The 460837-nt window shown below is 45.5% G+C and overlaps 4 protein-coding genes and 1 pseudogene across 14 annotated transcripts; 3 read left to right on the plus strand and 2 right to left on the minus strand.

Moving 5' to 3' along the window:
- The first annotated feature begins 72808 nt into the window (after positions 1-72808).
- Positions 72809-186401, plus strand: SMAD3 (SMAD family member 3). 2 transcript variants are annotated; one of them, XM_024568458.3, is made up of 9 exons: positions 72809-73507; positions 160314-160507; positions 160640-160771; positions 162101-162175; positions 165065-165115; positions 174463-174675; positions 176750-176887; positions 179306-179450; positions 181936-186401. In XM_024568458.3, the coding sequence occupies exons 1-9, from the start codon at positions 73302-73304 to the stop codon at positions 182057-182059; spliced, it is 1278 nt and encodes a 425-aa protein (XP_024424226.1). In that variant the 5' UTR covers positions 72809-73301; the 3' UTR covers positions 182060-186401. The 2 variants fall into 2 exon arrangements, with proteins under 2 accessions (XP_024424226.1, XP_053783681.1); XM_053927706.2 differs by lacking the exon at positions 72809-73507 and adding an exon at positions 75489-75662.
- LOC123480449 (2-iminobutanoate/2-iminopropanoate deaminase pseudogene) lies at positions 87496-90937 on the minus strand (annotated as a pseudogene).
- Positions 186402-191806: 5405 nt separating the features above from the next.
- AAGAB (alpha and gamma adaptin binding protein) lies at positions 191807-242346 on the minus strand. 2 transcript variants are annotated; one of them, XM_024567578.4, is made up of 10 exons: positions 242225-242346; positions 226207-226397; positions 225953-226049; positions 225524-225613; positions 222112-222195; positions 201127-201209; positions 200181-200277; positions 194688-194792; positions 194197-194246; positions 191807-193531 (listed from the first exon to the last, which is right to left on the minus strand). In XM_024567578.4, the coding sequence occupies exons 1-10, from the start codon at positions 242295-242297 to the stop codon at positions 193454-193456; spliced, it is 948 nt and encodes a 315-aa protein (XP_024423346.2). In that variant the 5' UTR covers positions 242298-242346; the 3' UTR covers positions 191807-193453. The 2 variants fall into 2 exon arrangements, with proteins under 2 accessions (XP_024423346.2, XP_024423347.2); XM_024567579.4 differs by lacking the exon at positions 194197-194246.
- On the plus strand, positions 242334-427762 carry IQCH (IQ motif containing H). 8 transcript variants are annotated; one of them, XM_071221988.1, is made up of 21 exons: positions 242334-242616; positions 247535-247657; positions 250169-250263; positions 261672-261789; positions 299645-299765; positions 305553-305681; positions 316867-316934; positions 318728-318766; positions 329301-329852; positions 330539-330605; positions 341537-341620; positions 345999-346174; positions 351494-351766; positions 355927-356118; positions 372442-372562; positions 376557-376843; positions 401430-401600; positions 410431-410553; positions 416949-417010; positions 422545-422653; positions 426736-427762. In XM_071221988.1, exons 1-21 carry the CDS (start codon positions 242566-242568, stop codon positions 426853-426855), a joined length of 3081 nt encoding a protein of 1026 aa, XP_071078089.1. In that variant the 5' UTR covers positions 242334-242565; the 3' UTR covers positions 426856-427762. The 8 variants fall into 8 exon arrangements, with proteins under 8 accessions (XP_071078089.1, XP_045057305.2, XP_045057302.2 ...); XM_045201370.3 differs by lacking the exon at positions 242334-242616 and adding an exon at positions 271637-271753 and having other exon boundaries at positions 247546-247657; XM_045201367.2 differs by lacking the exons at positions 242334-242616; positions 422545-422653; positions 426736-427762 and adding exons at positions 271637-271753; positions 419098-419148 and having other exon boundaries at positions 247546-247657.
- A 17219-nt stretch (positions 427763-444981) lies between these two features.
- C7H15orf61 (chromosome 7 C15orf61 homolog) lies at positions 444982-450006 on the plus strand. 2 transcript variants are annotated; one of them, XM_053929125.2, is made up of 2 exons: positions 444982-445571; positions 449785-450006. In XM_053929125.2, the coding sequence occupies exons 1-2, from the start codon at positions 445124-445126 to the stop codon at positions 449910-449912; spliced, it is 576 nt and encodes a 191-aa protein (XP_053785100.1). In that variant the 5' UTR covers positions 444982-445123; the 3' UTR covers positions 449913-450006. The 2 variants fall into 2 exon arrangements, with proteins under 2 accessions (XP_053785100.1, XP_045058071.1); XM_045202136.3 differs by having other exon boundaries at positions 444997-445469.
- Positions 450007-460837: the final 10831 nt, after the last annotated feature.

The raw sequence follows: 460837 nt of genomic DNA on the forward strand, positions 1-460837 counted from the left end.
CTGTGACTCAGCCTGCGTCATCAACACGCGAGTCAGCGAGCCGGGGACATTTGGAGGGTGAACGCTGTCGAGGATATTGGGGGGCTGTGTGTTTTCTCTGGCACCAGGGCCCGGGTGACTAAGAGAGGCCTGCGTGGCCACGGGAACAACCCCTCTTACTCAGACCGACTTGACGGTCTTCGAGACGTTTCATCCACGTGGTCTCGTTGTCGCGGCAGCTGTTTTATAGGCTGGGAGGGGGAGGCAGGCGGAGCCACGGCCCCCAGGCTTCAGCAGGCCCAGAGCAGACCGGCTGTGTGGGGCCACGCTTCCCAATTCCCTCTCCGGTGGCAGACGTCGTCGCTGAATCAGACCGCGCTTTCTCTCGAGTGCCTCTCTCCGCACAGCTCTCTGGAAGCCACTGGCGATCCACAAAGGGTCGCCATCCCTGGCGTGGTAGGGGGGGGGTCAGGCACCTGACCAGCGGGGCTCTGGGCAGTTCTTGTCGGTGCTCCTGTCTGAAAAGCAAGGAGATGGGCGCGTGTTGCTGTGAATGGCCTGCTGACGCAGTCCTGCGCCTCCCCTCCCCTCCCGCACCACTGCGGTTGGGCCTCTGTTGGCCTCCGCCCGGGCCTCACCATCATCGCCTCTGCGGACTCCAGGGTGTCGGGGAAACTTGCCAGCAGCTCTTCCTCAAGTGCTCTGCTCGGGGACTTCCACAGGCTTTCCAGGCCTTCCCAAGAGAGGCCCGCACTGTGCTCGTCCCAGACCCAACCCCCAGCCCCTCCCTCTCTTCCGTCTCAGCCAAGGTGGGCGTTTGTTTGCCCAGTGTGTGGACACACCGCCCACCGCCCAGCCTTCGCCCATGCAGTTCCCTCTGCCTGGGGTGCCTGCCCTCACCAGCACTCAGCATCCTGACCTCTCAAAGAGCACCCCCTGTACGTTTTGTTTTATTTTTCTCTTTCCTCAGGCCTCTCGCTGCCCCTCCCTCAATCTGACTTACTCAGGAAATTCCAGGTGACTCACAGCCAGCACTCTGAACAACAAACAGGGGCCTCACCTGGTCTGGCCCCTCCCTTCCAAGTAGAAGTTATGATGAAAGCACTTTCTGAGACCTACTATGGGCAAGGTGCTGGGGGGCCACCTGGCACCCTCAGTTGTGCTTTCTCCCTCGGGAGGGTGCAGTTCTGAAGGGGTCCGCCTTTGTAAAGTTTGTGTCCTGGTGGGTGTGGGGAGGGGGGCAGGGAGGACTGAGGCCAGTCAGGGGACAAGGCTGTCCTTCTCTTCTTCCTTGTCTCCAGAGACTCTTGTTACCCGTGCGTGCCTACTGAGGACTGCCTGAGACACAGCGAGGAGCTGACGCCTGCCACGTCGGATGGACACTCGCAGCCCTCTGTGCCTGTGCACAAGCTGCTTCCATTTGGGCGGGACTCCCACTCTCTTCACCCAACCTCTTCTAGATTCTGCCAGCTCAGGGCTACCTCCTCCTAGAAGGCCTCCTTGACTGCCCCACTTGGGAACAACCTCTGCATACAGACTCCCTTAGCCCTTTACCCGTGCCTCTGAAGGAGTGTTCATTGAGTCCCCCCCGCCCCCCCCCCACCCGCCGTCACTTGTGCTCAGGTAACATAACTCTTCCTAGTTCAGGAAGGGCTTTGAGGTGATGACCTGTTTATGAGCCTCCTTGTCTCCCCTGGGCCTAGACGTACTGACAGGTGGACACGTGTCCCTCAGCATGAACAGTGAGTGTCAGTCACTCAGTGGAGACTCCAAAGAACAAGTCACATCATGTCCTCTTCTGAGAGGCTGTCCAACCCCCACGCCTCCTCCTAAGGAAGAGGGTCTGGAAAAGCAAGTTGCGCCCCAGGGAGCTGCTGAGAAAGATGCTCTCCTGCCCAAATGGCTAAATACCTTCGTGCTGGATCCAGGGGCATGATAATCCAAACCGGTCCCTCCTTGAGTTATCACTAGGCCTGGAGCCAGGTGTGCGGGCTTTGCCACAACCCACCACACCTATGACCCCGCAGGGCCCCGGGCTCTTTCACTCGCAGTGGGGAAGGCCGGCGAAGCTGCCGGTTGTGTTAGGAGGGCTGCGCGGGCCAGTGTGGAAAGGCTCTGGGCTCAAACCTGCCTGTGCCACTCACTAGCTGGTGATGGCAGGTGAGTGGCTTAGTCTCCCTGAGCCTTAATTTCTTTGCTTTCAAATGGAGGTAGTGACCACGAAAAGACAGATGTCGATGATTCCATGTATGTGTGGAACCTGGAGTAGTCAAATTCACAGAGACGAGTAAGCAGAAGGGGGGTTGTTGCCAGGGGCTGGGGAGGGAGGAATGTGGAAATGTTGCTTGTTGGGCAGAGAGTTTCGGTTTTGTGGTTGTTAAGATTTTATTATTTTTAGAGAGAGGGAAAAAGAGAGGGATAGAAACATAGACTGGTTGCCTCCCACATGCCTCAGGCACGTGCCCCAACCAGGAATCGAACCAGCGACCCTTCGGTTTGCAGGCAGACACTCAGTCCACTGAGCCACACCAGCCAGGGTGAGTTTCAGTTCTGAAAGATGGAAAGAGTCCTAGAGGAGGTGGGGTGGGCGGTGCACAACGATGTGAATGGACAGGACACTTCTGAACCGTTTGCTTAAAAATGGTTAAAATAGTAAAATTTACTTCATCGTATTTTTACTGCAGTTTAATTGTTTTTAATCTAAAAAAAATGGAGCTCGTAAGAGCACTTCCCTCACGGGCTGCTGTAAGCATTAAATGGGAGGAGCTCCTCCCTCACTGTGTGTGGGGAGTGGGAAAGGCACTTAATAAGCTCTCCTCACCCCTTTTCCTAAGAGGGGAGGCCTCTGGCCGAGGCCGCAGGACCCCAGTGAGGCAGTGAGCTCCTGGGCAGAGGCCGTGTGCAACTGGGGTCGGGTGGCCAAGGGGTGCTGCAGGGGGGTCTTGGGGTTCCCTTCTCAACCAGGGATTTGGGTGCCTTCTGAGCCCTGTCCTGCCACCATCTTAAGTGAAACTGTCAAGACAGGTGACAAGAGACCACATTTCACTACTTACCATGTCTCGGGCCTCTGCAGCCCCAGGCTGGGGTCGAGGTCCGGGAGCGAGGTGAATAGCAGGGCAGTGGAGGGTTAAGGGCAAGGTCTGAGGGTGGGGTCAGACACAGGCTGGATCTGCCCTCCCCCGCTGAGCTGGGGTGGGGGGTGACAGCCGCACCCCTTTCACAGGGTCCTTGTGATAGTAACTGACAAGGCAGGCAAGAATGCGGAACACAGGAACCCTCAACCAATAGCGATGTGTGTGAGCTGTTACTTTGGGAGTGTTTAGTGGTCAGTTGTTTGTTTGTTTGTTCTTGAGAGAGGAACAGGGAGGGGCTGGTGACAGAGAGAGTGGAGTATCAGGCCCAACCTCAGGAGCTGGATCCTTTCTGGTGTGAGGTGCCTTCTACACTATGTCCCCCTATGCCCTGTAGTCCCCACCCCAGTCAGGTCAGAGCTCTCAAAGACCTAGCTCCCCAGACCCCCTGGGAGCCCAACCCTCCTCAGCTGGTCCTTCCTCCCAGTACAGGGGCTGGAAGGAGAGCAGGGACACCCTAGGACCCCAGTCTTTAGCCCAGGGCTCTCTCCTCCGCCCAAGCAGAGCCTACACGGGGTCTTCAGCTCTTCCTATTCCTCCCAGGCTTGCTCCAGGGGTCGTCTGCCCAGGGGTCGTCTGCCCAGGGGTCATCACTCAACCCCAGGAAGCTGTCAGCAAACAGCAAACCGGGGACAGTCATCAGAAAGCAATTTAGAAGTGGTGCCCCGGGGGGCGGTGTTGGAAAACCCATCCAGGGACAGCGTTGGGGTGGGGGTGGTGCTCACCTGGCAGGTGGGCATGCCGAGCGTGGTGCAGCTCAGTCCTCTAAGTCCTCTCTGAGGGACCCCCACCCCTCAGAGACGTTAAGGTTCAGGTGGCACTGGGAGCCGGGGCCAGTCCCGGTGTTTTCCCACCTGCCTGACGACAGTAATAGCTGTGCAGTCACAACAGCGGCCGTAACAACGAGAAGCGAGCCGGCACCAACTGCATGCTCGCTGCGGGCTGCAGCGGCTCGTCAGTGCCGTGGTGTAGGTTCCCTCTCAATTTTTTTCCACGATGATGAAGTAGACACTGTTGTTACCCCCATGTCACAGAGGAGAAGGGAACCAAAGCCACAAAGCTGACAAGTGGGAGGCTGGGGTTCAGAGCCCACCTCCCAGCCCCGGGAAAGACCCCCTGGCACAGGAGACAGCCGGTCTCAGATCCTCCTGTGGGGTCGGGCGAGCCATGTGCAGAGGTAGTCAGCACACTGGGAGCGTGTTGTTAATGAAATAATAGCCTCCCTCTCCTGACTGTCTCAGAACCAAGCATGTCACCACCCTCTTTTTCTCAAGAACAGTCAGCTGGTTCACTCCCTTCCGGAGGAGCGAGGCCCAAGAGGAGGTGGGTTTCGGGGAGAACAGTTCCCGAGGAGCAGCAGCTGCAGGCGGGTCAGAGCAGCCTGGACTCGCTGATACCGGTCCGCTCTGCTTTGCTCTGGGCAGCGCTGGCTGATCCGTTTAGATTTAGCCAGAATCTATTTTAAAAGGTCTAAATTGGTGTATTGCCTCAGATCCTGTTAAAACCAGTTTCTTTCTTGATCTGGTCAGAACCAAAATTAGCTAGAACTGGCTTGGGCTAGTGAGAAGTGGTTTGAGCCTGTTGTGATGTGTTTGAACCACTCAAAATCTCTCTAGCATGGTCACAACCCCTGGCTCTGGTTTTACAAGAGCAGCTTCAAGAACATGTGAGAAGTGGGGATGAGATCTGGGGACGCAGAGTGGGCGGTGTGGGCCAGGCCAGGCCCGGCCCTGTCCGGGGAGGCCTCGGGTGCCACGCCGGAGGGTGTGTGATGTCACATCCACGGTCACATCACAAACAACCCTCCAGAGTGCTGCACGAACCCCAGGCCTGTAAGTCAGCTCTCTCTCGCCCAGTGATGAATGGGAGGGAGGCTTTCATCGCTTGTTCTGGGTAAATTATTGTATATGGGAGCACATCTTTGATTTCATGAGTTCTTGCTAGAGCATTACATTTCTCGGAGGATATTCCCTGAGGAATGTGGAGCCCCTGCAGGCCCCCACCCCACTACCCTGCTCCCCCCGCCCCCATCCTGCTTCCTGCTTGCCTCCGGTCCTCCCCCAGCGCTGCCTCTCAGGAGTCCCCACCGTAGCTCCCCAGATCCAGGAGGAACGGCTGGTGGGGGGAGGGGGTGTTCACTGCCACTCTCCACTTTTGAAAGAGCAAGGGCCAACTGTGCTTTGTGTTGTAGATGACAAGTGGGCTGGAGAAGGGAGAGAGGTGCAGAGCAGAGAGCAGACTATTGCCGTCCGGGACCAGACACAGCCTGCAGAGGCCAGGTCAAACTCTGTGGGTAGGGGGCTGGGAGTAGAGAGGGGCAGGCCACCCAGCAGCTCCCTGCAGAAGCAGATCTGTAGGCCACAGGGCTCTGGATAGAAGTCCAAAGCAGAACCCCACAGGACCGGAAGTTCTAGGGAGAAGTGGTGGGAACACACAGAGGCCAGGCCCTCATCTTTCCTGGAGGTCTGAGTGGGAGGGACTCGCTCCAGGCCACGTCACCAGGACAAGGCAACTGTTAGGTCTCCCCATCTGTCTTCGGGGCTCTTCCACCTCCCTGCCCACACCTGGGGCACCAGCCTGACTCCTCTCCAAGCGCCCCCGGCACCCTGGACATCTGGGTCTGAGGGCCACCGGTAAGTCCCTAATCACCCCAAGCAGGCTGCTTTCTGTGCTGCTGGCTGAGAGGCCTGATGACCCTAGGGGAGGGTGAGCAGGCGGCTGACCTTGGCCTGGCTGGGCACCTTGGACTCTGGGCACTTCTTTGGCAGCACATGGCTTGCTGACTACCTTTCTTTGAGTCAGACCCCTCTGTAGGTTGGACTGTGTGTGTGTAGGAGGGGGGGCGGTAATCTCAGGTGCCCTTCTGATGCTAAGGTGCCTGAGGTGAGATTCTCAGAGGAGAAGGAGGTGCTGGTAAGGACAAGCAGGCCTTAGGTGCCTGCCTCTCAGCTTCCTTCCTCAGGTCTTGCTGGAGGGATAATGAGGGTCAGGGTAAGTCAACAGTGACCCCCAGGGCTGCTGTGAGTCCCCCAGTCATCACTCTGGACTAACTGCTACCTTACCCATCCACCAGGTGCCTGCCTGTGTGTCCCCAGCTCTGGGGCTGCCATTAACGACATGTTGCATCAGCTTTACGAAGCGTGGCTCGGGACAATTTTACACCTCATTTGATTTACGTTCCAGGGTTTGCTCCTCTCTCAGAGGCCCCCTCCCTCTGCAGGGACAGCCTGTGTCACCCACACTAGCTTTCTCACGCACCCACAGAGCCAGCTCCTGGGACAGCCTTGGACACGTCCAGGGGTCTGAGCAACAGCACCCACGACTTGGCCCTTTCTCCCAGGCTCTTTCTGTGGGAGATGTTCTTGAACCAGGGCATCTGTGAGCGAGGCCTGCACAGATGGGCTTGGTAATGGCAGAGAATCCCGGAGCAGGGAGAGTCCGTGGGGATGGGTCGCCCACCCCCGTCATACAGATGGGGACATTGAGTGGGAGAGAGACCTTGGGGCCCTTGGGGCCCTTCTGAAGGTCCATCACCAGTGTGTGGCAGACGCCTGCCCCCAGTCTGTGGCAGAGAGGGTGGGTTCTGCACGAGGAGCCACCAGAGAACCTGATGGATTGGACTCTTTGTTCAGACAGTGACCTTGACTTAGGCTGAGGAATGTACGAGATACAAGACGACTTGGTTCACCTCCCCCATGCAGAGAGAAAGGAGGGAGGCTCGGAGAGGGGGTGGGACTCCCCAGAAGACACACAGCCATGGGATGTTCTGACCCAGAGTCAGGGTCAGAACCCCCACCTCACACCTCCAGGATTTTATCACCTCCCTAAGACACACGATTGTTTCCATGACCAGATCTCCTCATTCATTCATTTCTGGGTGCCTCCCAGGAGCCAGGCAGGGTGTTCGGCTTGGAGGATGTGACAGTGGACCAAATCGAGAAGCACCTGGGCTGTCACACCCCTGTGTGTGAGGGGACATGTTGGCCCCAGCAGCGGTCTCCCTCCCTGTGTTTAGGGAATTCCTCCCATAGTGACTCTTGGTTGAGGGCCAAGCCCACCTCCTACTTCAGAAGCTGGAAAGGTCGGTAACCCCATCCCAGCCTCCCCTGAAGCATGTGACTGAGGTTTGGTTAATTAGATGTTCCTGTCTCAGGTCAGGCTTAAGGTGGTGACGTTGAGCAAAGAGGGGGTGAGGGTGTTCCCCGCGGCCGCAGGATGGGGGTGGTTGCAGCGAGATGGAATGCGCAGAGGCAGTGCTGATGGTGCTGGGGTGCAGGCCCCAGGGTTGGGCACTGGTGAGAGACGTCGAGTGGCGTTTCCTGCTGCGTGACTCTGGGAGGACACCCCAGTCTGCCTGGAGGGCATGGGAGGCCCTCAGTACCCTTAATGAAGACCCCTTTTATTTTAGAAACCTTCACACATATACCAAAGTAGAGAAAATAGTACAAAGAATCCACATGTATCCATCACCAACCTTCAAAACTCATCAGCGTTCTGCCATTTTTGTGTCTCTTCCCTTTTATAGAACCCCATAGACAATTTTTCTCAAAAAACAATTCTGCCTTTGTTTCAGAATAGTTTTAGATTTACAGAAAATCTGAGCAGACAGTACCAAGAGTTCTCATGTACCCACGGCACACCCAGCTTTCCCTGCTGTTACATCTTACGTTGGTCTGGTGCACTCATTACGAGTACCGGGCCAACATCAATACCTTATTAGCGACTGAAGTCCGTACTGTATGCGGATTTCCCTGCTTTTCCCTAGTGCTCTTTGCCCGTCCCGGAGCTCCATCCGGAAGACGGCATCACACTCAGTCGTCATGTTTTCCTAGCCTCTGATAGGTTCTCAGACTGTCCTTGTTTTCGATGAGGTGACGGGTGTGCGGAGTCCTGGTCAGGCGGATTGCAGCCTGCCCCACAGTGGGCGTTTGCCTCCTGTTTGCTTGTGAGTAGACTGGTTGGGTTATGGGTGTGGGAGAGGCAGATCGCAGAAGTAAAGTACTGTGTAGTGTGATGTAATAAGAAATACGTATCTGGTATTGTTCCTGCTATGAGCTCTTAAACCCCCTGTAATTTCCTGCGTGATGAGGTGAGATGAACATCTTGATTATAAATTCAGTCTTAGTCCTGGTTCCTGACTCAAGAGCTTTAAGACCCTTGGGATCTCTTGAGTGATAAGAGAGTTCTGAGTATGTTAATAAGATGGCTGGTGGACCCCTGCACACCCGCCCCTGACACACCCACCCACAAGATAGTTTCGGGATGGGGGCTGGTTGCCAGAAAGAGTAAGGCATGATTGGACGTAGGAACTTTCAGCCCTACTCCACTCCCATCCTCTGGGGCGGGGGGAGGGGCTGGAGAGAGACTGAATAATCGACCTCGCCTACATGGTGAAGCTGCCGTGACATTCTCTAAACGACAGGGTTCTGAGAGCTTCCCGGGCAGTAAACACATCCCCGTGCTGGGATGGCCACATGGGAGGGACAGGGCTATTCTGCTCGGGATCCTTCTGGATCTTTTCCTACGTGCCCCTTGCAATATCCTTTATAACACCACCAGTCAGTGTGTTTGCCTGAGTTCTGCGAGCAGTTACAGCAAATTATCAAACTTGAGGAGAGGACTCTGGGAAACTTCGATTTGTAGCCAAGTCAGACAGAAAGAAGTGTGGGTAACCTGGAGACCTATTACTTGCAATTGGCATCTGAAGTGGTGGGTAGTCTTGTGGGACTGAGCCCTTAACCTGGGGGGCTGCATTAAGTCGAGCATTGGATTGAATCGAAGCATTCGAGTTGAATTAAAATGTAGAAAATCCAGCTGGTGTCTGCAGTCTTGGAGAAGGTCTTGGCAAGGAAAACCCCCCTGTTTGGTGTCAGAAGTGGTGTGAAGAGAGAAACGGTTTTTCTTCCAGAGACTTTCCTTGTGCTTGATGACCTTGACAGTTCTGAGGCGTGCTGGTCGGGTATGTTGCAGGATGCCCCTCCGATGGAGCTTGGCTGCTGTTTTTCTCATGATGAGACCAGGGCTATGGGTTTTAAGGAGGAGGGACACAGAGGTGAAACGCTCTTTTTGCCACACTGTGTTAAGGGTATACATCATCCACATAATTTGTTCGTGGTGGCGTTGGCCTTGACACCTGGCTGAGCAGTGTCCGTCAGCTGTCTCCGCTGCAGTCGCGCAGCCCCTCCCCTTTCCGTGCTGCTCTCTTAGGAAGGAAGTCGCACGCACAGGCCGCGCTTGAAGACCGAGGGGTTGTGCTCTCCCTCCTGTGCTCTATGTAATTTATTTTAAATCAAGTTCCAGACATCCTACTGTTTTACTCACAAGTACTTTAGTATGCATCTCTAACAAATACAGACTTAAAAGTCACACATAGAGCTGTTACCCCTTTGCCACCAATACCACCGACAAAGATTCTTTAATATCATTTACTACCCAGACCATACTCAGTTTCCCCTGTCTGAAAAAAAAGCATTTCTGTGGTGGTTTATTCAAATCAGGATCCAAGCAATATCCACCCATTGTATTTGGCTAACATGCTCTTAAATGTCTTTCCATCTATAAAAATTTTCCCTCCGTTTTTGGTCTTGTGCCTCTTATTTCCTGAAGAATTAGAGTTATTTCTCACAGAATATTTTCTACCCTCTGGGCTTGGCTGATTGTGTCTCACAGTTGTGTTTAACGTGTCCTCTGGCCTCCGCTTTTCCTGGAAACGGGGAGTTACCTGAGAGTTGGGTTCATTCTTCTGGCAAGCAGACATTCGAAGTGGTGTGTCACATTGGGACACATGAATGTCCTTCTTTTCATGGAGCTGAGATGGAGGGTGGCACGTTGTCAGCATTTCTTTTCACGGGCGTAGCCGCTGCTGCGGATCAACACCTGGACGGCAGTCTCTCAACGGGTCCCTTCCCTTCTTAAAGAGATCTGTCCCTGTTGCTTGCAACGAAGAACTCTGAGAATAAGTCCCGGGTGCTTTTTCAACTCACCCTGGAAAATTTCTGATTATGGGCTTACTCCTGCAATGGGCATAGCCTGGAAGTGAAGAGGAAGGACTCTCGAACCAGAACAGCCTGCACTGAAGTTCCTCCTGTACCACCCACTAGCTCTGGCTCGGCCCCACTCCGCAGTCTCCTCATCTGTAAAATGGGGTCCTGCCGCTGACAGCAAGGCCTTGCTCATAGACCATACTAAGAATTAAAGTGGTTAACAAAGCAAATCCTTGGAACAGTGCCTACCATGCAGTAAGCATTCAATAATTGTTATCTTATATAATAATATTATATTATATTTTACTTTATTTCCTAGTTCTCTTTCTACCCTATGTCTTCTCCTTGGGTAATTTCACCCATTCCCATGGCTTTGGCTATCATTTTTCCTAATACTTCAATGCCAGGAATAAATGAGATTATGAATAACTTCGTTTTTGTTGGGGGTAGGGGGACCTACCATAAATACAAACATTGACTATAAGATATAACTCAATTTCAGAACTGTTAAGGTGGGGGTGAGTGGGTGGGATTTGTGCTTAGAACTGAGACAATTTGAAATATTTTGACAACTTCCTAAGCCACACTAACCAAAACAAACCCGAAGCCTGAGGTGAGGTGAGGTGAGGTGAGCGGGGTCTCGGCGTGACTCGGTGTACGCACACCTCTGTGCAGAGGGACCCAGGCTTTGGCCGAGAGCTCTGGGCCTGCACACTGGACCCTGCCGGGACAGGAAGGTGCATTGGTCTCTGCCAGTCTTGTGGAGCATCCTGTGGTAGAAAAAATGTCCTCCCTTAGGTCAAGGGGGTCAGTAGACATGGTCTCTGCCTCAGGACAGCTAAGATAAAGCCGAGAAAGCAGCCAAAGTCTGGGTCATTGAGTGGCTGTTATCTGTACGAAGCTGAAGGCTTTGGGCACATTCTACCAAACAGTTCTGCAGCTGTGCAATTGCCCCAGGGGGGTCTGTCAGGAGCCCCACTGTGCGGGCCGTGGAGCGAGGCCCACAGGGAAGGGATGCTCCCTAGCACCGGCACTCCACTCAGGGATGCCCTTGAAGGTTGGTGGTGAAGGGAGATCCTCCCAGCAGACAGAACTCTGAGCACCTGGATGTTAATTTTGCCTGGAAGTAAATATGGCTAGAGGTTTGGGTCCATGTTCATTCACGGCCATGGCTAAAGGTTCGGTCTGGGACTGGGAAGGAACACAGTTGGAAACTGGATGAGGAGGAGGTCTGAAGAAGAGGTATCTGGATAGACCTCTCCAAAAGGACTCGGTGAAGATATTTGTGTCCCGAGTGCTCATCAAAGAGCCATCTCAGCGCAGCATGGTGTTAATAATCGGGTGGACAAGACGAGCCATTCTGCGAATGCCAGTGGGCTCGTGAACGAAGCATCTTGATAGCACGGAGGGAGACTCTGCTGCATGCGCCCAGCAACCTGGACTTCCCTCACCAAGGCCAGTTTGGCTAGAGTCACTGCTAAATCCCCAGCTGACCTACGACGCACAGCCCCCGATGGGACACCACTCTCCGGAAAGACCGGCCCAACACTGGGTAGCCAGTCGATCTCATTGGACCGCTTCCACCTGGGAAGCACTGTTTTTTCCCACTGAAGGAGGTGGGTATTCTGGATACGGGTTTGTCTTTCCTGCCCACAGTGCTTCTACCCACATCACTGTCCACCGACTTCCAGAATATCTTATTTACTGTCACGGTATTTCACACAGGATTGCTTCCAGCCAGGGAACCCGTTCCACAGCTAATGAAGTGCATCAGTGGGCTCGTGCTCGTGCACGCTGCTGGTCTTACCCAGCTCCCCATCGTTTTAAAGTGTCGATCCGACAGGGGGACTGGCCATTTGGAGACTGGGATTTGGAGGCAGACAAACCTGGTGCGGATGCTGCCTCTGACACCTGCAGCTGTGCACACTGGGCCAGCCAGATGTGTTTCTGCAGGTGAAGTAGAATACACACTGAAGTGTGGTAGCTATTGCATCGCTCCTGATGAATAACTACAGGTGCTCCCAAAGAGTCGGCCTCCTGGACGTTCGTAGTGTTGTTTAGGGTAGTGAAATGTGGGAAACTGCCTAAATATTTGTGAATTGAGAATTGTCAAAAAGTTTTGATGCATCAGTTGAATAAAATACTACGTAGCTATTAAAGGTGTAGAGTAATATCTAATAAAAGGGAGAGATATTCATGATACACTATTAGGTGAAAAAACCAAGTTATAAAATAGTATATATACTGTATGATATCATTTTACTGTTTTTTTTAAAGATGTATGTGTATATCATACATAAAACTAATGCTCCGATGACAAACAATATAATGGATTCAGTTATCGTTTTCTCTGGAAGATAAGAAATTTATTGATTTTCCTTTTGTCCTTTTGCTTGTCGATGTTTCCCAAATTTGCTTTAATGACTGTATTCCGTCTGTGATGGAAAAACTGTGAAACTGCTCCCGAACCAATGTTTCCACATAGAGAGCCGAGGAGAGACGGGGTGAGCTGTGTGTGCACCCAGGCAGCGAGGCAGCTCTCCCACACCTGGGAGGGTGCTGGCTGGCCAGAAGGAGGTTTCAGCCACGCTGTTTCTGGGGCCTCCAGGTCACGGCCCTTCCTTGGCATGACTTCATCCCTGTGCTGGCAGCCCCCGGGTTGCTAGGCCTGCAATGGCAGGGACAGCGCTCAGTAACGCTACCCACCCATAGGATGGGAGAACGTCGCAGCAGCTGCCTATGTGTGCAAGATCAGATATGCATCTGGTCTTTTCAGGGCATCCGGTGGGCGTGTGGCTGCCTGGGAGAAACAGGCGGTGACCCTAAGCCCCGGGCCTGCATATATTGGCAGAGGCTCACAAAGACACCGGACTTCAGTCTGGCAGATTGAAAATATTTTTCACTGCAGCCCCAGTATTTGACTAGAGAAACAATAATATTCCTTCTCTGGATGTCAAACATCCGGATAAATAGAAGCCCTTTTTTCCACTTTCTCTCTTTCCTGAGTGTTACAAAGGATGCTCTGACATAGGTTTTTGGAAAGGACTCACTCTGCCAGGGTGAGGGCCAATCTGAGCCACAGGGAGTGCTTATTTTTAAAAGGAGAGGGAAATATGTGGCCCATCGCAGGTTTGCTCAGCGGGCCTGGCTTCCTCCGGAGAGAGAGTGTGGGCTAGCGGTCCCCGCCCTCTCAACCGTGGAGGACTGTGTTGTGGTGGGTGTCCAAGCCCCTCTCCAGGAGGGAGGCTGAGGCAGGGAAGGAGCCTGGCAAGGAGAACGTATCCCACCCAGAGCCAGGGTTGTGGGTGCAGCTAGAGTTGGGGAGCAGCACAGAGGTCAGGAGGAGAGAGGGAGGATGAGGGCGGACATTAATTGAAAAACTCCCATTATTTTTATTGAATTGGAACCCGAGCACTACCAAGCCACAGAAAGCTGATCTACCCCAGCAGCTGGGCAAACCCAGTGTATTTGGCTAACCTCAGAAATAAAACAAAGGCATTCCTAACAAGTCCTCCCCCAGATGTAATTGGTATTTGGGGGATCTACTGCAGAGTTTCTGGGAAAGAAGTTAGAGGAGAGGATAACCCCAAACCTTTTTCCAGTTGCAAAATGAATCATGAAAGCCTTGCCCATTCCTTGGGTTCCACTGAACACCATCTAACCCTGTTCAGCCATTGACCCCTGAGCTGAGCTTTCAGTCCCCTAACTCACTGCTACATCACAGGCACAGCCTGCTTCCTGACACACGGTCGCTTTGCCTGGATATCTGGACCCTTCCCCTGGGCTAGGAAAAAAGTACCTCCTTCCAACACTTCATGCTGGACTGGCTCACCCTGAGCCAGCTGGCAGCGCTGTGGGGCAGACTCGCCGACCTTCTCTCTGAGGGGACACGGTGGCCTTTTCCATCTCCGCGTCTTGCCTTCACCCGGTAAGAACCACACCTTCACAGGTAGAACAGCACTTACTTGCAAGCTATCACGGCATCTGTCACAGTTGCTCAAAGTGAAGACTTGACTGCTTTGACCTGATGCAATAAACTTGAGCTTCTTTTCCAGATGTTCTCGGAAAACGTAGTTCAGGGCCTCCCTGATCATATGGACCAGATTCAGCCCAACCCCTGGCAATGCATAGAAATCCTAACTCCTCTGCAAAGGCTCCATCACTGAGCCCTGTGGATTCCATTGCCAATCTACCCCTTACTCCCCTCCTTCAGTGTTCGTTCAAGCCACCTTTACCTCTTTGCTTGGCTTACTGCAATAGCCTTCTCCCTCTTCCCACTCCTGTCTTCACCCAGTCCACTCGCTGCACAGTAGTTCCCCTGCTTCAAACCATCCCTGGTCTGCCCTTACACTCAGAATACAATCCAGGCTCCTCACCCAGTGGCCCTGCCATCTGTCTGCTGCTTACAGCTCATCTTCACCCACAGTGCCCTGTACCAATGCTGGTCGCCCAGGCCTTCTCTCTATCTCTCTGTGTGCACCACCACTCCCCACCCCACCCCGCCGGACTTCCCCCAATACTGTTCCCACTGCCTGGAAGACTCTCTCCTCACTGAACTGGCTCTTTGTTATTATTTTACCCACCAAATCCAAAATTCAGAGAGGCTTTCTCTGACCATTCGAACCAAGAGAGTCCCGCGTGGCAGGCTCCTCTCTCCCCTCATGGCACTTGCCATGCTTCCAAGTCGGGATCTAGTTGGGCATTTGCTTGTTTAATGTCTGGCTTGACCCCTGGGCCACAAGCTCCGTCAGGGTAGGAACTGTGTCTACACTGTTGATCCCATGTAATTGACGTTCGATTGATGAAATGGCATCACCTGTATGATGGATGCTGAGAAATATTTCCTGAGTCAGTGAGTAGGTGATAGACTGGGATGCGAAAGGCAAAGGGCACCAGGAGGCAGGTGATGGACTAACGAGAGTGCTGCTGGGCCCTTGACTGACAGCTGGGCTCGGTGGCGTTCTACCAGTGTGACCTTGGGCAAATTACTCAACCTCACTGAGCCTCAGTTTCCTTGTCTGTAAAGCAGTGATTATAGTAATTTCCTTGCTATGTTGTTTTGAAAATTAAAGGTGATGTGTTTAGAGAGTCTGACCCAATGCCTGGCACTAAACAGGTCTGTTCATTTATCCAAGAAACACATATTGAAAGTACATGGTGGGCCAGACCGTGTTGGGGCCTGGGGGATCCACAGGCCTTGCACCCAGGGAGGGTATCATTTAGAGGTTCTATAAACTGCAGCTATTCATAGTAATAGTTCTACCGCTACTACTACTACTAATAAACAAAATGTTAGGAAGTTCTCTAGCCAGAGTGAGTGAGCCAAGCCCCATGGAAGCCCGCCTGGGAAAACCAGGAGATGAGAGCGGGGAACAGGGTGTGAAGAAAAAATACAGGAGCCAGTGTGCAGTTTACTATAAATTGTCCTTTGATCTTTCTTTCATGGTTGGCTTAGATTTTCCATTTAACTCAATTCAGGAATTCTCTGACTAGTGTATTCATTCACCAAGTGGACATTTATACGTAAGTTGCTTTCAGGAGGGAGACATTTAGCAGTGACTTTGACATTGTCTCTACCCTCAAGAGGCTTACAGGGGAACAAAGTCCACCAAAAAGCCCTACCACCGGGCAGACGTAAAGGAGACACAGATAAAGGCAACAGGGCTCCTGAGACAGGTGCTCCAGGCTCAGCGAGGAGATGTCGTTAGAAGAGCCTGAAGGGCACAAGAGGAAGAAGGAGGGAAAGAACATGACATAGGGGGGAAGCATAAGATAGGAAGTCAGAGGACCTGTTTGCAAACCCTGGCTTACCAGTTGCACCTAGAGAAGTCAGTTTCTCTGAGCCTCAGTTTTCTCATCTGTAAAATGGGGGTAACAACACCTCTGCATTGTTGTGATTATCATCTACAGACACGCACATGCATCCTGGGGAATCTCAGGGCCATGGGACCGAGAAACACCCCCTGAGGTTCTGGTGAGCTCACCAGCAAGCTCATCCTCACCATTGCCTGCAGTGGAAAAGTAGACTCCTTAGGCCTGGAGGGCATGTGCTTGATGATGGTGCCTGGTGACAGCAGTGATGGCAAAGGCCCGACATCCTTCCTGACTCAGTGCTCCGCAACCTTCCACTTAATCTCCCTGAGATGGAAACGACACTTTCCCAAATCCCAAACCACTCCCACTCCCAGTCCGAAGACTTTCAGGAACCCTAGACCGAGCCTGGTGTTTGAGCCGGAGCAGGCCGTGAGCCCAGGCTGCCGGAGATGCCACTGGGCTGAAGTGGGACAAGGCAGAGAGTTTCTGGCTGCTCACCCAGCCCATCCCCCTTCTTCCTGGCCTCACAGCTGGACTCCATTCTTGGTAGATGTGTGCTCTTTCCAGGCCTGACTGATAAAACCCTTCTATACTCTCTCTTGGTCAGCTGACGATGACGCCTCTCAGCATGGTTCTGGAAGCCAGTTTAAAGGTGGCATGGCTGTCATCAGCCCAAGTCTCTGGCTACATGGAGAAGGATGCCCCCACATTCAGCACACCTGAACCACAAGCTAGAACCTGCTGGACTGCTGGATGAGGCATCGAATAAACTTCTGTCATGCTCATTATGTTTGGGTCTATTTTTTACAGCGCTACCTAACTATTACACCAGAGTGGGGGTGTCCTAGCAGAGGACCAAAGCAGGAGGAGCCAAAAGAATGGGTGGAAATCAGCACCCGTGGAGGGGCCAGATGCTGTGACCAAGATGCCTACACAGGGGATGCACGCTCGGTGGGTGTGAACGGAGCTGAGGGGAGGGGCTAGGCAAAGTAAGGTCAGAAACAAAGGGAGGTGGCTCGCAGGGGGCTACTGAAAGATGTGCAGCTGTGCCCAGCTTCGTCTCAGGAGTGGAGCTGACTTGGAGGGTGGAGCCATTGACCCCATGGTTGGGCCTGACTCACCCCTGGCTGCCACCGCCTGCCCTGCTGCCCCTGCCTCAAGCCCAAGGCCCAGTAACTGGGACCCCATGTCATCTCCCTGGGCCCTGACTGGTGTCTGCTTTGCAGCCTAATGGCCCAACCTGTTTTACAGATGAGGAAAAGCAGACCCAGAAAAATGAAGGGACTAATTCATAAAGGCCCAATTGATCTTTCCACCTGGTCTTGGCTAGGGAGCACAATTTCCAGCAAAGTCCTGCTTCTTTCACGCCCTGGCCAGAGCCTCCCCCAAAGGACTGCTTCTCTCCTCCTTCCTTCTCTCTTGGCAAACTAGATTTCCAAGCCTGGCCATTGAGAATTAAAAGGAGCTGGTTTCTTCTTGGCCCAAAGAAAAACAAGCTGGTCAATTTTCTGTCCGCCCCAAGGCAGCTCCTCACTGCCCCAGAGCCAAGCAGACACTGGCCGGCCTGTGTGCAGGGCTGAGGCTGCAGCTCCCACTGGCCGGCAATGACTTCTCGGAGGGAGCTGGCCGTGGCTCAGACCACTCCGGGTAGGGGGAGAGGAAGCTGAAGACAAAACTGTGCTTCTCGTAAGGTCTCATTCTAAAAATAAAGACAGAGTTAGCTAGTGGGTGTCTACAGTGATGCTTGTCTAAGTAGAGTTTATTAGTCTAGATTCTCCAGATAAACAGAGCTGATAGGAAATATATATGTGGCTATATATAGATGTATATACATACATGTATACATATGTACCCATGTATGCATACACCTGTATATGTGTGTGTGTATAGGCTCATGAGTTTGGGGAAGCTGAGAAGTCTCACATTCTGAAGTCAGCAAGCTGGAGACTCAGGATAGCCTATGGTATAGTTCCAATGCAAGTCCAAAAGCCTGAGAGCCAGGAAAACCAATGGTGTAAGCTCCATTCTGATTCTGAGATCAAAGGCATGAGATGACTGATATCCAGCTTAGACAGCGAGAGCAGATTCTTCCTTACCTTGCCTTTTTGTCCAATTTGGAGCTCCTATGGATAGAATGAGGGTCACCCACATTGGGCTTGGCAATCTGCTTTACTTAGTCTACTGATTCAAATGGTAATCTCATCTGGAAACACCCTCACACCCACAATAATGTTTAACCAAATGTCTGGGCACCACATGGCCCAGACAAGTTGACACATAAAATTAACCATCACAGGAAAAGGATGGAGCCATGTAGAAGTTCCTGAGGAGGGCAGCCAGACTAAGAAAAGAGTGCAGAGCCAGCCTTCTCCTAACAAGATCTGCACTCCAATAAGATCAGAGCTTTCAGCTTTTGATGAATCTCTTCAGGTGAAGAAGGTTCGGAGGGACTGGAAACTAGCCTCAAATGTAGTTAAACAATGAAGAGAACTTAATTGGTTCTTGTATCTGATAATTTCACAAGTGTGAGCTTCAGGCACAGCTTGATCCAATGACTCAAATATGTCACCAAGAATCTAGTTTCTTTCTGTCTCTCCTACCCTCCATGGAATCATCCAGTTGTCATAGTTAGCAAGAAAAATAATACAGGTTAGCTGGTTAAATTTTTTCAGATTAATAGTGAATGCATTTGTAGTATAAATACATTTTATGCAACATTTGGGTCATATTTCACTAAAATTATTTGTTGTTTATTGGAAATTCAGATTTTCCAGGCTGTCTGTGTTTTATCAGACAGCCCTATCTTAAGACTAGCTCGCTCTCTCTCTCTCTCTCTCTCTCTCTCTCTCTCTCTCTCTGTTTGATAGCTCCTACAGATGAGAGAGGGGGACAGTTCTTTCCCCAGAAACTCAAGAAGACACTTCCTTGATCTTCTTGGTCTAACATGCCTATTTCCAGACCAATTTCTGTAACTGGGGGTAAGGTGAACTGATTGGCTTCGTAAGGAGCCCAGAGGCCTTTTGAAAACGAAGAGGAAGGTTGGATGTTCGGGGCACACACAACAGATGTCCGCTACAGTGGACTTTCCAGTATCAGCCACAGAATCCAAGCCCTTCATGGCTGCAGGAGACCCTACAGAGTGCTTCGTCCAATCTGCGAGTCAATTCTTATATCCTTCTTATAGCCAGCTCTTGTGTCCATATCCCCCAGACAGGGAACGCACTCTCTATCACAGAGCTCACACCTGCTTTGGTCAGCCTTGACTGTTGGAAAGTTGTAGCTGAAGCCTTTGTTTCCTTGCATCTTCCACCCATTGGTTCCAGGGCTAACTAGAGGTATCTCTGGGGCACTTTTCTAAACCAACTCCAGATGAATGAGCACCTACTATACACCAGGCGCTGGGCTCTCCACTTTTTCATTGTTCCTTTCATCTCATCTCCCGACACCCTGTGAATAAGTTAGTCCCTTTTGCTAGATACAGAAACTTGGGAGTTAAGGCAGTTCTACTGATGAGACTGCTAGTTAGTGGCAGTGCTGGAGGTGAGCACACATCTGTCTTTGCCCCACCCACCCGCCCCTCCACCACGATGAGGCACCAACAGCCTTTCAAATATCTGAGGACAATGTTCCCGTTCCCTTGTCCCCAGGGACCTTGCTCTCAGAGACTTTCACGCCTCAAAGTTGGCGTCCCACATGGAACATTCTGCCCAGATGGGGACAAGGGTCAACGAATTGTGCAGGGGAAGAGGCAAGCAGTCCAGAGAGCTTCATGTACAAATCCCTCGTCAGGTGGTTTCATTCGCTTGTCAACTGAAGTCGAGTGCCTGGTGTGTGCAGACACCATGTGAGGCCCTGAGGATGAAGAGAGAAAGAGAGAGAGAGAAAGCAAAAGAGGAGGTATAGTCTGGAGCAGGATGGAGTTCATGATCCAGAAGGGGGGACAAATGTGAAATTAATAATTACAATACAATGTGACATATATGTATACTTGAGTATATCCACACGACCAGAATGCTGCGAGTCTGGTCATGGGCAAGACAAGGGGAAAGGGCTCTTCAGGCAGCAGGAACAGTATGGGCAAAGCACAGAGTGGGGAGCTCCTGCACTCGGAGGACTAAGCGGTCCCTGAAAATGAAAGACTGCCCTGCAGGTGCCCCAGTGGGGTTCTCGCAGCATGAAGGGTCTGTGCTTCCCAGGGCACCCCTGGCCTGGGCCTGCCTTCCTCAAACCCCAAAGTGTTTCTGCAGAAAACACTCCCTCCATATATTTCAACAATTTGTGATTCATTCCCACAGAGGAAACTGGGTTTGGCGTTTGAAAACATTATAAATGGGCAAAGGACACAGAAGTCCACACAAAAGGAAATATGGTGAGTAAACAGATGTGAGGAAGCACAGTCAGCTGGCCAGGAATCAAAGAAATGCAAATGAAAGCAACTGAGGTGCACACTTCCACCTATTTAATTAACAGCCATAACACAGAGGTTTAGATGGTTATAGCCAATTTTGGTGAGGTTCGAGGGGAAGGAATTGCTCTGATGTCGTTGAAGGCAGGACCGGCTATGGGATCTGCAGGGCTCAGGGCAGACTGGAAGTGCGGGGTCACTTGCTCAAAAATCATTAAGCATTTCAAGACAGCAAAAGCACAGCATTAAACCAGGTTCTGGGCTCTTCTAAGTCCCTGTATGCATTGGTAGAGCTCTGTTACATGAGAGGGGTTATTCCTTCTCCTACCCAAAGTCGATCCCTTCACCTGGGCTTTGGAATGCCTTCTCTCCCACCTGCTCAGGGACCTAATTGCCATTTACACTGGTCTCTCTTTACATTCACCCATTTGCTTTTTTTTTAAACACATATTTTTTTTTCCCCATCCCATTTATCCCCCCATACCCTCTTCTGCCTCCACCCACACCTCTCCCCCCTGGATTCACCACACTGTTGTCCATGTCCGTGGGTTCTTTCTCTTTTTCTTTCTCATTTTTGCTCAACCCCTCCACTCCCCAGCCCCTCTTTCCCAGAGCTGTCAGCCTGCTCTCTCTTGGTCTGTGTGTATTTTGCTCGTTAGTTCAGTTTGTTCATTAGATTCCACATGCCTTTTGGCTAAGATCAAGTGTAGTATCTGTTCTTATCACTCACTTGCTCTTGACCCAAGCTTTCCTAATAGCATTCAATATACACATAGTCCTCCTTTCTGAAAAACACACACATACCCTCACAGTCACAAAAAACCAAAACCAAGAAAGAGCTCTTACCCTTTGTGACAGCATGGATGGAACTGGAGAGCATTACGCTAAGTGAAATAAGCCAGACAGTGAAAGACAAATACCACATGATCTCACCTATAAGTGGAACCTAACCAACAAAACAGGCAACAAAATATAACCGGGGACATTGAAATAAAGAACAAACAGACAGTAACCAGAGGGGAGGGGAAGGGCGATCACAGGGGAAAGAAAGGGAAGGGTTGTCATGGAACTTGTATAAAGGGCCCATGGAGAAAGCCCAAGCGGGGTAGGGTGGGAAGTGGGGGTGGGTGGCGTGGGGGAAAGTGGTGGCAGGAAAATGGAGACGACTGTACTTGAACAAAAAAAAATTGTAAAAAATGAAAACCCAAACTCTTCCCTCATGCCCTCACCCCATCTTCTCCAGCTACCCCTCCCACACCCCCACGTCAGCCATGCTTCCGGAAAGGGCCACATAAACGTGCTATGGCTGTGTCCTTATTTCTCCATCATCATTACAAAGTCTTGCCAAAGTCACCATTGATCTAAGTCCGCCTGCTGGGACCTGTTGGCAGCACTCTACACGGTCCGCCGCGCTCTCCTTCTGGAACACTTCTCTTGGCTTCTGTGACATCAAGTCCTTCTGGTTTTCCTCCATATCTCTTTCAGTTCCTTGGCCAGCTGTCTTTTTCCACCTTCAAGTGGGAGTCCACACTCACCTGGTCTAGACTATGACCACCCTTGACCTTTCTCCACAGGCAAGCCCATGTATGTCTGCGGCTTTAGTCATCATCCACACATGACTCATAAGTGTATGGCTCTGACCCGAGCTCTGCTGGGTTTCAGACCCGTGGTTCCACTGCCCACCTGACAACTCCTCTTGCCTGTCTCAAAGACACCTTGAATTCCTTGTGAAAAAAACAGACACCCCAGTCCTGGTCTTCTCCCACTGTTCCCTGTATCTGTGAAGGGCACCACCATTCAGCCTGTTTCTGCCCCCATACATCTTAAATTAAATCCACTGCCAAGTCTTGTCAATTTTACTTCCTCATTATTTCCTAAATTGTTCCCTTATCTCTATATCTGTCCCTACTCTTGTCAACTGAGCAGCTATCGTCTTTCATCTTGACCACTGCAACAGCTGTCCCCTGGCATTCCTCATCCCTTCCGACTTCCCCTCCTACATCCAGTTCAGGAGGGTCCAGCGCTCTTAAATTAAAGAGACACCCTTTTCACAGCCCACAGGCCCCGCCTGGTATGGCCTCAGGCTCCCCTAACATTCTGAGCCCCGGCTATTGTAGTCTTCTTAACTCTGCTGAAAGGCACTTGTACTTGCTGCTCCCTCTGTCTAGAATGCTGTTCTTTCCTCCTCTTTGGTCTAATTAGCTCTCAGTTATCCTTTAGTCCCCAGCTTAATCACTTTTTCCTAAGGAAATCCTTCCATTAACCACCAGGCAAAGTTCCACCATGACATACTTTTATAGTTCCATGTCTCTCATTCCTTAGCAATGCTTAGCATGGTTACAATTTCACCCATCTGTGTGACGACCCAGTGGAGTCTGTCTCCACGACTAGACGGCCGGGCCAGTGAAAGTAGGCTGTGTGTTCTTCCTCACCATTGTAGCCCCAACACTTAATCAGTGTCTGGCAAGAAGAAAGGGCTCAATAAATGTGTGCTGAATGAAAGGATGGAAATCCATTTAACAATATATTTTGAGGATTATAGAATGTTCATATATTTTAATACAATAATTCCACTCCAAGGAATTTATCCTGAGGAAGTAATCCAAAAGAAAGAAAAACAGTTTATACATGAAGATATTAACTAAAACCTTTTTTCTAATGAAAATGTTTGTCTTTCTTTTCTCAATCTGTAGGTGTCCCGCAATAAGGGAAATGTTAAAGAGTAGTAGAGCCACAAAGTAAAGAACATGATCATTAAAAACAATTGTGAAGACTAAGTAGCAATATGGAAAACCATTTACCACATTACAATTGTTTTTCAAAGCTGAATGCAAAATTGGAATTTTACAACTATGTAAAAATGTTTTATGCATGCAGACAAGTACCAGATGGGAACAGGGAAAAATAAATGAGTTGATTTGTCCAAAAAAAAAAAAGAAAAAGTGGATTGTGATTGAATTTTCCACTTCATTTTTATTTCTCTTAGAGTAGTTTTATTGTTTTTACTCAAATAATACTTTAAGGTAATCTACGACTCTCATCTAGCAATCTTAGATTGAAGAACACAGCCCGGGTAAACCAAGGATCCATTAAAGCACAGCCAGTTACATTGGATTCACTACACAGCAAGTTCACAAATACCTAATAATTTCAGAGTGACCTCATTAACCGCTTATGAAATAGATTCCATGATAATTATACCCTACGTTTATAATATTTTATGGACATCCACGTATGTGTCTTTGTTTGGACAGATGCTTTTGCTTCCCTTGGGCAAATACTAGGAGTAGAATAGCTAGACTATATGGTAGGTGTGTGTTTAACTTTTTTCTACTTCTCTGTAAACTAGTTTTATTTATTTAAAAATTATTTTTATAGAACCAGAGACATGGAAACAAGGAACAAATGACAGGGACCAGAAGGGAGGGGGGAGGGGAGAAGGGGAAGTGTCTAGTTAAAGAGCAAGTATGAATGACCCATGGACATGGACAACAGGGTGGGGATTGACTGTGGGAGCGGGTGTTGGGGGGAAGCTGTGCAAGGGAGAGCAACGGGGGGAAATTGGGATAACTGTAATAGAACAACAATAAAAAAGTTAGTAATAAAAACACACCTGTAGATCTTAAAAATTATTTTTAATAACAATTGTGTATATTAAGGCATACAACATAATGATTTGATATACATAGTGAAATGATTACTGCAGTCAAGCTAGCTGACATATCATCTCACACAGTTAGCATTTGCGTGTGTGGTGAGAGACCTAAATCCACTCTCAGTAAAGCCCCAGTTCTTGCTACCGCGTAGTAACCACAGCCATCGTGCTCTACATCAGCTCCCTGACGCACGCATGGGCACAACTGCGCCTGTGCACCTGACCAGCGTCTCCCCATCTCCACCCCCCGCCGCCTCTCTGTCCCCGATAACCCCCAGTCTGCTCTCTGCGTCCGAGTTAGACTTGTTCGATTCCACATGTAAGTGAGATCATGCAGTATTTTTCTTTCTGTGCCTGGCTCATTTCACTTATCATAATGTCCTCCAGGTTCGTCTACGTTGTTGAAAATGACATTTTCTTCTTTCCTTGAATATATTCCATTGTGTTATATCATAACTCCTTTATCCATTCATCCATCAGCAGACACTTAGGTTGGTTCCGTGTCTTGGCTATTGTGAATCGTGCTACATTGAACACGGGAGTGTGGATATCTCTTCCACGTACTGATTTCATTTCTTTTGAATATATACCCAGAACTGAGACTGCTGGATCATATGGTGGTTCTATTTTTAATTTTTTGAGGAACAGCCATACTGTTTTCCAGGATGGCTACACCAATTTACAATTCCACTAACAGTGTGTAAGGATTTCCTTCTCTCCAGATCTTTGCCAATATTTGTTATCTTTTTTCTTTTTTTTATGATAGCCATCCTAATAGGTGTGAGGTGATATCTCATTGTGGCTTTGATTTGCATTTCCCTGATGATTAGTGATGTTGATCATGTTTTCTTATACCTGTTGGACATTTGTATGTCTTCTTTTGAAAAATTTCTATTCAGGTCCTTTGTCCCTTTCTTAACCTGGTTATTTAGTTTTTTACTATTGAGTTGAGTTCCTTATATATTTTTGACATTAATCTATTATTAGGTGTATGGTTTGTAAATATTTTCTCCCATTCCATTAGTTGTCTTTTTTTATTGTTTCCTTTGCTGTACCAAAACTCTTTAGTTTGATGTGGTCCCATTTGTCTATTTTTGCTTTTGTTGCCTGTGTTTTGGGGGTCTTATGTAAAACTCCATTGCCCAGACTAATGTTAAGAAGCTTTTTTCCTATGTTTTCTTCTAGTAGTTTTACAGTTTCACGCCTTACATTTAAGTCTTTGATCCATCTGGAGTTGATTTTTGCGTATGAAGTAAGATAAGGCTCCAATTCCCTTCTTCTGCACGTGGGTAACTAGTTTCCAATGCTGTTTATTGAAGAGACTTAGCCTTTCCCTCGTGTGTGCCTCAGCACCTTAGTCAAAGATCAATTGGTCATGAATCATGGATTTATTTCTGGGTTTTCTATTTCATTGGTCTGTATGTCTGTTTTTATACCAGTATCAGGCTGTTTTGATTACTACAGCTTTGTATTATATTTTGAAATCAGGTAGTGGTCTATTTTGAAATCAGCTTTGGATTTTTGCTCAACATTAATTCAGCTATTCATGGTGTTTTCTGGTTCCATGCAAAATTTTGGATGGGTTTTTCTATATCTATGAAAAATGCCATTGGAATTTTCACAGGGATTACATGGAATCTGTAGATTGCCTAGGGTAGTAAGGACATTTTAACAATATCAAGTCTTCCAATACATAAACACGGCATATCTTTCTACTTATGTTTGTCTTCTTCAATTTCTTTCATCGATGTTTTAATAGTTTATAGTGTACAGATCTTTTACCTCCTTGGTTAAATTTATTTCTAGATATTTTAATTTTGATGCAATTATAAATGGGATTTTTTTTCTTAATTTCTTTTATGTATTATTCATTGTTAGTGTATAGAAACACAACTGATTTTTTTAGAAGATTTTATTTATTTATTTTTAAAGAGCGGGGAAGGGAGGGAGAAACGGGGAAAGAAAAAATCAATGTGTGGTTGTGTCTCATGTGGCCCCCACTGGGGACCTCCCACAACCCAGGCATGTGCCCTGACTAGGAATCGAACCAGGGACCTTTTGGTTCACAGCCCATGTTCAATCCACTGAGCTACACCACCTGGGCACAACTGATTTTTGTATGCTGATTTTATACCTGCAATTTTACTGAATTATTTTATTAGTTCTAATAGTTTTTTGGTGGAGTCCGTAGAGTTTTCTATATATATAATCATGTCCCCTGCAAAGATTATTTTATTTTATTTTTCCTTCCGACTTGGATGCCTTTTATTATTATTTTTTCTTGCCTAACTGTTCTGGCTAGGACATTAAATATTGTGTTGAATAGAAGTGGTAAGTTTAAGTATCCTTGTCTTGTTCCTGATCTTAGAGGAAAAGCTTGCAGCAGTTTCACTATTGACTATAGTAGTAGCTGTGGTCTTATACGAGGCCTTTATACATGGCCTTTATTATGTTGATGTATATTCCTTCTATACCTAATTAGTTGACAGTTTTTATCATAAAAGGACATTGAATTTTATCAAATGCTTTTTCTGCACCTATTGAGATAATCATATAATTTTTTTTCTTTATTAAGAGAGGGAAACAAACATCAATGTGTGGTTGCCTCTCGTGTGCCCCCCCACTGGGGACCTGGTCCACAACCCAGGCATGTGCCCCGACTGGGAATTGAACTGGTAACCCCTCGGGTTGCAGACTGGCAATCAACCCACTAAGCCACACCAGCCAGGGCTCATATACTTTTTTTAATTAAAAAATTTTTTAATCCTCACCCAAGGATATGTTTATTGATTTAAGAGAGAGAGAGAGAGAGAGAGAGAGAGAAACATCAATCAGTTGCCTCCTCTAAGTGCCCTGACTGGGGATCAAACCTGCAACCTAGGTATTTGTCCTGACTGGGAATTGGACCCACAGTCCTTTGATGCATAGGACAACACTCCAACCAACTGAGCCACCCAGCCATGCATACTTTTTATCTCATTCTGTTAATGTGGTTTTACATTTATTGATTTGAACATGTTGAACCATTCTTGCGTACCAGGGATAATCCCACTTGACTATAGTGTATGATCTTTTTATTGCATTGTTAACTCAGGTTGTTAATATTTTGTTGTGGATTTTTACATCTATATTCATCAGGGATTTGGGCCTAAAATTTTTTCCCTTGTAGTGTCCTTATCTGATTTTGGTATGAGGGTAATGCTGTCTTCATAAAATGAGTTTGAAAATATTCCCTCCTCTTTGATTTTTTGGAGAGTTTGAGGATTGGCATTAATTCTTTTTAAATTTTTAGTATAATTCACCAGTGAAACCATGTGGTTCTAGGCTTTTGTTTGTTGTGTGGAACAGGTAAGAGTTTTCCGGGACTACCGAGAATGTAGAGTTCATAGCCAAGAACACGGACCCTGGTTTAAATCCTAGCTCTGCCACTTACTGGCTACATGGCCTTGGGCAAGATGCTTTGTCCATCAGTTTCCTCAGTAGGAATATGGGGATCATAAGACACATCTTACAGAGTTGTTGTGAAGGTTAAATACTTTAATATACATGTGAGCACTTCGAACAATGCCTGTAGGTAGACTGTGATAAATAAATGGCAGTTGTCATTGTGATTTGGGAAGGTAAAGGGAAAAAAATCTGACATTTCTAATAGTAAAGCTGGATGTGGCCTAAGCTATAATTTGGTCAATGAGAGGGACTATAGCCTTGATTTGTGGTCATTAGCTATTGAGGCTTTCGAGGTAATGCAGGGACAAGCGTGAGACCCGGTCCTAGAGTTTTAAATCTGCCAGTGGCAAACAACTGACACCAAGAGCTGGGAAGGAAAATGGAGAGATTGCTGTGGTCTGAGACCTCTTAGAATCAGACAACCCGAGCTAGAAGAGGTTTTTATGGGCTTGTCCAATATCACGAATTTTGCCGGAGTAAGAAACTCGGAGTGGAAGCTACACGGCTGAGGGTGGCAGACCGGACCTGGCAGAGGGAACCCGCATCTCCTGCTGCCTGTGGCCTAAGCGCAGACGTCACTTCTTGCCCTCTCTCTACCGGTCTGGGCAAGGCCTGGTCAAAAGGGCAGGTACTCACTCTCAGAAAAGGGCTGAAATGATGTTATTAGATGTTAATTTAATTGTTCACACTTTTAGCTAGCATTTATTAAGTATTTATTATATGTTAGTTGCAATTGTATAAGGATAAACTATTTTTGACCAATAAGAATGACTATTTTTATATAGGCCAACCTAATACATTATTTCAATCATGTTACAAACTCTATGGAGTCTATACAATTGCAATCCTTATTTTACAAACGAGAAGACTGAGGCGCAGAGAGATTTAGCGACTTACCCAAGGACACCCAGCTTGTACATGATGGAGCCAGTTTATAAATCCAGGAGGTCTGACTCCAGAGCCACACACGTGAACCTCTTCTCTCGACACTGACATGTCTGTGCCCACAGGGACCCAGCTTCCCTTGGGGATCAGATCAGACACAAACCTCCGGGGGCCTTATCGGAAAGAACAGGTGCTGGACCTGCCTGTGACCTCACGCTGGTGGGGCCTCTGGACAATGGAACAACTGGTGCGCACCAGGCATCGTGGCAGAGACAATGTACTTCTCCAAGCACCAGCTGCCAGAACAACAAACATCGCTGACTTCCACCGCACCGACGTCTAAATACTGAAGTGCAGCATCCATGCCTCACCACATGTGGTGATACTTCCGTAGAAAAAAGTCAGCAGTCGCTATTGTCTCCATTTCCCAGAGGGAAGATCTGAGGCTGTTTCTGTAGTCCTGCAAGACTTCTGCCGCCTCTCGTAAGCCCCCAGTCTAAAACAGGGCTTGTTTGATGTGAGTCAGACTGGAGGACCCCCCAATCCTACTGTGATGTTTACCAGTATATAGTAAAACAAGAAAGTAAGGGGAGTTTTTCCTTAAAGGTAAATGTATTCCATTTAAAGAATCCTATTTATGACACATAGCTTTCTTCTCATGGCTCCTGTGCTCTGTCAGCCCTACCCTCCTCTGTATTTGCCAGCCTCGTCTTCAACTGCGTACTCTGCATTGTACGAGACCCTCATAGTGGCTTCTCCAGCCCTTACTCTGCTCCGTGACTTTTCAGTCTCAATTTCCACTGTTAACTGCCTTATTCTCTGAGTGTTTCTGTGCCCACACTCTCTCAGGAGGATCTGATTGACCCAACATGACTCTTTTACACCAGACCCTGTCACGTGTTGCTGGCCAATCAGCCAGCTGCCTTTGGGCTAGGTGGCATCACTGGTTCAATCAGCTGACCTGGACCAAAACACATTTTCCCTTTGAAGAGTTGGTAATGGGGCCAGTTCCACCTGGCTGGGACTTAAAAGTCAGGTGCTACAATTGACATTGCTGGCACCAAAGTCCAGTTTGGAGGGTTTGCACTGAAGTTGGATTTGCGTTTCTCATCCCTGGAGAATGTCAAGAGTCCTGTCTCATGAAGATCCATCTGAGATATACAAGGGATACTGGAGCAAAGTCAGACTCTGAGGGGAGTAGCCAAGGGGCAGACTCTCCAAATGGGTAGGATTCAGCCCAAGGGGGTAGTTTTGAGGCAGCAAGGAAGACACAGTTTCACTCATGTTTCAGAAGAACATCAGTAAGCCTTGTTGAAAAATTGGATATAAGGAATGGACAAGAGGCAGGACAGATGCTGGCATTGTCCAATGAGAAAAACGTAGAACAGATAGGAGATGAAGGAGAAATGGTGAGTTCCATTCTGACATGTTGAGACATGAGGCATCCTGCTTGATTTACCAACAGGAAGTTGGCTGTTAAGTGGGAAGCTTAGGAAAGAAACTAAGCTTTTCTTAGGAAAGAATCCTGCCTTCTCAACTGGAAGGATAGATGTGAGAGTCTTCAGCATGTTGGTGGTTGAAACCATGGAGTGGATGCTTTCACCCCGGGGGAAGTGAAATGCATAATTGATGCTTGATACCTGCTTGTTGGGTGAATAAGTGAATGGATGAGAAAATGAGTGAATGACCTGGCTGTCTTGGTTTGCTCTTGTCTCACTCCTTCCCCAGTGACGATGCCACTCACTGAGATCCTGCACTATGAAAAAGCATAGTGGTGATGGAAAGAACATGGGCTTTGAAGGGAGCACAGAGTTCAGTCGCAGGATCTGAAACTTATTAGTCCTTTGGGTTTCATCTTTAATCTCTTGCAGCTTTAGGTTCCTCTTTGCAGACGGTGTAATGATATTCACTTCATCAGGCTGTAGTGAGGATTAAACAAGGTAGCCAGACAGAGCTCCAGGCACAGGGTTTGGTATGTATAGTCGGCTTTTTACAGAAGTTGCAGGCTCCTGCCTCCTCCTAAAGCAAGCTTTCAGATACTGGGGAAAATCTGGAGTAGGAGCGTGTAACAGAGAGTCTGAGGACATTATACCCTTAGCTAGTAGCTTCTCAATAGGACCCCCTGACTATGTAAATAATCTTATTTGGAGCTAATGTCAAGAGTTTAAATGCAAGGCTCGGACCAGAGAGTCCTCCTTCTCCCCCACTTCCACTGTCCACGTAGACCCTCTGTGGCAGGCCATGTCCGTTGCCCATTCACATGGTGTCAGTCCCCACATGGAGCCCCCCTCTTGCAGGCCCCCAGGACCTGCCCACCCTGAGCGCCATCCCCCAGGGACCCTCTCTCTCACTGCCTGCTGCTATCCAGGCACCTGCCACCCTCCACGGTGGAAGCCCAGTTTGCAAGTTGTTGAGACCTTCCCATGAGCCAAGAGAGCTCCTGTTCTGACACACACACCCATACTACATAGATGGAAATTACGCAGGAAAGTTTGTTACCTTCATTTAAACACCAAACACTCACTACTTGGACTTGACTTCAAGACATAAGATTTCTTTAAAGAAGGTTATAGAACCCTCCTGGGAGAAATAGAGGAAGATGAAAATAAATGGAGAGCCTACTCCTTCCAGGCTAGAAGACTGGAAGTAGCAAAGGCAACAATTTTCCATGAGTTTCTATGTAGACTTAATGTACAATACTACCTATTAAAGCTCCCAAAGAATACTTTATAAGAATTTGATAAATGAATTAAATGGTTAAAAAAAAAAAGACTAAGCTTCTTTTTAAAGGGCGTGATAGTAAATTTAACCAACCAGATTTCATAACATATTACAAAGTGACAATGATCCAAACCAGATGGTACCAAGGGGGGGGGATGGTCTGTAGAAGAGACTAAATGATCCCAAATTAATTCAATATAGAGTAAAACTAGAAATAATCCAACAATGAGGAAAGTAATTACTATATCATAAATGTTTTAGAATGAACTGTAATACAAAGAGCCACACCTTATGTCATTTTCTGCAATGAATTGCAGCTGAGATTTTATACATGTTTGAAAAACAAACCACAAAAAGACAAGAAAGTGCAATTCCACATTCCTCACATTGGAAAATAACCCATCAGCAGAGACAATAAGATTAGTTTTTCCAACTAAACAATAGGAACTTTTTGTTGAATAAAATACAGGGCATCACAAGAGGAAAATAACAGCCCAGAAAACATAATCCACTGATACATCTAAAAATACTAATTTTTACTTTTTCACAAAAAGCTAAAATTAGTGCCCAGATTCCACTCAGTGAGCAGCAAAAGAGATGAACAGACAGTTTACGCAGGAAGTACAGATGGCGTACCAAAACATGAGAAGGTACATAACTCCGTCAGAAGTGAGAGAAACGCAAACAAGCCAGCTCTGAGGCATCAGCACACACTGATCCAGGTGGTCGGAATGAAAGGGCAAGCCCTGTGCTGGGGGCGGGGGGGGGGCTGTGGGAGATCGGCAGGCTGGCACTGCGAGGGTCAAAGCAGGGACTCGGGAGCCAGTCTGCTGGACTCAATACTGGCTCAGCCGTGGGCCACTGCTGAGACCTTCAGGAAGTGACAATCTCTCTGCGCCTTGGTTTCTTCATCTGTCAGATGAAATTTGAATGAGTCATTCAATACATATGAAGTGCTTACAAGAGTGTCTAGTGCACAGTAAGTCCCACATAACTGTTAGCCATTATCATTTGGGTAGGGGGTGCCGTCCACATCACTTTCTCTCAGTTGTAGTAGAACAGACATGTACTTTGGAGCCAGAAAGATCATTTGTTCAACAGACATTGACCAAATGCCACATCTAGGTGCAAATTTGACATCTAGGTGCAAATCCCAGTTCCATTAATTATTAGTACCTCACCTTGTGAAAATTGCTTAGCAAGACTGAATCTGTTTCCTCTGTCTGCAAAATGCTGTAAGACAACCTGCTTAACCTGGTTTGAGGTATAATGAGCTACTGCGCCATACAGTTCCTAGGAGGGGCCCTGGCATTAGAAGTCCTAATACCTCTGCTCTCTGTTCCTCATTCCCCTCCTAGAACTTCAGCTCAGCCCATAGTCGTGGTGGTGGAATTTGTTCTCAGCTGCCTGCCGGCTCCACCAGATTAAGATGTTTAGGAGCCCGGAGCCCTGAAGCTGATGATGCCACCTGCATTTAGGTCATGGGGAGCAGGAGCTCCTGGGGACTGAAAGCCTGGCACAGAAGTGGCCCTCAGTAGATACTGGCGGAATGAAAGAATGGATGGATGCACGAACCATCACTGACTGGTGGACTTACAGCTGCATTGGGAGGCTTTCTTCAATGGGGAGACAAAGTGACCAGAATGCCACAGATCACACGAGGTAAGTGCAGGGCTGATATTCAAAATATGTCCCAGGCAGAGCAGTACAAGTACTGACCACGGGCCTGGAGACCCTGCTGGGCTAAGTATCACCTCTGTTTGTGGGTCATGGGAGGCTCACGGTCTTCAAGAGAGGGGCTGGGGGGAAAGGAGGCCCTGGCAGCCCCTGGCAGCCGCTGTTCTCCAACAGGTATGAAAGTACAGCAGCAGACCAACAACCAGCACACCTGTCTCTCTCTCTCTCTCTCTCTCTCTCTCTCACACACACACACACACACACTCACACACACACACACTCGATGGCTAACCACCAGCCTCAGGAGGTTGCATGGGAATCAAGAGACTTCTGCCACTTCCCCTCCCTGGGCCCCGATTTCCCATGTATAAAACAAAGAAGTCCGACTTCCTGATCTTTCAGATCCACTCCAGCTCTGACTGCCTGTGGTTTTAATATAATAATAACTGTGGAAAAGACAGTGGTAGAGTAGAACAAGCACATGCTGTGACCCCGGAAGACCCAGTTCAAACCTCAGCTGTTAATTAGTGTGGGACTTGATTCCATATCAGGTCGCTTCTCTGAACTTTTCATTAAACAATCAGCAGGTATTTACCAAGGACTTTTTCTGTGCCACATGCCGGAGACGCACTGGGGAACAAGATCTGGTCCTTGCCATTGTGAAACTGTCTACTTAAGAAGGCTCCTTGAACGAAAGTGACAGAAATCGACTCAAGCCAGCGTAGACAAAACCAGAATGCATTCTGAAGGTGTAGGCAAGTCTGGGGAACCCGGGGTGCAATGCAGCCAGACAGGGGCATCACCACCCCTGCACTGCTTCCTGCATACCTGCCGCATTATTCGTTCTCCCCCTTCCCCATTTCCTTCCCCTTCTTTCTTTCTCCTTCCAGAACTGATTCCTGTGAGCCTCAGTTGATATGACATCCCAATTCCAAGTTATTAAGGACAGGACCCAGTTCAATCACCTGTGACCATAGGGCAGGGCCACTCAGAACAAATGAGGCCTCGGGGACTCTTCACTCACTTAAATGAGGGGGGGTCCAGGTCCCAAAGAATGGGCCTCAGGGACCCTGGTGTCCACTCCATGGCCTCTCAGGTGCTTGTAGAGATGAAACAAAACCCCACGGCAAGCGGCTGGTCCGGAGCCTGGCAGACGAAGATGGAGCTCCCTGTCCCCTTGCTGTGTCTGCAGCTGGTGCTTGACTGGAGGAACCCTCCTGTTAACGGTGGTGTCTTTCATGTCCCCGGCTGCTTTCTGCCCATTTCCTTCATTACTTTGCCTTGAACGTGGGGCTCACCTTGCAGGCTGGCCAGCATCCACAGCTCAACAGCTGACCCACACACTTGGTGGGGGCCTAATGTGCTGAGTGAGCCAGTGAGTGAATAAGCGCTCGGTTTCCCACTCAGCCCTCAGAGCTCCTCTGGGGGCCGGATGGCTGGGTGGCGAAAGGGAGGCGGGGTCTTTGCAGTCTGACCCCTTTCCACCCAGGTCTTTGTTGGAGGATCTTGCTTTCCCACTTTGCTTAGCATTCAAAGGACCAGCAGGAGCTCTCTCTCTTAAGAATTCAAGGGAGGGATCAAGGACAGGGCCCAGACCCTCCCACCCCTAGTTTAATTTGCTGAATATCACTGAGCCCCTGACATCCCTTCTCTGGGCCCAGGCTGAATTGTGCGTCTGATAGGGATGCGGGGGATGAGAGGACGGGCTGGGGTCAGAGGGAAAGGACTCTGGCAGGGCCAGACGCAGGCCTTCTGGCCCCTCTGCAGTGTAATCTCCATGCGGCTGAGCAGGCCCCTCTGCCTGGCAAGGAAGAGCTCACGAGGCCTTCCACCCAGCCGCTCCGTGCCCTCGGGAGCCCCTCTGCCGCAGGCCAGGGACTGATGACTTCACCGGCGGGGCTGTGTGGTTGAAACCCGAGCCCTCGCGCTAGGGCCCAGCAGGAAGTTTTTTTCCTGCGGTGGGAGCTTTTGTTCTGCTAGCCTTGATCGCTGTGCAGAGGCATTTCCAGCAGATTTACGTCAGCCAGCCTGGGGCCAAGCCCATTGGACTTGCAGGAGGGCTGAGGGAGGGCTTCCAGGAGGTCAGAAGGTGCAGGGTTCCTGGCACCGGAGGACAGTCTCCTCCTTCCTCTTCTTCCCGCACTAGGCCAAAGTGCCTAGGGGTCACTTCCCAGTCCGTCCACTCAGGGGGAAAGGCCTGAGAAGCTCATTCACATTGAAAGTACATTGAAAGGTGGGTGGAAAGTAAATTCTAATTTTGGTTCAGCTACTTACCATTAGCTGAGTGCCTTGGACTATGTACTTGACCTTGTTAGGACTCAATTTCCTCATCTATAAAATAGAACAGTAGTGCCTCATATGTGCTGGTAGGGGGTATTAAATGTAAAGCATTAAAAACCGCCCAGTACACAGTAAATGTTCGATGAATGCGAGCAACTATTTTTGTTGTTATTATTCCTCCAGTGAAGAGGAAATGAGCAGCCACCTGTGAGGTACCCAGCAAAGGATCCAGCTCGAAGAGAGAAGCTCCTTCACTAAGGGATCACACTTTTCTGCTGCAGGAATTCAGCAGTGGAAAAGCAGGAACCGCTTTTCTTCCGCGATCGTAAGCGAAGATGACTGCATTAGTTTCCTAGTGGCTTAAACAACAGAACTGTATTATCTCACAGCTCTGGAGGCCAGACGTCTGAGCTCCAGTTGCCTGCAGAGTTGATTCCTACGGGGGCTGTGAGGAAAAGGTCTGCTCCCGGCCATTCTCCTTAGCTTGTGGGTGGCTGTTTCTCCCTGTGTCTCTTCCCATCGTCTCCCCCCACAAGTACCGCCGTATCCTGTCTCCTCTTCAGGACAGCAGTCCTACTGCGTCAGGGCGCACCTTAAAGGCCTCATCTTAGCTGAGGTATTGGGGGTTGGGGTGTCAACACATAAATTGGGGGGACAGAATTCCGTCCATAACAATGACCAGTGGGGAAAGGGCAATGCTTAACTGGAAGGTGTATTTCAAATCTTAACACCAGAATCCAGAGAGAATTTGGAAAGTCCTTCTTGAAGCTTCTCAGTTTCCCTGGAGTGTGGCTGTTAATTCTCATAGTAGTGTCTGCATCTTAAAAAGCATCAGAATCTAGTTGTGGAGCCCAAATAATTAAATTACTTATTTTTCACTATAAATCTCCTGCTCCCTGTTACTAATTTCACCTGCCAAAATCACAGGTGAAACCTGAGACGCCCCAGTAAGGCTATGCCATCCTTGCCTCCCAGGACAACAGAGGTGGGCAGGAGGAGCGCTGGACAGGGCTTCTGTGGACCTAGATCTTAGTTTATGCACTTGCTGTTTGACCTGGGGCATGCGATGCTTTGGCTAGGTATTGGCAAAAATATTCCAGTTCTGAGCCTTAGCCCCCTCAGTTGTAAAATGTGTGTGTGTGTGTGTGCGTGCACGTGTGCAGATATGGGGCGGTGGCACACAGGTCAGACTCCATTGTCCCAACTGGAGTGCCAAGGGGAAAAACTGGCACAGCTTCCCTGAGTGTCAGTTTCATATGAAAATAAGCAATTTAGAACATGCTTTTAAAACTCCAAAACACACAAGTACGTCACAGAGTAGGATGCAAAACTGCACGCATTTTAAAGCTAAAATAAAGCTTTGGAGAAATACTGGGCTTGCAGGGGCTGCTCCAGACTCTACTTCGACCCCCAATCCTGGGGTATGGGCTCTTTCCCCTCTGTCAATAGGGTTCTTCCGTGGAAAAGTCGGAGATACTTTGGACTGGATGTTGGCAGAAATACTCAGTTCAGAGTCCATAGGCTTTGGGTCTGAACTCCCTCCAGGGTACTGAGAACCCCAGGGCATCTTTCATTCACCACCTGGTTTGAGCCTCCTCTTCGCCATGCGTGCAATGGCCAGGCCAGCGCAACAGGCCTGCATGGAACCAGAGCCCGTGTGGCCGGGAGAAGGGGTGCGCGCCTGGTGGGCGGGCCAGTGGAGGAAGTGGAATTAACCACCGGAGGAAGCATTCTCAGGCAACTTTGTGGGGAAATATCTCGGGGCTTCCCCCATCTCCCAGTTCCTCTGATGGTCGAATGGCAGGAATTTGAAAGTGAGAGTCTGCACTTCCCTCAAGCGCCAGCCCCCTCTCTTCTTCATAGCCAAGGCGATGTCTCTGCTCTCCTGCTCCCCACTTCTCTCCCGCCTGCTGTGTTCCAGCTTCTGCCCCCACCACCCACCTCAACTTGTTCTCCATAAGGCCCTGGGCACCTTCTTGTTGCTAATGACAGTCAGTCCTCTTCCGTCCTCATGTCACTGGCACTCCTGGCAGGACACTCTGGCTTTGGGGTCACTGCCCACTCTTGGCTTTCCCTCTTGCTGTCCGGTTACCCCCTCAGTCATCCCTGCAGCTTCTTCTTTCTCTGGAAGCTCGTCCTCCAGCACACCCTCCTCTGTCAGCTCCTCTTGCACACCCTCCTCCTGCACACCCTCCTGTGTCACCTCCTCCTGCACACCCTCCTCTGTCACCTCCTCCTCCTGCACACCCTCCTCCTCCTGCACACCCTCCTGTGTCACCTCCTCCTGCACACCCTCCTGTGTCACCTCCTCCTCCTGCACACCCTCCTGTGTCACCTCCTCCTCCTGCACACCCTCCTCTGTCACCTCCTCCTCCTGCACACCCTCCTCCTCCTGCACACCCTCCTCCTCCTGCACACCCTCCTGTGTCACCTCCTCCTGCACACCCTCCTGTGTCACCTCCTCCTTCTGCGCACCCTCCTCTGTCACCTCCTCCTCCTTCACACCCCCCTCTGTCACCTCCTCCTGCACACCCTCCTCTGTCACCTCCTCCTCCTGCACACCCTCCTCTGTCACCTCCTCCTGCATACCCTCCTCTGTCACCTCCTCCTTCTGCACACCCTCCTCTGTCACCTCCTCTGCTCCTGCAGCTCCATCCCTCTCTTTACAATGATGGTCTCCAGCCTCCACCCCAGGCCCAGAGTTCTGTAGGAGCTTCTGGCCAGGCTACCTAGCCTTTCCTTGGACACCCCACAGGCCTTTGGACTCATCAGGGCTCAAAGGGAATCATCACCATCCCCTGGGCCCTATATTTCCACCTGTGTCCAAAGTGCTGAAACCAACTGGGAGGCTCCCCGTGGCACCTCCTGTCCCTCCCCCTCTCGTTTCACTTCTAGATTAATTGCTTAGCTTCTGTCTCATCTCCCTAGCTACACTGTGATCTCCCTGAGGTCAGCATTTGCGATATGCACTTCTTGGCCTCCCTCACAGGGCCTGGCCCAGTTGGGCGCACAGAGGGACCTCAATAAATATGTGTGACTTGATCCTTAAGGGAGGTTAAGGTCAGGTTCTGGAGACCCCCGTTCTTCAACATTCTGAGAAGAAACCACCAGTGGAGGCTGGCAGAGGGTGTGATTCAGAGACCAGGGATATTGTCCTTGTACTATTGCCAGTTATCTGTGTGGCTCTGAGAAAGCCACAAATTACCTGTCGCCAGCCTCAGTTTGCAAACAGTAAAACAGAGGTTGGAGAGTGGATTCCTTTGTGAGGAGGGGAGGCCCATGGCAAGCAAGGGTTCCTCACAGGGCAGCACGTGGCGGGAAGACAAACAGTCCTGCTCTGTCTCAGACCAGTGGGCCACCAGACTCAGCTCACCTACCTGCCTTACACAGCAGGGAGAAGGCAGGGCCCCCATGATAGATTTCACGGAGAAAAACTAGTAAATAGCCCAGGGCTGAGGGCCAGAGCACAGCAAAGAAATCTAGCCTCTCGTCCCCATTTTCTCGCTGCTCTAGCCTTTGGTCACCTGCCCAAGGGACTGTCCCATGTGGTCAGCCAGCCAGATAACCCATCTCCATCCCTGCCCTGTAATACGCGAGCCAGGATGGGCTCACAAGCTGCACTAGAAAGAGTTTGTTTCCTTGGGTCCACTTGGTTCTGGATGACCTGATAAATGGGGTCTTGAACTGAACTCCAAGGACTCTTGTGTGGATCCCTTTGGGAGACCTGGGTGAGCAGCCAGCCACCTTGAGTCGCCCTCCTCGATGCGTCTCAGATACCGTATGTGGCGCTGTCCGGCCCAGCGGTTAGGCAGGGCTTAGCCCTGAATGGCCCTGGCTGTATGGCTGTGGTTTTCAACTGGAAGGAGATTTTTGGCATTGTCTGAAGGCACATTTGGTTGTCACATCTGGGATGGGGTTGAGGATGCCACTGATATCTAGTGGATGGAGGCCAGGGGCCCTGCTCACCCTCCTACAGTGCACCAACGGCCCCACAACAAAGAATCATCTGTCCCAGCATGTCTACAGTACAAGGCTGAGAAGCCTTACTATAGAATTAGACCTCACAGCCCAGCTCCACCTGGAGCAGCTCATCTGTTCCACCTGCCTTAGTTTCAGCTTTAAAACAAGCATAGGATTTATATCCATCCACAGGGTTGTGAAGAATAAATGACAACATAAAATAAAGCACTGGCACCATGCTTGCTCCACAATCAAGCACCCAAGAAACTGTTATTACTACTGTTATTATTTGTGGGGTGATGGAGGCCTTAACTGTGTCGCCCTTGACAGCAGCATAGGTGCCAATCCGTTCAGATCCGTAGCAGCATTGCATCCTGTCCTCACGCCTGGCAGAGTCAGGATATCCGTGTCCCTGTTGGGGTTTGGCCTCCGACAGACACAGGGAGCGTGGCTGTGTTGTGCTCGCTGACTGTCCCGTTGCTGATTACTGCCCCTGAGCCCTGCGGGGGAAGGAGCGCAGGCCTCACCCAGATGGACTCAGCGGCTCCCCTACCTGGGCTGGCGTCCTCACCAGCCTCTCCAGGCTCAGGTCCAGAAGGTGCCAGGGCTTCCCCCATTCTGGCTGAGTCCCAGGCTGCTCCAGCTCAGCTTTTGCTGGACGACAGGTCCGGGCTCCGTGCCCACTTTCTGGCTGGCCTCAGCTCACCCCAGTATTGATGCTGGCTGCCCGAGGGCCCTCAGGTGGCTTTCTGTGCAGCGAAGGCACGGGCAAACACTGGGGAGTAGTCCATATCTATTTTCTTAGTTTTCGGGTATACCGAGCTGTAGCTGGAATCTTCAGTACTCCCAACAAACAAGGAAGCCATGGTGGAAGGTGGTGAGAATGAAAAGAGAGATGAGAGAAGCATTTTAAAATTCATGAATTATAAATATATATACAGCTTACTTTATATGTGTATGTAAATATACACATATGAGTTAATATATGCCTGTATATGTCAAAGCATTATGACGAAGTGTATTGATTACTGAAATAAAATCATCTCCCCACCCCAAACTTGCTTTAATTAGTCATAAAGAAGGGTTGGTAGAGGAGGCGGGGAGAGAAAGAAAACACTTAAAAATCTAGAATTTGTATTTAAAAAAACCCCTGCACTTTCATGAAGGAATTAGCTACCTTTCCTTTTAAGGAAGAAGACCTGTCTTCAAGGGAAGAGATTAAAATGCTATTGCTTAGGGAGCAATCAACTCTAAAAAGGATCCCAGAGGCGCTCACTCCTGGGGCTCGAGGTTGGAGGAGTCAGCCAGCATTCTCCCAGCCGGCCACAGCTCTGCACTGCTCGGCAGTCAAGTTTAAGGAGCGAGATGTGGTCTTGCTCCAAACATGCTCCTCCATTGGACAGACAGACAAGGGGGCGACTGGGCTTGCCACCGCCGCCCGTCACAAAAGACTGGCCTGTTTCTTGCAAACTGATTGTTCCTCTCTAGGAAATTGGGCATATGAAGAAGCTTCTCTCACCCCATTTGATTCTGACGACAGGCAAAGTGCCCATTTTCTCCCTAGCAAGCCATTAGCATGATGTTCAAGATGCAGTCATCCACTACAGGATACACGGATGCTCTGTTTTATCAAACTGGGCTTAGAATAGCTGTGGGGAGAAGAGGCTGCAGCTGTTCCCATGAGATCACAGCGTCAAAGACCCAAAGACCTTGGCCTTAGTGGCATCAGGATGCTAGAACTGGGGCTGGCCCTTTTGGCTCTAGGATAACTGTACTAGAGACCTCTTTGTTCATTTAATACTTCATTCAGAAAATATTTATTGAGCATCTACTATGTGTCCCCAACATTACTCCGGGCATGGGTTACAGCAGAGAACAACAACAACAACAACAAAGTCCTGTGTTTGTGGAACAAATATTTTAGTGGAGGGAGGAGGCTGAGTGTGTAGGGAAGAGTTTATGCCATTCTGGGAGTTCTTGGAAGGCCTCCCTGAGATGCTAATATTTGAGCAAAGGCCTGATAGGTGAGAAGGTACTGCACAGCCACCTGGGGAAAGAGTGCTCCAGGCAAAGCAAACAGCCAATGCAAAGGCCCTGGGGTGGGGGTGAGCCTGGTATGTTTGGAAAACCAGGGATGGAACAGGGTACGGGAGGGAGATCAGTTCAGAGGAGAAGTAGGGGGCCAGGCAGGCCATGCAGGGACTCCTGGGCCTTCGGATTTTCCTCCCAGTGAAATGGTAAGTCATTGGGGAATGTGAAACAGAACGTAGGGAGCGGCGCCACCCTGGTACCTCATCCCTCCACTGCATCATTACCCTGTCTTACATTATTACCCCGTCTTAAAGGTGGGGAAGCTGAGGTCAGAAAGGCTAAGAGAGTCACCCACATGCACGCACACTGCCCAGCATGTCTATAGTGACTTCTCTCCCTTCTAATCCAGAGCTCTTTCTGCCTTCATGCGCAGCTTCCAAGTATGCTGGCCTCTGCACCTGCAAGCACTGGGAGCAGGGTAGGCAGGGCTGGCCCTTCTTGAGTCCAGATTGCTGGGTGCCTGCTCTGTAGCATCATTTGAGGTCATGTATGAGAAGTGGTCCAGAAATGATCAAGCGTTGCACACAAGGCGGGTGTCACGGGAGTGTGAGCTCCCAAGGAGGCCTCTCGATCCCAAGTCTTCAGTGCCTGATGAGCCTCCGTCTGGGTGTTGAGCTGCGTTGCAGTGCCAGCTCCTGTCTGTGCTGTTCCCGCCTGTCACGTGTGGGGCTGCTGGCTTCACCTACAGGTCCAGCCTTGCCCTGGTGCACAGGCCCATCCTTTTACAGCTCTACATCAGGTCATTCTTTCTGTTGGGCTGCCCAGTACTGTACCTGGCCCGAGGGAAGTGGTGTAAGCCTGATGTCACCTGTAGTACTGAGCTTTGCCCTCCTGGGTGGCCCACAGCTGCGGTCCTCTGCAGCTGGTTCAGCCTTGCTCACCCTGTGAGGGCTGGGGGCTGGCCCCAGCGCGGCCCTGGCTCAAGGTCACTGGGTCTTTCTGTAAGTAAACAGCAGCCTCAGCAGATCCCAGAACAGGCTCATGTAAGGAGTGAGAAGGGCACAGCCAGAGTTTGGGTGCGGGTGCCCAGTTCTGCTTGTTTTCCAGCAGGCTTGCGGGGGAGGGAGTGGTGGCAGCAGCTGGTCCAGTGGAGGGAAACACCCCTCTGCACTGAAGAGATTGTCCACCTTTCTTTGTGGGTCAGCAGCTCAGAACACCACCAGAAGGGTTTTCTTCCCACGTAGACTTCATAGAGGGTAGGTGCGCTCACAGGCACGGGGTGGCCGGAGTTTTGGAGGCCTTCAGTACCCATGGCCAGTCCCCATAAAGAAAAAGAAAACAACAGGGAGAAGCAAAATTAGAAGGAAAGAAAGAAAGACTGTAAAAGTTACACAAAACCACCCACAAATGACCTGGAAAAGAAAAAGACTGCACCGTATCATGGCGATTGTGGGCAGTTTGGCAGCTGAGCCACCGCTGACTCATTCTAGGCTCTGGTTGCATAATCCTCCCCAGCCCAGGCAGGAGAATGAAACTAGGAAACTAATGCAGTGACATTTAGTAGCAAAAAGGAAGCCCACACAACATTTGTGCAAGGCCATCCAAAAATAGCGGGCTCATCCATGCTTGGGTTGGAAACTATGCATTTCACTTGCAGTGCCTGAGCTGGGGCACACTTTTCTTGGACCACCCGCACTCTGATTCAGCTCAATTCAGCAACTGTTCACTGCAGGCCTGCTGTGTGCCCGGCTCTTTTTTGCTTCCAGCTGTGTGGCTTGAGCAAGTTATTACACCACTCTATGCCTCAGTTTCCTTTTCTCTACAACAGGGGTGCAAATAACAACTTCCTTCATAGGGTTGTTGTAAAAACTAATTGAAGCAATAATCGGTTGCAAAGCACTTAGCATAGTGCATGGAGGCCAACAAAGGTGATCGCCCACCATCTTCATCACCTGTTCCATATCATCATCACCATCCTCATCATCTGTGTCACCATCCTCACCACCACATGTCACAGAACAGAGGGAGGTGCAGAGTCCTCCAGGAGCAGAGGAGAACTTGAAGAGTTAGGGAATGCCAGAGGAAGGAAGTGAGTTTTGAAGGAATATGAACAAGTTTGCCAGGAGGATTCTGGAAGGAAGAAGTATTCCAGGCAGGGGGGGGAGGTGGATATGAGAAAAAAAGATGAATGTGCAGAAGATAAATGTCCAGGAAACAGGAAACAGCTTGGGCAGAAAGCCAGGCTGAGAGGATGACCTGACGGGGAGAGAGAGGGCAAGCCGGAAGAGAGTGAGAATCTTTCCTTTCTCAGCGTTTTCTGAGTGCTCTCCTGGCGCATGTCAGGCCGTCAGGAAGCGCTGGGCCTGGATGTGAGCGAGCACTGGCTCTCTCTAAGGCCCTCGCTTGCTCTTGGCTTATTTCCGGGAGATGTCAGACACAGGCTTACTGCGGATACAGCCATGGTTACTGCCACACTTTTATTGAGAATACTATCCCTTGTGTTGCTCACAGCTCTTTGCATAAGGAAACCACAAGATAAATTTATCTTAGAACTCAGCCAGGAAAAAGTATGGATAAAAAATGATTTCTAACTTTTATTGGGAGTCTACAGTGTGTCAGGCTATGTACTAATGCTTTGTACTAGCTCATTTTATTCTCACAACATCCATATGAGGTGGGCACCATTATTTGACCTGTTCTATAAGGACAGGAACTGAAGCACAACGGGGTGAATCAATGTGGTGGAGCGACGTGGCCAGTGAGTGGCGGGGCCGGGACTCACATCCTGGGAGGCAGGTTCCACAGCGTGCGCCCTTTGGTTTCCTGTACCAAAAGGAAGAGCTTTTTCTTTTTGTGTTTCTCTTTTTGCCTTGGCTACCAGGAGCCTCAGCTAAGTTTTGTGATAAAGGGTAGTGTCTTCTGACAGCTCATATTTTGGTGGGCATAATTACTTATTTCCTTCGAGGCCCTCTAGTCTCCAGATCCAAACAACCAATCCCAGTTTTCTCCCCACCAGACTCCTCTGTGTAATTTGCGCTCTGGTTATTCTAGACCCTTCACTTTTCCGGTCTTGCTTTGTGCTGTCATTTTCCCTGACGTGGCTCATGCCAGTCCTCCTACCTGAGATGACTTCCTTCCTTTTTCTTTTTTAACTTAATGACATGGAAAATTTATAATTTAGTAAGTTATAAAACTACATGCATAGAAATATAATAAGCCCCCACCTTTAGTAAATAACAATCAACACACACACACACAGAAGCCACCCCAGAGAGTTATGCATTAAACTAACATGATACCTGAATGCAGGAATAACAAATAATTTTATCCATTTTTCTTAATGATCTGTATTTCCTGAATGGTCACAGAAAATACATATTGCTATACTCAATTGTTATTTTTAAGAAAGCTGTAAGTCATATTTTATTTTTAATTTGAAATTTTTAGATTAACTACCAGCCATGTTTCAGTGTGCAGTTCTGTGGCACGAAGCACATTCACACTGCGGTGCAGCTGTCTGGGGTGACTCTAACATCGCTCTCAGCTGAGCCACGTACACTGTCTTTCCAGGACCAGAGGGACTCTCACTTTCACTTTGGGGTGTCCAACCCATGGCCTGTGGGCCGCATGCAGCCCAGGAGGGCTGTGAATGCGGCCCAACACAAAATCGTAAATTTACCTAAAACATTATGAGATTTTTTTTGTGATTACATGTCGTTTGGTATTCAATGTGTGGCCAAAGACAACTCTTCTTCTTTCAGCGTGGCCCAGACGCCAAAAGGTTGGGCACCTTTTCCCATTCCCCAACCCCAGCAGAAATGGCGGCCCTTCCTCCCCATGTCCTTGTTCCAGGCTCTGTAGCAGCAGTCAAGTGACAAGAGAGCAGGTTCCAGACCCTTCGTATTCCGTGTCTGAAGCCTGCTGGCTGTGTGATCTGGGGCAAGTCACGGAACCTATCTGTGCCTCGGTTTCCTACTTCAAAAATAGACATTATTAATTCCATTTCACAGATCAAGAAACCAAAGCTAATGAAGGTTAAGAAGTTTGCCCAAGATCCCCAAACTGGTAAGCGGTGGAGCGCATTTAAAGCAGACAGCCTGGCCCGAGAGGGCACATTCTGAGTCTCTGTCTCCTTAAATAATGACCTTGCCATTCACTGGTCACTTACGATGTGGCAGGCTATACCCCAAGCACTTGATGTGCTAAACCATTCAGTCCTTACAACTAGCCCCATGAGAAAGGTTACTATTACCCCATTTTACAGGTACAGAAACTGAGGCCCAGAAAAGTGAACTCATTTGCCCAAGTCCATCAGCAAAGCCAGGATTGGGTAACTATGAAGAATGACTTTCTTTTTCACCACACTACACAAAAATTATTGACTTTTAAAGTATATAACTAAGGACTAAAATGATGAGTAAGAGCAAATTGTATTTAAGACAGAAAAGGGCAAGTCTTTAAGGGCTCAAAGAAGGGGATTTGGTGAGGACTCAAGAGTAGAGAAGGCTTCACGGAGGAGGTGGGCTGCCTGGTGGAGGCCCGTCCTACCTTGGGCCAGCAATGAGGCTGGGGGCGGGGTCCCTGTAAATGGCTCCCCATTAAGACTAGGAGGGCCTACATGGGGTCTGGTCTGGGGTCTGCTTCCCAGGAGGAGAGACTGGAGGCCAAGGCCCAGCCTGAGATGGCCAGTGCTAAAGATGAGTTCCATTCAGAAGATGCCACATTAGAGTGAAGAGGACCCTGGGCCTGGAGCCAGAGACACCCTCATCAGGCGTTTGCCGGGGCAGTCAGGTGCGGGGACAGGGCGAGTCGAGGAAGATCCCGCAGGGCACTCTCGGGGGCCTCCCTCCCAGAGTCAGAAGGCACCTCTCCTGAAAGCCACAGCTCCCACCCCTGTGGGTGCCCCTCTGCCAGCCTTTATGACTCAGGTCTCCAACAGGGTGACATGCTTTTTCCAAAGGCTGAGAGGTGAGCCGACGCATCACATGGAGGGCCTGAAAGATGGAAATAGAGGGGACAAGAGGCAGGGTCTGGACGGCAGACGGAAAAAACGTGGACGGAAAGGCACTTTGCAAGCAGCTGTTTATTTACAATGGAAGCCTTCCTGGGAAGGCAGCACCGCCGCCTCCTAATGCCAGTTCTCCAGGTTGTACTTGTCAACGGTCTGCTGGTATTCTTGGGGTGCTCTGCCTGAAAGTGACGCTGCTGCCCTTCTGAGGAAATGGCTTGGACCCTTTTCAAACAAAGCCTGGCCTTCCCACTGTCTACCCTCTATCTCTTCCAGTTCCACCTCTACAGCTGACACTGCGATTGCATTGTCGCCCGCCCCCCCAAAGGGAAGAGGTTTGATCCTGAACAACAAAAACTACTTCTACCATTGTTGTACCCTGTCCCCAGACTGGCCTCGACTAAACCCTCACAACAGCCCCATGAGGTGGGTATGATTATTAACTCATTTTCCAGATAAGGTGACACGGGTCACACAGCTAAGTGCTGCCTGAGCTGGGGTTTGAGCCCAAGTCTACCTGATTCTCAGTCTGTTGCTCCAAAGTCCTCTCTGGGGATGGGCAGGGGTGGGGCGGGGTGTGGCATTGTCTCTCCTGATTTAAACCGAATGCACCAGTGCTCGTGATTTCCCCAGTCTTTCCCTTTGTGCTTTAAGCCACGAACTTCACCAAACCTAGAGATGTAGAAAAAATAAAAACAGACGAACACAATGCCATGAGGCGACTGGGGGCTGTGGGGGCTCTGAGAGGTGCCTGTTCTAGGTTGAGGGGTGGCTTGTAGAGGAGACATTGTAAAGGATGGAGCATCTAGCTGCAATAAAAGATGAGTCAGAGCTGACCAGGTAAATAGAGTGGAAGGGCATTTAGGCAGAGATAAAATTCTGTGTAAAGGTCTGAAGGTGTCGGATGTGAGGGCTTTTCCAGGGCACGCTGGTGATTTGGTGCTGCGGATCCCTGGGAGTGGTGGGAGATGCTGGTGGAGGGAGCAGGACTGACCTGTTATTCGAAGGCGTTTTAACTTCATAGGGATGAAGCAACAGGGACCCGCCGAAGAGCTGCAGACAGGAGGGAGATGAGGTCGGACTGTTTGAATTGAGCACTGCTCTCCCTACTTTCAAAAAGACAGCTGTGACATCGTGGACAACACATGGAGCCCTGATGTTAACCCTGACTGTGACCTTAGGCAAGTCACTTCCTCTCTTGGGGCTCAGTTTTCTCATCGTAAACACTGAAGAGGTTGACCAGATGGCTGTTAGGATCCTTTCCAACTCTCAGGTTTTAAGGGAAATAAAAATGACCCGTCGAAGGGGAGAAAATGAGGTTGCCAGATCTTTTTCTGGTTCTTGGATCCTCTAGAATACTCTGCAGACCAAAAAGCAGTTTGATAGAAGAGTCTGATGTGGGAGAGAGATCTGGTTGTTATAGATGGTGTTCGAGGTCATGAGGCTGGATGAGATGACCTGGGGAGGGAGTGGTGTCGCTTCACCCATCCTTCTGAGGTGAGGTGTCCAGAGAACCTACTACTCAGGATTGTTGTGGGGTTGGAATGGAATGGGGTGGGAATGGAAGACAGCAGGTCAGTCCAATCGGAGCACGTCGGGCAGGGAGGCAGAAAGCCCCCAGCAGTCAGAAGCAAGAGAACCACCAGAGTGCAGCTGGAGTAAGGTAAGTATGAGGCCTGGGGTTCGTCTTGCTGAGGCTGGGATGTGCAGACACCCTTCTACCTGGGTGCCGGCTGCATGGGATACGCAGGGGTCAGGCAGCCTGGACTGGAGGATCTGCATCCAGAGAGCACGTGGGAATCTGACCTCCGCAGAAAGGGTGGCCCCACCCTAAGGAGGCATGGGGTTAGGTTCTACCCTTAATAATCTACTTTCAATTTCCCCTTCCCAAGGTCTTTGCTCCTGCCCCCTCTCTCCCTGAGACTCCCCATCCCCCTCTGCATGGCTACATATCAGGGGCCAGGGCCTAACCCTGTCACACTAAGCACCTAACCCTCACCATCCCATTCTTCCCCAGGTCAGAGAAGAGGGGTTAGTGACGGCACTCCCTCCCTAGGTCTTCTCAGCCAGTTCCGTGACTTTCGATATCAGCTATCCTGAGAGCTCTCACATTTCCCCTGCAGTCCAACCTCTCTCCTGAACTCCACACTCATATGTCCAACTGCCTTCTGAGAATTCCCACTTGGTTGTCCAATAGGGACCACAACCACAATTTGTCCAAAGTGGAACTCCTTATCTCCACTGCCCCAACTTGTGTCACCCACATCTTCTCCATCTCAGTCAATGGCAGTGCCCTCCTTCTAGCTGTTTAGGTTAAAGGACAAGTGCAGGCGTCATCCTTGATTCCTCTGTGGCGCTCAGATCCCGTAGGCATCTCAGCCTTGCTCTACTAACAGGCTGTGGTGTGTGCTGCTTCTAATGGAGCATCTTTGAGGTCGCACAAGGTGGAGGACGGCCTTCCGGGAGGACAGGAAAGAATATTTCTCACCCCTCATGGCCTCAGAAGACACTGACTCCCCATTGGAGAAGAAAGGCAAGGAAGGGGAGGGTTCACACCTTTGCCCAGTCCCCTCCCCAGAGAGAATCCACGCGGGGACCTAAGGCAGTAGAACCCTAACAACAAGACCCTGGGAAGAGAGGGAACCAGAGAAATCAAGAAGGGAGAACAGAACAGACTGAGCAAGACAGCCGGGGCCTTGCAGCTGTTTTCCGTGGAGGAAGTGTGCCTTCGGGAGAGCCCCCGCAGGGTGGGTGGGCAGCAGGACCAGCTGCAGCTCGCCAGGGCCCCACTGCTCTGCACCTGCGCTGCCACCTCGTGGCCAGGCCCTGTGCACCCTGGGGTTTGTGGCCCCAGCCTGGCTGGTGGAGGGACTCCCCTGGCAGATTCCATGACTCTAGGGTCTCCCTCTGCAGCATCAGATGGCCCTGCTGCATGTGATAAAAGGCCATGTACTGGATAGGGACCCTGAGTTCTCTGACCTCGTAGCAGGGTGCTTCTCTCCATCCTTGAGACTCCAAAGGGCAGAGGACCTACTTTCTCCTCTCTGAGCAGAGTATGACACGCAGGCAGAGCCCACGAAAGGCTTTAGTTTGGAAGTCGGGCCTCCAGGGTTCCAGTTCCATTGCTGTCTCTTACTTGCTGTGTGACCTCAGCTAGTTAGTTGCCATCTTAGATTTCCTAACTTTGAAGCAAGCAGCGTGAATAAGACAGTCTCTGTGTTTCTCCAGGACAGGGTTGTCTCTTCCTTACTGTTTCCCGCGGTCCCTGGACTGAGAGGCAGGCGAGTGCATTCAGTGTGAGAGTGATGGTCTCCACTGTAATGTATTCCTGTTGGGGTGTGTGTGCACATTATTTGAACCAGATGTTCTCATTCCGTGTGCGAAGTTATAAATGGCCCCCATTGTCCTGCAGCTGGGGACACAGAGCCGAGATTACACACAGATGCTGAATGTATCTTAAGATTCAGTCAAACCCTGAGCTCAAGGGACCAAACTACAGCCCTCTTGGCCAAAGTGAAACTCATTCCAAGTTCTGCTTCCTGGAAACTTCCCTGCACCTTTGAGGAGGGATGGCGTCCCAGAGTTGTGAGCCTGTCTCAGCCCCCTCATGAGAACAGATGAGCCTCAAGGTCAATGCCTGGGGGAGTGGAGGGAAGCTGTCTGGGAGTCAGGCTGGGCTTCAGGGAGGCCCTGGTTCTACAGACAGGGTCCTCAGGTGGCAGGGGGATGGGAAAGGCCAGGTTTTCAGAGCTTTCGGTGGAAACCATGTAAAAAAACAGCGCACTTCCCGGCTTCAGCTGCTTCTGGCACTTCTAGGTGCCTCTCCAGTGCCAGGCAGTGCCCGGTCTAAGGGGCACTGTTGAGCTCACTGCTGTGGGCAAAGGGGTCTCAACTCACCTGAAACCGCCTGAGAAGCATGCAGAAGGCCTCCGGATTTGTCTGCAGGTGAGGTACAGAGAAGTCACGTAGCTTGCCCAAGGTCACTCAGCTGGTGAGGGAGTCGCCCAGCAGGAATTAGAACCCTCTGCGTTCAGAGCCTGTACTTTGCCACCACTCTGTGGACCTGGGTCTAGTTAGGGCTCTGACTTGCCAGGGGCCTTGGGGCCTGTCACCTGAAGGTGGCTCAGTTTCTCATTAGGTAAGGGCAGGGGAAAGATGTCTGCCTGCTTCCTGCCAGGGATGTCCCAAGGGCACTGGCAGAGAAGCCATCTGTGGGGCAGTACTCAGAGAGCGGTAGGACAAAGCAGGACAGAGGTGGGGGGTGTCCTACTGGGTTCAGAGACAGAGGTGGAATGGGAGCCTGCCTGAAGGGGGGCTCTGGGAGGCCAGGCTGCCCACCTCACTTCCTGTGCCCATCCCCCAGGCATGGGTCTCCCTGAGTCCCAGTGCATCTGATCTGACCACACCAGCACCTGGCTTGCATCAAGGAGTTCCTGACTGCCGAGGGGGGTGTCTCGTAAAGACTCCCCTCTCCCAATTACATAATGCTTTACAGCTTACGCGTAGGGCCAGTCCGTGTTCTATTCTGATCTGCTCACGCCTTGCGATGGGCAGGAAAGGCATTATTATCTCAATTTTCAGCCACATGGAAGAGACCCTGCAGCCCAGTCCCCTCCCTTTGTGCCTCAGATAATGAGACCAGAGAAGCTACTTGCCCAAGGCCCCGAAGGTAGTAAATGGCAGAGCCAGGGCAAGAAATGGACTTGCTAACACCCTATTTGACCCAGGGTTTCTCAGCCCTTAGGACCTTCCCTGGAAGTTGCCACTTAAAACAAATCTCTTTAAGAGTAATTTCCCCCAATATCTGTCTTTTCCTCCTGAAAGTCAGGTGAAGATTAGTCAAAGAGAGAGAGAGAGAGAGAGAGAGAGAGAGAGAGAGAGAGAGAGAGAGAGAGAGAGAGAGGAGAGAGAGGTTGTGCCGGGATCCTGACCCTCCGCTGGGCTCTGCGAGGGGAGGAGGCGCATGGGGGATGGGGCAGTGCTGCCCTTCCGTTCCTGTGGTGTGTTCCGGCCACCTGGTTGGGAGTGGTGACCCATGTCCTTCTCCTTTTCCATCTCCTTCCCTGGCCCCGTGGTTACTGATGACCACATTACTCCTCTGTGACCCACAGAAATCCTCTTCAGTGAGGATCTATTTAATCACAATTGGAGGGGAGAAAAAGCAGACTGACATTTTTTAATAACTAGCAGCCACAAAGAAGACCAAAACAAATTGAGTTTTACCAACAGATCTCTCCATTACCCAGAAAATTTTATTACCCTGCATCCCCTACTCCCTGAGCTTTCTGCTTAATAAAGTATTGACTGAAACATACATTCCCAAAGTCTGGTCTCAGAGGAGTGCATGGGGAAAAATCCCAAATAATTCAGATAAGCAAGAGAGCTTTCTGAAGTTTTACTCCCTCAGACAGATTTTGGAGGACTGCTGGAAAAAAAATTAATTAAGCAAGTAACAGGCTGAGGTCCAGCCTAAAGCAATAGTGGATGAGCTATATAAATGTTAGATGTCTAAGGGTTTATCATGGAAACCCCAGCAGGATGTTAACTGGTAGCTCAGACAGGTGCTGCTGTAAGCCCATGGGGTACACTGGCCTGGGCAGCCGCTGCTGGGTCTCGGTTCCTCGCAAGGACAGTGTGTCCTTGTTGTTCGATCCAGCTGAGAAATTCCTCTTCCACGTTGTAATCTGGAAATTTTAACAGCTCACCCCTTTCCTTCCTCTCTCCCCATCCCTGCCCCGAAAGTTAGCCATGTATGTGACTTGACTTCGTGACAACTCCTCTATCAATGCCTATCAGGGATGTTAACGACTGCCTTTCGTAGTAACCCCCGTGAGCTCACTTTTCCTGCCCCTACGCTCATCAGCATTCAGTGACTCCCTATTGCCTTTAGGAAAATGCTTAGACTTCTTTGTAGAGATTTTAGTTATTTATTTTTAGGGAGACGGTAAGGGAGGGAGGGAGAGAGGGGGAGAAAAACTTCGATGTGAGAGAGAAACATCAATCGGTTGCCTCTCACACGTGCCATGACAGGGGACTGAACCTGCAGCTCACACATGTGCCCTGACTGGGAATCGAACCAGTGACCTTTCACTTTGGGGGATGACGCCCAGCCCACTGAGCAGCGCGGGTCAGGGCAAGCTTAGACTTCTTCGTATAACATCTCAGGTCCTTCAAATCGAGACCCAAGTTACCTTTCCAGCTTCCTCTCCACCAGCTCCACATCACATACCATCTACCCCAGCCAGGCTCCCTTGGCTTTAGCCTTGGCTTCCTTCCTACCTATTTATTCAAGTTCTCCTGCAAACACATGAGAGCCAGAGAAAAAGAGATTCGATCTCAGTGAATTCCCCTGGCCATAGTGATACTTCCTTGCCCTGCCTGCAACGTTCTGGGGCACTTTTTTGACCTTATAAATATGACCAATTTAATCTTGTATATTCATCTATATAAATCTTACTTCTTCTGTACATTCATCTGAATATATATTACTTCTTCAGCCATATAGTAAAAATAATAAATTTTCTGAATGAATGAATGAATGAATGAATTTACAATTAACCCTCTACGAATACTCATGGCAAGGCAGGAACACAATGATTTGCTCAAGGGGCCTGCAGTTGAATGTTCCACATGCAGAAAGGCAAACTGTCATAACAATCTATTAGTAGCCTAAAGGTTAGCTCATTTAACTGACCAGCTTCATTAGGGGTTGTTAGCACATCAAAGCAGTGTTTATTGAGCCTGGAAAAGTGTCAAATTGTGCTTTGGTTCCTCAAACTTCTCCGGAGCTAGGTGATAACATCTGCTTTCTTTTCAAGAGAAAAATAGTTTCCTTTCCCTGAACACACAATATCTTTGTTCCTTCTGTGGACTAAGATGTCAAACTGCCTTGAGTTATTTAAAGAGACAGAACGTGTCTTTGTTCCGCAGTAATATTCCCCTTGGATTCTTTTCACTCACAATAAACAGCTTCACTACTTTAAGATGCATTTGCTTGCTTTTAAAAGGACACCATTCTCTCCATCCACACGGCATCTGGTCGCTGTCTTTTCACCACACCACACTTGTTTAGTGTTGATGTGGAAGGACCCCCAGCTTCATGTCCCTTCCTGGAGGAAAGAAAACAAAACAGACAAACACCTCACTCCCCCAAATTCCCCCCAAATTGCACCTTCTCCTCTTTTTTTATTTTAAGGGCTGGTTAACTCCATTTTGCAAATATGCCATTTAGGCCCCAGCAGTTGGAACCAAAGGATGTGGCTGCTTCTCTGAAATCAGATAAGTGGAGCGGCTGCCCTGGTTACCACAGAGACAAAACTGCCCTTTCCAGGATAATGGGGGCCACATCTGGGAGCCTCGGCCTCGTTCCTCTTCCCCCCCGCGGGGGCCTCTTGCTTTCTGTTCAAACAGGAGTGGAAGAAGAATAGCTTCTGGGGCTGACTCCTGACTGGGGGAGCCTCACGGGGTTGGGGGGCAGAGGGGAGGGAGCGCTAATCTCAGACCTGTCTGGTTTTGTGGGTGGGTTGCAGGGCTGGGGCCCTGAAGGCCAGGCTCATGCCTTGACTCAACCAGCTGTTCAGTGACTGGGAGCAAACCAACTTCGCCCCTCTGGGCCTCAGTTTCCCCAGGTATAAAATGAGGGGGGTTCATTAATTGCCTGCATTTGGGTCTCCCCAGAAGCTGACCTTGAGTCAAGGATTCAAATGTATGCGCGAGTACAGTTGTCCCCCGGTCTCCACAGGAGACCCATTAAAGGGCCTGTGGACACTAAATTGTACAGCTGCTTGCGCCCCTTACATGAAGTGGCATAGAGTTTGCATATGACCTGCACACACCCTCCTGCATACTTTAAACCATCTCCAGATTACTTGTCGTACCTCATACAATGAAAATGCTGTGCAAGTAATTGTTACACTGTATTGTTTAGCGCATAATGACAAGAAAAAATTTCTGTACATGTTCAGCACAGAGGCAGCCATCCTAATCCTAAGTACATGGCATGGTCTCATCAGAAAGCATCCAATATTACCACTGACAACAATGTAACATTTTTTCAAATACTTTTGGTCCATGGTTGGTTGAGTTTGTGGGTATGGAGCCCGCTGATACAGAGAGCTGGCTGTAGTTAATTTGGGAGGTGATACTTAGAAACCCAGGTTGAGGAAGTGAGAGGGGGAAGGAAGCCCATACGGGGTATGCTGTTGGGCGGGTCATCACCGTGGGCGCTAGGGCTCACTCCTGGTGGGGACTCTGAGGGACAGAGTTGCAGCACCCCACAGAGTTACCTGCCTAAGGGGTGAGGAAGCTGGGGTTTACCCACCACATCCTCGTCCCTCATTAGTGGAGGGCTGTTTCCAGGAGCATGGGCTCTCGGGCACTGCGGGTTTGCCCCACTCTGGTCCCCGGTGCTGGTGGCACTGGCAGTCAGCAGCCCGCAGTGTGGGTGAGTGATGAGGAGGTGGGGGAGGGCACTGACAGCGTCTGCTGTAATATCTGACCTTTAAATCTCTCCCAGCTCTGAAAAGCGGTGAGTGTACACTTGGGCAAAGTGGGTGAAAGTAGGGCCCACTTCTGCAATCAACAAAACCCTGGCCCGTTCCCCATGATGCTGGACCTCTAGACTGCTGCTGGCTGATAGAGTCCATCTGCATTCACAACGACAAGTTCATCCTCTGGCGGGCGGAGAAGGAGATGTTCTTACAGACTCCGCCCTACCTTCCTCTTCCATTGCATTCAGGATATTGACACCCCCTCCCCGCCAGCTTCCCACTTCCCCATAGGCCATTCCTACAGATGCCTCCAGAGCATCTTTCATCTAATCGAACTGTCAGAATCAAAGCTCAAACCAAATTCCCCTCTCCCAGGAAGTGCTTCATGACCACACTAGGGCTAGAAATACCCCTCTTCTCTGCACACCTACTGCCCGTGGTGCTCAACTGTCCCTTTCGCCAAGACAGTGGCGCTTCTCAGAGACACAGCCCAGCCTCCCTCACATGGAGGGCGGTGTTCTTTATACAACTTTGCTATTTATCTTCCACTGCCTAGCGAGGGTCCTGGAGAAACGAAATGCTGAAGAGTGAACCAGTTTGTCTGGTTCAGCAGACATTTACGGAGCATCTCAGTATATAGACACTATACGAAGAGCAATGGGGAAGCTCAAGGGTACATAAGACCCCCTTGGTGGCTGTGCAAGAGTTAAGGGCCACAGTCGTCCTAGGCAATAAAAAGTTAGAATTGGTGAGGATGGCTCTTGGAGATCACCAAGTCCAAATTGCTTCCTTTGCAGAAGGGAAGTCACAGAGAAATTGCCTTGTCTAAGGTCACGTAACTAACAAGTAGTTTTACGTGTGTTTATTCACAACTGGCGGGTTCTAGACTTTCTTTTTTTCCCTTGCCTTTTTTTCTACTTTGAAGAAAAATGAAATTGAACAGCTTCTCTTTTTGATGAGAGGGGCAAAGAATAAAAATATCAGTTATGTAACAGGCATGCGCCTTAGTCATGCAGCCCTGCTGAGTGCCGTTGGAACAGAGAGATGATTAAGTTAAACGCTGCAGATTTGTTCCCCATGCGGTCACCCTAATTGGTTCTGCCACTGTAATTGATTTGACAGGTTATTTTTACTCCAAATGAGCTGGGTTCCTCTGCTGGCTTGTAGGTTTGCCATTGTTCTCAGAGTCCAGGCCGGCAGTGGTCCGGAGCCCCAGACGTGTGGACTTGCGGATGAGAGGGGCGTCCCCAGCCGAGCCAGGGAGAGCTGTGCTTGCTCTGGGCAGGTGTGGATGTGTTTGGGGGACTGGGGAGGAAATGATGCAGATGCTCAATGTAATGATTCAAGAGACCACACTGGGAAGGAGCTAGGAAAAATTTAACACGATGTGAAACTATGTTAAGGACTTAATCCTGGGATCAGAGAGGGCCTCCCAGGGCGGGGAGAACTTTTGCCTACAGGGCCTTCCACACTTTTTTGTCCATTCCAAACAGCCACCTGCAAACTGCTCCGCAGAGGACTGACTCCACAGAGCCACACTCCACGCTCTCTGGTGCCTGCAGTCCCTGCCACCCGCCCTTCTCCGTCTGTGCGTGTGGCTCCACGCCACCCCCTGCGTGCAGGTTGTGAGGGTACAGCGTGTTGGTGAAGGCCTGGAAACCCCTGGGAGGTCTCCAGAGGCAAGAGGTGACCCTTGAGGGGGCTTGCATCTGGCTGAGACACAGGCCGTGGATTAGGGCCATTTCAGTGATTGTATGTGACCTTGGATGTCATCTAACCTGTGAACCTCAGAGTCCTAATCGTCTGTCAATATGAGGTCGCCATAGTTTGTCCCATGTCTCACTGGGTTGTGCTAAGACTAATCCCAAGTAATAATTATTGACCCCATACAACTTGCTAAGTTGGGACTAAGGGCTTCTTGTGCATGGTCGCCTGTCACCTTCAGGGTGCACTGGAGAAGGTGCTGTTAGTGGTATTGTTCCTTTCAGATAAGGAACCGAGGTTCAGAGTAGTTAAGTAACCCTTCTGTGGGCACACAGCTCCTGAACGGTGCAACTCAGGCAGGCTGACCCCCGCCCTTGCCTCTGACACGGCACTACTCCAGGCAATCTTGTACACCAGAAAAAATATTTGAAGCCCCTGGGTTTACCACTGCTATGGAGCATATTGATGTCAGAAGGTTACTGTATCGAGAGTAGCAGAACGCCGAGGAAAGGACATGTGGAAAGTGCAGCCCCACCGTCTGCTAGTTTTCAAACTTCTGGGGCATCCCTCCATCTCATCCGGAAAATGGGAGCAATAATGTCCATCTCACCCCTTTGTTTTCCTGCAGGGGTCTAAGACAGCCCACGTAAGGCCCCTAGCACAGGGCCTGGCATACAGCAGGTACTCAGTACAAGGTAGCTCCTTTCCTCCTCTTTACTTATCCAGAAAGCTGAGGTGAGAGGACATCCACTTCCCCCAACTCTCCTGGAATGGGGCATTTTTTCTGCATTTAACTTTGAACCAGGGCACAGGTGTGTGACTCCCCAGTGGCCTGACCAAGTCCTGCTTGGCGTCCTGAGCCAGGCCCTCCCACCCACATGGCATTCAGGATGAGGAGGCCCACCTTGGAACGAGCTAAGGAAGTGAGGTCACAGCCTCGGACAGCAGTTCGGAAGTCGGGAGAGGCCTGCCAGCCCCTGCCAGTCCGGGCCCTCACAGAGCGGTTGTTTCATGGTTCGGCTGGAATCTCGGGCAGGAATGTTCAGCCAAGGGCAGTGAGGCGAGTGTAAATTCCAGAGGCTGAGGCAACAGTTTGCAGACATTTCTTCCCTGTCAGCCTCCGGCCTCGAGCAAGGCCTTCTTGGGAGTGGGAGGCCCTTCTTGGGCTTGGAGCAGGGCCAAGGTGACCTGGGAAACAGCTCCTCCCGTGGGCCAGGGGAAATAGTAGGTGACCTGGGATGTGCCAGGCCCTTTTACACAGATGTAATGTTTTATGGTTCCAGCTGGACTCAACATGCAAACAGAAGTCAACTTCATTTTTTGCCCTGTCTTTTTCAGACAACTCTCTTCCTTCCCATCCCTGAATACAGTCTCAGGCAGGCCTTGTAGCTTTCCTGGGTGTTTTGGGTCTTTTCAGTCTTCAGGACAGTCTCACATAACTAAACAGAAAATCTAATCTAGGTTAATATCAGAACTCCAGGCTTCTATCTAACTAAACTGCCGCCATGCAGGCCTCCTCCAGGGCTCAGACACAGCACTAGGAGTTGTTCGATGTGATTTCCCCCTCCCCACATAAGAAACACTTCTGAATATAGTGCTTAGCCTAAACTTTGTAATTTTCATTCTCACATACATCTTTTTGTTTTGTAAGTTTTTAAATATTTTTTCTTTTTTCAATCCTCACCTGAGGATGTTTTTACTGATTTTGGAGAGAGAGGAATGGAGGGTGGTGGGGGCGGGGGCGGGCGGGGTGAGACAGAGAGAGAGAGAAATGTTGATAATTTGCCTCCTATACACAATCTGCAACATTTGGGGCACCGGAGGAGAAGCTCCAACCCGTGGCTCAGGGCTGCTTTGCAAGTTTAAATCAATGTGTTGTGCACTTATATTCAGTGCACAAATCTTAAGCCTCTATCTTGACGAATGTGCCGTGTAACTACCACTTGGATCAAGTGCGGAGCGTGTCAAGAACTCCGGAGGACTCCTCATGCCCCTCACAGCCCATCGGCCCCTAGAGCACCGTCAGCCTGACCTCTCTCTCACCGTGGTGGGCCGTCACCTGAATACACAGTGTATCCTTTTTCGTATCTGGTTTATTTCCTCTATAGGACTCACCTATGAGATTGTCGTGTGTGACATTCAAGTTTTAAAAAACTGTAGTATTGCACTGTGTCTATACCTAATTTACCATTCTACTGATGATGGACGTTTCGTTTATTTCCAGTGTGAGGATATTGTGAATAGACAAACATTCTTGTACATGTCTTTTCATGGACTTAATCACTTGTCTCTGTTGGGTATGTGACCAGGAATAGAATCTCTGGGGGATGTTTACACACATTCTCTAGTAGGTGCCATCAACCAGTTTTATAAATGGTTGCACCGATCTCCACCCTCACCAGCAACGGATGGGAACTCTGTTTGATCCACGTCCTCGGTAAGCCTTGGTGCTGTCAGTCTTCAAAAGTTCAGCCATCTGCGCTAGCTGGCATAGCTCAGTGGATTGAGTGCAGGCCTGCAAATCAAGGGGTTGTCAGTTCAATTCCTGGTCCAGGCACATGCCTGGTTGCAGGCCAGGTCCCCAGTAGGGGGGCACATGAGAGGCAACCACACATTGACATTTCTCTCCCTCTCTTTCTCCTTCCCTTCCCTTCTCTCTAAAAATAAGTAAATAAAATCTTTAAAAAAAGTATGAGGATATAGTAAAGATATTTAAAAAAAGAATAATTTAAAAAATTAGCCATCCTAAGGAGTGTGTAATGGCATGGCAATATATTTTAATTTGCATTTTCCTGATAATTAACGATGTTAAACACCTTTTTATATGCTTCGTAGACTTTGGATATGCCCTTTTATAAATTGTATTCAAGTTCAATTTTAAAAAATTAAATAGTCTTTTCCTAATTGATCTGTAGAAGTTTCTTGTATTTTGGATAAAGCCCTTACATATTTGTATTGCAAATACCTTTTCTGACTCTCTCTGTTACTTTAAAATATCTCTTGATTGTCTTTTTCATGAACAGCTCTTAATTTTAATGAGGTCCAATTTATTAGTTTTTAAATGTTATCAAATTGTTATGGTTAGTTCTTTTTGGACCCTGTTTAAGAAATCTTTTCCTGCCCCCAAGTCATGAAGCTGTTCTCCTATGTTTTTCCCCAGAAGTTTTATTATTTCCCATGTACATCTTTATACTCTACCTGTATATATGTCAGTAAGCATATACAGTATTGTTTTGTATGTCTTTAGATTTTATGTGAATAACATATATTAATAACATACTCTGCAACTTGCTTTTTGTGCTCAATAGTATGTTTAGGAGAGTAAGCTCTGTTGACGTGTGCAGCCGCCGTCCACTCCCTTTCACGGACCGGAGTTCATCACGCCCCACACGTAGGTCGCTATCTGTGTGCCCTCTCTCCTGCCGGTGGACGCGGAGGCTGTCCCCAGTGTTCACCGTCGCAAACAACGCTTCTGTGGACGCAGGCACAGGTGCCTCCCCGCTGCGGTTGTAGAGCTGTGGCCTCAGCACTGGGAGGAGGGCCCTCAGGGCTGCTGAGGAGCGGGACTGGGGAGCCAGTTGGGCGGGTGGAGGGGAGAGGGGTGCAGGGTGGTCCTGGCTCTGGGCCCTCGTCCATGTTAACCAGAGCAGATTTGCTTTCATGCTTTATGGTCTGGTGTTCTGTTTAACCCTTTGTTTAAAAAATAGATTGTACATGAGAAGTAAACAGCTGGGGAACAACTGAGCGAAGGCACTGCTCACGCAGTGTCACGGGTAAAACAGGACTGGGCCCCAAGCGAGGAGACGAGTGACTCCCTGGGAGCGCAGGCCCGCCCCTGGGCGCGGTTGGTCAGCGCTTCGCGTGCAGCCTTCCTTTCTCTTTTCTCCAGTGGGACTGTGGGGTTTTTCAGCTGGACTCTTCATTTCTGCATCCTCAGTGCTTGGCTCACTGAGCATGTGTTGATGGGTTGGTTGATGAATAACCTTTTAAGTAACTTGGCACCGCAGTCATCTCGCGTTTGCCCGGGTTGCCATTTGCAAACCACTCTCATATCTAGCTTTCCTTCCCGCCAGGCAAGTCAGAGCCTCGAGGGCTACACAGCGGAGGGCCGGCTGTCCCCACCCCACGGGGAAGAATACTGAGGCTCAGGGAGGCCAAGAGACTTGAGGCTACGTGACTGCTAGGACCTGGATCCGGGGCTTCAAGTCCTGGCATTGTGCCTGCTTCTCTGGTGTGCATAGCCTGAAAACACTGCCTTAATCCAGACGTTAGTTAATAACCAACCCATGCCCTGCCCTCTGCAGTTAACCAGGTGCTCTCCCCTGCCTGGTCCCCTTTGTTCTCCACAGCCCTCTGTGGGATGGATGCTGTTGTTTTTATCCCCAAACCCACCACTATTGAAGGAGAGGAAGCTAGTGCTCAGAGGGTGGAGGTGTCTCACCCGAGGCCACACTGTTAAGGAGGGACAGAGCCACACTCGGTATTCAACTCCCAGCTTCCTGCCCCTCCCGCTTCGGCCCCGTCCCTTCCCTTTACTCTCAGCAGCAGGGGCGCCCAGAGAGGTCTGGGGGCAGACGGGCTTTTCAGCAGCCCTCCACATCCATCCTCGGCAGCCCAGGGGGCCTGACCCTCCCAGGCAGGCCCAGGAAATGGAGTTGGCTCTGCCCTGCTGAGCAGCCCCTCCCATGAGGCCTGGGGTTGTTTTTCTTATCTAAATAAACTCTGCACAAACATGGCCACATTACTCATGAGTAAGTTATTTGCCATAGCATGGCCCAGAGATGGGGAAATTAGTTCACACTGGAACTGTGTCTTAACCTGGTAAAATGAATGGGAAAGTGGAGGTTTAGACCCATGTCAGCAAAATTCAAAACCTGCTTTCCTAGGCACCCCACCCTCCATCTCAAGCCTGGGAACACTTCTGCCCCCTGTCCCTGAGTCCCACTCCAGGGCAGGTGGAATCCCCAGTGTCTGGGGAAGAGGGTGAGTGAACTCCAAGGGCAGGGGCTCTGTCTCTCCCCACTGGCTCTCTGGAGGGAAGAGGAAGACGCACAGAGGAGGGGAGCTCCTGGAATCGAAGCCTCCTGCGTGTTCCCCACATTTAACTTCTGGAGTTGGATCTTTTGGAGGCCCTGGGAAGGTGCGGGGGGGGGGGGGGGGGGAGTTCAGGAGCTGGTATGTAAATGAGGACTGCAGTCACCTAGCTCAGGGCCTGGTGCAGCACTGTTGCTGTTATTACTGTTGAGGGGCAGGGAGGCAGGGGGTTAGGTTGGGGGTGGGAAAGACAGACGATGCTAAAAGCGGCTTCCCTTACCCACTGCCATGCAGCTTTTCAAAGCCTTTCACATCTCTCTCAGCTGTTTATGACATCATTTTATAGGTGAGGGCCTGGCTCTCAAAGAAGCTCTAGGACACCCTTGAAGTAGCGACAGGAGTCAATCGTAAACCACTGAACGTTTGCAAAGGATTATTGGACATAAGATGTCAGCGAAATTCCTGGCAGAGCTGAGGGGAAAAAAAAAATCCTTAATCCCTGACTCCTAAATCAGCAGATTCTGGTACAATAGAATATTTCTAGGAAGCCACCTTAAGTCCCTGGATTTTGTTGGCCCCAAGAAACACGCAGGCACTGCCTATGGCGTCTGCCCAGGGCTCTGGGACTGTGGTGCTGGGCTGTGTGGTCACAGGGATCCCTTGCTTCTCTTGACCAGCTTAGACCGATGGGCTGGAGCTTGGAAAGCTGTGGTTATTTCACTGTGCAGCCACGCCCTGGAGGCTGTGTCTGATTCATCTCTGCACTCCCACGGGACTGCTGCTGGCACCGAGCTGGGGGAAGACCCTGCGATGCTCTGACAGAGCTGGCCCCTCATAGGAAATTCAAACAAAAGTAGTTCTAAACCTGAAGAAGTACCACCCATTCATGTGTGCTAAACTCAAAATAGCTTCCTTCTAGAGATTCTGATTGCAAAATCCTGGATGAATGCAAGGAAGCTGACCTTTTCTCCCTGGCAGGAGAGCAGCGGGGGGGGGGGGGGACAGATTTGCTGTTGGCCTAAGTGCCTACTTGCTCTGCTGCCTGAGTCACCCAGTCTGCCAAGGGGGTCCTGTGTGTAATGAGTGCTCAGCCCACATCTTCTAATTCAGTTGAGCTATGTCCAGCTCCCAGGAGAGGACTAAGTCCAAGCAGCGCTGTGTTGGGGTGTGGCCAGCCTAGCATGCACACCCCCCCACGTGGGGGAGGGGGAAGAACGTGTGTGAGCTCAGCGACCTTCCTGAGTTCCGGTTTGAAGGGACAGCAAAATAAAAACACGTTGTTGTCGCTCAGAATTAATGCTCATGTTTGGAGTTTCCACATCTGGCCAGGTGTGGACTGACCTCTGACGGCGACCGACGCATCTGGACAGGTTTCCCCCAGAAGGATCCGTTCCTAGCCCTGAACCAAATGGAATGCCGCGCCGGGGCCCCCAACTTCGCAGAAGATGCAATCACAAAGGGATTTTAGAATTTCCTAGGGCAGCCCAAGCTTATGCACTGTATGGGTAACACATTCCTACTAAAACCAGCCTGGATCTGCTTAGAAACTAACAACGATGGCAAAAATGCACTTAACGAAGGCGTCACACACCACAAAACCACGGAAAGTGGAGTCTGAACTTGAGGGGGAGTGGATAATTGTGTGTTTTGGACATTGAGTTAAGGTAACATGGCCTCACTTGGAAAAATCCGAGGGGAGGAGGGAGAGAACTACGAAAATATGAGTCTGTACCACCCAGCTAAGCTTTAAGGAGAGTTCCTTTGTTAGTGCCTATATGTTCATTTTTCATTCATTCATTCAAATACGTATCGACACGCTGCTTGTGCCAGGTGCTGTTCTGGACTGTGGTGACACATCCATTAATTAGATAGAGGAGTTCCTGCTCTGTTTATTTAAGTCAGTGGGGGCAGAACTCTTATTTTCTGCCTCCCAGATTAAACCGTGTGCTGCCCAAGGGTGGGAGGCCAGGCTTTTGTGGCATTTCTTCTCCAAAGAGCACAGTACGAGTGTGCTCACAATGGATGCTCCAGCAACGGACCCAACTGGCCCCCAAATGAAAGTGAAATCGTGTGTCCTGATGCCCCAGGGGGCGCTGGGCTTCCCTTCCTTCTCCACTGCCTCTCTTAGCTGCTTTCCTTGGCCTCCTGGGTGTCCTTGGCAGGGTCCCGGCCCTGAGAGCTTGGCTGTTGGTTAAAGCTGATAAGGACTTGAGGTGTTACTCTCCCAGTCATTTGCATCTAATTAGGGGATTCCCAAAGACCAGAGGAATGTGTCTCTAGGATGGAATTAGGAGGTCAGAGCTAGAAGAGTCACAAAGGCAAATAGGCTTCAACCAGAAGAATGACAGCTCCGTGGCAGAGTTTAAAGAAGGATTCCAAGGCAGAGAAGAACTCGGTAACCCACCTGCAGTGTCTGCCCCCGGTAGTACAAAGGAGGATACCTGAGTCACGTATTGGGTATTTGCAGTCCCTGCAGCCGGTCTAAGCCCTTACTTTTACAGATGAAGAAACAGCGACTGGGAGTGTGACATGCAAGCTGGGAGCAGGCGCACTTATGGAACCAGCGCCCCTGGTGTCAGTCAGTCAGTCCTCCCTCCACGTAACCAGGCTCCAAGCACCTCAGATGCTTCGCAGGCAAGTCACTGTCACCCTCTTTATGTGTCGCACGACGTCAGCCCTGACGGGAACCTGAGTGTCATCGTGCACCACGCTCCTTGGATTGTTTGGGTCCCTGGCCTTTGGTCATTATTTGAGAGTAGTATGTATAGTGCAACTAAAACAGAATCCACACGAGAAACAGTAGGATTGTGGTCCAGTTGCGTGGATTTTATTTTATTTTTTTTAAAGATTTTATTTATTTATTTTTAGAGAGAGGGAAAGGAGGAGAACGAGAGAGGGGGCAACATCCAATGTGTGAGAGATACTTGGACCAGCTGTCTCTCACATGCCCCCAGCTAGGGGCCTGGCCCACAGCCCAGGCATGTGTCCTGACTGGGACCTGAACCGGCGGCCCTCGGTCGGCAGGCCGGTGCTCAATCCATTGAGCCACACCAGCCAGGGCAGGCTGCATGCATTTTAGCAATTGGCACTCAAACCAATTTTCACGTAGATCCTCCTGTGCATACACTGCAGGCCAGGCTTTCTGGGAGCCCCTAACCCAGTGGCCCGGGGCACTGGGTGAAGAGCCTGCCAGGTGTCAGGAGGCCACGTTTTAGTTAGGAGACCTTGGGCGGGTCACTTAATCTTCCTGGGTTTCAGATTCCTAATTGTGAATTCATTCATCTGGCAAACACTTACCAAGCACCTTCCATGTGTTGGGATAGACTGGAGCTCTGGGGAGGGGTCAGCCTAGACACCTCAGTTCGGGAGTCACTTCGTAAAGGTTAGGCAAGACTCTGGGGAGAGGCTATAAAAGAAAAGAGGCAAGTACCTGGCTCTGGGGAACCCTACCACTTATGGGGGGCAGGGGAAGAGGTCTGAAGTTCATCACTACCTATACGGCTCCCCACCAATAACATCGGATGATTATTCCCCACCATAAGGCAGGCAGCTAGCTCTCTGCTCCGTGCTAAGAGGTCTTTCAGCAGAGATACCTTTTCATTTGATTAAAGAAGAAAACAAAACAAAAAATAGTCACAGCAAAAGCTTGAAGTTCTCCGGTCCCCGTGCGGGGAGCTGCTGATGGCTTCGCGAGGCGGGTGTAATCTCACTCTGTGCAGCTGGTGTGGCGATCTTCTCAGGGGACCATTTGGTAATCGCCTCAAAAATAGCAATTTTTCTAGGGACTTGTTCTAAGAAAAAAAATCCGAGATGCACACAAACATTTATGTACAAAAACGTTTAAAAACAGCACTTGTGTGATACCAAATAAGGTTGACAGCCGCCTACATGTCCAACCTTGGGAAACTGGTTTAGGAAATCATGACAGATTCGTGTGACAGAATGCTCCACAGTTGTGCAAAATAAGGTGGTAAGTGTATATTTATTGACATAGAAAGATGTTCCCATGATATTTAGTGAAAAGGCAGTTGACTGTCTAGCAGGACCAGCTGGGCACGGTCACTCACCAAGGTCACCTCCCCTGTCTCAGTGTCCTCTTCCAGAAAAGGATGATAATGACCTGCACCATGGGCAGCTATAGAAACGGAGTTAATCTAATTGCTGTAAAGTGCTTAGAACAGGGGCCGAGCACTATTGAGATCTCAAAAATGTGTTAGTCATTATTTTTAAATCCATCTTTGTGAAGGGACATGTTACCTATCATACAATTCACCCATTTAAAAATAAAAAATGTGCTGTGTTTAGTATATTCAGAGTTGTGCAACCATCGCCACACTCAATTTTAGACATTTTCATTACCCCAGAAACAAACCCTGCACCCTGTAGGAGTCACTTTCCACACCCGCCCCGCCCCCAGCCCCAGATAACCAGAAATCTACGTTCTGTCTATACAGTTGGTTTGTTCTGGGCATTTCCTGGAAATGGGACTGTATAACGTGGTTTTTTGTGACTCGTTCTTTTGCTTAACATTAGGTTTTCAAAGGTCATCTGTACCATTTTAATTGCAGATAGGCTTTTTTGTAATTGATGTGGCCATAAAAGCTTTTAATGTCTCTACAATGAAAACATGTTACTTTTGTAACAAAACCCACCATCACCAAACTCATCTCTCTACGCCATTAGGTGCAACACCTGGGAGGGGGTGGGCTTTTCCTTGTCTCTCTTTTATTTCATCCCTTCCAAGTCTGAGCCAGCCACACGATGTTTCCAGGTCCTGGGTTGTATATGAACGGTGGAGTACCCTAGATGTGTGTGTGTTAGTCTGAGAGGGGAGGACCCCCGCTTCTCCTTTCACACACCCGAGGCCTGACCCCCCAGCGGCACTAACAGGCCCCCCGGAGCTTCCGCAGCTCTGTCAGCTGACCAGCAGTCTGACACCCACTGCCTCGGCCCCTCCACTCCAGAACCCACGTTCCTCACCCTGGGTGGGCCCCCTCCGCTCTCACTGCACATTTTTCTATCTCTTTTTAAAGCATTTTTTAAAAATTGAGGTGTAACTTCAGTATAGTATACTCTATTCACTTTAAATGTAAAAATAGCTTGCCAATGTATTAAAGACAAAGGAGCCTGGCTGGTGTGGCTCCGTTGACTGGAGCATCATTCCTCAGACCAAGAGGCTGGGGGTTCGATCCCCGCTCTGAGTGCACACCCAGTTGCCAGTCTGACCCTGGTCAGGCAGGCGCTTACGAGAAGGCAACCGGCTGACACCTCTCTCTCTCTCTGATCTCTCTCTTGCTCCCTCTCTCTCTCTCTCTCTCTCTCTCTCTATATATATATATATATATATATATGTATATATATATCGAACTCACAACTGCTCTCTAAACGCAATGAAAGAATGTCCTTGGGTGAGGATAAAAATAGCAATAATAATTTAAAGGCATATAATCTCACTGACTTTATAGAACTAGATTTTCATTTTGGCACACGACTCTTTAGCTGTGGCTCACGCGCACATGTGCTTTTAAACGTCAGTGCAATTATAACGAACCAGCATTTTTCCAACTACTGTTAGGTCCATGTTACTGCAAATCGAAGGCGGACTAAGGGACACCCTGGGCCTGAGCCAAGGCTGTGCTTGTGACTCTTACTATCCCCCAAAACAGGAAGGGGCAAACACAGTGACTTTTATGAATATATATACACACGCACACACACACACATAAAATACAAAGACAAAAACACGTGAGCCCAGGGAGACAACTCACGTAACATGTACCTGTTTCATGTAAACATACAGGGCTGGACTCCATGAAGCACTGTGACCTGAAGGAGATGGATCTCAGAGGCACAGGCAGACAGAGGCATGTAACACAACGCACACCTGAACCTCAGCAATGCCTGTGTGTGTACAGAGAGGGTGACGAACACACCGGGACACACAAATGGCGAGATCAAACACACACACACACACACCTACCAGCATCCTCTCCTGACCCCCCCCCCCAGACCTGCAGCTGCTGACCTCTGGGAGGGGCTCCTGCAGGAGAGCTCACAGTCGCCCTGTGAGGCCTGCTCTGGGCACCACCTGCCTGCTCGCAGGCCCCTCTTGTCCTCCCCCGGAGCCCTGGCCCTGTGTGTCAGTCTGCACATAGCTGCAGTGTCCCTAACCCCAAGTTCAACCCCCTGCCCCAAACCTTCCCAAGTCAGACCTGGTCCCTCTCTGTACCTTCCCAGATTGAGTGGACGGTACCTGCTCCCAGCTACTTCTGTCACAGCCGCCTTCTCCCAGGGACACTCTGTAATCTACACCAGGAATCCAGCTGGAGGCCCTGGGGACAGAAAGGGCCAGGCTGGGCTGGCTACCAGTGGTCAGCAGTCCAGTTTGGACAACAGCAGCTGACCTCCCTGCATCTCTGGTCCCTCCTCTGTGAAGCAAAAACCACCACCACCATCTTGGAGTGACTGAAAACTTCCAACAAGACCCTAAACTTGAAGTTCTGGCCCACAGCCTGGGCAGCCCAGACCCCCAAATGGCAGGAGTCCCCAGGCCCTCAGTTCCCTAAGCTGTCAGGTGGAGCCAATGCCTGAGCCTACTTATTCCTAGGGGCTGCCACGAGGCAGGCATATTGAGTAATTTTGACCGGATTTTCCAAATTTGGGATATCATGATTGCTGGGCTGGAAGGTGCTAGAAACTAAAGGCTCTGTCTCTGGAGTGAACTAGAGAACGGAGTGGATTGACTACCATCTGTGGAGCGCTTTGGACTACGGCAGCTCTGGAGCCGAGGGCGAGGCATCCTCACAGACTCAGGAATCCACTGGTTTATCCCCCCGCCTGGCCCTCCCCCTCCCCCCTCAGACACCTACTTTACTGTACTCAGTGTGGTTTTTTCTACACGAATTTTTTTATTGTGGTGAAATATATGTAACATAAAATTTACCGTGTTAACCATGTATTTTACCATGTTAAACACACAGTTTTGTGACATCAAGTAGATTCACATTGCTGTACAATTACCACCACCACCCATTTCTAGCACTTACTCATCTTCCCATCTGAAACGCCGTACCCATTAAACACTAAGTCCCCGCCTCCCCTCCCCCAGCCCCTGGCAAACACCCTTCTGCCTTCTGCTTTCTGTCTCTGTGAACCTGACCATCCTGGGTGCCTCATACAAATGGAATACGCAGTTTTGGGGTTTTTTTTATTGTTGTTTTTGTTTTTTGTAACTGGCTTATTTCACTTAGCACAATGTCTTTAAGACTCACCCATGGTGTTGTCAGGGCTTACTTCTTTTTTCCGGTCACTGATAAGCCGTTGTGCGTACACACAACACTTTATTCATGCACACAGCCATCAGCAGACACCTGCGTTGCTCCCACCTTCTGGCTAAAGTGAGCCATGCTGCCGTGAGCATGGGCACACGAACATCTGTTTTGAGTCCTTGCTTTTGCTTCTTTTGGGTACATACCCAGAAGCAGAATTGCTGGATCGAGTGGTAATTCAATATTTAATTTTTGAGGAACCACCCTACTGCTTTCCATGGTGGCTGCGTCATTTTACATTCCCACCAGCAAAGCATAGGGATCCCAATTTCTCCACATCTTCACCAATATTTGTTACTTTGTTATTTTGATAATAGCCATCCTAATGGGGGTGAAGTGGTTCAATGTGTCTTTTTGTATGACTTGTTTCAAAATGTATATAGTTGTTTCGAGCATATGTAATTTTTATATAAGTAGCATTGTTATCTACTTCATTTTCTGGTAACTATTTTCACTTAAGATCCACCCACTCGTTGTGCTTCTAACTTCTGCACCGCACTCTATGGTGAGCATCAACCATATCCATGTAAACCCAAAACACAGCATGTGCTTGTGGCAAGCTCGCCACATGGCGTATTAGGTTCCTTACAGCAGCCCTAAGAGACAAGCATTATTATTATGTCCATTATGTGGGCAAGGAAACGGACACACAGAGAGTGAAGGGACTTGCCCCCAAGTCAAACAGCTGGAAGTGATAGAACTAGAAACATTTTTAAAGATTTTATTTATTTATTTTTAGAGAGAGGGGAAGGGAGGGAGAAAGAGGGAGAGAAACATCAATGTGTGGTTGCCTCTCATTTGCGCCCCCTACTGGGGGCCTGACCTGCAACCCAGGCATGTGATCTAAACTGGGATTTGAACTGGCCACGCCTTGGTCCTCAGGCTGGCACTCACTCCAATGAGCCACACCAACCAGGGCAGACCTAGAAATTTAACTTGGGTCTGTCCAGTGCCTGGGGAGAGCTCATGTACTTGAGGTGCTACTGAGAGCTACAGAAAAGGTCTGAGCGAAGACTGAGGCTCACCCTCAGGTGAGGGTGCTCTGAGGAGAGGTCTGTCTGGTCCTGACTAGCTCCTGACTTCTCCCCATACTGCAAGTTGCCTCCCTTCCCCGGGTGTCAATCTCTGTGTCCGATGTGGACAGAACAATTTTAATGCTCCCTCTAGATTTACCACCTTTGATGAAACAACATCCTTTAGCTAAAGGAAAAATAATCGGAATTAAAATCAGGTGTTTGTTTCCTTCCAGTATTCCACCTGGGAGCCACTCCAAACACAAGAAAACCCTTTGGCAAGTCCGCTCACAGGGTTCCTTCCTGATAGGACTAACTATTCCCAGGGAAACAGAGTGGCTGCCTCTGATACCAGCCCACCTCTCTTGAACTTTGCACTTACTATGATGAAAAATTAACTGGGATAACGTTTCCCTTCCAAGGACAACCTCTGCAAAAGCTGGCCTGGCTGGCCCCTGGACTGGAGACCAAGCACCAGAACAGAGTTCCGATCCATCTGGAGCTGCTCATTCATTCACTGCCCAAGTCAGGGGAGCACGTGGGGTCCTCTTGGCACCCAGAGGAATCCACCGCTCAGCCCTCCTCATTGCTTTGTGAAACTGGGCTTATTTCCTCAGTTCTTCCTATGGAGAACTGAGGCCAGAGGAGAAAGAACCAGCCCAGAAATGGTGCTTGTTGGACTGACACGTGGGTCCAGCTCTGTTCTTCTGCACGCATAGCTGTCCCTATCACATGGATGCCAGCATGCAAAGAAAGCTCGGGAAAGCGTGGTTAGTCACACTAACTAGCTGCTGACTAGTTATCTCCTCCCCTCAGGAAAATGAGGGCTAAATGAGGGCCCTTCTGACGTCATGACTTCAGAGGGCGAGGCATATGCGAGGCCCTTCTACTACATTTCGTCCCCAGGTCTCGCTGAGGCTCCTTGCCTCCTGGGTGCAAATCGCCTCCCTTCACCAGACGTCGTTTCTGCTTGTGCAAAGTGAGGGGCTTGCGCTGGAGAAGAATGATTTCAATGCTCTTGCTAGATTCACCACTCTGCACAATAAGAACAGTTGACCCAGTTCTCACAGCTGAGAGACGAGATGCTCGGGGCGGGGGGGGGGGGGGTGCGAAGGGAGGAAGAGAGCCAGGACCGAACTGGAGGTCCTTGCACTTTGACCACCTCTCAACAGTTGGACCTGCTCGGTTCGATTCAGGTTACAATTAATGTTTTACTGGGAGATGGGACGATGACTGCACGGGCCCCTTTCTCCCAGGCACACACCTGCCACCCCACAAGCTTCTCTAGGCTTTGAGATCCTGGAAGTTGGGGACCTTCATTGTTCAGTTCAGGTCCCAGAAACCAGTGCATGTCTAACTGAATGGAGCTCCCGCATCCGCCCCTCTCCCCTCAGCCTTCCCAGGGGCCCCAAGGCGTGGTTCTCCTGCTTTACAACATTTGACTTGTTTGCAAACCTTCTCACGTTAGATTCCCCACCACCAGTTTACAGGGGAGCAAACATTTCTCGCAGTGTCACATAGCCCGCCTGTGCAAAGGACTCTGGTTTTGCAGAGAGCTCTGTCAACGAGGTCGTCTTCACCTTCCACAACTATGAGGCTGGGTGCAGTGGCAAAGCATTCGGTTCGGATCCCAGCTCTGCTACTTGGGAATCCTGAGTATTGTAATCTCTGTAAGTGGGAGGCATAGGGACATCTACCTCCACGACGGTGGCGATGATTAAATCAGTGGGCTGCACTTGGGCTTCCTGGAATGAAGAAAGCCACCAACGTGTCCATTGTCTCCCTTCCTTCACTTTCCTGCTGCGGGCTGGGAAGAAGGGAGTGAAACTTAAGGTTACAGTGGCTGCAGGAGGACCAGCCAGGAATGGGAATCAGGTCCTTATGCCCCAGTTGGGGTTCAGGGATTCTCCTTTAAGGGGGGGGTACTTACAAGGAGGGAAGGGCGGAGAGCCAGGCTCGGTGGCAGCAGCTGAATGGCTTGTGGGAGGCTATTCTCTCCCGCGAGGCAGGGGACCCCCGCAGCTTCTGGGCTGACTTTGTGGATTCAGGCCTACCCCCCAGGGCTTCGTAACCCCAGGCAGGAAGGTTTGCGGATAACGTCTTTCTCACAGCGGGGCTTTCCCGCTGTTAAAAACAAACAAAGGCCTTAGACACCGGGCTACAGGCCTGGTAGGGGAGGGGCAGCAGGAGAAAGGCCCTGGAGGCCTGGGGTAACTAACTCCTGAAAGCAGTTGAAGGCTTTGTGGGCAGATGCACCTCAATTCTGCTGGTGGAGAGAAAAATCCCCAGAGCTCCCCAAACCCAAGGCTAACTTTTGAATACATAAATTACCCAAGTAACTCCCTCTTAGCCCCCCAGTTTGCGAGTTTACAGCTTCGGAAACAAAGCTCTCTCTCCCATTTATTAGGTGTCTAATTTCGGATCGTTCTGTATCATAAGATTCCAAACACCCTGTAATGCAATTTCCTCCCAAAGATAAATTGTCAAGCGCCCCCATTCATTCCTTCATGAACTCACCAGATGTCTTTGATGCCCGTTTTCTACCGGGCACTCATTCACAAGGCCCAAGGAACCCCTGGCTTCAGCTATTATCCAGGGAGTCACTGAGATTCCCAAATGTCCACTTTTGAGAGCCCACTTCTCCCCGCCCCCAACTCCCTCCTTCACACACAGTCTCGGGGCTTTCAGCCGTTGCGGTCTCGGCGAAGAGAATAAAAACAGCCCCGAGGTCGCGGGTGCCCGCCAAGGCCCCTGATTGGGATCAGCGCGGGCGCGTCCAAGTGCGCGCTACGACTTCCTGGGCCTCAGCCTTCAGTGCGTCCTCTCTCGGACCCGGGTACTCCCTGGGGTGCATTGCCAGCCTTCAGCGGGATACCACGCTTTCGCTGCCCAGCTAACCCTTTCGGGCCCGCAACTCCAACGGGGCTTCCTGAGGGTGGGTTCCGCGCGGGGGGGCCCTCTCGCCTCTCGTTTCCCACGACTTCCTCCCCGCGCCTGCGGGACTCAGGTCGTGGCCGCGCGGGGTCCTGCGCGCTCCAGCCCGGGCCGCCACTGTCCCCGTTCGCCCACGTGGGCGGGCTCTGCGCCGGGCGAGGGAGGCCGGGCGCCCTCCGGGAGGCTGGGGGCGGGCAGGGCGCCCAGGGGAGGAGGTGGTGGGGCGCGGGGGCGGAGGCGGGGAGCCCCGGCGGCAAGGGGGCGGTGACAGCGCTTGGAGAGGAGGCAGCACGCGGATTTGCATGAAACACAGACTGGAAGCGGGCGGGAGCGGGAGCGCGGCGCACGGCCCTGGCCGGCCCAGGGAGCGAGCGAGCGAGCCGTAAAGGAGGAGGGTAGCTAGGGGCGAGGCTGCAGAGGCGGAGGGATCTGCGCATCAAAGCGATCGAGGCGAGCAAAGTTTGGCTGGGGGTTGGACTTTCCTTCCTGGAGGCGGCACCCAAACAGCCACCCGGTGCGGAAACCCAAACTTTCTTCTGCCACTCTGAGGCTCGCGGCCGCCGCCTCCGACCCGCGTTCGGGGCCTGCCCGACTCGGTGCCGCTGTCGTCCGCCCGCCGGCTTCCCCCGCCTTCCTTCTGTCTGCCGTGAGAGCCCCGTAGGCTGCAGCGCCGCGGCCTGGCCCGGAGCACCGGCAAGTTCGCCGAGAGTTGGAACGAAGAAGTTTGGGCAGCCCCGGCCCAGCTCTTCTTTGCGCCCCCGGCGTCCCGCCGCGCCCAGCCCCGCCGGGGGCGTCCCTCGGCGCCCGCGCGTCCTCCCCAGCCATGTCGTCCATCCTGCCCTTCACCCCCCCGATCGTGAAGCGCCTGCTGGGCTGGAAGAAGGGCGAGCAGAACGGGCAGGAGGAGAAGTGGTGTGAGAAGGCGGTCAAGAGTCTGGTCAAGAAGCTCAAGAAGACGGGGCAGCTGGACGAGTTGGAGAAGGCCATCACCACGCAGAACGTCAACACCAAGTGCATCACCATCCCCAGGTGGGGGCCCGAGCGACCCCTGTGCTGCGGGGCCGGCCATGGGCGGGGGGGTTGGATCGGGAGAGACAGTGTGTGTGCGCGTGTGTGTAAAGGGCGGGGGTGGGAGCGCGGTCAGAAAGGGGACCCCAAACAAAACCTCTGGATTTGCAAAGATTCAGTGCCTGGGGCTTCCACGCGGCACTCCTACTTCCAGAACTCACACTCGCTTTTCACCTCCCGGGAAGGGGGCGCTGCTGGAATTGGCCGCCCCCACTCCGGGGAGCTGCGGGCTCAAAGTTGAGGCCCGCTTTGTTCGGCTCCGCGGGCCAGAGCCCCTCCTCCGCCGTCGCCTCCCGCCCCCGAGGCCCGCGCTCGTGGAGGTGGTGGTGTCTCTCCCTTTCTTTTCTTCAGCTCTGTCCCCCCACGTCTTTCCTCCTCAACAGGAATGCAGTCGGTACAGCTGGGGCTGTGGGTGAGGAGCAGGAGCCTTGTGATTGACAGATTCCTTCTTCGTTCTCTCTTTGCCTTCGGGATTAGCATTTTTATCGAGTATTTTTAGCCTTGGTTGTGCCAGTCTCCCGCCCCCTCCGCACACACTCACTTTGGTCGCAGTACGATGCTCCGTCTTTCAGATGAGAGACAAGTGGCAGAGAGTGGGGTTTGCACCCCCCGCCACTCCCCCGACCTTTTCTTGCCCTCCTTTCAGTCTGAGATTTCGGGTTGATGCACAGCAGAGGGGGCTTAGAGCCAACCAGATAACAAAACGCACCCCAAAGTGGGCCTCGCAGTGGCCCTTGCATTCCTGCAGAGCCCTCCTTCCCCGAGAGCTTTGCCATCTGTCTGGATCTCCTTTATAATCCACATCGCGCGAGCTAGGTCGGGGGGGCGGGGCGGGGGGGAGCTCACAGATGGCTGATAGAAGGGGTCTATGGCTTCTCTGCAATCCCCAGGACCTTCTCTTAGTTCAGCTGCTCTCTGCCTCACTGGAAATTGGGGTGTGTGTTGTGGAGGAGTACACCCTGGTCTCCTATCTCTCCCTCTGGGCCCCTCTAAAGTCTGACTCTGTGCCAGGGGAGGGCGTGTGGGGGGAGGGGGATGTCTTTGGGGTTCTGGGCTGCAGAGGAATGTGTAGAGGGTCTCATGGGCTTGAGCTCCACAGAGATTGTCATCCTTGCTCTTGAGCCAGGAGTGGACTCCGTCCTTGGCCACCTGCTTGGAGCAGCTGTGCGAGAGCTGCCAGCCGTGTCAGGCAGGCACAAAGCAACATCTGTCCCGGGAACCCAGGGCAGGCCTCCTCTGGAAATAAATGCCACATATGGTGGGAGCTCTGACTTTAAAAAATAATAATTTTTTTTAACTGGGTGGATCCAGTCAATAAAGGGGGCGGGAAGGCGGTGTGCTGTCTGGGAAGTGCGCTCTAGGCGTGTGATCTGGAGCCAGGACTGACTTCAGAGGAGGTGGTGTGATGTGATGGTCAGGGAGCCCTGGGTTCTGGTCCCAGCTCTGGTTCTTAATTCTTCTTTATTCTTTTGGTGGGGTGGGGTGGATGAGCAGGGTGAATGAGTGTCCTGCTCCTCCCTCCTGAGGAGGGGTTTCTGAGACCTGCCTTCTTAGCCGCCCAGGTGCATTGAGGACAAGTGGTTTATGCCTTGCAACAGAAAAAAAGATACCAAGTATAAAATGAGCAGCTGTGTAAAATGCTTTGCAGTGTATGGAGCACTTTCACGTGGTTTTATGAAACGAAGAAAGGAAGAAAATCCTGGAAAACGGATAAGGCAGTTAGGCTTAAGGTTTATCTCATTTTTAAAGTTGAGAAAACTTCAGAGGAGAGAGGTAGAAAGGCTGGCTACAGTAGACAAGGGATTCTGACCCAATGTGCTCCTTTTCCTGCCCCCTGCTGCTGTTTACTTTGAAGGTTCTGAATACATTCTTTGTTGAATGCTAAAGGACTGTTAACTAGTGTGTGTGGGGGGGAGGGCTGTGGGGATCTTGGTTGGTTAGGTTGCTAATGTTCAATCTGAGGGCTGCTGACAGCCAGCGGAGAGAGGCCTTGCTTTCCCCTGTCCTGGTTGAAGTTTGCCCACTGGGCGAACAGAGCTTTGGCCTGCTTTTCCCTCTTCCAAAGTTCTCTGCAGCCTGAGGCATATGAAGCTTTGGATGTTTCCGAGAGTTCAAGGTAACTTGCTCCCTGGTCTCTCAATACTCTGTTAGGAGTGAGGCATCTTCTACTTGCCTGGCAAGGACCTACTGATAAGGCAGATTTTTAAAAAACATCTTGTCTCAGTTGGGGAAACTCAGCTGCTTGGGTGAACCCAGGCAAAGTGGGTTTCCATCCCTGGGTTTTGTGCCCACGCCTCTGGGCCTCCTTGTCTCCCCTGGCAGCAGCTGCTGCTGTTTTGGTCTCGGGCAGACAACTAAAGGCCACGTCTTGGGGAGGTGGTTTGCTGGCCTCACACTAGTGATATGGACGTGTCTGGTAAGCCCCGTGGATTGTTGGTCGCTCGTCAGATTGTCTGCCTTCTCCAGACTGCCTTTTTATAAGTTATCCTACTGTGTGTGAGGGCTGGGGTGCTTCAAAATGCTCTGTGAGATCTGGACCTGGCGGTTCAGGAGCCCTCAGTCCAAGGAGATTTTGACAAGTGTTTTGGCTCAAATGTAACTGTGAGCAGCAACAGTAACGTCAGGCAATTATAGCTGTGTGTTAGGACCCTCCAGCCCGCATGCTTGCTTCTCTTTTACCAGCTCTACCCTGTCTCAGTGGTCAGAGGAGCCGGGGTGATGCAGGCTTATTGATAGCAAGAATGTGCAGGAGACTGGTGCCGAGGAGGTGGCGAGAGGCTGACTGAGGCGCACCGACCCGGGGGCTCTCGGGGTACGCTGAGGTCTGGCAGGATGGGCAGACCAGACACGTTGTAGAACAGAATCTCTCTCCCCACCTGCGTGAGTGCCTGAGGTGAGTGCAGGTATCTTCCTGGCCAGTTTATAAGAATGGAGTCAGCAGTCGCCACCGAGGAATGGAGAAGGGTGTGCCTGTCATGTCAGCCATCAGGAGCCAGGCACACTGAAAATGACTGTTCTGATGGACTCTGATAACTTGTGCCTCCACCGACAGGATCGATGCCTCGGCACAGTTGTTAGGAGCTGGACTAAGCTCCTGGCTTGGTTTGCTTGGAAGGGAAGTTGAGCTCCCTTGTGTCAAAGCCCCAAGTACAGAGGCAAGTGGGAGGTCTTCTGGTACACACCAACTCCTACCTCTCTGTGCTTTTTCAGCACAGCCTCCTCCCGTTACCTACCTGGGCTTTGCCAGGCTACTCTCACCCCAGGGAAAAGGGGAAAAGGTCCTCATCATTGACACTCCTTTCTCAGACTTCTGGGGACAGACCTTTTGCCAAGGCTGCTTGTTAACCTTGACTAGGAGAGCTGCACACAGGGGCTGGGAAGAGGAGGGGCCCACAGCATGAGTAGCTGACTGTGGGGCTGGCTTGGAGCCATGGCTGAACCCAGGATCAGCTTGACGTTCCCTTGACATTTGGAACCCTGGAGCTTGCTGCTGCACCCAGGAATCGAATGTTTGGGCCCATGCATGTTGCAAACAGCCCCTTACTCACAGTTCCTAATGAAGTGTTACAGTTGGACTTTGTTGATTCATTGTTATTTATTGGCCCTGTCACGTCTGAGTCAGTATTCCAGGCAGTGGGGGAGGGTGCAGAGATAAATTTGAGATGGCCCCTGCCTGTGAGGAGCTTACCCTTCAGTAAGGGAAACATTAATAGGGCACTATTCATTATTTGAGTGTCTAACTGCTATTTCTTTCTTAGTCCCAGCCACCAAAAGAAATAGAAACACTCGTATGGCGTGAAATTTGTGGGGGGGAGGTTCAGCGGGGATGACCTATGTTAAGTCTTTTAAATACTGTAAAGTCACTGTGTTAGAAAACATCGTAATGATAGCCATCTTTTTTCTATGAATCTTGACACCTTAATACCTGGGTGGGTTTAAGGGTTCATGGACTGTCTCAGAGCCTTCATGCCTGCACCTGTAAAATCAGGGTGAGATGGGACTCGTGGAAGTGTTTCGTAAACCAGAGAGTGTGACAGACCTAAGTGTTATGCTTAGCCCTTTGGGTGTATCCTTCATTCATTACTAAATTATTTAATCATTGATTAAATGCCTACTATGATGAGCAAGGTAGGACGCCTGTTCTCAAGGAGCTCCTTGCCTAGAGTGGGAGGCAGACTTGCCCAAAGATACAGGGCAAGAGCTGCAGTGGAAGGATGTCCAAAGTGCAGAGACGAGGGGGCAGGAGGTGGGGAGAGGAGGAAGGGGTCAGTGTGAGCTGGAATAGCAAAGGAGCACAGGCGTTGCTATCCGAAGGAGGTTTCTGGACTGCAGGTGGTCACGAGCGCTTTTGGCTCCTGGTGGTGGTAGCCTACAAGAGTGAGGCCTTGACTCCTTTATCTTCCGCTGTTTGCTAAGTATAGCGCTGCTGCGGATGAGTGACGGTACCACGCGCACCAGAGGGCTCGTGACCCTGAGCAGTATTTGACTCCGCAGGCAGGTGTTCCCTCTTTGAAGTAAAAAAGTAACTTAGTACTTTGAACCTGAAATTCAGGTTTCCTCGGTGGGAACGGTGACTGTAGACAGATTAACTCGGAATATAACAGAGTGTCAATAAGAAGTGGACAGCTCGAAGACGACTGTGGGTGTTCGGTGCTTCAGAGTTCTGATGAGACCTGGTCTGTCATTTCTCTGCTTCACACTTGCTGAAAACACACTCTTTAAGCCTGAGTTTTTGTACAGATGTAAGAACGCCTAGTAATGTATTTTGAAAAGTCTTCGCAAGGATATAAAGTTTTAAGTGACAGTTCTAACAATAGGAAAACAGTCAGTGAATCCAGTAGTCGTTTTAGTTCTGATGAGAAATGCAAGAAGATGATGAAATTGAGAGAATTCGGCTCAAGCTAGTCACATCAGGAATCCAATTAAAATGAGTTTTTTGAAAAATAAATATTGGTTTTAATGATGTAAACTTGTAATTGCTGTATTATTATAATGGAGATAAAATTAACACTATTTAATGGACTGAGCAACCATTAATTTTCACTTGTTAATTTATGAGGAGAATTTAATGTCATTTGATGCACTATTATTCTGTCCAGCTATTATTCTGCCTGCACTCCTGTACGAAATAAATAGAACGAAGCAGTGCTTGCCTGAAAAATCGAAATCAGACTTCATCCCCATTACCTTATGCCCCTGCCTTCTTTATCCACTTCCCCCGCAGTTTCCTGTAAGTGTGGTTATGTTCTCTAAGGTGGAATGCAGCTTTTTCAATCAACCGGGCTCGTGAGTAGCACTAATTAATATTTGTCCTTGTTTCCTTTGAAGTAGTAACCTATTTAAAAAAAAAATCAGCTCTCACCAGTGTGGCTCACTTGATTGGAGCATCATACTGTGAACCGAAAGGTCACAGGTTCAGTCCCTGGGCAGGGCACATGCCTAGGTTGCAGGTTCTATCCTCGGTCAAGGCACGTACTGGAGGCAACCATCAATGTTTCTGTCCCTCTCTCTCTCCCTGCCTTCTCCTCTCTCTCTCCCTCTCCTCCCCTCTCTCTGAAATCAATAAGCATGTCCTCAGGTGAGGATAAAAAAAATCGACCTGCCCCCTTCCCCAAATCTACACCTGAGGAGAGAAGTGCCCAGAAAGACCGTGCACATGCAGGGGCCTTGGGAGAGTGACCGGCCTCCTGCAGACACCCATGGTCGGTGCACCCTTGGACGGGACTAGCTTCTCCCCAGTGAGGGCCGGGAATTATCCGTTGACCACTGACAGCCTCTCAGGCCACGAAGCCTCGGTCTCCAAGCACAACGGTTCCTGTAAACAGCTGGAAGCCGCCCTATTTAACCCCACCCTGCAGAAGCTCCATTTCTAATTTTACTCTATTCCAAGTTTCAGAACAAAGACTCCAGGAGAAGTTGTCCACTTCACTTTTATGCTTTCAGTGCACCCTAGGGACAAAAGAGTGAGGAAGGCGGCCACGGTCCCTGCCTTCCTGCAGCTTCTAGTCCGCTGGCTGCCAACACGGGTTCTGTGGCGTGGAGACGATGGTCTGGGTGTTCACTCTAGTTAATTTGTAAATACTGTTCTCTTGATGTCAGAGAGCCAAATCCCCCAAGCTCTGCAGTTTATTGACTCCTGACAAGGGTGAGAGAGTATGAGTGTGTAACGTTACTCTTTGTTTTGACTTAATTAACGGTCTTAGAAATAACAAATCTATAGCACGAGCTGCACTATCTGCTGCTGATTATCTGGGGCCTCTGCTGCAAACAGCAGCCGCCACAGTGGCACGCGGGTACAGAGTGTTTAGACAGAGAGACTCGGTTTCAAATGAAAACATAGTAGAAGCCTATTAATTAAGAGGTTTGGCTAATTCTGGACTAGGCTAAAGTTTGTTTAGCAGGCCTCTTCTCTTCATAAATGCTGTCAAAGAAATAGTAGTTATAAACATGGTTTGGGGGTCATGTTGAAGGCAGGAATCCACACACCTGGGTAGGTCCTAGACTTAGCTCTGCTTCTGGTCAGCTGTGTGGCCTGGGGCGAGTCACTTCATATCTCTGGGCCTCAGGTTTTCTCAGCTGGACAGCAGGCCGGGTAAGGTCTGTGGGAGAGCCTTTCTAACTCCAGAGCAGTTTTCAAGCAAGCGCGTTAGAAGCGTCTACTCGCACAAAGCCAGTTGATCAATGAACCACAGATCTTTCTTCATTATTGATGTCCTAAGACCCTGTCAGTCTGGTGCCAATCCATTTCTGTAAGTACAAGTAAGAAAACCATAACTTAGTCTTTAATTTTGGTTATTTTTCCCCACTTTCCTCCATACCTCTTCCTTCCCTTGTGAGTCAAAATCAGTGAAATTTAGCTGTAAAGGAATCTAAAAATAGCTGAGCATGAAGATGAAGATGTGGAGGCTCTGTGTCTTTAGATGCAGTGAGCAATTCTTCTTTGTTGCTATTTTTGGCTATTCTCAGAGCAGGAAGTTTACTTACACTAATGACCACAAACGCCTAAAAATGGTGAAATGTAAGAGGTAGGCATTATAGAGGATACCTGTGGAAAATGTTTGCTCATATGTCAGAGTTTACCCAGAAAGCTTCCTTTATTTATTTTCAAGTATCTATATAAGGAAAGGCCATACTTGATTGCGTAAGCACGCACCTTTTGTTGGGCACTGTGGAGGTTACGAGATTAAACCCCAGCTAGGAAATGAAAAATGAGTTCTCCCAAAATAGTACTTTTTCTGTATCACATGGCTTTCTCCACCTACATCTGGCGAGTTTCTCTCCTGAGTGCTTTGCTGGGGGTTTGGAACGAGAGAATTGTTTAAGAAACGTGGTGTACGGGCTTGCCTTGGAAACCCACGGAGTCGCAAAGCTGGTCACCTTTGCTGCTGAGTGTCACATCACAAACTGCCAAACCAAGCTGGAGCTCTGAGGTGTCACCGTTTTTTTCTCTTTAACTGGACTTTTGAAAATAGTAATGCTTTCTGGGTGTGTGTTTTTTAAAGGTCTGTTTTTATGCTGTCACAGCTCAAAAATGCCAAAAGGCATTTTTTCCTTAAAAAATCACCTCTGGGCTAAGCCCAAATGTGGAGTAATGGATCCAGAAAGGACTTTTTGAGTAGTTACAAGTGGCTGAAAGCAGGCACTGAGGATGGGAATTGGGTTTTTTCCCTTTGCTTCAAATCTCCCCATTGTGAACTCTCTCCTGCCCTCATTGAATTCAGCCTCACTTCTCCCCGTGCCCGGGAGGGCGGAGTGAGTGAGTTTGTTCTGCTAACCTTTAAATTTTGTCGGTTGCCATTTCTCTGTACCCAAACAGATTCTTAAAGTATCACCTGCAGAGCAGGGTGGGGGGCCGGGTGGGCAGGAAGAGCTCAGGAGTGAAGAAAGAGCAGAGGGATCTGGAGTCCTGCAGATTGGGTTTGAGCCTGCCAGTCACTAGCCGTGTGGCACCCTGAGATCCACTTGCTTCCATGCATTGGGCCCCAGTTTTCTCATCTATAAAATGGGGGTGGGAACACCTACTTCATACAAATCACCCCGGATGAGGTAGGGTAGCTCAAGCACGTGGCTGATATTTGTAGCTCACAGCACTCAGTAAACACTCACTTTGCCTTTCAAGGGGCAAATTTGATGTGACTGATGGTGTCAATCAGTTTCAGTTGAGGACCCCCCACCCCCCCTTGCCCTCAGAGCTCACCATTTGGGGAACCTTGGTTTATGCAGCAACAGAATCTACCACCAACCCGTGCACACCAAGAGCACACAACCATGCTGCTTGTTGGTTTAGGGCTTGGCAGGCTATTGAAAGAGAAACAATTCACATTCTTAGGTGGTTCTGCCCTTCCCCCTCTCTATCGTCATTTTAAAATTGTTGGGCTGACTAAAAATAATAGTATTGAAAACAAACTTTGATGAATCAGTGCTCCTGGGGTGGGGGATGGGCAAGATCCTGAAGAAGAAAGGCCGTGACTCACGCACTTGTCACCGATAGCCCGCCCGTAACTGTGTGGAGGTGTATGATGTTTATTGCTGCTGGTGATTTTGGAGGCCCTGTTGGAAGGCAGTTCTGGCTTTCCCTGAAGTTACCACCTTACCTATTGGCTTGGCTGGCAAGTGACCGTGGTCAGCTCCAGAAACTCATGGCTCTGATACACCTAGACATGGGCGGTGGTCCCCGTGACCGCCCTTGGCATTGTGCAGGAGGGGACCCTGGCTGGGAGGGCCATGTTTTCATGGGGCAGAGCTATACGGCCAAGGGGTGGCCCTTCCAGAGCCTGCAGACCACACGGTGGGCCCTGACCTGAGTTCCCTGCCCCAGAGGTCTCGAGCCTGCTTCCAAGTTCCGTGTGGGCCTCGGCCACAGGTCCATCTGCCTGAGGGAAGACTGCGTGGACCACGGGCAGCGTGCAGACCATGGGCTGACCAGGGGTGTGAGGCATGGAGGAATCAGGTGGAACTCGGGTCTGTGGTGTTTGCGTGGGTGTGCTGGGAGCCCTTCCAGGTGTGGGATGGCGCTGGAGTGGGCTGGGATTAGGGGCCACTTGTCCCCAAGTGTCCGTCCACATTCCATTGTGAGACCCAGGAATCAGAGAATTCTAAATTCCAAACCTGGCCTTTCAGTTTGTCTTAAAGTATCTTTTAAGATAGGAGAACAGAGCACATTCTGTTTATGTTTGGTACCTTGATTTCTACTTTCTAACTGGGGTGTGGGGTGGGGGCCTTCCTGCGGATCTGTGCTCGCGGACCCACCGATGGCAGAGGCGGCCCGTGTGCAGCACCGTCTTCTCAGCTGTGGCGTCAGTGCACGGACAGGACAGGACGGTGGGGACTCCCTCAGAGACGGCTTCTCCTCTCCCTGAACCCAGACCCGAGAGAAGGCAGACGAGGGAGAAGGCGATGCAGACGGGTTGCAGCTGCCCCTCTGGGGCGCAGCAGAGAGCTGCACACTGATCACGTGTTCGTCTGTTGGGTGCTTGTGTTAGGCACTGACTTTGTGCTGGGCCTCAGGGTGTCTGGAGATGCAGGGGTGAAGTCTCATCTCTGAACTGTGCGGAGGCAGAAAGGGACACGATGACCTCAGTTGCAGTGGGCTCATGGGAAAAACTCTCACAATGGTTGAACACAGTGTTGTTTGGGAGCCCCGAGGAAGAGCAGCTCTCTTTCTGGGGGAGTCAGAAGGCATCACCTGCGAGATGATGCTCGAGCAGGACCTCGAAGGGTGCACAGGAGTGGGGGAGGGTGGCGAAGCCTGCATGGAGCGCTGGCCAGACGGAGCATGCAGGGCCTGGTGTCTGGGGCAGGCAGGACAGTTCAGGGTGGCCAGAGTGTGGAAGAGGGAGGGGCCAGAGAGGAGTTGGAGAAGGATGTTGCCAAGGGCTCTGGACAGCCAAACTTGGCGTTTGGACCTGGCCTGCTCTGTAAGCGCCTAGGAGATTTTGAAGAAGGGAGTGGCCTGGCCGAAGCCGCTCTTCTGTCCGTGCTTCATTTTCTCCCCCGACCTGGCTGGTAACAGTGGGTTTTCTGCCTGAGTTATCCAGGTCAGAGTCAGATTCCCTTCCACCACCATGTGGACAGCTTTAGGCGATGTCTAGACCAGGGCGAACATCACATTTCATTTGCCATCAGGAGAGAAGACGAGTTGTACAGCCAGGAGGACTCCGGGAGCCCCAGTGCCCAGGTAATTAGCTAGTGAGTCATGCCAGCCTCTTGACATGGATTCCTTGGGAAATTAGGCGGGGAGTTGCTGGGCTCCATGCAGATGCCTGGTCTCCCCAGGCAAGGGGCTCTTGATCAGACCTTGGCCTCTCTCTGGTCTTCCCTGCGCCTGGCACAGGGCCTTGGTGTGGACTGTCCCGGGCCACTGATTTTAATTTCTTCATTGGTGGACATCTAGGCCAGGCTTCCCAATTCCAGACCACACCGCAATCTGCAAGAATATCTAACTTCTCTACTGCAGGCTCACTGAACGCTGTAAGTGTAGTACATACATATTATATTCCTTAATAAGAGAGTACAAACAATTTAAGCTGGCAGTGTTTCTTTCTTTTATCACTGAGAGTAAACAGAAATTATATTGACCATCGAGGGACTGGGGACCGTTTACCTTATCTGGTTTGAGTCAGCTTTGTTGTTGCTGCTGTTGTTAGTTAATAGGTTTTTAGAAGACAAAGTTCTGTGTCCAAGCACTGATTCTAGCTCATGGACAATTTATGAAAATACTGACAGAGACCTGCCACCCAAGGGGCAGCACACTGTGGTGGAGCACTCTGGATTTGCATTCAAGAGACCCGAGTTCAAATGCCCGCACCCACACTTACTGCTTTGGTGACCGTGGGTAAGTCACCTAATGTCTCTGGGCCTCCCTTTCCCCACCAGTAAAATGGGAAAAATAATTCCTTCCTCAGTAGGATTGCTGACGTTATTTACTTTGATACACTGTGCATTAAAAGTGCATTGCAGACTGTAAGACATCCTGCAGTGTCACCTAATATATTTTGATGGAGCACGACTCGAGAGTATTGCTAAACGCCCTTTCTGACAGAGATGGAGTGAAGGCTTCCAAATGCACGCCCCGATTTTACAGAGGAAAATCATCGAGGATGCACAGGACTCGGTAGGAATAGGGACTCAGGGTGTGCATCCTCTGGGGCCTGGTACCAGAGGCTTAGGTGAGCTGATGCTCTTGCCTCATCCAAGGAAACAGTGGAGTCAGATGTGGTGACTGGTCGCAGATCACTTGAGCCCTCTCATCTGGTGGTGATCCTGGTATGTGTGCCGCGGTCTAAGTGCCGACTGTGTGCCAGACACCGTGGTGGGCCATCGCTTAGCTGATTGATCTTCTCCAGCCATCTGCAGTCCTCTGGGAAGGAGGAGTTAGCCCTGTTTATAGAGGAGGAGGTCGAGGCTTGAGGTATCTGTGGCAGAACGGGAACCTGAACTCTGGTCTCTGGCTCCTGGCCCTGATTGTCTGCCCCCAGGTTTCCCAAGAAAGGGCTACCATCCTCGTCCTCTGAAGCTCTCATGGTAAGAGACGGAGCTGGATATACCTGCGAAGTTCTACCCCTTCTAGAATCTAGGGTGACCGTGTAATTCATTGAACAAATCGGGACAGTGATAAGAGTGAAAAGGGCACTACTGTTTTTAATTATGGTCAGAAAGTGGCCGTGAACCTGGCCCATCCAGACAAACATGGGTAGTCACTCTGTCTCTGTCTGTGGATCGTGATACCTCACCGCAGTAACCGGCAGGATTAGTTCAGCCAGTTTATGTGCTGCTGATAAAGTATAAGGGACTGTCAGGATTATTTACTGCTAGTGTAAGTGAAATGAATTGCCTGAGGTCATTCAGCAAGTTGGCAGCATCATATTCTAAACCCGGATGAGATCTGAGAGATAATCTATCGCAGTGAAGTTAGCACTGGAGCTTACCTGGCTGCAGTAGGAGTTGGGGAACATTTGCCTCTGCTGGTGGCTGCTCCGAAGGGAAGGGGACAGAGGTGGGAGGTGGAGGTGGGGTGTGTCTAGGGGGATAGGGGGTCCCAGTGAGGGCGTGGTAGGGCCTTCACCTGGCTCTGGAATGTCTGCATCCTCATCAGTATGGGTCCCTTGGAAACCCAGGAGATGCCACCAGGCCCAGGGTAACTTAGATGGCATTTGACGACCAGGAGCAGAGACTTCTGTGAGCTGACCTCTCCTGCTGTAGTTTAGCTGAGTCCTCAAAGATATACTACTGGCTGGGAGCTGGGGGAGTTAGTGGATAATCCTTCTGCTGAAGAATTTTGGAAGGCATTGAGGAAGGAATTAAAAATAACAGCAAGCATGCCTTTTCTCTCACTTTGTGGTAAATGCATGGAATGTGCCAGGGCCTCCGTGGAGCACGTGGCCCCACATAACCCCCCCCACCGCCAATGGAATTCTGCAGAGAACATGGAAAGACTGCATTGTTTCACTCCTGCTTAATGTTCTCAGGATTTATTCTGCAAAATTGTCCAAGCCTCACTCTTCTTCTCTTGCCCCAGATGATTTGTTGGAAGTATGGAGAGGGACTCGAGCCCTCTATGCTCTCCAACCCAACTGTTACCGTGGGTTCGGTCCTGTCTGATGAGCTCCAAGGAGAGCCGCTGGAGTGGCAGAGTGGACAGGTTACGGGCTGGGAAAAGCTAAGTGAGAATCCAAACCGAACTTGGCGCTTGCTTGGAGAACTTCAGCTGATCCTGCAGTGCTCTGGTCGTCATCCTTGTGGCTGTGCCCTGTTCTAGAAATAGAACAAAATGCGTTATCCCACTCCACCCCTTTTTCTACCCCCCCCCCCACACACTCGTGGAGGCATGTGTGTGGGGGAATATGGGCAGGGAGTGTTAATTATTTATGTTCCAGTTCATTGGGTAGTCAGCATGGGAACTGGGCCCAGGACTTCATGGAGATGACCAAGCCATCTTGCGGGTAAGGGTGGAATCTGCTTTTGTGTTTAGAGTTCCAGTTTTTTTTTCACCGTTGCCGCCTGCCCCTCTGCTCCGGAGGCCCTCGGTCCCTCATGCCTGGGTACTGCAGTTAGCCAGGGCCCCTTCCCTCTCTGATCCAGCTGATACTCTGTATCAGGGGCCAGACTCAATGTCTTAGGATGCTTTTGGCAGCAATAACTTGAAATCCAACTACCAACTTCAACAGTGTGGGGCTAATTATCTCCCCTAAGAAGTCTGGGGACAGGACGTTTTCAGACATCAGCAGGGACTCATCAGACTTCTATCTTTCTGCTCCGCCATCTTCAGCCTGATCTCTTCTTGTCTTCAGACATGACCCCTCACGGTCTAAGGATGGCTGCAGCTGCTCCAGGCGTTGTTACCCTTTTTACAGAGAAAAGGCTGGGGCAGAGAAAAGGCTGCTTCTCCTTGTGTGTGGGGGTGTCGGGGAGCAGGTAGTTGTGTGGGTGGGGGGTGGGGCCGGGGGGTCCCTTCATCCAGGAGGAAAACCTTCCAGAAACCCCCTTGTATCTCTCTGGCCCGTATTGTGTCACACGCAGTCAATGGCTGAAATAGCGGATTGGAATCAGCCTCTTGAAGTGAAGGATCCAGGCTATTTCTTTGACTCATTATGTACTTAGTACTTAATACAATGCCAGACCCTTTGTGCATTTTATTTTTATTATTTTTTCTTTTCTTTTCTTTCTTTCTCTCTCTCTCTCTCTCTCTTTTTTTTATTGTAAATCTGCATGTCTATTTTATTGCCATTAGAAAAAATGTTATATAAAATTTTGGTCCACTTTTTTCTCCTTTACCTCTACCATTCAAACTTAAATCTTTATTTTTCCTCAAGGAAAAGCAGAATCATATGTCTGACATGAGAATGAAATGTTTCACAACATTAAATTAAAAGGACTGGATTGAAGCAGGTGTACAATTTTCTCACATCCAGTAGTCCGAGTGCATGAGTGAAATGTATAGTATCGGTAACTGGATTCATCAGCTCATTTTCAATTCGTGTCCCATTCCCCTTATTATATGGTATTTCCATAATACTGCAGCTGTTTTACTCAGTCATATACTTTCCAAAGTTGATTATAAAAATTAAGATGTTACTTTAAAAACATTATGAAAATTCCAGACTATATAGCGCTCGGCCCACTTAGAGTGAAGCCGTTGTGAGGGGGCCCTGGACAGCGATGGCTTCAGTCTCAACGCGGCCTCCCGTGGGCGAAGCAGCAACCTGGTAAGCAGCTCTTGCAGGAAAATTACTCTTGAAATACCGTTTGTAGATTTCATTAACAGTATTGAAGTCATTTATGTCAGCCAGCAAAACAGTTGTTTTTACCACATTAGTGAAGTCACAGCCTGCAGCTTTCAGAATTTCACCCATGTTTGTAAGAGTCTGTTTAGCCTCTGCTGCCACACCCCCTGGCACAGGCTGGTCGCTCGAAGGGTCCATGCCCAGCTGTCCTGAGATGGGAAGGGTCCTGTCCACTAACACAACTCGACTGTAGGGACCAATGGCCCCTGGGGCTCTCGTGGTGCTGATCACCTTTCTGCTTAGGGATGCCATGGCTAAGCCTTTTCTCTTCAGGCGCCTGGGAAAGAATGATCCCTTTGTCCATTTTAATGACTACTTATTGATTGCTTGTTGATTTCCTTCTTCTATGAGTGGACTTCTGAACACTTATCTGATATCTTGCTAATTTCTGAGGACATGGTGGCAGACCTGTCAGAGACCAGTTCCTGCCCTTGTGGAGCTCATCATTGAGATGGGGAAACAGTTGTGTTTGGAGCATCTAAGGGGGGCAGGATCGCAGGAGTCTGCCACAGGGCAGCTTTGGGAGAGGGGTGAAGTTGGGGCTCGGGGACACAAATGGATGTGCCTGAAGATGATCGTGTATCTGTGACTCAAGGCAGGTCCTTCCAGCCAGTTCAGCTCTCTGTCTCTACCCCTCCACCAGTCTTGTTTTCCTGTTGACAAAATGAAGATTAAAAACTTGCCTTTGAGTATGGAGTGGGGGCAGAGCACAGAGCCAAGAGCCTCCTGCACCCAGGGGAAATTTTCTAAAGGCGCTTGCGGTATTCTAGCTTCAAAACCATGTGCAGTTTAATTGCCTGGTTAGTGTCTTTCTGCATCTCACTGGCTTTGAATCTACCGGAAACTTTCTCGGAAAGCATATAGGTGAAGAAATAAGAATTCTATAAATGTTCGGTGGTTAAAAACAAAGTGCTGGCTGACTTAGATCGTTTGTCGTCGTGTTCTCCAATGGAACTTTCTGCAGACACGGAATACCTGGGAGTCTTCCCGTCATAGTCAGCTGATAACTGACTTCAGGTCAGCAAATGCATTTTCTTTCTGGTTCAGAGAAAACAGAGCCTGTCCCAATGCGACATGTTTTATTTTCCTATTGATCTAGGAGCTGGGATTGTCTGGACCCTTCGGAACACCTCAAAACTAATTACAGATGTTTGAGGTTTGCCTGTTTTTCTTGCTTGATTGAAAGAGTTGCACTCTTTGCTTTTATTGTTGAACAAAGAGAATCTATCACCACTGCTGACCCAGGAGGTGAGGTTGTATGTGGGGCGCAGGGGGAGATGGCGGAGGGTAGGTGGCACCCTTCAGGAAACATGGGACCGTGTCCTCCTGCCCTCTTAGTGTGGTCCCCCACAGAGAGGCGCCTTTGTGCATGGGCCTGGAACCAAAGCAGCTACTCTCTTCAAAAACTGTTGAGTTTCCAGAAGCAGTGGCTAGGTGAGCCTGGGCGTGAAACCGACCTAAGCCATCCCAGTGTGAGGTTGGTTCTGTTTGATCAGCTTCAGCTCTGAAGTTAATGGCCCAAGTTCACCGCTCACTGAGGGAAAGTCAGCGTGTGGGGAGATGGAGGCCCTGACAGCCATTCCAGGGTGCCCCCAACCCTTTGTTTAACCACGGCTGTGGACCAGTGGTCTCAGATGTTTACCATCTCCTGTTTATAAGAGGGAAGTGTGGTCATATTTCTATCTCTTTTGTGGGCTGCACGGTTGCCTTACTGGGGCTCATGTGGGAAGTGGTTACCGTTGAGAGGAGGGTGAAATAACAGTACTCACAAAGGGACTTTGATCCAAGAATCTTTTTGAATATCATCTTTTGACCACTGTGTTTTTTATTTTTACATTTTGTCTATCAGCCCGAACTTCAGGGATGAGAAAATCGAACCACATTCTGGACCTCATTCTACCCAGTTGGGCGGAATCCAAGTTGTAGTTCAAACTATGTCCTTTCTCCCTGGGTGTCAGTGTAGGGGATGGCTTCCAGGTCTGTGGTTGTTCGAAGCTGGGGGCCCTCGGTTCCAGTCACTCTCTGAGCATCGATACTGGAACATCCCAGCAATACCTGGAACCGACCTTGTACCATTTCTTCCTGTCCCCCTCCTCCAATGTACACTGGTCTTCTTCATCATTATCAGAGCCCCCAGGTTCAGTGAAGTTAGAATCAGTGAGGGAACAAAAATTGTGCATGTGAAGGAAATGAGACCTTGGTGTCCCGTTTCCAGTGAGGCTGAGCCCCCTTGGTCACTTTTGGCTGGAGGTTGGCCTTATGACTTTGGGAGAGTCAGCTGGGTGTCTCTAGGTATCGGTCTTTGCACCTACAAAAGGATGAGCTCGAAAAGAATCTCAGAGGTCTACATCAGCTCTAACATTTCACAACCCCTCTCTACCCTCTCTTTCTCGGCTTCTTGCCTTTTGTTCTTTTCTTGATGCATGTATTTTCTTGGAGGACAAATCTAATTTTTCATCTGACGCTCTGCTTTCAGAGGTGACCCATTTCTTAATGACCTTATTTATAGTTCTGTCATAGTTTAACTCATCAGGTATTTACTAAGCATCTCTAGTTGCTGTTGGTGGAGGTGGGAGGCGGGGAGACAGCAGACACTGTGGTCCAGCTGTAAATGCGTGCTGACTCAGGCAGTCACACACCTCTACCTGCCTGGAGCTTCCAGGCTAGTGCTGGAATGAGGCTCACTTTATGAGAATCTGTTCCCTGTTCCCGGGCATGGGGAAATCAGTCTGCAGGCAAAGAGGAATTCTCACACCACCCAAAGCACAGGAAGCCTGTGCTTCGAGGCACCAGCTGCGTTCTAACCGTGGTGCCGTAAAAGTATAGGAAGGAAGGGAACCGTGTTCACAGGTCAGTTAGAAATTTTGAAACCAACAATCAGCTCTCTCTTATCCACAAGAAACCAAAATCCACTGCTGGCTTTTGGTCTCTCAGCCCCACAGCTCAACAGAGTGCCCTTTTACAACTTGGGTAGACTCTCTTTGCTAATGGCTTTTTCCATGAGCCTCAGCCAGCCAGCAAGTATACTCTTTGAGGATTATGATTTGACCAGCTTGCTCAGGGACGTTTAAAGAGAAGAGCCGTCTTTGCCCTCCGCCATTTAAGGCCGGCGAGGAGGTGGCGCCTTCCAGAGATGGAGCAGTGAGAGATGGCTGCTGAAAGCAACCAAGAAGTAAACAATGACCACTGCTTTTGTCAGGGATCTGCCACTGTAGGGGCTCCGCTCTGGTGTGCAGGAGAGAGAACCAGAGGCAGAGACCTGCGTTCCAGGCCTGGCCCCTTGTGAAGCAGCTTTCTGAGCTTGGGTGAGCCCCTTTACTACCCTGGGGCCCTGGTTTCCTTCTCTAGAAACCAAAGGCATCAGCTTAGCAGGATTTTAAAGTTTCTTCCACCTTAAACATTCTAATTCTTGAACTTGCATTCAAAGAAATGACTGACTCTCTTACTCATTTAGAGAGTTTCGGGATCACTGTACAATCACTCAGGGGCCAGAGTGTAGGGCCCACAGTTGAAGACAGGATGGAAAGAGGTTTGAGGTTGAAGGTAAGCTGTGGCAGCCAGGACTTCTGCTTCTTAATGATTCATATTGTATTGTTAGGCTCACCACAGAAGGTTCTCAACCCCGCCTTCTTATAAAAATTCAGGTGCCCAGACCACACTTAAGACCTGTTAATTCAGAATTTCTATTCCCACCTGGGGCCTGGGAATCTGTATTTTTAAAGTTCTCCAGGTGATTCTGGTATGTAGCCAGAATCGAGAGTCACAGCCCCAAATCGCATGTACAGCTGTGGTTCAGTGTTTCGGGCGTCTATTCTCCGTGGGAAGGGGGGGAGGGGAGTGATAGTGGTTGGTTAAAAAAAGAAAGACAAAAAGTACGTTGCACACAGAAAAAGCGTTCTGGATTCTAGAAGCGTGCTGATTTGATAATCATAGCCACTGCTGGTGAGTAGTTGCCCTGAGGTTGGGAGCCCCAGCTCCTTCCCACCTCTGGGTTTCACAACTTCTCTGAGCAGTGGAACCGTCTGAAGTTGGTGATTTCTGCTGAGGAAACTCGGTGCTAAGGCAGGGGTGGAGCAAGGGCAGGGGTGGAGCGGGAATGGATTAAACAGACCATTACACACGCCCATGTGTGTGTGTGTGTGTGTGTGTGTGTGAATGAAACCAGGAGGCCTTGGCCAAGGCTGACACCCCTCGGTGTCAGATCCTTGGAGGTGCCCAGTGCAACCCAGGGGCTGCGAGAGCACGTATGCTGTTCCTGATGCTTTGGTGAAAGTGGCCCTGCCTCGGGCTGAGAGCGTCCCCCTACTTCACCAGCTGTAGCGCCTAAAACTCCTGTTTGTGCCCGGTTTTTGGGGGGTCCCTGCAAGGAATCCTTCCCTACAGCCTAAGAAACTGATGAGGCACAGCTGTCCAGATTAAACATCGAGGGGAAGCACAGCAGAATTCGAAAATCTCTTTCAGGTGGAGGGGAAGGCATGTTGCCGGGGTGGGAGGAATGCAAAGGCCGGTGCTCGATTGGTGTGATGAGCTACATGAGGGGAGAAAATGTGAATTCTGATCAACCCGGAAGTGTTTCCCGGGTAGGAGTGGGTGGGGCTTGAGGAGCTTTTAAAATGAGATGCAGCCTGAAGGTGCAGGTGTAGACACGCGCGACAGGGTAGGTTGCTGTTTCTCAGACAGAGGAGGCCTCCATCAGCCAACAAATATTTATAAAGCTGAGCAAGGCACTCAGAGAAATGGAAAATATGGCCCCCGCCCTCAAGGAGCTTCTGGTCTTTCTGGTGGCGGGAAATACCCAAGTATGAAGCGATAGCCATGAAGGCCTCTGTGCTGCGGCACCTAGGGGTTCACAGGGGGGTAGTGGGCTGAGATGGGACAGACACATCACGGAATGTGGGCCTGAGCTAGTGAGAGGCGGACACACCTGCCCCTGTCAGATGGTGCGCGTCGCGTCGTGCCCCTTCACTCACGATGCCGATTGCCTTTGGGGGACCGGCCCCTGTGGGCACTCTGCCGCTGGCAGGAATGACTCTGTGTTCTTGCCCCCATCAACGTTCTCTGCTTTCAGGAGTGAATTTTCCTCTAGCTTTTATCTTTCCCTGCTAGGGAGGCGTGGTCTTTGCCAGACCCCTGCTTGATGATTACCATCTGCCCACCTTAATTTCCTGCATAGTTTCAGTTGAAAAACCTTTCTTTCTGGACTAAGAAATACCATGTAATATGATTGTTCTTGGTTCCAGTAGCCACCTGGCACCCTCTCAGCGGTAGCTGCACCTCAGGTATGGATGGAAATGATTATCTGTGCATCAGAAAACTCCAGTTTGCCCTCTGAGCAGGTTGGGTGATCATCAGTAAATGCAGGACTGGCTTGCTTCGGCTCTGGCTGTGGCCAAGGCTGTTATTTCTCTGGGGGTAATTATTCCAGGCTTCATGGTCACGAGCAGGGGCAGATAAGAGCCATATATAAAGCAAAGTACATATTTCTTAAGGTGGGCGGCAGAGGCATTGTGTGTGTGTGTGTGTTTAAAAAAAGACCTATATTTTCTGGGCAGCAGAACTTAAGTTTCCAGTAAACATCTCCTCCCTTTTAACTTTACCTTTTAATTTTGTGTTTATGGTCTCTGCGCTTTGAAATTGTTTTGCGGTGATGCCAGGCCCTTGGGAAGCCACTGTTTAGATCAAGAGTTCTTAGAGCTACTCTGGCCCGGCTGACTGACAGCCTCAGACATGATTACTCAAGCTCATCTAGAAGAGCAAAAATAGAAACCTGGAGACGGAGGGGGAGGGGATATGGCTGTGGCAGTTTACCCCGTTCTCACCTTGATCGTAGGAGGAATCATCTGTGTGTGATTCTGGTCTGGGGTTTGTTTTCTGTTCCTGATTTGCCAACTTCTGGAAATCAGAAGTGCTCAGAGCCCCAGCCTGGGATTCATTCTCAGAGGCCGTGGTTGGGAGGCTGGGCATTTACCACTTTTAGCCGTGTCCCCGTTCCTAAGTGGAAGTGGCCTCTCCGGACAGACTTGGTTTTTTTTAGCTTCACTTGTCGGGTGGGGTGGGTAGCAGCTGGGGAAGCCCCGGGAGCAGCACTGGGCTGGAAAGTATAGCCCAGGTGCGTGTGAAAGCACCTGGAGGGGAGGGAGGCGGGCAGGAAGAGCTGGGGGAGAAAATCTCACCCAAGCAGCAAAATTTTTGGCCTGTGTGGTTGGGGGAGCGGTGAGGGAAACAGCAGTATTTTGCTTCTTTTTGATGCCACTTTTAGTTCAGTGCTGCTGGGAAGGCTATTTCAGAACCCCCACCGAGTGGAGGGCACAGCTGTTCTGGGCTGAGAAGGGGTGCAGCTGCCTGTAGCACTTCACACCTGGGGAGCATGTGCTCTGGTCAGGGCCACCTCCCCCCCCCCCCCCCCCCCCCCCCCCCCCGCCACAAGGAGAGCCTGGTGAACCCCAAGAAGGGAGGGCCCTTTCCCCAGATCCCTCAGCACCCTGACCCATAGAGTTCCTAGGACACCCCACAATAAAGCATTGGACATAAAGCAAACAGTCCTGAGTATGAGCCGCCCAACAGCTTTCTCTTGCAAAATGGGCTTTGGGGGATGGGAGGAGATGGCTACATTTTTAGTTCTGAAGAAGCCAGGCTAGTAGACTCCAGAAGAATGAGAGACACCCCCCAAACCTGATCTCACCCCTGCAGCCCCTCGGCTCTCCCTGCCAGACAGCCATTGATACCTTGCTCTTTTTTCAGTCAACTACCAATTCTCTCCCTTTTCCCTTCAAGCCTCTTGGTGATTGAGAATAGCAGGAAAATGAGCCAGGTTTCCTTCTGCCTGTGACATTCTGCATCTGCAGCTTCGTGGTGGGATGGCGTATAGCAGCTTTATGGTTTGCAGAGCCATTTCCCACCCTTCTGTCTTCACAGCAGCCCTGGGTGGAGGCAGGGCAAGTGCTCTTACTCCTCTTTTGTAGGTGGCCGGGGGCAATTCACACATTAGTGGAGGAGCAGGGACTGAGGCCTTCTTGCAGTTTGTCGATGGAGCAGTTCTTTTACTACGCAGTGTGTATGGCATGTGTGTGCTCACGAGTGTTGTCGGTCTGTCCCTCAGAAGAGAATTGGCTCTTCTTCAGCTGCTGTCACCTGGAAGGGGAAACACCAGCACCGTGACCTTTCCTCTGTACGGTATTTTAGTTTACAGAGCATTTTCTTGTTTGTGATCTCATTTCATTTCTGCGACAATCCCTGGAAGTAAATGAGCAAACGGAGCCCTGGAGATGCCGAGTGCCTTGGCCCAGGACACCCAGCCAGTAAGCAGCCCACTGGTACGGGGGTGGCGCTGGCTGGGCTTGTGTATATGGCCCCTCGAGTCCAGGGGAGCAGTTGGTGGTGCACCCGGCCATAGGGGGAACTGGGGGTTGCTGTTCTTGCTCCTGAAGGCATGCATGGTCTTGGTTCCTGAGTGTGACTCCCTCCCGGGGGCCTGCTCATGCATGTCCTGCCTGTGTGGAAGTCCGGACCGCTGTGCGGGGAAGGGGCACTCTGAGGGAGTGTGACAGGCTGCATGGATGTGGCTAGAGTCAGGGTTCACCCCGCTCAGGGTGGGGCCGTCCTTTTTCACGTTCCTGAGATGTGGACTTGGAAGGGTGTGTCCAGCAATGCGGTACTCTGACCCCTGGAGCCCCTCCTGGTGCAGGAGGACAATCAGGGGGTCTGGGGCCTGACAGATTGGTTGGAAGTACCAGCTCTGCAACATAGTGGCTGTGGGGCAGTTACTTCCATGACTGAACACCAACTCGGGCACAGTCTGTATGTCCTTCAGAAGCTCGGGGTCCCCGCCGTAACATGGGCCATACAGTAGTTACTCCTCCAGTCAGAAGTGACTTTGACAGGTCAGCTAGTCCACCCCCCTTAACAGATGGGAAAACTGAGGCCCTGAGGGGTACAGTGTCTTGCCAGAGATCATAGTGAATTAGTGGCAAAGCCAGAGTTAAGACCAGGTCTCTTGATCTCATGCTGGGCTGGTTGGTCGGTTTGTATTTTACATGAATCTGGGGTGGTTTTTCTTGTTCACACTCTGGCCCATAGCCATTTCCCTGTGTAGTCAGTTGTCTTACGAGGTGAGGTCAGCTAGCACCCAGGGATGAAAGTGGTGCCTCTGATGTCAGCTTTTGGGGGAGGGGAGAATGGTTGGCAGAATGCAGCAGCACAATAAACACTTTCTGGGGCTTATGTGATATGAACCGCTGTAAGTCGAATCCTCGTTTTCCAAGTATGCTTGATGGTAAACAGGATTCAGATGCTGAGATGTTCCACGCAAGGGTTTGGAAAGTCAGCATGCATCTCTCTTAAAGCCTCAATGCTTCTCTTTGCTGCATTCCCCACCCCCATTTCCCTGGGGCTTTAAATCATCTTTGGCTTAGGATCGAAAGTACCCATTACAGCGGTAAGCCTCTTGGTCTATTTCATGCAGTGTTGTCAGGCTAAAATATTATAAACAGACCACCAAACTGTGTTTGGTCCAAGGCCAAGACCCGCCTTCCCCACTTGAGCATTTGATTATCTGCCACAGTGTTCTGTGTTGAGTTCAGTGCAAGACACTGTTCGAGTTCCAGTGCAGGAATCCAGCATAATTTCTTGTATTGTTACCATCTGGTTTCATGGAGTCTGTTTCTTTTTATTTTAACTGTGCCTCTTGGGAGAGAAAAACCCTAAAGATGGTGGAAAAGTAAGACAGCCCCGCCTCCCCCCAGCACCCGGGCGTACACACAGCACCACCATGATGCTTGGTGGGTGGGGCGGAGCAGAGTCCTCTCAGTTTTCCAACATTCTTGTTTATCACTCCTGCTTCTCTAGCAGTGTGGTGGGCCCCGGGCTCCTCTGAGGGGACTTCCCAGGTGGGTTCCTAGCCAGAGGCGGAGTCGAGATGGGAGCTGGCTCCACGGTGGCCAGGGCTGCAAGTGGTCTGGGGTATTCCAGTGACTGCCCAGCATCGCAGTGACACGTTATGTGACCTCTTCAACAAGTGAGTCACCTCCCCAGCACTTTCAGGGGTTCTGCTGGGGTCATTGTGGCTGTGGCCATGGTTTCTCCAAAATGAGGTGTTTTTAGAAATGAAAGAACAGGGATTGGCTTCCTTAGATGTGTTGTCCTGGGCTCATGGCTCCCCTCCCTTTTCCTCATAAAGACTCACCTTGTTGTCTTGTAAGTCATATACTTGATACCAGTTTTATATATTAATTAAAAACAAGTAACCAACAGTCTTCTACCATTTTTTAAAAAACCTTCATATTTTTACCTCTTGTAATTTTTCCATGTTACCTTCTAGAGTTGTGTAAATGTTCTCATGTGGCGGTAATCAGGGCGCATCCGCCAGTTGAACCAGGAAAGCAGCTCCATCGGGTGTCTACCACCAAGGGGGTTTAACATGGGGCCTCAGCTACACAGCAGCGAAGGAGCTGAGAAACCCAACATGGGAAGGTGAGGTGACCCAGACTTAGTAGCAGGAAGCCATGGCCACCTTTAGGCTGGAGGGACAGAGGGAAGCAGCGGTGGGCCCAAGGCCCAGGGTCAGGTCACTGGCGGCCTATCTAGAGCAGAAACAGCTGCGTCTAGAATGCTCATGGGAGACAGAAAGGGAGAGGGGAGAGAAGTGCCCTAGCTTCTCCCTTCCTCTGCCCTCCCCTCTCCCACAGGTTTCTACCACTGTCCAAATCCTGCCAGATGTCCCCTGACATGGGGCTCAGAAAGTCAGGGGTCGGCCCTGGGAAATACGGAGCGGGGCACAGGAGGATGAGGAATGGACTGGAGGACAAGCAGGACCTGGGCCCACGCAGGGTACCAGTCGACTGTTCTAATTTGATACTATCATGAGCCTTTCCCCAAGTTCCCACATGGTCTTCATAATCACACACGTTATCTCAAGTAGATGTGCCGTAGTTAACCTCACCGTCCCCATCTGTTGAGTAAGTGCTTGCAGTGATGGTGAATCAGCCCTGCTCACAGTGTGGTCCCTGCCCAGCAGCATCAGCATCTTGGGGAACTTGTTAGGAATGCAGAGTCTCAGGCCCTGCTCATCCCTGAATCAGAAAACCTGGGGTGGAGCCTCACCATCGGTGTTTTAAGAGCCCCTGGAGGATGATGATGTGCATTAAAGTTGAGGACCACCATTACAGGTGGTTCTGCACCAGGTGGAAGGTGGGACGGGGTGCTGAGGGTGCTGGTCTTTTTCCAAAGCCGTGTGGTGTAGTGGGAAAGGCACGAGACTGCACAGCTGTACACCTCCAGGGTCAAGCCTCACTCTGCTGTGAGCCTCCCTGGGGGGGTTCTTCTGTTAAACAGATAAAAATATCAAACCATGGTAGTGGTGTGAGGATTAAACGAAATAAAGGGCATAATGTTTTCTATGGGTTGGCCTTCTCCTGGAGCTTTGGGGAAGGAAGTGCGGCAATCAACAGCCAGCTCCTGGGCCGTGCAAGACTTGTCCCAGTGCCAGTACCTGAGATGTGCGGTTGGAAAGTCAGTGAAGTGGGCTCAGGAGGCCGACACGTGAGCTTTGAGTCGGTAGGAACCTTGGACTGGGAGATAGCGGTAGTCAAGCTTCCCCTCCCCACTGTGTTTTTACTGATGTTCTAACCTGACCCTGTGATTACTACTCTGTCTGTTTTGTAAGTCTCTCTTGTCTGGCCACTTGGTGGAGTAGAAGGAACCCTGGTATCAGGAGCCCTGGCTTCCTGGGCTGGCTGTGTGTTCCTGGGCTTATCACTTAACCTTTCTGAGCTGTCTTCCCTTATCTGTAAAACCTCTACCTTCTTGTTTCCCTTGCTGACCATGGTGCAGATCAGATGGACTGATGGACATGAACTCTGTCTTGAATGCCTTAGTGAGTGAGCCCATGAATATAAAGCCTATAGGGGCCACACCTTTGCTGGGGACCATCGCTAGCCTAGGTACCTTTATAGGCCTCTTGTTCTACTCCCCATGCCGGAGGGGCGTAATATGTGTTTGTCAGTGCAGACAGGCACCTAGGTGCATCATCATCCTAACAGTGACCTGTAGGAGGGCACCAGGCCAGGACGCTTCCACACGTCTTTCTTCTTTTAATCCTCCCAGCAGCCCTATTGAGTAGGGAGTCTTACAAGAAGTAACCCAGGCTCAGATAGCTTAAGGGGAAGGATGTGAGCAAACCCGGAGGCACGCTGTGCCTCAGAGCCATCCACACGGCAGCTGCTGCTAAGAAGGGAAAGAGGAACCGGGTAAAGGCTCCTGCTGACTTTGGGGATATGTTGGGTTCACAAGTCTTGTGGGTGGAACAGAGAAGCTGGTCGGAGCTGGTCAGGAGGCTGGTCACCTGGAGTAAACAAAGGTCCAGTCATTCCCATCTTCCTGCCTCTGGCAGCACCCGAGAGAAAACTCTTGGACCAAGGAGAGGACCCGCCGTGGTCCCACTACAGCTTCGGTGCCTTCCCCATTCAATGGCTGAGGACACTGAGGCTCACAGAAGTCAAAGGGTTCCCCTGAGTGTCCACAGGTGGGGATTGAGCTCAGATCGCATTGTTTCTGATGTCGGGCTCTGTGTGCAATGCCGGGGTGCTTCCCAGACGGACGCCTGGCCAGCTGGCACTTTGCAATTTTCCAAACCCTTTCCCACCCGTCCTGTAGGGTGTGCTGGGGGGAGGGGTGTCGGACTGCATGGGATGGTCTGTGGGGTGCCGAGCCTAGCAAAGTGAGAAGACGTCATCCTTTGGCCAATAAATGCTGTTCTGCTGTGTGGGTTGCAACCAGAAGTGTCATCAGGATGGGAGATGGAGCCCCTGGGACGAGAGCACCACTTGTCCCCATTCACCCTGCATATGGGGGTCAGTGAGCGTCATCATCCTCCCTGGCCGCTCCTCCCGGCCAGGGCAGAAGGCGTTTACCTGGCCACTTTCTAAGGTAGACTCAGCACAAAACAATCTTATTGTTCAAGCTCAGCTAAAAATTGCTACCCTAAGGAGAAGGCTGTGGCAGGGCCGGCCGGGTGTGATGGAACTCAGGGCCTGCTGGGGCAGGTCCCGGTGAGTGTTAATAGCTGTGCTGGAGGCAGGACTGGAGCTACTCAATAGATACACATTATTTCTGGTGTAGCCAGGGACCATCGGAGGCTCTTAATTACCCGAGATCTACTTTCCAGCCGCTTAGGGAAACACAGCACTGCACTAACCTGGGGGAGGCTGTGGCTGCCGTGTCCACTTAACAGGTGTGTTCAAGAAGCCTTCGTGTTGGTGCTTTATCAAACCCTGGCAGGTTGCAACTGCCTTGATGTACCAGAACTTGTGGAGTCAGAGTCGCTCTCTTTGTTTCTCTCCTGTCCTGGACTTCAATGTACTCCAGTTTTAACCCAGAGCCGCCCTGTCCAGCCTCTGGGCCCATGGCAGGGCTGCATGAGGGGTGTTTAAAAAGACTTGGTGTTTACAAGACTTCTACTTTCAATACTCAGAGAACACTTCACATCTGACCCTTCTCGTCACTGAGTGTGTGTGTTTGGGATTTCCCCACCCCGAGCCGTTCTGGGGTTCTCTGGGCGCTCCTGCTTGTCCTACAATCCGACTCATCTGACACTACCTACCCGGCGATCCCACAGGTTAAGGGCTCAGTCCCACAAGTCTGCCCACACTCCGCTGCAGATGCCAACTGCAAGTCCAAGATGTTACCTGTGTGTTTGACCCACCCCGGGTTGATTGGAGGCTCGCACCAGCCACTCCTAGGGTTCAGTTAATTTGCTATAGCGACTCACAGGACTGGGGGAAACATTTCACCAGTTTATTATAAAAGGATATGCCTCAGGAACAGGCAGATGGAGGAGGCATGGAGTAAGGTGTGTGGGAAAGCGCTTAGAGCCTCTGAGCTCTGTGGACACATAGCTCGCCCCACATCTCCACATGTTCACGGACCGGGAAGCTCTTTGAGCCCTGTCCTTCTGGGTTGTTTATGGAGGCTTCATTCCTGAGGCACAGTTGATTAAATCATTGGCCACTGGTGATGGATTCAATGTCCAGCCCCTCTCTCCTCCCTGCAGGTGGGGGTGGAGGCTGGGGGAGGCTGAGCCTGAAGGTTCCAACCTCCTGATCAATGATTGGTTCCCCTGGCAACCAGTCTCCCTATATTTAGGGACTTGGCAAAAGTCTCATTAACATAAACTCAGGTGTGGTTGAAAGAGGCTTGTCATGAATAACAAAGATATCCACTCCACCTTTATTGCTCTGGAAATATTTCAGGAAGTTGGGACAAAACTAAGTGTGGTAACAAAAATGTTCCTATGGCTTTTTGGGGGGTGGGGGGAATTATAAGGATTTTGGGAGCTATGTACCGGGAACTAGGGACAAAGACCAAATATGCATTTCTTATTATAAATCACAGTATGACAAGGGGCCTCCGTGGGGTGGTAATAAGTCCAGAGACGTCAGTGAGGCACAGCTCTTCTCTGAGCTGGTTCTCCGGCAGTAAATTGGGGGTAATGATAGCTGTCTCTTAGGGCTGTTGTAAGACTGGTTAATGCATGTGCAAAGCTTAGCTCAGTGATTATCACCTTGCTAAGGGCCTGTAAACGGTCCGTCCCTTCTCCCCTTCCTTTGCTCTTAAGCAGATCAAGACATGGCTGGTTGTTCATCTTACCTGCTTTGCTGTGTTGACAAAGGACTGTCGCAAAATATCCATTCTCAGGTTAGAAAATACCAATACTGTCTTCCAGCTCCTCAGATGCCAAGGTGCATACGCATTTTAATGCAGATCATTTTCATGTTTCAGTATTGGAGCCTTAGCCAACTTATCTTGGACAGACCCAAGGCCTCTGAGTGTGATGACTTGAGCTAATGGCGTTGGACCAGCCAGCCAGCAAAGGAGTGGAGAGCCAGGAGTGTGTCTTGAGACTGTCCTTGACATGGATGTGGCTGGCATCAAGGCCAGCCTCATGGACACTTGATGTGTGCAGTCACATGGAGACCCTAGCCCAGGAGAGCCCTGTGCTTGGTTTAATGTCTGTGGTCAGCATCCTGAAATTCTTAGTTTTGAGCTAGTGTTTTGTAAGTGAAGGCTGATGAGACAAAGGAGCGTGCACAGGAGTCTAAGGGGTTTGCTCACTGTTCCTTTCTGCCCTGATGGTGCAGACACTTTCCATTTGAACTGGAACCTGTTTTGGATGCACAGAGAAGGCGATGTCGTTCTAAGAAACATCAGTGACCAAGGAACCCTATCATATGCTTTCTTCCCCGTGTTACTGCCCCATATGAGCCAGCCACTCACACTGAGGATGATAACGCATGTGGAAAAAAACCTAACACAACTCATACCGCCTTTTCCTTCCAGCCTCGGTGACTCATCAGTGAGCAGAAGGGAGAGAGTGGTGGCAGGTTGTGCAGGTAGCAGGAAGTGAAGTGACAACAGTTGAGTTAGATTTATAGTGTCGCTGCTGTTCTGGTAAGTCACACACGAGGTATATGCAGCAAGCTACGAAATACCAACGTGTGATTTTGAAAAAAAAAAGTGATTTTGGTGATTTTACATCCTCGTTAAATGCTCTGTTTGCATTTAAAACTGGCATTGCACAATATAAATATAAGTGATAAAATTCATGCTAACTTAAATTTTTAATTTTTCTTAGAACAGTATTAAATAGTAAATAAAAACACCATAATGAGTTAAGCGACTGTGGAAGAAAGGGGAAAGGTTTACATTTTAATACCATGACTGGTCCTCTCCCTGCCTTTTGACGAAAGGGCCCCACATTTTCACTAGGCACCAGGCCCCACCCATTGTGCCGCCAGCTCCGGCAGGCACCTGTGGCCGGGGGTCGTAGGCTGGCCTTGCACATGCAGGCGCTCTGTGAGATGCCTGCTCTTCCCCTCTGGGTTGCAGAGCCAAGAAACAACAGACGAGTGAGCGCTGAAGACTGCAGCGCTGTTCCAGGTGATGGTGGGTCTGTTGGAGATCACAGTTGAGGAATTTCGGAGGCTACAAACACAGGCTTGTGGAGGTATTGTGGGGCCTACTGTGCATGCACCGTTGAGAGTTTCTGAGCAGCCCAGTGTGGAGGAATGAGCCAGCGGTGGACTGAGAGCAGCCCGAATTTGAATCCAAGCTCTGACTTGATCTCTTTGGGCAAGCCATTTCTTTCTGGGTCAGTTTCCTTTAAGTGGTGGCCCTCAGTCTCTCCATCGTAATGTGGTTGTTAAGAGTGTGAGCTACTTGGAGGCTGAAGTCTTAGGTCAAGTCTCTTCTCTACCTCTTAACTAGGTACTAGACTTCGGGCAGATTGCTGGACCCCTTGTTTCCCCATCTGTGAAATGGAGATGATGGTGACTACCTCACCGGTGTTAAAGGGGCACAGGGGGAAGGGCAGCACTGTGTCTGGTGCATGGCATTGAATAAATGGTAGGAGTGGTCACGATGGTAAGGGAGGAAGAAACAGCTTCTAGAGGCACCAGGATTGTAGTCCCATCACATGGGGACCCCAGCCTTCGAGCGGCCGCTTTAGAGAGTCTGTGAACATGAATGCCAGGGGGCCTTTGCCTCAGACGTCTAAGCAGCTCTTCAGCCTGGGCGTTAGAAGTCACTGGAATGAGAGAAACGTTGTTGCACTCTGAGCGTAGGGATCTGGGCCTTTGTGCGCTCACTTGCTGTCACCTCCATCCCTTCCCCACCCGCCTTGCTTCCTTTAGTTGTGCATGGAGTGAAGATGGGCCTGTGTGCCTTACAGGGTCGGGCCCTGTTGAGATGACATTGGTAGAAATCCTCCGTGAACTTAAATTCAAGGGAGAGGTCTTGCTCCCTACTGTTGTGAGTGACTAAGAAACAGTTGCTTTGCCTGGGCCTCAGTTCTTCATCTGTGAGGTCAGAGCCTAGGACTTGGATGTAGCATAAGCTGCCCCCTGAGCAGGTTAGAAAAGAAGGAAAGAGGGAGGGAGAGGGAAAGCAAAAAAGAAAACCAGCAGAATTTGGAGATGTCCCCCAACGGGAACCATAATCGCAGGTTTCGGGGACTCAGGAAGGGGTGCAGCCCAGCCTTGTGGTTGAGAAATGTCAGATGTTGGGAAGAGAAAGCCTAGCTTAATGCAGCAGGGGTTTCTTAGCAGCCCTGCCTCCTGAGCCCCGGTAGCTCATTATTCCCTGGCTAACAGCTTGGCAGCACAGAGGCAAACCACAGAGTACATTCGAGGCCCAGATCTGCTCATTTCGAGGGTGGGGCTGCGTTTTTCTCCTGCCACAGTGAGCTAATTAAAGAAAACAAGCTTTGGGAGCTGGGAGAGAACTGGCCACAGAGCACTTGGGGAAGATTGCTTTGGTTGTGGAGGCCCCTGCGGCCCCCAGCCCCCAGAAGGCAGGTGGAAGTGGGCAGCCGAGCTGTGTGCATCCCCAGTGGAGCTCTGGGGACCCAATGCTGCTGAGCTGGGAGCCCTGGAAGGGCCAGTGGGAGGGCTTATGCAGGGTGGGAGGGTGATCTTGGTTTGTGAGGGACCAGCAAAGAAGAAGTTCAAGCTACCTGTGTAGATGGGACAGCGTTTTGTAAAATGCTTCCCAAAGTTGGGCTTTTGCCCCAGATTGAGGACACAGCCTATGTCCCAGGAGTTGGTTCTGTGTGTCACGGTAATTCCTAGCTTGGTGGCAGTTTGATTCTCCCACCAGCCTTAGAGAAAGTGGGCGTGACTTCCGTACTCCCTAGGAGTGAACGGACACTCAGAAGGATGGCTGTTCAGGGGCAGAAAGTGGGAGAAGGACTTCTGTGTCCAGGTGGAGCCTGCTGATTACAGGGAGAGGAAAGCAAGCACGCACTCTCACTGTCTCGTCACCATCACTGTCCTCCAGGCTCGGCGCCCAGCTCGAGCAGCCGCGTACTGTTTTATGGAGTAAGGTATATTGCTGAAACCTTGATTGTGTACATTGAATTATATTTGAAGTGTACCAGGAACACCATTGAAAGGAATCCTGTTGAAAGGTGAGTCATTTTGAAAAACGAAGAATTACACTGTGTCCCCAACAATTTCCTATTTTGGTAAATTTCAGGTGGCAAGATTGCTTAGAAGGGGGAGTGGGTCCCACTGTTTTGCTAGCTTATGACTGTTAGTGCATAAGGATGGTTCACCCCTCAGAGGCCCGGGGGCCGCATTCTGCAGAACTAATTGGAGGAGCTGGAGGACGTGTGCAGAACGTGTTGATTCTCATATTCAGACAAGTTGGTACCTAGGTCGGGGGGGGGGGCTGGGGGCACCCAGGCCAGTGGTGATTCACGCGTGAGGTGTGCTGAGGAATTTTTGTTAGTGACAACGACGATGATGGTGATGAAGCTGTTGCTAACTGAGCACTCATTATGTGCCCAGGATCTTACAGGATTATCTTATTTAGTTATGACTAACGACAGTGCTGAAGTCTGTGAATGATTTACTTACCAATTAAGTCAAAGGCATATTCCTCCACAGTGCAATATTTTTCAGCCAGGAATTGAATACATGCTACGCAACATAGATGAACCTTGAAAATATGCTGAGTGAATCTCTGGAACAGGCAAATTCACAGAGACAGAAAGCAGATTCCTGTTGCCAGGGGGTTGAGATGGGAGGAAAGGGGCGTGGCTGCTTGATTAACGGGTGCAAGGTTTCCTTTAGAGGCAATAAAAATGTCCTGGAACTGAGTAACTATGATGGTTGCACAACACTGGGCACAAACTAAATGCCACTGAATCGCACACATTGAAATGGCTAAAATGGTAAATTTGTATGTTCTATGTACTTCACCACCACACACACACACACACACACACACACACATTTTTAAAGTATTCCTCTCCTGGGTCCCTCTCTCTAACTTGGCTTCTGATATGCTTGTACTGAGTGGGAGAAAAAGGGAAGGGGCGATTCTGTGTGTATTGAGGCTGAAGTAAGCTTGGGGCTCTCCTATTTAGGCCCCACCTTTGTGGGGAATCAGAGACCCAGAGAGGGCTAGTGACTTGCCCAAGGGCACAGAGCAAGGTTCCAAAGTTGGGATTTGGATTCTAGCCTTCTCACTTTCCATTAGGAGACTCACAGTGGAAAAGTGGTTTTTTGTTTTTGTTTGTTTTGTTTTGTTTTAGCTTCTTCGTGTCACTCAGTAAATTCTGGGCTGCAGAGCCTCAGCTCTGTCCTGCCTGGTGTTTTGTGCCTTCCTCGGGTATCTGGGGACACTGTCCCATGCGGGTGGGACAGCCTCTGGATTAATTCACGTGCCAGGAGGCCCTGGGGCCGCTCAGTAGAAACAGCCGCAGACCTGGGCTGTGGCCGGTGCACGTGTTCAGCTGCGCCGTTCAGTTTCGGCATTTAGCAAAAGGAACCAATTACGTGTGCACACATGCATTTGGTGTTTGATGAGACGCTTCACCACGTGACACTGCTTCTCCTTTTCTTTCCTTTTTGACTATGAGCATCTGACACTCCAGGAAATAAGAGACTTTCCAGTACCTCATTTGCACTCATTCTACTTTCAAACCCTTTTGGCCCCAACACAGGGTAAATGAAACTGTAGCTTATAGTAATATTTATGTATGGGAGGCAATGAGCTGTTTGCAAGCTTGGGTGTCAGAAAAGGTTTCAATTTTAGCAAGCCCCCCCCACGCTGTAGTAGATAGCCCTGCCTTCTCTCTCAGGTTGAATTCTGGCATACTGTCCTGGTTGGTGACAGTGTAGTGATGACGATAATAACAATGACATCTAAAGAAGTTGAGCTATCGTTGAATTAAATGTATGTTTACTCCTTAGGAGAGGACAAATCAAGTTTCAGAATCTTGGAGGTGGGATATTACACTCTTGGTAAGATCCATGGACAAGGAATGACAAAGCCTGAGTTCTGTTGGCGACATGACCTTATTAGCTAAGTGGCCTAAAGTTTCTAAGCTGTGGCTTCCTCATCTGGGAACGTGAATAACACCCTGGCCTCTCCTATGTCATGGAGTTGGTGGGGGCACCCAAGAGAGAGGAGGTACTTTGTCAGCCATTGGGGCTCTTACTGAGGTGATCTGTGAAGCAGAAGGCGCTTGAGGGCGGGGCCGACAGGGCTAATGAGGAACTGATGTAACCTGGTTTCTGCGGAGAGTTGTGGAGCTGAATTCGCCTTCATGTTCAGAGGTACGGAGGTCATGGGGGGCAGGACTTGGAATGCTCGGAGTCCATGGTCTGCCATCAAGTCCATGGTCTAGAGGCACCTTTGCCTAGGGTAGCTTGAGTGAAACCAAGTCCTGCCCTCCAGGAGTTCACAGTGTAATTGTGCTCTTCATGGGCCACCTAGAAGGAGAGCATGTTGAGAGTGAGCCAACTGACCCCCGAATCCTGCAGGCCCCCAGGCCCACTGCGCTATTCACATCAGAGTCCTGGGGGAACTGCTGCAGCTGTGAGTGTGTGTGTGCGTGTGTGTGTAGAAAGACAGGAAGCCAGGAGAGTAAGGTGAGTCACATTAACCCACTGTTCTTTCCCTTTGAAAGTCCTTGTGTTCGCACACACACACAGCAGTCGTGTGCTTGCTCAGAAACATGTGAAAGTTTTCAGAGTATGCCTCGCACCCACATTCTGTTGAACGGGGATTGATCTGTGAATGTTCAGATCTTTCCTCCTCTGCAGAAAGTTTGTGTCTGCCCAAGGAGCTAGCTCAGGGCCAGCCCAGGCTGACTGGCATGCGGTGGGTAGACATGGCTGAGTGTGACGGGAGCAAGGCCCCAGGGGTGTCTGTGAAGCAGGTGGAATTCTGAACTTCTCGGTGGTCCTGTAGCAGCGGCCTCGGATAGGTTGGGAAGAACCTGACACTCCACATTTCTGTGGGCAGGGTGTGCCGTCCCCTTAGCTTGGTATTGAAAGTCCCCCAGAGCCAGCCAGTTTGTGGATGTACCTTCTGTGTGGGCTCTGTGCTCCTGCCAGGTGAGGCTTGTCACAGCTCCTCTCCAACCTGTGTATCCACACCCACTGCCTCACCTCGGTTCACCCTTACTTTTCCTGGGGCACTGCGCTGGGTTCCTCTGCACTTTTCTGTCTTTAAAACCCAGAGTCCCGCCTCCTCTGTCATGTTTCCTTGGACTACCCCAACCCACGGCCGCCACCTCCCCTTTCTGCACAGGGCCCGCGAGTCACTTCCTGGGTCTGGCACACAGCACGGAGCAGTGTGTCCAGGTGGCCCTTCTCCATGGCAGGCGACTTGTTTGTGGGCCGCTCACCCATGCAGCTGGCGCTGCCGGCTTCCCCTGCACAGCGGTTGTGCCTCGGGCTTGTTTCTAACTCGTCTCCCCGCCTCTCGCCACCCTGATGAAAGAGAGGTAGATAGGTTCTTCCAAGGCCTGGCCACTTCTCCCTGTACCATGTGGCTTCAGACTAGTCCCACAGCTCCCTTGGGACTCAGTTTACATCACACAAAGTGGGTAGTTAAGATCACCCTGCCCGTCTCAAAGGCTACCATGATAATCTGGGGACGGGGAGGGGTGGGAGAGAGTTTTGGAAAGCGGCAAAGAGCGATGCCAGCATGGGTTAGTAATGGCCTTGTGGCGAGGCCGCCGATAACTGTGACCTGACATTCATGCTGGGCCCAGCCGGGGCGGTGTGCCACTGAGCTGGCATCCAGGACCCTCAAGTGCTACTTTCCCTCCCTCAGTTTCCTCTGCTCAACTCCCCCATCCAGCTCGGACACTGTGGTCATGAGGTGTGTGTGGGAGACGGTGGTGGGCACAGTCCCCCCACTCCTGTGTGGCTGGAACTCAGCTGAAGCAGAGGGTTCCCTCCAACCATTGGTGCTTCCGGGTTGGCCACTGCAGCTTTGATGCCACCGTGTGTGGTCACCCTGGTGCTCTTTCTTTGTGCCTGGTGTATTGTTAGATCTTCATCAACACTCACTTTGACAGTTTGCACTGTTTAAGGTGACAATTGTTTTTGCCCTTTCCAGAGGTGTTGACATTTAAGGGTGGTTGGGTGACGGAAACCTGGAGGAAAGAAAGGGGCCAGTAGCTAGAAGGTGTGTATAACAGACCCCTACTTTCAAAAGCGCCTGCCTCCACTGGTTTGGCGGTGGCGGAGTGCAGAGGCAGGAAGGTACATTAGGTCAGATGTCAGGATTTTTATCCTCTTCCCCCAACATTTGATGGCTGACAGTTTTCCCAGGACAGGCAGGGCAAGACCTGGGTATTTTTTTGTACTTTTGAAACCTGTGTCTAGCTCAGTGCTTGGCATTTTAGCATGATGAATGAATGGATGAATGAATGGATGGATGGATGGATGAATGGATGGATGGATGGATGGATGAATGAATGGATGAATGGATGGATGGATGGATGGATGGATGAATGGATGGATGGATGGATGAATGAATGGATGAATGGATGGATGGATGGATGGATGGATGGATGGATGGATGGATGAATGAATGGATGAATGGACAAATGGATGAATGAATGGATGGATGGATGGATGAATGAATGGATGAATGGATGGATGGATGGGTGGATGACTAGCTTCCCAGTTCTCAGCACAGTAGAGTGTGAGTGTGCACACAAAGTCCTGGGTAGTAACAGATTTGATGGGTGAAGGGCACTAATCCATGTGTCTAATTATAGAAAAGGACGGGACTTCTAGGGGGAAGGGATTGCCCTTTGAAGCTGTCCTCTATGTCCCCTCTCCAGCCTTCTGCATTTTGTGGTCACCCTCCAATATTCCCGAATTCAGGAACATCTGTGGCTGGAGCAGCGTGAAGACCCTCTTTTCCTCGGTTCCCAACAGCAACTTTATTGTGTTTGGCACGCACTAAGGGTGAAAATTGTGGGCAGTGTCCTCTGTCCAGTGGATTTCCCACCCGTGTCCTCCATTCTGGCCGGTGCTGTAGGCAGATAACCTTGGCGAGGGGCTTGGCGCAAAAGGCGAAGTTTATAACAACGATCGCTAGATTCCGTGCTTTCTTGTTATCGCATTTCCTTAATGGTCATTGTCACACAAGAAAGGACTTCCTCTGTGGGCATCACTTCATGGAGACCTTTGGGCATAGATAAGTTCATAAGCTGCATTGCATGCACGAAACCATTTCTGTTAAGGGCTGGGGTCTGGCTACAAACCTCCTCTGTCCCCAGGAACCATTCGTCAGCCTCCTGAGGTCAAGTTCTTCCCCACTTTTAGCATTGCTACCTGCTTCTCACTTGAGAGTTGTCCAGGGAGGACAGACTGTGTGGCATTCCACAAACCACTTTGAGAGTTTAACCTTGTGGAGTGTCCCAGTGGGCACTTTCTGGATCTGCTTCCTGTTTTCTCCCAGGGTCCGAGTATGAAGCCGCCCGCAGCCCCACCTCACTGACCTGAGCCCAGCTGCCTCTGACCCTATGGCCCAGACCCCAGACCCCAGAGAGTAAGCCCTGGCCCAGAGTTTTTGTCTCAGCTCTGCTGTTTGACCTTGGGCAAAAACAAAAAGGTTGGCCAAGGTGACCTCTGAGGTCCCTGCCGTCTGTGTTGAGGAGGCCTGGCCTCTGTTCCGCACTGGGAACCCAGGACGGAGGGCACCTCCACGGCCACAGCAGAGACTCTGGTCCTTGGCCTGCAGGCAGTGAGTCCAGGACACTGGGAGGCTGCTGGGGTGCAGCGTGAGCAGGGCCCCTATGGACAGCAAGTGGCATTATTCAGCCCTGAGGAATGCCGAGGCCTGGCTGAGCCTGGGCAGGGCCGCTGAGAGGCTTGCGGCTGTAACTGTGGGCAGAATTTCAGGCTTTGAAGAATGCTACTGTATATACCAGTGATAAATATTAGTCACCCTGGCAGCTGGAGGAGTTTCCTGTGCTGCATTTTTGACACTTCCAGAAAAGGGAGAGCCTTCCTCCCTGACAGGGCACAGGAGAAGAAGCAGGAATGTGCCTCTCTGGGCTCAGGTGCCAAGAAATGCTCTGACCCTGGCGCCCTGGCGGGAGATCCCACGGGACCGTCAGCCACCAGTGGCCCATCTCTGCCTAAACCTGCACAGTGCCTGTGAATGCCCCTGTTGACGTCTCAGCTGGGCCACCTCTCTGGGCTGTGATCAAGCCTGTCCCAAATCTAAGCCTTGACCTGCCCTTCTCCTCCTTACCCTTTCTCCATCTGCTCAGCCCCCTCCAGTTTTTCCTTTCTCCGTGGAAGGGCCACCAACCCCGAGTTGCCTGGGCCAGACCTCAGGAAGTCATCTTTGTTGCCTTCTCTGCCCGCCCCTCCCCGCTCCCCACCAAGCCCTATTAGTTCTGCCTCCAGAATATGTACGTCCATCTGCTCCCCCATCCTCACGCAGCTTCCTCATCCAAATCGGGGTCTCTTGGGCCTAGCCTTCTTCCCAGCTGGTCTCTGCCTGCATCTTCCTCTGCACCAGGCCCGTTCTCCCCAGCAGCCTGCGGTGGCCTGTAACAAAGTACATCCTATCATTTGTCACATCTGCTGAAAATCATTCAGAGGCTTCCTGTTGCCTTGAGGGTATAAGGGTCCAAATCCCTCACAGGTTGTGAGGTCTGGCCCTAGCCTGCCGGTCCAGCCTCCACTCCCAGCTGAGCTCCCATGCCCACTCTGCCTTTCTTACATTTCCTTCCTCAGGGCCTTTGCACATGTTGTTCCTTCTGCCCAGAATGCTCCTGCCACAGTTTTTAGCTGGCTAATGTGAGTTAGATCTCTGCTTAACTGTCATCTCCGAAGAGAGGCCCCCCTGACTCCCCCCTTCATGTTAATTGTGTCCCCTGATACCCTCTCTCATGGCACCCCATTCTCTTTCGCCAGAGACCTTGCCCCAGCTGTGGTTACAGATATGTGTGGTTATTTATTGCCTGCCTTCCCCTCACCGCCTCTTGTTCTCCACTGTGCCCAGGGCCCAGGACTGACATGCTCAGTAAGCACTTGCAGGCCTGATCAATCCTATGTGAAGGATGCGTTTGCCCGGCTCCCTATCCCCTTGGGCTCTGTCCATTGCTCTCCAGTCCCCAATGAGTGGCCTCAGAGCACCTGGCTTCACTCCTCTGCCACCAAAACTTATCAGTCCCACATCTTAGTCTTTTGCAAGGTGACACTTCATCTGATTACCTAATTCACACCAAGGTGTTAATAGTGCTAATGACAGAGTGTTTATTACCCCAGGGGATGCAAAATGATGGTATTAAAACATATCATTCCCCCTGGGGTTGAAAACTCTTCCCAGGGAGTCCAAGTAGAGCCTAGTCCCCTTGGCCAGGTTTACAAGGCTCTGTCTGGCAGTTTGGCTTCGGCTTCATCTCCTTCTGCAGCTTCAGGCCCCCAAGCCTTAGTCATCTGCCTCTCCCCACCCAGTACCCTGCACAGTACCTGGCATGGGCAGGCCCTCCACAATGTTCACTACGTGAATTTAGAAGAAGTAGATTTTAGTGACTCATGCTTTCACTGAAGCCTTTGGTGCAGTTAGTCAGTGTTTGGCCATGGGTGCCAGAGGAAGGGCAGAGGGCGGGAATTCCAGGCACAGTGACCATGATAGTGCCGGAAGGCCAGGAGGCGGGTTGCTTTATATGGGTAGATGGGGGTAGCCTTTCAGAGCCCCTAAATCCAAATCTCCCCACCCACCACACCAATTAAATCTCTTAAACACTCATCCTCCTGCCCAGGATATTGATCAACTCTGCTTTCCAAGGTGCCAGAGGAGGGGAGAGTCTTACCACCATGTGGGCTCTAGCATCATCTGTGGAGTGAATAATTTCAAGTGCAACTACCATTATAGAGAGGTCTGGGAAAGTTGGAATTCAACATGATTACTCTTTTCCCCAAAAGGCCAAGAATCCCCATTCTCACCCTGGCTGGTGGGGCTCAGCAGATTGAGTGCCAGCCTGTGAACCAAAGGGTCACCAGTTCAATTCCCAGTCAGGGCACATGCCTGGGTTGCGGGCCAGGTCCCCACTTGGGGTGTGTGTGTGAGAGGCAACCACACATCAGTGTTCCCCTCCCTCTCTTTCTCTCTCCCTTCCCCTCTCTCTAAAAATAAACAAAATCTTAAAAAAATGAAAAGAACCTCCATTCTGAAGACACTTGAGTTCTGCATGCCTTCCTCATGATGCTGTGGGCCAGTTCTTGACCCCTGGCTTTGCCTTGTGCCCAGAATGTCCCAAGCCTATTCAGTCAGCTTCCTCCAAAAGGTAATTTCATCTTGATCTCCAGGAAGCAGCCTTTGGATGCCCCCTCCTCGCAGCCACTGCAAAGTGCCCTCCCAACCACACACCACGCCAGTTCGAAATCATCTGTTTTTGGGTGTGTCTGCTCAGCCCCGGGCAGTGAGCCCCTTGAGGGCAGGGTGCTGGTACCCAGGTCACTCAGTGCATGTCATTCACCTGGACCTCAGGGTGGGCTTGCCTCCCGCCAGCTCTGTTCTCTGGACTGCACTGAAATAGGCAGTCGTGCTTCAGTTTCATTTGGAAAAGGAAAAAAATAGTGGAAATCTAGAGATTTCACTGATCTGGAAGTTAAGATAAAATTACGAAGTTCAAAGAAGATATTAACTTACTTTGAATGTTACGTAAATCAGGGCTTGTCTGAAATATTTATTTGTCATGGGTTGGTCTTTCTCTTACGACTGAGTTCTTAAAAGGCAGAGGGCCCAGTTCTTATTCACCCTCATGTCCTCGGAGCCCAGCACGGTGCCCGAGAGAGAGTGGTCACTTAGTAAATACTTGTCGAGTGAATGCATGGGGTGAGTATGCACTTTGGTACTTTTAGTGCTTGGTGGTTAGAAAATTCCCATGGCTCGTTAATTTGTAAGACACCATTTCCACTGTAAATTCTTTATGTGTGGGAATGCTTTCTGTGTGGACTGGTTACTGGAGAAAGCTCTGTGGTAGCAGTTTTGAAACACTGAGTCATTTTGCTCTGATTGAACCTGGTGACTTTGTGCCAGTTGCTGTAACCCTGTGAGACACGTGACCCTCATCTGTAAAGTGGGCCGGAGGTGGGAGTAGACCACGTGGCTTCTGAGAGCCATCTGCTCACATGCTGTGTGTAACTCTCACATCCTCCTCTTTGGTGATAGGACATGAACCGTGTCCCGAAGGGTTTGCGCGTGGAGCTGGAATTCTCCCTGGCCTCTTTGACTGCTTTCCAGTGGATGGAATGCCTGGTTTCTCAGTAGCAGAGAGAAATGCTAATGTGGGGTTAGGAAAACAAGCCAAGAGCCGTCGAATAATTAAAACACACACGCACACAAAGAAAGAAAAGGAGAGGGGAAAACACACTTAATGGATAGGGGATGAGTAAAACCCAGTGGACTGAGAAAGCCCCAGCGCTGAACTTCACATAACCCCGCGTGCTGCCTGCACACACTGCCTCTCAGTGATGTCAGCGGCCGCGGCCTCACAGGAAGCAGGGCTGCCATCAGCCTGGTGGAGCATGCAAAGCCTGCCCCGCTCCGCGGCCCAGTTCCCACCCACCTGTGTCTCAGGATAATAATAAGCCACCACTCCCAGGTTAATCAGAGTGGGAAACTAACCCAGGGCTTCTCAGAAAACAAAACCCCAGCCCCTTTGTAATGTCCACGCAAGAAAGAGAGGACCAAGAAGAATTGCTTTTCAGAGGTTCTGTGCCTGAAATCAGATTTCCTTAAGGGGGGACGGTTACCTTGAACTCATCTGAGTCACCCATCAGTTAGTAAATGAATGAAAGGACTCATTCATTTTCATTGTTTGGGTATAGCTCTCTCGGACCCTGCCCTGGGGGTATAGGAATGAATAACATACTGTCTCTGCTCTTGGACTTCTGTGCTAGTTTGGGAAGATAAGACTCAGGACATGAAGAGATCTGCATGGCTCAAATCAATGTATATCCAAGGAACATCCCCAGAGTCACTGCCTCTGCGGGGGAGGGAGGGAGAGGCCAGGAAATTCCCAGCTAGGCTTCCCATGACCCCAGCCCGCAGCAGGATGCAGAAAGGAGATTTAGATTTAGGGGATGGTGGGTTTGGCAAAAAGCAGTGTGTGTATGTAAACAGAAATGGGGGAGGGTGGTAGAATGCTAACAGCACCTTGGGCTGGGCCGTTCTCCATGGGTGACAGTGTTCACCCCCCAGTGTTGGTGGGAGGCTTGAGGGCGACACTAGAGGGAAAAGGACCGTGCTTGTTGTCACTAGTGCAGCCCATCTGCCTCGTTCCTTGTGCAGAGACCTAGTGGGCTGTCCCGTCATTGAGCTGCTGCGCCCAGAGGGGAGGCACATTGTTACAGAGGAATCAACAAAGACAACACAGAGAGATCCTGTGTGCCCCTTACCCGGGTTTCCCTGGGGTGCCGTCTCACATCAGCACGGTACATTCGTCAACATTAAGAAACCAACATCCGTACATTACTGTTCACGCAACTCCAGACTTCTATGAATCAACCTTTTAAAAAACGTTTTGTTGGCATATAATTCATATACCATCAAATTCACTCCTTTAACTTGTGCAGTTTGTTGGTTTTTGGAGAGTTCTGTAACCCTTCCTGATACCTAATTTTAGAACATATTCATCACCTCCCCAAAAAACTTCTATCCATTGGCAGCCATTCCCCATCATCTAGCCCCGGAAACATAATCTATTTACCGTCTCCATGAATTTGCCCCTTTTGGACATTTCCTATAAGTTGAGTCATATGATATGTGGTCTTCCTTGACTTCTTTCACTTCATGCTTTCAAGGTTCATGGTGTAGCATGTATCAGCACTTCATCTTTCAGGCCAGATAATACTCCGCGGTGCGGGTGTGCCACATTTTGTGTGTACGCTCGTCAGTGTATGGGCAATTGGGCTGTTTCCACTTCTCGACTGTTAGGAATGGTGCTGCTATGAACCTTTGCGTAGAGTTTCCATGTGGTCACATGTTTTCCTTTCTCTTGGGTAGATATCTAGGTATAGAATGGCTGGGTCATGTGATAATTCACGTTTAACTTTTGGAGAAACTGCCAAATCCTCTTCCAAAGTGGCTGTACCATATTACAATCCCACCAGCAACATATGAGGGTTCCAGCGTCCCCAACACTTGTTATTGTCTGTCTCTTTTATTTTAGATATCCTGCTGGCGTGAAGCAGCGTCTCACTGGGGTTTTGACTTGCATTTTCCTAATAATGGCTAATGATACTGAGCATCTTTTCATGTGCTTATTGTCCATTTGTGTATCTTCTTTAAAGAACTGTCTGTTCAGATCCTTTGCCCATTTTTTAATTGGGTTGCCTTTCTCCTGTTTTCACAGTCCCTTATATATTCTGGATATAAGTTCCCTTATCAGGTAAATGGTTAGAAGATATTTTCTCCAGCTCTGTGGGCTGTCTTTGACTATCATGATGGTGTCCTTTGAAGCACAGAACTTTTTGATTCTGATGAAGGTAAATTTGTTTTTAACTTTTGTCGCTCTTGCTTCTGGTGTCTTACCTAAGGCACCATCGTGTAACCCAAGGTCACCAAGATTTACTCCCGTGTTTTCTTCTAAGAGTTTTGTGCTTTTAGCTCTCATATTTAGGTCTGTGATCTATTTTGATTTAATTTTCACATACAGTATGAGGTAGGGGTCCAATGTCATACTTTTGCATATGGGCATCCATTTGCTGAAGCACTATTTGAAAAGTCCCACTAGTGGCCATGGCTCCCTTGTTGAAAAATCAATGAATGTAATTGTAAAGTTTCATTTCAGGACTTTTGATTCTATCCTATTGCTCTAAATAAACATCCATCCTCATGGCAGCCTTGGTTATTTTAGTCTTATAGCATTAATCAACTTTTTCAATGTATTTTTAAAAAATAATTTACCTTGTTCCAAAAAAAAAAAAGCATTTGAGGTAACTCTCAAATGCAGTGAATGAGAAAGGCTCGAGATAGGCAAGGAAATTAGGGGAAGAGGAGAAAAAGGCAGGAAAATCGGATGAGATCAAAGGTTCTGTGAGCACACCGTGTTGCCCATTATAAAGTTTTGTGAGATTGGTAGACGTGGCCTGGAAATTTGGCTCTGAGCTGCCAAAGCTAAAATGAAAATGTGATCTCCTACAAGAGTTAACGTGTACCCATTAAATGAAAAAACAAAACCAAAAAACATTTTGTACGGAGAAGCTGGTGTTTTCAGGGACGGCAGCACGAGGGGGCTTCTCTGTGGGCCCCAGGAACCAGCGCTTCTGAAGCACGTCACTATTACACTCGAGTTGGTTCTGTCCCGTTAGGCCAGTGATTTCCAACCCTTTTCATCTCGTGACACACACACACTAATGACTAAAAGCCCGCGGCGCACCCCAAAATATATTTTTGCCCATCTGACCAAAAATAGGTATAATTTTGACTCATTTACACTGGCTGGCTATTGTTGTGTTGGCTGTTGTCATTTTTTTTTATTTGACAATCTAAGAGGTCAGTGCTCCTGACTAAATACTCAGGTATTGCGTGTTTTAAAAATTCTTGCGGTACACCGGGAGAAAATCGCTGCTTTAGACCGGTAGGTCTTTGAAGGCGGGAACTGTCTGACTTATTTCCCTCACATTCCCCCCTAGTGCCTAGGACAGGACAATGGAGGTGCTTAAAATAATCTCGATTGGAATTCTGTCCAAAATTCAGAATATTTATTCCATCCTTCGGCGACATTTCTGTGACCGGGTTAGGGTTCGTGGGGACTAATTTGGAGGCAGGAAAATGGCAGTGGTTGCCCTTCTGGCTGCATTCTAGAATCATTTCTCGTGCTCAGGTCCTTGAGAGCCGGCTGAGCAGTGGTGAACAATGGGCTGAAAGTGTGTGTGCCTTTGCTCTGAGGATGGCAGTGACTTAGAGAGAAGGGAAGAGACATTGCTTCACCAGTGACCTTGAAGCTCACCCACCTTTCCACCTCCTGGGTGCTGAGGGTCCTTTCTGTTCACTCCCACTGACGTGCATTCCAGCTTCCCTGCCTCATGGAAAAACCCAGCGTCTGTGAGGGAGGTCCTGGCCCACAGTGAACGGCGTCTCCTGGAACTGGGGCCACTGCCACCTATGGTTGTGCTTGGCACAGGGAAGGTACAAAGAGGCCCACCCAGACAGGCGCCCTCACCAGGGGAGGAACAGGCTGCCTTCAGCTGACTGTGTATGCCATGTTGGGTGGCCCTCGCTGTCCCATCCCCACTAAAGGGCTTTTCTATATTTTGGTAGCGTTCTTTTAAAAAGAAGATTCAAACATCAACTTCTAGGGTGATTATCATTATTTCCAATTTACAAGTGGGGAAATGGAGTGTCCCAATGCATACGCTCTAAGTCACATGGCTAGTGACGTGCACGGATATGACTCCAGCCCAGGGAATCCTGACTCTGACTTCATCCTCTCCTTCATTTTCCACCTGCCGGCTCCCAGCCTTTACCTGATTTAAGGGGTGTACGAGGCCATCATTCTTCCTGCACTGGGCATCTTTGGACCCGTATGGTTAAGTATGGTTTCCTTCAAAGTTACATTTGCTTCCATGGGTAAAGCTACCAATAAGATCACCTTCTGCACCATCAACCCTGTGCCAGGAGCAGCCTTGTAAGAAAATAATAATACAGATTATTGCCTATAGTTTACAAAGAATGTTTCACACCTGCCATCTCATTAGAGCCTGGCCACAGCCCTGTGAAGAAGGTGGTGTGGGTGCTGTTAACCCCACTAGCCCATAGGGACACTGAATTGCCCAGGGTCAGAAGTAGGCTTGGAAGCCAGGCCTCTGGCTCCCCGGCCAGTGCTCTGCCCCCCCGGCCAGTGCTCTGCCCCAGCCCCTGAGCAAATGCATGTCAAGTTGCACCAACAAACTCGGAATTCCTGGAAGTCTAGCTTCCGTGAGTGTCTCTGGGAGCACCTTAGCACTTTATCGCCTACGTGATGAGACCATAGGAAAGTCTTTTCTCCCACGGAACTGAAGTCTCACCCACACCCACGGATTTCTTTGTACCTTTCCAGTACCTAGCTGTGTTCTCAGAACAGAGCAAACAGGATAGAATCAAATGCAAACAGAACATGGCCTCCCTCCAGAATCTATAATGGAGGTGTGATGCTCAGCACACAAACAAGTCATTTTGGCTCCACTTTGCAAGTCATTCTTGCCGTTTCCATCTATTTGGGTGTCCAAATCTATGTGCTCAGGACTGTGCTAGTTGCCAAAGAATCCAACAAGAAAAAGCCGTAATCCTCTTTGGGGCATTTTTGCCATACTCTTGACCATGCCTCTGACCTCAGATGAGAGACATGTGTCCTCTGAGCCACGACTTTCTTATCAGTAAAGGGGTGTGATGATGTCTGGTTGGCCTCCCTCCTGGAGGGATGGTGCGGCTGAGATAACACTTGATGGTGTGAATACAGTTCTCCATTCATCCAGCACATCTTAGTGCTTCCACTCTGCCGGCTCTGAATTCAGTGGTGAACAAAGACAGCACCTACCGTGAAATAAGACACTACAGTCTGGGGAACCCAGAAATCACAGATGTCATATTGCCGACTGTGGGGCCCGTGAATGGAAAGGACGGGAAGGGAGCCTGGAGGCTGTAGGCAGAGAGAGACCTGATTCCATTTGGGGAAGGCGTGGGGGTTAGAGAAATCTTCCTGGAGAAAGTGACATTGGAGCTGAAGTTCAAGGGGTGAATAGGAGTCACCAGGAGAAGAGGCAGGTGATGAACAACCCAGGCAGAAGGAAAAGCAAGTGCAGAAACCCTGAGGTGGGAGGGACGTTTAAAAACAGAAGTCCACCTTGGAGGCTGGTGGACATCGCTCTCTGGCATGTCCTATTCAGTCTAATTCAGCAGGCCTTCTTGGACAGGTGCCATGTGCATCACCAGGTGCCGGTGGCAGCTCCCGATAAGTCAGGGCATGGGGGTTGAGGTGAGGGCCGGGAAGGTACACTGTGCTGTACGCATCTCCCCATCCTCTGTGCCTGGCCCAGAGTGGGTGGAGAGGACCGCTAGGCCTGTGGCCATAGGGTGCAGATTTGTACCTAGCCATGCAAGGCTGCTTAGAAATCTTCCTTGCAAATGACCAAATGGCCTCAGGTAAGGGACCAGACCTTGGAACCTCAGGTCCATCTTGGCGCAGTGGGGGTAACAATGGTATCCATCTTGTTGGGTTGTGTGGGCATCACTGCCATCATGGCTGTGACCTGCTGAGCAAGTGCCTGGCTGGAGGAGCATGTGATAAAGGGAAGTGGCCACAATTATTGAGATTATTGTTCCTAGCGGTCCTGTAATTGGTCTTGAAAGTAGGTGCCACGGGAACTCAGAGAAGAAGAGGTTGCTAGTGTGAGGAGCGTGAGGCAACTGGATGGCCGGAGAGGAGGAGGCTCTAGGTAGAGGCTCGTGAGCAGATGCAGGGCACCTGAGCAGTAGGAATGAGGAAGACCCTTGGTGACGTGGTGTCCATGAGGCACAGAGGTGGTGGACATGTGTTCAGTGACCTGGATAGATGGCTTCTCAGTCATGGGGAAACAACCCCGCCAGCCCTTTCCTTCATGGTCATAGAAAAACCTTGTGACTTGAGACAATGGCCTGTCCGATTTGGACGGAGAAGGTCAGGAGGTAAAAAAGTGGATAAATGCAATGTTTATCTTGAAAAAAGTTGTAAACTGCTTGGAAACCCCCATGCTCCCTTCCTCCAGGAAGCTGTCTGTGCTGGGCTGCCCCACCCAGTCCTCCCAGGCCCTCCATCTCCCCAGCACCCAAGCACACACTGTGTGATGTGTGTTTACCTCCCCTTCTGGAGGGCTGACTCCTTGGTGTGGGGCCACGCTGCCTGCTTAGCAGACACTCTGGGCAGAGTCATCCATTTTGAATGTATAAACTTCGTGGAGGCCTCCCAGGCTGAAAATGCTGATTGGGACACAAACTCAGGTCCTTTGCTTTCCCACTACGCTGGTCTCACTCACGTGGTGACCCTGGGTTCTGCCCATGAGAGACAGGGTGGCGTCCCAGGAAGGGGTAAGAGCTGCTGACAGAACCAGCGGGGACCTCAGACCTCCTCAGCACCGATCCTTCGCTTTACAGGGCAGGAAGCCGTGTGTCCCAAAGCCCAAGTGTGGGCGGGGTCAATCCTCAGCTTCAGGTCCCCAGAGTCCCCGCCCCATGCTGCCTTCTCAGCTCTGAGTGGCTGTCCCCTTTTGATCATCAGGAAGTCACCAGGTCCGCAAGTGGAGTTTGAACAGGTGGCGAGGGCATGAGACTGGTGGGTGCAGGGTTTCCCTGCCTGCTGCGAACCCCTCTAAACTCATGTAAGAGACGTGGTTTGTTGAGCACAGACTTTTCAGACTTTCTTTAGAGAGCTCTTGTTGGCTTGGAAATGCCTGGAAACAAGGTCAAGTGGTGTTTCAGTGGTAGTATGGAAAGCAGATAACACCAAGCAGAGCGCACGAGCACTTTACAGCCAGACTCCTCGCCAGGAGTCTGATGTTCCTTCTTTCAGCATGCGTGTGGCGCTCTGACCGTGTGCCTGGCACAGTGTTGGCTACCCTCCAGCCGTCGGGGGTGAGCACATCACGCGTCACCGGTGTGGGAACTGCAGCGGGACACCCAGCGAGGGGCTGGCTGTCCAGCTGACGGGACTGAGAGGGGGCTGGCGTAAATGAAAATGCAGATCGCGCTTTCCCCTTGAAAGCGTTCCTTAACAGAGTAAAGCAAATCTAGTGTATATTCTGCTAATAAATAGCTGTTCTTGTTTTGCTTGATTTTTGGTGGTCTTTGATATTTGCCAGAAGGTCAAGTGAGGGTGGGCCTGGGGCCAGCAGACTCTGGGTCAAAGGTCTGTCACTTTTATATCAGACTAGAATTTTGGGGGGAAATAGCAATTTGTCACAAAAGCCCCCCAAAGAGCTCTGCTTAGAAAATGCCTTTCTTGAAAAAGGACTCATGGAGACAGACAGCAGTGTGGTGATTGTGTAGGGGAGGGGTTTAAGGGGGATAAATGGGAGTAGAAAAAATACAATTAAAAAAGAAAAAATGCCTTTCTCTAGAGGGTTTTCATCCAGTGTGGGATGCAGAACACCAGTTTATTTATTGATTTTTATTCAATCTTTGTTATATTTTTTCCATTACGGGTTAGTCCCCTTATAGCCCCTACACAGCCAGGCGTGGCTGTATGTTCTCTCAATACGTGGTGGGGCGCCGAGTGCTGAATACCTCACGGGAGAAAAGCGCTGGTTTCCTGAGCTGTCTTTCAGGACACAACCCACATGCTAACTTCTCAGCGGCGCCTTCCGAGGGAGCTCCGGCCAGAGGAGGTCTGCCCTTTCTGAGTCCATAGCATTTCCTCATGTATCCCGGGAGCCCTGGGACACGCCTCTCCTGGGGGCCTAGCACAGAGCCCTGGGCAGAGCGGGCTGTCGTGAAGCGCTGGTGCAGGCCGGCAGGCGTGTGCAGAGCCCCTGTTGTGCGTGACAGGAACCCTGCAGGGCAGCTGAGTGTGGAGTTCCGGGAGAGGTCTAAGCTGAGAGATAGGCATTTGTGAGGCCTCATCACAGGGCTGAGGCTGGGCTGGGAGCTTGGGAGGGCGGGGCGAGCAGGTCCAGGTCAGCACCTGGGGCACAGCTGCAGGTAGGGAATGGAGAGGACAAGCAAGACATTGCAAAGTGACACTGAAGCAGAGAATGACAAGACCCTGCAGCGTGAGGAGGTGCCCAGCAGTGCTAGATGTCTCAGACAGTCTGGGATGAGAAGGGTTAAAAGGCCCATGTTTTTGATTTGGTAACTGGGAAGTACAGGGCGGTCAGAGTGGAGTGCTGGGGGCCAAAACCCACAGCGAGGCCTGTAGTGGGAGGAGAGGAAATGGAAACAGAGGGCATGGTTATTCCTGCTAGTGGCTCCTTGGGGCAGGAGGACAGCCTCGGAGTGGGAACTTGAGAGGGACCTGGGTAGGGGATGACCCTTGGGGAGTGGCAGGGGTGGAGGGTGGGGATGGGCCCTTGAGTGTCTCATGGGCCAACTGAGTGGAATCGTTTATTAAGTAGGCACGTGGAGCACTGGCCAAGATGCATCTCGGACTTGCCAAAGAGATCCATAAAATTCAGACCAATGCACACTCAGGGGAATGGGGCAAATGGATTATTTTGCAAGAAGTATCTAGTCCAAAGATAAAATTGCCTAAGACAGCTTCTGAAGGTGAAAAGTCAAGGCAAGTTGGTATTATTAAAGTGAAATGACATGGGTTAGATTTTTCTAGTAGTTTCCGCGAGTAAAGACTTTGGACTTAGTAAGCCTCTTGCATCTCACTAGGAATGTTTTTGCTTATGTCGTTCACCCTCTTGCTTCTTTTTGCTTAGCACTAGGCAGGCCCCATGGAGTGCACCGGGTGCTTTGGGGGGAGATAGAGATCACAGGGGCAGACTTTGCTCTGAGCTCCTGATTGTGACAGTGAGGAGCGGCGGTGGCAGGAGCCTCCGGTAGCCCAGCTGTGACTTGGCGTTAGACAGGTGTCAGGAATAACAGTTTTATGAGTATTCCGTGCTCTCTTTGGATCAATACATGAGCGATTCTGGAGACCCGACTCTGTGTCTCATTCACTTGGAAGGTGTAAGGCATGGCCTCTGTCCTGGTGGCGTCAGTATCAGGGGAGGGGGAGAGCAGCAGAATGTCCGTGTTTAGGGTGATTCACATCGCAGGGCTGAGATCAGTCCCTGCCACTGAGTGGCATAGAAAGGGCAGAGAGGTGGGCTGAGAGGGGGCGGGAGGCACTGTGGGCTGGGACTGCCTGGAAGGCCGCCTGGAGAGGATGGGAATCTCATCCCAGGCGTGCCCCTTTATCCTCCAGGCCGTGAGGTGGCCAGAAAGGTTAAGTGGATTTCTTAGACGCAGTCACAGCGTCAGGACTTGAACTCAGGAACTCCCTTTGGAGACTGTGCGTTTTGTTGTCATAAAAGGACATTGAACCCCCACCTGAAATGTTGGGACTCTGTCTCACATGTTTTCAGATTGTATCTGTAACATAATTAATAGTATTTAAGGACTTTTGTGTTTTGGTCTATGCAGAGAGGCCGCGCTGTTTCCTGCCGCCGGGCCCCCTGGGCCCTGGCCACGGGTGGGAGGGCAGCTCGCCGGCTGGCCCCCTGAGTCACGCTCTGGCGTGGGGCCTGGTGGGGATTTCCACATGGCCCGTGCTGTCTTCTCCTTGTTTCCTGTCGGGCTCTGACAAAGGCAAGCTGCCAGTGAGCACCGGTGGGCACTCCTGACCCGGCTGCTGCCAGCCGCCGCCCTGTGAACCCCCGGCACCGTGGGCGGCTCTCTCCCCTCTGGGAGTGTGCCCCCAGCAGGGTGTGCCTGCTGCCTCTGTCGTGCTGGGTGCTGGTGGGCAGCTCCCTAGAGACCCCAGGGAGGCTGCCCTCAGACCGAAGGTTTTGTTTTTAAGGGGTGAGAGCTTGCTTATGGGCCAGTTTGTACTGGGCACGTAGGGTTATGAAAACCCAGCGTGGCCTAAAACGCCTCTCTTTATCTGCTGACGAGAACATTTGTGAAGAAAACAGAACAGCAGACTTTCAGCTATTCAGTTTGTGCACTTAAGGGAATGATTCCAGCATATCTGATTTCTTTAGGTCTTTCTGAAGTATCTGTGTAGCTCTTTGTCTGTCTACAGCTTCTAGTGCCACCATTCCTCAGTGTGGGGACACTCTGCTTTAAAAATATGTGCATATTCTACTGCAAGGACTCCCACATCCTCCTGCATTTTTTCCTCCAGAACCTGCTGGGCCAGGCAGTTCACAAATGTTATCTTACTTAGTTCTTATCACTACAGTAGAAGGCGTTACGTAATGCCATAATCCCTACCCACAGGTGGCTGTTTACATTTCGGGTCGTGAAAATTAAGTAAAATTTGCAGTCCAGTTCCTCAGTCACAGTAGCCACATTTCACGTCCTCGGTAGCCGCATGTGGCTAGTGGCTAGACAGCACGGGGGAGGACCTTTTCATTATTACAGAGAGTTCTAGCACTGGTCTAGGGTCTGAACTTTATAAATAAGGAAATGGGATCCCACAGAGGTGAAGTCGACCTGACCTCATACAGCCGTCAATGTCAGAGCTGGAGTTTTAACCCAAATCTTCTTATTCCAGAGTATACCTTTTCTGGCTATTTATACAAAAAAAAAAAACATGCTTACAGTTAATATTTCAGTGGATTCTCATACCAGTTCTTTGTTGAATGAGCAGATGAGGCATTTACATTTTAAAAATAAGGAAACTGAAGGTTAGACTCTTTTTTTCCTTTTTAAAGAAGAGAAATCAATCTATAGGCTTTGGGGACTGTTGAGGTAGCCTGATTGGGGGCGGGGGTGGGGGCGTGCTGTGAGGGTCACCTTCTGCCCTGCCCCCTCCCCATCCTGTTGCGGGTGTCTGGTTCTGCTGGTGTCCTCGCCAGAGTTTGTGAGTGAGCAAGCTAGGACTGCTTTCCTCGCAGGAACCCTTTAGCCTGCTTGCTGTTCGAGGATTTATGGATGTCTTAGCTTTTCCTGGGGGTTGAGGGGTCGGGGAGGGGGATGCCTTTTCTTAGAGCCAAAGGAAATCTCAGGGGGAAAAACATATACTGGTTTCATAGCTAAAAATACTGAGACCCAGCGGAGTGGGCGCTTTGAGGCTCATGCCCCTAGCTGGGAGCTGAGCTGGTTCTTAAACGTTTGTTTTCAAGCCAGGGTTTATCTGATAATCTTAAGAAAGCTATTACTCCACTGACAAGGATGGTTTTTTCCTGGAGAGAAAAACCCTGTGGTGACATTCCCTGAGGCCTGAAACAGAGGAAAGAGAAGAACAGGGCTTTTTGATCCTACAGACCAGGGTTCAAATCCTGGCCCCACCATGTGGAAGTTATGGGACCTTAGCAAGGGCTTAAACTTTCTGAGCCTCAGTGTTTTATTTGTAAAGTAAGGGTGAAGTATCACGCTGCGTTTGTTTTCCAGGTTAAACTGCAATGTGTAAGAGATTTGACCAGCCCCAGCATATACGAGTACTGTAAATGCTCATTAAAAGGTAGCCATGAATAATTTGATGGTATCGTCGCCTCCTTCCGGTATTATGATTTTATAGTCCAGCACATAAGGTGCTCAAACATTCAAGTGCCCCAACATTGGGAAAGAGGATAGACTTAATTTGAAACAGTATTTTTGTTACCTTTCCAAATAATATGCTCAGGGTGTTTCTACAACCCTTGGACTTTTCCTTTATTTTATCCTTTTCCTTTATTTTCCTTTATTTAGGTGGACTCTAAATTGAAAGTGACAGATCCAACTGCTAATCTGAAAAGGTATAATATATGCACCCCAGAGTGTCCCAAAAGCCTAGAAACAGGGGGCAACTAGCATGCCATGTTTTCTGACTTTTTGGATACTCTGTAGAATAAGACTGAAAAAAAATCACTGGAAAATAGATTGTTGTCATTTTACTTTAAGGCGTTAGTCCCCTTGAAAGAGACATTGCTGGTGGCTGTCGTGGGGCATCTAAGGGACCCGACCAACCGCCCGTCTTTGCGGCTCCGCGCCGCTGTCGATGGCTGCAGTGAGAACCCACTTCATACTGGGGCCTGGGGGCTGGAGGGGCCTTCTGTCTTTGGGGAAACTATGATGCTGAGAGAAAATGGGCATGTCGAGGAAGATGAGTGTACAAATGCTTTCTGGAATAGTTTCATGGGGAGTTGGCAGAAGATTTCTGGTTATTTTTTGGTTAATGAGAAAGTTGTAAGTCAGAATGCCTCATTATTAAATATCACAGTTGACCTAGGCCTCCCCTCTGACCACATCTGAATAGAAATTAAACATGGCTGCAAGTGAAACTGCAGCTTTTAATTTCAGCTTTTCACAGTGTGCCTCTGGGTGTGACCTCGGAGCACCTTGAAAACCCTTACAGTGCTGTCCCATGTGCGGGTGCGCCTACCAGGTGGGGCTGGAAGGAAAGGAGGGACGCTCAGGCGCTGATCTTGGTGAATTTCCCTGGGAACTGGGCCTGGACTTCCCAGTTCATAAACCTCATTTTGCCAGGCCTGGAGTCAGACTGCTGGCTCCCATTAACCAGCAAGAAGCTAAAGCACAAATCAAGCCACTAGCTTATTTGTTGAAAAGCACAACCACTGTGAGGTTATAACCAGGGCGTTCTCTCCTTGTGGCCACCCCACCCAGGAAGCCAAATGGTCGGAGGCATGGGTGGGTCAGGATAAGGGCTAGAGGATGTCATGGGAAGCGAACCCATTGAGTGGCCTGGGGCCCGATGGCTGGGTACATTCTTGGGCACCGGCCCGGCCCCTCCCGCTGGACAGTGCTTGCACGGGCACTGCCCTGGTTGACGCTGCACCTCTCAGCCTTGCAGCCTCTATTGCTGACCACCCTGCGCCCTTCTTTAAGGGTTAAGACCTGCTCTGGTCTGTGTACTGGGAGCCTCTTTGCAGTGCTATTGCCCATCGCTGCCTAGAACCATGATGTCTTAGGGGATCACCCTGCCAGCATTTGCTTCTCACCTTCTCCAGTCCCCAAGAATGCATGAACCCCTGACCTCACTGCTCACGCCAGTGGCCTGGACTCAAGTCCCCTTTTCTAGCTCGCCATAGATTAAAGCAGCGGGGACAGGACAATAGGAATTAACCACTTTTTTTAATTCCTCGGGCCTTTTCACTTGAATAGCTCAACAGAGACATCTGTCATGGCTTACATCCAGAGTGCGTGGTGTTTATTTTTGATGTGAAATATGAAAAGCATTTTTTTAAGGACAACGGACTCTCTGAGTCATGCCCAGGGGAGCAAATGGCCTGAAATGCGAGCTGGTGCCTGTGAGGAGGATAGCAGGAGAGGCTGCTGCTGACCTGCCTGGCGCCGGGGTCAGGTCGCTGCTGGGATGGAGCGCGCTGACCATAAGAGCAACATGTGGGCTGGAGTGGTCGGCGGCGGGGTCATGTATTGCAGCCGCTGGCCTAACCAGGAACCCCATGTGCTGGGTTCCCACAGGATGGACGACGGCATGGAAACCCACACGTGGACCCCTGTTGAGCAACTGCGCTTGAGCAAGAGTTATCTTGTTTGGCAGGGTGGGTTCTGTGTGGGGGTATTTGTCACTGAGCAGCTGTTCATTGGTCAGGCAGCCCTAGGGTGTTGCTTGCTTTTCCTTCCTTTTGCCCGGTCCACTCTCAGCAGCAGTGTGGTGTAAGAAGATGCCTACTGTGTTTTTCAGACTGTAAGACGCACCGGAACGTAAGATGTAGTAGGTTTTAGAGGAGGAAAATAGGAAAAAAAAACCCAACTCCACCACCACCCTCCCTTCCAGTGGGCCAGATAAGCTACATTCAGACTATAAGACACACCCCCATTTTCCTACCAAATCTGGGGGAAAGGTACGTCTTATAGTCCGACAAATACGGTGACTCCCAATTGTTCAGCCCTTCATGGTTTACTTTCATTAGCTTTCTCTGCCTCAGCTCCACCCTGGGAGGCAGGTCAGGTGTTTGGTGTTAGGTGTTTCCATGTCTGTTTCACGGATGAGGAGACTAAGGTGTGAGTCGAGATTCTTGTCCATTATCGCTTCCTGAGAGGTGGGGCAAGGCCAGAGCTCTGCGCCTGGACCCTAGGCTGCCAGGGTCCAGGGCCTCCTGCCCCCAGCCTCCCAGCCCGAAACTCGATGTGGATCTCCTGGCTTCTCCTTAGCCTTCTAATGAAACCCCGGAGTGCCGTGTGGGAATATGCATTTTAAACATGCTTCTCCAGGATTCCTATGGACCTTCACTAACATGGCCCAGTGCCTAACCCTGCTTAAACCTCCCACCTCAGGCATTAAGCCTGTATTAGCCCCTGAAGTTATTTTCATTCTGTATTGTGTGTTTAAGGCCAGTCTCTTTGGTGGAAATGCCAGCTCCCCGTCCCTGTCCAGTCTATGCTGGACCCCCAGTGCCTTAGACAGTTCCTGACACCCAGTAGGACCCTCAGTAAATATTTGTTGGATGGAAGAGTATTTTCCTTAGCTCTGTAATTAGAGTGAAAGAGTAGAGGATAGAATTTGGCAGGTCTGGTTCAAGTTTTCCCCTGTGTAACTGTGTAAATCGTGTGGCCTTGCTGAGCCTTGGTTTCCTTATCCGTGGAATGGGGGCACCAATGCACCTCCCTAAAGCTTCCCGTGGGGTTAAGGCAAACACTCCCTACACAGGCACACATGTTTGGGGTGTTCCCACAGGGTGGGCGCTCGGCAGAGGGCAGCTCACGCTGCGCCTCCCCACTGTCTTGGCGTGAGCGGTTGGGCTGTCCTCGTGGTCAGTTTTTCCACTGCCATCAAACGCGATCCATTTAGTTCCCAGACAGACAAGGTGTAGGGCTGGACTCTGTGCCATGGGCTGAACACTGGCCGCCTCGGGCCTCAAATCAAACCCAGACACCAGCATAAACCCAGGTGGCCCAAATGGAGGGCAATCACCAGAGCCAGGCCATGAATGGGTGAGTAAATGTTTACCCTGTCTGAGGTCAAATATGAACTGTCTGCCAGGCGTTTTGTTTTTCTCTGTCTCCTCCCTCTCTGCCTGCTGTCCCTCCTCCTCTTAAAAAAGGAAACTGAGAGGTTGAGAGGTTAAGTGACTGGCTTGACACAACCCACTGTGAGAATGCCCTCTGGTCCTCTCTGAGTGCTGCTCCTCCTGCAGGCACATCTTCCTCCTTGAAGCCTTCCCAGATTGACCTGCCCACCCTGACTTTTCCCTTGGCCAAGCTCAACCTGCAGGCAGCCTTCCTCTACCTGAGAACTTGGATGGGTTAGACAAAAGGGAGGATCCTTCACTCCTCCTCCATCTTCTTCCTCCCCTTTGCAGACAATACTCTTTCAGCAAGTGGTTGTATACAGCTCTTTCGTTGTCCTTTCATTTTTGACGTTCTTCGTACCCTATCTGGTGAGTTCCTTAAGATGCAGGGCGATGCATTCTGTTCCTTTAAGTGTTCGTTTGTACATCCAGCTGTTCGCCCACCCATCCAAAAACACACAGCATGGGCAGCCTAATCCGTGTGCAGCCTTCCCCGCCAGACACTGCAGAGGTCTGTGCCTGAGCTAGAGTGCAGAGGGCAGTGTGGGCTGGGAGTGGCTGGGGGGCTGCTTTCAATGGAACCAGAAGCTGAGCTTCTGAAACTTGCTACTGAGTTACTCTGAAAAAAATATCTTATTAGCCCCTTTGCTATTCACTGGTTCTTTATTTCCAGGTTCCTGCCCATATTCTGGGCAGAAAGTTCAAAAGCAAGAGAATAAATTTACCTTCCCTATCACTCACCCCTTTTAAAATGTGACTAACTCTGAGCTAACTGATCCTGGGCCAGACGTGGATAGGGTTGTACGTGGACTCCCTTTTGTGGTGTGTCATTTCTGACTTGCTGGGAAATCCTCTGGTGGTTTTGGTTGGGGGTTGGGGGTGGGGAAGAAGCAAAGCCTCGCCGGGACTGAGTTCTTCTAGGATGTGTGAGTTAGAGGCCTCACGTGACCAAGGAGTGTGGGCTGCATACTGTGTCTTGAGGATACCGGAGAGGAGCCTGGAACTGGAGTCACAACAGCCTAGGTTTGTATCCTAGCCATTGCCCTTGACCATCTACCAGCCTTAGGTTAGTCATTCAACTTTCTGAGCCTCAGTTTCCTTGTCTGGAAAATGCAGGGGGTGAAATTTACCTCCTGGGTTAAGGATGAAATGAGTCGGTGTGTGTTTTTACTTCCTGACTCAGATCCTGGGGCACTGTGACTATTGGATCACGTCTAAAACTAGAGATTTTACTCAGGAGATCCCTAAGAGTCCTCGGATCAACACCTTCGGCACTGAGTGTTAAGTGCTGTGGCAGAAGCAAAGTGAGCTAACAGACATCTCTCCAGAAGGAGTTGCAGTCTGCCTGGGGAGGGAATCACACCCACAGTAATAACTCGATTAGCTAGTATCCTAGAGAGAGATGTAATGCAGGCTACATCGATCATTTGAAATCTGCTAGCCATGTTAAAATGTGAAATGAAAAAGATGAAATTAATTTTAATAATATTTTATTTAATGCCATTTCAGCGTGTACTCAATATAAATGTTGTTAATGAGAGCTCTTACATTCTGTTTTTATTGTAAATCTTTGAAATCAGTATGTTCTCTACACGTGCAGTTGAACTGGCCACGTTTCAAGCGCCCAGTAGCCACCTGTGGCTGCCATATTGGACATCACAGCTCTAAGATTTACGTGTTAGGTCGGCTGATGTCGTCTGCATTTTGGAGGAGGGGCTGTGACTTGTTTGGGTTACACAGCCTTTGAGGAGCAGAGTGGGGCTAGAGTTCGGGTCTTCTCTCCACTGGGAGCAGGGGAGTCTCACGTTTGCTGACGGTCTACTGTGTCCCAGGCGCTGTGCTAGACACTCTGCCTCTGTGATTCCACTGAGTTCTCCCAACAGCCTTGTGTGGTGGGCAGCCATCATGTACATCTTACAAATGAGGTAGCAGAGGCTCAGAGGAACCAAGCAACTTACCCAATGCCACACTGTCAGAGGTGGAGTTGGAATGCGGACGAGGGCCTGCTGACTCCAGAGCCTTCCACTCCCCTGTCCTCTTTTTCCAATACAGAGAAAGAGAATTTGAGCTCAGCATAGTACTTAGGCCAAATACTCAAGGAAAGCTCCATGGAGGGGCACCACGGCAGGCCTATTAAACAAGGGCTTGGGACATCAGGTCAGAAGGCCTGTGCCTGCCTTGATTGAGTTGATGGGTGTGTAGAAGCTGCATTTCTTCTGATCACAGGGTATTTTTTTTCCTGAAAGTCAGACTCTGAGCCTTTGTGGGGTGAGGATGGTGATAGCCAGTGGAGGTATGTGGTGGGGGTGGGGAGCCAGGGAGTGCGCTGGGCCCTGCTCCCTCTGCCACACACTTTGGGACGCTCCAAGCAGCTGAGACTTTCTGCTTGGGAAACCCCAAGCATGTGGGGAGGCCGGGATTGAGCGAGTTCTTGAGTGCATACGTGCATTCAAGCAGTCGCTCACTCACTAAATATTTATTGAATACGTGCTTTGGGCAGAAATGGTGGATGTTACCTTGCCCTGGCGCTAGTGCCTTTTACCTCTGAGGACCCTGCTCGTCAGCATGGTTAGACCATGCAGCTGCCCTCTCAAATCTGCCCCTTATCCCCATTTCACAGAACGGGAAGCTGAGACTCAGGGAGTGGAGATTTCTTGTAAGAGATTAGATGGCTACAGAATGGAAGATACAGGACCTCAGAACTAAAGGGTTTTGACTCATTTGTGTCTGACTAGCCAGCAGCCAGTCACTGAGCTCCTTCTATTCGCCAGGACCAGCTGCCCTGTCCCCTCAGATGTCTCCCCTCCCTGTGAGGCTTCTGCAGCCTCCTCAGCTGCTCCTCATCCGGTGCACCTCCTCCCCCTCCTGCTCACTCCCCTTTAAAGGCTCATCCAAGTTGTGTATGGCCGATCCCGTGTCACACCCGAGACAGGATGCAGTAGCCCAGCCAAAGTAGTGGAGACCGTGGCCTCCCCAATGGGGGCCTGTGCCCCTGTCCTGGCAGGTTGCTGTGACAGGCTTTGTGGAAGCGAGCACTCAATGGCATTGCTCGGCTGCTGGTGGAGACGGGAAAAGCCCTCCCGGACCTCTTATCTGTCTCCTTGCCAGCAGAAAACCGAGTCCCGCTCAGCCCATACGAGCACTTTCAGGCTCCTCGCTGTAATTCCGCACTGTAACATAAGCTCACCCCAGATGCCAATATTTTATTGCGTTTTTTCAGAAAAACTTAATTGGAATTTTTAATGCATTTGAGGAGGGGACTGTGTTTTCATTTGCCTCTAAAAACAAAGAGAAGGAAAACAAAGTGTGGTCTTATTGCCAGAAATTATGGAGCCAAATCTGAAATTAATTTACAAAGTCATTAGTATTTTCCATTTGTGAACCCCAAAATGAATGTAAGTGCAGTTCCTTGTAATTAACTACAAATTAGAAAAGGGTTGAGAGGACTTTTCAGGGACCAGCACACAAAACTCGAGCAGAAGCAGATGGGGGCGGGGGGCGGGCACCCAAGAGTTGCTTTGGTGTTCACTCCAGTCTGTGACTTGGGGAGAGTAAGACAGACTCAGATATACCCCAGAAGAGAGCACTTTTTCAATAGTCTAAAAGCTGCCAGGGACCTTCGGAATGATTTGTTCTAACCTTCTCATTTCTCTGAAAGAGGCAAGTGAGAGATTCAGGGAGGCTAAGTGACTTGCAGTCAGGAAGACCAGAGCAGGAGCCAGCCACCCTGCCTCCCCAGCTGGTCTGCTTGAGCCTTTCTTGTTTAGCGCTTGAGCTGCGTGCCTGTCGCTGCTCCTTGCGAGTGGAGGGGAGGGAGCAATGGGTCAGAGCCGGCCTCTCCCGCGCACTCAGGGTTCAGATGTGCTGGTGCGCTCTGCGAGCCATGCTGGTTAAAGGAGCAGGCCGTAGTTTCTCCCTCCCTTCAAGGAGCCTAGTGATTCCCAGAGCTCACCCCAGGCCACGCGCCAGCAGGGCACATGAGGACCTGCTGTCCTGTGGGTGAGATCCGCCTGTGGTTAATCGGCAGTGAATGTGTGTCAGCGTTTAGATGTTTGCAGCAGGGGCTCTTCCTGTGGCTCCCTGAGCTCGGATGAACTGGGGCTTTGAGATGTCACTGAGCCATCAGAGGCCCTTGAAACTCTGTTCTTTGTGACCCATTTGAGGCGAAGCCCTGTGTTGTCAGCTCCCCCAGGGTGTGTGTGTATATGTGTGTGTGTGTGTGGTGTGTGGTGTGTGTTACACAGAGACCCCAGCTGGCAGAGCAGCACTAAGAAAAGCCACTGCAGAGAGTCCCCAGTCTTTGCCTCATGTTTTCCTTACTAACCGGATGTCTTAAAGGGCCCGCCGGAGTGACCCTTCCTTCAGGTCGAGCAGCCCTCTTCATGGGTGGACGCTTAATCCCACCTCACCCCACCCCACCCCAGCCTCTGGCTCCCTTCCCCGCCCTCCCCCCCCCAGATGCCAGGAGCTGTGGGGGGTGTGAAGTCACTGAAGGCAGGGCTGCTCTCAAAGAATCTGAAGTCCAGGTGTTGAGAAAAGCTGTGTTTACTTGGGGTTGTTAAGGACCATTAGACTGATGATAAATATTTGCGAGGGACGTGCCAGGCTGTGTTCCAAGAGCTGTAGGTAGGGGTGTTATCACATCAGATACTCACAGTGGACATGTGAGACGGAGCAGTAATACTTCCATTCTGCAAATGAGGAAACTGAGATTTAAAGAGGTACGTTTAATGAGCCTGTGAGACTTAGGGATGCGATTGGAGCCCAAGCCACCTGCCCTTCAGAACTTCTCAGTGTCCTGTTGGGAGAGTTAGGTCCCAGGTGGCACTGTCCTAGGAGAGTGGCGTGGAAGCTAGGGAGGTGCTGGGCACAGACCTGGCCTGGTTTTGGAGCGCCAAGAGACAAGACAGCGGGGAAGGGCTGTGTTTTGGGAAGGTTTCTTGTCGGTTTCCTGGACTGCACTCTGGGCTCTGGCCCTGGGAGGGCGACCCCACCCAGGCTCAGAAAGGTTGGCCTCCGTGAGGCCCTCTCACTCTGGGGCTCCCTCCTTGTACCAGAAGGACAGGAGGCAGCCCCGGGGCGCCTACCTCTGCCACAGCCCTTTTTGCTGTCTCTGTGACCTTGGGCCAGTGCCTTTACCCCTGAGAAGTTCAGTTTCCTCCTCTGGGCGAGGGAAGGGTCACAACAGCCTTCTTCATTGTTAAGATTAGATGAGCTGATACCTGAAACTCCTTGTACAGTGTGTGGTACCAAGTATGGCCCTTGCTACACATAGTTTTCATTTTCCCGTCCCCTTATTTGTTTAAGGGAAAAAAAACTTTTCCCCCCTCTATGATAACAAAAATTTTAGAAGACAGAGGCAAAGTAATATGTTGTAGTATATATACTGTCAGGCCAGGAATTTCCTAAGTGTTGCCAAAGGACTTTGAACTTTGATTTTCTCAGCTGGCTCTGCTGGTTCACACACCCTCAAAGACGCCAGAAGCAGTTCCCTGCCTTGGTCTATTGTTGGGGTTTTGTGTGAGTGTTTTTATTGTATTATAAAAATTTGAACATATATGTTACAGGGAAATTAGAACTTGCCCACAGACCTTCCACAAAGTTAACGAATGATAATAGTTTTCCGCATGTCGTTCGGGTGTCTGTGATAGCTTATTTCTCTTCTGAAAAAAGGAGACTCTGCTGAAGGCCCCCCGTGAGCCCCGCCCCTACCCCATTCTTCCTTCTCCCAGGTATTTACTTTGTTGAAACTGGTGTGCGTGTCCTTCGCAGCCAGGATTCTGTAGCTATTGTTTGCAAAGCCAAATAACCCCGTTGGAATGTGTTTGAACCACCAAAGCACATGATGAGCATTTGAGAGAAGAAGCCTGAAATACCCAAGGCCAGAGGAGTGACTTCAGAAAGAGCAAACCCACCTGCGCACAAATTGAAATTCCAAAAGTATCAAGCCATTGCCTTTGACCTAAAACTTGACCCTGCCCCCAGGCTGGACTGCAGATAAATCGGAGCTTGAGCCATCTGGAGCTCCCAGGTCATCAGGACCTCTCATGTGCGTAAATACTGATCCAGAATCAGTTATTTTTAGAAAAAAGTGTTTTGGTTTTTTTCTTTAATGTTTCCCCCGCAACCCTTGATCTTAACTGTCATGTACACTTATTGTACAGAAAAGTAAAGATTGAAATCATTCACTGTCCTCCCACCCCAACCTCCACCCCACAAGGTATTTCCCCCTGCCTTCCCCCTCAGGGCAGACAGTTGGAGGCCGCTGGGTCCTCCAAGTGGGGCCAGCACTGTGGTCTCATAGGGGTCCCTAGACCGTCTGGTCCATCTTCCACTTTACAGAAGGGTGTGAGTCCCCAGAGAGAGAGGCCCAGCCACTGCCTGAGGTCAGGGCGGTGGCGGGACCAGGTCCAGAAAGTGTTTCCCACCAGTCCGCTCTTCCTGCGTGGTGCCTGGCCCTGAGATAGGCTCGGTGACAAGTGTCCCACAGAGGGTGATAATGGCGTTGATCCCCCTTCAGAGAAAATGGGAGGTGCGGCAGCAGACCTGGCTGCTTTTGTGGGAGTCCCCTGGAGATGTCTTCTGAAAAAGTCGAGGACATTTTTTTTTCACCGTTTTGAACTGACTACAAGTCCGTGTGATACCTCAGCTATTTCCTGGCTACCACAGTCAAACTGTTCCTGAGTTTATTTTTTTTAAACTGAAATTATTTTCATTAACATCAGTTCTTTTCCATGTGCATTTTGCAACAAAACTTCTGTCTTTGTTTGCTTGATTGCTCTTGGTACCAATTTTAACTTCTGTCATTTTTGGCGTTTTCTTTTCTGCCGTTATTTCCACCGAGTCCAATTTTCCTGAGTAAAATTTTGCATCTCTGAGTTACTTGAGTTTCCTTCAACGATTTTTTAGTCAACGACTTTCATTGCCTGCAGCTTTAGCTGCTTTCAGTTTTATTTTGTGTTGAACTTTTTTCTCTGAGGTTTTTTCCTTTTCTCTCCTGGGTCAGTTTTGCAGTTTTTCAATGCTGCCAAGAAGATGGGAGTCTTCAGTCTGCTTTTATCTTCCACAGTGTTTGAGGTGTGTGATTTGATCCATGACCAGCTCTGCTTGGGGTCGATTATTTCTCTCAAGTCTAATTTTTCTTGGTAATCTGGCCGGAAGGCCCAGGGGGATCAAATGACAAACCAAAATGCCTTGTTCCTTTCTTGACGAGTTTGGAACCAGCTTGTAAGTATTATTCTCTTTTCTGGGTGTTGCCAGGGCTTTCCTCCTAGCGACAGAGGAAGTGGGAGCTGTTGGGGTCAGAATTCTCCTGGGAAGGGCTGTGCTGTCTGTGTGTCCGATTCCCTGCCCTCCGCTCTGTGACCTCCCAGATTTACGAACATTTAGTGGTGGCTCCCTGGGTCAGCTCCAGAAGGGGCAGCTCCGGGCTGGTGTGCTAGGGAGCAGAGTAGATGGGGGTCAAAAGCCCCACGGGGGGGGGGACAAGTCCCCTCTTTCTATTGGCTGATGTCCCCATGTGTCCACGGGGTTGCTGGCCAGAGAGCTATTAAAGGTCTCCTGGCATTCTTCTCTGGGTGGAGATTTGTGGATGCTTGGGGTGTCAGGAAGCCACTGTTCTTGTAGGAAACACCCCGCATGGGTGAAGCAGAGGCGTTGCTCATGGCCCTTTGCTCGGTTTGGCTCCCTGGGGCCCTGACCCCCTCTTCCCCCCCCCCCCCCCCCCCCCCCCCCCGCTTCCATGACACATCAGGGCTGAGCAGCAGAATGTGTGGGGAGAGCCTGCTGGGGAGGGCTGCTGTTCCTTCTTCCCAATCAGGGCTGAACCTAGCGGCTCCCTGGGACAATTGCACCCGAGGGGACCGAGATCATCTGTGCAAGTAAACATCCACCTCCCCTGGACGGAAAAGCCTCTGCTCAGCCTCCCGCGCTGGAATGCTGCTCCGTGGGTCTGGGCATTTTTTTGTTACCATCTGTCCTTCCTTTGATTTCTTGCTGTCTCCTTCAATTAGGCCCGTGACTGTTTTCAGATGGCTATTTGTATATACAAGTCATGTCAGGCCATCATAATTTGTGTTTGTCTAGATCAATAAAAGCAGCCCTGGCCAACGGCCAGCTGGGAATTTATAAATACCCTTCAGTTCCCCGCCCCCCGCCCCCGCACAAGAAGTGCAAACTCCATTCCATTAACCCTTCCAACCAAAGCTGTTGGGTGACTTGATCAGGGAAGATGTAAAATGTGATTTCTCTGGATGTGTTTTTCCTTTATCCCTTTCATGGAATTTGGTCAGTGCTTAAGCAACTGTGGCGGGTCCCCTGCCCACTTCAAAGTGAAAGCCCTTCCCTGTGCCTGTTTACAAAATTACCTTGGAGAGACTGAACCCATTTAAACCCCGATTGTCCCTTACATCAGCTCTCCATCGCCCAAGAAAATGGGCGCCACCAAAGGAAACTTAAGAACAGATGAGGCCACAGCAAGCCCTGCGTGATGGCCTCTCTTTAGAAAAGAAGAGGCTTAGGGATTTAAGTTCACAAAGACCTTAAAGATTTTAAAAGCAGGTTTTCTTCTGTTTGTTCACATTAGGGGGAAAAAAGGCACCAGATGCCCTATGATATCAGATGCATCAGGTTTTCTTATAAAATGTCAAGACAGCGATACTCGATTTCCTGCCCCTTCTTTCCCTTCTTGCACGCTGTCTGGTCTTGCCAACTTTTCATTAGGGGGAGGGGCCATTCTGCTACCCTCCTTCCTCAGTGAAGTCACTCCCATCCATCCTTTAACCTTTAAAGATTGGGAAGGGAACACTATTATTTTATGGTAAGTGTAAAGTTTCCCATTGGCTGAGGCTGGAATGCACTAGGGAATTTTCAAGAATCGTGAGCGTTTGGTGTGAAAAACAGCTCACGTTGTCCGTGTCCCTTCCCAGGGCTGTACCTTCGCCAGGTGCTGCCCCTCAAGCGAGGTGCTGCCCCTACATGCTGGGTAACTAGATTTTTTTCAGAAAAACCCTGACCCACTTCACTCAGTTAAAGGTTGGGTGAGTTTGTCTGCAGGCACGGGTGGAAACTGCCCCCAACAAGTGAATGTGTTGATTCAAGGGGGCGGAAGGTTCTGGAAGATGCAATAAGTACAGATTAATGATTTGTCTCACCACAAAAACTGCCACCCTCTCTTCTCGTAGTCCCCACTGAAAGTGGGGGTAAAGGGTAAAGTAACCCTAGTTCTTCCTTAGACTTCAGACAAAAGAAATGGTACCCGGAGGTAGGATCAGTAGGCAGACTCTCTCTCTCTCTCTCTCTCTCTCTCTCTCTCTCTCTCTCTCTCTCGGTTCTCCTTTCTTCTCCTTGCCTTTCTTCTTTTTCTTTCTCCTGACCTCCACCTGCCCCGAGCACACTGTGTCATCCTGGCCATCCCTCCCCGGCTCTCCCTGTAGCAGGCCTCCTGGGGCTGGCCATTGCCACAGTCTCCGGGGCCCCCTCGAGGCTCTGCAGGGTGTGTGAAGGCTTTCTTTGTGGAATGAACTCACTGGAAATTTAAAGTGGTCATATTGGGAAGCTACATGAAGAGCAAATGGCCTCCTTTCTGAGGGTTTGGGGTACAGACTCCTTGGGGTGAGCCAGGTGGGTGTAGAGCCAGCTGAGGCTCAGGGTGACCATACAGTCTGTTACCCAGATGAGGAGTCTGAGTGACAGGAGATGCCATTGATGATGACATCAGGACAACAGGTGTGAATGGAACCTTCCCAAACAATCCTGTGTATGGTTGCCCCGCACAGGCCAGACCCAAGTCCTTTGGGTTCCACTTTGCTTCCTAAGGGCTGATGCTTCCCCCATTGGAAACGTGGGCTAGAGTTGCAAGTGCAGATACTTACAGGGACAGGCGGAGCAAGGGAAGTGGCCGGGGCGTAAGAAGACTGCGCAGGACCGAGGATTCAGTCCCAGTCCAAAGGCGCAACTCGGCATTCGCCAGTGGCCAAGTGTTGCCAGATCTTCTGATTTTTTTCAAGAAAAGCCAAAAACCTAGATTTACATATGAAATCTCCCAGCTTTTAAAAGTTGACGAGTAATTAAAAATTTTTTAAAACACTGGGCTGGCCAAGCACAACATCTGCAGGCTGCTGCCTGTTTTCAATCTCCAGCCCAGACCAGATTAATTGGTGGCTGTCTTCTGTGTCTCTGAATTCCGGCAACGGGAAGTGTCTTACGGAAGTTGCCCAGATTGACCACAGGTGAAGTGGGGAAGCAGAGAGGGGGCTTGACTTGGCTTCGAGTGAGCGTTCATTTGTACAGTAAACATTGACTGAACACCTGTTATATTCAAAGCACTTTCTCTGCTATGCTGTCTTCTGTTTACATCTTTGGGGTGAGCTGTGTCTTATGCTGATGGGCTCTGTCTGTCGTGTGACACTGTGGACCCACGCCCTCTCCACTGGGATCATAACCAGAACGGATGCAATGGAAGGGATCTCGAGGGGGGATATGGAGAGAGGACCTGGGGACCAGTTCTCAGGCCTTGGAAAGTTCTTGGATGTCACCTTAACACAGCAGAAGGCCCAGGAGATGATCCTCATTAGAGGAAAGACCTGGGGACATGGAAGCCGCAGCAGAGGGAGACCAGCCAGGGACACTTGTTCCTCAAGGTCCCTGATAGTCACACTAGGGCCGGGAGGCAGAGGTCACCGAAGAACAGACTGCTTTCAGCTCTGTACATGGAAGAACTTTCTATTAGTAATCTGCATCCGGCGGTTGGTGGGTTAAGTGACCTCTAAGCTGGTCTTTCATTGTCCTGAAAGTCTGATCCCTTGAGGCCACCTCCTGCATACCCACTAGAGCCCTAGGCCTTAAACCCTTTCTGGTTCATGGCTCTTAATTCTGATGGACTCCCAGCAGGTTCTGGCTTATCTGTACCCTCTGGAAGCTGAACCTGGGGTCAGGTGCCCCAGGAAAGCCAATACAACTCTTATTAAAACACTCAGTTTGCCTGGGGAGGGCTGCAGTGGGTGGGGTGGGAGAATAGTAGCTTGGGGAGTCTGCTCTCGATGCTGTGAAATGTCACTCACGTTTTCCAGTCTCCTGCACCATGCGTTTAAAATTGAGGGTAGTAATACCTATCCACAGGATGGTTTGGGGCAAGTTAGGCACAGAGAGCTTAAGTAGTTTGCTCAAGGCCACACAGCTGGGCAACGCGGAGCTGGCTTCTGGACTGACTAGTTGGCTTCTGGCTTCCATTGCTCTCTTTTCTGCTATGCTAAACTGTTTGATTTTTAATTATCTTTTGTGTCTTCTTTCTTCCATGCATCCTCCCCTCCCCCCCTCGCCATTGGTTCAGGACTATCAGCGTTCAAATGTTGAATTGCTGGGGTGTTTTTTCCTGTGCACTCAGCCACAAGTAGGAATTCATCATCATCTGTGAACTTTTACTGAACCTCCATGGTTTCTGTAGAATCGTGCTAAACACTCGACCTCGGGGCTGAGTTGGCAATAAACTAGGTCTTTCTGAGAACTTTGGAGGGCAGATCACCAATGGCTAGAAAGAATTTCCGCTGGGCCTGGCGACATTCTCTTTTTCACTTTGCTGATGCTGCCCCCCAGCTTGGCTCCCCCAGGTGTCAGTCTTAAGTGTGTTAAGTACTTTTCTGCTCGGTGTCCCAGATGAGAGGTTTCCAAATGATAGCCCCTGATATGCAGACTCCCACCCCAAACCTCAGGCTTCAGGCTGGACAGAGAATTGACATCTGGTTTGTCCTGGAAGGCGAGGCCCGGATCTGGAGGCCTGAGTGTGGTAGAGGCCGCCAGCATGTTGACATTTGAAGGCCACTGCACTGAGTCGCAGTGACACTGGGGTGACCTCCACTGAAAGGGTCCAAGAAAGAGCTTATGAAAGAGTCTTGCAATGGTTGTAAAGGGCCCGTGTGGTTCCTCACATGAGCCCACCGTGTTGATCTGGAGAACAGAACGTGCGCCCATGTGCAGGAGAGAGCCCAGTACCTGGCACACCCCGCAGTGCGCTCCTGGGACTGAGGGCCCCCTCGGTCACCTGGTGTGTCCCTTTGCTCAGTGGGTCATTCCTGGCTGGACCAGACTTCAGGCAGGAGAGCCACGTCTCTGTGCCCCAGTTCTGGCGTCACTGTGGAAGGGGTGGGGAGGGTCTGTGTACAGTTTGTTCTGTAATGCCGACATGAAATTTGGTGACTCACTTTGGGGTGCTTTGCCCTTCGGGGCTTTTTATTGGTGAGCCTTCGTTAGGAGCGGTGTCGACTTAGAGTGAAACTTCACAGGTCATCAAGGGACGGATCTGCGCACAGTTTCACGTAACTACACAGAAGACAAGCCAGAACGACCTTTTCAATGAAATCTTACTGTGTGTATTTGTACCACTCTTTTGGGGACATCGTAAGGCATCGATTCCTGTTTCAGTGTTGGCTCCTTTTACAGTTTGTTGTGCGATGAGCGGGGGAGGACACCTTTGAACTGTCCATTGGAGTACTGTATGTCCGGGCCTTTCGTCTGCTCTGCTGCAAAACCAGCCTTCCATTAACTTCCATCAGAGTTTAGGGAGGTGTTTCGTTAAAGCATTTGTGCTGAGGTAGAATAAATGGCGCACGCTGAAAGTCTGCAGCTGGGCGAGTGTGATATACGAGGGCTTGCAGACGGCATAAAAGGATCACCACAGCCCAGGTGCTGGCCGTGCCCGTCACCCTCAGAAGTGTCCTCCTGACCCTTCGTAATGTCACCCCGCTGTTTGTCTGCTGCCCCCAGTTCCCAGGCAACCACTGATCTGCTTTCTGCCACTGTATATTAGTTTGAATTTCCTAAAATTTTCTATTAATTAGATTGTACAAGATGTACTTTTTTAAGTAGGGGGCCATATCTGGTTTCTTTCACATTGCATAATTTTTTTTTTAGATTCTTCCATGGTTTAGTATGTTGCAATTATGAATTCCATTTTATGGCTGGGTAATATTTCATTGTCTGGATGTAAACAGAGGAGTTTTGATCTCCATGGTGTAATAAGCAAAGAATTTAGTGAAGAATATCAGAAGTAAGCAATCCATGTAAAGTAGTGTGTCAATGGGAACTTGTACTCCTGTGTTTCTTTTTTTGTTCAGTTGTATGTTTGTCTTAAAAGTTTCTTATGGAAGAGTATTTTTTAAAAAGTGCTTTGAGAGAGCAAATATTCATTTAGAACTCACCTGACCCTGGGTTTTCATTGGATTAGACCAGTCAGTACCCAGGGTTTGCTCTGTGGTCCTCGCGGAGCCCAGAAGGACTTCACGTTACAGGCAGTAGTTGGTTTGCGCGTGCGGGCCCCTCAGCAGTTGGCGGCACCAGACCCTGCACGCGTTGGAGCTGCGGGGCTTTTAGACACGGCAGCCAACACGTCGAAGTCTTGCCTTCCACAGCCTTCTCAGGACTTGATGCTGTTTTCTGACGCTGCAGAGCCTTACAGCAGACACGCCTGCCCTGCCCTCAGTTCCTCGGAGGCCAGGCGTGGGTACGGGACCTCAGCGCTGCATTTCTGCAGTCGTGCGACTCCTGCCCAGAGCCTGGCATGACGGGGCTGGGGGGGGGCGGTGCAGGCAGGGAGTGAGCCTTGCGGATTCCCTCACCCTCACAAAGCAATGCACACAGCGAGGTGGGGGCGGAGTTTACCATGGCACTTACGTTCCCAGCACTGGGGCAGTTGCCAACAGGAACAAGAGTGGAATGGTGTTGCTGGGAAGTTGGAAATGTGCTCCCTTCCTCATTGTTCAGTGAAATGCGCATGAAAGATGTCTCTGTGTGTGAGAAAAAGCAGGGAGCCTCTGATTAACAGTCACATTATCAGAGAAGGGACCTCGGGGATCTCTGGTCCAACCTGCCCATTTAGGGAACCCAGGCAACAGCTTTAGACCTTCACTTTCTTAATCCGTGAGGGTGGCAGTTTCAAGAAGACTTGGCAAAATTTGGTAGGCTTGGGAAGGAAATTGTTACTCTCTCAGCCTATGCTCAGAGCTGCTTGTACCTTAAAAAACAAAAAAAGGCAACATAAGTTGTCCCCAGATGATATTTTCAGAATGTTCTCACATCTCACAGTCTCCTGATCTTGTCAGCAACTTGCTGCAGGAATAAATAAAACCCCCCTGGGTGGGTGATCGGTCTCATTGGGCAGCCTTCTCTGGCACGAGGGTGAAAGGTGACAGGTGACACCTCACGTGTGTGCCGCGCTGCTCAGTGTATGAAGGGCCTCCACGCGCAGTCTCTCACGTGGCCTTCTTGACAGCCTCCCCGGCCTTGCACAGAGAGGAAACTGGCCCTGAGAGGTGGGACACCTTGCCTAAAGTCACCCAGGTGGCAAGGAGAGGAGGCAGAGTTGGAATCCAGCTCCCAGTTCCCAGTCTCCTGTTGCTTCCACCACGTCCCCCTTCTGGGTGAATGGGTGTGCAGGGCAGCAGCGTGACACAGTGGGGAACCCCAGGCTTTGTGCTGGGAGTTCAGAGTGTAACCCTGCTCTCTGGCGTGGCTTTGTGGAAGAATCTTAACTGCTTTGAATTCCATTTTCTTCTTTTAGAAGATGGGGCCCTGTCCTACGGCATTGAAGTATATAAATATAAAGTGCTCAGCAAAGAAACTGCTTATACAAAGCAGCTGGTCAATGCCACCTCTTTAATGAAGGCAAGGCAGGTGTGGGAAAAGCTACAGCATGAAAGGAGCCTGTGGAGCAGAAATCAGGACAGACTTGCACAGACTGTGAAGTGCCATTGGCCCTGCTCTTCCTGCACACAGAATCTTACATGGTTCCTGGTCTGGTCCACTAGTTCGTGATCCTTTGCAGAGTTACAAAAACTGAGGTACTCACCAAGTGCCTGGCACATAGTAGGCCCTCAGTAAATACAGACTGGCTGATCAGGCAGTCTCCTTGCAGACGCTCGGAGCAGCAGGGTCTGTGCGCCCGCACATGCCCCACACGCGGTTTGAATGAACAAGACAAAGTCCTGGCAGGGGCCAGACTTTGAAGGTGCTACTCAGGACCAGGGCAGGCGGCGTTCAGGGAAGCTGAGGCCGGGAGGTGAGTGTGAATCCATGCCGAGTGGGAGCGGGGCAGGGGAGGACGTTGTTCTCAGGCACTTCAGCTTCAGCCTCTAGTCGTTCCCAGCATGGTCCCCTGTGTTGTCCTGTAGAACATCTCACATAAGTAATCGATGGTCTGAGCAGGGGACAGAGGACAACGAGCTCAGTCCCTCTGAGGGGAGAGCCAGCAGCCACCTAGTCTCAGGTTCAGATGTTTTAAAGGGTGAGGGGGCGAAGTTGGGTTAGTGTTTGGAGAAGAGATACTCCTCCAACCACGCACCCCCCTCCCCCTCTTCTGCCTGATACAGGGCACAGACAACCCCCAGGAGACCTGCAGAAGCGGCGGGTGACTCAGGAACTCGGTCTCGCCTGACACATGAAGAGGTTCCCTGGTCCCAGCCAGGCAGTTTGTGGGCTCTGTATTGGGGGTAAGAAGGGAACACCCAGGAAATCTCCCTCCCAAGGCCCCTCTCACCGCTCTGCTCCTTCCAAGGATCCTTTTTGAGAATTCAGTGATTCGCTTCCCATCTCAACCCTTGTTCAATGTTCCCTCCATTGTTACCAAACAATCCAGGCCCAGTGACATTGTGGGTTGTGCTGCTCCAGCTGAGGAGGAGGGAGGGAGGCCGGCAATGTCTACAGAGCCTGGGAGATGGGCCTGGCCTACTTGAAAGACAGGCCGAGATGGTGCTGGGGCCCAACAGCTGAGTGTGTGGAGGTTGGAAAGTGCTAGAATGCCTACTTCACAGGAGCTACTCTGGTCTTCCTGCTGGGAATGGGAGCCCCCGCCCTAGGTTGTGGGATTAGCTTCTTTGTTAGCTGAATATTCCATTTTGGGTCACAGAGAGTTTTGGGGTCATGGATTCCTGGGGTAGAGAAGAACACTGTAGTTCACTCAGAAGGATCCTTGAGTGACACTGTCCCCTCCTGGGCCTCAGTGTCTTCCTGTGTGGGGTAGAAAGGGGGTACAGTGAAGTGGCTGACCCTTAGAGCCCTCACCCCCAGCTCTGAAGTCCTGTGGCTCCTGAGCCTGGAATATACCACAAGAGTTCATGTGTGTTCACATGTGTCCAGTTCAAGTCCCACCAAAGCTGACCAGCCACAGATAGAAGCACATCTGTGAGCTGTTGCCTTCCTTTCGTGACCTCTGACTTTGAGGTCAGTTCTGCAGCTCTATCAGGAAGTTGTTTGATAGCAGTTTAATTCCTTCTATCACATCACAGCTGTGGCTGCTTCTGTTTCGCTGATATTGCTGTTAGGTTTGAGGGGCGTTTGTTTGTTTGTTTTGCTTCTAACCTGCAGAAAGAGTCTAAGTTTTGAAGTTTCTCATCTACTTACAGTAGAGGAGCAAGAATTTTTTTTTTACCATGTGTTTGCTCTGCTGCTATTGATTCAGGTTTATTTTCTCCAAGGCCACTTGTGCTTAAAGGTGGTAAAGGAACAGGAGGTGTGAACACCGCCACCTTGAAGCTGCTTTCCACTACAAATTAGAGTGTTTCACAGGTATGTGGAAAGTCAGCGCTAGAAGGCAAGGAGACACTGGAGATGGTTGAACCCATCATTTTATAGATGGGATGACCCCCTTACCTAGACCCTCCCCATTCAGCAGCACAGCCAATATGAGCACCACTAACCCCCCAGTCCACTCCCAGCGTAGCCCTAGATGTCTGCCTACTTTCTCTTCTGGCAAATCCAACACTGGTAAAATCTCCGTTCAACAAGTTTTTGTTGAGTCCATTTATTGCAATGCCTTCCGTCTGCTGTCGGCCTACAACCTAAGTCACAAATGACTTTGTCCCTCTCTGGTGAGGCAAGTGTAGTGGGCGGAACTTCCTCATTCAAAGGCATTTTAGCTTTCTGCATTTCCGCACTGGCTGCTTTAGCAAAACTAACTGGCACCTGAGTTGCCGTTCCCCTGCTGGTTTTGTTTGCATCTCTCAACACCAACAGATTGCTGAAGGAATGTCTCTGGTGTTGGGTCTCTGGCAGTGACACGTGTCTGAGGGTCCCTTTGCTCCAAGGCTTGATGCCTTGACTGGGTTGTAAGGCTAGGGTGCTGCCTGAGGTTTTTATTTGTTTCCTACATCTTCTGACTGGCGGTGCACAGAAATAATTCCATGATGTGCACGCCCTGTGCTCCACCCAGAGTACAGGGAAAGTTAAGCTGGGTCTCCTTGCCCTCGGGGAGCTCCTGTCAGTTGGGAGAGGAAGCTGGAAACACAGAAAATTACTTAATCGTAGCAGGCCTTTGGTGCTAAGTGATGATGAGTTTCACAAGTGTAGGACAATAGAGACTGTAAGACTTTGGGGAGGGGAGGACAGAGAGAGGTCATTCTGCAGAAAGAAACACAAAAGGGAACAATAACTGGGTCTGTCATCGGGCTGAAGAGAACCTCTGGACCTGCCCGTCCTCTCAGCGTGCAGCTGCTGGCTGGCGATCTCTGGCTGGGGGAGGCAGAAGCCCGTGTTTGGTGCTATGGCTGTGGCACGTTACTACCTCTGCTACTTGGGCTAGTTAAGCAATTGGGATTTCCATACCTGTAAATCAGGCCTTGAAACCTCTGCTGCTTAGGAAGCGGGGGCTAATGAAGCAGCAGGTAGGCAGGTACTGTGTGAATCTTGGCCGGGACTCTCTGGGCTGGGTACGGGAGAGAGCTGTAAGTGTCGAGGCCCCAAGGAAAGGAGCCTCACCTGGAAACCTTTCTGTGCTCCTGATGGGAGCCGCTTGGGGATGCAGCGTTTGGCCAAGAGCCACTCAATGGCCAAGGCAAGCAAGCCTACATGGCTGGCTGTTGCCACCTTGACATTCCAAGCGCTCCCTGGACTGTCTGAAGTCCTCCCTGCTTGTTTATTTGGAATTCCTATCTTCCTGCCCATAGGGGTTCTTTGCTGTCTTAGGTGAAATTGCCCCTTTTGTTTAGGTACAATAGGAAGTCTGTCCCCTTGGACTGAAAGGAATGCTAATTGGCCACCTAACTGTCCTCAGAATACCAGCACCCAGAACATACAGGACACGCGTTCTTTGTTACCGGTTTGATGGGAACTGCTTACGTAAGCTTGTACAGCGGTGGTCCGGAAAGAAGCAGAGTGTTTGTAGAATATTAGAGATTGGTATTCAGCAAATTCTGTGTTTTCTGCATACTTAACTTCATGCTCCTTAAACTAATATTTTCTAAAACCGTGGTCATTTCCCACCCCTCCTTCCCTTCCAGCTCCCCCACAGCGGCCGAACTGAGAGGTTGGAGGGTTCTAAAGGCTTTGGGGCCTCTTTTAAAAACAGAGAAAGAGTTGTAAACGTGGTGAAGACGGAAATGCAGGAACGTTCCTTCCCCACCCGTGCTGTATGGTATTTCACTAGGAATTGTTGTAAAATTGGAACTGGAGTGAACACTTGCCCGGAAGCTCTACTCAGCCGAGTGCCACCGAGTCGCCCAGTTTACCCTTGCCTGCTCTGTAATGCTGGGGCCACTGTTTTATCTTTCTGGCCAGTGACTCATAATGCAGGAAGTCAAAACTATGCAATGAACACAAAACCTCCTTACTTGTCCTCTTCACCTCTCCCCCCCCAGCTCCTCGAGTCACGGATGCCCGCCTGACATTTTCTATTCTTTGGAAACTTTGGTGGGTTTTGATAGGACGGGGCGGCCAGTCATCATCTCCCGGTTCCATTTGTTTAACCCCAGATGGCTGTGACAATCTTTTCCAGAAAAAGAAGGAAGAAAGCCCCACCCCCAAACGTGCAGTCTGCCCAAAGGAAGTGATTCACGGTGCAGGGTTCAGGCAGACCTGATGGGTCAGGAGGTGGGAGGCTGGGAACCAGGGCTGGGAAGACGGAGCCCGGGGAGGGGACTCAGAGCTTAACGGTTTCTGCTTCGTGGAAGAAAGTGAAAAACAGCATGACTAAGAGTCTTGTAATAAGAATTGTTTGTGTGGTGACGTGAGCTGACACTGAAGCTCGCTGGCAGATAAGACGAGAGGAACAGCACTTGTCCAGGGAGGTGACTTTTCGGTGCTCTGCCCTTTTTATTTTTGAAGAGAGCAAACATATTTCTAAGTTTGAAGGCATTTATTAACAGAAGGCTGAGATCTGTATTCATCCCTCCTCACCATATCTAAGCCCTAGTTTTCTCTTCTACAGAGGAAAGGGTCTAAGCCAAGATAATTATCTAACAATCTCTAAAAGCTCTTCCTCCTTTTCTTTTTACATTTCCCTCCAAAGTTAGACTTTTGAAACTAGCAAATATCTTTCTCTAACTGCTCACTGTGTTTCCGCCCGTGGAGCTGGAGCACATTGTCATAAAGAGGCGGGACCCTTTCTGTCCCGTGGGCTTCAGGCTGGCATTTTACTTTGTTTTCCCCCAAACCGAAAATCCAAAGGAATCTGTTTCCCAAAAGCCACTTGGAAACAGAGAGTCGGGAGGTGCTGGCTGGGTGAGCGCTTCCCGCCCAGCGGGACCATGGGGGCGGGAGCACCCAGTGCAATGAGAAGGGGCGTCTACATGCGCCTGGGTCTGTGGTCCGTTTCAGACTCCCTGTGTTGTATGAGGTGAGCTTTGGGGTTGGGGGTTGTGCAATCTGGGGTGAAGGGTGCTTTTTGCCTTCAGCCCATTATAGCCTCGCCAAGGGCTATGAGTACCCTGAGTGGACCAGGAGCGATCTCTTTTAAAAACACTTAATTCCACTCCGATTGGGTGTCAACTGGCAGTGAAATGGCCATCCAGAAAGTTCTGGGAAGCCCGGTAACTATTCTTTTGCCTTCTTCCAGTAACTGGAGGCCAGCCCAGTCCTCTGTAGCATCTTCTGTTTATGGCATGAAACCTCTGTGATCCTGACGCTTGAAAATGTAATCCCCATCAAGCTGGCGTTTGGAGGAACAAAAAGTGTGTGAAAACTGAAGCTGTTAAATACGAAGATTGCACATGAACCCCCCCTCCCCCCCTCCTCCCTCTCTTCTCTCTTCTTCTTCTCCTTCAAGATTTAACTACTTTCTTTGCAAAGGAGAGAGGAGGTGACAAGGACAGTTGTCTCCCCAGAGCCCAACCAAGGAGAATCTCCTATGATTCTAATGCAGTGACCCCCTGTGCTTTGCATTCACAGGGAACTGGGTAACACCCAGGTTCAAGGCCTGGCACTTCTCCTCGCTGTTCGGGGTACCTTTGGGCAAGTCACCCAATGTTACATGAATCGTTCACCTGTAAAATGGCAGTAAGGGTGCCCCGCCTGTAACATCCCTGTATCCGGTGAGATAATGAGTGAGAAGTGCCGGTAAACACCTGCTCTGAGATATAAATTGCTTCTGTTTTCTCCGACCTGTGTCCACCCCCCAGAACCTTTTCTTAACCCATGGCTCTCACGGAGCATAGGGGAGTGATTTGTCCCCTAGGGGACCTTCTGGCAATATCTGGAGACACTTTTGGTTATGACAACCGTGGGTGAGGGCACTGCTGGCATCTAGTGGATTGAGGCCAGGGTTCTGCTGACCATCCTACCATGCACAGGACGGCTCCTTCCCACGCCACCCCACAGAATTGTCTGGGCCCACACGCCGGGAGAGCTGGGCTGAGAAGCAGCGGGGCTCGCCTTGCTCATCGCCCGCCGTGGAACAGCTCTCAGTGCATGTGTGCTTTACAGCTGATCATAGTTAGGCCAGACTTTCCCCGTGAAGCAGTCTCCTTCTTTTCCAGAAAGTGCACTCTCTGTGCCCACTCTGGCCCCCTGGGAGGAAGGAAGCCCAGAGGTCCAGATGATCTTCGTGTGTTTTCTGTGGGGCTCAGCCCCCCACAGAGGGCAGGCCCAGGGGGTCCTTGGCTTCTTCCCTTGAAAGTCTGCCCAGGAGGTTCCTGTGACCTCTGGGGCTCACACTCAGGCCCTATCAGCTCCCACTTGTTGTGGGCCTGAGCCGGCTGTCTGGAAAACTAGCAGGGGGAAGGGAGACCTAAATACAGAGGGGAGGAGCGAAGAAGAGGCTAGCTCTACTGCCTTGAAGCACAGTCCAGGGGGCTTCGGTCTGGCGTGTATTGGGTGTTCCCCCAGTTTGGCAGCCAGAAGCACCACATATTATCTGTCTGCAAGCACAGATGGGAATTGGGTTGCTCTTGGTGGTTCACTGATGAGTATCAAGGGCTGTGCAATGCTGTCCTCAGCCCTCTGAAATGGCCAATCCAAACTGGAACATTAAAAACCCTGCTTAGCATCCTTCCAGAACTTGCTGAGAACACTGAGGAAATGGGACTAGAGCATGCGGTTACTGTGGCAGAGCTTACAATGAAACCTCAATTATCCAGAACCTGCCCCCGCCCCCCGCAAACCTCACCTAGCCAGATTCCTGCTTGGTGGTGCCAAATGACACGAACAAGGCTGACGTTGGAAATGTTGCTTCTTATTTAAACACCAACAACCAAAGACAACTTTGAAAGTTACTTGGAATAGTGTATTCAGTGTATAGCTCAATGTCTTTGTGTTTGTAACTTTTTATTTTACATAATTTCCAACCTCAGAAAGTTGCCGTGATAGGACTGGAATTGAAGTATACATTGTCACCTATTGTTCAATCCCATTTTCAGAAAAACACGTTGTGATCCTAGAGCGTGAGACCTTCAGGCAATTTAAGATTCAGTACAACAAAGACAATGGTATGTCCCATCGTACTTGACTTACCAAGGCGAGAAAGCGGCCTCACACTTACAGACTCCTCAGCAGTGACGCCTGGCTATAGTGAAACAGTGGCCTTCTCGCTCTGTGTCTGTTTGCTGGGTGACCTTGAGGTTCTTAACACAGCACATCAGTCTCAGTTTCTCCAGCCACAGAAGGAAGGGATTAGACAATATGTTCTCAAGGGTCTCCAAGTGCCAGCTGTCTGCCGTCTTCCAAAGTGGGTTTTCAGGTGGGAGTTTAGTTAGCTAGAGCTTTGGCTGGCCAGCACCCTTTGTTCCCTGAAAGTTAGGCCTCTGTGCTTTGTCACTTGCAGCCAGGGAACTTGCACGTAGCCCCCAGAAGAACTTCTGCCCCCAACAAAGGATGCTTTGGTGTTAGCCATGTTTTACCCCAGGGAAAGAATCCCCGGTGGGCCCCTAAATTAAATGACTCTCGGCATGAAAGTTTTCAGGGCTTTCAGATTCGCTGCTCTATCAAATAGTTGTCCTTGGCTAGCCATGGCGTGGACGAGGTACAAGCATCTTCCAATGCGCGCGTGTTAAGGTCAGGAAAGACCACTTGCTCAGAGGCCAAGTGGAGCCAAAGCAAGGGGCCCTTTAAAGTCTCCAGCAGAGTTTTGTCTGCCTTCTTAGAAGGCTTGGGAAGTACACAACTAACCCAAACTTGAAGTCATTCAAGCCTTTTATTTTGGACTAGAAAAGAAAAAAAATGAAACCCACATATAATACAAAGCTCAGGAAGAGTAGAGTGTAAAGATTTTGTTGTAGGTGAGTGAACGCAGGACAGTGGGCTAGCTTGGTTATTGTTGAGGGGGGTGTGGGGGACTCATCCCACTGGTGTGGGAGGGGAATGCATTAACATCGGAGCAGATGGCCTGTTGGCGGCAGCGTGTGTCTTCTGGGAATATGGGTGTGAATGCGGATTTGTGGTATTGATTGGTATCCCACCCCAAGATGAGAAACAACCTCTTTTTCTTATACTAAAACATAGCAGATTTTAGGGGAAAAAATAAAGAAAAATAATAAATTGAGTTGAAATGGATGCCAGAGGTTTGGTTTGATATTGATAATTTATTGAGTTATCAATATGCTGCTTGGACTTCAAAAAATTAACATTAGCCCTGGCTGGTGTGGCTTAGTGCTTTGAGTGCCGGCCTGCGAACCAAAGGGTTTCCAGTTCAATTCCCAGTCAGGGCACATGCCTGGGTTGCAGGCCAGGTCCCCAGTGGGCACGTGAGAGGCAACCACACATTGAAGTTTCTCTCCCTCTCTCTCTCCCTCCCTTCCCCTCTCTCTAAAAATAAATAAAATCTTAAAAAAAACCCACAAAAAATTAACATTAGTTGAACATTTGGGATAAGTTCATAGTCTATGCAAATTGGCTCTGAAAGCCTATAGGTAGGTTTTTCTCTATAAATAAAAACTAAGTCCTTCTGAAATGGTATTACACTCAAGGTCAGGAAATAGCATTGTGCCCGTTTACAGTCGGGGAAGAGAGTGAGCCACACAGCCTGACTTCACTTTAGATGAACTCTGCCCATTTGCCAAGATGGGTGACCTCTCAGACACTCTTATTTCTCCATCAGTGTATGAAAATAAACGGTACTTGCCAGTTTACCGGAAATACCGGTGGTAGAGTCAGTGTAGCAGTTCGCTGGTGATGGGTAACAAACCACTCCAAACACTCAGGAGCTTAAAACAGTGACCGTTCATGCTGACTCATGCTTCTGTGGCTCACCTGGGCCTGGCACCTTGCTGCGAGGTTGGCTCAGTCTGCCCCAGCTGTGTCGCACCTGGGCTCTTCCCCTGGTGAGGGCAGAGGGGCAAGAGGGCAAGCACAAAACACACGAAGGTACTTTACCTCTTCCACTGAGGTTCCATGGGCCAAACCAGTAGCCTAGCACAGAGTCGAGGGGCAAGGGCGTACACTGCACCCGTGGGTGGAGGAGCAGCAAAACCATCCAACCAAGGGCATGGACACAGAGAAGGTGAGAGACTCCACCTGCCGCAGCCATCGAGTGGACAGCACAGTGCCTGGCACGTCCCCGTTGTGATCACCGCTCAGTAGAGGCAAGTCCAAAGACAAAGCTTGTCTCTGAAGAAGACAGAAAGTGTTGTGTGTTAAGTAAAATAGGTTTCAGTGGAAATAGAATAGTGTTAACAAATTTACTTTTTATTCACTTCTTTGACTCGGGGAACCAGCACAGTGCCTGGGATGTGGTAGGTGTTCAGCAACTATTTGATGATCGCCAAGAGGTCCCTTCCCGGATAGGGATGCAGCATGGGAGAGCAGAGAAAGGACTGGTCGCCCCACCCTTCGCCCTCCATTTCTCAGCACTGGTCTGGGTTGGCTTCTGGCCCCGCCCTTCACAGGCAATGTGACCATGGGCAAGCCCCTCCCATTCTCCATGCTGGGTAAAGCAGGAGACACGGGCTCTGCCATTTTTGTGTTCCCACACAGTAGCTGTGTGCCTGGCACATGGTTCATGCTGATCAGGTCTTTGCGTGTTTCTGGAGCTTATGTTCTCTGCTTCCAGTCTGGTCCCCAACCCCCATGTCCAAGTCTACCGGTATTCACAGCAGCCTCCAGATGGCTGTGGGTAGCTGGCCACTGGTAAGAGAGGACACAAGAGGCTTGTGCCAGGAGGTGGGCCCCAGCCCCGCCCTCCCCACCCGGGGCCCTCTGGCAGGCTTCCCCTCACCGTTGGCTTTGGACTCTGGCATGTCCACATCCTTGGCTGTGGCTCCCACCACCATTTTGGGACACTTTATGGGTCCCACTTGTAGCCAATGGGAGGAAACCTAATTTCCTGCCACAGGAAATGGTTCAGCTGGTGAAGAGTATATTTAAGGATTAAAGCCTCAGTCAAAGGAACTGGCAGGAGTTGCTGGAGAAAGACTTTTGGGGGTCTCTCATCAGGAAGCCAGTGGGTGTGGGAAGGGATAGCAGTCCCAAGCGGGGAAGAGGCCAAAGGTGGCCTCCTGGGGTGGGACTCTTAGCCCAGCTGCTGGGCTTGGGCTACAAGAAGGGCTGGGTCAGGAGAGTGGGGCAGAAATAGATCCTTTTCTGCAACTGAGCACGTTAGGTAACATCAGCTCAGAATTAAGACCTATTTATTGGATTTACTTAAAATAGGCCTGGTACCCTGTGAGGCTGGGGAGGGTGTGTACCGGACACATCAACTAAATTAAATCCAGCAGCTGAAACTCCCAGTTCACTGTTATTACTTTGGTAAGCATCGGTGTGTATTTTGAGTGGGACAGAGGAAGAAGGAAGGACTACCAGGGTTGGCTCTGGGCGGCTCAGACTGAGCCAAGAGGAGTTGTCCCCAATGCATTAGAAGTGAATGAGAAGCCATCCTTGTCATAAGTTAGGGAATTGTATGGCCCAGAAGCAGGAGCATGTCCAGATGACTTCTGGAAAATACTGGCAAGCCAGACCAGCAGTGATGTGCTCGTGAGCTGGAGCGTATACCTGTCTCCCTGCTGTCAGGGTCCCACCTGGCAGCCAGGGGAGCTGGCCTCCACCACAGCCCCGGAGCAGACTGCAGTGTGGCCCCAGGGCCAGAGCCTTGCCTCTCGGGCACCCGGGGGCACAGGGAGGCAGGACCACTACAAGAGGTGCCTTGTCACCCACATGGCACCGCGTGGGGCTGGCCTGAGGTTAAGGGGCACAGAAGCCTTGTGAAAATTCCAGGCACCAGGTCAACTGAGGTGACCAGAGCAGGGGAGGGGACTGGTATTTTTTCAGTGCCTACTGTATACCTTACTTGTTAGGCACCGTCACAGTAGTGAAGGTAATAATAGTTAAATAGTAATGACAATAGGTTGCTCCCATTTGCTGCGTTTTCACTCTGTGCTGAAGGCTTTCTGTACCGAACATTGTTTAATGCTCCCAACAATCCAACCAAAGGGCTGATATTTCAATGAAAGAATTAAGGCCCAGCATTAAGCAATGCGATCAACTTTATACAGTTATAGAGCCCAGAGTCAGTATCTGAATCAGGGTTCATCCAAGTCTAAAGCCCCCGAACCTTGTCCTGTCTCTCTCTCTCTTTAAAATTGTGGCATGATTGACATACAACAAGCAGCACATACTTAAAGTAAACAATTTGGTAAATTTTGACACGTGTTTATACCTGTGAAAACCCCACTACAACCAAGACAGCAGACTAGCCTTTACCCCTTGGTAAGCCCCGCTCCCATCCCTGCGCAACCCCCAGGCCCAGGCAACCGCTGGTCCACTTTCTGTCCCTCTCCATGAATTTGTATTTTGGCTTGACTTTAAGTTACTCTGTAATTTTGCCTGTATGTACTCATGGCTAGCGTCTTTCACTCGGCATACTTATTTTTAGGTTCACCCGTGTCGTTAACATACATCGATAGTCCATTCTTTCCCAGTGCTGAGTGGTACTCCTCTGTGCGGGCATGTCACAGCTGGTTTACCCGTTCACCTGCTGCTGCCCATTAACTCCCAGTTTGCGGCTCTAACCAATGAAGCTGCTGGGAATGCTGCGTCCGGGCAGACGCTTTGATTTCCCTTGGGTAAACTCTTACCGGTGAAATGGGTGGATCATATGGTAAGGTTCCTTTTCACCTTTTTAAAGAAACTTCCAAACTGTTTGCCAAAGAAGTTGTATCATTTTACGTTCCTACTAGCAAGGTTTGAAGTTTTGGTTGCTCCCCACCCTTGCCAGCACGTGGCATGGAGTTTTTATTTTCGGCCTTCTACTAGTTCCACGGGGGTTATCTCGCCGCAGATTTAATTTGCACTTCTCTCTGACTAATGGTGTTGAACATCAACATCTTTCCATGTGCTTATTTGCTGTCTCTCTCTATTTTTTGGTGGTGTGTGTTCAGATGACTTAGTTGTTACATTTTTATGGTTGGGTTGTTCGTTTTCTGAATATTGCGTTTTTAGAGTTCTTTATATGTTTCAGACACAGGGCCTTTGTCAGATACCTACTTTGCAAATATTTTCTTCCCGTTTGTGTCTTGTCTTTTTATTCTCTTTACAGTGACTTCCAAAGACCAGAAGCTTTAACTTTGATAAAGTCAAACTGGCCCACTATTTAAAAATGCAACGTGTTTCTGGTGCGGTGTCTAAGCAATGCTCGCCTATCCCAAGGTCACAGAATTTTCCCTATGTTTTCTTCTGGAAGTTGTGTTGTTTCAGGCTTTATATTACGACCCACTTCAGCTAACTTTTGCACTGGGTGCCAGTGTAGACTGAAGTTCACTTGCCTTGCATTTGGATGTCTAATTTTCTAGCACCATTTGTCGAAAAGACTGTCCTTTCTCTTTGTCTTTGGACCTTTGTTGAAACTCAGTTGTCCGTACATGTGTGACTATTTCTGGACTCTGTTAGGTCCCGTCATCTGTTTCTCGGGTGTGTGTGTGTGTGTATGTGTGTGTGTGTGCGTGTGGTTTTTATCTTTTTCCCCTTTGTTGTTCCCACACTGCCTTGATTACTGTAGCTCTCTTGCTTTTTAAAATTTTAATTATATTATCAAAATAATTCATGTATATAATAGTTTAAGAACTCAAGGAGCCCTTGACTTCTTTCTTGAATTTTAAATTTATATTCTTATTTTTTGTTTGCAAGAGGTTTTTTTTAACAGTCTATAAACGTTTCTATTTTAGGATTTCAATATCTTATCTCCCTGAGAGTAGTGTTTGTTTTGTTTTATTTACTTTGGAAGTTCTTCCTTTCTTGCCTCAGACTGGCCTGCCCCTGCCTGCCTTCTTTTTTTCTCTGTGAGGCCTGTTAGTGGCTTTCTTTAAAAGGTTGAAGATTCCGGCTGTGCATTCATAGTTAAGAGTAAGGCAATAAAAATCATTAACTGCTCCAGCTTGTTGGCTGGTGGGCTACCCTGCATGGGGGAGCTGGCAGGAGTAGGGCCATTTTGTTGGGGGGATCCCCAAATGTCAGATTGCAGGTGTCTTGTGGACTGAGCTGCTTAGTCTCTCCACGGGAGGGGTGGACACATGGACCACCCGTCACTGTCCTGGGTACCAAGGGAGCAAGGGAGCCTCCAGGAATCCTCCTTCCAGCCCTCATCCGACCTTCACCCCCAGCTGTACCCTGGTGGCCCCATCCAGAGCACCGCCCCTCTCCAGTTTATTCTCTGCAAAGAGCAAACCTGCCTCTTGCAGGGTTGGGGAGGCCCCATTTGTGGGGCCCTGGAAAGAGGGGCTGGGATCTGACTGCCTTTTCTTTAGACTTGCAACCCATCCTCCTGTTTTCAGCCCCACCTTCAGAAGTGTGTGGTGCCTTAAATTCTCCCCTTTCCGGGGCTCTCAGGCACAAGGGGGATCACTTTTGTTGGCTTCCTCTGGTAGGTGCTTGGTTTCAGCTCACTCCACTCTGCTAAGTCTGCTCCCACTCGGCCATCTGCTTTCCACTTGTGTCGGCTCTGTTCTCCTACTCATTGTTTTGGGCAGGACAGAGATAAATTGCATCCATTCAGTTTGTTTTATTTGCCCAAAGGACATTTCTTGCCCTCCTTCCCCCTCCTTCCCCCTTCCCCCTTTCTCCTCATCCATTCCTCCTCCCCCTTCCTCCTCGCCGCCCTCTCTCCTACACCCCTTCCTTCCCCGTACCCCCTTCTTCTACCCTCCCTCTTGAGCCCCTCCCCTTTACTCCCCCTTCTGCTTTCTCCCCTTCCTTCCTCTTTGCCATAATTGTTCCAGTAGACAGCCAAGCTCTTCAGGCCCTGAGAAGAAACAGCCCACATAACATAGAAAGGATTGGATGCGAGGGATCTGGAGACTGAAGTCCTCTACCTACAGATCCGATAACCCTTCTGTCCTCTTTCACCTCCTTCCTGCCCCTCAACTACAAAAACCCGTGGTAGCCACATCACAACCCCACCTCATGCCCAGACCTTGGTCTCAGTCGCGTGCATCACGTCTGAGCTTTGTGTTCCACGGGCGGCCCCATTTCCGCCCACCCCATGCCCCTTTTTCCTCGTAGGCCCCTGAGCAGGTGTGAGGCTGTGGGTCCACTCTGGATCTCTGTTTCGGGAGGCACCTGGCTCAAGTGTCCTGCTTCTGGGGGCTTAGGATGTTAGGGCTGTGTGTGAACACCTGTCCCTCTACCGCCCCTTCCTAAAGGCTCAGGTCCAGGTATGGGGCTGTTAGGAGCTTGGCCTTCTGCTCGTTCTCTTAGGCTCTCTGCCCCATGGAAGCTGAGAGCCTTCCCCTGTGTTGTCCATTACCACCTCTCTATGCATTGCTATGATTGTTAAAGCAAGAATGCACCCCCTTCCATCCACCAGGCAGGGGCAGGGGGCTCCATCCAGAGCCCCATCCCTCCCTTGCTGCTGGTCTGAGCCTTTCTCAGGGCCTCCCCGACAGAGGTAGCTTTAACTGTCCAGCCAGCTTTCGCTGGGACTTTTGTGAACACTGAGGAGCAAATGTGACCTCTTCTCTAATTATGGTCTCTCCGTAGCTTTGCGAGAGAAAGGGAACAGCTGAATAATGTACGTCTCCACTCACCATGCCCCACTCCCTGGCCCGCCCCCCCCCACCCCCACCGCCGCCGCCCCAGCTCAGCCCCACTCTCGCCCATTTATCCAGGCCGGGGTGTGGAGAGTGGCCGCTGTCATGTGGAATAACACTCAGGGGTTAGTGCTTCACAAAGTACTTGCAAGTGGATACTGAGCAGCTGGAGGTCAGGCGGGGTGGGAGAGTGTTCCCATTTTACAGGTGAAGTAACTGAGGGTCCCAGAGACCTCATGACTTACCCAGTGTCTCACAGCTAGGACAGAAGGACCCCATCTGGACCCCAGGTGTCACGACTACCTACCCGACAGTCTTCCTCTCTACCTCGCGGCTGTCCTCTTCCTTCTGCCTGGCAGTTACTGTTTGGGGACTGTCAGGAGGGAGGGTCATTATGTCCGCTGAGATGCCCTTGGTCAGCAGCTCTGGGTCAGTCCCTGTGAGCAAGCCCAGCTCTGACCTTTGTCCGGCCCCATCCCCAGGCCGACAGCCTGGAGAGTTCGATTGGATTTCTCTGGTTTTTGCAATTTGGTTGGTGCTTCCGGTTGCATCTGACGAGCCCCTCCCTCACAGAGTGCCCATACATCCTGTTTTGGGGCCAGTGGGTGCCCTCTGCCATACGGGGGCAGGGAGGGAGAGTTTGCAAATGCCTCTCACCCAGCCCCGCCCAGATCTTAGAAAAGTTGTGCCTGCTACTCCCTCCCTAGTGCCACAATAGGAGTTCATAACATTTTTATTAATCTTGTATGTGTGAATAGCATCTCCTTACCTGTCCGGTACTGGACATCAGCTGAAACCCCACGTCCCTTCAGAAGCCTCCTACCTGCCCACCGTGCTCCTGACCAACAGGGCGTCTGCCCCTCCGGAGCTCCACAGGGCCATGTGCTGCCTTCTGCTGCAGCCTGCCTGTCGTGCAGCTGCCTGGTATCTTATGAAAAGGACGATTCTGATTTAGTGGGTTGGGGCAGGCTCTCCCTTTTAAACGGGCTTCTGTGGGCCCACCCTGCTGGTCCAGGGACCACACTTTGGCCTGGCCAGAGAGGTGGGAGTCATGACTGCTTGGAGGCCAAGTCACCACAGAAGACATGGCTTGCACAGGGGCAGGACACTGCCATTTGCAGAGTGTTAGGCCCACCCAGGCTGGGGACAGTGGCAGAACTAAGCATGGTGTGGAGCCGCAGGCTCGGCTCCTGCTCAGCCCACGCACGGCCCTGCGGGGGACACCTGGTCCACCTGCAACCAAGCCTCCAACTGAAAAGGACCCCTGAGGGGTCTGCAGTGTAGGCTCTTACCATTTAAAAGCCCTTAGTGTCCCTCTTCCCCTCCCTGCCTCCTCACAAATGCCACCTGAAAAAGAGACGTTTGGGTTTTTTTTCTTTTCTGATGTGTGAGGGAGGCACTGGGTGAGTGTTGAGAGCTGTTGGAGATGACCTGTGTGCTTTGTTGCCTTCTCAGTGTCACTATGGTCCCCACATTCGCACCTAAAGAGCTCACTTTCTTGCTCAGCTCTGTCTCCCCCCAAACCTCCGCCTGGCTCGTGGACCTGTTCAGACCGTTATTCAAATGCCATCCCTTTTATATGGGAGTGGGGTGGGGGAGGAGATCTTTCCCCAGGCCCACTCTGCCAGCCCCAGGGAGGCCTCAGCCTTCCTTGGTGGGCCTCTGTGTTCTTCTCCTGGGATTCCATCCAGGACTAACAGTTAGCGGTTCTCTGATCTCCAGGCCCTCTGCGTCTGAGAGAAAGGAGTGGGGGTGGGGCAGGCTTTCTGAGTCTCTGCCAGCAAGCTCACTAGGAGCAGCAGGCAGAACTTAGGAGAAGACAAGCCAAGTCCACTTCACTGTCTCTTGTTGCTCCTCCCCATCCCGGCAGGTCCCTGGATGGCCGACTGCAGGTATCCCATCGGAAGGGGCTCCCCCATGTCATCTACTGCCGCCTGTGGCGATGGCCCGACCTGCACAGCCACCATGAGCTGCGGGCCATGGAGCTGTGTGAGTTTGCTTTCAACATGAAGAAGGACGAGGTCTGCGTGAATCCCTACCACTACCAGAGGGTAGAGACCCCAGGTATGCTCCCTGCCTCCCCCAGCCCCCTCTCCCTCCTCCCTCCTCTTCTTGAGGGAGGATCTGCAGTGCATTTGGGGGTGCAGGGGCTTTGGTGCCAGCCTGACCTGCCTCTACTCTGTCTCCTCCGGACAGTTCTACCTCCTGTGCTGGTGCCACGCCACACAGAGATCCCGGCCGAGTTCCCCCCGCTGGACGACTACAGCCATTCCATCCCCGAAAACACTAACTTCCCCGCGGGCATCGAGCCGCAGAGCAATATTCCAGGTAGGTTCCCGGCAGTGCAGGCTGGCCTGGGGACGTGGGTCCCGCTGCCCCGCCCTCCCCATCCCCCTGTCTGTGCACACAGAGCTGGCCCCTGGCTCAGAACCGCATCCCTGTTGGGAGAGGACCCTTGGCCTTGCTCCCCACTTACTAATGATGCTGTTCTTGGCGCGGAGGAGCGGCGGCGTGACCCTTCCTCCCGGCCTCAGTGCAGTCATTTATTTTGGAAACGGAAATAGCAACACTGTGTTCCTCTCGCTGCCCTGAAGCCAGGGTTGAAGTTCAGGCAGGATCCCTGACAGTCGGGGGCTGCAGAGACAGTGGGGGCTCTGAGTCAGGGCTGGGCAGCCGGCACAGAGAGCTGGCCCGCTAGTGAGCCTGCTGAGCAGTTACAGCCTGCGTGGGGGTGAGGCCCAATTCAAGTTTCTTCTCCACAGGGAGAAGTGGGCTCCACTGTCAAAGAGTGCAGATGTTTTTAGAAGCCTCTCATGTACATGCAAATAATGTGTGAACCAGCAGCACTCTTGGAGTCCAGGAAAGCTGCTCGGCAGCCCTTGGGCTAGTCACCTCGCAGGGACCCAGGCTGCCGGCAGTAACCGCGCCACAGTCCGTTCAGAGCGTTCTGATTTGGACGGGCCTTCACCCTGAGCGAGTGTACTGAGCTGAGGTTGACCACAGGCTTGTGCACATGGGTCGCAACATTAAGGAGAGACCCGATTCCCAGGCCCATCCTTTCCAGATCCTGCACAGGTGGCACTGGTCTCTGGGGGGCAGGTCACCCACTTTGTTCATCAGTGAGCCCTAGAGAGGGTCGGGGTCTGGGGTCGTTCAGAGAAATAGATCAGTCTGTGTTGCCATTGGACTTAGAACCCACTTGGGAAGCTAAGGCATCTCTTACAGAGAACAAACAACAAGGCCAGTGTGGTTTGAGGCAGTTGCCCTTTAGGGACAGAGGTGGGCGAGGCTGAACCAAGTCAGCAGCCTCCCTGGCAGTGTGGTCTTAAACCTGACCTTGAGGGATGGGGGAAAGTTAGCCTGGCAGAGGCTCTAGAAACAGGCGTGTCAGACTTGGGAGTCTGGTGGTGTGAACAAAGGTGGTAATGAGGTAATGGTGGCGGAGGGGGGGCAGTGCTGGACGGGGGAGGGCAGTGCTGGAGGTGGAAGGGCATGAGTATAGCAGGATCCAGGAGCTATGCCCTTGCTTTGAGGCCCACGGTTCGTTCCTCCAGCACCTGCTACGGCATAGGGGTGTGAGTGTGTGATGAGTTCGCGAAAGGCTTCTCTCCAAGCCGCGCGGGCCGTTTGATGAACCACTTTCCTCCTGGTTCCCAGAAACCCCACCCCCTGGCTACCTGAGTGAAGATGGCGAGACCAGTGACCACCAGATGAACCACAGCATGGACGCAGGTCAGAGTCTTGCAGGGACGTGCTCTGAATCCTGAGCTCCTGCCCTCCTTCTCCCCACCCCCCACCCCTTCCCCTCTCCCTCTCTCCAGTATTTATAGAACAACCACTCTGTACCAGGTACTTAGGGTAGAGGAGGCACCTGAGCTGCTCACCGTCGTGGGGAGACTGACAGGACGAGCAGCAGTTACTGTGTGTTGCGTCCGTTCCCTGAGGGAACAATGACACACAACATCAGGGCTGCAGAGCGGGGCCGCCTAGCCCGGCCTGGAGAGGAGGTGCTGGGCACAGAGCAGTACTTTGCAGTGTAGGTTTTTCTTGCGTTGAGTCTTGGAGCTGTGTAGGTGTCAGCCAGGCCATCAGATCCAGCAAAGGCTGTGCCAGGCAGAGTCACAGGGGCAAGGGCAGGAGAGCCAGGTGCATTCTGGGGACAGTAAGACTCAGTGTGACCAGGGCCGATTACCCCAGAGTGGGGAGAGACAGGAGAGCACGTCACTGAAGACCAAGTGATAGGGAGCCGAGCAGAGTCTGCGCCTCGGTGAGCTGTAGCTGACAGTAGGGTGGAGGGTGGCCCTTATCACCAGAAATAGTTCCAGAGAGTCTGGATGGAGGGAAGGTCTTTGCCATTGGCCAGTGGAGGCCTCTGAAGTATCTATTTTTGTGTGGTGACCAAATGTGATCTGTGTGTTCCTACTGTGAGGGACCCAGCCCAGGTACCTCCAACCACATCTCCAGATGTCCCTGTGTCATTTATTATGGGACCAAATTGGCTCCAAACCAGTGGTTTCTTGCATTGGACCCCAGCTGCCACATGGAATGTGCTCTGCGTTGTGTGCGGTTGGGTGAGGAGGAGGAGGGAGCCAAGCAGATGTTCCATTCCGATGATGACAAGCATGCCTTGTACCCACGGAGCCGCTACATGCAGCACAGCCACCTGCCTTGCACACAGCCCAAAAGAGAGTGTGCAGTTTCTGAAAGATGGATGAAAGCGACTCACAGGCTCATTGTAACATGCAGTTGCGTGATGCCCAGCCTGGGCATCATGGCACTTTGGGGCTTAGCACCCCCCCCCCAAACACACCCCCTGGATGAGTGGCTGACAGTGTGAACCCAGCTGGAATGCCCGGAAGACCTTCCTGTTTCTGCTGCCAAGTGGCCGTGGCAAGCTTGCAGCCATTAAATGCTGGCATGGGAGGCAGGCCAGCTAAGTAGCATCTCTCCAGATGCTATGGTTCCTTTCCCTCTCCCTTTTCTCTTCCCTCCTTGCTGCTCTTCGTGTTTGAGGAACGATTACTGTTTTAAAGGAAAACGAACTGAAGGGAAGGACGTGTATATGGGCTAAGCAGCTGCCTTTTCTCCCCCTCCTGCCCCTCCTTTCTGCCTCATTTTCTTTGTTCCCTCTCCCTTCGTCCTCTCCTCCCGTAAGTGTACTCGCAGAGCCCTGTTGTGAACATCAGTGATTTACTGAAAGTAGACAATGGCCTTTGTGGACCCCAGGCAGCCTGTGGGTGACTGGGTCGGATCTCCTGTTCATTCCCTCTTCGTCCCTCAAAGTTGTCTATTTGCAAACCAGTCCAGTTGCTCCTGGACAGCTGGAATGTGATGGCGTCCCAGCTGGAGCCCGCCGATCACCTTGTCCAGCTGTGTCTTCCCACACACACACGCACACGCTCACATCTTTTCAGGCCAGTGGGAAGGTCCCATAGCTCTCCTGGGTCTTCATGAGCCACCACAAAATAAGAAACCAGCGTTTACTGGGTGTCTGCTATGTGCCAGTCATGGTGTAGGCATTTTCATATGCACGAAATCACTTCATTTCTACTAATCACACAGTATAGATGATAGTATTTCCAGTTTGCACCTGAGGGGGAAAGTCGGGGCTCAGAGAGTTTAACCACTTTACCAAGGCCCCACAGCTCTGACCCAGAGCCAATACGGAAGCTCTGCTTTCAGGGACTCTTCCATGTCTAGTGGACTGGTGCTGAGGGAGAAAAAGAAGCCCACGGTGAGACCAGAGAGAGATCCCGTTAACAGCTCAGGGAGGCGTATGCACGAGGCCCAGCTTTGAGCACTGGTAGATTTCAGGGTGGAGCCAGCCCCATAAGGCAGACAATAAATGAATAGCTCTCCAGAGCCCCGTGGGCTCAGGGACAGAGAAGGGACATGCCCAGTGTGCTCTGTGTCACTGGGTTTTTTGGAAGGTTGATGCCATGTGGTTTTTCATTGTTGTTTGCTTTTTTTCTGGAGGGGAGGGGTGGAGAGAAGGTAATACAGTGGGAAGAATCGGGTAGATTCGGACTACTGGCCACGTATGGCATCATGTCTCATAAAGTGTCAGTGAGGTGTGGGATTGCTGTGGCAGCTCGGGGTGTTCCCTGAAGCCTGGGGACTGACGGGCTGAGAGGGAGTTCCCAGGTTTCCGAGCCCCTGAGCACAGTGACAGTGACATCTGGGCCACCAGGCCCCACCTGTGTGGGAGGGCTGGCCTTCACTGCCTGGGTCCTTGAGCAGCTGGGGAGGGGCCTTCCCTGCCCCTCTCATTTTCTTGGGGACACAGTTAACGGGGTAGGCGGGTGCGGCGTAGGTCGGCTCCCTAGGTGGGAACTTGGCCCCCCTGTGCTGTAGGTCCTGGTAAAGAGCATCAGCCCGCCAAGTCAGGGCAGAGACCTGGAGACCATCCCTCCCCTGTGTGTTTGTTCCACAGGGGCGTGACCTGGGGCCCGTGGAGGCAAAGTGCAGGCAAGGATCGGGACCTGGGCCTTCTCCTGGGCCTCAGAGCCTCAGCCCAGGGTTTCTCTCTGCTGTGCTGAGCTGTCCCACCTTGATGTCAGTAATGGGCTTCTCCAGCCAAGAGTCTTTTATGAAATCTCACACCTGTGTCTCACCCTGCAGGTTCTCCAAACCTATCCCCGAATCCGATGTCCCCAGCACACAGTAACCTGGGTAAGTGTCTGCTTGTCTGGATGCCCGGATATGCCCGCTACCTGCAGCCCTGGCAGGTGACTGGTGTGGGGAGGGGTCCTGAAGGTGAGGCTCCACCCCCAACCCTGCACCATGGGCCAGTTCAGCCCATCAGGTTTCTGGTTACAGGGATCCTGGGGTCACCCCCAGAACAGGAAGCCTGGGGACAGCAGTGTCAGGAGAGGCAGCCCCAGGCCGCGCGTGTGTTCCCCTGGGTGGTGGTGAGACATGAGTGTGTGAAAGTTGCCCAAACCTGTGCTCAGGAGCCGAGGGGCTGTGGTCGGCCAAGCGTGCGTGTGGTTGGACGCAAAGCCGTGGGCAGCAGACTCCAACCCCCAACTGTTGCAGACTCATTCCAGGTTTTATTTCATCTTACCTCAGCATCTCCATCTTACAGTGATGTAGTTTTTATTCAACACAGCCACGTAGGAGGAATTGGGGGGGGAAAGCAAAATTGCCCACAATCTTTTTGCCCAAACCCACTGTTTGTTTGTTTGTTTTATTACATTCCTTCTGATGTTTGTGGGTCAAGCATATGTATTTGTGCCTTCCGTTGAGATCTTAGTGCATGTCCATTTTCTCCATTTTTTTCTCCTCTGTATGTGTTCTTTAAACACAGTTCTGTATTGTGACGCCTTGGGTATCATTTGGCATTAGCTCATGATGTTTGGGGGCAACTGGACCCTCAGTTCCACACCCCGCCCCCCAGTCGGTGGACTTCTGGGTCCCTTTTTCTGAGACCTGCTTTTCTGCTGCTCCAGAGCAAACCTCAGCTCCAGTGTGGGGCCTGCAGAAGGGCTCAAAACAAGTGAAATGCCCGTTCCACTGCTATTGAGGGGAATTTTTTATATGCTCATCTGGTAGTTTTAGAAGAATGTGAGTTTGATTTTGTTTTGGCCTTTATTGCCGGGGCTTAATGGGTGGCCAAGGAAAAGAAATAGTTAATATCTGGGCTTGGTGAAGTAGAGGGGATCGACCTGTCTCTTGTTTCCAGTCCTTGACTGATAGCATCAGATGAAGAAAGTCATCCTTTGGGACACTGGGAGTTGCCTGAAAACCCTGTAATATAGGCGGGCAAGTGGGCAGTGAGAAATGTGGGTTTGGGAGATCTGTTTTAACATCTTTGTAAAATAATACCACTGTGAGTGTTGGGCTTTGCAAAGGGAAGGTCAAATTCAATGTGAAAGCACTGATTGCATTATTAAAAACAAACCCTGGAGGCTAGAAGCTGTGTTAACACTTGAGAAATTAAAGGCCACGATTATAAACTTGGCTTTGGGCTTTGGCCTTTGAGGTTGGCTGGTTTGGATTTAATTTTACCTCATCATGGCCACGGCCTCACTTTCACTCCACAGACTTCGGAGCAGGCTTGCCTTCGAGACCCCGCTGCCTGACTCAGTGATTCGGACTGGTAGCCGCCCAGGTGGTAGCTTGCTGTGAATTCCCCTCTGGGTCATGTGGACCAGAATGACAGAATGGATCTTGAACTTGGACCCAAGGCAGAGTGCCCTGTGGACACATTTCTCCCACCCCGCTGCCCCATTTCTCAGGCCCCTTGTCTGAGGGTCGAGAATTCTTAGGTTATTTCTTCCAAGGCTAGGAATAGCCCCCGAGCTTGGCAGGTAAAGAGTGGGTGCCACTCTGCTGGGAAGATCTCAATGGGGGGCGAGTCAGTTGACGAGTCAGAGTTAGGACTCATGGTGAGACACGGGCGCTCACAGGCCTGGCTTCCTCTGACAGATGAGCCCTCGCACTCCCACCTTCATCCCTTCACAACTTTTGGCTTCCTTCCACCCGTAGAATCGCGTGGACCGCTGGCACTGCAGCTGGAAGGCGATGGTGATGGCAAGCCTTTCCTGAGAACTTGTTATTCAATGAATGCCGTTTGGTGTTTCGTGCCAGTCTTCATAACAACTGTATAAGCTAGTGTATTGTAATTTTCCATTTTACAGATTAGCAAACCAAGGAGCAGACTGCTTAACTCACTTGTCCCAAGTCACACAGCTAGTAAATGGGGAAGCTGGCTTTGAACTCGGGCTTTCAGGATCCAGAGCTGTGTTCCCATCTGCCACAGGGCAGTGCTTTGCTGGGTAATATAGACCAGCTCCCCCCCGCCCCTCCACCCCACTCTTCTTTGAGTCAGAAGAATGAGGCTCAAAAAGGACACTTATTAACTTATAGTTGGGGACAAATTTCAGATCGAAGACCATGTCCCATGAACCCTGCCCACCTACCTGTCTCTTCCTCATTCACTCATTCCCCAGGCACTTCCCACCCAGTAGTTGGGTGCCAGTCCAGGTCAGGGGCATTCTAAGAGGGCTCACAGACCCTGCCATCAAGGTGCTGATGGCCTTGTTGGGGTAAATAGGCAGGGCTGTACATGAGTGTAAAACCAGAAGTAGGTGCCGATGAAGCACCCTGAGGGGTCGGAGGAGGTAACGATGGTATTCCAGTGGGGCAGGCTTACCCGTGTCTCCTATGTATTAATCCATTTAGTCAGCATTGGCTGAGTCCCCAGTATGTACTAGCACTGGGGGTCCAGAGCTGGGGATGACACTTAGGATTCAAAGTCTGGTGGAGTGGCGGGAGGTGTCCGTGTCCACCTGTGATGCATTCTGCCAGCTACAAAGGGAGAGCGCACAGAGGAGGGAGCCACTGTATGTGCCAAGGAGGAAGGTGCTGGCTGGCATGGGAAGACCTCAGAGCTGTGGTGACGTGTGTGAGCCGGACCCTGAAGGACCCATCAGGAGGATACTGAGGCAGAGAAGGAAGGAAGGAAGGACATTGCCGATGGAAGGAATGGCACACGAGGCTAGGTTGAGCTCTAAGGACAGCTGGTGTTGTGGTTGGTTGGCCTGCTGAGAAGCACATGGAGAGATGAGGCTGGGAGGGCTGGCAGGGTGCTAAGATTAGATCCCCGAAAGCCAGCTTGTCTAGCCCGGTCTTGCCTACAGAATAAAGTTCGTGGTGGGTTTTGGTGATGGAGCTGAGGTTATCTGATGATAGCTTCCTAAAGATTAATCTGGCTGTGCTGGGTGGAATTTAATTCTAGGAGAAATTACTGGAGGCCCCTCCCTGCAGACCCCAAAAAGCAAACATCCCCAGTTAGCTGTGGCACCGGAGGAGGCCGAGGTGAATGCTGCAGACACATGGCAGCTGAGCTAGGAGAGGACACTTGGGGAGGGTTCACTGCCCAGCTCTAGCTGACGAGACCTCTTCAATGAGTCAGAGCACCCAGGACGTGGGGTGGGTTTGGGTTGGAAGATGACAGTGAGCAGCCTTCGCTTAACGTGTCCAGGAGGCAGCTAGACAATTAGGAGAGAGGTCAATGCCAAAGGTACAGATTTGGACGCCATTAGCACATGTGACACCTTTCCCATGGTGAGGGCAGAGAGACAGGGTTCTGTCGTCAAGTGGGGAAGGAAAGCCCACGCTGCGCACGCGCACCTCTTCATGGGGCCCGAGGCACTGGCACAGTGAAGCCTCTGGTGCAGTCAAGTCCTGCAGAGGGGACACCCGTTGATCCGCTCTTCCCCTTCCCTTGCATCTGACCATCATTCCGTCACTCTTGTCTTATCATCCCATGGGCCATCCTGAGATCTCACTTTGGAAACACCGATGAAGCTTCAGCCCAAGTCTTGCAAGTGGTTGAATTCAGCAGAGAGAAAGACTCAGCTCAAGAAGGAAGGAGAGCCAAAGACAGACCAATGGGGGATCCCTTGAGGGAGGGACGGGGTTGAGGAAGAGGCTGAGGGTCAGATGGAGGATGGGGCCACGGCAGCTGGAGGGGAGGGAGGTGTAATGGAGGTCCTGCAGAGACACAAAATGAGGTGTAAGAAGAGGCCTAGAGTTTGACATCGGGAGTCCAAGGGCATCCTTTGGAGAGCAGGTGTGGAGAGAGGTGGGGGCTTAAGTCGGTCAGCAATGGCTGAAGGGCAAATAAAGGGTGAGGGTGGGGAGGGAGCACTCAGAAGCAGCCTCTGGATTTCTCCTTCTTGGCCGGCGTGTCCCAAGGGGCAGGATGATGGCAAATACACAGCAAGTTCTTCCTAGGGAAAGATGGGGACATCTCAAGACATTTGTTTATTTCTTGTAAAGAAATTATTATACAAAAAGAAATAAAGCATAGGACATCTGGCTCCTTCTTCATTTCCTCCCCACTCCAGGCAAATGGTTGGGCCTCCTGCCACAGTTAAGTCATCTCGGGTGACTCGCGGGAGCCCCATGTGTGATTGAGAGCCAGCTCAGCCTCCTGCCAGAGGCTTGGGGAGACCCCAGGGCTTTGTTTTTGAGGGAAGGGATATGAGCAGGTGATGTTCCTGTTATTACACACCGTGCTCGGTGAGTCATCTGGAATTTCCTAAGCATGTAAGTCAGAAGGATTGGGGCAAATGGAGGGGGAGGAGGAGGGAGATGGAGGGAAAGGAAAACGATAACGAGCTGGATCCTGCTGGTGAGTAAGTTGTTCTCTGCTTTAAAGTGAGACATCAGGATGGGCCTTGACCAAGGGAAACGTACCAGGGAGTGTCCTGGAGCAGCAGCTGAGCTGGAGTTTAAGGGGGCGGTGGTTTCTGAGTACCTTGGGCAGAGGGTGCCCCCTTTCCTGTCAGGAGAGAGGGGCCGGGTGGCAGGGCGGAGGGAAGACCCCTGGCCCCTGACAGAAGACAGGGGTCCAGGTTATAGGATGGTGGCCAGTTCCAGGTGTCTTCATGCTGCTACACAGTGCTTTGTAACAACAGGAAGCCAGCTGCCGACAGCACTCACACTCCTGAGAGCCAGTCTCTGAGACTTTGTCACAGGTCTTGATCTCAGTAAGCTGGTCCTAGGCTGAAAGGGCATGGGGTTCCTTCTGGGTACACGTCAGTGCATTACCCTCATCCTTAGTGAGACAGGTTGGGACTGGTGCCCCGCATGCCGGGTGGGACCCAGCTGGCCTGGGTCCACAGGCAGTTACCCTCCGGTGCACAGGTAGCTCAGACACAGGGGGCCCTTCCTGCATGGAGGGGTCAGGCAGTGCTTCACAGCCACGGGAGCTGGGACTTAACAACTGGGGTTGGGCAGCCCAGGCAGAGGGAACAGCACAGCTTGACAGATGGCAGCGTGAAGGCACAGGGGGATCGGAATGTGGAACCCCCTGGACCCAGGGAGAGCTGCTTCCACGGGGAGGAGGGCCCAGAGGAAGCCAGCCCATTCAGGTTTGCCCTTTGGCCTTGCAGCGCCGTGCTCCTGGCCTTTGCCCGCTCCCTGCTTTTGATTTATAGTAGAAAGTTAATTTCCCCTCTGGCCTCCCCCCCTTCCTTTACCGGATTTGGGTTTCTTGCACATGTTTTTAATAGGCATCCCTTAATCCAAGTGTTGCCTTCTGGGTTTTATTCTGTTTTCTTTTCCTTAAACAAAACAGAAAGTCTATGCCAGTTTGGAATAGGGCTCAAAACTGAAGCCAGCCAGTGTGTAAGGCTGGCAGGGGGCCAGTCATGAATTAAGTGCCCCATGCCACTCAAGAAGTCTGGCCGACACCACACTGGTGGGGGCGGGGGGCCGGGAATGGCCGGGGCTGGAGGTTCCTGCATCTCCAACACCTCTGCTCCAGGAACAGAGATCCGCACAGACTCAGCATCCCGGCCAGGAGCGGGGCTGTTTGAAGGGAGGGGAGGCCTTGGGCACGTGCCGTCACCTACCATTCCAGGTGTGCCACATCCTTGGCCTGGAGAAGCAAAGCCTTTCTCCACTGGGACAAGTCACCTTACCCCTGGAGAGTCATCTTCCCAGAGTAGCCTTGAAGGCTTGTCTTCAGGTTCTTTTGAAGAAGGAACCTGCTGTAAAATCCTTGCTGCTCTTGTTGAGAAACTCTCAAAACCCCGGTCAGGCTGGCTTGATTGACGTGGGGGAGGGGTTACCACCTGGCAGACTTCTGCTAAGATTTGGTGCTAGGACAAGCTTTGCTTCCCCTGCAGAACGAGTAGGAATTTTCTGTCCACCAGCCAGAGCATTGTAGCGTATTCGGCTCCCTTTGTGCCTCGTGTGCTCGGAAGCGCAGAGCCAAGTTGAGGGTTCTTTCGGTAGCTGTAATCTCAGGGTTATCCCAGCGATAGCCTTCTCTTTTCCAGGGTCCTGGCTTTTTGTTTCTCTCGTACTTACCCGTGGTATGGATCAGTCCTGTGGTGGGAGAGAAGTGAGGCGTGTGTGAAGATTAAAAATGAAGTGCCGTTCACGGCGGAACCCGGGTGGTGACTGTACCCGTGGGCCTGCAGCTCCTCTCACAGCAGCGCCTTGAAGAAACAACTGAGGGGTGGTGGGAGGCGAGAGGTGGAAGGCAGGGCTGGTTTCCACTGTTTGCAGAGAATAATAAATGTGTGGCTGGGGGTGCAGTGCCGGCTCTGGCTGCAGGTCAGCTCGTCCGACAGCGCTCTCTGAAACGGCAGCTTTCGGGCCGACTCGGCTGCCTGCTCTGCTCCTCCAAACCGGCATCTTCATAGCTACGGGTCGGCTCCCACATCCACTGGGTGTCTGCGAGTTGCAGAGATGTTTGGATAAGGGCTCAGATCTGCTTGGGAGGTTCCCAGGCCCCTCTCTGATTCTGAGACATCTTGAACCCACTTCTCCAGAGTGAGGTCTCAGCACCAGGTCACCCGATGGGTGGCCTGATGGCTTTTGGTAGGTGGGCTGTGTCAGTGTTCCTGGGAACTAGCTGTCTTTCTTTTGCCTTGGGATAAGCCCAGGGGGTTCTGGACGAGGGTTTATAATTTGGGGAGAGGACTCTGTTTGGTTCTGTACTTGGCCGGGGAAGCCAGCGCCAGACCAGACCAGCCACAGCTGCACCTTAAGGCTGACTCAGGCCAGAAGCACAGTGGCCTAGGTGGTCTGCCCTAGATGACTTCTAGTACACTGCAGACACTGTTCAGACAGGGAAACTGAGGCCAGAGAGTGAGGTCGCACCCCCAAGGTCGCAGCACAATCAGCAGAGCCTGCCTGTGGGCAGTGATGACCCGCAGCCCTTCCCCTGAACCTCTGGCCCTGACGTGTTGCCCAGCCACTTTGAATGCTTGAATTGCACTTGGATTTATTTATTTCTTGAGGTTTCCAAAGCAACATAGCTCACATTTTAGTGACTAAATTGTTTAGAGTATAGCTTATCTCGTTGGAATGCTGAAGCATCCAGCAAAGCCTGAGCTGGATGTGGCTGACGTGGCTCAACTCAACTTCAGGGGCACAGGCCACAGGCCACAGTCACTGCTGCCCCATCACGCCCCATCCCCCACTGAGCAGCTTAGATCTCCTGCCTTCCCTCCTCTTCCCTCGCTCCAGCCTGGGAAGAGAGGAAAGAGGCAAGGACGCTTTGCCCCTCTTGTGATGGAGGGCAGCAGGAACAGGACGTTCTCAAGTTCAGATAACCAAAGTTACTGTAATTGCCGTTTACACCATTTCTGGGGTGTCTGGTGCACACTCTGCACTTCGTATGAATTATCTCAGTTTGTCCACAGACAGCACCTGGTGGTGGAGAAGTTTCTCTGCTCCAGTGGCTGGGGGCAGCGGATGTAGAGGCTGGAGCCCGGAGTTTACGTGGTTTGCTCACAGTCACACAGCTGGTCCCCGCCAGAGCAGAGACTGAACTCTGGCCTCCCCCAGCTTGCAAGCTTGTGCTCTGTGACCTGGTTAACATTCAGGGCAATAGTCTTTAACCAGGGCCATTTGTCCTCTAGAAGACGTCTTGCAATGTCTGGAGACATTTCTTATTGTCACACAGCTTGAGAAGGTGAGATGGATGGGTGCTACCAGCGTCTTGTGCCCAGAGGCCCGAGGTGCTGCTGACCGTCCTACAATGTACAGACTCGCCCTCCCCCAAACAAGGAGGTATCTAGCCCAGACTGTCAATAATGCCAAGGTTGAGAAGCCTGGTCTGGGTGTCCTAACCCTCCAGCAGACACCTTCTGGGTGTGTGTTGGGTGCAAGGGTGGATGTAAGTTACTGTCTGCAACAGCTCCCAGGGGTGGTAGCAGTCTCTGCCCTCAGAAGGGATCATGGGTGTAGAGCTCTGGAGGCGATTAGGGCCACTTTCCCTGCAGGGGGCACCCAGGCCCCTTGCAGAACAGCTTCTGATTTCCCTCTCTTAGGCTTTACACACTTTTCAAGGTCTGGTGAGCGGAGGTTCCCGGTGGGTTCTTACCCCGGAAAGCTGCCTGGCAGGTAGTAAGCAGGGGTCTCAGGCCAGTGCTGAGACTTGGCCTGGCAAGTCCTTCCTGTCCTTCTCACCAGCTCCCACAAAGATGCACCTAAGTCACCAGGCAGCTGCAAAGATAGGTCAGAGCCAGAGTGAGGGATCCAGGCTGGAGGTCTGAGATAGAGGAGTGAGCACGAGCAGGAGACTCCTGATTCTCCAACCAATGGGCAGGCTTCAGGCAGGCAGAGAGCAAGATGTGGCGGAACTTGGTGCCCCCAGCCCAGGTGGAACAGTGCCGTGCAGAGAAGCAGCTGGTACTGGGGAGTCCCGTAGGACAGGGGGCACTGATGCAAGTGAGGAGGGATGAGTGCCGGCCCGGGGCTAAGACAGACCCACTCAGGGGAGTGATGATGCCCGGTGAGCAGGAGGACGACGGGGTGCCAGGGCCGCTGGGGAGGCCAGAACGGCAGATGACAAGAAGGCTAGGGAGTCGGGTGGGATCACGTGAGGGGAAACCTCTATTTCTTGTGAGAAAAAGAAAAGGTCGTTTCTGTGATAAGAGATGTGGGCCCAGTTCACTCCGGAGACAGCGCCTGGTGCGCGTGTGGTCACCAACCTCGAGCGCAGGTAGAGTCCCCCGGGCTGTGGCATTTTAAAGGCTTGGACACTGCTAATTGACAGCCTAGGAGTTTGCCCAAGACCAGCCAGAGCCCAAAGTGGGAAGCCCTTCTAGGGGGATGGGTTACTTAGGGGACCTTGGGGGAGAGGCTGGTAGGTGGCCGTGCAGTTGGTGGTGCGGCCCCCTCCTGCAGCGAGCCCACTGGGCCTGGCCCGCGGGTTTGCCCGGGTGTTGGTTGGTGCCTAGCCCTCTTCAGGTTTGGCCCGGCACTTCCCTTGAAGACTGCTTCAACCCAAGGCCAGGCCAGGCGGGGCAGGGCCTCTGTGAGCTAAAACTCGGTGAAGTATGGCAGGCCTGGTGGAATATTTCTCCGAACACCTGCGTACTGCGTCCCATTGGATCCTGCAAGTTTTAGACAATAGAAGGCATAAGGATGGGGATTACAATACCCTCGGGGAGGTAGGGAAACAGTCTCCTGGAGCTTCCAGGGGACCCCACAGAGGAGCCAGGGCCTGGGGTCCTGCTGACGCAGCAGCCTGGCCTGTCTCCTAGACCTGCAGCCCGTCACCTACTGCGAGCCGGCCTTCTGGTGCTCCATCTCCTACTACGAGCTGAACCAGCGCGTAGGGGAGACATTCCACGCCTCGCAGCCGTCCATGACAGTGGATGGCTTCACCGACCCCTCCAACTCGGAGCGCTTCTGTCTAGGGCTGCTCTCCAATGTCAACAGGAACGCGGCCGTGGAGCTCACGCGGAGGCACATCGGTAAGGGCCAAGGGGCAGCCTTATTTCTCTCCCTCTCCCACCCATGGCCCCAGTTTAGCTTCCACACAGAACTCAAACCACACCCACTGGGCTCTGCCTCCTACTGGGAGTTGGGGAGAGGACTCACCCCCACCCCACCCACACCCCCAGATTTTGTATTGTCTTGTTTAGGGGCCTGATAGATAGAGTTCAGGTTGCTTGGTCATTCTCACTGAGACACAGATCATCTCTGAACGTTTGAAAGCTGCAGAGGAAAACAGTTCGCTTAAGGGAACAAGAAAGGGAAATCTGTAAGAAAGGCAACATACACACTTCTCTTAATAAACATGCACTTAAATTACTGATAGGTGGGTAAGCAGGTAGTCAGTCTTGGGTGTGTGATCTTTTCTTTGTTAATTTTGTACAGGAGTATGATGATTCTAGAAAACTTAAACAAGGTAGAGAGGAGAATTGTCCACCGCTGGGCCACCGCTGCTGCTGGTGCTGTATCTTCCAACACCCAGAACATAGTGAGAGATTATTTCATTTAGGGGAGATGAAGCCTGGGATTTGTCACTGGGTTTGCTCCTGGGGTTATCACAGTAAGGAGAGTCACGGTTTGGTGATCCAGAGTCACTGAGGAGGGCTGTAGAGATGGTGTAGTGGGTGCAGGGGGTGTTCTCAGGCACTGTCTGCAGTCCCTGGGGCTGGTCAAGGGGCTTCAGGGCAAAGCCGGGAGCTGGGCAGGGCAGTGTGGGTCTGGCCCGTGGGAGCCAGAGCACCGCTGTGTTATATCTTGGGCATCAACAGAGGATTTCATTTGAAGAGAGGGTTTCGTAGTTGAGAGAAGAAAAGTTTGGAAGCCATGGTTTAGACCATAGGGCTCATTTTCCAGGGAGTAATCTGATAACCAGGAAGGGGCCGAGCCCTTCAGGGACCAGACGGCAAGTGGGACACAGTCAGGCCCCTGCCCCTGAGCCCTCGTCCTTCCCAGATGGCCTCCCCATTTTTTTACTTCAAAAAAGGTACTGATCCTGGGTGTGACTGATTCTCTTTACACTTTTCTATATATTTTTAAAATATTTCAAAAATTGCCATAACAAAATAAATATTTTTGTTCTTCCCACCTCCACCTCTGCCTCCTTCTCTTGATGGACATAATGCAGAGGCTCCTCCTTGGCACCCTGAGTCTGTCCTATAACACCGAACCAAGAAGAAATGGGGAGCAGGTGGGGGATGGGACAGTAATGGGATAAGGAGACAGAGGCGAACCTCCAATGTCCCGTTGGTCTGTTGCCTGGTTTCCATCCTACTTGATGTTGCACCGGTAAAACCTGGCTCCCTTTTCCAGCCCTCTGGGCCTCCTCCCTAGGAGCGGGAACCGAGCCCGTGTAGGAGAAGGGAACACCCCTGGCTGCACGGAGAGCTCATTGTCAGAGTGTTTACGGAACTGCTTGAATTGCACAGCCAATTTAAAAATAATTTCTGTCCATCTGGAGTGGATTTAAGAGATGAAGGAGAAGTAAATGATATAAACCTATGAAATGTCCTAGAAAAATGCACTGAGGGGAGAGAAGTATAGGGGTGGCACTGAGTCACCCCTGCAGTGCAGGACTCCTGGGGTGTCCGCCTCCTCAGGAGACGCTCTGCGGGTTTACTGAACGAACTTCTGAATCTCGGAGGGGAGGGGACCTAGTAGCAGCAGAGTACAGCTAATGCTCAGCAGGCACTTACTGTGTGTCTTACACCCACCTGGCGAAGTGGGTGTGATTATCGTCCCCGTCCGAACTTTGGCTCAGAGCTTGGAGTAACCTGACTGTGGTGCATGGCTGGTCAGTGGCAGAGGCTGTCATTGAGATCTACCCCATGCTCTTCCTCCCGCCATCTGCCTTCTCTGGCTTTAGAAACACAGCATCGCCCACCATGCCCTCTGCATGGGTTTAGGTTTGGGCTCTGGCTCCCATGTGCCTGGTGAAGCTGGAAAGAACTAGTCACTTGGAGCTTCGATAGCTCTGCCCCTTTGTTAGCCGCAGCTGGCCCTGGGGCCACTGCGTGGGGCTGGCCCCCTGGCCTGGTCTGACCTGAATCTCTCTAGGGCGGGGCGTGCGGCTGTACTACATCGGAGGGGAGGTCTTCGCAGAGTGCCTCAGTGACAGCGCGATCTTCGTGCAGTCCCCCAACTGCAACCAGCGCTATGGCTGGCACCCGGCCACCGTCTGCAAGATCCCACCAGGTAACAACACCTCTATACCCACCCCTTCCCTGAGGCCCTCTCCCCCACAGCACATGCCTGGGTTGCGGGAGAGGCTTTTCTCTGACATTTTCTGTTCACCAGGGTGTGCATTGCCAGCCTGGGGGCGCATTGCCTGGGTTTACTCTGTGCCGACCCTCCAGGCCTTTGATCCTTGGGTACCTGCTCCGGGTCCTGTGTGCATAGATGCTCAGGCAGTTTGTTTTCTTCCTTCCTTCCTTCCTTCCTTCCTTCCTTCCTTCCTTCCTTCCACAAACATGCACAGCACATAGTGCTGTAGGGGAAGGAGAGAGGCAGGAAGCCCTGCTGCTGTCTCCACAGACCTTACACACCAGTTAAGTACACAACACAAAGACACAAATGGATTTAATACAGGGGAAGGTGCTAAGCGTCAGGTGAGCCCAGGAGGAAAAACACATTTAACAGTTGGGACGCATTCGTGGAGGAGAGGCACAGGCCCAGGGTGAGGGTAGGGTGAGGACTTTGGGGGTTTCCAGGCTGAGCTGTTAGAGGGCAGGGTGCATATGGAGAGCACCCAGGCTGGAAGAGGCTGTGTAGAAGGCAGTCAGGGGAGGTGTTTAGAGAGCATGATGGGAGCAGGCTGTGGAAGCACGTAAAAGTGTTGCTTTTATTCTGGGGGACTGTTGAGGGTTTTCTGAGCAGAGCTGATAAATCCCACCTGTACTTCAAGAAGAGGTGGCAGGCTGTACCCCATGGAGCCTTGGTCAGGGCCAGGCCTAGGGAGCAAGACTGGGCAGGAGGCTGATCCCATCTGAGGCCTCTTTCCTAAGAACACTGGGGTGGACAGCCCCAGCCAAAGCCCACTTCTCACATGGCATGAAGTCACGGGGCATGCAGCCTGCAAAACGTGGACTGCGACTGGCTAGCAGTGTGCGTGGGGCAGGCCAGGCTGTTGACCGTGATGCATGTGTGGAATGTCCCTTCCTGCCCGCTGAGTCGCAGATGATAGTGGAGCTGCGGGCCGGGGGCAGGGTCCACTTAAGAACGGCAGATACTCGGAAATGGTAACAGTGCCGTGCGTTTCCAGAGCATTGTGTGGCTGCGTCTGCAGAGTACGTTTCTATCTCTGCTCTCGGGCCTCTCCAGTTACTCCGGCTCTTCAGGTAAGGAGGCATATTGAGGACACAAGTTGAGAGAGTTACAGCCACATGCCCGGGGACACCCAGCTAGTAAGTGGCTGAGCCAGGGCGGGCCCAGGTTTGACTGTGTGGCTCCCGAGTCTAGGGCTCGCCCGTTCTTGGCTCGGCTCAGGCCGCAGCCTGCCTCAGCCCGACCTCACCACACGTCCCCTTGGAGAAAGCTGGAGAGGAAGCTGGGTTGCATTCTTGGCGTTCCGCCCACTCCCTTTCCCAGCCCTCCCCCCATCTTTTCGGTGAGGGCTGAGCTGGCTCTGCTGGTGGTTGTCCGCTCCTAGAATGTGAGAGCTCGGGTCCCCTGAGGCTAGCCCCTCGTTTTGTAAAGGAGACACAGGCTTACAAAGAGAAAGTGACCAGCCCAGAGTCACACAGCAAGATTAGTGTTGGCCCATTAATAAACGTCACCCCAGCTCACCTTTTGGGCGCTTGTAACATGTGCTTTTGTCTTTATTTTTCTGGTGGACACATTCCTGGCACTCCGCCGGCAGGACTTCAAACACGAGATTTGTTACAAACTTTATTGGTGCCCGTCTCTCTAGTTTTACTGCCTGGAGAGTTAGACACGCACCTTTGCTTTGCTGTGAACGTCACCTCGTCCCAGCCTTGTGCCCAGAGGCCAAAATGTGGCCCAGATTCCTTACTCCCTCCTGGCCCAACGTGAGGTGGATTCGCCAGAGGAGCTGGGCGGCAGGTGCCCTGGGCCCCAGCGATGAGCTTCCCGGTGAAATAGCAGGCTGAGCAGCCCTTTAGCTAGCCTGTCTCTGCCGGCACTCCCTCTGTCCAACGGCAAGGTGGCCATTCGGCCCCAGGTGGCCGGCCAGATCCCATACAGCTGTGGGCATTCTGGCTCAGATCCCTTGTTCCTCTGTTCCCTGGAGGTCCTGCCTTGGGCCCTTAGCCCAGGGAAGGCCCCCACTCTCCAATCATCCCCCTTGTTCTTGGTAGCCCGCCTTACTGTCTTCCACAGCATCCCCGGAGCTCTAGGAGCGGGGGCTGGCAGGGCAGCATTTGATTCTGCCCCTCACACACACCAGCTGCGCCCGCCCATTGAGGTGGTGATGGCTTCAAGGGCAGGGACTGAGGGGCCCATCGCCAGCGCGGCGTTGAGTGTGGAGCACGTGTGTCACTTCAGTCGTGTGGGTTATGACGTCCCGGGTGACTCAGGGCTGGCCTTAGCCCAGAGGGGGGCACCGGACACCTCCGCCCTTTGTCCTCACGAGCGGTATCTCTGGTCTGTTGGCAGGGTGCAACCTGAAGATCTTCAACAACCAGGAGTTTGCCGCCCTCCTGGCCCAGTCTGTCAACCAGGGCTTCGAGGCCGTCTACCAGCTGACGCGCATGTGCACCATCCGCATGAGCTTTGTCAAAGGCTGGGGAGCAGAGTACAGGTCAGCGCTGGGGGGCCCCGTGGCCCGGGGCCCGGGGACCGCAGGGGACTCAGACAGCAGCGCGGGGGCTCCTCGGGGACAAGCGAGGCCAGCTCTCGCCCGAAGAACACAGACCAAGGATCCGAGAGAGGCTGCGAGCGGGCGGGCTGGGGGGCAGGGTCTCGCTGGCTAAGGAAGAGCTGGCACAGAGCCTCACACACACATGCTCCGTGACTCCCTTGCCACGACGCTGGGCAGGACCTTGCGTCATCCTTGTTATGTGGGTGAGGGAACTAAGGCCCAGGGAGGGAAAGTGACTTACCCGAAATCACATCGTTAGTGGAAAGGCTGAACCTAGGACGCGCCCTCTTGGCTTCTTCCTCACAGTTCATTTTGGGCAGATGGGTCTCTGACGACCCTCTCCAGGGGCTTTCATCCCCTTGTTCCTTCCCTTGCCTGTTGTTCCGTCTCTGATTCAGGTGACCCTGAGCATCTAGAGTATTGAGTGACTGAGAAGCAGCGGAACGAGGAGGAGACGTGGGTAGTCATAAAGGAACAACGTTGTCTTGCTCAGAAAAAGAAACAGTGTCTCTCAGAATTTCAGATGTGGGTTTAAACCTAGCACCAGGGGAGGCTCGGCCTGGCCGGCTCTGCTGAGTCCCTTAGACCGCTCTCGTTTGGGCTTAGGGAATCCAGCCCCTTCTCTTCCACACCTGGGCGGGAGTTTCCTGAGAGACAGGGCTGTGTGCCCCTCCTCCTACTCCATGCGTGGGGTGGGGGGCCCCCAGCTCCCCGGGCAGACCTGGAGGTACCCACACGTCCGCGGGAGCCAGCGTCTTGCAAGTTATTCTCCCCTTCTCTTCATTTTTCCAGATGTTTGGAATCCATTTTGTTTTGCAGTCATTCTGCACCAAGCCCAGCCCATTTCAGTATTGGCTCCGGGCCACCGTTTATAATGACATCCAGATGAGCGTGACTTATGGAAAATCAGATTCTCATTAGAGGGTTTCGGTCCGTAAAATCCTCCTCTCGCATTTACCGTATATTAGCTGCCGCTCCCTGCGTCTGCCCCGAGGTGCCAGGGGACAAAGCACCTTGGTCTGTGGGGATCTCTGAAATCCAGGATAAGTGGCCAGCTGGGCAGCTAAAGGGGGCAGATCCCGGGAGATCTGACAGCACAATCGTAATGGCCTGAGGAGGTTAGCCCAGGCCGGAGGCCTCACCCAACAGGCATTTTAGCCCGCCTTGTAGCCCTGACTGAAATCACCTGGGGAACAGGAGTTGAAAGGTTAGAAAATTAGTATTTTTTTTTAGAAGGGAAGGGAAATATTTAAAGACAGACCCAGTGGAACAGAACCAAGGGGAGGTCCATTTGCTGTTCTCACACTCAGGCTGCAGCCCTGAGGGCCACACGCAGGCCCCGGATCAGGCGGGCACCCAGGGTGAGTTGGCAAGCCCGTTTCTAGCCCTCTACTGAGGGGAAGCAAGGAGGGCGGTGCCCTCCAGTCAGCGGCCCTTGACCTGGCGTGGCAGCACAGCCCTCCTCCTGCTTCAAGTGCTGGGAAGAGGCCCCTTGGTGGTGGAAGCCCTTCTTGGGGGAAGGGGGGCACTGTATGGCTGTGCAGGACAGGGTGCCAACATGCCCGATCCTGTGCGGCCCACCACGGCCCTGCCACCTGGCACACCGCAGAGCGGCCTGACTGGTGGGTGCGGCCCCTTCCCAGAAGAGTCTTGCCCTCCTTCTGCCTCTTGGGCCAAGGAGAATAAAGTTTCATCCCTTCTCTCTGTGAGGTGGCCGAAAGCAGGGCCCAGGGCCCAGGCCTCTCACCTCCAGCTGGCACCAGCGCCTCCGGCCTCAGCAGATAGCCTTTGCTCAGTGGAGGCCTTTGGGAGCTCGCCTGCGAGCTGCGTCATCAACCAGCCTGAATTTAGACAAAGTGCTTTGGGGAAAAGAAACGTGTGGTGCGCCTTGGTTTTTTCCAGTAATTGTTTCATGGCTCGCTCTGCTCGTAAGATTTTCCAAAATAAGACCAGAGATGGGAATTATATCAGCACATTGGGAACCGACGGCATGCGGGCTCTGTCGGCACTTTGTAAAAAACACCCTCCATCAGACAGACACACGTCACCCCGGCCTGCTGGGGCTGCGCCGGGGCTGGAGCTGGGGGACCGAGGTGGGTTCTCTGTCAGGAGCCTGTCACAGCAACTGGCGGGCCTCTGGGGTGCCCTGGAATTTGCCTCCCATGTTTAACTCCTGAAGGGCTGTCTCCTTCCCCATCACAAGAACCCTGTTCACTCAAAGCTCTTCTCGGTTGGAAGGCTTTGGCATGGCAGATTCAGCAAATTACTCTAATCCGCTCGGGGTCTAGCAAGGCAGGATTTATTTATCGCTGGGTCTGGGGAGAAGACGGTCACCAAAGCAGGAAAAGGGGTACTGACTTCTGTGTGTGTCCTTCTAGACATTTAAAAAATTTCCCACCCTTTTCTCTTTCCCTGTGTCTTGTAGGAGACAGACAGTGACCAGCACCCCCTGCTGGATCGAGCTGCACCTGAATGGGCCTTTGCAGTGGCTTGACAAGGTCCTCACCCAGATGGGCTCCCCAAGCATCCGTTGTTCCAGTGTGTCTTAGAGACATTGGGGATGAAGGGGGCGGGCCGGGGAGGGCGGGCTTAGGTAAAATGGCCATGTAGGAAGTGGAGAAAATCGGAACTCAACTCACCGTTGTCAAGGAAGAAGAAATTTTTCTCTCTCAACCAAGTGGCACCAACCTGTTCTCCAAAACACAAAAGCAAACCCAGAGATGGATTTTATGAACAGTTGTGCCTGCTGAACACATTTGCCCTCTGGCCCCAGTTTGAAGGGCAAGAAATGGCTTCTGCTTTGGTGGCTTGAGCAAACAGGTAGTATGTCACCACCTGCCCCCTCCCCTCAGCCCCCTTCTTTCTTAATGACAGCAATGTGGGATGTCACTGTCCAACGGGAAATGGCCCTCTGTGCGGGACTGCAGGGTGTTCACCTTGAGTGCTCCAGGTAGGGAGAAGCCTGCAGGGGTGTGAGCATCCTTCATAACCAGCCCTCTGGCACTCTGACAGGTGCCTCTCGCTCAAACTGAGCATAGTGAGCCCCAGCACTCCCTCTGCAGTCGGAGCACCTGAGCTGACTGGCGACCGGGGTGGGAGGGACTTGTGTCTCCTCCCCCTCAGAGCGTCCTGATTGGTGTGAGCCAGTGTGTTCAGACCTTGGACGGACAGTGGAAAAAGCTAGAGACCTCTTCTTTCAAAATGTTCTTAAATTTTTAAATTTGTCCTTCTCAGTTGGAACAGTTAGAAGGATCTGCTGAGGCTCAGAGCACCTGCAATGTATAGTCTATCACATTAACCTCAGAGAGATTTGAATGACGGAAGGTATTCACGTAAAGCAGGAGGCACTGTGGAGTGATCGTGTCTGGGCTAAGGCAGCACTACATTGCATGGGTCCCAGTCGTAAGAGCTCACGTTGTATTCTCATGCATTCGGCTATTGGTTTATGTAGTCAGTTGCATTAATTAAATGAACTTTATCATGTGCTCTTTTAATGTTTGTTTTATGCTTAAATCCTGGGTTGGTACATTGACTGGGAAAGCAGAGTGGGAGGCAGCAGCTTCTCCCCCAGGTGAAGCTTTTGCAGGTTTTGTTGAGAAGACACCTGCCAGCAGTTTTGCAAGCTGATTTAACAGGAGCGAATTCACCAGAAGGGAAAGTCTCAGGCCAATGAGGCAAATGAAAGGGCTATTAGACTTTTTTTTACACCTTTGAAAATTGCAGGCTTGGTGCAAAGAGGTCTGTCATCTTTCCCCTGGGGTATAAAATTATCCAGTTCGTGGTAGAGGGTTATCAGTGCCAACTCTAGCAGTTATATTGTATAATAAGTACTGCTCCCAGTGGCAATTAGTGAGAAAACTATTATAAATTATTTCAACTGGAAAAAAAAAAGCCCTTTTGCAGAATACAGCAGACAGAATTGCCACTTGCAATTAAATTGGTACTTTATTCTTTGCTGCTGTTTTTGTATGAAATGACTTATCCCATATTTTTGCATGGATTTCTACCAGGAAAAATAAAGGGATTTCCTATGGAAGTCCTACCTTAATTCCAGGTGAAGGGAAGAAAGTGTGTACTTTTGGTAGGTTATCAACCTCAAATGTGATGACATTTCTGATGCTACATGGAGATGCTGGGGGCTTCCTGGTGCCTCACCTGCAGGATCCTACGCCTCTGAAGCTCCAGCCTTGAGGTTTCCAGGTAGGAGAGCTGCTCGCCAAGCCTCCTGAGGACACTGGAAGAGGCAGGAGGAACACCTTGCCAGACCTGTGCTAGTCTACTCACAGGACCATTGGCACAGACCGCAGAGACCATGCAAAAGCCCTCGATCCCCCTGAGGGCCAAATGCTGTGTCTGAAGTTTGTGCCCGGTGTGAACCAATCTGTGGACTGCTCCTCACAGACACAGGAAGCCTCCCGAACCCCCTGGATGAGCATTCACGCTCCCGGTCAGGCCTGAGACTTGGTGTGCATTATTCCATTTGGCCTCTCCTACTAGCGATGGGCAGTGGTTTCCGAGGGCCTGCGTTCTCCACCTGCTACACGATCTCATAGCACATGGCGGTCCTCCAGGTACTTGGCAACTAGCTTCAGGTTCAGCCCAATTCTGGCGACCCAGCGGTCACATTTGGCTACATTTAGATGGTATCTTAGAACCCTCAATGCTTTGTGCTTTCCAAAAGCTACTTACTTGGTCCTTTTTCTTTACAGACTGGACTGCTGGAGGAGGCAGTGTATGGAAAATGTAGGTAAGCCCACCTTTGGCACCATGGAAAATAAATTTGGTCTTACCTAGAGGTTAGGACCTGGGGCCATCCCCATCCACAGAGGCTGCGCAGGTGCCTTGGAGCATGTGTAATATTGGTGTCCTTTGTCATGAAACTAGTTTTATTTTATAAACCCTGTTGTATGAAAGGCATTTATACAGTTTAAAACTTTTTAAAAGGACAGCTGCACGGGGCACGAGGAAATAAGGGCAGTTGTAGAGGGGGGACAGTAGCTGTGGGACAGTGGTTGTAAGCGTCCAGGCTACTGATGATGGTGCATTGATCCCCTGCCCCAGGCTCCCTCCCTGGTCACCTTCACTTTGCAACTCAGAGTAGTGGGCCCTGGGGCTCGCTCAGGTCCTCAGCCTCAGCCCCTTCCCTGGGAGCCAACTTCTAGTCCCTTTCCTCTCCTCCCCCGTGTCCCCTTCCAAACTTTATTTAGTAACTTAGATCCTTCCAGTGCAAACGTAGGTAGCCGCCCCAGCAGGTTCCGGTTACAGGCCTGTGCTGGAACATCATCTCCGTTGGCCACCTTCCTGGCAGGCTGTAGAAGAGCTGACATTTTGAGACAAGCCTAGAGTCAGGAGCGGGGACTTTGACTCTTAGGAAGAACACACATGAGGGCAAGGCTGCTGGCAGACTTTTCCATTGTCCTTATGTTGTCTGTGTTGTATTTTTTTATGGACCGTGATTATTTTTTAAAAGTCATTGTTAATGTATTGGAATGAGCTGTAGCACATATCTTGTGCTTAGTTGTTTTGTTTTGTTTTTTCTTTCTCCATGTCCCCTTGGCTTCCTAGAGTTTGGACATATTCCAGGGCTAAATGCTTTTACTCAAACTGCAGAGAAAGGTTTTCTTTAAGTAGTGTGTGCGCGCGTCGTGCATGCAAATGAGTTGTCTGGGGAGAAGACAGGCATCTGATTTCATCATTGGCCCCCAGCTGCCATTTCTGCGGCTCCCTGAAGGTGTCTGCAGGGGGAGCGCTCACGGGAGGCTCACAGGAGGCTGCAGGCCTTAAAAGGGGAGGGAGGGAAAGGAGTCTGCAAACTGCTCCGGGGAATATTAACCAGGGGTTCCCAGCAGCAAGAAAGGGCGTGAGTTAAGTTCTGGACCTTCTGTCTTGCTGTGTTACTTCAAGGGGCAGAGTTGGGAGTTTTCCCAAAATCGACATGTCCCCACTTTCTTAGAAGAAAACCTCAACACGGCTAAGTTGTACCATTTCTTGTGTGTGTGGCATAAATGTTCCCTTCCAGAACCCCTTCTAGTAACACTCTTCAAAATGTATGTCCGCCTTTTAAAGAGCATCAGCTACTTCTCAAGTGGGTGGGAAGAGGGGGATTTACATAGAGGCCAAGGATCAGAAATGAAGAGGAGGCACCTCTGATGGAAGGGTGTCAGTCAGTGGGAAGTGACCTGACATCCAGGCAGCGTTGCAGAAACAAAACTCGCCTATCATGTAAACTGGAGTGAGAAACTCTCAGTGATTCTGTAATTGACTTTCTCTTTTATGCTCAAGTAATGTACACTCTCGCAACCTGGTGTTTTATATTTATGTAAAAATTTCTTAAACCTGTTCAAGACAGACAACTATTTAATTTTTTTGAAGAAACTTGGAACGGTCTCTCCTCCCAAGGACAGTGGCTGGGAAGAGTGGGAGGCACAGCCAGTTCTGAATGTGGGTTGAAGGCAGAGGCTTTTTTTGGCTCAGCATCCAGACACACCAGCCCAGGCTCGCTAATCATGTCGCAACGTGTGACAACAGGCAGCTCCGCGTCCTCTCCCTTCCCAGGGGTGAGAACTTTACACGGAGGGCTGGAGCCTCCTTTCTCCAAGATGCCTTCACTCGCTGTCAGCCCTGCAACTAGGCTGCTCCGATGGGGGCCCTCGGTGCGGAACAGAACATGCACGATGCTGTTTCCCTTCACGTCTCAGCCAGCCTGACCTGTTAATGCCTTTGTAAAAAGCATGTATGTATTTATAGTGGTTTAGATTTTTCTAACTTTTGTATCTTAAGAGCAGAGCACCTGTTTAAGCATTGTACTATTGTTAAAGATTTGTGTCCTCTGTCCTTCTCTTCCCCCTGTAAGTGCCCTTCTAATAAACTTTTCATTGAGAAGCTCCTGCACCAGGAGCTCAGTCTCATTCTTGCTGCTGTGTCTGGGTGGGGAGATTTACAAGGGAACCCAGTGGGGCCTCAGGGGCCCCAGGGAACAACGTCTCTAAGCTCAAATGCACTTTGACCAAGAATGTGCCAAGCCACTCTCTGCCACAGCCTCTTGTAACACCCCGCTGAGCTCATTCACTCACCAAGGGCAACAAGCGGTGCCAGCCAGTCCTTCAGTGACAGCAGGAGCCCCTGAGTCAGCCAAGCAAAAGTCCAAAGTCCCACCCCTGGTGCACCTCCGCAGCTCCCCAACCACAGCACCACCACGCAGGCCCCGCTGGTGCAGTTGCTGCATTCTCGGTTTTGCACTCATTTTCCCTGTACTGAAAGGCCTTTGGCAAATGACTAGATGCTACCAGATTAATCTTCCCACAGGCATGGAGGCAGTTTAGATTCATAAATAAGTAGGTTTCCATGCTGTCCAGCTCAGATGACTTTGTTAGCTCCTGGGAAAATTCATTTTACATTTCAAACTCTAGAGGACAGAGAGACTTCAAAATTGTTTCCTTAGCTGAATCTTACACTGACCCCACACGATGTGGATTAAAAAGGATAATTAAAACAATTTGGAGGAGGAGGACGGAAGGGGATACAACAATCTTTTAGCTGGATCACTTCTACAGTGTCTTCCTCTACGGCCCTCACCAGAGTCCAAACACCTCCCGTACCAGGAGGGAGGCAGATTTCATGGGAACGGCACCTGTGGGCCCACAGAATTGGCCTCCAGGAACTGCATCAAATTCCTATCTTTGTGGTTCTTATTTCCTCAAGGTTTTATCTAGTCTGTATTTCTCAGCAAATGACTCTCAAATCCACACCTCTAACCCAACCTGCCCCTTGAGCTCCACACTTTAAATTCCAGCTGCCTGTTAAACACAATCTGAAAATAGGCCCCAAACCGAAGCGCCTTCCCCCTCACTTGAGTCAGCTCCCCATTCTCGCCAGTAGCCTCTCTGGCTCCATCTCCCCCATTCTCCGAGGCCTGAGCAGCTTAATGCACATCTTTTCCTTGCTCTCCATCATCTCTGCTGCGCCTGCCCGTGGATCAAACCCGCCTTTCGGAAAGGCCCTAAGCCCTGAATGGCCAGGCTCTGCTAGGCCCTCTCACACAACCTCCTCTTTTCTTGGGCCCGCACCTCCTCCTTCTGCCTATGCCACCTTCTGCCTACTTCTTCCAGGTTGGTGTTCCCAGGCCACTGTACGTATTCTTGACATTCCTCCCCAAGTGATCTCATCTACTTGCATGATTTCAAGCCACACAAACGCTAATGACTCCCACATCATTGTTTATAGCCCAGACGTGCATCACAGGCTTTAGACCTGCAAGGCTGTTGGCTACTGGTACATGGAGGTGCCGCAAGTACTTCAAACTCATAATTTTATTTTATTTTTTAGGGAGAGCAAGAGGGAGAGAAACTGATGTGAGAGAAACATCGATCGGTTGCCTCTCACATGCCTCCAACTGGGGGTCCTGGCTGGCAACCCAGGCCTGTGGCCTGACTGGGAATCAAATGGGCAACCTTTCGGTTCACAGGCCAGTGCTCAAACCACTGGCCAGGGCTCAAACTCCTGATTTTAAAAGCAAATCCATCATTGCCCTTATTAAACCATCTCCGTTTCCTTTGGCCTTCAGCCCAATGTTTGGCTCGACCTTTACCCGCCCGATAGCTACAGAGCTCACAGCCATCCACCCTCCTTCACTCCCACATCCAGTCCACCGTTTCCCACCTCCACTGCCCTACACAGCAGCTCCTCCGGCACGCAGACAACTGCGCCAGCTCATAACCGCTCTCCCAGCCTGCTTTCCGGTAAATGCATCACCTGCACCGCCGCCAGGGACGCACCTGGCCTTAGATGCACCGCCCCACCCCCAACACCAGCCACAGCACAAATTCTAAGGTCTTTAACACGAACCCCTGGACCTTCAGCATTTGGCCCCTATTTAGCTCTCAAGCTGGCTACCTTACAAACAAATAACATGTTGTTCCTTAGACTCTGCTTGGAACATTGACCCCTCTTTCCTAGTGTACACCCCCGGCCCAGGCCTTTCTGACACACACCACCAGTTCACCTGGCTAACTTTCACTGATGCTTCCACTTCAGACCTCTAGGAAGCCCTTTGTGAATCTACCACCGCAGTCTCAACTGTGTGTTAACTATGACCGTCTCCTCCTTGAGGCTGCAAGTTTCTTGAGAGCAGAGTTTGTATCTTATTCTTATACCCCCCAACTTCTTTTGGCCACCACATATTTTTGTTAAATAAATGAATCAATCAGAGCACATATCTAGTAGATTCTGCCTTAGCAGTATCTTCTGCATCCATTTCCACTGTGCCGTTCTGGAGTAAGTCCATAGACATAGCTGAAGGAATACAACCAAAGTACAGTTCCTGATTACCTTTTAGCATAGCTAGCCCAATATTCTCCTGATCTGTCTCCCTCTACTCCAGGGATGGCAAATACGGGACAAAATTACCACTGTTCTCTATTCCTCCATCCACGGTAAAAAACGCTAATCACAGTGCTGCATCCATTCTCAGCCTCAGAATCCTTCTCAACACAGCTCTGCAGGCACATGGCCTAACGCTCCTGCCGGACTTCCTGGGATGTAATGGTTAGATGCCTTTTCTGCGCCAAACCTCTCGGCTCCTCGACTTGCAGAGTAAGCACAGGCGTCAAAGTAGGATTTCAAGGTTGTCTTCAACATTACCCTGTCCTTACCTACCACCACTCCTCTGACTGACTACTGGGGTTTTCCCCACAGAAGCCCTTGCCTTATCTCTGAACCCTTGTTCGTGTTGTAACTTCCACTATGAATTTTCCTGCCTTCACCTGTCTGCCCAAATTCTTATCCTTCCAGCTCACTTCAACTATCACTACCTCTAAGTCCTTGCATCTCTAAGTGTGGTCACTGGCCAGCAAGATCAGTATCACCTGGGACGTGAGAAACACACATTCTGACGCCCCGCTCTGGACCTACAGAGTCAGAAACAGGTGGGGCGCTGCACGTGATTCGGATGTGGGCTCCCAGGTGCACGTCCTGTTCCTCCCACCCACGCCGCTCTCCTCCCCACGGCAACGAGGGCTGGTCAGGGCACTCTTCACACCCTGCCCGCTGCGTATCTTTTGTGCCCTGACCTTGCTTGTCCCCTCCTCCCACGCGAGCTGGGCGATGAACTCCTAGAGCAGAGACTCTACATCCTTGCCACGTGTGCAGCCTCTGCCGCAACCCACACAGCTTGGCACCAAGGAAGTCCCCAGTCAGTGTTGGCTGGACCCTGGATCCTTGCTCCAGCAGGTTAAAGAAGCGGGTTAGTTGCTTTCTCTCACCTGTGAGGCCTTCTCACTTCTCCATTTATGCCTTCCTGAGAATTTCCCACAGCAGCGGAACTGCTGCAGACCAAGTCCTTGGGCTCAGACCAAGAGACTCTTTCTCTCTGACACTATGCTGCTGTTTTCATACTGTTCCTACCCCAGGCCTCACTGAGCCCGCGTTTTTGTGGCACTAAAGCCACCCGGTTGATAAGAGGAAGGGGAGAGACAATGACGGTTCACTTTATAGGAGGGAGCCAGGGAGGCTGGTCATGAACTGCAGCAGGTGACCTTTTTGTGCCTCCCAAATTTGTAGTTATGTCAAAAGAGCATTTGGGTCAATCCACATATACACACAGATATTAAAGAGGTCTAGAGAAAAAAAGGCTTTTTTCTTGCCAAACCTGTGTTCCAAAGACGCAGTAATAACCATTAAGCCCAGGTTTTGAATCAGTACATTTCCAACTGCAAAGTAGAAGTGTAAGGGCTGGAATGTGGCTCAGTGGGGTTCCTGCAAAAGGCCCACCCTGTTGCTGTTACCGCTATTAATTCTTCCTTCTGCAAATTGGTAACACCTCAGAAAAGAGCAAGACACTTCTCTACTAGAACAACTATAACACACATACTTAATAACAGGCACCTAGGAATTGCCCAAAATATAAAACTTAAGAGAATTTCTAAGACCCTTTCCTCAAGAGCTTATATGCCAAAGGTGCAAGCATGGATCACTAAACTAAACCCGGAACTAAATCAAAACTAGACTCTGGCCCGCCTGGTCAGCATGCTACTTTCATGAAACACGCAACTTATGGGAAAGTTAATAGGGGGTTGTTTTTAAGCCAATCCTGTACTAAGGTGGGTACACTTGACTAGATATTTTTATACTTTCTCCGCCTACATTCCTTTAATAAAATTTAGTATCTGATGACAGAATGCTGTAGCTGAATTGTCTTATCTATTTTTAAATATGGGGGGGAGGGCAGTGAAAGGCAACTCTAACTCATTACAGCATTCTCTGGAACTCTGTCTCCATCAGAGAGTTCAATGAATCAGGACCTCTGACCACACTAGACACGTGTTTGCTAAATTTAGCTTTGCATCAGCAAGCACTCAAGCTCAGAATAGTTCATGGAGCTCTCATCTTACCCTTAGACAGTGATTCTTCTAAGACTGTTTTTCCACGGCTGGCCAGCGCAGGGCCAGGGGCACTCCACGTGCTCTCTCTATGGTCATTGTTAAGAGACTGGCCCAAGGTTAGGGGATCGGACATCAGCCGTGGCAAACATGTTTACCCCACCCCTCCACAGCGGGAACTTCATGGTGGCCGTATACCACATTTCGTGTGCTACGAGCGGTTGCAGTAACGGCCTTACGTGCTCCGTGGCCCTTGAATCACATTCCGTATTACTCAGCCATCTAAGTCTAGCTTCCCTGAATCTCCAGCTTCTCTGAGTTAGATGTGGCCAAGTTCTATAAATGGAGAGCAAGCAAACTGGCTCTGTCAATCTCCTCATACTCTGGCAGGATAACATATTTTAAAGTTATAAAAATATCTATGTCTTCATCACTCTAAAATTATTACATAACACATGATTTTCGCAGGGAAAAAAGTTTATTCTGTCTCTCCCCTACCTTCCAACACTCATGGACCTTCAAACTTTGTGATCATATTCATCAAACTATCAAGTACAAATATAAACCAAAATTAAGGGCCTACTATGTGCCAGACAGTGTGTTATGCAAATGGAGAGATGCTGGCGGTGGGGGTGGGGGAGTCAAGTCTCTCATTTTAAATCCCAGATGGACAGTTCATAGTAACTTGTGACAGCACGTACGGAGGTTACTTTAGATAGGTGTTAACTTTTACTGCACTATTAGCTCTGGATCACTCTTCTTCACCTGGGTCTTTAGTAGATACCACTGGATACTTTTATTCCACATTTCCGCTAGACGGGGCTGATACACTCGTATGCCTAATCCAGTAAAGGAAGGAAGGCTTCCTTCACATACATCCTCTACTAAACAACAACAAAATCATAACAATACACATTAACAGACTTTATAAACAAATCACATTTTAATCACCTGGCTTGTTTAATCCACAGAATCAAGTTCACAGCTTTTTCTGCTCTGTTTTCTCTAACCACGTGATCCTAATGCATTACCTGAAACCTCTCATGTTTTAAGAAAAGCATGCTCCACCTTTCATTTTCCAACAGGGAATCAACTTCCCTTATATTCCTAATGAATGGCTGATGCAGCGATCTCAAAGAAACACTGATGGGATGGTCTTAAACTATGGACTCAATAATCCTTCAGAATAGTTAAAAAAAAAAAAAAAAAGTCACCAAGCAAGACAGCCTCCCCACTTCCCTGAAGCAGCTCTTCCTGAATGCTCCCATCACGGAAACCCTCCCTCCTGTGGTCACCCTGGCCTGGCACCTGGAGCCTCCCCTTCCTCCTGCCCTCTGCCTCTCGTTCTGCGGTGCCTGAAGATGTGCACAGAGGAGTCTGAACCTGCTTCTGCTAGTGAGCACACCGGCCCAAGAGCAGTTCTCAGCCCAGGTGCAAGTGCCACTCAGCCTCAGCTCCGGGGCGCTGTTCCGCTCACAGCCGTGGCAGGGACCACTTTGGTGATGGTTTATTTACTGTATTTCCCACTGCTCCTTCGGAAACTTTCCCTTTGGTGGTCAGTTCCCCTGGGGCTGACCCACTCAGCTCGGGAAGTAACACAAGGCGCTCAGGAACTCACATCTGTTCCCATCTCACTCGCTCCCTAGTGTCACTATTTTGGCGGTGATCTGTCTTTCAGAGAGAAGGAGGAAGAAACTTGCTGTCTCTTGAGGGTATAAAGTGTGACGACACACTTCTGACATCTCAAGAGAACTCAAGAAAGAAGAGTTTCTTCATAACACTAATGCTAAAATCCTAGTATGTGACCACATACTGTTTCAATGGCCCACACAGGGGTTTAAGTTTCTCTGCCTCTAACACAGGCAAACCCTTCCCTCCCCCAACAACTTGATAAAGGGGTCTGTTTTATGCCTACCAGAGTAGGAAAGCTTTGCCTCTTTTACTCTAGTCTAGAAATTCACACTGGCTTCTCAATACTTTCTAGTGTGAGCTCAGGCACTGTATTTTAATTGAAATGCCCAGAAGCAATTTTTTTTAGAGACTAACGTGAGGGCCACTGTCACTGGCCGCACCTATACTGTGGCACAACAAACGGGCAGCTGCTTCCTTTCTTCTCACCAAAAGCATCGATGCTCAGAGCAGTGAGCTCCTTGGAAGCAGAAAGTCCAGAACAGCCAGGAAAGGTGGCACGTGCTCCTCATTTGCAGTAATCAAGTGTGAACGCAGGCATGTCACTTAAAAGGTTGACTAAGAATGGCTTAGTGGTTTTCTGCAACGTGGGCAAATCACACAGACCTCTGAGCCTCTCCTTCCACTCCCATTCCTAGAAAAAAGTATATTTGAAAAATTCTCAGTCCTTACTGTTGTTATACTCCTCACTCCCTTACAATACACTGAGGGAGGAACACTTTCTCCTTAACCCTCTACTGAAAACTAAAATCAAGGGGATCCTACAAACGAGTTAGGTGGCCCACATGATGGTGGGAAGTTCAGCAACATATAACCGAGTTGACTAGGGCAGTGTCTCAGGCAGAGAGCGCATCTCTGTTAGACCCGAGTACGAATAATTTAGTGTTCTTCATCAGACGAAAGGCCTTCAATTTCATCTCTGTCTCCCCCAATTGCCATCCAGAAGGCTTTGGCAACCTGTGGAGAGAAACGGGCAACAAATGTTAGCCAACAGCTCAATTTCAGCTCCTTTCATGTCATACCTTGAACCAACTAAGACCTAAAATTCTCTACCTTGCTCTCCAGCCCTCTGGCAACATACACCAAAACCCTTGACTACCCTGCCCCAGGAGATCCACTTCTGGGGATTTACGCTCAGGATACAAAGGAGTCGTATACAATGGGGATGTGTGAGGACACGCTGCGCCTCACTATTTATAGAAGAAGAAATGCACACACGTGGCCTAACTGCCCAAAGGGGAACTGGATAAACTATGACACGTTCATACAATAGGGTACCGCAAACAATATACGTTTCCTGCCAAGAACGTGTGTTGCGCTGGTAATAACAAAACAAAACAAAACCACTGAGAGTTTTCCAGCCCAACAGATAAGAAGGCAAACATCCTGCATCTCAATGAAAAGCTCCACGTCACTCAACACACATTCGAAAAATCTGGGTTTGACTGCAGCAACTAAGGGACTATTGTATAAATATTCAATTAGTTACGTTAAAATCCAATGAAAAGTTCACACTAACACACTCTAGAAGTAAAAATGTGTAATTAATAAATAAGTGTCATCATTCCAATAGCACTAGACCTGTTGCAGGTACCCAATAAATACCTGACTGATTGTCTCACCTTTTCTGCATGCAACTTTCTTTGCTCGTGAGGAAGCGTCGCAGCCTTGTCTAGGGGGAAAATATATCTTAAGAAATTCGTCTAACAGCACAAGAGAATCTGGAGTGTTTGGATGCTCTAACACTAGGAGATGGGAGATGGGTTTCAAAGATATGTTTATGGTGTAGTCATTACAGCTCTTGGGAAGTTTAAGTCTTCCAAATTCTCCCAATGGGAATGACGTGAGTGAATTGGTAGGGATCGCACTGATTCCATTTTAATGAGACACACTGAAAGAAACAGAGGCAAGAGAAGAAGGGAAAATAAGAGGAAAGAGAATTCCCCGGGGGATTTTTAGCACCAGAGGATGGCACAAACTCCCAGTGGCTAAGTTTCTCAGGCAGCTGAGACCAGAGCATAGAATCTCATCAACAGTTACGAAATAAAGCCCTACTATATGAAACCAAGGAGTATCAATATGGGAACATGTTAGACATAATGGGTCCGATTACCTTTCATTTCCTTTAACTTTGAAAACAGTCTTTCAAAATTCTCCAAATCTCCTCCGCCCGTAGTAAGACTGGCTAATTCTTGAATATCCAGATCTAACATGGGATCTGAAATAAGGATTCGTCACATTGTCACACGTTATTTATACACGTGCTAAACACGCAGAACCCTAAGGCAATCAATCCATCCTGGCCGTGATGAAAGCCACTGCTGAATGAGTGCCCTGTGTACCAGCTTCATAGCGCGTGGTCCTCGACCCTGTTTGGCTACCAGTGGGCCCTCACAAATGAACAGTTACGACACGAGGCAAGGCATATGGTTTCCATTTTATTTATTTATTTTTCTTTTTTTTTTTTAAATGGTTTCCATTTTAGAGATGAGAAAACTGGAGCTCTGTGTTGGAGTGACTTGCTGAAGGTCACAGCTCGTGTGACCTTGGATTCAGACGTAGGTGTTTCCCACTCTGTAGACCACACTCCCCACGAATATGCACTGACTCGGCAGTAAATGCCTGAAATTTGAACCCTATTTTACTGTACATCAAATATTTTCACATCTATTACTGACAACCATACGGGGGGTTAAGCAGATATCACTGTCCACAATCTACCCATGAAGAAACCCGGGCTGAAAAGTGAACTCATTTAAAATCACAACTATCCAGAGGCGAACCTGATTTAAATTCCTGTCCTCCTGCTACAAATCCTTTACGATTTCTACCATAGCATGTTGCCTCATTATCAAAATCTGTTTTTAATCAGAAGTTGAACTCATCCGCCACTCCAGGGTGACCACCTCTGGGATGCCCCCCTGCCCGTGCCAGCTCACAGGGCTCCTCTCTTTGGACTCGCCCCACACTTAGAGTTTATGGAACCGTCTTGGCACGGGTGTACGTGAGCTGGCATTCCGACACCTCTCCACCGTTACTGTAATAAACACTCCTACAGCAAGAGGGTTTACTCTGTGTCTGCACCACTGAGTGCTTTAACTTACACGGTTCCATGTCATTTTCGCCACAGCACACTGTAAGGAAAGATTTGTTAACCCCGATTTTACAGAAGGGGAAACCAAGGCCCATGGAGGCTAGATAACTCAAGGTCATCTCACTGCTAGTGGCAGAGCCACGATTTGAACACAGTTGTCCAGGACTCAAGCCCACAACCTTCATCGTTACATTAGGCCGATGTCTGCACTTTTGACTGTAAGCTCCTTGAAGACAAAGATGACAACTTACACTTCTTTGCATCTACAATGTCAAATAAATAATCTGGTGTTAAAATGCACTTTGGTTAATAAACTTGCCTTAGCTCAGTGGGCATGTCGTGTTGGCAGTTGGCATACGGGGCTAGAGATAAAAATTTGTGATTTACCTGTGTGCACATGACAAGGGAACTGTGAACATGGACAGAATCGCTTCGTGCTTAAACACAGATTTGGAAGAGGAGTTTAAGTGGAGCATTGAGGAATGGCAATATGTAAAGACTAGGTAAAAAAGAGTAATCTTCCAAAGAAAGACGGAATAATCAGAGAAGTAGGAAAACCACCCAGCTATAGGATGTGTGGGGTGAGTCAAGAGAAGATACTGTTTCAGAGGGGATTGATCCATGGTACCGAATGCTGCCAAAAGACCAGGATGAGAAATGGGAGAAGGTGTCTCTTAGATTCTGTGGTTCGGGGGATGTTGGTGAGCTGAGTTGGTGGGAACTGAAGGCCAAGGTTAGATGGGAATGCACCAAGTAGTGAATGGGAGGTGAGGAATGGAAATAAGTACAGCAGAGAAGGGGGAAAACCATGGAGTTGAAGTTTTTACTTCTGTTGGTTTAGTTTTGCCTTTTAAAAAAAATCTTTGAGCCCTGGCTGGTGTAGCTCAGTGGATTGAGTGCGGGCTGCAAACCAAAGGGTCGCCGGTTTGATTCCCAGTCAGGGCACATGCCTGGGTTGCAGGCCAGGTCCCCAGTGGGGGCCACATGAGAGGCAACCACGCGTTGACATTTCTCTCCCTCTCTTTCTCCCTTCCTTCCCCTCTCTCTAAAAATAAATAAATAAAGCCTTTAAAAACTTTTTTTGAAATAATTTCAGTCTTACAAAAAAGTTACAAAAATAATATATGCCCTTCACCCACCTTCTCTTAATGTCAACGTCTCATATAACCACATTGTAATTCTAAACGTCCAGAAGGTAACAACAGTGCAGAGCTACAACTCAACTCTGCACTTCATTCAAACTGCATCCACTTTTCCCCTAGAACCCTTTCCTCTGTTCCAGGATCCCACACAGCCCCGAGCTGTCAAATCTCCTCAGTCTTCTGCAATTTGTGACAGTTCCTTAGTCTTTCCTCATCTTTTATGACTAAACACTTTCGAAGAGTCCTGGTCAGTTATTTTGTGTAATGTCCCTCAATTTGGGTTTGTCCAATGTGTTCTTATTGTCAGACTGAGGTTATTCACTTTCGGCAAAAACAGAATGAACCTGAGTGCCCGTTCAGTCACATCAGGGGAGACGGTGTCCATATGTCTTATTCCCGGGGAGAGAAGCTTCATCACTTGAAGTAGTGCCTGCCAGGTTTTCTGGTATAAAGTTACTATTTCTCCCTTTTAATAAATAAGTATCTTGAGAGAAATACTTTTAGAGTATGCAAACATCATGGTTCTTCTCAAATTTTCACCTACTAATTTTAATACCCATCAATGGATCGGGCCTGTAAGAACTACCCCTGTGAGGGTGACTCGATGGCGATTTTCTATTCCCCTCGTTCCTTCCACATTTACTAATTGGAATTCTTCTGTAAGGAAAAGAAGCCCTTCCTTTCCCAGTTATTGTTTTGTTTATTCAATTATTTATTTATAGTAGTATGTTTGCATAAATACTTATTTTACTCCATGGGTTATAACCCAATACTGCATTAATTTATTTTGCTGGTAAAATTATTTCAGCTTTAGCTCTTTCAGGCTGTTTCCTCTGCCTTTCCAATATATCCCCATTCTTTTTTTTTAAAGATTTTATTTATTTTTAAGAGAGGGGAAGAGAAGGGGAAAGAGAGGGAGAGAAACATCAGTGTGTGGTTGCCTCTCATGTGCCCCCTACTGGGGACCTGGCCTGCAACCAAGGCATGTGCCCTGACTGGGAACTGAACCAGAAACCCTTTGGTTCGCAGGCCGGCACTCAGTCCACTGAGCCACACCAGCCAGGGCTCCCCAATCTTTTTTGAGCACTTTCTTACTTTCTGGTACCATGACATGCTCCAGGTTTATCCTGTCTTTTTTCTGCCCTGGCCCTAGAATCATCACTTCTCCAAGTAGCCCTGGTACCTTTTTGGAGAATAGTATTTGGAAACCAAGACCCAAGGGCTAAATGTGTCCATTGCCATCCAACTATTGTTGCTTCTGGGCCCTCTCGGTGGATGGACCTGGGAAAGTGCACATGTACTAACACGTGCATACACACATCTATATTTCTCTATTGCTCTAACTATGCACACACTTTTAAAAACCATGTGTTCATATGGAGACCTTCAATTTCAGTCTAGTACCAAAGGGTGCATCCCAACCTTCCCTCTCCTTATTTGTAACTTCTTTCTCTCACAGTGAGAAAACCTAGCTCTCTTTACACTGCATTTTCTTCATTTTCAACCATAATATATGTAAATACATAATTTTAGAATTTCTAAGCCATCTTTTTATGAGAATCCAATTTATTAAGCAAAGAGCAGTATTTTTTATCAGTTCTTTTTGTTTTTAGTCCTATAATATCCAGTCAGAATCCTGTTTTCCCAAATTACTTAGGTTAGTTCTTGTCTTAACTACCTTCTTCAGTGTGGTTAATGGCTTATTTTCATAAAAGGGACTTTGGCTGGTTTAAAAGCCAGCTGAAACTAATATAATATTGTATGTCAATTATACCGCAATTTTAAAAAGCCTATAGGAAGGATTCAAATAAAAGGACAAGACTGACCTTAAACTAGAGAGAAAAGAGACTATATGTATTTTTTTCTTCTTAATGTTTCTATAAACAATCACTTGAGTTTGCTACATGGATTATCTTTTTTTTTATTTTAATTTTTTATTGTTATTCAATTACAGTTGTGTGGCTTTTCTCCCCTTCCCTCCACCCCACCCCAGCCAAACCCCCGTCCCTCCCCCACTTCCACCCTCCCCCTTGATTTTGTCCATGTGTCCTTTATAGTAGTTCCTGTAATCCCCTCTCCTCACTGTCCCCTCCCCACTCCCCCCTGTCCATTGTAAGATTGTTCTTAACTTCAATGTCTCTGGTTATATTTTGGATTATCTTGTTGTCAGGGGAAAAGTGCTTTTAAAAATGTGTTACTGCATGGGGCCCTCTGTGGCATAATGAGAGAGCAGAGATGCCCACAGCTCCCTAATAAAACAACACTTAGAAGTAAGCTCCTGGGCTTTCTGGCTTTGAGGCAACCGACTGGACTCCAGTCTCAGTCCCGGGACCTTGTTAGATACCTTCGGACGGGTTTCTGAACCGCCCTGGGCCTCATGGTCATTTCCGTAAAACAACTTCTCTTCCTAACTTCATTATCGAATGAGAAAGTGGATACAAAATAACTTTGAAAGGATGTGAAAGGGCTTATAAAGTTGTATTATTCTAGTTACCATCGATTCTGACTACTGTTAAATACTGGGTTGACCAAAAAATCCATTTGGTTTTTTCCACACGATGGCTCTAAGAGTGCTTAGTTGTCTTTAACTTCATTCAAAACAACTTTGTTAGACTGTATTGTGACAGCTGTCATATCAGTATGCACTTAAAAAAACATCAAAATGGGTGAATTTTTGTGTAGCCATTTTAATATTGAATATGGAAGAAAATATGCAACATTTTCAGCATATTGTGCTTTATTATTTCCAGAAAGGTAAAAACGCAACTGAATCGCATAAAAAGATTTGCGCCATGTATGGAGAAGGTGCTGTGACTGATCGAATGTGTCAAAAGTAGTTAGCAAATTTTCATGCTAGCAATTTCTCGCTGGACGACGCTCCACGGTCAGGTAGACCAGTTGAAGTTGATAGCGATCAAATCGAGACATTAATTGAGAATAACCAACATTCTACCATGTGGGAGAGAGAGTCAACATACTCAAAATATCCAAATCAATGAGGTTATTGGTAAAAATGAAAAATGAGTCTTTTATTTTACAGAAAAAACTAAATGGACTTTGTGGCCAACCCAATACTATGAAAAAACTGTGGAATATAGATATATGAAGGTGTTTCACTGCCTGGTTCTGACTATTTTAGCTAAGACGATCTGAATCAAGATCCCACTAAGAGAATCAGAGAGAAAAATAATACCCACAGACTTGTAATATATTTATTCTCCCTCCTTTTTCTGATGGCCCTTGTGAGGCTCACATTTTCTTCCCTCGTCTATATATAAAGTCAATTTCCCCCTGGATGATTCATTCCCCGATACATTGACTATTCCAAGTTCCACAGAGCTGCCTTTTGGCAGCCAAAGGAGGAACTTACCCACAATGCTATCCACCTGAGCATCTGCTGTGTTAGCTGCACCACCCGGGTGATCCAAGAGGGACTCAGGCCTATCTGCTGCTGGCAAACGGGGCTGCTGTTGAGGAAAATACACACAAGCAATAATTCAATAGCAGGCAACTGCAGAACTAAATCCAGAAGGCTCACACTTCCACCCACTGGCTGCCTTTAGAGAAGCAGTAGTAGGAGCTAGAGATAAGGAGAGATGGAAGAAGGTTGAACATCACATAAAAAAAATAAAACAGCTAAAAATTCACTAACTCAGGAGTATCTTCCCTCCAGGAAAAATTAGAAAGTACCACGATTTTGCTACTGACTGTTAAAACATATTGTTTGTTTTGTTTAAGATCCATGTTTTATTTGAAATGTGAAAATGAACATGATCGCAACACGAACAGCTCGGACTGATGAAGAAGATGCCTGGACAGATGTCGCAGCACCGTCCACGTGCCCTTGCTGCCGGCACACTGACCAAGGCGAATCTGGACCAAAGTCCTTGAGGACAAAGTGTTGAAACCAGCTAATAAGCTCCTTGAGGGCAAGGATCCTGCCTCAGATTTGTGCAGGGCCTCGTACATGGGAAGTACTGGAAAAGAACCATGCTTTTATTTTTATTTAAAGATCTGGAGGCAACTTTACGCCTAAAGGACACCCCCGCACTTTGTGACACGCGATCCGGCAAGAAAGCATGAGAGCACCCAGGCTGCTCTTGAAAGAGCTCACGGATCTGATGCTAAAGACCAACGCACGCTGCTCTCAGCAGGCGCCAGGCACGAGAGGGCTGTTTTAGGTTCTCCTGTTATCTGTTTTTAATATTCTCTGTCACTTCTTAAATGGAAAGAAAAAAATGATAAATGGTGTAAAGATCCATAATTACTGGGAGAAATCAAAGCCAAAGAGGAGAAAGATCAAGGAAAACCTTTACCTCTGAGTGACAGGTGTCTGCTGATGCCACGCTATGGTTTGCTCCAGCCAGTGAGCTGAGAAGGCTAAAGCCTTGGCTCCTGTCTGAAAAGAAAAAACCACAATCGCTGAAGTTTTAAATTTACATTTTAAATTGTGAAAACGACTATGATGATGAAGCAATGCCTATTTTCTCCTTACAATAGTTCTAACTATAAAACATAGTTTCTACTAATTACCACACTCTCTAAATTCTGGATAATTAAAAAAAATCAGAGTATTTGTTATAAGGGCAGGACCATTATAACAAATAAAAGACCACTCAGTTCTGCATGCAAATATTAACAGCATCGATGGTTTAATAGTCACTATGAACTAATAATATTCCAGTGCTTTAAACTGAAGAGGAACATGCATGCTTTTTTGAAATAAAGCTCTAATTTTGATATACAAGGTCTGTCCAGGAAAGTCCAGCCATCGTTAATATAACAAGAATAGTTTGCACATCAATGTAACCTGGCAGCCAAGGAGAGTGGACTGGAATGTGCATGTGTGAACAATGACGACTTCACTCGACTAGTTAGTGGGGGTTGTAGATGCCACTCAGTGAGCATGCTCACTGTGGGGATGTCTCAGTCAAAATGAGTAAGTAGAGCAACGAATCCTCATCAAATTTTGTGTTAAGCTTGAAAATTCCTCTGCGGAAACTAATCAGATGATTCCGAAGGCCACAGCTACGGGCACCTGGTGAGTGGCAGCTTCATCATGACAATGTGCCCGCTCATGCATCACATCTCGTGCAGAGTTTTCAGAGAAACATCAAATCACCCAGGTGACTCAGCCCCCCTACAGCCCAGATTTGGTGCCCTGTGACCTCTGGCTTTTCCCAAAACTAAAATCACCGTTGAAAGGGAAGAGATTTCTGACTCTTGAGACTCAGGAAAATAGGACGTGGCAGCTGATGGTGAATGGGAGAACTGTGTGAGGTCCCAAAGTGCCTACTTTGAAGGGGCTGAGGCATTACTGTCCTATGTACAGTGTTTCTTATATATTGTATCTTCTTCAATAAATGTCTCTATTTTTCATATTGCTCGGGTGGATACTTTCGGGACAGGCCTCGTAAATGGCCCACTTTCGGTTAAGGCTCCTAACACTCTTAGTATTTGTATTTACATTGAGGACAAATGCAGAGCAGAACATCTAGGACTGATGAAAGTAGAGGCTGCAGCCCTGATCTGATAGTGTTCCCTAAAAGCACCTAGTCACTTGTTAAAACTGCCCCAGCATCCAGCAGGCAGCATGCCCCCTACTTCAGACTGAGGCAGAATCTCTGGGACACAGGTCAAGGAACTGGAACTTTTACCGAGTCCTCTAGGAGAGTCTGAGGGAAACTGAAAACAAAACGTAACAAAACACTGCTGCAGAGCAGAATATGAAACCCACATTTCAAGAGTCTAACAGTACAGAAGTCAAAAAACTCTCAAAAAGACACACTCCTCCACCTTGCCTTTCCTCTCCCTGTCTCTTCCTGAACCCAATCTCATCTCTCTCTAAGCCACCGCCAAACTTCCCGACCAGGTGAAACCTGTTTGTCAGATGCTCAGTCACACAGAGGCCCCAAAGAGAACCACCTGCAGTCTCAGTCCTCTTTCCTCTTGCTGGGGGAGATTTGCCTTTTAAAATTGGGCAAAGCCCGTTTGTGGTACCCCGGGTCTGGAGCTGCAGCCTGCTCCAGCCCGACCTCTCACCACACCACGTGGGCAGCAGCCTAGCCTCCCCACTGCAAGTGGCTATCCACCCAGTACCTAAGCTTTCGGTTCTGAAAGCCCTCTGCTGCCCAGCTGCACTTCCTGCTCTACAACCTCAACCGTAGCGGCAGGGCCACAGGTGCACGTACACTCCTGGAGCCCCTTTCACATCCTCACCCAACTTGCTCACTCTGCAAGGAACTCTCCAGGCCAGATGCCTGGGTGGGCCCCATCCGAGGACAGGGCACTGAGGTTTCTCACTGAGGTAGGCCGAGGAGGCCCAGCGGCTGAGCGGCAGATGCATGTGGTGTCCCACACTGAAGGCTTCACAGAGACTGGAGAGCTAATTCAAACGTTATTATTCATTTGCTTACTTTGGCCACCGTGCCGTAGACCTGCTGCAGCTGCATGCAATCGTGCAACACTCGGACAGGGCCTGCACAGTCGGGAGGCTACGTGAGGGCTCTTACAAAACGCTTTAGGTTCTTCGTACGAGATTCGTTACTGAGTAACAGAGTACTGCTGTAAGACAGCACCTCTTCTAGTACTGGAAATAACTTGGATTTAGGGCAATTTCCAAATCCAATGCACGAATCTCTCCATATTCCAATTCCACAGCTTATGTTTTTCCTCTGTTGGGCATGACCTGAACTTGGCAGGCTGGACTGCAATCCATGAAGAATAACGCTGTAACGTCAGCTCGGGCACGTTATTAGACCTAAGCAGTCTATTTAAAATGCCGCATTCTTTACAGTGGCCCCTCCACGGAGGGGGCTGGGACGGCAGGAGTTAGAGAGAGCTAAACCTGCCACGTGTATTGTAAACCTCTGTGTTGTCTTCTGACTTCATTTCATGTGCGTGTTTACCTATTCAAAGAGATTTTTTTCTATTGTTTATGCTATACAGTTGCTTTGCTTTTTTTCCCAAAGAGATTTGTTTTTAATTTAATGATTATGTGATAAGTGTATTTTACCACAATAAAAAAAAAAAATGGAGAGCCTCAAGTTTTCGAAATTATGAAAAAGCCAGAGTAGTGGGAAGAGAGCCGGGCCAGGTCAGGAACCTGGCTTTCGTTCCTGGCTCTGTCGGCCCGTGCAATCCGGCACAAGTCAGTCTTTCTGTGTCTTAATTTTCTGTCCTGTAAAAGAAGAGGGGTGCTGTACATGGTTGTTAAAGTCCCTTCTACTCTAGAAGTCTGAGACTTTATAAAGTAAAGAGGCATTATCTTCTACTGACAGTACGTTTGAGCTAGCTGGGATTACATATTTAAAGAAATTACTTAATAGAGAAAAAAACAAGAACCTTAAATTTCAGAATCCTTTTAAGGTTCACAGAAGACTGAGCTTATAATCAGGTTTTGGGCTAATTAAAATAGGCTAGAAGGACTTTTGCTCGGTATTTTCTTACAAACAGTGGAGGATTTAGTTAACCGAGTTCACTGTGTTCCTACTGCTTATATTTTAAGGAAGTTAGAAACACGTAAATTTTCACAATTAGTAAACAATTCATTTTTGTTTATCCAAAGTGGACTGCTTGTACGTTAATATTGTTCAAAAATCTTGGATTTTATTTCATACATTTATAATTTTAAAGAAACTCAGTTCTGCTTAGTTCAATGTTTAGCAAAATTCTGCCCACATGCATCCACTATAAAACTACCTTCCTACAAAAAAAGGGTTACATAAATCTTCCCTTGTTTGCCAGGTTTTTCTCCATGGAATTCAGGGCACGGAAATATCATCCCTAGTTAGATGATAGTTCCTGAAGTTAGCTGTAGTATCTCTGGTTCTACTGATGTCACAAAACACTAGACACAGAAGGAATAAAGTAATCTACCTACTCAACGGATTCTCTGGAACTTCAGAGCTACAGAAAGAGGAAGCTGTTTATACGTAAATTACTCTGAAAGGCACAGTAAGTATATCAAACTCTGGTTTTAAACACATGTAATTCAGCTTCAGCAGACTAGTAAATCGGCACCAGTGGGACAACAGATAAAAATGAGGGTACACTGGAAAAAGAATGCTAATGGTTAGAGCTCTTCGGGAAGTGTCAGAAACAAAACTACAGCCTCCAGAATAAAGATTTAAAATAAGAGATTCTCAAACCTTGGGAGGAGCTTTTAACATTTACTTTTAAATACAAGTTTAAATTGTTTTTGAAATATATGAAGTTGTGTGCTTATCTCTTTACAAATCTAAAGGCTTTATTGTGGAAACAAAATTCACCTCACAGAGCAATTTTGTCATGCATTCCATGAGACAGTCAGGTAATTAAAAACCTAGGCAAAAGGGAAATTTTAGTACAGGAAAAGGTCATTCTTAAAAAAAGTATTTTTTTTCTTCTCATTTTTCTGCTCTTCTCCACTATTTAATCAAAGCAATATGACAAGCATATGAATCTGAAGGTAAACAAAGGCATGGATTGGAGTCCTAGTTCTGCTTACTGTGCCGACTCACACAAGTCATATGCCCCCTCTGTACCTCGGGTTCTACATTCATGCAGCGGGTGTAACAACGCTTACCCTGCAGAACTACCGGAAGGATTACTACTCATAATAGCTAACATTTACTGAGTACTAACTACAGGCTGGGGCAAAAGTAGGTTTACTGTTGTTCATATGGAAAATACAGTAAGAAATAATAACACAAGAATAACCTGTTTCACGTACTCACAACTGCAAACCTGCTTTTGCCCCGCCCTGTGTGTGCAAGTCAACATTCTCAGTGCTGAGCACACAGTGTGTCTTTAACCCTCTCTACAACCAGAGTAAGCCTTCTACACACAAATACACACAAATGGAAACCAACCTTTATCTCCTTTAGTTTTACAGAGGACTTATTTTATTATTCCTTTTCACAGAGTAAACTGCAACTGAGAGATAAATAACTTGTCCAAGGTCACATAACTAGACTCTGGACATGAAATCCAGAACTCTCTGATTCTAAATTCCTAATTCTTTCCATTAAGCCCAGAGGTAACATGCAAAGAACAAAAGTTGAGACAGTCAATGCTTAATATACAAATACTGTATATGACCCAAACTTGGGTCAAACACACACACACAAAAAATGTCTTTTATATACATACAGTTCTCTTTTATCAGTAACCTTTTATTATAGGGGTGTCAAACTCATTTTCACCAGGGGCCACATCAGCCTCTCAGTTGCCTTCAAAGGGCTGAATATAATTTTAGGACTATATAAATGTAACTGCTCCTTAACTAGGGGCAAGGAGCTCGGTGCTGCTGCTGGGTAGAAACAAGGTGCAGGGCCAGATAAAACAAGGTGGAGGGCCGGATTCGGCCCACGGGCCTTGTGTTTGCGCCTGTGTTTTATTACATCCCTGGTTTAGACTGACTCCAAGTGAACTAAGCTCAGGACGGAATCACATATCACTTTAATGTTTCTCATTATCTAATGCAAGCCCAGTCGCGTAACTCCAGGAAGCACTGGTCACATAAAACTAGCGGCAGCCCCAGGTGGTCAGGACTCCCGGTCCCCTCGCTGTCCTTCGAGTACATGTGGACAAGGGTTTCTCCACCTCAGCACCACTGACACTTGAGGCTTTGTTGTGTGTGCACAGCGGTGGCAGGGACAGTCCTGTGAACCTCTCCCTGCAGCCACCACGTGCTACTGCACTGTCAAATGCCCCCGGAGTTGGGGGTGGGAAAGACACAAAACCACCTCCAACCTGAGAACACGGATGCAGAGCTACTAACGAGGTCAGGCCTTGTTGGCTAAAATTCTCAGTTTGTGAGTCATTTCTTAAAAACAATTTCCATGAAAAAAGAGAGTAAAAGCATTTAAGAGCGTCTACCTTGCCTCCTGTCGACATTACAAATATCCTGCCCCTAGTCTGGAAGATCTCTCCCGATGACTGTACCTCACAGGGGCTGCTCCCGCGGTGCCCCGTGTTTGTCCCTACTATTCCATTAGGCCTTGAGGGAGATGCTGGTCCAGGAACTTGGCTGAAACCTCCCTGCCATCCTGAACTATGTCAGAAACTCCTTGCAAACACAGACAACGGCTGAGGGTTCTTCTGCCTTCCACAGCCCCCAACACAGTGCCAAGTACATGGCAGAGACGCTGCAATATCCACTGACAGCCTCATAGGACGGAGGCAGCAAGCATTAGCTAAACAGAGAAGTTTTTACTTCAAACTTATGTATACTGCTCACGATATTAAGAATTTCTATGAACACAGCCCCCCAAATACCTTAGATGACGCGTTACATGTTTTCTTGGTTCATATATCAGTTTTTATTTCCTTAAAGCCACAATTACTTAGCATCATCATAAGTTCACGTGTTCTCCATGTTTTAGATCTCTTTACATCCCCTTTCTCTCCCCACAAATTATTTTCTTTTTCACCCATGTGATAAACATGACCAAACTTACCATAACCACAGCTAAGATACTTCAACTCACACAGAGAAACTGTACCTATTTTTGAATTGTATTTTTAAATCACACCATACTATTTACATAAAAACTTACCTTAAGCAGTACTTCATCAGAAATGATTCACCAGCATTAAGGAAATAAACCTACACTTTTATATCACACTCCACTTCTGCTTGATAAATTAAAATGTTCCTGAAATAAAAGTAGAACCAATGTATCCTCTTTTACTAACTACTGCTTGAAAGGGGTAAAACTTTGAAGTACATTATTGAAAACAGCACTTATTCAGAGAAATAGGCGTAAGTAAGTGCTGCGCCTGGCTCTGGATGCAGGAAAAGCGACTCGGCGCCCGTTCGCCAAGTCAGCCGCCGCCTCCCCAAGCGCATCATGAACCTGCGCAGAGAGGGATCAGACCGCTTTTCTTCTCTTTTTCCTGACTGTAAAGGATACGTTCACTGTAGAAAATGTGGAAAACAGAAAAAAGTATAAAGAAGAAAACTAAATGACCAAAGATGCCAATGAATACTTCAGTGTATGTCCTCCTAGTCTTTCTCTCTACGTACACATGTGCCCCAATACTTAATAAAGTGAACTCAAGGTCAAAATGAGTGCTGTCTTTTCCAAAGGCCTTGTAGAGGAGAGCTTTACACTAATTCCAATAATGCTCCCATTGTTAGGTCCAATCTACAGAGCCTGAAGCACACTCCTGAAAATCCTCAAAGGAATGTTGAGAATCAAGTCGAAATATCACTCAGAACCAAGTGAGGGGAATAATGAGAGCAAGGAAACAAGGCTTCACCATGAAGAAAATGTCTTTTCTTATGCGTGGTTCATGACCAGCTCTAAAAACAACGCCGAAGCAGGACTACCAGAAACACGTTGCACGGCGGCTGCAGGAGGAGGCCTGCAAGGACCTCCGCGGCGACCAATCTGAAGAAATTTCCCACCATTCATTTGCTTATGGACAATTTAGGGCACTGTTTCTTAAAACAAAGTCTCTCCCTTTTACTCACACATTTATTCCCTTCCAGCTTCTCTAATTTTTCTCAGTTCCCTCTTCCTCCTTTTTTACAACACAATCACCTTCACCACACACGGAAATCAGTGTGTATCTTATTTATTTGATCACCTCGGGGGAGATGGACCCCACTAAAACCCTCTTAAGTAACCATTCTTCCTCTCACTAACTTGATGTTTTATTTTCAGTAACAATAAACTCAAAGTTTTAGCCCTGACTGGTGTGGCTCAGGTGGCTGGGTGTCGTCCTACAAAGAGAAAGGTCGTCAGTTTGGTTGTAGGTCAGGGCACATGCCTGGCTGGTGGGTTTGGTCCCTGACTGGGGCGCATGCAAGAGGCAACTGGTCAGTGTTTCTTTCCCTCTCTTTTTCCCTCCCTATCTCAAAAAAACTTTCAAAATTTTATTTAATCATTTTCTTACTCTCTTTTTTAAATTGCGGGCACTGTATTACAGGCACTAGCCTCTATTCTCTTGGGAGAGTAGCCCAGGTTTCAGGTAGCCAGACAGGTATCGTGTTGTTGGCACTTGTTTCCTGCCACTGCTCTGTATTATCGGCGGCGAATGATTCCTTAGACTGGAATCTGATTTCTGCCCTGGTATCTTGTTACCAAGTAAATTCAGGGGAACATACATTCACAGATGAATACTTATTTTCATTTGTAATGGGAAAACAGAAAACTATCATATGAAAGAACTGTTTCGACCATAAAAATTCCACTTAATCCTCACCCACCTGCATCACTGGAGATTCAACTACAATAGAGATAAACACTCTCGGGGCTTTTGAAATTCAATCTCTACAATTATTGTTTACTGCTGGGAAACCAAAGTCACAACTCTGTGATATCTGTTTAGTCTAATCCGTCCTTCACTGATTAGAAACAATGAAATACCATAGAATTTCCCTTCCTTGCCCTTCACTCAGTGGTGCTATTTGTAAAAGACCCACTGGACACCCAAGAGCCATGAGGGAAGTCTAAGCCCCCATGGCCCTCAGCAGTGCTCGGGGGACAAAGTCCAGCAAGTGGTTCTCGGGTAAATGAAACTGACACTTTATAAACAAGGACGCTGTACACAATACTACCCTCCTACGTGAAATAGTGACAGCTCCGTTTGAAAAACGAAACAACACATCAGGCTTCTACTAACCACCTGCTTTTCTTCGCCCTTGAAACCAAGTCTTATTTACCTGGTGCCTCCTGAGTTCAAGGCCCAGTACTGAGCATGATGCCTAGACTATCTAACGGTAACGAATACCCCCCAGCTAGGCTTTCCGACGCGCCAGACACGTGGAAAGAGAAGGCAATCTCACTGCAGACCACGTGTGGAAGAATCAACTTCCGAAGTCTATCACACTTAGCATAAAGCACTGACCCACAGCTTCTCCCTTCATGGTGATAGTAAGGAGACACTGTCAGACTATGTAAGACAACCCCAAATAGTAGGTCTCCACAGCCATAAGCCCGGCTCTGACAGCGGCTAAGGGTGACTCAAGTAGGCCGATGAGTTTTTCTCCACCCCCCTTTTCTTGAGCCACAGCCAGACGTTCGGGTCTAGGAAACGCAAGGCAAGACAGCATAGGAAAGGTTATACAGTGAACCAATTGATGTGGATGGAGATATCAAAAATGCACAGGCCAATTGTAAAGGCCCCAACCACTTCATTTCCTGGACCATTTTGAAGTCACGTCTTTAACGCATATAGTGGAAACTCCGCACTCCCTAGAAGTTTGACCTTTACTATGAATACAAAGATGTCTGGGGATTTCCTCCAAGGCGGAGTTGAGTACGCACAACCTGATCCAGTGTTTCTCAACCATTTGCAGCAAGGCCCCTGAAGGAAAAACTTGTTTCCTTCTCTACTCAAAACCAACACCTCTGACACCAGAAGTGTGGGTTTTTCCACACCAAGCACTTCTCCAGTTCTTGGAGGACACCAGTTGGGTTTCCTACAATTTAACTCCATTCTGTCACAGAGGTAGTGCAGGCTCCCCAGATTAAGGGCTCAGTCCTCTCCCCGCTTCGTCACTTCCCCACCCCACTTGAGACACCAATTGCAAGTATCAGGTTCTCTCCTGCACTTCTGACCAACTGGTTATAAATTGGGTTTCCCACAACTCCCTTCTCAAGTTCGATACTTTGCTACAATGGCTCACAGAGCTCAGGAAGTTTACTTTTTAGATTAGTAATGTATTGTAAAAAAGCATAACTCAGCAACAAACAGCCAGATGCAGGAGATGCATAGAGCAAGGTATCAGGGCGCATCACCTCCCCCAGCGCCCCAGTGTGTTCACCAACCTGGAAATTCCAAACCCCATCACGTAGGGTTTTATGGAGGTTCCATTGTGTAGGCAGAATTAATCACCTCGGTGACTAACTCAACCTCTAGCCCTTCTCCCCACCCAGGAAATCAGGGCACTGGATGAAAGTTTCAGCCCCCTAGCAGCCAGCCACTCTCCTCCGAGGCTTTCCGAAAGTTGCTTCACTAATGTAAACTCAGGTGTGCTTGAAAGGGGCCTGTCAATGAATAACGAAAGACACACCTTTCACCTTTGCCGCTCTGGAGCTGTTTTAGGAACCAGGACAAAAGCCTAATACTACTTTATTGTGTTGTAATAGGAGCTCTGTGCCAGAAACTGGAGACACACACTCCCCTCTGGGCCTTTTTAGACATTTTTTCCCTAATCATGACATGCCCTCCCCACTGAAACATTAATACCACAGGCATACTGTATATATGTTTATATGTTATATGTATATCTGTGCTTTATGCATAAAGGGTAATATTTTTGCTCCCCCCCCCAATAGAATCAATTTTCACCCCTTTGGGGGCAATAATGCCCCGTTAAGAATGCACACTTTAGCTTATAAAATAAGACACTGATAAAGCCAAGAATATACAACTAGATTATTATAAGTTAACCCAGAAGTTATGTCCCCACATCAAGAAGATTTATAAGTCTCTTTCTCGAATAATTTGCCTACAACTGTAGTACTATATTGTTGGCTTCTACAATGTGAAATTAAGTAACAAGAACACATTAACTGAGCACCTACTATGTACAAGAGTCTTCACTTAGACTGAAGAGAATAATCTGTCATGATTCTAGATAAAACAATTTAAAATACACTCTTTCACTCACAAGTAATGTAAGTATTTTACTACATTGAATATCCAGAAGCCTTACCTGTACTTTGGCTTAAGTGCAGAACAATGGGATAGAATTAGTATCAATACCATTTCAGACAGCTTTTTAAAAAGGATTTATTTAAAATGTCATAAACAAAAAAGTCCAAAATCTCAGATATGATCATTACTTCTAGGCTGTCTCATTAAAATCTTCTTCATGCCAGAACACCTACACTGATGGGACTCTATAGGAAATGAACTCAATAATTTCCCGTGCAGCCTGGGCAAATTATTTAACTGCTCTGTGCTCATTTCTCTAACCAGCCAATAATGTAAGTCAACAGACTGTAGTGGAAAAACACAAAACACTCCTGGTCAGGATGGTATCTGCCCTCTGGGCCCACCTTAGCTACTGAACTCACTGCGTCAATACAGGCAAGTGACCTCTCCTTCCTGAGGCCTCCTTTTCCCATCTGTAAAAGAAAGACGTCATACCAGATGTATGCATGGAGATTCCACTTTCTAAAGGCCTCCACCTGGCTGATTCACGCACACTAGCATACCAAACAAAACAATGCCCGTTATTACGTTCTATAAAAATCAAGAACGTAACGTAATCTGAGTCGGCCCAGCCAGTACAAGACTTAATAGAAAAAACACTGCATAGAAAAATATTGGGAAGAAAAACATAACTGCTCTCCAAGACAGGACTTAAAAGTATAGGCCACATACCTTCCTAACTTCCATTAGGTGTAAGTGCCTTTGTGAACCGTATCTGTTTTCTGCCTGGACATCTTTTAGTGTAATGTATTCCATGAATTACCTCCTGCTAGGTTCAATCATGCTTTCATTTTAGTTATAATTAGTAAACCAGTTTAAGCTTTAGGAAATGTCCCTAAACTATAGCAGTCTAGGACTTGGGAAATCAAGTAGGGTATTTACCTTATTCATACCCTAACTAGAGATTCAAATTAAATCCCCTCTGAGCTTTGGTTTTTCCAAACCTATTAGACAATCTCCATTCTTCCCATCCCCTTGATCAAAAGACCCATTATTACCAATAACTACAACCCCTCCACAATCTGAATTTCATGCACTCTACACTCTGTCCGCACCTATCTCTCCAGCTCACTCCCTCTCTGCAGTATCTCAACCCAACGATCCTTCAACTCCGCTAGGACCTCGAAACTATTACCTTTTCACTGAACCTCTCCCCACCAATCTCCCCTCTCCCTTTCTTCCCCAGCTTAAATTCCATCCCCAGTCATCATGATTATGCTCGCAGATTCACTATCTAATCCCTTGCCTCTCTCTTGCTGTGATATCCTTGCTTGGCAAAAGCACAACTGATTACTCCATGCCTACACCCATCCAGCTTAGTGTTGCTGGGGAAAACACACATACACACCCAGGTTGTTGCCTGGCTTCACTTTAAATTTATAACACCAAATTTCAAGTGCGTCCATTCATACCGTCTGGCAATCACATTTTATTTACACCCCTAGGTTCGTCTACTCTCTCGCTCTCCTGGATGACTCCCATTTTCTCTCTCTTTAAATCCTAACACTACCTTCTTCTGCCCTCTCAGTTGATAACGTGGCTCCCTGCTTCACTGAGAAAATTGAAGCAGAAGACACTTGCCCAGATCCACGCCACCTCTCTCCACCCTGCAACTATTATATCCACGTCCTCCCTCCCTTTCTGCCTCCTTCCACAGATTTAGTTTCCTCCTATCCAAAGCCAATCCCTCCACTTGTAGAGCCCACCCCGCCTCACCTACTCATGGACAGCACTCCATCAATGCTCCCTCCATCCCACTTCATCAGGTTTGTTCTCCACTGGTTCCTTCTCTGCAGCCTACAAACATGCTGCTCTTGTTCTCGTCTAAAACATGGTAATGATAAAACTCAAGCACACTCTTCTCACCAGCTCTCAACTACTTCTTTGTTCATTTTTCATACAAAATTTTTCATAAGTAGTCACCATCTCCTGCTATTTTTATCCTCAATCTCTAAAACCTACTTCACCAAAACTGTTCTCTTCAAGGTCACTAACAACCTCCACTTGGCTAAATCCAAAGGTCAATTCTCAGTTTTCATGTTACTTCACCTTTTCCAGCGCCTGGCAGAGCTGACCACTCCTTCCACTTTGCCAGCATTCCCCTCTCGCTTCTAGAGCTCTATACGCTCGGTTTTCCTACTTCACTGATCATTCTTTCTCTTTTGCCGGCTCCTTCTCCTCTCCCTGTCCTCCTGAGGTTGAAATGTGCTGGGGCTGAGTCCCTGGTCCTTTTTATCTACTACTCACTCCCTTGGTGATCTCACTCAGGCTCAAGATTTTAAATGCCATGCATATGCCTAACTCCACGCTACTGCTACCAGAGGGCTACCTGACACCTCCACTTGGAAGTCTGGGAGCCCTCTCAGAGTTAACATGTTCAAAACTAATTACTGATTTGCCATCCCGCTCCCCAGAGTCTGCTTCGTCTGTAGCTTCCTCACTGCGGTTGATGGCAAACTACCCTCCAAAGTTCTCAGGCCCAATCCTGGAGTCCTCCTTGACTGTTCTCTTTCTCTCAGACCTCCCATCCAAAGCGCGCCAGGCCAATCACGCTGGCTTTACCTCCAACTGCAACCATAACTTAGCCTTTGCTCAAGCTCCCATTGCTGCAATTCTGATCTGAGTCACCACTCTCTCGCATGGGGCATTGCAAGAGCCTCCTAAGAGATCTTCTTGGGTCCTCCTCACCTCCACCAGTGACTATCCACAGAGCAACCAGAGTAATCTTTTTCAGCCTGAAGTCAGATCATGTCACTCTCCTTCACAAAGCCCTCCTCCCCAGCTGACTGAGTCAATGTGAAAGTCACCACGCTGGCCCTCAAACCCCTAAATGACATGGTCTTCCATTATCTCTGCTCCACTCTCCTCAGGCACAGTGCACTCCTTGATACCCTTCACACGAGGCAGGCATGCTTTCGCCTTAGGGCCTTTGCTGTGGCTGTTCCCTGCACCTGATAGGCTCTTCTCCCGGACCCCCGCACGGTGAGATGCCTCATCTCCTTCTGCAGATCTCAAGACATCAAGAAGACCTACTCTGACCACCCAATTTAATACCACAATCTATCGGGAAATCTCGATGCCCCTAGCCCTGGTTTCTTATTTTTTCCATACCACTTACCTTCTAACAGACCGATTACTTTGTACTGTCTATTTGCTACTGCCGTCCACCGAAATGAAAGCTCCAAGGACAAGACGTTTTATTCATTTGGCTCATGGATGTGTCCTAAGCACACAGACCAATGCCTGGCACACAGTAAGTGCTCAGTAAATACTTTTTGAATGAATGAACACTTGAAACTAAATCTTAAATTGTGGACCACAGAGAGAGGTGAGGTTGACAGAAGAAAAACTCAAATGGCCCAGAGTCTCAAGGATGTTCTTTGGCAATCAGCTACTTAAAAAGGCTGTTACTTCTTTCAGATCTCAAGGAGGTCTGTTTAACACAAACACTGGTGGCCTTGTCCTGACACAGCCCAAACCGGAAATAAGACCAAGGAAGAGTAGAGAGCACAGCCCACTCCTTCTCCCTCTGCCTCTAGGCAGCTCTACACTGGGCACAGTCCTGCCTCCTTTCGCTGGCTTGTCAAGTCAGGAGGGACTTGCGAATACTACCTAATTTAGGGTGAGAAGAACGCAAGTCAGTCAGGGAGCTGATGCTGCCTTCAAAAGGCCTAGTTCACTCCCGTGGATTAAGCAGATTTACAAGTTAGAACTAGATAACTATCACTTATGTCAGTGGTTCTCAACAGGGCTTGCGTATTTGAATTCCTGAGGCACTTAAAAAATGCTACGGCAACCCCTCCCATCTGAGACGAATGGTCTGTGGGAGGCCCAGACTGCACAAGTTATAACAGCATCCAAGGTGATTTGAATATGCAGCCAGAGCTGGAAGCCCGGGATGGAGATCAACCTCATGGATGACTAAAGAAATGTGGAGTGTGTATACGCAAACACGCACACGGGGGAATACTATTCAGTCATAAAAAGATGAAATACTGCCATTATGACACGGATTGATCTTGAAAGTATAATGCTGAGTGAAGTAAGTCAGACAGAAAAAGGACAAAAAACATATGATTTCACTCATATGTGGAATATAAAACAAAAAGTAACACACAAACTAACAAAACAAACAAAAAGAAACTCACAGATAGAGACAACAGAATAGTGGTCACCAAAGAGGAAGGGGGTTAGCGAGGGGGATGGGTGGGTAAAGGGTCAAATAAATGATAAAGAAACTAGATTTCGGGGGTAGACATGTGATAGAGTATACATATATGAAATTATAATGTACGTCTGAATGTTATGTTATTAACCAATGTTAACTCAATAAATTTAATTTTTAAATAAACAAATAAAGCCAGAAAGAATGAGATCTGCCTAAGGTCACACAGCTGAGTGGCAGTATTGAAACTGGGAACTATCATTTGATTCTTTAGAGAAACAGCAATAAAGACAAGTTTCTTTACAACATGGTAATTTATAAGATAGGCGATACAGTAAGTAAACGCATAAGACTTCAAAATTATAAAGGTCTAAATTCAAATCAGGGCTTCGATAGTTAACAGCTAATATTAGTAGTTCTCAAACTATGCTGCATGTTATAATTATTTGGAGATAATTAATCAGAGTCTCTGGGAGTGAGAGTCAGGCATCAGTACTTTTTGAAGTTCCCTGGGTGATTCCTATGTGCAAACAAGTTGGAGAACTGATGAGTTACATGACCTTAGGAAAACTGCTTGACCTCTTTAAACCTCACTCCTATGAATATCGTGACTAAATAAGATAAAGTATGTACGTAAGCAGCTGCTATGGGCATGATTACCACCTCGCTTCCTCCTGCCACCACCACCCCCTCCACATTACTGTCACCATCAGTGGTCCTCCCTCCCTCCCTCCCTTTCTTTTCTCCCTCCTTCTTTCTCATTGAGATATTCACGTTTTTAAACATGTAAAAATCAGTTGTTTTTAGAATATTCACAAAGTTGTGCAACCCTCACCACTAGGTAATGCCGGAACATTCTAATCAGCCCCAAAAGAAACTCTGCACCTGTTAGCAACCCCTCCTCCCAACCCCTCGGAACCACTGATCTACTTTCCATCTCTATGAATGTAACTATTCTGGACACTTCCTATAACCGAAATCATAAAATAGGCGGCCTTTGTGTCAGGCGGTGTTCACTAGCATACTGTTTTTGAGGTCATCCACGTGGTAGCGACCACCCATGCTTCATTTTTTCTGGTGGCAGAATCATATTCCACTGCATGAATATACCACATTTTGTTTTCAGCAACTGCTTCCACTTCAGTTGCTTCCACTTTTGGCCATTACAAATAATGCTGCGAGAAAACATTTCTGTACCAGTTTTTGGGCGGACATACGTTTTCAGTTCTCGTGGGTATTATACCTATGAGTGAAAATGTCGGGTCATATGGTTTATTTTTTTTTGAGCAACCACTACTGTTCCAAAGTGGCTGGCACTTTACATTCCCACTAGCAGGGTACGAGGGCTCTGACTTCTCCATGACCTCACCAACACTTGTTGCTGCCTCTCTTTGGTTATGGCCAGCCTAGTGGGTATGAAGTGACAGCTCACTGTGGCTGCGATTTCTCTAGTGTTGAACAATGTTAAACATCTTTTCATGTGCTTGCTGGCCATTTGTGTATCTTCTTCAGAAAAATGTCTATTCAACTCCTTTGCCATTTTTTAACTGGGCTTTTGTCTTTTATTTAATTGAGTTATAAGAGTTCTTTATAGGGGAGGGTCCTGGGGGGGACTGGATGAAAGAAGGTGAAGGGATTGGCCAAAGAATATGCATGCACAACCCATAGACACAGACAACAGTGATGCTGGGGGTGGGTGGGTAGGGGCTGGGTGGAGATGGGCAAGGGGGGCAGGGAATGGGGACATCTGTAACAGTGTCAACAATAAAAATAAAGTTTTTTTTTTTTTTTAAGATTTCTTTGTACATTCTAGACACTAGATCCTTACCAAATACGTGGTTTACAGATTCGGAAGGTTAACTCTTCAGCTTCCTAAGTGTCCTTTGAAGAACATAAGTTTTTAATTTTGGTTAAGTCCAATTTACCCATCTTTTCTTTGGTGGTTTGTGTGTTATCAACTTTTAAGGAAGAGACTAGAGACAAGGAGTTATTAGGGTATCTACCCTATAACCAGGTAAGTAGTTCAGACTTGCAAGAAGCAAAGAATCGAGCTTCCAAGAATATGAATTCCTATTTAGGAAACATATCTACTCTATTGTGGTGAAAGGAAGGAAGGAAGCTACTCATTTTTAAATTTTTAATTGACTAGATTTTCAAATTAAATATTTGGCCTTTGAATATCAAGTGGACGATAAAGTGCAAAGAAATAAAACCCTCGTCAGAGTTGTACATTTTCAGGGCTATTTGCCGTAACTGCTAAATTTTCATGGTTTTTACTAAATAGAATTGGAATTATTTTTCCAAACTAAGCACATTTAAAATGGATTTTTTTACAGAGTTTCAAACTAATATTTTCCTGGATCAGTTCAAAATTAAACACCAGTATGGCATAACTTCAGTGTTCCATTACCACTTGATAAATACTAAATGGGTAATGCATCACCCCTAATAATTACCTGGGTTATAGAATTTGCAATGCAATAATCTCCAGAGTCAACTGGGATGCAGTGACTTTTCTAACAAAAGCGACAGCAAACCCAGGGTCAGTGCCCTGCGAGTGAGAGGTGGTGCTGCCCCTGCCCCCCCCTCCTTACTGTGTGACGTGCTATCCATCTCTGCCACAGGGGTCCATCGCGATTTGTGCAGTTTCTTCATCCCCCCCAAAAAAGAGTTTGAAGCTTTTAAATGCTTTTTTTCTTTGATTGCCATATTCATGTGATTTTTTTCCCCCTGTAACCTGTTCCTGTGGTGATTTAAATAAATTTAAACAAGAATGTTATGAGCTTGGAATAACCCAATTAGGTCATGATATATTCTTTTTATGTATTTCTGGCTTAGGGTTGCTAATATCTTTTAAGATTTTATTTATTTATTTATTTATTTAGGAGAGAAGGGAAGGGAGGGAGAGAGAACAACCAGGGACAAGGCCCACCACCCAGGCATGTGCCCTGACGGGGAATTGAACCAGTGACCTTTTGCTTTGCAGGCCGGCACTCAATCCACTGAGCCACACCAGCCAGGGCAGGGTTGCTAATATTTTTATTAAGATCATGCATCTATGTTTATGAATGAGATGGCCTCTTAATTTTCTTCATCGATACTATCTTTAGGTGTATGAATCACGTGAAGCTAGCCTTAGAATGAATTAGGTATGCTACCTCTCTTACTCTCAAATATCTTGTATAAAAATGTATTCTTTCATTAAATAATTGGTTAAACTTTCCATTTGAAAACAATAACAAAAAAGAATACCTCCAGTGTCTTTCTTTACTTTGTCAACCAACTTTTTTATTTTAAAAAATTTTTGGTTTAAAAAGTTTTAAACTGTGATGGCTGCACAGAAATATTAATGTACTTAATGCTTCTGAACTGTTCACTTAAAAATGGTTAAAATGGTAAATTTTATGCTATGTATATTTAACCACAATTTTAAAAAAGAAGGAGAAAAATAAAAGGAGAGGGCAAAAAAGGAAGGGAAAGGAAAGAGAAAAAGAAGTAGAGAAGACGGAGCCCAGCCAAACAAATAAACCAGCCTGCGCACCTGCTGGCAGACACATTCCAGAAAAGCCTGCTGAGAGCAAGGTGCAGCCCACCAGGCCCTCAGACAGACCGCCCGCACGGCAAGGGCCTGCCAAGAGCACAGGCGGTGGGCTGCCCTGGCCTGGAAGAGCACGATGACCCACCATATATTCGCACAGAGCTTTGCTCTGCTCTAAGGTGTGGGGCTTTTCAACGATGTCCTTCACGCTTCCTAGGACCTAGGCTGTATCCAAATGTCACTGGACATCCTTATCTAGGACTCCTCCTAGAGCAAAGAGAGTTAAGTTTCCTTCATACCATGCTGGCTAGGATCTTCTTAAACAAGGAATTCAGCTAATGGCAATATTTTGGTGTTTGATTAACGGCAAACCAACGTACCAATACTGTCGAGAAAGAAAGAAAGCAAAGATACTTCAGGGAAAAGAACCATGAAATGTTCACAGTGTGCCTCATTGCTTTTCAGGTCTCTTAAGAATATCATTTAGTGTCTCAGCAGAATGGCTTTTTTTTTTTTTCCAGAAACTACCTTTCACCATAACTCCAAAGTAATAAAGTATATTCAATACAGCTTCTAAATTTATAGACACAAGTGTATGTTATAAGGCAAGTACTTCCTTAATGGACGAACTTGGGAGGGGGGAGATGTTTCAAAACGTGACTGACACCAAATAAGCTTTTCTGAAAATACTTCTCATAAATACAATAAGCACCACTGAATATAATTTTATTCCAAATTGATTCAGGTTATGTACCATAACTTAAACATACTTTTATAGTGAAGATATAGTCTACAGCAATGCCTCACTATGAGAAACGCTCAACAAAGATTTGCTGAATGAACGAATAAACAGTGCCACGCCTCAGTTTGAGTTATTTTTCTTAAACAGGGGGATGACAACAGAGGCTAAAATCTCCGTATTTTTTTTCTAGATCTATCGGGGCCTTATTTGGAATGCTGACACGATAAAAATAATTTCGTATCTTTGCAATTTAATGCAACTGACACATTAGATCCCCCTCAGAAAGAATAAAGAAGGAGAGAGGGGAAGAAAAGGGGAGGAGGGAGGCCCTGGCCATCTTATCTCCAGAAGGAGCTTCTCCAATGACGACATGGGTTAGACAAGATCCCAGGAAGCTGAAGGGCCCCGGTCACACTTAACACTCAAGTGTTGACCAAAAATTGAGATGAATGTTTTACTTCTATAAAACTGACCTGCCACTCAACCCTTCATCTCAGCGAAGATGGGGGAACCTCACTAAAACTGTGATTCTTCTCATTCCTGTCTGTAGCTGTGCTGCTAGGTAGCACTGCTTCCAGGGGAGCCGAGTGCTACAGGAGAGAAAAACACTCCCCTGGCAGCAGTTCCTAGAGGACTATGTTACAGGTTGAACTGTATCCCTGCAAAACTCGTATGTTGAAGTTCTGAGTCCCAATACTTTAGAATGTGACTTTATTTGGAAATAGGGTCACTGCAGATGTATTTAGTTAAGATGAGGTCACACTGAAGTTGGGTGGGCCCTTATTTCAACATGACTATAGTTCTCATAAAATGAAGAAATTTGGACACAGACAGGCACACAGGAAGAATGCCATATGAAGACTGGAGTTATGCTGCCCCAAGCCGAACAACTACCAGAAGCTAGAAGAGACGTGGAACAGATCCTTCCCTACCCCCTTCAGAGGGAGCATGGCCCTGCTGACACCTTGATTTTACAACTCTGGCTTCTAGAACTATGGGACAATAAATACCTGTTTTTTTAAGCCATCCTGCTCATGGTACCTTGTCACTGCAGCCTCATGAAATGGATCCGGACACAGGAGCCTCATGTGCACTGACCAGCCTGCCTGCTTCAGACTGCGTTCCAGATCTAGCCTTCCACCCCACGATCACGGCCACCACTTCCGCCCAGGCCCCGACACCCTACTCGTGAGCCGCTGTAACAGCTGCCTAGTCTCCCTGACTCCAGGCTCTACCTCCACTTGCTCCAACTGCCAAACACCTGCACATCACCATGATATTAACCTTTCAAAGACGCCAACTTCTCTGCATCACTCTTGTTAAAAAACCTCTAGTTACTGACTCCTACAGGACAAAGCCCAGATTCTCCTGCCTAGCATTCAGGCCTCTCTCTTCTAAGCTAGCAGCTCCAACTGCTAGGTGAGTTTCTACTAGTGACTCTAACAGGGGTGTTCAACCCGCAGCCCACAGGCTGCATGCAGCCCAGGATGGCTATGAATGCGGCCCAACACAAAATCGTAAATTTACTCAAAACATTATGAGATTTTTTTGTGATTATATGTCACAATGTAATGTGTGGTCCAAGACAACTCTTCTTCCAGTGTGGACCAGAGACGCCAGAAGGTCGGACACCCCTGCCTAGAATATACGACCACTACTATCGATGCAATGCTTCCTCCCCTGCTTGTCACTTTCCCTCTCCACCAGCCCGAACCTTGACCATCCTGTGAAGACTCCTGCCAAGATCCACTTTCTCCTTGAGGCTCACTCTGTATACTCAAGCCCACAGCTAAGGCCACTTCTCTGACCTGTGGGCACTACTGCTTGTATCAGTCATTCTGTACTCACCTGGAACTGCCATGCATGATTTTAGCATTGAAAAAGTGCAAGTTTTGCTCAGGTGGACCACGAGCTCCTTAAGGAGAGGGTTCATGTTTTATAATATTGTGGGTATTTCTCAAAGCCAAAGACAATGCTAGGCATATTACAGGCAAGCTCGAAATTCTTACTGAATTAATTATTAAACATGTATTTAAAATTCTTAGACGCGTTACTTTTGGTTTTTCTTTCAACTGGGGACTTAAAGTTGAACAAGTCTACAGATCTGACGTAATTCTATGGTTCCAGATATACCCAAATAATTTTAACCTTACAAGAAGTAGGAGGAAAACTCCTCAGCACATTTAGTCCCAAGTACTTACCATTCTTCATCACTACGTTGGACCAGACGTTAGCATTCAGGGCTTGAACAATCCGCTTTACTCCTGTAGATTCTGGGAAGTCATCTAACCAGGGGGTAAAACATATAAATTTATACATGCCCTCGTGCATACAAACACACGTGTGTGTATACCAAGCCACATTTTTAAATAATTGTGACTTACTTATTTTGCTTATCTAGTTGTTACTTCACATAATAACTTATATAATGAGGGGGAAAAAAACCAAAGCAAATATAGAACTCAGAGCTCCCATAAGAATATTCTAGAAACTAGAACAATGAGAAGAACACTCCATATTAAGAGGCTTATATAATACCATCATCCCCATTGCCTCACCAATGGTACCTACTCATATTCTCCTGAAAATGTCAGTTTCTGTTAATTACACAGTCCTGGGAGAATGCTAGAGTACTACCCATTCAGGGTTATTTATAGAGAACGATTTTGCTGAAGGCAGGAATGGTCCTCTTAGTATGCTAAAAAATCCTGCAAATGACTTTTCTTCTCCTGGGAAACAAAATAATTGTTTATAACAGATATCTAGAGAACAACGTCCTGATTGGAGAAAGATAGTTTAGAGAAGTGAAATTACTATTACTGCAGTGTAAGAGGCAGACGAACTGTCATTAAAAATAGCCAACAACTTAGTTTAGTATTGGTATTATCCTGCTTCTGCAATTTAATTGATAGTACTCTAAAAACAAGGTGCTAATCCCAGTTAGCACATCCGTGATAGGGTGGTATTCCTAGCTACACTGTAGGTATGAATGTGCATAAAAGAAATGGAGATCCTTCAGATAATGAGTATTTCAAGACTGCATATGGCTGAAAAAAGAAAGTGTCCTATGAGTTTACGGAGCACAGTCCACATACAACCTGTCTCCAGTGGCCTGGACTGGCCTGGCCACTAGAAATGAATTTGAACCCAGGGCTCTACAACTTATTAGCTATTTGATCAAGAGCAAATATCACTTATGCTATTCTTAAAGAAAAGTGGGGATGACACCACTCCATGCCCTCCTTTCCTAGAATAAAGATGCAGTGGAACTGACGATTTACTAGTGTAACCTCCTCTAGACTGGATGCTCCTTGAAGGTAGGAATCACGTCTTACTGAGTTCATTATTCCCACTGCCTAAAACAGTGTCTGAACAACAGTAGGCACTCAGCAGTAACTGAGACATTGATGAATCATTTAAAAAATACTAACCTATCACCCTAGCTGGTATATAGCTCAGTGGATTGAGCGTGGGCCTGCGAACCTTTCGGGTTCAATTCCCAGTCAGGGCACATGCCTGGGTTGCCAGTTCCCCAGTAGGGGGCGCTTGAGAGTCAACCACACATTACTGTTTCTCTATTTCTCTTTCTCCTTCCCTTCCCCTCTCTCTATAAATAAAATAAATGAAATCTAATTAAAATTTAAATAAATAAAAAATACCAACCTACCAACTTAACAGAAACATGGTAAGAATTAAACCAAAAATACTCTACATGAGTTTATCACCATCAATGTTTCTTTTTATAGATTTTTTAAAAGATTTTATTTATTTTAGAGAGGGGAAGGAGAAAGAGAGGGAGAGACACACCAATGTGTGGATGCCTCTCGCACGCCCCCTACTGGGGACCTGGACAGCAACCTAGGCATGTGCCTTAGAATGGGAATCGAACCGGTGACCCTTTGAATTGCAGGCTGGCACTCAATCCACTGAGCCACACCAGCTAAGGCTATTACCATCAATGTTTAAATGAAGAAATAAAAGCCACACTTATCTTAACTATGAATGACTCAGTTCTTAAAAGAATAACTAACACTTCAGATGATATAATGAAGAACCAAAAATATGGTCTGAAGAGCCAGTAAGATGCAGTTTAATACAAACAAGCATAAGCTCTCATACTGATGTTCAAGTAATACATGCAAATAAAGGGTGAGGGCATGTGGCTTGAGAACTATTTCCATTAAAAAGCTCTACGGAGTTTCAGTTACATTACCTAAAGAGGATATGTCAAAAATCTACTTTAAGATTAAGCTGAATTAATTTAAGAACACTGTTCAGACAAAGAACAAGAAGTGTGGTGGTATAAAGGAGCAGAAATTCCAAACTGAAAACAGATTTAAATAAACAACTCGGAGGCTGACTCTCAAGGACAGCGGGAAGAAGAGGAAACTCGAGTGCCAAGGATCAGGGACGACACGCAGGCTCCACACGCAGAACAGGGCTCGGGTCTCAGGGGACCTAGAGAAACGTGGGATGAGACATTGCACTTGTTCGTTTTCAATCTTCGTAAAAGTGCACAGGGAGGAAAATCGCCTTTTTATTACCCTTTTGTCCTCTTCTTTGGAAAGGTTTTATTCCCAAAGATAACACTTTGGAAAAAATTTTCAAACAATCCATAATATAGAAAGACACTTCTTAATTCTTTTAAAACATATGTTTCATGTAAGGATTACTTATAGTCTACCCATGTAATTTAATTTGTATTGGTTGCCCCTGCCTAGAATGCTTTTTGGAACAACTGGCATCTTCTCAATGCCTCCTCCCCACTGGTCCTCTAAACATAATTCTAGTACGTTCCCATTTCTTCCCCAATGGACCAGCTGACATGTGAGAGTTCATGGTGTCAATTCCTTCTTTAAAATAATCTCTTCTGTCTCTGAAATACCACAGTACCAATATTTTTAAAATAATACTTACTATATCCCATTTGGCGATTCAATTATTTGTATACATGTTTTATCTCTTGTACCAGATTATAAGGTTTTGATGGGTCAAAATCCATCTTATCTTTGTAGATGCCATAGCAGCTAGCACAGGTGTACGCGGAAGGAGTACAGATGAGAACAGAAACGCGGGAGGGGAAATGAAGAGCAGGAAGCAACAGAAGAAGGTCCAGACTGTGGTAGAAGGCAGCTAAGCGCAGAGCTACTCCAAGAGGGTATTCTGAGTCCATTCCTGGTTTCAAATGTCCAAAACACATACAAATAGGACTGACATACATCTATGGCTCCTGGAAATTCAGCCTTAGGTTACTAGGAATTCCAAATAAGGACCATAAACTTTACCAACTTATGAATACAGGTCAAACTCTCATTTTTTGGATGTAGGGAAAGGATAAGAGATTAGGGAAATGACTAAAATTTAAGGTTGAAATCCTCTACCTTTATGCAAGAGAAAAACAAACATTTCAAAACTCCTAAAATGAGTAGTGACTCCCCCAAAATGGATCATTTGATTAATGGTACGACCACATCAATGAATTTTGCAGAAATCTTTTCAAGCAGCTAGGGGAAAAAGAATGTTTTTGAATTTCACTGTGATTTTTCTCCCACAAATGAGCTAATCTCGTATCTCAAACCAAATGCCATGCTTTCTCTCGACATAAACACTTACCGTCCTCCTCAGGCAACTCTTCCGGACTAAGTTCTACCAGTTCAAAGCCATGTTTTATACACCATTCTTGAGCTTTTTGTCGGTTTACACCTAAAATAATATGGAAAAAAAACCTTCATAAGTAAAAATAAAATATGAATATTGCTGCAATACTACCCACAAACGTGTTTCCATTAATGTCAGTATTATTCTACAGGAACCCAAAATAAATATAAAGAAAATGATTTCTCAAATGCAAGTGTCCATTATTTAAAAAAAAGAAGAAAAAGGTAAATATTGCAAGATTCTAAAGAGAAATTAGCTGAAAACACCGCTGTAAAGGAACACAGTCAAATGAGATACGCGATTCTAAGTGGAGGACACAAATGTGCTGTTTACCGAGGAAGGGCAAACGCGCGTACAAACCACCGTCCCGTCAGAGCCCCTCACCGTTCTCAGACACTCTGTCGCAGACCAGGATCATCACCTCAGCTAACCATGCTTCTGCCAGTGGGAGCCAGGAGGAGACACCATCAAGACCAGATTTCTAGAGGGAGGAAAAACAAACAAACAAAAGCAGAAAAACAGACGTTAAGAGAACTCTTACACACACACACACACACACACACACACACAAGGGGTTACAAAAAAAGCAAGCACGAGATAATTCCTTATTTACGATTCCATGAAAAAGAAAATCTTACCTGTGTGCTGTCAAAGTAAACCACAAATGCCTGGACAGACTCCGCAATCTCTGCGGTGACTAGAAACTTGTTCGGCACTACACATAGGTTGATGTCCGCTGAATAGTACTTGTTATCAATGGTCCAAGGATAAAATCTCACAGCATCATTGGCAGTTGCTTCCACCACAAGATCTTCTGTTCCAAGGATATCTAAATAAATGACACAACGTTACCATGGGAAGTGCAAAACCAATGTACTTCAGTTGATTTTCTCAGTAAGATACTTCAGAATAAGATGGTACTTAGGCTGCTTCCCTTCGTATAAGGATTTCAAAGGGCCTCACATTTATTAGGGTATCTTCTTCTCTGACCATTTGATTACAAAAGTAATTGTGACACAATTTAACTCATTGGCTTTTTACTGTAAGAACAGAAACACTATTGCGATCAGATTAGGTGGAGAACAAAATAGTCCTCTCACCCAACACCCATAAAAGAACAAATAGGAGAGAATGACAGCTGTATTTATTTTATTGCTTGTGAACTTCATGGGAGATTGAAGATAAGAATCCTAAAAAACCTGTGACTATTTCGTACTTATTGCCAAAAGGAAGACAGCATTAAGGTCAAGCCATTAAAAAATAAGGAGTGACACATATTCCTTGGGTCAAATGCTTACACATTAATTCAATTAACAAAATAAAAGAATCCTGATAAATGACTCTAATTCCATTTATATTCAGTCCTGTTCAGGTTCTTTGAAAGCCAACTCAAATTCTTATTTGACAAAGACACTTCTGGCGAAATTTAAATGTTTAATAGCCAAGCAAATAAAATGATGTAGAATGTAACTAAATCCTTCAGCAACCCGTTTCCAGCATGGGTATAACTAATGAAATTCTTCCAGTAAAAGCCAAAAATAGACGTGGTCATGGAACCATCAAAGCATTTTGCTTCCATAATGTTGTAAAATATTTAGAACTGGAAGAAACATTAGAAATTGTTTTAACCTACACTCTCATCTCTCATGCTCATACCTACAACCTCCATTTTATACAGGTGTGGAAAATGAACTTAGCGAAGTAAAATAACACGCCTCTACTTGGGTTATTATAAAAAAAGTTCAGCAAGATGGCCACAAGGACCTTTTCAATGCATAATATTGATGAACATGTAAGGTGTTTCTCAAACTCACTGAAAGACACTGAAAACTAAAAATTAAGTTTTAGATTCCAGAGCGAAGGTTATACATTTGGAATACTGCCATAGTTTTTGCTGAGCAAAAAGATATGGGAAAATTATTTAGTCCAAAAGACTGCTAGGAACATGTAAGATCATATATGAAGCATGCATGTGCATGTGTGTATGTGCATTTTTTCCCATTGGTAACCTTTCATCATGTGGTTATTAGCAGGAACAGAAAATAAGACTTTATTAGGTTGGCCAAAAACTTTGCTTGTCTTTTTCCATACGATGGCTCTAGTATTGCTTAGTTGTCTAACTTCATTCGAAACCATTTTCTTAGTCTGTATTATGACAGCTGTCATACCAGTGTGCATTTTAAAAAAACAACATCAAAATTGGTGAACTTTTGTGCAGCCATTTTAATGAAGATGGAAGAAAATACACAACGCTTTTGGCATATTATGCTTTATTATTTCAAGAAAGGTAAAAACACAACTGAAACGTGAAAAAAGATTTGTTTAGTCCATGGAGAAGGTGCCATGACTGATCGAATGGGTCAAAAGTGGTCTGGGAAGTATCGTGCTGGAGACTGCTCACTGGACAATGCTCCGTGGTCATGGGTAGACCAGCTGAAATTGACAGCGATCAAACTGAGACATTGAGAACAATCAACGTTCTACCATGCAGGAGATAGACGACATACTCAAAATATCCAAACCCATGAAGTTATTGCTGAAAATGAAAAATGTGTCTTTTACGGAAAAAAAAACACCCATATGAACTTTTTGGCCAATTAAATACCTCTGACATAAAGCACACTTTGAAACTAACTTTCTAAAAATTTTCACCAAAACCAGAATTGCTACTTTTAAATTAACAGGTCTGGGCCAATATTTGAAAATCTGATTTTACTCTGTCTCTAAGAAATCTGTGGTTCTTTCCATTTAATTTCTATCCAAAGTCATAATCTTCACTATCAATTGATTCCATAGCAACCAGCTGCAATACCCCTCATGGAGCCTTATGACAAATTCTGGTAGGAAATAAGCAGAAAGAACACATACGTTATTAAAATCAAAGATTAAGTTTTCATCTAGATGTCTCCCAGGAAAAAAAACCCTCGAGATCAAAGTCCATGTTGCATTCAAAGCTCATACTTCAAACTCCAAGCAGGTGGCGCAGCAACATGCCAATAAAAGCACGTATGGAAGAAGGCAAACTAAACAAAGGAGAGTAGCAAAAAATGTATAAACTAATTGTTTTGAAGGAGTAGGAGGAGCCATCATATGGACTAGTCTTCATTCATGGGTAATTTTTTAAATAAACAATTATTTTTAAGGGGGAAGCAGAAAAAGTAAAATAATGAATTATCTTGTTGTTAATAGGGAAAGTACAAGGAGCATGGGACTAGTATTTCTACCATCACCACAATCAGTTATTGGTATTTCCTACACTGGTTGTATTGTTAAAAACTGGAATAAAACTTGGGTTATGCTTTTTCCAAGACAGTGTCTTCAACTAACATGAAAAACCAAAATCAGCCTGGCTGGTGTGGCTCAGTGGATTGAGTGCCAGCCTATGAACCAAAGGGTCGCCAGTTCAATTCCCAGTCAGGGTACATGCCTTGGGCTGCGGGCCAGGTCCCCAGTAGGGGGTGCACGAGGGCAACCATATATTGATGTTTCTCTCCTCTTTCACCCCTCATCCCCTGTCCAAAAATAAATAAATACAATCTTTAAAAGAAAAGAAAAGAAAATCAATTAAAATGCCATAGTAACTGCAATTGAGAATACGTGAATCCATTAGGGATGGTTCATTTTATTAATGAATACAAAAGAACAAACCAATGAGTGTTACTCAGAGCTCTTAAAACTTTAACTTTATGCTGTCTCTGATTTTCAAGTGATAAAGATATTTACTTAACACATAGAAAGAAGCCATTTCTTTCTATTTTCTTTAAACCTAGATGAGAATAGAACTAATAAATTGGAAAAATGAATTTCAGCTTTCAATGTTTTAGTAGCTGGATTTTTAAAAATTATTTGTGCTGCCTAAAACAATTTGATGGCTCAATTTACTTATTTTTAACATTTTATGTCTAATCAGATACTTTCAGCAAGGCTGCATATGGACTTTATTATCACATCTGTGCCATATTAGAACTAAAGAGAATAGTAAAGACGGTTTCATTCTAGTTCTTATCATCAATATCATAATGTAGAGTTTAATTTAAAATATGTAAATGTCTACACTAAATATAGCTTTTCTCCCTCATCTTTTATATTTGATTCCAAATGTTTAACAAGTTTATTCTTCTCCAAATTAAAACAAAAATCACTAAAACGTGTGCGCACATGGCTAAGAGTGTCTGGAGACCAGCCAGTACAATTCACTCATTTCACAAATGAGAAAGCTGAGAGCCAAAAAAGTCACCTGCGTAACAGAAGCAGAGCCTAAAATGGAATTCAGGTCACCAGCACCTCCCTTCCTACTACAGTGATGCATTACATGCCATGAGAGTTAGCATCCGAGCTACATCACACTCAAGTGGCTCATGGTCCACAAGCCAAAACTAACCTATTGCCCTTTTATGCAAACCAAAAATAATAGTCAGAATGAGAGCACCAGAACACAAGAGTCTGCAACACAATTACCCATCAGAAAACTGTCTATAGTTTGGGGTATTTTTATGTCAAAAGTGAGTCATAGTGTTCTTATGTGTATGGGGTGGGGGGCAGTGCCAGACAGACTTCCTAGAAAAACCTTCAATGGTCTCCCGTCTCCGCCCCTCACTAAACTGAGACTGCTGTAGTCAAATGAGACACAAATAAAATCAGTAGCAGCTTCTCCCTCCTCCTGGTAGATGTCAGCCTGTCTCATTCACACTGTTGGCAGCCACCTGGTGGAGCTGTAATACATCATTTTTGAAGAGACAAACAAACACCAGGTGATTAATTGCTGGGTCTGTTACTACAAACTTGGTTTCACAGCTTAAAATAGTTAATTTGTATTGTTTTCAGGTAGAAGTTAAATGCCAACCCAGATCCAGTAGTAAGGATACACCTTTTCCACCAGTTTTATGTGCAAGTAGAAATTTCTTTCCCTGTTTAAGAAACTGTTTTACATGGCCACCAATTCTCCAGCAACTCTTACTTGCTTTCTCACTTCCTTGGTAAACTTGTTTCCCCTAGAGTTCCACATGAAAAGAAACAGTCGAGAGAGCTGAAGAAAGCTGTGTGCCCAGGAAGCATTTCAGCTCAGTGATCCAACTCCTCCCTCCTCTTGCTCTTGCCCTACTTTGCACTACTCCCCATCTATTCTAATGTTCCTTCCCTGGGAGAAAGCGTACATTTGGTAAGAAAGGAGGCAGCTAGTTTTCTATGGTTCAGAATCAGTAAGAGGCAATAAATACTCTCTTTAGTATGAATTAGGAAGCCAACTGAAGTTCAAAGGTGAATTCCCAAGTCACCACAGTATCTATTTTCCCTCTTGCTCTCTCACACTAATATGTAGGGTGGGGCAAAAGTAGGGTCACAGTTGTTCATATGGAAAATTCAGTAACTAATCAATACTAACACAAGAATAAACTCTGTCGCACATACCCACAACTAGAAATCTACTTTCCCCCACCCTGTACATATATGTCCCCACCTACCCTCTCACGTACCCACCCAGACAAAAAAGACAAAGTAAGTACATTCCAAGCTAAGTGCATTGATTACTCTTACCTCCTTTTAATACCGGTAGAGTTAATGTACACTTAACCGACCATGGCACTCCTTGTGAAGACAAGTTGCCCAGTGGTTAGATCTTATTTTCTATGCCCCGAGGGAAGTGACGGGCGCCACCTCAAATCAAGATGATCAGCGCTCTTCTGAAATACAGTTGACTTTATTCTTCCCACAGAGCTACAACTGCTTTCACAGCCAGGTTTCATAACCTCGACCCCAGACACGAGCGTCTTTCACCGCATCCACTCTCCTGGTACCCGATGTTACTCTCCCTTCCCCTCGCCATGACAGATTAACCCGACCAGGAAAGGCCAGGCCATGAAACAGGCGGCACATACCTGGAGTCAGACAGGACAGCATTTGAGTGCTGGCCCTCTGTGAGAAAGACACATTAAACCTCACAGGTGTCTCGTTTCCTCCCCGGCATATGGGGACAAAAACACCTCTCAGACACTTCTTGAAGAGTAAGTGAAACAATGCATAAGAAAGTACGATCACACAGTAGGCCCTCGGGAAATGTTCACTTCCTCCTGCCCAGCTCAGTGCTCTGCAAGTGTGACAGCACTACTGACAAGAGGGAAGGTTACAGACGCCGGGAGGGGAGTTGGTAAGAAACACTGCAATTAGGAAATAACCACCTCCTTTAAGCTGCTCCGGCCCCTCCCTTCCCAAAGTATGCCTTCTCGTATTTTTCTTTTCCATTGTTAAGGCATAAACTGAAACAGAAGAGAAAGCAATTAGGAAAATTACAGGAGGCAGCAGAATTTGACGTCAGTTGAAGGAGGAAGTAGCCATTATGAAAGCAAAGAATTGAGCAAAATGTGATTTGGGGAAAAAACAGGGACATCAGAGTTTTCATTAACTGGCAACAGGCAGAGAGACTTAACAATCATAATGGTTCCACACACTGCATCCAGTTAGAATTCCAGTCACAGTTTCATGACGATATCATGTAAGCGGGTGCTGCTCTGGCCAAGGCTTGGTAGCAGTTACTGAGGAACAGATCATTCCCCAAGTACTAGGAGTAGGTGATACTGCTGTGTGGCATTTAAAGGTTAATGTGCAACGTTAATGTTGGGACTTTACACAGACAAATGCCGGGAAATTCATATCTGTGATTCTCTGAGTAATCATCCTGCAGCCTCCCAGTGCAGTACAGTAGTTAAGTTTTGGGAGAGCCAAAAGTTACACATAGAGTTTTGACTGGTGGGGGCCTCAGCGTCCCTAACCTTCACATTAACTGTATCTGCAGTATTTCTCTCGGTCCATACAACAGACCAATCAGGGGAGCAGTATGAAGTTGCTGAGGGAAGAACTGGATTGAGTTAAAGCACCATGCCCCTACTTTACAACAGTGCAGCAATTCTGGTTAGCTTACAGCACTTAATTCCCTTCCCCTCACATGCTCTTTCTCTCTGGTCACATCTCAATCCATATATCCATGTGCTTTGGGGCTTTCTATACCACTGTGGAGACGTTTTAAAAGTTGAAGCGGAGGAAATCCAACTCAGTCCTCCTTTTCCTCAAGTTCACTTTCCCCTAGTAGCCACCTGGAACTGGACACCACAGCCTACAAGCAGAGGTGGGAAGATGCAAGGTCTCTGCTCGCCCTTAGAAGACCTCACAGCGCAGTCAGAAACAGACATGCGCACACAGCATAAAGCTGGCAAGGAGAGAATACGGAGGAACCATCAGCCTCTAACTTTTATGGGCTACACGCAAAGACCACTTTATCAACCCCAGTGGCACCGCTGATGGACAATTCCCATCCATGTTTGAAGGAGAAGGGCTTCTTTAAATTCTATTACTATTACTTATTTATTCAAAATCTAGTCCTAGATACACATTTAAAGCAGTGATTCTTTATGGGGTGGTGACGTTGCTTCCAAGGGGACATATTTCAACATCAGGAGACATTTTTCGTTTTCACAAGTGGGGCGATGCTTACTGATATCTAGTGGGCAGAGGCCAAGAATATTGCTGAACATCCTACGATGCACAGGCCAGCCCACACAACAGAGATTACCCAGCCCAAAATGTCAACAGTGCGAAGGTTGAGAAACCCTGACCTAAAACAAAGGAACTTGTGGCACTGACTTAGCTGTATTCAAGAAACAAAAGAGAAGTTCTGGAATGCAAAGTCCCTGTCATTCTTTCTCAGAGAACTGAAACTAACCTTTACAGCCAGGCTTCGTAAGCTCCCACCGCAGATATAAATGCCTTTCACTTGTATCTGATAAAATGTATCTCGAATGTCTTTAATTATCTTAACTACAAAAATTATCTGGCAATTAATCTTAGATGCTTTAAAAATAATCTGTGATGGTAGTACTCTAGAAGAAATAATACACAAGCCTAAACCAGTCAATTATGAGATTAAAAAAATGTTTTATACTCAAATAGTAATTTTTCATAAACAAATTGGCATCAAGTAATAAAACCTCACAAAAAGTGTCAAAGTCTGCTCAGGATGACGACCGTCTCTACAGCAGATGGTAACACTGCGAAGGAAGGCGAACATGTCAGAGGCACATTTCCCAAACAGAAAACGTTTCACGGAGGACACTTATTCTATTGCCCCTGTACTCAAATACTGAAAATAAGCCTGGTCCATTGGAAAACATCACAAAGCCAACAGATCCAATATCCCAGTTTCCTAAAGATCCTTCAAGAAGGGTAAAATCATAATTGGGCCATACAGTCAAAGCAACTTGGAAAAAGAAAACATTGATAAATTAGACTTCTACGGTCTTTAAATTTCTTTATTAAAAACTTTTGCCTTTCAAAAGAAATCATCAAGAAAACCAAAGACAAACCACAGACTGGGAGAAAATATTTTTAATTATTTATAAGAGACTTGTATCTAGAATACTATCATATTTTTTGGACTATAAGACACACTTTTCCCCCCAAATTTGGGAGGAAAATGGGGGTGTGTCTTAAAGTCCAAATGTAGCTTACCTGGCTTGCTGGCAGGAGAGGGGTTGGGGGGCAGCAGTGGAGAGGGGTCACAGGAGGCAGGAGCAGGGTCGCTGCTGCAGGAAGCCGGCGGTGGCAGGAGTGGGGTGATGCTACGGGCCCTGGGCTGGGAGGAGGGGGTGTCCCCGTGGTGCGAAGCTAGGGAGGCAGGAGCAGAGTCCCACTGCTGCATACTACAGTGCTAGGGAGGAGGGTACAGCCGGTACAGGCACGTTAGGAGAAGAAAGCCTGCAGCGCCCGTACGTGCCTCCATCACATGACTGGTGTGTCCCCCATTTACATTAACATAGGCAAATTCCACTGCAGGGTCACCTTTCAATGTGGCCCTGCAGCTGTTGCAAAACTACAACTCCCACCATGCTTGGACAGGTTGGGTTGATGGGAGCTGTAATTTGGCAACATCTGGGGAGCCACAGAGGTTGTGCAAAACTGCTGTCCCCATACAAGAGTGTTGTATAACCTATGGCCCTCCAGCAGCAGATCGCCCCATAACAGTGTCAGCAGCAGATTCCCCATAACAGTGCGTCATCCACTGGTGTTCTCGGCTACAGCGCCCCATAACTATGAAGGACACAGTGCTGATAGTTCTGTCATTACTGTGTTTTGCTGTAGAAAGATACGATAGCGTACCGTAGGCTCCTGCTGAATCTACCGTAATTGTGGAAAGATGTCAAAGCAGAAAAGGATTTCTGCTTTAAAGGATGTTACTAAATTATTTTACCACATTTTTTTGCTTCAAAATTTTTTTTCCTATTTTCCTCCTCTAAAACCTAGGTGCGTCTTATGGTCTGGTGCGTCTTATAGTCTGAAAAATACAGTATTTATATATGAAGTACTCTTACAATTCATTAATAAGACAAAAAGAACAACTTAAAAATGGGCAAAAGATTTGAATAGATATCACCAAAGGAGGTATATGAATGAACTATAGGTACATGAAAAGATTCTCAAAGTCATTAGTTATTAAGGAAATGCAGATCAAAACCACAATGACATACCACCTCACAACCACTAGAATGGCTAAAATACAAAAGAGACAATAACAAAAGCTGTCAAAAATGTGGAGAACTTTGAAGCCTTATACAACGTTGATGGGAATGTAAACTACTGCAGCCACTCTGGAGAACAGTTCGGAAGTTTCTTAAAACAGTTCAGTAGGTTCTCGGAATGACCATAAGAGCACTATTCCTAATAGCCAAAAAGAGGAAACCTCCCACACACCTATCAGCTGATGAACTGATAAATATTGGGTTGGCCAACAAGTTCATTTAGTTTTTTCCATACAATGGCTGTGGTAGGGCTTAGCTGTTTTGAACTTCATTCAAAACAATTTTGTTAGATGGTATTCTGACAGCTGTTACAACAACACGAATTTTTTTAAAAAACCTATCAAAACTGGTGCAGCCATTTTAATATTGAAAATGGAAGAAGATACACCTTTTCAGAGCATTGTGTTTTATTATTTCAAGAAAGGTAAAAACACAACTGAAATGCAAAAAAAGATTTGTGCTGTGTATGGAGAAGGTGCTGTGACTGACTGAATGTGTCAAAAGTGGTTTGTGAAGTCTGTTTATTGGTATATTGACATTTTGGCCAAATAATTCTTTGCTGTGGGGCTAAAATATTCAGAAAAGGCAAAGAGTTTGTGGTATCTCTATACACTGACTCCAAAATCTGTAAAGACAGAAAACACATCAGTGGTTACAGGGGGTGGGAATGGCTAATGATTACAAATACGCAGAGATTTCCTTCTAGGATGACAGAAATGTTCTACACTAAGAGCAGCTGGGCCCAGGCTGGGCGGGTCAGGTGGAGAGAGCATGGTCCCCACACACCAAGGTTGCAGGTTCATCCCTGGTCAGGGCACATACTGTACAAGACGCCATCACTGAATGCACGAATGGGTGCAGCAACAAATCAATGTCCCTCTCTCTCAAGTCAATAAACAAAAACAGACAAACAAACAACAAAAAGGTTGGACTTTATGGTATTTAAATTAAATCCCAACAGCCCTGACTAGTGCGGCTCAGTTGGTTCGTGTTGTCTGACAAAGCTAAGGGCCGCGGGTCTGACTCTCAGTCTGAACACACGCCTGGGGCGCTGGTTTGGGCCTCGGCTGGGGTGCATGCAGGAGTCAACGGATTCGTGTTTCTTTCCCTTTCTCCATCCCTTCCCCTCCTAAAAATACATAAATGAAATCTTTAAAAAAATTATATCTCAATAAAGCTGCTAAAAAAATCACGGAAGTGGGAAGATAATCGTCTCGTTTTACTGATGAAATAGGTGACCGAGGCACGTGTTTGGGATATTTAGAACAATAATGGTGCATGTAAAGACACTCCGTAAATATTGTGGAGTGAAAAGTTGAAGTCGGAAAGCTAGGAAGGTGGGAGCGCTCGGTGCTCAATTCACACATTTCCCCCCACAAACACCCTGAACAACCTCGGCGGAACCCAGACAGAATGGCAACTCTTTAATGGCAGCGTAACAGTGCTGTTCCGTCCCAAACGATCGCACATTTTCCTGCTCTAAGCACATTGATTTTGATTCAGGCACAGTATTACTTTTCCCCACCTCTGAGTAGAACCAGCCTTCAAGTCTGTCTGGAAAATTAAACTTTAAACAGGTAATTTGTCACTGAACCTAAAACATCATAAAGGCTCTTTAAGAGTTTCACAACTATCCTCTCTGTCTTAATCTACGTCAATCTTGCTTCCTGGACAAGTAATTATTAGAGATGTGTTTGTGGTATCTCTATACACTGACTCCAAAATAAATACAATGTCGTGTCCAGATTATTATTCTTGCCAGGCATATTTAAACCAATTTTCATACTTTAACCTTTTTTAAAAAAATGGTTTTATATCAGATTTCATTATTTATTGAGTGTCACTGTTTGTTGAGGAGTTATACAGGTCGAAAGGCAGGAAGTTGTTTAAAGCAAATGACCACTGCATACTTTCTACGTTTTCACCTCTTCTATGCAAAAAGAAGCAGTTAGATGGCCCTGAAATAAACGTCTGAGTCTAGATGCACCCAGAATCTCCCGGATGATACAACACTCATAAATGGTTTTGGTACAACACGGGCTGATGCGTAGTACTTTTCCACCGGTGTTTCTCCTCCTTCTCTCCGCCCCATTTACTGGAATTCCATTTATTAGGAAGACAAACAGCTTATAATCATTTCGCTCATTAATAATATCTAAGGGACTAGGCTAAAACTTCAAACAAAAAGTCAAATTCCCTACTCCACAAGCAGGGAAACAAATTAGGCACCAATAGAGGCATTTTCACTTATTAATTCATCTACTAAGGCCCCAAAAACAATAAAAGAAAAAGGGTAAACTTATTATGAGCAATAAATGTTTCTGCAGTAAAATCTTCTACAGTAATTTCTCCTATTCCTACCTCCACCCTAAATACATGCAGTTCTGGGTGCCAAGAAGGCGATTACATTTCCCATATATGAAAGAACTGGAACTGAATTTTGTGTTCCCAACTTTTATGAGCTGAAAACCTTAGGAAATCACTTCTTTGAGTTTTACTTTCACATACATACAAAGACACGCACTTCCACACACACATGGAAGATAATACAGATGTATTTTCTAAGTCCCATTGGGTCTGGAGAGAATATAAACTCATACTTAATCTTTTCTTCCTCCGTAGGTTGAAGACTTACCATTATTCCTTTAATAAAGATAAAAATCATAAGCCTTCCTTTAATGTTACTTGAAAATTGCAAAATACATTGTGTCATGGCTAAAAACAAATCAAAGCTCACCCACCCCCATTACCAGCTGAAATCACTGCTTTAATCTGATCGCCTACGGAACCACTGTGGTTCCAACTCTAGGTCCTTGTGGTGGATCTTCCTGGCCCAATCTTTCTTTCTTTGAACAAAATAAAGGGTTGCAAATATACAATCCAATCAAAGACAGGGTCCTCCTACAACAACAATAAACAACTTTGCTTAAGTAAAAATTATTTATTCCCAGAATAAACCGAAAGTTTTCACTCAGAATATCTTAAGCAGCTACAGAAAAATACAAACTAGAAGTCCTAAGCTCTTACCCCTATTCTCTTGCTAGACAATGCTGGCTAAGCTGTACGAAGGCCTCTCATCTTTGAAATAAGGATGTTCTACTTAGTAAATTACTTTAAGATCCTTTCTGTAAGTGTAGGAGTCTGACAGACCTAGAAACAAACTGCACGTAGCAGAAGAATGAAGCTTTCCCAAAGAAACGATGTCATAAATGATGGCTGGCTTTGCCTGTGTAATTATTTTAAAATCTTCTTTTAGGGTTAACATTCCTTATCATTTTTTTTTCAAATTTGTTATTCTATGACAGTTATCCCAATTTTTTCTCCTTTGCCCTCCTCCTCCCAGCCCCCACCCCCACAGTCAATCCCCACACTGCTGTCCGTGTCCATCGGTCATTCACACGTTCTTTGGTCCCTTCCCCTATTTCCACCGTTATCCCTCTCCCCGCTCCATTCCGGCCACTGTCAGTCTGTTCTATGTTTCTACGTCTCTGCTTCTGCTTTGCTCATTAGTTTATTTGTTCATTAGATTCCTCTTGTAAGTGAGATCATGTGGTATTTGTCTTTCACTGACTAGCTTATTTCACTTAGCATAGTACTCTCCAGCTCCATCCATGCAGTCACAAAAGGTAAGAGCTCCTTCTTTCTTTTTGCTGTGTGGAATTCCATTGTGTAAATGTACCGTAGTTTTTCTGATCCACTCATTTACTGATGGGCACTTAGGCTGTTTCTAGCACTTGGCTACTGTAAATAACACTGCTATGAACATTGGGGTGCATAGGTTCTTTTGAACTGAGAATCTTTAGGGTATAATCCCAGCAGTGGAATCACTGAGTCAAAAGGCAGTTCCATTTTCAGTTTTTTGAGGAAATTCCATACTGTTTTCCACAGTGGCTACACCAGTCTGCATTCCCACCAACAGTGCACTAGGGTTCCCTTTCCCCCACATCCTCGCCAGCACTTGCTCTTTGTTGATTTCTTAGTGATGATCATTTTGACAGGTGTGAAGTGAAATCTCATTGTTGTTTTAATTTGCATCTGTCTGATGGCTAGTGATGTTGAGCACCCTTTCATTTGTCTCTGGGCCCTCTGTATGTCCTCCTTGGAGAAGTGTCTGTTCAGGTCCTTTGCCCATTTTTTAATTGGATTGTTTGTCTTCCTGGTGTTGAGTCATATGAGTTCTTTACATCTTTTGGAAATTAAACCCTTGTCCTATATATCATTGGCAATTCTCTATCATTTCTTACACCAATGCCAACACCTTAAATTTAAATAGTTCTGATTACTAAGGAATTGCTAACAAATAGTTCTAATTGTTAACAAATTTCATTCACACATTCCGTGCATACAAACCCAGAATGTGAACTTAGGCTCCAGCACTTCTTACTATTGGGTTGGCCAAAAAGTCCATTTATTTTTTCCATAAAATAAAAGACACATTTTCCACTCTCACCAATAACTTTCTTGATTTGGATATTTTGAGTATGTCAGCTATCTCCTGCTATTGGCTTCCAGTGGGTAGAGACCAGGGGTGCTGCTAAACATCTTCCAATGCATAAGACAGCCCCACAGCAAAGAATTATTTGGCCAAAATGTCAATAGTACCAAGAAACTTTGCAAACCATGTTTGACACAGTTGATCAGTCACAGCGCCTTCTCCATACACTGCACAAATCGTTTTTTGCCTGTCAGTTGCATTTTTACCTTTCTTGAAATAATAAAGCATAATGTGCTGAAAATATTGTATATCTTCTTCCATTTTCAATATTAAAATGGCGGCACAAATATTCACCAATTTTGATATATTTTTTAAATTCACACTGACATGACAGCTGTCACAATACAAACTAACAAAATTGTTTCTAATGAAGTTAAAGACAACTAAGCACTACCAGAGCCATCATACAGAAAAAACACAATGGACTTTTTGGCCAGCCTAATACAGTGTTACTATTCACCAACTATTGGTAGCAGATCCTTCAAGGAAGTGACCATGTCTCCCAATTCTGATCCTTAAAGCAAATGATAAGAGTACTGTAGCCATCAGAATACTTAACAAATATTTCTGAGATTGATTTTAAAAGGACTTTATATATCAGTAATGAAAATCCAAATGCATATTCAGTTGACCCTTGAACAATGCAGTGGGGGCAGGAAAGTTAGGGGTGCTGACCCCACCCCTCACACCAACAAAAATACCCATATAACTTTTGACTCCCCCAAATCTTCACTACTAATAGCCTACTGTTGACCAGAAGCCTTACTGATAACAGTCAACTAACACATATATTGCATGTTTTATGTCATTATACATTGTATTCTTACAATAAAGGAAAGCAGCTATTAAGAAAATCATGAGGAGGAAATGCATTTACAGTCTTTATTGAAAAAAATCCACATGTAAGTGGATCCCACAGTTCAAAGCCATGTTGTTCAAGGGTCAATTAAAATTCTTTTGGATAGTTAAATACACCAAGAAATCTTAAGCAAATGATATGTTCATTATATGTAATATATTACAGAAACTAATTTATGATATATTAAATTAACAATTTCAGAATAATTATATGTAGAATATGCAAAATATATTTTGTATAAATATAGCTATTTATTATGTAAATCACATATATCAAATATATTACAAATCCATAACTTCATATATTTATGTGTTCTATAGATTTAAACATATATAAAATATTTTAGATTATATATAAAATACCAGGTTAAAATTATATACAAAATGTAATTACAATTTTTAAAAATCTTTGCATTGGGAAAACATCTGGAAGGAAATGCACAGAAATGTTAGCAGTATTTGTGGCTGGGTGGAGACCATGGATGATGTTTTTCTCCATATGCTAAATCTTACTTAAGGAGTAGGCACTATTTCTATGAAACGATTTTTTAAAAGAAAGGAAATAAGTGGGAAGGAGCACTCCTTAGCGATAAGGAAATGGAATAATGATAGCAGTTGGTTACCATTTAGTAAGTGCTATAAACTTTTTCCTTCTCAGGAACTTTTTAAGTGATCGTAAAAATGATAACCAAGTTATAGAAGATTTGTGCCCGAGGGACATCCCGCCTAATTCTGTCATTTGACAGGTTAAAAGAAAAGATTATAGTTGTATGCTGCTTTGCAGCCTACAAAGTGCTCAATATGCCCCATCACCTGTTCTTCAAATAATCCTGTGAGATAGGTTCATAGGCCCCATTTTACGAATCAGGAAACTGAGAGTTGGAGAGAATGTGCTTTGATAACTGTGTGCCAGCCTCTGGGTTAAGCACAACAATCGTGTGAAAATTATCGCCATTTTGCAGATAAGAAACTGAAGGGCAGAGGTTAACTGTGCTCCCTATCTTACATCTGAGGACACTGCTCTGACTTGAGGCCAGCGCTGAGGACAGGGGTCTTGAGTTAGTGTCAACTTCCCAGAGTCCTTCAGTGGAAGAATTGATCCTACGGCCCAGCCCTATGCACCCTCCACTATATTGGTCTCCTCGTCCACGGTTCCTTTTAAGAGTTACTTCTTTTGCCAACCACTATGAAGGTCCAGAGGCAAAGTAGAAGCCCCAGGAACACCCCAAAACTAACGCCGGCGGAGAGCCTCCGGAGGAAGGCAAGGCAGTGAATAATTTCAGAGTGGAGGGGACAAGGCTAGCAGGACTTACATACAGTAAGGGGCAACCAAAGGGAAACACACTATCTACCTCAGGAGCAGGGATAGCAACAAAATCCCAATCGCTGCCCTCGGTACTCGCGTAACTCGGTACAATTTCCAGAGTGCCTGGGTTCATCTCTAACGCTCCGCACCACGACCCGTGCGCTGGGCGGGGCGGGGATTGGTCCCGCTTTGCCGGAAAAGCTAGAAGAAACGTCACAGCGGGCGGGGCCGGCAGAAGGGTAGCGGTGGAAGAGGAAGACACCTGCGGGAACTGGGCACATCCACCGAGTCGGAGGGGCCTGTGGCCAACGCAGAGTGGGGGAAGAGCGCGAGACCGCGGCGGGGACAAAGACCCGGAGAGAGGCCGCGGTGCTGAGGCTGTCGCTCGCAGAGACTTAGAACCTCGAGGTCCGCCCAGGAGCCTCGCTACTCACGTTGCACCAGCCGGTCTCCGGTGAAGGTGGAGGAGCAGCTGGTGATGAGCGCACAGGGAACACCCGCAGCCATAGCTGCACCCTGGAGCCGGTCCGGTCCGGGAGACGCTTCCGCCTTGGGCTGTACCATCGGCGCTGGCGCGCGGGGGTAACCCTACTGGGAGGGCGCGTTCTCGGAATGGCCCGGTGGCCCTTACTCCTCCCTCACCCCCTCTTCCGGTACCTGCGTGGGACAGGCCGGGCCGCGCGTGGTGTTGCCAAGGGAACGAGTTCCCTCCACGTAGGTTTCCGCTCCTGTAGACGCAGCTTCGTGGGGGAGGTAGCCGCCCTTAGGTCTCACCATGGCTAAGGAGGCTGAACACTTCGACCCCATCGGTAACATCTTAATCCAGGTGGGAACTGAGCCCCTCCCAACCGGGCCCCAGCTAAGACACCTCGGGGCGAGCCCCGCAGGGCCGATGCACTCGCACCCATCCATTTGGAGCGCTGCGTCCAGACTGCCTCGGGAGAGCTCCCAAACTTGCCAGCCCAGACCTGGCTCACCAGCCTAACTCACCGTTGGGTACCGTACCCGAGAGGTTGGGCTCCAGAAGCACTACTACACCTCTGGTGAAACTCCCAAGACCATGCACCTCACCCCGGAACCTTTACTTTGGGAAAATCCACTCACATCGAGGCATCATTTTAAAATATATTGTTCTGAGAAATCTGAGTACGTGGATGTAGGGGAGTGGGAAGTGCAAATCAGACACATTTGGGGAGGTGTTACATTGGAGGAGGAATTGAAATATGTGAACTGCTTTTCTTAAGCACCTCATTTTTTTGGATCAAAAAGTCCCTTGCAAATAAGTAAGTCCTGGGATTGTAATGTACAGCATGGTAACTATAGTTAATAATACTGCACTGAAAAGTGGTTAAGAGACTAAACTTTAAAAGTTCTCATCACAGGAAAAAAATTATAACTGTGTGCTGATGGATGTTAGCTAGACCTATTGTGGTGATCATTTTACAATATATACAAATATCATTGTGCTGTACACCTGAAGTTAATGTTATGTCAATTATGTCTTAATAAAAGAAAACCCCCTTGCTTGGGAATACACACGTGGGAAAATATATTTAAAATAACGGATTGCAAATCAAGTTAAAGTTTTGAATATAAAATGTGAAAAATTTAAAAACTTGGGGGAATAATTTTTTCTGAAGGGGTAAATATCAAGATCATCTTAACTTCTTCAGTATAACTCAGTCTCTGACAGTTACCTTCATACAAAATAATTTGCATATGTAGTTTTAAAACGCTCCCACATATGTCATCACTCTTTACTCTTATATGTAGTTCCATTTGACTAAGGTTTGAAGTCATTTTCCTAAGGTCACTCTATTAGGACTTTCACTGAGATCTGTAATGAATCTACTTTTTCCTCTTGCCAGGATTTTTATCTCTTACCTCCTACCTAGGAGAAGCTTCTGTAAACTCACCTTTTCCAAAATGCAAGCCCCAACACTTACCAATTTCACAGACTTCCTTCCCCATGATGAATCCCACCCAGATCTTACCTCACCTGTTTTTCACCATGACCCCAGAATGAGTTTAGTCAAACGGCAAAGTCTGAGGGAACATCTTCACAAGACTGCCCTCGTGTCTCCATCAGCCTCAAGTTCAGGAGTCCCCAGAACCACCCTCACTTCAGGCCAGCGGTCTATAGTGTGGGGGACCTGACCACCTCACACTGCCTAATTTGCCAGAATAATTCACAAAATTCAGTAAAACACTAGGTCTATAATTACAGTGTTATTATAGCGTAAAGATCCAAACAAAAATCAGCCAAGGGAAGAGATGTATAGAGCAGAGTCCAAGAGGGGTCCAAATGGATTGCAGTCACCCTCTCCCTGTGGAATCATAGACAGCGTTACCTCTTCCCAGCCACAGTGTGTGACAGCGTGCACAGAGTGTTGTCAGCTAGGGAAGCTCACGTGAGACTTTGGTGTCCAGAGTTCCTATCGGGGCTCAATCGCACACAGTGCCACATGGCTGACATTTCATCTCCACCGGTTCCCGGAGGTCAGACTAATGCTTTTAGCCTTCAGTTCCTCCAAAGGTTGGAACTGATACAGTGTGGCTCAAAACCCCATCATAAATCACATTGTTAGACTCTGGTGGCCAAAGCCTCCAAGCAAAGACACTTCTCTCAAGCAGGGTACTTTAGGGGCCTACAGATCACCCCTCAGTATTTAAGAGCAAGGCTAGACCTCTCTTTAGGTAAGGTTAATTATTCACTATGCAGACCGACTTGCAAGTCCAGGGCCCATTTTTACAGACTTCAAACAATTGAAACACTAATGGAGACTCCTACCCGGAAAAAGCCAGTTCTTCCCAACAGTGTACTTCATTTGACTACAGGAGCAATTAAGTTCCTCTATAGTTTTCTCTATTTCTACAGACCCGAGACAACTCTAAAGCAGAAAGCAAAATTCTCATGCCTAATTTCACACCTTCTCTTGAGATAATTCTACTTCCCAGGGGCTGCTCCCCTTGGTTTGGAATGTGTAGAATAGTGTACTGACTATTCAGCCAGAAGGCTTTTCACTTCAGAGTGGGATCCAGGGGTAGCTGTTTGGTCAGTCTGGGATACAACATCACAGTATTGATGTCGCTTCACCTCTCTGGGCCTTAGTTTTCTCTTCTGTATGATACATAGTTTGGATTACATACACCTCAAAGTTGATTCAGTTTCCCCAAAGCTACATTCTCTCTGGTTACTGTAAAGTGGGCTTCCTTTACTATTAGCTTAGGCAATCAAATTGTTTTTATATATATCCAACCGTTGATTTTAAAAATCCAACAGTTGTATGTTAACACCAACCTTGGAAATATTGGACCTAATTGACACCTTGATATTATCGCTGACTTTCTTATCAATCCCGCTGTCTGGTTTGCCAGAGCATACAACATAAAAGTGATGAGAATGAGTCAGCCAAACTGCCTCTTTAGGAGAAATGAATAAAATTGGAATCATGAGACTGCTTTGGCAATCTGGAGTCTGGTTGCATGGCTCTTTTAAATTCTAGAGCAAATATTTACTGCACTAAACATTTCAAGAGCTTCTTATTAAGCAACCCTGTCCCCAAACTGTCAAAACAATAATTTCCTCCACTTAGATTTCAGAATGTATGAAAAGCAATGCATTTGATGATCACAGAGATGATGGGTGACATGTGAAATTTCAGTATGGTGGATTGGGTCTGTTGAGGAAAGAACAGTGGTTTAGAACTTAATCACTTTTCCTACCCGAGTATCACTAATGCAATTATACAAACAGATGTGCAGATATTAAGAGGGGAGAAGACACTATCTGGCAAGAAAAGTAATGTGAAAAGCTCTTAACATTGAGGGTAATTCAAATCAGTGAACATTTACTAGGTGCCAGTTATGTGCCAGGAGTTCCGCTAGACTTTACAATTTTACTGTTCAGGAGAGGAGAGTTAACATTTGTTCGGTGCCCTCCTATGTGGCTGGCCCCATACAAAACACTTGACATATTTTAACTCGTCTTATTCTTGCTACTATTCTGAGAGGTAGTTTTTTTATCTCCGTTTTATAGATGAGAACACTAAGGCTCTGAAAAGCTTGGCCAATTTACCAAGCTTAGTGTAGTAAAAGAGGAAATAGGATTCTAGTTTACATCTGTCTGGTTCCAAAGCCTATATTCATTCATTGTCACACACATTTCCCTATTTCCATTCAACAAATCTATGGCAGAAAATAATTCTTTTGTTTTCTCTCGGTGAAGAAACTGGAGAAAATGTGGATGGTGTACATGGACATCGTGTGACTAGTGCGAGAACAAGGAATTATGTTCATCTGCTTGTTGCTGACGCTTACTATGTACCAGACCGCCACGTTTCTCATGGCTCTATGGAGCAGTAAAATTGTTCTCACGAGGCAGATGAAGAAATCAGACCTTTGGTGCCCCGATAGTAACCCAGGGCAGTTTTCACTCTCTCGAGCCCTTGCCAGGCACAATTGCAGAATGACACATGAACCTACAAGTACTACAGCGACAGGAAGGAAATTCAGCGCATCCGTAGGGGTCTGGAAGTGAGGCTTGTCCTTGAACTGCTTCTTTGTACTTTCCAAATGTCTTTAGGCAATAGATGGTAAATCAGCTTGCAGCAGTAATTGGACAAAACAAATGAAAGAACATCTTCATCCTTAGGGTCTTACAAACAAGCAGTAGGTGTGTGCAAATTTCAATCTGTGAGCCCTGAAGGGTTTACATGACAATTTGTGCAGAGTACAAATGACCAGATGTGTCTGCCAGACTGTGATGCCCATCCGTGAAAAGATGCAAATTTTGATCTTTTGAATACTTGGCTCAATGGGAATATTCTAGAGTAATCGATAACAGGCTGGATCAATGTGTGTAAGTCCAGTTAGACTAACAGAGAAAGATAACCATCTCAAAATGCCTTCAGCAACCCAGTCTGCAGATTGTTATTGGTGTGACTATCGGTGAAACAGGTGTCGGGTTCGTAAATTCGCATAACAAAATGTTTTTCTTGTGGCAGCAGCCCATCTAGTAATTGGTGCCATCTGTATTTATCTCTTGAAGTTTGAATTCTAATATGAAATTCAGAGAATCTTGCTCTAATTTCATAATGCTCATTTACTTCTGAGGGTGCTTACCATTGGAAAGATATTCATCATTTTGAAGGAAAATGTTAAAGTAATAACATGTTGCTTTTTCTTCATGGATCATTTTCATTCTGACTATCTAAAACAAAGGCAAGACCACACACCCATAAAATTACGTCTGAGCAGTTAGTGAGGAAGGTCCAGCTAGAATGGAAAACCAACAGGCCCTGTGAACATATTTACAATTGCCTTTCGAATAGCACAGTTTTCACTGGAACCTCTCTATGTTGCAAGTGTTCTGTTTCCTTACCTTTCAACCAATTAATAGAAATCAGAGTTTGGCACAAACTTCTTATCGTCCCTGGACTCAACTGCTTTACCATCTGAGAAAGCAGAAGCCATTCGCATTGCAGTTTTAGCCTGGAGAAAGCTAATGGGGAAAGGAAAAGGCGACTTTATGAAAGCTTAGTGTTTCAAAATCTCAAAGACAGTAACAAAACATTCTAACAAAGACTATCTTAGAACCATAAGGACAACACTTTTCAATGAACACCATAAAATCAACCTTACTGTCTCTAGCAATTCAAGCAAATTGAAAACCTTTAAAATAGGTGTTTTAGATGGATTATGCATGTATTCTTTTCATATTTCGTATTTTCTTACACCTACAGGTCCATGAAGACCTTTATCAGTTAAAGGAGAAATTAGCAAAATTCCCACTTGAGGAAAAAGGAGGGACCTTAGACATTCAGAATCTTGAAACAGCAATCAAGAGGACTGAAATGGGGTTAAGAGTAAGTAGAACTTTGGATATTAAATAAAATACTAGAAGGAGACAAAGACTCCTCTAGAAGAAAAGAATTGTGGTTCTCACAGGATTCTGTGTAATCCTATAACAGAGGTGGATTTAGGGTGATTATGAACTTTTTCTGTTTTTTTTAAATGATAATGGTATTAACTGATTGATCGATTGATTCACATCTGTTACATCCCAGAAAGAATTTAAAATATTGATAATGTAAGATTATGCAGTGATAACTTCTAAAATGTGGTTTGATGAAAAGAATTTTAAAAATGATCACTATTAGTCCAATATGCCTGACTAAAAAGGATTCATACCGATGCATCATAGAGAGTTGAGAATAGTCGTTTTTGTAATATCGTAACCCAGTGGGTAAAATCAAAGAAATATACCAATTTTGGAACAGAGAAATAAAGTAAATTGGGACTTCATTATTATAGACCAATAATTTTCTTTTTATTTTCTTTTTTAAAAGATTTTATTTATTTTTTAGAAAGAGGGGAAGGGAGGGAACAAGAGGGAGGGAAACATCAATGTGTGAGAGCAACATCCATCGATTTGCCTGTTCCATGCTCCCAACTGGGGACCTGGCCTGCAACTCAGGAATCGAACGGGCGACCCTTTGGTTCGCAGGCCAGTGTTCAATCCACTGAGCCACCCCAGCCAAGGCTAGACCAATGATTTTCAACTTTTTCATCTCATGGCACACATAAACTAAATTACTAAAATTTTACGGCACACCAAAATAATATATTTTTTGCCAATCTAACAAAAAAAGGTATACTTTTGATTCATTCACACCAGATAGCTTTGTTGTGTTGGCTGTTGTGATTATTTTATTTGAAAATCTAAGGGGAAAGAGGTCAGTGCCCCTGACTAAATAGTTAGGTATTTCATGTTTTAAAAATTCTTGCAGCACACTGGTTGAAAATCATTGTTATAGACATATCTTAAAGCAAGAAAGAATCCAATCTTCAGACAAGAATAATATTCATTTACAATATGTCCAAAGAAACAAACACTAACTCAAAAAGCTACATGCACCCCACATTCATTGCAGCATTATTTACAATAGCCAAGAGATGGTAGCAGTCTATGTGTCCGTTGATGGTTTAATGGATAAAGAAAAACATTTACATACATATACATACGCACATACATACAATAGAATATTATTCGGTCATAAAAAATGAAATCTTGCCCTGGCTGGTGTGGCTCAGTGGATTGAGTGCCAGCCTGCAAACCCAAGGGTTGCTGATTTGATTCCCAGTTAGGACACATGCCTGGGTTGTGGGCCAGGTCCCCAGTGGGGGGCACGTGAGAGGCAACCATGCATTGATGTTTCTCTCCCTCTCTTTCTCCTTCTCTTCCCCTTTCTCTGAAAATAAATGTTTTTTTAAAAAATGAAATCTTGCCGTTTAAGACAACATGGATAGATCTTGAGGATATCATGCTAAGTGAAATAAGTCAGATAAAGAAAAACAAATACTGTGTAATCTCATGTATTTTGTGGAATCTAACTCCTCAACCCTCCCTCCCCCAAACACCTGACCTGATCGATACAGAAGCAGATTGATGGTTGCCAGAGGAGGGAGTGGGCGAAATGGCTAGAGGTGGTCAAAAAGTATACAAATTCCAGTTATAAAACAGTAAGTCCTGGGGATGTAATGTATAACAAGATGACTATAGTTTAAAATTCTGTACTATGTATTTGAAAGTTGCTAAGAGATTAGAGCTCAAAAATATCTTAAAATAAGAAAATTTGTAGCTAGGCATTGTGATCATTTCACAATAAATATGAATATCAAACCAATATATTGTATGCCTGAAACTATATACTGTTACATCATAATTTTCTAAAAAACTTAAAAAATATAAAATAAAATACAACACGGATGCATAGGTACATGGGTCCAAGTAAGGATCGTCTCCATCTTCTAGACCTCTGTCAGTATCTTTGCTTTTGCCTCGGACTTTCATCCATAATCAGCCTCATCCCTCAGCTCCTGAGGCTGGGAGAGACGCGGAGGGTTTTGTACTAGCACCCGGTTGTCCCACACCGGCTGACGGCGAGGGCTGGCCCCCGCCGGAGTCTTTGGATTGCTCATTTTATTAAATGATCTGTTATCTAAAAGCCAACTTCTGGGACGCTTGCTTGAAGTCCCTGTAGGAGAACGACATCGCTCCATATCTGTATTGCCTAGGAGGTTTACCCGGCTAAGCCATTACTGACCATTGCACGTAGTTCCATTTGTGAAGAGTGCTGCACTACAGGTTGCTCAAGCTCCGCGTCTCAATTGTTTATTATGTTCTGTTTTAGGATAGAGTGATTTGGCCTTGAGCTATATAATTATACCTTAGACATGTGATAAATTTAGGCATGGTGTGTTTTGTCTTTTGGCTTAATTACATGATTCAGAGTGTTAATCGAATGAAATGAGGTAAATTAGCTGAGTACCTTAAATCCACTATAATGACCTAAACTTTAACTTTCCTGTGACAGATTCACATCGAGAAGTATTTAAGTGTTGTAAACCATCATGTGTTAAGTACTCCTGTTATTGATGACAAGTTACATTTCCCCCACACTTCCAAATGGTAAGTAAAATAGCCATTTTAGGTTCCAAAATAATTCCAAGAAATAACTTTGCTCACTCAGGTGAGATAACTGCAAAGGCCAAACTTTACTGGCCGTGTTTATACCTATTCTACTAATTTCAGTAGAAGTTCTGCATAGAAAGTTAATGGAAAATGCCATGTTTTGCAAATATTTTATAAAGGACGGTTATTACATGAAAAAAGAAGTTAATGGCACAATTTGGACTTTAATACGTTTTATTCTGGGCTACTTTTATTGAGTTCTAATGCTCGACACAATAACAGTTTGTTTGAATGCAAATCAGTTTTTATGCTATTCCCATCCCGGGCTCTTTCTTTACAGTTTTTAGCACATGTGCTATATCGCAAAGATGATTTTGGTATCGGGGTAAAAAAAACAAAAGTAATAAAAGTTGCCTGAAATATCCATCATGTAATACATCCTAAGAGATGATTTTTAAAATTAGAATTGAGGAGAATTGACCTTGCCTCACCTTGGCCCTTACACATCGGCCTCCTGAATTTCAGTGTTTGTAGACTAAGGTTTGCACTAAGCGTAAAAACTCGGTGGTCAGTATTTGCATCGTAAACGTACACAGTAAGTCCTCACTTAAGGAACACAGGGTCTTGGAAACTGCGACTGTAATGAAACAAAACCAATTTTACCATAGGCTAATTGACATAAAGAAGAGTTAAACTCCTACAGCGTATTTCTGGTCAGGAAAACATCACCAAACTTCTAAATAAGGACCCAAACACTTTTAATACTGAACATTGGAATAAATCTGAGCTATACATACGTTAATGGAAGATTAATAAACAACAAGGTAATTATCGTCCCATCTGTTCATTCCAGTTCCGGGGCGCCGGGGGCCAGGGCCTATCCCAGTGGCGCAGGGCTCCAGGCAGGGCCCGCCCTGGACCGCACACCCTTCCATCACAGCGCTACTCGCTCCCTCACGCACCCAGACTGGGACAATGCAGACACGCCAGTTCACCTAACGTGCACATGTTTGGAATGTGGGAGGAAACCCACGCAGACACGGGAAGAATGTGCAAATTCCACGCAGACAGTGGCCCCCGCTGGGAATCGATTTTTTTTTTCTTTTCCTCAACATTGTAATGAAACGATGTTGAACAAAATGGCATTATTCAAAGACCTGCTGTACGAAGCATGAGTGAGTACTATCAGACAATGAGGTCAAGCTTCAGAAACAGTGCACAGGAGCTGTGGGCATTATAGACGTAGCCAGTCCTAGCGCTCAGCAGTGGGAGCAAAGCCGTGCGGTTACTTTGCACCGATCTCCCTCTCCCCTGCGTGAAGGTGGCGCCACAGGCGTCCCACATCCCTGGGTAGAGGCGACCCAGGGATGATGTCTAGTTTTTAGTCATTTATATCTTTGATTTTTAAATTTGGGGATAAAAATATGGTCTGCAAGCAGGTTGATATAAAAAATCTTCTAAAGCAAGGAAACTGTAGGGAAAATAATAAAAGGGATTCTTGGAAAGGAAAATATTGGAGGTTACTGTACCAATTTATATAGACTCTTAGTTCAAAATCAAGAGGACCCAATAGGGCAAAGTGGGAAGCCCATATAAATAGCAGCCAGGAGACCTGTAGAGGTGAAGAAAGTGTGTGGCCCAGGGATGGGACTCGCAAACAACAAGTAAGAGAGCCTCAGAATGGAGGGGTTGGGGAAGTGAACAGGAGAAGAGTCTTCACCAATTCCAAGGAACGTCCTCCCGCATCCAGCATTCTCTTTGTCCTCACCTTGACCGAGAACAGAGACCCTGGGCTGTAGATTTGAAGGTCCTGAGAGCTGAAAAGAGCAAAAGAGGTAGTGATTGCAGCAAACAGAAAGGCTCTGACAAAGACCTTTGCTTGTACAGTTCTTTCCCCCATCAGTGAGTGTCCTTGGCCTTTATTAGGGTCTCTGAAAGAGTTAAGGAAGACATTAATTGGGGTATGGAGCTGTCTCCCAGAAGTGGTCCTTGGATCCCATCTTTTCTATTTAACACAATAATATAACCGGCAGCCCTCCTATCAGGAAGATGGGAAGCCTGGTAAATTTGTATGAGCCTTACAAGCCTGGGAGAGATGGCAGGAGCATCTCAGTCATAGCTGTGGCTGTGTGGTGCTGATGGGGCATGTAATTTGAAAATGAAATGAGATGAGCCAAGGTCATAAACTGGAACAAAGTCCAAAGTAGGTCTTCAAAGTGAGCCGGCCTGAGGCAGGCCCTGGGAGCCCGAGCGTGAGGCACAGGGAGTGGCTCCGGGAGGAAGAGAAGCAGCAGCTGTCTATGGAAATGGGAAACGGGGGACCCAGGAGATCAGGGCCCGTTGCCTGTGACTGATGCGCTCAGGCAGCAGACAATCACACCTGGTGCTGTGCTTGCAGGGGCACCCCCAGCGATGGTCAGGAATAGATTGGTTTGGGTTTAGAGTCTACTGGGCCAATACCATATTTTTCAGACTATAAGACGCACCGGACCATAAGACGTACCTAGGTTTTAGAGGAGGAAAATAGGAAAAAAAAAAAAAAACCCACTCTACCACCGCCCCGCCCCCCACCCCCAGCGGGCCAGGTAAACTACATTCAGACTATAAGATGCACCCCCATTTTTCTCCCAAATTTGGGGGGAAAGAGTGCGTCTTATAGTCTGAAAAATACTATATGCAACACAGGCTACAGGACTCAGAATTCCTTCAGGTTCTCAAACCTGGGAGGAGTAAGACTGGCCAATTCATTGCATTTTTCTTCTGAGGCTCCATGACAAAGCCTTAAAATACCCAAGTAAAAAAGGTGTTTTTTAATTACTGATGACATAATTTACCAAGGAACAGGTTACTTAGTCTCAACATTGATTAGGAGATCAAAGGAGAGACTTAGTTTCATGAAACTTTTAATCTGTGACAGATGCTGGATCTGGCCTTTTATTCCACATGGCCATAATATGTACCGTATGTATTTCTTTGTAAATTACATACTTATTGTCACACAGAGTGAATACATTATAAAATATACCAACATAGAAGAAAAATTTTAATCCTCACTTGAGGAAATGTTTATTGATTTTAGAGAGACAAACATCAATGTGAGAGAGAAACATTTATCTGTTGCCTCCCATATGCACCCCAACTGCGGAGCGAACCTGCAACCTAAGTATGTGCCCTGACCAGGAATCGAACCCACAACCTTTTGGTGTATGGGACAATGCTCCAACCCACTGAGCCACCCGGCCAGGGCCCAACATAGAAATTTTTAATGAGATAAAGATGAAACGAACATTTAAAAGTAATTGTTTTACTTTATTAGCAGAAGAAAATTTCATTCTCTTTCTAAAAAGGTTATTAATTATACTGCCCTGGTTATTCAATCTTGGTAATTGTGATGACTGTATGCCGGCTGCAGCTAATATCCCAAAACTTTGCACTTAGGTGAGATTCAGCATTAGCACTGGTTAGATATAAGTCCATATTTCAGTTACTTTTTTGAAAAAAGTTTTGGGGTTATGAGGGCTGACTTTCCATAAATTCAATGGGATTATCATCATTTCTACTTTTGAATGCAGCTAAGAAAAAGCTCATGGTAAAGCATCATTTTTGCTATTTACTTGTTTTCCACTGATGCTTGCTATCATTATATTTCAAAAACAAAGTGTGTTTTCTGAACGAATCTTTTACAGACACCTGTCCGTTTTTTCAGGCTTAGCGTAAACTCGGTGGTGTGCTCCATGAACTCACCGCCCGAGTGAACCGCAGTGCACTCTAATGCTTCGAAGGCAAACGTGCCAGTCAGTGCTGGCCCCACAGCTCATGCCCCGCAGTTCGGTGCCTCCACTCTCAGAAAGCCTCTAGAGCTGCAGGCGACATGACCACTTGAGGGATCCAGTGACAAGCGGAATATTAAATAGTAGAAAGTAATTTCTTATTTTTATTTCTTTTTTTTAAGATTTTATTTTATTTATTTTTAGAGAGATGGGAAAGGAAGGAGAAAGAGAGGGAGAGAAACACTGATGTGTGAGCAATAACATTGACCAGTTGCCTCTCACACAGACGCCCCCTACTGGGGACCTGGCCTACAACCCAGGCATGTGCCCTGATTGGGAATCGAACCGGTGACCCTTTGGTTCACAGGCCAGTGCTCAATTCACTGAGCCACCCAGCCAGGGTTATATTTCTTATTTTATGCAATAAGATGTTCTTATACTTTTTTCACACAACCAATGTCCCTATCTTATGTATCTCCTGTTATGTGGGCACCCTATTAGAGAGACTACAGGTCAAGAGCAATGGTTCTTATACTGTGGTTTGCAATCCTCTTTCACTGGCTCCCAGATGGGGACCTGCAGTTTGCATTTTAACAAACACTCTTGGTATTCCCAAAGCAGACACTGTGTGCTTGGAATCCCTGGGACAAGCCTGACTTTCTAGAATCAGTATTCTTTTGGCCACATATATGGATAGCTTGCCTCTGCATGATAAACAGCCTGGTCCTGAAAATTTTGCTACCTTGCCCCTATGAAGGAGGAAGCCTCTTGCACTGGGATTGAGCCAGAGTGGGACTCGGCAGTCAGGCTGGTAGGACTGCCAATATCTGCTCCAACTGTGAGTCTGATGGAGTATCAGAGGCCAAAAGTCAAGGGCAGCAACTCCTTTTGAGAGGGGTGGCATATAATAAAGACTAGATTCCTATTGTTCCTTTGACAGCAGAGCACACAGTTCCCGTGAATAAATGAGAATCAACATTGTTCAGATATATGGGGCTTCATTCTGTCTATGAAAACCCAGGAAATTGGGAGAGTTCATTCCAGATGTCCACTATCCCTGTATCTTTAACAATGATTTACAACAGACACAAAATAATTATCCTCATTATCATGAATTTCATCACAATCAGTATTGTTATAACATTTGACAGTTTGCAAAGGACTTTTTAAAAACCTGTGAGGTAGATATTTACCCTGTCCTTTAAGAGATGTGAAAAGTAGGACTCCTACGAGCCCCAGGTCACACAGGTGGTCAATGGTGAGACTCAGATTCAAGTTCAGCCAAATGTGTGCAATCTCCTGTCTTCTACACCAGAGCTGCCTGGAAGACAGAAAGGCTCATTTTCACAAAACACGGTTTTCCTTTCTAGAAAGTATTGCTCAAGGGAAAATCCGGTAGTCTCGACTCGTAGAAACAAACCCCAGTAGGTACACAAAGTGATAATAATAGATGCCAGCAAATGTGAGATTTTGTACTATGATAAGTACATTATCAAAAGTGGCATATTTTCTCCAAAGAGCTTAAAATGCTTTCACGTTGTTTTCAAAATAGGTTACACTACTTCCCCCACTTTGGCAATGATTCTCCTTCTGTGTCAAAGTGGTTCTTCCTCTTATCATTACCGGCTTTCACAGATCTTACTGCTCGTGAGATCTGCTCGCACCGTTTTTAATGACCACGCTCTGCTTATTGACACTAGGAGGGTGACTGCCATCTGTACCAAAACTGTCAGAACTGAACAAACATCTTCATTTTATATTCTGTTGTGCTAGTGTTTGAGGGGGAAAACAAACAAGAACAAATCCAATAAATAATAAGGAGAAACTATGAGAGGACAAGAAGAGGTTTCTGTTAAATGGTGAAAGTAGATTAGAAGATACATTTTTGCTCAATTATTGAGGCCCCTTGGAGCCAGTCTCTTCTGGGTTATTACAAAGAGGTCCGCAAATCCTGCTTAGAGAAAATATGGTTACACTCCAGTCATAGGGGGAGAAATGAAGAATGGGTAACGGGATGTCAACCCTTGGTAATCTAAGTAAAGAGCAGTTGGGTGCTCACTGTTCTTTCAGTTTTTCTGGGGGTTTGACTTTTTTTAAACAAAAAAATAAATTTTGAAAAGTACCATAAAATAAAAAATAACAACTAGAAAAACATTTGCAGCAAATATGACATCAAAATTACTTTAAATATAAAGAGCTACTGGCAATTAAAAAAATTTGGCAGACAAAAGGATATCAACAGACATAGCAATGCAAATAACAAGTATACATGTGAAAAATATTAAAAATATTTCATCTCACTGGTAAACCAGGGAAATCCAAATTAAACATTACTTTTTTTTTTTTACACCTTAATAAAATGGATCACTTAAATCACCCTGATACTCAGTGCTCATCGGGGGTAGCAGGATGGGTATGCTCTTATATTACTGGTGGAGGTTTCAAGTTCTCAACAGAAATTCTTCAAAATATATGGGAAGATTTTTTAAATTATTATTTTTAATTTAGTAGTTTTGCCTCTAGGAATTTATCCTAGGAAATAAGGAGCAATATTCAAGAATCTCTGTATAAGTTTATTTATTTCAATATTATATCTAATACCAATAAATTTGAAAATACCCTAAATGTTAACAGTAAATGGTTACATCCATAACATAATTATATGTATATTATATATCTACTAAAATGAGAATTGTCCAAGTTTTTTTGACATTAAAAAAATTTTTTTAAGATGTTTTATTGATTATGCTATTACAGTTATCCCAATTTTTCCCCCTTTAGTTTCTCCCCTGCCCCAATTTAGTTTATGTCCATGGGTCATTTGTATATGTTCTTTGGCTTCTCCATTTCCTTCCTATACTGTTCTTAACATCCCCCTGTCTATTTTGTACCTACCAATTAGGTATGCTTCTTAATCTTTGCGCCTTTCCCCTCATTCGCCCCTTCCCCCTCACAGCTGATAATCCTCCAAACGATCTCCACATCTATGGTTCTATTCCTGTTCTGATTGTTTGCGTAGTTTATTTTTTTAGATTCAGTTGTTGATAGTTGTGAGTTTGTTGCCATTTTAATGTTCATAGTTCTGATCTTCTTTTTCTTAAATACATCCCTTTAACATGTAATAATTATATCATGTAATAATGGCTTGGTGATGATGAACTCCTTTAGATTTACCTTCTCTTGGAAGCATTTTATCTGCCCTTCAATTCTAAATCATAGCTTTGCTGGATAGACTAATCTAGGTTGTAGGTCCTTGCTTTTCATCACTTTGAATATTTCTTACCAGTCCCTTCTTGACTACAAACTTTCTTTTGAGAAATCAGCTGATAGTCTTATGGGAACTCCTTTGTAGGTAACTCTCTGCTTTTTTCTTGCTGCTTTTAAGATTCTTTCTTTATCTTTAACCTTTGGCATTTTAATTATGTTGTGTCTTGGTGTGGTCCTCTTTGGGTCCAACTTGTTTGGGACTCTCTGTGCTTCCTGGACTTGTATGTCTATTTCCTTTGCCCAATTAGGTTTTTTTTTTTCATTAGTTTTTTCAAATAAGCTTTCAATGTCTTTCTCTTCCTTTTCTCCTTCTGGCATCCCTATGATTTAGATGTTGGCACATTTGGATATGTCCTAGAGTCTTCTTATACTCTCCTCATTTTTTGGAATTCTTATTCTTTCTGTTCCGGTTGAATGCTTGTTTCTTCCTTGTTCCAAACGTTGATTTGAATCCTGGCTTCCTCCCTTTCACTGTTGGTTCCCTGTAGATTTTTCTTTATTTCATATAGCGTAATCTTCATTTCTTTCTTTATATTGTTTCCACATTCAATAAGTTCTTTGCGCATCCTGATCACCAGTGTTTTGAACTGTGCATCTGATAGGTTGGTTATCTCTGTTTCATTTAGTTCTTTTTCTAGGGTTTTGTTCTGTTCTTTCAGTTGGGCCATATTTCTTTGTCTCCTCAGTTTGGCAGCTTCATTGTGTTTGTTTCTGTGTATTAGTTACAGCTGCTTTGACTCCCTGTCTTAGTAGTGTGGCCTATTGTGGAAAAGGCCTCTGTAAATTGTGTGGGGTGGAGCCTTAGGTAATTGCCAGGGTGGGGCAACCTGCTTCACCACTTTGTGGCTCCATATTAGGGGAGGACTCAGAGAGGGGACAGTGCCATTGCCTGGTTTCTGGAAGTTTGCCTGGCATTTGACCCATTTCCAGTCATCTAACCCACTCCCAGTATGTGACTGGCACCCTTCCAGCTGTTTTCTGGTGCTGAATCCCAGAGTGGGTGGGTTTGTGTACATTCTAAGACAACGTGGGCCCTTTAAATAGAGTCTTCTGAAAATCTGGCAGTTTCTTCCGCTCCCCCAACTCCCACTGGTTTTTACAGCCAGAAGTTATGGGGATTTATTTATCTTCCTGACACTGGTACCTTGGGCTGTGTGGTCTGGCCTGGGGTTGGGATCACTCGCTCCCAAGGTCTCCCTCTCCACCTTCCTCCACCACATGTGAATGTGCAACTGCTCATTCCGCTTTTGCCTCCTCACCTCTTCACCCATCTCGGGGTCTCTGCCCCTCCTCCCTGTCTGGATGAATGTGGCTTCTTTAAATCCTTGGTTTTCAGACTTCCATACAGTTTGATTTTGTGACAGTTCCAGGTGTTATTTGTTTTGAGGTTTAGTTGTAATTCTCTGTGGTTGCATGAGGAGGCAAAGTGTGTCTATGTACACTTCCATCTTGACTGGAAGTCCTGTCCAAAGAGTTTTAATGACATGGAAAAACTTTCACAGTATTTATTGGTGGTGAGCATGGAGGTGGGGTGAGGATGGGATACAGTGTTACAGTCCAATGCAAATTCACTTATAAATACTTAGTCTATGGAGGTGGAAGTCTTCATAAGGAATATACTGAGAGGTTCACTTCTAGCAAGATGGTATAGACACCCTGTTCTTTCTTCTAAGTACAACTAAGAACCCTCATATTATATATAAAACAAACTTAAGAAGACTTGGAAGGATGGAGAGGAGGTAGACAAGTTAGGAATCTTGGGACACAAAGAAGAACATGGTGATCAGGTCTGGATTTTCTTTTTGCCTCATATATTCCATAGTTTTCTTTTTTCTGCACTGTTTAATGGAAATTATTCCATAATTTTCTTGTCCCTGAAGAATTTCTTTTAACATTTCTTGCAAGACAGGTCTCAGTTTTTGTCTGCCTGAGGACATCATTATTTTCCCTTCACTCTTGAAGGATAATTTCACTGGATACAGAATTCCAGGGTAAGGATTTTTTCTCTTCACATGTCAAATATTTCCCTCAAGTCTCTTCTTTCGTACATGGTTTATGAAGAGAAGTTCAATATAACTCTCATATTTGTTCTTCTATAGGTAAGTTGGGTTTTTTCCTGTCTTTTTTCAAGATTTTGTCTTTGGTTCAATAGTTTGAATAAGATTTGTCTACGTGTAGGTGGGTTTTTTTTTTTTTCAGGGGGGCAGGGATGGCATTTATTTTGCTTGGTATTCTCTGAGCTTCCTGGATTTGTGGTTTAGGGTCTGTCATTAATTTTGGAAAATTCTCAGCCATTATTACTCAAATATTTCTTCTGATCCTTTCCTCTTTTTCTGATATTCTCATTGTGTGTATGTTACATCATGTATAATTGTCCCACAGTTCCTGGGTATTGTTCTGTTTATTCAGTCTCTTTCCTTCTTGGATGTCAGTTTTGGAGTATATAATTACATTTCTTCGAGCTCACGGATTCTTTCGTCGGTCGTGTCCAGTCTATGGATAAGCCCCTCAAAGGAAGCCTTTATTTCTTAGTGTTTTTGATTTCTAGCTTTCCCTTTGGATTCTTTCATAGAGTTTTCCTCTCTCTGCTTACATTACCCATCTGTTCTTGCATGTTGTCAGCTTTTCCAGTAGAGCCCTTAGCATTTTAATCTTATTTTAAACTCCTGGTCTGATAATTCCAAAATCTGTTATATTTGAATCTGAATTTGATGCCTGCTTTGTCTCTCTAGACTTTTTTTCCCCTTGCCTTTTAGCATGCCTTGTCGTTTTTTGTTGATGTATTAGGTAATAGGAACTGAGATGAGCAGGCCTTCACCTGGTCAGTTATGCTGTGTGTACTCTCTGCTATGACTGTAGGTGTCTGAGGCTTCCATTTCCTCCACTGTCTGTCTTGTCTCCACTGTTGTCTTTGGATTTCCCTAGAAACTCCTTCCTAGATGGGGCCTGAGCCTTGCACTTCTTTCATCTGCAGTCCTCTGCTGTACAGAGGCTCTATAGACATAGCGTGTGCCGGGGAGGAGCGTTCTATAATCCTGCGATTAGGTCTCAGTCTTTTAGTGTGTCTAAGTCCCTGCATTGTGACCTTCACAAATCTTTCTCAGCTTTATCCCCCAGAGGGGGCAGACTTTAGCTAAGTGCCCTTCTTTAAGTCAGGTAAGGTTTTGGTACAATAGTTTTCCTTGAGAGCTTACCTTTATTGCAGAGAACAGAACAAAGGACAGAACTCCTTTTGGGAGTATTTTGAACTGATTTCTTTTCCCTTCTCCCTGCTGGTAGCAGGAGGAGATTTTTCTCTGATTTTTTTTACCATGAGAACATGGTGGGGCTCCTGGAGGTAAAACTCATGAAAGTGTAGCTTCCCCCACTGCACCCCCTACCCCGGGCCTCCAACACTTGGCCCTGCAGTTTTTAACTTTCAAGCTAATTCACAGAGCCTCCAGTGATTCTCAGTTGGAGTGTGAGTTCTCTTCCCAGTACGTGCTCCGACAGCCGGCTTCTACTATTGGTCCTTACCTGCCCCCCTCTCCAGTGTTCAGGGCAGCAGTTCTCCCTATGATCCAAATTCTCTGATGGATCTAAGAAGGGTTGTTTTGGGTTTGTTCACCATTTTTTCTTGTTGTAAGGTTGGGAGTGATAACATCCAATCTCTTTACATGTTGGGGAAAAAACAGAAGTCCATAAATTGCTCCCCAATGATAATTTCCCGAAAGTAGGTATCACAGTAGAATGAAGAGATCGAGTCATTGGTGGTCGAGTTTTATTGATCTTAATTATGTAAACTGTTTTAAAGAACTGCTTTTAAATTAAAATTTTTAAGGCACACATATACTCATTCTTACTACTTTATTTTGTTTTGCATTGCTCTTCCAAGGAATTGCCCGTTGCTTGGTAAGGAGGCCCTTTAACCAAATTTGATCCTTACTATTTTATATAATTGCAAAAATTTAGAGGTTTAAAGAATGTAAGTATGAAGTGCTTTGTGGTACAACCATTCTGAATACATTTGACATTGGCTACCCTGTGATTTGGCTTTATTAAACAAAGTTCAGCATATTGTATTTTTCTTTACTAAGAAATGTTTTCCAGCGCGGCAATTCTGTCAGCCACGTGCCGTGTGAACTCAGCCAGACGTAGAGCTTTCTATTCATGCTGTAACAGTATTATCAGCCTTGGAAGTTCATATGCTTAATAAACAACCACAGTTTTTTAGTGGTAAAAATGTTTTTTAGATTGGTCTGCTTTATTGTAATTACCAACATAATATTTCCTGTAAAATCTAATGTAACTAGGATGTGTTTTTAAATTACAATTTGTGAAGATTTTAAGATAGCAAATTTGATTTTAAATTCTCCCCCCACCCCTTAGGTTGCTGCCAACTGTAATTGATCAGAAATTATTTATTTTCCCTTTGGAATCTGAGAATAAACTTTGGCAACCCCAGAAACAGCTCAGCACATTTCCGCATGCCTTTCCAAGAATAAAGGTAGGAATAGAGAAAGAAATCCTTAGAGACAGTCGATTCACGTTGCTGGAGGCTAGGAGGCGGGGAGAACGGGGAGTGCCTCTAATGAGTATCAGGTTTCTTCGAGGATGATAAAAACGTTCTGGAACTAGACAGTGGCAGTGGCTGCACAACTCTGTGAATATACTAAACACCATGGAATTGTACCCTTTTAAAAGGGAGAATCTAAGGGATATGAATTCTATCTCAATAAAGCTGGTAGAAAAAAACATATGAGTAAAGGAAGGAAATTTGCTTTCTGTCTAAATGAGGAACATCATTGTTTTTTTCACACAATGTTCATGGCATGGTCAATTTCTTTGACAAGAGCTTTCTTCAGAAAGCAAAATAAATCAAAACAGAATACCTACACATTTTTAAACAGAGCCCTAGAAAGAAAGTTTCTAGGTGGCAAGGAATAGAGCTCAAGAGGTTTCTGGCCCTGACCATTGGTTGGGACTTTTCCTGCGAAGGGAGGGGTTACCCGTTGGATTCCGGTCAGGGCGCATGCCTGGGTGGCAGGTTTGGTCTCCGTTGGGGCGTATGTGCGAGGCGACAGATCCACGTTTCTCTTCACATCCATGTTTCTTTCCCTTTCTTTCTTCCTCCCTCACCCTCGCTCTAAAAATAAATAAAATCTTTTTTTAAAAAAAGTTTTTTGATTTTGCCTCCTTAGAGTGTTCTTTCAATCTGACTCCTGTTTCCTCTCTGACTCCCCAAAAGTAATATCATAATAATTGCTCCCCTCTTTTGAGTACCAGGTATTGTTACTAGGGCTTTGGAAATACTAATTCTCTTGACCTTATTATTATCTTCATTTTATTGATGAATAAACCAAGGTACAGAATGTTAAAGAAATTGGCGGAGACAACACAGCTAGTACGTGTCAGAGCGACACTATGTGCCAGAAGGGTAGGGATCCAACACTGTGCTCCTAACCACTGCAGTGCCCTCTTAAATAATAGCTTTATCCAAATATAATTCACATACCATAAAGTTCACTCTTTTAAAGTGTTTGATTCAGTGGTTTTTAGTATATTCAGAGTTGTACGGCCAATATAATTGTTTATACTAGCCTGCATTTTTCCTTCATCACACTTGCCACAATTGATAATTAGATACTGAGTTGTATGATTTTTTAAGTGATTCTTATATAAATTTTTAACAATTCTTAAATAAACTGTCTGTCTTTCCACTAGATTATAAGGAGGGAAGGCTCCATGGGAGTTTGTTCATTGTGCTATAATTCCAGGAGACTCTCAATAAATGTTTGTTGAATGAATAAATGAAACCACCAGAGTGAATCCTCAGGGTGTACTCGTCCCCATGTAAAATACCAGTACTAGTCAGGCTTGTCTGCAATCCCAAGGCAGCTTGCTCCTACCTTTGTCATTGCACTTGTCACACTGGGTTTGTTCAGACACTCTCTGGAATACTTACGGTGCGCCAAGGACTGTTAGAGGCACACTGGGGTGAACGACTCGGACCAGGTCCCTGCTTTCATACAGCTGATATGCTAGTGAGGGGAGACGGTTCACCGATAAGGAAATATCAGAGAATCATATGGGCTTTGATGAAAAGAGAATGCTGTGATAAAGGGAGCTTACACTTCTTATCTTCCTTACTATCAAGTATCTTTTTCAGTTAAATTTTTATTATTTTGCCAAGAATCTCAGAGGGCCAGTTGGTCCACAAGTGGAAGATTTGAGATCTCTGGTTTATAAAGACAATAAAATAAAATATCCGAAATTAGGACTGTTGTCCAATGTATAGTTGCTTCATTATTCCAGGAAAAAAAAACAAACAAAAAATGAACCTATGGCCAGAAATTGACTTTCCCAAGAGAGTTTTGAAACCCGTCAAATGATTATAAAGAAAAGGAATCGTATGTGCCGAGTATAACCGTCGGTTCTTTGAAATGTGGTGAGCATGGGTGAGGCTCGTTTAGAGAGGGGCAAGGGCTATTTCCCATCCTGATTTCACCTCCAGGGCCTGGATCCCTACTGCCATTTTATTTCTAATATCAGCGACATCTGCTTAAAAACGCATAACCACTGACACAAAGGATAGCCCTGATTTTGCATTGTAAAGTCAATGACAAACAGTGCTGTTTTCCCAACTGTTCCAGCATGCCTCCCGCCCCAGCTCAAAAGCTTGTATTATTAAGCAGTTGTGAAATCCAACTGGGATATTGCCACCTTTAATTGCCCACAGCCAACCATTTAAACTAGGTAAACCCCAGTTGCTTCTTTCAGCTCTCTTTCTCCAAAGTTGATAGCTGTTTTTGGAATTCCATTTTACACCCCCCCTCCCACCAAAGAAACCCCTCACATGACAATTAGGAGTTGCTCAACTGTAATTAAGCACCATAATTAAGATTGTTTATTGATGTTCTTTTCCATTGGAGGAAGCCACATTCTGATGGCTTGCCTTTACAGTGTACATACCAACACCAGCCCAGACCCGCGTTGGGGCACCTCGGGCGCATGCACTGTGAGAGCCGAGGGAAGGGCTTGAAATAATAAGCAAAAAGACAAGGCAGAAAGGAGGAAGAGAAGGAGAAAAAGCTTATAGGCCAAGAGAGTATTTGATTTCCTTGTTGTGTCTGGCAAGTTAAGTCTGAAGGCAATTTGAAAATAGAAATCTCTAAACTCTTTAGATCAAAGGACCGACTCAGAAGCATAATATAGGTGATTGTTTCTGGAGAGGGGAAAACAAAGCCACCTCACTGCCTGAGTGCTATTTTCTATGTTTATTCCACAGAATGGATGCTTTATCAATCAAACATAAAATAAGTGATTTGATAGGATGCAATCATGTGTAACACCTGTGTCTTAGATGGAAGAATCTTTTTAGTTTTGTGAATTGGGATCTAATTGAGAAACTGATTCTCAAAATGTGATTGAAACTCAAATTTTGAGGATTTTTGACATGAGGCACCATACGGTGAGAGATCAAAGAAGGCAAAAGCCAGGCAAGTAAGGGCTGCTTCACAGATTTTCACGGAGTTATCCGCAACTAACATAAGGGTGGAAAGCTCTGCTGATGAGCTGGCAGTTGGACTTTGCAGAACAGAGTGGGGAGAAGAGACGGCCGCAATGAACCAGCCACTGTGAGCTGTCTTCTCATTAGAATGGAAGGTCCATATTTTTTCCTTTTTTATGGCTTTAAAAAAACTTTTTATTATGAAAATATTCAAACAAACCAAGGATAGTATATGAATGGTTAATTCCTCCTTCACCTAGATTTACCAATTGTCAACCTATTTTTCATTAAAGTATTTCAATATATAGGCCTAATGACATTTCACCCCTTAAAGCTTTAACATGCATCTTTAAAAATGAGCAATATTTCTACCTACCCACAATACTATTATCACACCTAAAACTAATAATAATTCTTGAATATAACAAATACCTAGCTCATATTCAGATTTCCCCAGTTATTTCCCAAATGTCTTCTACTGCTCTTTTATCCAAACCCAGATGAAGTAAGATTTGCCATTGCATTTGGTTATTTTATACAAGCCTTTACTACTTACTCTAAAGCAGAGAGAGACTGTTTCATTCACTGCTATACCCAGTGCCTAGACAGTGTCCAGCCTAGGGTAGGACCTCAATAAATGACAACATAATGGTTAAAAGTATGGCTTCCCATCCTGTACCTTGGCAAATCACCTAACCTGTGTGTGCCTCAGTTCCTCGTCTTTAAATGGGTGTAATGATAGCATGTACCTACCTCACAGGGCTGCTGTAAGGATGAACACATATCAATCCTTATAACGGTGCCCCCATACACGGTAAGTAAAGTGATCATTCTTTTAATTTTTTAATTGTTGTTCAATAACAGTTGTGCTCATTTCCCCCCATTACTCTCCCCTGCCCTATACACCATCCCCCACAAACGCACATTCTTCTCATTTGTTGATGAATACTGGTCAACCTCTATTTTCTACCTAATATTGTGCCAGGCAGGCACTATTTTAGGCATCTCCAAACTCCTCTGCTCTCATGGAGCTCATATTCTAGGTGGTGTGGGGTAGGCATTAGGAAAAAAAAATTGAAAAGTAAATATATAGTATGATGGCTAGTGAAAGAAAAGCTGGGAGAGGAAGGGCTATTGGGATGGTCTCTCTTGTAAGATGACACTTATACAGCAATCTGATGGAAATGAGGGAGCAAGTCATTTGGCCACTTGGAGGGAGAGCATTCCAGGCAGAGGAAACAGAATAGGTGAAGACCCTGAATTAGGAGTGCGAACAGCAAGGAAGCTGGAGAGGGATGGGCAAGGGGGAGAGAAGTAGGGAAGGGAGCAGGGGCCAGCCCCGGTTGAACACTGTGAGTGTTGCAGAGCCTGCCAGTGCAGTACTGGCACGGCTGTGGGGTTCGATTGCCTGCGGCCAAGAAGCATGACTCCCAGAGCAAGAGCTTGGTGAAAAAGGAAAGGGGCTGTTTACTTAAAGGTTATGCAGATTTAGAGTAAATGGCAGATTTCTGCCATTAAGTCCTGCTCCCTTTAAAAACACCCCAAAACACATAGTCCTGCCTCCCTTTGCCAAACCAGACCAGTTTCAGAATTCGCCACTCAGAGGTATCATCTTTTAGAAAAGCAGAAGTCTGCAGCTTGGCATTCCCTGTCACGGTTCAGCTCTAAGCATCCCTTACTAATTTGGGTGGCTAAGCAGGTCCCTGCAGCTCCATCAGCTCTGCCACTGCCTTCTCCAGGCAGACTCAAATCCCCTCTGTACCACCAGCTCTGGCAACTCAGTGAACTTCTGAATTTCAGACCTCCCTTCTCGCTCACTCCAGACTTCGTGGCTCTCTCTCTTTTTGCCCACCCTAATTTAAGTGCTTGCCCGGAACTTCCTGTGTGACCTCATATCCAGCCCTTCCTCTGATGTGTTAGTGTCTGCCATTTTTGCCAGTTCCCCAGGATCTTTTACCTTCTTCTGACTGCCATCTTTAGTCAGGGCAAAAATTCCCAGAGACGCATGGACATCCAGGATGGGCATCTGCCCTTGACTCACGTGCAAGCACTGCATGAGCTCCACCCTGCCATGTCCCTGATACATATTCAGGGATAATAAGATAATGAATAATTACATTTGAATTATACTTTAATTTCAAATATGATTTTTTATTAAGAAAATTTATTTTTGAATAGACACAAAAATAGAATGAAATCCATGCAACCATCACCAGCCTTAGCAGTTACCCTAATTTTACCATTCTTATTTCATCTATGCCCTCTACTCTTTTTGGTGAGGTCTTTTAAAGCAAATCCTAGGCATCATATCATTTTACCCTTGAATACTTCAGATGAAGACTTAAAAAATATTAGCACACCTAATAAATTCAACACTGTATTAATATTATGTAATTCCCAGCCCACGTTCAGTTTTCTCTGACTTTCGACTGTTGTTTGAATCAGGATGTAAAGAAGGGCCACACATTGCAGTTGTATCTCATTTTATCTGTAACGGTTTCCCTGACTTAAAAAAAGAAAAAAAAAAAGCATCATTTATTGGGTGAAGAAACCAGGTCATTGGTCATACAGGTTTTTCCCCACGGTCTGAATTTGGTTGATTGCAATCTCCTGGTGTCATTTTACGCGGTCCTCTGTCTCTAGTATTTCCTATAAACTAGTTTTACCTAGAGGCTTGATCAGATTCAGGTAACATCTTTTTGGCAGGAATACTTCATAGGTGGGGCTGTGTCTTTCCTTTTATAGCATATCCAGAGATAAATTCTTTTTTCTCTTTTAATGGTGTTATGCTAGAACAGTGAGTCCAAGTATATTACCAGCTTGATCTATCCTATATAAGGTCCTCCACCACATTTCACCTAAAGCTATAGCAACTACAGACATTTACCCAAACATTGTACATTATTTCATTAGGAATTGCATAGTGGTGATTTTATAGTTCTATCTTTCCTCCTTCATTTATTAAGTTTTATGAAGAACTTTCCCTTATCAACTCTTTGGTGGATCTTAAAAATAGATTTTCAGGAAAAGGAGAATAAATGCTTGATTCTTTTACTTATCAAAGTTAAGATTAAATTATTAATTTTATCAAGTTTTAGGGGGAGATAGGGAAATTATATTAAGAGCTTGTGGATTTTTTATACTTGAAGTGTTTCAATCTATAGCAGTTATTGTTATTTGATGAGTAGAAGCCCCTTGCAAGTTGACTCCTCAATAATACTTTATAATTTGCAAGATACTTATCACACATTAGTCATTTAAACCTCACAAACCACTCTGTGAAGGTAGCTATTATTACCCAATTTTACAAATAAATCTAGAACATATAGCTTGAACCAGAATTCGGCATCTTTTGTACTTCCATTAAATATAATAATGGTTAAAAGAATCAGAGTGTTAAAGGAAACGATCTTTTTTTCTCTTTTTTCTGGTTTTGAGATTAAACAGCAGATGTCTTTAACCAGCGGGAACATGATATTAAGCAATATACACTTTAGAAGGCATTACTTGTAACAAACACTGTTGAGAATAACGTTATGCTGGTAATACTATAACTTAGTAAATAGGCTGCCTCAACTTTGTTTGGGAAGCATTTCAATTTTGATTGCGCCGTGTGGGATCTGCTGCCCAGAAGCGTGTCACTCTATGGGCTGCCCACGTCTGGGGAGCCAGCCTTACACGCTGCCTAGTGTTTTTAATTCAGACCTTCTTCTAAAAGAAACCTTAGCCTCTTGTGTTCAAACCCTAGTTTTAATAGCATAAGCTATTTCTTTCTTATATAGCTTTGCGGGCATAGTAATAAAATAAATACCACGAAATCACTGATGAGATGAAAATTGAGCTCCCTGCTTCTGTGCAGCCATGTAGGTAAAACAGTAATTGGCTCTGATAATAACTTTTGTTCTTACAAACCAAAGTCTAAATGAGAGTCACATTTGATATATCTGCTTGTAATTACTATCAAAAGGAGAGAATATGAAGTTTGGATTATTTAGTGACTCAAGATAGATTAAATAAATTGCTGTCTTTTCTTGACCAATTTAAGGCAAATTTCTGAAATTATTCCTGATATTTATCTTACTGTTGGTAAAAAACCGATTATCTTCCAGAGCATGTTTTCCTGCTTAATGGGTTGATTAATTTTGTTTTTGTTTCTTAGGTCTATAATTGTTTTTCTTGGAAAAGCTTAGAACTAGGCCTAATAATGCAGCTTATGCTTATAAGTACTTCCCTGTACATCTCAATAGATGTAATTTGTAAAATGTAAGACAAATTTAGGTTGTGAATTAGGTATTTGATAGTGATTTTCAGTGAAACCATTTGATATGTAAATTTATTTAAAAATGTAGACTCCTTTATATGATTTTTTAAAAGGGAAATTAAATCAAGTATGCTACATATTATTTTGGTATATACATACTTTGGTGCCAAAATAGCAAATAGAATATTAATAATTTTAAAGGATATTTCTCATGGCTTTAGAAGCCAACTAATAAAGAATTGATATGACAACCTATCATTTCTGTTGGGTTGCTTTTTATATTTTGATTTCTTATAAGAAATGTCTGTGTCAGGGCCAGAAGTGCAAAAATGGATGGAAAACTGGATTTTAATGCCAATTTTAACAATAATTCTGTATTCAATCATTTCTTTCCTATACCAGTCCTATAGGCCCAGAAAGTTGATGGAGCATAATAAAACTAAGAAAATTGCTGTGGTCCACTAGCCAATGATCCCATAATTAAAAAGTTCTAACAAAGCTTAGACATGATAGACAAAGTTATTACCATCGATTATATCCAGAATACACATTTTTAAAAATAACCCTAATTACACCTAGAAACCACATCTAGTCAATATATACATATTAGTAATATCCTGACCCTTTGTAGAATGAAAATTATTCTGAAAGTTTAATTAAGAAAAAAGTTATGTTACGGTACTAATTTCGATGAAAGGGGCGCTGAGCTTCCACGCAGACACCTGGAGTTGTGCTGTGAGTGTGGGTTGGCCACAGAAGGAAGCCCACTTCTAACTAGGCACAACATTATTTTTGTCACCGTGTGTACTTTAAGGGGAGGGAAATAGGCTTTATTTGCAACCTGTGTTCCTGCACGGGTTAAATCAAGTGGGCAGTTGAGTACAGGTATTTGGAGATATGGTTTAAAAACTGCCATTAAAAAAAATAAAAGGAAGGTTTGGCACCTGTGTTAAGAAATAAGTAGACATCTTGGCTGGTGTGGCTCAGTGGATTGAGCGCCAGCCTGCAGACAGAAAGGTCACCGGTTCAATTCCCGGTCAGGGCACCTGCTTGGGTTCCGAGCCAGGTCCCCAGTTGTGGGAGACAACCCACTGATGTCTTTCACACATGGATGTTTCTCTCCCTCTCTCCCTCCCTTCCCTTCTAAGTGAATAAATAAAAATAAAAATAATTAGACAGCATACATTCTATAAATAATTTTGTAGTCTTTCCCTTCACTTTGGCCTTAGGCACAACCAATGTATACATTCCTAGGATCCAAGAAGTACCTGGATCGTGAACTAATCCGATTCCTCCAGCCGTTGTAACAGTTGCATCAGGTCACCCTCAGAATTAAGACACTCAATTGAAAGGAACTCAGGTGTTTTAACTGCTTACAACCCCTCCTTTCAAAAGTTACAGAGACCACCTATTTACAATTCCTATGAAATGCCCAGAATAGGCACATCCAAGAGAGGGACAGATTAGCAGTTGCCAGGGGCTGGGATGGGAGGAAATGGGGAGTGATTGATAATGGATTTGAAGTTTCTTTGTGCAGTGATGAAAACGTTCTAGAATTAAAGACGGGTGGTGGTTGTACAACTCTGTAAATCTGCTAAAAACCACTGAATTACAGACTTTTAAAGGGCTGAATTATATAGTATGTGAATTATATCACAGTAAGCAAGTCACAAGACTTCAGAAACTGCTGGTAATACCGTATTTCTTAAGTGTCAATTTACCACTGAGCATCGAATCATGCAATGCCAAAGCGGGAGAGGGGTGTGTGTGGGGGGAGGGTGACTAGTTCTTCAGGAGACCATCAAGTCTGTCACATTTTGGAAATAAAGAAACTGACTTCCAAAGGGGGACGGTGGCTTACCCAAGAGCATACATACACAGGCAGTCCCGGGGAGAGCAAGACTGGAACCCAAGTCCCCGACCTCCCCGGTGCCCTCTCCACCCACACTGTGCTGCCTGAACTGCTGGTTTATAGTTGAGCATCCCAGCTGTAACTAATTTGAATTATTTAAAATGAGGAACACATGGTTCAAATAAGCTACTTTTATTTTTTTTTCTAATGAAAGCATACATTTTTCCTATCCAGAGCAAAATCTCTGTGAAGGAGTAAATAGATTTGTTGTGGTAAATTTACCGAGTCCAAACTGAGATTACCTGTAAAAGTCCCTTGAGGAAAGCGCCACATTAACAGACCAAGGGAGCCCTCTACCTGTGTGTTTGTAGTATAGATTTCATTGGCAAAATCCTTGACCTGGAAAGCTAAAAATAAATTGAAACCAGGTATTCTAGTCCTTTGTCCACCTTGTGGGGCTTCTACCATTGTTTTTGAGAAAATGAATCCTGTCTGAGGAGGTATTGGTATGAGCAATAGGATGCGTGGAGTAAAAACTGCAAAGTTCTTTTTCTCTGAATGAATGAGGACAATGAACAACATAAATAAAAGACCCAAATATATATTTTTTCCAGTGAGAATTGCATTAAAATAATTATTTTCAAAGAACTTTATACTCCTTTGAGGATATGAAATGTTAGTAAGCATTTTTGTTCATCCAGCATGAAAGTTTCATTGTTTCTTTGTTTCAGCGAAAGATAGGGTTGAATGTAAAAATCATGCAGGACCCTGAAAACACCCACCACAGAGCTGCTGTAAATGCGCACTACGGAATCAGTTTGCCATGTATCAATCAGAGAAAAGCAGCTGTAAGTAATGAGTTGATTTAATGAGCTCTTAATTTAAAACAAAAATTAGAAGTCGTACATTAGTAATATAAGCTATAATGTAGATGTTAAGTAAAGATTTTGATCCTTTTGTCTTTAGAATTTAATGGAGTGGCTTTCCTTCTGTTTATAATTAGAAATGATTAAAACAAGTAAACCTATTTTTAAAAGATCCATTGGTAGCTCATTCGAATTTCTCCATTTTATTTGATGTTCCTAAATAATCTAGTATCATAATTTTAACAAGGATAAGAGAATTTAAAAACAAAGAGAATTAACAGAGAAATTTTAAGAATTTTATTTGATAATAGGCTTACCACCAGAAAAGTAAGAAGGAAATGAGCATAGCGTCAGCGTCAATGGTATAGTCTCATACAATACACGACATTTAATAAAATTATTCTAAATCTGACGCAAGCGGGGATTAATTCTTTAGGTCAGCAAAATGATGGCAGGGAAAAATAATCACATGGTGATTGCTTTAAGGGATCTCAGAGTCTGTGCCTTTTTTTGACACTGACATTCTGGTAAGTGTCTCAAAGCAAGGATTGGATTCTTTCTGTACTGTGGGGTTTTCTTGGGAAAATTAAGAGTCATGCTTCATTTAATTCAGAAGCTCTTTTATTTGAGATCATTTCTAATACTGCAAACAGTACCGAGGTGACATCTATACATTTTTAAATACATTTTTAACCTCTGGCTTCTCTCAAAAGCTCTTAAATGTATACTTAGGAGAAGTCAAAACTAAACACCAGATTAATTTTAGAATTAAATTGAAAAAACATTTCTAACCAGTATAATAACCTCGTAGATGAATCTTTCAAATGTCCTGCATAGACATTTTCAACTGACTATTTCATTCACGTAACCCTCTAATATATTTTTAGTTGCTTTATATGTGTTTTATGTTCTTTTAACAGGTTTGGTTTAAGAGCACTTTATCATAGAAATACTTTTATAGCCTAAGAAATAACCAGAAAGTTAGGTATTTTTATTCCTGCTGAAACTTTATTTAAAATGTCACTATGAATAATGTGAAAGGATTTTTATCTGCTCCCATGAGCCCAAAGCCCTTGAAATAAAAATATTATTTCGCTGGCTGCAGAGACAGAAGCAGATTTATCTTTTGTTGTTGTTGGTTTTCCCCCTTCAATCTAGAATTAATATTGGCTTAGCTGGTGGAGTGCTGAGGCTTTGTAGCCCAAGGCAACTGCTGCATCTCATGCAAACTTTTTCCGATGAGTATTGAAGTTTAAAAGGGCACAACTCCAGATTTAGAGAGGGTTATGCTGTGCTTTAATGAATCTGAGCGAAGATTCAGGCATAAATAGGAATTCAAAGTTATGTCCAAGATTTGAGGTAGAATCTTAGTCATTTATTATGTATCTTTCTAATTCCCACATAGGCTCAGCACCTTGGCCACTGTGCCATGTACATTGAACAGAGGATATGGGAAAGCTCCTGGCCTTATCTGACATACAGATAATGTATGCTCATTTGTTTTATTAAATATTAAAAAAAAAAACCTTGACTCCATAAAACTCTACACGAGACCATTTAAAAATGTATATACATCACATACATTTTACTCAAAATGACTATTGGCATTTCAATCAAAATAGTTGACCCTATCATTTTATGTTGACATATGTATATTATAATGGTACTAACTGAAAAACAGTATGTTCATTTTGGATTTGTAAAACAGGAGCATTGTGCAAAAAGCCTTGTGAAAGAAATATTCAGGTGTTTGGTTGTAAGCAACCATGGAGAGCACTTGGGAATAAGTACAGTTGTGGTTCACCACTTTTAAAAACGTTTTGAAAGCACTTACCCAAACTGAAGCAACGTGGCTGGTGTTGTGATGTCTAGTTAATTAAAAAAGCAGCATCAAGGCTAATCGCTCTTTAGAACTACTCGAAACCCTCAAAGGGGGGTTATTACCGGGCTGCTGAGGGCCATGTGTTTCTTTGCTTTTGAAACTTGAACAGCTTGTCAAAAGCCTGTAAATAATCTTGGACATTTTTTGATGGAGCAAACGAATATGAAGCTAATTTACATTATTAGTTCCTGTAAACTGGCATTTCTTCATTTTGTGAAGAGGTGTGTCCTTCCTGGTAATCAGGGGCTGAAGCAAAGATTTGTGCATTGAAAACGCACATATCCCGGACATACATGGACACACACACACACGCTCACCCCCAACCCGCTTTCAGCACATTATGTCCCACTAACTCCGTTAGTAAAAGCAATTGACAGCAAAATATTGAAAGTGAAACTCATTGGTGATTTTTCTAATATGTCAAGTGTGCCTAATAATGACAATAATAATCCCTCTGTCAGGTTCTGAGAAGGGCCTTGTACATGGGGAGACAGGAAGAAATGCCTGATACTGTTTGTACTACTGGCATTTAGTTCCAGTTAGACATTCCAATGCAATACATTAAAAAGATCTAAAGAAAATTTGACGTTGATTTATTTTTTTAAAATAAAAGGGTTTCTTAAAAGGCTTGAAACATGTATCTATTAGCATGAATTTTAAAAGAACGATTATGAATGCATAACAAAATAGCCAAACAAAACATTGCTTTGAATTGCTGCACAAATAACTCTGATTATAACTGTTATGACCTAGAAAAGAATCATAAAAACATTTTTCTTTTTGGCAAGATATGAGTTGCTGTAGAATTATACTAGTTCTTTGGTCCCACTTTCCAAGTAAATAAATATATAATGCAATGTAAACTTAGAATCTTTTATTTATTCATGAGGTTGAATTTAATACTATTATGATTTTTAGATTTTTATGAGTCATATGTTATGCAGTGTGTTTCTCACTAACTTAGTTGGATAGCAACCACACTTCACAAATCATGCTTTCATTTTTCACTGTTTCACTTGGGTGTACATAGTAATCTCCCACACTAAAAGCACATTCATTTCTGAAATGATAAAGTAATGGAAAGTGAGGCAATTGTGTTAATGTCAAATGATTAGAAGAAACGCCAGAAGTAAGGGACGGGGGTAAGGAGGAGGGGGGTGGGAGAGAAGGGCTATTTCAAAACACGATTGTGTTTTAAGTCCATGCATATGGCCACAATTACAGTCACAACATAATTTGGCAACGGTAGCAGAATTAGATTTAAACAAATTGATGTCACACTGCAGTAATTCAGAATGAGCTTGTTGCATTTATAAACCACAACAAGAAGCAGAGTGAATTAATAAACCCTTCTTGTCACTAAAAATAAAAAAGGGAATAATTGCTGAGATGGAGTTAACTTAACAGATGACTATAGTCAGCATCCTTTCAGCCTAGATATGGGAAAGTGAAGGTCACCCCCATCTCAGATGACAAAGAGGGAACATTTTGTTGGTAAACAAATTAATCTTTTGAAAGGTCGCCATTTGTTTTAAGTTTTTATCCAGTTCTTGTCATCTGGAATCAGAGACTGACTGTCATTTCACTAGGCAGGGGTGCAGCTGAAGCAGACAAAGCTGCTTCTGTACATATCAGCACTCCTTGACAAAACTCGGTGCCTGATTGGGATGCTATGGGCTGCTGGTTTACAGCTGTCTCCGGACAAGAGAGGAGGCCCGCCCCTGAATTCCAATAAGATGGGCCTGCATATTCCGCCTGCTGTAAGCTGGCCCTCTGCCCACAAGTAAAATGTATTGTAGTTCAAGCCAGCAATTATCTCTTTTACTTCCTTCTGTGCTGCTTCTGTTCCTTTTTTCCAAAAACAGATGTGGGTATTTACTCAAGTTCTGCATCTATTCTTTCTCACACCTGCCGGGGCAGAATTTTGACAGAGGTAGAGTTTAAGAGAGCCAGCAGACAATGATCAGATGTAATTTCTTTGGGAGCAGTTTAAAAAGACAATGTTGATTTTTTAGGAAATGTGGAGTCAGCATCTTGGTCCCCCTCCCTTTTCCCAGGAGCATTTGGTAAATTAAGTCAGTTGAACAAAAGGAAATAGCTTTAAAGACATCTAGAATTGCCATGTCCTATTTATGACGCACAGTCGTTCCCAGGGACCGCGGTGGCCTCGGCCTCCACAGCACCCACTGCCACTCCTATCACTGAAGGCAGGCCTTCTCTGCAGGTTGCCTAGACAGGCTCTTGAAGGAAACAGTGACCTCTCACGTTCCTGACTCGCAGCCTGTAAATGTATCCACCACTAAAATGTGTTCCGCCACTATGGCGGTGGTAGTGCTGGCAGAAGTGCGGTGTGTTGCCTTTGTATGACAATTGGCATTGGCCAGAGCCTCAGTTAGAGGCTCTGTACCCTTATTAGATAATGTTCATAGAAAATCTAGCTGTAGTGAGTTCTCTGATTTATTTTTTAAGATTTTATTTATGTATTTTTAGAGAAGGGGGGAGGGAGGGAGAAATGGAGAGAAACATCGATCGGTTGCCTTGTGTAGGCGCCCCACTGTAGACCGAACCCACAACCTAGGCATGTGCTTTGACCAGGGATTGAACCGGCGACCTTTCTGTTTGCAGGACAACACCCTACCAACTCAGCCACACGCTTCAGGGCGGTTCTCTAACTTCCGAGAAGGCTGTGTGTCTGAGTTTCTGTGCTAAGATCCTGCATGCATGCCCAAAGCAACCCTCTGCTGAACTGCAGGCCTTTTCAGCTCTGGGCAGGTGATTCTGGGTCAGACTGCCTGGTGTGAATTCTTACTAGATGCCGGGTGCAGGAGGGATTTTCCAGAAACAACCTCCATCTCCTTGTGTGTAAAATGTCCATAATTAGACTATCTCCAAGGATTGTATTGAGATTTATATGAGATGATTCAAAGCACTTCAAAGGTCCTGGTACAAATAAGTACTCTGAAAATATTAGTTACGACTATTGGCAATTTGCACACATATTGTGCCATGTTTTATACTGTCGTCTAAAACTTACGTTATTGCAGGGGCTGGGGGACAAGGTGCCCAAGGTGCCTTCCAGTCTGCAAGTGAAGTAATGATTCCTTTGGCCCCCAGCAGCCCTGGTTGCTCAGAGCACCCTCCCACTGGGCCACTGAACTGAGCTTCAGTGAAACACTGGTGCCCCTGGATTCCCGTAACAGCCCTGCCACTAACCAGCTGTTTCCAGAAGCAAGGTGCCTACTTGGTTCGTTCTCACTGTCCTCATTTATAAAATGGGGAGGCTAGATGGGAGGCATCTGGTGTGGTGAGTCCTATTTGCCATTTTCCTGGTGTGTGACCCTAGGAAGCAAATTAACATCTTAGGTCCTCAGTTTCTTCTTTTGTTAACGTCAGGGCGGTGGTGGCTACTAGGCAGGGTGTTATGGGGATTTAGATAATATACTAACACTGCTGGCACATAATAGGTGCCTAATAAGTTGCCTGCCTTTCTGAAAAATGAATTAATATTAAAAATCTCATACTTCCTTCTCCTTTCTTCTAAAACCTGTGCGTCCAGAAAAGGACCTGATTCGCTCCCTCCATACTCCAGACAAATGAGCGATAGGTTTAATGCTCTGGTTTCCAAACTGTTGAAAGGGACGCCAATGAATTTCAGGAAGGCTGTAAGCATTTCATTCATATTTCATTTTGTGATAAATATTTACAGAATGTCAAAGTGTGATAAGGAACCACACACAGGCTTCAGTGAGACACTGTCAACGGGTTAACCTGCACCGTCAAGTTCACTCTGCGAGCTCGTGGGCAGGTGCACGTGCACACGGGCGTGTGTGTCCATGCACTTGTACTTGAGCTTTTTATAAGGTATTCTTTATGAGATAGGATGCATCTCTGTACTAGTCATATTTTAAAATTCAATTATCTTCTCATGTAAACGATAACAATCATACAAACAAATAAATGAAGATTGAATGACCTAATACTCTTGTACCTGTCGAGGTCTTCAAGCGGTGCCTCGCCCCTAGCAGGCACTCAGTACGTGTGACCTGGCATTAGCCTTTCCGCACGTGTGTGCTGCTGTTCATTAAAAGCCAGGCAAATTCTCCGGCACAGCATTTACCATAGTAAAGTGTACAATTACCATAGACAATTACATGTCGCATTGTTAGAATGCAGCACTGTGGATTGTTTCGTTGCTCACTTAGGTTTGGGTTGGCACTTAACCTGATTTGAAATGTGCTGTACAACCTTCACTTGGCATCACAGGGTTTCGGTGTTACTTTACAACTGCAGATAAAAGACCAGTAATAAAGCATCATCTTAGAACTTGGACTCAACATACAAAACAAAGTCGGTTGTTTGAAACTGAATATCTGAAGGAGAAAGGTGCTGAGATTTCCAAAAATAATTTAAATGGGACACGATGAAACATCTTAGAATGTTAAAAGGTACATTTGAAAAGTCCTTTTGGTCATTCAACCCTTCAACCCTTCCATAGTAGCATCTCTTAAGTGTGCCACACACTGTGTTAGGTGCTTTATGTACACTATCTTATTTAACCCTTATGCCTATAAAGTAGATGCAGTTTAAAGGTTCTTTTTTATTTATTGATTTTAGAGTAGGAGAGGAAGGGGGACAGGCAGAGGCAGAGGCAGAGACAGAGACGTCACTTTGTCGTTCCACTTAGTGATGATTCTTGTATGAGCCGTGACCGGGGCTCAGACCTGCAACCTTGGTGTATCTCGGTGACACTGTAACCCACTGAGCCACCTGGCCAGGGCCTAGATGCAGTTGTTATAACCATTGGACACTTGAGGACACTGACAGTAAGATTTGACTTAGCTACTTGCCTAAGGTTATGAAGTAAGTAAAGAGTCAGGATTCAAATGATAAAATCCACTTGTCAAATCTCCCCAAATTGAATACTTAACAATTACTCCTTAATTACTAGGAACATGAGTAGTTGTCAGAGATATTATTAGTAATTCTGTTTTCAAATAAAAATTCCTACTCTTTCTTAAAACTTCTGAATTATTTTAATTGAAGAAAATCATGAAATTATGGGTACAAATTGTTAACTATTTGAAATTACTTATATATTTACATGAGGATTTTCTGCATCTTGTGCAGGCAAAATAAAATGCAGAAATAAACTGTCTGCTGCGATGGATATAAAATTGCAGTTATTACCTATGACTCTTAATTTCCTAGTCTGCCTTCGTCAAAACAGCCTCATTGTTGCCAGTGCTGATTTGTGTGTGTGTGTGTGTGTGTATGTAACTAATATACAGGGTGGGGCAAGAGTAGGTTTACAGTTGTGAGTGTGTGAAACACAGTTTATTCTTGTATTGTTACTAATTATTGTATCATTTTCCATATGAACAACTGTAAACCTATTTTTGCCTCACCCTGTATATACTTATTTATATACATATAAAATTCAAATATAAAATTATACTAAATTCCTATAAAACTTTCATTTATTGATATGTCAGCATTCTACTGAAGGTTGCATTTAAAAAATAGATTCTACTGCTGAAAATTAATTTAAAAATCTTTGGCATTAGAGTATTACCTCTCCCATGGGCTTTTGCTTTTTAACAAGAGTAAATCCTCTATTTAATTAAACCAAAGGAGTTAGACTCTATTAAGGGATTTCAAGCCCGAGTGGACAGGGAGAAGAGGGACTTGGGAAACACGGGAGGAGAGCCTTTGTCCTGCCCGGGAATCGTCCCAGGTCAGCAGCCACCTGCTACCCAGGGTCCTGGTAGGGTCTAGTGCCTTTGCACTTTGGACTTGAGTTTGGTATTTGTTTGACTTCATACTAAGAGGTTATGTTTCTAAACTCCTAATTCCACTTTGAGGAGCCAAAAAAAATTAGGGAGACACAGGAGACCGAGTCAGCTTTATAGCAGATTTAAGGTACAAGGGGCCCATGGATAGAACTGTATTTTAATATAATTGGTTTTCCAATGTTTATTAATTTAAGCATTTATAAAAATATCACCCTGAGAAGGGGTTTTTAGGCTTCACTAGACTGCCCAAAGGGGCCCGTGACCCCCCAGAAATAGAACTCTCTGTGATAGGTCTCCTTTCCATTCACACAAATATCCAGTGTGGGCAAAGTGTGTGTCAGAAAAGAAGAAGTAACTTAAAAACTCTGTTTTTCTATGGATGAAAGAGCTATTCCTCTCAGCTGATGGTGCAGGAAACCTACCAAAAAGTAGGTATGTCTAGACTGCCATTCCAGATTTTCATAAGAATTGCATCTTCATTAGTGAAAATAAAACTTCACGCTTTCATCTCGCTGCTGTCGCTTTTCTATTGCAAGCAGGAAAATGGAACAGCTACAGAAGTGGTAATGCTTACAGTATTATAGTAAGTGTTCTGTTTAAAACGCGGCGGAGTAGAAATACTACAGCAAGCAGCCCAACAGCATTAGCCACAAGAGAAATGGGCCTAATAGAACCGTTTTTATCCTGGACCAGGTTAATTATCCCCTGAGAGGTACTTGAGGTGAATAAATACTATTGCTGTGTTCTCCAATATTCTCACCCATTGTACCTTAAACTGTACTTGAATTCAAGCATACAGTCCTCGCCTTTTAAAACCTCTTTGGCAGAATAGAAGTAAGTACCCATAGACTAGAGTGATTCACCCTAAAATTTCTTTAAAAGCAACACCTCTGAATCAGAATGGGTAATGTAAGCCCAGAAGATATTTAGTGGAGATCCCTCTCATTACGCCTGCTACAGAAGATCACTTACCTTCAGCTGACATCTTATTTCTTTGATAATAACACTAATTAGACTACATTCCTATTTGGGGCCTTGGTCTTTCAATCACCTTCAATATGTGGCTGATCACATGGACCATGTACTTTTTTTTCTTGCTTAACACTGAGAATTGGGGACAGGGCTGGGGGAACACTCCCCCCCCACCATTATTACTCTATACTTCCTACCCAAATAATTGTACTACGCAGAGGAAGAATGAAACCTGGCTGGAAGAAACAGGATATTTCAAGAGGAGAAAGAGAAGGATAAGAAAATATGTGAGAAAGAGCCAGTCCATAATGAAAACTATTCTTGGGGGATTTCTTGGCGAGATACCCTGGCTTTCTTATCTCTCTGTGTTTCCCAAGCCACTAAAGGCACTCAGAGCAAAAGAATTCTTCTTTCCTCATGCCTAGCCACTGAGAGGCCCAGATGTGTCTGACGGTTAGGTTCAACTTTATAAGGAGTCCTCACTTAACGTCTGCTAGCTTCTGCAACTTTAAAGGGAACAATTTATAACAAAACCAATTTTGCCGTAGTCTCACTGACATAAACCAGAGTTAAGTTCCTTTGGCATCTCATCAACATTTGATCAAAACAACATTGTACGAAAAATTAATCAAGAACCTGCTATTCTAATATCTCACTTAAGTCTGCCTAGGGATCTAAAAAACTTGGTTGAAGAGGTTCCTAAGAAAACTCTTTTATAAGTTTCAAAGTACCCTTCTGTATTTCTAACTTAAAAGGGACAAGCTTTGGAGAAGCTTACCCGGAGAAGTTATAAAGCGAAAACAGGCACTCACCCAAGAGAGGCAGCTGTCCCCCAACAAAATATCATCCAGATGTCCTCATTTCCACCCATTTAAAAATGTAGTTGATATCCGATGTTGCATTATTTTATGTAATGATCATGTAGGGGGAAAGAGGGTTGTCTCGGCAAAGGATTTTCAAAACTGTAACCCTCTCATTATGGAAAATAATCGGAAACATCGAAATCCCAGGGAAGTGCCTGTCGCCATCTCCCCACAGCCTTGGGTTTAATATTCCATTTACCTGTAGTTTCAAGTGTAGGGCCTGGACTTGAATAGGAGGGAAGACAGTTCGCCCACAGCTTCCATTTTCTAATCTTGAGCCCCCGCAGGACTCCTAGCGGAGCCTCTGCTCCAGGCTGCTTTGGAAACTGCAATGTACTACCTGCTCGGGAAGCTGCAGGTGAGGTAATAGCCAGCCCTGCTGAGTACTTCTCTGCATTGGGCATGGTGTTAAGTACAACATACACAGATTGTCTCATGTAATTCTCGCCGCAGTCCTACAGATTAATTAAGTACTCTTACTCCTTTCATTTTATGCTTGGGGAAACTGAGGCAAAAGTGGTTAAATAACTTGCCTAAAGTCATATGGCCAAAAGGTGAAGGGTCATAATTCAAGTTTGGTCAGTCTGACTTCCAAGTTGGCATTCTTATCCTTACCGTATCCCACCTTTAGGGAGCTTTGAGGATGGGGATTTGACCCATATCCCAGGGGTAGATCTGGGACCCAGCCAAAAACTGCCTCCTCAGTGACCAAGGAATCTGTGGAGGCATTTCTCTGCCTTGGTCGGGGAACAGAAGTAAAAGATCAGACCACTTAGTAAGAGGTAATGTTAACTCAAGGATCAGAACAAAAGAGGAGCTGGTACTTCCTCCCACCCCACCCCCCACCCAGCTTTATTGAGATATAATTGACATATAATGTTGTTTAAGTTTAGGAGTAAAATGTGGTGATTAGATACAGGTATATTGTGAAATGATTAGCACAATAAGTTAATTAACACCTCCAGCACCTCACATAATTACCTTTTGTGTGAGTGTGTGTGTGGGGGTGAGAGCATTTAAGATGTATTCTCTAGAGCTGGTACTTTCAAGATGGAAACTTTCCCCAACTAAACTGTAAACCCCTCTGAGGGCTGGGAACCATATCTCCATAGTGTCCGATCTGGTGGGAATCCAATGTAAATTCACTGTTGATTTGTGTGTATGTGGTTAATGACTTTGAATGACTCGTTAAGAACCTGTGTAATTGAGTTAGGCTGTGTCAAGTTAATTTACGTAATGAAATTTCATGTACCTCATTTGACTACATTTGTAGAGAACTCCTCTTTTGGGCCATAAAAATGTCTTCCCAGATCTCTTTAGGTAGAATTAATTTTCCCTTCCCTCCATCATCATTGCATGCATTTAAAGCTTGTATATGCTATGCCTTGAATTTACTGAGTGACATCAAAGAACAGTTGAATAAATAAAAATATGTACCATATTCCCAAAAGGGAAAAATGATTATAATAAATCATTTTATTTAGGCAACTGTACTTGAACAAAAATTTAAAAAGTTAAAAAAATAAAAAATATTATAATTCCATAAAAAATAAAATAAAACTTAAAAAAGAAAAGAATGCCAGTTATTTCCAAATTAATCTTTGTATCTAATGTAATTCCAGTCAAAATTCTTATAGGTTTTATTTGGTTTGTGTGGAATGTTAATTCTTTTCAACTTGCCAGTGTTCATCATTTGAAAAATAAATGGGCAAAGGCTTCATTTTTTTCCCCTGAAGAAGATTAATAAAGGTGAACTTTTCACACTACTTATTAAAACATATGATATAATTACAGTAATTATAATGGCATCCTATGGGTAGGAAAGTAAACAGGCCAATGGAATAAAAGGAAGTGAGCACAGATATTGATCTCAGAACAGAAGGACTTTCAGAATGTCGTAGGGGTGGCACCGTAACACCGGAGGGCGGGGAGGACTTGTCAGGTGGACGGTGCTGAGCACTTGGCTAATGATTTAGAAAAAGCATTGAGTTAAGTCCTAACCATCATCCTATATCAAAGAAATCCCAGAGGGACTATATTGAAATAAAATTTTTTAAAAAAGAAAAGAAGCAAACAATAAAAATGGGACTGTTTTTCAAGTTAGTCAAAGGAAGATTTTCTTAAACACCATCACCTCATACAGTATTAACAATCCTCATTACAAGGAAAGTGTGTTTACATTGGGCTCCAAGCCTGACTCTGTCACTAACTTCTATGTGATTTCTGGGCAGATCCCTTATAAGCGATCTCCTTGGGCCTTATTGTGTTCATTTGTAAATGTAGTGCATTGGATCAAATCATCTCTAAGACCCTCTTCCAGTTTGACAACCCATAACTCTGACTCTGAACGAAATCTGTTTCTTCGTGGTCCCTTCCTTTCCCATCTCTGACCACCAGCATATGACATGTAAAACAGAAAAGCAGACCAGGTGAAACTCTTTCTCTTCTGATTGTGGAAATAAAATACCCCGAAAGTATTAATGTTTGTCATTCTCCATTTATGCATTTAACAAAACATTTATTGAGTACCTCCTAGGTCCCTGACCCTGTCCCAGTGACTTTTACGTGTGATCAGTTTTAATATGCAGAACGTGTCAGATCATTACCCCTGTTTACAGATGAGAAGCAGGACTGTAGAGGTCAAGGTGTGACTGAGTCACATCATTAATATGTGGCTCGCTAAGCATTTGGACTTGCGTTCTCTTATGACAGTCCGATTCAGCACGTAGAAAAATTATTCCGAGAGAAGTTGTGCAAAAGGGACACACACACACAGGCCCACAAACACAGTATTAAGGTGCTCTAATATTCCTCACAGATCACTTTCTCCCCTAATTCATGGCGTTGTGTTTTTCAAATGGACTTAACTTGCATTTGGGGGTTAATTCCTTCATTGACTTAAGCAAAAACACCTGAACTGAAAGTGCTCGTAGCCTCCTTTCAGGTTTGCTTAGGCATCTCTTCTGCAGACTTTACTGATACAGCATAGAAATTATGGCAAAGCCCAGTGGAGTCGTTGAAGTAAAAGTCTCAGTACTGCTCAGGAAGGGATGCCAAATTAAATAAAAAGAGCCCCAGCAGCTCTGCAGCTGCGTGCCAACCCACTGCTGGTATGAGGTAAATGAGGACCGAACTTCATTTCACTTGTGACCCTAGCCGGTATTTAAACAAAAATGCCTAGAGACCAGCACACTGTTCTTTAATAGGGGAATAAAGAGCAACAAAAAAATAATTACAATAAATGATAAACCCATTCACAAAGTCCTTCTTAGACCTTAACTAAAAAGATTGCCATTCAAATCATTTCCTCTGGTGTAGTCCCGAGTGAAGGTTGAGACAGTCAATTCTGTCTGAGCACCAATTTTTAATTTATAGCCCTGAGTTTCCATGAGGAAAACTGTATAGAAGGCACAGGTAACCCAGCTGCTTTCCGTCCCTTTTCTCGTGACCACGCTTGAGTGATGGAGGGCGTGATAGTCTCCAATACACAGAAACCACAACTGTAGGCAACTCAGTCGTGTTTTTTTCTTTTATGAGATGTAATAGATATATAGGTGAAATGCCAGCACTTTATTGTTCTCTAGTCATCACTTTTTCAGAATCTTAAAGTTTATATTGGAATGTACAAATGAATGCTATCAGGAATATAGAGAAAAATAGCAACAAGAAATAATTAGATTTCTATTTGTCAGTCTGAATCCATCAAAAAATCCTGACTTCAGTGTGTTTCAAGCTCATTTAAAGAAAAGTTTTATCTAAAATCAAGTTATCACCTACCTTCTAACTTTGCAGAATGGTCCACTATGAACGCATCATAGCAATTGTAATTGTTAGCTACATATTAATATTTTATCAGCTTTTCCCCCAAAATGTACCCCAAAGAATACTGGTTCCTTGGAATGTGAATAGGTATTCCATGAAAGGGAAGTTCTGTGGCCCCATAAAACTGGGAAACGTGAAGTTAAAGAGTCAGGCTGATTTTTACACCATTTGGCCACCAGAGTGACTAACACGCTGAGGTTTATCATAAAATCTTTAGGATGGTGCTTAAGTGCTGAATTTTATTTAACTATTTTTAATGGAGAAAATTTAGAAGATATTACATATTTCCTTCCTCAGTCACATTTTATTGGAATTTAATATTTTCTTGGAGACTTTGGGGCATCATAACAAACTCCGTTTTCTAAAATGTGCTGTGTTGCACGGGGCCTGAGAGGTGTGCAGGTGCGCACGCCCCAGACCTCTGTGTTCGAAATAGTGTTTCTTCTGCGTCTCCACAGTCACCTCTACTCACCGCATTCTTTGAGTCTGTTCACAATCCCATGGTTACTTCTGCTACTAACTTCCCTTTCTATCAGCACTTCCACTTCTGAGAACTGTGATCCTGTGTGTGCCTTTGCTCTTCCTTCCTCCTTCCTCCGACCTCCTCCTTCCTCTTCCTCCACCTGCTCCTGCTTCACCTACTCCTCCTGCTCTTTCTCCTCTCTCTTTCTCTCTCTCTCCTTTATTTCTGATATTGGTTATATGCTTTGTCATTGGCTTGATTAGTCTTGCTGAAGTTTATCAATTTTACTGTTCTTTTCTAAAAATCATTTTTGGCTTTGTTAATTTTCTCTATTATTTGTTTTCTATTCCATTGATTTTGCCTCTTTTCTTTTTTAATTCTCTTCTACTTATTTTGAGTTTATTTTACTCTTTTTTAAGTATATTTTATCGATTATGCTATTACAGTTGTCCCAATTTTTCCCCCTTGGGTCCCCTCCACCTGGTACCCCCTTCCCTCCAGCAATCCCCCCTTAATTCATGTCCATGGGCCATCTATATAAGTTCTTTGGCTTTTCCCTTTCCTATACTATTTTCAACATCATCCTGTCTATTTTGTACCTTCCAATAATGCTTCTTAATCCCTGTACCTTTTCCTCCATTCTCTCCCTTCCCCCTTACATCTGATAACCCTTCAAATGATCTCCATATCTATGATTCTGTTCCTGTTCTAGTTGTTTGCTTAGTTTGTTTTTATTTATGATTTTTAGATTCAGTTGTCGATAGTTGTGAATTTGTTGTCATTTTAATGTTCATAGTTTTGATCTTCTTTTTCTTAAATAGGTCCCTTTAACATTTCATGTAATAATGGCTTGGTGATGATGAACTCCTTTAGCTTTACCTTGTCTGGGAAGCACTTTATCTGCCCTTCAATTCTAAATCATAGCTCTACTGGATAGACTAATCTAGGTTGTAGGTCCTTGCTTTCCATCACTCTGACTACTTCTTGTCAGTCCCTTCTTGCCTGCAAAGTTTCTTTTGAGAAATCAGCTGATAATATTATGGGAACTCCTTTCCAGACAACTCTCTGCCTTTCTCTTGCTGCTTTTAAGATTCTCTCTTTATCTTTAACCTTTGGCATTTTAATTATGATGTGTCTTGATGTGGTCCTCTTTGGGTCCAACTTGTTTGGGACTCTCTGTGCTTCCTGGACTTGTATGTCTATTTCCTTTGCCAAATTAGGGAAGTTTTCTTTCATTATTTTTTCAAATAAGTTTTCAGTTTCTTGCTTTTCCTCTTCTCCTTCTGGCATCCCTATGATTCAGATGTTGGCATGTTCGGTGATGTCCCAGAGTCTTCTTATACTCTCCTCATTTTTTGGAATTCTTGTTTCTTCTTTCTGTTCTGTTTGAATAATTATTTCTTCTTTATGTTCCAAATCATTGATTTGAATCCTGGTGTCCTTCCCTTCACTGTTGGTTCCTTGTAGATTTTTCTTTATTTCACTCAGTGTAATCTTCATTTCTTTCCATATGTTATTGCTGTACTCAGTGAGTTCTCTGAGCATCCTGATCACCAGTGTTTTGAACTCTGCATCTGATAAGTTGTCTATCCCCATTTCATTTAGTTCTTTTTCTGGGGTTTTGTTCTATTCTTTCATTTGGGCCATGTTTCTTTATCTCCTCCATTTGGCAACCTCCCTGTGTTTGTTTCTGTGTATTAGGTAGAGCTGCTTTGACTTCCTGTCGTAGCACACCCATCTAGATGAATTTGGCTTCTTTAAATCATTGGTTGTTCAAATGCCAGTTCAATTTTCTGGCAGTTCTGGGTGTTTTTTGTTATGAAGTTAGTTGTGATTTTTTTTGTGGTTGCACAAGAAGGCGATGTGTGTCAACCTATGCCTCCATCTTGAATGGAAGTCCTATTTTACTCTTCTTTTGAAACAACATTTAGACTCTTAGATGATTAACTTTAGAACTTTCTTCATTTCTAATATAAACATTTAGACTGGTAAATGTCCCTCTAAGCCATGTTTTAGCTGCACAAATTTTTATATGTTGCATTTTCATTATCATTCAGTTCAAAACTCCCCTAGTGATATATTTCTTAGTGAGTTATTTAGAAGTGTGTTAATTTCCAAATATTTGAGAATAGTTTTAATTTCTTCATTCTTATTGAATTCTAATTTAATTTCATTAGAGTCAGAGAACATACTTTGGAAGATCGAAATCTTTTGAAGTTGATTGAGGCTTATTTTATGGTCCAGAATGTGATTCATTTTCCATGAGTGTTTCATGTACATTTGAAAATAACGTATATCCTAGAGTTGTTAGTTGTAGTGTTCTATAAATATCAATTAGGTCAAGGAGGCTGATAATAATGTTCAGATCTTTTATATCCTTACTGATTTTTAAAATGTATTTTTATGCAAATTACTGAGGATGGATTTTAAAATTTTCAACTCTGATTGAAGATTTGTCCAGTTCTTCCTTTAGTTTTGATAATTTTTGTTCCATGTATTTTGTTTTAATATTATAGGCATAGTATATGTTTATGATTTTTATGTTTTCTTGGCTAATTGACCCTTCTATCTCTCTTTCTCTTTAATAATACTCCTTGTCTTAAAGTCTACTTTGTCTGATCTTAATATAAACACTCCTTTTTTTGCTTACTGTTTACATATTATATCGATCTTTTTGTTGTGACTTCTATCTGTGCCTTTAAAATTCAAATTTATCTCTCTTTTTTAAGATTTTATTTTATTTATTTTTAGAGAGAGGGGAAGGGAGGGAGAAAGAGAGGAAGAGAAACATCAATGTGTGGTTGCCTCTCCTGCAGCCCCACTGGGGACCTGGCCCACAACCCAGGCATGTGCCCTGACTGGGAATCAAACCAACGATCTTTTGGTTCGCAGCCTGTGCTCAATCCACTGAGTTATACCAGCCAGGGCTTCAAATTTATCTCTTACAGAGAACAAATATTTTCATCTTGTTTTTTAAAATACTGTCTGATAATCTCTCCTTTTTAATTAGTGTTAGTCCATTTCCATGTAATGTAATTATTAAACAGTTTGATTTATTAGAACAACAATTTTCCCACTTGTTTTCTATTTTTTCCTATCTCTTTTTTATCCCTTTAATTCCTGCCTGGCTTAGGATTATTTGATTTAAAATAATTTTTAACATTCCATTTTATTGACTTTTAAAGTATAGCTCTTTGTATTACTTCTAGTGATTGCTCTAGGGCTTACAGTACACATTCTTAACTTATTAGAGCCCCCAGTTTATGTACAGTGTAAGGGACTTGCACTGGGTTTCATTTACCTCCCAATCCGTTGGCTATTGCTGTCATGTAATTTACGTGTATTGTACACTGAACAATATGTTGCTGGGTTTTTTTTGTTTGTTTGTTTTTTTGTCTGAAACAATCTATCTTTGAGAGAAATTAAGAGAAGAAAAATATATTCTCTTATATTTACCAGAGAGATCTGAGTCTTTAATATTATAAGAAAAGGACAACTTGTGTAATTTTCTGTCAGCCTAAAGAACTTCCTTTAAGCATTTCTTGTAACACATGCTTGCTGGTAACACATTGTCTTCTTTTGTCAAAAAAAAAAAAGTTCTTATATTGCCTTTAAACAGTATTTGAAGTTGCCAGGGTTTTTTTGTTTTTTTTTTAATTCAATGCTCTAAAGCTTCATTTTTCCTGGTGAGATGTCAGCCATAGTTCTGATCATCAATTCCCTCTGTAAAATGCATCCTTTCTTTTTCTTTCTGGCTGCTCCCAAGTTTTTCTCCGTGTGTTTGGCCTGCAGGGGACTGATTATGTTCTGTCCATGTGTGTGGTTTCCTTTGTGTTTATCCTGCTTGGGATCCATTGAGCTTCTAGGATCTATGTATGTTTTCCAGAAAATTGGAGGACATTTGGTCATTATTTCTTTCAGCATTTTTCTGCCACATTGCTCTTTCTTTGACATACAAATTATACAAGATATTGTCTCATAGGTCACTGAGGATCTATTCCTTTAAAAATATTTTGTCTTTCTGTTCTTCAATTTAGATAATATCTATTGATCTCTTTTCAAGTTCACTACCCTTTCTTCTGCCTGCTCCAATCTAATGTCAAGCTTATCCAATGAACTTTTCATTTTAGATATTTTATTTTTTAGTTCTGGAAACCGTTTGGTTCTATGTCTTACAGTTTTTATTTCTCTATCAATATTTTCCACCTGGTAATTAATTCATTATGATTATATTTTTCTTTAAGATCATTAAAATATGTATAAAAGCTTTAAAGTCTTTTTTTTATCCTCACCCGAGAACATTTTTTCATTGCTTTTTTAGAGAGAGAGGAAGGGAAGGAGGAAGGCAGAGAGAGAGAAACATCAGTGTGAAAGAGAAACATCAACTGAACCTGCAGCCCTTAGTTTTGTGGGACAGCGCTCCAACCAGCTGAGCCACACTGGCCAGGACATAGCTTTAAAGTCTTTATCTGACAATTCTATACTCTGGATAATCCTGATGGTTGTTTCTTTCTCAAAACAAACAATCAAAACTACGTGCCCCGACCTGGGATCAAACCCAGGTGTGTGTTCGAGCAACCTAGGTATGTGCTCTGACCGGGGATTGAACCTGCAATCTTTTGGTGTACAGGACGATGCTCTAACCAACTTAGCCACCCAGCCAGGGCAAAACCAAAAAACAAACAAACAGAAACCCCTACTTTCTAAAAGTATAATTAACATATAAAAAGCTGTACATATTTAATGTGTACAACTTGACAAGTTTGGAAATAAGTATTCATGTGTGAAACCATCGCCAGAATCTATGCCATAAGCTCGTCTGTCACCTCCAGGGGCTGTTTCTACTGAGGACTCTTTCTGTTGTGTGGACGGTTTTTCTTTTTCTTTGTATACATAGTCCTTTTACTGTTGTGGACATTATAAATGTTGGAGAGACTCTGAGTTCTGTGACCATGCTCCCTAATGTGTTGTTTCTTGTTCAAGTAGGCAATTAATTTGGCTAGACTCAAATTCCAAACTGTATCCTTAGTGAGTAGCAGCTAAAATCTCTGCCCGTTGTTTTTTCAAATCATTAACTGGTGCATCTTTGCTGGGCTCTTTAGACGCTGTCCCATACAGGTGTAGCTCACAGGTCAGCCAAGGGTTTGTGTGGCATCTCTTTGCACATTCTGGATCCCTGCCTTGCAGCCCCCTCCTTTCTGGGATTCCCCCTCATTCTGAGCCTTCGACGGCCCCAACTTCCATCCTATTATTCTCCAGACAGTTAGACTTTGCCTTTCTTCTTGAATGATAAGCACTTTGCATCTCGTGGACTGAGAAGTACTTCCAGACCAGAAGTACTGGAAGTCATGTACGCAAAAATCTCAACTGTTGCAGTTCCCTTCTTTCAAGAGCAGCTCCCCTCTAGCTTCTGCCTATTTTCAATTTATCTCACTGCCCTCAAATAGTTGGCTTTTAAAAAAAGATTTTAGCCAGAGTGTATAATTATCTTCAGGAGAATCAGTATGTTATAAGCGACTCCACCACCACCACAAGGGTGTAGGCCACTACTTAGTCTTGCCCCTGTGAAACCTTTATCAAAAGGGAAAATATGTGCTAACAATGTGTCTCGGTTCATTGCTCCTTCCCAATAAATCTTAAGTGGTTGTATTGTAAAAACATTCTTTTGCTTCATTCCGTCTTCAAATGAGATAAGATAGAATGAGATATGTTCTGAATTATGTAATGCCTTAAGAATGCTATGCAAATACTTACAACATATGCTGTAAGTGTAAGAAGAGAAGCACAGGGAAAAAGGGTATAGGAGGTCAGAGGAGGAAGAGATCAGAGGTGATTTTCTAGAGAAGGTTACCTTTAACCTTCTAGTTGTAAAAAAGTGACAGCAATTTAGTAACCAGAGCTGAGAGAGACACAGAACATTCTAGAAAGAACACTCACTCTAAGCAATCCAAAAACAGAAGTTTGGAGGCTCAAGTCTTACTGGTTACAGCTATCACTTATAACTCAAAATTAATACTTAGAAGTCCACAATGTGAGCGTCTGTACATGACACCAGGAGTACCTCTCACACCAATTTTAAAAGAAAAAAGTCAAACACAGAAAAATACGCACTGTAATATCCCATTTAAGTAACGTTTAAAAGCAGAGTAATAACAGCCGGCAGCAGAACTGAGAACAGCGGTTGCCTGTGGGTGGTGGCAGCACCTGGGCGGGAGTAGGAGGGGCCTGGGGGACCCGCAGTGCCCCCCTGTTCTGGGTGCTGGTCACTCACAGTGTCCACCTGGTGAGATGTATCAACCATGACTGATGCCTTTTCAAAAATGAAAGCTATACTTCAATAGAACATTTATGTAAAAAACCAAATTTCTGTTATGGAAAAAGTTTATGTTGTGCATCTCCATATATTAATTCATTAATTCCTCACAACAGCCACAAGAAAGCCCAGTGATTCTGGACCATATGTGACATTGGATTATATAAATTTGAAATACCATGATGTAAAATAATAATAAATTACTGCTTTATACACAAAGTTTGACATAATTCAAATCACCCAAATTTTGAAAATGAAACAACGTTTTATTTTTATTCACAGCTGGGTGCAGTCTGAGTGAACTTAAGCTATATTTATGCTGAAGTTTCCACAGAGAGGCACTACTTGAGTAAATGAAACTACCCTGTATTATTGAGGATATGAGTTCAGCAACTGTAACAGATGACAGTAGATTAAACACGACAATAACGCTCTCTCATGTCCCACTTTGGGCATAAGTCATTTGAGGCTGATGTGACAGTTCTACAGGGTCAGTCTTGTGCACTTCACACTGTTGCTCTGTCCTCCTGCATGGGAGGTTTTCCACCTTATGATCTAAGGTGGCTGCTGCGCTCCCACCATCATGTCTGTATTCCAGCCAGTGGAATTGCTACACTTCCTATACCGCTGGCCAGCATCTCATTGCAAACACCTATGAGGCTACAAGGGAGGCTGGGACATGTAGTGTCTGGTTGGGTAGCACGTTAAAGGTCAGCCATACCTGCCTTTCTTTGCCTGGCTGTCTTGAATTATGTGAGTTGAGAATTATGAAATGCCTCCAGGAACGGATCCTTTACGTAAAGTTCAGCTGCCCTGCAAATAAGAATAGCCCTATTTTACAGAAGATAAAAGTGAGACTCAGAGACATCATGTATTAAATGACTTCCCCCCCTGCACATTGCTAATTAAATGCCAGAACTAGGACTCAAACCCGGTGTTCTGAGTCCGGGAAACTTGCTCTGAAGCTACCGGTGCCTTTCTAGGGAGTTTTTCTTCTATCCCAAGCATGCCAGTAAACCTTAGTGTAAGAGAAAGTGAGACTCCTACTCTACCTGAGTTAAATGGCCCTGGGAAAGGAGTGAGGACGGGGACAGAGTGGTAGGGCTCTACTCTGAGAACAGCTGGACAGAGTTGGTGACCTGAGCTGTGTTTGGCTTTAAAGGTTCAAGAACTCAGGAAGCAAGAAAATAGAGTAAAAAGCACTGGGCCGTGAAGCAGCGGCATGCGTTGTTAGTTCTGCCTCTGAACTGAAAGGCGGAGTAAATGTGCGGCCTGGCTGTTTCCCCTCCTGATCTCTCGTTTCCCCATCCATAATAAGGGGAGGAGGGTTGGGCCAGGGCTGCTGAATGTGGTCATGTAGGCCGTGTACAGTTTTTTAAATTGACCAAGCAGAAGATTCTGGCTCAGAGTAGAGGGATGCAGCATAGCTTCAATCATAATCCCTTCTTACCTCTCAGAAATACTACTGATAAGTTATCAAAATACTGGGATTTTTCAGAAACACTACAAAATCTGGAGGGAGGACAATCAAGCAGGCATGGTTACCTTTTTTCTCTTCTGACAAGGGAACATTGGAGAAACAGCTGAAATTGGAGAATAAATAGTGGGCCTGCTTCTTTAGAAGAGGAGTGCAGTCTTTAGGACTCTACCAAAATGTTCCAAGCCCCTGGGGATGGGGATAGGGAGGAATGGCCTCATCCTCAACTAGGTAAGAGCAAACCCTGATACAGGATGTTTATCAGAATCTCAGGAGAGGGAAGAAAGCCTACATTTAAAAAATTTTTTTAATCCTCACCCAAGTATATGTTTATTGATTTTACTGAGAAAAGAAGGGGGACGAAAGAGAGAGAGAGAGAAATATCAATGTGAGAGAGAAACATCTATCGGTTGGCTCTGATATGTACCCTGGCCAGGGATCGAACTCTCAACCTAGGTGTGTGCCCTGACCGGGAATCAAACCTGCAACCTTTTTTGTTGTATGAGACGACACTCCAAGCAGCTGAGCCACCCGGCCAGGGCAAAGCCTACATAGTTTAACAAAGACTGCACACGTCCTAAAACAGGGGCTTCTCCCACCCAAGTCCTCGGGTAACAAAGAGGTGGAAAAACCCAGCATAGCCAGTCCTCATGTTGATGGGAGAGAAAACACGCTGCTACCGGATGGATAATGGGGAGGCTGTACTGTATCAGAGCAAGTAGAACGCCTGGGCAGAGCTACCTAAGTGTGCACAAAGGGAAAAGGAACGGCATGGTCACCACACCGATTTATCATACAAATGTCAGCATTTTACCCAAAGCTAACGAAAGAGAGGGAAAGGAGGAGGGTGGGAGGATCATGGGCTGCAAAAGACAAAGCCTAACCTTGAAAAAGATATAACTCAAGGAACAAAAGGCATTTTCTCACAATTCCTTCACATTATAGCACAGCTTGATAGGACCATAAATTAAGTAAAACTAGAGCTCAACCACGAGATGATAAAACAGCAGAATGAGACAAAAAAGGGAGTTTGCAGACATAAGGAAGCAAACTGAATACCAAAATACTTTATGGAATTAATAAATTATAAATAGAAAGAACCAACACTGCTGAATATTGAAATATGGACAGGGAGAAAAGACTGTAAGCACAGGAAATGCAGAGGGAAAAGCTAAAAATTAGTTAGAAGCTAATAGACATGTATATTAGTTTGTTATAGGCTAATTTCCTGTAACAAAGAAATCAAAAATATATAATGCCTTAAATTGGCTAGTTTAGTGCTAACTCACCAAATAGCGCACAGGTGAGAAGTCCAAGGCTAGCAGGACAGCGCTGCCCCATGAGGCCTCCAAGACGTGGTTCCTGCTACCTTGATGTTCCATCATCTCCTTATCCCTGCGGCTACAGGTGCTCTATTCCAGTGGTTCGAGCTGGCTCCTTTCCACACCCACGTTTCAGCCCACAGAAGGGAAAAGATAGGGCAAGCACTCTTAGGAGATGGCCCAGAGGCTACACTTCTCTTCTGCTCACATCTTATTGGTCTGAATTTGATCACATACCCACATTTAGCCACAGGGGAGAGTGGGGAACGTAGCCTGGAACTGGATAGACATGCGCTCAGCTAAAACTCAGGGTGTTCTATTCTAAAAGGAACCAGGAGAGAATGAATAGTTAGGTGTCACAATATGAAAGATAAAGATGAGCCCACATTTAAAGACACTTGGTGTCCCTAAAACAGAGAACCCAGCAAATGAAAGCAAAGATGTTTCAAATGATATGATGTAAGAAAAATTTCCAGAAGTGAAGAAATAACTAGATCTGTAGGTGAAAAAAAAACCCAACAATGAATCCCAAAATGAAAATTCAATTTAGAATATTTAACATAAACATGTTTTCTAAGTTAAATACCTGAACTGCAAAGACAAAGAATGCTTCAAACATTCAGTCGGAAAGAAAAATCACCTACCAGGGGTGAAGAACAAGGCTGGCATCAGATTTCATAATACTCATTGTGGAGGACAAGGGGGCAGTATCTACGAAGTTCTGAGAAAAGGAAGGAAGACCCCAGATGTAATCCAAGTGTGAGGGTGGGCCTTTACACCTGACTGGTGGCCAAAGCAAGGCGATTGCGAAATCAGTGAAAATGAAGAAGTCAAGCACAGAGAGAAACAGGACTAAAGGACTGTTGGTGAGCATTGGATCCTTTACAGGTAGAGCTACTACTAAACCGTCATAGCACTTACGGTTTCCAAACAATGTGAATATTCTAAATCTGGACAGTATAAAGTTAATAATATAATGAAATGGGGGGCCAGGAGAGGCGATGGGAGTAGCAATAGAGCTCTACTGCTCTGACCTTTTGAAGCTGAGGTATGTTATTTAACATAAAACCATGTGATAAAAAAATCTGAATGTTTGTCATACTCACCTGTATGTAATGGAGGAACAGGGGCCCATGAACTACTGCTTGAGGGCCAGCCACCTGCTTTTGGAAGTAAAGTTTTGTCGGAACTCAAAACTTTTGCTTACATATTGCTTGTGCTGCTTTCCAGCCTTCACAATGGACCCAAAGAGCCTAAAATACGTACTATCTGGCCTTTAAAAAAAATATAGGCCAACCCTGGCAGAGGAAATTTTTTTTAACACACAGGAATCTTGTGGTAAAGAAATATTTATTTGAGGTTTAATACTTTGTTGGGTTTAATTCAGCCAGTTTCCCTCCTATTAAATTCATGTGAAATTAAGTTTAATAATGTAATATAAATCCTATTTCCTATAAAACAATATATCAATCATTCCAGAGATATCAGGGATAACGGGTCACTTAATGCTATTGGGCATGGGTTCTCAACTTTTATCTTTGTGTTTTTCTGCATTATTTGGAATCTTTATAATGAACATATATCATTATTTCCAGAATAATAAAATAAAATGGTTTTTCTGTTTGAAAACACTGTAAGCAAATCCACCGAGATACTAACAATGGTTAATTCTGGCTGACAGGAAGGTAACTGCTGTTTTCTTTAAGATTGTCTGTGTTTTATAAATATTGAAAAAATGTTAAGCTACTGTAGAAGGTTTAGGCATAAAGTGATAGAGTTCTGAATTGTAGTTTTAGAAATAGTAGTACAGTACCAGAGATAAGAGACAATGTCCTATTGAAAATACGACTCTTTTCTAATAAGATACTCCACCTTGTACCAACTCCAAAGCTTGGTTCCAGCTTAAAACATAAAGTGCGACCTGAAAGAGCAGCCGAAGGAGGTGGTACTCGACTTCTGTTCGGCAGTCATCGCATTCATAAAGATGGTCTCTTTCATTTTCATTAACCCCAGCCTGTCTCCCAGGTCTCATCGCCCAGCCTACCCTCCCCGTGCACACTACGCGCTCCAGCCACAAGAGCTCCCCCCTTCGACGAGGTCTCTGTGTTCGTGTGCCGCGCGCTGCCTCCACCACTCTGCTTGCCTGTCATTGCCCTCTCTTCTCCACGACACCTCAGTGCTTCTTGTAAGGTCCCTTTAAATATCACTCGCTGCAGTACATCTCAGCCTTGGCTACACATCAGAACCACCTGGGAGCTTTATAAAAATACCAAGGTCCAGGCTCCAGCCCGCCTATTCAGATTTAATGGCCCAGGGTGAGGGCCCAGGCGGCAGTATTTTTAAACAGCTCCCTGAGTGATTCTCACATACAGCCAGGGTTGAGAGTCACTGCAAAGCCTTATGCCATGCCAGCAGGCAGAGCTAATTACTCCCTCTGCTGCACTCCCGCAGCCCTAAGCTCTTCCATTGCTCGTGAAACTTAATGCTTGTTGTATTAAAGTTAGTGTGATATAGTAAGTGCTCAGTAAAGGCTGAAGGTTGTTACATCCCTTCTCCCTCCATCCTAGCGTCTTCAGAAATGGTTATGTTAACCATGGGAACTCGAGAGGAGAGCAGGCTCAGGTTTCACAGCCAGGAACGCTGTCTGCAGGCTTTATTTCTATAAACTTGCCGAGATGTCACCTCCCCTTCACACACCTACACACACACACATACACACACATACACACACGCCCCTCACTCCCTTTTCCGCACAGCCCTTGGGTTTGGCTTTTACATCATTGAGACTGATGCGATTTGAAGAATTGAAGAGAAACTAGCACTGTGAAGGCACCGCCTGCCTGACGGAGCCCGGACACCCCCTGCCGTCCGCCCTGTCCTTCGTGTCACGCTCTCCACGGTGTTTTATGTTGGAGCCTGCCACTTCAGCTTTCGGGAGCAGGCTGTCAGGGGCACTTTGTCAGAGGCTTTCGGAAAATCCAGATAAATTGTGCCGTGTGCCCTGAAACTGCCAAACCTATATTTTATATCTTCACAGTGCTTGACAATTTTATTTAAGTTGAATCTTTCTTCCTCCAATTTACCTTTGCCTCCCTGACCCGCCTATCAATCAGAGAACTGGAGACCTGCCATTTTATTTTATTTTATTTATTTTATTTTACTTATTGTTGTTCAGTTACAATTGTCCCCATCCCCCTGCCCTTGCTCTCCCCTGCCCTGCCATCCCCCTCTCCCAGACAACCCCCTCCCCATTGTCCTTGTCTGTGGGTCCTTTGAACATGTCCCCCTAGTTCCCCCGTTATTCCCCTCCCCTCTCCCCTCTGGCCCCTGTCAGTTTGTTCTTTATTTCCACGTCCCTGGTTCTTTTTTGCTTGTTTGTTTGTTTTGTTGATTAGGTTGCACTTGAGACCTGCCATTTCTGATGCTGACTATCCTCAGCTCTGCATGTGCCATGTCTGGAGTTCAGGCACTGGGTGATTTTCCCAGCCTCGCTGATGAGGAGAAGACCTGGGAGCTATTCATGGCAGGAGGTGCGGTGTGAAGAGAGGAGCTGAGGAGGAGAAGGAGACCAAATGGGTCAGCGAGCCCCACAACCCGTGCTAACGCCACGCGCACACGAGCGCCTCACTGTCCTCAAGCCCTCCCCTTTACTCCCCACACTCACTGGGAGGGAACGGGCTGCACTTACAGTCTTCGCTTTCCTGTAAGTCCTCTTCGTGGTCAATTTAAACCGTCCTCACCGAACATCATGAAGGGTCGCTGTTCATGGGATGCAGTTCTTTACAGTTTCCCTTCGGGACCACGTCCTGGCAGTCGGACCCTGACAACTTCATCCACACAGACACTGCCCAGCCAACGGCTCCTTCCTTGTAAAGTGACTTCCTCACCCAGTTCTTGGTGAAACTTCCCCTTTCTTTTCCTTAAGGTCCCCATGACCTTGATGAGCAGTAAGGTGCAGTACATTGGAGTCCAATGGCAAATTTCACTAATGTAAAATCATATTAACCTTAAAATTGTGCAATTTTAAGTGTGTATATGTAGTGTAAATATAGCATATTTTAAAGTATATGTATCTGTGTGTATCTAATACATTGTGTGACCTGAAACAAAGCTACTGACCTCTCTGTCTTGGTTCTTTACTGGTTAAATAGCAAACTGTTACCTAGTTCCCTCAGAAGTTATGCAAATTCATTAATGTTTGGAAAATTGCTTGAAAATTTAAGTCAGTCTAGAAATATCAAACAGTTGCATGCTCCCTGCGGAGGGGGCCCAGGTAGTTCATAACCTCCTACAATAAACATAAAACTATTGTTCTTGGGCTATAAATTAAATGTGATTTATATGCAATACCTATAATCTTTACAATCTAGACACCATTTAATAGGAACAATTCATGTCTCATAACTAAAATAAAAGCATTTTATGACTTTAGGAAAAGTAATCACCTATTGTGACTGATCCAGACACCACGTCTTACCCATTCCCGAGAGCTGCAAACATCTACTCGGAGTTTGTCTTTAACCCCTGAATGTTGACTGATATATTTATTTGTAAATGCTCCAGGGGTATTTTTTTTATCCTCAAAACTCTAAAATGTATTTCCTGGGAAATTTGCTTGTACAAAATTTTGCTTTACTCAAAATTTCTTCTGCCAAGATTTAGCACTTTTATATTGTAGTCATTAAAATTGAACAAAATCTTAATGTTCCTTTATTAACTACTATACTGACTTTGCATAGTGGAAAACCCAACATGTTAATTGGATTTAATTAACTATTTTAAATTACGCAAACTCCTGACAGCAGACAATAGCACAGGGTACTCATGAGCAATAAAATCGGAGCCGATATTGCTACTTTATTAAAACTTAATGAAACTATTCATAATCTTATTTATTGTTTATAAGAAGAAAACTGTTCATTTTGAAAGCAAAAATGTCTGCTGAAAACAAATTTTTGACCATCTAGGTGAAGGTTCAGAAGTTAATACAAGGGTCCACCATAAGCAACCTCACAGTTCTGCCCGCTTCTCATCGTGCGGATCCCTATTTCACCCCCATCCCGGTCTTACAAGAGGATGCCAGAAGAGGTCAGTGATTCAATAACCGTTCTATGTGTCCAGGGATCTAGAGAAGGGAGCATTGAGGTGAGGTTGCGAGCCTGAGTTTGAATGCTGGCCCAGCAATTAATTCTCCAGGGTGACTCAGATAAAGCCAGTCCTCACTCTGGACAGAGAAGGTTAGACAGATGAGATCACTCAAGGCCCTTCCACTTCTAAAGTCCATCATTCTATAGACCTAATATTGGCGGAGGTGTTTGTGCTATTACATATTAAAAGTATTGTGTTTAAGTGATATTACTGGACATGTTTAAGCTTCTGAGCAGATATGGTTTCTGATGCTATTTGGGTACCACTTAAAAATCTTATTTCAATATCTATTATGTACAAATATGATGCTAGAATTAATGTAATTAGTATTTAAACTATGCATGTCTTAGTTCAAATTCCAGTCATTGTGAAACCAGTAGATTCCTAGTTTTTAAGTAAAGGTTCTTTATTTCAGTGTCCCCAGTGCCTAGAACCATGTATAGCATTTTGCAGATACTAAATGTTGGTCGAATGAATAAGCAAATTAAAGAGTGAATGAATGAGTAACGAAGGACTAAATGTCAAAAGTAACCTCTTAACTTCTCCCTGCTGCTTAATTTAATTGCTGAAGTGTAAAGAATGCCTAAGTGGATCCCTTTTCATATCTCAAACATAACCAAGTGATATGGTCTTTAATTAGTTCTATCTCATTTTCTATTTGTTGTCTGGAGGTATTTTGGAGTTAATGTTAGTTCCCAAGGGTTCTTCTGGCACCTAGAGATTCAAAGGCTATAGCTCCTATAGCCTGGTGGATGGATAGCAAAGCTCAAGAGAACCCAGAATCATAAGTGACTCAACTTGCTAAGCTTCCCACAAGTATAACTATTACTTTCCTAGTTATGAATCATCATTGTTCAGAAATCTTTGTGATGTATGTTTTTACTTAGTTTACATAATATTGGGTTAGCCAAAAAGTCCATTTAGTTTTTCTGTAAAATAAAAGACACATTTCTCATTTTCACCAATAACTTTGTTGATTTGGATATTTTTAGTATGCTGGCTATCTCTCATGTGGTCGAACATTTGTTGTTCTCAATTAAAGTCTCAATTTGATCACTATCCACTTCAACTGGTCTACCCGACCATGGAGCATCATCCAGTAAGAAATCTCCAGCATGCAAAAAAAAAAAAAAAAAAAAGAAATCTCCAGCATGAAACTTCGTAAAACACTTTTGACACATTCTATTAGTCATGGCACCTTCTCCAAACACTGAACAAATTTTTTTTCACTTGGGAACAGTTGCATTTTCACCTTTCTTAAAATCATAAAGCATAATAATGCTTTAAATGTTGCATTTAAAATGCAAATGTTGAAAATATTGCATATTTCCTTCCATTCAATATTAAAATGGGTACACAAAAATTCACCAATTTTGCTGTTTTTTAAATGCATGTTGGTGTGACAGCTGTCACAGTACAATCTAACAAAATTGTTTCAAATGAAGTTAAAGACAACTAAGCACTACTAGAGCCATCTTATGGAAAAATGCAAGCAAACTTTTTGGCCAGCCCAGTGTTTACTCCCTGGGAATACTGAATAACATCAGCAGAGTTTCTGTTTCTTGCTTTATTGCCATTTTGTATTCTTCCAGTTCAGTTAGGATGAATGAAGCAGTGAACAAACGAATCGATCAATGCTTGCTTTAGCAAAAGACACAATAAAAAAAGTGCTACAAAACAAAGGTCAATCTAGAAACATGGGAGCTTGGTCTAGAAAAAAATCACATTTTTGTCTCCCAATCGTCCACCAGAGGACACGCTCCTCACCATGTGTTCATGGGATGCTTGCTACCTGTCCGGTTTGTGCAAGGTAATCTGAGCACGAGGACAGCACAAGTCGCAGAAGTGGAGATAGTGTCCAGAGTTTTTACATGTTCCTGACGTGCTTAAATGTCACTTAAGCCGCACTCTAGGTCTACGCAAGTCCAGTGTGAGGTGAAAGGTTCACAACATCCAGAAGAAGGAATCATTTTGAAAAATGCAGGGTAAACTTCCCTACTTTTTCTTGAGTTACCTTGCTAAATCCAAAAAAAAGAAAGTTTTGGGGTTTTTTTTTAATGATAAAGAATATATAAGGCTCCCAGTACACAACCCAGGTTTTCAATTCAGGCACTTTGTGACCTCAGGCAAGTGGCTCTCTGATCTCGAATAAACTCTAAGCTCTGTCAACAAGGCAAACCCGATCTGTCCCTCCTCCTTTCCCATCTCACTGCTTTGTCTGCACTCCAGCCACGCGGGCCTTCTCTCTGTTCCCTATCAGGTCAAACTCATTTTCACATCAGGCCCTCACCAGTACCTTTACCTCTGCCTATAAAAGGCATCTAGTAATCTGTTTTGCTTATTCCAAAACTTTAAAAAATAGTATTCTTACAGTCTTCTCCCATTTTGGTCAAAATGATCTCAAAGAAAATTTTCACAAACTAAGAGTAGTCTCATTAGGTGTGGCCTGGTTATTTACATAGAGGAAGCAGGGATGCTAAATCACCATGCAGGCCATTTTAAGTTCGCTCTGCTAGAAGTCTTCATGAGGAATCTCAGATAGAACTTTTCAAAACCTCTATTATTTACTATCCAAAGGCTAGAGATCAAGCCCAAGAAATTCTGCTCACTGGATTTCAACTGAAGGACCTATAAATTTGGGTAAATTCCTTTCTTCTGGAGCGACTTCAAATATCCTAAGATTCTTGGGCCTACCTAAGACCTGTCTTACCTGTAAACTTTGTACCTGGCCAGTTTTTCTGGGAGGTCTTTATAAGCATTGGCACCATAAAGTCAACCTTAGTTGACCTGATTAATGAGCATCATTCTTAAATACTAAATTTCAAGTTTTTCAATTATATTGATAATAAAAGGAGAACAGAGTCTTACTGACACTGAAACGGCTATATTGCCATTGAAAGTAAGGAGACTCAATGAGCGTTTCTGAATGTGGGAAGTGAAGGGGGCACATTTAAAGTTTGATTTCCTTATTTTCTGTGAATTTTAGTAACATTCAACTTATATAAACATTATTTCTCTATATAATTCAATCTGAACAGAGCTCCTTTAATTTAAGGGATTTTATAATCTATTCATTAATACCATTTGGAGACAGGAAAACATTCTACATTCACATTGAGAGAAAGGCCTTTCTGAATTATTGATATATAGACATATAGATACAGAAAAAGCTTATCACTTCCTTCCTACAATTTCAGCCACAGGTGAAAAATAAACAGGGGAAAACAAGAACTTAATGGTCTAGGTTATGATCTATTCTACTTTCCTGTGGGCATGAAATTCCTAGTTGATTTGAGCTCAGAATACACGGATAGACAAACAAAAGGCTGTCAAACTATGTCTCTGTTGTCTCTTACTGAGCAGGGAGGGAGTAGATCTCTACAACACATTAATTCATTGCAGATATCGCCAAATTCGCAGTCATTGTGGCTAACAACAGGAATAATGTAACAGCCATAAGTGAACCAAAAAGAAAAACAAAACACAAAATTAATAGGGGGTAGTATTTAAATTAGGAAAACAGAATCAACAAATTTCTACTTCCACTTTGAATTCACCTATGGAAGCCAAGAAAAATATGTGCCTGGCCTTGGTTCTGTATGGGCTGCACAATTTCTGGCAATTTCAGATGAATCTTTTGCTTATCTTGGTGGGATCTTCAAAATTGTTAAAGCATATTTTTTTAAAGTAAAACCATGACTCATACAAATATAAAATGAGATCAAAGATGTTATTTAACTCATTAATTGAGGAAACCGGTAAGATGCTACAACTGATTCAAAGAATAATCCAAACAACAGACACATTTATAAACCAAGAATACTGAAAGAAATTCGCAAGTAGATGTAAAACTGGCTTTTTGGGGTTGGGGGAGGAATTGTCCCTCTATGTGACAGAATTTATCGGCATGTGTATAAACAAGAGTTATGTGCATTGCTTTCAGTTTCCTATTAATTAACCTTAATCTCTATAGAATTATAAAATAGATTAACCCAAACCAAAGGTCAGATAATCTCTAGAGATTCCAGCATTTTAATGAAAAGCTATCTAGTAGTCTCTCTTGCTCATTCCATAGTCTTAACATTTTCTTTCCAATGGGAAATGCACACATGCGTATTTGTCTAAAAATTGAGTGAATTGCTTCAACCTATACTAAAGCAAGGGTTAAAATCATGCTTATATTCTTGGGATTTTCAGAGAATGAAACTCACTCTAGTAGTAAAAATACCCTGAATGAGAGAGAAGGAAGCTCTGCTTTTCACTTTTGCAAAAACAGGTGCAGTTCTTGTAAGTGAGATTTGATATTTATAGGCAGAAAATATTGTGAGAACAAAGAATTAGTCTAAATATTTTAAAACAATACTACTAATTTCAAAAAAGGCTTAAAGAGTTGTACATTGGATCAGCAGGTCTTAAGTTTTAAGAGCACAAAAGATGGACCTGGAGTGCTTATTTAAAATGTGGGCTCCTGGGCCTCAGTTCTAGTGGGTTTCAAACCTCAGGGCACATATTTGATAATGCAGATTCCCAGGCCCTGGCTGCAGAAATTTAGATAGGTCTGGGAGGGTGCCCAGGAATCTCCATTTGTAATAAAAAACCCACCCACACCCCCCGCCCGATGATTCCTCAGTAACTAAACTGAATATTTCTTTGGAATCATTGTTTTACAAGTGACATCATCTTTAGCCCTCCAGTCCTGCAGTGGTCATTTTTTCCGAATTCCTATAACACTAGACTTTAACACTCTTAATAATAACCAAACATAGTCATTAGTGGCCATAAGGCAAATGGAAGCCATATTTGTCCCTCTTAGAATGTGTGCCAACTTCTTCGGTTTAGTCCAGCTTGGTACACAGTTTGTGTACCAGGATTTCATCGAGACCCAGAGTTTTTTACTTTTCTTCTTGTTACATGACAGCAACAAAAGCTAAAGCCCTATCACAAGTTTTTTTCAAGTACTCCCCAAGTTTCTGGGTTTCTGGCTTCAATACAGTAGGTCTACCTTAATGAAAGTTTTGCTCCTGACAGCAGGCTTTGTTCAATTATTCATTTATTCATTGATTTATTCATTGATTTATTCTTTCTCTCTTTATTTATTTAACAACATCTCTTGTCCTTAAAAAGCCTCGGCTACAGCCATGCTGACACAGTGTGAGTTCTAGGAATTGTAAATTAGTTGTATTAATACTAACCATGTTGCCCAGTGACACTAAGATAACCTGTTAAGGCGTTCACGTCTTCTGGTGATATGAAAACATCTAAAAATAACTCATAAAATGTGACTCATTGTAGCAACAGAGGCATGGTTTCAAGCACACAGATTTTTCTTCTTTCAGAACAAAAGATCTCTTTAGTTGTTAAGACTGTGTATCTGATTTCTCTGAATTTTAAAAGGAATAACAATATTATCAGTAATTGGAAATGTCATAAGTATAAAGAAGTTTTAGTTTGCTTATAAATGATAATTCTACTTAAATGAAATGATCTTAGTACAAGTTTATTTCATATTACCACTCTTGGAAATGCCTTTTTTCCCCTGGGTTAGAAGTTAAGGCCTAAATATACAGGTACTGTAGCTATTTTTTCCATGCAAAGAATTAAGGCACTAGATATATGCTCACAAATAAAATGATGAATTGAGTAAGTTACACTTGTGAAATTTCTAGAGCTCAGACTTCGGGGAAATACTTAAAGTCAAACTCATATTCTTCTAATCTTCCCTTTTAGGGATTTTAAGTATGCTAGAACGAGGACTGATTCCACCGAAAGCAAGGATCACCTTTCAGAATCCACCCATTGTACCCAAAGCAGCTCCTCTGCATCATTTTGATGAAGCACATAAGATCCCCACTGCTGGTAAGAACATCTGGCCGGTATGCTTAGTGGGGGCTGCACAGAAATGACCTCCCACCCAAACCTAGTCTTCCAGAATCCCGCCCTTGTCTTCAGTAATAGGACAAGAGGAAAGCTGTAAGGATCTGGAGTTTCGCTTTACTGAATAAAGTAACTTTAGTTTCTTCGTAGAATCCCTCCTCAGGGCCTATGTTCTCTCTGTGTTAGAAAGTTGAGCTTCTCAAGGGGGTTGCAGCTCGGCTGGAAAAAGAAGACAACATGAAAAGATCAATACCAATACAAAGCAGCATAGAATACAAACCAAATGGATGTCAAAGTCTAATGCCGTAGGAGTTCAGAGCAATGCTTGCTGAGGGGTGAGAGTAGAAGAAAACTTTAATGAGGAGGCTGAATGAAAGGGAGTTTGGGGAAAGCACTGACCCGAGAATCTACTACCTAGTTGAAGAACTTCAGGCAAGCTGTTTACTTTCTTTTAATTAAAAAAAAATTATTACATTTATTAGAGTGGCATTGGTTAACAAAATTATATAGACCTCAAGTATATAATTCTATGATACATCATCTATATATTGCATTGTGTGTATTTACTTTCTTTGGGCTTCAGCTTTCCCAGTTATAAAATGAGGGGTTTGGGTTAAATCACTTAATCTGTTCAACAAATAGTTGTTGAATACTTGCTTTATCCAAGGTAGCATTTAGGGGCTGGGGATCCACTAGAGAAAAAGTTAGACAACATTGCTGCTCTCGTGGCACTTAACATTCTAATGGGAGATACAGACAGAAACCAGGTAAGTGAATGAGAATTTAAGTACTAGCAATAAAGTAATAATAAGTGATAAGCATTAGAAATTAAATGACGTGACTCAGAGTGATAAGGAGATGGTTACTTTGCCTGTGAGGGAAGGGTCAGTGAATGCCTTGCAGATGATCTCTGAGGCTTGAGTTGAGATCCAGATGATAAGTAGGAGCCAATCCTGTAAAGATCTAGGAAAGAGCATTCCTGATATAGGATAGCACAGGTACAAAAAGCCTTGAGGACCAAGGAGGGAATGAGCAAGGAGGATAGTGTGGCTGGAGGGCCAAGAGCAAGGCAGAGAGGAGAAGGAGATGAGGCTGGAGAGGTAAAGGGAGATGACATGATGTAGGCTGGATCAGAGGCTATGAGTGGTCCTCAATATTCATTCTTCCCTACTTCCATAATAACAGAATTGTGGGTGGGCACATGCCAGCTTGGCTAAAGACTACATTTCCCAGGCTTCCCTTCAGGCAGATATACCACATGTCCAGCATCTTACTGGTGAGAATGTACATACAAGTAGAAAGGAAAACTTCTGACTATACCCCTAAGGAGGAAGGAGCACAGTCTCCCCTTTTCCTTTCCTCTTTCTGGCTAGCTGGGACGCAGATGTGATGGGCATCCGCTTTGGAGCCACACATGAACTCCATGTTGAGTTTGGCAGAGCTGCCCTGACAACCTTGGACTGTCTTCCTTTCAGCTCTTGTGTGAGAGAAAAAGAAACTCTTAATTTGTTCAAACCACTCAGTGTATTTTAGGATCTTTGTAAACATTTACACTAGAATCAGCATGGCAGCTTTTTAAACCATGATGAGGAGTTGTATTTAATCCTAATTACAATGAGAGCCCACTGAAAGCTCTAGATAATCTACTGAGGTCTGTCTGGAAAAAATCCAGCCCTCGTTAATATAACAAGAACGGTTTACGTGACATCGACATCAATGTAACCTGGCAGCCACAAAGAGTGGGATACACATATTGGAATACACATATGTGAACAATGACGACTTCACTGTACTAGTCAGTAAGGGTGGTAGATGCCGCTGAGTGAGCATGTGTACTGTGTGGTCATTGCATTCAAAATGAGTGAGTAGAGCAACGAATCCGTATCAAATTTTGTGTGAAGCTTGAACATTCCCCTGTGGAAACCATTCGGATGATTCAGAAGGCTTTCAGGGAGGATGCAGTGAGTGCAGCACAAATGAAAGTGTGGCACAGATGCTTCAGATGTGGTCGAGAATCTGTTGAAAGTGATCCATGTTCTGGGAGGCCTGCAACAAGCAGAACACCTGAGAATGTTGAACGTGTACGGGCTGCAATCAACAAAGATCAGCGACTCACAGTTCGAGAAGCTGATCTGGGGATTTCAAAAACTAGTGTGTCTGAGATTTTAACATAGGATCTTGGCATGAAACGTGTTGTGGCAAAATTCATTCCATGGCTTCTGCTACCAGAGCAGAAGGAACATCATGCTGCAGTTGCTAATGACTTGATTCAAACCGCTACCAATGAACCAGACTTCCTCAAGAAGGTCATAACCAGAGATGAATTCGTAGATCTACAGCTATGAACCAGAAATGAAGGCCCAGTCGTCCCAATGGAAGCAGTCTGGTTCTCCATGCCCGAAGAAGGCGTGGCAAAGTCGCAGCAAGATCAAGACCATGTTAACTGTGTTTTTTGATTGGGAAAGTGTTGTCCATCACAAGAACGCCCCTCCAGTGCAAACATTTAATAAGGATACTACCTCAATGTTCTTCATCAGTTGAGAGATGCGATGTATTGCAATGAAAATGGCCACAGCTATGGGCAACTGGTGACTGGCATCTTCATCACAACAACGTGCCCACTCAGGCATCCTGTCTCACACAGGGTTTTTTGGCGAAACATCAAATCTCCGAGGTGACTCAGCCACCTCACAGCCCAGATTCAGTGTCCTGAGACTTCTGGCTTTTCTCAAAACTAAAATCACCTTTGGAAGGGACGAGATTTCAGACCAGTGACGAGATTCAGGAAAATGTGACAGGGCAGCTGATGGTGATTCCAACAAAGGATTTTGCAGAGTGTTTTGAAAGTGGAAGAGATGCTGGGAAAACTGTGTGAGGTCCCAAGGTGTCTACTTTGAAGGGGACTGAGGTGTCATTGTCCTATGTACAATGTTTCTTGTATCTTGTATCTTCTTCAATAAATATGTCTATTTTTCATATTACACAGCTGGATACTTGCTGGACAGACCTCGTATGTCTTTGCCATCACTTGATATGTTAGGTTTGTTTGTTTGTGAATGTTAGCTATAAGATGAAAAATGTCTGAGGACCTCATGTAAAACATGATTAAAAACCAACAAAGATCAGAGTGAATATAACAGAAATAGAAAGTAAAAAGGCAAGAGAAATTTTATCAGTGAAACTAAAAGCTGTTTTGAAACAGGAGGGTGAGGTGATCTGATTTATGTTTCGACAAGATTGTTCTGGCTGCTTTACAGACAATGAATCATAGGGGAGAGCGAGGGGAAGCAAGACTAGTTAAAAGACTATTGTGGTGCATTGGATGAGGAATGATGGTGGATTGGAGGAGGATGGTGTCCGTGGATACGAAGAGAAGTGAGCAAATTCAGGTGATGCATTGCAGGTGGAGCCGTGAGGACTGGCTGAAGCATAGGAGTGGGGGAAAGAGAGGCATCAGGGATAAACATGCATGACTGTTTGAGTGAGCAGGTATGAATGTGCCCAATTTTGTCATCCCACTTCATCAACCCATTCTGTCAATGATGGGAATTTCAGTGGTTTATACTATCAAACGATTACGAATAATCCCACTCTAAGCACTCTTGTACATGCCGTTTAGTGCCCGGGTGTACGCACTGCTGTTGGATATATATCAAAGAGTAGCATCGCTGTGTCCCAGGGTACACACGTGCTCAGATTTTGTAGATAGTGCCAAACAGTTTTCCCCAGTGACAACGTTGACTTATTTTCCTGCTAGCAGTGTGTGAGAATTCCAGATAATACATATCTTTGTCATCACTTGATATTTTTGGTCTGTTTTCAAATGTTAGCCATCCTGACAAGTCAGTTGTGGGGCCTTTTGGTGGGCTCAGTTTCTATTTCCCTGACGGCCAATAAAGTTGAGCAGTGTTCGGATGTGTACTTATCATTCGAGGATCTATTTTTAAAAGTGAGTTAAGGCTTTAACCTATTTTTTTAATGTGTTGTATTTCTCTTTCTTAGTTATTTATAGGAATTCATTATATTTTCTGGGTACTAACCTTTTATCAGTTAAATGAATTACAAATAATTTTTCCTACTCTGGCTTGGCATTTCATATTCCTACTGGTGTCCTATTTTAATTAAACTTTTGAATTTGTGATAATTGTAGATTCACATTAAATTGTAAGACACAGAGAGCTCCCTTGCACTCTTTACTCAGTTTTCTCAAAAAATAACACATTGCAAAATGTGCATACAGTATCACAACGAGGGTATTGAAACAGCCACGATACAAAATTTTCACCAAATTTAAAACTTCTACCTTTTTAAAGACAAGTGTTAAGAAAATGAAAAGAAAAGTTACAGGTTGGAAGTTAATATTTCAAAACATGTACTTAATAAATTTTGTCCAGAAAATATAAAGAACTCTCGAAACTCAGTAATAAGAAAACAAGCAACCCAATAACATAATAAACATAAGATTTGAACACACATTTTACCAAAATAGATATGTAGACAGTAAATAGATACATAAATGCTTAACATCATTAATCACTAGATAAATACAAATTGAAACAACTTGTAATAAATTTAAGACAACTGAAATTATATCAAACTTCTTTTTGACCACAATGGTATGAAATGAGATATCGGTTACAAGAGCAAAACTGGCAAATTCACAAATGTGTGCAGATCAAACAATATGCTTCTAAAAAACCAATGGGTCAAAGAAGAAATCAAAAGAAATTTTTAAAGATATCTTGAGACAAATAAAAGTAAAAACACAACATATTAAAACTTATGAGATACAGCAAAAGCAGTTCTAAGAGAGAATTTTATAGCAATAAACATCTATATTAAGAAAAAAGGAAGATCTCAAATAAACAACCTAACTTTACATCCCAAGGAACTAGAAAAAGAAGAACAAACTAAGCCCAAAGTTAGAAGGAAGAAGCTAACAAAGACCAGAGTAAATACAAATGAAATAGAGACCTGAAAGACAAGAGAAAATATCAATGAAACTAAAAGGTGGTTTTTTAATAAAAAACAAAATTGAGAAAACTTTAGCTAGACTAAGGAAAAAAAGAAAGAAAACTCAGGTAAATAAAATCAGAAATGAAAGAGGACACATTTACAACTGATAACACAGAAATGTTAAGGATCTAAGAAACTACTATGAGCAATTATACATGAAAAAATTAGATAACCTCAAAGAAATGTATAAATTCCTAGAAACAGAAACCTACCCAGCCTGAATAGTGAAGAAATAGGAAATCTGAACAGACCAATTACTAGTAAGGAGGTAGAATCAGTAATCAAATACCTCTCAACCAAGGAAAGTCCAGGACCAGATGGCTTCACTGGTGAATTGTACTGAGCACTTAATACCAATCCTCAAATTCTTCCAAAAAATGGAAAAGGAGGGAACACTTCAAAACTCATTTTGTGAGGCAAGCATTACCTTCATATTAAAGCCAGACAAGGACACTATAAGAAAAGAAAATTGCAGGCCGATATACCTGATGAGGATAGATGCAAAAAATCCTCAACAAAATATACGCAAACTGAGTGCAACACATTAGAAGGATCGTACACCATGACTGAGTGGGCTTTATTCCTGGAATTCAAGGATAGTTCAACATATACAAATAAATAAATATTGTACACAATAACAAAATCAATGATAAAAATCATATGATCACCTTAATAGATGCAGAAAAAACACTTGGCAAAATTCAACATCGTTCCATGATAAAAATTCTCAACAAATTGGATATAGAAGGATTGTACAATATTTAGATATAATAAAGCCATATATGACAGCTGACGATTAACATTATACTCAATGGTGAAAAGCTAAAAACTTTTCCTTCAAGACCAGGAACAAGACAAGGATGCTCGTTCTTACCACTTTTATTCCACACAAAAGTGAATGAAGTCCAGAAGTCCTAGCAGATCTATTAGGCAAGATAAAGAAATAAAGCGCATTTAATCAGAAAGAAGTAAAACTGTCTCTGCAGATGACATGATATTTATATACAGAAAACCTTAAAGATGCCACCAAAAAATGATCAGAACTAATAAATCGGTAAATTTGCAGGATAAAAAATCAATAAACAAATATTAGTTGCATTTCTATACACTAAAACCCAACTATCAGAAAGAGAAATGTTTTAAAAATCCCACTTAGAATAACACCAAAAAGAGTAAAATATTTAGGAATCAGTTTAACCAAGGAAGTGAAAGATCTGTGCTTTGAAAACTACAAAACACTGATAAAAGAAATAGAAGAAGATACAAATAAATGGAAGGATATTAATATAGTTAAAATGGCTATATATAGTTGGAAGATCTAATATAGTTAAAATGACTATCCCACTCAAAGCAATCAGTGGACTCAGTGCAATCCCTGTTAAAATTCCAATGGCACTTTTTCATAGAAACAGAAAAAAAATTCTAATTTTCATATGGGACCACAAGAGACCCCAGACAGCAAAAGCAATCTTTAGAAAAAGAACAAAGCTGGAGGTATCACACTTCCTGATTCCAAACTATATTACAACACTCTAGTAATCAAAATAGTAAGGTATTGGCACAGAAACAGACACATAGATCAATGGAATATAACAGAGAGCCCAGAAATAAACCCATGTTTTCATGGTCAATTAATTTTCAACAAGGGGCCCAAGAATATTCAATGAAGAAAGAATAATCTCTTCAATAAATGGTGTTGGGAAAACCATACAATCACATTAAAATGAATGAAACTGGATGCCTCTTATACCGTACACAAAAATCAATTCAAATTTTATTGAAGGTTTGAACATAAGACCTCTTAAGAAAAAAGCACAGGAGGGTTAGCTCCCGACAGTGATTTTTGGACTTCCAACAAAAGCAAAGGCAACAAAAAATAAATAAATAAACAAGTGAACCTAAACTAAAATTCTAAAATTCAAACTAAAATTCTTCAGGCACAGCAAAGGAAACCACCAACAAAATGAAAAGGCAGCCTATGGAATGAGCTAAAACATAGGCAAATTACCATCACTGATCATCAGGGAAATGCAAGTCTAAACCACAGTGAGATATCCTCTCACGCCTGTTAGAAAGGCTGTCATCAAAAAGATAAATAATAAATGGCCAGCAAGGATGTGCAGAAAAGAGAATCCTTGTACACCATTGGTGGAAATGCGAACTGGTACAGCCACTGTGGAAAACAGTGTGGAGCGTTCTCAAGAAATTAAAATCAGTTTCTGGGTATTTATCCAAGGACAACGTCATTATCTCAAAAGGTGTCTGTACCCCCACTTTCACTGCAGCATTTTGCACAACAGCCAAGGTGTGGATACAAGTGTCTGTCGGTACGTGAACGGATAAAGAAAATGTGATGTATGTAAACGTAGGTACAAATATTGATGCATAATGGAATATTGTTTAGACTTAATAAAGAAGAAGACCCTGCCAGTTTTGACAACTTGGCTGTAACTGGAGGATATTGTGCTAAGTGAAATAAGCAAGACAGAGAAAGACAAATACTGCATGGTGCACGGTGCCACTTACACGTGAAATCTAAAAAAAGAAAAAAAGAAACAAACAAGGTCAAACTCACAGACACAGAGAGTAGGAAAAACTCATAGAAACAGAATAAAAAAATGGTTGCCAGGGACTTAAAGGATCTGATGTAAAACTTGATGACTGTATCTTAGTATAGTTTACAGTTGATAACACTGTACTGTATAAGTGAAATTCGCTAAGAGAGTACAACGTACATGTTCTCACTGATAAAGGAAAAGTTAAATATGTGAGATGACGGAGGTAGTCATTAACTAGATGAGGGGAATCCTTTCGCGATGGACACATGTGTCAGACGACCACGATGCACACCTAAAATAGCTTACATTTTTGTCAATTAAGCTTTCAACAAAGAAATTTTATTAAGAAGGCACAGAAATAATATTTAAATGAAAAGGCAGGTACTGTAGATACATAGAGTATTTTAAAAATTATATTATGATTATGCCAATTTTTTAATGAAGTGAAAATTTCCCTAGAAAAATCTAAACTGCCAAAGTTAACTCAAGGAAAAAAATACGAAACTTAAAGAAAACAATTTCATTAGGTAACTTGAATGGGTAGTCAAAAATATCTCTCTGTCTAGACACACCCATGCACACACGAAAATATCCCAGAGGAAAACGGCTTCCGGCTTTCTATAGGCAAATTTACCAACTTTAAAGGATCAGGTAATTTTTATTTTACACTACTGCTCAGGAAGAGAAAAGAAGGGAAGCTTACCAACTGATTTTATGAAGCTAGTATAACTTTGGTACCAAAACTGGGGAGGATAGTGCAAGAAAAAATAGAGAGGGATAAATCTCAGGAACATGCTAAATAAAAGTTAGCAGTACTCTTTCAAATTCATCCTGATCTAGAAAGAATGCGAGGAAGACTGAATATTACAAAAAGCTAGTAATAATTTACCATAGTAATAGATTAAAAAAGAAAAACCCTCTGGTCGTCTCAATATATGCCAAAATGAAAAACAAATCACCCACTATAACTCAATATTAATGAAAAGGGAAAAAAAAACCTCTGGGCAGAGTACAAGTAGAAGAGAATATTCTGACCCTGATTATTGTTTTCAACCAAACCCCAAAGCAAACAATATTCTTAGTAGAGAAACTTTAGAAGAACTCTATGTCTCTGTTAAAAGTAGAGATAGTTCAAGGGTGACCACTGCTGCCACCGCTAGTGAGCCCTGTCCCTGAGGCCCTAGCACATGCAATAAGGCAAAGAGTGGCGGGAGGGAGGGGTAGCAGTCAGGAATGCGTGTGACCGCAAACACCAGCAACCTTAACCACTGGTGGCTTAGAATAATAAGGTTCATTTGTCTCATACATAAGAAGCCGGGAACGTAGGCCGTCTAGGGCTGGTGGTGCTGATTAATGGCTCTCTTTCTGCTTCATAGTCTTCAGCCTGAGTTCATCCTCGTGCTTGCCACCTCGTGGCTCCAAGGGCTCTCAAGCAGATCTGGGCCTTAATGTACACGTTCCAGACAGGAAGAGGGGAAAAACCGTGGAATCCCCCGCATGGACTTCCCCTTACAACTCACTGGTGACATGGCCGCTGCTAGCTACAAGAAATGCTAGAAAAGTGGATGTCCAGGGATAGGGTTAGGGTCAGGATTTGGGACACACACTGTGTACTTAGCATGATGCTATCCTTGGTCTAAGCCGTTCATAAAAACTCTGTTCTTTATTGGATATTAAATATATTTAATAGTCAGGGCATACTTATACTAAAATGTTGTATGTTGTTTATCTACAATTAAAATTTAACTGTTCTTAAAATTTTTTTTCCTAAACTGGCAACGCTAGGAGCTGGGCATATTGTTACCCTAAAAAAACTGGAGTTCTAAAATCAGCATAAAGAAGGGGATGGCTACTTGACAGGCACGGAGCAGTAACTGCCACCACAGCATACAAGGTTGACCAGAAAGACAAGTTTTTCCCTCCTGGCATTAACGGGCAAAGTTTATCATACAGACTTTTCCAGAAGGGAAACTGAGTAGCAAAACTGGAAGTACCGTAGCGTCCGGCTTTGTTGAAGATGCAGACACATTCTTCAGATGCGTGGGTCCCACAAAATCCAAGGTTACATGAAATTATAATTTAGTGACAGAATTTGTGCAGGCGACTAATAAAAATTTTTAAAAATTGAGATATCATTAACTGTGGATCATCCATATGAAGTTACAATTTTTTAGATCTTTATCCTACCAGATTTTATCAACATCTGACTTTTAAAATTATGCCCACTTGAAAACTTGTCAGCTGCTATTTTTGTCTCAATAGGGGAATTTAACCATAAATTTCACTTGGCTGAGAGAACCTGAAAATGAAAAGACGGCAGATAGAGGGGCGACAAGCTTTCTGGGTAAATCCGTGGACTCCAAGCAGTCTGGGTACAGGGTCTGGACTGGCCTGCAGAAGCTGGAGGGCCTAGTCCAAGTGGATCACAGGGCAGAAGAACACGGAAGTCAAGGCTAAAACTCAGGCTTAAAATGGAGCCTTCATTCACTATTGCCAGCTGCCCAGACCCAGAGACCCCGGTGGGCAGTCTCGTGGTCAGGGAGGCTGCCTGGAAGCCAGGGAAAGCAGAGAAGTGGTAAAACTGGGTTGGTCTGATGCAGCAAACAAATCCCCTTTGTGGAGCTGATTTTTAGTGGTAAGACTCTGGAATTCCTGCTACTGTTTAAGAGATGGCCGAAGATATTCACTGCAGCCCGCTCCAGGCAACGTGAGAGAACTGGGTCCTCACGGTGTGAGATTCTACACTGTATACTGATGTGCTGTATTCCATCACCAGCTGTCAATTCGTTCCCAGACTGTTGCTAAAAACTGACAGAAAAGGGGTAGACTAAGGAAGTGAGTGGAAGGCATCCTCACTTACTGGACTCAACTAGCTATTTAAATAAATTATTTGTTCTCTTTCTTGGAAAAAGTAGTGTAAAGATTTTTCTCCCCTGAGATTGTCAGACTTGGGCTGTTTGTAAAGGGCAGGCGGATTTTCTGCCAGGCGACAGGAGGGATGTGATTCTCTCCCAAGATCCGTCCAGTGTGCGGGCCACACATGAAGGAGCTGCTGTGGACTAGCGTGTTCTCCGAAAGTTGTTGCTTATAGATTTAATTAATTTCAAAATAATATTTAGTGTGTTTTTAACTTGTATTATCTCCCCAAACCAGTTGAATTCTTTAGAACCACTTTTTTTTAAAGACTACACAATAGAATAGTCCATCATATATAGTGACATTAATTTACCTTTTCAACAAACTTGGCTATTTAAGGAAATCTTAAAGTGAAACATTTTTATAAGACAAATAGTACCCTCTAGTTTGCCTGCTTTTAAAATTTGCCTTTTCACCGAGGCAATTTGCAGAAGGCGAGCTGACCTTATATTCTGACAAAACTGTGGCCCTTCCATGCCTTTTGCTTTCCTTCTGAAGTCAGTGGAGCTCACAAAGTTTTCATTGACTAGATACAGGAAAGACTAATAGTGAATAGTCAGCGGGTGACAGAGTCACCTGACTTTAGAGGCTCAAACGCAATAGCATTAACCCAGTGACTCAGTCTCCCTTTCCGAAAGAGGTAACTTTGCACCGTCTTCACCCGACAACCCCTTTAGCTGGAGCTGAGAAACCACAGCAGGTTCCAGAAGCCAAGAAGATCCCTCCCAGGAAACACAAATTAAAGGTATTTCCATTCCTAGCTAATGGAGGAAAATCGTTCTTAATTATAATATTCTCAGTGAGATTCTTGGTAATACACATATGTTAAAGAATGACACCTTTCACACAGAAGTAAATACTCTTTCAGCGGTTTCTGGGATGCATTTGATTTTCCAAGGGGGACTGTTAGACAAGCAAACTCGGTCGTGACAGTCTCAGTCATGTCCAATTACTGTGAAGTGAGCGAAATGATGGGGTCAACCTGTTCTGCTAGTTGGTTGACAGTCCAGGAGTCCGCAACACAGTAGCTAGAACTTTGTATCCAAATTTGTGTTGCACGGTGTATGTTGTTGTGACGTCTTGCTGTTTTTCACTTGTCTTTGAGCCAAAGATAAAAAAGCAAGCTCTCCAATTTCGCACGGCTACCTTAATGAAGAAGGGGAAGGAATTTTATGTCCTCTAACATGGGGACCTCACAGTACAACATGTTCATCCCCACGGAGATTGTCCTGGCCTAAAGGTGCTGGGCTCGTGGAGCTTGCTTTCTTATGTTTATGAGGCACAGACAGACTTGTGATAATTGAAACTTTTCACCCTAGAAAGGAGACAGCTGGTAGTGTCTTTTTCGGGGCTTACCCTATGTGGTCATGTTTACAGCTGCTCCCATTTAAAAAAAAAAGAGAGAGAGAGAGAGAAATCAAAGAGTGGCACAGAAGAAATTAATCCCAGTGTGTCTACATAGTAGACCGTTACCTGTTCTTCCCAGACCTTCACCTTTCAACGCCCAAATCCTCCTCAAGGTGTTTTCACTGGATTTGCAGCACCGGTGGGCAGTTTCCTCTTAAGAGATTTCTAAGCTGTTTATGTAGCAGCATGTCATGTGACACCCCAGTTGCCATGGCAAATATTTGTGTTTCATGAAAAATGTGGGTTAAAAAAAAAATCAATGTAAATGGCCAAATCCCAAGACAGACAGGCCTCCAGGCTAGCGTTTGGCCTGCACCATTATTGTTTCAAACTCAGCTGTTTAACAGGCTGTGCGAAGGCCATGGGCTAATATGCATAATGGGAACAAGCAGGGGCACCTGTTTCCTTTCTCACCGTTCTAGCTCTCAGGGCCCACAGTTTTGCAGATAACAGATCTACAGGTAATCCAAATGACTGGGTTTTAAGCAGTAAGCTTAAAGCACTAAAAGCTTAAAAAAATTTTAAATGACATTTTCTGAATTAAGCCTGCCTTTAATTTCTTGTGGACTTCAGAAATCTTTTCCCCTACTGCAAGAAGTAGTGGCAGCTAAAGATTCCTTCCTGTGGTCCCAAATCAGTACATTTCGGAACTGAGTCCTCAACAGTAAATGTAATTATTCCTATGCGCTGAGGAAAGTGCCCTAGTGCGGGAGTTAGAAGGCTAAGGGAAAGGCTGTGATGTGCCTGGCCTGGCATGGAGCCAGAAGATCAGTCCCCGCCACTGGGTGGTGGGCTGCCACACCGAGAAGCCCTGTTTTGTAAATATTTCTCTGTGGGTCCCCTAGAAGTGGGACTTGGCATCTGGTTATACTGTTTTTGCAAATATTTACTTTGTCAAACTCTTTCTGCAGAGCAAACAGGGCCTTTGGCAAGCAGAGCATCATTGTCTGGGGCGGGGGATGTCTTTGTAATTATTCGCTCCTGCCTTCATGGAAAGGGGGAACAGGCTGGCCCAGTGGGGGAAGCTGGGCCAATGGGGTTGGGGGGCGGGAGACTATGCCTTCTATTTGTTTTGTAAAATTGCCCATGAGAGTCATTTTGATTTAAACTGTGTCTCATTCTTCATTGTAGGGGAAAGGCAAAAGGTCAAGAGCACATCAGGAGAAGAAGGTCTGTAATTGGTGTGACTAGTTGAAATTTGGGGTCTGTCACCTGATGTCCCTTCCTTTTGCTGCAGGGCAGAAGTATGGGAGGCAGGTTCGACAGCTGGAGATGGTCACAAAAGTTCTTTTGCTCTTCTTTTATAAAAGAAATTCTATCATGTTTTCAGAAAAAAAATGGTTTATTTAAAATGGAAAAAAATTTTTTTTCTCTGTGGGGACTGAATTACTTCTCAGGCTTTAGTCTAAAAATGCTATTTAGCGTACTCAAAATTTGCCTGAGTCACTTCAGTCTTCAACCTCAATCTAAGATTTCCATCTTTTAACTGCACTTAAAAATGAAATAAAATGTAAGACGCAGGATCGGTTGCTCCCCGGTGTGCGCATGCTCGTGTGCATATGGGTGCTCACACGCAACGCATGTGTGGCTAACACAAGGTAACACTGGCAAAATGAAATAGCCCCCACGATACAGCAAGTACGGGTCAGCCAGGAACCTTCCACGGGCCACGAATGAATGATAAAAGTTCTAAACTTGGAGTAGCAGAGAGCTGGATTCTGCTCTTACTAACAGAGAAACGTGGAGCAGGTCACTTAGATTTGCCACGCCTCCCTTTCCTCCTCTGGCGAATGGGAACACCACCACCTTTCCCAGAGGCTTGCCGTGAGGGTTTCGAGGAGTCAGTGGCACGTGTGGAAGTGCTTTGGACCTGCGAAGCACTTGTTACCATAACTCACTGGTCTATTTTAAAAAGCATCTTCTAGGCTTCCCCTTTTCAGTGATCTTATCAATAAGAATGTCAGAGGGAGCTTAGCCACCCCTTTTCAAGGGGAAAAAAGCCCACTTTGGGGGTCTCCTTATTTTCCTGCGAAGCTGTGACTGAACCGGGCCACATTCACAGCACTGATCGCTGTCCTGGGCCCAGACAAATTGCTCCCAGATACACTAATCAATGCAATTAGATCCTTCCTCTAGCTCCTCTTGACTCCTTGCTGTGAGGCAATTGTGAGCTTGCTTCTGCATTTAAAAATAGCATGTGCTTTAGGAACACGAAAGCATTATTTATCTGGAGTATTCATAGTGGCTAATGTTGACGCGGAGCGTGTTCTTAGAGCAGGGCACTAAGCCCCTTCCTTACCCAATGAGTGCTCACAGCAGCCGCCAAACCCCTGGGCTGTCCCTGTCCCCAGGCCCACACAGCTCATAAAGGGCTATAGAGGGCCCAGATGACAGAGTGAAGTTCCAGAGTTTGTGGCCTCTCCACATCCCAGGTTCTCAATTCTTTCCACTATGCAGTAGGTACTATCATTTCCCTTTTATTGGAAGGACCTCTGGATACAGAGAGGTGAAGGCCATCCAGCTAGAAAGTGGCACAGCCAGAATACAGAACTGGGCTGGGTGGCTACCAGAGCCCCAATGCATTAGCAATTTTTTAAAATCACCATCATTTTTGGTGGAAATCTTTCTAAAAGATATTACGTCTCTGCCTTCTAATCTAGTTTAACATTTAGAATATTATCCAATATTATGCACACACAACCAGTTTCTGGTGTCTTTGTTATTTGTTTCTTCCGATATCAGGACAGTGGTTGTCACCTGTGTGATCATTGCACCTGCTCTTTGGGGCTCTAACTTTAACAGCCTTTTCCGACTTCTAGATCCGTTAACCAAATAACCAAAACTCAAGAAGCTGAATGATAAATGTGAGTCAGTCAGGCTCTGCACAAGAATCCAAGGGATAAAATAATAAAATGTAATAGAGTGTGTAGTAACTTCAAGACATCTGAGGCCTTTATTTTCAGGAATCTAGTTTAAAGATTCAAAGGTGCTAAAATTGCCTCTCAGCCAATAAATCTTTTTACTATCTCACGGCAGTCATGTTTGCAACTATGTTAAGATCCACTTGATTTTAATTAATATTTTGATAATAAAAATATATTTTATGGGTAAAACAAGCAAATATATTTATTGGACATAAAAGTCGAAGTTAAAATCATGAGTGTGTTTGCTTCTGGGAATGGGCTAATGTGCCTAATGTGTTGTTTCCTTTATTTAAATACACATATAAATATACAAATAGCTTAAGCACTATACATTGAAATGTTATACTATAAATAACTATAAATATATTAATGTGCTATATGTTTAAAATATTAAAAATGTATATATTTTTGTCTTCTCTACTTAAGAGCTGTATGTCATAGACATGATTGTATTCTGTGTTATCTGACATTAGGGCTTCACGGTAAACATAACTCATTCTTGTGGAGATGGTTCTGGTTTAAAGGTGCTGGACTTTATCGCTTGCTTTCTTATCTTTATGAGCCGCAGAGATACATACATATCTAGAAGAAAAACAACAAAAGATTAACATCCATCCATGGCAGTTTTTTTTACATTAATCTCTATACATTTCCATATTTTCAAAATTTTTCCAAATAAAAGAAGAAAAAATAGAAGAAAATCCTATTTCCTAAACCATACTTCTGCTGTAAAATTTCCTTTTGTATGGAAAGAATAGGTTTGAGTGATTAATTTTAATGTCAGATTTGGGGTCTCACTTCTCTTAGTCATTTTGTCATATTGTTAGTTTCTTCGGTATTTTCCGAACATACACTCTGAAACCCCTTGTTAGAAAGCTGCGATATGCTATAGGTGAGTCAGCTCTAGATTTTAATCAAGCAACACGTGTGACATTGCACGTCTCCCCACCCAGCCCCACCTCACCCGTCAGAGTGAGGAGGAGACTGGACCAGGTCAGAGTTTCTAAGGGGCTTCCGCATCCCCGACAAGCCTGGCGCAGCTCCCCCAGGGTGAGGGGAAAGGCTGAAGTTCCCAGTAGGTGGGCCAAGGCCCTTCACCCCAACAGCTACTGTGTTAACCTTTTCACCTCCTTACAATCAAATTGTATTCTTTTTGAACAAAGAGTTGCAGGCTTAACAATGTAAACTATGAAAACCACCAGGGGATGTCTAGCAGCAGCTGGCTTTAACTCGTCCAGTCTAGGGGAGGAAGAAGCCTACTTTTTGAAGAGTGCAGAGTGTCTCCCCAGTTGGATTTGTGATTCTAGAACAATCCAGCCCCCTTTCTTGGCTTGTTCTAAAGGGTTTAAGAGCATGAGGTCCAACTAAGAATTAGAGCTCTTCAACCTGGAGATAGAAGATGAGATTTTTGTTTAAAAGTCTAAGGCTATTTTTTTCTCTGTTAGACTCACTTTCCCTCATGAAACCTCATTTAATTGATCATCCTAAAGTAAGAAGAAGAAGAAAAAAATCTGAAAACAAAAGTAAAACTGTGGGATCTCTTAAAACCATTCTCCATTTTCTGTTATTTATTAGAAATTGCTTCCCTCACCTTTGCATTTTTGAGCATGAAACTTTTGAATTAAAATTATTTAGTTTTATTTGCAAAACATTTCTTCTTGCATGAAGAAATTAACAAGAAAAAACTTATAAAATTGTTTTTACTTCTCTTCATAGCATCTTTAACTGTACATTTTTATTGCATGTAATTAATAGTTTTACTTATTTATACCAGGAAAAGGTGAAATTATCAGTAAGCCACAAGATAAAATCTTTACATTTTTCATTTTTACTTTTCATTTATTAAATTAATATGACCTGATTACTCGTAGAAAATTTTAAAAGTTCAGAAAGGAGAAAAAAAAGCCAAAATGTGCAAGAAAATTTTTGTCACAATACCACATATTTAAGCATTTGGCCTATCACTTGGTTGGTATCATACTATAATTCAGCTGTGATTTTACTCTTTTCACCTAACAATTTATCAAAGCCTTTACATATATAATTTAAAACTCTCCATAAAATACTTTAATGACCATGTAATATTCTATCTTAAAGACATAATTTTCTTAGTCATTATCCTTTTTTGACATTAAATTATCAATGTGAAATTATTATATTATAAATATTAATAAATGATGAAATAATTCCCAGTTGTTCCCTGTTGTAAATAAAATTGCCATGAACATTGTTCATATTTGTACACAAGTCTTTGCACTTGGGCTAAATCTTAGTGGTAGAACTCCTTGGTCAAGGGTAAGGACATTTCCAGACCCAAGTAGTTAAACTTTCTATTAGTGCTTCAAAACTCAAGTTATGAGTTTGCAAATAACTTGTGTGATCATAGAACAGCTTTGTGCTATAAATCCGGCCCAAGTGGCTATGAGCTTAAATTTTACTATTCCTCACTCATTCATTCATTTAATATTTACTGAGCTCTTACCGTGCACCAGGCACTATACTAGGTACTGGGGATACAGCAGTAAACAAAACCAAGCCAAGTCTTTGCCCTTGTGGGACCTATATTCTAGCGAGGTGGTCAGAAAACAGGCAGATATTTAATATAATGTCAGGTAGTGACAAGCGCTGTAAATTAAAACAAAGCAGAATACATATGTAGGTATAGAGGGTGTGAAAAAGTGGGGTGCTGTAAGAATTCTGCAAGTGTTCTTTACTGATCTGTGATCAATGCACTTGCTATACATACGATTTTCCTCAGGAAAACTGTAACGTCGAGCTTTTCTTTGAGTAGAGACCCTTTTCGGAGCTTCCTCTTTTCCCTTTACCCGCACAGAAAATAACGATGTGACTTTTTGCAGAAAACTAGGAATCGGGCTGCTTTTGATGCCCATCTTGTCAGGTTCCCTGTACTTATCATCGCCAGCAGGTTCCCCCCATCAATCATAGTTGTCCCAAGTGGCCCTTAACGATGCCACATTCTCTCAGAGAATATTAGAAGGGTAACAGAAAAGATGGCATCAATGCAGTGGTAAAACAAAACGTTTCTCTAGAAAAGGAAATTGCACATTTGACTGAAAATATACTCCATCTATTTAAAAAACTGTCCTGATTTTGTTCTATTTGATCTTCAACCGGAATTGATCCACTGAGTGTTTCTGTCCTGTGAGAATGCATCTAGGTGAGGATCTCTTTTCTCCTCAGGAAGTATTTCAGGAAGACTCATTTGAATAAAGATACCTTTCAAAGCCATTGCAGAAATTATCCCTAGAAAATTGCCGCTGATCTGAGTGGCCTGTGCACGCAATTCTCTTCCTTTATATGTCTCCGCTCAATGAGCTCTCTATTTTTGCCTTTTATTCTCTTTCTAAAGGTTAAGGGCTCCGACTCTCACTTTTAATGGACACTTAAGGCTTATGCTGTTTCTAGGGCCTACGGACAGAGACCTGTTTTGTTGATTTTCAGACCCTAAAGTACTGGGATATCACTCTTCGGGGTTCTCTGCCCACGATCATCTGTACAGCTATTCCTTTATCGTGGCTTGTGAGTGGCTAGAAAGAGCTTCCTGTCTAAAAAAGTAAAAAGAGAAAAAGATACCTGGGTCTTTTTCGTGAAGAAATGTTTGCCTTTGATTTGATGGCTCGACTAGCGTCAGGCGTTTATTAAACAGCAGATACTCCTGGAGGGGTGGCGCTTTAAGTCAGAAGGACGTAGGGTGTCAAAATTAGAAGTGCCCTGAGTGATCCCCTAATGGAAACTGAAACCCCCCCGGGGGAAGTGACTTCCCAAGGCCACAGTGGGAGGTGGTGACAGACTAGGGCCCAGGTCTTCTCACTTCAAATGCATCACGTTTCCACCACACCGTGGTTCGTTAGCACATTCACAGGGGTTAGTTTAACAGATTGCTTTGCAAATAAGGAAGAAACAACAGGTCAAGGCCAGGTTGACTCTGATGTAGGAGATGGTAAAAGGAGGGCTGAGCGAGGCGGGCACAGTTGGTAACGGGCCATATGGGAAGTTCCGGACAATTAGGGCTGTGGGCATGGGCAGTGTGGGGGTAGAATGACGGCTAGCTCTGTGATCTTGGACCATTCACTTAACCTCTCTGAGCCTCAGTTTCCTCGCCTCTGGTAATAACTGCATAGGCTGAGATGAGACACTGTGAATGATTCTCTACACATATTGTGGTCATCACAGCAACTGGATAGGGACCTCTCATTTTTACAGGTGAGAAACATTTAGGTTCAGAGCGGATGTTGTTTTAGTCCGCTCAGGCTACTGTAACAAACAATATACACTGGGCAGCCTAAGCAACAGCATTTATTTCTCACAGTTCCAGAGGCTGGGTGTTGTGGGAGTTCTCTTCCTGGTTTGCAAAGGCCACCTTCTTGCTATAGCTTCACATGGTAAGGAGAGAGAGATCATCTCTTTTGTCTCTTCCTATAAGGACACTAATCTCATCATGAAGCCTCCAGCCTTATGACCTAATTACCTCTCAAAGGCCCCACCTCCAAATAATCATCACACCGAGGACTAGGGCTTCAACATAGGAATTTTGTGAGGACACAAACATTCAGTCCATGGCAGACCGTAATTTATCCAAGAGTACATAACAGATAGTGAGAGAGCATGGACTTGATTCTAGGTTAATAAGATGTCAGGGCCAAGGCTCATTTCCCTGGGTCCATACTAGCCTGTTGAGTAAAAGGTGAGGCCGTGACCTTCAAGATCCCTCATGCTTTAAAATTCAAGACTGTGATTATGCTGTGTCCCTGAATCCTGTTTAGTCAACTAATCTCTCCAAATATTGTATATATTTTTCTAACATTTTAGGAAGCTGAGGTCTTGACATCTGTTCTGTACAAAGTTTAACATGCTCTGGACCCTCAACAGATGTTAAAGAGCCGTCGTGACAGATGCTGTCCCTGGTCTTCAGAGAGTAACGAAGACTCATCCCTGAGGGTCACTCCACTCGTACTCCGAACTAGGCTCTCAGACCCATAATGGCAGGAGGAACTATTTTTTCACACATTGGAATTGCCTAGGCTAATTACTGATGGATACATTTGGGTGTTTGTGAAACTGAACACCCAAATGTATAAATTCAAAAGTACAATAATTTAGTCTATCCTTCCAGGCGAATCATTCTCTGAAGTTGTTGTGCATGTTGGATTACCCCAAACACTTGACCATTAGCCATCAGGAGACCTTGGTTACATCCAATTCAGAGACCCTTGGCTCCAGTTTACTCCTGCATCCGCATGCTGTCCACGCATATGGAAAGAACATTTTTCATAGAGACATTCAGCTTAGAAATACGTGCCTTTTTTCTGGATTTTTTTCTTTGTGGCCCTTATTTCTAAACTTTAGAAGGCCATTCCGGACCTGCCTCTTTTGCTTCACACCTGTGACTTACTGACACATGTAGTCATCATCCTGCTTCCTGCTATTTGTTTTAGATTTGGAATGTTCCCTAAATAACTGCTCCAGAAACTCTCAAAGTTCCCTCATTAGGGATTACACCTTGCAAACGAAGAAGAGCATATCCCAGCTAGCCGGCGCTGTTCGAGCACAATACTAATAGTTAGGCCATGGCTGTAGGTTTGGGCTCTGTGTGGGCCAGAGAGCCAACCCCGCTAGAAGGAAACGATGTGGCTATTAAGTAAGTGACAGTACATTGGGAGTAAGGCACATCTTGCACCAAAAAGAAGGGAGGGAAGGAGAGGAAAAGAAAGAAGTAAGGGAAGGAAGGAAAGGAGGGAGGGAGGGAGTCAAGAAGGAAGGAAGGATAGAAGGAAGGAAATAATTGTAGACAAGTTCATGGAGATAAATGGTAAAGGAAGAATAACAGAAGGAACCAAAACTTGAAGCATGGCGTGACCTTTAATCAGGGCTCTTATTCCTAGCAGGCTGTGAAACAGCTTTGCCTCTACCTGCTCGATGGATCTCACGATGCTGATGCACTGCTTTAATTTGGGAAGCCTTTCTCTTGAGAGACATGTCTTTTCTTGCTCTAAGTCTCAAGTGCTCCCAAGTGTGGCATTCTCTGTGACAGATGTACTACAGTTATGCTTTAGCTGACTCCAAACCCACAGCTTCCCCGTGCCTGAGTGGTCTATTTGATGTCCAAGAGTGTGTTTCCTTTGAGAACAGGTCTTTACTGGAATATCATCCAAGAGATAGGGAGGCGTAATCCCTTTGTTCTCGAAGAGCCACTTTAAATTCGTAACCCTATTGTCACCCCACAGCTACTTTTTATAAAGGTCTGAAATGCATTTGCTGGTGTAGGTAAGTGCCCTAGACCCACCCCATGGAAAGGCACTGCCCCGGAGAGATGTAAGCGTCCTCTCCTTTCTTAAACTTCTCCCCAGGTTGCTCCATTTTCAACGATGGTCCAAGTTCCACGTGGCTCTCTGTGAAGATAAGGAATTTCAAAATATGTTCGCATTTCCAAGGAGCCCAGCATCTCTGGTAAACCGCCCGTCCATAGCTGTGCTCTTTGTGGGAGTCTCAGGGTCTTGTTGACAGAATCAAGCATGGGACTCCCAGCGCGAGCAGCCGGCGCCATTCATGGCCGTCTGTGGTTATTTTGCATGCCTGTTTCTCGCCGATGAAGCGCTGTCATTCTTCTCTGAATTCGAACTTTCCATCATCAGAACCCAGTCCTGAAGGAAGGCAGAAGGGTAGCCACGGGCCATTTCTGTGGGAGCACGTGCCACTCGTCTTCCACCAGGAGCTGCGGCTCCTCCTGCCAGCACTGGCGTCTGCCGGAGGAGACGTTACTTCTCCACCTCTCCCTGGCCCATCCAAAAAGAGGGGGTTGTTTCCACTTGCCAAACAGTTTGCGTTCTCTCTTGGCACTTGATTAGATGAGAAAAGGGCTACTAGCGTCCTGGCGAGAAGGCTTTTTTCCATCACTCTTATGCCTATAACAACTCTTAAATTAAACACATAAAAAAGCTCACTGCTATTTAAGGTCCACTCCTAAAGTTCAAGGAAATGACCCCTTTTGGAGTTAACACTTGCTTTTCGGCATTTTTACTTGAGATGGCAGTCTAACTATGTCCACTGCCTAGAACCTAAGAAAAGAAAAGTAATATGAAGTTTTAAAAAATTTTTTACTGTTTGCTTACTGTGCGAACAGTAAGATATATTATTAATACATCTATCTCTTGGCTTGCTTTTCCCTTCAATACCTTTCTGCTTTGAGTTTGTTAGTATCAGTTAACATTCGTTTAATAAAGACAGAGTGTGAACAATCTCCGATACAGTGATGCTCAACACAGAGCTGTGGCATAATGCTCATTGATACACTAATCGAGCGCTTTGTTTTCTTTGAGTGCTGTGAAAACTCTTTAAAATAAAGAGAGCAGCATAATCTCACCCTTTGGTAAAAATGGGCTTATACATCTGAAAACATTGGCAACATCTGAAAATATTGAAGACAATCTGTTCCTTAAATCCCTGAGCAGGAAGCAATCAGCACAGTGAGTGGACACCTGGCTTACTGAGGAGGAGGCGGGGCCTGAAGCATCTCTGCCCCCTCCCCCTCCAGGCCGCTAGGAACTTCCGGACCGTGCGGCAGACTGTCTTTTCCTCGTGCAACAGGTTTCAGGAATGAAATGTAGTGCTTTCACAGTGGGTGTGGACACAAAATAGCCTTTTCTTTTCTTTCTTTTTTTAACGGGGGTGTGTAACATATATTGCTGCTGTGATCCAAACCTCTTCTGATTTTATTTTTAAAATAATTTTTATGCAGTTTTTTTCCTTACAGACAAGTATAAAGAAGAAAGAGCTGCCTGTCATCCTGTCCTTAGAGAACCTATCTTAACATTTAAAAACAAAAGTAGTATTTCTCATGACTTAAAAATTCAATCAGTACAGTCCTGGCCAGGTAGCTCAGTGGGTTAGAGAGTCGTCCCGGTACACCAGGGTTGTGGGTTTGATCCCCGGTCAGGGCACGTACAAGAAACAACCAATGAATACTCAGTGGGACAAAAAAAAAACAAAAAAATCTCTGCCTCTCTCTCTCTTTCATCAATTTAAAAATTCAGTCAGTACAGAGAGAAACAAACTGAAAAGCAAATGCCTCCTTGGTTTTGTTTGTTATATGATTTCAGATTCTAGCTGGGGACAGCTCCAGCTAGAGGACACCAGATTTAAGAATAAAAGAACCTATGTCAAGAGAAACCCAGAAAGTGGCAGTGGTGACACCACACAACATAATGATCTTGGAAAATCACTTCTGGACACTAAGAGCAGGCGGCGGAGCGTCAGACGCTAGAACGTGGTGGTCCGTTAGGATGTCGGGACAGACAGCTGAGCTCTGATGAGCATATTTGAAGTTATCACAACGAGTGCAAAGAAAGGCTGAGCCTGTTTCTCAGGGTCGGTGGATAACTTATGAACAAGAAAGCGGTGGCTTGCTTCCATTGGTGCACATGTAAAGAGTAAATCACCGAGATTATGGGGTCAGTTGACCCTATCAAAGTGAACTAAATGCCCAAACTTTATATGACCAGTTTCCTTGAGCAATTAAGTAACACTTTTATAAAAATGATAATAGCTCTGAGTGACCTCTAAGATAGTCTTTTGGTAATGAGTTTTATGATATATACTGGCCAGACTTTCATATATGACATATAGTTATTAAACCAAAACTAGGATCCGTATTTTCCTACCATTGAGTAATACATGATAGTGTGATACTGTGTGTGTCTTGAGCACTCCTTTAAAGAAGATCATAATTCTATTTCATCCCTGGTGACTTTTCTCTTCCACAGTCCCTGAAAATCGTGTCACCTTCTAAAGCTCTGAAGTCACCATGGGATTATGACTTTTTAATTTATAACGGCGTCATAGACAAGACAGCCCCGGACTTCTTAGCATTCAAGGCATGCTTTAGCTCATCCTGGGGAAGTATGCTCTCTCTCTTAGAACACATCGAGAAGCTTCTCAGGGACTATGCAATACGAGAAGTCAAAATAAAAGGGAACAATTTGGTGGCCCTCCTTCCAGAGTTTGAGATGAAGAATAAACTTACCAAAAATGACCTTCTCTCAGTGGTAGAGAACCCGCTTCCCATCCAAGAGATATTAAACGTCCCTGGGCAAAGGTACAAGGGCCAAGGTGGCAAGTTAAAGGCTATCAGCAAGATCCAGGCCACATGGAAATGCTACAAGGCCAGAAAATTCTTCCTGGTATATCGCCAGCAGAAGTGGGCGTCAGGCGTGATCGCCATCGCGTGGCTCCTGTATTGCCATAAGACCCGACTGAAGAAGATCCTGAAGGAAGCACGTGAGAGACACCTGCAGAATTTCCGCCTTCGAGCCAAGGTACACAAGGCTGCCAGCTGTTAAGGCAGACCTCTTTTTCTAAACATTTCTTGCTTGAACGATTGCAATGAGATGTCTCTTTATCTTCCCTCTCTCTCTCCAACTACCCGCCCCGTCATCACCCCCACTCTCCTCCTTGCGTGACGCGCAGACACTGCGTTTGTTTGTGCCACACGTCATGTTTTAACCTCATCAGGAGCCTGCAAACTCTGCTGCAATTTTTCTGTAGAGAAAAAAGCCCCTTCATTTTGACTATGGTAGTTCTGTCAGAAAGTCGATGGTGTAACTGCATTAACTTTTCTCCCTATATATACCTCCTGGCACTTCAATTTGCTAGGGGAAAAAAAAAATCCTGTCTTGTCTACATTGCTGTCACCACTTTGTCAGAAAGTATTTAAGTTTGCAGACAGCCTTTTAATTAGTGCTCACAATTTCATTTATGTTTGCTTTCTCTTTTTTTCATTCATATTCTGTTAATTAAGTGAGCTGCCTCTAATCTTCCCCTGCCAGTAGCATCATGTAGCCACCTAATTAAATTAATTGGGGAAGATGTTTTAAGTATGTAATTAAATCAATTAATATAATTTATGCCTGGCTTAACTGTACAGTGGAAAAACAGCTGAAGTTTGACTAGATGAATCCACTACAGCTTCCTGTCACTGATCAATGCTCTTCTTGATTTTTAGCATCTGGCAGCCAACTGGAATCGCATCAGGACCTCCAGGAGGACCATTATCCATATCCCATCATTAGGTATAACACTTTTGCCTGCAAATCTATCAGCAACCTCTATTACCCACCACATTATGGCTCCTTGATTGAGTTCAAGGAAGGCCCCTTGTTTTATTCAAATTGGTCTCGGCAGGAAAATGTTCTCGACATGATGAGAGTAATAACACAGGGCCCTCGCTTGAAACGGCGTTTAATTTGGGGATTAAGCAAATAAAGTCATTATGTGGGGGCTGCTATTCAGTGGAGAGGTGATTTGCTGTAATTCGCTTTCATCTGTATGAAATGAACTAAAAAGTTGTATTTTTCCCCCTGAAATAACAGATAATGTTTGCTATCTTCTTTAATGATAGAGGAACACAGGCTTGTGTGTGTCGTTGCTGTTATGCCAATAAGCCAGGATATTGCTTGTACACTGTTTTTAATCAAATGTGCAGTCAAAATGATAAGCTACATTCTCTGAAATTATTTAGTTCTAATTACGAGCAGATGGGATGCTTTATTTGCACCTAGGGCGCCTGAGCAAAAGGAAATGCTGTGTGAACAAGAATAATTAAGAAGTTGAATAGTGTTTTTTTGCGCTTAAATAATCTGCAGTTTCATGTTAATTAGCACTAATGTAATTATTTAATTACATTTATGAATTGGGGGACTTAAAAGCTGTTTTCTACAACACGGTGGTAAAATAGGTATGCCAAAATGACATGGGGAATTTCAGAAATTCGCGTGGGAAGTTCTTTTAAAACATGAACTGCTGTCCAAATGATTGGGATTTGTTTGCTGGCTTGTTTGTTTTGTTTTCCTTTTTGTCTTCCTAGGTGTTAAATTTTCTTGGTGAGACCAGGTTTCCTAGGCTGACTTGGTAGGGTTTTGACCAGCAAGTGAAATCCACTGAATCCTCATATTACATATGAGCTCTTTGTTCAAGCCTTTTAAGTAGAGCAATGCATTAAGCCATCTTTTGTAATAGAACTCAGAATTGCAATTTATTTATGCTCCTGTGTCCATATACATGTTTAGTTACTTATGTGCAGCATAGAACCATAACACAATATATAATATTAAAAGCAACAGTAATTAAAATTATTATATAAATATGATTAAGATTTTATTTTAAATTAGTAAAATATTTATAGTAATAAAATAGGTGAACTTCTCTAGATTCTCAAGTACTTACATCTCAGTATGTGTAGAAAAGGTTTTAAAATTCTTGAGTTATATAGGGCCTTTTTCTTTTGGTCTTTCTGACTCATGGAGAAAATTAGTTCCTTCTCAGATGTAAGTGAGGCAAAACAAATCTGAATTTCATTCTAATTTAGACTTTTGTTTTGGTGGGACTACTTTCACACACAAAATTAGTTCACACACAGAAATTGCACTTGTAATTGATTGCAACCAGAGGGGCTAATTGCAGACCCAATTAACCCACTCACATCCTCAGAATAAGGTGCAAGAGCCTTTTGCTTCTGCAGCGAATTGTGGACCTGACCTGACATTATAATGTGAAATATTGTTTTGCATTCTTCATTTTTTTCAAAACTAGAAACAGAAACAAGGACCCACCCCCCTCCACTTTGTAATGTTGACGAGCACAAACGTAGACACAATTTCCACAAATTTCCTCTCTCCTCTTCCCCTACTTCTGACCCTTCAGAACCCCAGCACAATCAGCCCTGCAGAGAAGCCTGATAGAGAGGAGCCTCCGAAGACGTAGAATTGTGAAAAGAATAGTCAGTAATCTGAACTGGGTAATAAAAAATAGTTTTAAATAAAAATATCTTAAAGTTTCAAAAGGGCTTGCTGAATACAAATTAAGTAGAAAAATAACCTGGTCAAAAACTATTAGAAAACATTATTTAAATCTGATATTAAAACTAGTTTTCTTCTAGACTGTTTAAAATATAATAAGCCTGAAAATCTTTCCTATCGCAGTAATTTTTGTTTGTTAACCATATAATAACCCATTTTAAAGAAAAATTGCTAATCATGTCTTTTTCTAGAGATAAGAAGCAGCTCAGATATTTTAGTCAACTAAGCATTTGAAAAGCCAGTTACACATTTTCACAAGAGAGTTACACTTGGGCTTTGATAAAACAGGATTCGTTTCTACAATCTACACCTCAGGTTTTACAAAATGGCTTGTGGACATTAAACTAATTTTGAGTAACACTAAATTGTCATCTCATATCTATCCCACAGTCATAATTCTCAAACCATACCTTTTTTAAAAAAATGGCTCAGGTGTGCCTTTTTCTTGCGCACCACCTTCTCTGGGAACGCTGGACGAGTCCAGCTAGTCACAACGTGGCTGCTTTATCCTGCACCAGGGGCCTACCTACACAATTCACAAGAATATATGCCCCCCAATCTACTCAGTATAGCCCTTCTGTTTCCGGAGTTAAGGGGGATTCCGTCATCAAAATCTGTTGGTAGGAGTATAGGTTCAGGTGGGCATTTAACACAAGTTATGGCCTTGTCCTCTTTCTTCCCATAGGAAATTTGAAATCAACCCTGGTGTAGAATTAGCCCCAGAAATTATTACACCATGCTGCCATACAACTGGGGCTGCACTGATTTGTCTGAACCCTAAAAATGAAAGTTTAGTAGGTGATATTCAACATGTTGCAGCTGTAAGCATCTGGTTACCTGTCTGTGTAGTTTTTCGCCCACAGGGATAACTGCGTTCTGCAAACCTGCCGTCACCAAAAGGATGGCCTCTCAGTAGCGTGTTTGACCACCAACTATTTACCATGTCTTCTAAAATCGACGACTTGATACTATGATCATAAAGACAATTACATGTTGCAGGTTAACCTCTTTCAAAGGAGGAGCGATGAAGCACAATTGACTGTTACATATTTTGGGTAATACGAGGTCTGTCCAGAAGGTATCCAGCCATATAAGATGAAAAATAGAGACTTTCACTGAAGAAGATACAAGACACAAGAAACACTGTACATAGGATAGTGATGCCTCAGTCCCCTTCAAAGTAGGCACTTTTGGGGTTGGGGGTACCTCACACAGTTCTTCCAATCACCATCAACTGTCCTGTGGTATTTTCCTGAATCTCATCGACAGTCTGAAATCTCTTCCCTTTAAAAGGTGATTTTAGTTTTGGGAAAAGCCAGAAGTCACAGGGCACCAAATCTAGGCTGTAGGGTGACTGAGTCACCTGGGTGATTTGATGTTTCACCAGAAAACTCTGCATAGGACATGATACGTGAGCGGGCACATTGTCATGATGAAGCTGCCAATCACCAGTTGCCCGTAGCTGTGGCTTCGGAATCACCTGGATAGTTTCCCTGGAGGAATGTTCAAACTTAATGCAAAATCTGATGCAGATTCATTGCTCTACTCACTCAGTCATTTTGAATGTGACAGCCACACAGTGCACATTCTCACTCAACTGTGTCTACCACCCCCTCTGACTAGCATGGAAGTCATCGTTGTTCACACATGCGCATTCCAGTCCACTCTCCTTGGCTGCCAGGTTACACCAATGTCATGCAAACTGTTCTCGTTGTATTAACAATGGCTGGACTTTTTCCAGACAGACCTCATATTCCTAGATGTAACAAAGAGTTTTAGCTATTTTTAACCAACAGAAGAGGTGGGATGCTGTGGATATGTTGTCCAAAGAAAAGGATTGGCCTTGTAATTTTATAAGATAATTTTTTTAAAAAGTCATTCTTTCCAGGTTCTATAGGCTTATGTGTTAATTAGATATTGCATATTTTTAATCAATTTTGTTAATGAAATAAAATTATAACAAAATGATCTATTATACTATGATTCATAGTAGGAATAGAATGCTAGGGTCTATTTTAAGTGAAATCTATCAGTCAAATAAGAAAGAACTGCAACAAAAAAATCCTAATTCCCCTGGAAGAAGCAGAAATCCAAACAAAACCTGTGAACTAATTCTGCTTACAGCTTCTTTGACCAAATTATTTCCTCCACTTTTAACTTAACCTCTGTGCATCTTTATTATGGTGCATCATCGGCATTACCCTTAAACTCAGTGGCATTTAAAATACACTGACATTAGAGGTGATGTGCCAAGTGTGGGCTCAGATGCCGTGAGCAGGTACATGAGGCGCCCGCCAGCCAGTTAAACCCCCAGTGTTGAGTTTCCTCTCTCACTTCTCTTCCTCCTTTAAGATAAAAATAATGGATATACTGAGGTGGGTTTTTCTCTTTTCTGTATGTAATTTTTTTATTTCATTGCTAAAGGATTTAATGGCTAAAAGCAATGTACATAGTTGAGTTGATCTCCCCTCTATTCTTTATTATCCTTTATTAAATAAATAAAGGATAATTTATTTCAGCAAATTATCCTTTGGGCTAATACAATGAGTGGTCTCCAAGGTACTCCATAAAGTTATGGGCCCTGCTATTGTGAGGTGCAGGGAAAAACAATTTCTGCTGTTCTCTACTGTCACAGATGCCGAAAAGACAGAAAACTGAACTTTGCGCACAACTGTCCCGACACTGGACTGAGAGCCACAAGTACTCATGGGGCAGTTGCTTCCTAACTCCACTCCCTTCCTCCAGAAGCTAAGACCTTGTGCTCACCTGCATTTGTGAACACAGGACCACAGCCAAGAGTGTTATGTCTGAAATCACATTTTTACTGTGCCCCCAAGCACATTGGCACCTTTCTACTTTCTCGCTTTTGTGTTGACAACTCAAAGACAAGATAGACTCTGTTCCTTCCACCTCAGGGCTGGGAAATAGGACTTTCAATCGAATCTTTGCAGTCTTAACATGTATCTTGGCGAGTAGCATGGAATCCGTAGTCTAGCTGTGGTGTTGCCGCGCTGAATCCTGCAGTCAGATGTACTGCCAAGGCCTCCCAGGCAGCAGTTTCCAGAAATACCCAGATCTTTGGGGATCAGGAACAAAACACACTTAACCTTTCAGATTTAGTTCTAGCCCAAATTAAAATTAAAGCATATTCGTATCCATCCACGTCATAATCATCCAGTAACCCAAATCAACGGTCGCGCCCTGGTTAGGTGGATTGCCGAGCTGGTCCGAGCCACCCGTGCTGCTCTGCGAAACGCAGAAGCAGCACTGAGCGGGTTGTCAGGTGGCCCCAGCTCCTGGGCTCTTCACGCAACGGGTTAATGTCAGGATGTGCTCTAAAAAGTGCCATCCGAGTACTCAGAGAACACTGTAATTTTTGTCATCTTCATTCTCATAAAAATACTAAACCCTATGTTCAGAGGTTCTCAAACTTACATTTGCAGTGGTCGTGGAGGACCCTAAAGAGCGTTGGTTTAAGTGCATTATATCTACAAATCGTCACCACGTTAGAAACTAAAACTGAGAAGCTTCAAAAATATTTAATTTACATTAAAATAATAAGTCTATCGCCAATTTTAATCTAACATTTTTACTAAAGAAAACTTTATTTCCACTCTAAAAGAGAAAAATTTAGTGAGAAGAGTGGCGTAGCTTAGCAAGTGAGCAAATCTCTTACTAGAACGTAGTTGGATTCTTATATATATTTCTGTATTCAGTCTGTTACGATATGTTGTTTTGGTTGAACCATATTAAGAAAACCTGGCCCTACACAGGTAAGTATTTGGAAAAGGGAATAGTATGTTATGTTTTTACAGCCTTTTCAGATAATTGTGTATATTCTTCTTTGATTTTATACCAAAACTCAACAATAGTAATTCTTAAGTATTAGTTGCAATATGAAATCTAAAATCGTATTAATAAATGTTTTGTATGTTATGAAACAATAAGGTTGAAACAGGTAACTACCCTCTTAGTATTACTCTGAAACATTCTGACCTCGCAGACCCCCTGAAAGGGTCGCGGGAGCCCTCACCCCAGAGGGCACTTTGAGAGTCACTGGCTTTAGCTGCACGCAGTGCTGTGCCAGCCACTGACGAGAAGCTCAAACGAGAGAAGGTCCTCACCCTTCTGAGAGAAAGGTCTTCAGAGCCACGCAGAATCCACTTGGCAGCTTGGGTTTGAGAATGTTTTCAAAACACAAATATTTGAGTACCTCCTGTGCTTTCTACATCCTCATCCCAAAATTCCCTAACCCCCCTCAGCAGCCCCCAAAATACCACTCGCGGTTTTATTTTCACCAAACTGGTGCTGGCTGTGCTATGTAAATAACCCAAACAGGCCTCTCTCCTGCTCCATGCTAACCCCTATCCCAGTATCTCGTGCTTCCGCCCTTCACAAGTAATGAAAACCTGCGTATAACCGCAGGTTAGGAAATGTCTAGATCACGTTTCCCCAGGTGACTGTAATATTGACGCGCAACCAGTTGTGAAGCGTGGCACAAGTTCCCCTACATTTTTACTATTAGAATACCAAAGTTGGCTAATGATGGACTCTCTAATGCATTGGAACAATTGAAGATTATAACAACGGCACTGTTGCCCCGCTGGCCTCCAGCGTGCTTTCCGGAGTGGAGCAGAAACGGCTGGAGTTACTGTTACGTCCATCCTGTGTATGCCCCTAGCAGTGTGTGACACATTTGAACATATCCCATCACGTGTTTCAACGTGGGACAAAGGGTGAGAACTACCGCCCGGGCCGTCAGACTGAAGCGTGGGTGACTGCCGCCTCAGGCCAAGGTGACCAGATGAATGAGAACTGCGCAGTAACCGAAAGTCTGTTCTAAACCCCTTCTCTGCTTTAGGCACCATGGCAAGGAATAGGACTTGGAGACAAAAGAAACTAGGAGTCAACCACAGGATAATGAGCCGGGGGTTGACAAAGCTGTGATTTTACTTCCAGGGCAGGCACCTGTCACAGCAGCGTGCACCGGTCCTAAGAAGGCTTGGTCACCGAGCACTGCCTTGCTCGTGTTCTTGGGTTTCTGTGAAGGAAAAGCCAGTCCTAGCACAGCTAGTTTACTGGGTGAAGAGTCAATGAGCGTCATCTGGAAGGAGGTTTGTGGGAGCAGGGATGGGGAAGGGAAAGGAGGTGACATGAAGCTGGAGAAACAACAGCCTGTGTGAACGTGGTCGATGAATGTGATTGAACCACTGATGAGCATCTCGCTTCAGCAGAGAACCAAAGGTACCTGGATAACTTCAGAGAGCCAGCTCTTAGGTACCTTCTTTGATGTGAAGCAGAAGCAATAACCTTTTGAAAAAAGATGGAATACTCTGTCAAATTAGGAATATTTTTCAGGTGACGAGGATGGCCATAGGCAAGGAGCTGTGTCCCACCCACTCTGCAGAGATAAGAAGAAGGAGTGCCCTTTAAGTTGGTGCTGTTTTATTCTAGGCAGATGAGGCCTAGAAGAGCTACAAATCCCATTGACCACTCTTTGAACTCCCCAGAAGTTCTCCAGATCAGAGAACCCAATTTTAAGAGTTTTAAAAAGAAAGGACAGGGAGTGATAAGAACACGTGACAGAAAGGACTAGGAATTTAAAGGACAGATTCTTTGAATAGGAACTTAAGACATATTTCATCCACTCGCTCGATATCACCCTGTCTCTGCTTTAATGGACCCCACACTCTGTTTACAGGAGCTGGGAGTGGTACAGGGGAGAGGGGAGATGTACAACAAGTAAATCAGCAAGCAAAGAAGTACGTAATGACAAAATGACAACGGCATAGTGGAGAAGGGGTGCAAGAGAATGACAGTGAGGGGAGGCTGAGAATCTTCCTAGAAAAGGCTGTTCAGACACACTTGATATGATTAGGGCCTATCAGCTACATAAGCTAGAAGAACTGTACTTTGATAGTTCAAATATAATTTTATGTTTGTAATAATAATAATTTCTCCACGTTTAAATGAGGTTCCTTTTGAGAATTTCAGTCTGGCTCAGCTGAAGTTAAGAATAATAATAACAACAACACTTATCTAATGCTTATTGGGAGCTCTCCTTAGGGTCCTGGCCCTCCCTCATCTTTCAGTCAGAGTGAAAGAGAAGCAGAGCATCCGAGAGAGGCGGCACACACTGGGGGTAAGGGAAGCTGGACAATCACATTAGTTTTCTATCACCCTGTATCAAGTTACTACTAGCTTAGCGGCTTAAAACAACACAAGTTTATTATCTTACAGTTCTGTAGTTCAGAAGTCCAGAGGGGGCTAAAATCAAGGTGTCAAAGGCTGTGTTCCTTTCACAGGGCAGCGGGGCGCTCCGTGATATAATCCATCTCCTTATCCTTTCCAGTTTTCAGAAGCCACCCACAAAGGAATGAACAGGGAAAGCCCTCGGCCCCCTCCTCCATCTCTAAAGCCAGCAACGCCGCATTTCTCTGTGCCTTTCTTCTCTGGCCACATCTCCAACTCTCTGTGCTGCTTCTTCCCTCTTCCACTTTTAAGGACCTCTGATTGCATTGTGCCCAGCCAAATGGTCCAGGATAATCTCCTTATTTTTTAGGTCAGCTGATTAGCAACCTTAATTGCATTTGCATCTTTATTTCCCCTTTGCCATGTAACCTAACATATTCACAGGTTCCAGGGCCGGGGGCATGGACACCTTTGGAGGCCCATTGTCCTGCCTGTCACGACAATTGAGAATAGAAGTCAGGAACAAGGCAAAGGCTCTCTGTCCCTCCTGGAGTTCTCTGCTCTCACATGAGGAGTCTCATCTTCTCTCCTACTTTATGTAACCACATTTATCACAAGCGTTAAATCCGTAGCATCTGAACTCTGTAGTAATTTTCAGGTTAATGCAACCTTGGACAAGAGACAAGGCACTTTCCTGAGTTCTCCCGTCTACCACGTGACAGGGAGAAGCAGACGGTCTCTCAGGACTCCCCCTGTGTTTCTACTCTGACCTTTGAAGTATCCCGTCTTCGTAGATTATATTCCCAAATGTGGTGTTTGCGTGCCGCTGCGCAAGTCTGCGGAAGTTCCCAAATCCACAACATCCTTGCTGGTAGTTTCCTGGTTAAGTCTCTGTTGTACTTAACATATTCCGTCAGCACCGGTGATGCCTTTTCACCTAAGGAGCCAACACATGCACTTTGTGGATATACGAAACATAAAAATAAATCTGATCTTTTAAAACATGGACCGCTCTGCTGACGGCAGCGCGCACTGCGTTGTATCTGCCCATGCAGCTCGTCTGTCACGTCTGCTGCAACGTACACAGAGTTTGCTGTTCGCGTGATCTTTGGAAGCGCACGTACCGCATAGCATTAAAAAACCTTGTGTTTACACAGCACTTCACATGTATGAAAACGTTTTCATATCTGTTACTTCATGTGCTCCTCTCTAACAGTGTTCTGAGGTTGTTAACATACCGGTCTTTAAAGTGGGTGTGTTTGTAGAGTTAACTGAGTAACCAGCCCCATCGTAATTCTGTGACGGCATTTTATATGCATCCTTGATCAGAGGTAACGGAGGTACTAAATAATTTGCTGGAAAACTAACCTTGAGCACTTGATTGAAACACAGACGTATTCACTCCCGGCTGCATTTGTGGCAAGAAAGTGATCAGACATCCTTTGTATTTTAAATTGGACATCATCTTAATGAGACATCTCACACTGCCTTTTATCTTCACTTTTGAAAGAAATGTGTTCATGGAAAGCTCTCAGGCACTTTTCTTAATCATACCTTATTTCTTTAGGCATTTTTCCTGCCTTCTTATAGTCTTGTATATAAGCTATTCACAATACCTCTTTGTAAACATTTATCAGAATATAGATAGAATTATACATATGCAAAATCCCGAGTTACAATATTGCAACCATACACCAAAACAGCATTGTTTGTAGCTGTCTACATGAATTTAACTATTCCATGGGGTGGTTCCCCAAATTATTTCAAGATTTAATAATTTTTCAAACAACCCATTTGTCCTTCTGCCTGTTTAGTTAAGTTCATCTGCTTAAAGCCGAAGGGAGACGTTTAGATGAATTGAAAACTCATTTAATCTCCAGACGTTGTCTAGTGTTTAAACACTGACATCAAAGCAAAGAGCCAATTATCGGAGTTCATTTGATCTGAAGCCCTCTCGCCTGAATTGCTATAGTTTTCCTTATGCTGAAAAGGAAGTCTGTGTCTCATCTCAAAGACGCAGTATTTAAAATCACTTTATCTATAGCGGTTTAACTTGAAACATGTGTTTGGGCTCACTAACCACAAGGAGGCATTGAAGCATCTCTTCAAAAATGTGAAAAGCAATTTTATTTTTTAAAAAAGTTGCACCTACAGTTGCTGGATTTCATATAAGCAATTGCACCTGCTTAAGAGTATGCCAGCCTTTTAAGTGCACGTTTCCATTCACTTGCATTTTTTAACCCCTGAAATATCAGCAGGAAGTGTTGTTGTTTTTCTTTTGGTGGAGGATTTTTGGACAGTAGTAACCCACATATGTTTTCCTTCTGCTCTGCTTCCCCTGGACACGAAGGCAGCCGGCAGGACTTTCACTAGTACTGATAAAACACTACACTGACCGCAGTAACCTTTACGGCCCTTTGAAGGTTAACCGTCCTTGTGAGTGTGTGAGCAGGAGTATATTCCTTTAGTATTTAGAATCACTTAAATCCTTATTCCTGACATCAAGGGGTCTCTCTGAAATCTTTGTGTGGGTTTAGAATGACCCTGGGACACATCTTCAAAATGCCCTAAAGGGAGCATAAGTTAAAACACCCAAATCATTCTTTTTTTTTAAACCCGAGCATAATTTTCTTACATGCTCTTTTGAACATTCATGTTAAATGTCAGACAACGTCCCCGTGTTTTTATAACCCTGATTCCCAGCAGCTTTGTCGGTGTTGAAAAATATGAACCTCTCTCTGTTGCAGAAGATGCTGCTTAGCACATCCTCCGGAATAACGCTGAATCCCCGGAGAAGCGAGGACCTCATTCTTAGGAGTGAGGTTGTTTCTGCGAGATGCTTCAGAGAAAATTCTCTCCTGGAAATGTGAACTGTGACACTTTGAAATCCTGGTGCGCCATTTTGCCCTGCTGACCTGCTCTGTCTGGGTTTTGACGCCTTGTTTGCCTTTTAGGATATTCCCAGCCTGTGCGACAAAATATTGCTGACTTCGACACACGGCAGAACATGCAGTTGGGGCGGCTGTGTGACATCTTAGGTACAGTAACTACTTTTGCACAGATGATCCTTTGGAATGTTTATCAGTGGATGTTGATAAAATGTTTATTTTATTTATTTGTTTGTTTGTTTGTTTGTTTATTTAGCTTCTTTTTCCCCCCTCTACAAGGAAAAGGCTTAGATTTCTAATTTGCTTGCAGGGCAATTGAATGTTTTGCTTTAAAGAATAGATTTATAGTGAAGTCAACTGGAATTTTAAAATAACATCTTTAACCCATTTACTTGGGTAGTTTTTCAATTTTCTTTGCTGTAGGTTTAGATAAGAACTTCTTTCCTATAGCTCCAAACTTCTTCACTTACCGAATCTTGCAGTGAACAAAGTCGACATTTTTGTGTCAATATTGTACAGGGTCCGACACAGATAACCTCCCTTTTTATTATAAAATCTTTCATTACAAAATCATAAGCATGTGATTCTGTAACACAACCATATCACACTCAAGCACACCGTGTGACATTTTAGATGAAATGTTCAAATTAAAACTATAAATTATTACAGCCACATTATTACCCTACCGACCACACTCAAGCAGGCGTTAGTTCTGCCGGACCCTGTAGAATATGTGGGGAATGACTGGAAAGTGGTACCAGAAATTAAAAGCATTGTGTCTTCATTATAAGAATAAGAGGGAAATGAAGATATAAATGAAGAATCTTTTATTTAAATATATAGCATCTAGTTATTAGGAAACAGGAGGTGCTTCATAGGGAAAATTCTTTAAAATACAAACCTTGAGTGATAGATACATCCTTGTAAAAGCCAAGTTCCAGTACTGGTTTGGTCAGTGCTACATCAGACGCCACTGGAGCCAGGAGCGAAGGACACAGGATTTGATGGCTTTGGCCGACACCGTTTGGAGCTAGGGTTCTGGTTAGCCTTAGAGAATCAAGGTTGCAAAGGCTAAACAATAATACTGAATCAGTCTGGGGTGTACTAGCCAAAATTCGGGATTAAACTGAAACTAGGTTTTTATTAGTTACCAAATAAAAACTTAAAATGTAATTGCTTTGGCCCTTATTTAAGCAAAACAAAGAAGAATGTTACGTGATCCGTGACCAACTAAGCCGGCTCCCTGGAATGACATCCTTACATGATCCACATACATTTCAGCATCATTATTATTTTATAAATGCCACTTAGTAACAAAAATACATCAGCACTAGAAATTTACAGTGTCCCAAAATAATAATAGTGTAATTGCTTTAATCTATTATCTAGGCACTAATACTGTTTTTCAGCAAAACAAAATTTTTAATGACTTGAGATTGATTTGTTAGTGCTGAGCTATTTCAACCCAAAACCTGACTGGGTGGAAGCCACTCAGGTGCAGCAGAGGGCAGGCTTTGCTCTAATTTATTTGAATCAATGTTTCTCTTAGCTTTTCATATACCCTCTCTATAAGTGCAAACCATCCCCAAAGAATTTCTTTATAAAAGAGCCTCATGATTAGAAAAGACTTGACAGTATTAGGCTTCTGTTTTAAATAATTCAACCATTCGGCCTAGGTTCCACGCGCAAGGGAAAATATTGCTAAGGCGAACGTTTCCGAGATTCTGAGCCAAATGCCTTTTCTGGGTACACTGTTCTCACCGCATAGCAAGGCAATCCTAAAGCCTGTCAAGGGGAGCAATGAAAGGTTAGAAATAGTCATTAGAAGATAGAAAAAGTACTTGCTTGTGAAATAAAAATAAGAAACTAGGGAAATTAGTAATAATTTTGTGGAAGAATCAGTGATTGTCTTTTTAAATGTATCTTTATAATAGTTTCAGGTGTACAACCCAGAAATTAGACACTTACATACCCTAGGGAGCGATCCCCTGGTAATTCTGGAACCCATCTGACACAGTCCACAGTTGTTACAATGTTGACTGTGTCCCTTGTGCTGTACTTTCCGCATCCCATCAAGTCCTAGTAAAAGAGTTTATTCATTTATTCTGTTTATTCAGGGGAAATACAGGTAATCTGATAGATCATGTTGGTAAGACCTGCTGTTCACCTACTGGTCGTGAAGTCAGGATGGCAGGTGGGGACCCAGCGGCTAGTATTTCCAGTTCCCAGAGGAGTTAAGAGAGAGAGTGGTTGGCATTCACTATGGCTCAGCAATCAAAGCAGTCTTCATTTTCATATCAGTTCCTTCCCAAAACTACCTGTTAACTTTGAACGTCTATAGATGCACAAGCAAGCCCACACTCATACTGGATGTTAGGGTTAGTGACATGCACTCCTTTGCCAGAAAAGAACAGGAAAGGTAAAGTGAGCAACATGATTTGTTACCATTTGAAGCCTAGAAGTTCCTTCCCAAGAAAAGTTTAGTTTTCTGTTATGGAGTCTTTAAGTTATTTTAATTTGTTTTTGTGTCTTTCTTCAATACTTCAAAAAAAATACTAGCTTGGTTTTGAAAACCACTAGTTGGGTGATTTCTCTTCTCTTCTTGAAAACACAAGATTTGGGATGACTAATTTGATCATTCAGCAATTGGATACAGGTTATTTACCCACTGTGTCCTACGTTAATTTATCTTAGATTCATGTGGTATTTTGGTTCCAAAATTAAATAGGAGCCACTTACATGTTTACATTCACGGAGCACCTTCAGGGGGCCTAGCACCAGGTCAGCTGAGAAGACGCTGCTGCTGGCCACAGATGCTTGTCTCCGGAGGGGGCCGTTCTCCCGTGTGCTGTGGGGCTCACTAATTGTGTAAGACTCTCTCCTTCCTGAATCTCTCCATTCTCCCAGACCCCTTTAGTCAACCCACACATATTTAGTGAGTGCCTCCTGCGTATTCCACACTGTACCAGGGCTTGGGGGAATCGAAGAAAGAGTACGCACCTTACCTTCTAGGAGTTTGGAAAGACAAGTTCAGTAAGACGGAACAACAAAGAACACAACTTCCTCGTGTGAAATCTTGAGGTTCTGAATGTTAAAGGGGCCCAGGTGTGGAGGGTAGAGCAGGGAATAACTCTTGGGTAAGCTACAGAGGAGACTCATGCATTTGTACTATTTGTTGAATGCCTACTATGTGCCAGACACGGGGGTTGACAAAAGTAGGTATACAGTTGTGAACACAAAAACAGAGTTAATAAAGGTATTGTAGTAATGGTAACCTGCATGTCTTTTTCCATACAAACTGTGCTTACCCCATAGAGAAATGTAGATATATAATCTATTCTTTCATTTAATACTCCCTAAAGCTATGCCCCGCCCCAGGGATTTTATCCCTCATTTAACAATGAAGGAACCAGAGCTTACAAAGGTTCAATGACATACCCAGGTCCCCTAGGCAGCTGAGCTAGAATTTAATCGGCCTTTGCTCTGTGTGCTCTGCCAAACCAAACAGAAGGGTCTTCAAATCCCCTCTCAGCCCTGCCTGACCAAGGGAATATTTACAGTGCTCCCTCCTCTGAACTTTGCTAAGCACCTGGTCAACGTGCTTCCTTGTGCTCACTACTCCCCACCATGTTTTATGGCTCTTAGTGCATAGGAAACAGCTGCTCCTCACGGGCAGCATCCCAGTTGCTTTGACTCTTGTATTTTCTCCCATGTCTTGTCAAGTGCTTTGCCCCTACTAGTCAGTTATTTTATGAATGAGTGAATGCATGCATGAATTTCATTGGCTGCTGATTTCCTGTCCATACTCCTCAGAATATTTTGCAGCCCCGATTGGGGAATCTCATCTCATGATTCTGTTTGGATGGGGTATTTAATTGAGATTTCTTGCTAGGTACATAAGAAGAAGCACATCTTTAACAAGAGAACAGTTAAATTAAGACAGTGTTCCTTTTAAACCAAGTATCACTCGATGTCTTGTATAACTAGTCTACTCCTCCTTGGGAATGGAGCGGGGAAAAGGTTGGTTTCCTGAAATAACCATTGCTGTCGTCATAATCATACCGTCTATTTGGACAGGACATTCCCTGAATAGGCAGAACAAGAAATTGCCATTTCATCAGCTTTCTAAAGTTAATAGCTCTGTTTCATAATTTACTGAAGTTAATGGGATAAATTTTTAAAGCCGTATGCAATTCCCACTGATGGTAATGGGAGTTCTGGGGCTGATTCCCTATGTATTATTTGAAAGGACACTTCATGGTACCTCACAGCCCTCCCTCTGAAGGAGTCCTTGTGTCCATTTCTTTGGTGGCAGTGTTACCAGTATTTGTCTTTTCTTTAGAGAAATGCTGAAGTGCCCCAAAGCCAGTTGCACTGCTAAGATTTGTACAAACCCAGTCTAAATTAACTTTAATGTGGCTTTTTGATATGCTCCTTATTTTAAACTGTGCCACATCCATCCGATGCCAGAGTTTATAATGTCATTTACCTTTACACCAGTAATTAACATGGCGCCTGTTGTTTTTAGACGAAAACGTGAGCGTCATCTACATCTGCTCCCATCAAATGAATGATGAGTTACTGCTGTATTACAATAAAATCCTCAGTCTACGGGCAGCTGTCAAGTCAGGAAACCTTGAAGACAGAAGTGACCTGCAGGACAGGCTCAAAATCATCACCCCTGAAGCTATAAAGACCTTCACTGTGAGTTTGTCTTCTAATTACTACGGCTTCAGGGATGCAGTAAAATTAAATTGGAAATTTTATAACTTGCAACGCTCTGGTACACATCAGTGAAATATTATTGCAAGTATAACAGTTTTACTGATTACACTACTCGTTGGACTGCAGGAGATAAATACCCCAGTTTAACTTTCAGACTTAGTTGAGCTACCCCTGCCCAGTTTCTCTGTCACTGAAGCCTAATTGAGGTTACTGGGTGGTACCACCAAGTAGGTGAATTTATAACATCTATGGTCCCATTTCCATTTTGTGTGGAGGACCCCCAGGCAGAGAATGGCTGGGCTGCCCGTGCTCACAAAGCTCATCAGGGACGGAATCTAGACCCGCATGCCCGGTTTCTGATTTCCACACTGGTACTGCTTCCAGTTCCATCCTTCTGTTTCCGCCCCGCCCCTCAGGGGAAGTCCGTCTTATTTACCATATCACATGGTTCTTACTGCACAAGGTTCAGGTTGTTGTTGTTTTTTAAACTTGTGCTGGTTTTTAATAAATGGGAAGAACTCTGCATGAAATTCCACCCCTACATGAGAGCTTTTGGGGATTCACGGCACCACTCGGGCAGAGTTCCAGAGTAAGGCAGTGCCAGAGACGGCTGGGAATGAACTCCTCTGTGTTTTAACAAGAATTTAAACTTCCCATGTTCTCCAACCAACATTTTAATGCCTAACGAACTGTGCAATTTTGAGCAGACCTTTCTTTTTGGCATAATCAAGAATCTGAATTCACTAATAAAGGTAGCTCTCCACTTACAAGTGGGATGCACCAAAGTCAACACTCTCCCTGATTGCATGCCAGAGACACCGATCACATGCTTCATGTAGGAAGTATGCATGTGTTCAGTTACTACCCATTAACCCTTTTGATACACCATGACTTTGACCCCTGCCTGCCCAAAAAGGCCTGCCCAGGCTGGGGAGGGTTGCTATAGCCTTTCTGCTTTGCTGGTGTACTCAATGAAATATCATAAGATTTTGCTCTCTTCTACCAAGATGAAGATTTCATTTTTTAGTAACTGGATACCTTAATGTTCCCCCTAAAGCTCTCTGTTTCATTTGCACCTCTGGGCTGTGGAAGAGGAAGGCCAAAGCTGGGGTGGGACAAGCAAAGGGAAAGACAGAAGGACAAATCATCGCCACTTACGTACAGTCTTAGGAACCTCCCAGTATCCACAGTCGATGCAAGGGTGGCTTTGGTGCTTGCACCCCGTGGCTTCAGTGGCAGAGTTACTGTGGACGTTAGGAAGCAAGGAAGAAAAAACTGTCATTTGTGTAGAATGTCTTGATTTTCTCCTGATAGCTGCTAATAAAGAGTTTCTGTGCATCTTAAATGCCCATATATATTAAAGAGGCATAGAACGGGAAGAGGTGCTGGTTTGGAAGAAGGTAAGGGAGTGAACTTAACCTGTATCAAATGCTTACATACATGGTATCATTTCATTATCAGAACAATGCATCAATCTCCTTCTGTGGGTGAGGAAACCAAGACTCATTTTTCTACTCCCAAGTTACTAGTGGGATCAGAGTACGAACCAAAATCTGTCTGACCCCTGAACACTATCATGAGTTGGAATGGCTGCTCCTGGATGACTTTGTGGCCTTGGGCGAGCCGTTTACCTCTCTGTTCTTTGCTCTTCATCTATAAAATGAGGTGATGGGTTATCATTTCAAAGTCCTTCCCAGCTCTATAATCCTATTACCTGAGAAAGGTACCCTTGCCAGCCCACTCCGACTTCCTAGCACGAGAGAGGCAGTTAGCACTGGCAGGGACACTGTGTTTTATTCATATCTCAGGTCTGCATCATGGCGAGTAGAAACAACTAGGGAATATTTTAAGTACATCTTAATACTTCTCACAGTTTAAGCTTAAATTATTTGAGTAATCACTCATAGGCAATCAAATTTTTAGAATACAGAAATTTAACTCTCACTTTCAAATCAGTTCCTGCTCATGTTTAGTTATTGCTTTATTTCTTTTTAGTGGGTTGGGGAGATTGTATCATTGCTGATTTTCATTCAAATGGATGACTTTGAGGAGATTTTTTAAAAAGCATGCCAAAAATCTGTTTGTACATCTCTCCAAGTCCCTGTACAATGTTTGGATTTGGGTAAAGGTGCTATTATAACATCATCGTGTCTATTTTTTAACACTTTAATGTTTATAAAGACATCCCAAACAACTACCTTTTGTCTCAGGTAAAAAAAAATAGTGGTGATAACTTCAATGCAGTTATAATGCTGTGGAATTAGGACCATTTTAGATCTTTGTCTGCTGTGTAATCCATTGCCTGGATCCAGTGACACTGATTTCCTCTAAATGGTCACACAAGACCCGCAGTCAGTAATGTGTCCTCTGCCACCCACTCATGTTCAAACCTTTATAAACACGTATTGAACACAGCATCAGGTACCACCTGGCCTGAAGAATAAGGCGATCCCACAGATGACTGTAACATAGAGTCGGGTAGAGTTCCTGCCAATAGAGATGAGCAAACCAAGAGGAGGTAGAAATTCATCCCGGTTGGAGACGTGCTCAGAACTTTGACATTACATCTATCACTGCATCTGCTTGCCCCTCATCACACCCCAGCAGCTCACCAACCCTTCACTGCTCAGCCTGCAAAATGGGAGAGACCGCGGCAGCTGTGGCGTGACACCTGTCCTGACTCCTGGGTTAAATCCTACCTCTGCTGTTAACTAGCTGGTGACTTGGGGCAAATCACTTGAGCCTCAGTTTCCTCATCTGCAAAAGAGGGGTGTGGATAGGCACGGGGCGGTATGGCTCAGGTGGGAGAAGACATGTCCAAATGCTTCAACCTTGTGACCTTAACGTGCAAGGATTGCCACCTTGAAGCACTTTCCGGGTGCCCTGAGAAGCCCACCATGTGCACTGTGCAGTTCACCAGTTCTCCCAGACATAAAATGTTTTTACATTGCCCGATTGGAATCATTGGTGGGAAAAGGAAAGGAATGGAAGAAACTAGGGGGAGAGACCGTGACCACCCAGACAGGAAACACAGACTCACAGGCGCTGTTCCCAGCCGCTGTCTAGCGGAACTCCCGGGCTTCCCAGAGCTGCATTCTCAGAAGTAGGCTGTGAAAATGGATTTCAGTTATGGTAGAAGAGGCATGTGACATAGATCTAAGGAGCTTAGACTAGAACCCCTACCCTGGAGGAAGGGCCCAATAGGGGGCACATCAACAAACCCTCTTCTCAGAAGAACTCTGAGGTTTTGAGGGGGAGGAGGTCAAGTACACATAACATAACATTTACCATTGTAACCATTTCAAGCATAGAGGTCAGAGGCATTAGGCACATTCACATTGTTGGCAACCATCACATTATCCATTTTCAAAACTTTTTCAACATCCCAAGCAGAAACTCCGTACCCATTAAGCAATAAGTCCAGAAGAGCTCTGGTTTTAAGGGAAAAGTTATTTCAGAGCTGGAAGGACCCTGGAGATGTCTAGTCCAACCCTCCATTTGAATGTGGGGGGCTGGGGCTCAGAAGGGTTGAGGTTCCTAAATCACCCTGCAAGTTACAGATTCAGGCGGGACTGAAATCCCAGGGCCCCCGCAGCCCCTGTCTCCCGCACTCAGCAGCTATCGTGCCCCCCAACAGTGTGCACGCTGCTGCCACTGATACTCAAGCAACTCAGGAATAGTTGCTTGACATTTCTCCACATTTTCATGCCGTGCAGAGCAGATGATTTTGACTAGAATTGGGGGAGTAGTTGCGAGTCTACAAAATCCCTTGAACTCCCTAAGACTCTGGCATCTTGCATTATATTATTTGCATGACATTTTAATGGCTTTAAAGAGAGAGTTTTCTCTGTAATCATAAGTACTCCATTTACTGAATAGCAACGCAATGCCACGCATTGTCATAGGTGTTTACATTCACGATCTTGTTTTATCCTTAGAGCAACCCAGCCAATGGGTATTTTTATTCCCATTTAACAGACAGGAAAACTTAGGCTCAGGGAGTCTAGGTTCCTTGCCCAGGTTCAGGTAGCTTATAGGTAATGGAGCTGGATTCAAAGCCAGACCTGTTTGACTCCCAACGCCAGCCCTTCTCTAGAGGAAGCGAGCACTATCGTGGCTTCTCATAGTTCATCCTTGGCTAAAGTCTTTCCCACACCCATCCTCACCTGATAAAATCCTACCCATCCTTCAAAAATCACCTCAACCCCAACCTCTCTCATTGTAATAATAGTAGGTAATATTCATTAAGTGCTTATTATGTCCAAGGCACTGTGCTAGGTGCTTTGCCTGCATTATCTCATTTAACCCTCGCAGCATCCCTAGGAGATGAGGGCTAGCATGACACTCATTTTACAGGTGAAGAAACTGAGGCCCGAGGAGAATGAGTGATGTGCCTTTTCAGCCCTCCCCACCAGCATGCGGCTTCTGCCTCCCTTCTCCATGCCTCCGAGGCCTTCTGTAGTTCTTTATGGCCTTCCTCCGCTTGGATTAGTTATTCATTAACGGCACGCATTTGCGTCCCCACTCCTTGGACGCAGAAGCACGGTTGCATTCATTTTGGTGCGTGATGACCATCTGGCTTGGTCCTCAGCCTCTATCAGACAGGCCAGAATTATTTATTTAATTGAATGAGACCATCACATGTACTGCTGAGCTGGGTGTAAATAATCAAAAATAAAATAAAAGAGTTTTCCATTGGAAAATGAGCTTGAGCCTTGCTAAAATTTTCAAATATTTTTTTATTCATGAATCCTCCCAGAGTTGTTGGCCAAGAACCATGATAATCATTATGAAAGTACATATTCTCTGAAGCAGAACTTGGGGAAGAGAGTATCAAGGCAAGTGCCTTTTTCCTACCGAATCACTTAGAGGGTGCCAGACCAGGAGTCCCGTGCAGTGAAGAATACTAGGATGCGTTTTTCTTCATTTTTTGTATTGATTTTCCAGACGCTTTAGTGTTAAACCATGCCAGAAGTGTTGCAGAGATGAATCACCATTACCCAAAGGCTGCCAGCCTCTTTTCCTTCTGACAGAAGGATAATTCCACGTGGATCAAATAAATACAGATGTGTAGTAATTAGTTCTATTCCCAGTGAGCCTATTTCCCACACACTAAAGATGTGAGCGATTATAGAGCCTCACCCCAACAGCTTTTATCAATTTAAACGGCTAAACAACAGGATAGGTCATAACCCAGCCTGCTATTAATAATGCATTTATGGCGTGCAACATTATAAATTAGGTGTATGGACTAGAGAAAGAACATCTTCTAACAAGAGTAGTGTGCTCTTTCCCCAGAAGCATCACATGTGCCTGGCCACTCACCTCATGTACAGTCCCAAGGCAATCAAAAGAATCAAAAATCTCATCCGAGGACAAGAAGCCTACATAGTCAGCGGGCTCCTCCACAGGGATGACTTGGCCGTGGCGGATATGTTGGACGTCCCCATCCTGGGCCCGGAGCCTGAACTAGCGCATCTTTATAGCGCCAAGTCTGGAAGCAAACGGGTCTTTGCCAGCGCCAATGTGCCTGTCCCCCCTGGAATATGTGACATCTGTAGTCACCAGCAGGTATGTGGGGTGGACGGGAGAGGCTCTGTTCAAGCACAGCACATCCTCGTGAGCTCACAGGGACGCTAGGTCTTCTGGAGCCAGCCCTGCCTAGGGAAGGCTGTGTGGAATACTTGGGTTGATCGGTTGGAATCTACTTTAGGCCCCCGTGGTTAAATGTATTGTCCTTGTGGAAATTGCTGGAATTCCCAAAATATTTACTCATTTGGATTAAGACATGGAAGATGTTGTTAGTGTACCGATCTTCTATCAATATTGCATCGACATGGATTACTTAGTTCATTGTCATTTTAGCTAGCCATTGAGCAGTCATCTAGCTAGCCAGTCATTGAGCAGGACCTGAGAAATGTGAAAGACTCTCTTGGATAAAATGTGCAGGTTTGGAAAGCTCCAGGGAGTGAGCCTTTCGGCCAAGCCAGGCTACAGGGGGCCTATAGCAGAGGGCTGCAGACATCCTTCACTCACACAAACACCCTTTGGTCCCTCAGGAAGGAGCCACGAAGGGAGAAGGGGGAAAACCCCAGACAGGGAAGTGAGATGGCTCCAGGAATAAAACTGCTTCTGGGTTTTGTCTTGGGCTAAATCTGTAGCTATATATCTTCCAACCAATAGTTAGGGCCAAAACTATTTGGAGACAAAAATATCAGCCACTAGAAATATCTCTGAGTTAACTCTGGCAGGTGTTCTCCCATTTAACTGCTACTCTTTGTCACCACAAAGGAAATAAAAAGATAAATGGCTGGTAAGATTTCCTGGACTTGATTTCAGTCCACCTCTTGACCATGACTCTGAGCCGGTCACAGCTGGTCCCAGGCACCCGCTTCCTGGGAAACTAAAGAACGGTGCACAACGAGGCACTCTGGGGGGGACAAGTTTAGGGTTCTTCCTTCTTCTCTCAGCTGCCCGATCATGATGCTGTGCACCTCATATCTGGGGAGCCCCCAAACCAAGCCTTTCAACAAGTCATACTTTTCAGAGACTAGTTTAAAGATACTACTAGTTTATTATATTGCCCTAAAATGTTTCTATCTTTAAAGAGTGTTCTGGGGCCACACCCTTATGTGGGTTCATAAGGGAAGTTGCTCTTTAAGGTCACAGAGTCTGGAAAAGACACAGGCAGTTTTAATAGGAGTAGCGAAGAGGCTCCTCCTGAACTGTGAGGTCCCTTGTCATTAGCCTCCACTAGAATTTGAAGATGACAAAGTGCTTCACTCTGCCTCCCAGTAGAATACTTGACTGACAGACTTAATACAAGTGAAATGCATTTTAAAATGATACAATTTCATGCATGTACCTTACATTAAACAATGTTCACACATGTACAATACATTACATTAAAAAGCATATGTGCAATATTTATATCGAGTCTTGCTTTTGTCTTCACTGATGAGGACTCAGGCAATCTTTGCCATGAAACATTGTGGAACTTTCTATGTTGATCGTGGTTACAGATGCAGGCACAGGTAATGCAGTAAAACCTTCCTCTAATACTGGTATTAGAGGAAGTAGGATTTAAAACCTCCTTGTAGACACACCAGATCTGAGGGATGTCATTTCACCCACGGCGATTGAAAACTGCATCACGATAAACAGAGTTATGATGGAGTCCTGTTCTACTGGTTTGGGAAACACACGTCTGAGGTCATCAAGAATTGAAGTGCTCCACTGAGACCTTCCCAGAGAGTGGCTCCCCTACCCAATCTATCTGAGTGCGTCAGCATTTTGAATTTGCAGATGGCGATGAATCAATGGCACTGACTTTTTACCGATGTGCGTCATAAACTGAAAGCTGGTGAAGGAAAGCTGTGATTATTTTAACTTAGGTGAATAGATATCCCTGACTATGAGCTGGATTTTAGCAGTAGTCATTTTTCCACTTCTGTCTACACCAGAGTAAAATGAATAGCAATGTAACACTGTACTACGTCTTTTGAACGGATAGACTCCAACAGAAAATGATAAATGTTTGGAGGTAGCATAAAGTCATTTGGTTTATGCTAAAGTAATTTATTTATTTATCTGTTACATCGAGCACGAGCACCGTGAACATTTCCTGTTTGTTTTGATCCATAAAGCAAACATGCCAGTTCTCTCTCTGGCATGTGCTCCGTATGAAATATTGACAGCTTTGGTTAAATAAGCAAAAAAATGGCGATGCTATTTTAAAGCGCTGTTCAATTTTCACTTGAAGATAGCACATAACTCTTTCCTGTGGTGCAGCCTTTACAATACTATTGATCCTTTTCATTACTCTAGGGGATCCATCAACAGGCGCCCATTTATTGGATTCTCAGGAGCAACAAATAATAGGATTTGGAAGAAACAGATGATAATTTTGTTAGTAGTTGAATCTCTGAATATACAGTACATCCCAATATTCAATAAAAAATGCTAGGCCATTACACCTTTCCCTACACTAGCAAAAGAATTTTATAGGATATTAACATGCCAAAGGCCATTTCTACTTTTGCAAAGTATGATCATAATACAGGAAAGCATGATGAAATATAGAATCTCTCTTCTCAGCACAGCACTGGAGAAAGAAGGGATGTAACGTCGGAAAGCACAGTGAGAAACCTTTGTAGGCTATGCTCACAGCCATATGGTGTATAGACCAGAGTGCGTGTCATTTAAACACCCGAATTATCCACGGACACAACGGGATAATGAGGGAGCTAAGACAATTCCATTTTGCCCTAATTGAATACCCCATGGTTGCATGGGGCTTGCAGGGATCCCAGGAATGCCCATTTTGATATCACTTCCACACTGCTGTGTAGTGTAACATCCCCAGGAAGATCTGCTGGAAAAACTACAACTCAAGAGAGCAGACTGTGCCTTTAATCAAGTAACGGTAATCTTCCAGCTCCAGACTTCAGCAGAACCATAACCTTGCGTCCTTTCACATGTTTTAGTTGAAAAAAATTAAAAATCCATTTGGTGAGCAAAAAGTCATCAAGAGAGAAGAGAATGAGAGTGTTGTAGCGGCCTCCTTCAGTACCGAAGACCATAGCCGAGCACAGCGGTGGGTAGGCTCAGCAGAGCGAGTGCCTCCTATGCTTTGTCTCTTCCTGGGAAGTACGGACTGGGAAGTCTGATGAGAAGGCCAGAAAAAAACATTTTGTGATATTGAGTTATTTTCCTCCATGGCCATACTAGAACAGTATGACCTGTAATCCCAAATGACTTACTGACAGTAAGGCAAGTTGCTTCTCTTGCTTCTCTCCTAACTTCTTTCTCTGCCCCACCTTTCCCTCCGCCTCTCTGCAGGCTGAGCTAGGCAGCACGGTGCAGAGAGAATGAGCTTAGGTGTGCATGATCATGGGCAAGTTATTCAAGTTAGCTGAGTCTCAATTATTTATATATGAAATGAAACGAATAATGGTGCCTACCTTACAGGTTTTGTGACTGTGAAATGAGGAAACTGATGTGTAGAGCTTAGTCAAAGGCCGGACTCCCACTGAGAGCGACTTTAGTATCACATTACCATCATCATGATACTAGGCTTGACTTTCACCCCTTACACTTCCGTGTGACCGCGCCCAGTTCTTGAGGGAATGCTGTTTCAAATAAAATGCAGGGCAGGTCTGTAGTCCAGGAAAGTTGCTTCCATGACTGTTGTATCTCCTTTATCATCCACTCGGCCCATTGACCAAACGAATGCATTCAAGCATGTTAATGAGGAAAAAGTTAAATGTTTTATAGGTTATAACATCTAAAGACTCAACAAAGCACCAAATAGTTAGTTTTCAAGACTACAAAGAGTTAGTGCAGTCTTTAACTTTAGTTTATAGTGTTGAAATTTAAAAAAAAAACACTTGAATCAATAAGTAAATACATACCTCTCTGAAGAAAACAATACCAAGATTCAAGCACAGATATTCAAGGATTCTTTATTTTGCCTTGAAAAGCAGCTAAATGATAATTTCAGAATTTCTCATAGATAAGACTATACTTTTAAACATGCCTTTATTCCCATTGGTTAGTGGTTTCATCACATCATATGTACATCACTTAAAACTTCTTCCCATCTGTCTTGATAACTAGAGGATAACCAAATGGACAGACCATTCGGAATAGAGGTGTGAGACGTCCAACACCCTGAAAAGGAAACCAGGAGACGAGCTGTATTAAATGTAGCTGTGGCTTTGTCCCCACAGATGATAGAACAGCTGAGCCAGCTGGTCGCCGATCACCTGGGAATCCAACGCTGGCTCTTTAAAATGGACTATGAGTTTGGAGGAAATGGGACCGCGTTTTGTGACATTCTTTCCCACCTCAAGTGCCACAAGTGGATCCTAAAGGAGAGCAGCAGATATGGCCGCAGAGACTGGAACAAGAAATGGGCACAGGTGAGTGTTCCGTGGCGACACAAACACACCGAGTCTGAACTGTTAGGAAATGAAGCAAAGGCTTCACTAGGAGATGGAAGCACCTTCTTCAAGGGTCGGCAGTGAACCTTAGGCAAATCGTTTGCCCTTCTTAGGCAATGGGGTTGGTTAGGTTATTTTAAATGTCCCTTCATTGGGCCCTAAAAGCCTTCATTCATGTCTTCAAGTAGATTGTAATCATTAGGAAATAGGTTTTTTTAACCACATTCAGGTAACATTACAAGTCTCATCATTTGCTCTAAGTGGGTCTTGATCATATGCTGCTAACAACTGATATTAATAAGCTGGCCCGTATTTTATTATGAGAGAGAAATTCTATTAGTGAATGGTCGTCACCTGAAAGCTAATGTATAATAGCATTCTGTCAGCAGCCATGTGTTTCTGGAGACAATTCCAGGAAATTTCTGTAACTGCTGGTCCCTGTGAGATGTTGAGAAAATGATACACCCTGGCCAGAGAATCTCCAGGTCCAAGCTGAACAATAGGTAAAATGTCTTAGCATATGAGTTTGTAGAATCTTCCATGCATTGTATATTGGTGGAAGGACGAATTGCACCACTTCTTAGTCTGTTCCAAACTTGGTTAATAATTAAGGTAATTTTATATGGCCTAATATATAAATCCAACCCACCATTCTAACAGCTGCCTCACTTTGCATCCAGAGGCCTAGACTAGCCTAGCTGCCCTGAATCCCAAACCTCTGTCTTGGCTGACCTACCGGTGAAGAAGATTCAGAGGCAAATTCCCTTCGCTGACCCTTCCCTACTGACGTGCGTGACGGTGGGCAGCGCAGTGATTTGCATCTCCTTGGAGCGCCCACCGTACTCACACACATTTAGAAGGGTATGAATCAAGACACAAGTGATGGGAAAGGAGGGGCACACGAGAGAGAGCCGCACTATTCCTCTGAGAGTGAAGCGAGGAATAAATCTAGAGAACAGTCAGAAGAGAGAGTTCCCTCTGACAAATGTTCCCGTTCTCCCCGTGATCTATTCCGGGCTTTTCTTCCCCCTGCATCAGTGAAGGGACTAAATGCAGCACCTGTCATGGCCAGCTCTTTACATATTATTTAAGGGCTACCGAAATGAATTACTCTTCTAGAAAAAAAAAAACACAAGGAAAATGTATTTAATTTTGAGGCCCATAGAGGTTTCTCTTGTGTTATTTTTGAAACGGATTTTGTTTCATATTGTATAGAAGTTTCTTTTTAAAGCAAAACTGTTGAATCACTGATGAAAATATGACTTTTTCATTTAAAAAATTGAAATATTAGTGTGCAAAGTATTTGTTGGTCTCAATATTTCAAACCAATAATTTTTTCTTAAATTCTCCTAAAACTAGACTATGATAAATTTTAAATGTTTGACTTTAAGTTTAAAAAATATTTAAAATATTGACATTGGCTGAATTGTACTTAGGAGCCTGACTATATATTATGTAATTTCAATTATTTTAAACTCTACCATTTTAAATTGTCATGAAATACATTTAGCATTATTATTAAGGTTATTAAATGTGAAATTCTTGAATAATTCATAATCTACCTAAATCATTCTTTAACTTAATAAGGACAAAATTATTATTCAGAAATCTTTTTATACTCTGAGACATATGCTTAGCCATAGTGTGGTTAAAAGCCAAAAATATATTTTTTAAAATAAATAAAACAGCTCCAAAGAGCTTTTTTGAAGGGGTTGGGGGTAGGAAACTATTAACATTTTTTGCCTTCAAAGTAAAATTGCATTCCGAGTGGAAGTGAACTGTAATCTCCATTGAGTGTAGCTATTGAGCATTTAGGCCTGGAATCCTCCTTTGTTCCGGATGCCGGGGCAGTGGCGCACAGCAGACATCGAAGGATGCCTCCACGAGCACGGGCGTGTTTCCGTGCCCCCCTGTCTGTCGGTGGACCTGTTTCTTTTCATAATGAAGATGTTGTGTCATCAAGCCTCGCCCGGCACGTACAAAACATGTGCTGGCAGGTTATTAAAAATTTCAGCTTCCTGATGGAAGACTATCCTGCAGGCTAAGAGTCCAGAGAAAGACTCCATTCTGGGAGAATTATTAGAAATGAGATTATGACTGTAAGCACTAAATTATGTTAATACTTACAAATAGCATCATTTGCATAGCAGTTTATGACACGATACCGTGATTTTTCTCATTGGTGTGTTGTAGGCAACAGATTAAAAACAGGGCCGTTTACGGGAGCTGGAGCCGTTTTGAGATTCTCTTGCTTCTTACGCAGATAATGGATTTAGACGGAGGCATCTTTCCGTGTAGACTCAAGGACCCAGTACAAAGATCATCTTTTTTTCCTACCTGTCTAATTTAGAACCAGAGCTACTTAGCTGGTTGCAGATGAGACTTGAAACAAAGTCACGGAGCAAACAAATGCTAACGAGCTGTAGTCACGTTGTTACAAATCAGTATAGACGAGTAGGGGGCTTTAGGAAAAGCGGAATGTTTCATGACGGCCACAGTGAGAACGGAGAACAGACCTCACTCTTTTCCTGCTGGCTTGGTACAAACCTTTTCCTCTTCATTCTACCGGGTAACAGAACCTGATTCTCCCAAAGAGTCCAGTGGACTCGTTTAAGTCCTCGATGCTTGTTGATGGTTAATGAATCCACACACTTGCTTACCCTCCAAACTCCCCACCCGCCAGTCAGAGGCATTTCTTTCCATGCAGTAGGAATGAAAGCTCAAGTCGTGGAAGGCACACGTGTAAGGGAAAAGCCTTCCCGGACACGCTCACCTCAGACGGCGCAGGGAGACTCCAGTAAACAGTTGCTGTGGTACCAGTCCTTCTGGTGGTGGTTTCTTTTGTTTTTTTTAACCTCACTCAAGGACATGTTTTCATTGTTTTTAGAGAGAGAGGAAGGGGTTGGGCGGGGGGAGAAACAGCAATTCAAGAGAAAACCTCAATTGCCTCTTATATGCACCCAAGGGTGACCAAACCTGCAACCTAGCTAGGTGTGTGCTCCGATCAGGAACCAAACCGGCGACCTTTCGGTTTACGGGATGATACTCTAACCAGTTGAACTGGTGTTTTCTTTTATTTCTTTTTTTAAGGGGTAAATCTTCCCTCCCTCGGTCCTGGGAGAGTGGCATGGTGGCAGTAATGCTACTGCTGACGCCACCTTGCAAGCGACTTTTGCAGAGCAGTTTCTCCAGGTGAAGAGCTAAGCTGTTCGCTCTTTTGGTTTTTCTGCGCGGACCTTCTCAGGGCCTCTGCTTCCCTGGGTGAGTGGTGCAAGATGCAGAGGTCGCGGTGCCACAGTTCTCCCACTCACAGGACAAGGGAAAAAGGAAACTGAGCTGGCCCTATGCTACTATGGAATATTGCTATTTTATAAGCCGTTGGAACAACCGTTTACCTTTACTTGTACTTCGGTGTACTTTATTAGACATTTTAAATTAATTCGGGGGTCGCCAAGGGGAGACATTATATATATACTAATTCAAGGCACCCAAGCCTAGATAAAGTAGAATACGCCACAGTAGGTTTGCTTCCCTGTAGAAGTAAGTTAGCAAACCAAATGCACTATTACAGAAGAGAACCACCAACCAATCCGTGCGTTAGAATTGTATCGCTCCACTGAGATGACTTCCGTCCATTCAGACGGCCACGTGACTGGGCCATGGGGACCACTACTGGACGGCTGAGCTTGGTGCCCTGTATGGAATCTTGTAGGTATTTATTAGGTGACCCCGAAGAACCATGACCCTGTAACCACATAATTTTTTGGATAGGTTAAAAGGTAATATAATGAGATGAAAGGTATATTTGACCAAATAAGGACTTAATCAGTTTTCCCAAGCATAGTTGTTTTCATTTTTGTGTATTAATTTCCCAATGTGTTGTATTTATTTCCTATAGCTATAGCAACAGTATATTTGCTATTTAAACATCAGACCTTCAACATTCTCTATGTTTACATGTGGTCATCATAATTAATGGGTGTATAATATTCCCTCGTATTGATTTACTCTAAAATGGTAAACCATTCAACTAAGTTGGAAATTTAGGTTGTGTCCAGTTTGTGTGTGTGTGTATGTGTGTGGTAGTGGTGGTAGTAGGGAGGGAGAAAGGAGGGCGGGGGGGATTGTGTGTGTGTGTGTGTGTGTGTGTGTGTGTGTGTGTGGTAGTGGTGGTGGTAGGGAGGGAGAAAGGAGGGCGGGGGGGATTGTGTGTGTGTGTGTGTGTGTGTGTGTGTGTGTGTGTGGTAGTGGTGGTGGTAGGGAGGGAGAAAGGAGGGTGGGGGGAATTTGTTTTTATTTTTGGTTAATGTAAAATTGAACACCTTTTGTTGAATGAATTTCCTAGAAGACCAAGGAGTAGCGTGTGTTATGGTTCTTGTTACACATTGCCACGTGACTTTCTAAGAAGGTAGTGCCACTTCGATAAGGAAGGCATTGTTATTCTGTTTGCAGATGGAGAAACCGGTGTTTGGGAAGTTAATTAACTAACTTGCCTAAGCTCAGACAGCTAATAAGCAGTTGTGCCTAGTTTGAAAACCACACTCACTCCTCCTGGCCCAGGGTACTTGCTACATTTAGAGAAGACCCCTTATCTGAAAATCCCAGAGAAGTGCTCTCCTCCAGGTCCCTACTGTTATGACCCGCTACCCTGTGGCAGGTTTTCTCCTTTGTACAGAGACTCGTGAAAAACACAACGGTCCCTGGACCGTGGCAGCCATTGCTCCCGCATTTCCGTGGCCCAGGCACACGGAGGTTACTAATGGGAAACCACGGGCTCTAGTCTCTGTCTCTTCATCTGTAAAGAGGGATAACATTGATACCTGCCTTCAGGGGAGGTGGTGAGAATTCACTGTGAATCAGTTAGCAATGTCTTTAGCACATCACACGCCTTCAAGAAATGCTCCCTGTTATTATTAATATTACCATAAAATCGCATTACAGTTAAATTGCAGGTAACATTGAACAAGTGTACATAATATAATCTTTCTTTGATGATGTATCAGGGGGTCTTGCAGGGTCTTGTAGGCTTCCAGAGTATTTTTCTCCGCATCAATTATCATTATATAAAATTGTGGCCGTTGAAGACACAGAACGGCAACCCAGTTGTGCCTGCCCACTTATTTACCCAGATACTAATGCCTTCAAAAGAATAAGCTTTGATAGCGCCCTGGCTTCTTACCATTTGAAAGGAGAAAATAAATTCCGGTTAGTTGGACTTCCTACACGCCGAGGAAAGAGGCACTGACCTGGTGGAGATTATTCTGCCCGTACGGCCGAAACCTGGTCGCTTCATTTTCTGGTTCCACTTGGTGTCTTTTCTAATTAGGGTAGCAGCACGTCACCGCGGTCATTGGAAAGTCTTAATCATTTACATATTTTTCCTTATCTCTGAAAATGACTTAGAATGTTTTCTTCCAGTTCAGTGGTTATTTTCATGAAGCTGCCAGGGTTGGGTTTGAGGGGCCTCTCTGCGCCTGAGGAAGATGACAGGAGAGAGAAAATTGCCTCCCCCAGTCAAATGAAAGCCAGGTCCCCCTTCCGAGGACATCTAACAATCAGCTATACAAGCTGTTTGGTTTGTGTGTCCTATTGATTTATTATGCTTCTAATCAGTACATAAAGCTATGGGCCTGCAGTGTTAATTTTTCATATGCTTACAAAGTACCCTTTGATTTTCTGTCACACGTTAATTACAGTGTTTTGCCATTAAATAGGAAGCTTTGTGTAAACTAATTACTAGGTAATCATTGTCTACTGCAAGCGTGCTGTTTGTACCTTTTATTTTATTCTAAAAATGCACAGATCTCGCAGTCTGGAAACACTCTACCTTCCAGCCATTAGCTCTCACTAATTCATAGCATTATTGTGGTGAGAGTGGAGGAGTTGTAATTGTTGTGGTATCAGAGCTGTTAATTACCGGAGTAAACAGTTGAAATGGTGCCAAGGTCTATTGTACAAGGCAGAGAAAAGGAGGTTTAAATGTTACTCCCACCATCTGGGGACTAGGGGAGAGGCAAATGCTTGAGAACAGCAGTGAGGCGCTCTCGCCGCCTCAGCTCCAGGGTTGGCGGCCATATGGATCCAGAATATTCTGAATCAATTGAATTTAACTGCCAGTTTTTCGCAATAACAGCGTGGAAGGAAGGAATAAAGCAAAAGATGAGAGGAACGAGAATTGGTTAGTGTTTTCACATCCAGGAAGTCCCCGTTAAGAGTTCTTTTGGAAATATCTGCTTGGCTGAAAACCACAGAGCAGGCGTGGGCACTTGGACTGAATTCAGAATGAGTTTTACTCTCCTCTGCTGGAGACCGTGCCATTTGCTTCTGGTCATCTGTCCCCCTACCTTGTGCCCCTCCCTCCGGGAGAGAGGGATGCCCTTGAGAAGACTGGGACTTTCGTGTCATTGTGCCAGATCAAACGAAAATCCTCACTTTTGGAATTCACTGATGTGTTACCCTGGTACTTTAATAAGCATGGTCTGTAGAAAGAAAAGAATAATCAACATATAATGCTATTACACCTGCCTTCAGTATGTGTACATCTGCACATGTGGGAATATCAGAAAAGGTACAGCTCTTCACTCCTATTTTAAAAAGTAGGTGCTTACCCACTCCTTTTGTATGGAATTAAAATATAATTTCTCCTGACAATCTCTCCTTTCATGTCACAATTTCACCCTTCTCCCCCACCACTTGAGGGAAAAATTGCGTCCAAAGGACACATGTGTTTTCTTTCATTTCTAATTTTCAATTAAAGAGCTTTTTCAGCTTACGCGATTTTTCCAACCAGCAATATGTCTCTAACTGGAAAGAAAGAAACCGATTACCAATAATAATAGTTATAGCTATTTTGACTTGCAGCTGATTTTTAAACCTCATGGTTTTTGCTTTAAAATACTGTGCAAGCTTTAAAGCAGTCACATGTATTTACTTGATGTCACTCACATTTAATATAATTTCCTTCAAACCCATTTTCCAACATTAAAAATATTTTTTAAATCTGCCACTTGCTGCTGTAACTACTTTTTAGCATCATTCCCAAAACATGAACATATTCTTCTTTTTTTAAGCCACCCTGGGTCATTTATCTTTAATTGCTCCTTCAGCAGCTGCTGAAGTGACTTAGGGTAAAGCGCAAACAACCCCTTTAGAGGGAGCGGCCGCCTCCGCCGGGAACCAAAGACCGTGTTTATCCGGCTTTTGTGACTGCGGTCTCGGCCCCCGGGAAAATTTTCTCCGCTTGTGTGTATGTGCGAAGTTCAATTACGAGTTTCAAGAATCACTTAATCTTTATCTATCGAAACCCCAGCATGCAGCGTGGCTGGGTGAGCCTAGAAAGAAAGCCACAGCCCCCTGTGGGGAGGGGGAAAAAGAAACAGCAGCTTAAGTGCTGGAAAGTCGAACGCGAATGAACCTTCCCCGAGTTCCTGGTCGGGCGAAGCAGTTGTGCTGAGCTTCGGAATGGAGGCGCGACATATGTGCCTCAGTTGGACAAAACGCTTCTCGAGTCAAATCAACTGCTAGGCCCGCACGTCGGTGCAAGGTGGAGGCCTAGATAATGAGGGACAGACTCCTCGCGAAGCAGCGAGTGGATAATGCCACGTAAGTATGGAATTATATACCGCGTTTTCACCATTCTGTTTAATGAGAGCCGCCACCGCAGCGAATCACTTGCCACACAGCCGAAATGGGCCGTTAGCTATCAAGGGAAAATTGTCTTTGCCGCTTTCAGCAGATGGAGCAAATATTTTACAAAGCAATTTTACATACCAAAAACATTTGCGTGCCTTGGTAATGGTGGCTGTTTTACATTATGTTACCTTCTACAGCAGCATAATTTTCCATCTCATCGAAGGCAAAGTTGGCATTTTTGATTTTTAAATTCTCAATTAACAATTAAACATGGAATATTAAAGCAGTCTTAAACTTTAAGTAGGTGTGGGAAGTAGTTTATGACTTGCTGGAGACGTTGTCATTTTTTCTTCACCCTCTCAGCATATTTTTGCACTCTAAAGAGGGACTATTTCTAATGACCTTAGTGGAAAGGAGTAAGTGGAAACTCCACTACCGATGGCAGAACAGGAGGGCCCAGTGCCTGGGAACGATCCCAGCACTTGCTGGCTTCCAGCGTCCACCGTGGGTTCCACGGGTTGGCCCGCCCACTTGAGTCAGTTTAAAACGTTTAAACTCCAAGTTAGTAGAAAACCCAACTCAACTTAAAATAGCTTTAAAAATAAAGAGAATGTATGGTCTCAGCTCAGGTTTAAAGGCTGGCTTCAGACAAAGCTTAATCCAGCAGCTCAATACCGCCAAGGACCCAGTTACTTTCCATCTCTCCTCCAAACTTCACATGTCGGCTCCTCCCGAAGGCTGGCTTTCCACAGGGTTGAAAGATGGCGGCAGAAGCTCCTGGAGCTTGTCCTTGGTCAAGACAATAGAGAGAACATCTCACCTGGTAGCATTCTCAGAAGAGCATAAAGCTTCTTTCTCAGAAGACCCTGGCAAGCACTTCCTAACATCTGACAGGCCTACTGGGTCATGTGCCCGTCCTGAAGACTGTGGCCAGGGTAAGGCTTTGCTAGCCAGGGGCTCACCCTCAGAGCCGAGGGTGGACTCACTCTCAGTCAACTAGCAGAGCTAAGAACGGCATAGTGGCGGCTCCCGACAGGAAGTTTGGGACATCACTACCCTGAGAGAGGGACAAAGACTGGGCAGCCGACAACAGATGTCCATTCTACCATTTTCATAAATATGACAGCACAGACTTAGCATCACCTGTGGATGAACCAATCTGACCCAAAGTGACCATTTGTGCCCATCGATGGCAGCTACAGGTGCCATTGCACTGTGACATCCTGGTAGCCCCAGGTTTGAACCCCAGTTTGGCTGCTACAGGCCTGCCACTCGGTAAGCTTTCGACAAGGGAGAGCTGGTATTTCACCTAAAAAATGACTACGATGGTAAAAAATAGCCTACACACGGCAAACTCACCCTCGATTTTGGAATCCCTCCCTTCTCCATCTTTGTCCAAGTAGCCAACTGGAATCCCATGCCACCCTTTGCCCCCTGAGAGGGGTGGCAGAAGTGGTGGAGAGCACTCACCCGGGGCAGAGGCAGCAGAGAGCTCTCGCACTCTTGGGGTGCGGTGTAGGAGTGTCGCAGGCCCGGTCCCTCTTCCGTTACATGGGGCATTTGCTTGGGCAGTCCACATGGCCCCTTTCGGCCCTGACAGTCTTGCTTCGTTCTTCAGGCCACTGTCTCTGCCTTTCGGCCTGTGCCACCCTCCATTCCTTCACTTAGGGGTATCAGAAACCCCTGTAAAGAGGGACCATCTGGGCAGGTCCTTTGGTTTCTCTTTTGGACACCGCCAAGCACTGTCTGACGTGGGAGACTGGAGGTGGTTAGCCAAGAAATTGTTTTACTTAGCTCCCCGCTGCAGAGCCAGCCCAAAAGCTTCTAAGATCAAATGAGTTTTTCTGGGACCGATATTTAGAGCATTCTAATTTGTATTCCTTCTTCCTCCTCTCCCGTCCTCCCCAACACACACAGGCGCACACACACACACACATGCAGAAGTTACTTGAGAAAGTTAACTCTCTGGAGTTTGAAGTAGCTCTAGTAAGTATTAAATTGGATATGCCAGCAGCTTCCCCTGAGATGTCCTGAATTTCCTTCAGTCAAATATCTGTTCCTTCAAATTTACACTTTCTTGATAGAAAAAGAGAGAGAGCTGAGAGGCAAGGTCCATGCTTCCTGGAACCCTCCAAGGTCATGACTGTTGTCACACTCTGAGAGATAAATGTGGGGACCGGCCAAAGGGTGACCAGGCTGTACAGAGGTGCAGGTGGGGTTCAAGTTCCTCCTGGGTGGGAATGGCTCTAGAGTCGTCACTCCACAAAGGCCAGCAGCAAGGTGATTGCCAGAGCCAGTGCCATCGGGAAAGAATGAAAATCTGGAATTCTGACTTTTTCCCCCAAAAGTAAAGGGTATTTTTCTAACGTGCGTTTATTGTCCACAAGTTGTATACTTTCCGCAGCCCCAGAGTCATCTGGTCTCAATGACCTGCTCCATGTGGGCGGGAGGCTCTCTCAAACACTGACTTGGTGGTCCATCACTCTGATGTGGCTCCATGAAAAGCAACTTCCCAACTAGTGACTCCCAAGTTTGTAACATGTGCCAGGTGGCTGGCCTATAACAGACCCCCCACACACACACATTTTAGGAGGGTGAAAAAGCAGAAAAGAAAGCAAACCGGCAACTGTTCCCCCCAAGTCCACTGTTTTCTGTTTTCAGTCACATGTCAAAAGTCATCCAATAACAGAATCTGACAACTCAGCAGGGGACCTGACACACGCCTCTCCGTTCCAGGAGCCTCCACTTCCCGTCTGCAAAGTAGGGGACAACACCGTGCTGCTTGACCTCAGAGGGCTCCTGGGAGGACTGAACGAGATAGTGAACGTGACCCTGCTGTGACAAGAGGAAGCATTTTACAAACACTGTTTGGTGGCTCACAGGAATGTAGGGGTTTGTCCGGCATGGTTGTCTGTGTGTGCATACATGTCTGTGTGTGTCTCTGCATGTACTGAAGTTTATTCTAAGCAGAATGAATCTGAATAGCTATAGATCTCCCCTCACCAGCATCCACCCTTAAAGTTGTAGTGAAGTTTGTACTGTGCAGAATGATAATCCCTAGAGAACAGAAACTGCCCCCCAAACCAGGAACTCACACCCGACGTCAGTAGGCCCTGCGTGACCACTGAGCCCTTCTTGCTCCTAAGGAAGAGGTGTCCTCAGTTGGCCATACTGTGATGGAGTCCGCTGCCCCTGGATTTGAGCTCTGGCCTCACCTGCCAGTTCACAAGCAGCTCTAAGTCCCCAGCAGATGCTGTGCTGTCTCAGGCATGGCGTGTGGGGCATGAAGTAACTTGAAACTCTTACACAGAATGTCATTTTGCTGCCCTTTCTTGAATATATGAGTTGCAGGTCCTGTTGTATTTTGTTTTATTTTCGTAGAGATAAAAAGATAATTTCCTTCACTGGTATTAAAGCCACTCTTAGTACAGTCCTTGTATTTCCTATCACATGTTTTAAAATAAAGAAATAAGTCAAACAGTTAATGTCCCCCCCCCATTTTTGTCTGTTTTCCTCTTAGAGAAGTAATCATGGCCCAGGCTGCTTCTGTGTGTCCCAGGACCCCCACTGAGTGTCCCCTGCCCATGCCTTCAGCACTGCACTTCTCACGACAGGACACAAGTCATCCTCTGACTCCCGCAGCAGACTTCCCTCTAGGAAACGCACCCCTTGTTGTGGCTTTGCGCACAGCAGAAACTAGCTGGCTTTGCGAGCAGAGGTGGTGGTGACAGCTGGCACAGTGTCCAGATGCCTCCCACATGCTATGGCCTTGCGAGTTAATTATTGGGCCTCACATAGCATGTTGCATCTGAGGTGACACTTCATAAATGTCACCTCATTTATCTTCCCCATGCCCCTCAGGGGCAGGGAATCCCATAATATCCACCCAGTAAGAATTACTGGTTCTTAAGTGGTTATCACCCAGGTGGCTCCTGGGAAGCAAGAAAAGGGAGGCTGTTTCACATTTTCTCATATTCTGTAACTTCAGCTCTTCAGGGTTGGGTCCCTGGGTGACCACCACCGTGATTCATCCCATGAATGTTTAGTGCTCCCTGTGCCAAGCACTGGGCAGAACTGGCCTCAAAACCAATGACCAGACCTCGGGCCAAGATGGAGGCATAGGTAGAAACACTTCGCCCCTTTGCACAACCATAAGGAGGTCCACAACTGACCTCAAAACAAAGTACAATCAGAACTGCCAGAAAATTGAACTGTATGGAAATCCGACAACCAAGGATTTGAAGAAGAAATATTCATCCAGATGGGTAGGAGGGGCGGAGACGGGGAGCCACAGTGGAGAGGATGTGGTGTGTGGTGGCGAGGCAGTGCAGCAGCAGCCAGTGGGACGGGCATCTGACATTCACATGTGGCAGATAAAAACCAGGAGGGACACCTGGGGAGCGAGCCATCCCAGCCCCAGGACAGACCATGCAGCCCAGGGTTCCAGTGCTAGGAAATTAAAGCCTCATAACTTCTGGCTATAAAAACCACTGGGGGTTGGGGCAGCAGAAGAAACTGCCAGTCACTCAGGGGAGCTCATTTAAAGGACCCATATGGTCTTAGAACCTATGCAAACTCACCCACTCTGGGATTCAGCACCAGGGCAGCAGCTACAACGGCACCAGTTGCATATGGGAAGTGGGGGAAGTAATGCAAACGGAGTGAGAGCTGAGCCAGTGGCATTGCTCCTTCTTGACCCCTCCCCTACATGTAGCACCACAAAGGAGCAAAGCTGGTTGCCCCACCCTGGTGAATACCTAAGGCTCTGCCCCTTACAACGTAACAGGTGCACCAAGATGGAGTCAAAGCAGCTGTCGCTAATACACAGAAACAAACAAACACAGGGAGGCTGCCGAATGGAGGAGACAAAGAAATATGGCCCAAATGAAAGAACAGATCAAATCTCCAGGAAAAGAACTAAACAAAATGGAGATACCCAACCTATCAAATACAGAGTTCAAAACACTGGTGATCAGGATGCTCAGAGAACTCACTGAGTACAACAACAACATACAGGAAGAAATGAAGGCTACACTAAGCGAAATAAAGAAAAATTCACAGGGAACCAACAGTGAAGGGAAGGACGCCAGGATTCAAATCAATGATTTGGAACGGAAAGAAGAAATAAACAGTCAATAGGTATAGAATGAATAAACAAGAATTCAACATAACAAGGAGAGAATAAGAAGACTCTGGGACATCTTCAAACATGCCAACATCTGAATCATAGGGATGCCAGAGGAGAAGAGGAAGAGCAAGAAACTGAAAAATCATTTGAAAAAATAATGAAAGAAAACTTCCCTAATTTGGTGAAGGAAATAGACATACAAGTCTAGGAAGCACAGAGAGTCCCAAACTAATGGGACTCACAGAGGACCACACCAAGACACATCATAATTAAAATGCCAAAGGTTAAAGATAAAGAGAGAGTCTTAAAAGCAGCAAGAGAAAGGCAGAGAGTTACCTACAAAGGAGTCCCCATAAGACTATCAGCTGATTTCTCAAAAGAAACTTTGTAGGCAAGAAGGGACTGGCAAGAAGTATTCAGAGTGATGTAAAGCAAGGACCAACAACCTAGATTACTCTATCCAGCAAAGCTATCATTTAGAATTGAAGGGCAGATAAAGTGCTTCCCAGACAAGGTAAAGCTAAAGGAGTTCATCATCACCAAGCCCTTATTATATGAAATGTTAAAGGGACTTATTTAAGAAAAAGAAGAAGATCAAAACTCTGAACAGTAAAATGACAACAAACTTACAACTACGAATAACTGAATCTAAAAAAACAAAAACAAAGCAAACAACTAGAACAGGAACAGAATCACAGAAATAGAGATCACATAGATGGTTATCAGCAGCGAGTGGGATAGGGAGAATGGGGGGAAGGGCACAGGGATTAAGAAGCATAATTGGTAGGTACAAAATAGACAGGGAGATGTTAAGAATATTACAGGAAATGGAAAAACCAAAGAACTTATATGTATGACCCATGGACATGAACTCAAGGAGGGGATTGCTGGAGGAAAGAGAGTACCAGGGAGTGGGGGCAAAGGGAAAGAAAATTGGGACAACTGTAATAGCATAATCAATAAAATATACTTTTTTAAAAAGCCACTGACCACACTATTGAGGAGCTAGAGGTCACAGAGAAAGGATGCCCAACTGGGGTGGAATAGAAGGCTTCCTGGAGGAGGGGTGACCAGAACTAACTCGCTAAAGGTCAGAAGAGGTGAGGCAGGGGAGGAAGAGGAGGAAGGAAGACAGAAATTGAGATGGAGCCAGGGCACTAGAGCGAGGCCAGGAGCTGGAGAGGAGACAAGTGAGACGACATTAGGAATCAGAGCCCAGGCCACAGAGACACTTCCTCCTGTGTCTTGCTGAGGAATTTGGACTTGGTCCTCAAGTGGATGGAGATCCAGTCTCAAGATTTAGGTAACAAAGGTTTCACCTCCGCCTTCACTGCACCCCCTCCATCTCTAGCTCCCAAAATACATAAACACTTTTTCCCCTACTTCTGTAACTTAAAAGGCCTGACATTCTGTGATTTTTCCCCAATTTTTATTGTGCTAAAATACACATAACATAAAATTTACCATCTTACCCACTTTTAAATATACAGTTGGGTGGTATTACATATGTTCATAATGTTGGGCAGCCATCACCACCGTCATCTCCATAACTCTTATCACCTCGTAAAACAAAACTCTGTGCCCAGTAAACACTAACTGCCCATCTCCCACTCCCCCTGCCCCAACAACCGCCATTCGCCCTCTGTCTCTGATTCTGATACTCCAAGTACCGGTAATTTGGGGTATGTGGATGACTGAATAAGTGAGTGAATGAATGAATTGTTCCTCTTTGATGTCTTGATGTGAATGACCACATAACAGACCACTGGGTAGGCGGTCCAACACCTTTCAGGAGGAGGGTGGATGGCAGAACAAAAGGGAAGTCTCCACTGTCCTGGGAGGGGACCTGGCCTGCGTGGCTTCCTTCCTTGTCACTCAGTTTTCCCAGACAGGGTGGGAATCCACAGCTCTGTTTCCCGGCCCCAGCTTTGGGGCATTGCATGAATCACAGCCAAGTGGTCTCTTCAAGAGAGTAGAATGGTTTTGACTGGAACAAGTGTAGAACAACCAGCAGGGTGAGTTTAGAGGACAGTGCTCAAAGGAGGAACAAAGAGGGAGGTGGTTGGAACTGCGTGTCTTACGGGCTTATTTATGATTTAGGTGCAGGGCTTTGGGGAGATGACGGAATGTACTGGAAGAGCAGGGGAAAATGTGTGTACATTTGTGCAAGATGCAAAAGGGGAAAGACCCTCTGCATTGACAGCAGTTTCCTCGTCTGCCTCCCAAGGCCGTCCTGACCGAGTGTGGTCTGGGGCCCTCTCCCTTCCTTCTGATGTTTTGTTTCGTACGTCAAGCACTCACTCTGCTAACTAATAAGACTCTCCCGGCAGGGTTTTCTGGATGTTTCAGAAATTATTCAGATTACTTGGACCTGCCTAGAGTATACATATATTCTCAGATGCTTATCTTCTAATGTAGATTTTCAGAGGGCACTGCACCCAGAATGAGCCAGGTGTTCCAAGCAGCTGGGAAGAGGGTGAGGACAACCGCCTTAAGGTCAGGGAGCTTGAAATAACTGGGCTTACAGATTCTATCAAAGACTCCTTACAGCCCCACTCTCCAAAGCTCATTCCTTTCTGACTACCAAGCGTTCACCTATAGACCTGGAAGTTCCCAGCAGCCCAAAGCAAGCCTGAGTTCTCGCCCGTGTCCCGAATTTTAAGTTTGAGTTCTGCCCATCAAATGGTTTTGTATCTATGGCGCTGCCCTCCTTCTGGCAGAGAGAAAATCTGAAGAGGTGGCTTCCATTTGAAAATGTTTAGATAGTCTAAGATTATTCAAAAGAAAATTGTCCTGGCAAACCGAGGACTTTTCTACCAAAAAGCCAAGCTTCTACTTCATCAGAGGGTTTCCTACTGTTTTCATTTTGACAGAAGGCTCCGTAGTTTGAGGTTGTTTTATGATGATATGGGGCCAGTCTCACATCTAGTAAAATGGGCCAGCCCTGCTCCTCACCTCACTCTTCCAACCTGCCCCCACCTAAAACCCTGCCTCTGTAGCGTCAGCCCAAAGCTTTGATTGCATGGTTAAATAGAGGCCCCCCAACAAGGGAGTAAGGGCACAGTTTAAAGAGATGGAGGTACGCAAGAAAGACCCTCCCCACTCTGTAATTTCTCCCAGGTCATCCCTGGTAAGGTCATAGAGTAAAAAACATTCAGGCCTAAAGGATCTGATGTTTACATAAAGGGAAACCGAGGCCCAGGGTGGGGAGGCACATTGCCCAAGGACACTCAGCTGGTGGGCCTGCTGTGGGGCTGAAACCGGAATTACCCGATGCACAGGCAGAAGGCTGCCTTCCAGGGGCGACAGGCGCGACCAGCAGCAATACTGGGGGGCCAGATCACGTCAGAATACGAAAACTGAGGCGGCTGGAAAGAGAGAGAAACTTTTCAAAATGGCTTTATGACTCTGGGTAAACAGTAACCACATTTTTTTTTTTTTTTTTTTTTTGCCTGTTGGAGGCCTGGTTTTTAATCACTCCACAAGCAGTTCTCATTTCTGTAGTAAAATTGCTTGTGGCTCTATTTAATTTGTTTCTGCAGGAGCCAGCTTTGGTGAAGATCTCCGAGGAGCTGGCGGGCATTTTAGCACAGCACGCTCAGCCAGTCAACGAGAACCGCTTCCCGACGTGGAGGAGATTCCTCCGCACATTTCTCAGTCAAGGTAAATAAGACTGTAAAGTTTCTGTTGAGTATCAGTTTCCACAACCTTGAATTCTAGTTTCGGGTCAACCTGGGGCCAATTTAAACACCCTGCCTCTTGCGTGTTGGTTTAGAAAAGTGCTCCTACAGCAGACTCCCTTTTTCTTTTAAACTTTGCCTAAATATTTATCTTGCACTCAGCCTCTTAAGTAAATAGGAGCTGAGCACACCAAGTGTGACGTGCACAGCCCAACATTCCCACCCTTTCTCGCACCCCAGACTTCTCGGGGGAGATGGGTTTTGCAGTCAGGTGACCGGGATCTGGATCTCATCCAGGACCGTTAGCAACGTTCTTAAACCCTCGGAGGCCCAGTTTCTTCATTCACCTACTTCGCAGTGTTGGTGGGAGGATTCAGTGAAATAGATGTGAAAGTTTCTACCACAGAGCCCGCCCCGAATAGGTCTGTAGTAAATGTTAGTTCCCTCTTCTGTTTTCTAGGAGAGTAGAAATGGTCTCCCCTCCAGCTCTGAAGGTAGAATTTCTAAATAAGGATCCTCCACAGTCCTGGAACAAAGGCATCCTCCGTTCCTTTCATCCTCCTCCTCCTAACTCATCCTCGTTTTCTAAGGACATCAGGCGGTCCATGAACGAGGGAATGAATGGAGTGAATGTGTGCCTCCCCTGTGGCAGAGGTCCCCGTGCGAGTGTTACCCCAGGGACACCCATGCCACACCCCCTACTCTCTAGCAGATTACAGTACAGATGTGCTTATACGCTTACCCACTGAGTGACTACAGGTTAGCATTACAGGCTGCAGAATATATCTTTCCACGCTAGTCACTGCTATCAGGGGATAATAACAGTATATTAACATCAATATGTAATGATACCATAATCCTATGGCAACAACAGCAAAGCACGATGAAGCTAATGGCATGTCGATAACATAACAAGCAGCAGCAGCGCTTACTGTGTGTCCGGCACTATTCTAAGCATGTGTGTATTCATTCATTCGATCCCCCTTGTAGTCCTACCAGGAGGGTGCCATTATCACCCCCGTCTTACAGAGGGGACGGCAGTACGAAAGCTCAGTACCTTGCCCCAGACCGCTCTGTTGGTGTGTAGTGGAGCCCGCGTTGCACAGAGCCTTGCCTGTATTGCTCTGGGAGATGTGGCCAGAGCCAGTGAGTACCAAGGAACACACCTCAGCTCAGTGCAGACAGAGCACTGGGAAGGACAGATCTGCTGGTCGTTGGAATCAATACCCTGGCTGGGAGGGGCGGGGTGGGAGGGCTCAGCAAGCCCTGTGAGTGAATTATTTGTCCAGGGGTTGGTTGGCCAGCCATCTAACAAGAATGTTGAAAGGGGGTCTTCACAGGCAGGGGAGGTAATGCTGTGTGATCTTCAACGTTCTCTCAATTCTGAATTTCCCTGATTCTACAAATCTCCATATGCACCCACTGACAGAAAAGGAAAATGAAAAGAGTCAACCCCAAGCACAACTGGAAGAAAATAAGTTACCGACAATAACGAAATGGCCAAGAATAAGGGTTTTCTTTTTAAGTTAGGAGGGGAAGACCGTGAAGATCTCCATCCAGGTCCATCCGGGACAGGATGTTAGGAGGTTTTCAGATCTTCCAAAGTCAGCCTGCAAACCTTCCTCTAATCTACGTATTTGCATGTGAGCTTTGTAGGTTAGAAAGGGTTTTCCCAGCCTCGTCTCCCCTGGTCTGTATAAACACAGCTTAGGCTTTGCCTCGACCCCTTGTTCATCTCTGTTCTTTCTGTCTCTTCCTTCCTTCTTCCCTTCCTTCTTCCCTTTCTTCCTTCCAGCCATGTTGTAAACACAGTGCCTGTTTATGGAGGCAGAACTAGCTTTATTAAAGACTCAATTTTATAGATGAAGAAACAGACTCAAAGCTAAGAAGTAACTGCAGCAAAATCACACAACAAAATGTGGTAAATGGGAACACGGTTAGATCCTACATTTTTAACACATCTCAAAAATCTGGTTGAATAAGTATTTTCACGTATTTTCAAACCTCTGCCCAGCTCTGAGCCTAGTGCGTACACCAGGCCTACACAGAAGTTCACTGACTGAGCGAGGCTGTCTCCCCAGGTCCTCTGGCCCTACTGAGGCCACCATCGCCCACCATCGCCCTCCGTCTCCCACCACGCATTTCTGCTCTCTCGGTTGTGCTTGTGGCCACAAAATGGACTACAAATTTGATTTCTGCATTGTCATAGGGTTATATAAAAAGTAATAAATTTTTGTAGAAAAAGGAATTAATTGCTTCGAAAGGAAATAAATTAGCAATGAAAAGACTGTGGTCACAATGCTTAGGGGACAATGCAAATGAGCTGCTTGAAAGTAAAAATCTAAAGTAATCTTGTAAGTATAAAGGACAATGAGTTTTCACTGAAGCACTGTCTTTCAAAATACAGATGACAGCTAACATCACTAAATTATCTAAATCAAAGAGACTCAATAGGGGATTTTTTTGTGGATTTTGTTGTTTTCTTGTGTTAACCTCTCAAACTCCCCAACACCTGATATTTAGGTACGGCACACACTAATCGGCCTCATTTGAAGAAAAGCATATCTCAAACCAACCAAAAAGATAAATCAGCTTTCCTTCTAAAACTCAGCTTTTTTTAGGGCCAGTTTCAACTACATTTATAGAAATTTAATGAAAGTGCCTTTGTATAAAATATCAGATGGCTGCATTTAAGAGCCGCTAAAATCTCAGGATCTAGCCATATATGCTGTTCAAAGCCTATGGCCAGCGGTCACCTCTCAGCATTTCTGTGAAATAACAGACCAAGTTTATCTTAATACTGCCAGGCTCCTGAGCCCACCGTGTCTAGGGGACACTTAGAGGTGGTGGGAAACTTAGCTGTTTGTACTTTTAAATTACATCATCTAATTCCTTCCAAGTAATATTTAATTTTTCTCTATAAAAGGGATAATATATACAATAAGATTTATGTTAGGCCTGAAAACAGAAAATCAGGGCCATGTGATATTTGTAAATACCACTGAACTAGCCCACAAAGTTAGCAAGGGCTAATCTTGTTGCTGTGATTAAGCATCCAGTTTGCCTGTATGATTTTTGTTATTCAAAGCAAAAGCTCTCACGATCAGCAAGGAGGAAGCATACCTGTTTCTCAAGAATGGCAGCAGTGCCCTGGCCAGTGTGGCTCAGCTGGTTGGAGCATTGTCCCATAAACCAAAAGGTCGCAGGTTCAGTTCCCAGTTGGGGCACATCTCTGGGTTGCAGGTTTGGTCCCCAGTTGGGGCGCCTGTGGGAGGCAACCTATTGATGTTTCTGTCACATCGATGTTTCTCTCTCTCCCTTCCTCTCTCTTGGGGAGAGAAAACAAACAAACAAACGAACCTCTCCTCTCCATCTTAAAAAAAAGAAAGAAAGAAAGAAAGAATGGCAGCTTCGCCTAGCTCTGTATTTCAGAAAATGATTTACAGCTGGCTTTCTATAGGAGTCCTTTGGCTTGACGTCGTGGTCAGCATTCTCCTATGCGTGATGAAAGTCCTGAACTGTCAAAACTTCAAAAAGCAGTGAAGGTGAACAGAAAGAACACTGGTCATCAGGCATGAACTGTGGACTATGGGCAGCTCATTCCCCCGAAGGGATTTGCCTTCGGCCTCTGGTTCATTGTTTATATAACGAAGGAGCATAGACATGATGATTTTTATGGCGCCTCCCTCATTATGACCAGAACTAAAACTACCCTCCATTGAGTCCCACTGTATGCCAAGTGTTGGGCTAAATATTATAAACACCGACCTCTAAGCCTCCAAACAATCAGGTCAGTTGGTTTTATTACCTATTGTCCAGATGAGGGAAAGGAAGTTTAGAGAATTGAAGCTATTTGCCCAAAGTCTCACAAGACATGGCAGGGACAGGCCCCGAGCCCCAGGGCGTCTGCCAGAGCCTGGCCCCTCGCCCAGCATCTGTGAACCAATCCTTTCGCTGCCCCATGCTTTCCCCACCAGGAGGCGTGGTCGAAGCTTACCCACCTGCAGAAAGTGTCACCAACCTGACAGTGGACATGCTGATAGAGCCCAACGGAGAAGTCAGGGTGCTGTCCACCGGGGACCAGTTTCATGCAGAAGGCCCCTTCATCTCCTCCGGTACCACCATGCCTCAGACCTCGGTGGATCCCCAAGTTCTCATCTCTTTGTGCCACCGAATTGGAAACGCTTGTAAAATGAGAAATGTGATTGGTTACTTGTCTGTAGACCTGGTGACCTTTATTGATCCAAGAACCATGGAACAGCAGGTAAGTCACCTGATACCACATGACATAGTAAAATATGTAGACCCCATGCTGTCCACACCCATGCAACAGGGCATAGGAGGGAGCCTCTAAGACCCACTACTCCCGGGGTGAGCTGACGCCGTAAATTCAGCACGGACACGGTCCGTGCCTGTCCGTGTGAGCTCAGGCTTTATGTCTGGAAATACAGGACCAGGGTCCTCTCTCTTGGGTACCGTCAGAGTTCAAATGGCTGCGGCTCGTGCCACAGAGCTCTGTTGCCTCTGTTGCCTGGGCCGTAATTCCCTGCCTGCGTCTTATTGCGAGACTGTTTTTTGCCATCTAGGGGTGGAGCCTGTCTGGAACCCATTTTTATATAGAACGTCAGCCCCTAGAAAGGAGTGAAGAGTCCTGGTTTCTGTTCCTTTTCTCGGTAGTTCACCAGCAGCTTAGGTTGCCAATTTTTTCTTCTAAAAAAATGTGTTGAGAAATATTTTATAACTATAAAAAAAGGTTTAAATAATAATATAATGAAGGTCACGTGCCCCTACCCAGCTTGAGAAAAAAGGGGTGCCAACACCACTCCAGTCCTGGGCTCTCCTTGCCACCCGCTTCGCGTGGCCCTGCCTCCCGCCAGAGGCAGCCGCCGTCTTCCACTTGGGACTCGATTCCTCTCGTTATCTTTACGCTATCATGGCACATGGACGACCCAAATGTAACATGGGTAATTTCACCAACTTCTCATAGACCATAACCTCCTATATGTTGTTATCCCGTAACGTACTTGTATTCATTCAGTATTTCATCCGCGAGATCCTTCATGTGCGCAGCCGCGGCTCTGATGTACGACCGTCTAGATTATGTTTAGACTCAGTACTACTTCACAGGACTTGGTTTTTTCCTTAATTTCAGTTCCTCCTCTGTTACTGCTGGGTGACCAGACCTCTATCTAAAGGATGAAGAGGCCTCCTGCCCGCCCTCTCTGGCCCTCCAACGTCGTAAATACACTCTCCTTGTTTCACATTCATTATTCTCAGGTTTACAGTTCTCCATTGCAGTCTGATGATGGTTTCAAAGGGAGAGTTCACGTTTTGGGCGGTTTTCAGCTTGTTCAATAATCGTCTTCTGTTTGCCTTCCTGGGCCCTCCATTGGTTTCACATTCCTTTCTCAGGCCTGCAGGCTGAGACTGAAAGGCATTCAGACAGAATCTGCCCTGGGAGGAGGGAGGACAGAAACAGTGGCCTCTGGTGGAAAAACTGGGTGGCAGGGAAGCAGGGGGAGGGCAAGCAGGGGAGGCTGCCCTCCCCAAGTGTTTGTCATGGGAAAGAAGGATTACACCTGCCATCCTTGGGATGTTAGGGAGGATGGAACTATGAGGACAGTTAACGTGGTTTTTGTTTATTCACGTTTGGTATGTGAAACCATGGGGAAGTTCCATAGGGAATACCATAGGGAAAATGCACAGGGCAGTTGGAGGACTCCTCTCCAAACACTGAGCTGGTCCTGTCCCTGGGAACACCATGCTCCTGTGGGGTTCTGGAATAAAAACTGCACCCTTCACTTGACTGGTCCCTTGTGCCAGTCCTTTCTTACATTAACACTCCCTCTATTTCTCTTTTCCAACTACACCAGCCTCTCTCTGCCCACCTTAGTCATTATACCATCTCCTGCCTCAGGGCCTTTGCACACGCTGCCCTCTGCCGGAAATGCTATTGCCCCTTCTTCTTTACCTAGTTAACCCCCTCCCATCCATCGTATTTTAGCACAAGCCGCGCTTTCTTCGGGAATCTGACAAAGTCAAATTCACCTGTTTTAGGTTCTCGTATCATCAGGTACCTCTCCTTCGCACCACTTGCCGTAGCTACAGTTTTAAACTTATTTACATGGTGATATGATTAAGCCGTCTCCCCCTGTAGAGTATAAGCTCTCTGAGGAGATGTACTCTGTCTCATTTCGCTCCTCACTCAATTCTCAGCACTATCTCTGCCTTGGCACAAAGTAGGTGTTCAGTAAACATTTGCTGAAAGAATGAATGAACCAACAGTTGTAGGGTCTTCTCGAAGATGCTGGATGGCGGTGCCAAGGCTTTTAGGGAAGAGCTCAGGCACCAGTTGATGGGTGGGACACACAAGCATTAACCCAGGCTTCTCTGATTCCATCATGCTATGACTTCTTATCTCCTCCAGTTGACGCCTGAGCATATGGCCATGTGTGTGACAATTTTTGATAGATCATTGGAGGAAGTTCTCAGGGGGCACGTCAAAGGGTGTTTCCACCTTGGCAAGGGAAGTATGTTAGCTCTCTGTATAGTGTATGTATGTACTGTACTTGCAAAATCACTGGAGCATTGTCTAGCCATTTTGCAAGTAACATCCCGTCAGAAAGCACCTTAGTCTCAGTTCTGATGGGCAGGCGCTGCGGTGCCAGTGAAGAGACTGGTGTACTATCAACCTCTTACTTTTTTGCCAGTCAAGCAGGGAAAAATGCCATCTTGTTTTCCTCAGTATGTCTTTATTATTGATGATGAACATCTTTTTGTATGTTTGTTGACCATTTTTATATCTTAATCACCTTATCATATCTTGTTCCCCTTTTAAATTGGACTGTGATACAAATGCTGATTTGTAGAAGCTCTTTGTATATAAGGAACTCTTCCCCTCTGACTCTCATACATGTGGCAAATTTCTTCTCCCAGATTGTCATTTGTGGCTTTTCTCCTTTTATTTTTCAGCCATGTTTCTCCACCATAAAGTTGCTCTTTCTTTCCTTTGTAACTGAGTCTGTAATTTTTCCTTTTGTAAGATTTTGTGGCAAGGTGGCCCAAGAGTGCTCCGACATCTCACTCCTCATCAAATTCCCACCCCGGAAACTTAGCATCCATGGCCAAGTTTCTCCTGTGCCCGCTGCCACTGTGGCGGTGGTGGTTTTCTTTTGTTTTTTAAAATTTGTATTGAATTGGGGGGGGTGACATTAGTTAATAAAATTATATAGGTTTCAGGTGTACAGCTCTACAGAACATCATCTGTACATTGCGGTGTGTGTTCGCCACCCAAGGTCAAGTCTCCTTCCATCACCATTTAGTCCCCCTTCACCCTCTTCTGCCTCCCCTGACCCCCTTTCCCTCTTGGGAATCACCATGCTGTTGTCTCTCTCTGATGTTTTGTGGGGCGTTTTGTTTGGGGTTTTTTTGCTCAATGTATTCACCTTTTTCCACCCAGCCCTCAAAGCCCCCCACCCCTCTGACAGCTGTCAGTCTGTTCTCCGTAACTGAGTCTGTTTCTATTTTGTTTGTTAGTTTATTTTGTTCATTGGATTCCACATACGTGTGAAATCATATGGTATTTGTCTTTCTCTGACTGGCTTATTTCACTGAGCATAATACTCTTCAGGATCATCATAGTGTCACAAAGGATAAGATTTCCTTCTTTTTCATGGCTGAGTAGTATTCCATTGTGTAAATCAGTGGTTTCAACTGGTGTGCTGCAAGAACTTTTAAAACATGTAATACCGACTATTTAGTCAAGAGCACTGACCTCTTTTCCCTTAGATTGTCAAGTAAAAAAAAAAAAAAGACAACAGCTAATATAACAATAGCCATGTGTTGTGAAAAATAAAAGTTACATTTATTTATTTTGTCAAATCAGCAAATAATATCTTTTTGGTATGTCACAGAATTTAATAATTAGTACATGTGTGCCATGAGATGAAAAAGTTGAAAATTGCTGGTTTATGGCAATTTTCTATTTCCATCACTCTCTCCACATTTATTCATTGGCAATCTACTGCAAGGAAGAGTTTTTTCTTCTCCACCTTTCACTTATGCATGTATGCACGTGTGAATATGCGTGTGTATGTAAGTCTGCATGTATGGGCGGGTGTGTGTATGCCTGTATGTATTTATGCCAGTTTGAACTCGTGAGTTCCTACTCGTCAGTCACTTATATTACATACTTGACTGTTCGGATGTTCAAACTGCCCCAGATTTAGCCAGTGGGGGGCCCTTCAGGGTGGCTCCTGTGTACTTGAGGTGTATTCCCATTACGCCTTGAGCATTGTCTCACTTTCTAGCACAATGAGATGTTTCAGGCTCATCTTCCACTCGCCCTGACCCAGACCTAGGACCAACCTAGGAGCCTGGGTCCTTTTAGTGGGAGATGGTATGAAGATCGGAGCTCTTGGTGCTCTGCTTGCTACTGGAGGGTCATTGCTTCTGGTCTCTCAGTGGACAGAGCAAGAAATGTGTATATATACACACACACACACACAATATACACAAGCATATATATATATATATATGCTTCTATGGCTCTTTCTGTATCTATCAGTGTATATACATTTTTCCTATTTATTTCATCCTTTGCTTTTATTATCCTAGCTGTTACCTGATGCTATAGCTTTAAAATCCTGCCGATCTTAATTTGACAAGCCTGTATCAGTGTATGGATTTTAACACCATGCATTCCTGCCCATATCTCTAATTCCAATCTAACACCTCAAGATTCTAGACTTCCCTTTTTCCATGCTTAAACATAAATACCTTCTCCAACAGTTATCAACCTGAGTGTCTTTTCCTCCATATACTTACTTATTCACTCACTCAATTTATTCCTTCGATGTAACCAACCAATCTCCCAAACAATCCAGCTGCCTTCTTCCCCTGACACACCGTGTCCCACCCCCGCACCTCCTGTACTTCGATACCAAACCCTGGCATGTTTCAGATAGTCGGCTCTAGCTTTTTTTCCGGAGTGCTGTATTACCTCGAACCCGTCACTTCCTTTCTCTCGCCTTCAGTGTTCTCTGCTATGAACTGAGTAGGGCAGCTTATCTGACTTTTGGAGAAGCTTCTGGTTCAAAAATTAGCTATTCCAACAACATTTTCATAGTGCTTTTTTACATTCAACATTTAATGATAGTAAGAATCTACTTTTTAGAAATATCACAAGGAAACAATCACAAAAAATTATGTACGTGTATACTAATCACAACATTATTAAGGATAGTAAAAATTTTTAAATAGCCCACACGCCAATAGTAGAGAATTTGTGAAGCAAGTTATGACAGATCGATAGAATTCAATGCTATGAAAACAGTAAAAATCAAATTTTTAAAGAATTTCTAACAGGAAATTGTTTATAAAATAGTGGAGCCCTGGCCTGTTGGCTCAGGTGGTTGGAGCGTCACCCCATACACCAAACGGTTGCGGGTTCAGTCCCTGGTTGAGGCGTGTCCGGGAGGCAACCGATTGATGTTTGACTCTCACTCCAGTGTTTCTCTCCCTCTCTGCCTGTCACTCCCTTCCTCCTCTCTGTGTAAAATCAATACACATATCCTCAGGTGAGGATTAAAGAAAAAAAAAGAATAGTGGGAGGGTAAAACACAGATAACAAAATAATATATAAAATCTGACAATTTTATAAAAAGAAAAAATATGTGCAAAGGAAAAAGAAACTAAAGAAGTAACAGATGTTACAAATCGTTAATTGTGGATTGGAGGACTGAGGATGTGGCAGGCAGAGTGACGCTCCTCCCAGGCACAAGAAGCCCGTGCCTGAAACCCTGAAACCTGTGAATGGTGCCGTAAGTGGTGACATGCGTGATTAATTTAAGGCTGTTGAGACGAGGAGATTATCCTGGATTACCCAGGCGGCCAGGGTACTCACCAGGGTCCTGCTGGCGTTGAACATGGAGGCAGCGGCCACGAGCCAGTGAAAGCAGACAGCTTCGAGAAGCTGGAAGAGGCCAGGAGACAGGTCCTCCTCCAGAGCCTTTATGGGGAAGGAAGCCCTGCTGCCCCCTTGCTTTAGTTCCAACATCTGACCTTCTGAGCCTCTGAGTTTATGGCAAGTTGTTACCATGACAGATTTTTTGTGCTTTCTGCATTTGCGTTTCTAAAAGTAAGCACGCATTATATTTGTAGTCAGGAAAACACTGAGTAGTGAAAATGATAAATGTGTATAAAATGTTACAAAGTACAAAGCCCTTTCACATACTTGGCCTTACCTACAAACTCGCCTTGCAGCAGACACGGGAGGCGGAAAGCTGAGGTGACTGCACCCATCTCAAATTCCTGCTCTCTGCCCCCAGCTGGCCCTGTGACTGACCGTGCCGGCATGGGGAGCGGGAACCAGGGCCCCGAGAAAGGCAGATAAAACAACAGTGGTACACTAAGGACGGGTCCACAATTAGCGATCAGCTCCAACAAGAGGGTGGAAAATCCTGCCCAGCCTTGAGGAGATGAGAGTGAGATTCTAGGGTGGCGGAATGGAGGAACGGTTTGGAAATGTAGTGTTTAAATATTGGGATCACCAGGCGGAACCCAGGGCCACCTGGGAAGGAGAGGAAACGGGCCAGTCCCGGGAAATGGAGCTGGTCGGAGCAGAGTGCAAACCACTCCCGGCAGCGGTGCACTCGTGTCCGAGATTCCCGTACCCTGGGGATGGGGTGAGTCCCTGCAGATACATGGAGCTACAGGGTCGCCGGGTTGGAGAGGTGACTTCCCACATGAAGTGATGGGAGGGGATCCAGTCCTTAAACAAAGAGCAGCACCTCTATTTCCAAACCCCACGTGTCCCAGACGGCAGTGCCTAGTGGGTTCCAGGAGGGCCGTGATGCACCTCCCAAAGGCCTTGCGCTCAGACTGCGGTGTTCACTGAGCAAGTACTGCCCGAGGGTCTGTCTACCCCACACTAGGTACCGAGGGAACGGAGATCAGAGCACACACGTTCCCTGTCGTCAGGCAGCTCATTTCACACCCTTCACCCAATTTCATTTGATATACACGCACCCAATTGTTTCGTCCTCTTACTGGTTCGTGGGCATAAATATCACCCCCGTGCGATTTCTAAAGCCTCTAGAAAGCACTGGACTTTGCAATATTTTCTAGCCTCGTCATGATGCCTAACACGGTGACAGCCCCATGCCAGCCAGTTGACTGATGGACTTTTGAAAATTCTAGAAGATCCAGATCTGTTGAGTTCACGTACTCGCGGGAAATTCTAAAAGAAAGCACAAGTGTTTATGGAGCATGTAGTACGTACAAGCCATTATGGCAGGTGCCAGAGAGGCTGCAGGGGTGCAAGAGTGGAGGTGCCTGCCCTTAGGGAGTTCACAGCCTATCCGGGGAGACAGACCTAAAAAGCGAATTACAGGAAAAAGTGTAAGTGACAACTACATAGAACAATAAAAAGATATCAAAAAAATAATGTTAGTTTAACTGCCTTCTGTTTGGAACAATCAAGAAAGGTTTTTACAGAGTAGGTGGGATTTGAGCTGCAAGATAGTTAGGATTGAAGGAGGGCGAGAAAGAGGGATGAAGATGCTGTGAAGGGTGGTGGTAGAGAAGAACAAATCACACATGGATAAAATGATGCTCTACGTCTTGCAAATATCACATCTGATTTATCTCATGGAAATATGCATTTACCTACCTTCCCCAGCTCCCTTTCTGTATATAAAATCACTAGACAAGTATGTTGGCAAACACGATTTCTGTTGAAACTCTCAGACTAAAAACTTCTTTGTTTTTAGATAATTTTGAACTTTTGAAATAACTTTCTCTGCTGAGCATTGATGCTATTACCTTAAAAAAAAAAAAAAAAAGGAAAAGGAAAGGAAATCCAATCTTTACGAAAAGAGTTTAGATGGAAAACAGCGGCAGGGAACCAGCGATGATGGCCCTTCCTGGATACAAAAGGAGATGAGACTTGTTACAAAGTATAAACTGTGAGGAAAGACAACAATGGAGACCCCCGTGTGTATCACAGAATATCCTATATATTCTGAAAACTGTTTCTAAGAGTTACTAATACAAATATATCAGCCTAGAACTGAAAAAAAAAAATGAGAGCTGAAAATATTTTCGCCATGATGGGTAATGGGGCCTGGCCCCAGTCTTCCCACTTGCCGGTTGTGATACTTCGGACGCCCCACTGGGTCTCCCTGAGCCTGGTTTCTGCATTGACAAATGGTGACTTCCCGCCCCCCTTCCCACAGGATGTTCTGAGAGGCTGCGCAGATACAAGGTTCTGTTCTTATTAAATCAAACGGCATAATCACACGGAAAGCTGTCACCGAGCCCTCAGCAGGTTCTCAAACTGTGAATGGAATCTGAATTGAATTAGCATTAGTTTTAAAAGTCAGTGAGCATTTTTATCATCATAAAGTGATATATAAGCATCAAAAATGAATATGTTTATTTCAGAAGTGGAAAACCAAGGTCCACAGAAATGTCATCATTCCTCCTTATTCATTGCTGAGTCCTCAGCACGCACCACAATGTCTCGCATATAATAGGCCCACAATAAATATGTATTAAATGAATAAGTGAACACTTCGCTCTGAGTGCCCCCCCCCACCAAGTACTCGTATTTGTCAGATCTCCCTCTCTCTGTTTTCAAGATGTACAAGGTATTCCCCAAGGGAACTCAACGAGATTTACCTTCTCTCTTTAGGGAAGGTATTTTATTTATACATAAGAAAGTTAACAGTGTATATCTAAATTAAAATTTAATAAGCCTTTGGTATAAACAGAAGTGACTATTACTCAGTGTTTTTTAATGCTATAATAGGCACATTGTTAATCACAAGTTAATACCTAGTAGAGAGAAAATAGATCCCAAAGGGTTTTGAAGCACTAAAGTAAAAGACCTGCCCTTTAAAAGGTCTGCATCTTTGTGTCAATGAAACAGACCTGTGATATACAAGAAATAATGATGACGCTGGTGGCGATAATGACTTCTGCAATAAACACAAGGCAAGGATGACAATAAATTTTATAGTGACAATTACAATCTAGTCTCTTAACACTGACAGGGCAGGTAATCTAGCGGCCAACTTTGCTTATATAAAATGTTACCCTATGTGACTGTCCTTAAATATCTGATTGACCCCCCCTGTGTTATAAACCTCGACTTTCAGCAAATCGAACACAAACCTAAACCTCAACTCTTGGGTAGAGCCGTGGTAGGTCCATGTATACAATAGACGCACCCAGCCATCTCACCCAGGACTTCAGATGCCCACTCCCATCATGGAGATCCTTGCTTCCTTTTCGGAGAAATGCTGGCACTTCTCTCTGGACTGAGAGGTCTCACAACGAGCGAATCTGGACCCTCACGCCACATCCTGTGCTTTTCAGGAGGTGCCGCAGTTCCATAGGGCTCAGGAGGCAGCAGCCAGGAGAAAGGGAAAGGCTCCCTGCTGATGCTAAGAAAGACCAGAAGGTTCTCCACATACACGTATTTACAGCTTGTCCCCTGGCATCACAAACACGAAGCTGAGTGGCCTTTCCCACTTCCAGCTGTCACCTGTCATTGTGTGGTAAGTTTTGCCTTGCAGCAACTCAAGTGTCCATCATAGACAAGGGAATGAAGAAGACGCGGTACATATACACAGTAAAATATTGCTTGGCCGTGAAAAAGAATGAAATCTTACCATTTGCAACAGCATGGATGGTCTTATGAGAAGACCTGAGAAAGTCTTATACTAAGTAAAATAAGTCAGACAGAGAAAGACAGATACCATGCAATTTCACTTATATGTGGAATCTAAAGAACAAACGAAAGAGAAACAAACTCATAGGTAACAGAGAACAAAGAGGTTCGCCAGATGGGCAGGTATTGGGGGACTGAGTGAAAAAGGTGAAGGAGTTAATAAGTACAAACTGGTAGTTAGAGTAGTCATGGGGGTGCACAGTGCAGCACAGGGGATACAGTCAACAACACTGCACTAGCTGTGCGTGGCGCCAGGTGGGTGCTGCAGTTATTGGGGAGAACACCTCATAAATGACGCAATTGTCTAAACACTATGCTGTACACCTGAAACTAGTAGAAAATAATATTCCATGTCACCCGTAATTGAGAAATACAACTTTAAACAGATTAATTATATTTTGAAAGGTAAAGTTTAAAGCCTATAAAAAATTTCACCTTGCAACATTGTCCTTAACTTTCATTTTAACTTATTTTACCTGTATGATAATGTTGGAGAGATCAAGTACAGGGTAATTTGGAGGGAAAGGGGAAGGAAGATCCCAGGGATGTCCAACCCATGGCCCGAGGGCAGCATGTGGGCAGAGCTGTGAATGCGGCCCAACGCAAGTAAATTTACTTAAAACATTATTTTTTGTGATTATGTGTCACAATGTATTTAATATGTGGCCCAAGACAACTCTTCTTCTTCTAGTGTGGCCTAGAGACGCCAAAAGTTTGGACACCCCTGCTAGGCCTCACCTGTTTCTTCAAACAGCCCTGAACTGCCCCTCCCCTCCCGCCATGCGGCACTGTCGCCTCTTCTGTCGGCCACATCCAAGCAAGCTCACGGCTCCGGAACTCCCTTGCTCAGCAACTGCGTTCTCTTCCTGCCTCCCACAAGTGTCTTCATTCCTACAGCTTGCCTGGCCCTCTCCGCTGTCGGTACCCCACTTCCCATCCTTCACAACATGTCTCACAACCCATCTCCTCGCAGCACCCGCCTGAATCAGTCCCACCCCAGCACCTCTTCGGGCCCCAGCGTCTCAGGGCTAAGGTATGCCGTCGATGGCCAGAGTAATTATTAATGATAACACTAACGATTTATTGAATTTTTGTCAAGTGCCAGGCACTCTGGTGTGTATCTTACATGTAATATGCCTAATCCTCCCACCCTGAGAAGTGGGTATGATTATCCCTACTTTACAAATGAGGACTGAGGCTAGGGTGACATGTGCAAGGTCACACAGTCACTAAGTGGCACATCCAGGGTGCTGAACCACGACAGGGCTCAAACCGAGCTGGCCGCCGAGCCCGCTCCTCCTCTCGCGGCAGATACGCCCTGTGGGGCTGCTCTGAATTGATGGTGACATGCTTGGTAAGTCACTCCCTCCCCCTCCAGTACCATCACCAAAGAAAACGTATGTTTCTCTTGTGGGGCCTCAATATGCTTGTTGAATTGAGTTGAACAGCTTAAAGCCAGAAAACCCATCTCCTATTTTTTTTTAATATATTCCATCCTTGTGCTCAGCACATAAGGTAACCATTAAATGTTAATGACTAAGCGAAATGGAGTAAAATCCGTGTTGGGGCAGCCATTTTTAAGCCTTCAGAGCTGAGGCGAGCAGGCCGTGCGCGCCGCAGCTGGGCGCACCATATTGCTGGTGAGCCAGAAGGTGGATTCCTGGGACGGGAGCACGAAAACAGACTCCACGAGAATGGCTCACTCAGTCTTCCAAACCACTTTCCACAAGTAGCTACCGCTTTTTTCCTCCATAATAATTTCACAGTAATTAGCCTGCTAGGTGAAAAATCCCAGGCAAAATTAAAAAAAACAAAAAACAAAAAAAACAAGAAAACCTTGAGAGTCAGAGGAATTCAGAAAAACCACGCAGTACTGGGCCACGGGTGGAGGTGATGTGGACAATGGACAGCCATCCCCATCTAGCTGGTCAACAGTGGCGGAGAACTGCCGTCTAGAGGTCTGGTTTGGGCTTTACCTTTCAGAATAAATGCCTTTGTTCTTGTCATTAGGTCGATGAAATCCAATCTCACATTGCAACACAGGGACATCGCAGTGTGTACTTGGCGAGGAGGAGTGTCTTATCCCATCAATCTGCTTCCTTCCGCTTTCTTTGCTCATAGCACGGAATTTTCTACTTTTTGCCAAAACCTTACTATGTAGCTTTTTAACTTAATTAAATATATAGGCAATTACTGACACCATCTGTCTTCATAGAAAAAGCACAAGAAATGACACAAAAGACTGGAATTCTGAAGGGAATATTTAGCAAACAAAACCTTCCAGCTCTACTATAGCAATATTTATCTTTAGGAGACTTTATGTTGTTTTAAATCCTTTATGTTTTTCAGAAGTAAGGAATTTGAGCTATCCTTAAAATGTAGTGGCTTTGGTATGATTTTTTAAAAAGAAAATATCGAGTAATCCATTGCTTTTTCAGTAAAACAAAAACTTAAACACGCCGTTGAACATCTGTTTCTAGTACAGTCTAACACAGCACTTAAAATCCTTTAAAATCCCTGAAAACCTTTATAAAGTTACATGAATCTTTTGCATAAATAGAACTGTATACAATTCCTTTAAACATACACTTTGCTTCCTTAAACATGAGCTCCAGTGCGTTGCCTGTTGTTCCAAGCCCTTATAAATACGGACATGAAACGCTTCCCTTCTTGAGGGAGTCGGTCTTTCCCATCACGCCAAGTTGCTAGTCTAATCTAGAGTACCTACCTATTTATGTCTGGTTTTAATTTTTTCCAGTTTTCCTTCTGAGACTTTTCCACAAATGTCTCAGTATATAAATTATATCAAATCTACCCATTGAAACTTGATCAAGCAAAGCCAGGAACAATATAAAATGCACATCCAAATAAAAGGACAAAATTCACCTCCCATAAGGAGAACACAGGCAGAAAGACAAAGGAATTGTGGAGAAAAGAGTCGCAATGGCTCCAAGAAGAGCGTGGACTTCCCTGATGTTGGCCGTGACCTCCAAGGAGGACACCTGGGTGCTCCTGAAGCTCTTCCCTGAGCTGGAAAAACAGGTTCTGAGTTTTTGGACCCCCACATGGCGGCAACTAAATACCCTACCTTCCTCAAATAGAAGTGCGCAGGGCAAGAGGACATCTCTGCAGAGGCAAATATAAAGAAGACACTTTTCAGAGAAATAACTATAAAATTTCCATACATATTAAAGATGTATGGTATACCAAAGAATGTCCTCTCTCAGATGTGAGGGGGGAGAAGACATAATGTATGTATTTTGAAACTTTGTATTTACTTGTTGATGCAGAGAATAACGAAGTCATTTCACAATTTTTTTCTATAAATGGCCTTGAGCACTGTATAAGATGATTATCAAAGACAGGTAGAGCTAGGACGAAGAATTTACACTTGCCTGCTATGACTTGCGGGCCTTCTAGTGCATTCTCTTGAGGATGAGAAGTAGAGAGGAAAGGAGGACGGAAGAAAGGAAATACCTCCCTTAATGCTGTTTCTTTCATTTGCTAGAAACTGAACCTGGGCACAAATGGTATCAGAGGGTGCTGGGAAGTGAAAATCAGCCACTGGGGTGAAGCTCAGGGGAACAGGGGCCTGACATGGGGGCAGAGCCCGAAGGGCAACCAACCTTACTCAGGTGAAACGACAGGGTGATTTTCTGTCAACAGCTACTCGATTGGAATTTTCCCAGGGCCCTCAAGCTCTCCCCATACATTTCTGGAAAGTACCACAGGACTTTTATTGATCACAGAGGAACCTTGGCTTTCTGCCTACAATGAAGGAAATATTTCTTGCCCTTATACAGCTCTTGTATTATAGTCCCTCAAAGTGCTTTACAGACAAGTAATGGGGAAGTTGAGGCCGAAAGGTATTAAGTAACTTGCCCAAAGTCCCACAGTAAATCACAGGCCTCCCTCAGCTTCAGATCATCCAGTAGCTGGTGGAGCTTCCGGGTGTGACCGCCAGCCGCACGAGGCTCGCTCACATTCCACCAGGCATCTGTTTCCCTCCCCAGGTGAAGAGCGATCTCCAAGGTCAAGCCCAGGATAGAAAACCTGGACTTCGGAGTCAGACACACCTGCATCCTAATCCGAGCCCTGCCACTCAGCTATGGAACCCGGGTGCGTTTCTGGGTTCTTTGAGCCTCCGCTTCCACTTCTGTAAAATGAGGATGTTACTCTCTGCCTCACAAGGCTGTGAGGTGACATAAGAAAATACCAGAGTGTCTTGGATGTGATAGGCCCTTAATGTACATTAATTTTCCTCCCCCTTTCCCTCCACAAGTCTCGCGCCTAGAGTCTGGCCTCCAGGCAGTCAGTCGGAAGCTTTCTGAATATTGCTGCCATCAAAAAAGAAAGCACATTGGCTTGATTGGGTGCTGGATATTTCCACGCCAGAGTCCACAGACAGCAAAGGCAAAGTCGTGGGATCCAGATTCATCCCTCAGATGACCAACCTCCCAAAGGTTCCATTATGGTAAACAGCCCTCTAGCGTCAGCGAAGGAGTCCAGATTTATTGGATTACCGCATTACCGCCTTGGGGATGAGGGAGTGTCCCCGTGGGGAGCAAGGGCTTGCGGGAGGGAGGCTCCTCCAGCCGCAGGAGCCAGGCCAAAGTGCTGGGAGGACCCTGGAATGAGCAACAGGAGGGAAGAAGAAAAGTGGACGTGCCCAAGACAAAGCTTTCTGTGCCACGTGCCCACTGACCCGCCTGGCTGCTTTTCTAGATGCGGCCGGGTGCAGCCTCACTCAGTCCAGGAGCTGATACAAAATGAAAGCCTGTGGTGGGAAGTAGGGGGAAGTATACCGTCTTTTAGAAAAGGGACACTGTGTCCTCAGAGCTAATTGAATCTTTTTAGCAGGTGCTAATATAGTATCCCTTTCAGCCCATGACTACGTACTGGGCCCCAGGTATTAACTCTTGCTGGGCACTGGTTTGCTTTAGTGTAGGTAGCAGATATTTTTTTACCCACATGTGGAAATACTTTTTAAGGTATAATAGACTTGAAAAATGACTAGAATAAATTCAGAGGGCAGCCCTGACTGGTGTGGCTCAGTGGGTTGGGCATTGTCCCATAAACTGAAAGGTCACCTGTTCAATTCCCAGTCAGGGCACATGCCTGGGTTGGGGGCCAGGTCCCCAGTCCCGGGTGTGCGAGATGTAATTGATGTTTCTCTTGTACATCAAAGTTTCTCTCCCTCTCTTTCTATATCCCTTACCTTCTCCCTGAAAGTAAATAAGTACAGTCTTCAAAATAAAGAAATAGAAAATTTTAAATTCAGAGGGCAGTTTGGAAGGTGGTGTATCACAGACTTCCTCATTCAGTCATTATTTACACCGTCGAGCAGTACAGACAAGAGGCCATACAATTAGTGTAGGTGTCCTTCCGAAATGGGCCTCCTAGAAACTGGCGTGTGTGCGACTGTGTGTACGACATCTTTACTGAGATGTCACGTGCCGTAAAATCCACCCTTGAGTACAACCACAGTGCTTTTTCATGTAGTCACAGAATCATACAAGCGTCACCAGTATCTTTTTTTAGGCCGTGTCCCTTACACACAAAAAGGCCTGACCGTGTTAGAAATCACCCCCCACACCCTCCTCCCCCAGCCAGGGGCAACCATTTTCTGTCTCCATGGATTTCCCTGCTCTGGATCATCCAGTATGTGGGCTTTTGTGACCAGCTTCTTTCACTTGAAATAACATTTTCAAGGTTTATTATGTTGTAGCATGAATCGATGTTTCGTTCCTTTTGATGGCTGAATAATATTCCATCGTGTGGCTATACCACATTTTGTTTACCTGTTGATCAGTTGATGGGCATTTGGGTTGCTTCCATTTTTTTGACTATTACAATGTTATGAACATTCATGTAAAAGTTTCCTGTGCACATGTTTTCATTTTTCCTGGTTATATACCTAAGAGTAGAATTGATGGGTTACATGGTAGCTGAAAGTTCAACTTTTTGAAGAACTGCCAAATTGTTTTTTAAAGGGGTTGCACCATTTTACAATCTTACTACCAATGTATGAAGGTTCCAATTTCTTCATATCTTGTCAACACTTGTTACTGCCTTTTTTATTTCGGCCATCCTTGTGGTTTGAAGTGGTCTCTCTCCTGTCTGTGTTTCCAAGGGGAAAAGGCTTTTTGTCCTGTGTTCTTTAATCGAATCATCCAACACAGATTTATTGCGCGCCCTCACATCAGGCAGGAGTGCTGCGCGAGGCACTGTGCGGGGTGCAGACGAATAAGAGACGAATAAGAGAAGTCCCTGTTTTGGGTCTGATTCCCCTCTCTAGGGATTTCCAAATGTAAACAAACTTGCCTTGGACTTGAAATCGTGAGCTCTGAGCTCTGGTCAGAACTCTGCTCCCGACCAGGCCTCTTTCCCTCTTGAGCCTCGTGCCCAGAGTGTGAGGGGCTAGACTAGAACAACTCCAAGGCCATGGCTCTGACATTCCATGTTTCTCATGTACGTACTCTGCAACAGAGGTAGTTCTTTATTTAAAATACACACACACACACACACACACACACACACACACACAGGGTACAGCATAAATAACGCCCCTTTTTATTACAAAATCATAAGCATGTAATTCTGTAACACAACAATAGCACACTCAAGCACATCGTATGACATTTTAGGTGAAATGTTCAAATTAAAACTATAAATGATTACACCCCTGTTATCACCCCTCCCACCACACTCAGGCAGGTGTTACTTCTGTTGGACCCTGTATATACGTCAAACACATGCGTATATATGATTTAAGGGAGCTGTTGAGGAAACGGAAGGGAAGGCGAACACTGTGCCGACTCCTTGCACTGACGGGACCCGTGCAGTGTGCCCGCCCCCACCGGCTTTGCACGGCAGTCTTCCACGCCCACGAGGTCTAGGCGCAGGAATCCTCCCTGACGGGAACTACACAACAAGAGCTTTCCACTTGAAAATTCTCCAAAAAAGCCTTTTAGAGATTATCTGTGGAAACTTTGAAGGATCACTTCTCAACTAAGCCAACATTCACCAGCCCTGACCTTTATCGTGCGAAAATTAAGGGAGGGGAGTGAGTCTCCCCAGCATGGGATTATTGCACTGGACTGTTGTCAGATTGTGTCACATGTGTCATTGCCGTGGAAGGAACATAAGAAATCACCAGTCCTCGAAACCTGCATGAGGTTATAATGGTTGGGTTTTCATGGTTATTGTAGTTTAGTGCTTAATGTCAACATTTTTCAAAAATGGTCTTCCCAAAATCATAATAAAAAAGTAAAGAAATACTTAAAAAGAAGAAAGTGAGTAAGTCTGTACATTCAGAATAAAAATAATACCAGCTAGGCCATCATTCTTAAGAGTAATAGAGGGAGGATGATAAGTTTATAGAGGAAGTAGGAGAAACTTGGAAAAGGAAGCCAAGCAGGCAAGGATATGAAAAGATTTGTGATTTTGTTTTTTCGCAACAGTGAAAAACAAATGTAGCTGTTGATGATGGAGGCTTAATGTCGATATTCTCCATTTTGTGTCCTCAAATTAATTTTGAACATAATTCCTGCAAATCCTGAAAAAATTTCGAAAGTCACAGAGAAACTTCTGGCACTGCAAAGGATCGGGCTGTTAATGCTGGTGACTCGGTGCCATGGAAACGTTGGGCTTTGATCCCAGCTCGTCTCCTAATCGAGGGAAGCGAGCGAGTCAGTCACCTCCCAGAGTCCTCACTCATAAATGAGGACGTGGGGGTGACGGAGGTCAATTTAGGTCTGCAGGACAGAGCTGTTTAAGACCTCTCTGCGCTCTGAGTGTCCTGGTTTTCGAGATTCCTTCGCCCTGCATCACATGAAATGTATTCAGCGCACTCTCGTGGAATAAACATAGCTGCGTAAGAGTCATATTGTATTTCACCGACATGTTAATTTGGTTGATCTTTTCAAAACAGTTCTTGTTATTTTGCAGTTTTCTTATCTGGGAGCCAGTAACTCTTTCTTTTCAGAAGCCAAACATTTTGAAGGCCTTTGAAAATCGTGGAGACCCCAGGCATGGCGGACCCCTGGGCCCTGAGCGGCCAGTGGCAGGCCCAGGCGTTCTGCTGCCTCTGGCCCCAGGAGCCCGAAGGCCCAATACAAGGCAGTGTCCAGGGTAGACGGTGCAGAGAACGATTGCTCTCTGTTGCTCAGAGACAGCGTTGTGCAGCGGTGATTTACATCATGCCCAGAAGGATAAGTAGGACTAATAAAGACAGAGGGGAAGGCCTCCAAGATGAATACTCAGAATCTCAACTGTTGACCAGGCCCAGATGACTGTCCCATTCAGTGACAACAGCAGTTCCTTGCCTCTCCCAGAGACGGGGCCATCCCAGCAGCCGCCACTAGGTGGCAACATGCCAAGAGGCTGCAATCCCCTCTGCCTATTGACTTTTTTACATAATTCCAATTCTTAACAAATATCATAATCACATTAATATTTTATTAACTGAAAATTCTTGCAGTGCACTGTGCCACCTTCTTTAAAATGAAGCACCAGGTGTGTAATTTACCACATTGGAGAGCTTGATGCTGCCTGGTGATTCAAAGACGAACGTGAGAAGAGGTATCATCGAGAAAGTATGTTCTCAGTGAAAGCCAGGATTCTGGAGCCTGTTTTTAAACAGCATCAGAGGAGAGGTCGGTGTGCTCCCAGTCTTTGAAAAGCAGGCAGGAGTGCTGAAGTCAAGAGCCAAGCAGGGGAGTTGTTACGCCCGCCCCAGATTCTGTTTCTGAAGTCACACAGGAAAGAAGACCAGAGAGCTGCGTGTCTGCCAGACCCCGCAATGGTAGTCTCACGCAGCGCCTCCTTTAGTCACTGATCCTCACAAAGCCTCAGAAACAAAGACTGTTAGTAGACAAGGAAACGGAGGCCCGGAGAAGAGAAGGAAGTTGAGATCAACACGGAGAGTGAAGGGCAAGACCAACTCTCCCTCTGAAGCCCAGTGTTCTTCCCCCAGTGAGGCCACGCACCTCCACCACGTCTTTTACCGCCTGGTATTACCATGTCGGTCCAGCCACCATCACCTCCTACCCAGATTCCCACAGCAGCCCCTAACTGGCTGGCCGCCCTGGTTCCGTCCTTGACCCCTCCTGGTCTCATCTCCTCCCCACAACCAGAGTAGCCCTTTAGAAATATAAGTTAGATAGCATACTAATGCTATCCAATCAACACTTCCCAACCGGCCTACACAGTTGTAGTAGGAAATAAGCCCTTGGCTCTGTTTGCAGCCAAACCAGTAAGGACAGAGGGAGCCTTGGCCTACCCATGGCAGCACCACCCAGCAAGCAGAGGAGCTGGGCAGGTGGCCTGGCCTCTACAGCTTAGGCAGAGCTCTGGGGGCCCATGCATCAGACTCAGGGCTTGGTCTCGCTCTAGAAAAAACAAACAGTCCATTGGTAGACTTCCGGCCAGACTGGGACTGTGAATAAAGACATGAACATGGGCCGGGAAGTGGCACGCACTTCCCCCAGCCAAGGCGAGCGCTGAGGAGGGCGGGCTGTGCAGCACACCCTGCACGTGGACGCCGTCTCTGTGGACGGAGACGTCTCAGTGAGGCATCTCTCAGTTGCCTGTTTGAGAATCAGTACCTTAAAAAATCCTCCATGAGTGAGAAATGTTCACAATTCCCTGTTTAGCCTCATAGATGCATCTAGAGGCAACTGAGGAAAGGTCCACCAGAACTAGTATCCCCAGTGGTTAGTTGAGGAAAGTGTGGTCTAAAGAAGTGACTTGCCGAGCATCACGACTACTTGTCCCAGACCCTGGTACCGAGAGCTGGGGCCTTTAGCAAGTCACTTACCCTTCTGGAGCCTCGTTCTTCCCCTTACCCAAAGAAGGAGGATGAGGAGAGGTCCAGGGGAGAGGAGGAGGAGGAAAGAAAACCTAGAGATGGGTCTGCAAAACATCTATAGATTATTTTGTTTTTTCTTGAGAGGGGAGCGGAGGGAGAGAAACAGGGACAGAAACATCCATGTGAGAGAGAAAAAGCTATCAGTTGCCTCTCACAAGCCCCCCACTGGGGGCCCAGCCTACAACCCAGGCATGTGCCCTGACTGGGATTCGAACTGGTGACCCTTCAGTTCACAGGCCAGAGCTCAACTCACTAAGCCACACCAGCCAGGGCCATCTACAGATTCTTAAAGCTCTGAAATTCTGTAAGTCTTCAATGAATGTCATTCAATCTATAAATTAGTCTCCCAGTCCCATACCTGCCCTGATGCCCATAAGAGAAGGTTGGCAAGACCAAACTCTTTGCTGTAGAACTTTATTTGCACTTGGAGTCAGTCACAAAATATAGGCCTCAGCACATCTGCCCACATCTGCAAGCTCTGCCACTCATCCATCCTGCCTGTCACAGGAAAGAGGCAGAAGCAGCAGGGGTGCGCAGGCAGCCTCCATCTGTCTGGAACACCTAAGGCCAAAAGGGCTCGATACTGGGCGCCTTGGCCCCATCTCCCCACGCAGAAGCATGCCATTAGCTTTTCATCCCAAAGCTTGTGGTCCAAACAGGGCCCAGAGCCTGGGAACAGAACCACTCTGCGCAAGTTTGCCTCTGCCTGGCTCTGAAAAAGCGATGAGGTTGCTGTAATTTCTCGGTTTTGCCTCCTGCCCTGTGTTCTGCCCACCGTGCCCCAGGTATCCCAAGGCAACTGTAGTGAGAGCCGCGGCCAGTGCAGAGCCGGTGGGGGCGGTGGAGGGCGGGGCCACTACAGCACCGCTCCCTACTGGCCCTGCCCCTGCTGAAGCTGCAACCAATCCAACAGAAATAGAACTCAAACCACATGTGTCATTTTTATTTTCTGTAGCTCGTTTAAAATGAGATGAACCTCAAACATAACCAAAGTATTATCATTGAACATGTAACCAGTATAAAGTATTATTTTTGAGATATTTCATTTTTTATCTCCCTTGTCTTCAAAATCTGGTGCGTAGTTTACATGTACAGCACATCTCAGAGTGAACCAGCTGCATTTCAAGTGCTAAATTGCCACAAGTGGCTACTAGTTACTGTACTACACAGTGACGATCTAGAAGATACGTGAAAGTCTACATGATTGCACTTGTCATAATAGTGCTGATGTTAACAACAGACTGTTAACCTTTTGTTAGATGCTCAACTAGTCTTTTCTATGCATAGTGTTATTTTTGCAAAGTTGAAGTCACATTGCCCATACGACTTTATATCCTTCTCTTGTTGTTTTGTGGTATCTTCCTACATCATCAAAAGTTACTCACAATAATTACCTGTAGTGACAATATCGTAGACCATCCTATCACTTGACTGTGTCATAACCCTCTTAGCCAATCCGAAAGCGGGAGAGCCGCAATTTTTCAACATTACAAGAAATGCTGAGATGAGTATTTTTATGTTGCTTGTGCTTCTTAAGGCCTTGATGCAAGTCTCTCTGGTATTCGAGCCACTTTTAACAAAATGATTTTTGAGTATCACCAATCAATCAAATTATCAACAAGTGATTTATGAGTGGGTGCTGAAACTCTGTTTCCCACCCCGCACCTTTGCTCCCTGGCTCTGTGACCTAGGGCAAATCACTTCGCATCCCAGAGTTGCCCCATTTACAAAGTAAACTCATTGTGTTAGATGATTTTTAAGGGTCTTTCCAGCTCTTAACCTCCCGTGACGTTTTCTCCTCACCCTCACATCTAATCAATTAACCCGTCAAGCTAGTCATTACAAGTCCTGCAAGTCATGTCATAGCCCCTCCTAAACATCTAAAAATCCATCCGCTTCTCCACATCCCCGCTCACAGGGCTTTGTACAGGCTGCCCTCGTCACTCACCTGGACTGTGAGGAGCACATCCAGTGCAGAGAGAGGTGAGGCTCTAAGCCACAGGTGGCAAACACAAGGCCCTCCACCTTGTTTGATCTGTCCCAGCACCTTGTTTCTACCCAGCAGCAGCACCAAGCTCCTTGCCCCTAGTTAAGGAGTAGTTACATTTATACTGCCCTAAAATTGCATTCAGCCTTTTGAAGGCAACCGGGAGATTGATGTGGCCCCCAGTGAAAATGAGTTTGACACCCTTGCTCTAAAGTGAAAGTTGAAGTCCAAGGTTGAGAACAGGATTAGTGAGATGCATGTGAAAGCCTGGGGCTGGCACAGAGGAGATGCTGAATGAATCTGAAACCAGCTTCAGGAGACCCACCCTGCTCCTGACAGGTTGCCAAGAGTTCACAGTGAAGTGGGAGCCTTGCCCTGGCCCAGACACTGGGTGCTGTGGGAAGACAAAGACTCAGCATCTCCCCCAAAGGGGCTGACAGTCTAGAGGGGGAGAGAGGAACCTCTGTACACAAAATAAGCATGCCTCAGGCAGTGTCTGCAATGGAAAAACCAGATGGAGACAGAACAATTATCTGAGCAATTCAGGCAAGCCTGCTGTTGAGGAAAAGCCTTAAAGAAACGTGTTCAGTTTCTTTTGTGAACCAAGGGGCTCGGGCAATGGGAAAGCAAATGTACGTGGCTCGAGGAGACCAGAGCTCTGGCCTGCACCCTATATAATCTTAGGCAAAATCCCAAACTGCTTTTTTATCTCAGTATTGTCAGTGGTCCAGTGGAGACAGAGTAATACCGATCTTGCCCAAACCGAACCACTTACTCAACTGAGTTGTTTTGAGGTTGGACACCATGATTCTGTGCGGGGAAAACAGAGATAACTGGGGCAATCTAGTAGCCACAGAGGCCGGTGGAAATGTGTCTCCTAAACTCCTACTTCCCTTAAATGTCCAACAACCACAAGTAACACTTGTATCAAACTTCATCGCATGATAGGCAATTTTATCTGCATTCCTTTTATTTTGTTTTCAAACTCCCATAGGTATTACCACTTGCTCCTCTCATCCTTAAAGCTACAGACATGGAGCGAGCTTAAACAAGTCGCTCGAGTTTACACTATTGGGGAGGGCCAGGCGCAGAGACTCCTTGGTTCTCGCTCTCTCCCCCACGTGGTACCACCTTGTCATTAAAATCCTTGTCACCAAAACATGCACATCATTAACATAAACATGAATCAGGTTTGTTAGAGTCATGTCCCTGTGGTCAAGGACACCGAAACACCAAGATTGCGGCTCTGAAAAAAAATGCCTAATGCGGCAAGAATAGCAAGTTCCCTCTCCTATTAGGGAGAAGTAGCGGTCCCCATCTGATTTGCATTTCATGCCATCCAGCAGGAAATATCTAAGTTGACAAATAGGATATTTACAACTGCATCAGATACTTGGCAGTTAGTTTTTAACAATTGTTGCAAATGTAATTTATTTGCTATTATAAAAGGGCATTGCTGTGCGGATATGACTCCTGAAATTAGCTTCAGTTTAGCAAGGGGCCTTGACAGCTTGACCTCTTAATATCCTTATAATGATGCCATTTGCATTCAATGCTTACTCAAGTCACTCACTGCTACATTTGTTTGAGAGGAGTCCACTCTAGGGCAGATGTATTATGTATTTTAACATACCGAGTCGGTGAGTGGGGCACATGTAGGCCTTCTAAGAGGGAAAAAATGTTTAATCAAGTCTTCATGAAAATGTGTTCGTTTCCAACTTCCTACAGTGAAAATGCATTACTGCTAATTACAGCATACTCCAGAAATACAATACTTCATGTTTTCTCCACAAGACACGTCCATGGCCTGGGTTAGATTAAACGAGAACATGTTTTGATCCTCCGCAACTTTAGCTTTTCATTTGACGGGGAAACTGGTCCAGGGTAAGGGCTGGCTGGGCCAAGATCAATGCTGTCTCGTCCAGCAGAACCGGATTCAGATTCCAGCACCACCACTTACTAGCTCGTGGACTTGGGTGTCTCTCTGCACCTCTGTTTCTTTATCTCTGACACGGGGATGTTATTTTTTAGGGTATTATGCATATCTGAGGTGTCTGTAAGGCGCCTAGCACACCGTAGGTACTGGATACATGGGAGCTGGTCATGCTCGTGTTGCTTTTCAAAGCTCAAACGCCACCTTCTCCACGATGCCGCCCTGACTTCAGCAGGCAGACTCAGTCTGCCCTTCCTTCCGTCCGGCTCCCGTAGCACTTTGTTCCATCCTTCTATGACCTCGTGCCTTGCGTTGCGTTGCAGTCCACTGAACGCGTATGTCTCTGTGTTCCCTTTCTTGATGGCAGAACGTCACCTGCCACCGTGGACACTCCAACGCGCTGTGCGCTGAGCGCCGAATGGAGGAAGACTCTCGGGTGCCGCTGGACTCAGTGCAGGGTGGGAGGTAGCAAGGGCAATGCAGGACGGTCTGCCGCAGCACGGGGAGAGGTGGCACGTGACCCACTTTTGTGATCTCTAGCGTCGCACAGAGTATATGCTCAGTAAATATCTGCCGAAGGAACTGAAGGACATCTCTAGTGGTAGCTTATACAATAGTAGTATATAGATTACATGTGTCTATTTTCAAAGCCTTTTCGTTTTTATTGCATGAGAGTACTCTTCCAGGAATCCTGTGATTCAGCTTGGGTGCGTGTTACCACAGTTTTCCAGTCGAGGACATTGGGACATGGTGGGGTCACGAAGTGACTTTCCTGCGTGCTCATAGTAAAATAGCAGTACAGCTAAGACGGACATGCCAGCCTCAAGCTTCCTTTAAGTATCATATTGAAAATCCCCAAGAGGCCAGCACTGTTTTTTCTGAAATCAGGGCAAACTGCTCTCTTCTCCTACCTGCCCACTCCTCCCCCTCTGTTTGCTCGCCTCTACTTCCCTGTCCTCTGCAGCTTCTGTCCAGTCCCATTTCTCAGCAGAAAATATTGCACTGGCCCTCTTAGAAATGGCAAACCCCAGGCAGAAAGCTCCAAGTCCACAGGAGCATTTCGCAACTGGGCATCTCCAGCGGATTACCTTGGCCGGGTGTTTCCACTTGTGTAACTTCCCACGAGCACCTTGGACCTTCTGACTACAGTCAGACTGGAGGTTCCATCCCTCTGCTGCAGGAAGTAGAAACAAGCAAAAACATCCATTCCATGAAGTCACATGTTCGCTGGTTCATTTGGGTCTGGTGTGGGCTGGGCTGGGCAGAGTGGGAGTGACTTTCTCCCCCCAGGGGCTAACCTCACTCACACTTCTGTTTTAATCAGGTGTGGGCAACAGGCCTCGACCTCTCCTACAGTGACCAGCTGGCCCTGACTCAACTCACCTTATACCTGACCAACGGCCATCTGGACTGCAATTTTAGCACCCTCACGGTGCCCCGCCCGGTTCTCAAGGAAGAGAAGAAAATGAACCGTCTGGACGCCCTGTCGGTGCCGGTAAGCAACAGAAGTGTCCCGACCGTCCCCGCCTTCAGCCACACCCAGCCGCCACTCACTGGGTTCAGGTGGTGCCTGGTGCTTTGAGTTTAGAGAGAGGCAAGAACCTCTGACAAGTCACTTAACCTCTTAGAAATGGCCTTTTGGAATACGAATGCATTGGTCGATGGAAAGGGGAGTGAGCATTCCAGAAAGAGGAAGATCTAGGTGGAAGGGCGAGAGAGCAGGGGGTTTTCGGGGTCACATCTGCTTGGTGTTTCCCTCAGTTCTCAACTCACGTCCCGGGGCAAGTACATCCATACCCGCTGCTTCAGTTCCCAGCGACTTCTCGCAAAACCCATGTTTTTCTAGCCCCCAATTGTTTTTTGAGCTTCAGACTCCTAGACCTGATATTCTACAGAACTTCTCTATGAAGTCCTCAGGATCAAACTACCAAAAACCGCATTCATCGTCTCCCTTCCTGTACTTCTTCTCAGTGGGTCAGGCCAGAGGCTGGCCAGACACCCCCATCCCTACTCCCAGGCAGCAGCCAGCTCATGCTGGTGCCAACTGCTAAAGCATCTCAACTCCTCACCTCCAACCCCTCCTCTCCCTCCACGGACAAACTGCCTTCCTTTCGGCTTTCATCGCCTCACACCAGTATTGTAACACCTCCTCACTAAGGTTCCCTGCCTCCTGTCTCCCCTGCAGCCCAAATGCACACACGGTCAGGTGGCCACAGTGAGATGCAGATCTGAGCATGCGGCTCCCCTACCTGTGATTCTGAAATGACTCCTCTCGTCTTCAGAAAAATCCCAACTTCCCAGCTGGGTCAATGGAGCCTCTCACCATCTGCCTCTTCCCACAGCCCCCCTCGCCCATCTCACTGCCAGCCCATCTCACCGCCAGCCCCGCGCTAGCAGTCCTGGGGCTCGCTGAGGTTCACCAACCTCAGAACCCTGGGTAACAAAGGGTGGATCTCTGTGGGGAAGTGGGCTGGGTGAGCCATGGGGAAGGAGAGCAAAGGCCCCTAGTGTGCGGGTGGGATATGAGAGTGGATGGGCTCTCTGGCCACAGCTGCTCTGACATCTGCCAGAGGGCTCCTTCTGCCTCTGCAACAGTGGGCTTCATATCCTTCTTGCAAATGAAACTCTACCTGAGATCCAGATACGTCAAACAGATTAAAGAGGAATTCCAGTGATGAATAGGACCCCACACTGGTGCCTCAGAGGGACCTTTTCAGAGCAGCCTCCGCTGCCTCTGCGCTGAGCCTCTTTGGGCCCAGGAGATGCCTCTGGATTGAAAGAGCCCTTGTTTGACGGTGCCCCCCAGGACTTCCGCAGTCACCTTCCTGGGCAGGAACTCAGTGTGCACTTGGAAGGGTAGCTTGGGGGGTGCCAGATGTCTCGGGGGACTTAGTCAGTAGCCTTTTTCTCCTCCTCGATCCACTTGTCCTGAGAGGCGCCCTTGCTCACAGGAATCCCCTGATCTTTTTGCTTATTAAGAAGGGAAGTACAGTTGGACTGGGGAGGAGAAACAGACCCCTTTTAATTAGGTCCCAGGACCTGCTGAGAATCTCTGAGGTCCAACCAAACCTGTGGCCTCCATCCTCACCAAGGGGACCTACAGGACCCTAAGTTCAATGCTAGAGGGAGGGACAGCAGGAAAACTTGGGTCCTTCTGACTTAGCGAACCTGACTCCACAGCATTTCTAACGTGAAGCTGGAAGCTGCGTTAGTATTCAATGGAGACATGCAAAGACTATTTGCTGCATTTAAGTGTGTGGCTTCAGAAGGCTGTAAGCAGAAGTTGTACTTGGAATCAGAAGCACTCGCTCATTTTCCCCATCTTGCCGATAGGTTTCAATCCTAGCTACAGGCAACATGCGGGAATTCTCCTGTGATCAAGAGTCTTAAACACTTCTAGGAATTGCCTGCACTCGAGAGGGGAGCATTGTGATCTTCAATAATTCGGATGTCTCTACAGTCACTGAAGAAAAGCTGCGCAGGTTTTCTGATGTCGGGGTAAATTGAAAGCACTCTGGGTTTTGGGCAGATAAATGAGGGCTCACCCCTTGATGCCCCTGTGTGTGTGTGTGCACGCACACACCCCTGTGCATGTGCACATATGTGATAGACAAATTTTTTTAAAGCATGCACACTTGCACACACACTACAATTTGCAACCAAACTGAAGCTTCCTGAACCAGGGTGAACAGACTGGGATGCCGCCAGGTCCCCGATCAGTCCATCCACAGCCCCTTCTGTGAAGACTGAAGAAAAAGGAAGCGCGCAGATAAGCCATGATGAGGGCGCATTCAGAACTAACACCTATACAATGCTTCGTGTGGGCCTGTTCCTTTAAGTCGCATGCTATGCAGGGGGGGAGCGAAAACTTTCCTGGGCTCTAAGAAGAGCTGTTATCCCATGTCAGAGACAGGTGGCAAGGAGCTGTCATTCAGACCCGTGGAGACCAGGTGTGCAGGTTTCCCAGCCAGTGTCCTCTGCAGACAACCAGCTGAATGCAGAAACAAGGTCGGATGAGGCCCAGAGGAGCATGTTTTACAAATGAAAAGGAGTCACCTAACAACTTTTGAACTTTTAATTAACGTCCTGTCAGAATGGGCATGAATCCTTACCCTTTTCTACCTGTTTTTACGCCTCCTCACCGTGTGTGGCCCCTCTGCACGGCACGCAGCTGGCAAGTGGCCAAAGGGGACCATCTCTGCGAACATCTTAAAACAACCCAAGTCATTTATAAGCATTTTTAACAGCACATGGTCTGTAATGAATGATTAAGTAAAACCTTTTGTGTTAAATTATGATGTTAATAATGATTCTGTCTCCTGTAATTTATTATGAATTCTCAAATGCTTCGGGTTTGATTTTGATAGAATGCAACAACAACGAAGTTTATGTGATGACTTTATTTTTAGAACTCCTTCTTTGAAGGCGCACATTTCCCCCACTGCTGCTGCTACTGTAATTATGTACAAGACCAATCACTCATTAGAGTTAGGATACATTATCTTCTAGACAGATGAGGCTAAATAAGCAGCACATTAATAATTCAGAGAGCAGTTCATTATGCATGTGGATGCCTGCTTCGTAACTGAAAAAAGAACCTCATCAGCCTCTGCCAACCCTTAAACAATAGTTCTGTGTTATTGCAACCACATTCAAGTTTACGCTTGTTAAACTGCTACTTGGATTATTTTATCAAACATTCATTTATTTGTGGTCCCTTACTGCTGAGAACAGATTTTGGAAGCTCCTTTTTTTAAGTTAATGATTTGAGCAATGGGTGTTATTAATTCTCAGAATATTATAAACATGATTAATTTTCAGGCAGAGATTTATTACATAAGGATTTCGACTATGTCAACTGAAATGCATCACTGTCAAAACAAGTATCATGGTGAAAACAGAATACGCTCCACACTTCAAGTGCCGGTGCTCAGAACTAAATCAATTTAAACTGTGGCTGAGGCAAAATTATATTCTCCAGTGAAAAGGAGTATTTCCAGCTTCCTTTATTTGGCTTGAAGCATTCTTGTTAGATTGTGATTTAGAAAGGTAGTTTAATAAAGCTAGACTTCTGCCGATAATATTTTGTCTTCTATTTTTTCCCCTTGTTTCACTAGAAAAGGCTAACCCTCTGGCATTCCCACACATTCCAAATGTGGCCGGTGGGCATTTGGAGTGAAGAGCACTGGTCAGAAGTCAGTCAGGGGTCATGAATTCGGATCCTCTGCCTGCCTCAGTTTCCTCATTTGCAAAATAAGGTAGGACCACACGCCCCCCAAGGTCTCTTGAGAGATTTGATATTATGGGGCCTGTAAAATGGGACTCCATACCAGGCCTGGCGCAGGCAGCCTTGGGTACAGCAGGGTGCTAGGGGGCGGGACATGTCCTGTAAGTGGACACAGGAAGGGCCGGTTCCTCCACACCTCAGCCTTCCATTAAAAGGTCTTTCTCTTGCAGAATCTTTTAGAAGGACGTAATAATGTTGTGACAGGTCACTTCCTAAGTCCTCATCAGCCATTCCCTTAGCTATCAGTTAATACTTCCAGCAAGAATCAACTGGAAGTAAATTCAGCAAGTATTTACTCACTCTCCTTTGTGCCAGACACTCTCCTAAGCCCAGAGGCTATAAGGATGAGTAGCAAAGAGCTCCAGCTTTATTAAGAACACAGATAGGTCAGCAGATAACTACATATAATAATATATGGTGTACACTAATATGATAATAACATGCAAAATGTGTCAAGCCTTGACGCCACTCCAGGTACTTTAACTAAGCACTTTACATGAATCTTTATACAACCCAGTATATTAGGCAGGTGCTGTTGTTATGCTTGTTTTCAGATAAGAAGACTGAGGTTAAGAAATGTTAAGCAACTTGTGGAAGGTCACTCAGCAAGCAAGTGTGGGGGCCAAGATGGAAGCCCAGGTCTGCCAGACTTCCAAGCCTGTGTGTCTGACCATTGTACTACCCAGCCTGCCTTGCATTGGCTGAGAGTCAATGATCTGGCCCCAGAGAAGAGCTTAAGCTCATCCCTGAAGAAGTCTCTGGTGTCTGGCTGAGGCCACAAGAAAGTTCTTCCAAAAGAGGTTTCATCCACCTGTGTGATGAAGTCGTTTTCAGGCATGTTGCCTTTATCCACTGGATTCCAGTCTGCTCCGAGCTGGGCAGAGACTCGGTAAGCACTGAACGGGCCAAATGGACATGGAGGAGTCTTCCGATCCTATAAAACCCGTGCGGGTCGTGATGTCCTTGGCAGACTTCACAGCACCCGAAGGGAGTAGACTACACAAGTCAACCTTTTAAAAATGATGTTTTCTTTGTAAAATGCTTTATATTTTAAATAGACATGAGCATATTTGACCCCCATAATAAGCCCAAGAAATAAAGAAGACAGGGGTTATCATATCCATTTTGCAGACCGGGAAACTGAGGCTATGCAAAGGTGAGCGAGCTGCCCAAGGTCATACCGTTAAGGATGTGGCAAAGCCCAGGTCTTCTGATTCACATCCCTTTCCAATGAAAAGGTTTATGGGACAGCTGGTCAGCTTTTATTTTAAATAATTTTCCTTATTTGCAAAATTATTTTAATTAACAAATGATAATAAGAGTTAACCTTTTTTCGGTGCTCACTCTGTGCTGGACCCTGTTCCAAGGTCTTTGCGTACTCACACCAACCTCACGCCAGCCCTGCCGCCTGCGCTGCCAGGCTGGACAAAACACAACTCCGGGTCACTGACAACTTTTTCCCATAGAAACCAGAGATCTGGTTATGTCTTTAAAAAGTAGGTCTATCATGTGTGTTCATCTTTATTAGCATTATAATCTCACAATTATTAATTAATTATGAAGTATTAATATAAATTATATGTAATTATCATTTTATATAATTACAATTGATTATATATTAATTACAATATAAATGATTAATATATGCCAGGAATTTCACTGAGCACTAGAGGTACAGAGACATCTGACACCCTCCCCACCCTTGAGGAGTTGAAAGAAAGATAAAACAGCACGTACACCAGAAGAAACGCCCAGCCCTCGTGGACGGGCCATTTGAGCAACAGCCCTGCAACCTGCTGCTCAAGTTCGTAGGGCAAACTACTGCAGACTGGCAGGAAACACACTACTAACAACATAGAATGTGGTCCGTCCTTTCAGACTAGGACAGTCACTGAGAAGGGAGGAGAGAGAAACCTCCCCCAGAAGAAGGGGCAGAAGCCAAAGAGAGCCCGTGGTCTGTCGGGAGATGGCAACGAGCCAGCCGGGCTGAGGCAGAGAATCTGGGAGTAGGGAGTGGGAGGTGGCTGGAGCAGTCAGTCCACTGAGCAAGTCTGAGAGGGCCCGCCCGCAAAGCGGGGTATGTGGACTGCATCATGTTTGTCAGCTTGTTTAACTTTTATTTATTGATTAGAGAGAGAAATACTGATTTGTCGTTCCACTTATTTAGGCATTCATTGGTTGATTCTTGTATGTGCTGTGACCGGGGATCGAACCCACAACCTTGGCATATCAGGAGGTTGCCCCAGCCAACTGAGCTACCCAGCCAGGGTTGGACTGTGTCTTGAAGGCGAGGAGGAAACATGAAAGGGTTCTGAGCATTGAGCAACCTGGGTCCAGGAGACAACCTGGTGCTAATGCTCAGAATCCCAGGGACCAGCTGGGGAAGACCAGCCTGGGAAATGACATTTAGTGTAGGTCCAAAGTGCTCTAGGTCTTGTAGATGCTTTCAAAGGAACAGCGACAACAATAGGAGCTAGCTACCATTCGTCAGGTGCAGGAGTCATGCCAGATGCTTATTTAATCATCAGAAGTCAGAGACATTCAATGACATGTTCAAGATCACACATCTAGCCTGTGGCCTAGTCAGGTTTTGAGTCTCAGTCAGTCTGAGCCCGTGGAACCTGCCCACTACGGAGTGCTGCTGGCCTCCCTGCCTCCCACGTAGGAAGGAGAAGCAGCTCCTCAGGCCAAAGAAGTCTGGGGCAGGATGGTGATGGTAATGGAAAGAAGAGGCAGCTTGGAGACATATACCAAATATCCTAGCTTTTCTGTTAGGTTCTGTATGACTCTCGAGCTGAGGTCTAGGTGGACGGGGACTTGCAGTCTGTCTCTGTAGAGAGGGAGGAACCTCAGGCAGCCTGTCCTTACTTGCTGTCCAGAAGGAGTGGACACTGAGCTCTTCCGCATGGCTTAGAGCCAGGACAAACAGCACTGAGCTGGATCCTGTACCAGATGCCTGCCTACCTCTCTCCCTCTCTGGCTGGGGCCTGAGCTTGTATTTGCCGGTTTATATACTATGGCAGCATAAGACAAGTTTAGAAGACAAAAATAACCTTGGAATTATCTTGTGAATTCATGGTAATTACCATGCAATTACATGCTCAATAACCACAATGGAGTTCCAGAGTATTTACAGTTCACTTCCATATACAAAGCTCAGGCCTGTGGGCCTCCACTGTGGAGGCAGGAGCGTGGCACGGCCCGGGGCGACAGGGCGAGCAGGCCTGGTGGCATGTCTTCCCAAGTGACTGAGCAGCGGAGCCAGAACTTCTTGTAGCTGGTTCCTGTTATCTCAGCAATAATTCCCAATAAGTCCACCAGAGCCACACCCTCTTCCAAAAGACGTCCTCTGAGCTCAAGGCCTGGAGGACTGCCTGGAGTTGTCCTTCTCTAGGGATGGTGTGACTGACCCCTGTGCTTTGTGAATCACCTGCTTCTGCCCCGAAGCACTCATTCACCGGAAGTCCATGAATTATATCCTTTCAAGTCTCAAGTCAGAGGGAAATGCTATCCACTCGCTATACCTCATTTATCCATTCTTTCTTTCATGCAAAAAACACTGACTGCCTGTGTTGTGCTCAACTCACCATAGGTCAGGTGACAACGAAATACATCTGTGGGGCATCGGAGGCTCAAACAGGTTTTCTCTTGTGGCTGCCCATGGCACGGTACTAACAGAGCTGCGCGACTCAAGACGCAGAGCCTGGGGAGCCTAACGTTTTGAGAGATGGGGACTCTGTGCACACGTGGGAAGAGCAGGCTCAATTAATAGTACTGGAAGGGTGACCATCAGATACAATGTTTTATTAAATGTTGAAGGAACATAGTACGTGGGGGAAACATGTCTCAAAAGTTGAACATCAGATGTGTGTATGTGTGCGTGTGAGATGTTCGTTCTCCGCTAGGCGCACAGTCGGCCCCAGCTCCCCGTGTGGTCCCGGAGACAGAGAGAGAGAGAGATGTCCCAGTAGGTGGTGTCAGGCCTTGTGATCTTTGCAGCCAGGTGGGAACCAACGGCGTCTCTTTTTCCTTCTCCTGTACCAAGTGCTGCACTAGGGCAGGCACCTGGCTGACCAGCACTTGAGGTCCCCAAAGTTCAAAATCTGAGCCAGACGCCTTCATTGTCTATGCCCAGAGGGTGGCCATGGCCGCGTGTGCCGCTCTCCAAATTTCCGGTTATCCAAGGACTGACACAGCTTCTTGTTAAAGGTGAATATCGTATCTCACAAAGGATATGCTACAGAACTACCAGGATCCTACACAAAATCTTAAATCTTAAGTGTTTTTCTTAAATGTTTTTAGGAAACATTGTAATTGAAATACTTTAGGCCTACTGTAACCAGTCTTTTTAGGGGAGCGCCCACTGATAGGCAAATAAAGAATAGCAGTTTCCTGAACAAATAAGCCATTGAAATAACAATTCTAACAATTCTCAAGGAGGTATACTTCACTTAGTGACTTTCTTCCAAAGAATACACTCTGGGAAGGGGGAGTATATCTGCAGTGAAACTACCTTCTCCCGGAGGTCGAGCGAGCGGCCTCATTGTTCGTGTCGATACGAGGACCCTTGATACCAGGGGACGAACATGGCAGTTCCCCTAGGCTGGCCCCCTCAGAAACACGTCACCCCATTCTACTCATGAGAGAAGCATCAGACAAACCAAAACAGCTGAACAGTATTCCTCAAAACTGTTGAAAGATCATCAAAAACAAGGGAAAGTCTGAAAAACTGTCGCAGACCAGAAGGACCTAAAGAAACAAGACAACTAAATATAATGCCGGACGCAGAGGGGATCCTGGAACCAGAAAGGGGGACTAATAAAGTGGAAACATAGTATGGACTTAAGTTAGCAGGAAGTAGCAGTTTGGTTTCTTAGTTACGGCAAATGTACCATCCTTGTGAGGTGTTAGCAACGGGTAAACACAGACTCTCGGTATCATCTGCATAACTTTTCTCTTTATCTACAACTATTCCAAAAGCAGAAGTTTGTTTAAACATTCCGTAGAGAGTCTTACACTCAGTCGCGGTCTTTTCCAGTCGAAGGCCACCCATCGCTACGCAGTGATGACCACCCAGCTGCGGCACAACCATCTCTCGCTGCTTTTCCACTACGTTTTTCTCCAGATGTGTAAGGCCCATGGCATCGGCTATGACATCGAGGTATGAAGGGTGACAGTTAGCCACGGCTAGACCAAATAAATACAGGTGTGTGGACGATCTCGGCAGCTCATAATCTGGGGCCCCTTCAAACAGATATTCTTTAAACAGCAGTTTGATGTGTTTTTAGAGGAAGGCTGGGGGCTGCTTGGGGAAGGGTAGAAAGGCAGCTCCACAGGGGGTGACGCTTTGTCCTGGGAAGTTCAGCTCTGTCCCCAAACTTGCACACCCACTTTGGTAAAGCAAAAGCTCTGTAGCTCACCAGGCGTAAGAGGAATTTGGGGGACCATCTCTTGATTCTGAAGCATGCCCATATCTCCCCTACCCCTCCCAACCCAAAGCTGCTTATCAACGTCCATCCTCATTGGACTGCTCGGAGTGCACAAACACCACGACAGAAATGTGTCGCTCACAATTCTGGGGGCAGGGAAGTCCACGGAGAAGATGCCGGTCCATTCAGTTCCAAGTGAGGGCTCTCTTCCTGGCTGGCAGAGGCCACCTTCTCCTGTGTCCTAACATGGCAGACAGAGAGAGAGAATGTGCTCTGGTGTCTCTGTACCCTCTTGTATAAGCACACCAGTTCTATCTGGCCAGGGCTCCGCCTTACAACCTCGTTTAACCTTAATTATCTCCTTAAAGGCCCTGTTTCCAATATAGTCACATGGGGGCTAGGGATTCAACCCGTGAATTGTGGGGGAGGGGCACGCACTTCAGTTCATAGCAGCATCCTTCTCCCTACGTACAGTAGTTTCTTGCAAGAAAGAGTTCTAATAAAAGCAATTTCTCCCATTTTTTTTGGTCTATTTTTAATGACATTGATGCTCCCTGCCCAGATAGATGGGGCGAGTGAAGTATAACATCTCCTCCCTAAACCAGAAACTTCATTTTGCGCCTAGAGACCAATGTTACTCGGAGAAACAGTTTCACGTTCCCGCACTCTGGTTCAGATTGTCAAGTCTCTGACACGGACGGCTGTCCAGACCCCAGTGCCCGGGCACTCTTGCTTGTGGGAGGCCCGTTCCCCATCACAGCAAACATATTAAAGTGTATTCACCTCTCACATTAACTGCAATGCGTAGATAATGACATAAGAATTGGGCAATAGCCAAGTCTTGGATCAAATGTTATGATTTGCAGATACTCAGTTCTATACTGATTTTTATTTTTCCTACTTGAGAACATAGAGAATTTTTCAGACGTCAAGTCTTTCTATAGGTCCTTGAAAAGCATATAGACCTTACGTGCAAGGCCAGCAGCGAAGAGGACGGCTGACACTTGGCAACGCCCACCACACCGCCGGCCACGTCAGGGAGCACGAGGCCCTGCGGTTAGCTTGGTTCGTGCTGTTTGCAAGCGTGTACAGCGGAGCGCATATTCCCTTGCACATTACATTAACATTAGTAAAATATAGAAAGAATGAGAAAAGCCAGATTGAACTGATTTACCTGAAATTAATTGTTACAGCTGCTCAACACAATCCCTTTGGAATTAAATAGTTTTCAGCCTCAAACTGATTAGACTAAAACACTTCTATGTACCAGAAGGTGGCTAAATCTAACTTTAACGTTATCTGAGTCTATTTGTTTTATTTTCTTCTAAATTATCAAAGCAGAACAAGCTCTGGGAATAGGCATATATGGCAGGAAAAGTGTCCTGCCTAGAAGAAAACGTGCTCCATAACTTTCTACTGCCTGAAATTATTAGAGATTTATTCCTTTGGCTAAAGGCTTTGTATTTAATTGAAGTTCCAGTACTCCTGGGAAAAGTAAAGCACCACGTTTTATGTTATTTATACCTTTGTGGCTCTGAGTTGATCAGATCCATTTCTAAGAACAAATTTGAGTTCAGGAAACAGACTGCCATGGCTAAGGGGGAACAGTGCATGGTGCGAGGGAGGAGCTCCCCTAAGGGCGAGGAGACTTCCAGACAGGGGCAGAGAGGCACTGAGGACACAACTCTGCCTCCAGGTCACCTGTGCTGGGCTGAACAACTTATGAAAGATGAGATATGAGCCCTAGCCATTGTGGCTCAGATGGTTGGAATGTCATCCCACAGATCAAAAGGTCGCAGGTTCGATTCCTGGTCAGGGCACATAGACAGGTTGTAGGTTCGATCCTGGTCGGGGTACATACAAGAAGGCAACCAATCAATGTTTCTCTCTCACAACGCTGTTTCTCTCTCCTCCCTTCCTCTCTCCCTAAGAGCAATGAAAAAATGTCCTCGGGGTAAGATAAATATATATTTTTTAAAAGATGAGATATGAAATGCAAGAGAAACAAAAATATGAACTGAGGGCAATAGAGTGGTAGCACCATATGAGAAAAAAATAACAGAAGAAAAGAGAGAATAAAATCTAGAAACTGGAAGAATCCATTTTAAAAAATAAGGAGGAGAGGATAAACAGAAAGGAAAAAAGCAAATAATAAGCAAAAGTACAAAGAGAAAGAAAGAGAGAAGAAAAACAAGGTCCTAAAAATCTGAAGAGAGGAAAAAAAAGAGTCATGTGACTACTTGGAGAACTTGGAAACTCCTCAACAATGTCCTTGCGAGTTTCCCTGAGGTGGGTTCTTATCTTTTCAGACTCTGGTCCATCCCTGGTCAGAACCGTCCATTTGTTTTCTCAATGGCCTCTCTTAGCCTTTACAGAGCACCTACTATGTGCTGACACTGAGCTAAGCACTACTACTTCATTATCTCTTTAATCTTCATATTTCTCTTGTAAGAAGACATTATTTCTAGCAGATCACAGTGAAGAATAGAGGCTCAAAGAGTTTAAGCGCTTTCCCAAGATCACACAGCCAGTCGCTCTGTGGAACTGACATTTCAATCAACAATTTCCACAGAGTCAAACATGATTCTTTCTCTTCCATCAAGCAGTCCCCTACGTGCCTTTCCCCACCCCAAGACAACTGCCTGTGTTCTAAAATATTATTACCAACCCATCCAAGAATTCTGGGAAACATTTCAAATAAAATATTCCATCTAGGTACCCCTTGTGTATTTCTTAGCTCAAGAAGTACAAACTTCTTCATAGCCACCACGGCCACCTTACAAAAGAAGAAAACAGCTGTGTTTAACCATCAGCTTCTCTAAGCTTCTATTGCCTCCTTGGGTTAAGCTGAGTTGAAAAAAGTCAGCGTCACCTCTGCTACCAGCTCCCACTCTCGGTCAAATTTAATATCGGTGCCCTTCCCCACAAAAGGAGCAACACTAATAATACATCGCTGTCAATACTACCAAAAAGAGACCCCTTGGAAGTCCTTATTCTCGACATCATGTTTTTCTTCCCATTATTGTCACAGCAATTTCAACCAATGTTTCTTGTCCAAAATCTCAGGGAAAAACAAAAAAGGGAAATGAGATTACCCCATGAGTTTATTTTTCCTTGCTGAATATTGGAAGGACGCATTGCTGAGCTGGTAACCAACGTGGTGGGTCTCATGCTTGGTGTTTCTGCAATGCTCCAAAATACCCCCACTGCTCTCCTAATGAAGGGAAGTTTCAACGAAGCCACGTGGAGGAAAGTGTCCTGTTCACTGCCGGCGGCAGTGCGGGGCAGGGCTGGTCCCACACACTCAGAGGCAGTGTGCCACGGCCCTAAGGAGCTCCACCACCAGCAGCAATCATTTCCTGAGGCCAGGATGTTGCCAAGGTGCCAATCACTAGGACTGTTCAAAGCGTTCTGATTCTCCTCCTTCCGGACACACGACAGAATTATACGTCCTCTGAAGCCAGGCATAGCCCTGTAACTTGGTCTGGCCGGTGAAAGAGGAGCGGAAGTGAAGTATGTCCTTTCCACGCAGACGCCTGCAAGAGCCAACTCACATTCATGAGTCGCCATGTCTTTCTCCTGCCTCCGAAATCCTGGACGCGCACTGAGACGGCGCTTCCTTCAGCCTGGGCCCCCAGGTGTCCCGGCAGTGACCGGAACCCCCGCCAGCCCCTGTGGGACGTGGGGCATGAGCCCAAACCACACTTCTGTTGTAAACAACTGAGAATTGTTTGTTTTTTTTTTTTAATTACTGCCGCATAACCTAGCTTATCGCATTGATTCAGAAATAAGCATCAAGAAAAGAATGCTCCCCAAACAGAAAGCTAATATTATCATTTCAACATGGGATTAGTGTGATAATTATTGAGATAGTTTAGTTTTTGTACTAAGTCTTAGAAAGCAACAACACACCTCAGTCTCAGTAACTAATATCTCAAGTTCTCAGCAGTCCCGTGAGCCTCGTGGCTGCCACACTGGCAGCACAGTAAAGGACATGAGACACCCTACAGATAGTCAGCCAGTGGTCCTCAACCCTGGCTGCCCCTTAGAACGAGCTGAGTGAGGAGCTTTACGAAGCCCAGCTGCCCAGGCAGGGCCGGGGGTAGGGTGAGGCCAGCGAGGCGCTTAGCCAGAACACTAAACTTAAGGGAGCACACACACAGACCCTCCGAAATAAAGATGAATACTGTTACAATGCAATATGTGAAAAATCCAAATGAATGCAAAAAATCCATAACAATATCAAAAATGTAAATGAAAACATACTGATTTTTCTTTTGTCTCAGGCTCCAAAATGGCTCAGCATGACACTGTACCCAGGGCCCACTCCAGACCAACGAAATCAGGATTTCTAGAGGTGGGGGCCAGGCCTTGCATTTTTTAAAGCATTCAGATGATTCTGATGTGCAGCGAGCATTGAGAGCCACTGTTCTAGTCCAATGTCTAGTCCAATGCCCAGATTTCCTGACACAATGGGGAGTCAGTGGGCATTCATAATTCGGGCTTGGGATATCTTTTGCCAAATCCTCAAAATGCTTCCTTTCTTGCACTTCCCGAGAGGAGAAGTTCGCCACTTCATGGGGCAGCCGTTTCCACTATTGGACAACTCTAGTGTTAACTTTTATGAATTCGGAGAAAACTAGGAAAAGATAATTTTCAAAACAGAATTAAAGAATGCTTCCCATACAGATACAAAATTAAACAGATGATGATTTTATTTAACAGAGAAGAATTAAGCACATGTTCTAACCAGTACAAAAAGGAATCCCAAAACAGACATCTTAACAGATCAGGAATATCGAAATGAATATGCAAATGGCTAAAACAAAACTGGTTTTCCCACAAAGGGAGCAGGAAGAAAAATAAACGAAATTCTGGACAGAATCTGCTTGTCCCTCAGTCACCTACAACCTGGAGTTGTGAAATATCTCCCGCAGAGTCAAGAAAACACACCGTTTTCCACTGAAATACAAACTATTTCCACACAACAAATTGCTTCTATTTTTTACCATTGCTCTTAGAGCAGTGGTTTCAAACTTTGATGGGCCTGAGAACCGCCCAGGAAGTGAGCTAAAGGGCAAGTCCCCTCCCAGTGTCCCTGAGCTTGAGCGATGCCCATGAAAGTGCATTTTCACAAGCACACTCGACAATTTTGACACAGATATTCTGAAGATCTGACTTCCAAAAACACCTTGTCCTGGACGAGAGAGAGCAAGTGTCGGTGAAGATGTAAAGGCAGCCCTGGGCACTGTTGGTGACAGTGTAAGTTGGCTCAGCCACTAAGGAGGTTCCTCAAAAAATTGTTTTAAAAACTACCGTATGACCCAGCAATTCCACTTCCGGGCATCTGTCCAAAGGAAACGAAATTACCATCTCAGAGAGATATCTGTACCCCCGTGTTCATAGCAGCGCACTTCAAAATGGCCAAATACGGAAATGACCCAAGTGTCCATTGATGGATGAATGGATAAAAGAAGATACGCATACAATGGAATATTGTTCAGTCACGAGAAAAGAGGAAATCCTTCATTTTGTTCCATTTGCAACAAAATGGATGGACCTTGCGCGCACTATGCTAAATTAGATAAGCCAAAGTCAGCTGTTGTATGGTATCACGTATAGGTGGAGTCCAAAAAGCCAGACCCATAGGAACAGAGAGTGGAATGGGGGGCAGGTGAGAACTGGAGACGCATTGTTAAGGGGCTCGCACTTGCCACTGGAAGATGAGCGAATTCCGCAGATTGAAAGTCCGGCACGGTGAGCATAGTCAGTGGTCCTACGTCATACAGTTCCAAGGTGTAAAAGGCCGGATCTCAAATGTTCTCGTCGCAAAACAGAAATAATCATGCGACGTGACAGAGGACTTGTATCACAGGAACACATTGCACACCTTAACTTTTCACAATGTTACATGTAAGTTATGTCTCAACTTAAGAAAATCCACCGCCCTGGAACATGTCTGCTCCCTATTCTGGAGACAGCCTTTCCAAATGCGGTTCTCACAATATTTGCAGCTGCCTTTAGACTTTAACTCAAATCCCTCTTAGCGGTCTTAGTGCAGTACATTTTCTTTACTTTGTTTTCAACATAATATGCCATTTCTTTTCTCCCTGTTCAAATTTTACAGGACAAACAAGGAACCGTTTTTATATTATATGAACACCTGAAGAGGGACCGGTTGGGGATGTTGTGAGTATGACATATGTCTATGAGATGTAATAAGCTAAGAAAACAGACTATAACGAACAATAAGTATGATGCTTCTCCTGCATTTTAATCAGCATGCTCATTTATTGGAAGTTAATCTTATTTTATTTAGATCTTCAAGTATTTTATAAAATGGCTTTAGATATGTCAGTGGGGGTTCATAAATATAAACAATTAATTATCCAGACTGATGAGTAAGGCTAGTTTCCACAACATGTTACACTCACACACACACACACACACACACACACACACGACATCTGACTGAGGGTGAACCAGCCCAGACGCTGTGGTCGTGGGAGGGCTTGCTGGCATACTTAGGAATGTGTTCTGGTGATTTTGTCGAGATGCTCCCCCAAAGGGCAGGGTCTGTAGGCCCTCCCCAGGTCCGGTTTCGGCCCCGATGCAGGCTTCTCAAGACACACATGTGCTGAGAAGGTCCTGCTGCCCGCACTCAGAAGGTTTCTCTACGTCTCCCTGGTTGCTGCAAACTTCTCTCCAGGGTGGACTGGACGGCTAGCAGAGGCGTCTCCTCAGTTAGGACTCGGAACTTTAGAACCACCATCTTGAATTGTATTCTATCTCATATCTTGGAATGTGGTTATTTGGTGCCTTTAAGTCTTCCTAGTTTATTGGGAAACTGTTTCTGCCCTATACATCTCTCTTTATAACATCATTCTAAAGCCATGTGACCTCACGTTGAAACATACATACGCACTAAGATCTGGCCTCATAAAAAACTGACCAAGCAAGAGCCAATTCCTGTATTAAGTATCAATGCTCCGGAACGGTCTCAGTGTCTCCCCAGACGGACACTGGTCCTAACTGGTGCACACGAAAACAGGCAAAGCAGCGCACAGGACAGATCTCAGTCCCCATCCAAAGCACAGTCCTTTGTTTTACCAAAGTGTTGTCAGCTATTGCAGGCACCATCCGTGCACCCGCACTGATTCCGTTGAATTGATGCGGATGTTTTGGTTGCGTCCCCTTTGGAGCTAGGATGTGGCTACAATTTGATCTAGTGCTTACAGTGGTAAAAGCTTCTGCTCCCCGGGAGGAGGAGAGGCTGGCTGTTGGAGTCCTGCCCTCCCGTCCCGACCTTACCCCAGGGTCCCGGGATCTTGTGAAACTTACTGGATCCCATTAAAAGAGCCCCTTCGCTATTCGTTCAGGCTCTTTCCCCAGCAGTTACACAGCCATGGCAGCAACAGCAATGACTACTGGATCCACAACATTCCAGTGAGCACACACTCACACGCAGGACGACAGTGGAGCCACAGCGCCCTCTGAGCATGTGCAGGGAGGGAACTGCCCTTACTTATCAATGCTGTTCTGTCCTTCAGCTTCCTCCCTGCCCTACCCTTACCTATGAGAAAATTTAAGAGCATCGAACCAGCTGTGCCAGGCGCAGATCTAGGTGTCGGGCACACAGCAGTGAACCAAAGGAGAGGCGCCTGCTCTCGTGAGGCTGATGTGGCGGCGGGGCGGACCCTCGGTAACTAAGTACATGGGTAAATATGTTGCAGCACGTCAACTCCTGATGAGCCAGGAAAGGGGAGCAGCAGCTTACCAGTAGCCAGAACACCAGAGATAAAATATTTCCTGTCCTATTCCCTCCAAACTGTCACTTTGATGCCAGGGCTATGGCAGGACAAAGGATACCAGGCAGTTACTAGAACTGGGAGAACCAAGCACTTAACTGGATTTGAACTTGGCAAGCTGGGAAATAAGAAATTTGTATAGTTATGATTCTAATTAAGCAGGTAAGGTTTAAGGTTCAAGTACATTTCTAAGCTCAGGAATTCAAACAATGGGTTAGTTAAGTATTGTACAAGAACTAGAAGGCAGCCCTGGCGGGTGTGGCTCACTTGGTTGGAACATACACAAACATAGACAAAAGAGCCACAGGTTTGATTCCTGGTCAGGGCACATGCCTGGGTTGTGGGTTCAGTCCCCCACGGGGCACATACAAGAAATCCTTGTTCAGGGCACATATGAGAGGCAACTGATTGATGTTTCTCTCTCACATTGCTGCTTCTCTCCCTCCCTTCCCCTCTCTCTAAAACCAGTCAGCATGTCCTCAGGTGAGGATTAAACAGAAAAGAACTAGAAGTCACAACACAGAGACATGAGCTCGCCTCACCAGGCACTGGCTGGCACGAATTGGACTGCAAAGGACGGGCTGGGCTGGGACTGGAACTGGACAAACCCTCATGCACAGGGGATGAGGCCGGGAGGGTGAGCGCCCTTCAGGAGGGGAGAACAGCCAGGCAAGCAATCAGCCAGGAAGGTTCCAACTACAAAGAGTAAAAGGACGACCTGAGGGCCAGGTGGAGGGAGCATGACCGTAGGAGCTCAAAGAGGAGGCTGCTTTCAGAGCCCCAGGCTGACAAGGGGACGGCATGCAGGGAGCCCACCAGCGGGAACTGGCACTCAGAAACAGGGCCCGTGTCCCGGAATGCACAGCATGAGACGCGGATAGTGTTCGCAGGGCGGAGGCAGAGTTCCTGACGCATGGGCCCGGGGAAGCTTTGTCCAGGTGGGTGCTAGGGCACACGGGAACCAGGCAAGAGGAAAACATCCCAGAATTTAGGAGCTGGAAGAAGAGACTGTTTTGTGAAAAACGAAACCCTCACTCATCAAACTAACCAAGCAGCAACACTGACTTGATGCTGAAACCTACAGAATCAATAATTAGACCAAGAGGAACCCACCCAGCTGTGCCTCCACGTGCCCCTGAGATTTCAGGCAAGGAGGCCCTGACCTGCAGACTAGCTTTGGTGGTGGGAATAGTCCTATTGGTGCACCTTCTAGAGCGTCATCGGTACTCACACTTCCTACGTGTTGACATGGGCCTCCTGAAAGGCCCACTAGAGCCTTGCCTAGTGCTTTCTGTCCCATCATATTCTCGTCCCTTACTGCACTCCTAGAACCAGAGGACATTAGAGCAAGGAAGGACTGAGGCTCTCCACTGACCCTCATCATACAGAAGGGAAACTGAGGCTTAGCGAGGAGATGTGATTTGCTGGGGTCACACACTAGATTGTGTCTCCTGACCTTGAGTCTGGTGTTCCTTTCACTACACTACAATGGCTCTATTGTGGGGCCACCCTGGGCCCTTTCATGGAATATAGGGACTCTCGGCCTATTGTCAGGCGCTTCTCCACTTGTGCGAGTTGGTGCCGAGCTGGCTAATTTCCTTTCCTGGACGTTAGGCAGGATTGAAGGTTATCACTGAGAGTCTCGCCTGCATCTCGTTGTGCTTCCTTGAGTGTAAGACAAAAGGGTGGAGGTGCAGCCAGTGTATCAGGGACCGCACTAAGGCATGGACATGGAGGTTGAGAATAGAAAACTTTAAATAGACAATGGCCAGGAGATAGTCCTCATTTTCTGTAACTCATATTGGAAAAGAGGAACAGATAGATAGCCGTTTTTTCTCCCCCTCGTGTTGCTTCAGTTTCTCTGGAGCTTTAAGGAGAGGTCTTTCGTGAGGTGGCTAGGCTTGTTTGGCTTTACGGCAATCAGGTGACACTGGGTGAAGACTGTTGCTGGCCTCCTCCTTAGGAAAGGCGAGGGCTCCAAGACAGGATGGCCTTACAGACCAGAATTTTGTGGTTTAGCTTTGCCAGGGTAATTCCTCCATCTACAATAGGATATTTCTTAGAACAGTGGATTCTGAGGAGAAATTTCAGGGAAGGGAAAGTGAAGGAAATTCTAGAAATGAATTAATTAATAGAGAAAGGACTTCAAGTTCACGCAGCCTCTTGGTTCCCAAGCTGAGAGCCAGGACCCCCCGCAGACTGAGGAGGAGTGGGGAGAGGAGCTCGTGCCCAGGTGCGGCCCCTCTCACACACGCAGGCACGCACACGAGCCCTCACCTGTAACTTGTTAAACACAGGCCTCAATCTTTAGTATACGTAACAGTCCCCTGGGGGCTTGGTGGCACTACACAATCCTGGGTTCCAAACCCAAAGATTCCGACCTTGTTGACCTGGGGCAGAGCCCAGGAGTCGGCAGTTTGAGAAGTGCGGGGATATGATATGTACTGACCCTGTGGCAATAAAACACAACTCCATTTTTTTATTTATTATTTTATTGTTGTTCAAGTACAGTTGTCTCCATTTTCCTCCCCACACAACTCCATTTCTTAAATTATTGACTCTGAAGTTGCCTTGGGTGATATTTATCCTCCTAAAAGAAGAGAGATTAATACTCAGGAGCTCTAAAGGGTAGGGCTGGGCCGCCCGTGGGTTTGGGAAATGGGGCTCAGGAAGTTTGGGAGCACTGATGTAGCCCAACTCCTCCATTTCAGAGCTCCAGCAGTGAAGACCCGGAGGGATTAAATCACTTCCCCCAAAGTTACACAGTCCGTGACAGAACAGAGCGCCCTGGTCTCCTGCATGGGGCCTGGGAAGCTTTCCAATGCCCCCCTGACCCAAGGGGAAGCACACTCGGGTTGGAAGGCAGCCATTCTAGAATGTCTGAGTCTTATACATAAGGTGACTTATTTTACAGGTAACGACCAAGGAAGAAGCAATTCCAAAGGTTTTTGCAGCTGCCTTAAGGGGCAGCTGGCTTTTTAGGTTCACCCCCTCTGACAGAACAACTTTTAAACAATTAACCCATTCATTTAATCTATTCTTTTCCTTTGATAAGCAATGCTTGGAAAATAGCTAGAAAAAAATGCCCTGGAGTTTTGTTTCCAGGTTAAAACTTCCAGTAACCTTGTTGTCTGGGAATGTTCACTAACCACAGTGTAATTCAACAGGATGGTTTGCAAGTTGTCTTTGAAATCTTTTTTTTTTTAAGATTTTTATTTATTTATTCTTAGAGAGAGGGGAAAGCAGGGAGAATGAGAGGGAGAGAAACATCAATCGGTTGCCTCTCGCACACCCCCAACCAGGGACCTGGCCCCCAGCCCAGGCACGTGCCCTGACTGGGAATGGAACCAGCGCCCTTTGAGTTTGCAGCATGATGCCCAACCCACTGAGCCACACCAATCAGGGCCGACATCTTCTTAAAATGTGTGTTCAGCTTTCTAAAGATAGCTGTCCGCGAATGGGGCCCATTCTCCCCTGACAGTGGGTGAGGCGCGTTTTCAGTAGCAGGAGTCACTCGGGTACATGAAGAAGAAAATCATGCTGAGGTGCAAATGTCTCCGTAGACAAGCAAATTGTTAGGCATGAATTACACTTACCAACAATTCTGTTAAACTAACTTAATTTTTAAAGTGAGCTACTACTGTCCTAATTTGGTGGTAGCCTTTTGCTGGGAATGAGTGAATCTATTCCTATAGTCTGCTAAGTTGATTAATAAAAAATATTTATTACACAAATCCTTTTTGTTGACAAGTTAAAATGGAGCCTCATCTTTCATATCTCCCTGAAGATTGCCACCTTGTGAGATTGAAAATACTCATTAAATTCCATCAGCAGACAGGCACAAATGAGGGGGCGATTGTTTGGAAGCCTGTGCGGGATCGTTGGTAAACTCATTTGTTTGGATATCATTAACAGAACAATCGGTGAGGATCTCCAGGGGGTCCTCATGACCTTTGCTCGCAATCTCTTCATCATCCATCAGGAAATATCAGCACCTAATATGCAAGGCGAGACCAATTTTAAGGTGAGGTGTTAATTAACTAACGATTTTGGTTGATTTCTATACAAGCGCTGAAAATACCTCATGCTGTATTGTAAACAAGTGCTAAACCATTTTTTTTTATTGTAAGCAGTACATTTTTACAGTGTGCAGGGTCAATATTGTAAGGTTTTTGCTGAACCCGTTAGTTAAATTTAATAGTTTGAGACTTTTTCTTTGAAATATAGTAGACTTATTTTAACTTGCTACCATTTCCAAACCCAGCTTATAATACAACAGGGCTTTCTGATGTTGGAGGTGAAATTAAAACATCACAATGGAGCCAAAACAGAGACGGTCACAGCCCAAAGTTCTGAATATAATCTACCTACATTTCAGTGCCTGCCTAGGGATTCCCGGCAAGCCCACATTTCTAGAGGCAGGGAAGTTGTGAGGCCAGGAAGAGCACCGTGTTTAGGGAGAAGCAGAAGAAACCCTCAGCGCACACGTGAACCCTGTACTCCATCCTCCCCAAAGTGGGGTGAACGTTTCATCATTAACCTTCAAGTCTCCCAAATGGCCTTTAAAGGCGTAGGCTCAGATAATCCAGTCATGTGTAATTGACTCGATGTCTCTGAACTCCCGAAAACAGGAACAAGATCTGTACAAGAGTTTTTAAAATACCAGCTGAACAGAAATGAACGCTCGGTATTGATTTTCAGGTGTTTTATCTGATTTCCAGCCTGACTGAGCCTTCATCATGTTGGAATGGGTCAAGTAAACCAAAGACTCCATTGGAACCCACATCATTTTTCTCTTAAATGGGAAGCCCAACAAAAGCTCCATAAGAATATAATTCTTGATACATTGTTTCCCCTGAGCGAGAGCCTGGGCCCTCTAGTCATGGCAACGATGACAATGGTGCTTCACTGTTCCATGTGACTGTATGAGTCGCAAGAGTGACCATTGCTTTGCCGACACCATGACTGAGAAGATTCAATAAAAATAGACCCAGTCCTATATCCACTTTCACTGCTCCTAAAAGATCTGTGCTCATAAAGTACTTAGTAATGAATTTAACAGAGTACAAGCTCTAGCCACTAAAAAACTACAAAGCATCATAAAAGAAAGAAGACCCAAATGAATGGAAAGATATTCTCTATTCGTGGACTGGAAGACTTATTCTTGTTAAGATGGCAATACTCCAAAAGTCGATCTGTAGATTCAATGCAATGCCTACCAAAATCCCAACTGGTTTTACTGCAAAAATGTACAAGATGATCCTAACAATCATGAGGAAATGAAGGGACACAAGGTAGTCAAAATAATCTTGAAAAAAACCCACAAAGTTAGTGGACTTCTTCTCCATCTTAAAACTTACTGCAAAGCTACAGTGATCGACCAACACAGTGGACTATTGGCATAAAAATGAACCTCTAGATCGAGGGAATGGAACTGAGAGTCCAAAATAAACCCATACATATGTAGTCAACTGATTATCAACAAGGATGCCAAAATAATTCAATGGGAAAAGAATAGCTTTGTAAAATACTTTTGTAAAATACCATAGCAATACTTCTGTAAAATACAACAGCACCATTTTTAATAAATGGTGCTGGGAAAAATGGACATTCACCTGCCTGCAGTTGCATCTCTATTACACACAGCTTATACAAAAATGAAGTAAAAATGCACCAAACACTTAAATGTAAGTGCCAAAATGATAAAACTTAGGAGAAAACATAGGCATAAGTCTTCATGACTTTGTCGTTAGCAATGGTTTCTTAGACAGGATACCTTAATTGCAAGAAACTAAAGTAAAAACAGTAAGTTGGATTTCATCAAAATTAAAAACTTTTGTGCATCAAAGGACACTATTAAGAAAGTGAAAAAATAACTTACAGAAGGGGGGGAAATATTTTCCAATCATGTATCTGATAAGGCTCTAGCATCCACAGTACATAAATTACTCTTACAACTCAACAATAGAAAGATAACCCAATTTAAAAGTGAGCAAAGGGATTTTTTGCAACGAATTTACCGCCAGAACACAGATGTCGTGAAAACCACCACTGAATCAAAGCCAAAACGAGAAAGGAAAACACTCACGTCAACATTCTGGTCATTGGACACGTAGATTTCAGCAAGTCTACCGCTACTGGCCATCTGATCTACAAATGTGGTGGGGTCGACGCAAGAACCATCAAAACACTTGAGAAGGGGGCTGCTTGTGAAATCTGGTGGATCTGCCGTTGTTGATAGGGCTCCTGGCAAGCCCTGTGTGTTGAGGCTCCTCTGCCTACCCTCCTCTGGGCCACTTTGCTGTTCCTGAGGTGAGACAGACAGCTGCTGTGGCTGTGAGCACAGCAGTGGACGAGAAGGCAGCTAGAGCTGGCAAAGTCGCCAAGTCTGCCCAGAAAGCTCAGAAGGCCTTTCAGTGAGTATTACCCCAATACCTGCCACCCCAGTCTTAATTGGTGGTGGAAAAGCGGTCTCAGAAATGTTTGTTTCAATTGGCCACTTAAATTTAATAGTAAAGGACTGGTTGATGATTACAATGTATCATAAAACCTTCAGAAGGAAAGGAGAATGTTTTATGGACCATTTGGAGGTTTTGGTGTGTGTGGCAATTTTTAAGTTACAAGTTTTTAAAATCAGTACTTTTTAATGGAAACAACTAGACCAAAATCTGTCACAGGATTTTGAGACCCATTAAAACAAAGTTGAGAAAAAAATAAAAAACTAAAAGTGAGCAAAGAATTTGAATAGACATTTCTTCAAAGAAGATATACAAATGACCAATAAGCACATGAAGAAATGCTCAGCATTGTTATCCACTAGGAAAATGTAAGTCAAAACCACATTAAGATACCATGTCACACCTAAGATGGCTACAATAAAAAGACAGACAATAACAAGTGTTGCCAAACATATAGAACCCTCCTGCATTGTTGGTAGGAATGTAAAATGGTGTCACTGCTGTGTATTGTTTCAGTTACTCAAAAAGTTAAACATAAAATTCCCATATGACCCAGCATTTCCATGCCTATGTGTATATCCAAGATAACTGAAAACAGATGTTCACACAAAAACTTGTGCATTAATGTTCATAGAAGCTTATTCATACTAACCAAAAAGTAGAACAACCCAGATGCCCATCAACGGATAGATGGGTGAATTGCATTATATTATATGGCTAATACTCCATACAATGAACACACAGGTACAAAACCTCATGACCTTTGGCTTGCAATCATTTCTTAGATATGATACCTAAAGTGCAAGCAATCAAAGCAAAATGGATAATAGATACAATGGAACATCATTCAGCCATAAAAACAAAATAAAGTTCTGACACAAGCAACAACCTTGATGGACCTTGAAAACAACATGCTAAGTGAAAGAAGCCCAACACAAAAGGCCACATATTGTGTGATTCCCTTTATATGAATGTCCAGAGCAGACAAATCAACAGAGACAGAAAGTAGATTAGCAGTCGCCAGGAGCTACGGGAGGGGGAAATGCAGAATGGTTGCTAATATAGAGAGAATTTTTATTAAAGGTGATGAAAATGGTCTGGAATTACATAGTAGTGATGGGTGCTTGTGATTATATTAAAAACCACCACAATTTATAAGGGTGAATTTTATGGTATATAAATTCTACCTCCATAAAAAAATATAGCCAAATAAAATAAAACGGAAAGGTGCCATTTCCCCCCCCAAACTAATAGAAATAAATACTCCCATCATCCTACCAGCCATCATTTTAGGGTGACTGGACCAGTGACTCTCAAGGTATTTGTTTTGTTTTTTCTGACCTCTAATGGGTCAACATTGTAAAATACAACAAAAATGAATTAATAGAAAAATTTAAAAAATAAAGATGTATAAAATATAAGCCCATTTCTTTCATTATTACATTTAATAGCCATTAAAATTTCTATAAGTGTTTCCAAGGTGTTACTCTCAGTTTTTGTACTGATTCCGTCAAGCCTGACAGCCAGAGCTGAAGCAGGCCACACCGCACTCGCCTCCAGAAGGGAGCAAATCCCGGGGGAGGGGCTGGAGGGGAGAGTCGCCAGAGGTGTTTAAGTAACGAACCCTATTTTTATTGTTCATTTACAGACCACCATTAACGATATTGAAGTCATTCTAGGAGTAACAGAGGAGAACAAAATGAGATTTGAAGAACAGCTACAGTCTAAAGATGATTTAAAAAAAAAATGCTCTAAACCTAATAAGTGAATGACCCTGGAATACATTACCGATTTTGGATTGCAACCTGGAGCCAAAAGGCAACGTTTCTTTTACTGTTAGGAATAAAAGAGGTGAAGAGAAAAAGTTAGTTTGCTTTGTTTGCTAAGAGGTATATCAGAACAGATTATAATGTAATGCTCTTTTTTAAAAAATTGTTTATTTCACTTATTAAACCAAAACCTATTTGCATTTTCACTTGAGAGTATTGAACAATCTCTTCCTCTTTCCAGACTCAGGGAAAAAATAGCTAAGAAGAAATTTACAAGTCTTACTGATACCACTTCTGTATCTACCTCTTCCTAAATTTCAGGATAATGGGGATTTGTTTTTAAAGCTTTCTAAAGTTTTCTCCTCCTATTTCTAATAGTAATTTGTCTTCTGCATGTAAAAAATTAAATAAAAGCTTAATTATTGATATTGGCAAAACAAACAAAAACATCTTTTTTTAAAGAAAATTACACTTGTATGGATTTTTAAAGAGACCCTTTATCATTCATTGTATTTTGATTGTACCAAACCACTATTGTTTATTGTTGCTATTTTTCAAAAAATTAAAAGGCAAGCCAATACCTCGTTAACTAAAGCATCAGAATTTATCTAGGGGGCAGTATCTGCTCTTAGTTCTAAGATAGAGTGTAACTCGAGCCCTGCAGCGTTCTCCACTGAACACAGCAGTAGAATTCTTACAAGCTTAGTTCAACAGTACCTTTAAAGGACAAATTGTTAAAAGTATGCAGTGCCGACATTAACTCTCAGCATTTGCTTCACAGTTGTTCAAAATATTTATTCATCATCCAGCTTTAACAAAAAGTGAAAGAAGCAAGTGTCAACAGCAAATTTACATAGTTGTTTTAAAGAATGATATCTTTGTAAATACTGGAGTATGTTGGGGAAAGAAAGGGTATTTTTCACTTACGGGATCTCCATAATTTTTCACCTATGCCTCAGCCACAGGCTGCATTTCTGCAATAAAATTAACGTGTGCCTGTGTGTGTCAGCTTTTGTCTTGCTGTAGTTGGAAATACATTAATTAGCCAGGTTTCCCGCCTGTGCTAGGTACGAGGATGACCTCTTTTTCTTGCCAGATCGCTCTGATCCATGTGAGGGGCCCATTGTCCAGACACTTGACGGATAGGAAGTACTCCATGCCCATTAGAATCTCCCCTCGATTGAAGCCAGAGCAACATAAGGTCCAAGAGACTCATTAGTTCACTGGCACGATCGTGTCCTGAGAGTAAATGAAACCCTCTGTCTCCTTATGGCTCTCATCTGCTCTGGACTTTAAAAGAAAACTGTCTCTGTTTTGTTCAGCACAGCAGTGGACCTTTCACACGGCTCGATCTCCTCTTAACCGAACAAAACTGCGAAATCTAGCAGGGAAGTTGTGTGTGTGGATTCTGATTAGCACTCTTGCACCTCAAGCTGCTGGCAATAGTCAAATGAGTTCACTCTCCCGTACCTTTTTTTTTTTTTGACCCACATGATGGGTTTCTCACACAATGCACTTTCCTTCTCCGCATGCACACAGAATTCCTTTTTCCAAATTCAGGCCTGACACTCAGATTCAGGTCTCCCTAGAAAGTGAGTAAGCTTCTCTACCTAAAAACCTACAGCTTCCAAATGAAAGGAAGAAAAATTGGTATAATAAAACAATCACTTCAAGTAATTAAGTGGAAGAAGCCAGAGGACCAGATTAAATTAGTAAAATGTTTTAATTACAGAACATTTGAAAAGAAGCATAGCCCATTATCTTTAGCACACGTGTGCAGCAAAGGCACCGTGCTATTGGTAAGCCCAGGTAAGTTTGAAAACATCGTATCTATGTGTACAATGTCTCCTAGACATAAATTAATCTCGATTACTTGGTTTTTACTACTCTAAAAACGAAATATTCATCAAGAAGAGGTTTTTTGTGAAATCATGTGCCATTTAGGGGGAAGCAAACATTTAACAGTAGAGTTCTCTTTGTATGAGAAATGACCCATTGTTTAATACTGAAGGTTTGCAGGGGCTTGAGACGCGAACTGTACTACCATTTAGGAACGCACCATTGGGGGATAATAAGTATCTCCCTTTCCATGTCACCCATTTCATGTGGATTTTAAAGAATCCGAACAGATGATATTTAATGGTAAACTGTGGTATCTACTTACATTACCTTTTATTGAACTCTTATGGACTAGGGGCGTACAGCACTAGAAGCTTTGTATACATTACTCTATCGCGTCTTTGCGACAAACACCACCTGTGAGTAGGTACTACTACTGTCTGCATCTTCCGTACAAGCAAAAGGAGAGTTTCGAGGCTCTCTCATCCCGCGTCTCAGGCCAAGTGAGTTTGGGATCTGCACTCTGTTACCACACATTCCAGCGAGTTGTGCGGGAAGCTGAATGGTGCTTGTCCCAGACCACTCAAAGGGCTTGCACTCTTTTATAACAAATTCTTGTGTTGCTTCAAGTACAGAAGGACAGTTTAACTTACACACACACACTTCCTGCTAATGAAATCAGCTTGCACAATTGACGGCAGTGTGGGGTGTTACAGGTATGAGATCACAGAAATCAGGGGAAGAGAAGGTGGTGTCTGCAGAGTTCCCCGGTGGCAATGGGTCTGTGAGACTTTGCGGAGGACTGGGGGGTGGGGGGAGTGCTGCAGGGAGTGTGGAAGCTGGGAGGTGTGCCCCATAGTTTTGTTTGAAAGATGGGTGTGAGGTCACGAAAATGGGGAAGGGCTCAAAAAGACTTCCAACGGGATGTGGAGTGACCCAGGAGGACTTCGGAGAGCAGGTTCAGCTACGTCATCCTAAGAATTTCAAGCATCCTATTTTTCAAGTATAAAAAGATATATTTTATTGTAAGTAATATATTTCAGATCAACCATCTGAAAGCTTTAACAATTAATAATCATTTGTATTCATCTGGCACCTTTCTTCTAAAAAGCTCAGAGCACTTCACATTCATTATCTCATTAATTCCCAAAACTGTCCCTGTGGGGAAGGTAATAAGTATTTTAACATTTAAATGTTTACCTTTTAGAATTCCTCAAGCATACATTAATTCTATTTCCCAAAATGTAAATGTTCATTAGTTTTATTTTACTGTTTCTCTGGCTGGAATGTGCATAACACATTTGTCTAACTCTTTAAATGTACTAACCACAGTGAATCTGATTTGGAAAACTATAAAGTAAGTTGCCAAGCTATTGTCCGGGAGCAGGTTTTGGGGAGGGAGGAAGCATTTGATTTTGCTTAACTCCCTGGAAGAAGTTTGGTCCCACCCGTTGCAAGTTCAGATGCAACGGGCTGTGCTTCTGCTGTGGCCCATTCTCTCCCAAGGTGACCTCAGAGGGTAAAACTGTGTCTGAAAGCCTGAGCCACATTGGCCTCCCATTTCTTTGTTTTCACCAATGGGGACCAGAAATCTGACGTGTTCTCCTAGGAGCTGCGTCCCAAGGAGCCACAGCACAATGAGGGCCAGAAACTGGTCTCCCCAGCCCTCCCTCTCAGTGGGCCGATCACACCTTCCTCAATTTTCTAACTAGAAAAACGGCAGATAGTAATACCTGCTCCTCAGGGAAGCAGCAGAGATTAATTGGCCAATATTAAGAGAATGTTTCAAAGATGAAGTATTCTACATAAATGTTTAAGTATTATGATTGCATTGCTTCTTCAAATGAAAGTTCTAACTTTGAAATGTGATTATACACTTTCCCCCAAACCCCTTGATAACCACATATATGGGTTTATTTTTCACTCTAACAGTCTAACTCATGGTTGTGAAAGTTTATTGCACTTGATGGAGGGCCCTGGCTTTTATTAGTTTTAAACTGCTGGTTTCTGGGGTATTTATGTAAATGAGGGAAAGATACCAAAACAGTAAATAATAAGCATGTCCCTGCTGTTTAAAAATCTGTTGGTAAAAAAAAAATGTGTTTTGTTATAAGAAGACCCTACACATAGCACAGAAAAATATGGCTTTGGCATCTATGCATAAAAGAGTGTTTTTGGTTTGGGGGTCTTTTCGGCGGTGGTTTCCCTGAGCATTTCTTACCCATTTTGTTAACATTTTGTTTCATTTCCACTCGTCACTGTATACATCACCTATACGTGTGCATGCATACATATCAAGAGAAAGGAAAGTGAGTAAAATGCCACATTTTAAGATTTTTTTTATTTAACAACGTGTTATAAAGTACACCAGATGGCTAATTATAGCTCCCAGAAACAAAGGCCACACCCAGGTTTATTGCAGTTGTCTCATGAAGAATGTTATGATGAAATCACGGTCCCATAAACTCAACAACCAAACAGCCGACCTTCTTTAGCTGCAAAATAAATTTGATATTCACATTCAAATTTGGTTCATTTAAATATTCATGCCACATTGCTTCCCAGCAGATGATACAAAATACCTACTTTGCAATCACTGAAAAACTCAAAATTATCTGACAACATATTCTTCATTTCCAGGCCTCCTTTACAGTGTCTTCCTACTCATTTTTCGGTTTGTTTTTTAAGTTCAATATCTATAGCCACATTCCTAAGCCAAAACTTTATAAATCATTTGCAACAATAGTGAAAAGCCAGAAAGATCTAAATGTTCAACAATAGGGTATTGCTTAAAAATTGTGGAGTAGCTATCTAGAGGGACTCTGTACAGCTATTTAAAAATTGTTACTACATCTACTATACAATCCAGTCATTCATTCCACTCCTAGTCATTCACCTGAGCACAAAGGAAGTATGTACACAAGACTTTTACATAAATTTTCACAGCGGCTTTATGTGTGACAGCCCCAAACTGGAAACAACCAAACGCCTGTTGTCAGCGGGTGGGCCATCCTTACAATGGAATACTACTCAGAAATGAAAAGGAATGAACTGCTGATAAACTCAGAGACATGCATGAATCTCCATATACGGGCTGAATGAAAAAATCCAAACAAAAAAAGAGTACATATCCATTTACATAACATCCTGGACGATACAAACTACAGTGACAAGAAGCAGGTCAGTGGGCTGGGGGAGTCAGGAGGAGTCTAAGGACCACAGAGGGGCAGAAGGCAAGTTCTGGGGGTGATGGGTAGCTTCACTATTGACTGTGAAAGTGGTCTCTTGGATGGATACAAGTATCAAGCCTCATCAAATTATACACCTTAAATAGATGCAGTGTTTGAATGTCTGTTACACCTCAAAAAGCTATTTCTTAAAAAATCATGAATTAGGAGAATATGTTACATTAAAAGAAAATAAAATTATATTTATAGAGTGAAGCAGCATGTTTTGCAACTACATGACTTTTTAACATGTGCGCCTTATACATGAGCACGCACACACACACGACTGTAATAATGGACCCCTGAATGTTAACGGTGCTTCTTCTTAGTGGTGGACTCTTTCTTTCTGTGTTTTCTGTTTTACAATGAACCTGTTTTTAATAAATGGAGCAAGTGAAACAGGACTCTAATTCGGGGGAGGTTAGGAAAGAAAAATGCATGGATGTCTTTGTTGTTAAGTTCTGCTGTCCAAAGCGACAAGGATACACTCTGCGATTCTATGCCGCCATCATCCAAGTCGCAAAAGGGCAAAATTTTACGTATCACACAAGGAGGTGATTTCTTTTTTACAGCTTTCTCTTCTACTTATTGGGAAGAATGGATGAAAATATTTTTACAACCTTATGCAGCCTCTTAATCTCCCCATCTACTATCCAAAAGGGCTGTGATTTTAACTCTTTATAAAATATAATTTTAAAGTAGTTTATTGTAATGCAAACAGTTCTCTCTTGGAAGGAACCTCTGACTAACCACAGCAGCAAGCCAAGCATCTCCTTTAGACTGGAATCACACCTTGCATTTTGGGGGTTTCATTTTCTTGCACTGAGCTCGTAGGTATTGCTAATCACTCAACGTAATGGAAACATTTTATTTTGAAAGCATTTTTATCTGAACTGATGTTACGTGTGCCTTCTGTACTAGAAGATCTTGGTGCAAATAGACAGGATAGAAATGAGAATAAAAGCTTTAAGTGTGCGTTTTTTCCCTGTATAAGCCAGAGTATGTCTCCTTCTTCTATCTGCTTTGCAGCAACAGGACGGGTAGCTGGAGTGCTGTCTCTGAGCTTTCCGATAATTCCCACCTGGACTCAAAAAGAGGTGGGAGGTGCACTTTGTAACATTCCATTTTGCTGTGTAGCAGACATGTTCTTAGAACTGCATAAATGAGACAAAATGGTGAAACTAGTTTTACCTGGCACCTTTAACCCCATATGTTTAAAGACCTCCTAAAATGCACTGTTTCTGGGACCACATCTGCGCAGGGGCAGGTGCGGCCTTTCTAGGAGGAGCTCCGATGTTCCCCTAGGGAGCGGAGAGCAAGATGCTCTGCAGCCCTCGGGAAAGCCCACACCGACTGCTAAGGTTAAACACTTCTGAAACGTCACTGCCCGGGCAGAAGCTGCTCTGCTTCCTTCATTTCACCATCAACTCAGATTCTTGGTGCTAAAACCACGCAAACACAAACCGATAGATGATGTAAACTTCTAAAACTACTTATGAACGTTTTTCTTACGGTTACTTTGTCTTTCAGTATACCTGTGGAGTTTCTTTTTCTAATTATAGAGACATTTGCTCATGATAAAAAACAAATTAAAGAAAAACATCTGAAAACCAGAAAAGTACAGAGGAGAAATTTAAAGATCAACACGTTTTTCACCACCTGGGGATAATTACTGTCAACGTTTTGGGGTGCGTCTGCCTAGGGCCACTGCATTGGCTGTGTCTTCGCCCCGCAGTCTTCTCCCAGCAGCTCCCTGCAGTCCGTCTCCCATCGACCACCAACAGGTCAGAGGGCCCCTCCCTGACCACCTGCCTAACGTAGCAGTGCCCTGACTCTCTCCCCCCGCACCCTGCTTTATTTTGCCTCAAAGCACCTAACAATATGCATTACATAATAGATTTGTTCGTTCTTTATTATTTGTCTCACCCAATGGATTGTAAGCGTAAAGGTATAGGCCCAGCTCCTAGAAAAGTACCTATCGGTAGTGAAAGTGTTCAATTAATGTACATTGCTTTTTTTCTTTTATCAAATGTATAACGAGTTTCTATTATACAGTCCTTTATCTTTGTGTATACAATTTTTAATAGGGTCACATCAGACATACTGTTTTGCGGACTGTGCTTTTCACTCCACAATAAATTGCTAAGACACACGGGAAATTCTTACCCAATGTGGTTTGACCAACGGCGTAAAGGGTGTTGGTAATCTCCTATTGGAACAGTACACGGGCATTTGGATGCATCCTTCCAATATCTATCAATAATGTCAACCAGTTAAGATAGTAATAATACTAACAATGCCTTATATTCACATGATGCTTTATAGTTTACAAACTATTTCCATATTCCATTTCATTTTTATGATAAACTCAAGCAGAGCAGAAACTCAGAGAGGTTAAATAATTTCCCTAAAACAATAAAACCAGAAATAGGAAACCCAGATTCCAACCTCGGTCTGTCTGCCTCTGCAGCCCCGGCTCCTCCCTGCACCTCGTCGTCCCTGGCTGGAGCCTTCATTTTCCGGGTGAATGAGCCATGCTTAGAGAAGGGGGTAGTGATGTGCCCAGAGTCACATGGCTTCTTAAGAAAGAGTACAGATGGAGAAGGGCCCAGGACTCCTGACTCCCTGTGCAAAGCTCTCTCAGCTACGCTATCTCTCAACTGCATGCTGGCTCAATAAATTAGGGGGAAAAAAATCCTAAATTACTGCATACTTAACGGCAACCAATACATGCTGTTATACTTCTCTGAAGATTACACAGTGTATTTGCCTGGTGCTGCGAAGTGCCAGCCTGATGACACTTGCAGTCCTGAGCTTATTTGATGTGGTTGGGAAGCAAATGAGATTCCAGCGCCCCTGTTGCGCATAGGTGCTCAATGAGCATTTCCTGCATGGTGGGGAAGTGCCCTATATTTACCGGATTTGATCCAGTTTAACAGCAAGATCTAATGTTAAAATTAGCCTTGTGAAAGTTTTCACCCTAGTTCACACAAAAACAAGATTCTGAGATTATGACTAGCAATTTTTCATGAGTTGATTTATCTGAATAAAACCTATAAGGTTTTGAACCATTAAACATTCGATTTAGGAAAAAAAACTTAGCATACAGAAGAATAAACTGAAAAATGGAACAGATTTGTTTCTTGTAATAATTATGAGCAATATCTCAAACTCAGCATCCTTAGACCATTGAGCTGTGTAGGATGAATGTGCTAATTAATCAATTACTACCCAACAATGTACCCTGTTTATTTACTGAAATGCACCAGAAACGGGTGCAGAACTGGTAATTATTAATCATCTTCAGTAACAAATATGACTCAGTTCACCTTCATATAATTAATAGAGCATGTAGTTAGCTTTAACATCTTGCTTGATTAGAAATAGCAGTGAGGAATAAGAAGAAAGGGCTGAACCGCAAGTCGCGGCTCACTGAAATGCTGGCGTGGACTAAATGTGCCTGTTACCGTAGCAGCAGTATTGCTCACACTACTCAAAGTATGGCCAGGTGCTTTCTCCATGAAAACCCAAGTTTTTAAAATTAAACTTTTAAATTTGAACAAAATTTTAAACTTATAGAAACGTCATAAATAGCAGTTTGAAGAATTCCTACATACTTTTTACTCAGGTTTTCCCAGTGATACCCAAATCTGAGGGTCTGATTACTTGTTTTGACTCGGGGTCTTTGTTGAGGGTACCCAAACTCCTCAATGCAGAGCTGGCTCTCAATTTTAAAGATACTTTAAAGGTACTTCCAATGTACATAGAAATCATTGTTTTACAACAAATGTTGCAAGTGATCCAGTTCTGAAAAGTCATTTTCTTGTTTTTGAGAGTCATCATGTCGTCGCCCCAACATTTCCCTTGAGGCAGACAGACGTGCAGGCTGGATGGGGCGTATTCTGGATTCTGAATGCTATCTCCTGTGTGCTTACTGACTGGGCAGCCGCTGACGGCCGTGCAACTGTGTCAGCTACTGTCCTTCTAAGTCTTACATGACTCTTTTCAACTGTGGTCAACGCACAGGGTTTTGAGTCCCTCCAGTGCAGGGCAAAATCCCAGCTCTACCACCTGCCGGTTCTGTGCCTGCAGGCAGGTGTTTTTATCTCCCTGACGTTAGGTTTCCTCGGCTTGAACCTGAGGAAAATGAACCCCTGCTTTGGAGTGTTGTTTAAATGAGATAATGGGCGTACACTACCTAGGATGACCAAACGCTCAGGAGCTGGTAGATATTATTACATCGATGTTATGACTCTCCGTGGCCATAACTTTTAGTTTAAGAAACTGAAATGTGCTCATGTATCCATACACAAACAGAAAGGCATTTCATACCATGGAAATTGTAAATGTAGATAAACACTTTTGAAAATTTCCTCCTGAACAGAAAAATCAGATAAAATTTAATGTTATTATACAGTACATTAAAAACCTGTCCCCTCTGAAAATACCAGTCACCTCAAAGCCAAAACTGACAAATGGCAAACCGGGGTGGACTTCAGTATTCTATTACCTAATGATTCAAGGCCCCTTTAAATGGAGAGCCCCCTTAGGGCATCTCCATGTTTGTTTATAGATCATTAACTACTTGACAGTGAGGCTGGGGAGGGGGCAGAAGGCTTACAGCTAAGCTCTAAGAGCCATTGTTGGTTGAAGATCAGCAATAAAGCCGAAATATCTTAGAACTTGATATGAAAATATGATTCGTGCTATAAAATGTCATATGCTATTCATGGATGCATCTGTTAGTAAAACTAGGTTTGCTTTACAAAGCTGGGGCCATAACTGTGGCTCATGTGACGAGGTGAATTTACTTGGCCGTTTTTTCAAGTGCTTTCATGAAAGCTGCCTATAATTATGAAGATTTGTAATATTGGAAACATGTTCATAAAATGGATTGAGTTATCTACCAGCACAAATTGTTATCTAGTTTCAAAAAGTCACAAATGTCTCCTTGCCACCAGTTTCTAGCATCCACAACAGAAGAAGGGAATGGAAATGTTTCCTAATATAAAGCTTATTGAAAGCTGGTAGGCCAGAATTTTGATTCTCGATTCCTGTACCTGATTTTAGATAAGTTTTTCTTACCTATTCTGTAGTTTAATTTCTCCAACTATCAAAATTAAAATTTTAATTAAAACCACTGACCCTGTAACTGAATGAAAATGGAGATTTGGCTGCCTGTCACCACAAAAGCCAGACTTGTGAGGCAGATGGTGGTGCAAAGGGAAAAAGGTTTTATTCAGGTGCTGCGTGATCTGGGAGAATAGGGGACTCCTGTGTCAACCCCCATTTCCTCTTTTTGCCATGGAAGAAGTCCAACCACTCTTAGCAAGGCCAAGACAAAAGCCAGTGTCCAGAGTTCCTGCTCCATTGCAAAGTCCTTTGGAGCCCAAAGGTGGATGCTAAGAGGTCTTACTCCCCATCCAAGTAGCTTAACTTCTTCCCAGCTCCTGTCCGTTCCAGACTCCCTCTGAGAGCCTGCATGTAAAGCCTGCATGGCCATGAGCCATGTGGCTGCCAGCGTGCTCCCAGGGAAGAGAGCATGCAAATCCATGGTCAAGAGTATCACCAGGTGAGGAAGAGAGAGCAAGAGTCTCCCTCCTGGAGGCCATGGGAGACATGGCTGCTAAGGCCACGTGGTCCAAGGAGAGAACAGGTGAGTGCACCATGCTAGTGCAGGTCACAAACTGGAGCAAGCTTCTTTGTACCCCTGGGAAGCTTGGGTGTGGGATGGACAAGGGGCTTTCTCAAAATGACCAATCGACTTTCCAAACTTTTGTGAACTTTGGGCAGGTGCACCTCCCAACCAATCCCTTCTATCCTCAGGCTAGACTAACAGGCCTCTTTGGTCCAGCACCTCCCCCTGTGCCATTTTGACTTCTATGGCACATGTGCCTGCCTTCCCCAGATCTCACCCCCAATCTGGGACCATGGGGAGGGGGAAGGGCTTTTTCTGATTATCTTGTTACCTTTTCACGTGCTCAGACCCTATCCATTGATATTTCTAGCTTTCTGTGTGCTCAGTGTAAGTACCTCCCCTACTGCTATCTTGGCCAATGGGACAGACTCCCTGGAACTCTGACTATTTTATAACAACCCTACATATTGTAATTTTTTTCTCCAATATCCCTCTAGCACACTACTTATTAACTTCATCTACTTTTTATATTATTATTCAACAAGTAGAGTAACTACTATACACCAAATACCGTCCCGGGTGATGCATCACAAAGGTTAACAAAACAGACATAAATCTCCGGCCTTAGGAAGTTTATATTCCAGTCAGGGAGAACTTGAGAGTAGTTTAGACACAAGATGCTTTTGGATGAGATTCTGTATCCACTATGTTAGGGGTAAAATGTTTTACCAGAGTAATTCTCCTTGCCACTCTTTGTTACAGCACTCCCAGCTGCCAGCTGACTCCTTGCAGGGGCTGTCAAAACATCCATCAGTTCCACAGAAGAGCTCAAGAAGATCCAGATAAGAATACAGCAGTTCTTTCCTTTCCTAATGACTTCTGCCATAATTCAGAACTTCCATGAAGATAACTTTGCATAAAACTAATGTATATTATCCTGGTCCAGGGCAGACACACAGCTATAGGAACGGAGCTGCAAGCTGCAAGCAGTGTTTGTCACTGAGGGGAGTGGGGAGAATTAATGAGCATCCATCAAGCTGTAGGGGTAACTCACCGCCACCTCCTCCGGTGCTGAGCTTGGCTTAGAGGGCACTGAACCGTTAAGCAGATTTGGGTTCCTCATAGATTTGGGTGGCTCTTCCGGATATGTTTTTAAGTTCCAAAGCATGCTGGAATGCGAATCATCTCCACAGTCCATCTTTCTTTCACCCAGATGTCCTTAAGTCTCAAACTAGAAATTGTAAATAAAGTCTTAAATGTAAACATTTCTATCCCTTTTTCATAAGACCTTTATCTTTTATCAACATGTTGACATATTCATCCGGTTCTTGCCTATAATTCTCCCTCTGACAATAGCAGTGAAATTAAACTCTACCCCACTTTCTTTTAAATCACACTATTAGAAATATATGAGTGCCCTGGCTGGTATGGTGGATTGAGCGTCAGCCTTCGAACCAAAGGATCGCCAGTTCGATTCCCAGTCAGGGAACATGCCTGGGTTGTGGGCCAGGTCCCCAATAGGGGGCGCATGAAAGGCAACCCCACATTGATGTTCCTCTCTCTTTCTCCCTTCCTTTCCCTGCAACTAAAAATAAATAAATAATATCTTTTAAAAATAAACGTAAAAGAAATACATGAGTAAATCAGGATCTCACAGTAAGGTTGTAAAAACAACATGAGAATAAATATTCTATTTATGTACAAGGTCATGTTTCAGTTATGTCCATTATATATGCTCTCTGTACATAATTATTTATAAATGCTAATAATAAGGCATGTTAATATATGATACTACCTGTAGAATTCATTATTTTTCAACTTTTTATTGAAGTATAATATACATACAGAAAAGTGCACATACATGTTCAGTTAAAAGAATCCACAAACTGAATGTACCCATTTAACTGGAATCCACATCAGTAAAGAGAATAATATATAGGTTTATTTTTTAATATATTTATTGATTATGCTATTACAGTGTCCCATTCCCCCCCCACTCCACCCCCTCCCTCCCACATTCCCCCCATATATAGTTCATGTCCATGGGTCATACTTATAAGTTCTTTGGCTTCTACATTTCCTACACTATTCTTACCCTCCCCCTGTCTATTTTCCACCTATCATTTATGCTACTTATTCTCTGTACCTTTCCCTCCCTCTCCCCCTCCCACTCCCCTGTTGATAACCCTCCATGTGATCTCCATTTCTGTGGTTCCATTCCTGTTCTAGTTGTTTGCTTAGTTTGCTTTTGTTTTTGTTTTAGGTATGGTTGTTAATAACTGTGAGTTTGCTGTCATTCTTACTGTTCATATTTTTTATCTTCTTTTTCTTAGATAAGTCCCTTTAACATTTCATATAATAAGGGCTTGGTGATGATGAACTCCTTTAACTTGACCTTATCTGAGAAGCACTTTATCTGCCCTTCCATTCTAAATGAAAGCTTTGCTGGATAGAGCAATCTTGGTTGTAGGTCCTTGCCTTTCATGACTTGGAAAACTTCTTTCCAGCCCCTTCTTGCCTGTAAGGTCTCTTTGGAGAAATCAGCTGACAGTCTTATGGGAACTCCTTTGTAGGTAACTGTGTCCTTTTGTCTTGCTGCTTCTAAGATTCTCTCCTTCTGTTTCATCTTGGCTAATGTAATTATGATGTGCCTTGGTGTGTTCCTCCTTGGGTCCAGCTTCTTTGGGACTCTCTGAGCTTCCTGGACTTCCTGGAAGTCTATTTCCTTTGCCAGATTAGGGAAGTTCTCCCTCATTATTTGTTCAAGTAAGTTTTCAATTTTTTGTTCTTCCTCTTCTTCTGGCAACCCTATAATTCGGATGTTGGAACGTTTCAAGATGTCCTGGAGGTTCCTAAGCCTCTCCTCATTTTTCTGAATTCTTGTTTCTTCATTCTTTTCTGGTTGGATGTTTCTTTCTTCCTTCTGGTCCACACCATTGATTTGAGTCCCAGTTTCCTTCGCATCACTATTGGTTCCCTGTACATTTTCCTTTGTCTCTCTTAGCATAGCCTTCATTTTTTCATCTAGTTTTTGACCAAATTCAACCAATTCTGTGAGCTTCTTGATTACCAGTGTTTTGAACTGTGCATCTGATAGGTTGGCTATCTGTTCGCTGCTTAGTTGAATTATTTCTGGAGCTTTGAAGTGTTGTGTCATTTGGGCCTTTTTTTTTTGTCTTGGTGCTTCTGTTACTTAAAGGGGCGGAGCTTTAGGTGTTCCCCGGGGCAGGGTCACGCTGGTCGCCTGCGCTGTGATGCTGTACGTGGGGGAGGGGCCAAGAGGGAGTAATGGCTCTCGCTCCACTCTCTGCCGGATTTGAGTCACTCCCTCCGCTACCCACAATCAAACTGGGCCCCTCTGGTGCTGGTTCCCGAGTGGGTGGGCTTGTGCACACTCTAGGCCCCTGTGGGTCTCTCCAACGACCTCTCCTGTGAGGCTGGGAGTCTCTCCTGCTGCCGCCCCAACCCCCACGGGCGTTTTCAGTCAGAGGTTTGAGGCTTTATTTCCCCCGCGCTGCGGCCCTGGGTTGCGCGGTCTGCTTAGTTCCCCACCGTTCATACCGGTTTATCTGTGAGCGAATGTGGAGCCGCAGGGTCTGCTAGTGGTCAGACTGCCTGCCCCCTTCGTCCCACACTCCACCAGTCTCGGTCTGCCATGGCAACGAGAGTCCTCTCCATCCCGGCTGCCCATCTCCGCCCCTCCTACCAGTCTGGATGAATGTTTATTTTTTATTTCCTTGGTGTCGGACTTCCTTGCCTTTCGATTTTCTGTCAGTTCTGGTTGCGCGAGGAGGTGCAGTGTGTCTACCTACGCCGCCATCTTGGTTCTCTATATAGGTTTATTATTTACAACAAACGTACCCCTCTGATGAGGGATGTTGATAATGGAAAGGCTATGCATGCACGAGGCTCAAATATGTGAGAAATCTCTGTACCTTCCTCTTATTTGGTTATGAACCTAAAACCATGCGTAAAAATAAAATTTAGTTTTTAAAAAAGTTATAGAAATAAAAGAATAAGAAAGAGAGAGAATAATCCCAGTGCCCCAGAAGTCTCCTCATACTCCTCCAAACACTGGCCTCCTCCCTCCTCACCTTGCTAAGAATGACCACTCTCCAGCCTTCTACTAGCATAAATGAGGTGTGACTAGTTTTTATACGTTACATAAATGAAATCATATAGTAATTCATGTTTGGCTTCTTTCACTCTTATGTGTGTGATTCACACACAGTGTGTGCTTCTAGATCAGATCCTTCCTTCTCATTGCTGTGTAGCATTCCGTCATGTGAACATGCCACCATCTGTCTGCTATACTGCTGATGGGCGTGTGAATGTGTGCTAGGTCAGATGTTACACATATAAACAGTGTTGTTATGAATACTCCAGTATATGTCTTTTGAAGAACATATGCACATAATTTCTATTGGTTATTGTTATGGACTGTTTGCATCCCTTCTGAATTCATTTGTTGAATCCTTAATACCAAATGTGATTGTATTTGGAGTTAGGATCCCTGAAGAAATGATAAAGGTTAAGTAAGGTCCTAAGGGTGGGACCCTAATCCAATAGGGCTGGTGCCCTTATCAGAAGAGTTAGAGACACACCAGAACTAGCTCTCTGCCGTGTAAGGGATAGAGCAAGACAGAGCTGCAAGCCAAAAAGAGAACTCTCGCCAAGAACCCAATCAGCTGGTATTCAGATATTGGATTTTCCAGTCTCCAGAACTGTGAGAAATAAATTCCTGTTGTTTAGCCACCCAGCCTGTGGTGTTTTGCTATGGCAGCCTGAGCACACTAATACAAATATATACCTAGGTCAAATATATTCCTGCTGGATCAGAAGGAATTCAAACAGGTATAGCTCAGAGATACTGCAGGTTTCGTAATCATTTTGCTGGTAGAGAGTCTTGCCTTCAATTTGTAAAATCGCAACATCTAGAAAGCACAATAAAGCAAAAGGCAAAACAAAACAAGGTATGTCTGTATATTCAGCTGTAATATACAAAGTTTGTTCGAAAAAGTCCAGCCATTGTTAATGTAACAGGAACAGTTTGAGCGACATCAATGTAATCTGGCAGCCAAGGAGAGTGGACTGGAATGCGCACGTGTGAACAATGATGATTTCACTGTACTAGTCAGTGGGGGGAGTAGACACATTGAGGGTGTGGACTGTGTAACCATCGCATCCATTTTTCGTACTACATGGCAGGATACTTTCTGGACAGACCACACATACACCCCCCAATCTTTCCAAAGCAGTTGCCAGCAGTGTATAAAAGTTCTAATAGCTGCATTTCTTCACCAACACTTAGTACTTCCCATCTTTTCTACTTTAGCCACTCTTGTGGGTGTGTAATGGTATTGCACTGCGGTTTTAATTTCTATTTCTTGGGTGATTATCGACTACCTGAATGTGGTCCTATAGCTATCAGCTCTGTAGGAATGTCCTACCTTAGAAAAAGGAGGGAGATAGTCAAAGAGTCTTGGATTAGGGAAATTATCATCACTAATGAGGTTTTCCCAAGACAGCATCTTGCAACAGGAATCCTTCAGTTCCCAATCCTTTTCCCAAGACTTCATGAAATAATACAGTGTAACCTTAAATCTGTTTCTCTTCATCAGTGGTTTTTACCTTATATCCCTCTGAATCTAGGGTTTCTGACACATACTTGAGGCTTCACAAATATTCGATTTGTTTTCATTTGTAAAATAATTTTTTATATTGCCAAAAATGATTTAATGCCAAAATTTAACACATTTCAAAACTGCCCACACATTAATTTGAGGTTATCATTTTAGTGTAGATCTCAGAATTAATCTCCACCTGCCATCTTTGTAATTAAAGCATTTGCCCAAGATTTCAGGGTAAATCATTTAAAAGCCACACTTATTTGTATCTACTTCTCTGGAGGGATCAGGATTTTCTTGCCAAAACAAAGGAGTAAGAAATAAACTGTCCCTGGGCTTTTATAACTGCAACTGTTTTCCATAACCCCCCAACTTTAAAGTATTTCCAGCACAGAACAGCAGCAGGGTCAAGAACCCAGTAGCAGTGGGGCCAAAAAATACATTTTCTGAGCTAGGTCTGCAGAGTTGCTATTTGTTATGTTAGCTACCCAATTTCCTTCCAATAAATTCCTTTCTTTTGTTAAAAAGAAAACAAAAAGAAAAAAAACCCAAGACAGCAACAAACTAGCCTATTTTGTTTATTTACCTATAAAGTTAATGTTAATAATTTGAACTTACAAATGTTTAGTAATAAAACACAAGTTTCCACCTACTTCATGATGAGGTTCTGTGACAGATTTTGTTTGAAAAGGACTCCGATGCTTTTTTAAAATTTAATTTGAAAATCACAGATTTGAATCACCTCCCCGACTCCTGTCTCAGCCTCCCTCCAGGCATTTCTGTGCCAATCTACCCACATCATGCCTCCACCTGAAATCTTTCAAAAACTTATGTGATAGGGGATAAGGTAAAGTTCAAACGATTTGCATGACTACAAGCTCCTTCAAGGCTCAGCTCATGGTAGTGTGTGCTCAATCACTGTGGAACCATCAACAAAAACTGGAGAATGTACGAAGTAGCCACACAATGCGACATTCCTCTTGAGTTTCAACAACACTAATAATTATTGTATGATGTTTACACATAATTATTTCATTTACATACAGTGCTTCCCAGACACATCATCTTATTTACATATGGTTTCTACAAACAAGTTTAGGAAGAGAAAATGCTTCCTTAGAAAGCGGGTGTGCAAGTCATCTCAAGAGGCAGCTAAGTTTAAGGTTTTCCTAAATAGATTGATAATAGGTGACTGAAGATTATGAAGGTTTGTAACTAAAACACTCCCCTGGTCTAGCATTCACCAGGCTCTTAGGAGAGAGATCACCTAGGACGTCTTTTAAAAATAAACTTTTTATTTTGAAATATCTGGGACTTAAACAGTGAACACGACCACGAAGACCTAAACATAATAATTCTCCTTGACTTTAGAGCCAATGAAAATCTGGGGGCTCCGTTTTCAACTCACTAGCCTGAGGACGCCTTCTGCCAGGTTTCCTCGACAACGCCCACTTAAGGATGTCACTTGAGCCAGAGCCTAGAAGACGGACGTGAGTTCTGTCACTCTCTAAGGTGGTAAAGTTATTTAAGCTTTAACTTGCCTCAAACTCAGACTGAAAAAAATCTCCCGACGTCCTCCCCCAGCCCCAGGCTTATTAAGGACTACACGAGGTCAACGCGGTGACCATTTCACCACCTTCTCTGCGCAGCTGCCTCTCACCCCCCGCGCCAATCACCGGACCCTCGCCGACCCCCTCCCCGCCCCCTCCGCCCCCTCCGCCCCCTCCGCGGGAGGCCGCGGGAGGCCGCGGGAGCTGCGTGTGTGCGCAAGCGCCGCCGCTCGCCGGGGTCTGCCGCGCACTCGCACGGAGCTCGCAGAGCGTCCCGTCTGCTCGCCCCGGGGGGCGATGGGCGCGTGCGCGCGCTCGGGTGGCCCCGCCCCCAGCAGAGCGCGCCCCACGGCGTCTGAGGGGCGGGGACGCGGGTGTCGCAGGCCATGGAGGCCTTGCGGAAAGCCCACGAGGTCGCGCTGCGGCTGCTGCTGTGCCGGCCCTGGGCCTCGGGCGCCGCCTCTCGCCCGAAGCCCCGCGCCTCGGAGGTGCTGACGCAGCACCTGCTGCAGCGACGCCTGCCGCACTGGACCTCCTTCTGCGTGCCCTACAGCGCCGTCCGCAACGACCAGTTCGGCCTCTCGCACTTCAACTGGCCGGTGCAGGGCGCCAACTACCACGTTCTGCGCACGGGCTGCTTCCCCTTTATCAAGTATCACTGCTCCAAGGCCCCCTGGCAGGACCTGGCCCAGCAAGATCGGTTCTTCACGGCGCTCAAGGTCGTCAACCTCGGTGAGTGGCCCGGGCGGGTGAGGCACGCCCCGCCGACGTTGGCCCGACTGTTTGAAAAGCACGATGACGAACCTCGCTCAGAGGTCAAGACCCCGGCCCAAGGTCAGACCACGTTGGCCCCCCCGGGAACCCCGTTCGGCCCCGTGCCGGCCTTCCGGGCGTACGCGCTAGCCGTGCTCGCCCCTGCTGTTGGGTTTTCCAGACACCGCCTCCGCGTCCCACCGTACTGCACCCTTCTGACCTGGGCTCTGGTCTTTTGCGGTCCCCAGACAGCAGGTGCCTGTCAGGGCTAAGTTGTCCCTGGAAAGTGGGCGTCATCCACAGGCCTGTACTGCGGGATCACCGTGGGGAGGGGGCATTCCACTCCCACTTCCTGCCGTTGTTAACTGGGAGGACCCCTACATTGGGCAGTAAGGAGGACAGCGAAAGCCACTGGAAAGTGACTCTCAAGCTAAAAAATGTCTATGACTGCACGACAGGATTTGTCCCAGGAACATACTTTGTGCCAGCGTTCATATTCTAAAAATTGGAACTGCTTTTAAATTTCTTTGTTTTCTTTATATGGAACCCCATCAGGTTCCTTTTACTAAAAACACTAAAGGTTTTCACCAGTCCTGTTGGTTTCCTCAGGTCATAGGCCTGAAAGATAAGGCTCTGGCTTTTTAGTATTTGTAGGTTTTCATGGGAATATTCTGATAGTGTTTACTCTTGCTGGATGTTTTTTTGCTGTTGCTTAATGACAGGAGAGGCTTGAACATTGACATAGGGTATCTTTTATGGGTCAGTGAAAAGTAGGCCTCAAGATGTTTTGAACCTATTAATAGCTGATACCAAATTAATCCAGATTTCAGTAATGCAGAATCTAGACGTGGGAGCCAAACTATGTTCCCCAACCAGGTTTTTTAAATTTAGAATTAAAGCTAAAGTAACTGCATGAGTGTAATATAGTCTGATTGCTCATGAAATTTAAGTATGGTATGTATATTTTTGCTTATAATAACTCACAGATGTCAGTCATGGGGTTTTTGAGCCATTACCCACGGGGATTGTCCTGGGTTCAGTCCAATAAGGAGCAGATTATTTAGCAACGTGCAATCCTTTAAAACATGTCTTATTGTTTGGCTGATGGACTATATACAGAGAGCATGCCCACCTCATTCTGAGGGTATTAACAGGTGAAATGGTGAGGTGACTTAGAAAATTCAACTTACAATTATTTGGAAAGACTGGCATGATGACTAGATTCAAGAAGAGTAAGTTTTTTTAATAAAAGTTTACTTTAGCTTTGCAGAATCAGAAAAAAAATCATTCCTCCCAAATGTAAAGAATAATAGGTTAGGAAAGTAGAATGGGAGAAAAAGGATAACATGAGCCGAATGCTTTTTTTTTTTTTTTAAGTTTTCATCATTTAAAACGTAATACTTTAGGAACACCTTAATGATTAGGGGCTTCTTGTTTAGACAAAAAGAAATTGAAAGAAAAGTAGGATACCCAGAACATTCTCATATAGAAAAGTAAAACCTTTCGAAGAAAGAAACGGTTGTAGTTTTTTATGGGGAAGAAAAGGTCGAAGAGTTATTGAATGGTCTTTGAGATCTTTTAGAAATTCTAAAAATCCTGCTTAGATGGGGATAAGAGTTTTAAGTTAAAAGGGAAAACTTTCTGCTCGTGCATGCTTTAATACAAATTGGATTACACTGATAAAGGGAATTTATTTCTGGACTTTTAAAAGAGTAATGTACTCCCCAGTTTGGTACTGTTTATTGTATAGTTTTGTTAGAAGGTAGGGAATGTGCATTAGATAATGGGATTCTTTTCTACTCCATGATGCACAGTTGCCCCTCTGGATCATCAAATACATAGTCTATTAATAAAAATACTCAGGATTTTATTCATTGCCTTCCCTTCCAAATTAGAAATTATTGGAGTAATTCATTTTTACATTTTGTAAATAATAAAGATTACTCTCTTATCCATTTGTTCTCTTTCTCCTCTGCCTTTCCTTCTGTGGAAGCTGACATTTTACTGATGGTTTATCAGTCTGGGTATCCTGCTGGGAAGTAGATTGAGATTTAAGAAAAGCAACTTACCATTGGAATGAATGGGTAATCAGAGACTTGCTTGAAGTTCTAATTTTTTTTAAGTGCTTAATTTGACAGTGGTTTGTTTACCTACTGTTCAGCTGACTCAAAATGATTTATTATGCAAAGGACTGACTTTCCAGTTCATTTTGATGTTATATGTTTCAGACAGGCTGAAAAAAATTTAATTTTTCATGGAATCTTAAAGCCTGTAAAGCATATATGACATAAGAAAACTATGTTTTTCTAATGTGAAAATTATATGGTACAAGTGGCAACTCCTCCCATGTAGTGTTTTAGCCTGACTGTATCAAATAGACTGCAGGAAAAAAGAGGGAGAGAGAGAATTTCTCACTCCTTTATCACACCTCAATCCCCTATCAAGCAGCATCACTGGTAGCGGTTCTTAGTTGTTTCTTAATAACAGACAATGTAGTTATTAAGCTACTAATGTTTGATCAGTCCTCCATTTTAGCTAAAAAAAAATACCATTTATTTGTGTGATTTTTTTAAGTGGCAGTATTTAACTGAAAACAATGGTAAATACTATAAAACAAACAAAATTTTCAGTGTCACCAGCTGTTCCTTATGTCCTTAGAATTGGCTTAAAAGGCATATTGTACTCTCAGTATATTAGAAAATTAATCATTGTTTTTACAGCCTGTTTTCCTCACTTGTTTGATTTTCAGCTTTTGAAGCTGTGATATCATATTTTAAATTTAGTTTTTATTTCAACAGCTCCCTCTACTCTTTGCTCACTTCTACCTGTTTTGGTTTTTTTCTTTTGTTCACTGCCCCACCCCATGTCCCATTTGCCTTGTTTGTTTTGTTTTGTTTTTACTTTTTAGTTAAATAATTTATAAATAGCTTTATGTTGCTAGTTTTTATGGATATTTTTTTACATTCCCTTGGGGTATTTAGGGATGCTTTTGGGTAAAGAAGGTAATACACTGTAAAAGGTTTCTAAGGGGTTCCAGGGAACCCTGTGATAGTGATAAGCTGTGACCCAGTATATTCCTAAAAATAGAGAGGTGCCAGCTTGAATGGGCATTTTTGCCTCTTCTCATTGCCAGCTAGCGATGCTTCTCCTGATTAATCTTTGGCGTTATAGTGGCTGGAATGCAGCTTTAGGGAATAAGCACAAAATAGTTCAATGCACTTATATGCTCAAAAAGAGCATAAGACAGCAAATATACTCTTGCAGAAAAATAAAAAAAAAGTTACCGATATTAGTCCTGAGCATGTGTTGATTTCCCTATTAACTAGAAAGAAAAAGATTTTCCAGATGTACAGCTCTTTCTTTAAATTGCCATTTTCTGTCCAATTCCTACATGGGAGCAATAAAATTAATACTTGTGTAGAGTACACAATATTTGCTATTGATTTGTGTGCCTGTCGTTTTATACATGTTTTATTATGGTAATGGTCATTGATTTTAAATAAATACCTTAAAAAAGATGGGAATTGTGAAAGTTTGTGTCCAACATAGTCTCGTATGCATATGAGTGCTCATATGTGTGTCCAAATCTCAGTGTAGTATATGTTTAGTTTCATGTCACAGATGGCAACTAATCTTAAATATATCAGCAAAACCTTATGAGACCAGAATATTCCAAGGAAGAAACATGTTGGTGGAGACTATTAGGTACCTATTTCAAATAGGTCAAAACAAGATTGTTTTAAAATCAAAGGTAAACATACTAGTGGGATAATTTCTCATGCTTGTTATTATCCTAAAATCTTCCTTGAAGTTTTGCCTTAGTTTTAAAGACAGCTATTTGACCCAGTTTAAGTTGTACAAAGAAAATTACTTTAGCCATCAGTGGTGCTGTCTTACTTTAAGTACAGTAAAGTTGACTTAGTGATTGAAGCTCAACCAGGAGTATCTACCACTAAATTAATGAATATTCCCTATTTGCTTATTTGTGAAAAGAATATAGAATTAATTCATAATTAGCTGGAGGTAATTAATTAGTGCTTGTAAAGTGCTCTGAATTAAAATTTCTATCAGGCCTACCTACAGTTTGAAAAATCTCTAGGCTCACATAGTTGTTATTACTATGTTCTACAAATAGATGAAATAAAGCTCCTAGAGTCAATACTTACTAATATTTTTATAACTTTATTTTATAATTTGTTGACATTGCTAAAGAGTGATTTGTGCATGACAAATATATGGATGCATGATTAATAAGTATTGGTGTTCCGACATAACATATTTGTTTGCTTTTTAGGTATTCCAACTTTATTATATGGACTGGGCTCCTGGTTGTTTGCTAGAGTCACAGAGACTGTGCACACCAGTTATGGACCAATAACAGTTTATTTTCTAAATAAAGAAGATGAAAGTGCCATGTATTGAAAGTGGGCATTGGAAAACATAAATATTAGTGGATTTTCTCATGTGTATGTGCAATATTTATTTTTGATCCTTTGAAATAAAACTTTTGCAAACATCTTGTTCTTTCTGCAGTGTCTGGCTCTTTAAAATGAATCATGGCCCTCAAGAGACAAAGCTTGTCATACATTGTTATGTTTTATACACACACACTCTGTTTAGCCAGTGGGAACTAGAAACACATATGTACACTATTTTATTTCCCTAGAACTAGATTAAACTACAGATAAAAATGATTATAGCATATAGATTCTATAGTTAGGTATTAACAAATTATCTTTGAAGAGAAAATACACCCACACAAAGAATGAAGGAGAAAATCTTTTATATAATAGAGGAAAAAGAAGTAGGGGATTTTAGGATATATTGTAGGGATAGTATATCATTGGTAAATCCAAAATTGATGAGAATTCTAATTGCTATCTGGAAACTAAACCATTGAGCTGCCAGGATTTTAAGTGGAAATTTGTTAAAGCCCCTGTGCCATTTACCTGGATAAGAGGTCTGGGTATAATGTTGAAACTATTTAAAAAATTGTATTGGGTTTGTTGTGGTGACATTGGTAAATAAACTTATATAAGTTGCAGGTGTACAATTCTGTACTACATCATCTATATGTTGTAGTGTGTGTTCACCACCCCGAGTGAAGTCTCCTTCCACCACCATTTACCCCCGCTTCCTTCATCCTCTTCTACCTCCCCCCAAACCCCTCTCCAGCTGCTAAGCACAATCCTGTTGTCTGTCTACAAGGGTTTTTTTTCCTTTGCTTAGTCCCTTCACCTTTTTCACCCAGCTCCCTAACCCCACTTCCCTCCGACAGCGGTCAGTCTGTTTTCTGTATCTATGAGTTCATTTCTATTTTGTTTGTTTATTATTGCCTGAGGACTCCAATACCAACTATAGTAATACACTGGTTAATGTAAATGCAGCAAGATGAATGAAATTAAGACTTATTAATAGTTAAAATAGCATGGTGATAAAATTAAGATCCAAAAAGACCCAGAAAAATAAATTCGATAACTGTTTATAAAAGCAATTAACTGAAATGGTACATATCCATAGACTTATTGGTGATGGAAAGTGGGCTGAAATTTTAAAGACCTGATGGCAGTTTCGCATTAGAATTTTATTAAGTTAATTGCATTTTTGAAAGCAAAGTCATTAAAAAATTTTATCCTTGGGGGTACTTACAAAATACCCAGATGAATGGTAGATTTCAGAAATTTGGAGTAATTTAGGGAGAACTAAGTAGAACTATTTAATTTCTAAACCAATGGGTGTTTAAGATTTATGAGCTCTCCCATAATTACAAACATACATTATATATCATTTTATGTTAATGTGTTGCTGATACTCCAACTTTTACACATTTTTTTGTAGCAAAATATTTTGTAAAATTCAATCTAACCGACATTTGGGTGCTTGCTTCTGGCAAATCAGTAGAGAAAGTGTGTGGAAGTGATTGAGGTGAAAGCACCAGAATAATGAAGTAATAGAAACTGGCTTTGTTAAAGGTAGTCATTTTAAATGAGCTACAGAGAGTGAACTGTTCTTCAAATATATGTACTGTTCACTTGTCTGAAAGTAATTCTAAGTAACACTTTAATCAAGAAAGTACTTAGGCCAATATATTTAGTTCAGAAGAATATACTTGACACTAGTTAAATGAATGGCTTACACAAAGGAGATAGTGTTACATTAAGCTTCATTAATAATAAAACTGACTATTAGCATTTTGCAAGGAAGGCTAGACCTGATTTCCTCTGTAATGGGCAGAGTTAAATAACTATAGCTCACAAGTTTTAAGTCAAATACGGCTCCTTCATTGCTGTTGGTCTTGTCAATACTTGTTGTAAAGGTTTGGTCCCGACACAGGGCTGATAAAATGGTTTTTAATTACCAAACCATAAATACAGCTTTTCAGTATAGCTGCGCTTCTTTTCACACTGGCCTGTTTGATTTCTGATCATTCATACCGCTGACTCTGCTTACCTGTTTTTCAATAGCTATAGTAAGTGTGACTTCTTGTCCATACGGTGATAGGTAAGTCTCCTTGGAGAACATCCTTGACAAACTACCCTATTGATCTCTGTAATTCTCTGCTGCGTGCAGCATTAAATAGAGCCTTGATTTCTCGTCTGATGTGTTCACTGTGTAACAATTAAGCAAATGTAATATTTTCTTGTATTACATGAAAATCAATGGACCTCTTGCCCTTGTGGAGTTGATCATAGTGAAGGATGGACTCGGCGATGGCTGACGGCATGGTTCAGATATTAAAATATCATTCATTGGATTTATTGAGTCTTGTGGTAAACCCTTTTGAAGAAAAAAAAAGCTCACCATTGAACAATAATAATGTTTTAAGGTTTTTTTCTTGAAATTTGTATATTACATAGAAGCACTGTGGTCTTAAAAGGAGAAAGTATAAATGCTGGAAGTCAGGAGATTGATTCTATTTTTGGTATCGAGTGCCATCTTTTAACGTCAGACTAATAACTACCGTTCCTTTGTGTTTTCTGTTTTTCCACCTGTCATCTGAGGACAAAACAGGAACCCTTTCTACCCTAGCATGTGTCATGAATACGCTTGTGAGCAAAGGTAGTTTTATCTCAGTAAAAGCTGCTTTGGTAGTCCTCATTCTTCTATGCCATACGTGTCTATATTTATACTTGAAGACTTCATTAATAGATGTTTGAGATAGTGTGAGAGGAAGAAAGGACACACACTGGCGGCACCTTGTGTGCGTGCGTCTGGACGTACTGGGTAAGCCTGCAATGACAAAAGCTCCCCCGTGGACCCCAGCCTCCTGAATAGCAGTTTTCTTAGTTGATGAAATAGCCAAAGACAGCTTTTTTTTTTTTTTTGCCTACATTTCTTTAATGGTATTTCGCCTTTAAAATAATACAGGCAAAACTCTTTTTAATGATGTGTTTTTAGCATAAAATCTTATATCCTGTTGTTATTTCTATGAAAATCAATTACTTGGTATTGGAAGAAATTTCTACTCGAAGTTCTTAGTTTCTGTGTAAGTGATGAACCATCCTAAAGATGAAGTTACAGTTGGGAGCATGAAAGAAGTTGCTACAATGATATAAAAATCCCTCCCTGGCTGGCGTGGCTCAGTGCCAGCCTGAGACCCAAGGTTCGATTTCCAGTCAGGCCACATGCCTGGGTGTGGGCCAGGTCTCCAGTAGGGGGTGCATGAGAGGCAACCACACATTGATGTTTCCCTCTTTCTCTCTTCCCCTCTCTAAAAATTAAAATCCTAAAAAAAATAATATAAAAATGCCTGGTTTCTCAATTCTAATGTCTTAATAAAATGTAAAGTTATAATTTCTTTCATTACACATATTAGGCACTAATTTTATTATTGACAAGTAAAAATTGAAACAATTTTAATTCTTAAAAGCCATATGTATTAGCCCTGGCTAGGTAGCTCAGTTGGTTAGAGCATTGTGTCGGGATACTCCAAAGTTGCAAGTTCCATTCCCAATCAGGGCACATACAAGAAACAATAAATGAATGCATAAGTGAGCGGAACAACAAATCGATGTTTCTCTCAAAAAAATAAAAAAGCACCATATGTAGCTCTTTTATATAGACATTTTATTTTGTGTCATTTTTATTTATATTCTCTCAAAACTATTGTCACACAACATTTATAATTCTTCATGAAATAACTTAATGAATGATGTTTGAATGGCTGGGGTGAATAAAGACCAGGATCTTGGTTTCACTTCATTTAAAAGCTAATGCAGATAACAGAAACTTTATCCTGAAGCTACTGGATCAGGTATCTACTCTTTTTCAGCACTTGCCATTCAGAGTGAAATGACATGTGGGGGCATCTTAACCTAAACAAGTACTTAGCATTACATCTCACCTGGGTCAACAGTCTAGGGTATCAAAGTTAAACTGTGTTACTGTAAATTAATGGAAAATGTAACTGCACTTTGCTGAAAGATCAATGTCCAATAAAGGCTGCACAATCAAATCTTGTTGCAATGATTGAGGTCTCTAATTGCCTTTCAAAGATAAGGTGGTAATCAACACAACTTTAACTGATCTTTTTTACTAGTTCAATTACATGTTAATGACTAGTGCCAAGTCAGAATCTTTAACTACTTATACTTATTAAATCTTATGTTAGTAATGAAAAGTTACTTTAGCCACACAGTCGATAGAACACAAATCTTAATTACTATATTTCACTTTTTATCATTTTATGTGCTTGACAAATATTTCACAAGAGCTTTCCCAACAATAAGAAGTGTTATTGGCAGTGGCCACAGTCCACAGAGTATTTTTCTAATACAGAGTGGAGATCAGATGTTGAGAATTTTTTTCTTTAAATGAAAATGTTTCCACTGACATAAGCTTGGCCATCCAGCTACTTCTCAGAACTCTGTTCTGCTAATAGAGAGTACATTTCATACAACTGGGAATAAGTAAATCTAGATTGATGTTAGTAAATATATTTCTAAAAGTTCAGTTAGCTTCCTAGTAAAGAAACTGATTTCATATAAAAACTACTACAAAATTCTCCTACTTTGGGAAAGCATAAAAGCTTGTAAAGGCAAATGATAAAAGAATTTTAAAAATTGGACTTCAAAATTAAAAACTTTTGTGCTTCAAAAGATGTTATGAAGAAAATGAAAAGATGCCCTGGCTGGTGTGGCTCAGTGGATTGAGTGCCAACCTGCAAACCAAAGGGTCCCTGGTTTGATTCCCAGTCAGGGCACATGCCTGGGTTGCAGGCCAGGTCCCCAGTAGGAACGTGAGAAGCAACCACACACTGATGTTTTTCTCCCTCTGCTTCTCCCTCCCTTTGCCTCTCTAAAAATAAATAAAAATATATTTTAAAAGAAAATGAAAACACAGAATGGGAGGAAATAATTTGCAAATTATGCATCTAATAAGGGACTTGTAACCAGAATATATAAAGAACTCATAACTCAACAATCTAATTTAAAAATAGATTTGAGCCCTGGCTGGTGTAGCTCAGTGGATTGAGCATGGACCTGCAAACCAAAGGGTCGCTGGTTCGATTCCCAGTCAGGGCACATGGGTCGGTTGCAGGCCAGGTCCCCAAGTAGGGGGTATGTGAGAGGTAACCATGTATTGATGTTTCTCTCCCTCTCTTTCTGCCTCCCCCTCTCTCTAAAAATTAATAAATAAAAATCTTTTAAAAATAATAAATACGAAAATAGATTTGAGCAGACATTTATCCAAAGAAGTTACACAAATGCCACCAAGCACATAAAAAGATGTCCAATATTAAGATATTCAACATTAACTAGTAGGAAAATGCAAATCAAAACCACAATGAGATACCATTTCATACCCACTAGAATGGCTAGAATAAAAAAGTGTTGTCAAGGATGTGGAGAAATTGGAGCCCCTATGCACTGTCATTGGGAATGCAAAATGGTGCAGTCACTTTGGAAAAGTTCGGCAGTTAAATATTAAACATGGAGTTACCATATGACCTAGCAATTATATTCCTAGGTATATGCTCTAAAGACTTGAAAACATGTTCACCCAAAAACTTGTACACAAATGTTCAGAGCAGCATTAATCATTCTAGCCTAAAACTGGAAACCATTGAAACATCCATCAACTGATAAATGGATAAATAAAATATGGCATATTTACACAATGGAATATTATTTGCCCCCCAAAAGGAATGAAGTACTGATACATGCAGCATTGATAAGCTTGAAAGCATTATGCTAAGTGAAAGAAGCCAGTCATAAATTGTGTGATTCCACTTACATGGAATGTCCAGAGTGGGCAAATCTATAGAGACAGAAAGTGGGTTAGCAATAGCCTAGGGCGAGAGAGGCTGGGAGGAAACGAGGAGAGACTGTTAACGGGCATGGGGTTTTCTCTGGGGGTGATGAAACTGTTCTAAAATTGATCGTGGTGATGGTTGCCCAACTCTGACCATACTCAAGACATTGAATTTCACACTTTAAAAGGGAGTTTTGTACGGCATATGAATTATCTGAGTAAACCTGTTAAGAAACTAGTAAAGGGGGAGAGGAATTGGGCAGTTAGTGTTCAGCGGATACCGAGGTTCGAGTTCACACGATGAGGAGGACCCTGGAGACGGATGGCACTGACGGCTGCGCGGGGATGTGAAGGTACATCACGCCACTGAACGGCGCGCTTTCACGTGGTTAATTTTGTGTCTGTGTATCTTTCCATGAACAAAAATAATTTAAAAAATTAGTAAGGGATTCAATATAACAAAATATAGCTGCATGATTTCTATAGAAAATAACTGAGTTTGAAAAAATGTTAGGTAAAACATGAATTTAACATCATTTCATATGTTGCAGTCTTGGAATTAAAAAAATAGTTGTGAAATCTAGTTTTAATTAAGTGAAAGAAATCTCATTTGGGATAATTTTTAGTAGTATAAAGAAAATTATATACTTGGTTTGAGATTACTTAGAGAAAAGTATGTACAATGTTGGTAAATGAAAATATCTTTTTTTAGATCCTAGTTGCTGGATAAAGGATATCAGCTACTACTAGAATGAGGTTTTATATAGTATTGCTTATAGCTATTTTAGTTGCACTTATATCATTTTAAATACAGTTTATGAACATAGTACTCCATTATATTATTAATTTATCATCAGAGATATTTATAGTATCAATTTAAAGGCTGTAAAACTTCATGAAAAGTAGCTTAAACCCAAGGATTTTGATAAACAAAAGCTTTCAGCTTTTAAAAGCCAATCATGGGAGCTGTATTCTTAAAGGAGATAAGAAGTTTTTTGCTGATGATGATAGAATTATGAACCTTATAAATGCAGTATTTTTTAGTTAACCTAAATACATAAATCTATTTGAATTCTTTTTATGAAAAGAGATATGTCATTAGATATATGATCATTATATACTTTAGTGATTCATGGACCTTGTTACATACATGCTTTGTAATGTATGAATTATTTAGTAAGAAAAATCACAATAATTTTGTTGTTACTCAAAAATTTATGGGTTGGCAGAAACAATTATGCAGACCCTGAAGCTGGTATGTTAAGGTAACATCATTAACGCTACGTAGTATGATTTTTTAAGCAGTTATTTGACATAACATTTACTGCTTCTGCTAGAATATATCAGTAATTTTATAACAATCTGTCTATAAACAGAACATTGAATTTATTAAACATAAAGTGAATTGTTTTACTTTGTTTTTCACTTAAGTGGATTATTTAAAATCATACCTAAAAAGTTGTTTACCCAAACCCCAAAGGAACAATAAAAATATAAAGTATCAATACTCTAATAAATAGATATCAATTTAAACTCCATTTAATGAAAGTAGATATATTTATTTCAAAAAAGTAGATGTTTAAGAACTGGATGAAAATAATTCATAAAAGTAGATTATCTTGTCAACTTTCTTTATATATGGGATTGAGGTCTTTCTGTGACATGAAGCCAAAATTTTAGTTTCTTATACTTTCAAATCTCCAAATTTTGTAAAATAAAGGAACAAAGAATTTGAAATTGTGAGTAAACCTCTAACTAGGTCACTTAATTTTAGATTACACTCAACAGTCATTCATGCATCCCACAGACAGTTCTGCACTGGCCACGCCCAGGGCAGACTGTTACCTGTCAGCAAAATCTGGCGGTTCTGCGTCTACACACAGGGTCCGCACTGGCAAAGACTGCTTCCGTACAGAGCTGGATAAGAACCGTGCGTTACTGGGTTTTCCTGTGGTTCCAGTATTTGTCACATAATGAAGGCTGTAGGTAAATGAATGTGTGATGATTCAAAATTAAAAAGAAAGTTTGCCTTCATTTTTAATAAATTAAAAAAGGGAAACTTGAATTGGGGATCACATGGAATCTTTATAAAAAGAAGTTTGAAATACTATCACAGATGTAATGAATCAACTCACACTGTTCCACGTATTCTGAAAAATAAAAGATTGGAATCTTTTTAAAAAATATATTTTATTGGTTATGCTATTACAGTTGTCCCATTTTTCTCTCCCCTGTATTCCCCTCTTCCCTGTACCCCACCTCCCACCAGCATTCCCCCACCTTAGTGCATGTCCATGGATTGTACATATAAGTTCTTTAGCTTCTCCATTTCCTATGCTGTTCTTAACCTCCCCCTGTCTATTTTGTACCAACCATTTATGCTTCTTACTCCCTGTACCTTGTCCCCCATTCTCCTCCCTCCCCTCCCCACTGGTAACCCTCTGTGTGATCTCTATTTCTGTGATTCTGTTTCTGTTCTAGTTGTTTGCTTAGTTCGTTTTTGTTTTTGTCTTTGCTTTTTTAGGTTCAGTTGTTGACAGTTGTGAGTTTGTTGTTATTTTAATGTTCATAGTTTTGATCATCTTTTTGTTAGATGAGTCCCTTCAACCTTTCATATAATAAGGTTTTGGTGATGATGAACTCCTTTAACTTGACCTTATCTGAGAAGCACTTTATCTGCCCTTCAATTTTAAATGATAGCTTTGCTGGATGGAGTAATCTTAGATGTTAAGTCCTTGCCTTTCATGACTTGGAATACTTCTTTCCAGCCCCTTCTTGCCTGCAAAGTTTCTTTTGAGAAATCAACTGATAGTCTTATGGGAACTCCTTTGTAGGTAACTGTCTCCTTTTCTCTTGCTGCTTTTAAGATTCTCTCATCTTTAATTTTGGGTAATGTAATTATGATGTGCCTTGGTGTGTGCTTCCTTGTGTCCAACTTCTTTGGGACTCTCTGAGCTTCCTGGACTTCCTGCAAGTCTATTTCCTTTGCCAGATTGGGGAAGTTCTCCTTCATTATTTTTTCAAATAAGTTTTTCATTCCTTTTGAGGCATTTCAAAAGGTACCATCTCTTTTCTCATACAGGAATTTTGCTATTTTAAAGTCAAACAGAATGATGTGCAGAAGTAAATGCAGTGAGGAACAACTATAAAGGACATGTAGACAATAACAAGGGAGGGTGGAAACAGGAAGGAGGTGGGGAGGGCTGGGGTGGTGGAGAACGGTGGGGGGGAAAGGCAGAAAACTGTATTTGAACATTAAAAAAAAGAAGTAAATGAAGTGAAACATTAAGCAGAAAGTACTAGGAAGAGTTAGCATTATTTTTAAGCAGAACTAGACACAATGTAACTAAGAGACAAGAATGTTTTAAGTTGGCAAAAAGGGGAATAGGTTACTTCTCGAAGCAGTGAGTCCTGTTGGAGCTGCTCGGAGGAAAAGTCTGTAGGTAGATATGGATTGAATTCTTGAACTGGGCAGAGGTCTAGATTGGTGATTTTGTAAGCTTCCTTTAACTGTGCAATTTTATCATCATTCTTGAATGCCTTTGTCTGATTCCCAATCATGCTATTTAATTTGGTATTTATTTCTGTTCCACTTCGTGTGTAATGCAAAGGGCATTACTGCCCGACTAACAGAAAGAATAGAGCTTTCTAAGTCATGGAGTCTTCACGTGTACAATAAGGAGTTTATCCCACACATACCATTCATTTGTGTCAGTCCTAAACGAAGCACTTTATACAAAATAACCCACTTAATCCTCTCATAGCAACCCTGTGAATTAGGCACTATTTTTATGTGCATTTTTTAGCTGCAGAACCCAAGAATTCTTGCCCAAGGTCAAACATGGCGAGTGTCATTCCCATCCCTTTAGCACTCAGTCTGAAGTCTCCACGTTCTTAACCATGACTCCCGACTTTTCCGTAATGCACAGGATAATTCTGTTAGACAACAGGTGTGTGCTTTGCAAGCCGTAAAACGCCATAAAAATGTCAGATCCATTTTGTTAGTGGACATAAAGAAAATAATATAGATATGTTTAAATAGGGAAAAGAGGAAAACAATAAAGCTTAGGTGATTTGGGTGAACAGCAGTCTACTCCACCTCAAGGAAAATGGATAATGTGGAAATTAAATCCAATGGCTTATAAAGTAAAGAACTAATTTATTTCTAAAGCATATACAACCTATATTACCGGGCACATAGTAGGCACTCCATGAATATCTGCTGAACTGTTGTTTCTGCTGGGATTGGTCCCACTGTTTTTGTTTTCATTCCTGCCAAAACAGAAGATAGGAGACTCCTGTCACACTCTCAGGGGTTTGTGTCTAATCATCTCCATCCATGCTTCTTCACATTCTTCTTTTAAAAAAATTAATAGGTAACTAAGCACTGTGAGGGAAATGCTGATGTTCATTGCTTGGTGTTTATAGCTATTGTACATTATATGTTTTTAAAATTAAAATTTCAAAGACATTATTTCTGGTGTATAGAAATGCAACTTACTGTTTAAAAACACTTTTTTAAAATTTTGGAATAATTTTAGATTTACAGGGAAGTTGCAAATATAATACAGGGTTCCTGTATTCCACGACCCAGATTCCCCAATATCATTTTACATAATCACTGTACATGCATCAAAACTAAAGACTCAGCACTGGCACTTTATCACTAACTGAAGTTCCGACTTTATTCAGATTTCACCAGATGTTCATTACTGTCCTTTTTCTGTCCCAGGGTTCCACCGAGGGTCCTGCACTGCATTCAATCATCATGTCTCCTGAGCCTCCTCGGGCCTGTGACAGGATTTTCTTTATTTTGTTCGTTTGTCTGTCTGTTTTTTACCTTGACAGTTTTGAGGAGTACTCGTCAGGTGTTCTGTAGAAGGTCCCTCAATCTGGGTCTGTCTGATTTTTTCTCATCAGATTGGGGTGATGAGTTTGGGGAAGAAGAACACGGAGGTCTGACGCCCTGCTCACTGCATCCTCTTGGAGAGGAAGTGATGTCGGTGTGACGTAACTAGTGATGCCAACCTTGATCATTCAGATAGGGTGGTATCAGCCAAGTTTCTCCAATGGAAAGTTACTGTTTCCATCCT

This window comes from Desmodus rotundus, chromosome 7, assembly GCF_022682495.2.
Source record: "Desmodus rotundus isolate HL8 chromosome 7, HLdesRot8A.1, whole genome shotgun sequence".
In the NCBI taxonomy this organism is placed as follows: Eukaryota; Metazoa; Chordata; class Mammalia; order Chiroptera; family Phyllostomidae; genus Desmodus; species Desmodus rotundus.

What these genes read in the sequence shown, in the direction of transcription:
- SMAD3 (XM_024568458.3), top strand. Translation starts at nt 73,302, where the DNA reads ATGTCGTCCATCCTGCCCTTCACCCCCCCGATCGTGAAGCGCCTGCTG. An exon ending in CCAGAGGGTAGAGACCCCAG is followed by an intron (nt 160,508 to 160,639) that starts GTATGCTCCCTG and finishes TCCTCCGGACAG; the next exon opens with TTCTACCTCCTGTGCTGGTG. An exon ending in GCTCACGCGGAGGCACATCG is followed by an intron (nt 174,676 to 176,749) that starts GTAAGGGCCAAG and finishes GAATCTCTCTAG; the next exon opens with GGCGGGGCGTGCGGCTGTAC.
- C7H15orf61 (XM_053929125.2), top strand. Translation starts at nt 445,124, where the DNA reads ATGGAGGCCTTGCGGAAAGCCCACGAGGTCGCGCTGCGGCTGCTGCTG. An exon ending in GGTCAAGACCCCGGCCCAAG is followed by an intron (nt 445,572 to 449,784) that starts GTCAGACCACGT and finishes TTTGCTTTTTAG; the next exon opens with GTATTCCAACTTTATTATAT.
- IQCH (XM_071221988.1), top strand. Translation starts at nt 242,566, where the DNA reads ATGGCTAAGGAGGCTGAACACTTCGACCCCATCGGTAACATCTTAATC. An exon ending in TTCCCCCACACTTCCAAATG is followed by an intron (nt 250,264 to 261,671) that starts GTAAGTAAAATA and finishes CCCACCCCTTAG; the next exon opens with GTTGCTGCCAACTGTAATTG. An exon ending in CCGCACATTTCTCAGTCAAG is followed by an intron (nt 372,563 to 376,556) that starts GTAAATAAGACT and finishes TTTCCCCACCAG; the next exon opens with GAGGCGTGGTCGAAGCTTAC.
- AAGAB (XM_024567578.4), bottom strand. Translation starts at nt 242,297, where the DNA reads ATGGCTGCGGGTGTTCCCTGTGCGCTCATCACCAGCTGCTCCTCCACC. An exon ending in CGGAGACCGGCTGGTGCAAC is followed by an intron (nt 226,398 to 242,224) that starts GTGAGTAGCGAG and finishes TCATTTATTTAG; the next exon opens with ATATCCTTGGAACAGAAGAT. An exon ending in TTTACTTTGACAGCACACAG is followed by an intron (nt 226,050 to 226,206) that starts GTAAGATTTTCT and finishes TCCTCCCTCTAG; the next exon opens with AAATCTGGTCTTGATGGTGT.